This window comes from Chiloscyllium punctatum, chromosome 14 (assembly GCF_047496795.1).
Source record: "Chiloscyllium punctatum isolate Juve2018m chromosome 14, sChiPun1.3, whole genome shotgun sequence".
NCBI classification, from domain to species: Eukaryota; Metazoa; Chordata; class Chondrichthyes; order Orectolobiformes; family Hemiscylliidae; genus Chiloscyllium; species Chiloscyllium punctatum.
This window is the reverse complement of record NC_092752.1, coordinates 11,262,977-11,742,798: the sequence shown is the minus strand read 5'-3', so window position 1 is coordinate 11,742,798 and position 479,822 is coordinate 11,262,977. Positions and strand designations below refer to the sequence as shown.

Below are 479,822 nucleotides of genomic sequence, written 5' to 3'. Positions count from 1 at the left end.
AGGGCAATTGAAAGTCAACCACTTTGCTATGGGTCTGAAGTCACATGAGGCCAGACCAGTTGAGGATGGCAGATTTCCTTCCTTGAAGGACATTAGTGAACCAGTTGGGTTTTCCAACAATCAACAATGATTTCATGGTTATCAATAGATTCTTAATTGCAGTTTTTTTTAATTGAATTCAAAATCCAACATCTCCCGTGGTGGGATTTGAACCCAGGTCCCCAGAACATTAGCTGGGTACCTGGATTAATTGTCTCGCGATAATACACTATGCCATTTCCTTCACACCAGAGATAGTCCGATAAAAATAAAATTCCTTTTCTGCAGCTACTGTAGCTCAAGTTCAAACAAACTGCCTTTGAGAGTCTCTCTCACAAAGACATACAAAATATCTTTCCTCATTTAAGGAATTCCCTTCTTCCGTCACTGCTTCTCTACGAGCCACTGGCAACTTAAATCGAACAATATGAGAAGTAAACTTTCAATCATGTTTACTCAATTGATATCCGATCACTTTGCAGGGTTCTGCCCGGTGTTACAATCTGCTGCATGATGTGATAGCATTACAACTGCTTCATTATTACTTTAAATTAATTTATCTGTACATATTATGAAATCTGTGCGGTAGGTTGAACCTGAACCTAGATTTTCCAAGCCCAAGTTCAGATAGCGACACTGCCATTTCACTGTAAAAGCCCTTAGAACTACTTCTAGACTTGGGATATATTTCACCGGTATACTAATGTCATATCTCAATGTGGTGCGGAATGTTAATATAGATGGGAGGCCGTTTTACCTTCAACACTTGCACTGCTGTGACTTATACAGATAAGGAACAAGAGTAGACCCTTGGAGCCTTGTCTGCCATTCAAAAAGATCGTGGCTGACCTTATTTTAACCTCAATTCTACTTTCCTGCATATCCCCAACAATCTTTCATTACCTCGGCAATCAATAATCTTTCTCCATCTGCCTTAAAACTATTTAAAGTTTCTGCATCCACTGCCTTTTGAGGAAGGGAATTCCAAAGATTCACAGCCCTCTGAAAGGGAAAAAAAAAATCAATCTTGTATCTGTTTAAATGGGTAACACCTATTTTTATGCTATGACTCCAAACTCTTTCTATTTTGCACAATAAGCTGAATTATTCATGAAAGCCATGTAGTAATATGAGTCCTCTGTGTGCTATACTAATTTATATGGCCTCCTTAGGAGCAATCTTTCCTGTTTAACGATGGAAGAATTCTGATTCACGAGACGTAAGGCTGTGTAAAACTTAATCCAACATTCTTCACTGATACTATAACTCTCAGTTGGCTGGAGGGTTGGTTTGTTGCGCAGAGCGATGCCAACAGTTCAATTCCTGCAACTGCTGAGGGTACCACAAAAAACCTGCCATCTCAACCTCTCCCCTTGCCTGTGGTGTGGTGACCCTCAGGTCAAAACTCCACCAATCATCTTTGTCCATGAGAAAGTCTGGTAGGCTTATGGTGACTTTATTTTACCAATAAACATAATAATATTGTTTGCAATATTATTGTCTGCAATAATAAGAATGTTTGCAGAAATATTACAATAAACATACTAAATTATTATGTTTATTGTAATATTTCTGCAAACATTCTCTTTTAATGCTCAAAGGCAGAATAAAGAATATGATGAAGACCTTTAATATATCTTTATTATGTGGGAATTTGGCTTGTAAAGTACATGAGTTTTTAGTTTTCAGCTGTTCTGTGAAGGTGTGTGCTGATTGAGGGTCAAAAACTCATATTAGCAATGATTCCAGACAGCATTTCCAATAAATCATGTGATATAAGCTAAATGATTAGACAAGCTAAATACTGAGATAATTGCTGTAGTGTTTATTAACAACGGGTAGTTCTCCTATAACGCAATACACTATAGTATTGGCTAACACTATACACTATAGTTAGGCTAACCTAACAGTTAGCCTAACTAAATACTGTAAATCATATATTTTAATGAAGTAGTGCAGTAAATTTAATACTTTAACACTAAAATCGCTGACTACAGCACTTTACCTTTCACAAAGCTCTTCACCAGAAAGCGCACTGTGAACAGACTGACCACGTGATTCCGACACAAAATCCAGTTCTCCTCGGGTTTCTCCACCAGTTTGAAATAAAGGGTGGCCCGGTGGCTCAGTGGTTAGCACTGCTGCCTCACAGCACCAGCGATCTGCATTCAATTCCAGCCAAAGGTGACTCTGTGTGGAGTTTGCATGTTCTCCCAGTGTCTGTATGGGTTTCCTCTGGGTGTTCCAGTTTCTTCCCACAATCCAGAGATGTGCAGGTTGGGTGAATTGGCCATGCTAAACTGCCCATAGTGTTCAAGGATGTGTAGGTTAGGTGCATTAGTCAGGGATAACTGCAGGAGAGCGGAATGGGGTTGGGTGGGTTACTCTTTGGAGGGTCACTATGGACCTGTTGGGTCAAAGGGCCTGTTTCTACACTGTAGGGATTCTTAAGTTCCTTCTTAATGTAAACTACATTCTCCAGCTTCAAGCTAAGTTTCAAGGCTTACAGAGCTGATTGCATCCCTGTTTTAGCTCAACACGCTGAATTTGCATTTTGGAAAATGGAAACAGACCCTTTGATTCAATCCGTCCATGCTGATCAGATATCCCAACCCAATCTAATCCCACACGCCAGCACCCATCCAAATGCCTCTTAAATGTTGCAATTGTACCAGCCTCCACCACTTCCTATGGCAGCTCATTCCATACCCGTACCACTCTCTGCGTGAAAAAGTTGCCCCTGAGTTCTCTTTTATATCTTTCCCCTCTCACCCTAAACCTATGCCCTCTAGTTCTGGACTCCCCAACCCCAGGGAAAAGACTTTGTCTATTTATCCTATCCATGCCCCTCATAATTTTGTAAACCTCTATAAGGTCACCCCTCAGCCTCCGACACTCCAGGGAAAACACCCCCAGCCTGTTCAGCCTCTCCCTGTAGCTCAGATCCTCCAACCCTGGCAACATCCTTGTAAATCTTTTCTGAACCCTTTCAAGTTTCACAACATCTTTCCGATAGGAAGGAGACCAGAATTGCACGCAATATTCCAACAGTGGCCTAACCAATGTCCCGTACAGCCGCAACATGACCTCCCAACCCCTGTACTCAGTACTCTGACCAATAAAAGAAAGCATACCAAATGCCTTCTTCACTATCCTATCTACCTGCGATTCCACTTTCAAGGAGCTATGAACCTGCACTCCAAGGTCTCTTTGTTCAGCAACACTCCCTAGGACCTTATCATTAAGTGTATAAGTCCTGCTAAGATTTGTTTTCCCAAAATGCAGCACCTCGCATTCATCTGAATTGAACTCTATCTGCCACTTCTCAGCCCATTGGCCCATCTGGTCAAGATCCTGTTGTAATCTGAGGTAACCCACTTTGCTGTCCACTACACCTCCAATTTTGGTGTCATCTGCAAACTTACTAACGGTACCTCTCATGCTGTAAATGACAAAAAGTAGAGCACCCAGCATCGATCCTTGTGGCACTCCACTGGTCACAGGCCTCCACTCTGAAAAACAAACCTCCACCACTATTCTGTCTTCTACCTTTGAGCCAGTTCTGTATCCAAATGGCTAGTTCTCCCTGTATTCCACGAGATCTAACCTTGCTAATCAGTCTCCCATGGGGAACCTTGTCAAACACCTTACTGAAGTCAATATAGATCACATCTACTGCTCTGCCCTCATCAATCCTCTTTGTTACTTCCTCAAAAAACTCAATCAAGTTTGAGGGACATGATTTCTCACAGACAAAGCCATGTTGACTATCCCTAATTAGTCATTGCCTTTCCAAATACATGTACATCCTGTCCCTCAGGATTCCCTCCAACAACTTGCCCACACCGATGTCAGGCTTACCAGTCTATAGCTCCCTGGCTTGTCCTTACCACACTTCTTAAACATTGGCACCACATTAGCCAACCTCCAGTCTTCCGGCACCTCACCCGTGCCTATCGATGATACAAATATCTCAGCAAGAAGCCCAGCAATCACTTCCCTAGCTTCCCACAGAGTTCTACGGTACACTTGATCAGGTCCTGGGGATTTGTCCACCTTTACCCATTTCAAGAGATCCAGCACTTCTTCCTCTGTAATATGGACAATCTGCAAGATGTCACCATCTATTTCACTACAGTCTATATCCTCCATATCCTTTTCCACAGTAAATACTGATGCAAAATCCTCATTTAGTATCCCACCCATTTTCTACGGCTCCGCACAAAGGCTGCCTAACTGATCTTTGAGGGGCCCTATTCTCTCCCTAGTTATCCTTTTGTCCTTAATGTATTTGTAAAAACCCTTTGGATTCTCCTTAATTCTATTTGCCAAAGCTATCTCATGTCCCCGTTTTGCCCTCCTGATTTCCCTCTTAAGTATACTCCTGCTTCCTTTATACTCGAAGGATTCATTCGATCTATCCTGTCCATACATTAGATATGCTTCCTTCTTTTTCTTAACCAAACCCTCAATTTCTTTAGTCATCCAGCATTCCCTATACCTACCCTGACAGGAATATACTTTCTCTGGATTCTCGTTATCTTATTTCTGAAGGCTTCCCATTTTCCAGCCGTCCCTTTACCTGTGAACATCTGCCCCTAATCAGCTTTTGAAAGTTCTTGCCTAATACCGTCAAAATTGGCCTTTCTTCAATTTAGAACTTCAACTTTTAGATCTGGTCTATCCTTTTCCATCATTATTTTAAATCTAATAGAATTATGGTCGCTGGCCCCAAAGTGCTCCCCCACTGACATCTCAGTCACCTGCCCTGCCTTATTTCCCAAGAGTAGGTCAAGTTTTGCACCTTCTCTAGTAGGTACATCCACATACTGAATCAGAAAATTGTCTTGTACACACTTAACAAATTCCTCTCCATCTAAACCTTTGACACTATGGCAATCCCAGTCAGTGTTTGGAAAGTTAAAATCCCTGACCATAACTACCCTATTTTTCTTACAGATAGCTGAGATCTCCTTCCAAATTTGTTTCTCAATTTCCCTCTGACTACTGGGGGTCTATAATACAATCCCAATAAAGTGATTATCCCTTTCTTATTTCTCAGTTCCACCCAAATAACTTCCCTGGATGTATTTCCGGAAATATCCTCCCTCAGCACAGCTGTAATGCTATCCCTTATCAAAAATGCAACACACACACACACACACACACACACACCCATCCTTGCCTCCCTTTCTATCCTTCCTATGGAATTTGTATCCTGGAACATTAAGCTGCTAGTCCTGCCTATCCCTGAGCCATGTTTCTGTAATTGCTATGATATCCCAGTTTCATGTTTCTAACTATGTCCTGAGTTCATCTGCCTTCACAGTTAGGTCCCTTGCATTGGAATAAATGCAGTTTAATTTATTAGTCCTACCTTGCCCCTGCCTGCCCTGACTGTTTGACTCACTTCTGTTCTCAAATGTACCAGTCTCTTTCCTCACTATCTCCCTGGGTCCCACAGCCTCCCACCCCCCACCCCACCTTACTAGTTTAAATCCTCCCCCCGCAGCTCTAGCAAATATCCCTGCCAATATATTAGTCCCCTTCCACTTTAGGTGCAATCCATCCTTCTTGTACATGTCACTTCTATCCCAAAAGAGATTCCAATGATCCAAAAATGTGAATCCTTCTCCCATACACCAGCTCGTAGAGTTTTTACAAAATAAAGACAGGTAAAGCAGGGCCGGAGGCCAGAAGTGACTACAAGTCAGAAGAAAAGTTGCTTTAACAGTAGATACATTATTTCGAAGTTTAATAGTAATCAAAGTCTTGAGTATTATTTTCATTTGGGTCCAGTGAAAGAAATGAGTGTCTACATGTCTTAGGGAGACACAGTAATGGAGAGAATCACATTTAGTGAATGTGAAGAAAATCACTGAATGGAAACTTTTAAAGTTTTAGGCAATCCAAGATGGAGGATGGGAGAAAGTTGTGGTTTCTTTTGAGGCATTTTCAGTGTTGGAGCTGATTTCTTCAAATTCTTGGAGCATTAAGTACTGTTTTAATAACTGTTGCATTGTTTTGGAACTTTGGGGAAGAAAAAAAGATCAAAACAGGCATTCTTTAAAAATGGAGAATAGAATGAACTGCCAGAGGAAGTGGTGGAGGGTGGAACAATTACAACACTTAAAAGGTATCTGGATGGGTATGTGAATGGGAGGGGCTTGGAAGGATAGGGGGCAAATGCTGGTAACTGACACTGGATTAATTTAAGATATCTGGTCAGCATGGACAAGTTGGTTCAAAGGGTCTATTTCCATGCTATATATCTCTATGAGAAAGTGAGGACTGCAGATGCTGGAGATCAGAGTAGAAGAGAGTGTTGCTGGAAAAGCACACCCAGTCAGGCAGCATCCAAGAAGCAGGAGAGTTGACATTTCGAGCATAAGCTCTTTATCATAACTGTGGGGGTGGGGGCAAGGGGGCTCAGAGATAAGTGGGAGGGGGATGGGGCTTGTGGGAAGGTTGCTCGGAATGCAATAGGTAGATGAAGTTGGGGGTGAAGGCGATAGATCAGAGAGGAGGGTGAAGTGGATAGATGAGAAGGAAGATGGACAGGTAGGACAGTTTAAGAGGGCGGTACTGAATTGGAGAGTTGGATTTAGGATAAGGTGAGGGGGGAGGGGAAATGGAGAAACAGGTGAAATCCATGTTGATCCCATTTCGTTGGAGGGTCCCAAAGCAGATGATGAGGTGTTCTTTCTCCAGGCATCACGTGGCTAGAGTTTGGCGGTGGAGAGGCCTAAGACTTGCATGTCCTTGGCAGAGTGGGGGGAGAGTTAGTGTTTGGCCACAGGGCAGTGGGGCTGCTTGGTGCGTGTGTCCCAGAGATATTCTTTGAAATGCTCCGCAAGTTGGCGTCCTGTCTTCCTAATGTAGAGTAGAGTACATCGAGAGCAATGGATACAGTAGTAGATGTGTGTAGAAGTACCGGAAATTCTTTGTTGGATGTGGAAGGATACTTTGGGGCATTGGAAGGAGGTCAGAGTAGAGGTGTGGGCCTAGGTTTTACACCTCAAATGGTGGCAAGGTACCATGCCGGGAGAGGAGGGGTGGGTTGGTGGGGGGCATGGACCTAACAAGGGAGTCTCAGAGGCAATAGTCTCTCTGAAATGCAGCTAGGGGTGGGGAGGGAAATATATCACTGATGGTGGGGTCTATATGTAGGTGGCGGAGATGACGGAGGATGATGTGCTGTTCCTGAAGGTTGGTGGGGTGGAAGGTAAGGGCAGGGGAGTTCTGTCCTTGTTGCGATTGGAGGGGTTGGGTTCAAGGGCAGAGGTGCATGAAGTGGAGGAGATGTGCTGGAGGGCATCGTCAACCACGAGGGAGAGAAAATTGTGGTCTTTGAAGAAGGAGGCCATCTGGGATGTTCTATGGTGGAATTGGTCCAACTGGGAGCAGATGCAGCGGAGGTGGAGGAGTTGGGAATAAGGGGTGGTAATTTTACAGGAAGCAAGTGGGAGAGATTGTAGTCCAGCACGTGTGGGAGTCAGAGGGTTTGAATTAGATGTCTGTGTTGAGTCAGTCACTGGAAATTTGCAGGAAGGGGAGGGAGATGTCTGAGATGGTCCAGGTGTACTTGAGGTCAGGGTGGAAGGTGTTCGTGAAGTTGACGAACTATTCAACATCCTCGTGGGAGCATGACGTGACACCGATACAGTCATCGATGCAGCGGAGGAAACGGTGGAGAATGGTACCGGTGTAGCTGCGGAAAATGGACTGTTCCAAGTACCCGACGATTAGGCAGGTATATAGCTCTATTACCCTAAGTGAAGACAGGACTGACACATCACTGGGAAGGAGTATCTGTAAAGGATATTGCTGGGGAAAATATTTGAGTCTTTCCTTCTATTCTTTATGATAATCTTTTTCAATTGTTTTCTTTTATTTGGAGTAATAAACATGTGCTTCTATTAAAATTCACTGACAGCCTCTCATAAATATGATTTAGTGACTCACCACCCCGGTACCACCTTGAAAAAGGTAATGGTTATGCTATTTCAACTAATGATTTTCTCTAGAATCTGACATATCCAATATTGCTTCAGCTGGTCATAACATGAGTTTGATAAAAGTAAGGAAAAGCTTTCACTGGTGAATGGATCAGTAGGGAGTCATAGAGATATATAGCATGTAAACACACCCTTCATCCAACTCAACCTTACCAAACAATTATCCTATACAAATGTAGTCCCATTTGCCAGCATTTGGCATATATCCATCTACATTTTTCCTATTCATATACCCATCCTAATGCCTTTTAAATGTTGTAATCTTCCTCTGGCAGCTCATTCCATTCATGCACCACCCTCTGCATGAAAAGGTTGCCCCTTAGCTTTATTTTATATCTTTCCCTTCATCCTAAACCTTAGCCCTCTCATCTTTGGCTCCCTCACCCTGGGGAAAAGACCTTACCCTATCCATGCCTCTCATGGTTTTATAATCCTCTATAAAGTAACCAGAGGACACGGAATTAAGGTAATTGGCCATTCAAACCAGGTGGAGATGAGTAGAAAAAGCTTCATGTAGTGAACTGCTATGATCTTGTGTGCTCTGGTTGGAAGTGTCATGGAAGCAGATTCAATAGTGATTTTCAAAAGGTGCTTGAATAAATATTTGAAAAAGCATGATTTGGATGTGCCAGTGGTGGACTGAGGTGGACAAAGTTAAATATTACATAACACCAGGTTATAGTTCAACAGGTTTATTTGGAAGCACAGCTTTTGGAGTGCTGCTCCTTCACCACCTAATGAAGAAGCAGCGCTTCAAAAGCTAGTGATTCCAATAAACCTGTTGGACTATTAGCTGGTGCTATTTGAAAAGGGTGCACTTATGGGTCATGTGGGACAACAGCAAGGAAACAGGGAGAAAATAGCTTTCTATCCCTCAAAAGAAATGATGCAGGAGCAGATTTCTAAGGAGACAGATTCACAAGTTGTTACGGTAACCGCATTCACCTTCTATCTTCAGAACTGTGCAGCGATGCTTTGGTGGTTTGCGTTCTCAGTACAGCACTGAGAAAGGTTCAAGAAAATACAAGGAACCAGTTGGCAAGTTGATCGAATTGTGTCTGCATTGTATCTGCAAAGTCAGCAACAGACTGAAACATGTGGAAGGGGAGGCAATGACTGAGTCACCCTCTTGCTCTATCCACTGGCAAATCCTGGGCTGCAAAAAACAAAGCTCTATCGTCACTCAATGATTACCTCTGAGACAAAGAATAAAAATCAATCATTCAATCATTTCTTTATAAATATCAAAATAAAGCTTGAATAGCTGTTTTCACATTGAAATAATTAATATTTTACAAAGTGCATCAACTGTAAGACAAAGTGCACTGTTTTGGTTTCTTCATTCTAGAAGTGTGAGCTTATACATAATGGTGAACAATGAATGACTGGGTTTTTTTGTTGTAAAGCAAATATTGGTGAATGTTCTGTTGATAGTCTCATCGAGATTTTGATAAGGGTAAGCACAGAGAGAATGCAAAGAGAGAAGTTGGGGAAATTAGTACAGGATAATTAAATCAAATGGAGAATTCAGAAGAAACTTCTTCCATGGAAGAGTAGTGAGAATCTGAAACTCTACCATACTGAGTAGTTGAGACAAATAGTATGTTAATGTTCAAGTGGGAGTGAGGTAAGCGTATGAGGGCACCAGGTATAAAAGATCATGCTGGTTCCATTTGATAAGGAAGGATGAGAGTAGATGAGTAGAGCATAAATGTTGGCATAGATTGGTTGGTCTGAATGAATAGTGAGCACAGAAACAAGCCAATGTGGCATGACATTACATATACATATACTTTGAAATAACAGCAAGCTCATTAAATTTTGATGAAAAGCTTATAAATTTGCTCCAGTCATTAAGATAAATATCAAACTTTTTTTTCAAAATGTGGCTAAGACTAAAACTTGTTCAAACCAATAACAGTAACAAAATCTTCTCAATCGTTACCTCCCAAGTTCATGTATTACTTCCTCTGACATTTGTTTGGATTCCAATGAGTTGGCACGTTAAGCATATAACCAACCTTCAGTCTCCCCTAAGTCTGACCACCATCTACAAGGCACGAATCAGGAATGTGATGGAGTATTCTCCAAACGTCTGAATGGATGCAACTCCATCACTACAAGAAGTTTGGCACCATTAATGAGAAATTGATTGGCACAAATCTGCAAGATTTACTGCAGTAACACACCAGGATTCCTTCAAATTCATCTTGCAACCTACAACTGGTGTCATTTAGAAAGACAAGGGAGCAGATACACGGGAACATCACTGCCAGAAAGTTCCCCTCTAAGCCACACACTATCCTGACTTAGAATTATACTGTCATTTCTTCACTGTCACTGGGTCTAAATCCCAGAACTCCCTTGCACAACAGCACTCCCTTGCATAACTGGACCTAAACTTCAAGGACTGGAGCAGTTTAAGACAGCAACTCACCACCACCTTTCCAAGAGCAATTAGGGATGGGCAATATGCTGGCACCCACATCCCAGAAATAAATACTGATTTTTTAAAAAAAATCCTCACAGTAAGGTGCAATACCTATCATTCAGAGATTGCAGCATCATCACATTTACATGATTGGACTAGTTACCCAACAGGACTGAATGGGTCTCCAGGGACACAAGTTAAAATCTGATTATTACCGCTTGAGAATATAAGTTCTAGAAGCTAAACCTGGAGGAGAAAAAGTGCAAATAGTGGGTCATTCTGATAGTCCATCAGATTCACTTATAACTGCTGTCCTTACTGGGTCTGAACAATATATGGCCCCAGACTCACAGCAATATGACTGACTCTTTCAGGAAATGAATGTTGATGTTAACATCAGTAGCCATGTTTTGTGAATGAATGAAAATGAAACAAATGTCTCAATTTTGTCATAGAGGGTTAAACTATTGCAATACCACATCCAGGTGTTTTCTGTGTTGCAATGAAACAAATGCTCTAATGCAATTTTTAAGATATAAATCAGTCATGTTTTCTTGGTCAATCAGTCCGGCATTTCTCAGATGCAGATCTCTCACTGCAAATGTTACAGTTCTTGTGCATTGAATTCTTCACCGTATTCCATTGCGTGAAGTAACTTCTCTGCCAATATTTCGATGCAGCTATAGTTGGGAAGGTCTAGGATCCTGCTACAAGTGTAAGCACGAGGGTATGAGGAATCTGGCGTCTCTTTCTTGGTGTTCAGAATCGTAATGCAAAAATTCTGAAACCCGCCCACTGGGATTCTTTCACTTCCAGACAGAAAGGCTGAAAATGAGAAAAGAATAACCTTTAGATTAAAGTCATGTGCTGGTCCATTTTCGGGTCCAACTCAACATGTACCAGGTTCCTCTGATGTTAGTCTCTGCCCTCACTTCTATACCTTTGGCCTTCTTTGATGTGAGTGATCCAGAAGTTATCACATAAGCCAAGTTCCAGGCCCAAATCTCAAACTTTACTCGTGTTGATTATATATTCTTATCTATAAAGTGCATTTGATCCCCAAAGCACAAATAAACCATCAGATGCCCGTTAAATCAGATGGAATTTCACATATTCTGTCAAATAAGGAGCAATTCCCATCCCTCAAAGATACATTGGAAGCAGTTCAGAGAATATTTACCAGATTAATACTTGGAATGGGGGATGCTTTGACGTATGAGCCAAGGTTGGACCAGCGAAGCATGTATCCACTGGAGTTTACAAGATTAAGAAGTGACTTGATTGAAACATATAACATCCTGAGGTGTCTTGAGAAGATGCATTTGGTAAAAATAGAACCTCCTGTTGGATGATCTGGAATTAGGTCTGAAAACAGGAAGTGCTGGAGGAATTCATGACCTACTGTCTTATTGCTGGACTGTTAATCCAGCGACCCAGGTAATTCTGGGTACCCAGGTTTGAATCCAGCCATAGCATATTTATTAAAAATCCAAAATTAATTAATGATGACCGTGAGTCAATTGTTGGAAAAAACCCTCTGGTTCATTAATATTCTTTAGGGAAGGAAACTGCCATCCTTACCTGATCTGGCCTATATGTGACTCCAGACTAGCAGCAATGTAGTTGACTCTTATCTGCTCTTTGGGTAATTAGGGAGAGGCAATAAATACTGGCCTAGCCAGCGACACCCTCACCCTGTGAATGAATTATTTGTTTTAAAACTTAGCGGGTCCAGTGACAATGTGGAGAGAAAACAAAACAGTTTTGAAGAGTCATATCTGACCCAAAACATTAATTTTGTTTCTCTCTCCACAGTTGCTGCCAGACCTGCTGAGGGTCTCCAGCACTTCCAGATTTTATTTCAGATCACCAGCATCTGCAGCACTTCGCTTTTACTTGAACTAGAGATCACTATTTAAAAATAAGGGGCGGCCCATATAAGACACAGGTATGGTGATTTTCTTTTCTACCTCAGAGAATTGAGGGTCTCTGGAAAAAGCTGGGCCAGATGGTCAATAGACTCTTGTTAAGTAAGGTGTGAAAGACTATTGAGGTAGACAAGAATAAGGCTTTGACATTACAATCAGATCAGCCATGATTTTATGAAATGGCAGAGCAGGATCAAGGGGCTGAATGGCCTACTACTACTTCTAATTTGTACTGATTTGTATCATTATGCAGTAGCCCATTTGGACTGATGATATGAGAGACATTTTTAGATGTTAATAATTATCAATGTAATTGATATCATCTCAAGGATGAGAGACGCCAGTTAATTATACAGACCGTAAATGCTGAGATTGTTCATATAAAGTAAGAAAATTGTTCATATAAGTTGCATAAGCTAAGAGGAAATTTAAGGAGTGTTTCAAATTTTGAAGGATTTGATTCAGAAGAAATGGGAAAGTGCTTCCACTGTGAGGAGATCCTGTAATCAGACGTAGACTGAAAAGATTTTACAAAGGATTCAGTGGAGAAGTTGTTATGCAGTGAATTGCTATGATCTGGAATGGACCAGCTGAACAGGCGGTGGAAACAGGCTGCAATGGTCCTTGGAGAGAGGAGGAAAGCTCTGCAATATTTCCTTCTTCCAACAATGAAAAAAGCAGCAAACAAAAACAGAAATCGTTGGACAAACTCAACAGGTCTCGCAGCATCTGTGCAGAGAAATCAGAGTTAACGTTTCAGGTCCAGTAACTGTTCTTCAGAAGAAGGGTTAACTCTGATTTCTCTCCACAAATGCTGTGAACCTGCTGAGTTTTTCTAGCAATTTTTGTTTTTGTTTCTGATTTCCAGCATCCATACCTTTTCAGAATAAACAGCAAAAGTGAAATGGACTAATTAGCTTGTGTCAACTCTTTGAGAGAGCAACCGGCCAGATGGCTTCCTTCAATGTTATCAATTTCCATAATCCTTTCTGCTTATTCCAACATTTAATTAGATCATGGTTTAACTGTGCTTCCACTGCCAACTAAATAACTTCGATCTATTAGGTAACCCTTACCTAAAAACAAATCTGTTGATTTCAGGCTTCAAAATTCTGTCTGATCCTGCATTATCAATGACTTTGATGTGTGCTCCAGGTTATTAATACACTTGGATAGCTACATGAGTAATCTCAATTTCACCAAACATTAACACCCTGGTCTATGTAAACAGTCCAATTTTCTATCCATTAAATCTCATGATGTTTACTTACCAAGAAATTGTAATTTCTTCTCTTTTGGTAGCTGTTCAAAGACTTTCCAAAAATTCCTGACTGTTTTGTCAGTTTGTGTATATCCCGCATATCTTGCATTCTGTAGATATAAAGCATAGATTAATGGCGATTGGCTTGGATGTCCTTGAGTTTATACAGTGGAGTGATGATCTAACTGGATTATACAAAATGATTTAAAATGGTGAAGGGAATTCTGAATCTTATTTTTGGGAAATGTCATTAAGGAATGGCATTAGGAAGGAGTTTTACAGACAAAGTTTATCAGTAATCTGGAGCACAAATCAAAGACGTTGGTAGTAGAGGATCAGGTGGAATTAGGTAAGGTGACCTAATAGGGGAGGCAATGATCGAGTGGTGTTATCATTGGACTGTTAATCCAGACACCTGGGTTATGTTCTGGACAGGAGAAAGTGAGGACTGCAGATGCTGGAGATCAGAGCTGAAAATGTGTTGCTGGAAAAGCGCAGCAGGTCAGGCAGCATCCAAGGAACAGGAGAATCGACGTTTTGGGCATCAGCCCTTCTTCAGGAATGAGGAAAGTGTGTCCAGCAGGCTAAGATAAAAGGTAGGGAGGAGGGACTTGGGGGAGGGGCATTGGGAATGCGATAGGTGGAAGGAGGTCAAGGTGAGTGTGATAGCCGGAGTGGGGGTGGGGGCAGAGAGGTCAGGAAGAAGATTGCAGGTTAGGAAGGCGGTGCTGAGTTCGAGGGATTTGGCTGAGACAAGGTGGGGGGAGGGGAAATGAGGAAACTGGAGAAATCTGAGTTCATCCCTTGTGGTTGGAGGGTTCCTAGGTGGAAGATGAGGCGCTCTTCCTCCAACCGTCGTGTTGCCATGGTCTGGCGATGGAGGAGTCCAAGGACCTGCATGTCCTTGGTGGAGTGGGAGGGGGAGTTGTAGTGTTGGGCTACGGGGTGGTTGGGTTGGTTGGTCCAGGTGTTCTGGACACCTGAGTTCAAATATCACCACAGCAGATAGTAGAACTTGAATTGAATAAAATCTGGAATCTAGATCTGACAATGACCATGAAATGATTGTTGAGGGAAAAACCCATCTGGTTCACTTAGGTCCTTTAGGGAAGGAAACAGTCTTCCTTACCTGTTCTGGCCTACATATGACTCCAGATCAACAGCAATGTGGGTGACTCTTAACTACCCTGTGGGCGATTAGAACCAGCAGTAAATGCTGACCTGAGCCAGCAACACGCTCAACCCCTGAATGAGTTAAAAAGAACTCAATGGATCAAAGCTGTTTGGATGTCACTGGAGGTATAGATGAATCACGTTCTAACTAAAATATTGGAACAGGTTTGAGGAGGTGTCTGACCTGCTCCCATTACATTCCCACCCTGTTGTACTTTCCACTGAAATTAGGTGGCTGATTGAATTTCAACTGCATGGTGCGGGTTAAAAGCTCTCCATGGATTTTAATGAAGAATTGGTGTGGCTTGAAGATTATAAACTATTGTCTAATTATTGCGACACTGCATACATTCCTGTGCAGACAATAATTGTCAAGGACATTGAAAAGTAAATGTGCAACTCAGTGCCGTACCTGTTCCAGCTGCCCCCACTCATATCCAGTGTTCCCCTGAAGAACATTCCTCAGTTCTTCAGGGAAGAATATGTCCACCACCGGCAGTGCCGACTTCCTGAAACCTTGTGAAAAGGCTTCAAAGTGTTTCTTCACAGATATGTTCAGTTTATAATCCACGTATGCATCAACATACTGTTTCCTGTCATTAAAGAAATTAGATTTAGAATAAGGAATAGGATCAGTGGGCTGAATGGCCTACTCCTCTTCCAATGATTCTTAACAATAATGTGTTAGCAGGCCAGTCAGGTGTATGGAGCTGTTGCAAAGAATAAACTAACACTGCCTATCTATGGGCAGGATAGTGGCTCAGCAGTTAGCACTGCAGCCTCACAGCGTCGATTCAGGGCAAGTGTCTGTGTGGAGTTTGCACATTCTCTTTGTGTCTGTATGGTTTTCTGCCAGGCACTTCAGTTGACACCCACAGTCCAAAGATGTGCAGGTTAGGTTAAGTGGCCATGCTAAATTACGCATAGTGTTCAGGGATATAGGTTAGATGTCTTAGTCCTGGGTAATGCAGGATTATAAGGTAGGAGTATGGGTCTGGGTGAGTTGCTCTTTGGATGGTCATTGTGGACTTGTTGAGCTGAATGGCCTGTTTCTACACTGTAGGGATTATATTCAACATTAGTCAGTCGCCAGTGTGGTTAATTAAATTTCTAACTAATCATGGAATCATATAACGCAGAAGTCCATCGTGTTGCTGTTGGCTCTTTGAAAATGCTATCTAAGTTTTTTTCCAAAATTTTCTTTTTTAAGCACATCAAATGTAATGATATTGACTTCTCATGTTGTAGTAACAGTCATCTTTTTTAGTCTTTGCCAATTAAACAGGAAAAACATCACTGAGTAATTCAGCCAGATCTGACTTTAAAGCAACAGTCTAATTTAACCTTCAGGAAGCCTTCTTAAAAAGGGTATTGGAGTATACATTTAGGAGAACTCTAATCAGTTGATGACCATCAGCAAAAACAGTTGGTTTCAGCAATTCTAGAACCTTTTGAGATAAACTGACCTATTGGAAAGTGCACATTGGTGAGATTCACAGAATTGTTTCCAGCTGGCTTGCCTTCATGTAGATAGATTATAATTTGTTAGTTTTACTTAAAATATATTATAATAAATAATTTATAACATTAATTTGAAATGAATGGAAGGCAGGACAGCTGTTATTCTACAACTAAAAAACAATCAATTAGACTGGAACCACAGAATAGCGAGTCCATTTCGAGTAACCACAGTACAGAGAGGGGAGATTTACCTGGATATTGCCAGGACTGGAGAGCTTCCACTATGAGGAAAGATTAGATAAGTTGGGGTCTTTGTGCAGTGTAAAGAAGTGGAGGTTTAATTGAGCTCTATGTCCTAAGCTCGCTTGTGAAGATTTGACTGCCCTTGGAAAATGATGATGAGAGTTTCTCTCTCCGAATACTAGGTTGACATCCAGCAGAGTGGACATGTCAAACGGGAATGGAGTGAATGCCAACACAAATTCATTAACTCCCATGTTACAACTAGTCATGAGGGAGATGAGTCAGTCAGCAATTTGGCTCAGAGTAGGACCTTCAGTACAGAGGCAACCCAGACTGACACTATGTCGATGTAAACACAATTAAAGAAATGAGTTGTAGCATGTTTAAAGAAGAGGTAAACTGATTGAGCATGTAATTGGAGGCGCTAATGACAACCACAAAACCAAACCATTGAGTAAGGCACATCCTTCAGGAGACAAGGGATGTAACTGCATGTAAGTTGTATTATTGTGTTATGTATCTATGCATAAACTATACACAACACTGGATGCCATTCCACATCTTTGGAAAATCTGCTCTACAGTCCAGATAACCCCATTTATGGAGTCATAGAGTCATATAGTACAGAAACAGACCACTCGGTCCAACTCATCTGCGCTGACCAGACATCCCAATCTAACCTAGTCCCATTTGCCAGCATTTGGCCCACATCCCTTTAAACCCTTCCCATTTATATACCTATCCAGATGCCTTTTACATGTTGTAATTATACGAGCCTCCACCACTTCTTCTGGCAGCTGGTCCCAGACGCGTGAAAAGGTTGGCCCTTAGGTCCCTTTCAAATCTTGCTCCTCTCACTTTAAATATTTGTCTCTATTTTTGGATTCCCCGACCCTATGAAGAAGACCTTGCCTATTCACCGTATCCATGTCCCTCACGGTTTTATAAACCTCTATAAGGTCACTGCTCAGCCTCTGACACTCCCACGAGAAATGCCTGAGCCTATACAGTCTCTCCCAGTAGCTCAAACCCTCCAGACCCAGCAACATCCTTATAAATCTATTTTCCCCCTCTCAAGTTTCACAACATCCTTCCCACAGAAGGCTGGCCAGAATTGCAAATAAATGCCTCTCCAGTCAAATAGCAATTTAATTCAGTTATGATTGAATAACTTAAATTAATGAAGAGCATTTACCGATTATGCTTTTGAACAGGGGTATTGATGCCATCAGGAATGAGTTCCTGTCGAACTCTACTTCCTTCAGTTGTTTCCTCAGACACCTGAAAAAAAAACACACACAAAGTTTTTTTCCCGGTTTGTTCATTGTTTTTAACAATGTTCTAAAATAACATCAAACTTCATCACCTATTTATTCAACTACATGATTCACATAAATCCAATCCACTCATTTTTCAAGCATTGAGTTGTTTCTCCAGGTCAGGTTCTACCCTGGGATGTAGGGATGGGGTAGGAGCTGCCCTCTAGCATGCCAGTCTCTGCTGCACTTACTGCGGATAGAGGCTGAGAAAGTGCAGGATTCACTAGCCTCCACTTCCTCTGGCCCTCTTAGCAAGCTGGGATTTCTGTTTCACCACTCCTCTTCGAACGCTGCTCCAGACTTACAGCTTTCAAAGGTTCCTACCAATGATCACCACCTCTACATCCAGCTGGTATATGCTCTTGGAGCAGTCAGGTGGACATCCAGTAGGTTGGGACCCATTGACTAATTCGCCATTTGGAAGGTCTTTAGGTATACATCCATTGGGTGAACATGGCCAAATCATTGCAGGTCTTCCCTTATGTAACATTTGCAAAAAATCAACAGAATTCTCATTTACTGTAAAATGAACTTCCATCACTGCAGGTAGACTTAAGTTCATTCCCCTGAAGTTTAGTTACCACAAAATTGAAAATGTGTTGCTGGAAAAGCGCAGCAGGTCAGGCAGCATCCAAGGAGCAGGAGAATCAACATTTCGGGCATGAACCCTTCTTCAGGCTGAAGAAGGGCTCATGCCTGAAACGTCGATTCTCCTGCTCCTTGGATGCTGCCTGACCTGCTGCGCTTTTCCAGCAACACATTTTCAACTCTGATCTCCAGCATCTGCAGTCCTCACTTTCTCCTTACCACAAAATTGGCCATATTGAGTCAAATTGTTTTGATAAAGAGCATCGTTGAATCAGATACGATCTTGGCACTACCATAAATGGGGCTGAATGGCCTCCACCGAGCTGCAAATTGCTACAATTTTGTGTTCTAAGCTCACTCGGGAAGAGTGACTACCCTTGGAAAATGGTGATGAGAGTCTCACTCTCGGAATACTGGGTTGACATCCAGAGTAGTACACACATCCAATGGGAATGGAGTGAATGCTAACCCAAATTCATCAATCACCATGTTCCATCTAGCCATGAGGGAGATGAGTCAGACAAGCAATTTGGGCACATTATAGGACCTTCATTATGGAAATAATGCAGACCGACAATAATTAGACATAAACGCTGTCAAAGAAATGAGCTGTCACGTGTTTAAAGAACAGGAAGACTGACTGAGCTCATAATTGGAAGAGCTAATGACAATTACAAAACTATACCATTGAGCAAGGCATGTCCATCAGGAGACAAGGGTTATAATTGCATGTAATATCTATTTCCAAGCTTCCCCATATCATCCCCAAACTAACAACACCAACTACACAATCAGCAAAGCATTTGAGGGAAATTCGCTTCTGGTGTGCATGAGCTGTTGGTGGATTCATTATAGTGTGCTGAACAACAAAAACTCACCCCACCCACACCCCCACCAAGTCTCCAAAGCCCTTTCCCCCTCAGCCCTTCAGATACAGTGGAGTTTAGATGAATGAATGGCAACATTATTGAAGCATATAAAACACTCAGGGGTATGACAGGGTAGATGCTGAGAGGTTGTTTCCTCTGGTGGGAGAGTCCAGGACCAGAGGGCATAGTCTCAGAGTAAGAGGTCGCCCAGTTAGGACAAAGATGAGGCTAGTGAATCTTTCTGCAGAGGGCTCTAGATGCTGGGTCATATTCAAGGCTGAGACAGATAAATTTTTAATGAGTAAAGGAATCAGGGGTTATTAGGATAAAGCAGGAAGTGGAGTTGAGGATTATTACATCAGCAATTACCACATTGAATAAAGACTTGATGGGTTGAATGGTCTACTTCTGCTCTCATGGCTCATTGTCTTATGGATTGGAGTGCAGATTGGAATGGGCATTACTTGCACATTGTTTATTCTGAATGGCATGCTCAAGTTCCTTTGTCCACTCCAGTGTGCATTGGTAGTCTTTCAGTTTTACTGTAGATTGAAAGTAAACTGATGTCGTATAGGAATAGACTTACAGTAAAATCCAGACACAGCATTTCTTCAATATCATCATGCTCATAATCAAGGACCTCTTGGAGTGAACTGTATTAACGAGAAAAAGCATAGAAATTCAAAGTTAGTAAGTTTTGTCAATGTCTTGTCAATTTCAACGTAAGATTTGTGTGAGGCTATGAAGTTAATTACAAATTGTTAATTTCCACTGATCAGAAAGCACTGATCAAAACAGATTGCAAACTTAATATTTTAAGTGATATCGTTCTGATTGTGGTATTTTGAAAAACAGAATTAATTTTACTTTTCCCCAGGATATTGAACCAAGGATGAGATGTGTAGTGACAGGAAGGAACAGCATTAAAGGTTTGATAATTTGGTGGAGTGTGATGAAATGTTTGGAGCTCACTCACTTTCCTTCTGTTGGTGAGAGTTCCTTCAGATCCTCCAAACTTGGTGGCACGTGGAGCAACTTTTTGTATAAAGCCAATGGGAAGTTGAAATTGCAGATTAAAGAATTGGATACAGCAAATCCACAGAGAATTCCCATCACATGAAATGCAAGATCCATTTCTGGTTCCTGTGTGTAATACAAAAAGGCAAGAAATGATAAAAGCATTCTTTGCAAAGTCTTCACAGTACTTTCAAACAAAGAAGTGGACCTTGCAGTCAAGATTGAGTGGGTCCATGCCCTTCTGGGCATCTCCAGAGGCAATGTGAGTGCTCCCAGAATCCAACTTGTCCACACTAACAAGACATCCCAATCTGATCTAGTCCCATTTTCCAGCATTTAGCCCATATCCTGCTAAATCCTTCCTATTCATATACCCATCCAGATGCCTTTTAAATGTTGTAATTGCACCTGCATCCACCAATCAGGTATGAAGAGCTGACCAGTGAATCACGAGGCTTAATGTTGCAGAATAGACAATAGACAATAGGTGCAGGAGTAGGCCATTCTGCCCTTCGAGCCTGCACCACCATTCAATATGATCATGGCTGATCATCCTTAATCAGTATCCTGTTCCCGCCTTATCTCCATAACCCTTGATTCCACTATCCTTGAGAGCTCTATCCAACTCTTTCTTAAATAAATCCAGAGACTGGGCCTCCACTGCCCTCTGGGGCAGAGCATTCCACACAGCCACCACTCTCTGGGTGAAGAAGTTTCTCCTCATCTCTGTCCTAAATGGTCTACCCCATATTTTTAAGCTGTGCCCTCTGGTTCGGCACTCACCCATCAGCGGAAACATGTTTCCTGCCTCCAGAGTGTCCAATCCTTTAATAATCTTATATGTCTCAATCAGATCCCCTCTCAGTCTTCTAAACTCAAGGGTATACAAGCCCAGTCGCTCCAGTCTTTCAGTGTAAGGTAATCCTGCCATTCCAGGAATTGACCTCGTGAACCTACGCTGCACTCCCTCAATAGCCAGAATGTCTTTCCTCAAATTTGGAGACCAGAACTGCACACCGCACTCCAGGTGTGGTCTCACCAGGGCCCTGTACAGCTGCAGAGGAACCTCTTTGCTTCTATATTCAATCCCTCTTGTTATGAAGGCCAGCATGCTATTAGCCTTCTTCACTACCTGCTGTTCCTGCATGCTTACCTTCATTGACTGGTGGACAAGAACACCCAGATTTCTCTGTACTGCCCCTTTACCTAAATTGATTCCATTTAGGTAGTAATCTGCCTTCCTGTTCTTGCCACCAAAGTGGGTAACCATACATTTATCCACATTAAACTGCATCTGCCATGCATCTGACCACTCACCTAACTTGTCCAGGTCACGCTGTAATCTCCTAACATCCTCATCACATATCACCCTGCCACCCAGCTTAGTACCATCAGAAGCTTAGTATCATAGAAGCTACTGGTCCATCAGAGGCTATCAGCGCCTGGGGTCTTAGAGATTCGCTGGAGGTCTAGGCTTCGGGGAATTCAGTGGCGAGAAGGTGGGTCATTTCGGTTCAGGTCTCGCTGGGAGGGGGAAATGCAGGGGTGGGGAGAGGCTGGTCAACAGGCTTGGAGCCAAGGACAGGAGATGGCTTTTGGTGGCCACTGCCTGGCAGGAGATTACAGCAAATGAAGACCTAGCATGCAGCCCTGACTTCCCTATTGGGAAACCATCTGCTTTTCCTGCCTGCCATGAAGAAAATAATCAGGCTGATTGTGAGCTGAGGCTTTAAGTTGCCCATTATTTAAGGCTCCTAATAGATGGTGACTTTAGAAAGTCCCCAGTCGAACTTCTTGCCCAGCACATCATTTCTGAGGTGGTACGATGGTAATGAGTATGTCTCCAGGGCCAACTCACTCAATTATTTGCCCTTTGCACCACCATCCTTGTTGTCTCCAGGGAAGGGTAACTGCACTATGAGCTGGATGATGTGCTCATAGAAAGCAGCCTCACCTGTTGGAAGAGCTTGCTAGAAATCTGGATATAATGCCCACATAACTTTCCAATGATTTATCTGAATAACAAAACTTCTGCAGTCTATTGTAATGTGCTCTCGATGGGGAGGGATCTCTCTCGGGAGCACAAAATTTGCAAATCAGTCTTCATAACACAACTACTGCTGATTTTACATCTAGAATGGGCCAATGTTACGCAATTTATTTTTTTTTTACAGTAAATGTTTTGTTCACAACACTGATCTGGTGCAAGAAATAGCATCATACTCGCATAGTCTCTCAGGGATCCATAAGGTCATCTTTTTTGCAGTTAACAAACCAACGTACTCTCATAAAGAAACAGCCATGAAATTCCTCAACCGCTTTTACTTTTGCAACTAAATATTTTATTTCTTAACAATCTATCTCTGAAATACAAACTCTGGTACCCACTGAATACAGGCATTTATACAGTTTCCCACGGGAAACTTAATGGCAGATTCTGGTGACACAGGGACTTAGAATCATAAAGCATGGAAACAGACTCTTTGGTCCAATTGTCCACACTAACAGGACATCCCAATCTTATCTAGTCCCATCTGCCAGCATTTAGCCCATATCCTGCTAAATCCTTCCTCTTCATTTATCCATCCAGATGCCTTTTAAATGTTGCAATTGTACCTGCATCCACCACTTCCTCTGGCATCTTGTTCTATACACACACCACCCTTCTCATAAAAGCATTACCCCTCAGGTCCTTTCTAAACCTTTCCCCTTTCACCTTAAACCAATGTCCTCTCGTATTTAATTCTTCCACCCTAGGAAAAAGACCTTGTCTCTTTACCCTATCCATGTCCCTCACGATTTTATAAACTTATATAAGGTCACCCTTCAGCCTCTGACACTCCAGGAAAAAAAGCTCCAGACCATTCAGCCTTTCCCCATAACTCTGACCGTCCAGTCCTGGCAATGTCCTTGTAAGCCTTCTCTGTGCCCTCTCAAGTTTTAACAACATCTTTCCTATAGAAGAATTGAGCGCAGTATTCTAAAACTGTATAATGTGGCAAATTGTTCAAATACCAGCAGCAAACAGGATATATCAGTTACCAACTGGTAGAATTGTTGAACCAACAGCCTTTTATTCACTTTTTTCTTAAATAGTAACAGTTTCAGGGTATCAGTGTTCTGGTCCTCAACGTTGTGTCGACTAAAATCCACTATTCCTGAGTACTAGAAGTACAAAAGGAGTGGAGGAAGTTCTGATGCACATCTTTACAGGTCATGAGGTATAATAAGCCTTACCTCATTGGAAAACCAAAGCAGTCCAGACTCTTCGGAGCGTTGAAATATCCCCCTGCTGCCATATAGTTCCCGACTAAGAAGGGTGAAGAATTCCTGCGTTACCCCTTTGCCATAACATGATTCACCCTCAAATACAACCTGAAATAGCAGGAGCATCAAGAGTAAACATTAACACACTCCAAAATATTTGGGTATATTTGTCTTTTTACATCCAATGGTGTTCTCTTTCCCTTTGTATACATAATTGTTCAATGTTACAACTGATGTTGTTGCCGTTAAAAATGCCAAAATATGATAGGATAAATAGACAGATCTTTTGCCTGGGGTGGGGATCCCAGAACTAGAGGGCATAGGTTTAGGGTGAGAGGGTGAAAATTTAAATGGGGCCGAAGGGGCAATGTTTTCATGCAGAGGGTGGTGCCAGAGGAAGTGGTGGAGGCTGGTACAATTACAACATTTAAAAGGCATCTGGATGGGTATATGAATAGGAAGGGTTGAGAGGGATATGGGCCAAGTGCTGGCAAATGGGACTAGATTAGTTTAGGATATCTGCTCGCACGGACAAGTTGGACTGAAGGGTCTGTTTTTGTGTTGTACATTTCTATGACTCTATGACTTGAAACAAAAACAAAAATTGCTGGAGAAACTCAGCATATCTGACAGCATCTTTGGAGAAAGTGAGGACTGCAGATGTTGGAGATCAAAGTCAAAAGTGTGGCGCTGGAAAGACACAGCTGGTCAGGCAGCATCCACAGAGCGGGAGAGTTGATGTTTCGAGCAGGAACTCTTCATGAGGAATTCCTGGTGAAGAGTTTATGCTGAAAATGTCGACTCTCCTGGTCCTCGGATGCTGCCTAACCGGCTGTGCTTTTACAGTGCCACACTTTTTGACCCAGCATCTTTGGAGAGAAAGCGGAGTTAATGTTTCGGGTCTAGGCAGCTGAAAAGGGGGATAGGGTGGGGGGAGGGAAGGCAGCAAGATGGGAGTGAAGAGGAAAGAAGGGTCCTTTCTGCAAGAGTCCTGTGGGGGAAGAACAAAACTGAAAAAGGGTTTAGGGTTTTAGGGTGAAGGAGGCAGCAATATGAAGGAAGAGGGATGCCACAGTGTGGTTGGAGAGGAAGGTAAAACACAAAGCAAACAGCTTTATAATTGTTGGCAAAATGAATACTTGGTTAACTGAGAAAACATGAAATGACAGAGATAATGCATTCATTACAAATGAATGTTGCCAACTTTATGCATGTGTAATGGAAACACATCAGCTGTGTTCTTACCAAACTGGGGATGATGTGATTAGGGTAACGGTTTTTCATATGTAGAAGTGTGTTGTCAATTATTTTGTAAGGAAAACTTTTTATGCTAAATTCTGATTCCTGTTGTATATCAATTCAAATACAGTGGTATTATGTGTGTAAATGGTTTGCTTGTGTGTCATAGCTTTAGCTTTAATGGAGAGTTGATTATTATTGAGGGTAGAGATGAATTCTTCTAATTCTATTTTTGGGCAAGTCCAAATACCTCAAATGACAACAAGATTTTGTTACTGCATGACTGCAGCACCTGATAAATGTGTTAGTGACAGTGTAAAAGTAAACACTAAAAATCAGAAAGACAGCTCTCCAGAAAATATCAAGTTTTTGAAAAGAATAACATTTTGACCCTGTTAGGAGTAGACTAGGGTCTCTATGAATTGAGATTAATTACTGTTCTAATCTGCAGAGGATGTTTGCCTTGTTTAAGCAGAACTTACATCTGCTGTCAACAGCATCATCTGTATCACCTGGCACATGGCACATGGCACATGGCATATGGCATATGGCTGGAGGAGGGGGGGTTTGTGTGAGTTGACAGCCTCTGGGAGCAGATCATTCTTTAATTATCTAGCATTCCATTAACCAAATTTCCGATTAAATGAACAAGATCGCAAGGTCCCGATGTGTTGCTGACTTTGTTATCCAGCATCAATTATCCAGCATTCGATTAACCAAATATGCCCGCCCATGTCCTTCGGATAATCGAGGCTCCTTTGTATACTTCTCAGTGTCCCATATTCTGAACTAACAATAAATGGACCAAATCTAATAACTATATAAATGTAAGTAAAGAAAGTATAATTGTATAGCAGATACAGAAGTGCATCTGTGCACCCTGAGGTATAATTGTCCCCTAGTCCTCTAAGGAGGAGAAAGTGAGGACTGCAGATGCTAGAGATCAGAGCTGAAAATGTGTTGCTGGAAAAGCGCAGCAGGTCAGGCAGCATCCAAGGAGCAGGAGAATCGACGTTTCGGGCATAAGCCCTCTCTAACCCCACTTCACTTAAGAGCACAGTAGGTTTCGGTGCAATACTTTGGGAGACCTACTGATTGTGTATTAAAAATCCTTGACAAAGTCTACAAAATGTTATTTTCTGCTGTCACTTTTTGAAATACTTTTGCGTCACCTTTTCAGTTCAATGTGGGATTTTAAATAACGCTGTCAAATTACAATCATACTTCCCTGCCCAGTCACCCGACTGACTGAAATAGCCTCCAAACCCCTGAGACTATACTGTGGAAAATGAGCTTTGCCATGCTGTCATAAGTTTTGCCAGAACTCTGGTCAAAAATGAAGGTTTTAAAATGGGATCTGAATTATATTGTTTCACTGTGTGTACAATTCCAATAGACATCAATTAATGTGCAAAATCTATTTTCATGTAGTCATTGATAGCTGGTGATTAGATAGAAAAAATATTTCACATTTGAAAGATATTTGAAGCGTTCATCAATGACCCAGTTTGTACCTGAAGTACTGCACAATAAGCAGCTGATCTGATTGACTTTAAGCCTTTCAGTGCACTCTGCAGAATCGCTTTCCTTGAAACTTGCAGATGGATCAGTTCTTTTGAGTTTGCCTGAAAGAAAGAAAGACATAGGTTTATGAAGCACTTTTCAGGACCATCATTCTCTGGAAGTACTTTGCAGAGAATGTAGATTTTTTTTTTAAGTATCATTACTATGCAATGCAGGAAACGTGAAAGCCAATTTGCACATAAATAACAATTTAATGTGTTTCAGTGTGCTACACAATGGTAGACTTTGGCCCTTCCTGATGAAGGGCTTTTGCCCAAAATGTTGATTTGCCCACTCCTCGGATGCTGCCTGACCTGCTGTGCTTTTCCAGCACCACTTTAATCTTGACTCTAATCTCCAGCATCCGCAGTACCCACTTCTGCCTTTCGCCAGAATGACCAACTCTAAGTCAAACAGTGCCATGGGATATTTATATTGGCGTGGTATCTTTTTGAGCACTCAAAGTACATATGCACTAGCGTGAGAATTTCGGATAGCTGATTTTCTATAGTATAGGCTCAGGGGTTTGGAGGCAGGAGCAAGGAAGTATAATTGCAATTGATTAACTTGATTTCAATGACTGTATAGACTGGGATTTATAATTGAAATGTTGACGTAATAGTGTAACAAAAAAAGTGACAGCAGGAAGTAAGACTTTGCAGACTTAGTTTAGGGTTTTTAATGCATGATCAATGGATCTCCCAAAGTACTGGACCTAAACCAATGTCCTTCCATTAACCCTGCATGCTCTGATGATAGTGGCATGAGAGGACACCAGCGAGATCAATCTCAATTCAACTGCAAGACAGGCAATTGACAAAAAGCTGAGTGCCAAAGTTAGCTAACAGTGAGAGCTTCTTCCAATACAGTTTGTGTTATAAACAAGGCCCTTGGTGTGTTGCTATATTGGAATGAGCTTCAGTCTGTATGTTAAATATAGGTATTTAATCATTAGGCTACATTTCTACAAAATGCAATGTAATACATAGCATTACCAATAGCATGAATTCCAAATTCAATGCTTGAAGCTTCGTTTCCATATCAAAGATGCAAGGATATGCAAATAATTGCCGTTGTATCTATGGAAAAAGCACATTATTTATGTTAATCAGAACCAGATATGTGTGCTTTATAAACATGTTTCGAGAAAGTAAAGAATGATTCCCATCTGAAAGGTTTCACCCTATTTTGAATTTCTACTGACATTGTCTTACTGCTCTGATTCACCAATCATCTATGAATGCGGGATAATGAGAATCTTAGATCATTTTGTAAATGCTGTGAATAGTTGTAAGCAAATGTATTTTAATGATAAACTAGAGGGATCATGTGTCAAATTCTTCAGTTTTGGGAAACCCAAGTAAAATTTGGTAAATGTGGTCTGTTGAGGGTTGAAGTTACTGCTGTGAAAACAAAATTGACAAAAATAGGATGCATCAGAAATCAGGGCAGGAATTTTGGATTCAAGGGCCTGATGTTAGTTTGGATGTCTGGTGCCTCCACGGCTGTGAAAGTCCAGGCAATTAAGTCATTTTTGTTACAGAAGGAGACCATTCATTGTGTCAAGTGTGTACCAGTTCTCCATACAGCAAAGCAGTCAGCCCCAATCCCCAGCTCTATGCCTATGTGCTTATTTCCAAATTCACAAACAATTCACTTTTCAAGTCATTGTTTGTGATTGCTTCTGCCACCCTTATTAACAGTAGTTTCTTAATTTTAAATCTGAGATAAGATACATTTTTGTTAAGCAAAGGTATTAAGGGGTAGGGGGTCAAAGGCAGGTCTTTGGAAGCCATGGGTCTCATTGAATAGTGGAACAGGTTTGGGGGGCTGAATGCCCTACTTCTATTCCTTTGATCCTACATTCTTAAAGGTTCCAGGACATTATCACATAAAGACATAAAGTCATAGAGATGTACTGCATGGAAACAGACCCTTCGGTATGCAAAATTCTTCCTCATATTTCCTCAGCATCTCTTCTCCAGTTCTATCACTCTGTATCATTTAGTCCTGGCACCAACAGCTAATGGGAATGGCTTTGATTTGTTGATGTTATCTAAACCTGTCACAATCTTGTACAGATTTATCAAAACACCCCTTAATCTCCTCTGCTCCAAGGAGAATGATTTCCCCAGTTTCCCCAACCTCATTCTGTAGCCAAAATCCCTCATTCCTGGAACCATTCTGTTAAATCTCCACTATACCTTGGCAAGGAACTTTCATGTCCTTCCCAAACCTCTCAGTTATGGACGTAAACTTCACTTAAGTGAAGTTAGAATTCTCAGTAGGCTCACTGTGAGGAAGTAAAAAGCAAGGCCCAAGCTAAGGGCTCCACAGAACTAACTCAGAAGAAGAAGTCCACACCTTCTCATGGTTAGGTTTAGTGTGGCTTCAGAGCAGGCCTCCTGACTTCTCCAGACCCCCAAATTGTTTTCATGGAACAGGGAGGAAATTAAGACAAAAAACAAAACGATCATTATTCACAAAAACAAACATGCAACACAGACAACTTACTCCAAGAAGTGCTGAGAAATATTGCTGAAACTTCAATTCTGAACATGCATAGCCAGTCACTGACTGTGAAGAAAACACAAAGCCCACATCACAGATCAGATTTATTTCAGAACGTACAGGAAACAAACAAGTATTTTATTTCGACAAACATATTGGTTTTGCTGTGTGACATTCATCGTTTTGGTGAAGTATTTCAATAGAACAGAAGATCTTCAGACCACAAGTATCAGTAAAAGGTGGTTAAGAATTCAACCTTTTGTCTGATTGACAGTAGCAGGCAAGAACTTTTGAAAGCTGATTGGTGGCAGATGTTCGCAGGTAAAGGGACGGCTGGAAAGTGGGAAGCCTTCAGAAATGAGATAACAAAAATCCAGAGAGAGTATATTCCTATCAGGGTGAAAAGAAAGGCTGGTAGGTATAGGGAATGCTGGGTGACTAAAGAAATTGAGGGTTTGGTTAAGAAAAAGAAGGAAGCATATGTAAGGTATAGACAGGATAGATCGAGTGAATCCTTAAAAGAATATAAAGGCAGTAGGAGTATACTTAAGAGGGAAATCAGGAGCGCAAAAAGGAGACATGAGATAGCTTTGGCAAATAGAATTAAGGAGAATCCAAAGGGTTTTTACACATATGTTAAGGACAAAAGGGTAAGTAGGGAGAAAATAGGGCCCCTCAAAAATCAGCAAGGCAGCCTTTGTGTGGAGTTGCAGAATTGGGGGAGATACTAAATGAGTATTTTGCATCAGTATTTACTGTGGAAAAGGATATGGAAGATATAGACTGTAGGGAAATAGATGGTAACACTTTGCAAATTGTCCAAATTACAGGGGAGGACGTGCTGGATATCTTGAAGTGGGTAAAGGTGGATAAATCCCCAGGACCTGATCAGGTGTACCCAAGAACTCTGTAGGAAGCTAGAGAAGTGATTGCTGGGCCTCTTGCTCAGATATTTGTATCATTGATAGGCACAGGTGAGGTTCCAGAAGACTGGAGGTTGGCCAACGTGGTGCCACTGTTTAAGAAGGGTGGTAAGGACAAGCCAGGGAACTATAGACCAGCGGGCCTGACATCAGTGGTGGGCAAGTTGTTGGAGGGAATTCTGAGGGACAGGATGTACATGTATTTGGAAAGGCAAGGACTGATTCAGGATAGTCAACATGGCTTTGTGCGTGGGAAATCATGTCTCACAAACTTGATTGAGTTTTTTGAGAAGTAACAAAGAGGATTGATGAGGGCAGAGCAGTAGACGTGATCTATATGGACTCCAGTAAGGCGTTCGACAAGGTTCCCCATGGGAGACTGATTAGCAAGGTTAGATCTCACGGAATACAGGGAGAACCAGCCATTTGGGTACAGAACTGGCTCAAAGGTAGAAGACAGAGGGTGGTGGTGGAGGGTAGTTTTTTAGACTGGAGGCCTGTGACCAGTGGAGTGCCACAAGGATCGGTGCTGGCTCCTCTAACTTTTGTTATTTACATAAATGATTTGGATGCGAGCATAAGAGGTACAGTTAGTAAGTTTGGTAAGTTTGATACCAAAATTGGAGGTGTAGTGAACAGTGAAGAGGATTACCTCAGATTGCAATAGGTCTTGACCAGATGGGCCAATGGGCAGAGAAGTGGCAGACGGAGTTTAATTCAGATAAATACGAGATGCTGCATTTTGGGAAAGCAAATCTTAGCAGGACTTATATACTTAATGGTAAGGTTCCAGGGAGTGTTGCTGAACAAAGAGACCTTGGAGTGCAGGTTCATAGCTCCTTGAAAGTGGAGTCTTAGGTAGATAGGATAGTGAAGAAGGCATTTGGTATGCTTTCCTTTATTGGTCAGAGTATTGAGTACAGGAGTTGGGAGGTCATGTTGCGGCTTTACAGGACATTGGTTAGGCCACTGTTGGAATATTGTGTGCAATTCTGGTCTCCTTCCTATCGGAAAGATGTTGTGAAACTTGAAAGGGTTCAGAAAAGATTTACAAGGATGTTGCCAGGGTTGGAGGATTTGAGCTATAGGGAGAGGATGAACAGGCTGGGGCTGTTTTCCCTGGAGCGTCAGAGGCTGAGGGGTGACCTTATAGAGGTTTCCAAAATTATGAGGGGCATGGATAGGGTAAATAGACAATGTCTTTTCCTTGGGGTGTGGGAGTCCAGAACTAGAGGGCAAAGTTTTAGGGTGAGAGGGGAAAGATATGAAAGAGACCTAAGGTGGTATGTGTATGGAATGAGTTGCCAGAGGAAGTGGTGGAGGCTGGCACAACTGCAACATTTAAGAGGCATTTGGATGGGTATATGAATACGAGGGGTTTGGAGGGATATGGGACGGATGCAGGCAGGTGGGACTAGATTGGGTTGGGATATCTGATTGGCATGGATGGGTTGGATGAATGGGTCTGTTTCCATACTTGTCGAACACCTTAATGAAGTCCATATAGATCACATCTACTGTCCTGCCCTCATCAATCCTCTTTGTTATTACTTCAAAAAACTCAATCAAGTTTGTGAGACATGATTTCCCACGCACAAAGCCATGTTGATTATCCCGAATCAGTCCTTGCCTTTCCAAATACATGTACATCCTGTCCCTCAGGATTCCTTCCAACAACTTGCCCACCACTGATGTCAGGCACACAGGTCTATAGTTCCCTGGCTTGTCCTTACCACCCTTCTTAAACAGTGGCACCAATCTCCAGTCTTCCGGCACCTCACCTGTGACTATCGATGATACAAATATCTCAGCAAGAGGCCCAGCAATCACTTCTCTAGCTTCCCACGGAGCTCTAGGGTACACCTGATCAGGTTCTGGGGATTTATCCACCTTTAACCATTTCAAGACATCCAGCACTTCCTCCTCTGTAATCTGGACATTTTGCAAGATGTCACCATCTATTTCCCATAGTCTATATCTTCCATATCCTTTTTCACAGTAAATACTGATGCAAAATATTCATTTAGTATCTCCCCCATTTTCTGTGGCTCCACACAAAGGCCGCCTTGCTGATCTTTGAGGGGCCCTATTCTCTCCCTAGTTACCCTTTTGTCCTTAATATATTTGTAAAAACCCTTTGGATTCTCCTTAATTCTATTTGCCAAAGCTATCTCATGTCCCCGTTTTGCTCTCCTGAGTTCCCTCATAAGTATACTCCTACTTCCTTTATACTCTAAGGATTCATTCTGTCTATCCTGTCTATACCTGACATATGCTTCCTTCTTTTTCTTAACCAAACCCTCAATTTCTTTAGTCATCCAGCATTCCCTATACCTACCAGCCTTTCCTTTCACCCTGACAGGAATATACTTTTTCTGGATTCTCGTTGTCTCATTTCTGAAGGCTTCCCATTTTCCAGCCGTCCCTTTATCTGCGAACATCTGCCTCCAATCAGCTTTCGAAAGTTCTTGCTGAATACCATCAAAATTGGCCTTTCTGCAATTTAGAACTTCAACTTTTAGATCTGGTCTATCCTTTTCCATCACTATTTTAAAACAAATAGAATTATGATCGCTGGCCCCAAAATGCTCCCCTACTGACACCTCAGTCACCTGTCCTGCCTTATTTCCCAAGAGTAGGTCAAGGTTTGCACCTTCTCTGGTAGGTACATCCACATACTGAATCAGAAAATTGTCTTGTATGCACTTAAGAAATTCCTCTCCATCTATACCTTTAACACTGTGTTGCTACATCTTTTTAAGTTACCAACAAAAATGACCCTCATCCTTCCAATCTATTCAAACCCCTTTCCACAGTGCTTTCACTGTACAATAGACAGAGTAGAAATGGCAAGTTGATAAACAAAAGTGTGTCTTCATATAATAAGTTAGTTTGAGCTCAGGTCGTTTCCACATTACAAGATCACTTAGAGTATCTCATAGAAACATGAGTAGGTCATTTACCCATCAGATCTGCTCAGCCATTATAATGTTCCTCTCTCTCGCTCTCTCTCTTTCATATATATTTCTCCATCAATACCTAATCAGCATTTAAATGTAATTGTATATGTTTTTTAAGGTAATGGACAAACCATGGAACCATGAGGGTGAATGAGAGGTCCTGTTATGTCACAAACTGTAATGATCTAACTGAGAGATTGGTGAAGCATATCAGATTTAAAAATATTCATCACCTACCATGAAAGAGTACCTCAAATTTTCCATTACAGGAATGCAAAAGTTTCCATCCGGGATCTTTGCATATCTACTCAAGTTTACCTGCCAGCATAGAATTAAACATAGGTTAACATTTTTGTGATTAGGAGTAATTTGGGTCTTATTAAATGCTACATCCTTATGGACTTACAATTCTAAAACATTTTACACAGACCGTCGAAACTAAGTTATGCAGCTGTGGATACTTAAAATGGAACAAGCCCAACTGGAGTCTTTCAGGTTGCTGTGCATCTGCATACTCGCACCGTCTATAATGTACATTGGTGACAGTAACAAAACAGGGCTTGAGAAAGGGCAATTGGACTATTAAGTTCCATTCCTTACAACATATCACTTGCAATTTGCTCTGTTATAGATGAAACTGAACTTATTTACTCCTGTACAATAACAACAGTGACATCTAAATGAAAAGGTCGAGTGTTTATTTGGATAAATACAGCGTGAGATCAACTCACTCATTGTGCTGGAAAATTATGTGAAATGCAACACTGATTTTGCAATCAGAGCATTTTACAAAAGCTCAATTTTTAAGTTAACATCAGGAAACTGGCAGGGCTGGATTGAATGTTCAATTTGCTCCCAGTCTGGATTAACTTTAACTTATCGTTGGCTTCAGCACAGGGTAGAACTGAACTGGTGTGGAGGGTTTGTGTGATGCAGAGGTGTCCACTATCTGAATGCAAGTCCCACCTGCTTCAGGAGTGTGTCATAACCTGCCTAAACAGGTTGATTACAAATCTCTACACTCAGAATGGACGTAGAATGAGTGTCCTACCTGAACCAGTCCTATTCCTGATGGACAGTTTGGATGAATATTGAGACCATTATCTGTGTCCAATAATTGGAATCTACGTTACTCAGCCCTGATTTGTAACAACAATTCTGAATTCACAATGCAGCGTTACATTGAGTTGAAACATCCTTAGGTGTTTCACAGAGAAGATAAACAACCAGCAAATAATACTGATGGTCAAACAAGTAGGGTTTTAGACTTATTTGTAGATTTTGCAGGGAGGTAGCAAAGAAGGGAGTTCCGAGTGTAGGCAAACAACAGCTTATGGTAGAACAAAGTAGAGAGAATCACTGAAACTTGCACTCACCTTGAAAAGTGCTTGTAAAATTTTTAATGAATCATGTAGTCTGGTGTCATATCTTGAGACCTCCGCCAGAGCCAGTAGATGAAATTGATTTGATTCTCTTTGATACATTGTCACAAGGCGCATGAAGAAATCATCAGGTATTGTCCTCCACCAGCATTCTATCAAGAACAGAAATCAAACTTATCCTCACGGATGGTAAAGCTTCAGAAAAGCTGAACGTAATGGTGAACTTTTAAGATAGAACAGTGGGCACTATATTTAAAACAATAATGCCAATCCTTTGTGATGACTTCCACAGACTTGCTGCCTTGGTTTTGGCATTATGTGGTATTTCAACTGGATTTCTGATCAGGAGGAGCAGCAGTGCTTCACAAACTTGTCCAATTATGAAAGTCAAAAACGTATGGATACTGACTAAAAACCACAAGAACTGTGGATGCTGTAAATGAGAAACAAAAATAGAAACTTAACCAAAACCCAACTCTGATTTCTCTGCACAGATGCTGCCAGATCTGCTGAGCTTTTCCAGCAACTTCTGTTTTTGTGTATGGATACTGAAGGTGGTGTAGAATAGACTGAAAGGGTATTTCTTTCAATACCTCAGGCCTGTCAACTTTACAATTATTGAGGTATATTTGAAGCATTGTCACCTTGTAATGGAGGAAATGTGGAAGAATTTATTTCTGAATTATTTTCATTGCAATCAGCAGTGTCTTTACTGATGTTAACACAGTTGAAATATAAAACTCACCAAGAATTTTAAAATACTCTTCTTCAAGTGAGAGAATGGCTCTGCTTAAAGATTCGAGCAGCATTGCTGAGTCCCTTGACTCTCCCAGGACAGCAATGAGTTCTGGTATTATAATGTAAACTCGCAATGTTTCCACACAGGTCGGAGATCGAAGTAACGATGGGATCAGGTGATGCTGGACTGCATTCTTCACCTGTAAAATTGTGAACATCAGCAGCTCCATCATATAACTCTTTTGTAATAAAAGAAGCCCACTTTATCAATTTAGTACATTCCATTTAACTCTAAAGTGTGTTTTACTTCTTACTCCTGATTCATATTGCAATGCAAGGTCATCCATTACCACAGGTGAATGTCTGCAGCAAAATATGCAATTGTACTGGTCAGTAAGGGATTGTAATGCAGATATCTTACAGCCTACAGGAGTAATGCTAACAGAGCTTCCCTAAACATTTAGGAACATAAAGTATAGGAACAGGAGTAGGCTATTCAGCCCCTCAAGCCTGTTCCACCATTCAATGAGATCATGCAAGATTTGTGGACTAACTCCATATACCTGCCTTTAACCCATATCCCTTATTGCCTTTACTTAACAAAAGTTTATCCACCTGAGATTTAACATTAACAACTCATCTAGCATTGCCTCCCATTTCTGCAAGAGGGTTCTAATCATCTATTCCCCTTTGTGAGTTGAAGTGCTTCCTTACATCTCTCCTGAGTGGTCTGGCCCTAATTCTCAGACTGGTGTGAACCGATTTAATTTAGAGGTAATGATGCAATGATACATGGAGAAAGAATTTTTAGAGAATTTTGAGATCATTCTCAGAAGACTACCAAATGAGAAATGCCGAGGTACAACCAGGTGTATCAGACATTGGTGAGACCACTTCTGGAATACAATGTGGAGCAATGGTGTCCTAATTTATGGATGGATGTAGATCTATTGGAGGCAGTAATCAGCAAAGATTTGCTGGACTAGTAACAGAAATGGACAGGTTGTCTTATGACAAAAGATTGGCCAGGGTAAGCTGGTATCCTCTGGAGCTCAGAAGATGAAGTGGCAACTTGTTTGAAACAAATGAAAACTTGAGGGGTCTTAAAAGGGGCATGTGGAAAGAATATTAAATCTTGTAGGAGAATCTGAGAGGTTACTTGTAGTGATCGTTTCAAGGTCAGCCAGGTGGACCTCATAGAATATGAATTCTCTGACTGGGGCTGTTAACCTGTTACAATCAGGGAGTCCTGGCTGACAGATCTAAATAGGACTGGCAGTGATTGAAATGGCTATCCTTCCTGTTTTGAAACATATGAAGAATAATTCTTCATGCATTTTGGATACAACATAATATTGTACTGGTTTCTGTCCGAGGTGTTTGGACCACTGTCAAGTACTCAGTACCTGACTTGGCAACAGGGTATCGGCCTCTATGGAGTTATTTCATGACTGTTTACAAATAAGGGACTATCCACTTAAGGTACAGAGGAGGAGAATTTCTTTTCTCACAGAGGGCAGTGTATGTTGGGAATGCTCTTCCTCAAAAGTCATGGAAGGTAGAGTCTTTGAATATTTTTAAGGCAGATATATTGATGCTTGACAAGCAAGGTGAGGAGGTAAAAATGTGGAGTAATTAGATCAGTCATGATTGTATTCAATGGCAGATCAGGCTTGAAAGCCAACTCCTGGTCTTGTTCCTATGTTTGTGCTGACACACTGCTCTCAGATCTGTGTGTTTTGTTGCCTTTTTAAAAAAAAACACGCACTGTGAAATACCGTTGTGCTAAACCTGAAAGGACTGAGTTTTTCACTCAGTCATACAGTTTCTGCCCTGAAGCAGAATATTCAGACTTCAAACCCACTCCAGATATTCCCAGTGAGTGGTTCTCATTTCTGGGTTGCTATCCAGAAGGATACCTACGGACAATGGGCTTATTCCCTCTTGAAAATTAATGAATTGTGCTGTCTGTAAGAGCCTCTTGCTGTGTAAGACCAGGCAACTTTGTCCCTGGAATAAAAGGTGATTACAACAGCTAGCATTTGTGTTGTGCCTCTTTCACATAACAAAACCACCTGAGGTGTTTCATTGGTGGTTATAAAACAGGATGAGACACCAGTGATGAGAATAGGCTGATAACCAAAATCTTGACCAAAGGAGTGGAATTTAAGGAACTCGTCAGAGGAAGAAAAACAGAACAAGGAATCACAGTGATCGGGGAGGGAAGAAAGTACATCCCATTGCTTTGAGGTACTAGAAGTTGAATGTACATGGGACTGATAGTCAGTAACATTACCTTCTGTAACAGTGAGCAGCTTTTTGCCAAATTCTCGAAGCCCCTGGACACTGCAGATAGATCAAGACCAGACATCTCTCCATTTGTTTTGAAATGGCCATCATTCCTGTTTTGAAACATATGAAGAATAATTCTTCATGCATTTTGGAAACAACATAATATTGTAGCGGCTTCTTCAGTGTTCCTGCAGATTGATTTGTGTTGACCCAAATTTATGTAGTTGGCTGAAACAAAAAGTGGTGCAATGGCCTGGGCTAATCTTTTAACTTCATGGTCTGATAAATTAGCAAAACCTGCACAGACCTTCCATTCTCATCTGGTTCTCATTCCATTGAAATATGTCCATAGGCACTAAAGCTTAGTCCTACAAGCTTCATTCGGTCCATTATTCCTTGTGAAATTCAGGTCTTCAATCGATGATATCAGTTTTAGGTGACCGCTTCCAACTCAAAAACAACTTGAAATTATATGCACCCTCCAACATAATAAAATAGCCCATGAGGCTTCTTTAGAAGAGAATCATTGGATGGAAATTTAACACCAATTTAAAGAAAAAGACATTAACCCAGTTGACTTAAAGCTTTGTTGAAGAGACAGATTTTAAAGAGTGCATTAAAAGGACAAATGATCAAGAGGCAGAGAGGATAAGGGAGGAAAACTACAGGGCTTAGAGCCGAGACAATTGTAAGTACTAATACCAATAATGGGGCATAGGAATTTAGAAATGTACAAAAGGCCGATTCATATTTTCCATCAATGCGTTGAAGCTGTAAAGCTGATTAAATTATGAAAAAAACAGCATAGCAAGGTTCCCTCAGAAATAAGGTATTTGCCTAGTTGCACTGCAGATAATGCTGGTACCTGCCTTAAATACTTGAATTGCACTTACCCAGATTCTGGGAAGAGAAATGGAGTCAAAGATATGAGTTGTGGGTGGAAAGTATTTGATCAGAAGACCATGAATTCCCAAACTCAATTTGATTATATGGGATGAAAAAAAAGGCAGGAAAGGGAAGTTAATAAAGCTTGAATTAAGTACAGAAAACGAGGAATAAGATTCAACCCTGTAAATCTGCATTTCTGCATATACTTTCTCTTCCCCAACCTTCCTTCCATTTATTTGTATGAATATCCGCAAATTCCTTAAATTGAATAAAATGGACATCACAAAATAAGGGGGGATCAAAATAAACCAGCTGTGGTTTGAACCCAGGGAATAAAGCAATAAACTCAAATAGAGTTTGGAGCAAGTCTCAGTGGGATATTATGATTCTAATTATTAGGCAATAGCACACTTTTTTACCTGACTTCCAGGAAACTTCCACTTAGAGTTTGAGAACAAGAAAATGCCTCTGAGATTGCCCTGTAAATGAAATTCAGACAAATTGAATTTACACAGTTGTATTTTTAAAGCATAAATACTTCCAACAATATATAGATAATTCAAATTCTCAGTACGTATACAGTTGGGTCCTGTAGATGATTAGTTTTCCAAGGTTTAAATAGAACTAGTGAAGTTGAATATCATGCTAAAATCACATTACGGGAATCTACAGTCTGGAAAGTATTCAGAGGTTGCACTGATTTAATGCATAGAAATTCAGCCAAGATAGATTGAAAAAATGAGAGACAGTGAAATTTGCCTTTTGGATGTTTAGAAGCTGAATCCAAATTGAGTTCTCAATTCTATCCGGCATTCCAATAGTATTCAATGCAAGTACAACAGAGATCATAAAAGAAAATGGCGCAAATATTCCTTTAGCTTATAACTCCAGCAGAGTCTCTCCAACTTCATGGTTGCCTACACCAATACAGAGAGCAACTTGGAAACCCATCTGGCAGTGTGATGTTTGGAATACTCTGCTCCAGTGTGACCTGGATGTTCAATTGTTGATATTATTTAAGATTAGTAGATTCTTAGAATTGATGGGATGTGCAAATTAGGCAGGAAAGTGGATTTGTGGTCAAATATTAACTATGAATGTATTGAACAGTTAAGCAGGCTTTAGGGCTCATACGCCTATTTTCAATGTTCTTGTTATATATGAAAATTGGAACTAAAGATTTTCTGTTTGGAGCTGTTATATCATCAGAATTATCACAATGAAAATCAATGTATTAATGGAGAAAGTGAGGAATGCAGATGCTGGAGAGTTAGAGTCGAAAAGTGTGGTGCTGGAAAAGCACAGCCGTTCAGGCAGTATCCGAGGAGCAGGACAGTCGATATTCAGGGCACAGACCCTTATCAGGAATGTATTCCTACCAGTTTTAAGACCAAGAAGTAAAATCTAGGGATATCATTTTCTGAATATTCATCCATAGGAAATTAATGAAAGTTTTTCAAGGAAGTTGTGTGGATTGAGGGAGTTAAGTTAGATTTTTAATTAAGACAACTTACTTTCTTCTTTCTTTACACAATTGCTTTTCCAGGAAATTGTCCACTGTGATGATTCTCTTCAAAGTTATGTGTGAAGAGCGATCCATTTTGGACACCAAATCCTAGAGAGAAAAAGTTAATAGCACTGAATATCTGTTTACAGGCAAGGAACACCAAATGGGATAGTGAAATTGTCTCCAGGACAGACAATGCACTCTTGATATGGCTGAGCTAGCCATATACCTTGGGATCACTTCAGACTGCCTCCTGTTACAGTGAAAACAGAACAGCTGCAATGCCAGGTTACAGGTTTTAGGTTGCATTGATAAAGGTGATCCAAAGAACGAGAAGCAGATGAAGCAACACTGGACAGGGGAAAGAAGCTTCGGAAACTACAGTACTTCTGGGTAAACTCCGGGGTAGATTTTGGTCAAGTTTGTTTCAATTTCCTGGATATGACGGACTAATTTTGAGGCACCATGTCCCCATGTGCACCCATATTATGGACACTGACATATTATTAGATGTCACTTTACAGGCTGCTGCCCTAAGCCGAGAAGATTCAGAATCGATTTTAATTAAATGGAGGAATACAAAAGTAAAAAGACATGAAGAAAGGGGAGTGCAATAGAACAAGGCAGCAAGTGCTTTCAGAGACTCAACGTTGGCTTGTCAGGCAAAATGACTTCCTTTTGGACTTTGAGGTTCTGTTTTTCCATGATTGATTCTTCCAATATAAAAAAAAGTGTACTTACCACTTCATCATTGCACACTGCAAAGCTTTGGTTTCCTCCTGCAAAAATTCTTTTGATAACTGGTTCGGTTGTATGGCCTGCAAACATGGATGAAAGCTCATTAAGTGGACTCCAATGTCACATCATACGTCATCCTGTTTACCCTTAGGTAATATGTAACTTTACATTTGTATGCATTCCCACTCACATTGTTATCTCAAAAAGCTGCATATGCATATTACCAATAGAAAGTGCCTCAGTGTTTACACACTTATTGCTGAGGATATTGCAGTGCCATCATTGGGGAAGGGTATAAGTACAATGCAATGCATTTACATTGGATATTATAAATATACACACAAGACTTTATAATGCAAAAATGAAGAAGGACCAAATTCGCAATGTTAAAATGAGGATTGCATGCAGTTATTCCTCGCTTCTAACTCAACCTCACCTGAAATCTCTGTTTAATTTTAATTCTCTGTGCTGTATGGCATATTCATTCCATTCCATGATACTGTGTACAGTACTGGTACAGTACTGGTTGCCACATTTAGGTACAGTACAGGTTGCCACATTACCAAAAGGATGTGGACACTTTGGAGAGGGTGCAGAGAAGGTTTACGTGGATGTTGCCTGGTATGGAAGGTGCTAGCTATGAAGAGAGGTTGAGTAGGTTAGGATTGTTTTCATCAGAAAAATGGAGATAGAGGGGGGAACCTGATTGAGGTCTACAAAATCATGAAGGGTATAGACAGGGTAGATAGAAATAAGTTTTTCCCCAGCGTGAGGGATTCAATAACAAGAGGTCATGTGTTCAAGGTAAGAGGTGAAAAGTTTAAGGGGGATATACGCGGCAGGTACTTTACACAGAGGGTGGAAGGTGCCTGGGACGCGTTGCCAGCAGATGTAGTAGAGGCAGGCACGGTAGATTCATTTAAGGTGCGTCTGGACAGATGCATGAGTAGATGGGGAGCAGAGGGATACAGATGCTTAGGAACTGGGTGATAGGTTTAGACAGTGGTCAGGCTTGGAGGGCTGAAGGGCCTGTTCCTGAGCTATAAAGTTACTTTGTTCTTTGTTCACGAGTGGTCTACGCTGAAGCCTTTGGTGCACTTGATTCTGACGACCCCTCCAAGTTGTTCAGCTTTGCAGTTTTGTCAGTGGCGGGCTGCCATTGCCTATCACACTTGGGGCAGAGCAATGAAGGAGGTCCAAAGTCTACCTCAGCTGGGTGGGAATCAAACCCATGCTGTTGGCCTTACTCTGAACCAAACACCTCTCACTTGCCCAACCGAGCTAAGTGGCTCCCTAATCACTGGTATGGTAACAAATTTCACTTGCATTACATATAAAATCAAGTTGCAAAATGCCACATCAGACAATCGATTTTACATGCTATTCCCTAAGTTTCAAAGTTTTCCCAGGTGCTATACAAATGCATACATGTCCAACTCTTACCATCTGCGGTTGTGCATTTCCCAGACATGCCCGTTATGTTGACAGGAAGAGGCAGTAATTGATCTTTGGTCTCTCTGTTTCCCAACTGTCCTTTCTCCCCACGACCAAAAGAGAAGATCTTGCCAATTGATGGAACAAAGGCAAGTGTGTGAAAGCTGTTTAAAGATAAATATAGATATTCATAACTTTACAAGACTCTGCCCAGTTTTGTGCTGCTGATCTGCTCTAAACACCATAAACAATCTTGGTTTCTCTCTTAATGTCTTCAGTATTGAACTCTGGATTAGAGTCATACAGTCATAGAGTCATAGAGGCCTACAGCATGGAAACAGACCTTCAGTCCAACCAGTCCACACCAATCACGTTCCTAAACTAAACTAGTCCTACCTGCCTGTGTTTGGGCCATTTCCCTCTAAACATTTCCAACTCAGATATTTATCCAAATGTCTTCTAAAGACTGTAACTGTACCAGCATCCACCACTTCCTCTCGCAGTTTATTCCATACACTAACCACTCTCTGTGTAAAAAAGTTGCCCCTCATGTTCATTTTAAATCTTTCCCCTCTCACCTTGAAAATATGCCCCTAGTTTTGAATTCCCCTACCTTAGGGAATTGCTATTCACCTTATCTTTGGCCCCCTTGATTTTATAAACTTTTATAAGGTCACCCCTCAACCTCCTATGCTCCAGTGAGAAAATCCCAGCCTATGTTTATACAAACCCTCCATTCCCAGAAACATCCTGCTAAATCTTTTCTGTACCCTTTCCAGTTTAACAATATCCTTCCTTAACAGGGTGACCAGAACTGCACACAGTCTTCCTAAACAGGCCTCACTAACATCCTGTACAACCTCAACATGACTTCCAACTCCTATACTCAAAGGACTGAGCAATGAAGGCACATGTGCTAAATGCCTTCTTAACCATCCTGTCTGCATGCAACACTAATTTAAAAAGAATTATGTACCTGAACCCTATGGTCTATCTCTGTTCAGCAGCACTACCCCAGGGGCCCTACCATTAATTGTGTAAGTGCTGCCCTTGTTTGTTTTAACAAAATGCAATAGCTTGCATTTATCCAAATTAAACTCAGCCCATTGACCCAATTGATCAAGATCTCTTTGTAATCTTAAATAATCTTCTTCACTGTCCACTATATCACCTATTTTGGTGTCATCCGCAAACTTAATAACCATGCCTCTTATATTCTCACCCAACAGGAGGAATTTTTGCCCTCTCAGATCAGTGGAAAGGTACAATTGTAACAGGTTATCTCCACTTTCCCCAAGGGTCCCGCTAATTCCTCATTTTTGAGGCTGCTGGCTTTGGTAGTCCATCAGGTTCCTTCCACACTCTGTCAGGAGCCTCAAAAATAAACGAAAATTAGGATCTAATGACACACATGAGATCCTGACGGAATGTTAACCCGATCTCCAGCAATGAGTTCATCTGTTAAAGATGCCACGAAGCCAGCAAGACTTTCTGAGTTTCATGAAAATCACATTGCTGCCCAGAGGGCTGTGAGCAAAGTTAAAAATCATACAACACCAGGTTATAATCCAACAGGTTTATTAGGAAGCACTAGCTTTTGGAGCGCTGCTCCTTCTTCACAACCACCTGATGAGGAAGCAGCACTTTGAAATCTAGCGCTTCCAAATAAACCTGTTGGACTATAACCTGGTGTTGAGTGATTTTTAACTTTGTCCACCCCAGTCCAACACCGGCTCCTCCAAATCGGGGCTATGAGGGTATAGTAACTTCTTTCGACCTGAGAAGTGAAGTCTGAGCTCTGTTGCCCCAAGTTTCCACCCAGTCACAAGATTCTTGCAACAGCCCACCACCCACCCATCCCTACAATTATTTTAGTCCTGGAAGATGTTTCATTGTGTTAGCCCGAAGATCCTCTCACCACACCTTGTTCTCTTACTTTTCTCGTTGACAAAGCCATTATTTATTTTTACGTGAGGTGTACTTTTATTAATAGATCTCAACCCTGGACTTTTATAAATAATAAAATAATTAACCAGATAGACTCACACTGCAAATGGCCATCAATGTCCAGTAACAAAAGAGATGCATGAATTTAAATCTTTCTGGTTTGCCCATAAGGAAGAGTGGGAGAGGTTTAGCTAGGTTTAATTTTCTTAATGCTTTACAAGCTCACCTCCCACATGCTATTTGAGAAACTTTCTTGCCAAACAGGTAACCAAGTAGGTGAGGTTTGGTCTCATCCTCTGTAGAGTTGTGTCCCAGCTGCCCAAAACTCCCAGCTCCAAAGGTGAAAACAAGTCCATCCTAGAGAAGAAGATAATGATGCAAAAGCATGTTACTTCTCACACTTTGACTATGGAAAGCCAATGGCCTTTTATTGTTAGTAACCAGTGCATATTATGGTAATTATCTACAGTCATCTTTCCTCATCAGTGAGAGAGAGAGAGAGAATTGGTTATGTATAGCTTGAGTGTAACCACTCCATAGGATGAAGGCATGACCTCCATGAATTATGACAGCCAGCACAGGAATTGAAACCACACTGTTGGCTTAAGCAGATTCTGGTAATTTAGCCAACTGAGCTCACCAACCAGGAGAAAGTGAGGACTGCAGATGCTGGAGATCAGAGTCAAAACGTTAGGTGCTGGGAAAGCACAGCCAGTCAGCCCACGTTCCTAATGAAGAGCTTATGCTCGAAACGTTGGCTGTCTTGTTCCTCGGATGCTGCCTGACCGGCTGTGCTTTTCCAGCACCACATTTTTGACTCTGAGCTGACCAACCCACCAGCACATGCGATAACGTTGACAGAATCTATGATAGACTTTCTTGTTAAAGTAACAGCTTTTATCTTTTATAAGTTGCTATCTTCCAAATTCTGATTCATTCTCGACTCGAAGAAAGACCTACAACGAATACATTAATTATTGCTACGGAAAATAGTGTTGTCCAAAAATATTGATGGCCCCAATGAATGTAGTCATGACTTAAACATTGTATATTTTTGTCCCACTGCAAACTGAAATTCCATGGTTGTGCCAACCCATGAGTAATAACACACTCCAACCATTTATGCTCTTCCCTGGATGCAGGAAGCAAGAATCACACAGGAGATTCTTGAACCATTTACCATTAAGGATGCCACCTGGTTGTCTATTGCAGTTTTTATCATCGGACTACACCCCTCCAGGTTAACTGCAATCAAGACTAAAAAAAGAAACTAATTAAAATGGGGGGGCAGGGGGAGGTGGTGCTATTGCCACATGCCAAAAAGGAACAGAAGTTGAGATTTTCGTTTCAATTTCTTCTGGAACAAACCTTTGTCAGGACAGCAGTGTGCTCTTCTCCACAAGAGCTATAAATGATCCTCTTAAGCTCCAACAGCTTCACGTGGTTGGGTATATACCTATCTGTAAGAAAGATTGAAAAGCCAGTTGAATCATGTTTCTCTTCCTGTTTCCAAAGTCATGATATAGAGGTGCTAGTGTTGGACTGGGTTGGACAAGGTCAAAAGTCACACAACACCAGGTTATAGTCTAATGGGTTTATGTGAAATCACTAGCTTTCAGAGTGCTGTTCCTTCATCAGCCCTCCAAAAGCTTGTGTTTTCAAATCAGCCCGTTGGGCTATAATCTGGTGTTTGGTGATTTTTGACCTATTTTCAAAGTCATAATACATTCTAAGCTAATTTGCTTATGAAGGTCTTGAGTCAGAATAAAATGATTCTGACTGTCCTGTTGAACATGATGTTGTTGTTGGAAACTCCCATCCTGAATATTTGCAAACAGTCTGCTTGTCTGATGGAATGATGTGGGAAATAATATTTATTCGATTGTTAAGTGTTGTGTTATGAATCTAATTTAGTCATGACTTAAAATTGCTGTTCGTGAACGTAAAACTGAAGGTAAATGGGAGAATGAAAGTGGGGGGACAATGGCGCTTCAATTTTTAAATAAATCAATGTGCAAAGCAAAGGCTCTGAAGGGTCCAGCAAGAAGGTGAAAGATAGTCTCAATTTTTGTTGCCTTGTTTGGAGCAAATTGAGGTGAACATCCCAAGTGAGAATGGTCAAAGAAATTAAAATGATAATGTGTGTGGAGGTCAGAAACATACCTGCAGATGTAATGGATATGTTAGGCCAAAGGATCACCCAGTTTACATCTGGATTTCTCAACATAGAACAGTAAATGTAGTTAAGCAAGAATAAAGTTTCCAGTTGTTTCCAATCTTTTCCAAGTTACAACCCTGACTACACATTTGTACAAAGACTTGCAATCGGAAGAATGAATGCTAGTTGTACTGCATCTGATGAGGGTACATATTATACCTAGGTGTAGACCAAGCTGAATTAGTTATCCAATATGAATACAACACTAAACTTCAAGGACTGGATTAGTGGTGCTGGAAGAGCACAGCAGTTCAGGCAGCATCCAACGAGCAGCGAAATCAACGTTTCGGGCAAAAGCCCTTCATCAGGAATAAAATGAAGGGCTTTTGCCCGAAATGTTGATTTCGCTGCTCGTTGGATGCTGCCTGAACTGCTGTGCTCTTCCAGCACCACTAATCCAGTATTTGATTTTTAGCATCTGCAGTCATTGTTTTTACCTTACTAAACTTCAAGGATACCTCTGATAACTAACTCTGGGCCATTGCTAGATGATTAGCAACAAAAAAACTGCAGATGCTGGAATCCAAGGTAGTCAAGCAGGAGGTTGGAAGGACACAGCAAACCAGGCAGCATCAGGAGGTGCAGAAGTCAATGTTACGGGCGTAAGCCTTCTTCAGGACTGGGGTTTAGTGTAAGGAGAGCTGCATTTTGCATTGTTAAGTGATTCTCTGGCTTACAATTAGAATTAGGTGTTATTGTTGTGTACACTCAAGTACAAAAGTACAGGAGTGCAGTGAAAAGTGTACAATGTCGCCACACATGGTATAAATCTTAAGTATAAATTACCCTAGTTACACATCTCAGGTACTAAAATAGATTAGGTACAAAAATAAAGAAAAAAGCTGAAAGTTCTACATTACAGTTCTTAATATAAATTAGGGAAATAAAGAAATAGAGTTAAAAGAGGATGCAAAATTTTGTTTGGAAATGGAAATAAACGAAAAGGAGGAGCTATAATTTTAGTAATTGTTCTTACCCTCTGTGTCCTTGAGTCCCAGCTGTCCGTGATTATTTCTCCCCCATCCAAACACCGTCCCAGAGAGAGACAGGGCGAAGCTGTGTTCTCCTCCCGCAGTGATCTGAGCCACTGGCATCCCAGGAAGAGATATCATCAACTCAGGAATGTGCCGGCAAGCATCCTTTGTACCAAGACCAAGCTGGCCATAAGTGTTCTGGCCCCAGGTAAAGAGTTGGCCGTCTTTCAACAAATGAGAGAAGAAAACTTTTGGCTCTAGTAAGTTTGAAATGACCATGCTTAACTCTGACAAAAAAAACTGTAAAACAGAAAAACTCATTTCTACCTTAACCTCTATTTTATAAAGTTCTTTGATGCATTAGGCATTGAACAAATGGCCAACAGACTATTTCTCATACAGTCCAGGTATCTCAACTGCTGTTGCCTCCTTGATATTATACACATCTTTGAAGGTTCCAAGTCACACTCTGGTAGGTAATGACTGGGATTCAGTCTCTAAATAAGGGTTAGGTTACTCATATCCGGATGAAAACACACAGGTTCAGTGAATCTCAGAAAGCGTTGAATTTAGATGCACCCCAGACAGCCCTGACAACTGGAGACCACAGCATCAGCTCAAAATGATGGTCAGGTCTGAAAACTGGTGCCTGACAGTTATGAATGTCTCTACCCATTGGCAAAGAGTAGATGGGACTCTGCACATTTTGTTGTTGCCTACTGGAGGGAAAATACTTTGAAGGTAAAAGAAAATTGAAGTAGGCAATGGGAACCATCCGGGGACTCTTCCCATATTTATGAATCAAGAATCATGTATGTGGGACTTGAGTTAAGGTTCATACAAGGGAGTTCACAGGATGGTTGGACATTATTGATTATCTCCTTTCGGCAATAGAATAATATCAGGTCTTTTTCCAGACAAGTTCAAATCTCAACATGCCAGTTTGATAATTTGAACTCAGTTTAAAACATCTGGAAATATAAACCTGTCTCTTCACTATCTTCTGACGTGACTTCACAAGATGTGCCAGAATGTTAATTCAGACTACCTTTGGATGGCATTAATCAGCAATGCTTGAATCCCAGGCATAGAAAAAATAGTTAAACCTTCTCAAACTAAAGGCATAAAAGACAAAATGATTGGCTTCCTAGTGTTGTGTGATATATTTGAAAAGAAAAAGACATCTGCATTCATATTACATGATCCATGACAACAGAGTGGCCCAAAGTGCTGAGTGACAATGAAGTACAGTTGTAATGTCGGAAAAGTGGCAGCCAATTTGCATATACCAAACTTCCACAAACAACATGGGAAGAAGTACTAAATAAGCTTTTTGCAATGTTAATTGTGGGATTAACTTTCATCAGGACGCCAGGTATAACTCTGTGGCTTTTCCTTTAAAGAGCGCTGTGAAATCTTTTACATCCACCTACACAGAGAGATGGGAACTTGCTCCAAAATATAGCACCTCCAGAAATGTAGCAATCTATCAGTACTAGAGTGGAGTCACAGTCTTGATTCCTTTGTGCAAAGGTCCAGAACTAGGATTTGAACACACAATCTTCTGATTGGAACCAATAGTGTGTTCCTGATAGTAATTCTTTTAGCTGATCGGAACAAGGCGGAAAGCTTTTTCAAAATCAACAACAGGTTCTGCTCCTTCTCAGCGTGTCAATGAGATAAATATTAAACAAATATAATATTTATTTTCATATTTGATGCACTGATTACCTTGGCTCTTGCTGTCGTCAGTGTTCAAATTAGGATTTAATTAAATGGAAAAATCAAAGAACATGGCAGCTACATATGACACGAAAGTCAGACTTGGTTTACAACTGGAATAGGTGTTAAATATTCTGAATTTTGTTTTGCTTTAGGTTAAATCACAATAAAACAACGTTCTGAAATAGGACAGAGAAATAGGCAGACATGCACATGGTGACAAAGGAACAGAAGGATCCTTAGATTCCCAAACAGCATCAGATCAAATCAGTCTTACATTTAAAAGTTAAAAATGTCTTGGCAAGAATGGGTTGGAAAGTAAATTGTGAAGAGGGCATAAAAAGTTTGCAAATAAAGGGACATAGAGTCATAGAGTTATAGAGATGTACAGCATGGAAACAGACCCTTTGGTCCAACTCTTCCATGCCGACCAGACATCCCAGCCCAATCTAGTCCCACCTGCCAGCACCCGGCCCATATCCCCCAAACCCTTCCTATTCATATACCCATCCAAATGCCTTTTAAATGTTGCAATTGTACCAGCCTCCACCACATCCTCTGGCAGCTCATTCCATACACGTACCACCCTATGCGTGAAACAGTTGCCCATTAGCTCTCTTTTATATCTTTCCCCTCTCACCCTAAACCTATACCCTCTAGTTCTGGACTCCCCAACCCCAGGGAAAAAACTTTGTCTATTTATCCTATCCATGCCCCTCATAATTTTGTAAACCTCTATAAGGTCACCCCTCAGCCTCCGACGCTCCAGAGAAAACAGTCCCAGCCTGTTCAGCCTCTCCCTCTAGCTCAGATCCTCCAATCCTGGCAACATCCTTGTAAATCTTTTCTGAACCCTTTCAAGTTTCACAACATCTTTCCGATAGGAAGGAGACCAGAATTGCACGCAATATTCCAACAGTGGCCTAACCAATGTTCTGTACAGCCGCAACATGACCTCCCACCTCCTGTACTCAATACTCTGACCAATAAAAGAAAGCATACCAAATGCCTTCTTCACTATCCTATCTACCTGTGTTTCCACTTTCAAGGAGCTATGAGCCTGCACTTCCAGGCCTCTTTATTCAGCAATGTTCCCTAGGACCTTACCATTAAGTGTATAAGTCCTGCTAAGATTTGCTTTCTCAAAATGCAGCACCTCGCATTTATCTGAATTAAACTCCATCTGCCACTTCTCAGCCCATTGCCCATCTGGTCCAGATCCTGTTGTAATGTGAGGTAACCCTCTTTGCTGTCCACGACTCCTCCAATTTTGGTGTCATCTGCAAACTTACTAACTGTACCTCTTATGCTCACATCCAAATCATTTATGTAAATGACAAAAAGTAGAGGGCCCAGCACCGATCGTTGTGGCACTCCACTGGTCACAGGCCTCCAGTCTGAAAAACAACCCTTCACCACCACCCTCTGTCTTCTACCTTTGAGCCAGTTCTGTATCCAAATGGCTAGTTCTCCCTGTATTCCATGAGATCTAACCTTGCTGATCAGTCTCCCATGGGGAACCTTATCGAACGCCTTACTAAAGTCCATATAGATCACATCTACTGCTCTGCCCTCATCAATCCTCTTTGTTCCTTCTTCAAAAAACTCAATCAAGTTTGTGAGGCATGATTTCCCACGCACAAAGCCATATTGACTATCCCCAATCAGTCCTTGCCTTTCCAAATACATGTACATCCTGTCCCTCAGGATTCCCTCCAACAACTTGCCCACTACCTAGGTCAGGCTCACCGGTCTATAGTCCCCTGGCTTGTCTTTACCACCCTTCTTAAACAGTGGCACGACATTTGCCAACTTCCAGTCTTCCGGCACCTCACCTGTGACTATCAGTGATACAAATATCTCAGCAAGAGGCCCAGCAATCAGTTCTCTAGCTTCCCACAGAGTTCTTGGGTACACCTGATCAGGTCCTGGGGATTTATCCACTTTGAACCGTTTCAAGACATCCAGCACTTCCTCCTCTGTAATCTGGACATTTTGCAAGGTGTCACCATCTATTTCCCTACAGTCTATATCTTCCATATCCGTTTCCACAGTAAATACTGATGCAAAATATTCATTTACTATCTCCCCCATTTTCTGTGGCTCCACACAAAGGCCACCTTGCTGATCTTTGAGGGGCCCTATTCTCTCCCTAGTTACCCTTTTGTCCTTAACATATTTGTAAAAACCCTTTGGATTTTCCTTAATTCTATTTGCCAAAGCTATCTCACGTCCCTGTTTTGCTCTCCTGATTTCCATCTTAAGTATACTCCTACTTCCTTTATACTCTAAGGATTCATTCGATCTATCTTGTCTATACCTGTCATATGCTTCCTTCTTTTTCTTAACCAAACCCTCAATTTCTTTAATCATCCAGCATTCCCTATACCTAACCGCCCACCTGGCACACCAGCCTCATTCCTGAAGAAGGGCTTATGCCCGAAACGTCGATTCTCCTGCTCCTCGGATGCTGCCTGACCTGCTGTGTTTTTCTCGCACCACATTTTTCAACTGCTGGATGTCTCCAGCATCTGCAGTCCTCACTTTCCCCTAGCCTTCCCTTTCACCCTGACAGGAATATATTTTCTCTGGATTCTTGTTATCTAATTTCTGAAGCCTTCCCATTTTCCAGCCGTCCCTTTACCTGCGAACATATGCCTCCAATCAGCTTTCGAAAATTCTTGCCTAATACCGTCAAAATTGGCCTTTCTCCAATTTAGGACTTCAACTTTTAGATCTGGTCTATCCTTTTCCATCAATATTTTAAATCTAATAGAATTGTGGTCGCTGGCCCCAAAGTGCTCCCCCACTGACATCTCAGTCACCTGCACTGCCTTATTTCCCAAGAGTAGGTCAAGTTTTGCACCTTCTCTAGTAGGTACATCCACATACTGGATCAGAAAATTGTCTTGGACACACTTAACAAATTCCTCTCCATCTAAACCTTTAACACTATGGCAGTCCCAGTCGATGTTTGGAAAGTTAAAATCCCCTGCCATAACTACCCTATTATTCTTACAGATAGCTGAGATCTCCTTCCAAGTTTGTTTCTCAATTTCCCTCTGACTGTTGGGGGGTCTATAATACAATCCCAATAAGGTGATCATCCCTTTCTTATTTCTCAGTTCCACCCAAATAACTTCCCTGGATGTATTTCCAGGAATATCCTCCCTCAGCACAGCTGTAATGCTATCCCTTATCAAAAATGCCACTCCCCCTCCTCTCTTGCCTCTCAATCCTTCCTGTAGCATTTGTATCCTGGAACGTTAAGCTGCCAATCCTGCCCATCCCTGAGCCATGTTTCTGTAATTGCTATGATATCCCAGTCCCATGTTCCTAACCATGCCCTGAGTTCATCTGCCTTCCCTGTTAGGCCCCTTGCATTGAAATAAATGCAGTTTAATTTATTAGTCCTATCTTGTCCCTGCCTGTTTGACTCACTCTGTTCTCAGCTGTACCTGTCTCAGATCGATCTCTTTCCTCACTATCTCCCTGGTTCTGGTAAGTGAGTGGATAAAAATTCTCCCAATGGTGTCCAATGACAGTTCTTCAGGAGAGATTGTTTTTTCCTGGTCTGTATTAATTAGATTTTAGAAGGATGAATCAGGATCTAATTGAAACATAAAATTCTAATAGCACTGAACTGACTAGATGCAAGGAGCATGTTTTCCCTAATTGGCGGAGGCCAAACCAGAGATTACAATCTGAGATGAGAAAAGTTTTCTTCCTGCAAAGTGCAGTGAACTTGTAGAATTCTCTACCACATGAAGGCTGTAGAAGCGAAGCTACTGAATATAATCAATAAAGAGATAGATAAATTGATAGCTCTTAATGGTATTAAATTAGATTAGATCCCCTACAGTGTGGAAACAGTCCCTTCAGCCCAACCAGTCCACACTGACCCACTGAAAAGTAACCCACCCAGTCCCATTTCCCTCTGACTAATGTGCCTAACACTATGGGCAATTTAGCCTGACCAATTCACCTAACCTGCACATCTTTGGACTGTGGGAGGAAACCGGAGCACCTGGAGGAAACCCACGCAGACACGGGGAGAATGTGCAAACTCCACACAGACAGTCCCCCGAGGCTGGAATCAAACTTGGGACCGTGAGGCAGCAGTGCTAACCACTGAGCCACCATGTCACCCAAATATATATAGGGAGAGAGTGGGAATTTGGCATTGAGATAGAGGATTAGCCATGATCATACTGAATGGCAGAGCAGGCTTGAAAGCTGAATAACCTACTCCTGCTCCTAGGTTCTACATAACAAGCACACTTTAGTTTTTTTTTTACCTTTGGTCAATGCCAGTGAATGATTGTTTCCACAGGCCACTTGGATTATTTTTCTGCCATTCAAATCCTTAAGTAACCTAAACGTGAAAAGAACATATTGATACATCACTACTAAGTTGTGCTCAGAAATATATTGTTTCACAAAGGCTTTGTTGTAATTTTTTCAATGAAAGTTATTGCATTAAATTTAACATGGGACTTCAACACATGACCACCTGCACAAGTTTCTCTTGCCCCTTGTATCACTGCATTGACATGGCAAACAAACGCAAAGCCAACACAATCATATCATTTATAAGAGCTTTATTACTGAATAAGCAGTTGCTGAATCCACCTGGCTGGCCTTGGTTCAGTCCTGAAGAAGGGTTACACCTGAAACGTCGACCTCTCTACCTCCGGATGCTGCCTGGCTGGCTGTGTTCTTCCAGCCTCCTGCTTGTCTATTTTGGATCAGCTGGCAGCACTCTTGCCAGCTCATTTTGCTCATTCAGTTCCTACTTTAGAGAGTTGAGCACGTAAGCAAAGCTAACATTCCAGAAGAGTCCTATGCTGTCTTTTGAATGAGACATTACAGATTTTTCCACGCACCTGTTGGCAGTCTCAGAGTCATAGCGTCATAGAGATGTACAGCACGGAAACAGACCCTTCGGTCCAACCCATCCATGCCGACCAGATATCCCAACCCAATCTAGTTCCACCTGCCAGCACCCGGCCCATATCCCTCCAAACCCTTCCTATTCATAAACCATCCAAATGCCTCTTAAATATTGCAATTGTACCAGCCTCCACCTAATATATAGCCAACTCAATTTACAACATGATGGTACAGAACAAACATACAAACCATCAGGTAGAATGCAACACTTACTGTGGTTTCATAATGGAGAATGTTCTTGTTTGAGCTGCTGTTTTCCATGACTTAACTTTACTTTGAAAAAGACTTCCTCCTTTAGAAAGGAATAGGATGTGGGATGTTCCACTGTCGGCAAAGTGGATTTTCTGATCCTTGAACTTAGTAAATTGGCCTACAGGGACAAATTTAAAAACAAGATATTAGTATCAAAGAGTACATTAACAAAATACTGTGGATGCTGCAAATCAGAAACAAACAGAAAATGCTGGAGAAACTCAGCAGATCTGGTAGAATTAGTGGAGAGAGAAACAGAGTTAATGTTTCAAGTCTGATATGATATCTCTTCTACAATCAATATATTACTGGACTAATAATCCAAGATTAAAATTTGGGCCTTATTAAAATTTAGGGCTGCCCTTGTCTTTACTCAATTTAACTTTGTATCCCAAATTCACAATTGCCATAGGGCTTGCTGAGGTGCAATTTTCTACAGGGAAACCACTCAAAAGGGGCAGTAAGAAGAAATACTGTGGGAGTAAGGGCAGTATAGTGAGGAGGATTGACACTGTCCTCTGTAGCAAAGAGCCAGAGCTTGAACTATTGAGCTTACAAGTGCCTGGGTCTTGATCGGCTAAATCCTGGGTTCTTAAAATAGGTGGTTAGTGAGATAGACAAAATTTGTCCAGCTCCATGGTGCGGGACTCTGTGCTCTTTGGGCTGTTGGGACTGTGCCTGGAGGACTATCAACTCAGTGAAAGATGCTCTTTGGTCTGCCCGAAACTTGTTTATCTTCCAGTGTAAACAGTTGACTTCAACCTCGTGTTGCAGACTGGCACATTCCAAAGTCCAGGATTACATGCTGAGGGATGCATTAAAGCTTAGGGCAGGTGCCACCAAGGCTAAGGTCTTTCTGACAAAGTATAGCGACGATTTGAAAAGTCCTCAGACCATGTTGTTTCCTGAAAATGAATGTAACGAGTTTCCTATGGTGAGTAGAAAATGCCTTTGCTTCAGGGTAGATCTGAAAAATGTAAAATTTCTTTCACTGCAAAGATTGTACAGAACTGTCTTATGACCTTTGGTATGCACTCATAAATTTTGTTTTACAAATAAAGTATATTTTTGCAATTTTTAAAAAATTGCTAACGTGAAATTGTCCAAAATAACAGGAAGGATTAAAAATAAGAGTAAAAATCTAAATGATTGTAAAGATCTGGGTTACAAAGAACACCCCAGATGCAACAGTCTAAGGTATGAATCACAAAACATTAGGATGCAGGCACAACAAGTATTTAGGAAAGCTAAAATATTGTTATGATTTGTTCATGAAGGGAATTGAATGCAAAAATAAGTTATGCTCCAGTTGCAAGCCATCAGAATGACTAAGGACAGCATTAAAATAATCTCTCTTCTAGTCAATTTATCTCCGCCAATTGTAATAATATGGGAAACTAACAAATTATGAATATTTCAAAAGACCCAGTCCTTGCTAACGGGTTGTGTATTAAAAGCTAAGTCAATGCGCTGAATATGTCTTTTCAGAACCAGGTTCCAAAGGTCACTACTGCAGCTGCCCCTGTGACTGAGAGAAACAAAACCGAAATACATTAAGATCAAATGAAGGTCAAGCAAAACTGGTTTAAGGAGAGATTTGAGAGAAACCGATACCACACAGCTCTGGAAACCACACTTCAAACACAGACACTCTCACCTTGCATTATAATTGATAACCACAGTATACAGTAGAACCGCTGCATCCTCGAGGTTATCCCCTGTTATCTGCAGTTTACCACGGTTCAAAATATTAAATGGAAAATTCCAGAAATAAATGATTCATAAGTTCCAAACTGTGCGCCATTCTAAGTAACATGGTGAAACCTCCCAACCTGTTGCTCAGTACATGACTCTTCTCTCCTAGTCCTCTGTACCCACACTGGTCTGCCTTACTCGCATCCAGCTAGCCTCTAGTGTTCTTGCTGTCCACATTCATTGCTGCATTATTGCAGCGTTGTTGTGAAAATAACCCTTAATTTTGCTTAACAATGGCCCCAAACCACAATAGCAATGATGCTGGCAGTTCCTCAAAGCCTGAGAGAAGCCGTGAAATGCTTCCCATCAGTGAAAAAGTGCAAATTCTCAACTTGATACAACAAGAACAAAAAAATGTATGCTGAGGTCGCTAGGATGTATGGTAAGAATGAATCTTCCATTCGGGAGGTGGTGAAGAACAAAATAAAAATTCGGTCTAGTTTTGCCATGGCACCTCAAACTGCGAAGGTTACATCTATAGGTGCGTGATAAGCTGTTAGTTAAGATGGAAAAAACATTAAATTTGTGGGTTGAAGATATGAACAAGTAACGTAGGTAACGTGTTAAGCAAAAGGCCTTAAGCCTACATGAAGACTTTAAGAAAGAATCCACTGAAGGGAAGGACCCCAAGCCATTTGCAGCAAGGAAGGGATAGTTGCATAGATTCAGGAATAGGCATAATTTGAAAAATACAAAATTACTGGAGAGGCTGCATCTGCTGATGAAGGAGCTGGTGCCATGTTTCCTGCAAAATTAAAAAGTTGAAAGAGGAGGAAGGCTACCATCCAAAACAAGTCTTCAATTGCAATGAAACTGGCTTGTTTTGGAAAAAAGATGCCCAATAAAAAGTACATTCACAAAAGTGCAAAGCAGGCACCAAGCTTCAAAGCCTGGAAGGACAGAGTATTTCTGGTAGTGTGTGACAATGATGCAGGGCACATAATCAAGCCAGATGTGGTGTACCAAGTGAAGAATCCTCGCGCCCTCAAGAATAAAAACAAAAACTATCTGCCTGTCTTCTGGCAACACAATCAGAAAGTGTGGGTGACAGCCATGCTTTATACCGAATGGTTTCACCAATGCTTCATCCCCAAGTTAAAAAATACTTGGAACAGGAAGGGTTGCCATTTAAGGTCTTACTAATAATAGGCAATTTTTTTTAGATTAGATTACTTACAGTGTGGAAACAGGCCCTTCGGCCCAACAAGTCCACACCGCCCCGCCGAAGCGCAACCCACCCATACCCCTATATCTACCCCTTACCTAACACTATTGGCAGTTTAGCATGGCCAATTCACTTGACCTGCACATCTTTGGAGTGTGGGAGGAAACCGGAGCACCCGGAGGAAACCCACGCAGACACGGGGAGAATGTGCAAACTCCACACAGAGAGTTGCCTGAGGCGGGAATTGAACCCGGATCTCTGGCGCTGTGAGGCAGCAGTGCTAACCACTGTGCCACCGTGCCGCCCACCTGGCTATCCAACATCTATTGCCACAGAGAATGAAAACGTTATGGTTGTGTTTTTGCCACCAAACACAACCTCACTGCTTCAGCCTCTGGACCAAGGGATCATCCGGTGTGTCAAGGCCACATACACATGCCTCATATTTGAGCAGATTCAAGTATTAATTGATGCAGAGCCTCACCTCGAAATTATGAAATGTTGGAAATCAATTACTATTGCCGATGCAATAACTTTAATCAAAGTGGCAATGGATGAATGAAAACCAGAAACTGTAAATGCCTGTTGGAAGGACTTTTGGAGTGAAGGTGTGAATGGTTTTAAAGGTTTCCCAGCTATCACTGGACAGGTGAAGAAAATCATTCGCATAGCAAGAGACATTGGTCGATTCGCCGATATGACTGATGAAGAAGTGTAAGAATATATTGAAGGTTATCGAGGTTTGTTGGCGGATGAGGAATTAGAAGATCTTGTCAAGTCATTGACAGAGGATGAGGAAGAAGAAACTGAAACAGAACCAGCAATGTGGACATTGGAAACATTTGGTGAAGTGTTTCGGATAGCACAGTCGTTAAAGGAAAAAAAAATCATGGATTACGATCCTATGATGGAACACAGCATTAAAGTTACCCGGATAATCACCAAGCATTAGAACCTCTCCAGCAAATGTTTGATGAGCTGAAAAGAAAGAAGCAACAGCTCCATATCACGATGTTTTTCTAAAAGGTTGAAAAACAAACCATGTCCACTATCGACAATCCCCAACCAGCAATGTCCTCTGCTCCTCACATTATCCAACCATCGACATTGTCTGCTGTTTGTCCTGTTTCGCTGTTCGAGGTGAGAAGCAGATGGGTCTGAAGCAGATGATCCTCCTTCTGACGACCTTTCGTCAGGAGGTCAATAGCCTGGCACAACGTCATGGCACTGCCTACACCATCACCTCACCTCAGCTCATCATCGTCAGCACTGGATCATCGTCACATCTTCATAAGATTTGGAGATGCCGGTGTTGGACTGGGGTGTACAAAGTTAAAACTCACACAACACCAGGCTATAGTCCAACAGGTTGCATTGGAAGCACACTAGCTTTTGGAGCACTGCCCCTTCATCAGGTGATTGTTGGAGAATAAAATTGTCAGATACAGAATTTATAGCAAAAGTTTCCAGTGTGATGTAACTGAAATTATATATTGAAAAAGGCCCAATTGTTTGTTAACTCTCTCATCTTTTAGAATGATCATGTTGGTATCAGATCTTTCACATGTAAATCGCAAAACTTTTTTAAAAAAGTTATATTCTCAAATGCACTTTAACATCATCATATCATCACAGCAACAACAAAGAACAGAGAAGCCAGTGAGTACCCACAATAGGCTAAGATACTTTTAAAGAAATAAGTGTAAAAATGTATTGTAAAAGTGTATTTAAACTGTGTGCGTATACAAGATATTTTTCATGGTCCCTTGAGGGTTAAACTAAAAAGTCAGAATCCCGTTCATTCGAGAGAGAGAGAGCACAAGTATAATAATGTACAATGTATTTTGTTATTATTTAATGTTTGTAATGTCTTATTGTGCATAATTTATCAATGAAACTTTATCACAGGTATGTATGTAAATGAAAAAGACATATACTGTATAGGGTTCGCTGGTGTTCGCGGTTTCGGGCATCCGCATTCGGCCTTGGAATGTATGACCCGCGGGTCCCCTGTAATCAACACCAAAACTGGAACCATATTTAACACTAATACAAAATATATATTATTCCTGAGACAATTCAATTTGAATGAATGATCAGACTGTAACAAGCGTCACACATATCGTCAGAAGAACGTCTAAGTAATAATAGTCAGCTACAGCACTATTTACTTTGCATTATGACTAAATTCATACATTTCTCTATAGGTGTTAGATATCATTTAATTTTAAACACATTTTCTTTCGTTTTATGGACAGGATTGTATTATTTCCATTTCCTCACCTGGTTTTGATTTTTGATCCTGGCCGCGGGCTCTGGTATAAACTTTCCCGTTTTCCAACACAAACACAGTGACTCCTTCCCGGCTGCAAACATGCTGAACCCTCTCTCCTGTCAGAATCTCCTCTGACTGAGAGCAGGGATTCTGTCCACTCCCTGAGGTCAACTCCCCCCAGCACAACATCCTCCTCTCTGTCTGTCTGCTCGCTTTATTATTCCCCTTTCAATCAACGGGGAACCGAGAGCCAGGAAAATAAAACAATTCAACCCAGAGACAATCAGATAGAAACTACACCTTTTCCCGATGCTGCTGCAGCGCCAGTTTAAACATTTGACAATCTCTCAGACACACACACACAATATATTTATTTGGGGAATTACCTTCCTTTGGCTCCGCCTCTGCAGTGCGAGCCAATGGCAACGCGAATTGTTTTGAGGTGTAACCTCTCTACTGTATTGAGCTGCCCAATTCAGTTTGCATTTCCCATTTCCTATTTAGTTCTGTTTGAATGACGAAACGGAATCGAAACCGAATCTGAACTCACATCATTAACTCGGAGTACAGTCGGCAAATGAAAATCGACACTGAACATCTGAACAGTTCCCACACAGACATTTAAGAGGAAACCACTCTGTTAGTATTGGTTTGAGCTATGGCATTGGAGAGTGGAACAGTGTGGCGCTGGGAAAGGACAGCCGGTCAGGCAGCGTCAAATGAGCTTTTCCAGCATCACACTTTTCCACTCTGATCTCCAGCATCTACAGTCCTGACTTTCTCTAAGTTAAAAATCACACAACACCAAGAAGTTTATTTGGAAGTGCAAGCTTTTGGGGCACTGCTACCTTATCAAGGAGCAGCACTCCAAAAGCTAGTGCTTCCAAATAGACCTGTTGGACTATAATCTGGTTTTGTATGATTTTTAACTTTGCCCACCCTGTCCAACACCAGCATCTCCACATCTTTGCTGGTGTAGGATTTTACTCGCTAGTTCTCTGCTCACTGAAGCACAGAATTTTAAATGTCCTTCCTTCTCCAGAGGTAAGGGACAGGGCCATGTGCTGAGGGGTGCCCTAAAGATTGGAACAGCTGTGGCAAGGCTCAGTGGGGAAGGAACACTGTCTGAGGTCTTTTTGTTGATGTTCATTGGGGGTCCATTCAGTTATCGGACCTTCTTAGTGCCTCAAATGCATGTAAATATAGTCTAGCATGAGTGAGAGATGTCTTTGGTTTGTTTGGATAGAGCCAAACTCCAATTTTGTTTAAAAACCTAGGGAACTGCAGATACTGTAAATCAGAAACAAAAACAGAAATTACTGGTCTGACAGCATCTTTGGAAAGAAATCAGAGTTAACATTTCAGATTGAATGACCCTTCCCCAGAGAGTTCCTCCAGCAATTTCTGTTTTTGTTTCCAATGTTTGCTTGTTTCCTTGATATACCACTGTGTGGAACTGAACTGTGTTTGTGACTATGTGTATATCCAAAAAAGATTTTATGATAAAGTATACTTTTGAAAAAAAAAGTATGCAACATATCTGCACAGGCTAATCATTCAATCCATCATACAATTCAATGAGAATTCATCCCTGTTCTTTCCCTATAGCCCTGCAAATGTTTGTGTTTCAAATATAAGACACTTGTGACAGCTCAGTCTGTATATTGTGTACAGTAGAAAGCTGTTGAAAGGAAAAACACAAATAACTCCTTGAAGAGAATGCAGATGTGATTCCCAAGAATATTCCCAGGGATGAGATATAAAACAAAGAATGGCAGATGCTGGAGATCTGAAACAAAACAAAGAAATTGCTGGAGGAACTCAAAAGGTCTGGCATACTGGACTCCAAAGGGTAACCTTGTTTTCTGTCCACAGATGCTTCCAGACCTGCTGAATTTCTCCAGCAATTTCTGCTTTTGTTTGGTTTGAAAATGGTAAATTTCAGTGATGGGGATACATTTGAGAAACTGGGACTGTCCTCCTCGAGAGAAGAAAGCTGAGGGGAGACTTGATAGAGGTTTGCAAAATCATATTTGGACTGGACAGAGAAGGATAAGCTGTTCTGCTTGTAAAAGGCACAAGAACAAGAGGGCATAGATTTAAAGCCATGTCCAAATGAAGCAAAAATGCCATGCAAAGAAAACTTTCTCGCACAACGAGCAGTTCGGCTCTGGTCTGCATTGCCTGGAAACACGGTGGAAGTAGGTTCAATTGAAGCATTCAGGAGGGCTTTGGATGATTAGTTGGTTAGAAATGGTGTGCGATGGGTGTAGGGAAAAGGTAGGAGATTGGCACTAGGTCATGATGCTTACTTAACAAACTCGTGCAGACACGATGGGCCAAATGGCCTCCTTCCACATCGTCACAATTCTGTGATTCTGTGCAGTACTTATTCAATCTCCTTTTAAAAATGACAACCTGAACAATGTGCAGAATTTTGTGAATCCCTGGGTAGTGGAATGAAGGGTGTATATAGTGGAGAACATAAGAACAGAATTAGGTAATTCAGCCCCTCAAGCCTGTTCCACCATGGCTGATCTTTGGCATATATCTGTTAATAACTTGACTGAACAAAAGCAATTTCTCTCAGATTAACAACTGATCGTGCACCAACTGTCATTTGTGGAAGAGGGTTCCAAACCGTTACCAGTAATTTCTGTTTTTGTTTCTGATTTACAGTGTCCGCAGTTCCCTAGACATGTAGTTGTGCTTCATAAGATCTCTCCCGAGCAATCTGCCCCTAATTTTTACACTATACACCTGGTTCTAGAATCCCCAACCAGTGAAAATAGTTCACACTTATTTACTCTGTCTTTTCCTGTTAATATCTGAGAAGAATTCAATCAGATCACCCTTAAACATCTAAATTCAAGAGTAAACCAACCTAATCTAGATGATCTCTCCTCATAACTTGATCTCTGAAGCCAAACGCCAACTCGAGGACACCTCTTCCTACCGCCCCCTCGACCATGACCCCACCCCCCATCACCAAACCATCATCTCCCAGACCATACAGAACCTCATCACTTCAGGAGATCTCCCACCCACAGCTTCCAACCTCATAGTCCGGGAACCCCGCACTGCCTGGTTCTACCTCCTTCCCAAGATCCACAAGCCTGACCACCCTGGCCGACCCATTGTCTCAGCATGCTCCTGCCCCACTGAACTCATCTCTACCTACCTCGACACTGTCCTATCCCCCCTAGTCCAGGAACTCCCCACATACATTCGAGACAGCACCCACGCTCTCCACCTCCTCCAAGACTTCCGTTTCCCCGGCCCCCAACACCTCATCTTTACCATGGATATCCAATCCCTCTACACCTCCATCCGCCATGACCAGGGCCTCCAAGCCCTCTGTTTTTTCCTCTCCCAACGTCCCCAACAGTACCCTTCCACCAATACTCTCATTCGTTTGGCCGAACTGGTCTTCACCCTTAACAATTTCTCCTTCGAATCCTCCCACTTCCTCCAGACCAAAGGGGTAGCCATGGGCACACGAATGGGCCCCAGCTATGCCTGTCTCTTTGTTGGCTACATAGAACAGTCGATCTTCCGTAATTACACCAGCACCACTCCCCACCTCTTCCTCCGCTACATTGATGACTGCATTGGTGCCACCTCATGCTCCCGCGAGGAGGTTGAGCAATTCATCAACTTCACCAACACATTCCACCCTGACCTTAAATTTACCTGGACCATCTCTGACACCTCCCTCCCCTTCCTGGACCTCTCCATCTCCATTAATGACGACCGACTTGAAACTGACATTTTTTACAAACCCACCGACTTCCATAGCTACCTGGATTACACCTCTTCCCACCCTACTTCTTGCAAAAATGCCATCCCGTATTCCTAATTCCTCCGCCTCCGCCGGATCTGCTCCCAGGAGGACCAGTTCCACCATAGAACACACCAGATGGCCTTCTTCTTTAGAGACCGCAATTTCCCTTCCCACGTGGTTAAAGATGCCCTCCAACGCATCTCGTCCACATCCCACACCTCCGCCCTCAGACCCCACCCCTCCAACCGTAACAAGGAAAGAACGCCCCTGGTGCTCACCTGCCACCCTATAAAACCTTCGCATAAACCAAATCATCCACCGACATTTCCGCCACCTCCAAACAGACCCCACCACCAGGGATATATTTCCCTCCCCACCCCTTTCCGCCTTCCGCAAAGACCGTTCTGTCTGTGACTACCTGGTCAGGTCCACACCCCCCTACAACCCACCGTCCCATCCTGGCATCTTCCCCTGCCACCACAGGAACTGCAAAACCTGCGCCCACACCTCCTCCCTCACCTCTATCCAAGGCCCTAAATGAGCCTTCCACATCCATCAAAGTTTTACCTGCACATCCACTAATATCATTTATTGTATCTGTTGCTCCCGATGTGGTCTCCCCTACATTGGGGAGACTGGACGCCTCCTAGCAGAATGCTTTAGGGAACATCTCTGGGACACCCACACCAATCAACCACAGCACTCTGTGGCCCAACAGTTCAACTCCCCCTCCCACTCTGCTGAGGAAATGGAGGTCCTGGGCCTCCTTCATTGCCGCTCTCTCACCACCAGACACCTGGAGGAAGAACGCGTTATCTTCCCCCTCGGAACACTTCAACCCAAGGGCATCAATGTGGACTTCAACAGTTTCCTCATTTCCCCTTCCCCCACCTCACCTTAGTTCCAATCTTCCAGCTCAGCACTGTCCCCATGGCTTGTCCTACCTGCCTATCTTCTTTTCCACCTATCCACTCCACCCTCCCCCTGCCCCTGACCTATCACCTTCATCACCTCCCCCACTCACCTATTGTAGTCTATGCTACTTTCTCCCCACCCCCACCCTCATCTATCTTATCTCTCCACGCTTCAGGCTCTCTGCCTTTATTCCTGATGAAGGGCTTTTGCCCGAAACGTTGATTTTACTGCTCCTCGGATGCTGCCTGAACTGCTGTGCTCTTCCAGCACCACTAATCCAGAATCCATGAATCCCTGAGGTTCAAGTATCATTCTTATAAACCTATAGTATATTCCCTCCAAGCTCAATATATCCTTCCTCAGGTGCAGTGACCAGATCAGCATCTCTAGCCATACAGCACTCCCTCAGCATTACACTGGAGTAAACTTGAATACACCGGGGTTAAAGTATGACAAGTGTCACCAGTTAACATTTATTAATAAGACAATCTCATGTATTTGTACATTCCACTCTGGTAACTGGATTTGTTTAAAATAGGGAGCTAAATGCTCAGCCAATAGCCCTTACGGTGTCCAATATGAAAAGGTCTGAGTATGGAAAGTGGGAAATGTTACAAGAAGCATGAATTTTGGCTAGTGATATCTTGCTGAAGTGTAGAAAGATTGCAAGTCAATCTGTAAAGCAGGAGGGGCTGAGAATTTCGAAAGACCACAACTCCTTCATGGAAATGCAGGCAATTCCTTCAGCAGATAAATTATCAAAAATGTACCAACTCAGAAGAGTTGCAAATTTCCCACAAACATTGTGAACGTATCTTTATATCCAATTAGTGAGAACATGAGTACACGTACGCTGTTGAGATTTCAGTGCATGTGTTGCTTAAATACTATACTTCAGAGCATATTAAAATCACATTGTTGAAATAATTTGTTAAAAGATGTCAAAATGTTTGTTAACTGCATCTGAATATGGTTTTGTTGAAATGTTGGATGATGTTTACCAGGTATAGAGCTGAAGAAACCAGAACAGATGGTTTTAAGTGACCTTTTATTTGCGATATAAGATCTCCCAATAATTATTTACTTCAAATTTATTACATATGGTCACAAAGAACATTAACACATAAATACAAAGATATTGGTCACATTTTTATTTTGGCTACATGTGGAATCAGTAACCTAATAGCTTGCCAACTCTGGTTTGGCCTTTTTCCTGCAGGATTCCTGCCTCAATCCCATTATCACCAGCCGGCCTCTTCACCCACCTCCATTATATTTCTCACTAATAATCAAAAATGTTTGGAATCAAAATGGAATTTATTTTTGAAAGCACCTGGTGTTTCACTCCACACTCATCTTGCCCATCTCTATCCTGGTTCCTCACAGAATGATCTCCAATTGCTGGAACCATAGTGATCAGACCCTAGACACTGAGCTTTAGTTTGTGGTGGTGGCATTTCTATCCTTTGACTCAAACCACATGTGAGCAGAAACCTCTGAGTAATTGGTTGACATCCAGCATAGTAAGAACCTCATACTGTCCCCTTACCCTCCACCACACCAAACCCAATCACCCTACTTGACCTTGGTCTAGATCGTTTTCCTGATGATGGGTTGTGAATCAGGCTAATGGGCCTGTCCACAAAAGACAATGACCTTTCAGCAAGAGGCATCTGCCAGTAGTGATCTAATGACGGGAGACATGGTTGCCTCATGTGTCATCCAACTTTGTCACAGCCAATCAGATGGTGGAGAAATCAAATGATAAATCCACTGAAAGGAGTTGATTCAGTTGCAGGAAAATTAATTTATCACCGTAGTCCCAAGCAATTAGGAGCAAAAAGTGGATGATTTGACCCTTCAAGCCTGCTTAGACCTACAATAAATCATGGATGATTTGTTTGTTTACTAAATTTCACATTTCCATCCAACCCTGATAACCTTGGATTCCCTTGCTGATCAATAATCTACCAATTCTCACCTTAAAAATGATAAGTAATTCCAGATCTGTCACCTTTTGAGGCAGAGAATTGTAAAGTCAAGCAACTGTCAGAGAAAAAGAACCTTTCCCTCATCCTTGTCCTAAAAGGGTGTTGCCTGAGTATATAACAATGATCCCTCATTCTGGACGTACCCACAAAACATCACTTCCCACGTCCACCTTGTCAAGACCTCCCAGGATGTTATAAAACTCAATCAGGTCACCCCTCACTCTTTTAGACTCCAGTGAAAGTAAGCCCAGCCTGCCCAATCAATTGTCATAAAACAGCTTGTGCATTCCAGGTATCAATCTAGTAAACCCCCTCTGGTTCATGTCCAACACATTCCTGTGTACGCAAACAATTCAAAATCTGAACTGGGACTCTCTTTAACAGGCTTGCCACTGTATTGTTGTCTGAAATCTTCCAAAGCTACCAAATTATACTGAATTGTTCAGAACACAGTATAGATTCAGGTCATTCCAGACAAATGGTCTTGGTGTTAGGTTACACTCCAGGTGAACTTCCATCCTATTACTTGTCTTTTAAATTGATTATTTCTCATTATTATTCTTCTCTTCCTCGTGTGATCAATTAGTGTTCCCTTTAATGTATCTCTGCATTGTTAGGGGGCAAAGGCATAACAGCCAAAGGAAATATCCAAGCTAAGATTTCAAAATAAAGCACCCTATACATCTAGGATACTGAATGCTGTCTCTGCCACATTTGTTGGGCGTACTGGTGTCAACACAATTTGTCTACTGTCAAAAGTAGCCACTGTAATAAAAGTACATACTTTAAAAATGGGTGGAATTGTGAATTTGATGGCCAGTCTAGTTGAAAAATAAACCTGCAAAGTCATTGTGTTAACAATCTGTTTAAAAAAGCGCAAATTACCCCCATGACCCCACTTACTGTTTGGCCTACATGGCTGATTAAAAGCCCACATGAAAACGAGTGTGAGTTGTTCATAATAGCCTGGCCAGTTTCCCCTGTAGTATGTAAGGGGTAACTGGATGTTGCTGGGAATGGAGAGTTTGAGTTATAAGGAGGAGACAGATAGATTGGAACTTTTTTCGCTGGAGTGTAGGAGGTTGAGAGGTGACCTTACAGGGGTTTACAAAATCAAGAGGGGTGTTAATAAGGTGAACGGTAGATGTCTTTTCCCTATGGTGGGGAATTTCAAGACTAGGGGATGCAATTTTAAAGAGAAAGATTTTAAAAAGACATGAGAGGTCATTTTTACACAGAGTTGTTCATGTGTGAAGTGCATTTCCAGAGGAAGTGGTGTAGTGAGGACAGTTACAATATTTAAAACACATTTGGATGAGTGCATGAATAAGAAATGTTTGGAAGGATATGTGGGAGTAGTTTAGATTGGGATTATGGTCGGCGTGAATTGGTTGGATTGAAGGGTCTGTTTCCGTGCTCTAAGACGCTATGACATAGTGTTATGGTCACTTCCACTTAAATTCAGTGGGCCAAATGACCAAATGCCAACCACTGTTTGAAATAGGTCTCCTGAAATTACATATTTAATAAGTGAAAGTAACACCTTTGTATCTAATGATCTATGGTAAAAGCAAATGGTAGTGCCATTTGCCGAATGTGGGTGGGTAAATGTGATAAGCTTTGATGATGCAAGTGCTTAAGATTATAACATTAAAAGTCAAAATACAGTCCAAATGGGATGTATTGCCTTTTTCCTCTAATTGTAAATGTGCTTCATAATTTGTCAAATCTTCCTTTAGTGTTAATAGCTGTCATCAGTTTCTCTTTCAGAATTTCTTCACTGCTATATTCTGGAAGTCTCAGGATACTAAAGCAGACATCTGCCTCCGGATAGTTGTCTTCCGAAAGCGGACTCAGGTTAATATGTATGTTAATGCACATCATTCCCATCACTGGAAGTCGATCCTTGCTTGTAAGAAATACTGAGGAAAGAGGTTTAACTGTTAACACTGCATTATCTGTAAAACCATACCTATGATATTATATGCTTCATGTCTGTAACTATTCGGATATGCCAGGAATAAAAACTGACAGGCAGGAAAAGAATACTTTGGTCCATCAAAGCTGCTCCATGCCAGGATAGATGGAACATTGTGACTAAATGCTGGTCATCCATTGCCCCTACTCTCCACCTAATTCACCAACTGCTGTATCACATGAGTTGAAAGACTCTGAAACAGCATTTTCTGAACTGTTTAATTAACATCCAGGAGAAAAAGTTCATGTCTGACATAACTTGATGTCTCAAATATCCAAATTAGCCCATACTTACTAAGGCATTAATGAGCCTCCATACTGCAACTATCTACACACTTCCTTTCATATGATATTGGCAAGGCCGTAATTTGTTTATCTTCAATATTAAATTTGATAAAGAGTCAGTAACTCGTTTATACATTGATGAACTTCTTAAAAAATAGTTACCCCAAGTATAACATTTGAGAGGCACAATATGAAAATTCAGCATTCATAAAGTTCTGTTCTAATGAACAATGTCTATCTTTAATAAGTATATGTTTTTATGTATTAAATAATATGTTATAATGGACCTAATTCTAGAACTCACTGCAGAAGAGTATTGGTTCCAGATAAAAAATAATGATTTCAAAAGGAAATTGGATAGGGACATAAAGAAGATAAACTTTCAAAACCATTTGAAACTTGGCCTTGGACTCCTTGAACCATTGCAGTCCTTGGGATAGAAGTGCTGTTAGGGAGGGAGTTCCACCATTCTTTCTCAGCAATAGTGAATGTTGGTGAAAGAATCCCAAGTCAGGATGGTTTGTGGCTTGGAGTGCACTTACAGATGGGGACATTCCCATGTGTCTGCTGCCCTTATCCTTCTAGGTGTTAGAGGTCGAGGGGTTGGAAGGTCCTGTTTAAGAACCATTGGCAATTTGCTTCATTGCATCTTGATCATGGGACACATTGCTGCCACTTTGCATTGAGGATGGAAGTGAGTGAATGCTGATGGTAGTAGTTGGGGTGATAATCAAGCATGCTACTTTACCCTGGATGATGTCAAACCTTGAGTGTTGTTGGAGCTACACCTATTCAGGAAAATGGAGACCATTCCATCACACCCCTGACGTGTGTGTGTGTGTGTGTGAATTCACAGCCTCTAACCTTACACTTCTCTCTGATCCTCTCATAATCTGTGTTGCTGCAGCAACAAAAAAATGCAACTTTTCAACTCATTCTTTATCTTTGTCTTCCTTCACAACATGTGTCATTCCAGTGAATCTTCACTTAACCCTCATTAAAGGCATGAGATACCTCTAAAAGTGAAGGGACCAATATTAGTATTGGCTAGATAAGAAACAAGCATTCACCTGCTCAAGCATATCCAATTACTAAATTAGATCAAGAATCAGTAACCTGTTTTTATATTGAAGAACATTTTAAAAAATAGTTACCTCTAGTAAAATACTTGAGAGGCACAAAATGAAAATTCAGCATTTATAAAGCTCTACTCTAATGAACCATGGTTATCTTTAATAAGTAAATTAAAACTTTTAAGTTATGTATTAAACAGTAGATTGTAATGGACCTAACTCTAGAACTCACTGTGCAGAAAGGCATTGGTTCCAGATAAAATTAATGATTTCAAAAGGAAATTGGATAGGGATATAAAGACGATAAGCTTGCAGACCTGCCTGCCCTAACTGCCACCCCTTGAGTCTATGAGACCCTTTGTGGGTGATCTCATGATGGAAATTGGAGGAAGGCCAATTTTGATGGTATGAGGCAAGAACTTTCAAAAGCTGATTGGGGGCATATGTTCGCAGGTAAAGGGACAGCTGGAAAATGGGAAGCCTTCAGAAATGAGATAACGAGAATCCAGAGAAAGCATATTCCTGTCAGGGTGAAAGGAAAGGCTGGTAAGCATAGGGAACGCTGGATGACTAAAGAAATTGAGGATTTGGTTAAGAAAAAGAAGGAAGCATATATAAGGTATAGACAGGATAGATCGAATGAATCCTTAGAGTATAAAGGCAGTAGGAGTATACTTGAGAGGGAAATCAGGAGGGCAAAAAGGGGACATGAAATGACTTTGGCAAATAGAACTAAGGAGAATCCAAAGGGTTTTTACAAATATATTAAGGACAAAAGGGTAACTAGGGAGAGAATAGGGCCCCTTCAAGATCAGCAAGGCAGCCTTTGTGTGGAGCTGCAGGAGAGACGGGCAGATACTAAATAAGTATTTTGCATCAGTATTTACTTTGGAAAAGGATATGGAAGATATAGACTGTAGGGAAATAGATGGTGACACCTTGCAAAATGTCCAGATTACAGAGGAGGAAGTGCTGGATGTCTTGAAACGCATAAAAGTGGATAAATCCCCAGGACCTGATCAGGTGTACCCTAGAACTCTGTGGGAAGCTAGAGAAGTAATTGCTGGGCCTCTTACTGAGTTAATTATATCATCGATAGTCACAGGTGAGGTGCCAAAAGACTGGAGGTTGGCAAACGTGGTGCCACTGTTTATGAAGGGTGGTAAGGACAAGCCAGGGAACTATAGACTAGTGATCCTGATGTTGGTGGTGGGCAAGTTGTTGGAGGAAATCCTAAGGGACACTATATACATGTATTTGGAAAGGCAAGGACGGATTTGGGATAGTCAACATGGCTTTGTGCGTGGAAAATCATGGTAGAAGACAGAGGAGGGTGGTGGAGGGTTGTTTTTCAGACTGGAGGCCTGTGACCAGTGGAGTGCCACAAGGATCGGTGCAGGGCCCTCTACGTTTTGTCATTTACATAAATGATTTGGATGCGATCATAAGAGATACAGTTAGTAAGTTTGCAGATGATAGCAAATATGAAGGTGTAGTGGACAGTGAAGAACATTACCTCAAATTACAACAGGATCTTGACCAGATGGGCCAATGGGCCAAGAAATGGCAGATGGAGTTTAATTCAGATAAATGCGAGGTGCTGCATTTTGGGAAAGCAAATCTTAGCAGGACATATACACTTAATGGTAAGGTCCTAGGGAGTGTTGCTGAACAAAGAGGCCTTGAAGTACAGGTTCATAGCTCCTTGAAAGTGGAGTTGCAGTTAGATAGGATAGTGAAGAAGGCGTTTTGTATGCTTTCTTTTATTGGTCAGAGTATTGAGTACAGGAGTTGGGAGGTCATGTTGTGGCTGTACAGGACATTGGTTTGGCCACTGTTGGAATATTGTGTGTAATTCTGGTCTCCTTACTATTGGAAAAATGTTGTGAAACTTGAAGGGGTTCAGAAAAGATTTACAAGGATGTTGCCAAGGTTGGAGGATTTGAGCTACAGGGAGAGGCTGTACAGGCTGGGGCTGTTTTCTCTGGAGTGTCGGAGGCTGAGGGGTGACCTTATAGAAGTTTACAAAATTATGAGGAGCATGGATAGGATAAATAGACAAAGTCTTTTCCCTGGGGTCGGGGAGTCCAGAACTAGAGGGCATAGGTTTAGGGTGAGAGGGGAAAAATATAAAAGGGAACTAAGGGGCAACTTTTTCACACAGAGGGTGGTACATGTATGGAATGAGCTGCCAGAGGAAGTGGTGGAGGCTGGTCCAATTGCAACATTTAAAAGTCATTTGGATGGGTATATGAATAGGAAGGGTTTGGAGGGATATGGGCCGGGTGCTGGCAGGTGGGTCTAGATTGGGTTGGGATATATATCGGCATGGACGGGTTGGACCGAAGGGTCTATTTCATTGCTGTACATCTCTATGACTCTATGACTCTAACTGTATGTTGAATTTGTCTAAATTCTATTGCTCAGTGGAGTACTTACAGAGGAATTTTTTCTTCTCACCCAAAGACAGGTCATGGAACACTTTCCAAAACATCACAATGGTTGGATGTGATCTGCTGCAATTGTTGCTGTATGTGGTGTTCTGTTATATAAAAAAATAGTTTTCTTATGGTCACATAAGGACAAACCTTTCAGGATATGCTTGAATTTCAAATCCTTACATTGTCACATCATTGTTCTTGATGTCTCTGCTTAAAGACAGCTATGGCCAACAGTTCCACAAACTCTACCATGGGCCAGCAAGGAAGCATGTTCGGAAGCCAATCCAGGTGGAAAAGGGATCAAACCCCATGATGTTAGTACCAGTTTGATCCATACCAGTCGGCAGTCCAACCAACTAAGTCAATCAACACACCGCCACCAATCCCCTCCAAGGATTTCAAGTCACTGTGGCAATGTACCCTTTTACACACATCTTGTGATCCAGGGCAACGTATGGTAATGGGGGCATGCTCCAAATTTGTTTCCATCACACGGAATTTCTACTGCTCTTACCTGCCAGTTTGTTGGAAGGATTTGCAGTTTGATACTCATCTCAGCTTGATTTTCACACCTTCCTTGGCCCTTATGTCCCAGAGTGGAACTTAAACCTGGAGCTTCTGATTCAAAGGGCATGGGCCACTGCCCACTAAATTTCCTATTAATGTTCATAAGTATATTCATCGATCTTTCATAGAGTTCATGGGGTCATCAAGGAGAGAGTAACAGTCCGCACTCTTTAAATATAAGCTCATTCTCTCTGGTATGCCTTCTACATTAAGAAGGTGCTACATAAGTCCTGTTGTACCATCAGTGTTTCTGAAATTTTGCTTTGTGCAAATTATCTGCCATGTTTCCCTGTATTAAAATATCGACCTCATGGAGAGTCAGATGCTAGACAGAATAATTCTTGTACAGGTTATGGATAGTTTTCAAACCTTTTCCAGAATGTTCCAATCATAGTCATCGTTTCCAATCAATATGTCCATCAGCTCTTGTGGCTGGAAGAACTTTAGTAGAGTCTTGTCACAAACTTTGTAGAAACCTTTTCGAAACTCACCAAAGGGTTCCTTAACTGATGTTGTGAATATGTAATTTACGCAGGCATTCACATATTCCTCCCTTTCATGGTAAGGAGACAGCAACATTAAAATATGACCGAAAATTATGCAACACAAACAGACTACCAACAATGCAGTTTCAATGATATTTGTCTCCCTGGGTTGGGGTAACCTTTGACCACTGTCACAAATGGACAGTAATAGGCAACACAACTCTGCTGACAAGACAGCAGAGGCTGTATTGGTGCCCAGAGGCCTAAACCAGTTAGGGGAACGGCCTCATTTAAGCACAACCTTATTGTAACTCAGGTGAGGCCCATGAGTTGAGGAGATGGATGGTAGGGGTAGGTCTTTCAGGGAGATGCTGGAGTTTTAATTTTAGTTGCTTAGAGGCTACTCAATGCCTGGCAGAAACAGCATTGGGCAGGGAAAGACCAACTGGTCCATCAAGCCTTTCCCACATCCCACCTCCATAACCAGACATGACCTGACCCCTAGCAGCCGCTTTGTAGAAAGGCAAAGAAATATAAAACAAAACAAAACAAAATCTTAGCTGCAAAACAATAGCCCTCGCCTTACCCCTCAAATCTATCAAAAGTAAGACGAGGAGATTCTCAGAAGATGTAACATTTGCCAAGTTTCCTCTTTAAGGAACTAGGGCTAATCATGCAATTAAGCCTGTTCATTAACAATACAGCAAGCAAGTCTTTTGTTTGGAACAGGTAAAGATAGATGACTAAACGCAAAAGGAAGAGGTCTAAAACTCTGACCTCACTGTAGCTCCATTTACTTATAACGTACTTGTTCTCTTTCGTCACAGCTTGGTTACTGCCATTTGGAATGAGCTCAACTTGCTTCTCCTCCCACGTAATCTGCATTTAAAAAGAGAGTCAGTTATGATTCCTTTTTTTTTGGAGATGCCGGTGTTTGATTGGGGTGTACAAAGTTGAAAATCACATAATCCCAGATATGGTCCAACAGGTTTAATTGGAAGCATTAGCTTTCAGAGCGCTGCTCCTTCATCAGGTGGTTGCCCTGATGAAGGAGCGGTGCTCTGAAAGCTAGAGTGCTTCCAATTAAACCTGTTGGATTACAACTTGGTGTTGGATGATTCCTTTTGTCCTTGTGATGTGAATCATTATTCTTCAGCTAATGATGAGTGATTCTTTGTGATAAGAATCAGGACAAGCAAGATAAACTAAATGGTAATTTCCTACAACTACACTTCAGAAGTTTTTCACTAGCAAAATGCACTTTTTAAAAATTTCAGATGAAGTGCTGGATCAGAAAGACTGACAGGTGCCAGGTACATGCAACCCCTAATATGAACATTCAGTCCTACAACCTTCTCCATCATTTCATAGAATCATGGTTGATCTGTTTTATTTCAAATTCCACTTTCCCTGAAAGCCTTTGATCTCCTTGTCTAACAAGAACACATCTACCTCAGTTTTAAAAAATAGTCACTGACTCTGCCTCCACCATATTATGGCAAGTAGGAGGCTGGAACAACCCACAACAAGCCAGGCAGCATCAGGAGGTGGACAAGTCAACATTTCAGGTGTAACCCTTCTTCAGGTTATATCTGAAATGTTGACTTCTCCACTACCTGCTGCTGCCCAACTTGCTGTGTTCTCCCAGGCTCCTGCTTGTCTACTTTGGATCCCAGCACCTGCAGTATTTTTTTTATTATAAGGCAAAGTTCCAAAGTTGCGGAATTCTCAGAAGGAAAGAAATTTCAGCCCCTAATTTTAAAGCCGTGTTCCCTAGTTCTAACTCACCTGTAGACATAAAATCCTTTCCAACTCCACCTTGTCAAGACAATTCAGGATGTTGTAAACATCAATCAAATCATTGCTGCTCTTCAGAACTCTATGGAAAACATGCCCAGCCTATCCAATATTTCCTGATAAGATTACCCATTCATTCAAGACATCAATTTGATTAAGCTCCTCTGAGCCACCTCCATTGCATATACACCCTTCCAAAACAAAGTGCAAAATTGCAATTGTTTTCCTTTTAAATGATACCCTGCTGTTTATTCTTGCTGCCAAAGTGTACAGATTCACATTTTCCTCAACACACTCCATCTGCCAGACCTCTGCCCACTTACTTAACCTATCTATAACAGTCTGCATCCTTATTATATCATCTTCACAACCAATGTCCTTACTTATCTTTGTGTCATTTGCAAACTTAGCCATCACATCTTCAATTTCCTCATCTAAGGTGCTGATATAAAGTGTAAAAATTTGAGGGATCAACACAAACTCTTGCGATGCTCACACATCATATCTTGCTAATCTGAAATTGATCAATTGATGCATGTTCTCTGTTTTCTAACAGCTGGCTAATCTTCAATCCATTCTAGTATATCACCCCTTATACCATAAGCTCTTACGTTGCACAATAGCCTTTTATATGGAGCCTTGATAAATGCCTTCTCGAAATCCAAGAACAATACATCAACAGGCTCATCCTTATCCACAATGCATATTACTTCAATAGCCTTCTCAACTTGTCCTGACACTAACAAACAAAATCTGGATCCTTGCCTTTGAAAATAGAGAGAAAGAATTTAAAAATGGAAAAATTGTGTTCAGCCATCACAAAGCATTGAGTAATGCGCTGGTTAAATACTATCAGCATATTTTGGCACCACACTATAGCAGGAAACCATGGAGATGATGCAGATAGATTTACCATTGGTAGAAATTTTTAATCAACATTTACATTGATTTCTCGAGTTGCTGGCACCTGACACCAGTCCTCTGGCTCAGACACAGGGACACTACCGTGGCATTACAAGAGTACTGATTACCTATTGATACCAGGGATAAGATTCTGCAGTTACATAGACTGAGCTTATTTTCTTTAGAGAAGGTTAGGAGAGATTTGAAACAACTTTTCAAAACCTTTAAGGGTTCTGGTAGATTAACTAAGGATAAACTATTTCCATTGGTGGAAGGGTTGCAAATCAGAGGACAGGCATTCAGAGTATTTAGCAAAAGAACCAGAGGCAGTACAAGGAGCAAAAAAATTACACAGTGAGGTATTGTGATCTAGAAAGCACAAGCTGAAGGGGCAGAGGAAGCAAAATCATTACTAACTTTCAGGAAGGTATTAGACAAGTACTTGAAAAAGGAAATAAAGTATTTGGGTTAAAGGCAGGACAAAGGAAATTATTAATTGTTATAAAATTCTTTCACAGTGGACCAAATAGCCTCCTTTGTCACTTTCTCATTCCTGACATCATTCAAAAACCTCTAATATGATTTCAGAATATAATTCATTGCAGAGATTTGAAAGCTTTTGAGATGGAAAGCATTATACATGCGTAAATGTTTATCTCTCTAAGTTGGTGAGGCCGCAAATTGGGCTTGGTAGAAATGTTCCTTACACTGACATTAAGAACATGATAAAAGAACACTTTCAATTTGTATGAAAGCTATATGGAGATGTTCCAATGTGATTGACGTAAATCCTTTCTACTCACGGAAAAGTTTATATCTAGGTCCATGTCATTGTCCAGAACATACTGCAGGGATCTAGAAACACAGTCACAAATTAAAATAAGGTAGTGGAATAAATCTGTTATGATTACAGCAAACTATTGTAAAGATGAGAATCCTCTAAAAAAAATGATTGGAGTTTAAAATGAATATGGGACATTTTGACAGAAATAAAACAATGGGTTATTTCTTAGATTTTTTCTTTCTGAAGATATTGAACTAACATGGGTCAATGCAAGGTATTTTTGCAGGCTCCACAGAATATGTACTTCTGACTGACTGATATACATTGCCCAAGAATCTTTAATTGGCTGGGTTTCACTGGAAAAAAAAATCACAGAGTATGAATGGCAAATTATTAATGCACAAGTTATTAATGCAAACAACAGCCACAAATTTCAGAGGATAATGGGGAACACCATGAGGTGTGAATCTTTAGAACTGATGGTCAATTATGCCACTTGCTTCACACAGACATAACAAACCTTGGCTTCTCCATCATTATTTTAAGGTTTCTTTGTCCATAATTGCCTTTTAAATTATCCACAGAAATTTAGAACCCGAATGTAAGTGTACCTTTACCATGACATGAAAATTGCCAATTGATTTTACTGGCCCAGAAAGGGAACAATTTCACAGAAGTATTACAGTGCAGCAAGCGGGCAGTTTGCCCCTCATGGCTCGTTTAATGAGCATCATTACCTGATGCCAATCTCCTGTGTTTTCCAAAATCCTCAAGATATTATTCTTCTTTGAATAATCAGCCAATGCCCTCTTAAATGCTCAGTTGAAGCTGCCTCCACCACACTTCCGACAGTGTTTTCTATGCACTAACAACTTGCTGAGTGAAAAAAAACATTTCCTCATTTCGTCCTTGCTTCATGTGCACATCACTTTAAACCTTGTTCTTTTTACGAGCGGGAACAGCTCTATCCAGCCTGCTCATGATTCTGTAAACTTCTATCAAATCCCTTCTCAAATTTCCTTTCTCCAAGGAAAACTATCCCAATTTATTCGACCTGTGCTCGAAACCTAAATTTCCCATTCCTGGTACCATTCTTGTGGATCAGTTCTGCATTCTCTGCAGTCCTATAAGGTGGCACCCAGAACTCTACACAATACTCCAGCTGAGTTCTAACAAGTGGCTTAAACAAATTCAGTATCACTTCCTTGCTCTTGTACTCTATACCCTTATTAACAAAGCTGAGGATACTGTACGCTTTACTTTAGATCTGTCTATCTGTCTTTCCACTTCCCATGCTCTATGCACCCTCTGTAGAATTGTACTCCTTACTTGATACTGTATATCAATGTTCTTCCTATCAAACTGCAATACCTCACATTTCTCTGCATTGAAAGTCATCTGCCACCTACCTGCCCACTTATCAACTTATCAATATCTTATTGGAGTTCCACACTGTACTCCTCATTGTTTACCAATCTGCGAAGTTTTGTGTCGTCTGGAAATGCTGAAGTTGTCGCCTCTACGCCAAGACCCAAAGGTAGAGGATTCAACTGGACAGAGTGTTTGAGAATGTGACATTCTGGATGCAATAGATTTTCTGGAATTATGTTTTTGTGGAAGATACTTTTTTGGATGGTATGTTTCAATTCATTTGAGATAACCTTTCAGTAAAAATGATACTTAATGATGTTGCAATAGTTGTGCAGGTGAAGGGAGAGATTTTGGACATTGTCAAAGAATTAAATAATTTCCAGCTCATTTGGAACTTGTGTAAACAAATGGCACTACCTTTTCATACCTCTTCATCCTCCTCTTTTTTCTGTTGTCTATACTTCCCTACGACTTGTGCCTAGCACTGAACTAGGTATTTCATTAAACAAATACATTAATAGCAAAAGCATAAAATCTGCAACCAAATTAAAAAAATTGCCCACTGACTTGGCAACTTACTTCTCTAAAGAAGGTTCCAGCTCCTTCAGATCCTCCAAAGTGGGCTTCACGCCCAGTAGCTTCTTGAAGAGTGCAAGTGGGAATGGGATGTAGACCACGCTAAAGTTATACACAACAAGGCCACACAGTATTCCAAGCAGGTAGTAGTTTCTAATGGGCACCGAGATCTATTATAATGAGGACAAAAGAATATATTAATCCATATGTCAATAAGGAGTTAGATATAGTTCTTAGGGCTAAAGGGATCAAAGGATATGGGGAGAAAGTGAGAACAGGGGATTGAGTTGGAGGATCAGCCATGATCATATCAGCCATGATGGAGCCGACTGGATGGGCCATATGACTTACGCCTGCTCTTATTTTCTGTGCCTCTATTTCAATTGCTAAAGACATAAATCATTCGCATTCTCAAACTCCCAGCACCAGAGGAAAATACCGACCCAGAAAAAATTGGTTGTCAATTTTCAAGCATACTAAATGCAACTATGCAGGTGTGTTTGATCATTTTCTGGTACATGTAATTATGTGGTACTGTTGCTACATTATAAACCCTATATTTAGTTACTTAGTTGAATCCAAATGCAAGATAGCAATGGAAAGAGGTTTTAACAATTAAATTTCAAGTTTGAGCTAATCAAATTAAAATATCCTATCTTGCATATGAAGTGTGGTACCTGAAGAATGATGCTTAGAGACAGTACAGGATGAAATCTATATACACACTCTACATAAATATATCTAATATACAGAGATGTAACAAATATGTATTGCTTCAGTTCACAATATATTGGATATCTACTGTTTGTTTGCGACTTTCAGGTTACATGGTCAGACTGAGATAAACAAAGACTGAAATATTCCACAATACACATTTTTAGTGAGAAAATGCAGCTGATTGGAAAGCACTTGGCAGTTTGGGATGGAGCTTAGAAGCCACGTAATATTTTCAAATTATTTTGCAATGTCTGGAGAATGGGAGTACCATCTATTCACATTGGCACCCTGCTCTTCTTAAACAAGTTACTATGGCTCACCTCTGGGGGAAACCAAATGATTCTGAAGCCTTCACGATAAATAAACATTCCAAAATCTGGTTGAATCAACTCTTTAAAGAGAGAAAGGAAGAATTCCTGCCTTACGGCTCCCAAATCCATACCTAGTTCTCCTTCAAACTTCACCTAAAGAAATAAAAATCATTGCAAATACTTGTACAGAAACATAGTTGCACATCTGCACTCTGGTTTTGGCTGTCAATACAAAAGATATACATAACGATACAGAAATTACAAGATGAAGAGAGACCAAACCCATCATTTGAAGCTTCTATCATTCTGGTAGTCACATGATGCAATCATAGTGATGCTATTGTCTATGAGACTCAGCAATGAGCTGAGGAGAACCTCAGGTTGCAGAGTTTTGGGAAGTACAGTAGAATTGCGATTATCCAAATGAGACTTTTGTTCGGACAATTGAACGTTCGGATAATTGATCTGATCGTAAGTAAGTGGTAATTTACGAGTGCCTGTTATCTGAACATTTCTTGGTTATCCAGCAATGCCGCCACAATGCTGTTTAACTGATATCCGAATGCTGAGTTGCTGAATGCCGTTTTACGGGACCTTGAGATCTTGTTTGGATAATCCAAAATTTGGATAATTGATGTTTGGATAATCGAGGTTGTACTGGATTGGTTCAATTCACCTGCTCCTCATAAGCACACCACACTTACCACATGTTTGTCTCAAATTAATCATATACTGTATCTCAAAATGTTAATTTTTGAAACAAAGTTATACAACTTGCTTTTGAATGGATCAATACTAACTATCACCACTGTCTCCCTAGGAATCCTGTTTTGTAGACTGACCACTCATCACTGAAATACCTGTTTTGTATTTACTCTCTGTTTTAGTTCTACTGTTTTGGACAGGACAGAACAGTGGGGTGGCACAGCGGCTTAGTGGTTAGCATTGCTGCCTCACAGTACCAGGGAACTGGGTTTGATTCCAGTCTCAGGCAACTGTCTGTGTGGATTTGCATATTCTCCCCATGTCAGCTCGGGTTTCCTCTGGGTTCTCTGGTTACTTCACAGTCCAAAGATGTGCAGGTTAGGTGAATCGTGGCCCATAGTATTCAGGCTGTGTAGGTTAGGTGAATTAGTCATGGATAAATTTAGAGTAATAGGGGAATGGGTGTGGGTGGGATACTCTTCAGACTGTAGCTGTGGACTTGTTGGGCCAAATGGCCTGTTTCTACATTGTAGGGATTCTATGATTTCTATGAAAGTTAACAAAGCAATGCATTGTTTAGCTCCCCATCCACTCACCTCAACCATCCAATTCTGAATTGAGTTTCCTTTCAACAACATGTCATGAGACTGCACCCTTTTACTTTTGAAGATATGATTTTTTAAAATATTCCAGCTCATTGGAACCATGGCCAATATGATTGAGAGAAGACAAATTGCTGGAAAATGCAAATCTATCAAGGTTGAGTTGAGGGAACCAATGGATCACCCATGAAAGTGGGTGTGTGGGGTTGGAGAGGGTTGAAGGGGCTTGTGAGACAAGAGACTCCATACTATTTAGACCCATCAAAACCTACTGCAGTCATCAGAAGATGTTAACAACTGGACATTGACACCATGGTTGTGATAGATGAAGCCACCCAAAGGAATCTCCTACTGGAATGAGTACTTCATGGAGGTTCTAGATCTTTTGGGGATGACTGAAAAGGAAACTAGTGTCTCCACTATTCTGTCTTGCTCAGAGGAACTGTCATGGTTCCCATGCAGACCATATCAGGAACTGAGAACTTTAAATTAACTACTGTATCCACAAAACCAACAAACTAACTGTGGTCTCAGGTTAAGACCTTAAGCCTCAGTTACAACCAAGGGACTCTGAACTGTATATTTATTTATCTTCCTTTGTACTGTACATGACCCATTTTTTATCTTTGTATATGTGTACATGTGCAGGTGTGTGTGCATACTTACAAGAAAATAAGAACCAGGAGTAAGGAGCAGAAATGATCATGGTTGATCACATCTTGGCTTCAGTTCCACTTTCCTGCCCACTCTCCATCACCCTTTAACCCATTACTAATTTAATTGGATACCTTCTCCTTAAATTTACTGATGTCCTTAGCATCAAACACACTCTGGACTAGTGAATTCCACAGACTCACAACCCTTTGAGTGAAACAGTTTCTCCTCATCTCTGCTTCAAATCTGCCAACCCTCTTCCTAAAACTCTTGACTTCTTGTTCCAGATTGCCTACATGAGGAAATATCCTCTCTATGTATACTCTGTTAATCTCCTTTTGCAGTATTTATTTATTCATTCATGGCAAGGGGGTGTTGCTGGCTGGGCCAGAATTTTTTGCCCAATCGGGCAGTTAAGAGTCAACCACATTGATGAGGGTCTGGAATCACATGTAGGCCAGACCAGGTAAGGTTGGCAGATTTCCTTCCTGAAAGGAGATGAGTTTTTCCAACAGTAGACAATGGATTCATGGTTATCATTAGACTCTTAATGCCACTTCTTAAAAAAAAATCAAACTCCATCATCTGCCGTAGCAGGTTTCAAACCCAGATGCTCAGAATATTCCTGGGTGTCTGGATTAACAGTCCTGTGATAATACCATTAGTACAACACCTCCCCAAAGGTAAAATCACCATACTCTTACTGGACCCATACGAATGCTCTCTCATTAGAGAATAATGACTGATGGCAGTTTAACCTGAGGGTGACCACACCTCAGCTATGGGGAGAGATTGAGAAAGTGGAACCTTCATAGTAACCTCAGCCAGTGTTGGAATTGAACCCTGTGCTGTTGGCATCATCTACATCACATCCAATCAATTGAGCTAAGCGATTCCCCTAAATCTTTTTTTCTTATACACCTCAATTAGATCTCTGCTCATTCATCTAAACTCCAGAGCGTGTAGGCCTAAACTGCTCAATCTCTCTCCATAAGATAAAAGGGAAACGAGTGCAGACTGCTGAGATTACTCTGCATTGAGGGTACCTCAAAAATTCTGAGTTTAATTCATACAAGGGAACTAGATTATTATCTGAACAAGGAATGTGTGCAGGGCCACAGGGACAAGGAGGGGAATTTCACCTTGTGCTGTGCTCATTTGGAGAGCATGCAGAGAAGTGAGAAGCTGAAAAGCCTCCTTCTACGCTGTAACAATTCTGTGAACATATCAAATTTTACGATGTTATCAACATATGTGATTGTTTGACATAACTCGGTTTCCCTAAGTCCTTGCCCTCCAACCTTGTTCTTGAACTCTCAGCATTGCATCGGTAAATAACTGTGAGACCACTAAAATGAATCCTGTTATCTGAGCCTGGAGTCACAATTAGGCCAGACCAAGTAAATATGGACCTTTCATTGTTCAACCCCAGTCAGATTTTCACAACGATCCAACAGCTTCAAAACACCTTTTGACCAGATGTTTTGAACCCAATTGAAATTCTCAAATTGCCATGGTAACATTTAAACTGATCTTGGGATTATAAATTCAATAATATATAACCAGTGCAACAATGTAACCCACACAGCTAAGTCCATTAATGGTGACAGAGTGTTTAAGTGATTTTTCTTTACCTTGAGTTCCTTCCTCAGATCCTCCACACCAACTTGTACCAGCTTCTTAAAAGTATCAGAGACTAAGTCTTGGCGGTTAACCTTCAAGTTGAAGATGGGATACTTGGGAGGTTCAGGGCTTCCCATGCAGATGTTACGGCATGTGAAATTCATTGCTTCGACAAAGGCTTTCTAGCAACACAGATTAGAAACAGAAGGAGACACTACCATCATGTCAAAGAAAACTTCAATCCAATTGACATTTAAATGATAAAAAGGAAGAATTGTGGATGCTGGAAATCTGAGGACACAAAACCAAAAATTGCTGGAGAAGCTCAGCAGGTCTGGCAGCATCAATGGAGAGAAAGCAGAGTTAGCATTTCGAGTTAAGGGACCCTTCTTCAGTTCTGAAAAACTAAGGGTCATAAGAGGCACCAGTTAGTGAATATGGAATTCAGGAGAAACTTTTTTAGTCGGAGATTGATGGCAGTTGCTTCCATAAGCAGTAGTGGCAGCAAACAGCGAAGGTGCATTTCAGGTAAAGCTGGACAGATATATGAGAGAAAAGGAAGGAAATGTGGATGGAGTTAGATATGGCAAGGTGGGAGGAGCTTCATGTGGAGCCTAAGAATCAGCATTAGCTGTTGGGGTGGAATAGCCTGTTTCTGAGCTGCATGTTCTCAGTAATATCCATAACCTTCTGTATCCCAGACATTGCTGGGTCCACACACGCTTTCTCCAGAAGGCAAAGGTTCCGAGGTTGCACTGTGTATGTTGCAGCATTATTGCTTGTCAACTCAAAATAAAAATTGGAGAGGAACAATTTGCACTTGACCTTCCTCCCAAACAGCTCAAAGCAGTGCCTCAGAGATTCCTTGTTAACTGTTGCTCAGCCTGTCTGTGGCAATAATCTGTGAGCAGTTATTAACCCTCTAGGCTGGACACTAGCTAAATAATTTTATAAGAAAGAGGAGCAAAGAAGGAATTTTATTACAACAAAAAATTGCATTTAAATAGTACCTTCAACACAGTAGCACTTTACAAATCTCTTAACAAGAACATTACCAGACCAAATTTGCCACAAAGTCATATCAAGAGATATTAGGGTAGGTGACCAAATGATTGTTTACAGTAGTAGACTTTAAGGAGCATTTAAAAGGAGGAGAGTAGAGCAATGAGGGTTATAACCAAATTTTAATTATTGATTTTCCCCTAAATTCAAAATTATTTACGGTTTTCTCCAAAACTGAATCCACGTGAAGTATCTGAATCTTGGCAGTTAAATTGAAGATGAATGGATAGCAGCAAAACATCAGTGGGACCTTCTTTTCTTCCAACTCGTTGGGCTGTAGGAGAGAAAAAAAAACACAGCACATTGTGAGTGCCCCACTCACAAACACAGCACAGTTAACCAATTCTGCAGATGGATTGCATGGAATGGGTGGACAATGTTGAGGAGAAAGGCCTACTTTCCTGTTTCAAAATGTGGACCTAAAAGGGACAGCCTTAAAGAAACAATGCTCATCTTCCAACAGTGCCTGAAATGTGGCTGACCCTCAAGAAATGGTTGAAGATGTTCACTCATCCTTGGTAGTCGCCGAGAAATGAAGTCAGGTGTTTTGAATATGTTAAAGTAGGGCATAGTGGCTGTTTGGATGCTGTACCATAATATTCAGTACCTCAACTTTGAATGAGGCAAATGTCTCAAGACTCTGGTGTAAGCTAGCAGTACCTGACTCAACGATACCCAGAGGCCTAACTGTTGGCTCTGAGAGTTGACATTTGGTCGAAGTCGCAGTAATTTGGTGCTGCCACCTCAGTAACATTACCAAATGTTTACTTGAGGTCAGATACAATATTTCTAATTAGTACTCATAATCTAAAGGTCATTTTGTGATGCTTCTCCAGTTCCGCAAGCTTTTCTGCTGAGTGAAAGTCAGCAGGAGAAAGCTGGTGAAGCAACATTCATCTCTTGGATCCCATAATAAAGGTGATCAGTGTCTCAGGGGTATACATATGTAATTCGCCAATAATAAAGAATTTACAGCATTGGAAGAAGCCATTCAGCTCCTCAAGCCTATCGGGACTATCAGTTTCACTTAGAACATAACAATCGTCTGATTTAGGAGGAGTAGAAGGCCATTTGGCCCCTCATACCTGCTTCACCAATCAATGAGATTAATTGTTGCATTGATTGTGGTCTCCTCTCCCCAGTGACATTTGACTCCTTGTTAGTCAAGAATCCATCTAATTCCTCCTTAAAAACACACTTCCTTGCTTTTTGCTTATTATCGTTTGAACATACCTTTTCAAAATTTGTCTTTTATAAGCTAATATGGATGGGACGTCATTCCCAGCAAACCTCACAGTGATTAAGTTATCCTAAATTGTCTCTTTGATGGTGTACTCTTAACTTTATGTTGTCTGACTTTAAAGTGACTGAGCAGTGGAAATAGTTTTCTCAAACTTTCCTAACTTAAATCATTATTTCCCTTGAACTTAATTTTAGAATTTTCAATGAGTTGTTCTGTAATTTTATGGCAGAACAGATGAAATACCACCAAAATCTGTATCTCACTGCATCACAATTCATTCTCCATGCTAATCCTCTCTCAACCCTCATGGTCTTATCCCTTCAGCCTCACCTCTCACCATCTGGTCCCTACCCTCAGTATACCTCTCTCTCCCCACCAACTCACTGCCCTCACTTTCTGCGTCCTTACACTCAGTGCCAGTGGTATCCTATGGCTCTCCCATATCTAGCCTCTATTGCTGCCATTCCCATCAGTTCCCTTAAATCCTGCACCCATGCTGCCTTTTTGTATGCTTTCAAGAGCACATCTATCAGTGCTGCCTCAACAGCATCCTTAACATCCACCAGCAGGACGACATCACCAGCTCTGAATTCCTGGAAACAGCCAGGATCACTATCCTCTGTCAAAGCTAACTGTGTTGGGCTGGTCATGTTGCCCTGATGAACAACAGTCATTGGCTCCAAGACTGTGTTGTATAGTGAGCTGGCCATTGATCAATAGAACATAAGGCACACAAAGAAAGCAGATTCTCTCGAGAAGTTCTGTTCTGTGTCCCACATCAACCATTACCAGTGGATGCCCAGGCCATGGATCATGATGCTTGGAGATGCAGTATTGAGACAGCTAGCACAAAAGAGAAAAGGAGAAGGATAGATCCAATCACACCCAGCAACGATTACATCTTCAATTGCACCCAGTGTGGAAGAGTCTGCTATCATGGATAGTGACCAATGGACTTGCAACCAAACAGTACAACCTTCCTAAAATCATTGTTTGCTGTAGAGACGTTGTTGGAAACTTACCATAATTCGTTGATGCTCTCTAAATCTAATGAGGTCGAAGCCAACATCGAACAGGAGAATTTCATCGATGTAGAATTTGTTTTGTGGAATATTGTGCTGTGCTTCCATATTCGCCTGAGATAAAATTCACGAAGAACAGACTTTAATATCTAGGTTCAAAAACAAAAATACAGCAAGTTGTGGAAAATGGTACAAGTGTTTTATTTATGGTTGGCCTTTCCGATACTTACACGGTACACCAGTTCTAGAACATTCAAGGCTTCCCTTAAAATGTTTTCCACTACATTAATTGAAGGATGGCATGGCAATTCTATAATCAAGGCGTGGAGGCTTGTAAGGAGAATCACGACTGCAGACCTATACATCTGGACAAGATTATTCAAATATGATGACTTCAATGTCGACCAGCATTTTCCTGGATATCAAAAAAATGCACAATGTTATCAACTCTGCAACTATCAGCAGCCACCAAAGCAGTAACATAAAACAGGTACAGTAGGGGGGCTTATCGCACGGTGGTAGTGTGCCATCCTCGGGGTCAGGTCCCACCAGCCACAAAGCTATGGCATGACAAACAAAAATTTTAAAAATGCACTGAAAATGTTTTTAGTGATAGGAATACTTTAATATAGCATCCCTGTTCCAGTTTGCCCGCATCTGACAGTTTGTATAGTTATGCTAATTAACAAACTAGAGATTTAATGCTGTTTACATTTGAGATTTGCAGGGTGGCAGGGTCTTATGTCCACGCAAAGCAAATTAGAATTGGCAGAATCAGAGGCAAACTAGATTTCCACTGTCTTTGAAACTTCCTACTGCACTTTAAAGGTCAATTCATTGAAATCATGGAATGGTTATTGATCAGACAAAAACTATTCATCCCATCCTCTAAAGTTTTGCCAGTTAGTCCCAAATTTGCACATTTAAGATATTTTATCTTTAGGCGTTTATCCAGTTCCCTTCTATAAACCATGATTGAATCTTCGTCCACTACACTTTCAGGCTGTCCTTACATCCTAAGTTAAAAGATTTCTGTTCATGTCACCTCTGGTTCTTTTGCTAATTATCCTAAATTAGTACCTTCTGTAATATATTACTAAGACTCTTCCTTTGATTTTCTCTAAACCTAATTTAATTTGTATCACTGAACAGGCTCAGAACAGCTACATTGTGGATTGCTGTCCACCCTCTTACTCAGAATGTTTTTTGAAGCATCATCTAGCCTTTCAATGGCTCCAACACAGACAGAAAGCATATCTTGCATAGTTTCATTGTATTGCATCAAGGAACTCTCTGGCAGAATCAAATAAATCATCAGTGCTTCTTTGTCATGACGCAAGTTCTTAAGATTTGGGATTAATTGCCATGCCAGTTTTGGAATAATCTGTAAAACAAGTACACCAATTGAAATTGTGAACCAACACGTAATTAGCAAACTCCATTAACTTAAAAAAAATTCATCAAGAACAGCTAAAAAGATTTGTAGAGTATTCTTAGCAGCACATGAAACACTTCATACAGACAGCAACAAAACTTGCATTTATAAATTACTTTAATATAGGAAAACAGTCCCAGGCACTTCAAATGGAATAACATTTGACAATGAGCATTAGGACAGATAGCCCTCGGCTTGATCAATGAGACAGGTTTTAAGGAGCATCTTACTTGGGAAAGGAGACAGACAGGTTTTGGAGTTGGTAGCTGAGGGCCTGGCCACTAGTGGTGTAGCTGTTAATAACAGGGCTGCATGAGAGGCCAGAAATGGAGGAGTGCATATATCTTAGAAGGTTCTCCAGCTGGAACAAGTAAAAGAGAAAGGGGGAGGTAAAAGAATGAGAATGTTAACCTCAAGGCCTGGCCTCATTAAGAGCCGATGTCAGGGTCAGTGCAGAGATGATGATTAATGGGACAAAGTGAGAGTTCAGATACGGACCACAAAATTTTGAATGAGCTTTAAGTTTACAGAGTGTGGAAAATGGGGTGTCAGCCAGGTGTGTTTTGCAATAGTCATGTTATGAGGCTATGACCATAGGGATGGTGTTTCAGCAGCAATTGGCATGAAGGATGGAAATGAACAGTCTTAGTATTGATGCAGATGCATGGTTGGAGATTCAGTCAATAAGACACCAAGGTTGTGAACAGCTTGGTTCAGCCTCAAACAGTTGCCAGGCAAAGGAATGGAACATGGTTTATGGTGGCATTTCTGCTGAGCTGGTACTGGCTGTTAGACCAGAAAACAGGCCCAGTGGAGGGAGCTGGTTGTGAGATAGATGTAGGTGTCATCAGCTTACATGCAGGAGTTGATGTTATGTTAAAAGACAAGGTTTCTGAGAATTAACATGGAGATGAGAAATAGGAAGAGGACAACAACTGTGGAGAGGAGGGGGAGATTGGAGATGGGACGCAAGATGGTAGGAATGAGGGAGATCTTACTCTGAAGAGTGATGAAGACAAGTTGGAAGACAAGAGAGGCAGTAACCGAGAAAAGGGAACCAATAGCAACCACTAACTTCAGGACCAGTTGGGTGGTCAGATCAGTGGGAATTTGGGTTATGTAGGCAGGATGTAGGTCTCATGGACAAGAAAAGCTGGGAGAGAACATAATTTACTCAGGTTCAAGTTCTCATTTTCCATTAAAGAAGCATTGAGCCTCCGTTTAGAATACAAGAAGTTCCATTTGGTTTTATATTTCCCACTTTAATAACTTAAATTAGTCTGACATAGTTAACAAATCTAACTGTTATAAGATGAATACTCATTTTACACAAAGTAATGATTCTCCAATAAATAATGAGAAGAAACAGTTATACATCCTAATGAAACAATATAAATACTTAACTGTTTGGACAATCCAGTAATTTCTGGTAAGCTTCCTAAATAATGCTCTGGCTGCTTCCACATCAACACTCAAAATGTCAGTCCCTGTTTTGGGTTGGTCTCCGTCACTAGAAGGTAAGCTTCAAAACTTTACTACAACTGTAACATAATCTTACATCACACAAAAAGTTGGCACATTAAATGATTCCAAACTCTTCATTTAAGCAGAGTCTGATCAAAATCCTACATTTCACATTTTGTGGAATGGCTGCTTCTCAAGCTTGAATGACCACTCTTTGATAGTAAGGAGTGAACCAATATAATGAGCTGTTCTTTTGGTTTGGTAAGGCTATTGGCTAAAATGTTTTCTTCCTGTAAAATCGTTATTAAAAATGTCATTTTAGCTATAGTGAAAAGGTGCTAATCCAGCATGTGGCTTTCCAACAAGACTTCTATAGCATTGTCAGCCATTGTACAGATTGTACCACTCTCATCTCTGAGTCAGAGGTCATGGGCTTATATCTGACTCCAAAGCACACAACTTAGGCTCTTACTTCAGAGTTCAGCTGAGGGAGTTCCTCATTGTCAGAAATACAGAAATGATTGTAAACTGAGGCTTCTTATTTGGATATAAAGGTTCCTGTGACATTATTTGGAAGAAAAGGGATGGAATTATCTCAGTAGTTTGGCCAATGTTCATCCCTCAACTTCACATCTCAGCAAATGACGTGGTCATTCCGACACTGCTGTTTGCTGGACCCTGCTGCATACAAATTGGCTGCTACTTTATAACATATCACAAGGATCTCTCTGGCTGTGAAGCACTTTGCCAGCCCTGGATTTATGAATGCCAGAAAGACAAGAATACATAGTTTTATTGTATTTACAATTCAGGATATAATAAAATTGAGGGGATCCCAAAACTAGAGGGCACAGGTTTAAGGTGAGAGAGGCAAGATTTAAACGGGATCTAAGTGGCGACTTTTTCATGTAGAGTGTATGGAATGAGCTGCCAGAGGAGGTGTTGGAGGCTGGTACAATTACAACATTTAAAAGGCATCTGGATGAGTATATGAATAGGAAGGGTTTGGAGGGATGTGGGCCAAATGTTGGGAAATGGGACAGATTTATTTAGGATATCTGGTTGGTTCGATGAGTTGGACCAAAGGGTCTGTTTCCATGCTGTACAGCTCTATGACTCTATGGCTGTTCAGATTAACTTAATAACTTTGTTTCTGTTCCACTGACCTTTGCTTCAGAAAGCTCCCAGTGACACAGGATGAAGAGGAGAATATTATTTCAATTTCCCTTTTTTGAAAGACAAAAATTGTTAACAGTCAATAAGTGTACTTAAAACTGTGATACCTACTAACGAAAAATTACAATTCTAACGTGAAACATTATTGAGTGCGTGTAGAGTGTTTAATGTCTTCTGATCAACAAAGGGGACATTGATCAATTATTTTAACTAAAACCCTTTCATATTTAAAGTATTTATTAGGCCACTGTTTCAAAATTCTTAGCAGCCAATGTTACCTAAAGGAGAGACAATTATATGCAAATGCTGCTTGCTTGCTATTATTGTGGAGCACAGGAGGCAGTCCTGGATTTAACATAACGTGCCATCTTATTGGCAAGGTCATTCCTTTAGTGGCATCTCCAAAATATTGAGCTAACCATGTGAGAAGTCACAAGAAGAAAGGTGCATACTCAGCTATTACAATCTGGAATGCATTGGCTGAAAGGATGATGCAGGCAGGTTTAAAAGTAATTTTCTAAAGGGAACTAGATATGGACATGAAAAGAAAACCAAAATTGCAGAGTAACTGGGAAAGACCGGTGGTAGTAGTACTAACCGGATAGCCGAAACATTGATTTTCCTGCTCCTTGGATGCTGCCTGACCTGCTGTGCTTTTCCAGCACCACTCTAATCTAGACTCTGATCTCCAGCATCTGCAGTCCTCACTTTCGCCTCTTGCATAGATCTGGCACATGTTCAATGGGCCCAATGCCCATCTTTTAATATAACAATATTACCTCTCCATGTTGTGGTTCTGTTCGCCGAGCTGAGAATTTGTGTTGCAGACGTTTCGTTCCCTGTCTAGGTGACATCCTCAGTGCTTGGGAGCCTCCTGTGAAGCGCTTCTGTGATGTTTCCTCCAGCATTTGTAGTGGTTTGAATCTGCCAATTCCGGTTGTCAGTTCCAGCTGTCCGTTGCAGTGGTCGGTATATTGGGTCCAGGTCGATGTGCTTATTGATTGTGCTCATCCACAGATTCAATCAATAAGCACATCGACCTGGATCCAATATACCGACCACTGCAGCGGACAGCTGGAACTGACAACCGGAAGCGGCAGAGACAAACCACTATAAATGCCGGAGGAAAGATCACAGAAGCGCTTCACAGGAGGCTCCCAAGCACTGAGGATGTCATCTAGACAGGGGACGAAACGTCTGCAACACAAATTCCCAGCTCGGCGAACAGAACCACAACAACGAGCACCCGAGCTAAAAATCTTCTCACAAACTTTGATTACCTCTCCATGACAAAAATGACTTGTTGTCTAACTGCTACTTCACAGTGCCAGGGTCCCAGGTTTGATTCCAGTCTCAGATGACTGTTTGTGTGTATGTTCTCCCTGTATCTGCATGTCTGTGTGATGCTTCAGTTTCCTCCAACAGTCCAAAGGTGTGTAGTTTAGACGGACTGGCCATGCTGAATAGCTTGTAGTGTTCATGGATGTGCAGGCTACATGGAGTAGCCACAGTAAATGCGGGAATACAGGGATAGAGTGGGTCTGCATGGGATGCTCAGAGGGTCAGTGTAGACTCGATGGTCTAAATAGCTTCTTTCTGCACTATAGGGATTCTACAATTCTATTTGTTAGACCATGCCGTTACAGTGATCCACTGCTGCACCTTCACAGGCTTTGCAAACCCCAATATTTATAGCTCCAATATGTGTGGGAATTCATCTTTTAAAAAAATACTTCAAGATCATAGAACCGATATAAACAGTGCTGACTTTTCTGCTTCACGCCTCTCTTTGCTGAAATCAGTTGTGTTGATCCATTTGTCGACAATGGCTTCATTCATTGTGAGAATCTGCTGTGCACTGTCCCTGCAACGGAAGTCAGCTGCAGGCGTTGGATGCTGCAAAGGCAAGTCATCAGCAATTAAACAGTGAACTGAGAGATTTCTATAGCAATAGCAAGTTCATTCAAGGTAACCCGTGTGACCTTGGTTAAATAAATACAAAGATATATTTGACAGCAAGTCACTGATTGTAGAATATAACCCAGGAATGAGTCCAAAGCACGAGAGATACTGATCACAGTTTTGATGAATCCAGCATCCAGCAGTGTAACAATGAGTATTCTGTTTAAATCATAAGCACGCCAAAACATGAGGACAAAGAAATATACTTTAATCTGAATATAATATTAGCTGGTATTTTACCTAACATGTTAAACATCCAAAGGAACTTATTGTTAAAACTGACAGAACTGCAGATGCTGTAAATCAGAAGCAAAACAGGAATTGCTGGAAAAGCTCAGAAGGTTTGGCGGCATCTGTGGAGAGAAATCAGGATTAACGTTTTGGGTCAAGTGACCCTTCCTCAGCTGGGACTTTTTCAAAGCATTTGCAGCATTATTTCAAACTGCCAACTGCATGCTTTTGTAACAATCTTGGTGGATCTCTAGGGTTTGTATCTGTGCTCTGCGTTTGTCTGTGGTCGAAAAAGGAAGCTTTGGTTTTCGAAGGAGACCTCTTTCTTTTCTGCCTTCACCTTCAAATAAGCCAATGTAATGCTGAAATTAAGGCATTATGATTCCACCCTGGGAATTGGGCATGATGTGATGGCCTTGATCATCGACCACTGAACAGCACTTTCAAGGAATGGACACCCTTTCTCTTCAATTTGTGTCTCAAAATCCACAGCATTATTATCCCTAAGGTGCAGGGGGCTCAGTACTACATCCTACTGGCTACTGGTCTCATTTGTCATTTCTATAATTCGGCTTCCCAAAATAAGTACAACTTGTAGTTCAGCCTGAAATATAGTTAATTGGCCTTGTGTTTCTTGTTGATTCAGTGAGATAAATCACACACATAACACCCTGTACCATTCTATTGGTAAACCAAGTTTACTGTTGCCTCTTCCACCCAAGCCTAACATTTCAGATATAAAACCACAATTATTAAAGTAGGCCAGAGTTATAGAGATTGATTTGTTGTAAACAGCGCTTGTAAACAGTTTGGGATGATGCCATCTGCTTTCTCCAGGCTTCTTCCTTAAAGATCCCTTACAGTTAGTCCTCCCAATGACCAAGCTGACCAATGTACCAGCTGGGATATTGTTGAAGGAAACCATTCTGGAAGACCCCAGGATTACAAATGGCCAATCCCAAACAGTTCAAAGGAAGGTGTGCCACCACTCGCCTTGTGGACTCAGCAGGGGGGATAATGCTATGAGGCTGCAACTCTACATCACAACCACAGATGGCTCCTGCTGCATAGTGGCCATGGATCAACATCAAGATCAGGGACTGATGCACCAAGCAACTGAAATATGTCTTCCCAATTATCACCTTGGAATACACATGAAGGAAGGACATTCGAGGACGGCAATATTAATTGCTCTTTTGGTGGTGGAGTCCATGGAAGCACATCAAAGATGTAAACAAATGTCTTCAAAGACAGAGGGCAAACAGAAAGGTTTGCATTTATGTAGCACCTTTCATAGTCTCAGAATGTCCTAAATTCAAAATGGATATGTTTTAAGTTTGCACTCTCTCATAATAGCAGATATGTGGTAGCTATTTTGGGCATGGCAAGTTCCCACAAACAGCAAAGTGATGGTGACCAGATGAACATTGGCCAGGAATACTGGGAATAAATCTCTTGCTCTTCTTTAAAATGGTGCCAGTGGATCTTTAACATCCACCCTTCACAGCAGCCGGGGGATAACTGTCTCACTCAGAAGGAAAATGTGGGGATGACAAAATGTGAAATAAAAAGAGAGGACTAAGGGACATGCACCACCTTCTTCATATTAAATGGGGATTCTGAGGATATTGGCAAGTTACACAAGTCAGTCAAATGAGACCAGCTTGCAGTCGTGGTATCCCTACCTTTGATCCAGGAGCCCTGAGTTCAAGTCCCACTTCTCTCAGTAGTGTGAAAGAACATCTCTGACCAGGTTGGTTAGAAAATATTTTTTTCATGTCTCACGAGTTGAGGACTATAACACAAGGTCAGTTTATATTAACATCTAACCATGCGGACAGCTAGTGAGCTTACCTGAGTCTGAATGAAACTGGAATTTGGTCCTGCAAAAATCTTGTAAATTTTGGCATTCTGTAACTCTACAAGAAAGAAATATTTTGGTGGAATTAGACACACTCTCACTGTAACAAAGCAAACCCAGCAAGTATATCAGAAAATGTGATCACACCAGTGGAATCCTGATAGAAGTGATGTTTTAGAGCATTTGAGAGAAAATACTTATCATCTACTGTAAATTTAATCTGCTTTCTTTTTAAATTTGGGCATGAATATTCTGCCTCAGGGTATTGACTTGGCTGAGGCTTTTCCATTGTAAACCATCAGAGATGTTGGCACACCCAAGGCTGTATGTTTCTATCACTCAGTGGAGCCAATCTGTTTCAGTAGCTGCAAATGTCCTTGTCTATATATGAACGCAGTGGGGACATTGAGCTTTTTCCTGAATACATATAAGCAATGCTGTGGGTTGTTCAGCCAAAGATGAATAAAGAGAGAAATGCAAATATGACACCAGACAGGAAGGGAGAAATCTGAAGACATGGCTGAAAATCAGATAGTAGCAATACTGGACTAACATCTTCAGTGATTTCTGGATGGAAAATTGATGATTTAAAATCATTTTCATCTTTAATTAACATGTAAGGACAGACTTGAAGATGTCCAAAAGCACTTTTTTAAAATGTAAAGTCACGTATCAGATTATAAGGCTGCTCTTTCATCATAGCAAGATCACTGGTAGTGTTTTAATCAAAAAGGGTGAGCGCCCATCAAGCAAAGTAAAAGGTTGAACCTTGGTAGGAACCACAGTTGATGCAGGAATTAAACCCACACTTTGAGGTATCATGCTGTATTGCAAACCCACTGTCTAGCTGACTGAGCTAACCAACCCCAGGTTTTTCCTCAAACATAGTCACAGATGTAATGTAGAAACTGAGAGAGTCACGTTGTGCTCAGCACCTTCCACAAATAACAGTGTGTTTGTGAGTAATGTTTTTGTGATGCTGACTGAGGATTAAATATTGTTCAGGATGAGATCACTCTACAGTGCTTCTTGAAATAATGCTGTGGGATCTTTGAATTCTAACCAAGCAGGGATGCAGGTTTTCATTTATCAGCCTTGAGGAACATACATAACTCCTAGAGGGTGACTTCAAGTTAGACACACAGTGTACTATCACTGAGCCACAGATAAATTATATTCAGGAAGAGAAAAGAGGAAATGATGACGAGACTCAGGAAGAATTAGTAACCAGTGCAAATTTGACATAAACAGCATCTGCAGTCAAACTACAAGTAAAGTTTGGAATGAATTGCGGTGGTACCTGCATGAATGTGATTGTTTGTTGAATTTTCCTCCATCTTCCCATGAATTGCAAAACCAAACGAAACCACAAGATCAGAGGATGGGATGTAGGCGAGGGTGTGATAGCTAAAGAATACAAGTCAGCAAGTAACATCAGTTTGTTTTCGAGTAACACAGTGGGTGCATTGCTTCCGACCTTGCATTTGGATGACAGGTTTAGATGTTCCCCTGTCATACACACAATAAAATCCAGCCAAATGATCACTGGATTACTCTTTAAAAATTTGATTGATAGGCTGGGAAGACTGGTTAGTAAGGTTGGATCTCATGGAATACAGGGAGTACTTGCCATTTGGTTACAGAACTGGCTTAAAGGTAGAAGACAGAGGGTGGTGGAGGGTTGTTTTTCAGATTGGAGGCCTCTGACCAGTGGAGTGCCATAAGGATCGGTGCTGGGTCCATTACTTTTCATCATTTATATAAATGATTTGGATATGAGCATAAGAGGTATAGTTAGCAAGTTTGCAGATGATACCAAAATTGGAGATGTAGTGACAGCGAAGAAGGTTACCTCACATTACAATGGGATCTTGATCAGATGGGCCAATGGGCCGAGATATGGCAGATGGAGTTTAATTTAGATAAATGTGAGGTGCTGCATTTTGGGAAAGCAAACCTTAGCAGGACTTGTACACTTAATGGAAAGGCTGAGGGAGTCTTTTTGAACAAAGAGACCTTGGAGTGCAAGTTCATAGCTCTTTGAAACTTGTGTCGCAGATAGATAGGATAGTGAAGAAGGCATTTGGTATGCTTTCTTTTATTGGTCAGAGTATTGAGTACAGGAGTTGGGAGGTCATATTGCGGCTGTACAGGACATTGGTTAGGCCACTGTTGGAATATTGCGTCCAATTCTGATCTCCTTCCTATCGGAAAGATGTTGTGAAACTTGAAAGGGTTCAGAAAACATTTACAAGGATATTGCCAGGGTTGGAGGATTTGAGCTATAGGGAGAGGTTGAATAGGTTGGGGCTGTTTTCCCTGGAATGTCGGAGACTGAGGGGTGACCTTATAGAGGTTTATAAAGTCATGAGGGGCATGGAAAGGATTAATAGACAAAGGCTTTTCCCTAGGGTGGGGAAGTCCAGAACTAGAGGGCATAGGTTTAGGGTGAAAGGGAAAAGATATAAAAGAGACCTAAAGGGCAACTTTTTCACACAGATGATGGTACGTGTATGGAATGGGCTGCCAAAGGAAGTGGTGGAGGCTAGTACAATTGCAACATTTAAGAGGCATTTGGATGGGTTTTAAATAGGAAGGGTTTGGTGGGAAATAGGCTGGGTGCTGCCCGGTGGGACTAGATTTGGTTGGGATATCTGGTCAGCATGGACAAGTTGGACTGAAGGGACTGTTTTCTAAAGAAACAGACATCTCTCTGACTCTATGACTTGTGGCTAGCCCAGTATTTACAACCAATCCTAGGAAGGATTTGCACATGGGATTGTGAATTTTTAAATGCAGACTAGGAACCCAGGTCGGTCATCAAGTATAGTGGTTGATGGGAGTAAGAGACAAGCATCACTGCCAATTTTGATGAACTCAAATTCATGAATGGAGGAAAATGAGAAACCAACCAGAAATGAAGTGAAATAGTCAGGGCTGGAAGATATGACAACATGGGACTTTTATTTCAGGTTTCCACAGATTGCTTTTGTCTGAGGTATGATTATCAGAAGTAATTAGTGTTTTATGTTTGAATAAAAGCGAAGATTAGCGTTAGGAGACTGAGCATTCTGCATGCCATTATCACAAGAGCGGTAGCATTAAACAATCGAAGCTAAAGCACACTTAAAATGGGAATGTTTCTGGAACGGTTCCCTCTGCTATGACATAATATCCTGTGATCACAGTGCAGCAGCATAAAAGAATAGAAAACTGAAAGAACTGTTTCTGATTTCCAGCATCTACAAAGATAGAAATTGTTGAAAAGCTCAACAGGTCTGGCAGCATCTGTGGAGAGAAATCAGACTTAATATTTTGGGTTTCACCAGACACCCCCCACACCTAACATTTTTTCTAAAATCCAGTGGATACGGTTTCAACCTATTTAGCGTTTGCTCATAAGACAATTCCTCCATTCTCGGGATTAGCCGAGTGAACCTTCTTAAAGCCAACTGTTTGTCAAGGATCCAGTGCCACTTACCTGCCACAGGCGATCTGCGAAACCTCGTCCTTGATTTGCTCCACCTTCTGAAAGGTGTTCACATCAGCTTTCGTGCTCAGTCCCAGTTGCCCAGCTCTTCCTTCCCCACACGTGAACACGCTTCCACTCTACACAGAAATCAGAATTACACCATTTGGGTTCAAATCAAAAGACACTTCTTCACACACACAGGAGTGGTAATCCAGAAGCTCCCTCCCATACATTTTGGGTCGGGGCAGGGACTAATTCTAAATGCAAAAGCAAAACACTGTGGATGCTAGAAAATTGAAATAAATGAACAGAAAGTGCTAGAAGGGCTCAGCAGATTTGGCAGCACTGAATAATTATTTCGAGTCCAACATGATTCTTTGAACTGAAGCTTATTATTAAGAATAAATGTATGTTTCTGTTTCCACAGACCTGTTGAGTCTCTTCAGCACTTACAGTTTTTAATTCTAAATGTGAGTTCATTTCTATTCAGCCTCAAAAAATGTATAGCAATGATCTGCATCAATAAAAATATAAAGGACCTGCATGTCATTGGCGGAGTGGGAGGGGGAGTTAAAGTGTTCAGCCACGGAGCGGTTGGGTTGGTTGGTGCGGGTGTCCCAGAGGTGTTCCCTGAAACGTTCCGCAAGTAGGCGGCCTGTCTCCCCAATGTAGAGGAGACCACATCGGGTGCAGCGGATACAGTAAATGATGTGTGTGGAGGTGCAGATAAATTTGCGATGGATATGGAAGGATCCATGGGGCCTTGGAGGGAGGTGAGGGGGAGAGGTGTGGGCGCAAATTTTGTACTTCTTGTAGTTGCAGGGGAAGGTGCCGGGAGTGGAGGTTCGGTTGGTGGGGGGTGTGGACCTGACGAGGGAGTCGCGGAGGGAGTGGTCTCTCCGGAACGCTGATAGGGGTGGGGAGGGAAATATATCCCTGTTGGTGGGGTCTGTTTGGAGGTGGTGGAAATGATGGAGGATGATACGATGTATCTGGAGGTTGATGGGGTGGAAGGTGAGGACCAGTGGGGTTCTGTCCTGGTGGTGATTGGAGGGGCGGGGTCCAAGGGCGGAGGTGCGGAAAGTGGAGGAGATGCAGTGGAGAGCATCGTCGACCACGTTGAAGGGGAAATTGTGGTCTTTGAAGAAGGAGGCCATTTTCACACTTTCTCCTACTCGCTTTATCGACTCCACATCGACCTTCTAAAGAGCATCCCACCCAGACTCACTCTATCCTTTAACACTGCATCTCCCATGGCCAAATCACCTAGCCTGCACCTCCCTGCATTCTGTGGGGCAATTTAGTATAGCTAATCCAACTAACCTGCACATCTTTGAGGAAACCCACACAGACATGGGAAGAATGTGCAGGCTCCACATGGACAGGTGCCCGAGCATGGATTCGAATCCAAGTTCCTGGCACTGTGAGGCAGCAGTGCTAACCATTAAGCCACCATGCCACCCTAAAAGAATATCTTGCACTGATTAGGAATTAAATTAAAATTTGGAACTGAAAGCTAATCTAGGTAATGGTGACCATGAAACCATGAACAACCCTATGCAATAATGTAGCTGGTTCACTGATGTCCTTTTGGAAAAGGATTCACCGGTCCTGACCTGGTCTTACATACACATGCGTTGTGGTTAAACTATCAACCCGCCTCTAACAAACCACCTCTTTTGAGGTCCATGAGAGCTGGTTCTGGTAATAATGCCCTTAAGTTTCACTGAAGTAATTTTTCTAATAGATCAGTTCATGACAACCACCTCAATAACACTTTTTGTATTTAAATGCTGAAGTAAGTTGGTAATTAATCACTTCACTTTGCTTCTAAACCTCGAGTGTGCCAGTTACTGTTGAGAAGAGCCCTATAAGCTTATTGACTAAAGAATACCTTTGTTAATAGAGCAGTATGTTGACTCCCACAAGAGATGTATGTGACTCTGTGCTTCTTCATTTGTTTCACTCGACACGGGCTGACTTTATCTATTGAGAGGACAACATGCTTTAGTAATGAAGATTTCTAGTTAGCATTCAGCAGTTTTACCAATCAGAATGTTGGTGTCACACTCTCCACCAAACCAGCAACAGGGAAGGAAGGTGATAAACTATAAGGACTGCTAACCTGCCATTGGCAGATATAGTGAAAAGTTTACTTTCAATAGCATTATCATCACCAAATCCAACAAAATCAGCATCTTGGAGTTGACCATTTGACCAGAAACTGAATTGGACCAGCCATATAAATACTGTGGCTACAAATACATCTCCAAGGTTTGGAATGCTGTGTAACTCACCTTCTGTCTCCACAAAGCCTACTCCCATCTACAAGACACAAGTCAGGAGTGTGATGGAATGGTCTCCACTTGTCTGAATAAGCGGAGCTGTAATAACACTTGTACAAAAAAGGAACAAGAGGAGACCACTCAGCCCTTCAAGCCTGCTCTGCCAATCAGTAAGATCATGGCTGATCTAATTTCAACTCACCATTACATTTCTACAAACCCTTGATAATCTTTCCACTGCCTTGGTGGTGAGGGATTTATCTGACTTTGCCTTAAAATGTTTAAAGATTCTGAATCACAGCCTTTTGAGGAAAGGAATGCCAAAGACTCTCAACCCTCTGAGAGAAAAAGCATTTCAATGTCTCTGCTTTAAATGGGTGACCCCTTATTGTTAAACTATGACCCCTCATTCTAGATTCTCCCACAAGAGGAAATATCTTTTTGACATGCCCTCAGTCAAGTCCTTTCACGATCTTATAAGTTTCATTAAGCCATCTCTGACTCTTCTATACAGCAGAAGATGCAGGCCTGGCCTGTCTAGCCTTTTCTCCAAAGACAATCTGCTCATTCCTGATACAATCTAATAAATCTTCTCTGAATAGCTTCCAACATATTAGCATCCTTCTGTACTGTACCCAATACCCTGCATGCTGTGTCACCAAAGTCCTATATAACTGAAGCATAACTTCCCTACTCTTGCATTCACTTCTCCTTGTAATAAATTGGAAAATGCTATTAGCTTTCCTGATTACTTGCTTTACCTGTATGCTAACCTTTTGCAATTTAGACACTAAGACATTCAGATTTCTTTGCCTCTCAGGGCTCTACAACCTCTCACCATTTAGATAATATGCTTCTTTTCTATTCTTTCTGCCAACATGGATTATTTCACCCTTTCTCCCAATGCACTCCATTTGGAAGATCTTTGCCACTAACTAAACCTTTTTATACCTCGTTGTATGCTTCTTAGGTCCTCTTCACGACTCTCAAGAAGCTTTACCCCATCCAGGATAAAGTATTCCCATTGATTACCACGACACCCACTGCCTTCAATAATCACACACTCTACCACTAAAGCACAGAGGTAGCACTGTGTACCATCTACAACATGCAATGCACTAACTCACCAAGGTTTCTTTGACAGCACCTTCCAACACCTCAATCTCTACCAGTTTGAAAGTCAAAGGCTGCAGATGCTTAAGAGCACCACCACCTGCAAGTTCCCCTCCAAGCTACATGCCAGTCTGACAGAGAACTTTGTTGTCTTTTCTTCACTGTCAATTGGTCAAAATCCTGGAACTCCCTTCATCATATCTATCAGCTTCTCTACACCAGAAAGACTGCAGCTATTCAAGAAGGCAGCTCACAGCTGGGTGTCTGAAAACCCCTGAGTCTGTTAGGGTGGAATATGGAACACATTCCTTTGGACTTTCTTACAAACATAGTGCACCAGAAAACGGACAATTTTTATAAGACATGGCAACCCTTTTTGATATTTTGGAAGCAGATATGTCTGTTATTTTAATTAGGGCTTTTGTCTTGCCATGATGGTTTGGTTTAATTAGCCGAATGTCCTGAAAGAAAGAATTTCGAGCAAACGTGGGTTTAATAATTGATGCGCTCGAAGGTTGAGAGCTGAGGTCCTGTTATGCCGAGCAGCGTTATTTATTTACTTATTTATTTATTGATGTGTAATGAGTGTAGTTGTGAGTTCTTTTGTAGAGTAGTATAGTAGTTGGTTTATTGTTGTTGTTTTTGTTGTTGTAATGTTATTTTTCATATTTTTGTAATTTTATAAAGAAACTTAATTTTATAAAGAGACTTAAGGGGCAACTTTATCACGCAGAGGGTGGCATGTGTATGGAATGAGCTGCCAGAGGAAGTGGTGGAGGCTGGTACATATGCAACATTTAAGAGGCATTTGGATGGGTATATGAATAGGAAGGGTTTAGAAGGTTATGGGCTAAGTCCTGGCAGGTGGAACTAGATTGGGTTGGGATATCTGGTCGGCATGGATGGGTTGGACCAAAGGGTCTGCTTCTGTGCTGTACATCTCAATGACTCTATGTCTCTAAGTTATGAGCGTGACCTAATGTCATGAGTTGACAAGAAGTCCATTTGATTGATCCTGCTCATATCTTTAGTGACATCTGATTAACTTCAAGGGGAAAATGTGCTCTAGCATGTTCTTACCCACTGTGCTCTTGAGCCCCAGTTGTCCATGATTATTTCTTCCCCAACTGAACACTGCCCCAGAGAGAGACAGGACAAAGCTGTGCCGTCCCCCTGCAGCAATCTGAGCCACTGGAATCCCAGTGAGAGAGATTACATGTCTGGGTTGTAGCTGGCTGTATACTTCTTCGCCGAGTCCTAGCTGCCCATAAGTATTCTGTCCCCAGGAATAGACAGCACCACCTAGAGAGAATGGACAAACTTTTCCATTAGACAATCCAATGATAGGCATGACGCTGAAAACTTCATTGTGATCAGTAATAATGTGTTACCTTTGGAAAGAGCCAGTGAGTGGTAACGGCCACATGTAACCTGCACTATCGGAATGCTGGCCAATTCTACCCACCTGCAAATCAAAGAAAGGTATTTCTTTCAACTCTTCCAAACAAAGTATGTGAAGAATACGCAGTAGTTGACATCAGCAGGTAGCCTGTATCTCCATTCTGTAAGATCATGGCTGATGTAATATTCCCCATGTTCTCTTTCCTGCGTTTTCCCCTCAACCCTTCATTCCCCCCACCGATCAACAATTACCTATCTCAGCCTTAAATATGCTCTGTAGCAGGTGTTCCAAAGACTCACAACCCTCTGAAAGAAGACATTTCTCCTCATTTCGGAGCTGCCTCACAATATCCGGGACTCAGTTTCGATTCCAGCCTTGGGTGACTGCACGTGTGGAGCTTGTATTTTCTCCCAGTGTCTGTGCGGGTTTCCCCCGGGTGCTCTGGTTTCCTCCCACACCCAAAGGTGTGCAAGTTAGGTGGATTGGCCATGCTAAGTTGCCTCTTAGTATGAGAGAAATGCAGGCTAGGTGGATTTACAGGGGAGTGCAAGGTTATAGGAATAGGATGTGATGGATGGATTTGGGTGGGATGCTCTTTGGCAGGTGCAGGGGGACATAGTGGGCCAAACTGCCTCTTTCTGCACTGTAGGGAGTCTATGATTCCATGACCTCACTCTTAAATTGGCACCTCTTTATTCTGCCCTCTGGTCATAGACTCTCCCATAATGAGAAACATCCTCTCAGCATTTACCTCAGCAAGCCCCTTAAGAATCCTATTTGTTTCAATCAGATCACCATTCATTTTTCTGAACACCAATGAGTAGAGTCCCAGCCTATGTAGTCTTTGTTCATGAACCAATCTTTCTCTATCAGGAGACCATCGTAGCGAACCTTCTCTAAACTATCCCCTTTCCTTAAGTAAGAGGACCAAAATCACAGTACTCCAGAAGTGCTCGACCAGCACCTGGTATAGGTGAGGAAAGACTTCCCTAACTTTGCATTCCAACCCATTTGAAATAAGGGCCAATATTCGATTTGCCTTCCTGCATTTGTATGCTAGCTTTCTGTGTCTCATGCACAAGCACCCCCAAGTCCCTTTCTGCAATTTTTCTCTTCCAATTAAATAATGCTGTACTCTCTCGTTCTTCTGTCCATAAAAAAACTTCACAATTTCCCACATGATACTCCATTTACCCACATTTTTGCTTAATCTATCAATATCTCCCCATAACCTGTTTGTATCTCTGTCGTACGTTGTCTTTCCACCTATTTTTGTGCAATCGGCATATTTGGCTACAGTCTTGATGTTTCTATTCGACATCAGAGGGATAGGGGCTGAGTGCTAGATTGGGTTGGGATATCTGGTCGGCATGAATGGGTTGGACAGGGTCTGTTTCCGTGCTGTACATCTCTATGACTCTATTCCGTTGCCTATAAACATGAAGAAATGCTTGAAAAGGAGCAGATCACCGGGAACATAGCACCTACAATCTCTCTTCAGCACCTTACAAGTTTCGCAGTCTGTGGGAAACCCACTATAATGTGCTTTATTTCAAAGATGACGATATAATTGTACCAGATTGAAAACTATTAATAGCTAACAATCATTGGTTCTGTTTTTCTATTGGATTCCTTGACTTCCATAGAAATGCAGGAACTGGAAGACAAGAGACTTATTTAGTTTACTATCTACTATCCCACTAGACAAATGATACAACAATAATGGAGTTGTTCACTAGACATAAATCTTCTAGGAGAAAGTGAGGACTGCAGATGCTGGAGATCAGAGCTGAAAATGTGTTGCTGGAAAAGCGCAGCAGGTCAGGCAGCATCCAAGGAACAGGAGAATCGACGTTTCGGGCATGAGCCCTTCTTCAGGCTGAAGAAGGGCTCATGCCCAAAACGTCGATTCTCCTGTTCCTTGGATGCTGCCTGATCTGCTGCGCTTTTCCAGCAACACATTTTCAGCTTTGTTCACTAGACATGCCATCAGCCTACAACAGACTCAGACATAAGATGAGGGAAACACCAGTTTTGGTGGGGAATGGTGTTTGAATCTTGCTCCAAAGAGTCATATTGGACTTGAAACAGACTTGAAAGTTGAGCAAGTTCAATACAGAATGGATGTTCCTGATGGTGGGGGAGTCCAGAACCAGGGGTGACAGTCTAAAGGAGTGGAGTAAACCATTTAGGAAGATGACGCGAAATTTCTTCTCTAGACAGTGTTAAGCCTGTGGAATTCACTACCACAAAAAGCAGTCAAGGCAATACATTGTATGATTCCAAGAAGGAGTTGGATATAGTACTTGGGACTAAAGGATTAAATGGTATGGGGGAAAAGCGCAAACTGTCTATTGAGTTGGGTGATCTGCCATGATCATAATGAATGGCGGAGCTATTGAAGGGCTGAATGGCCTACTCCTGCTCCTATTTTCTGTGTTTCTAAGAAACATTAAGTCTGTTTTTCTCTCCCTCAGATGCTGCCAGATATGGAGCTTCTCCAACACTTTCTGCTGTAATTTACAGAGCTCTGTATTCTGTCAAATAGTAACCTAAGTAATATTACTGAGACCTTGGTCTGGAATTGTAACAATATATGTACTCCGTTTAGAGAACCATCTGGTGTTCAGTTTACAACAGGTATGTAAGCATTAGACTATGCTTATCCAGTCTGGACTTATTTTGTCATACCTTGGACGAGAAACAATGTCACAACATCTCCCAATGCCCAGTTGCCCATAGGTTCCAGCTCCCCAGGCAAAGACAGATCCATTTTCACAAAGGGCCAAGGTGTGATGCTTGCCACATGCCACATGGACAACTTTCTTTGTGCTTAGAGCCATTACCTGTCCTGTAAAAAAAACACACACACAACTTATGTATGTGACATGCATACATTATCCATCCTGAAAATTACATTGACTACAGAACAATCAATAAACAATGTAAATAAGTTTATTATGAGATCCTTTCTCAACCACATCATTTGATTCTAAAATCATTGGCAACAGTAGAGTTAAGAATTCCCAAATTTCCTAATGCCCTCTGAACATATGGACACATGCAGGCTCTGAAGATTCAGATGAAACATTTCCCTACTTACCCTGTATGCCTTTATCACACACATTGGCTCTCTATGCAATTGAGCTGAAGTGGAAAAGATTAGAGATATGTGTGCTGTCAGAGCATCTGGTGGTGGTTGGTTAAAAGGTGAAACATACTGATTCTGATAATATCACATTCTTATAGTATTTATTCACTCATGGGACATGGGTATCACTGGCTGAGCTGACATTTATTGCAGACTCCTAGTTGCCCTTGAGAAGGTGGGGGTGAACTTCCTTCTTGAACCACTGCAGTCCATGTGCTGTACGTGGATCCACAATGCCATTAGGGAGAGAATTCCAGAATTTTGATCCAATGACACTGAAGGAATGGTGATATATTTCCAAATGGGATTAAAGCAGCTAAATGGTTGTTTTTGACTAGCACAGACTTGATGGGCTGAAATGCTTTTTTGTTTCCTGTGCTGTAGACCCCTATGATTCTGTGACCCTTGGGTCAAGATGGGGAGTGGCTTGGAGGGGAAGATGCAGATGATGTTACTAGTTCCATTTGTCTGCTGCCCTTGTTCTTCTCTTGGAAGCGGTCATGGGTTGGAAGGTGCTGTCTCAGGATCTTTGGTGAACTTCTGCAGTGTTTCTTGTAGATAATACACACTGCTGCTACTGAACATTGGTGGTGGAGGGAGTGTATGATTGCAGATGAAGCGCCAATCAAACATGCTGCTTTGACCAAGATGGTATCAAGCTTCTTGAGTGTTGCTGGAGCTGCACTCAAGTGGGAAGTAGTCCATCATACTTCTGACTTGTGCCTTGTAGATGTTGGGGAGGCTTTGGGAGTCAGAATGTGAGTTACTTGCTGCAATATTCCTAGCCTTTGACCTGATCTTGTAGCCATATATTTATATGGCTGATCCAGTTCAATTTCTGGTTCAATGGTTATCCCCAGCTATGGATAGTTGGGGATTCAGTGATGGTATCACACTGAATGTCAAGAGGCAATGTGGTTAGATTGTGCCTTATTGGAGATGATCATTGCCTGGCATTTATGTGGTGTGAATGTTACTTTGTCTTAACTCTTAGTACTTACAACACTATGTCAATATTTTAAAATTCATTCATGGGAGAGAGGCACCACTAACTAAGCCAGCATTTGTGCCCATCCCTCTAATTGCCCTTGAGAAAGGTGAGCAGCCTTCTTGACCCGTTGCAGTCCTTAGTGTTTATAGACATCCACAATGCTGCTGGGAAGGTTGTTTCAAGATATTGCTTCAGTGACAGTGAAGGATTGGTGACATAGTTCAAGTCACCAAATGGATAAATTATACAAGAGGAATGGGTTACACCTTAATAGGTGGGGGACCAGCATTCTTGCAGGCAGGTTTGCAACCACAGGTGTGGTTAAACTAAGTAGTGGGAGGGAGGGGTCAAACTGGAAATTTAAGAATGAAGTCAAAGGGAAAATGAGAATAAGAGAAGTTAAGACAGACAACAGAATCAATGGAGCAGAAAACTCAAGAAGAGTTCATACAGTATGGTCAAGTGAAGTAGAGATTGATAGGAAGGGAGAGGGGAGTAACAAATTAAGAATACTATATATGAATGCACGAAGCATAAGAAATAAGGTGGAAGAGCTTGAAGCTCAGTTGGAAATTGGCAGGTATGATGCTGTGGGGATAACTGAGACGTGGCTTCAAGTGGACAGGGCCTGAGAAATGAATATTCAAGGCTATACATGCTATCGAAAGGACAGACTGATGGGCAGAGGGGGTGGGGTGGCCCTGTTAGTGAGGAATGATATTCAATCCCTTGCGAGGGGGGCATAGAATCAGGAGATGTAGAGTCAGTATGGATAGAGCTGAGAAATTCTAAGGGTGGAAAGATCCTAACGGGAGTTATCTACAGGCCCCCAAACAGTAGTTTGGGTGTAGGGTATAAGTTGAATAAGGAGTTGAAATTGGCCTGTCGCAAAGGTATTACTATAGTTGTTATGGGGGATTTCAACATGCAGGTAGACTGGGAGAATCAGAGTGGGACCAGACCCCAAGAATGGGAGTTTGTGGAGTGCCTCCAAGATGGATTCTTAGAACAGCAAAGAAGTCCTTCTGCAAGTGTACAGGGCCCTGGTGAGACTGTACCTGGAGTATTGTGTGCAGCTTTAGTCTCCAAATTTGAGGAAGAACATTCTGGCTATTGAGGGAGTGCAGCGTAGGTTCATAATGCCAATTCCCAGAATGGCTGGACTATTATATGTTGAAAGATTGCAGCAACTAGGTTGTATACTCTTGAGTTTAGAAGGATGAGAGAGGATCTGATTGAGACAAATAAAATTATTAATAGATTGGACACTCTGGAGGCGGGAAGCATGTTTCTGCTGATGGGTGAGTCCAGAACCAGAGGACACAATTTAAGAACAAGGGGTAGGCCATTTAGAACAGAGTTGAGGAGAAACATCTTCACCCAGAGAATGGTGGGTGTATGGAATGCTCTGCCCCAGAAGGCAGTGGAGGCCAAGTCTCTGGATACTTTCAAGAAAGAGATGGATAGAGCACTTAGAGATAGTGGAATCAAGGGTTATGGGGATAAAGCAGGAAATGGCTACTGATTGTGGATGATCAACCATGATCATAATGAATGGTGGTGCTGGCTCAAAGGGCTGAATAGCCTACTCCTGCACCTATTGTCTATTATCAGAATGGTGTGTGCAACATGAACAGGCCTTATAGTTTGTGATGTCCTTATGCATCAGCTGCTGTTTCCCTTTTAGCTTTTAGAGGGCCTGGGTTTGGAGAAGTTGCAAGATTGCTAAGCTATGTCACTGAGAAGGTGCTGCCCTCCCACACACTCTTTTTTGTGGCTGCTCTGATCAGAATGGTCTTGGCACTTGTGTAATGTTAACCAATATGGCAGTCTGGCTGAAGCTCCCTGACTGGGTGAATTTCCAATCTCTGATGTGTCATTGCAAGAAATAGCCAAACTGAAGCTGACTGCTTCTCTGTGGGCAAAATCAGAGGAAAATAAAAGCACCAAACCACCTCAGAGGGAGGGAGAGGGGGGAGGGAGGGGGAAGGGGGGAAGGGAGGGGGAGGGGGAGGGGGGAAGGGAGGGGGAGGGGGGGAAGGGAGGGGGAGGGGGAGGGGGGAAGGGAGGGGGAGGGGGAGGGGGGAAAGGAGGGGGAGGGGGGAAGGGAGAGGGGGAGGGGGGAAGGGAGGGGGGGAGGATGGAGGGGGGGGAGTGGGGGAGAGAGGGGGGAGGGAGGGGGAGGGGGGGAGAGAGGGGAGGGAGGGGGGGAGAGAGGGGAGGGAGGGGGGAGAAGAGGGGGAGGAGAGGGGGAGGAGAGAGGAGAGGGGGGGAGGGAGAGAGGGGGGAGGGAGAGAGAGGGGGAGGGAGAGAGAGGGGGAGGGAGAGAGAGGGGGGGGAGGGTGGGGAGAGAGGGCAGAGGGAGGGGGGTGAGAGAGGGGGGATGGGGGGAGGGGGGAGAGAGAGGGGGAGAGAGAGGAGAGGGGGAGGGGGGAGAAAGAGGGGAGAGAGAGGGGAGAGAGAGGGGGGAGGGAGGGGGAGAGGGAGGGGGAGGGAGCGGGGAGAGAGGGGGGAGAGAGGGGGGAGGGAAGGGGGAGGGAAGGGGGAGGGAAGGGGGAGGGAGAGAGGGGGAGAGAGGGGGGAGGGAGAGGGGGAGGGAGGGGGGAGAGAGAGCGGGGAGGGAGTGGGGAGAGAGGGGAGAGAGAGGGGGGAGAGAGGGGAGAGAGAGGGGGGAGGGAGGGGAGGGAGGGAGGGGAGGGAGGGGGGGAGAGAGAGGGGAGAGAGAGGGGGGAGGGAGGGGAGAGAGAGGGGGGAGGGAGGGGAGAGAGAGGGGGAGGGAGGGGGGAGAGGGGAGAGAGGGGGGAGGGGGGAGAGAGAGAGGGTGGAGGGTGGGGGGGAGAGGGAGAGGGGGAGGAGAGGAGAGGGGGAGGGAAGGGGGGGGGGAGAGAGAGAGTGGGGTGGGGGTGGAGGGAGGGGGGAGTGTTGAAGACTCCAACTCCCAGCTGGGGTTGCTGTCACTGTAACAATGTGTTACTTTGAACTCTGCACATGACAGTTGTGTATCGAAACTACTGCGCTCAAGACAGCTTTTGGAAGCAGCAACTCTGGGAGAAAACGAAACTGAAAAGATAGGGAGCGAAAGCATTGGCAGTGACTGTGCAAGTGGATATCTAAGGGGGGAGTGTTGAAGACTCCAACTCCCAGCTGGGCAAATCGGCTTTTAATTTGACTCGAGTATCAAAACTAAACCGAGATGAGCGCAGTCAATTGTCTTTGGATTTGTCATGAGTTAGTTTCTTTTCCGCACAATATCCCACAAGGAGTATCGGGGTGGGGGCTAAAGGGACCTGCAATAAGCGAACCAATCTGTTGCACATTGTGACAACTGGAGTGTCCGATTGGGATTGGGAACTGAGCGATACCGAGGGCGTGCGGAATGTTTGCAGCGTCTCCTGCACCCAGCCCAGTTTGACACCTTACCGATGGAGGGGGGTCCGCTCTCCTGCCTCGCGAGTTGCCCCTTCTCGTTCTCGCCGCAAGTGAAGACGGTGCCATCGTCCACGAGGAACACCGAGTGCCTTTCTCCACAGCAGACCGCTTTCACCGCCCGGTTCCGCGGGCACTCCACCTCTTGCAGCTCTGAGCTGGTTTGGTGCTTTAATCCCAGCTGGTGGGAAGCGCCAGACCCCCAGCACAACATGCTCTGTCCGCTCGCAGCCTGTGACCGTTCACCCAGAGTCCTGTCCCTCCTTCCTGTATCTCACACGCACACTGTGCCTCTCTCTCCGAAAGAGGCACTATTGAAAAACATATTTTGCATCAGACCAATCAGCTAACGCGTCTTTATTCTCCAGTCGCCCTGAAAAGATCGCTTTTGGGAAGAATTGATACGCTAAGTCTCTCTCTCTTCCTCAGATGTTGCCAAACCCACCGATTGTTTCCAACAAAATAAAAGAACTGCGAATGCTGGAAATCAGAAACGAAAATGGAAAATTACCAGAAAAAAATTACCAGCAAAACGCTGTGTCGTGTGAAACGTGATGTTTTTGTGCGTGAGACAAGAGCAAAGTGTTGGAAATACTCAACAACAAGAACAGAAATTGCTGGGAAAGCTCAGCAGGTCTAGCAGCATCACCGAAACACTAACTCTGATTTCTCTCCACAGATGCTGCCAGACCTGCTGAGCTTTCCCAGCAATTTCTGTTCTTGTTGTTGAGTATTTCCAAAACTTTGTTCTTGTCTCACACGCACAAAAACGTCACGTTTCACACGACACAGCGTTTTGCAGGCCAATTAATTACTTGGAAATGGGATCACCAACTGAATAAAGGAAATATGTCAGACAAGAACAGAAAACAGGAAGATTGTTGTTGTCTATTGCTTTTCACAGCCATTCGTCTCTCAAAGGTGCTTTACGGGCAGTGAAGATTTTGTTTCAAAGTGGTATAATGCTCTTGTAATGAAAGAAATGGAGCAGATAACTTTTCTCCCACTTTTTAACATACCCTTTCAGCAGATATGAGCATTTGCTGGAACAAGCAGGATACTTTTCCCATCCCTGTTTACCCCAAGAACTGCGTCACTGCTCAACGGTGTCAGAGTGCAGTAATGAGTCAATCCCAATACTGTGCATTTTATGTTACATACAGTAGACCAGGTAAAGATGGCAGATAAAGGAAGGGAAGGGCATTAATGAACCTGATCGGCTTTATGACAAATTTACAGTCACCACTCCAAACCTGAGCTTTCATTCTGGAATTATTGGTTGATTTTTGTCTTTTTAAAATCTTACTTCTCTCACCTTAAAAAATATGCCCCGAGTCTTGAAATCCCCCGAGAATGCAGTGTGCTAACTGGCTGCTACATTTGAATAGGAACTACAATTCTAAAATGCTTCATTGGCCATAAAGTGCTTTGGGATGTCCTGTAAGGTACTATATAGAGTCACTTCTTTCTTTTTCCTTTCAGTATCTATTACTTGTCCTGAGAAAATGGTCCACTGCATTTGATTTACCAGTTACATCACAAGCAATTCTGTGGTGTAATATGAAGATTCACAGTATACTGTGGCTGCTAAGACACCCATTATCCAGAACTAGAGGGCATAGGTTTAGGGTGAGAGGGGAAAGATATAAAAGAGACCTAAGGGGCAACTTTTTCACGCAGAGGATGGTACGTGTATGGAATGAGCTGCCAGAGGAAGTGGTGGAGGCTGGTACAATTGCAGCATTTAAGAGGCATTTGGATGGGCATATGAATAGGAAGGGTTTGGAGGGTGCTGGCAGGTGGGACTAGATTGGGTTGGGATATCTGGTTGGCATGGACGGGTTGGACCGAAGGGTCTGTTTCCATGCTGTACATCTATGACTCTATGACTCAATAACACAAACTGCTTACCCTGCACTTGCCCAATGCATATTGGTATCTCAAGTATCAATTCTGTGCTTTGCAATTTTCAATTATCTACTCTCACACATATTGTTTCTCCAAGTTTCAACTCTTTCTGATGTTTTTCTTCCACTTTCAACTTCAAATTCTGATTTTTATGATGTGTGTGGCTTTTTTAGGTGAGGGGTGACCCAAGAGGCATCATCAAAATAATGAAAGGCACCTTTTAGTGTGGATACAGAGAGAGTGTTTCCACTCGTGGACTGAGTGTGACTGAGAAGACAGTACAAACGCTGGGAGTTGAGCCAAGTGTGGGAGTTTAGGCCAGTGACCTTGCTATGTCTTCCAGCTATTTTTACAAGGGGCTGCTTTAAAGTTGAAGTGCTGCTGGTTAGATCTAAGAGTGGCCCTGGGTGAATAACAATCTTTGTCAAGAAGCATGAGCAGCAAGAAGGTAAAGGCAAGGTAAGACTTTTTTTTCCCCTCAAACACAGCTAGTTATTAAAGAGACAGAGATGGCAGTCAATAGAGTGATATGTCGCTCCTGTCAGATGTGGGGAGATCAAGGAACAGTCGACTGTCCCTGGTAACTATGTCTGCAGGATGTGTGTCTGGCTGCAGGTCCTCTCAGACCACATAGATTGGTTGGAGTGGCAACTGGAAGCACTGAGGAGCATATGGAAGGCAGAGAGTGAGTTAGATCATAGCTTCAGGGAGATGGTGACAACACAGGTTCAGTCAGGTTTAGTGGGATATGGGCCAAGTGCTGGCAAATAGGACTAGATTAATTTAAGAAATCTGTTCAGCATGGATGAGTTGGACTGTAGGGTCTTTTTCTGTGTTGTACGTCTCTATGACTCTAGGTAATGGGTAACTGCCAGGAGAAGGTAGACAGGTGGTACAGGAGTCTCCTGTGGCCATCCCCCTCTCTAAGGAGTATACAATTTTGGATAAATTAAGGGGATAGATTCTTGGCAGAAAATAGCAGCACCAGCCAGCTCTTTACTGGGTGGCACAGTGGTTAGCACTACTGCCTCACACTGCCAGAGACCCGGGTTCAATTCCCGCGTCAGGCGACTGACTGTGTGGAATTTGCACGTTCTCCCCGTGTCTGCGTGGGTTTCCTCTGGGTGCACCGGTTTCCTCCCACAGTCCAAAGATGTGCAGGTCAGGTGAATTGGCCATGCTAAATTGCCTGTAGTGTCAGGAAGGGGTAAATGTAGGGTTATGGGTGTTATGGGTGGGTTGCGCTTTGGCGGGTCAGCGTGGACTTGTTGGGCCGAAGGGCCTGTTTCCACACTGTAATGTAATCTAATCTAAAATCTAATCTAGCACCTCGAATGGTTGTACTGTAAACCAGGGAATGGCAAAGTCCAAGCGAGCAATAGTGATAGGGGACTCTCTAGAGAGGGGTATAGGCAGGTGTTTCTGCCACCACAGGTGAGACTACAGGATGGTGTATTGCTACCCCGGTGCTAGGGTGAAAGATATCTCAGAGCAATTCTCAAAGGGGAGCGCGAGCAGCTGGAGGTCGTTTTACATATTGGTACAAATGAGTTAGGTAGGAGATTAAAGGCAGGACCTCAAGGTAGCAATCTCTGTATTACTCCCATGTGCTAGTGAGAGTAGGAGTGAAAGATACGGCAGATGAATGCGTGGTTGAGGAGATGGTGCAGGAGGCAAGGATTTGGATTTTTGAATCATTGGAATCTCTTCTGGGGCAGAAGTAACCTGTACAAGAGGGATGGGTTGCACCAGAATTGGAGGGGGACCAATATCTTGGTGGGGAGATTTGCTAGAGTTACCAGGGAGGGTTTAAACTAGTCTGGCAGGGGGGTGGGGGGGACGGCGGTGGAACCCTAAACAATAGTGAGATAAGTGAGAAGTTAAATGTAGTAAGTTAAACAAACAAGAGCACAGCAGTGAATGAGGGAAGACTGATAAATTAAACTGCATTTCAATGCAAGAGGACTGACAGGTAAGGCAGATGATCTCAAGGCATGGATGGGAATGTGGGACTGGGATAACATAGCTATTATAGAAACACAGCTGAGGGAGGGACAGGACTGGTAGCTCATTCTGCTGGTGTACAGATGCTATAAGAAGGATAGAAAGGGAGGCAAGAGAGGAGGGGGAGTGATGTTTTTGATTAGGAAAAACACACAGCATTACTTAGAGAGGAGATTGGTGGATGATCACCCAGTGAAGCTACATAGGCAGAACTGAGAAATAAGAAGAGGATGATCACTTTGAAGGGATTGTACTATAGGCCCCCCAATAGTCAGCAGGAAATTGAGGATCAAAAATGTCAAAAGATCTGAGATAGTTGTAGGAATAGTAGGGTTGTAATTGTAGGGAATTTTAACTTTCCAGACATAGACTGGAACTGCCATAATGTTAAGGACTTGAATGGGGAGGAATTAGTTAAGCATCTCTTAATTAGTACGTAGAAGGCTGTACTAGAGAAGGGGCAAATCTCAACCTCCTCTTGGGAAATAGACAGGGCAAGTGACTGAGGTGTTAGTGAGGGAGTACTTTAGGAACAGTGATCATAATTCAGTGACTCATGATTATATTAACAATTGGTACCATTGTTAAACTTATAGAGGTAGTGGGCATTTTTTGATTAAGGACCAAGAGCACGTTTGGAGGGGGCCAGACATCTCTTGCTGTGGTGTAATTAGCCTGCTACGAATTGAAAATATTGTGGTTCAAGACCATATTGGAACAAAGCTGTCATATTTTTGTCTTCTATGAGCCATGGGTACCACAGGGGATGGAATGCATAATTACTCCACATGGCCGAATTTTAATTTACATATTGTAAGTTGACTTTGGCTTTTTCGTTTGTTACATTGTCCCTTCATAGAGCTGTCTCCTGTTTATTTCTTTTTACTTGGTTCAGTTGGTTTCATCAAAATAGTATAAAGGATGCAGCTTCATTCACTTGGTTTAAATAGAGTCATAGAGGTGTACAGCATGGAAACAGACCTTCAGTCCAACTCGTCCATGCTGACCAGATATCCTAAATTAATTTAGTCATGCGGGTGGCATGGTGGCACAGTGGTTAACACTGCTGCCTCACAGCACCAGAGACCTGGGTTCAATTCCCGCCTCAGGCGACTGACTGTGTGGAGTTTGCACATTCTCCTCGTGTCTGCGTGGGTTTCCTCCGGGTGCTCCAGTTTCCTCCCACAGTCCAAAAATATGCAGGTTAGGTGAATTGGCCATGCTAAATTGCCCGTAGTCTTAGGTGAAGGGATAAATGTTGGGGAATGGGTCTGGGTGGGTTGCGCTTCGGCAGGTCGGTGTGGGCTTGTTGGGCCGAAGGGCCTGTTTCCACACTGTATGTAATCTAATCTAATCAAAACGTTTGCCAAAATTTGGCCCATATCCCTCTAAACTCTTCCTATTCATTTACTCATCCAGACATAATTAGTTCTGTTCAAAACAGTTTTAAAGGTCAGTAGTGATACTGATACTGCAGAGATCTGCAAAGATGCAGATTCCGTGAATGGACAAGGGAAAAAGAAGTCTTGTTTTGTACTCCATTGTCTAGGTGATACCCATTTAACACTTTGGTTCTGAGCTCTTCGCTATTCTTAATGCTTGAGAACGATTTGCCACCCTGGGAGCCTAGTAACCTCCTGGATCCTTTCATTTCTCCTATCCTAGTGCTTTTGATATTTTCGTAAATCAACCTGTTAAGACACATCTCTAGAGCAGGTTGGACTTGAACCAGGGTCTTTTGGCTCAGAGGTAGGGACACTGCTATTGCAACACAAGAGCCCGTTTGTTCTCACGCTTCAAATGCATTAGTGGACAGAGTTAGTATGATATGCCTGGTGTTGAGTAGGATTTTGTGCATGCTAAATATGTTTGGCAACATGTTAGAGCTTCTGATGATTGAATATAAGAGTCCAGCAAGGATTAGGATGGCTAAGCTACATCTGTAAAACAATCACGCATTATTGTTTTAATAGCAAAATGTCTAGGTCGGAGCAGAGGTGAACAGTTATTGTAGAATTAAGGAAAAGTATCTGTGTATTGAATAACAATATGATTTGGAAATTTGGGTTAGGGTCAAAGAGGCTGCCATTATTACGATCAAAAAGGGACAGTTGTGAACTGAGGTTTGTACACAGGGAAAAGGAAAGCACATTGATCATTCCAGTGTTTATTTGAGTACAGTTATGTGGATAATGTGATGATTATTTAATTTTATTGCTCCAAAGTAATCAGAACTAACAAGGATATGTTTGCATTTGCAGGTATCAATCATTTAGATATTTTAGATGGAGTTATTTATTGTAGTGAAGAAGGTTTGAACAGATGGCAACTTTGCACTTTTTTATCACCATCCCTTTGTCATTGACGTTTTGTGAGTGTTCATAGGGAAATGCCAACTGACACCTAATGATCACAAATTAACTGGATTATAAGCAGAAGCTGAAACTCTTGACTTCTTGGAGAGTTTGATTCTTGGCACTGGGATATCCTTTCAGTTGCCTTACATTTATCTGGGTCATCATTAGGTACATCTTTCTCATGATTAACAGGCAAAGATACTACTAGCAAAGGATGTGTCTTAAATGCACAATTTTCAGACTTTAATTATCAGCAGTCATTCACATACTTCAAAAGTACAAACATGACTACAATACAAAATAAGCTTAATTCCCCAAAAGGGAAAAACTCCACTTCACAGAAGAAAAAACAGTCAAGGATAACTAAAGAGATAAGGGATAGTATAAGACTAAATTTAGTGGTGGGGTAGTAGTGACTCTACCTGAGTCAGGAAGTCCATATTCAAGTCTCACTTGCTTCAGATGTGTGTAATAACATCTCTGAACCAGTTGATTAAAAGTTATCTAAAACTAAAAGAATGGCTTTACAAAAATGCAAAAACAGGACAGACCGTCCTGAATGGGAATGATGCAAAGGGCTACAAAACAGCTTGTAAAAGTTATTGAAAGGGATTATGAAAGGAAACTTGTAAGAGACATCAAAATCAATAAGAAGAATGTTATAAAAGGAAAGCAGGTAGTCAGGAGCAATGTTGGCTCACTAAAGACTGAAAGCAGAGATATTGTTAATGACTATGGGGAAATGCAGACATGCTGAATAATTACTTTGCCTCAGTATTTAGAGTAAAACAAGAGGATAGGTGACTGGAAGTCCCAAGGGATCAGGAATAGTGGATCAGGAACAGGGACTGTATAACATTAGTATAATTAAAGCATCAGTAATGAGGAAATTAATGGAATTAAAGAGTGACAAATCCCTGGACCATCTAAGAATTTAAAGGAAGTTGGGGAGCACATTCTAGATGCCTGAACTGTATCTTTCAGAGTTCACCAGGTAGAGGAGTCAACCTCTTGACTGGAAAATTGCACATGTCACTTCACGTTTAAGAAGAGCAAAAGAGAAAAACAGGGAATTAGAGACCAGTTAGCCTAACATTTGTGATTAGGAAATTGCTGGAGCCTATAATCAAGGATGGGGGTCAACTGAACACCTCAAAAATTGAAGCTCTTGAGAAGATTTGTAGCTCAGGTTGTGGGTGAGGTTGTTGACTTGCTCACTGAGCTGGTAAGTTTGTTTGCAGACATTTTGTCACCATACTAGGTAAAATCATCAGTGTGCCTCCGGTGAAGCGCTGGTGTTCTGTCCCCACTTGCTATTTATGTAACCTTGTGTTGCTGAGGTGGGAGTATCATTTCCAGTTTTGTTTCTTAGTTTGTGGTATATGGAGCCTAACTCTACATGTTTGTTAGTGGAGTTCCGGGTTAAGTGCCAGGCCTTCAGGAATTCCTGTGCATGACCGAAGGGTTTGTTTCCATGCTGTACGTTTCTATGACTCTCGATGACTCTATGTCTTTGGCTTGTCCTAGGATGGATACGCTGGCCCAGTCAAATTGGTGTCCTTCTTTGTCCGTGTGTATGGACACAAGTGACAGTTGATCATGTTTCTTGGAGGCTAGTTGGTGTTTGTGTACCTCGATGGCTCATTTTCTTCCAATTTACCCTATGTAATGTTTGTGGCAGTCTTTACATGGTATTTTGTATGTAACGTTGGTTCTATTAGTTGCGCGTATGGGCTCCTTTATACTCATCAGTAGCTGTCACAGTGTGGTTGTTGGTTTGTGGGCTAACATGATACCTAGGAGTCAGAGTAGTCTGGTGGTCATTTCTGATTTGTCCTTGATGTATGGCTGGGTGACCAGTGTATCCAGCCACCTTGTGTCTTCTTGTATGATCTGTTGTCCAGGTACGGACAGACTATGCTTTTTGGGTAACCGTTGTTTCTGAAGATGCCATATAGGCATTCCTCTTTGGCTTTGTGCAGCTCCGAGGTTCTGCAGTATGTTACGACTCACTTGAACAACGTTCTGATGCAAGTCCATTTGTGAGTGTTGGGATCGTTGCTGTTATAGTTGAGTACATGGTCTGTATGGGTGGCCTTGCTGTATACGCTGGTCTGGAGCTCACTGTTGACCTTGTGTTCGACCATTACATCCAGGAAGGGAAGTTGGTTATTGTTTTCTTCTTCCTTGGTGAATCTTATGTCGATGAGAAGGTTGTCTTTGAGTTGGTAGGTTTCTTCCAGTTTAGCACATTTGGTAAAGACAAAGGTATCATCCACATAGTGAATCCAAAGCTTAAGATGGAAAGTGGGCAGTGCTGTCCGTTCTAGTCTTTGCATTACAATGTCTGTTATTAGTCCTGATGTTGGTAATCTCATGGGTGTTCTATTGATTTCTCTGAATACTCTAGTCATTGAAGTTGAGATGGGTCGTGAGGCACAGATCTAGTAGTTTTAGGATGCTGTTTTTGCTGATGGTGTTGGAGGGTGTCTGCATTCCTAGTCCATCTAGTAGTGAGGCTAGTGTATCCTTGCCTAGGGAGATGTCTATGGAGGTAAGTAGTGCAATTCACATCGAAGGAGATCATAGTCACGTCCTCATCTATTCTAGTGTCCTTGATAATGTTAAGGAAGTCCTGGGCAGAGTGGACGGAGTGGGTTGAGCTGTTTATCAGGTGTTTCATTCTCGGTTATGGTTCTTTTGCTAGTCTATATGTCGGTATACCCAGAACTGAGGGAGACCTCTGGTTTGGTACCTTGGGGAGCCCATAGAAGCAGATCGTGTTGGATCCCTCTGGTTTCATTTCTTGGTCTTCAGTCTTGTTGGTTTCACCCGTCTTGTGTAGATTTTTAAGGGAAGCTATAATGTGATTTTCTATTTGTGGTATGGGGTCTGTCGCCATCTGTTGGTAAGTGTCAGTATCTGTTAGTAGTATGTTTGCTTTCTCGATGTACTATTTTCTGTTCAGTATGATGGTCATGCACCCTTTGTCTGCCTGTACAATTATAATGTTCTTGTCTTTCCAGAGTTCTTCTAGGGCTTTCCTCTCTTGTGTGTTGAGGGTATTCCATTCACTCTTTCTGCTTAGTGTTAGGGCTACCATTTGTCTGATGATCTGTTGGGTTTCTACTGTGAGTCTGTTGTTTTTTAGGATGGATTCTAATGCCTAAAAATGTGTTGCTGGAAAAGCGCAGCAGGTCAGGCAGCATCAAAGGAGAAGGAGGGTTTATGCCCGAAATGTCGATTCTCCTTCTCCTTTGATGCTGCCTGACCTGCTGCGCTTTTCCAGCAACACATTTTTAAGCTCTGATCCTCAGCATCTGCAGTCCTCACTTTCTCCTAGTGGATTCTAATGCCGCCAGGAAGTCAGTTTTGTTGGTACATCTGTAGTTGTAGTCCAGTCCGCGTACCAGGATGGCTTTTCCAATGTCTGGTAGTTGCCAATCCGACAGCTTCCTCATCCAGATATCTGATTTGTCTATGTCATTGCTGTGGGTGAGTTTAGTTAGTTTCACCTATAGGGTCAGTCTCCTGTTGTTTTGTGGTGAAGGCTCACTCGACTGTAGTCATCCATTCATCGTTGGTAGAATGTACAGAGATTTTTGGCATACAGTTTACTGCTCATATTTGTGAAGGTGATTGTGGGCATCGTTGATCATTACCTGTAGCATTCTGTGGTCATTCTGTTCCGCCATTCTCCAAGCTTGTGTTTTGTTGAGGGGTGGCTTGTATTTAGTATGGTGTGGTAGTACGGGGTAGACCATTTAGGACAGAGATGAGGAGAAACTTCTTCACCCAGAGAGTGGTGGCTGTGTGGAATGCTCTGCCCCAAAGGGCAGTGGAGGCCCAGTCTCTGGATTCATTTAAGAAAGAGTTGGATAGAGCTCTCAACGATAGTGGAATCAAGGGTTATGGAGATAAGGCAGGAACAGGATACAGATTAGGAATGATCAGCCATGATCATATTGAATGGCGGTGCAGGCTCGAAGGGCTGAATGGCCTACTCCTGCACCTATTGCCTATTGTCTATTGTCTATTGTCTACCTGTTTTCTGGGACAAATACTGGGCCAGTGTATCCATCCTAGGACAAGCCAAACAAAGATAAGCAATGGAATTCCTGGAGGTCTGGCACTCAACCAGGAACTCCATTAACAAACAGGTAGAGTTAGACCCCATGTACCAACCACTAAGAAACAAAACCAAAAACGATGCAACTCACGTCATCAAACCAGGACAGAACACCAATGCTTCACTGGAGATGCACTGATGTCATGACCTAGAATGGTTACAAAATATCTGCAAACAAACCTATCAGCTCAGCAATCAAGCAAACAACCGCACCTCGAACATTTGCAGTTAATCAGGAAGGGCCAGCATGGATTCATGACAGGTTGGTCATGCCTGACAAACCTTTTTGAAATTTTTGGAGAGGTGACTAAGGTAGTGGACAGGGAAATTCCTATGGATGTGGTTTATGTGGATTTGCAGGAAGCATTGGATAAAGTCCCATATGAGAGACTGTCAACTAAGATAGAAACCTGGATGTAGGTTTGTTTGCTGAGCTGGAAGTTTCATCATCATACTAGGTAACATCTTCAGTGAGCCTCCAGATGAAGCATTGTTGATGATTCCTGCTTTCTATTTATATGTTTGGGTTTCTTTGTGTTGGTGATGCCATTTCTTGTGGTGATGTCATTTCCTGTTCTTTTTCTCAGTGGGTGGTAAATCGTGTCCAAATCGTGTTGGTAGAGTTCTGGTTGGAATGCCATGCTTCTAGGAATTCTCATTCATGTCTCTGTTTGGCTTGTCCTAGGATGTATGTGTTGTCCCAGTCGAAGTGGTGTCCTTCCTCATCTGCATGTCAGGGTATTAGTGAGAATTTTGGGCTAATTAATGACATGGCTAGGAATTTGGTTGAGTGGCAGACGACAGAACATAAGGATAATGGGTAGGTACTGAAAATGGCAGGATGTGGCCAGTGGTGCCCCACAAGGGTTCTGTGTTAGGGTCTCAATTATTCACATTATCTATTAACAATGTGGATAATGGCATAGAAAGTCATGTATCCAAATTTGCTGATGACACAAAGTTAGACAGTATTGGAGATAGTGTAGATAACAACATAAAATTGAAAAGACATTGATAGATTAAGTGAATGTGCAGTTATGTGGCAGATGGGAATTCAATGTAAGCAATTGTAAGGTTATCCATTTTGGAAAATAAGGAAAGATCAGGATACTTTTGAGATGGTACAAAGTTAAGGGGTGCATAGATCTTTAAATTGTCATGAACTGGAGCAGAAAATAATCAAGAAAGCTAATGGAACACTGGCCTTCATATTGAGAGGACTGGAGTACGACGATGCAGAAGTTATGCTGCAGTTACACTAAGTCCTTGTTAGACCCCACTGTGAGCAAATCTGGACACCACACCTTGGGAAGAATATAATGGTCTCGGATGGAGTACAATGTAGGTTTACAAGAATGATACCTGGACTTTAAGGATTAGGTTATGAAAAGAGGTTATAGAAATTAGGCCTGTTTTCTCTTCAATTTAGAAGGTTAAGGGATGAACTGATTGAAGTCTTCAAGATATTAACAGGACCACCACCTTCTCAAGGGCAACTAGACTGGACAATAAATGCTGACCCAGCAAGCATCACCCATGTCCCAAGAATGAAAAGAAAGGAGGGCTCTCTTGAATGCATGCAAACAGGGGTTCACTGATGTCATTTAGATTCTGACCCTATCTTATCAATGAGCCATAGTCACTGCAATTCAGAAAACAGCCACTTTGAACAATATCTGAAGGGATTCTCAGCTGCTTGTGGGTTAAATTGTCTTGAGACTTTTGCATATATTTTTCTTGCAGTTTGTTTTCCTCCCCCTCAAAGGATTCAAGGATCGCTTGATTGGTGTCCTATCCATACATTCAGATTTCACTCCCTTCTCCACCAATACACAATACTTCGGTGACAGCCATTTACAAGGTGCACTGCAGTGACACTGGAAGGTGCCTTTGACACCCCCTTTCAAACCCATGACCTCTACCATCTAGAAGGACAAAGGCAGCAGATGCACATGAATACCACCTGAAAGTTCCCCTCCAATTCACAAATTGTCCTGACTTGGAACTGTTTGGCCAATCCTTCACTGTCATTGGATCAGTGTCTTGGAACTCCTGACAGCACATTAGGGTCTATCTTGCAGGTGACACTAAAGTCTGTGGAGTAGTGGACAGTTTGGAAGAATGTTACAGGTTGCAGGGGGACTTGGATAAAATGCAGAATTGGGCTGAGAGGTGGCAAATGGAGTTCAATGCAGCTAAATGTGAGGTGATACACTTTGGGAAGAATAATAATAAGGCAGAATACTTGGTCAATGGAAAGATTCTTGGTAGTGTGGATGTGCAGAGGGAACTTGTACATAGATCCTTGAAAGTTGCCACCCAGGTTGATAGTGCTGTTAAGAAGGCATACGGTGTGCTAAGTTTCATTGGTAGAGGGATTGATTTCCAGAGCTGCAATATCATGCTGCAATTATACAAAACGTTAGTGCGGCTACACTTGGAATATTGTGTACAGTTCTGGTCGCCATATTTCAGGAAGGACGTGGAAGCATTGGAAAAGGTGCAGAGGAGATTTACCAGGATGTTACCTGGTCTGGAGGGAAGGTCTTATAAGGAAATGCTGAGACTTGGATCTGTTCTCATTGGAAAGAAGAAGGCTAAGAGGGGATTTGATAGAGACATACACAATGATCAGAGGATTAGATAGGGTAGACAGTGGTCTTTTTCCTGGGATGTTGACATCAGCTTGTATGAGGGGGCATAACTACAAATTGAGGGGTGATAGATTTAAGACAGATGTTAGAGGCAGGTTCTTTACTCAGAGAGTGGTAAGGGCGTGGAATGCCCTACCTCCCAATGTAGTCAACTCAGCCACATTAGGGAGATTTAAACGATCCTTGGAAAAGCACATGGATGATTTTGGGATGAGCTGAGAATAGTTCACAGGTCAGCGCAACATCGAGGGCCGAAGGGCCTGTTCTGCGTTGTATTGTTCTATGTTCTATGAAAAGACAGAATAGATAAAGATAAACCATTTCCATTGGTTGGAGATTTTTGAATGATGGGACATAGTCTGAGAATTAGGTCCAAACCATTCAGGAGAGATGGTGGGAAAGACTTCTTCACATAAAGGATGATGGATGTTTGGAATTCTCTTCCAAAATGACAATGGACACAGTATCATTTACTGAGTTTAAATCTGAGATAGATTTTGTTGTTAAGGAAAAATATTAATGGATATGGAGTTAGGCCACAGATCACCCATGATCTCATTGAATAGTGGAACGGGCTATAGGGGTGGAATGACCTACTCCTGTTCCTATGTTCCTAAAAATGAATACGTGTGCCAGTCTTTTGGACTGAACAGGTTAAAAAAGCATATGGACTATTATAAACTTTTCTCCAAATCTCTGTATTGTCTATCTTTTCTATGTTCTTTTCCTACCAATACTCATTGTTCAAAGTTGCAAATATGGAAACATTCAAATTCCATGAAAATATATAAATACTCCTTTCAGACATTGCATTTCACTAGATCTTCAAAGGTGGAGGCATGATCCTTCATGATAACACATTGCTCCTGATCCCTTAGGATGTATAGCCTTTTAAAGGTGTCAATGGTAGTTATGATTTGGAGATGCCGATGTTGTACTGGGGTGTACAAAGTTAAAAATTACACAACACCGGATTATAGTCCAGCAGGTTTATTTGGAAGCACTAGCTTTCGGAGCGTTCTGAAAGCTAGTGCTTCCAAATAAACCTGTTGGACTATAACCAGGTGTTGTGTGATTTTTAATGTGACCTTTTAAAGTAATTGCAATGCTCCAACACATTCAGAATGTGTACATAGCTCTCAATCCCCACAGACTGGGATTGTGCTCCTATAAAGATATTGCATTGCTCCTGTTCCTTTCAGACTGGATGTTTGCCCCTTTAAAGATTATGCATGCTTCCTCCCAAGTTGAACCCGGAGGTCTGTTTCCATGCTGTATGACTCCTAATCCCTGCAGGCTGGGTGCCTGCCCGTTTAAAAATATTAGGGGAAAGTGAGGACTGCAGATCAGTTGAAAAGGGTGGTGCTGGAAAAGCACAGCAGGTCAGGCAGCAGAGTCGACGTTTCGGGTATAAGCCCTTCAGGAATGTGTACATTTCTCCCGATGCCTGCTGGCTGGGACCCAGCCCCTTTAAAGCATTACTCTTGAACACTGTAGACTGGGTGCCTGTCCCTTTAAAGGTATTGCATTGCTCCCAATGCCTGCCAACTGGGTGCCTTTAAGAATATTGCATTGCAGAATTGATGCCTGCCCCTTTAAGTGTATTGCATTGCAGGATGGGTGCCTGCCCCTTTAAGTGTATCGTATTGCATTGCAGGATGGGTGCCTGTTCCTTTAAAGTCTATCTGCCCGGGGTAGGGGGCGGTTCGGTACGTCAATGCGAGGCTAGCCTTGGGGATGCAGGGTGTAGACTCAGTGATTGGTGGCTCGGGCTGTCTATCAGCCTCGGGAGGTCCGGAGACCAACCTGGAAGCGAAAAGCGGCGGATCGTCTGAGTCCGGTGCGGGCTCTGGGCCCCGGGAGGAGGCGGGTGAGTGATTGACAGGAGCCGAGCTGTCAGCCAGCCCGGGGTCGGGGTGTTGGGGGTCGGTGCGGTAGCAAAGGCGCTGAGCCTCCCCTCCCCTCCCCTTCCCTCCAGCTGGGCCCGGAGTCAGGGACAACCTTTACCTTCAGCCCCCACAACACCCCGACCGACTCTTCCCTCTGAGCTGCTGCTGGTCATTGACAGTAATCGGGAACAGTGACCCCCCTCCAGGTAACTTTGTAACCTCCTTTCTGTCATGAACAGCTCAGCGCTGCCTCTCCACCCACCGCCTTTGTCACTGTCACAATGTATCAATGATGTATCCAGCGAAAGTTTGGTTACTGTGCAAGACGGGGGCTTTGTTTAAAAGGTCTGCTTTTCTGCTTTGACACAGGGATCAACTGTACAACTCCCTGTCAGGCTCAGGAACCCTGTCTCCAAAGTCTCCTCCTTTCTCTCCCCCACTTTTAGCCCTACAAGGAAGGCTGTGACACTCAGTAGTGCTGCAGTGTCAAGGAGGGCCCCTTTCTCTCCCCCGCTTATTCAACCCATGGCTTCTACTCCAAAGATGTGTGTGTCCTGATCCAACCATGAACCCTTGACCAAACCCTTGAAATATCTGATCCTTTATCAGAACGCTGTGTTTGTGGGCGCAGATCCTACATTGTAACAATGACGAAACTCAAAAGAAAAGTACTTTACTTAATCGACTGCAGAGTGACTCTACAGTCGTAAATTCGTGTCATCCTCGCTGAATTGCTATATCTTGATTTGAAACCGGTCAGTTTAGGTGGAATATTGCTTTAATATTTAGGATTGCTTTGGGCTACTGAACTGTAACCACAATCTCGGTTCATTCGAGCAACTGCCCTTGATTTTAAATAATTTAGAGACAAAACAAAACCTTCTGTTGATATATAAAATAATTGCAGTGGTTACAATTCTGTTTTTATGAAGAGGCCTCAAGTTATTCACTTCCCTGTGATACGGGCCCCACTTCCCTTGCGAGAATATTAGATTACACAGTCATAGAGGCTTAAGGGTTCAGAAAAGATTTACAAGTATGTTGCCAGGGTTGGTGGATTTGAGCTATAGCGAGAGGCTGAACAGGCTGGGGCTGTTTTCCCTGGAGCATCGTAGGCTGAGGGGTGACCTTTATAGAGGTTTACAAAATTATGAGGGGCATGGGTAGGGTAAATAGGCAAAGTCTTTTCCCTGGGGTGGGGGAGTCCAGAACTAAAGGCATAGGTTTAGGGTAAGAGGGGAAAGATATAAGAGAGCTAAGAGGCAACTTTTTCACACAGAGGATGGTATGTGTATGGAATGAGCTGTCAGAGGAAGTGGTGGCGGCTGGTACAATTGCAACATTTTAAGAGGCATTTGGATGGGTATATGAATAGGAAGGGTTTGGAGGGATATGGGCCGGGTGCTGGCAGGTGGGACTAGATTTAGGTTGGGATATCTGGTCAGCATGGACGATTTGGACATCTGTATGACTCTAATCAGGAACAAGCACGTATCCAGAATCAGATTCCCATCATTCTTTTGTTTGTTTTCATCACATACCCTCTGAACCTATCCATGTTGTGTTATTTGCAGCTCTTAATGTTTTATTAATTTTTTTCAAGGGATGTGAACAAGACTAATATTTGTTGCTTGTGCTTGATTATCCTTGAAGTTTGGGAAGTGAACGATCTTCTTGAACTGCTGTAGTCTATCTGATGTAGACGGACACAGTGCTGTAAGAAAAGGAGTTTCAGGACTTTGGGACAGTGAAGGTACAATGATATAGTCAAGGGTGTGGTGCTGGAAAAGCACAGCAGGTCAGGCAGCATTCGAGGAGCGGGAAAATCGACATTTCGGGCAAAAGTCCTTCTTCAGGAATTCTGTGCTTTTTCAGCACCACACTCTTGACTCTAATCTGCAGTCCCCACTTTCGCCTACAATGCTATGGTGCCAAACCAGGATGGTGTGTGACTTGGAGGGGACCTTGTAGGATTGTGCTCTGCATGGGACTGCTGATGTCCTTTTCGGTGGAAATGGTTGCAGATTTTTTTGGTAGGTGTTGGAAGAGTCATGGTGAATTGTTGGAGTGCATCTTTGTGGTACACGCTGCTGCTACTGTGTGTCAGTGAATGTTTGAAGGGGTGAGTAAGATGTTAATCCAATTGGTTGCTTTATCCTGAATGAACTGCTTTATCCTGGATGGTGTTGATTCTTGAGTGCTGTTGCATCAGTGTCAGGGAACTGTGCTTTCAAGGCAAGTGGCGTACGTTCTAACACTTAATTGCTGTGGTCTCCAACTCATAGATTGTGATTGAGTGCTCCAGATCAGAGTCTCTGAGAGTTGATCTCTGTCTCAGTCTTCATCTCCCTATGTGAATTCCACTGTATAGAGAATCCAACGGCTGCATTCCCTCTCAAGCTGTGCATGTCGATTATCCTGCGACTTCACTTTCCAGCAGTTGCTGCCAAGATTAGATGGTTAGATTCCCTACAGTATGGAAACAGGCCCTTCGGCCCAACAAGTCCACACCGACCCTCCGAAGACTAACCCACCCAGACCCATTCTGCTACCCTATGTTTACTCCTGACTAACACCTAACTCTATGGGCAATTTAGCATGGCCAATTTACCTGATCTGCACATCTTTGGATTGTGGGAGGAAACCAGAGCACCCGGAGGAAACCGGAGCACCCAGAGGAAACCCACACAGACACGGGGAGAACGTACAAACTCCACACAGGCAGTCGCCTGAGGTGGGACTCGAACCTAGGTCCCTGGTGCTGCGAGGCAGCAGTGCTAACCACTGAGCCACCATACCGCCCAAGCTTGGAGGACTGTGCAGGTCAAAGTAAACTCTGGGGAACTCTGCCACATCCGGCATGCAAAGTGTGCATCTCCAGCCCAAGGTGTGTTCTCATTTGTACACGAGTAGTTAGTGCTGTCTTGGTTTTAACTTTATTCAAAAAAAATCCCTGGCTAGCAATTATGGTGATTGATGAAATTGGACCATCTAAAAAGAAACTGAAAAAGTGCAAATTCCACATGGAATGAGAAAATTTAATTTCTATTCACGATCATAACAGGAAGTAATGTTTGCCTGATAAGTATACAAGTATATTGATAAGTTTTTAAAAAGTGGAATTTGGAATGGCATTACATGGTGATGCACAGAGCACACTTCATACAACAAAAGTTGAAGGACTGTTTTGAAAGCTCAATAGTAATTTCTCAACCAGCAGCAAAAGGGGAGGCCTGCACTGAAGCATCACTTCATGTTTGCCTTCGTATGGCAAAACACAAATAATTCAGAGATGCTGGAAAAGCACAGTCAGTCAGGCAGCACCCGAGGAGCAGGAGAATCACCTTTTCAGGCATAAGCCCTTCTTCCCTCTCATTCCTGATGAAGGGCTTATGCCTGAACTATTGATTCTCCTGCTCCTCGGATGCTGCCTGACCAGCTGTGCCTTTCCAGACCACACACTCGACTCTGATCTCCAGCATCTGCAGTCCTCACGTTCTCGTAATTCAGAGACGGTCAAGTATTGAAAAACAATTGAAAGATTTTAAAAGTGAAGGAGAAATAATAGCAGCAATCCAGAGTATGTCACTTGGTCCTTCCACAGCAGCAGATTTAGTGGAATCTTTGTCCCGAGATGTCGTTCAGCAGGACCTGAAGGACTGTGAATGTCTCTCACTGCAGTTTGATGAATCCATTGACATGACAGACACAGCCAGCTTATTGTTTTTGTGTGCATGGATTTTAAGGACATAACAACTTGAGAGGATCTTCTCACCTTCTCCTCTTTTAAGGAGAAAATGAAGGGTGAGGATATCTACAACAAATGCAAAAGTTACATGCTTGAGTAAAGCGCAGTGGCTCATTGGTTAGCACTGCTGCCTCACAGCACCAGGGACCCAGGTTCGATTCCGGTCTCTGGCAACTGTCTGTGTGGAGTTTGCACATTCTCCCCGTGTCCGCGTAGGTTTTCTCCGGCTGCTCCGGTTTCCTCCCAAGGGCCAAAGATGAATTGGTCAGGTGAATTGGCCATTCTAAATTGCCCATAGTGTTAAGTGCATTAGTCGGAGGGAAATGGGTCTGGGTGGGTTACTCTTCGGAGGGTTGGTGTGGACTTGTTGGGCTGAAGGGCCTGTTTCCACACTGTGGGGAATCTAATCTAATCTAATCTAATCTTTCCAATCAAGCCCAGTGGTTTCCATCACAACCGTTGGTGTACCAGTCAATGCTTGGCATAAATGCGGGCCTTGTTGCATTTGGCAGAAATGTTCTTGATTTTCCCTTTTTCTTTTGCAATTACTACAGTATGATCCACCAGCAAGCATTAGTGGGTAAAGCTAAGAACTCCTGTGTAATGAAAGTTGAATAGGTTGTAAACTCTATTTGAGCAAGAGCACTGCTTACTTAACTTCTTACTCACCAAACCTGATGCTGCCTACATTGAACTAATTCTCCATGTTGACGTGAGGTAGTCAAGTTGAAGGAATGTCCTGCAAAGATTTATTTTGATCTGAAGCCTGAAATCGTAGGTCTGCTGGCTCACTGACAATGTGTGGTTGCTCGACTTTGGGTTCCTTACAGATGTAATAGGAAAACTGCAGGGAGAGGACAGAGACTCATCACATGTGATCAGTGATGTGAATGCTTTCAAATGGAAACTGGGTCAGTGGTCCTCCTGATTTTTTTTAAAAACAAACAAACGCTGCAATATTTCCCTAGTCTGGAGAAAACATGAATAAAATCAAAGAGAAATGTTTCCACTCAAGAGCTTCTGTATAGACTTGAAGAAATTAAGTTGATTTCAGGAATCTAAGATAAAATTTGAAAGATTTCTGATTACCGATAGTGTAAAAAGATGATGGGAATTGGGTGAGTAAAAAGCATTGAACTGTTCAATCAGCCATTTTGAATTGCGGGGCTAGACTCATGGGTGAATCGCCTGTTCCTATGAATTAGATGTGCTGGAGCAAATGGTTATGTTGGTCTCAAATCCACCCTTACAAGCAGCTGTTGTCCGGTTGGCTAACAAAGTTTCATCAGGTGTTTGATAATCAAGGCAGTGGAATTGATATGGAGATGATTATCAGATAAACTGATATTGAACTTTAAGTCAGATCAAGGAACTGCAATGTTTGGAGAGTCAAACAAAAAAAAAACCTGCTTTTAAATTGAAAGCTTACTTTGGTTCCACATAGCTTACACATTGTGAGGCAGGTTTCTTCCAAATGAAAATGATCAAGGCCTAGTACTGTTCCTGCCTCTGTATATATACACCATTAATGACTGACAGCCTTCAAACTACAACTGAGACCTCAAGGCATTGGCAGATAATGTACAGCTACAAATGTCACACTGGGAGTTGGTGAGTGGAGGACAAAATGAAGAATTACTTGGTTTTAGATTTATAAAGCAATAAATTGTCCATTCTATGTTTTCTTATGTGTACATCCTAGGTTGCACATAAATTCAAAATGTGATCTTCCGCTTGCAAAGATTGGAGGTCATTGCACTACTGCTTTGCTCCTGGTAAATGGTGGACAGGCTTGATTTATTGTAAAATCCCATCAATTCATTAAAATCATTTCAGGGGGAAAAGAATCTGCCCTCCTTAACTATATGGACCACATATAATTCCAGACTCTCAGCAATGTGGTTAACTCTTAACTGCCCTCTGAAACAGCCACCTGCTTTCAAGGCAATTAGAGATGGGCAAGAAATATTGACCTTGCCAACAACACCCACATCCTGTGAAAGTCTAAAGGAAAAAAAGAAGTTACTTAATGCATTATCACACTTTTTTTTTCTTCTCCAGAGCAAGCTTTTTTTTAACAGGGCTGCATCACACTTGCTGGAATCCAGAGATTTTAAGGCACAGGTTGGTGAGAGGGAAGGTTCAGGGATTCCTGAAGTATGCACAGAAATTTCAGTTCCAACCAGCTGAATGTATGCAGATAATCTGTTCTGAGAACTGAGCTGTGGCCGCCCCAAATATTGGCTGATCTAGAGTCCAGGCTGGAAGAATCTCTAATTTACAATGACTCAGCTAGTTTTAGGATTCCATTTAATGAGCCAGGTTAACTGCATTAGTGATATTTTGGAGTATTGGACACTTTGGTTCGAGCTGTTTAATTACAGAGTTTGCCACAGAGGGTTGAGTTCATTCCACCTTTCCATTGCCACCTGTATCCTCTGTGAACCACAATTACCTTGTTCACTTCCTTTCTCTTAACCATGGAATTGCTACAGTCCACGTGATGCGAGTATATCCACAGTCCCAACGTCGGTCAAAATCCTTGAAATCTTTCCCTTTCAACTGTGTGCCACATGGAATCAAATCATATCAAACATGCTCTGTCTGATGGCAGTTTCTTGGCTTATTGTCCACTATGCTTCGTTCTGAACTATTTTCTTGGCAGCTTTTGTCACTGGTGGTTCACTATTGCCGTCAGGGGCAGGATGAATGGCCAGACCCAAACCCAACTGGTCAGAATAGGAATGAAACCAGTGCTGCTGCCATTATTCTGAGCCACATGCTCTCTGATCAGTTCACTGAGTTAACTGGTCCCCTGCACAGTAGTGTGGAGCCACGGCAAATCTCAGAAAAGAGAAGAATTCTCTGTGTGGTGTCCTGGCTAACATCATTCAACCAAAACTTAGAACAGCCATCATCTCATTGCTGTTCAGAGGATTTTGTTGTACGTAAATTGGTTGCTGGGTTTATCCAAATTATAACTGTGATTATACCTCCAAAAGTAACATGTTGGCAGTAAAGCTCGTTGGGGCGTTCTGTGATTATCAGAAAAGCTGTTTAATTGTAGTGCGTCTTTGATTTCTTCTTTCAGCGTATCACACTCCAAGTACTCTCTTTAAAGCAGTGTGTAAGAACAAGATTCCTTTAGCTCTTAATCTTTTGTGAATCTTTTGTAATTTCAGAAGGTCAACTGTGCGAATTAGGTGAAACTCTCAAGGGCGATATTACAATAGCAGCATTGCATTTACATAGCACCTGCAATGCAGTAAGATACTGCAACCCAAACCTTTTCCCACTATGACCCTATTTTGAGGCGTGGAAATTGTGGTGAACTCCTGGCTGAGAACAGTGAGAGTGGGAATGGAGAAGGAGACCACCTGTAAGAGCAGAATGGAGTCGGTGTTGGCCGTTGCTGCTTCCGAGCTCACGAATCGACAATTTGAAAACCCCCTCAACCTCCTCCCTCTTTCCCCCCCCCCCCCCCCCCCCCCTCACCCCCTCCCATCACAACCCTCTCCCCAAGTTTTGGGAGCCCTATGGTGAAATTTTAATGTAAAGAGCTACTGTATTAGGACAGACAAACAGAGGTTTAGTTCAAAAGGTATGTTTTGAGCAGTGTCATAAAGAAGGAATGTGCATGAGAGAGGTCCAATTCCCAGGTCATTAAATGAACAGCCAGCAGTTGCAGAATAATTTTAAATTGGGGATGCCAGAGGCTAGATTAAAAGTGCTGATATCCTGGGAGCTTGTAGGTATGTAGGGGTGCAGCAAATAGTGGGATTTGAAATCGAGAGTATTTTAGCATTGAGATATTGCCAAATTGTGAGCTAATTTGAATCGGGGTGAACAAGATTTGAGTCGAGAGTGTATTGCTGGGAAAGCACAGCAGGTAAGGCAGCATTCGAGGAGCAGGAGAATTGATGTTTCGGGCATTAGTCCTTTATTATGAAGGGCTTATGCCCGAAACATTGATTCTCCTGCTCCTCGGATGCTGCCTGACCTGCTGTGCTTTTCCAGCACCATCCTCTCGACTCTGATATCCAGCATCTGCAGTCCTCACTTTCTCCTGAACAAGATTTGATGTGGGTTATGATACCAGTAGCAGAAGTTTTGATGAGCTGGTCCATGTAAAGTGGAGAAGCCATGGATTTAGAAATGTGGATAAGTGTTACAGTAGTAGCTAAGCTGAAGGCATGGTGGAGCTGGAACTGGAGGTGGATTTGGAAATATATCACCGTTCCTGCAGTATGGCCAGGTCAAAATCCTGGAATTCCTTCCGTAATGACGTTCCTACACTAAATGGACTGTTGTGGTTCAAGAAGGCAGCTTACCTTCACCTCCAGCAACTAGGGATAGGAAATAAATGTTGACCCACCCAGGTTTCATGAGTGAATTTAAAAAAAGTTGGGTTTTGGAAGCAGCTGATTTTGGTAGTGTTACCTGGTTGGAAGCTAGTTTTGGTTCCATGTAGAACAACTCTAAGGTTCTGAATCACTTGTTCAGCCTTGAACAAATGCAGGGGCCGAGTGGTGAAGTTTGTCTATTCGATTACCTTTTTTTTAAAGCGTGATTCTTATCCACCTGTGTTTCAGCCACACTTGTACCATGCCTGCAGATATAATCTGACTCCTTTTCTCCCCTCTTTCTGTTTCCAGGAGAATTAAGGAAACCATGACCTCGAAAGTGCAGTTGTTGTGTTGGGGTCAAACCAATTTCGGGCAGCTGGGGCTGGGTGACGTACAAGAGAACGTCGTGGTTCAGCCAAGGACGTCTTCGTTCTTCAGCGGTAAAACCGTGCGCGAGGTCTCCTGTGGGAGATACCATACGGCTTTTGTTCTACAAGACGGAAGCGTCTACACATGTGGCTCAAACATCTGGGGGCAGCTAGGCCATGAGAAAGCAGGTTATAATCCAGGTAATGACTACAACAAGCGTGGGTTTCCGGGTCTGTGCTGTCGGCCTTAATGAACATCCCATAATCAGACAGGAACTCGGCAAATGTCGTGAAATGTGGCTGTTTATTTATGAATCTCTTCGAGGTAAAGAGTGGTGAGAAACTGATTTTTTGGAATTTGTTTAATTCATTCATAGGATGTGAGCATGCTGTCAGGCCAACATTTATTGCCCATCCCAGATGGCAAATAATGGTCCAGAGTCACCACCTGGCCAGACCATGTCGTAACCTAAAGGACATTACCATTCAGATGGGTTTGTCCAACAATGGCTTCGTTAACCATCATTAGCCTCTTCACTCCAGACTACTAATGAAAATTAATTTAGTTTATTTCATCTGACGTAGCGGGATTCAAAGCCAACTTCACAGGATATTACCCGGTTCTCTGGGTTAATAGGCGAAAGTGAGGACGGCAGATGCTAGTGATGAGAGTCGAGGGTTTGCTGCTGGAAAAGCACAGCAGGCCAGGCAGCATCCGAGGAGCAGGAGAATCGACGCTTCGGGCAAAAGCCCTTCTTCAGGATTCCTGATGACTGGCTTTTGCCCGAAACGTTGATTCTCCTGCTTCTCAGATGCTGCCTGGCCTGCTGTGCTTTTCCAGCACCACACTCTCGACTATCTCTAGATTAATAGTCTGGCAATAATATCACTAGGCCATCACTTCCCTGTTACACTGCAGAAGTAATTATCTTCTGTTTACCCAAGAGATACTTGTGAAATCTGTACTTGATTTGCCTAATCCTTGTTTCCAAATCCCTCCTTATCCTTGTGGCCTCTTTGTTCCTGCAATCCATGGAGATTTCTGCATTTCTCCAATTCCTGCCTTTGTCCAGACCAGATTTTAATTATTCCACCATTGACTGACGTGCTTTGAGCTGCTAAGGCTGCAAACTCTGGAAATTTGTCCTTAACCTCTGCCTCCTCATTTAGAATCATAGAATCCCTATAAGTGTAAAAGCAGGCCATTTGCCCCGTTGAGTCTACACTGACTCACCAAAGAGCATCCCATCCAGACCCACCCCATCTTCGTAACCTTGCATTTCCCATGGCTTATCCACCTAGCCTGCACATCCCTGGATACTATGGGCAATTTAGCATGTTCAATCCACCTGACCTGCACATCTTTGGACTGTGGGAGGAAACCAGAGCACCCAGAGGGAACCCACACAGACACTGGGAGAATGTGTAAACTCCGCAGAGGCAGGTGCCTGAGGCTGGAATTGAACCTCGGTTGCTGGTGCTGGGAGGTAGCAGTGCTAACCACTGAGCCACTGTGTCACTTGTATGAATTACAGCTGAGCCAGGTAGCAGTTCAAACTACAATCTTCCAACCTCTAGTTAGATATAATACCTGTTGCGCCACTGACCTCTTCCCAACAAGAGACCTTTAGATATTCAGTCTAACACTCTCCCAACTGAACTATTTCAGTTGACCTTGTTCTGTCACGTCCTTGAAGATGCAACATTCAAACCTGCTGCCTTGTCCTGAAGCTCCTCAAGTCATGTCCTACTGCGACCCTATTTTGAGGCTTTTAAATTAGCAAGCTGATGGGAGCTGCGAGAGGGAGCACACATGTTGTAATTCAGTTGGAGCAGCATGGTGGCCATTACTGCCTCAGAGTTCACGACCCCACAATGTCAGCAAGTGATCCCACATGGGGTCCTGATGCCCACCCCTGCCTTACTTTGGGAAGTCCTGCCTTGCGGTCTCAGTTTTATTTTTGACGGTCCTGAGCAGCACCTTGGGATGTTTTCCAATGTTTAACGTCACAGACTCCTACAGCATGGAGACAGCCTATAAATGTAACTTATTGGTGCTTCTTGTCATTCGCACTTGGAATGATCTACATCACCTACCTCTGTTGGAGACTTTCTGTGACTAGTAAGGACCCTGTGACTGGTTAGGTAACTGTAGCTTTTACGACTGAGTTTGATTTTTGTCAGGTTAGGGAATCAGTAACTACTTTGAGTGAATGTGGGTAACTATAATTGAAGTGCCAATGGTGTGTGATCTAATTGAATGACAGAGAAAACCTAAAGATGACTGGCCTATTCCTGTCGCCATGTCTTTCCTGTTGTGTATGACCCATCTGTCATCTACCAATGGAGTATGTCTATTGTGTGAGGAGTTTAATTTCTACTGCATCGCTGACATGCCATATCCAAGTGTTATATATTGAACTTCCTGCAGGAAAATTGCTTCTTCATGTTCAGGGTGGTCATTTTTGTGGACTGCCCTTCTGTCACAGGAAGTGCCAGATCTTCAACATGTTGATCTCACTTTAATAAGAATGGTTGGAGCACTGTAACCAGGAAAACTTCACTGTCCAGGCTGTGGGGGTGAAAAGAAAATCCCTTCCCTCCCAGTTCCTTGAGATTGGCTGATACAAGGATTTATCTACCAAATGACCAAACAATGATCCAGCATTCTGAGGAAGGGTCACTTGACCTGAAATGTTAACTCTGATTTCTCTTCACATTCTGATGCTGCCAGACCTGCTGAGCTTTTACAGCGACTTCTGTTTTTGTTTCTGATTTACAGCATCTGTAGTTCTTTTTGGTTGTTATTGATCATGTATGTGAAGCAAATGTTTGAATTCAATGAATAACTTGCCCTTTTGCTCAGTTCATTGCACTCTTGTCCCTCAGCACGCAGGTTGAGGGTTCAACTCCAATTCTGGACACTTCTAGAATGTAAGACTAATGCAGTGTTGAGGGGATGCTGCTCCGTAGGAGTTGCCGCCTTTTGAATAAGACATTAAATTGAGGCCCTGTCTGTTATTAAGTAAACACAGAATTTACACCAAGGGATTAGTTGAGAAAAGGAGGAGATGTTCTCCCTGGTTTCCTGGATTGACATGATTTTTTGCCCACATTGGCCTTTTGAATTAGGTACTGTCCTGCAGAATTGGGAACATGGCCATTTCTGATCATGCGGCAGTGTACACAGGGGTTAAGGCCGGTGGTGATGGGACAGGCTCCTCCCAAACGACAGCAAGTTCATTAAGTATTTTTCGTGGGAATTTAAAAGTTTTTGCGTGTGAATGCGGGTACGGCCAGTAATCCGTTGGTGCTCTGGGAGACTGCAAAGGCCTATGCAAGGGGCTTGATTACTCAGCGACTCGGAAGCAGCAGAAGGGGGAGCAGCAGTGTATGCTCGAGTTTTGGCTGCCTTTAGCCGAGCCAGCATATTTTGACAGACTGTCTGTAACTAAATTGCAGTGGATTGCAACGCTCCAGGCTGCTCTCAACACTGCGCTCACCCAGGCAGCAAGGAGGGAGATTTCCTTTGCGAAACAGAGGTTATTCGAGTATAAACCAGATAGGTATCTGGTGTACTTGGGCAGAAAGAAGAATGTGCCCCAATCTATCACATCCATTAGAGAGTGTGCTGGTACTATCACCTGTGATCCCAAAAAGATAAATGTAGCATTCAGGAAGTTCTACCCTGGGTTGTACTGGTCAGAGGGCTGTGAGGACAGATTGATGAAGATGGAGTCCTTTTTTTAAGACCGTGGATCTCCCAGGTGTAACTTCAGAACCGTGGTCTCTTTTGAATGCCCCTCTGACAATCCAAGAGATACAGGAGGTGGTGAGGCAGCTCCAGTGTGGTAAAGCACTCGGCCCAGATGGATTTCAGAGTGAGTTTTATACCGAGTTCATAGACATGCTGGCTGGGCCAGTGTTGGATCATTTGTACAATCATTTGTACAGTCAGGACTGCCTCCCATCCTCTCTGAGAGAAGCAAATATTTCTCAAGAGGGAAATCCCCAGAGGATTGCATTTTGTATAGACCCATATTGTTATTAAACGTGAACTTTAAAATTTTGTTGAAAATGGCTGGAGAAGGTCTTGCCCTCCATTTGTAAAAGAGGACCAGACAGGTTTTATTAGGGGTCGCAGGTCCTCTAATAAAAATCGGAGTGGTAAATACAGTCCAGATATGCCAGCAAGGATCGATTCTTAGCTTGGTAGTCTCCCTGAGAAAGTGTTTGACCGGATGGAGTGGCCGTACCTCTTCTATGTCCTGGAATGGTTTGGTCTTGGAGGGGTCTTTGCCAGGTGGGTGGCAGTGTTATATAGTGACCTTAAAGCAGTGGTTCTCACTAATGGAATATGGTCTGACAGTTGTAGTATTGACAGAGGCAGCTGACAAGGGTGCCCCCTTTCACCATTTCTATTTACTTTGGTGATTGAGCCATTGGCAGAGACCATCTGGACTGACCCCAGAGGGGCAATCAGGAGTGTATAAGATTACCCTATATGCAGATGATGTTCTTCTCTTTCTAACTAACCCAATGATATCTGTGCCCCATTTAATACAATGATTAATTTATTTGGCTCTTTCTCAGGGTATAAAATCAATTTTATGAAATCGGGTGCCATGCCGATCGGGGGTCTTATTGGAGTACCCGATCTTGGGGATGGAATCCGATTTCCCTTTCAGATGGTCACAGGGAGGTTTCTTGTATTTAGGCATTTTTATCACCCTGGCCTTTGATCAATAATATAAAGCTAGCTTTCTGCAGTTGTTAGACAACATAAGATGCTGGGAGGATCTTCTGATATCCTGGTTGGGACGATTAGCTCTGGTTAAAATGCATGTTCTTCCTCATTTATTACATCCCATGTGAATGCTCCCTTTGCTTCCTAGGCAAGTGCTACGGAGGCTTAACAGTTGGTGTGGCTTTTTTTATCTGGCATTACAGGTGCCCTCTTAAGTTTACCAAATTGCAGCTTCCACAGGGGATGAGGTTGTGGATTTTCCAGACTTTAAGAAATATCAACTGAGTTCCCTGCTGTCCTGTGTCCTGTGTGGCTGATTGAGTTTGCCAGGACCCACGGTCAATCTGGCTGGACATTGAGGCCTCCCAGGCAAAATGCCCCCTCATTAATCTGTTCATGGACAAGATGAGGATTGTTATGGACCCTTGAAAAAATCCGATAGTCCTTAACACATTTAAAGCCTGGAAAATGATGTGATGGAGTAAGGGCAATTTACAAAAAAACTTCCCCTTTTACTCCTATAGTAGGATTCCGGCCGGGATTGTTGGATTCTGGCTTGAGGCTCTGGGAGTCCAGTGGAGTTTCTTGTTTGGGAAACTTTTTTTTTGACGGGGATGTCATGATGTCTTTTGAGCAGCTGAGCCAGAAATAAGAGCTATCGAGGATGGACCTCTTTCGTTACTTCCAGATTAGGGACTTTATACAGAAAAAGATGACATTAGTGGTTAGTCCCTATAAGTCGGATATGGATATGCTTCGGTCCCCGGGCACTCTCTCGATCAGCAGCCTCTATTGTTTAGCAGGAGGTGGTGTCTCGAAGGACATCGAGCGGCTGTGTGGAATTTGGGCTCAGGAATTGGGGGTGGAGATCTCACCAGAGTAGTGGGAGGACATTTGCAAGAACGTAAGGAAGATTTTGATTTGCAATAGGACGCAGGTTATGCAATTGAAGGTACTCCACAGGGTTTATTTGGCACCGGAGCGGCTTGTGAAATTTAATACCGGAGCATTCCCCAATGTACCCCAAATGTAAAATAAATGTTGGTATTCTTACTCATTGCTTGTGGTCATACCACAAGCTTTATAGGTATTGGGACACTGTAGTGAGTGTTTTGGAAGGGGTCTTGGGAACCGAGGTCAAGGTAGATCTCGTGTCCCTCCTCTTGGGCTCGCCGAATCTCCCCTCTTTGGACGTGCATGGGAAGAAATTGTTTAGTATTCTTCATGTGTGAGGAAGAACCTTCTGATGAGCTGGCTGCTGGAGAATCCCCCAGGACAGTCAGGGTGATGTAGGTTAGTTATGAAGCACATCCCCCTGGATTTCCTTACAAGTATGGTGCGCCAGAAAACAGCACTTTTTTTATAGGACTTGGCGCCCCTTTTTGAACCATACAGACGTCGACTTATCGGCCATATTGGTTAGGGCCTTTGTGTGGCCATGAGGGCTGTGTCTGGTGGCTGGAGGGCCCCTGGAAGGATGAATTCTGAACCAATATGGGTATGCCAACTGATGTCCCTGGTGATGGGGAGACTGTGCTGAGAGTTGTAACTTTAACATAATTTAATTTACTTTACCTTGGTTCAGCTCGGTTTAATTTCGTTTCTTTTTGTTTTGATTTAGTCATTTATTGAATTGTAGCTTCTGTAGAGTTTGTTTTTTCTCCTAACTTGTTTGTGGAGTAGAGTAGTCGTTTGTTTGTGGCTATTGTTGTTATATTGCAGGATTTTTGTATTATTTTGTAGTAATTGGAATCCTTTTCTTACAAAAAAAAATACAATCTTCTCAAAAACTATTTTTAAAAAATCACTACACCATTGGCTGTAAAGCACTTTGGGGCACCCTGTTATCATGAAAATAGTTATGTAAAGAAAAGTTATTTAGCTCAATCCCAGTGTGGAGAGGACTGGGTGATCATGAGGCTGTTCTTTGGAAAGCCATCATTCACTGGGCAGCCATTATCAACATGCTCAGTACTGCCATCTTTAGGTGACAGCTAGCATCTACTGGGCACCCTGCCATCCTGTCCTTCTACCCACGAGTGTATCATGCACAACTGAGCCTCTTACCACCCCCAAGTCTACCGTGACTTTGTTTTTTTTTTGTTTTTGCTTGGTAACTAGTGAGCACCACATTTACAATCAAAGCCTGTTATGGGCAATGCAAAGCATCCAAGGTGGTGGTGGAGAGGGAGCAGGAAGGGAAATAGAGCACTATATCCTTCGCAGTACTAACCCCTCTTGCACTCTCTAAAGGCCTCAAGAGTATGGATAGACACCTCTCCAAGGAGATCTGGGCACGAATGTAACCACGGGAGAGGGGCAGGCAGTCAGCAGAGATGATTTCCCCCTTCACCGCCTGGTGCCTGGACCTGTTTACAACCAGCCTGGTCAGGCCCAGGACAGACCCATGAGGAGGTCCTCTGATCTGCCCACACCCCTCTGTACTGGGGCCAAAAGAACAGGAGCATGGTGCTGAAATATAACCAGAAACACAACAAAATATTTCTCAAATCACTGAAAATAGAGTGCACACACCACAACCAAATACACATGCTCCACCATGCGGCAAAATAAACAGATGGGCAGGTGGTGAACTGCTGCAAGCTGTGGTTATGAGACAGCTATCTATGTACAACACCCCAGGTCCCCAATGGAAAGAGAAAGGACTCCCACTGAGGGCCCCCACTGCTTGGTGACATTTAAGCCTGCCAAGGTTTTTCGGGTGGGGGCCGGGGCGAGGTACAGATGTAGGAGTTGAGATGGATGGTGTGAAGCAACAGCCTGTACTAAAAAAAAACCGCTTCGAGATTGAAAGACACACTAGACAAACCTAAGGGGTGGCACAGGTTGTGGGGCGTGGGATCCTGAGCGACGTTCAGGACCTTTTAGGTATGATTTGAAATTCAGTTCGAGCAGGAGTACGTGCAGACAACATTCTACCACATGCCTGAGCATCCTCAAAATGGCACACAGCATCGGGTCCAAGTGCCACTGTTACCAGGTGCTGGATGGCATGAGCTACAAGCTGGACATTCTGCTTTTCGATACTTCCACAACTGGAAGCATCTGCTCTGTATCGACCACCTCAAACCACTGCAGTGTTTTCAGAGAAAAGGTGACATGAAAACAATTCGACATGAGAAAGGTGAGTATTTTGTGAATCCCTCCTTGGAATCAAAGGGCACGGTTTAACTCTCGAATTTGCACTTTGTGTTCCAATGCTCGTTATCCTTTTTTTGCAAGACATATATTTTCTGCTGTCGTCACACCTTGGCATCATTCTTGTGCCATGCTGTATTTCTACATTCTGCCGTTGCTATGCCGACTGTTTAATGACTTGTTGAAATGCCTGGCATGTGCCCAGTTTGCTGTGGGTTCAGTAAAAATTGCCAAACCGAACAGGATCTTTACTTTAGCTATCACTTGAACAGGAGCTCACCAAAATTATTCTGCACTCCATAAGTGCAATAAATTGTCACACCTGTAATACATTGTTTACCTGAAGTCCAACTTCCATAATTGATCATCAATGATGTGGAGTTCCATTAAAGGACAAATGGGGCTGTTTGGCCCATTCAGTCTATGCCATCCCTTTTTTTAAGCTGTGTGCACACAAATCAAGGGTTGACATAGAAATAGGCTTCACATTTTTTTTAGCATAATTCTCATGCCCCTTCCACATGGCTTCAGAGCCACGTCCACTGGGATTGGGAAAAATCCTGTCTTTGACTGTTTCTTACCTGATTTCCTTCCCCTGAATTTTCTTGTTCTGCTTCACTTCCTTTCTGAAGTATTCACACGTTTTGGCACTGTTCTTTTCCATCTATTTCGTGTGTATATATACAATAGCATGATCTTAATGTAAAGGGCTGGAAAACCTTGTAAATGAAATGGGAAACAAATCACATTTGTGCGCAGGGGGGAAAAGTAATTATTAAACTTGTTTGTTTTTTAATATGTCAGTGCTCCCTGTCCGGTCAGGAACCACATCCTTCAGAGACTTGTGTAAACCCACTGACTATTACTTCAATCCACTTGATTTCTAGGGATTTATTTTCTTGTATCAATTACGTTTCCTGATGTAACTGGGTCTTATGCAAGCGAAAACAAGAACTATATTGGTATAGCACCTTTTTGTGATCATGGGGTGCCCTTACTGCAGTTGAGTGCATGTGAAATATAGTCCACTATGTGGGAAATGCAGGTGCAATTTGCGTGCACACAGCAATGAGATAATGATCTGTTTATGTCATGTTGACTGAGATACGGCACTGCTTCACTTTTGACTAGAATGATCAAGTGTAGATCAGTGTAGGTAGTCCTGTTAGATGGCTTTAGTTAAATCACCTCCAGTTTTGTCTTTCCTAAGAAAACAAACCTGGATGTAGGTTTGAACTGAGCTGGAAGGTTCATTTCCAGACGTTTCGTCACCCTACTAGATAACATCTTTAGTCGGCCTCCAGGTGAAACACTGTTGATAATTCCTGCCTTCTACTTATATGTTTGGGTTTCTATGGGTTGGTGATGTCATTTCCAGGAAACGAACCTTCCATTTCAGTGAGCAAACCTACATCCAGAACCTCAACCTGAGCTACAAATCTTCTCAACTTGCTAATACAAGCCTACCTTTTGCAACTGTTTATCGTAATTGTCTCCTACCCTGTCCCCTTGAGGGATCAGGAGCTGGCTGGTCAGTTATATAGAAAGAAAGAAAGAGAGAGGCCAATATGAACATGAGTTGGGGAAATAATAATGGGGAACCGGGAAATGATGGACTTGAATAAAAACTTGGCATCAGTTTTCACAGTAGCAGACACTGATTGCATTCCATACAAAATATTCAAGGGGAAAACGAGGAAAGGAAATGAAATTAAAGGATTAATAGTTGTTGTCTTTTCTCAGGATGGGTGTGTGGGGAGGGGGGTTTAAAACAAGGGCTCACATTAAGGTGGGAGGAGAGAGATTAAAAAAAGTCATGAGGAGCAAATATTTTACACAGAGGGTGGTTCGTGTGTGGAATGAACTTCCAGAGGAAGTGATGGATGAGGGTATGGTTGCAATGTTTAAAAGGCATTTAGGTAAGTACATGAATTGGAAAGGTTTGGAGGGATATTGGCCAGGAGTAGGCAGGAGAGGTTAGTTTAGTTTGGGATTATGTTCGACATGGGCTGGTTGGACTGAAGGGTCTGTGTTGGTGCTTTATGACTCTACAGTACAATAGCTAGCACAGAAGAAAACGTGCTAGGGAAACGAATGGCTCTGACAATGGTTCCCTGGACCTGATGGGGTGCATTCTAGGATATTAAAGCTGCAGTGTTAGTGGATGCATTGGTAGGAATCTTCCAGGAACCCTTAGATTCTGGAAAACTGCCAATTTGTTTAAGAGGAGACAACAAAAGAGGCAACTGTAGGCCAGTCACCTTAATGTCTGTTATTGCGAAAACGTTAGTGTCTGTTATAAGGATATAACAGCGCATTTCAAAATATGTAGTCTGATCAAACAGACTCTAGATGGGCTGCATGAATGACAAGTGATATATGACGCATTGTTTTTGAGGACGTAACAAGCAGGAAAGAGGAAGTAATGGACGTAATATGTTTGGATTTTTGGAAGGTTTGATAAAGTATCACAGATAAGGGGCAGCACAGTGGCTCAGTGGTTAGCACTGCTGCCTCACAGCACAGGGACCCAGGTTCAATTCGCACCTCAGGTGACTGTACAAACTCCACATAGACAGACGTTCTCCCCGTTCTGCGTGGGTTTCCTCTGGGTGCTCCGGTTTCCTCCCACAATCCAAAGATGTGCAGGTCAGGTGAATTGGCCATGCTAAATTGCCCATAATGTTAGGTGCATTAGTCAGGAGTAAATATAGGATAGGGGAATGGGTCTGGGTGGGTTACTCTTTGAAGGGTCAGTTTGGACTTGTTGGGCTGAAGGGCCTGTTTCCATTCTGTGGGGACTCTAATCTCTAATTAGGTTCCTTAATAAGAAAAAAGTCCTCTATTGGAGGTCGTACAATTAGCATGGATGGAGGATTGGCTAACAAGGGCAGGAAAGTGAAGTTGATGATTATCAGATCAGCTGTTATCTCTTTGAATTGCAGAGCAGCTTCAATAGGCTGAATGGTATATATTTGCTCCTTCTAATGGAGGCTGTTGAGGCATTCTTTTTTTATATAATATATTTATTTAAGAAAAAATAGATTTTTAAATATTTCAACAAATACAAAACAATGCAATTCAAAACAGTACAAAAATCAACACAAATAATTAAAAAAATTCCCCAACCCACCCTCCTGTACAAATGTATAAACACATATAGAGAAATATAAAATTTAAAAAAAAACTAAACTAGCTATTTAAATAACTAACAACAAACCAATAAATAGTAATAACTCAGCCCAGCCAAACAAAACACTCATACGTTCGCAGTTCCTCCTCCCTGGATATTGGACTCATGAAACACAATCGTTACAGCTATATAAAAGCCCTTGTTAGTGTGGCAGATAAATCGGTGTCCAGGTATTTCAAAAAGGGTTACCATGTCTTGTAAAAATTCTCAGTTTTGTGGTGTACCATATTTGTTAGAAAATCCAGGGGAATATGCTCCAGAACAATCTTCTGCCAATCCGACAGGCCTGGGGGATTTTCGGATATCCAACCTAGCAAGATATCCTTCCTTGCACGGAATGTAAGTTTTTTTTTCTTATGTGCGTCTGTAGGAAGTACAGTAGGTAGGCTCAAAAGGAGAGAAATGGGGTCCTTCTCCACCCTACGCTCAAAATCCTCTCCATTGCACCCCCCACAGCACTCCAATATGTTTGAAGCCTGTCACAAGACCAAAGACAATAGGTAAGAGTGCCCATGCAGACCTTGCACTTGGGACATGCTGAAGATACCCCTGGTTTAAATTTTGACAAATGGTCTGGGGCTAAGTAGACCCTGTGAAGAATCTTCAACTGTAAAGCATGGGTCTATTGCAAATTGATATCTTCCTTGCATTCTCCCAAATATCTTCCCATGCCTCTGAAGAAACTTCAACACCCAGATCTCTTTTCCACATCTTGCAGAGTCGATCAGACTTATCTGAAGTGGCACCCCCCCCAATTGGTACCTCTCTTTCTATGTCAGATTTGTAGGGATCAGTCAAAAGTATGGTCTCTTTTTAAATAAAATCCTTAACTGAAAAAAACAAAAGAGGTCTCTATTAGGTAATTTGTACTTCCGTACTAACTGATTGAAGGACATCATTGCGTCTCCCTCAAATAAGTCACCCAGGCAAGATATACCCCTAGCTGCCCAACGTTTAAATCCTGAATCTATCATACCCGGTTGAAAACCTGGCATACCCACTAAAGGTGTAAACAAAGATGTTTTGCCAATATTACCTTCCCTCTGCCGAATTGTCCTCCATGCTTTAACAGTATTGATGACTATTGGGTTATGGCAATATTCCGTAACTGTCCTCACCTTGTCCAAAAACAGCAAACTGGTAAGGGGGCACCTTGCCTGGGAGACTTTGATATCTAGCCATATCGAAAGAGGGTCCCCACAAACCCAATCACTTACGTAGGTCAAAAGTGAGCTTAATTGGTAATTTTTAATATCCGGAAGGTCTACTCCTCCCAGTCTGTGAGGCAACTGCAGTTTGGCTAATTTAATGAGGGGCCGTTTATGGTGCCAGATAAAGGAGCTGAACCAACTGTTCAGTCTCCTGAGTGTTTGTTTATTGAAAATCAGGGGAGCACCTGTATAGGGTATAGCAAAAGAGGGAGAATATTCATCTTAATAAGCGCTGGAAGTGCCTCCCATCTTTGGAGATCTTGTTTAATTTTTCCAAATAATTGAGTAGAATTGGCTTTGAACAGCCAATCCAGAATTGGAGTAATGAATATGCCCAAATACACAAAACCCTCCTGTGACCACCTTAATGGGAATTTATAGTCACTCTCAAGAGCCAACTCTTTCATAAGACCACCCATAGGCATAGTCTCTGATTTAGCAAAATTAATCTTATACCCTGAAAAAGCGCCAAACGTGTGAATACATTGTATCAGGCGAGGCACTGAGATTGCTGGATTTGTCAAGAAAATTAGAACATCGTCTGCATACAGTGAGATCTTATGTAATTTTGACCCCACTTCTGGAGCTGATATACTGAGATCCCCACGAATGGCCTCTGCCAACGGTTCAATCACCAACATAAAAAGTAATGGTGAAAGGGGACAGTCCTGCCGGCTGCCCCTAGAAATATTAAAATTGCTTGATCGTACCCTGTTGGTAATGACCGCCGTGAGAGGTATACTGGAGAGAACCTTTACCCATTTTATGAAAGCTTCACTCAGACCAAACCGGTCTAGAGTATAGAAAAGGTACGGCCACTCAACTCTGTTAAATGCCTTCTCTGCATCTAAAGAAATCACCAATCCTTGTATTGATTGCTGTTGGCATGCTTGAATTACGTTAAGCAGCCTCCTAACATTATTGGAGGATCTGCAACCCTTTATGAAGCCCGTCTGATCCTCTTTAATAATAGAGGGTAACACAGTCTCCAGCCTTAACGAGGATCTTAAAGCCCACATTTAAGAGTGAGATGGGCCTGTATGAAGCACAGTCTTCCGGATCCTTCCCTTCTTAAGGATAAGTGAAATATTGGCCTCTCTCGGAGATGGTGGGAGACAATCATGAGTATAATGATCATTAAACATATTCAGCATCGAGCCTGATAGTATACTTATAAATTCCTTATAGAATTCACTGGGACCTCCGTCAGGACCGGGCGCCTTTCCACTCTGAAGCTGCCTCACAGCTTCCTGTACTTCTTGCTCTGATAATGAGGCATTCAGAAAGGACTGTTGTTCGGGAGTCACACCCAGGAGCTTCAGATCTCTAAAAAAGAATTTCATTTTGGCCTGCCCCTCCTCACAATTTTCAGATTGATATAACTTAGAGTAGAATCTCTGGAACGCCACATTAATCTTTTTAGAATCACATGTTAGGTTCCTAGACCCTTCCCTAATTGCTGTAATGGTTTGTGGGGCACTTCTCTTTCTGGCAAGGTATGCTAAGTATTTGCCTGGCTTGTCACCATGCTTGTATAACCTTTGCTTTGCAAAGGCCAGCTCCTTCTTTGCTGTCTGCGTGAGCACGGAATTTAGTGCAGATCGCAGTGCCGTAATCCTCTGTAGTTTGACCAACGAGGGTCTGTCAAAATTGGCCTTCTCAGCTGCCTGCAACTGTGCTTCAAGGAGATGTTGCTGCTCACCCTTCTGCCGCTTCCTACTGGTGGAATGTGAAATAACTAACCCTCTGGCATAAGCTTTGGCAGTTTTCCAGAGCACAGATGAGCTATCAACCAAGCCTATGTTGATGTCTAGGAACGCCCGAAATTCCATAGAGAAATACTCCACAAACTTGCCGTCCATGAGAATAAAGGGGTCCATTCGCCAGTACCTTGAATCCACTGTAACATGCTTAATCTTAACCATGAGGTACACTGGAGCGTGATCAGAGGTGGCAATATTACCAATCGTACAACATGCCACCAGATCCAGGGTTACCGCAGGGGTCAGAAAAAAAATCAATTCCCGTGTGACATCTATGCGGATTGGAGAAAAACATGAAATCCCTACCTGTAGGGTGGAGACAACTCCAGACGTCCACCAACCCTAATTCCCCACACAGACTCAATAACTGTTTAGTTTGTGCAGAGGGTATCGAGGAACCTTTAGGCAACCTGTTTACTGTGGAGACAGTTTAAAATTTCCCCCTATAATGATGTGCAGAGACTTGAGACTTATCAGTTTAGAAAAAGCATCTCCCAAGAATTTAAGAGGATGAGCTGGGGGGACAATAAACATTTAAACTACCATATTCTTTCCCCATTTATCAAGGCTTTAAGAATTACAAACCTCTCGTATGTATCTTTAACACATTCCAACAATTTAAATGGGAGATTTTTCCTCACCGATATAGCCACTCCCCTACTTCTGGTATTAAATGATGAAAAATAAACTCAGGCAAAGCCATTCTGCTGTAATTTCAGATGTTCCTTGTCATCCAAATGTGTCTCCTGTAACAAAGCAGTATCCACCTTCTTTCTAAGACTCAAGAGTACCTTCTTCCTCTTAATTGGTGAGTGACTTCCCTTGAAAATCCAGGTACACCATTTAATCAAATCATTAGCCATAATCTTCAGCAATTACATTTAAATTCCAGAGAGGAGGAACCCAAACCACAAATTGCTGAGCCTTAGTGTCGCATGATCCACCAAATATAAAAACTACATAAACTAAAACCACTACATTTAACAAACATACAAAATTATTAAAAATAAAAAACAATATTAAACCAGAAAACAAACCAACATATAAAGCGCTAATAGCGCTGAGTAGGGGAACTCACCCCCTGCCAGGAGGGGGCAACTATCCATCCCAAACTGCCCATAAGTAGGCATCGAACCACCTTCACTTCTCCCAGCCAGAGCCGCATCGCAAGCACAAGCTAAAGAGAATAAACACACCCCATAGAATATCAATATGAATAAAAACAATTCTTTTATTTAAAAAAAGGGGAATAAATACCCCACCCATCCTTTGGTATGTCCTAACCTAGAAATTTAAAATGTACATCTTAACCACCGCCAGACATAGTTTGAACCAAATTCTAATCAATAGAGGGGAAAAAAAAGGGAAAAAACAAAGCTCCAACTGGATTTCCTCCATTTCTTTTACAGAATGATAAACGCATACCCAAGCAACAATATTTATACATACTACAATTGTTTAAATTAGGTTAGTTTGTCCACAAAGTCTCTTGCCTTCTCCGATGTGTCAAAGAGATGCATGGATCCATCTAAGGTGATCCGAAGCACTGCCGGATATCTCGGGGAGTACTGAATCCCAAGCTCCCTCAGTCTTCTCTTGACACCATCACTCGATTTTCATTTCTGGATCACCGCCGCTGAAAAATCCTGAAAAAACATGATCTTAGACCCCTCGTAAATTAGGGCCTTTGGATCCTTCCCCTGGAGTCTGGAAGCCTCCATGACTCTCTCCTTATCCCAGTAATGATGGAGCCGCACCAGGAGAGGACGAGGGTGTTGACCCAGACCCGACCTCCGTGCTGCGACCCAGTGAGCCCTCTCTATCTTCAATCCTCTCAGGCAGCCTCCAAGTCAAGGAATTTCGGAAACCAATCTTCAACAAATTCCGCAGGCCGTTCACCTTCCTTACCCTCAGGCAGACCGATGATCTGAATGTTTTTTTTTCTCCTGCCCCTGTTTCCAAGATCATCCACTTGGTCACGCAAATTATGAACCTGCATCTTCAGGGCTTGGATCTCCTCCTTGAATGAACTGGCATCAGCTTCCACCACTGTGACCCTGTGCTCCACCTCATCCGTCCTCTTCTCCAGGTCCCCCAGCTGCTGCTCATGCTTCTGCAGCATGAGAGAAACTGGAGCCAGCTTCGCTTCAATCTGTTTCCCCAGCATCTCATGAGTCTTCCTGGCCTCGGATGCTCCTCCTCCCTTTTTTTAGGCATTTCTGAACAGCTGAAAATGCAGGTAAGTCAATTTTTAAATGGTTCTTGGGGCTCCACAATCTTTTCAATGCCCCAAGAAATCCCGATGATCTGGGTTGGGCGGGTTAAAGGACTGTCCTGCTCCTGCTGCAATGCAAGGCTCTGCAGTGCGATCTTCTCAGATTGCCGCCATCTTTGATCCCCGTTGAGGCACTCTGAGAGGTCATGTCTTTACCTGAACTCAATCAACTGTAACTTCATTATCCCTCTTTATCCTTATGAAATGGAAATCTAGGAACCTTAGCCTTTAAAGTTTTATTTAATGCCCCTGGATAGGGGATGAGCAATAAATGCTGACCAAGCTTGCAATGTCCACATTCCATGAGTTTATTTTAATAAGTCAGTTCACTTACCACCCTTCTCAAAGACAGTTTGGAATAAATGCAGGCTTTAAGAGTGAAACTGTCGTCCCATTAGCAAACTTTAGAAGTAAAAAGTTAAGCTTGTGGAAGGACAGCCATTGTTAAGTTGGAGGGCGACCTCTAATTCAAAGTGTTTTTTTTAGCTGGTAATGACAGATAGGGAAATGAACTGAGAACAACATGTAACATGCATCTGTTTTTACAATAGTTTAAATAGACCAAATTTTGGGCAGTCTAAGGTTGTATTGAGAAACGTTCTTCCATTCACAGGATGTAGGTATCCCTGGCCGGCCAGCATTTATTGCCCAGACCCAGGTGCCCTTGGGAAGATGATGGGGAGCTACCTTCTTGGATTGCTACAATCCATTGACAAAGAGGGTTTCTTTTCAGTTAATTCCTGGATTTTAACCCAGTAACAGTGAAGGAACAGTGATAGACACTCTATTTCCAAGTCAGGATGGTGAGTGGCTTGGAGAGGAGTTTGAAGGTGGTGATGTTCCAATGTATCTGCTGCGCTTATCCTTCTAGATGGAAGTGGTCATGTGTTTAGAAGGTACTGTCAAAGAAGCTTCAGTGAATTTCTGCAGTGCATCTTGTAGATGGCAATACCTGCTACTGAAGTTGGTGGCAATAGTGGATATTTGAGGATCCGGTGCTAATCAAGTGGGCTGTGTTGTCCTCGGTGTTGTCGAGCTTCTTGAGTGTTTGTTGGAGCTGCACCCATCCAGGCAAATGGGGACTGTTCCATCACACTCCTGATTTGTGCCTTGTAGATGGCGGACAGACTTTGGGGAGTCATGATGTGAGTTCATAACCTCTAACCTGCTTATGCACTCAAAGCACACATAAGACTTATCTGGTTAGTTTCTGGTCATATTTTTGGGTTACATGTAAAACTTAAACCTCACTCTACACGGTTCACCATTTCTCTCCCTGAACTAACTATTCAGGGAAACTTATTCCACCCCTTCCTCCCTCTCTCCACAGCCCAGTGCCCCCATCATGTGAGCACTTATGCATTATTTCACTGAGCATACTGTCCCTGATTTCCTTTGTCTGACTTTTTTGGTAGCTGTTCCTTCACCTGCCCATGTATTGCTTGAGGGTGAAAATTAATAATATTTGAGAATGAGACATACAGATCCAACCTGACTTTCATAGCAGAAAATGGAGCTTCATAGCATTTATTTCAAAGTCCAAAAGTACTTTTCCCTCTGGGTAAGCTCTGAAATGCCCTCTCTAGACCTCACCATCTCTGTTTAAAAAACACTTTTAAATCTACCTTTTTGATGAAAATTTTTGTCACCTGAACTAATGTCTCTGTTCTTGCAGGAAGCTTTGCAGCATTTTACCTCTCTAAATCTAATATATGCAGGAGGAAAAAATGCCATTCAAATTTCGTTTTACCGATTGTGGTAAAAAAGCTGTTGACAGACAGATAAGAGTAATCAAATCAACAGATGATGAGTGTATTCACTTTCTGACTGGCTTTGGAAGGAGGTATACAATGTGGATGGATGTATTGGGCACCTAATGAGATAAGAGCAAGTAGGTTAGGGATAGTGATGGTGAGTGCACAGTGGAGGTTCACTGTTGAATCCTTTGGGAGAATGTCCACCCAGAGTTGGCACCTCCTGTAGGAGTATTCAGAGGGAGTATGATGGTCGGGGCTAAATAATTCCTAAAACAAAAACATTTTCTGAGGAGCTCTTGAAAGAGGGGAGAAGGTTGTAAGACGTGGAATCCAGGCTTCAGTTCCTAGCCGTTTCTGTAGCCGTGAGCTTACCTTGGTGACCGTGAGACAAGTTGCAAGCTGTGAATGCTGGACTGGCCAATACAATGTTATTTTGTTCAAGAGTACTGAGCCTCACTCTTGTTTTGGTCTCTGAATGACTTTAAAATATGTTTTAAAGCTTCTTGCTTATTGGGAAGAACCTGGGAAATGTGTCACTTCAGATCATTGGTTGGGATAGGATCTCCATGGCACTGATTATTTTAAAGGACAAGTGAGTGAATGAGTCCAGGAATGTCTAACTTGTAATCCTTGTTTACTAATGAATCCTCACTTGTCCTGCATAACTGGAATCAGTTGACACAATCTGTGCTGAGACACTCCTTCTGGATGACGTATGTACATGCATCAGAAAATGAATTTCATATAATTGCTTCCAGTTTTCTCAAGTTAATTTATCTTATGAGCCATCCTGTTTTCTTTACATCTCCTTTGGCTAACCTTGTGTTGACATATCTTGACATTCCCCTTTATTCTTGTCCTTTCTCGTTAGAACAAGTTGCAGCACTAGATGCCCAGACGATTGTCCACACATCTTGTGGAGAAGCCCACACTGTTGCCCTCAATGACCAAGGTCAGGTCTTTTCGTGGGGAGCAGGAAGAGATGGTCAGCTTGGGATCGATTCCACTGAGGAGACTGTCCGGATACCAAGGTAATAGACAGTGCCTGTGGACAGTCTTCACTATGGTGTCGTGTGCTGCAGAGATTCAGTGCCTGCTTACACAGTGTTTAATATTGAACTGGAATTCTGCATGGAAATGAACAGAAATGCAACATGGGTACAGGAGTGGGCCATTCGGCCCCTTGAGGCGAAAGTGGGTCCTGCAGATGCTGGACTTAAGATGCAAGATTAGTGTGCTGGAAAAGCACAGCAGGTCAGGCAGCATCGCTGTTTCAGCAAAAGTCCTTGATAAGGAATGAAGGATGGCATTCAGCCCCTTGAGCCTGTTATAGATTCAGAGTGTCATACAGCACGGAAACAGACCATTCGGACCAACCAGTCCATGCCGAGCATAATCCCAAACTAAACTAGATCACCTGCCTACTCCTGGCCCATATCCCTCCAAATATTTCCTATTCATGTACTTATCCAAATGTCTTTTAAACGTTGTAATCGTACCCACATCCACCACTTCCTCAAAGTTCATTCAGCATGTGAACCACCCTCTGTTTAAAAAAAAAACAAATTGCCCCATGTCTCTTTTTAAATCTCTAACCTTAAAAATGTGCCCCTTTGTCTTGAAAGCCAGCAAAAGGCAACTATCATTGACCCTATCTATATTCCATATTACTTTATAAACTTCTATAAGGTTGTCTATCAACCTCCTTTGAAAAAGGTCCCAGCCTATCCAGCCTCTTCTTATAACTCAGTTTCTGTCCCCAGCAATATCCTTGTAAACCTCTTCTGATCCCTCTCCAGTTTAATAATATCCTTCCTATAAATTGGGTGACCAGAACTGGACACTGTATTTCAGGAGACGCCTCGCCAATGTCTTTACAACCTTAACGTGACTTCTGTTCTGCCATTTAGTGAGATCATGGCCGATATCCCTTACTACTTTTGCTTATCAAAAATTTATTTCAGATTTAAAATTAACAACTGATCCTCCATTAGTTAAAATTAATAACTGATCCATTAACTGTTATTTGTGGAAGAAAGTTCTGGCCCTAATTCTCAGACTACACCCCCTAGCTCTCGAATTCACAACCAATAGAAATAGTTTACTTTTATCTACCCTGTTTTTTTTTCCCTGTTAACAACTTGAAGACATCGATCAGCTCACCCTTTAACTTTCTAACTTGCAGAGAAAACAGGTTTAATTTATATAATCCCTCCTCATAACTTCTGCAAGTCCAGATATCATTCTTGTCGACCTACGCTGTGCTCCGTCCAAGGCCAGTAAATCATTCCTCAGGTGTCGTGTCCAGATCTGCACCCAGTGGGGTCTGAAAATGATTGTCATGAAATCCTTTTAACTCTAGTATGTTGAATAAATAGTAAGTACTGAACTGTTATGCCTATTCTGTGTTTTTGATTGCTGTGAAAATTGGCAAATGAGGCTGTAGTGAAAACTTATGAAATAGTAGGGTAGTATTTGTTTTATTTCTGCTGTTCAAGTGCGCATGTGAATGTTGGGATTTGCTGTCCTATTTCTTCCCTAGTGAGGGGGAGTGCTGATTGCGTCAAGAGTACTCATTGAGGCTAAATCTTTGCAGATATGATTTTTTTTTTCTCTCTGTGTGTGTGTGTGTGTGTGTGTGTGTGTCTCTGTCTCTCTTTTTACCTCCCGGTTTCTCTTTGACATTTTTAAGTGAGCTTTTCTTCTCCAGGTTAGTCCGGACGTTGAGCGGATGTGTGGTCATACAGGTCACTTGCGGAAGCTGGCATTGCATGGCACTTACTAAAGGTACCTCTGTATAACCTGAGTGCACTAACTAACCTCACCGAGACACGGAACTGCCACCACCTCTGAGGTCCCAGTGACCCGATTGGTGGAGGGGTCGCTACAGCTTTTGACCTTGTGCTGTCAAATGTGCCAAAATTCAAGTTGCCAAGCAAACTGGCGGGTTGTACAATAGGCTATTTGCTCTCCCAGTCCAGAGCACTGCTGTGAAGGTGCAACATACCACCGTGTCTTTTCCTACACTTACTTGATACTGCCTCCCAACCCCATTTCCAGTTATCTATAGCAACGCTATCACTTTAACTCTCAATAGGGTAAACTGTACATGAAAATGTAAAATGGGCAATGCCTACCTGAACTCCCTTTAAGCATCTTTTACCATTCTGGTTCACAGTTAATGGTAGAGGAGTTTAAAAGATACCCGAGCTGATGTCGTGCCCTTTGCACTGTTATGGAAGGTCAAAATCATTTCCCCTTTCATGTGCAACCTGTAGTTGATTGTCAGAAGCCAGTGTTATATTTCTGTTGTGTTGATGGAGGATTGATGCTTCAGTTAGTGTTTTTTATCCTTGATTTCTTTTCTCTAGATAGTCGTCTCTTTGCTTGGGGCCAGAATGCTCATGGCCAGTTGGGTCTGGGGAAGAGTTACCCCTCTCAGTCCAGCCCCCAGTGCATCAAGTCTCTGACTGGGATTCCGCTGGCTCAGATCGCTACAGGAGGGACGCACAGCTTTACTCTGTCGCTGTCGGGGGCAGTGTTTGGTTGGGGGAGGAATAACTGTGGTCAGCTCGGACTCAGTGATGATAAAGGTATGCAGTTAACAGAGTGGTGTGAGTTTTGTTTTTGGGAGTGATTGGTGTGCAGTTTCTGATGAGCCATGTTCAAGTTAGGAAGTCTTATGTTCATGGAAAAACTGGTCAGGAAAAGACCAGCTCGTACATGAGCCTGCCCCATGTTTCTGGGCTGATTGTTTTCCAGGTAGAATGAAGTGAATTAGGAATCTGGACCAATAGCAAAGTTGTAACTGGTGGGCCACACCTCACTGTAGCCTTTGGAAGGTGGATTTGCTTCAGTCAGGTGGAGAGCCAATTAGGCATTTGTTCAAGAGATGTTGGCATCACTGGCTAAGCTAGCATCTACTGCATGTCCCTAAGGTGGTGTCGTACTGCGCTGGGACTGCTGCAGTGTGTCGGATCACTGTGCTGGAAGGGAAGGAGTTCCAAGGTTCTGACCCAGTGGTATAGTTCCAAGTCAAGATGGTGCAAGGCTTGGAGGGGGACTTGCAGGGGGTGGTATTTCTGCCCATCTAGGTGGGAAAGCTTGTTTGTTTAGAAGGTGATGATGATCTCCAAGGCACAAGCTGGGATTATTCCAACTAAAAGGTGTGTGTTCAGCCTAGATAGACTATTAAGTACTGAAGAGTGAGACAGTGTTATAAGAATTCACACTAGAGTTAAATTATAAATTCTATATTTCAAGTAACCACCAGCCTCCAGTCTTGCTAAATGCATTCTTGATGAAGAGTGCAGGTTTGTAGTTCCTTGAAAGTGGAGTCATTGGTGAATAGGATTGAGGAGAAGGTGATTGGTATGCTTTCCTTTATTGGTCAGAACATTGGGTAGAGGAGTTGGGTGATCATGTTGTGGCTGTAGAGGACATTGGTTAGGCCATGTTTGGAATATTGTGTACGATTCTGGTCTCCCTCCGATAGGAAGGATATTGTGAAACTTGAAAGTGTTCAGAAAAGGATGTTGTCAGGGTTGGAGGATTTGAGCTATGGGGCGGGGTTGAAAAGGCTGGGTCTGCTTTCCCTGGAGCATCGGAGGCTGAGGGGTGACCTTTATAGAGGTTTATAAAATCATGAGGGGCATGGATAGGATGAATAGACAAGGTCGTTTCCCTGGGTTGGGGGTGTCCAGAACTAGAGGGCATAGGTTTAGGGTGAGAGGAGAAAGATTTAAAAGGGACTTAAGGACTATTTCACGCAGAGGGTGGTGCATGTATGGAATGAGCTGCCAGAGGATGTGGTGAAGACTGGTACAATTACAGCATTTAAAAGTCACCTGGATGAGTATATGAATAGGAAGGGTTTAGAGGGGTATGGGCCAAGTGCTGGCAAATGGGACTAGATTAGGTTAGGATATCTGGTGGGATGGATGAGTTGGACTGATGGGTCAGTTTCCGTGCTGTACATCTCCATGACTCTCTGTGACTAAAATTGGGCATTGCAGGCAAGGTTAGCCTTTATTATCCATCCCCAATGCCCTGAGGTAGGGATGAGCCACGCCTTGAATGGTGCAGAGCTGATCGCTTCAGAGGATATTGACATTGGTGTGGAACTGAATTCCCATCAATGCTCAGAACACATGGGGCTTGAGTGAAATGGTTCCCGAAAATAGACAGTCACCTGGAAGGATTGAAACACTTGGGTGGGAGTTTGGAAGAGGAGGAGTCAGCCTGCACCCGAGCCTGGGCACGTTGGCATGAGTCTGCATGGAGAGTCAAAGATCACAGGGCATAGTCTCAGAATAGAGGGGTACCAATTTAAGACTGAGATGTGGAGAAATTTTTTTCTGAGGGTTGTTATGAGTCTTTGCATCTCCTTGCTACGGAAAGCTACGGTGGAAGAGTATATTGAAGGCTGAGATAGATATGCTCTTCCTCTCTAGGGAAATTAAGGAGTGCAAAGAAAGACCAGGAAGGTGTACGTGTGGAATGCTAGATTACCCATGATTCTTTCGAATGGCGGAACGGGCTCAAAGGGCCAAATGGCCTGCTCCTGTTCCTATTTCCTATGCTCTAACAATGTAAGGCAAAGGGAAGTGAATCTCTGTGTGCAAGGCCTGGAGGAAATAGTTTGCCGGGTCAGGTGAGAATTGGATGACTAGAAAGTGACTGGAAAGAGGTGCGGGCTAGAGAATTGGAGGTGACAAAACAGAAAGAGGGAGGGATGCTGCCAAGGTGGGGGAGCTTGTCAACAAAGCAGTGCCTGCTTTAATAGGAGCCAGGAAATAGTTAAGTTACGGGGATGAATTCATTGCAAATTAATGTGCTTTTCATGAAGTGTGTGTCAGATATGGACAACAAAACCTGCTATTGTCTTGTGCCCACTTAAATATCATGCATTGAGGAAATTTCAACTTTCCTTGTGTGTCTTGGCTTTTACGTTTGATGGCGAAGTGGTAGAAAAATTGAGGATAATGATGAATTCTATCAATTCTGAGTGTCCAAATGTCTCACAGCTTAACACAAATCAAGAAGATACATCTCACATAATAAATGAGTTAATGAGAATGAAAAATTAGCCTCCCAATAAGTGAGAGGTTTTTCTTACTTTTATCCCTCATTGATATTATAGATCTTATTGGGGTTCAGAGGAAACTTGGACCATTAAACATTATTCCAAGTATTTGGAATTTAAGTTATGAAAGAAGATTAAAGACGTTACTTCTTCAGAAATGTTCTTCAGGTGAAGGATTTCCGGTTTCTTCCCAAATGAATTGGTTGGGTCTTTATGACAATTATTCATGGTACAATATAGGGCTGACATTTAGCAGTTTTCCATTGTATGGTGGGATGTGAACTCCAGTTCTCTGAATTCATCATTCAGTAACATAACCACAATACTATTGTATCCTGGCAGATATTAGGTTTGAAATGGCAAAATCATCAAACTCTTTTTATATTTTCATCCACGAGAGGGAATACCTCAAGTGCACAACCGGTGACTGAGTGAACAGATTTTTATCTGGTTACCTTTTTAGATCGAGATGTCCCCAATCATGTCAAGTTCCTGAGGAGACAGAAAATTGTTTACATTAGCTGTGGTGAGGAACACACAGCAGCTCTAACCAAGGTACAGTTTTCTTTTCATACGAGTAATGTGTGGGTCATTGGCAAGATGAGCATTTATTGTGTTATCATCCCAGCAGATGGTACTATTGGACACACCCCAGAATGATATCTGACCTGATGGAGTTGTTACAAAACATATAATTAATGGGATGGTCATTTGTAGATGCACGAAGCTGCAGATTTTCTTTAACAACAGAACAGAAGTTTATTGTACAAAAGATGAAAATAAAATAAAGTCTAGATATAGAAAACAGAAAAATCTTCCAAAACCTGAAAAATGAAGTTTCATTCCATTCTCCACTGTCATTTGGAGTGAATTACATCCAGAGAAATGACCTCCTACATCAAATCATTAAGTTTGACTTAATTGCTTCTCCGCAGTTCTTTCCTGTAAATTGTGAAGTTGTGTTATGTGAATAATCACAAAACTGAGGGCCTTGACTTTACCAGATTTCTGACCAAATGCTCCTGGTTTAGAATCTTCATAAACATAACAACGTCGGAACTAGGTGCAGGAGTAGGGGTTAGAGTGGTGCTGGAAAAGCACAGCAGGTCAGGCAGCGTTCGAGGAGCAGGAAAATCGACGTTTCTGGCAAAAGCCCTTTGTCAGGAATGAAGGCAGGGAGCCTCAGGGGTGGAGAGATAAATGGGGGAGGATGCGGCTGGGGAGAAGGTAACCAAGAGTACAATAGGTGAGTGGAGGTGGGGGATGAAGGTGATAGGTCAGAGTGGAGGGTGGAATGGATAGGTGGGAAGGAAGATTGGCAGGTAGGACAGCTCATGAGGATAGTGCTGAGCTGAAAGGTTGGAACTGGGATAAGGTGAGGGAAGGTGAAATGAGGAAACTGGTGAAGTCCACATTGATGCCCTGAAGTTGAGGTGTTCCAAGGCGGAAGATGAGGTTTTCTTCCTCCAGGCGTTGGGTGGTGAGGGAGTGGCAGTGGAGGAGGCCCAGGACCTGCATGTCCTTGGCAGAGTGGGAGGGGAGTTGAAATGATGGGCTACGGGATGGTGGGGTTGATGTTCCTTAAAGCGCTCTGTGAGAAGGCGTCCAGTCTCCCCAGTGTAGAGGAGACCACATCGGGAGCAACGGATACGATAAATGACATTGGTGGATGTGCAGGTGAAACCTTTTTGATGGATGTGGAAGGCTCCTTTGGGGCTTTGGATGGAGGTGGGGGCATAGGTTTTGCAATTCCTGTGGTGGCAGGAAAAGGTGCCAAGAGGGGAGGGTAGGTTGTTGGGGGGCATGGACCTGACCGCATCTCCAACCTTCCAGCTCAGCACCATCTTCATGACCTGTCCTACCTGCCAATCTTCCTTCCCACCTATCCGCTCCACCCTCCTCTCAGATCTATCACCTTCATCCCCCACCTCCATCCACCTATTGTAGACTTGGCTACCTTCTCCCCAGCTCCACCACCCCCCCCCTCCCATTTATCTCCCTACCTTCATTCCTGATGAAGGGCTTTTGCTTGAAACATCGATTTTCCTGCTCCTTGGATGCTGCCTGACCTGCTGTGCTTTTCCAGCACCACTCTAATCTAAACTCTGATTTCCTGCATCTGCAATCCTCACCTTTTGCCTAAGTGCAGGAGTAGGCAATTCAGCCCCTTGAGCCTGCTCTGCCCTTTGATCATGGCTGCTCTCATCTAGACCTCAACTCCACTTTCCTGCTTAGTCATCATAACTCTTCAACCCATTATTAGTTAAAAATCTATCTCCCTTAAATTTACTCAATGCCCCAATATCCACCACACTCTGGGGTTGTGAGTTCCAGAGATTCATGGATCCATTGAGAGAAGTAATTTCTCCCCATCTCTGTTTTAAATCTGCCACTCCTTATCCTAAAAGTGAACTGTCTTTCTATAAACACTGTATACTTGATCTGCTGATTGCCTTACATAAAGAAACACCCTTTCTATGTTTACTTTGCCAATTACCATACATATTGAAATAACTCCACAGAGGCTGGTATCCTGTCACCAAGTCACCCTTTATTTACATGTAGAAAGTCCTTGACACTGATCCAGCTCCCTTAGAGCCAGCTCTGAGTGCCAGGAGATCTGATACTCTTGTTCTTAACTGTCAGCCAGGGCTCCTGATTGGGGCTGTTAATCTGGTCCAGTCAGGGAACTCTGAATCTGACCTTGTTACAGTCACCACAAAGATCTTGTATACCTCAGTCAGATCTCCTCTCATTCTTCTATTTCCAGAGACTGTAGGCCTAAACTACTCCGTCTCTCTTGAGACAAACCTCTCCTCTCTAGAATGAATCTAGTGAACTTCCTTTGAACTGCCTCCAGTACAAATACATCTCCCTTCAAGTAAGGGGTCTAAAACAGTATGCAGTACTTCCAATGTGGTCTCATTAATGCTTTGTATGGTTGCAGCAACATTTCCCTACTTTTATACTCGATTGCTATAGCAATTATGGATCAGACCAGACCCCCTCTAAAATATATAAAGAAGGTAGTCTACCTCCTAACTTTTTGTTTCTTAATTTTAAATTTCTTAATTTGCTGTGTTTCAGATACAATTCGATTGGTCAAAATACTCAATGTTAAGCAAAACACAATTTATTCAAAGCTTATAGCTAAAATACAACAAAAGAAAGATGAACTTAGAATGACTTAACTCTCGGAAAACTTAACTAAAGATATTATTTTATTATTGAACAGTTACTGTTCCAATATAGTACCATTCCATAAACACACCGTTAGCAAAACATAAATTCAGAAAACAGGTTGTCTCTCACATAACGCCAGTCCAGGAGGAAAGAACATCAAAAGACAGTTCTAAAAGAGATGAACTTCAGCTTTCAGTTGTAGCAAAGAGCGATAGGGCAGCTTTTCACAACCCCAGCAGCCTCTGCTGAAAACTAAACTAAAGATCCTGGTTCTGTGGGTGGGAGTGTGATCACACCCATCCTATTGTTCCAACTTTTAAAGAAAACCTAAGACTTCACAAGTTGTTTATCTGCTCATAGGTTGCTCTCCACCTCTGGCTTAAACCTCTTTTTAAAAAAAGAGGAGAGAATAACCTTTTAAAGCTCTAACTTTCACGCAATAAATGCCAAAGTTCATTTCCTTTCCTTATTACCTGTGGTACCTGCATACGAGTTGTCTGTGATCGATGAATGAGAACGCCCAGATCCCTCTGCACTGAAGCACTCTGAAGATTCTCTCCATTTTAGATAAAAAGTTGCCTTTCTATTCCTCGAGCCAAAGCGGATAACCTCTCATTTATCCATGTTAAACTTTATCTGCAAAAGTTTAGCCCATTCACTTAACCTATCCATTTGTAAATTTCTTAGTTTTCCATTGCAACTTACTTTCCTACCTATTTTAGTGTCATCTGCAAACTTGGTTTTAGTAGTTTCTATCCAAGTCATTAATATAGATTATAAATAGTTGGGAGTCTGAGAACCAAACTCTGTGTCACCCCACCAGTATGCCTTGCCAGCCAGAAAACTATCCATTTATCCCGACTCTCTGCTTTCTTTTGGTTAATAAATCCTCTATCCAAGCAAAAAAAAAGCCCAGACTCCACGCGATCTTACCTTTGCATGATGCTTAAATAGAGTCATAGAGACATACAGCATGGAAACAGACCCTTTGGTCCAACCCGTCCATTCCAACCAGATATCCCAACCCAATCTAGTCCCACCTGCCAGCACCCGGCCCATATCCCTCCAAACCCTTCCTATTCATGTACCCATCCAAATGCCTCTCAAATGTTGCAATTGTACCAGCCTCCACCACTTCCTCTGGCAGCTCATTCTATACACATACCACCCTCTGTGTGAAAACGTTGCCCCTTTGGTCTCTTTTATATCTTTCCCCTCTCACCCTAAACCTATGCCCTTTAGTTCTGGATTCCCCGACCCCAGGGAAAAGACTTTGTTTATTTATCCTATCCATGCCCCTCATAATTTTGTAAACCTCTATAAGGTCACCCCTCAGCCTTCGACACTCCAGGGAAAACAGCCCCAGCCTGTTCAGCCTCTCCCTATAGCTCAAATCCTCCAACCCTGGCAACATCCTTGTAAATCTTTTCTGAACGCTTTCAAGTTTCACAACATCTTTCCGATAGGAAGGAGACCAGAATTGCATGCAATATTCCAACAGTGGCCTAACCAATGTCCTGTACAGCCGCAGCATGACCTCCCAACTCCTGTACTCAACACTCTGACCCATAAAGGAAAGCATACCAAACGCCTCCTTCACTATCCTATCTACCTGCGATTCCACTTTCAAGGAGCTATGAATCTGCACTCCAAGGTTTCTTTGTTCAGCAACACTCCCTAGGACCTTACCATTAAGTGTATAAGTCCTGCTAAGATTTGCTTTCCCAAAATGCAGCCCCTCGCATTTATCTGAATTCAAATGCCTTTTGGATGTCCAGAGTTGGGATATTGGGTTAGCATAGATGAATTGGACTGAAGGGTCTGTTTCCGTGCTGTACATCTCTTTGATTCTGTGACACTACATACTTCACCTGCTGGATCCCCATTATTCGTGTTACTCGTTATGTAGCATCATGGAGTCATATGGTGTGGAACCAGACCCTTTGATCCAACCAATCCTTGCCGCGCATACGGGTTGTCCCGCTATAACATGCGTTTTGTCAGCACTAATTGGCTATAACATAGAACAGTACAGCACAGAACAGGCCCTTCAGCCCACAATGTTGTGCCGACCACTGATCCTCATGTATGCACCCTCAAATTTCTGTGACCATATGCATGTCCAGGAGTCTCTTAAATGTCTCCAATGACCCTGCCTCCACAACTGCTGCTGGCAACGCATTCCATGCTCTCTCAACTCTCTGTGTAAAGAACCCGCTCTGACATCCCCTCCATACTTTCCTCCAACTAGCTTAAAACTATGACCCCTCGGATTAGTCATTTCTGCCCTGGGAAATAGTCTCTGGCTATCAACTCTATCTATGCCTTTCATTATCTTGTATACCTCAATTAGGTCCCCTCTCCTCCTCCTTTTCTCCAATGAAAAAAGTCCAAGCTCAGTCAACCTCTCCTCACAAGATAAGCCCTCCAGTCCAGGCAGCATCCTGTTAAACCTCCTCTGAACCCTCTCCAAAGCATCCACATCTTTCTTATAATATGGCGACCAGAACTGGACGCAGTATTCCAAGTGCAGTCTAACCAAAGTTTTATCAAGCTGCAACAAGATCTCACGACTCTTAAACTCAATCCCCCTGTTAATGAAAACCAAAACACCATATGCTTTCTTAACAACCCTGTCCACCTGGGTGGCAATTTTAAGGGATCTATGTACCTGCACCCCAAGATCCCTCTGTCATGAATCCTATCCTTAATCCTGTACTCAGCTTTCAAATTCGACCTTCCAAAGTGCATCACGTCGTATTTATCCAGGGTGAACTCCATCTGCCACCTCTTAGCCCATCTCTGCATCCTGTCAATGTCCTGCTGCAGCCTACAACAGCCCTCTATACTGTCAACGACACCTCCAACCTTTGTGTCATCTGCAAACTTGCTGACCCATCTTTCAATCCCCTCATCCAAGTCATTAATAAAAATTACAAACAATAGAGGCCCAAGGCCAGAGCCCTGTGGAACACCGCTCACCACAGACTTCCAGGCAAAATATTTTCCTTCTACTACCACTCGCTGTCTTCTGTTGGCCAGCAAATTCTGTATCCAGACAGCTATGTTCCCCTGAACCCCATTCCTCCTGACCTTCTGAATGAGCCTACCTTGGGGAACCTTATTAAATGCCTTGCTGAAGTCCATATACACCACATCCACAGCTCAACCCTCATCAACTTTTCTAGTCACATCCTCAAAGAACTCGATAAGGTTTGTGAGGCATGACCTGCCCCTCACAAAGCCGTGTTGACTGCATTTAATCAAGCCATGCTCTTCCAGATGGTCATAAATCCTATCCCTCAGAATCCTTTCTAACACCTTGCAGATGACAGATGTGAGACTTTCTGGTCTGTAATTGCCGAGGATTTCCCTATTTCCTTTCTTGAAGAGAGGAATTACAGTTGCCTCTCTCCAGTCCTCAGGTACGACTCCAGTGAAAAGCGAGGATGAAAAGATCTTTGCAAGTGGCGAAGCAATTGCATTTCTCGTTTCCCAAAGCAGCCGAGGACAAATCTGGTCCGGACCTGGCGACTTGTCAATCTTAATGTTTGACAAAATTTTCAGCACATCAGCTCCCTCTATCTCTATCCATTTCAGCATGCACACCTACTCTTCAAAGGTTTCATTTACTACAAAGTTCGTTTCTTTCATAAAGACAGAAGCAAAAAAACTCATTTAGGGCTTCCCCTACCTCCTCAGACTCCACACACAAATTCCCTATGCTATCCCTGATTGGCCCTACTCTTTCTTTGACCATTCTCTTATTCCTCACATAAGTATAAAATGCCTTTGTGTTCTCCCTAATCCGTTCTGCCAAGCCTTTCTCGTGCCACCTCCTGGCTCTCCTCAGACCATTTTTAAGCTCCTTCCTCGCCTGCCTGTAATCCTGTAGAGCTGAGCTTGACCCTAGCTTCCTCCACCTTATTTAAGTTACCTTCTTCCTTTTGACGAGAAGCTCCACCGTTCTCGTCATCCAAGGTTCCTTTATCTTACCACTTCTTGCCTGTCTCAGAGGGACATATTTATTCATCACTTGCAACAACTGTTCCTTAAACAGTCTCTACATGTCTATAGTGCCTTTACCATGGAACAAATGCTCCCAATCCATGCTTCCTAACTCATGTTTGATCGCATCGTAGTTTCCTCTTCCCCAATTAAATATCCTCCCATTTTGCATAATCCTCTCCTTCTCCATAGCTCCATAACATGATTGATGAACTGTGGACATTGATAAGGTGAAATTTCTACAGCACAGGTATAACGATTTTTGTATTAACGATCCTCTATAATGCGATTTTCTATAACTGTATTTTCCATAGCATGATTTTCTATAGCATGAGGTTGCAGAGAAACAACTGATGCAGTATAGCAGAAGGACCTGTAATCCCAAACTAAACTAGTCCCACCTGCCTGCTCCTGGCCCATATTCCTTCAAACCTTTCCTGTTTGTATACTTTTTCATATGTCTTTTAAGCATTGTAATTGTACCCACATCCACCACTTCCTCTGGAAATTCGCCTCAGTGTGAAAAAAATTTGCCTCTCGCATCTTTTTAAATCTCTCTCCTCTCCCCTTACAAATGTGCCCCTAGTCATGAAATCTCCCATAAATCATTGATCCTATCTGTAGTCTAAACTTCTATAAGGTCACCTCTCAGCCTCCTATGCTCCAGTGAAAAAAGTCCTGGCCTATACAGCCTTTCTTTATAACTCAAACCTTCCATACCTGGCAACATCCTGGTAAATCTCTTCTGAACCCTCGCCAGCTTAATAATATCCTTCCTATAACTGGGCAACCAGAACTGGACACAGTATTCTAGGAAAGGCCTCACCACTATCCTGTACAATCTCAACATAATTTCCCAACTCCTATGCCCTTAGGACCAAGCAATGAAGGCATGTTTGCCAAATGCCTTTTTAACCTGCCTGTCTGTAGCATGTAACTCCCACTGTAATCTGAATGAATTGACAGTGTAGCTTGTGCTTCATAGTTATTTCCCTTGAAGCAGAATTTTAATATGAGTGATGCTTTGTGAGGTTTCCTTCCTGCACTAGAGGTGCTGCATCAATAGAAGATGCTGTTGTCACCTGCGCACCTGGAAAGCACAATGTTCCCCAATCTCCACCCCTACTTGTGCATTGTCATGGGATATTCTAGTCTAGTGTTAGTATTTCAGCTGTGATAGCTAGCAGGCTCGATGGGGTTGAATGGTCTACTTCTGTTCCTGCTTCTTATGGTATTGTAATGTAGATGTGTATAACTGTCCATATAAACACTGTTAACTTTTGCAAATTATTAATTTCCAACAAAAGTTTGTGTAACCTTTACCCAGAATGGAGGTGTTTTTACTTTTGGAGCTGGTCTTTGTGGGCAACTGGGACACAACTTCATAAATAATGAAATAAATCCTCGCAGAATCCAGGAATTGATGGGAAGTGAAGTCTCTCAGATAAGCTGTGGAAGGTGAGTACATTTAGTGGAAAATCAGTTGGGGCAATGCCCTAGCGTGAGTTCTAATTGTTATTGTATTGGAAAGGTCTACTATTACTGGTAACAGACTGGTCCATGTTAATTGCATTATATAAACTAACTGTGCTTCAAATACACGAGTTGCTGTTTTATAAAATTACACACAATCATCACTACTTTCCTTGAAGCATGACTGGTTATATTAAAAATTTCAATTTGAAATTACCTAGGCTTTACTTTTAAAGACAGGCCAACACCTTTAAAGACTGATAATAAATACTTCCAAGCTAAGAATTAATTTTAAAAGACCGCTTGTATTTGTATAGCATCTTTTAATATAGAAAAATTAAATGTGGCTCTTCCCCAAAGTGAAATCAGATAAACCAGGCCCCAGTTTGGACATGTTGCATGGGTGACTAATAATGTGGTCAAAGAGGTAGCTTTTTAAGGAGAACCTGAAAGGAGGAGAATGGACTGGAGAGAGTTGGAAAGGGAGTTCCAGAGTTTAGGGTCTTGCCAGTTCAACTAAACTTCTATAAGGTCACCTCTCAGCCTCCTATGCTCCAGTGAAAAAAGTCCTGGCCTATACAGCCTTTCTTTGTCACTCAAACCTTCCATACCTGGCAACATCCTGGTAAATCTCTTTTTTTTTAATTTTGACCACTTTTTATTTTGGCATCCCACCACTGCAGCCTGAGAAAGTACAGAAAACAGTCCCACCCTGAATGGTCAAAGCTAGTGAACAAAAAGAAGAATTCAGCACAGGAACAGGCTCTTTAAGCCTGTGCCACCACATTTTGCCGTCCCATATGCATACTGTCTTCAATTACAGGATCCCGTTCCCTCTATTCCCTTCCTATTCACGTGTTCGTTCAAGTGCTGCTTAAATGCTTCTGTTTCCACCACCATCTCTGGCAACACATTCCAGGCACTCGCCACCCTTTTGTGTGAAAAACGTGCCTTGCATAATTCCTTTTAAACTTCACCTCCCCTACCCCCCTCATCCCCCACCCACCTTGAATCTGTTTCCCCTAGTAACCAACCTCTCCACCCTGGGATAAAGCCTCTTACGTTCCACTCTATCCATGCCATCCACAATCTTTTAAACTTCTATCAGGTCACCCCTCAATCTCCGTGTCCCAGTGAAAACAAACCCAGTCTGTCCAATCTTCCTTCATAGCTACAATCACCCATACCAGGCAACATCCTGATAAACCTTTTCTATCCTCGCCAAAGCATCTATATCCTTCTGGTAATGTGATGACCAGAACTATATGCAATATTCCAAATGTGGCCTAACTGAACTTCTATAAAGCTGCAGCATAACTTGTCTATCCTTGTACTCAATGCCCCTTCCTATGAAGGCAAGCATGCCAAAGGTCATTTTTACTGCCTTATCTACCTGTGCTGCCACCTTCAGTGATCTGCACACCCAGGTCCTCAGGTCCGATGGATTCTGCCATTCACTGTATAATTTTCACCTGTACTTGACCTTCCAAAATGCATTGCCTCGCATTTGTCTGGATTAAACTCCAAGTACCATTTTTTTTCTGCTTATTCCTCCATCTGATCTATGTCCTGCTGTGTCCTCTGACAATCTTCCTCACTATCTACAACTCCACCAATCTTTTTATCATCCACAAATTTACTAATTAGACCAGCTATGTTTTCCGCTCATATACGTAGATCACAGCAGAGGTCCCAGCAATGACCCCTGTAGAATATAACTGATCACAACCCTCCATTCTGAAAAGCATCCTCCCACTGCTATCCTGTCTCCTATGAGTAAGCCAGTTCTGTATCCATCTTGCTGACTCACTCTGATACCATGTGACTTGACCTTTTGTATCAGTCTGCCATGACAGACCTTGTCAAAAGCTTTACTGAAGTCCTTTATAGACAACATCAACCACTTCTCCCTCAATCATCTTTGTCACCCTCAAAAACTCAATCAAATTAGTGGTGTGACCTTCCCTGCTCAAACCCATGCTGTCTATTGCTAATAAGTCCATTTGCTTCTAAATGTGTATAGATTTTGTCCCTGAGATTTTTTTCCAATAATTTCCCTACCACCGATGCGAGTCTCACAGGCCTTTAATTTCCTGGATTATCCCTGATACCCTTCTTAAACAGTGGACAACATTGGCTATTCTCCAGTCCTCTGGGACCTCACCTGTGATCAAAGATACAAAGATGTCTGTCAATGCTCTGGCAATTTGTTCTCTTGGCTTCCTCAATATTCTGGGATCGATCCCATCAGCACCCAGGGACTTACCTACCTTATTGGTTTTTAAAGCGCACAACACCTCTTGCTTTTTAATAGCAACTTGGCTTAAAACTCAACACTCCCTTCCCTGAGATCATCCTCCACCAATTTGTTCTCTTTGGTGAATGCCAACACACCGTATTCAGTTAGGACCTCACCTAACTCTTCTGGCTTCACACTAGATTCCCTCCTTTGTCCTTGAGTGGAAGGAAGATTAATTGACCATGCTTTTGTTAACTGGTAAGTTGGTCAATCTTTTATACAGCATGTTGTCTGCTTCATGAATATGTTCCATGTTTGAACCCTACAAGAGCATCAAAATAAATCACACAAGTCAGTGACTTATTTCAAACTTGCTCTTGGGGAGCCACCCACCATCTAGTCCTTTAACTAGTGTTGCATAGCTCCTCCTGAGTGGATCATCTGCTATCTGTCAGCGAGTCCATACTGTAGAATCAGGGATGGGGGTAAGCCACTTGGCCCCTCACAAGCTATCCCATCATTCCCTTAGTTTGCTGCTGAGCCTTCTTCCACCAACTTAGCTTGGTTCCTTAATCCTCGCAGCCTTAAATCTTACCCACTTCATTTTAGACGATTTAATTTGCAATTAGCTTTTCAGGGAAGGAATGCTTTCATTAATTTTAAGACTTTATAATGCAACACCTTCTGGTTTGTGGTAGTTTAAGCTCAGGAGAGATAGCTTTTTAAACCAATTGAATGATAGAAGTTCTTGAAGCGGGATGTTATCACTCTGAACCTTTTCCAAATCAACCACTCAACGTGTCCCAGTTGGAAAGAAAGAACTTTGAAAGATTACACTCAAAAGAGTCATAACTACTTATTACTTGTTTGTGATTGTCATCTCTTAGGGCAAGGGATGGCCTAGTGTAGGTATTATCAGTGGACTGTTAATCCAGAGACCCAGATAATGTTCTGGGGAATCTAAGATTGAATCCCACCATGGCAGATGGTGGAATTTGAATTCAATTTTTTAAAAAATCTGGAATTAAGAGTCCAATGATGACCATGAATCTGTTGTCGGAAAAACCCATCTGGTTTGCTCATGTCCTTTAGGGAAGGAAACTGCCATCTTTACCTGGTCTGGCCAAGATGGGACTCCAGATCCACAGGAATGTGGTTGACTGTTAACTGCCCAGCAGGGGACGTTCTCAACCTGTGAATGAATAAAGAAATGCAAAATAAATTGGGATAACAGAAAGTTATGTGAACATTTTACAAATTTAATCTCAAAATAAATCAGTGATATTATTTGCTGGGCAAAGGGGCAAAATTAAAGTGTGCAAAATCTTCAGAAGAAAGTCGAGGGGAAATGCAAAAGAAATTGTCTGTACTTTAGATTCAATTAGACTTTTAACACTGGACCAAAGGGACGTTTACTCACTCGGACAAAGAGGCTGCGCAGATTTGGGACCGGAAGTCGATAGTACTAGCCTCATGCCACCATATGGCTGTCAGAAACATGACACCTTGAATTTGGAGCTCACTGTACAAGTTGCATGTTTTATGGGTCTCCACGTGTTGCTGACCCAGACCACACTTGCTAGGCTCCCTGGCCTCAATGACTGCTTTCACTGCTGGTAGAATTCATCAGCTCCATCAAGCCTGTTCCATCCTACACTGTCTACTGTCACTCCCAATTTCTCATTTGAGACTAATGCCAAAACTTGGGGAGAATTCCTTTCTGACTTCCCTCCTCTAACCACACAATCCTCAAGCCTTTTGTAGACCCTGGTGGATGGTCCTCCACCCCCAGGGAGTCCCTCCAGTTGTATGCCAGGCTGCTGATTTATGGTGCTATTTTGACATTCTGGCAGTTCAAAGCCACCTCAGTCAGTCAGAAAACCTGCTTGCAATTTTGACACACAGCAGGCTGAGACTTGAGATGTTAACTCTTAAGTGCCTTGAGGTGCAAGTGAATTACTAAAACATCTCCCATCTCTTGCATTGATGCAAAGCAAAGAATTGTGAATGCTGGAAATTTGAAACAAAACCAGATATTGCTGGCAAAATTCAGCAGGTCTGGGAGCATTTGTGAGGAGAAAACTGAGTTAATGTACTGAATCCAGTGACTGCTCTGATAAAGAGGCAGCAGACTCGAAACATTAACTCTGCTTCCTCCCCACAGATGCTGCCAGACCTGCTGAGTTTGACCAGCAATTTTTGTCTATCTTTCATTAATGTGTCTGCCAATCCCTGAATCTCAAATACTTAGTCAATTTCAACAGGTCTCTAAATTGTCTCCGTGACCAAGCTAATGTTTGCTTGACCTGATATTTCTTTGTCTTTGAAAAAATCTGGTAAAAGATGCAAAGGGGTATCTTTTCATAAATTTACCCAGAAATTCTTAAAGGTAGATTTGAATATTCCAAAAAAGAAGTGCAGATTATTGTCTTGATTTAAGAGAAATATATAATTGGATTAATTTAATCAATTGGATTAGTGACTTAAGTTGATCAAAGCAATGAGTAAAATGTACAAATTATTAATAAAAGCTTAGATGCCAGTGCAACAGAGCATGTCAAGCTTGTAATGCAGTATTATTGTAAGATGTTCTTCCTTCTTTCAGACAACACACACTTGCCTTTGTCCCTTCTACTGGCCTACTCTATGCATTTGGACGTGGCAACAGAGGCCAGTTAGGATCGGGACACACAGTTAACTCTCAGGTTCCGTACAAGGTAGCTGGAAACTGGGTAACTCACACACACAAGCCACATCCTAACGGTGAGTGAAATTTCAAGGCTGCCCTGGACCGAGCAACACAATTTCTTGCTCTTACATTCAGTGTGAATGTTATTCACCCAGCACCTTGAGCAAAGTGTTGAAGTCTATCCTGGCCTATTTTTAGCAGGAAGCTACCTCCTTCTGTTAGTTATCGATTTGAATGATATTTCTGATTTAGGGATGTTGCACCAATAGCAATCCTTGATGATTGACTGGTGAAATTGTCGATTTTCTTTTTCTGTCTCTGTGGTCAGCACTGCTACTTCAGTGCCAGGGACCTGGGTTTGATTCCACCCTTGGATGACTGTCTGTCTGCCTGGAATTTGCACATTCTCCCCGTGTCTGCGTGGCTTTCCTCCAGGTGCTCCAGTTTCCTCACACAGTCCAAAGATGTGCAGGTTAGGTGGATTGGACCTGTTAAATTGATAATAGTGTTCAGTGTAGGCTAGGTGAATTAGCCATGGTAAATGTGGAGTGAAGGGATATAGTTGTGGGCTAGGTGTGGGTGGGATGCTCTTCAGAAGGTCGGTGCAGACTCGATGGGCTGAATGGCCTCCTACACTGTAGGGGCTCTATGATTCTATGAATTGTTGCATGGGGTATGGGTGTTACGGAGAAGGCCAATATTTATTGCTAACCCCTAATTGCCCTTGAGCAGTTTGGTACAACTGTGAGGCTTGCTAGGCCATTTCAGAGGGCAGTAAAGAGTCGACCACATTGCTGTGGTTCTGAAATCACATGTAGGCCAGGCCAGATAAGGATGGCAGATTTCCCTGACTAAAGTAAAGTCACTTCTACCAAACCATAGGGCCGTTTTCTTATGCGAATGAGAGCTGACTGTGTGGTAGTTTAACCTGAGGGTCTCCACACCTGGGGTGGGGGGATAAATTGAAAAGGAGAGTAACCTCAGGCAGGGCAGAAATTGAATGCATACATCTGTCTTACTCTACATTGCAGATCAGCCATTCAGCCAACTGAGCTAACTGAGCCTCGAAAGGACTTTAGTGAACCAGACGGAGTGTCTTTTTTAACAACAATCACCAATAGTTCCTTGATTAATTTGCCATGACTAAGTTTTCATGAATCAAATTGAATATTCAGTCAAAGTTGCCAGTGGACCATTGTATCCACTGTCCTGCCCAACATACTTGCCTTAACTGTTCCGGCCAAAGCAGAAAAGGAGGTCAGCCATCTCCTTATAGTATTGGGCTGTTTGAAAATTGTGGCAATTCAGCCTCCAGCTGTTCTTTAGAAAGGTGACAAGATGGGTATCATGTATGCCAGCTCCTTTAACTTTTAAGCCATATTCAGGCCCTATAAATAGACATTTCATAGTGTCATAGAGATGTACAGCATGGAAACAGACCCTTCGGTCCAACCTGTCCATGCCGACCAGATATCCCAACCTAATCCAGTCCCACCTGCCAGCACCCCACCCATATCCCTCCAAACCCTTCCTATTCATATACCCATCCAAATGCCTCTCAAATGTTGCAATTGTACCAGCCTCCACCACATCCTCTGGCAGTTCATTCCATACACGTATCACTCTCTGTGTGAAAAAGTTGCCCCTTTGGTCTCTTTTATATCTTTCCCCTCTCACCCTAAACCTATGCCCTCTCGTTCTGGACTCCCCGACCCCAGGGAAAAGACTTTGTCTATTTATCCTATCCATGCCCCTCATAATTTTGTAAACCTCGATAAGGTCACCCCTTAGTCTCCAATACTCCTGGGAAAACAGCCCCAGCCTGTTCAGCTTCTCCCTGTATTTCAGATCCTGCAACCCTGGCAACATACTTGTAAATCTTTTCTGAGTCCTTTCAAGTTTCACAACATCTTTCCAATAGGATGGAGACCAGAATTGCATGCAATATTCCAACAGTGGCCTAACCAATGTCCTGTACAGCCGCAACATGACCTCCCAACTCCTGTACTCAATACTCTGACCAATAAAGGAAACCACACCAAACATCTTCTTCACTATCTTATCTACCTGCGACTCCATTTTCAAGGAGCTGAACCTGCACTCCAAGGTTTCTTTGTTCAGCAACACTTCCTAGGACCTTACCATTAAGTGTATAAGTCCTGCTAAGATTTGCTTTCCCAAAATGCAGCACCTCTCATTTATCTGAATTAAACTCCAACTCTCAACCCATCTGGTCCAGGTCCTGTTGTAATCTGAGGTAACCCTCTTCACTGTCCACTACATCTCCAATTTTGGTGTCATCTGCAAATTTACTAACTGTACCTCTTCTGCTCGCATCCAAATCATTTATGTAAATGACAAAAAGTAGAGGGCCCAGCACCGATCCTTGTGGCACTCCACTGGTCACAGGCCTCCAGTCTGAAAAACAACCCTCCACCACCACCCTCTCTCTTCTACCTTTGAGCCAGTTCTGTATCCAAATGGCTAGTTCTCCCTGTATTCCATGAGATCTAACCTTGCTAATCAGTCTCTCATGGGGAGTCTTGTCGAATGCCTTACTGAAGTCTATATAGATCACATCTACTGCTCTGCCTTCATCAATCTTCTTTGTTACATCATCAAAAAACTCAATCAAGTTTGTGAGACATGATTTCCCACGCACAAAGCCATGTTGACTATCCCGAATCAGTCCTTGCCTTTCCAAATACATGTACATCCTGTCCCTCAGGATTCCCTCCAACAATTTGCCCACCACCGAGGTCAGGCTCACCGGTCTATAGTTCCCTGGCTTGTCTTTACCACCCTTCTTAAGCAGTGGTACCACATTTGCCAACCTCCAGTCTTCTGGCACCTCACCTGTGACTATCAATGATACAAATATCTCAGCAAGAGGCCCAGCAATCAGTTCTCTAGCTTCCCACAGAGTTCTTGGGTACACCTGATCAGGTCCTGGGGATTTATCCACTTTTATGCGTTTCAAGACATCCAGCACTTCCTCCTCTGTAATTTGGACATTTTGCAAGATGTCTCTCTTTCCCTACAGTCTATATCTTCCATATCCTTTTCCACAGTTTCAAGTCAAGCCTGACACCTAGGGGATGGGTGATTCCTAAAATAATGCCACCCACCAGCAATATAAATCTGCAGGCTGTGATGTGACTGTGGAATTGCAGTGGCAGGCTGTTGATGCAGAATTTCTATTTTCTATACCTTCTGAACAGGATCTCCTTCCCTTAGATTAATCCCCTTCAGTTGGTATAGATTATTGTCCTGACTAATGGTAGGGGTAGAGGGCTGCCATCAATTCTTTTTCTACTCTTGTTTTTATTAAAAATTAAATGACAATCTTCTACTATCTTATGAAAAGAACTTTAATGGATTAAAGAGCCCCTGCTGGGGTGCTATAACAGAAACAAAATCAAATGGTTCACTTGAACTTTTAGGAATGGAAATTTACCAAAATCAAATCAAAATGCCACAATCTGGGGTGATCTCTAGTCTTTAAAGAATCTTTATTCTACACTTTTGAAAGAAAACAATAATATAGTCAAACAACCATGTTTGGGGATTGTGTAAAAGAAACAAAATTTAATGGAAACTTAGAAATCTAGAAGGAAATCTTACTAAAATCAATCAGAATAACATTATCTGCAATGCACCCCGACCCCTGAAGTGCTCTCCAAAGGCCAATCCTCTATTCTATACTGAGTCCAAGGGCCTGTTGAGTGACAGTGTTAGAAGATCATTAGTAAGTCTTAACAAGAAGAAGTACTTGATTGACTAATAGAGCAGATTTGATGGACTGAAAGGTCTAATTCTCATCTTCATATTTTATTGTCTTATGTATCGTGTCACCAGAGTGGGTGGAGCTCAATAGTATCTTTTAACACTTTCAGAGCCATTACCCTCTAAGACATAGATTAGAAACAATGCCCCAGGATTCACCTCCGTCTTATTCATCTCCTGATGCAGTTGTGCTTTCTCGTACTGTGCAGCCAGTACCAGTAGCTTAATGGATAATTTCTGTGTTGAAAGACCACTTGTTGGGTGGGTATTTCGTGAGCCTCAAGGTTTAAGCCAGTGAATTGTTGATTATTTTAATCTAATGGTATTTTCTGAACCATAAGCTATTGTGTGCATTGAGACTTGCTTTGATCTGTCGGCAGATCAGTCCATGTATCGTGTGCTGAAACATGTTTGCTGTGGAGGAGATCAGAGTTTCGCCCTTTTCTTTTACCATGAGGTGAGACCAAACCCATTAAATACCCCTGTCAATGCTTCAAGGGTGTGATTCCTTGATTTTTAAAGGTAGAAGGGATGTGCTGAAGGATCATAGGATATGGTAATTTTTGATTCGTTCTTCATTGATGGTCTAGAGCCAGCAACACAGTCTTAGTATAAAGGGCAGGCCATGCAGAATTGAGAGGCTGGGGAGCCAATTCACTCAGACTCTATGGAATTCACTGCCCCAGAGAGCAGTAAAAATAGACTGGCAGGAGGCTGGAAGTACACAGCAAGCCAGGCAGCATCAGGAGGTGGAGAAGTCGATGTTTCGGGTGTGACACTTCTTAAAAGCAGTAAAGGCTGCCTTGCTGACCGTGTTCAAGTTTGGATTTGATTGATATCTGCCCATTAAAAGCATGCCATGGTATTGATGGGATAGTATAGGGAAATGATATTGAAGTGAAAATAGCCATGTGCTCATTGAATGAAAAGGTTGAATTATGAATGTGGACACTACTGGCCTTCATGTATCCTGTATCTTAGTAAGGATTCCTGTTAATAATTTTGAATGATGTAGATTTGGACATGTGGAATGAGAAACACTGATTTTATGAAATATATTTATGAAATGCAGATTTTCTAGTTTTGATTATTAAGCTAAGATTTTAAATCTGAGAATAGTTTGTATGACCTGTCAGCTGCTTTGAACAAGTACAAGACAACAGTTTGTCCACTGTCGGAGTGGTTAGTATCTAGCAATGGTCAGCTGAAATTGAAGCACCTGTTCCCTTTCAATCGTGAAAACATACACCGTCCAGTGTTGTGTGGCTGCTAACCAGAAACAGTGGGAACGAAGTATCTCAACATTTCTCTTTGCTGTCTGTGGAACCTTTCTGGCGGTAAATTAGCTGTTGTGTTTATGCCACAGCAGTAAAGGAGCTTGCTTTTTAAAAAAGCTTCATTAGCTGTGAAGTGCTTTAGGTTTTCTTCATCTGCAGAACATAAGTGAAAACTAAGAAAGGGAGGGGAGTAGGACTGGCTGCATTATTCTCGGTTGGGGTTGGCACAGGTTTGACTGGCTGAATGGCCTCTCCCTGTTTGTTTCTATGATGCAAGATTGTGCAAACATGGGGATTTGATTTAGGTCTAAATCAGCAAATAAGATCCTGTCCTTGTGATTAACTATGTGTGTTTTGTGTGTGTGGGCGCACCTGTCAACTGTTTACTGGATTAGTGAAGTCTGAAGTGGAGGGTGTTTTGGTTTGAATCTCCCTATAGGCCTAAAATAAAACCAAATCAACCATGAACTCCTTGAATGGTGGAGCAGAGTTGATGGGCTGAATGGCCTACTTCTAGTCCAATGTCTTTTGGTGTTAAAACGTCAGAGTTGAGCAGCAGGAGATTTGTTTTTTTTCATGTTTCGAGTTGAGCACACATGATATCTTTGTCTCCTCCTTTTTGTCTCCACTTTATGTATCCTTCTAGAATTCACAAGTCCCTGATGATTTCCGCTGTTTGGATCATTTGAAGCGTGTCAGGATAATCAATAACAACGTGAATCGGTGGATGCTAAGCCTTTCAGGGAAGGACGTACTTAAGTAAGTTTTGATCTAGCTCTGACAAGTGTCTTTAATTTGATTGAATTGACTTGTTTTAGCTTTATTGTCACATGTACTCACATGAGTACAGTGGAAAGGTTAGAGGTTGTCACTTATGGCACCATCTTAGGTACCTAGGTACAGACACTTAAGTGTAAAAAAAAATTTTATTTAAAAGTCCAGCAAAAGTACAAAATCATAGAAATAAATTAGAAAAATAAAGAAATAAAAAGTTCAGAATAAGAGTCCTTCCACAATAATAATATAAAGAAAACAACATTTTTAGAAAGAGACTTTCAGATAAAATCCACCTAGTCCATTTTCTGACTCTCTGGGCTGGAGGACCTGACCCCCCACATTGGAATTCTGGGCAGGATCCATTATGAAGCTGAAAGAAACATCGGATGGAGTTCAGACTGACTGACTGGACCCCCCCCCAACAACAACTGACATGTTACAGTTCCTCATGTTGCTTACCAAAACCTGCATTTCCACCTCCACGCTCTCACTTGGTCCCTGGTCTTTTTAAACACTCGCTGCTGCTCCTCCTCCTGCTGCTGCTCCTTTGCTGCTTGGCCTGCCAGTAGGAAAAGTCAATTCGAGCAAAGTTGGCCAACTTTGTTCTCCGTGCAGATCTCGCCTCATGGTTCTTGGTGTCTCTCTGAAGATTTACTTCAGGATGTGTGCTTCTCATGTGTGGTCTGGAATCTCCTCTTATTAAGCAATGACAGAATGAAGTGCCTGCCCCTCCTGTCTCCTTCAGTGAGGCATCCGTCTTTATGGCTAGTTGGCCTGGTGTTTACTTCCTTTTCCAGCACCATTTCCAGGCCTAGTGTTGGATCTAGCTTGTCTTGCTTTTTGCAATTTCCGTTACCATGGTAGGCTCCCAACTTTGCCTTGGAGAGTTCCTAAGAGGAATACACACACAGACCAGATACTCAACTACAGGAGCAATCATCTCAACATCCACAAAAGGACCTGCGTCAGGACATTATTTAAACAGGCCACAACACACTGCAGCACCCAGGAACTACGAGCAACAGAAGAAAAATACTTACACAACATCTTCAAGAACAATGGGTACCCGATAAGCACAGTCTGCCAATTCTTAAACTCAAACAAGAAGACACAACACGCCCAGAGACTCTAGCCATACTACCATATATCAAAGACATCTTGGAGATGACGACCAGACTGCTCTGACCCCTTGGCATCATGGTAGTCCATAAACCTACCAACATGCTGAAACAGCTACTGATGAATCTAAAATACCCTGTATCAACAGCCAGCAAAACAAATATCATAAACAAAATACAAGAATTGCAATAAACACTACATCAGACAGACACGAAGGAAAATAGCCACCAGGATACACGAGCACCAACCAGCCACCAAAAGACATGAGCAACTATCACTAGTATCCTGATACACAGGTGAAGGAGGACACTATGTCGACTGGGACAACATGTCCATCCTAGGACAGCTAAACGGAAACATGCACGGAAATTCCTAGAGATCTGGCATTCAAACCGGAGCTCCATCAATAAACTTATCGGTTTGGACCCCGTTTACCAACCTCTGAGAAAAGGAACTGGAAATGATATCACCTGTCGTAACAGACCAAGAGACATCAATAGAGAGCAGACAGAATGTCAGCGCTTCACCAGAGGCACACTGATGATGTGACCTAGTATGGTGACAAAACATCTGAGAACAAACCTTCCAGCAAACTTAGAATCTGAACCTCAACTTGAGCTACAAATCTTCTCAAAAATCGCAGTACCTAAAGAGGGCCTAAATTCATCGCCTGATCAGAGACACTATGACATGCCTCTGGAGCAAGTGGGACTTGAACCTGGGCCTCCTGGCTCAGAAATCGGAACACTGCCACTGCACCATACGGACCCCTTGGAGACTAAAATTGTCAGCTTTGTGATATTGAGAAATTTTTCACTCCCTGGTTTCTCAAAGGAACTTCCTTTCAACAAAGAAAATTGTCCAGCTTTTCAGCTTCAGTCACAAATTGTGAAAGTTTCTGTTTCTTCTTGCTCATGTTTTTTTTCCCCTAAAGCTCTACTTCCCTTGTGGTACATTCCCTCTTCCTGGCTGGATGTGCAGCCTTGGGCCACTGGGTAGATGACCACTCTCACTGACTTCTGGCTTCAGTGTTTACATCCAGCCTGGATTGATTGTGTAAAGTCATATTCAGCTCAGTGGACCCATTGTGCTCCTTTTGAGTTTTTTCTTTACTCCTTGTATGTCAAACCTTTAAAAAAAAAATCTGTGATAATTACCTTTAATATTTTATACGTTCCCTTTTCTTACCATTCTCTAGGTAAGCTGTTTTTACTGAATTCCCAGTTGGATTTATTGGTGGTTGTCCTATGCTTATGATCCTGAGTTATGGTCACCTTTTATGGAGTTTGGGCTCTTTACAGACTGGTCAAGGAGCAGGTGGAGTGAACTATCCTCGGGCTCAGAAGTAACACTGTTTATTACACATTAGTGGTAAACACTGCTTTACATGGTAGTCATAGGTTTACCAGGCTCTGACTGGGAGTTTGACAAGGTAGGCGCTGCAGTGTTCTGTCTCCAGCATTACAGTACATCATCTCAGAGTAGAGAAAAGTTCGGAGAAAACCTAACTCAGAGTTGTGATTCTATGAATTCTTTACCACCGAGAGCTGTAGAGGCTGTGTTGTTAAGTATATTTCAAACTGAGCTATGCAGAGTTTTAATTAGTCAGGAAATCGAGAGGTATAGGGAAAAGGCAGTTAATTAGAGTTGAGGATTATCACATCAGCCATGACCTCATTGAATCGCAGAGCAGACTTGATGGGCTGAATGGTCTACTTCTGCCCCCACGTTTTACAGTACCATTGGATATGGACTAATATATTGTCTTCCTGCGTTCATGTACAGGTTCTAGTCTAGTCTAGGATTCTCTTGTCCACTCTGCTCATTTATATGTAGCTCAGTGACATCCTCAAAGTTGCTCCAGGGTTCTGAGATGCTTGCACACAATCCCTCACTTGGAAACATCTCTCTGCCCACCCCATCAAATCCTTTCTAATTACCTCAATTGGGTCAGCCCTCCTGCCTTCCCTTTTCTATAGAATGAAATTCTGTCTGTCTGCTGCCCGTCCCCACAGGTATAATGCTAAACAATGGAGAAGGGTTGAATGGATTGCCCATTCTGATTTTGCAAAGAGCTTGGTTATCTTACTAAAACTTATAAGATCCTGAGGAGTCTTGATTTTGTGGATAATGGGCAGATATTTTCTCTTGTCTAGAACTGGTGGACTTAGCTTAAGGATAAGAGGTGTACGTTTAAGATGGAGATGAGAAGAATTCTTTTTCTCTCAATGAACTGATGGTCTGTGGAGTTTTCTTTCCCAGAAAGCAGTGGAAGCTGGATCATTGAATTTATTTGAGGACAAGTTCAATAAATTTTTGATTGACAACAAATTTGAGAGTTATGGGGCACAGTCATGCAAGTGGAATTGAGACCACAATCAGATTAGCCACATGAAAGCAAAATGCTGAGGTTGCTGTAGATCTGAAATAAAAACAGGAAGTTCTGGAGAAACTCAACAAGCCTGTAGAGAGAGAAATAAGACTTAACATTTTGAGTCCAAAGACAACTTCGGAACAGAGCAGCATAATCTCAGTGAATGGTGGAATGGGCTGGTGGAAATGACCACAATGTAAAAATCATATTTCTCTGACTTAAAGTTGCTAGTTGCTTGACCAAGTTAACACTGGGGCAGAATTTAACTCCAAACAAGATTCCATTGAAATGTGTCATGAATAGAGTGGTTTTGGAAGTGCAGGGGACTATGGGTATTCTTGCTGCCATCATTAGTCTGTTTTCTGTGGCGAATAATGTACCAGGGCACCAATTTTTTTGAAATGCAAAGTCATGTGGTGAAATCTCCCAACCTCCTGGCTTATGAGCCAATCCGAATTGGCAGCTTGCCTGCGGAACCTTGTTCCAATTATTAACCTGGACTGGTACTGAATGTGTAAGGATGATGTCATACCAGGAAGTAGAACTAGTTGGGTGCTGGCTGTAGTTAACTGCATGAAACCAGTTGGTTTCTCCTAAATTAAGTTAGTGGCCTGATACTTTGGCCCAGACATACAGAAATAAAGTTGGCTGCTCAAGCCTACTCCACACTCGTGGTGGGACCACCCTTGCAAAACATTTCTCCACACCACCCCATGCAACCACATCATCATCTAGAGAAGGTTATAAAAACTAAAGATCTAAGAAGGGAAATTATCATCTTTTTTGTTATTACTCTCCAATCACCTCAGATGATTGAGACAAGTTCAGGAAATCAGATAGACCAATGTTCTGTGTAAAGACAATTTCCTGAGTTAGAAACCAGTTTGGCTCACTCCCTGTAAAGAGCTCACCACACCAGCCAACAGTCCCTGGTGAAGGGCTTCTGCCTGAGGCATCAACTCTCCTGCTGCTTGGATGCTGCATGACCTGCAGTGCTTTTCCAGCGTCATACTATTCAACTCTGACTCTCCAGCATCTGCATTGCTACTTTTCTCCTAGTTCATTCCTGAGGCTGTATACTTCCTGGGGAGAGAAGAACCATCTGATATTCATTCCTGTATCCCTCTATCAGATTCCCTGTACAACTATGATCTGTGAAACCGATTCGTGAATGATGGATTCTGAAATGATACTGTAAAGGAGACAATAGCTAGTTGAAACAAGACAGCAGGTTCATTTGACAAGTACACACAGAAGACTTAGCATTCTGAGAGACTGTTTTGCTGGTTGAAATTTGATTTTTATGTTTATGCATCTTAAAGGTAAAATATGGTTAAGTAGCTTTCTTGAGTAGCATAATTTTATAGGATATGTACAATAATTACAGGATTTCACACTACTCTCTCTCAACTCTGGTTTATATATTGTAAAACTAAAGACTCCTATCCCAGTGTGTGTACTTGAGCATTGGATCCCTTTTGTTCTGTTAATGGAGTTCCTGTTGGTGTGCATTCCACTATGGTGGCATCCTTTTGTCTTTCACACAGCACCCCACCACACCCAGCTAGGACAATTGTCTTGGCTCCGGGTTAAATAATCCTTTTGACTCTACAAAATCAACAGAATGTTTCTTCCTTCCGTTCCAGACCAGTTTCCTGTCTATCACTATTTCCCTTCAACAGATTACAGTGGTCCCTAGCATCTGCAGGTATTCCAATAACTATATCCCTTTTGTGTGTGTTAAGGTGATTATCTTTCTTTCTATTGTGTTTACAGTGGCTAGTATGATTTCAATGTTAAATGTTTTGATTCCAGTATACATATTCCAGTTCTTCCCCTTATCAGTGTTTCCAGTTAAGTGCCACACCTTATTTATTTGACTATTAATAATTCTATATCTACACCACCTACTGCAATGCTGAATTATTATAGATTCTGGCAGGTAACCATTTGTTCTATGCTACTTGAAGTAACTAGACCAAGATTGTTGTACCTTTTCTGAGTAGCTGAGTTGCAGTTAGCTACGAACTATTCTTGTAGCTTGCCTCCTGATACTCTTAGTTCAGAAAATATGTCAACCTCAGTCTTTGAATATTTCACTTGACCCCCAGAAAGAGTTCAAGATTATCACTAAAGTAGTCATTCTTACTTGTATTTCTCAAAGGTCTAGCTTTAATTAAACATTATACTCTCTTCTAGATATCCTCAGTGGAGGAACTGTCCAGTTTCTGTCACATTTTAAATAATTCCTGTGTTGGGGGCAACTTCAGAATTGTCAACATGTACTTTCTTTAATTTATGTTATCGTTTATAGATTTGGCCCTATTCTCACCCACCTCCATCTCCATCTACTCTATCACTCTCAGGGGCAGTTCTGAGCTACCTTTTTCAAGTCGATGTTCCCTCCAAGTTGTTCTCTGGGTCTGGGCACAGCTTTGAGGAACTTATTGTGAGATGTGCTGGATGCAGTCATAGAGTCCTAGAGTCATAGAGATGTACAGCATGGAAACAGACCCTTCAACTTAGGGATTGTTTCGTGCAGTAAGTACAGAAGGCAATTCCACATTCTCCACTCGCCTACCAAACATCATAACTCTGACATTTACATACTGATAAAATTCTCCCTTACTCAATCCACTATATCATAAAATAGTTATGACACAGGAGGAGAGCTATTAGTCATTGAGCCCATACTAGCTGTCTTCAAGGACAATGTGCCTATTCCCACATCTCCACGTTCATAACCCTGAATTTTTTTCTCTTTATTTAGTATTCAGTAGCTTTCAAAATGCATGATTAAATCTGCCTCTACTACAGTGCATTGCCAGGCAGAGAGTTCCAAATCCTAACCACTCGCTGCTCAAAACATCTTTCCTCATATCACTGAGTCTTTTTCATTAGAATGTTGTAAAATGCATGAAAAGACAGGCCTGTAAATTGCATACACACTGGATGAAGCAAATCCTATAAGATATCACCTGTCTGATACAGTTTTATGATTCTTGGGATGTGGCTGTGATCTTATGAGGAAAGGTTGTGTCCGAGGCTGTTGGAGTTCAGATGACTGAAAGGGAATATGATTGAAACACGATTAGATCCTGAGAAGCCTCGACAGGATAGATGCTGAAAGGGATGGTTCCCTGTGTGTGGAAGAGACTAGAACTACCACACACTGTTTAGGAATATGAGAATTTAAGATGAAAGTCAAGAGAAAAAAATTTGAGGGTTGAGAGCTGGTGGAATTCTCTGCACTTGTTGCAGCATCATTAAATGTTTTTAAGGCAGAGTTACATATACTTTTCTCTGACAAGTGGTTTAAATGGAATAGCAGATAGCTAGAAAACATTTTTGAGCCCAAGGTTGCCTGTAATTTTGTTACCAGCTACGGGTATCTCAGGCCAGTGTGTGTGCAGTGACTTCAAGCACCAGAAGTTATCATAGCAATCGGCATGCTGAACACTGGAATTCCCGTGCATCTGCACAGCTGTACATCTTGGAGGGAATGCTGATCAACTGTGATCTTTCTTTTTTATATAAATATTTTTATTGAAAAGCTTTTTTAAATCTTTTACAAAACATTTATATATTTTAAAAAAGCCATCAAAACAGAAACAAAAGGTACAAAGAACAAAGCCATAGCATAGTACCATTGTTAATAAACAACCCACTATTCTACCAAAGAAACATATCTACTTAACTAAAACTAAACCACAAACATATTAAATAAATACTAGCTTAAACTACATTCAAATTACTTAAATAATATCTCACTACTTTATTCTATCTTACTCATCACATCTCCAATGAGGCTCCCATCCCTTGGAGTACCCCCTACAGTACCCATATTCTTTTCCTTCTCGTCATCTCCTCGCTCCATCATCAGCCTACGCTACTCCATACGACCTGGTGGTTTTTCTGACATCCAATTCAGTAGAATGTTCTTCCTCGCGCAATGGGCAAGGATATTACACAGTCTCTTTCCGTGTTGCCCCAGAGTGGGCAAATTTGGTAACCCCAAAAGAAGAATGACTGGATCCATATTAATTTCCATCCCTAGAATGTCCTTTAGCTCCCTTACTAGAGAACTTTAATATCTTTGTTATTGGTCATGTTGCAACATCCAACGTGTGGGAGTGCCTATATTAATTTTGCATTTGGGACATTCTGGTGACACTCTTGTCTTAAACATAGCTAGCCTTTGGTGCCATATGAGCTCTGTGTAAGATCTTCAATTGCTCTGTTACGTACTGAAATTTTCCTTGCATTCCCCCAGGTATCTTCCCATATCTCCGGTGAAATGTCCTCTCCAAACTCAGTTCCACGTCTTACAGAGTCCTTCCATATCCACCAGAGCACGGCCTTTCTGTAAATGATATAAAATACTAAATGAAAGAGTACCTGTACACTGGAGTACCCTTTTCTCCCCATCTGATTTATAACATTGGGCCAGGAGTGTGGTCTTCCTCTGTATATAATTCATTACCTGGAAGTATCGGAAAAGGTCCTTATTGGACAATCCATAATTCTGACTTAACTGACTAAATGACATCAAGACCTCTTCCCTCAAATAAATCTCCCAAACATAGAATTCCTTTGTTCTCCCATGTCTTAAAGCCAGAATCCATTGCTCCAGGTTTAAATCCTTGGGCTCCTACCAGCAGGGTAAATGGCTAAGTCTTAAGCCAATTGCCCTTGCTTTGCCTCATTATCCTCCAAGCTTTCGCTGTGTTCAAGATAATTGGGCTATTACATTGCTGGGTCATGGATTTCATCTTGTCCATAAGTAATAACTTAATTAGAGGACATTTTGACTGTGAGACTTCAATATCAAGCCATATCGATTCTCAATTCCCCCGTACCCAGTCACCAACATATGCTAACAGAGCACTTATTTGGTATTTCTTCAAATCTGGAAGATCCACCCCTCACTCAGCTGCAAAAGCTGTAATATAGTGAATTTAATTAGAGGGCGCCTATGGCACCAAATAAAGGACCGTAGCCAACCATTAATCCTCCGTAATACTTGTCTAGACAACAGTAATGTGAGCATTCTCATGGGATATACCAGTCGGGGAAGGACATTCAACTTAATCAGGACTATTCGGCCCAGCCATGATAACAGTGATCCCTCCCACCGCTGCAAATCCTGTTTTCTCTCTCTAGTGATTGTACAAAGTTAGCCTTCTACAGCTGGTGGAAGGAAGGGATAATAAAAATTCCCAAACACAGAAAACATTTTGGTGACCATCTAAACGGGAATTGCATTTTATCCTTCAAGTTAGGCACCTCCACTAGGCCCCCTACTAGCATGGCTTCCGATTTTGTGAAATTGATCCAATAACCCGAAAAACTACCAGATGAATTAATTGTTTGGATCAGTCGGGGAACAGACTTCTCCGGATCAGCCAAGAATAAAAGGACATCGTCTGCATATAGGGTAATCTTATGCTCCCCCATTCCCACTTTTGGCGCTACTGTTTTCAGAGTGCCTTCTAATAGTTTCAGCTAACCGTTCAATTGCCAAGATTAGCCGTGATCTTTATTGCATGGTGGAGCAGGCTTGATGGCCCCATTTCATACAAATGTGTTTACTTATGGTTTTGTGTTTGCTGCCTTTGAGAGCTTTAAGTGGAATAGGAGTCCACTACCAGTTATGAATGGACACAGGTTATGCAGTAGATGCCCTCCCTGTGCTTTTGCGAGGGCGTAGGATGCTAGCAGCCATCTTCCCAAATTTGAAAGGGAAGAACTTGGTTCCCATTTGTAAAGCTGGCCAGCAAACCACAAGACTGGTAAGACTTGGGCTCTTGGAATGAATTGAGGAGATATTGGGCCTGATGGTTGAAAATGACTCCCGTTTACTCCAATCCAAGGCAATCCTTGATTCAATCAGATGTGAAATATTACCACTGAAAGTCTGTGATCTTGTGGCTGGGTCACATGTGAAAGCAGCCTTTATGATGATGCTTAATCCACTAACCTGTACTTCTGCTTTTTTCTCAGCGAATTAAATGCAATATTTTCATCACCTGCGAGTTTGAATGGCAGTTTCCTTGATCATCGGTAAGTACAGTAATTGATTTTGAATGTGACCACAGTTCTCTCTTTGTGTGTGTCAAGGGAATGCAGCCTGGTGATCCAAAAAGGTTAGAAAAATTACACGGTTGCAGTGTGGTAAAGTTAGGGCTGTGCAATGGCTCTTTACTTTTCAGGATTTATTTGGTTTGGTCAGGAACAGGAAACTGCCATCTTAATCTGGTCTGGCCTTCATGGGACTCCAGACCCACAGCAATGTGGTTGACTCTTAATTACCCCTCCTGGGTAATTAGGGATGGGCTAATGGGGTTGTCCTCAGATCAGAGATATACTTGGAGATTTTTTCCCATCACCAGCCACAATGCCCTCTGACCATTTGTTACCTGTCAATCTCCTGCTCACTGATTTGATTGGATAATTCTTACTTTCACTCAAACAGCCTTCTACGCTCCCATTGTTCTCGATGCCTCAAAGAGAAGGTACGAGGGAAGAAAGCTAGTTGTTTTTATTTTGTAAAGGTTTCTAAATACATTAGTTAGGCCACGGGTGGAGTACTGTAAGCAGTTCTGGTGTCACACGATAGGATAGATGTGATTGCAGTAGAGAGGGTGCAGAAAATCATTGGGATGTTGCCAGGGCTGGAGTGATTCTGCAACAAAGATGGATGAGATAGGCTGGAGTTATTTTCCTCAGAGTGGAGAAGGCTAAGGAGGGATCTAATTGAGGTGTACAACGTTATGATGGCATAAATAGGGAGAACCTTTTCCCCTTTAGTAGAGGAGTTAGTGATTAGGGGATAGCGTTTAAAGGTAAGGAGGGGGAGGTTAATAGGGCTTAGTGATTTGAAATGAGGTCAGCCAGGGGGACCTTCTAGAATATGACTGTCCTGATTGGGCTGTTAACCTTGTCCAATCAGGGAGCCCTGGCTGACAGATTAAAAGGAGTATCAGAATTTTTGCCCTGTATTTTTTTTTTTGTTCACCCTTAATGTCAACTCAGAAGCTGATTGGATGAGTCTTTCGCCAACTGTGCTGTCTTGCTGCCGAAGGGGACACCTCATGTACCGTGGAAGCTAATAATAAAACGCCAGTACATGAAAAAAAAATTAAAAAAATAAAAGTTGTGTCAGGGGTTTTGTTCACTCTAGCAGCTGGATCAGTGTCATGTGCTATGCATTTGTAAATAAAAGGTGACTTGGTGACGGGATAGCAGCCTCCTTTGAGTTGTTCCACAGGGAATTTCAGTAAAGGTCTCATTACCCATCCAGAGAACGGTGGGTATCTGGAACCAATGCCTATAAGGATATCAGAGACAAGAATCCTCACGCTATTTAAGAAGCATTTAGATGATCTTATAAAAATTCCATAACATATACAAAGTTACAGGCCAAGTGATGGAAAATTGGATTAGACTAGGTACGTGTTTGATGACTGGCATGTGATGAAGACTCTGAGCTTATAACTTTTCCCTTGGTCATTGTCAGCAGTGTCAGAGAGGTTAACCCTCAGCTCCTGGAGATTCCAGGGCAATCCTGACACCAGGATCCCTTTGTTTGTGCAGCTCCTTTTTGGATTCTGCAGGAGGCTGGTGGGGCCAGCTTTAATCCTAGCGTTCAGTTGGGAATAAGTTAATAATTTGAGTGGAGGGATTGGGGAAGCAATTTGGGGTAAGTTACTGTTGAATCTACACCTGTTCCCCTTGAATTCCAGCTAATCAGAATTTCTCTCCTCTCCTCCGCTCTTCCCTGGCTTTTGTTTGACCCATACCTTAAAGTTGCCAAGTTAATTTGTCTTGTTTTCCCTTTCGCTGAAGGCTTTGAGCAGAGTTTGCCTCAATGCATCTCAGAACCTTTAACTTGCTTTTCTGATGCATTGAAAGATACAGCTGTTACATGGTCATGTACCAGTTAGGTTTCTCTCTCCTTATTAATTTTTAAATCATTCTTTGTTTTTATTTTCTGCCCAGTCTTCTGACCTGCCACATATCTTTCCAGCGCTAGGTACTATTTTTAATTTAACCATGGAGAGTGAATTCTCCTTTTTGAAAATGTTCTTTCTGAGAATGTACCTGTTTTGTCTATTCTGAATATATCCTTGAGTGTCTGCCCACTCCATCTCTACTGACCTTTTCTCTAAACCTAATTTGTCTTAAACTAAAGCAAAGAACTGTGGATTCTGGAGATCTAAAACAAACAAAACAGAAATTCCTGGAAAAACTTAACAGGTCTGGCAGCATCTGTGGAGAGAAAACAGAGTTAATATTTAAAGTCTAGTGGACCTTTCATCAGAACCTGATTTGCCCATTCACTTAGCAAGCTCTGCTTTATTCCCCTTCCATATGTCGTTATAATATCACCAATTATCTTGTTCTGCTATACCAGACATCGCATGACCTGCTCTCTGCTTGGATCCAGAATGTGCTATTCTAAGGTGTTATCCTGAATTTTGTTTTATAACTGGCCACAGTAGGAGAAATCTCAGTACCTCAATCTATGCCCAGAATCATATTAATACATAAAAAAGATTTGTTCGAAAGGTATTTGTTTTTTGTAATTATATGGATTATCAGAATGAAAAGCACTGGATTCTGACAACAAATTACTTTGATGTTTTAATAAAGAAGATAAGGTAAGAGATGGAAGAATATGGACAGGTTTTCCATAACTAGTACATATTTTGATCCCTTGCAGTAATGATGAGCACTTTAAAACTAGTGCTCGAAATCCTGGAATTGACTTGAAGGCTGCCATGTTGTTTTTTGAGAAGATGGTGAATTCTCCGTATGCCAAATTACTACATCAGGTAAACCTTTAACATTATAGAATGTGAAACCTGGTTGTTTTGAGTTCCTTGTTCTTTGAGTGAGTGAGAACTTTCAAGATCTGGATTCTCCATGATGCTAATCACTTTGGCTTTCTCCAGTGATTTACTTGAAGGTGTCATTGATTTGGTCTTCATGCATAAGACCCCAGGATACAAAGTTATCATGAAATGAGCTGCATTTCATGCAGGGATTTAGACTGTGGACAGTCTAGAAGACAATGCACCACTGGCTGGGTACACTGAAAGTGGGTTGGAACATTATGTGAGAACTGAATAAAAGTTAACATTCCCCACACAATGATATTCTGATCACCGCTGAATATTTTCGTCATTGGAACTATACAGAGATGACATTAGTTTCTATCCATAGAACAGGTTTTGTCCACACTGCTTTACCTACATGCTTCACCTCTCTACAGTTTGTTTTTCCCAATAATTTGTTTTTCTCACCCCCTCCCCGGTCCCTCTGCAACCCCCTCCTGCCTTGCCCCTTTCCTCTTTCCCAGTCACGCCAACATTCCTCTTCCTTATTCCCCATTCCCCTTCCTCATGCTATCCACAATCCCCTTCTGGGGCGGCTCAGTGGTTAGCACTGCTGCCTCACAGTGCCAGGGACTTGGGTTCAATTCCAGCCTTGGGTGACTGTCTGTGTGGGGTATGTGTGGGCTTTCTCTGGGTAATCCAGTTTCCTCCCACAGTCCAAAGATGTGCACATTGGGTGGATTAGCCATGGAAAATGCAGGGTTACCAGGGTAAGAAGTGGGAGTAGATGCAATGCTGTTTGGAGTGTCAATGCAGACCCTGTTGCCTCTATCTGCACTGGGCTTCTGTAGTTCCTGGAGTCATCCGATGCCAACGCAGTGAGTATAGAGCGTCGACTCTCCTGCACCTCGGATGCTGCCTGACCTGCTGTGCTTTTCCAACGCCACACTTTTCAGCAGCAGATGAACAAAGTCATACATTGAATAGTTACAGTCCCTGGGGTGGGTTGTTCCCAAATAGAGATGAGGTATAAAAATAGAAACAGGAAGCTAGGAAAATCTGTAGGTTCTGTTAAATGTTGTCCTGGTTCAAAATGCCATTTACTTTTTGGTAACCAAGGTAACCCTGCTTGTCTCTCTGAGAAATGCTCTCACTCCCTGCTTGCAGAAAGCAAGGAAATGTTACGGAAATGAATTGAGGCTGCAAATGAATAATCAACTATTGGCTGCAGCCATGGATGGACAATCCATTATCAATGATACAACAAGGAAGGCTGACTGCAGATGCCTCTTGCTGATGGTTTGGTATTGACTATTGTCACCATGAAGCATTCTTATTATCTGAATGCTTCTGCTGTAGTTGATGTTGGGTGATCAAAAGGTGGCCGGGCTTTTTGTATCAGGGCTGTTGAATAATTATAGGTAATTCCCTTGTAGGATTAGTGTCTTTGTGTAAAGTCTTTGTTTTGGGAGTTGCATGGAGCAACCCTCATACTTTGTTACAAACATCAGCTGTACAATAGTTTTAAAACATTAAGTAATTTAGTATCTGAAGCCAATGTTGCTCTGTGGAAATAAACAGACACATGCAATTACTGAAATAATTGCAAATGCGTATAACATATGAACAGGAAATAATTCAGTTTATGTCCCACCTTTCGCAACATCAAGAGTGTCCCACAAACTCTTTACCATCAGTTTTGAAGTCACCCCTGTAACGTTGGAAACAAGGTGACCAGTTTGTGCACACATTTGTGGGAATTAGTGGCCTTATTTGATGTAGTATGGCAAATATTGCAAGAACTCCCTTTCTCGCCTTCAAAATAGATCTATCATGGTCGCCTGAGAGGACAGGTGGTCCTTGGTCTAACATCTAAAAGCTCCCTCCTCCACCTCAGCACTGCGATGGAGTGTCTGCCTGGAGGAGTGGGACTTGTACCCAGGGTGCTACCCACTAAGCTTCAGCGATCCGAAAGGAAGATAATCTTGATACGACCGTGTTGAATTTTTCTTTTTCAGGTTACTGTGACTTTAGAGAATCATTTGATTTCCCAGTTACCGACTTCTCCACCTGATGTTGAGGCCATGAGAGCCTTTTTGATTTTACCGGTGCTTCCCCTGTTCCGAGAGTCTAAGAATTATTTGACCTTTGCTCTGCCATTCGCTGCAGCCATTCTCCACTTGGATGCCAACCCGAGCAAAGTGTTGGGTAGGTACTGAGCACATGCAGAGCTGATGAAGTAAAGTAATGCCGAATCTAAATTGGTATTGGTTTCCCCAAACATTTCTGAGCATTGGTTATGGCTGTGTGTATCCCCGTTGGTTTACTGTTGTGACCTGAACTATCTTTCTGTACAATCATTCCGCCCGTGTTTAAGGACCAGGTTGGGGAAAACATGTGAAGATTGCTCCTACCTGCCATTACACAGCTTTGTTTGAGCTCTTGGGGGAATTTCTCCACTCATGTATTGATTGAAGAGGCTGTTTATGCTAAAGACTTGCCCCACATTTTTTCTTACTCATTAACGGGCTGAAGGCATCACTGGCATTTATTGCCCATCTCTATTTGTAAAGAATCAACCGCATTGCTGTGGGTCTGGAGTCAGGTGGAGGCCAGACCAGGCGAGGATGGCAGTTTCCTTCCCTAAAGGGCATTAGTGAACCAGATGGTGATTTTTTTTTTTTGTTTTTTACCTGACAATTCAACAATGGATTCATGGTTGTCACTCGGCTCTTAATTCCACATATTTATTGAATCAAATTCCCCCATCTGCCATGGTGGGATTCGAACCCAGCTCCCTAGAACATCCTTTGGGTCTCTGGATTAACAGCCCAGCAATAATACCACTAGGCCATCGCCACCTCCTTGCAGCATAAGATGCTAGTGCTGCTGGACAGACATTTGAATTAAAAACTGATATGGCCCGTTTCTGAAGTATCATACTGGATTTAAAATGTTAAGCCTGTTTCTCTCTCCAAAGATGCTGCCAGACCTGCGGAAGTTTTTGTTAGACAGGTGGGAGTTTGAACGGGAGGCTCCAGGATCTTTGGAGCATAGTTTCAGGAGTAGGATGTTCAGCCTCCCCTTTTAGATGTGAACACAGCAGGGAGAGGGACAATAGGGGGATTATCCACAGAAGTAGTAAATAGATTACCTTACCGTGAGCATGAGAGAGCGGAGAGGCTAAAAGTGAAAGACTGGGTCCCGGGATCATGACGAGATGGGAGAGTTCGTGTGGACGGGTAGGGGGTTTATGTTGTTCAGCATGACTGTGTTCAGAAGGAGGAGGGTGCTGGGGGACCTCCGATGGAGACCTGTCTCAATGGCTGAGGTACATTGGCAGGGCAGAATGAAAATGGAGTGGGATCTGTGGCAGATAAAATGTAGACTCTCTCGGATCAGTGCTTGGCCGACGAAGGGGATAATGACCTCCTGTTATTCCCAGTGATTGTTTAATCCGATGGTCTTTTCTCCTTGCAGACAACTGGTGGTGCTGGGTAGATGCTGGCTATTTCTGCCAGCTGGTGGAGCTCTATAAAGATGCAGTGGTCTACCTTCTAACCCGGATGAAGACCTCACTGCTGGCTCCTGTGTTTAGCCATTACATCATTGACGCGCTCCGGATTTTGGAAAAGCTGCACAAGGTACTTAACTGAAATCAAAGATTGGAAATTTACCTTTTGCCTTGGGAAGTGGTCCCATTCCTGGGACTGGTGACAAGCTTTAAAGACCTTAAAGTTGCAGTCACGTCTATTACAGATCTAGGATGAGCAGTTCTCCTATCACTTGCCTGTAAACCAACCTAAACTTTGGTAATCTGCTCGCTTTGCAGACATTTTTTATTTATTCTTTAGTTTCTTGGTAGCGAACTTAAACATTGCGAAAGAACTTTTCGGCTTGCACGTATCAGGGCAAGGACGTAACAGACCAATTTTAACAATGTTGATATATACACTGTATTTATTCTTTCCTAAGATGTGGGCTGGATTAGCCAGCATTTATTGTCCACTTCTAATTGTCCTTCAGAAGGTGACCTTTTTAACCCGTTATGGTCCAGAGAGGGCATATACCTATATGCACGGTCTTAGACGTTCTCTCTCTCTCTCTCTCTCTCTCTTTCTCTCTCTCTCTCTCTCTCTCTCTCTCTCTCTCTCTCTCTCTCTCTCTCTCTCTCTCTCTCCATAACTGATACACAGTAGCAATAATGTGTCCCATCTAGACGTTGTGCTGTAGTGACTCACCCAAACTCCTTCAACACCCTTTGGAAACCCATGATCTCTACCACTTGGAAGGACAAAGATAGCAGATGCATGGGACCACCACCACACTTAAGATCCTCTCTAAGTCACTCATCATCCTGACTTGGAGGTCTATCACCGTTGCCTCATTTGTTTTTGTGTTAAACAGGAATTCCCTCCATCATGGCACGCGGACTACCACGGTTCAAAAAGGTGCTTCACTGCTGCCTTCTCAAGGGCAATGAGAGATGGGCAAAAATTGCTGGCTGATTGGGTTAGAAATGCAGTCAGATCTCCATTGCACCATTTGAATCTGAAATGCATTTGTTAAAAAGCTTAGTTCCAGGATAAATAGGTAGATGCATGGGCATGTTATCTGCTTGGTTGTCTTATTTCCACCTGAAGAGAAGGGTTAAATTGGCTCCATTTCTTTGTGAGCTTTATTTGTGTTTAAAACACCACACACAGCATAAATCTTTGTTTAGTCAATACCTTACACCTAAACCAAGTTTTTGTTTTCCTCTCTTTGTTTCTACACAGGTTAATGTGACTGTGAACCATATTGACTACGAGGCATTCTACATCCACGAACTGAATAACTTAGTCAATATTGAAACAGATTTTCTTTACTGGGCATCTCAACATGCTGGAGTAGTAAGTCCATTGCTTATCGTACTTCTAATGTTGCAGGTTGAGACAGGCTGTTCATTGAGTCTTTACTCATCTCTTCACTTTTGTTCTGTAGCTAAGATTTCTGTTTTGTTTTGCAGAAAATTCAACCAGCTATCGCAGAAGTAAGTAAACCAAATGTCATTTTAATTTTTAACAGGATGACTGGGATATCTGTGAAAAGAGGTCCTCATCTCTCAGAACTTGTCCCTTTTTTTGTAGGCTAAGAATAAGTTGCACTTGCATAGCACCTTGTCTCGTCCCCAGAGTGCACCAGCATGCTTTGCAGTCATTGGGTTGCTCTTGACTGTTGCTGGTGCCACATGGTACACAGCAAGATCCCAAATTCAGCTCATGAGATGACTGATGAAATCACTGAACATATTTGGTTGAGGAATAAATGTTGGTCAGGGCACTTCAGACAGCCACCCTGTTCTGCTGTGGCTGGTGTCCTGGGCTTATTTGCCTGAGAGGGCAGCTCAGGACTCAGTTTGACGTCCCATCTGATTAAGGTGGCACTTTGGCACTGAGCCCCTGAAGAGCCTCCTCGTCAACGTTGTACTAGTCTCCTTTAAACAATTTTGCCACTCCATCTCTTTTCTTCCCTTTCCAAAGTGCCTTGTATTCAGGAATATTTAATCTGTTTTTTAACCTTTTTTTCAGTCCTGCCCCATACTGTCACTATATCATATTCCAATGGCTATCTGTGTCAGCAGCTCTTCAGTCTTATTTACCAATCAGTTTGTATGTAAGTGTGTCAATCTAATTTAGACTATTTTGCATCCCATCTTACTTGAACCCACCTAATGCCTGCCTCTTTTCTAGTGTATCTCTTTCTTCCAGTCATTTGTGCACCTTGGTTCCTTTTGGATGTTCCATTCGAAATTGCAGAGGTGTGACGATGCAGGAGGAGGTCATTCAGCCCGTTGTATCTGCACTGACCCTTTTGTTGAGCATCATTAACTATGCCAATTTCTGCTTTTTCTCCATAACCTTGCACGTTATTTCTCTCCAAATAGTCATCCAATTCTCCCGGGATGCTTAAGTTGAACCTGCCTCCTCCACACCTCCAGGGACTGCATCCCATACCCTAACTACTCACTGAGTGACAGAAGTTTTTCCTCGCGTATACTTACCCCTTTTGTAAATCACTTTCAGTCTATTCTAGTTCCCATTCCCCTGTTTAAACTTTCCCCAGTTTTGATAGTGGACTGCTCCTCCAGGACTCTGGTTCATAAAATCATGGAATCCCTACAATGTAGAAGCAGGCCATTCGGACCATCGAGTCTACACCGAAGAATGTCCCACCCACACCCACCTCCTTAACTTATCCATGAAACCCTGCATTTTCCATGGCTAGCCTACCTAACCTGCACGTCGTTGGACTGTGGGAGGAAGCCCACACAGACACTGGGAGAATGTGCAAACTCTACAGAGACAGTCGCCTGAGGATGGAATTGAACCCAGATCCCTGGTGCAGTGAGGCAGCAGTGCTAACCACTGAGCCACCATATCACCCCTGAGACACTGTGCCAGCTCTTGGTTGAGCAAGATTTTCTCCTTCTATTACTTTGTGCGTTTTTCTGCTTTGCCTTAAGATTTGCTTCCTGATTCTTTCCAGGTCCCCATTGCTTTCTGCTCCTACCCTTTTGTCTTGAATGCTCAGGCAAAGACAAAGATGTTACAGACAGAAGCTGCGTTACAGATGCAGGTATGTTATATTGGGACTAGTGGTAAAACGTAACTGTGTCTCATAAGAAATTGCAGTACACGTTTGCCACAATCTGGGATCTAGTCAGTGGCTGCCAATAGCAGTGTGATGGAAATGGTGATTTCATCCTTGGGATGCTGGCATAACAGGATGTGGGCATCACTGACTGGACCGGCATATATTGCCCATGCCTAGATGCCTTTGAGAAGTTGGTGGTGAGACACCTTCATGAACTGCTGCATGTCTAGTGACGTAGGTCCCCCCACATTATTTTTAAGAAAGGAGTTCTGTGACTTTAACCCAACGACAGTGAAGGAACAACATTCAGATTCTAGTCAGGCCGGCGAGTGATATGGAAGTGGGGGGGTGGGGTGTGCGGGTGGTGATGTTTCTGCTGCCCTTTTAGATCAGAGTGGTCATGAATTTGGAAGGTGCTGCCAATGGAGAGGAGGGCATTCTTGGAGAAACTCAGGGTTATCGGGCTGGGGGAGTTTACAAAGATAAGTAGAGGGCTGGGAAGGATTTGAAGATGAGTCATTTTGGTGTTCAGTACTGGAGTCAATGTAGATGAGTGAGCACAGAGTTGATTGTTGAACAGGGCTGGGGTATGAGTGGGGAAATGCAGAGCACAGTTAAAGAGGGAATTCCCAATTGGCTGCAGACAACAGAGTGAAGTGTGTGTGATACATAACTGGGTAATATACATGATTTGAAGATGCCGGTGTTGGACTGGGGTGTACAAAGTTAAAAATCTCACAACACCAGGTTATAATCCAACAGGCTTATTTGGAAGCACTAGCTTTCGGAGCGCTGTTCCTTCATCAGGTGGTTGTGGAGGACACAATTGTAAGACACAGAATTTATAGAAAAAGTTTACAGTGTGATGTAACTGAAATTATACATTGAAAAAGACCTGGATTGTTTGTGGAGTCTTTCATCTGTTCGAATACCATGATAGTTTCACTACTTTCATGTGTAAATCACAAAACTTATTTTTAAAAAGTCACATCCTCAGATTAACTGTAACTGTTGGTGTTAGCTAGACAATATTGTCCAGCAAACATAACCTGGTGTTGTGTGATTTTTAACAGGGTAATATACAGTTGTGGGACTTAAAGGAGTGTTAAGATTTTAATGGAGATTCTTTCAAATGGTGATGCTGCTCTGTGGTCCTGTTAAACAGATAGCGGTGAACAGGACCAGCCTGGAGAACATCTTTATGCTTCTCACCCTGGGCCCTTTCCTGACCAGTAGCCCCTTCCTGGTTTTGCATGTTCAGCGGAGTAATCTGGTCAGTGATGCCTTGAGGGAGCTCAGCATTCATTCAGATGTTGACTTGAAAAAACCTTTGAAGGTAAGAGGATCAGGACTGTTAGATCTGGCAGCTTGACTCAGCTTGTTGAATATTAAATTATAATTGAATAATCTGGGTACAGGCAGTATGTGGGCCTTTGCCCCCTTCAAATCCAGATGCTGGACTTGATCAGTGGCCCCTAATGACAGAACATTGTAGATTCAACTCAGTCCAGGTCACAATCCCTTATGACCTGGACTGAGATTGGCTCAGCTACAATATCTCACCAATTCATGTTATAGCAAGGTGGACATGCAAAAGAGCAATTAGGATCCGACTCCCTTCACTCAGTACAGCTCATCTTTGTATAGATAAATACCAAAAAAAACACCAAATTCCTGAATTTAAAGACTACTTTATTTAGGATTGTGGTCTAAAACATGGGAAGAAAATACTGCTTCATGCCAAGAAAACTGTGGAAAGTGATGTTGCAGTTGTAAAATAAAGTTACTGGAACCTATAGATATAGCACACAAAGTTGTCTTATTCAAGTAGTGGGGAGGGGAATGCCAGAAACAGCGTGTGTATGTGTGTGCATGTGTAAATTTGTGTATGAGTATGTGGTGTGTGTGTTTTGTGTGTCTGTGTAATGTTTGGATCTGGTGTATGTTTGTGTATGTCACTTACATGATGGTCCCATATGTGGACAATAGGGGCAAAAGCATCAAGTCGGCAAAGATCATCTCAATCTCTCTCTCTCGCTCATGCGCTCTTTCTTTTTTTTTCTGTCTCTGTCGTGCGCTCTCACTCTCTGTCACACTCCCTCTCTCCCGTTAGAAATAGCAGCGAATCCCCCAACAGCTGTTCCCACTCAGCATTTCCCTATAATCCACACTTTATGCAAGTTTCCTGTTGAAAGGAAAAGGGGAAAAGAAATTTCTCTCTCCACAGCCACTGCCAGCATCTGCTGAGTTTCTCCAGCACTATGTTTGTTTCAGATTTCCAACATCTGCAGCATTGTATTTTTTTTTCCCTGTCTGCCTGTATTCTGTTTCTTTCTGTTCAAAGACCATCACAGCTGATGCATTTTTCAGTTGCCCAGAAGAGCTAGCCAATCATTTATTGTTTCTTATTTGGGGTTTGTGGAACATCCTTCCTGCTTGCCTTTTCACCAAACCTGTGAGGAGAGAGAATGCATTTTTTTTTGTTTATTCTTTGTTCTTTGTTATATTCTTTGTTAAAGATAATTTCTGTCTCCAAGCCCATTGTGGGATCAGGATTGGTATGGAAACTGAGCTTGGTTTGATTTCGCTGACTTGTTCCTGGTACAGGTGGTGTTCCTGGGTGAGGAGGCTGTGGACGATGGAGGTGTGACAAAGGAATTCTTCCTGCTGTTGCTAAAGGAGCTGCTGGATCCTAAATACGGGATGTTCACATACTACGAGCAGTCTAGGCTTTTGTGGTTTTCAGAAAAAGTGAGTGACCCTTTCGCTGGTTGTGCCAATCCTGACCAGCCCATCTTTATTCTCCTATAATCTAAAGTAGTTCTTGCTGAGAGTGTGGGATCACAATTAAGGAAGAATTTACCCACAAGAATCAACAGCATTGACAAAGGCCCCAAACTTCAGGATATTTATATTCAAATATAAAAGTTAAGGGATTTCTATGAAACCATGTAAATGTGCCTTAAACCTATTGCCTGCTAGAATTCCCATTGTACCATGGAGATGTGTTCCCATTCTGTTTAAAAAATTCTGGTATAGTATCGATAATTTTGTATCATTAGCTCACATTTTTTCAGAACTGAGTTGTGTGTATTCCAGGCTGTTTCATGTAGGGTCCTTATTGCCAGCAGAGAGGAAATTTTCACACCACACGTTGCTTGAATTGAGATCGTTCAACATTTTAATTAGTAACAAATCTAAAAAAACAAAAAACTTATTAATGCACTTCATTCCTTACAATTCTCCCAAAGTGAGCTACAGGGAGAAGCTGAATAGGCTGGGGCTATTTTCCTGGAGCATCAGAGGCTGAGGGGTGACGTTATAAAGGTTTATAAAATCATGAGTGGCATGGATAGGGTAAATAGGCAAAGTCTTTTACCTGGGGTGGGGGGAGTCCAGAACTAGAGGACATAGGTTTAGGGTGAGAGGGAAAAAACTTAAAAGGGATCCAAGGAGCAACGTTTTCACACAGAAGGTGGTATGTGTACGAAGTGAGCTCCCAGAAGAATTTGTGGAGGCTGGTACTATAACAACATTCAAAAGACATCTGGATGCGTATGTGAATAGGAAGGTTTTGGAGGGATATGAGCCAAGCGCTGGCAAATGGGACTAGATTAATTTAGGGTTTCTGGTTGGCATGGATGAGTTGGACTGAAGGGTCTGTTTCTGTGTTGTACGTCTCTATGACAATTTCAAATGAGATTTCAGCATCTCTCTTGCCCTTCTGATTCTAATCAATGTTGCAACAAGAGTAGGCCATTCCTTCCTGTTCTGCCACTTGGTGACCACATGGTTGATCTGTATCTTAATTCCATCTATTCATTGTAACCCTTGATGCCTACACCTGACAGGAATCTATCAAACTTAGTTTGACTCCTCCTCCTCCATAGTATTTGGGGTGAGAAATACAGATGTTCCATGTGGAACCTTATCAAAGGCTTTATTTCAGTAAAGCTTTTGATAATGTTCCACATGGAAGGCTGTTGGAGAAAATGCAGAGGCATGGGATTGAGGGTGATTTAGCAGTTTGGATTAGAAACTGGCTTTCTGAAAGAAGGCAGCGAGTGGTGGTTGATGGAAATATTCAGCCTGGAGTCCGGTTACTAGTGGTGTGCCACAAGGATCTGTTTTTGGGACCACTGCTGTTTGTCATTTTATTAAACGACTTAGACGCAGGCACAGGTGGATGGGTTAGTAAGTTTGCAGATGACGCTAAAGTTGGTGGAGTAGTGGACAGTGTGGAAGAATGTTACAGGTTGCAGGGGGACTTGGATAAACTGCAGAATTGGGCTGAGAGATGGCAGATGGAGTTCAGTGCAGCTAAATGTGAGGTGATTCACTTTGGAAAGAATACAAGGAAGGCAGAGTACTGAGTCAATGGAATGTGCAGAGGGATCTTGGTGACCATGTACATAGATCACTGAAAGTTGCCACCCAGGTTGATAGTGCTGTTAAGAAGGCATACGGTGTATTAGGTTTCATTGGTAGAGGGATTGAGTTCCGAGCCACAATGTAATGCTGCAACTATACAAAACGCTGGTGCGGCCACACTTGGAATATTGTATACAGTACTGGTCGCCTCATTACAGGAAGGATGTGGAGGCATTGGGAAAGGTGCAGAGGAGATTTACCAGGCTGTTGCCTGGTCTGGAGGGAAGCTATTATGAGGAAAGGGTCTGTTCTCATTGGAAAGAAGAAGGCTAAGAGGGGATTTAATAGACATACAAGATGATCAGAGGATTAGATAGGGTAGACAGTCAACTTGTACAAGGGAGCATAACTACAAATTGAGGGGTGATAGATCAGAGGCAGGTTCTTTACTCAGAGAGTGGTAAGGGTGGGGAATGCCCTGCCTGCCAATATAGTTAAATCAGCCACATTAGGGAGATTTAAACAATCCTTGGATAAGCACATGGATGATGATGATGGGATAGTGTAGGAGGATGAGCTGAGAATAGTTCACAGGTCGATGTAACATTGAGGGATGAAGGGTCTGCTTTGCGCTGTATTGTTCTATGTTCTGTGTCAACTGCAGACCCTCACGGAAGCCAATGTGATAAATTTAATCAGTTTTGATAGAAACCATGCTTTTTAGTTAGATCTTTCAGTCAGGCCAATGATTTGATTTGCTGCATAATTAATAGGCATTCAGTTCCACACGTACCTGTGTCCTCAAAGCCAACGTAGGAAGATGGTGTTGGCAGAGCCTGTTGGTGGAGTTGTATTTGGGTCACAACTTGTATGGCGCAGGAGCGGGGGAGCAGTGTCATTGACCTGAAACGTAAACTGTTTCTATCCACAGAGGCTTCCTGATCTGCTGTGTGTTTCCAACCTTTTCTGTACTGTTTTTGTTTTTTATTTCTTGAATTGCCCCGAGTATAAATTGGGTCATACAGTACAGTTCATACTTTGTGAATGGGGTACTGTCCGGTGTTCATGGTGTGAGAGCGTGAGTGAATTGCTAAGATCCAGTGTCAAGGATATGATGCTTTTTATCCCTGCATGGGTGATGTGGGTGCCCCTGTTGAGGCCAGTATTTGTTGCCCATCCATTTCCCAGGGGAGGGAACAGTCAACTATGTGTAGGTACATTTGGCAGATTTCCATCTCAAAAGGATATTAGGAAATCCGATGGGATTTTTCAAACAATCAATGATGATTTTATGACTAACTTGCTGTTTCTAAGTTAAATCCCACGTGGTGAGACTTTAGCCCATGCTCCCACATGGATTTCCAAATGATTACTCCAGTGACATTACCATAGTCTCCCATTAAGTTAATGTGTGTATTGGTTTGTGGGAAGGCATTTCTCTAACTGTGCTGCGCATGCCTTTGTCCCTGGTCTTTAGATTAGATTAGATTACTTACAGTGTGGAAACAGGCCCTTCGGCCCAACAAGTCCACCCAACCCGCCGAAGCGCAACCCACTCAGACCCATTCCCCTACATTTACCCCTTCACCTAACACTACAAGCAATTTAGCATGGCCAATTCACCTAACCTGCACATTTTTGGATTGTGGGAGGAAACCGGAGCACCCGGAGGGAACCCACACAGACACTGGGAGAATGTGCAACCTCCACAGAGAGAGTCGCCTGAGGTAGGAATTGAACCCGGGTCTCTGGCGCAGTGAGGCAGCAGTGCTAACCACTATGCCACCGTGCTGTCTTATGTGTCATAGGTGAATTTGTGGGGTGTTTGACCTAAATCTCTTTCTCTGTCAACCCCCCAGACGTTTGTGGAGTTGAACTGGTTCCACCTGATTGGGATCCTGTGTGGCCTGGCCATCTATAACTTCACCGTGGTGGACTTGCACTTCCCCCTTGTGCTGTACAAAAAGTTGCTGAGTGTGAAACCCACTCTGGAGGACCTGAAAGAACTTTCTCCCACTGAGGGCAGGTGAGTGTCTGAATTGATAGGATATTTTAAAAGAATAACTTCTTCAGGAGGAGATGGTGAGATATTAGATCACAGAGTCATAGAGACATACAGCACAGAAACAGACCCTTTGGTCCAACTCGTCCATGCCGACCAGAAATCCTAACCTGATCTAGTCCCATTTGTCAGCACTTGGCCCATATCCCTCTAAACCCTTCCTATTCAAATATCCATCCAGATGCCTTTTAAATGCTGTAATTGTACCAGCCTCGACCACTTCCTCTGGCCATACATGGCAGCTCATTCCATACATGCACCAGCCTCTGTGTGAAAAAGATGCCCCTTACGTCTCTTATATCTTCCCCTCTCACCCTAAACCTATGTTCTCTAGTTCTGGCTCCCCCATTACAGTGAAAATACTTTGTCTATTTATCCTATCCATATAAAGTCACCCCTCAGCCTCCGATGCTCCACATTGGCATGTAGGTATATCCCCAGTGAACCACGATGATGATGCCTGGTACAGAGGGATTGTCTTATAAGACATAATATGAAGAAGCAGAATTAGGCCAATTGGCCCATCAAATCTGCCCCGCCATTTGATCATGTTTAATGTTTTTCAACTGCATTCTCCTGTCTGCTCTCCATAATCCTTGATTCCCTTATTAAATCAAAGACCTATCTATCTCTGTCTTAAAGACACTCAATGAGTTGGCCTCTGTGGTAATGAGTTTCACAGACTCACCACCCTTTGACTGAAGAACTTCCTCCACACCTCAGTTCTAAAAGGTCGTGCCTTCTCTCTGAGACTCTGTCCTTGGGTCCTTGTCTCTCACACCGGTAGAAACACCTTCTCTACATCCACTCTATTCAGACCCTCTTAGTATTCTGTAAGTTTCAATGAGAATCCCTCTTCAAACTTCTAAATTCCATTGAGTACAGACCAAGAGCTCCTCATATGACAAGCCCTTCAATGCCAGGATCACTCTTCTAAACTTCCTCTTGAACCTTTCCAACATCAACACATCCTTCCTTAGATGTGGTCTATTCAGATCCTTATACAGCCTCAGCAGTCCATCCCTGCACTTGTATCCTTGACCTCTCGAAACAATTGCTAACATTCCATTTGCCTTCCTGACTGCCGACTGAACTTGCAGGGTAGCCTTAAGAGAATCCTGAACGAGGACTCCCAAGTTTGCTTTGTGCTTCAGATTTCCAAAGCATTTCTCCACTTAGAAAACAGACTTCTGAGCAAAGCCTAAGCAGGTTGGGACTCTTGGAGTTTAGAAGAATGCAAATGTGATCTCATCGAAACATAAAGCATTCTTAAGGGGCTTGACAGGGTAAATGCTGAGAGGATAGTTTCCCCTATTGGGAGGTTCTAAGGCTAGAGGGCAGTCTCAAGACAAAGGGGCACCAATTTAAGACTGAGTTGAGGAGGGATTTCTCCCTCAGAAGGCTGTGAGGTTTTGGAACTTGTTGTCACAGAGAGCTGTGGAGGCAGAGACCTTGGGTATAACTAAGGCTGAGAGAGAGATTCTTGATCAGTCGGGGAATCAGGGATTATGGGGAAAGGGCAGGAAAGTGGATATAAGGAATGCTGGATCAGCCCATATCCTATTGAATTACTGAGCAGACTTGAGGGGCCATCAGGGCGGCACGGTGGCTCAGTGGTTACCTCAGCACCAGGAACCCGGGTTCGATTCCTGCCTCGGGTGACCGTCTGTGTGGAGCCCGCACACCCTCCCCGTGTCTGCGCGAGTCTCCGGGTACTCCACTTTCTCCCACAATCCAAAGATGTGCAGGTCAGGTGAATCGGCCATGTTCAATTGCCCATAGTGTTAGGTGCTTTAGTCAGGGTAAATGTAGAGGGTAGGAGAATGGGTCTAGGTGCGCCACCCCCCAGAGGGTTGGTGTGGACCTGTTGGGCCAAATGGCCCGTTTCCACACTGTAGATAATTGAAACACCTAAACATACGGCCTATTTCTGACAGTTATGGTCTTATCTTTACATCTGGCCTTATAATGGAACCCAATGTCATTAATGAAGCAATTGAAGATGGTTGGGCCTAGGACACTTCCCTACAGTACTCCTTCAGAGATATCTTGGTGCTGCGAAGATCTCCAAAAATCACAACTACCTTCCTCATCTTTGCCATGGCAATTGATCAGAACTCCAAATGATTTGCAGACATATTGAACTTTTAAGCATTACATAGTGCTTCAAAACAAAAGAGCAGTGTGGAAAAGTCAGTGTGGGTTACACTGAGTTCCAAGAAATCTCTCACTTGAAGTGTCAAAGGAACTTCAGACACCAATACGTCAAAGGGAGAACTGTCATTGAAATCCTACACTGTGGTCTCTCGTGATCACAGAGATAATTTAAAAAAATGTCAATTGGTCAATCTAACTGTATTCAAAAGCAGAAATTGCTGGAGGAACTCAGCAGGTCTGGCAGTATCCGTGGGAAGAAAGCAGAGTTAATGTTTTGCATTTGGTGACTGTCCATCAGAACTGTTAGTAACTGGGAGGAAGGGAGGTAATGGCCAAGTAGTATTATCACTGCGCTGTTAATGGCCCCGTCGACCATGATAGTGGGGAATCCTCCATGGAGGGAAAAGTTGGTCATGTTGAATATGTCCCCACCATGGAAGGTGACATCAGCCCAGGTGCGACAGAGAAACTGGGAATGGAATAGAGTCTTTACAGGAAGCAGGGTGTGAGGATGTATAGTCAAGGGAACTGTGGAAGTCAATGGGTTTGCAGTGGATATCGGTGACCAGCCTATCCCCAGAAATGGAAACAATGCCGAGGAAGGGAAGGGAGGAGTCTGAGATGGACCATGTGAAGGTGAGAGCAGGTTGGAAATCGGAAACAAAATTTAAAAATGTTTCCAGTCCCAGACGAGAGGGGGAAGATGTAATCAATGTACCAGAGCAAACATTGTGGGTGGGTCCCGAGCGAGAATGTTCCGCATGCTCCACAAAGAGACAGGCATAACTGTGGCCCATATGGCAGCTGGGGTCCATGAGCTCGGTCAGGCGGAGAAGTATACTGGAGGATGGGGAAGGTTCAGACCTCCTTTTCAAGATGTGGAGAGCTCTGAGACCATCCTGATGGGGGATGGACATATAAAGGGAGTACACACCCATGGTGAAGTGGAGGCAGCTGGAGTCCATGAATTGACTGTATTACAGGCCTTCGAGAATATTAGATCTCGGCCTAGTACCTGAGGATAGTAAAGAAGCTGACTGATATCCGTCATTAGTGGGATCATTGCGAACTCTTTACCCCATCCACTTGGGTGGGGTTGTTTGACAGCATGACAGTTTGGGATTGAGTGCAGGGCTTATGTCAATTATATCGATATAAACTACTTTGGACTTTTTTTTTTGTTAAAGAGAAGGCTGAGATAAGTTTTGATAGAGGTAATAATCATTAAGGAAGGGTCTGGACAAAATAAATGAGGGGGATACTTTTCTCCATTTCTGAAAGACTGAAAATGAGAAGGCACAGATTTAAAATCATTGTTTTAAAAAAAACAAAGTTGACAGGGATGTTTTTTTCTCTCTGCCAGTTGAGTAGTTCAGGTCTGGTGCGCACAGCCTCCTGAGTGTGATTGAGATGTCTTCAGTGAAGACATTCAATGGAGAATTGGACTATTAATTGCAAAGGAAATGTGTGGAACTACAGGGAGCAGGCTGGAGAATGATATGCCTTAAGGGGTTCATTTAGAGAGCTGGATCAGACGTGATGGGCCGAATATCCTCTTCCAGCACTGTAGCAATTTCATGATTACTTAAATTGCCTGACTGGGACATTTTGCTTCTTTTAAGGAGCCTGCAGGATTTGCTGGATTACCCCGATGACAATGTTGAAGAAACGTTCTGCCTCAATTTTGCGGTAAGGGCCATTCTGCCTGAGCTCTACGGAAATACACCTGCCATTCACCTTATCCAAACCCCTAATGATTGTATAAACCTCTGTAAGATCAACTTCCTACGCTCCAATGAAATAAAGTTGTTGGAGGAAGATGGATGCAGCTGTGATTTCCAGTGAATCAGCCTGTGTTTACAGGTAGTGACGAAGGTGTATGGCATGTTTGCCCTTATTGGCCAGGGAATTGAGTACAAGAGTTAAGATATCATATTACACCTTTTGTAAGACTTTGGTTAGTCCACATTTAGTACTGTATTCAATTCTGATCACCACAATGCAGGAAGGATGTGGAGGCTTTGGAGAGGGTGCAGAAGAGATTTACCAGGATACTGCCTGGATTAGAGGGAATGAGCTATAAGGAGAAGCGAGAAAAAAAACTCTGGGTTGTTTTCTCTGGAGCGGCGGAGGCTGTAAGGAGATGTGATAGAAGTCTATACAATTATGAGATGCATAGATAGGGTTAACGGTCAGAATCTTTTTCCCAGCGTTGAACTGTCTAAAAGTAGGGGGCTTCCATTTAAGGTGAGAGAGGGAAAGTTCAAAGAAGATGTCAGGGTGGGGGGGGGGCAAGTGTTTTACACCGAGAGTGGTATGGAGTGTGGAACACGATGCCAGGGGTGGTGGTGAAGGCAGATACAATAGGGGCATTTAAGAAACTTTTAGATAAGCACATGAATGTGCAAGGCATGGAGGGCGAGGGACCAAGGGCAGGCAGAAGGGGTTACTTTAATATGGTGACATGTTTGGCACGACATCCTGGACTGAAGGGTGAAATCCTGTGCTGTACAGTTCTATGTTCTGTGTTCTATAGCATTGCATTCTAGCCTCAGCATGTCTGAAGGCATATCATTGACAATTAATTAGTCCCGTCACAGTTGCAGTAAAGGCTAACTTGACATTACTTTACCCAAGCTATGAGGCTTTTCTATGACATGGTTGTGCGCCATTTTCCTTTGCCTGATCCATTTTTCAGGCGTTCGGCTGGTAAATGTTTGGGAGTGATTTATGCCACGCCTGAATAGAGAGCATGAAGCTGGAGGTCCCAAACAGCATGACGACAGAGAGCAGCAGTTTCTGAAGGGGCCAGGCTCTAGGTGGTTTCAGACATCATTTATTCATTGTTTTGAGGCTGCTATAATCAGGGGAGATTGAGAGTGAACGCGGGAGCCTTTTAACTGCAACCAACGTCCTGTTCACGGCCTCCCACCTGATGTACTTGCGCAGTTACCCAAGTGGATGTGGACTGTCCACCTAAGTACCCAGCTCCCTGTCAAGCGGGCAATAACTGAGTGTCTGTTTGATCCACTGAACTGAGACAGCAGTGTAGGAGCAGGAGGGAGCAGACCACCCGCTTTTCATTCTGCTTCCCTCACACTGCCACAATCTGTTTTTAAATACAAAAAAATCCACCTTGTGATTCTCAGCCCTGATTTTAATTCCTTGCTTCTCTCTTTGTCCCTGTTGAAATGAACAGATTCTTCGAGAAAACTATGGACTCTCAGAGCTCCACGAACTGGTCCCTGGAGGTAAGAGCCTGCCTGTGAAGAAAGACAACAGGTAAGTAGCTAACCTGCAACCTCTCTCTTCAGTAGAAAAAAATGAAGCATTACGGAAGAGTCCTTGGGAGGAATGAACTGTACTTTGAAATTAGAACTTAAGGGATTACATTTGGTAGAGATGGATGAATTTTTATTTTGCCTGAAACTACTGGGCTTAAAAGCTATCCAGGTTTTTTCCAAAATATTTCATTGCACAATGCTTCCACGTGTGGAATTGCAATTGCAGAGTTGTAAATAGAGAATACCATCAATAAATCCAATAAGGAATTGGGGGAAAAGCTGTTTACTTGGAATGCTTACAGCATTCAACTTGTTACTGTGTGCAGTCGTTAATGTGAATCATATTATCGATACATTTAAAGGGAAGTTTGATAAGTTTATTTGTGAGGAACGAAGAGACACTGAAGAAGACGCACACCAACCGGAAAAACCTACTGGTACAATTATAACATTTAAAAGGCATTTGGATGGGTGTATGAATAGGAATGGTTTAGAGGGATATGGTCCAAATGCTGGCAAATGGGACTAAATTAATTTAGGATATCTGGGCGGCATGGACAAGTTGGACCGAAGGGTCTGTTTCTGTACTGTACATCTTTGACTCTATGACCAGCAGTTTGAGCTGAGCGTATCATTCAGCCTGACCCTCCCATCCAGTGTTAAGGGAGTGCTGTGCTGTTGCAGGTACTGCCTTTTGGTTGAGACTTTAAAACCAAGGCCCCCATCTGCACTCAAGGGTAGAATTGGCAATACTTAAAGGAGGATTTGGAGAGTTGTCTAGGTACCCTGGCCAATGTTTATGCTCCATCACCACATGCAACACATTATCAGGGCATCAGCTTCTGGATGCTTATGGGATCTTGCTGTGTAGGCAATGACTGCTGGGTTTCAACAGTGTCTACACGTTAAAACACCGGCATGGCAATAAAGTACTTAGCGATGTCTCTGAGTTTCAGAAGTTGCGATCTCAAAGCAAGCTGTTCCGTCCTCTGACAGTGCTGCACCCTCCACCCCTGGATGTTTTAATGATTAATAACCTAAGTAACAAGCTCAAACTCTGGAAAGCTGCAACATTCTGACTCTGGTGGAAGAGTTTACCTGTTCAATTCTCTCAGGTCAGGGTGCACACATTGGCCTTCTGAAATATGATTGTTGCTACGAAAAGATTATTTATCATACCCCATTCTGTGGCACAGTTGGACACAGTAAGTTCACCCTTATACTTTTTTGCTTATTGTCTTTATTCCAAAACAGTGTTGAAATGCTGAAAGAGCAATTGCAGGATTTAAAAGTTGATTTGAATGTAGTTAAATATGCTTAGCCTATTGGGCTGTGTGGGAAGGAAATAATCACTGTTAAGTTTCCCTTGAAGTCTTCATGGTCATTCTGTGTTGCTTTTCAGGAAGGAATTTGTCCAAGCTTATGTGGACTACATCTTCAATAACTCTGTCCAGGAACTCTTCTCAGCTTTCTCCTGTGGCTTCCTAAAGGTTTGTGGAGGGAAGGTGCTTCAGCTTTTCCAGCCCAGTGAGCTGATGGCCATGGTGGTAGGGAACACCAGTTACAACTGGAAGGAGTTAGAAATGGTAAGACCCCTCCTGAGCCAATCTGCTCATCGGCTCCTAACCCTGGCCTCTTTGTTCTCCTGTAAGATCTCCTGATCAATAATAGCAACAAGATGATGATGTACATTCACCTGATTGGCTAAAGTCAGAAGTCACACAACACCAGGTTCTAGTCCAACAGGTTTATTTGCAATCACAAGCTTTTGGAGCGTTGCTCCTTTGTCGGGTGAAGTGGTTATAGACTTTGAAGGTGACAGTAATGATCTGTTGATAAGCCTCCTACAGACTGGGGGCCCCCAGCATAGGGCGATCCCTGCAATGTGGCAATCCTCGCAATGTAGTGTATCCGAGGAGGAGAGTAGAGAGAGATGCTGAAAATGCTGGAGAAAATCAACAGGTCTGGCAGCATCTGTGGTGAGAGAAACAGAGTTAACATGTCAAGTCTGGTATGACGTCTTCAGAACATATTGCACTCGATGTTTTCTTTGTTTCTCTTTCCACAGATGCTCCCAGACCTGCTGAGTTTCTCCAGCATCCACAGTCTTTTCCTTGGATTTTTTGAGATGAGTAGAGAGGTTTTTTATTTTTTGAGGGTGTTCTTAGGCACTTCAGTGGCTGTAAGTTATCGATGCTGGGGCAAAGAATGGCTGAAAGACCACAGGTGAGGGACAGAAAAGGTCTGAGGTTAGGAAGTCAGAGATATAGGAGGAGTATGGGAAGGCCAAGAAGTGGTTAAAATGTGAAGATGAGAACTTCAGGATGTTGGCAATTGATGGCCACAGTCAGAAGAAGGTTATGTGTGAATGGCACTTGGTGCCCGCTGGGCAAATCTAAATTGTGTCTGAAAGTGAAGAGCTAGTGTAAGGTTTCTCAATGACTTGATCACTGCCAGTATTCTGCAGTAAGTCATACTGTATGACTTGTGAACATGATACAGCATAAAACAGACTGCAAGAGGGCAGATCTTTATCCATGAAAAATCTGCACCAGGCATATACTATTTATGCCTGCCGGCCCTGCCGAGTTTCGCCATCCCTCCAGACCTTCACCTCACTGAGGACGAATGCTCAGTCCTCAGCAAAGGACTCCCCTTCATCCCCCTCTTTCCACGCATCAATGAATTTAATACACGCCGTGACGTCGAACACTACTTCCTCCGCTTCTGAGCTTACTTTCACAATCAGGACTCCCGCCCACCTTCTGAGGACCCCTTCGCCCACCTCCAACACAATCCATCCAGATGGACACCCCGCGCTGACCTATTACCTGCCCTCGACCTCTTCATTTCCAACTGCTGCCGGCATATTAACCGCTTCAACCTGTCTACCCCCCTTCCCCACTCCAACCTCTCACCCTCACAACGCACAGCCCTCCAATCCCAACCTCACCATCAAGCCAGCAGATAAAGAGGGCGCAGTGGTAGTCTGGCGCACTGACCTCTACACCACTGAAGCCAAACGCCAACTTGAGGACACCTCTTCCTATCGCCCCCTCGACCATGACCCCACCCCCCATCACAAAATCATCATCTCCCAGACCATGCAGATCCTCATCACCTCAGGAGATCTCCCACCCACAGCTTCCAACCTCATAGTCTGGGAACCCTGCACTTCCCGGTTCTACCTCCTTCCCAAGATCCACAAGCCTGACCACCCTGGCCGACCCATTGTCTCAGCATGCTCCTGCCCCACTCCTCATCTCTACCTACCTCGACATTGCCCTATCCCCCCTAGTCCAGGAACTCCCCACATACGTTCGAGACACCATCAACGCCCTCCACCTCCTCCAAGACTTCCATTTCCCTGGCCCCCAACGCCTCTTCTTCACCATGGATATTCAATCCCTCTACACCTCCAACCGTAACAAGGACAGAACGCCCCTGGTGCTCACCTGCCACTCTACCAACCTTCGCATAAACCAAATCATCCACCGACATTTTTGCCACCTCCAAAAAGACCCCAGGGATATATTTCCCTCCCCACCCCTTTCCGCCTTCTGCAAAGACCGTTCCCTCCGTGACTACCTGGTCAGGTCCACGCCCCCCTACAACCCGCCCTCCCACCCTGGCACCTTCCCTTGCCACCGCAGGAACTGCAAAACCTGCGCCCACATCTCCTCCCTCACCTCCATCCAAGGCCCTAAAGGATCCTTCTACATCCATCAAAGTTTTACTTGCACATCCACTAATATCATTAATTGTATCCGTTGCTTCCGATGTGGTCTCCTCTACATTGGGGAGACTGGATGCCTCCTAGCAGAGCGCTTTAGGGAACATCTCCAGGACACCCGCACCAATCAACCACACCGCCCCGTGGCCCAACATTTCAACTCCCCTCCCACTCTGCCGAGGACATGGAGATCCTGGGCCTCCTTCACTGCCGCTCCCTCACCACCAGACGCCTGGAGGGAGAACACCTCATCTTCCACCTCGGAACACTTCAACCCCAGGGCATCAATGTGGACTTCAACAATTTCCTCATTTCCCCTTCCCCCACCTCACCCTAGTTCCAAACTTCCAGCTCAGCACTGTCCCCCTGACTTGTCCTACCTATCTATCTTCTTTTCCACCTATCCACTCCACCCTCCCCCCGCCCCCGACCTATCACCTTCATCCCCTCCCCCACTCACCTATTGTACTCTATGCTACTTTCTCCCCATCCCCACCCTCCTCTAGCTTATCTCTCCACGCTTCAGGCTCACTGCCTTTATTCCTGATGAAGGGCTTTTGCCCGAAACGTCGATTTTACTGCTCCTCGGATGCTGCCTGAACTGCTGTGCTCTTCCAGCACCACTCTAATCCAGAATATTCTATCTACCCACTGGCCTTGAGTCTTTGGTAGTTGTTTTAGTCACTCGGTGAGACTAGAGATGTCATCCTGTGATCTATTTTGAATCTTTTAAAGAGCTGGACCTACCCACGTGATGATGAATCTGAATGCGATCATTCGAATGTGAGCAGGAGATGGCTCTTTGGCCCATTGATTGTGCTCCACTGTTCAACTAGATTGTGGCTGATGGTCTATGTTTTCCAGGACTACCCCGAATCCCTGGATATATCTCGAAATCGGTCTGTTTAATATGCAACAATTAGTTGCCAAATTAAGTTTCTTCTGCAATGTGATCAGTAAATGCAGGTTCTGCTGCATCTTCTGTAATGGTTACCCTACACTGTTCAAACTGCAGTTGCTCGACCTTTCATGAAATGTGTTTTAGAACCGTATTTACAACACATTCATATTTGAAGCATGATTGAGATTAAGTACATGTTCGTAAATATTTTGTATGGATTATTATAGAATTCTAGGCCACAGAAAGTGGTTGAGACCAAAACATTAGATGTCTTCAAGAAGGAGTTAGATGTGCAGTGGAACCTCAATTATCTGAGCGAGGGCCCGTCAGTATTTCGTTCGGATAATTGATGATTTGGATAACTGATTCAATGCCTCTCCTCTTGGGACTTTGAAGTTTCCTTTTTCCTCACTCTGCCTGCCTCGCTCCCTCTCGTTGTCTTAAAGTTTGTTTCCGAGCAGGCACAAACTTGTGTGTAAAGGACCTGCAGCATTGCTGAAGCCTCCACCACCACCCCCCACCCCCCACCCCCAAAATCATGTTCAATGGATTGACACAGTGCACTTGGTAAGTCAGCCCCTTCCCTCCTGGGGCAGCCGGACTGGACACCAACAGTAAGATTGCTGCTGCCTTTGGGAGTGAGTCTCAAAATAGCACACACACTTTCACAGCCACACATACAACATTTTAGTGCAACGTTTTAACAAGTTCCACCTTTACCCTGTACAGGAGAACGTTCAAGTGATTATCTGGGGAAGGGGGGTTTTGGGTACACCCCTGTGTAGAACGCCAGGGAAAGTGTGGGGAGAGAGGGCGGGAGGTCAGTCATTTGGAGAAGGTGCCTGGGTTCCCATCTATGTCCAGGACTGTTCTCAGCAGCATTTCAGTAAGCCAAATTCACTTTTAATTATTGTCAACAAAAGGTGCCATCAGTGTTGGAAACACCTGTTTGATGTAATGTTTTTATTTGGACTTTGAGATCATCTTCAGATAATCCAAAATTCGGATAATTGAGGTTCCTCTGTAGTTCTTAGGGCTAAAGGGGAAAATGGGAGCAGAATGTTCCGTTGGGTGGTCAGCCGTGATCATGCAGGCTTACAGGCTGAATGGTTTACTCCTGCTGCTATTTTCTGGTGTCAGTAGGAAATTTTAACCAGTAATAAATTCTGTAGTTTTGGCTTTTGATTGTCAGGTGTGATTGTGAATTTTGTGTGGGGTACGTCTGAATGTGAATACTTGTACCTGTGTAATGATTCTCAAACTGTGCAGTTTCTAATGCAAAGTTTTGTTTTATGAAATTGTGTTTTTACCAGAGCGCGATATACAAAGGGGATTACCATCCTGCACATCCTACAATAAAGATATTTTGGGAAGTATTCCACGAGTTTCCTTTGGAAAAGAAGAAGTTGTTTCTGTGTAAGCGTGGCTTCTTTTGTGTAAATGTTACCTTGTTGATGGTTAATGGCCTCCCAAACAAACGAACATTTTGGCTCAGGAGAGATGAGGACTCTGGGATTATCACCCCACTCTGTAACATGCAATGCTGTTCCAGATGGTGTATCTTATACCACATGTGAGTTCGGGGAGAGGGTGGTCACTGCAACCTTTGAGATGTGGCCATGAGTTTTGGATCCTCCCAGTGAGACAGAGGCTCAGGTTTTGGGTCATTGAGCTTTCAGCAAGTGATTTTTCTTTTAAATTTTGTTTCCCATTTGAAGAACATTTTATTCAAATCCATTGACTGTACACAACTCTGCTCCCTCAGTAAAATCTTCAGAAAGGTTTGATCAACAGGATCATGGTATTTCTGCCTTTCCTCCTCAGATTCCAGCCAGCAGATCTTCAAGATAGACCACACGGTGATTGTTATTGGGTCCCATGAGTCGTTGAATCATTGCAGAAGGTCAGATTGTGCTGGTTCTGGACACATTCCAGGAGTGGCCTCATTTCAAACTGGCATGGCAGATCTGCTGAGTCTGTGACTATGCTGGAGGGGCTGCTGAGTGAAGGCTTCAGATAGGGTTATCTTCCCTTGATGAAAAGGTCATCGACCTCAAAGGTTAACTCTTTCACGTTGTCAAACCTGTCAGCGTTTTCTTTTCTTTTTCTTTTTCACGTACAATTCAAATTCCTGCTGCCCTCAATACAATTTTGAAGCCATTCCCAAAGCATTTGCTTCATCCTTTCTGCCTGTTTTCAAACCTGATGCCACTTTGACCCTTCGATGTTAAATTAAACGGCTTCTTGATTTAATTTAATCTTGAGAAAAGGAAAAGCTAGGATCTGCTAGGCACCTGGGGGTCTGCTGTTCAGCCCCAGTTCAGGACCCACAGCACCAACGTATGGGGTACTCACCTCATCTTGTGTCTCCTTTCTCTCTGCAGTGTTTTTGACCGGAAGTGACCGCATTCCTATTTATGGGATGGCAAGCATTCGGATGACCATTCAGCCCACTGCTGGAGGAGAATGCTACCTGCCCGTGGCTCATACCTGTTACAACCTACTAGACCTCCCCAGATACTCCAATAAAGTGACACTGAGCATCAAACTCACTCAGGCTATCAATCACCACGAAGGCTTCAGCTTGGTATGAAACAAACCCTTTTGCTCTTGCCCTGGCAAGGGGATTTATTGATTTCTTTTTTTAATAAGCACTTTATTATTATTATTATTATTAGAGATTATTTTACAAAATACTGTCTCATTCCTTCTTGTCCTGAAAGATTATTTTACACAATAATCTGAGAGATGATTCTTTTGGCTGTAATTCCAAACTGCCGGGTACATTTTTAACTGAGTCACTGCTGTTGCTGCAGCTGCATTATTTTTTTAAAGCATTAAGTTTTTATTGGAAAGGTAACTAGTTTTAATTGGTGTTACATTAAAAGGGGGGATCGCTTGGCCCAGTTTGTCTGACCCTAGTGGGTCCTTTTTATTTTTCCTGAGTTTCAGTGATGATTCCTCTTGGAAACTTCTGAAACATCCATGACCAAAGAATGGCTGAGGAATTTGGCACTGCTGTAGCACCTGGTGCTGAGCAGAGAGGGAACATGTGCTCATGGCAAACTGAATTGGAATGGGGTGAGGTAGGGGGCTTCCACTTGTCAGTCACTGAGTACATTCAAGGTTGCCTTAGACAGATTTCGATGGATGAGTGAGTTGAGAGGCTGCTTCAGGCTACACTCGGCCATGTGCTGAAAGCAGGTGTGTGCTAGTTCCTTATTGTGGAAGCTGGAAACCTGAAACAGGTGCAGAGAATGCTGGAGAAACTCAGCAGGTTTGTCAGCATCTGCAGAGAGAGAGAGAGAGAGGAAAAAAAAGTTCATGTTTCGGGTCCAGTCTGACATTTTATCCCGAACTGAAAGCCGCTGGGAAATAGCGTTGACCGAGGAGGAGCGAGTGGAACAGTTTGCAAAGGGTGTGCAAAGCAACAAAGGGTATATCCATGGTACTATGTCACCCTCAGCAGCTGTTCCACTCATAACCTCCTCCTTACTCCGTCAGAAACATCAACAAAAATCATGAGGGCCATGGATAGGGTAAACAGACAAGGACTTTCCCCTGGGGTGGAGGAGTCCAGAACTAGAGGGCATAGGTTTAGGGTGAGAGGGGCAAGATTTAAAAGGGACTCAAGGGGTAACTTTTTCACAGAGGGTGGTGCATATATGGAAAGAGCTGCCAGAGGAAGTGGTGGAGGCTGTTCCATTACAGCATTTAAAAGGCATTTGGATGGGTATAGGAATGGTTTAGAGGGATATGGACCAAGTGTTGGCAATGGGACTAGAATAGGGGAGGATATCTGGTTGTCATGGACAAGTTGGACAGAAGCATCTTTTCTGTGCTGTACATGTCTGACTCAAAAACACCAATTTCCAGCAATTCTGGAAAAGTCATACTGGATTTGGAATTTTAATTCTCACTCTGTCTCCACAGATGCTGCCAGACCTGCTGAGTTTCTCCAGCACTTCCTGTTTGCATTTTATCGTTAGCCATTAGCATGCAGAGATAAGGGGCTTAACATCTGAGCCCCATATCCGACAAGATTCAGCTGCATAACCAGGGGCACAGGCTGATGCTGTGGGAACGTAGGTTCAAATCCTGTCGAGGCAGCTGGTGGATTTTAAGTTCAATCAATATTTAGGTTCAGACAGAGCTGATCCCTGTAAGGGTGAGAATGATGTCACTGAATGTTGTTCACCAAAGCCTTGTGGGGAAGGAAATCTGCCGTTCTTTATCTGCTTATCAGGCCTGTGTGTGATGCCAGAGTAAGGAAATGGATTCTGAATTGCCATCAGTTCACAGGCACCAGGCAGCATATTACCAGTGATGCTCTCGTGCCTTGAATGAATAAAGGAAAACCAGATCAGTCCACGACCATATAGAATGGCAGAGTTGGTTTAAAGGACCCTACATCTGCTCCTAATTCTTAGGACCATGTGTATGACCTCCACCCCAGGGCTGTTGCCACCTGCCTCCAGATGCCACCTCTCGCTGATTCTGCCCACTCACTGGAAATGCAAGGGCATCAATGTTTCTAAGTGTACCAAGTGCAAAATCAGTCTCTGGCAAAGAGACAAATTGGGTGCCCCTTCCACACAAAGTTTGATGAAAAGGCAACGCGGCCGGGTGCAGTCACAGGTGGTGGTTGAAGATCTGGTCCCAAGGACCAATTTCGCTCCCATCCTGAATTTACTGGACCCAAGATTCGTGGCTGTTGCTTTTATTTATTCCTGTGCTGTGTGGAAACCTTAACTGCATAGGAGCCCAAAGAGGTGTTTTTAAATGGTGAAACCTAGGCGTAATTAGAATACAATAATTCATGTAAATACGAAGTGGCTACCACCTAGTTGATGCTTTAAGAACAGGTGGTGAACTCTACTGCCTCAGAAGGAGGTGGAGGGGGGAAGGAAGGGTCATCAAATTATTTTTAAAGTTGCAAGTAGTTTTTTGTTAGGCAAGGAATTGAGGCTTATTGGGTAGATGGGAATGTCAAACCTGCAACAAATAGGTTGGCCATGAACTTAATGGTGGAGCAGGCTCAAATGGTTTGCTTCTGTTCCTAATTTGCACGTTCTTTCCAAGGGGTCTGTCGTAAGAATAATTTTGGATGAGCAACAAACGCTACCATTGCCAGCAATGCTCATGTGCAAAAACCTATTTTTTAAAAGAAGTTGGTTTCCAATGTGTCTAAATATTGTCTTACTGAAAGCTTTGTAAAATATTGTAACATGCTTGTACAAATCCCTAGTTTGAGAGAATGTGGGCAGAATTGTGATCAATTTTATCTTTTATTTTCATGAGTTGGAAGGTTTTGTTTCTTTTGATTTCTCATGTGAGACAAACCTCCAGGTTAAATTCAGCTGTCTTGTGTATGTTTCTTTTTGTATAATGACATTTTTGAACAGATAAATAAACAAATGAAGCCAAAAGTTGTGCTCATTTCTCATGTATTTTACTGTTTGGAGAATTTTAGGCAGGGGCAAAGTTAGAATGTACCTTCGACAATCATTGCAAAGTGATCTGATCTGACATGATTCTATTAGACCATATGACATAGGAGCAGTAGGCCAATCAGTAAATTGAGTCTGCTGTGTATTCAAGAGACCATGGCAGCACGGTGGCTCAAGAGTGAGCACTGCTGCTTGACAGAGCCAGGTTCAATTCCAGCCTCTGGCAACTGTTTGTGTGGAGTTTGCACATTCTCCCTGTGTCTGCGTGGTTTTCCTCCCAGTCCAAAGATGTACAGGTCAGGTGAATTGGCTGCGCTAAATTGCCCATAGTGTTCAGGAATGTGCCAGGTCGGTGCATTAAGTTAGGGGGAAATATAGAGTAATAGGGTAGGGAAATAGGTCTGCGTGGGTTACTCTTCGGAGGGTCAGTGTCGACATGTTGGGCCAAATGGTCTGTTTTCACACTATAAGGATTCTATGATCATGGCTGTTCAATAATCGTCAACTCCATTTTCTTGCCTGTTCCCCTGGTTCCTAGTTTAAAGTTCTTCATATTGTACTCATAGTAGCGTTTCTATGTCTACATTTAGAATCCAAAATATCTCATGTAAACATGTCACAGACATTACAGCCTTCTGCTTGGGATGGTGCTCTGGCAGTGCCCAGAGGGTGTAAATGCAGCATGGTGTTGAGCTATCTTACATACTGGAACCATTATCACTACAATAGGTGATAAGACATTAGAAATGAAGGTTTGTGTTAACAAGAAGACAACTCAAGTTTGTGATGAGGAGGGAAATATTCATTAGATACTTTTATTTTTGTCCCACTTCTTCCTGTACACCTCTGAAACCTGTGCCATAGTTAGGATTTATCAAAGAAAATAGGAGGACTTTGCGATGTGGATGCACACAATTCCAGAATGGTGAAGCAGGCTCGATGGGCCGAATGGTCTACTTTCTGTTCCTCTGTCTTAAGGTCCAAGCACGTGCTGGCTTTGGGTGTAGGGAATGGAAAATATTGCTAAATTTGTACAATAGGCAAAACAAAGATCCATGCAAATGGCTAGATTATCTTTGGATTCTGGTGTGACTCCACAGTTGAGCTGTCGTGAATTCTAAGCTGGCTTGCAGATCACTTGCTTTCCTGTAAAACGTTCTTTATACACAAATGACATGATGCGAGTATGTACAGCAAAAATATATTTTCTGTCATACAAAATACAATCACATTCATGTACAAAAATGTACACATTTGTTACTCCTTTTTGTGTAGTGTCCACATTCAAAGATAAATGTTAACACCAGCACAGTCTGCTTTTCTTCTTCTGACATTTTATTTTTCTTCCTGTAAACATTGATTTAATGCCAAGGGCCCAGAGAGTTTACATGTTTTGCAAGTTGTATCCAGACTTCTGTCCCACGCAAGAGTTATAAGGTATGCACCAAGGCATGCAGATCATGCCCGTGTACTAACTCGAGTCAGCGAGGTCAGGAGCTGGACCCTGGAAGGAGCAACAGAAGCATGCAGAGGCAATCAACAGCACAGCGTCTAGAGACAGAAGCGATCATGGTATGAGGAAACTCACAATTATATTTAGTACAGTTTAAATACCAGTGGGCACACCTGTGTCACTTTTGACTCAAATGTGCTGTGTTTGGCCCAGGGTTGAATTAGATTGTTGTGCAATAGCTTTGGCTTTTATTTTTAAAAGTACTGTAGTAGATACTAACTGAACCAAGGAGTGGATACAATTTGGCCTTCCCTTTCAAAGCCAAGTAGTCGGTCCCAGTTTATAACTTCCATTTCGTTAAAATTGCTGTCACAAGGAATTATAATTGAAACTGTTTTGTATAAATATATCATGTTGTAATTGTACCTCCACACCAATAGGGGCACTGTGAGGGAAGAGTAGTCACCATGATGAGTCAATGTAAATATGAACAGAAGTATTGGTTGACAGGAGGCACATAAAATGGAAAATTTTTAACAGTGCAGATATTGGTAATTAAAGCAGTCAACAACTACACAGGGTGTACGTGCACATGCACAAAGGCAGACCCTTAGGGAGCCTCCAGCCTATTACCCCATTCAACTGGAGCTCTGATCAGTTTCAATCCATCTGCCCTTTTCTCCACCCCCCCCCCCCCCCACCCCACCCCAACCCAACCCAACCCAATTCTCCTTGATAGCCTTCTGATCTCTGTTTTGGAGAATTTCATTTGAACAACAGTGGCATTTTTGAAGGTGGGTTGGGTAATTGGTAGAATTTCACGACTCACTATGAAATGTATTTTCCTATCCTGTTTGAAACTGCTGGACATGTTAAAATTGGCTAAGGCAAAATCCAGTGCATTCTAGAAGGATTTTTTTTTAAGTGCAAAAGACTTTTAAGTTCTCTAACAGAAGAATGCGGCATTCAGTAGGTCTAGCCAAGGAAATTACAGAACTCTCAACTTCAGCTTCTGTGAATTTTATGTTTCAATTCAGGTAGTCCTCAGGTCCTTTCTCAAATTTCCCTCCTCTCTTTAGTTTGGCAGCCTGCTTCAAAAGGACTGCTCTTTCCTGTATAACGTCCACCATGCCTTAGTACACTTTTGCTCAAAAGGCCACTTTGATGAAAGGCTGAGCTAAGCATTTGCAATGCTTTGTGCAAAACCCAGTCCTATCTCCTTAGCTGTGGCAATCTTTGGCTTCACTTTGTGTAGGTGGAATAAGTGGAAGAGGACTTTTAAAATCAAATTTTAAAACTCCAGCTGTCAAATGCATCAGCAGCCTTTTTTGTCATTGCCCCATCTCAAAGCTCCCTCTGCACCTTAAACACAGATTTCTGCTTTGATCAATAGAGCTCAATAAAGGCTGGGAGAGGTTGTGCACAATGAATTACAGGCTTTAAGAGGTGTGCATAAAAGCTCTTTCCACAACCTCCGAATGGAAATCTCTGCTGCTTCAATCATTCTCTTGTGGTGGTTCTTTACTGATGGTAAAGTTTTCAAAATTACTACTGCACGCAGGCTTTTCTATAAAGTTTGATGTATAGTCTCATCTTGCCACACAAAGCAGCTACGATTTTCGTAGCTTGCGCAGAACTCTGTGCAAGGTTGACACTGGATTCTTAAGATAACCTCAGATTTAAGGGCAGCTACTCCTCAGGAAGTAGAGGTCCAGGGGAGCTCAAGGATAAAAGTATATTGGGATATGCCAATATAATTCCGTACCTGTTTACAGGTAATCAAATCTAAACTCATTTCTGTTTTCATTAAAATTGCTGTGCAAACATCTATAATACAAACAGCCCTGACAAGCTTGCCATGCTATATGAGTACCATATGGGTGTATGTATGTGTATTCTTAGCAACATGCAGTTATATTGAGCATTATTAAAAGTAGGAAAATCATACAAGCAGCCCATATGTTCACATGCTCATGGCACAGACTGGAATTCTCATGTGGTAGGGGTACAAGAATAGTTTTAGCACAAAAAGGACTGAGCTTCACACAATGGTAATTTGGGCATGGGGCTGCTTTAGGAGGGGAAACTTAAGCAGGACATACCTGAACTCTATCCTTTTGTGCATTAGGCTACACTTTTGAGAAAAAAAATCTGGTCTCCAAGCGCTTGACATACTTTTCCCAGAGTGCCCTGTTGGACTTTGTTAGGTTCCTGAAGTCTCCGAGAGCCATATTCTCTCAACAGCTTTTCAGCAGCCCCGGGGCTAATGAAGAGACATTTACTAAAAAGTGTTACAAAGCCAGACCGATGTCACAGATGACCAGGAAGGATAAGTAGTACCATGTTTTTCCAGGTATGAAACCATCTCCAGTCGGTGTAAAAACAGGACCAGTGAAGATATGAAATGCAAATTCCTGTACTCTGTTCAAAACCACAAGCCTTTGAACATCGTTTTCAGACAATGTGAAAGTTTCTTTACTCGTGATCCAACAAAGTGACTACAGAAAATCTCAGCCTGTGGTTGGAAAGCAGTTTGTAAAGCCTTGGTCACATGCTGATTTGAGAAAACGTACAAAAAAGGTGCCACTGAACAAAGTCATATTGTATGAGAAGGAAGTGAGGTCCTTTTACTTGGTAAAAACACTTACATTCCGCAGCAAGTCCTTTTGATGCGCTACATAAAAAGTGTTTCAAAACTCTTGACTTCTGTGGAATTTCGCCTTTTCTCCAGTAAAACATTACCACTGTGGGACAGGGTTTGAGAAAGAAAAACACAATAGAATTCTAAATCTTATCAGGAAAAGCATGCCTTGTAAGCATTAACACACCTGTCAAAACAAAAAAAGGTACTTTCCAGAAAAAGGTCCTGCCACAACGATCCATTAAATTGATTAAAGGTGAGCTTTTCTCAAAGTGACTCGCAATTCCCAAACTGGAGTTGTCCCATCCAGGAGAAGAGATTTTAACATCACTGCCACTCGAAAAATTACAAGCAGCAATGATATGCTTTGGCCGAAACCACACCAGCTACCTGTTTCATACGCTGTTCAATTCATCTCAAACTCCCATAAAAACAAGACTAATCTGTGCAACAAGTTGGGGCTCTAAAGCATATATATATATATATATTGTATATTAAAAACAAAAGTACTGACTCTACTGCACAATTTCTCTTCCCCAGCCTGTCATCCTACTTTGCATTTCTGCAAAGATCAATATCTAAAAAGCACGAAACTCCAGTGCTTCTTTCTAAAAACTGGATGCGCGCAGAAATCTTTTGTTCAACTTGCTAGTCATTAAATTGATTCTCGTTTTTGACATCAGTATGAAAACATCCTTCCATCAAAAAAAAAGTATAATTTCCCCCTTTAATTGAGGTTTGGAATATGTCACCAACAATTTTGTTCCATTAAAGTGTGTAGAGGGCCTTTTAGGTCCTCCAATCATGCTGAAGAGGGTGTGGAAAATCCCATGACTAGATTTCAAAAGAAGAAAGGAGAAGCTAGAAAGAATACCCAGTTTTCAAGGAACCAGCCTGTTGATTTTCTGATTGTTCTGTCCTAATGTCTCATAAAGCCCAGTTCTGGTACGGACTAGCTGGCTGACTGTACAGGCTTGAACCTGAAGCACAGGCTGTTCTGATGAGTTGAAGGACAGTTCAATCTGGGATCATCCGAGACAAGTCTCCATGAATGGTTCGCTTGCAACATACAAAATCTATTGTGGTTTCCTTCAAGACCTCTTGTTCAAGGAATATCTGGGATATACGGATAAGGATGGCACCAAGTCGGAAGGATAAACCTGTTTGATCAAAACCCGTCCTACAAAAAAAACAAAAAAGCACAGGAGACGTCAGGGTAGCAATTCCTCTTGGTTGATGTCTTGCAGCACTGTTGGTGCCAGACATGATCCTCGGAGAGGCGGCAAGGCCAGTATATATTCAGGCTGTGTTTTGTCATTCACTGCCATCCACGATAAAAGGCCAAAAGCACCCTGTCATCATGGCTGTGCGGCCATCCGCTAAATTAAAGAGGCAATGAAAATCGACACTGCTGAGGCTTTCAGGATTCATACAACCTTCGAAGGATCTTGCTTGCTTATGAGCACTTCCAAGAGCCTCAGCTTTGCCTTGATGTGTTTGTATTCACTGTATTCCTCAGACATGGGCACGCGATCTTCCTTCTGAACAGTCCTAAGCAAAATAAAGAAAACCGTGTGAATCACAACAGGAATGCAATATTTTCAAAACATGTTTACCCCCCCCCCCTTCAAATTGCTGCTGTACATTGTTTACTCATTAAAAGGTAGCAAGAAAGGGCCTTGCATTAATGAAGTACTTTCCCATCCTCATGACTAGAATATTAATCCAGAGACCACTCCACCACCACACCCCATACTGTTCTGAGGATCCGGGTTCAAATCCTGCCATAGCAGATGGTGGAATTTGAATTCAATAAATTAAAATAAAATCCAGAATTAAGATTAGATTCCCTACAGTATGGAAACAGGCCCTTTGGCCCTACAAGTCCACACTGACCTTCCAAAGAGTAACCCACCCAGACCCATTCCCCTGCCTAATGCACTTATCACTATGGCCAATTCACCTGACCTGCACATCTTTGGATTGTGGGAGGAAACCCATGCAGACAATGTGCAAACACCACACAGACAATCACCAGAGGCAGGAATTGAACTAGAGTCCCTGGCACTGTGAGGCAGCTTTGCTAACCACTGAGCCACCGTGCCACCCCACTAAGAGTCTGATGAGGAGTATGAAACTGCTAACTATTGGAGATTCATTAATTATCTAATTTACTGTTGACTGTTAGGGGAGTAAATCACCATCCTTACCTGGAATGGTCTACATGAGTCCAGACTCTCAGCAATATGGCTGACTCTGAACTGCCTTTCTGGGCAAGAAATGCCGGTCTAGCCAGTGACACCCATGTCCCATGAAGGGACTGAAAGAGAAATGATGTCCCAAGTGGCTCAAGAGGGGCATGGTTAGGGTGACTAGCCAGAAGTCTTTTCCCCAGGGTAGGGGAGTCTAAAGCTGGAGGATATAGGTTTAAGGGGAGAGGGGTAAGATTTAAAAGGGTTCTAAGGGGCACCATTTTCACAAAGACGGTGGTGCATGTATGGAAAGAGCTGCCAGAGGAGGTGGTACAATGACAACATTTAAAAGGCATCTGGATGGGTATAGGGAATAGGAAGGGTTTAGAGGGATATGGGCCAAATGCTGGCAAATGAGACTAGGTCAGATTGGACTGTTTGGTCGGCGTGCTACGCATCTCTATGACTATCAATTTATTGTGTTCGTGATCAACACTCCCACTAGGGGGCAGTGCCTGCGGCTGCTGAACCTGGAGTAAGAAATGCCCAGGGTTCACATGCCTATCAAGCACTGACCATCACCCTGGCAACTACTATTGTAAAGGTTCAAATGAGGGACGACACTTCTACCCTCAACAGAGAATTCTGCATGTTTGATCCATGAAAAAGGGAAAGAAGGGCTCCTTGGAGATACATTTAACACTTGATTAATGGCCATTAAATATCACCATTAACAAGTTCCGATTAAAAAAAAACCAACCTTCCATTTTCCTGAAAAAATGTGTCTTCAAAATCCCTCAGGCTTTTGCGAAGCCTCTTCTTGTCAGCTCGGGCTTCTTGCAGTTGTTCCAGAAGTTCTGGCCTAGAAATGTCAGAACAAAATGTACGTCTTAAATTATTACATCGCATTGAAAAGTTAAAAGCACGGAGAACACATACAGCCCTCTGGAAGTGACTTCAGACATTGGTCTTTTTAAGAAAGCCTTCCAATACAATGTTGTCTTAAGGATACTTGCAGAATCAGAGAATGTAATATATTTGGCTCCTCATGTTTGTACTGGTATCCAAGGAGCATCTCAACTAGGGACCTTCATTAGATTAGATTACTTACAGTGTGGAAACAGGCCCTTCGGCCCAACAAGTCCACACCGCCTCGCTGAAGCGCAACCCACCCATACCCCTACATCTACCCCTTACCTAACACTACGGGCAATTTAGCATGGCCAATTCACCTGACCTGCATATCTTTGGAGTGTGGGAGGAAACCGGAGCACCCGGAGGAAACCCACGCAGACACGGGGAGAATGTGCAAACTCCACACAGTCAGTCGCCTGAATTGGGAATTGAACCCGGGTCTCTGGTGCTGTGAGGCAGCAGTGCTAACCACTGTGCCACCGTGCCGCCCAATGACATTGTAGTGAAGACCAAGTTGATTAGATTAGATTACTTACAGTATGGAAACAGGCCCTTCAGCCCAACAAGTCCACACCGACCCGCCGAAGCGCAACCCACCCATACCCCTACATCTACCCCTTACCTAACACTACGGGCAATTTAGCATGGCCAATTCACCTGACCTGCACATCTTTGGACTGTGGGAGGAAACTGGAGCACCCGGAGGAAACCCACGCAGACATGGGGAGAACGTGCAAACTGCACACAGTCAGTCGCCTGAGGCGGGAATTGAACCCAGGTCTCTGGCTGTGTGGCAGCAGTGCTAACCACTGTGCCACCGTGCCGCCCACTTTCTCATGTTCCCACTTTCTCCCTCGTGCACTAGACATTATTCCTTTTTGGATAATAATCCAATGTTGCCTTAAACAGTTCACTTAAACCTGCCTCCACCACTCTCTCGGGTGATATATTCCAGATCCTAACCACTAGATGCACGATGAAGTTTGTACTCACGTCTCCATTCTTTCCGTCTTTTGACGGAGAGCTCCCTTGTTGCTGAGCCTTCCACCAAAGGGAAAGGTTTGGCCGTACCTACTCTGTCCGGAACCTTCATGATTTCTGAACACCTGAATCAAACTTCCTGTCAACCACTTCCAAGTGAAACAGCTCTAATGTCTCCAACTGATAATGAAGTTCTACATCCCTGGAATCATTCTCCTGAATTTTTTTCTAATCTCACCCTTTTTCTCTCTAACGTCTTCACATCTTTCCTAAAATGTAGCATCCAGGACTGTTCACAGGCACCAGACAAGGCTGCAGGAGTATGTTTTACACAGCTTTAACATAACCTCCTTGCTCCTGTACTCTGTGCTCATATTGATAGAGGCTAGGATTCCATTTGTTTCACTAACACTCCCTTCATCCTTCCAGCCACTTCAACAATTGTTCCCTTAAATATTTCCTATCAAAAATCACTTTTCCATACAATATTAGGACCACTCTCCAGTGAGCAGGTGGCATGGGCAATAACAGACCTAGTGAGACAAGACTTGTGATTGAGAACTCAAAAAGGTCTCTACCACCATCAAGCTGTTCATTCTGCACCACGAGAGGCTTGTATTAAAGCAGAGGCAACCGCTCAAGCGAGTGTTACTGGTGCAAGTTCCACCTGGAAAGCAGCTGCACATAAATGGAATGTCATGGGTCTGCTACATTTCCACCAATAATTGTAATGGATGTAACATTGTGGACACCATCAATACAAGTTCTTGCTAAATGCAGCGTAATATTGGGCACCTTGACCCAGGGCTAGCCTGAGGCCTCATGTCTTAAAACACACTGATCTAAAAAGGAGGGAATTATAGAATCATTGAATCCCTATAGTGCAGAAAGAGCCCATTCATCCCATTGAATTTGCATTGACTCTCTGAAGAGCATCCCACCCAGACCCAGCCCACCACTGTATCCCACTACCCCACAATTTTCATGGTTAATCCACCTAGCCTGCACATCCCTGGGCATTACGGTCAATTTAGCATGTCCAATCCACCTAACCTATACATCTTCGGACTGTGGGAGGAAACCCACACAGACACAGAGAATGTGCAAACTCCTGGAATCGAACCTGGGTCCCTGGTGTTGTGAGGCAGCAGTGCTAACCTCTCTCTGGAGTCTGCAAGAAATGCTGCATCAATCGCAGAAATCTTCTGATACCTCCAGCTAGCTTTGAAGTATGGAGTCAGCTCATAAGCATGGAGAGAGGAGAAGAAGGCATGAAAAGAGAGAGAGAGAGAGAGAGAGAGAGAGAGAGAGATGCCAAGGGACATACAGAAAAGCAAAGAGAGAGGGATAGAAAAAACAGAGAGAGGGGGAGATTACAAGCAAGACAGAGCGAGAGACTTTCTAATTCCACACAAAGAATTCACAAGAACAGCCCATTTAGCCTGTATTTATGTCATCATGTAATTTCATCCCACCATCAAAATATGCTTCTTTTCCCTTCAGATTATTGTCTGGCTTCCTGTAGAAAATGCACTGATAACATTCGCTATAACCACTGCCGGTGGGAGTAAACTACACATTCCCATCTGAGGAGCCACAGAATGGTTAAAAGGAATGACATCAATCGGTTTAACGGGAAACCAGGTGGGAAAGGAAAAGCTGGTTTGATTGGATGGGAACGAAACAAGATGATATAAATACTGGCATTGACCATTGGGCTGAATAGGCTCTCAACTGTGCTGTAACCTCAAACCTCACCGCCATTTTCAAATCTCCTATCTGGCACGGTGATTTCTCAAAAGAACAAGCCCCAACAGTCTTTCCTGCTGGTTATAACCTTTCAACTGTGGTATCATTCTAGTAAACATTTTCTTTTTAGCATTGACCTTCTCCAATGCTTCCACACACCGTCGCTGTGATTAGAGATTGGACTGATGTCCCAGGAGCAACTTTCCTTCAAAAGCTGCGCAGCTCCGAGGCTCCGCACACGCCGATGGGCGGCAATAACCTTTGGCGCCAGTGCAGCCAGGATGGAAGCTCAGGGAGGTGGGGCAGCCCAGGCTGCAGGAGGAGGAGCAGCAGCAGCGAGGGGTCAGAAAAAGACAAAGACACTTGCACACACACACTCTCTGGACTCACATAGAGGCAGAGTGCAAGTTGGAGAGCCTCAGATCAAGGCTGCATCGAGTTGGCGCCCTGTCCTCAGTGGGTGACACAAACCCATCGGTGTCATCGTCCAGTTGGTCCAGAAAGCTCCGGATGGTGAAGGCTGACTTGCCGGTGACGGCAAAGTCAGTTTTGGTGTTGAAGTCATCTTCGGAGCCATCTTCCTCCTCTACCTGAGGAAGGAAACAAAAAGCAAACTAAGAAACTAACCCACGCACCCTTTACATCGTACCAGCATCTGCCCCATCTCTGTGGAGACTTCAGCGTCTCCCTGCCTTTGACTGTGACCTTTGGCTTACGGATACTTATACAGCCAATCTGGAGGTGAAGACTCAGGAATTTTTTTCCACTGCATTACTTTGGAAGTGTTTTTTTCACAAATGGGAGATTTAACAGCTTCCTGTACAAAGCGTGTTCTCGAAAAGGGAATCTGCAAAAATGAAAAGTTAACCAAGGAAGGCAACATTTTTAGTAGGATGATCAGCAGACTTCTCAAAATCAGTCTAATATATTTGCGAGAACCAAATCGGAGATATAAACACCAGTGCAAAAATGATAACCCTGCTGCAGCCCAAGACCAATGCACGTCAGTACCACACTTGCTGACAGCAGACAGGCTTGCACACCTAGCACTTAAATGAGCCTCTGCACACCAGCAACTCTGCACACTACTGGAAAAGAATGGTCTACATTTCTGGTCACCCTGCTATATATCTGTCTATCACTTCCTCAGGTAGTTTATTCCACATATGAACCATCCTCTGTGTGAAAACATGACCCCTCAGGTCCTTTTAAATTTTTCTCCTCCACCCTTAAAAATATGCCCCCTAGTTTTGAACTCACCCACCTAAGGGAAAAACATCTGCCATTCACCTTGTGTGTGTCCCTCAATGATTGCATAAATCTCTACAAGCTCACCCCTCAACCTCCTACATTCCAGTAAAAGAAGTTTCAGCCCATCTTTATATCACAAACCTTCCACTGGCAACAGCCTGGGAAATCTTTTCTGCACCCTCTCCAAGTTAACAATATCCTTCCTATAGCAGGCTGACCAGAATTGTAAATAGTTCTCCAGAAGGGGCCTCACAACATGACATCCCAACTCCTATACTCAAAGGGCTAAGCAATAAAGGCAAGTGTGCTAAATGCCTTCTTAATTACCCTGTGTGAACGTGAAGCAAATTTCAAAGAATTATGTACCTGAACCTGGAGGTGTCCCTGTTCTAAATATTACCCAGGGGCCTACCATTAATTGTACATGTCCAGCCTTCATTCATTTTACCAAAATCCAATACCTTACATTTATTCAAATTAACCTCCATCTGCCACTCCTCAGCCCATGAACGCAACTGATCAAGGTCTCTCTGTAAACTTAATAATCTTCACTTATTCAGACTTTTGGGCCTGGTCCAGCATTTAATTGGATACTGGGTAATCTGCACTCAACTCCACTAGTCTACCTTTGTGTAAAATGCCTTTCCCAACAAAAATACGACAACTGTCCCAGCAACCACATCTGTCAAAGAGATGCCTTGTTCTAGATCACTGCTGTGTGTGTGTGTGCACTCGTGTGTATGTCTGTATATAAAGAAGTTGCATGATTCCAAGTGCCTTTCTCATTCTGATTAGAAGGTTACAGAATCCAGACCACTTTCCATTGGTTTGAATTGGTTTCCCCGATTAAACTATTGAGAGAAGAATTTCAGCCATTTGTCCTTTTTTTTGCAGGTGCCTGATGCCAGTCAGTCAATAAATAAAACCACTTAAAGCACACACCGGCCAATTTTGCCAATGAGGTAGCTCATCAATCCATGTAAACTAATTCTTCACAGCTTTCGCTTTTACAGTGTGTACCTATAAATTGTCCAAATTCATTTTGTCATCACTGAAGTTCCAAGAAGAAACTGGTCTCCTCAAGATAACGTTTGCTCTGGTGACACAGGCTTGCTCAATTGCTGGCAACGTTCATAGCAGAATGACTCAAATTTCATCGTGGTTTGGAAATTCTGATCCCTCCTTGACCTTTGACCCCACTAAAGATAGCACAAAAGACTTCAAGTGTCAGGAAGGCCCAAGAGAATTCCATCATGTAATTTTATACACAATGGTAGAAGGTGATAAATTTAAGAGCTAACAACTGACACACTGTCTCACAGTACGATATTGATTTCCTCATTATCGACCTCCTCCCCATCACAGAATGGCAGCAGTGTGTACAAGGTGAGCAACTCCCCAGAACTCCTTCAAAAGTTCTGCTCAAATTCACAACATCTACCACCTCCAGGGAACAATGGCAGCAGTCACATAGAAACACCTCGGAGCTCCCCTCTGAGTCACACACCATCCTGACATGGAAATAACATTGCTGCTCCTTCAGTGTCACTGGGGCTAAACCCTCCAACAGCACATCTGTCTTTCCACAGCACGTGGACTGCTGCACTTCAAGAATGCAGCTCACCACTACCTTCTCAAAGGCAACTAGGGACAAGTAACACATGTTGACACAGATGGTGAATGAATTTTAAGAAATGCTGAGTAGTTTACTTATAGGATCAAAGAACCTGTTGAAGGTGGCCATTCAGCCCACTGGGTCTGCGCCAGCACATTGAAAGAGCTATTCAGCTTTGTTCATTTACCTGTCCTTTTCCCACAGCCCTGCAGATTTTTAATGTTCAAATATTTGTCTAATTCTCCCTTTAATGGAGTTTGCTTCCTTGCTCTTTATAGGTAGTACATTCTGAATCACAGCAAGTCACTGCACAAGAAGATTTCTTCCCATTTTAGCTCCTTTTTAAAAAAAAATCCAGGTTTTAAACAAATTCAAGTTTCACCATTTGCCATGGTGGGATTTGAACCCACATCCCCAGCACTTTAACCTGGGCTGTTGGATTATCACTCAGCAGCATCACCATTATCCCTCCCTTAACCTCACAGGCTCTTGACCTCTCTTTTGGAATGGTAACCACTTTCCGATTGTTGTAAAGCACCCCCATCTATTTCACGAACGCCCTTTCGGGAGGGAAATCTGCCACCCTTACCCGGTCTGGCCTACCATGTGACTCAAGACCCACAGCAATGTGGTTGACTCTCAACTGACCTCTGGGCAATTAGGTCAGCATTTACTCCCCATCCCTAATCAGCAACACTCACATTCCATGAATCATTATTAAAGAAGTGGCTGTGTTGTAAAGTCCCATCTTAGGGAGGACCAGCTTCAACAACACAGCACCCACTCACCAAAGCCATTAGAGAGTACCTTAGTTTTGATCTGATGATACACTTTCTGAAGAGAACCATGTCCTTCAATGTCAGCAGAACCCATGCCAACATCTAATAAAGTGGTTGGGGAAAGGCAGTGTTTTGATTCATAGAATCCCTATCGTGGAAAGAGCCCATTCAGCCCATAGAGTCTGCACCAACCCTCTGAAGAGCATCCCACCTAGACCCAGCTCCATAATCCCATATCTTCCACAGCACTACCGCCTAGCTTGCATATCCCTGGACACTATGAACAATTTAGCACAGACAATCCACCTAACCTACACATCTTTGGACTGTGGGAGGTGGTGGGGAAATGGAATGTGCAAACAGCACACAGACAGTCACACGAGGCTGGCATTGAACCGACTGCGAGGCAGCCTTGCTAACCACCCATTCATGGGCGATTTCTACTTAGAAAAGAGCAGGTGAAACAAGCACTGGACAGAGAACGTAGAACATTGTGTTTAGCTTTCTCCTGCATTCCACAGGATGGGGGTCAAATGGACAATGTCCAGCACTGATTCAAATGTCACCTCCGTAATACTAATATCACATGACCACACACTCATAAGTGGGAGCTTTCGGTAAACCCTGTGCTACACAATGTCATCAATAATCCAAAAAACACACACGTAACAGGCTGGTCACAGTCGGAATACTGCTAGATAATCTTGCCACTCACTTGGTTGCTAATTGGGGATTACACGCAGATAATCCTGACTCGAGGTTAAATCCGGCTGCAAATGTTAACATTCCCATGCTCAAGAAAGCTTCAAACCACAGGCACAAACAAACACAAGGCTTTGGTGAAGGAAACAAAAATCCAGACACTGCTTCACCACAATGCATGCTCTGTCCCCGTAACATCCTGAACCACGAATGGAGTGCGGAAAAGTCTGGAATTTGGACAGATCTAACTGGTGCCCAGGTTAATGCCACATGGAAAACCGCAGATTTGCTCAGACAGTTGGCTGAGGTTTGTTTGCTCGGCGGTTTGTGGAGAGGTGGAGTTGTGGGAGAGGGATTTCAGAAGCTGCACCTTATGAGTGACATCCAATTTCCTGCTGGTGCCTGGCATTGAGACAGGCACAGGCTAGTCTGAGTGGTAACCGAACAACACAGAATGCCGCTGCCCCAACATTAATTGGAACTGCATCACCTTCCAGACAGAAAGTGGGGAAATCACAGCAGGGGGTAACCAGAGATGGACAAATCTTGCAACTTTATTTCTCTTTGGGGAATTGTGATTATTCACCTGATTTTTTTTCCAAGGATAAGGTCAACAGATATTTGGACACAGAGGGATATGAGGATAAGGTCCTAAATGCATTTGATGTGGAAATTAAACTGCAACATGACTTCAAGGGCAAGTAGGCTTAAAAAAAAAAGTCTCAAAGGCCTATTGTTGCTGCTCCAATTTCTTAAATATTCCAACCTTTAGGCAAAGGTACCAATCAAATCAATTTTTTTTAAAAAAAGATTTTAATTTTATTTTACTTGAGGGACAGCACCTTCATATTCTATCCAAGGGTCAAGTCAATGAGCATCAGTTTCCCTCAAAGATAGATGTTTATAACTCCACAAGCAGGAGAACATAGATAAAGTAATGAAGAATGCCAGATCATTTAATTACCTCAAAAGTGCAATGTTATTCCAAACCTGTCGCAGCATTTTAGTTAATCGAACAAAACAAACACTAAATAATTTCAAGGCATTTTTTTGGGGGGTGGGGGAGGTGGGGGGAGTGGGGTTGTGGGCAGGGGAGATGGATGGAACCAACAAACCTCCCCACCCCCACCCACATCCCTTCCGTCTCCTCCACCCAAACCCCCAGTGAATAGGGCGGGTCAAATCACCAACTTGTCACTCTTCCCTGCACTTTGATTAGGGGTCATTTGGAAGCCATTGCGTATCAGATCAGGTTAGAGAGAGAGAGGGAGAGAGGGAGAGAGAGAGATGCTGCAGCGCCGCTAATGATTCCGGAATTATTTAGAAACGGGCTGGCCCATCGTTGAATCATTCCGCGTGGTAACAAAAAAAAAATCAAGAAAAACCAACATGGATTGGATCGTCTGCACAAATCAGCGATTAGTCAGCAGTGCGGTGTGGGAGGTGCGGGGAGAGGGGGGGCAAGATTTCACCTTTAGGTCCTCGATGAAGGAAGCTGTTTCACCCTCTATTATCGGCTGCAGCAAAGGGCTTCGCCGCTTGCTCGATGGGGAGCCCTGTGGTGGGTGTTAACAGGCAGGTTATACTTGTTCAGGCTAACAGCAGACTCAGCGCCCATGCCCAACTATAACACCATCCCTCAGCCTCCCCACCTCCCACCCTCCGCCTCGCTCCTTGTCCAGTAACACGACAACACATGCGCCGCTTGGGTCTGCACGCTACTTACGATGACGGGGATGGTGGTCGCCCTCGCAAGGATCTGCTTCAAGAGACGGTAACGATCGTACAGCGGTTTCATTACCTGCCTCTCGGCCTTCGCCACCTGTGAAGAAACAAAGGGCACCAGGTTTCAGAGTCTGAAGGGCACTGTTAGGACATCACTGTTTCCCACTGCCAGGGACCTGGGTTCGATTCCAGCCTCGGTCGACTGGCTGTGTGGAAATTGCACGTTCTCCCCATCTCTGCCGAGGTTTCCTCCCACAGTGTGAAGATGTGCAGGTCAGGATGGATTGGCTAAATCACCCATAGATTAGATTAGATTCCCTACAGTGTGGAAACAGGCCCTTTGGCCCAACAAGTCCACACCGACCCGCCAAAGAGTAACCCACCCAGACCCATTTCCCTCTGTCTAATGCACCTAACACTATAAGCAATTTAGCATGGCCAATTCACCTGACCTGCACATCTTTGGACTGTGGGAGGAAATCAGAGAAACTGGAGGAAACCCATGCAGACATGGGGAGAATGTGCAAACTCCATTCGGACAGACAGTCACCCGAGGCTGGAATCAAACCTGGGACCCTTGTGCTGTGGGGCAGCAGTGCTAACCACAGAGCCACTGTGTCACCCATAGCATCCAGGGATGTGCAGGTTTAGGTGAGTTAGGAATGGGTCTAGGTGGGATGCTCTTTGGAGGGTCAGTGTGGAGTCAGAGAGGTTGGCAGCATGGAAACACCCTTCAGCCCAACTTGCCCATGCCGACCAGGGGTTTTCACAATTTAACCGAGTCCTGTTTGCCTGCATTTGGTCCAAGTCCCTCTATACCTATCCTAGCCATGTACCTGTCTAAATGTTTCTTAATTGACAAAATTGCACTCCCTTCCACCACTACCTGTTCTACATACTCACCACTCTCTGAAAAGAAACTGCCCCTCTGATCCTTTCGTTTCTCTCTCCTCTCACCTTGAACCTATGCCCTCTAGTTTTAGACTCCCATCCCTTGAGGAAAAGCTGTCGGCTATCTACTTTATCTATGCCTTTCGTGATTTTATAGACCTCTAATATGGTCACCTCTCACAGTCTCAGTCTATCCGACCTTCCCTTATGACTCAAATCTCCCAGTCGTCAATCTTTTCTACACTCTTTCTAGTTTAATGATATCCTTTTTATAGGAGAGCAACTCGAACTGCACACAGTACTCCAAATGTGGTCTCACCAGCATCCTGTACAGCTGCAATGAGACGTCCCACAGCGTATACTCGATGCTCTGACCAATGAAAGCTAGCATGCCGAAAGCCTTCTTCACCGCCCTGTCTACTGTGACTCCATTTTCAAGGAGCTATGAATGATGGGCCAAACGGCCTGCTTCCACATAGTAGGGACACCCAGTTTCTATTGCTTGCAAATGAAATGAGCAGATGGCATATAGAGAGGTAGCAGTGGCACATGCCACCCTGCAAACTCAGCAATCAATAAACCCACAGGAGCCTTTGCCAGGAGGCAGCCAGTGACAGTGACAATGTCTCTGCCTGAAAGAAGAATTGGTTTCCAGAACGCTGGCAAGGACTCAAAGAAGCTGGCAAGGACATATGTGCAGGTTTTGAGGGAACACTTCATTAAAATCTTCAGGAAACTGTTGAATTGCCACCAGGGGCTAAGTGCTTGGTTGACATGTCCAAACCTGGTCAGCTAATATAGACCAACAACATCTGGCAGAGTTTAACACTTGAGACGTCCCATTCGGTGTCCAGTTGAGGAGCAATCTGGCTGTGTTTCCTCATCCACCCACCCTGTTGTTTCACACACCTTGGTTGTTGGCACTCACTCAGTGAGCTTTAGGGATGAATGGGAGAGAATCAGGCCTCACTTCCCAATGGAAGTAGATCTCGACATTGCAGTTCATTGTAAAATAGACGAGGGACAATGGAGAGCCACATTTGCCACCTCTCCTACAAAAGCATCGGTCCCCTGGAGTTTAAGGGCATGGTGGGTAGGTGGGTGGTGGGAGATGGTGGTGTAATATCATTGGCTAAGTAATCCAAATGGTTAACATGAGTCTAAATCCCACCACAGTATTTGGTGGAATTTAAGTACAATTAAGAAAATCTGGAAGTCAAAGCTAATCTTAGCAGTGATGACTATGACAACATCATTGTTTTAAAGAACCTATCGGTTAAGGTCGGTTCTAAATCCATATCCAGGATATTAGCCTGGACCTTTGGATTACCATCTAGCTGCACTATCACTATGCCATCTCTCTCCTATCTTCCATGCCTTCAGCCAATTATGGCTCTACAATTCTCCAATTCTAATATTCACTCCCAAAACATCTCAGTCTTCACGTCTTTTTCTGAATTGCAACCAGGTAACCACTGTCTACTGTTGCAAAAAACCCAGCTGATTCACTGATGTCCTTTAGGGAAAGAAGAAATCTGCCATCTTTACCTAGTCTGGCCTACATGTGACTCCAGATCCACAGCAATGGGGTTGACTCTGAGTTGCCCTCTGAAATAGCTCAACAAACCACACAGTTCAAGGTCAACTAGGAATAAGCAACAGATGCTGATCCTGCCAATGATTCCCAAAGCCCATGAAAGGAGCAAAATAGAAATTAACAAAAGTTGGAAAGAGACGGAGAACGGTCTCCTTTTTAAGCTCTTGTGCAAAAGTCATGTTCCATGCAAGAGCAGCCCCCCAAAGTGTTGCAGAGCTCAGAATGCATCGGATCATAACAGGTCAGCTGACTAAGTTTCTACAGAAGCTTGGCTAGTCTACACTGTGGAGCCCTACATCATCCTGACCTCCATCTGATAGAAACAAGGCAGACTGCAGCACTGTGCACAGTCCGACCCGCACCTTACCAAAATGAGGCAGAGGCACTGGAAAAGGTACAAATCAGGATTTTGACAAATGTGATCCCAGAACAGACTGGATAGACAGGATGCAACAAATGGGAACTCATCAACAGATGGGCATCCCAAAGGAGCTCCTTAAAACTTTGATGGGTTTTTGATGGGCTGCTGGATGTATAATACGTGCTTCCAATAGTCAGGGGTGGTGGTGGTGGTGGTGGTGGTGGGGTGGGGGGGGGGGAATGCCTGAAATACTAGACAGTTACCAACGGGAGCATTCATAAAAACAACCTTTCTTCCTCCATTACAACAGGGAGTTGATGAGCTGAATGACAGACACATTTCAATGAGGAGGCATGGGAGAAGCTGCATAAACAGAAGTAAGGGAGGAATAGAATATACTGGGGGACATGGGAGTTAAGTCAAAGTAGAGAGGAAGGAGGTGCATGTGTTGCATAAACACAGGCAGAGACCAGATGGGCTGAAAGAATTCAGGTCTGTGAAATTAATACTTACCGGTCGCCCATGTATGCTCTCATAGTACAGAAGGCCCTTCTGCAGAGCCACTTTTTCACTAGCAATCTCATCTCGAGTCATGTCCTGTTCACATGGAGGAAGAGAGAGAACACAATTAAACAACAAAAACTTCAAAGTGCCACCTGTCAACTATAAATGAAGGGCCAAGAGAGCAGGGGGTGGAAGGGGCTGGTGCAAAATGGTGGCAGGGTGGCTCAGTGGTTAGCACTGCTGCCTCATAGTGCCAGGTACCTGGGTTCAATTCCCGCCTCGGGTAACTGTCTGTGTGGAGTTTGCACACTCTCCCAGTGTCTGTGTGGGTTTCCTCCGGATTCCTACCACAGTCCAAAGATGTGCAAGTCAGGTGAATTGACTGCGCTAAATTGCCCATAATGTTAGGTGCATTAGTCAGGGGTAAATGAAGGGGAATGGGTCTGGGTGGGTTGCTCTTCGGACGGTCGGTGTGGACTTGTTGGGCTGAAGGGCCTGTTTCCACACTGTAGGGAATCTAATCTAATCAAAAGACAATGATGAAGGAGCACATCCATCTCACACCACACACACAATTTATTTTCCCACCAACTTTGACAGGAAGAGGATAACATGGCCGCCCCTTTTTGCCTTGCCAGTGTTATGGTCCAATTTCACCAACCTCCTCATTATTGCAGAATAAGGGGCTTCTCACAGGAAATGCAAGATGCAAGATCTATGACAGGGAGGGCAATTGATTTTTTTTTGGGTGGGGATTACAGGGACTCACTAAGATCATTCACATGGCAGTAAGATTACCTGGGTGAAAAGAAAGAGGCCTCACAAATTATTCCTCCTGTCCTTCCTGTGGTCTAACATTAATATGGGCACATTACTGGTAGCTGAAAATGTGTTGCTGGAAAAGCGCAGCAGGTCAGACAGCATCCAAGGAGCAGGAGAATCGACGTTTCGGGCATGAGCCCTTCTTCAGGAATGAGGAAAGTGTGCCCAGCAGGCTAAGATAAAAGGTAGGGAGGAGGGACTTGGGGGAGGGGCATTGGAAACGTGATAGGTGGAAGGAGGTTAAGGTGAGGGTGATAGGCCCGAGTGGGGGTGGGGGCGGAGAGGTCAGGAAGAAGATTGCAGGTTAGGAAGGTGGCGCTGAGTATACATTACTGGTATACTACCCTGCCATGTCTCTTCTCATTACCCAAAAGAATTGCTACATTTATACAGCACCTACCTTGCCCCACAGTGCTTTACTGTCAATGATGTGCAGTTGGTGCTAAAATGCAGGGAAGCTCAGCAGTTAAATGAACGCACAGTGCAATCCCACACAACAGGGAACCTGGTTTTAGATGAAAAGTGAATGTGTCCAACTCATGATACACAGCCTAATGAAAAAGGGGAGTTGGTTTAAACACCCTATTTGGAGGGACAGCACCTTGGACAGTGCAGCACTCCTGCGGTACTGCGCTGGAGTCGCTGAGGTGGCATTGTTAACCGCTCCCACTGCTGACCCTCCCTGACAGCTGGCACGCCCATCCATGCCCAGGTTACCTTGATATCTTCGGGCCGTGCCACCTCAGCCCGCTTCTCCTGCAGCTTCTTCAGGATGACATCGAGCGTCACATCCACCGGTGGCTTCTGCACCTTCTCCGCCGCCTCGGGCTTCTTCTCTGGCTCCTTCTCAGGCCCCTTCTCCAGTTGGGAGCCAAAGCTTTTCGGGAGGGTGTTGCTGCGTTGCCTCATCTGGGGGACAACCCCTTCCTCAGAGACCTTCAGCTTGGTGTCTGTCCAGGAGCAGGTGGAGAGGAAAAGGCAAGATGGATGGGCCAGGAAAAAAAAATCCTTTTTACTCAACTCGTTAAAACACTTTCACTTCCAAAACATCTTCCAAGAAATGCAAGTGGCCTCCAAGCTTATGTTTTTTTGTTGCAATACTAACAATATCTCATGGGAGGCCACCAAACTAATGAGTGAGATTAATACCTTAGCATGTCAAAAGAATGAGGTTTTAGGTGACTGATAAATGGAAAAGTGAGAGAATCCAGGAGGAGGCAGAGGAGGGGTCTGTGGGATGGGTGCCAGACAGGGGAGGGGTGGAGTTTTAAGGAACACCTTGAAGGAAAAGGAGAGGGAGGTGGAAAGGGGAAGAGGATGTGGGGAGGATTGAAAATAAAGACAGGTTTAGGGAGAGAATTTTCAGGTCCAATGGCCTCAAGAGTTACCTTTCAGCTGCTTGCGAAGCTTTGCAAGTTCATTCATCCACTTCAGCACTTCTGGGTTTGTGGCTTTGTCGCTGTGTGAAGGCTGAGAGAGAGAGAGAGAGAGAGAATGACAATTCCTGGTTATAATAAACTGAAGAGGACAGCACCGCAACAATGAAAATAAAAGGAGATAATGAAAACAATGTATTTTTCTCATCAACCTGGGTTCTGAAAGGGATGTTAAAAGCGGTAAGTGTGAATATGGTGCCATTGGCCAGGCTGAGCGGGCCTTGACAATGCAGCAGGCCCAAAAGCCTGCACCAAAAAGCTGAGCTTGGTCAAGACATTGATGTAGTGAGCAGCAAAAGAAATAAATATTTCAGCACTTAATCACTGTTCAGTCTCCCTGTTCATTTACGTCCATTGTCTAGACTCAGTACATTACCAATTTCTTTACTAAGGCTACTGACAATGATCCTGCACTTGCAACTGGCCTGTTTCCACTCTGTCTGCCTCCATTAACTTCCACAAATCAATACAAACACCAACAACATGCAAAAAAAAAAGATTTTAAAAGTCCTAAAAATGTTCTCAGGATATTAATCTCCAGTTCCTATACATTCTTGGCCAATCCCAGAGAGCTGGCAACATTACTTTGTGCCAGGGACTGGGAGGTGGAGTGGGGGGGTCAATTAAGCTTTGCACCTCCTGTTGGAGCAACACAAGTTTCAGTTTGGGTGAGGCCAACTCACTTCAGTTTTGAAAATAGCGTGTGGAATGTAACATTTGTTCCTCATTTATGAAGTGTGAATTGACAGTTTTGGTTGACAAAGTGATCAATTAATTGCCCTGAGGCTTGACAAACATCTCACAGCTTAAGACCGGCCTGATCATCAGAGTCAGGACTGGCAAAAGGTACCTTCAGCCTCTCTCAGGATTGGTTGCGCATTGCGTTCTTGGAATATGTCACCTCAGCTGCAAGGAGAAATGCCAAGAGGCCTAGTGAAGCCATGCTAGTGGTAATATCAGTTGAACACTGCCATCTGCACTCTCCAATGAAACAGTGATTACACTTGATAAACACTTCATTGCTCTGTGACACATCCTGAAAGAGGTTACATTTCACCACATATCCCACCTCCCTGTTTCAGCTTCTTTCAAAAAAACTCAACTTACGCGGTATCTTCGCTCTTCCTCGAATTTCTCCTCGAACCTCCTGATCTTCTTCTTCAAGTTCTGGATCCTCCGGGTCATTTGTGCTGGGGTCAGCTCCTCCCTCTCATCGTCGTGGGAACCAAGGGACGAACTCCGACGCCTGCCAACACCAGAGCGAGAGCACACTCGCATTAAACTGTGATGCGCCTATTTTAAACCGAGCCGCCAAAAGAAACGTCTCGTGCCTCCCTGTACAGGTAAGCTCTGATGTCTAAACCTTTCGCTGAGGTATGTGCATTGGCAGCTGTTACAGTGAGGGTCATGCAAGGAGGCCACACAGCCAACTGTGCTAGAGGGTTAGGGTGAGGGTTCAGGTCTTTGAGAGAGCCATCTGCTCTGTCACAATCCACCTCCCTCCTCCCAGAACCCCTGCACCTTTCTTTCATTGTAATGCATTTTACTAATTCCCCTTTGGAAGTTACACATTAAACTGCTTCCAACACTCAGTATATTCCAGATCGACCTGGTGAGCTTAAAATAAAATTTTAAAATTTCCTCTCACCTCCCCTCCCCTTTGGGTCTTTCCTCAAATTTGATTACAACTGCTTGCTTTTGACATTGTGGTAAAAATAGAATTGCTGCTTTGGAGCAAGTCACTCTGACAAGCTTCATTTTTCTAAACAGCTGACGCTGTGAAAGCATGGCATGCCTCTTTACAAACAAGTCCTACAAAATATTTTGGAGGGGGTTTGGAGAAGATTTGGCTGTACATTTGCTCACTTAGCTGGAAGGTTTGTTTTCAGACGTTACATCACCATACTAGGTGACATCATCAGTGAGCCTCCAGTGAAGCACTGGTGGTATGGCCTGCTTTTTATTTACGTGTTTAGGTTTCCTTGGGTGGTGACATCATTTCTGGTTGTGATGTCATTTCCTGTCTTTTTCCCCCTCAGGGGGTTGTAAATGGAATCCAAGTCAATATGTTTGTTGATGAGTTCCGGTTGGAATGCCATGCTTCTGGGAATTCTTGCGCGTGTCCGTTTGGTTTGTCCTAGGATGGATGTGTTGTCCCAGTTGATGTGGTGTCCTTCCTCATCTGTATGTAAGGATAGTCATGACAGACATGGGGTCATGTCTTTTTGTGGCTACTTGGTGTTCATGTATCCTGGTGGCTCGTTTTCTGCCTGTTTGTCCAATGTAGTGTTTGTTCATGGTAGCCTACAAACCCACCAACACACTAAAACAACAGCTAATGAACCTGAAAGACCCCATACAGACAACAAGCAAGACAAATGTCATTTACAAAATACCATGCAAAAACTGTAACAAACACTACATTGGACAAACAGGAGGAAGATTTGCCACTAGAATACATGAATATTAACTAGCCACAAAAAGACATGACCCACTCTCACTAGTATCCTTACATACAGATGAGGAAGGACACCACTTTGAATGAGTCAACACATCCATCCTAGGACGAGCCAAACAGAGACATGCACGAGAATTCCTAGAAGCATGGCATTCCAACTGGAACTCATCAACAAACACATTGACTTGGATCCCATTTACAACCCCCTGAGAAAATGAACAGGAAATGACATCATCACCGGAAATGACCACCAACCCAAGGAAACCTAAACACAAATAAAAAAGCAGGTCATACCTCCAGTGCTTCACTGGAGTGTCACAGATGATGTTACCTAGTATGGTGACAAAATGTCTGAAAACGAACCTTTCAGTTCAGCAAGCAAACTTACATCAAGAACCTCAACCTGAGCTACAAACTTTCTCAAAAACGTGTTGGAGGAGATTTATCAGAATGATGCCAGGCACAAGAAACACCTGGTGGGATGGACTAGAGAAGCTAGAATCACCCTCCTTGCAATGAGAATGTTACAAGGATATTAATTTGAGCTGTTGAACTACAACGGGTTTTGATGGAACTATCAATTCCACAGGGAACTGGTGCCCTGAGGACACAGATTTATAATACAGCAGATGTGTGTCTTAAAATTACAGGAGGAGGAGAGACTCTGTAGGTTACGGCGATAATTAGCATGTAACTGAAGAGCATTAGACTCCAGGCTTAATCCCTGGTCTGTGCTGAGTAATCCAATCTCAGTTTGGGTACATTAAGACAAGTTCAGAGAAACAAAGTGTGAAAGACTGCTAAGAACCAGTCCAGTCCATTGAAAAGGTTCTAACTATCAGAAATTGCTGACCATGCTGGAGCTCTTTACTCTGGAAGAGGTAAGCTATAGGATGATCTGATTGAGGTGAACAACAGAGGGAATTCAAAATGAATCTATCTTTTCTCCCATTCTAGTATCTGAATATGGACTTCTCTAGGATTGGTCCATGCTTGAGAGGCAAGTACAGTAGTAGTTTGTACTTGACTCGTTTAAGATGGTTATCTGGGAAACTCTCCTGTTATTCCTTTGTGGATTGGAAGGATTTACAGGCTGACAATCAACCTATTTGGCCACATTATGGATGTAGAATCATCACAGAATCCCTACAGTGTGGAAACAGGCCACTTGGCCCAACACCAATCTTCCAAAGAGTAACCCACCCAGGCCCGTTCCGCTACCCTATTCCTCTACATTCCCCCTGACTAACGCACTTAACATACGCGGTCCTGAACACTATGGGCAATTTAGCATGGTCAACTCAACTAACGTGCACATCTTTAGACTGTGGGAGGAAACTGGACCATCTGGAGGAAACCCACACAGACATGGGGAGAATGTGCAAAATCCACACAGACAGTTGCCAGAGGCTAGAATCGAACCCGGGTCCCTGACGTTGTCAGGCAGCAGTGCTAACTACTGAGTCTACTTTCCACAAAGTCCTGAAGTGGGACTGAAACCCAGGGGCAGAAACAGCACCAGGAGGTCAAAATAACTCAAGCTAAAGCTGTGCGGGCTTAGAGAGGTCACCATGGAGTTATTTGGGGGAAGGGGGAAGAATAGCAACATTCAGGCCTCCCCTCCACACTCACCTCATGAAGGAATGGGAATCAGGAGGTGATGGGGGTACTTCTGTATCGTTGAGGAACTGTTGGCTCTGACCATAGGCGTAGAAACGAGGCGACAGCATGGGATCGGAATCCTCCTCCAGCAGTTGGCGAATCAGCCGGCCAGCCTGTGGCGATACTCGAGCTTCCTCGGACTCGGCATCTGGGCTCTGCCACACCAGGGGTGCCGAGACAGACTCTGAAACAACAGCAGCCACCAGACAGTGTCAAAAACCTTCACTGCTGAATGACTGTGGTCACCAGTCGCTGCTTTGTAAACCACCGTGCTGCGTGAAAATCCTACTTTTAGCCTCAGCACAAACATTTCATTCAGCTCTGGTCATCCTGGGCTTCAAATCAGGGCTGGGTGACCAGTGAAGACCAGCAGCCACATTTCACTCTACATCCTCTCAAAATACGCTGTGTACTCGTACGTGTGTGCATGGTGTATTCATTATTTTGTCTGTATGTGCTTACCTGTGTGCATTGGCCAGGGTTTTCATCGTTTGTATTGTGGATGCTATGTTGTTTAGAGTGTGCATCTCTCGTGGGGTGTGCGTGCACACGTGTGTGTTGGTTTGCATGCGCCTCCATTATATTGTGAATGTGTGTGTTGATCTGAAGTTTGTGTATTGTATTCTGGACATTCGTGCAGATCTGGTGTGTATTGATCAGGTTGCAAAGATGTATGTACATGTTGGTCTGGGTGTGTATTAGATTGTGTATGTGCATGTGTTAGCCTGGGTGTATATATTTACAATCAGACTGTGGGTGGATCTGTGTATGTTGTATGTGCACTTATCCATGTGTTTCTCTGTGTGCATGCACATTGGTCTGTGACCATCCCAGTGCCTACGCGAAGTACATAGATTCACATTTGTAAATACATGAGCCTAAAACCAGAAGGTGAAATCAAACCCAGCTCTTTTCACCATACAGCATCGAAATCTCAGAAAGGAAATCCCGAGAGGTGGGAGGCAGAGAATTCAATTCAGAACTCATTCCATTTACAGAAAGCCTTTCTGGGCAAAATGCTAAATATCTTTCTCGAGAATTAAGTCTTCAAAATAAATTGCTTATAACTGCGGCCAAACGTACCAGTCCATTCAGCCCAGGATGTTCTGCAACGTCAGGTTTAGCTTATTAGAAGAGACAGTTATATTTAGTCAAAAATCAAACAGGGTTAATTTTCACAATCCTTCCAACATAAATAGAGCGATAAATAACCCGCCAGCTGAACAGACGCGGTAAAATTAAATCAGAAATACAAAGAAGCTGGAGATTAAAATGCATAAAAATGAATTCCTTAAAATTATATGTTATTACTTTTAAGAAACAAAAAAAAATCAAGTGCCTGGGCTAGAAAACAGCATCCCGTACTTGGTTGAGAAATAGACAAGGAAAGATTACCTCCCCATTCCTTGCCCTCGGTGAGACCAGTCAGATCCAAGCGAGGGATCTCCAGAGAGGCGCTCCCTTCCAGAGTTGCTGCTTCGGGACTCCTTGGTGGTTTGGCCACGTCGCTTTGACTCAGAGGTTCTTGGATCTTCATGGCTAAATTCTGCAAGCCCCAAACAAGAAGGGGAAAAAAAATGCTTCAATTGCATATATTTTAAAAATTAGCGATGTTGGGGGTGGGGGAACTTGGAGACGAATGAGAGGGAAGGGACTGAAAGCCCTCTTCCCCGCTGGTTCCAAGTTCGAACAACACCCTGCACACAGACACAAGACGAATTCCCTGATCGCGATCCGCCCACTGTATTGGGCTGGGAGATCTGGAGGCTGCCCATCTGCTTTATCTGCAGAAGAGCCGGCCCTCTTTGCACAGTGACAGACAGCTTCCTCTCCCAACCTCCGTCCACCCCACCCTCCAGCTTGTTTACATCTTACACACAGTACTTGCCATACAAAAAAAGAGCTGTATCCAGGCTGGCCCCTTTGCAAATCTCCTCACCCTCAGTGAGGACTGAATTTAACAAAAACAAAACAAAGAGCTAAGGGTTGGGAAGAGTAGAAGATGCTCCCTGAGCCGTCAATATTATAATGGGAGGGGGGGGGGGAAGGAGTACAGAAGGCGACTGTTGTGAACTGGAGTATATGTGCACAGTCACACACACACACACATTGATGAAGCCTGCACAAATTCACACAACTTCCTATGGATGAAGTGGGGGGGGGTGGGATATAAGTGAATCCAGGTTGGGCGTGGGTTCTCTATTTATAGACAGCGGAAACGTGCCCCCATACACACACACTCCCGCTAGACACAAGCTTGAGGATGAGTGCGCCGGACGGTCATTACGTGATTCGTAGCGTCTCTCTGAACAAAAGGCGCTTTGGGACACACTGTTCTGGCAATCAGCCAGTACACACCAGCAGGCAAGAGCAGTCAGCTGGAGGAGCTCGGCAGTATCGCTCGGCTGCTGGCCGATTCGTCGTTTTAAGTTTCATTTTAAACCCCACCCCAGTTAGTGTATTTCACAAGAGAATTACAATTCACTGCCGTTCCCCCCCCCCCCCCCCCCCGCCCACCAACTACTCCACTCCCGAACCTAGCAATAAATGATTTGCTTTCAAAGGTTCTGGCTTCACCGGATACAATTCAGAGCAGAACAAGTCCCTGAAAACAACAAAAACAAAGTTGCTGAAAAAGTCTCAGGTCTGGCAGCATCTGTGAAGAGAAATCAGAGTTAATGTTTCGGCTCTGGTGACCCCCTCCTCAGAATTGGATAACAACAAAATATGAAAACAAATTACTGCGGATGCTGGAATCTGAAACCAAAAGAGAAAATGCTGGAAAATCTCAGCTGGTCTGGCAGCATCTGTAAGAAAAGAGCTAACGTTTCGAGTCTAACTGACCTTTTGTCAAAGCTAAAAAGAAGAGAAATAGAGAGGTACTTATACTAGGCTGAGAGAAGGGGAGTCATGGCTCCAGAAGCAAAGGTAGCAATAAAGAGGTGTGGATAACAAGTTGCATTCATATAGAACCTACAGCTCTTGTGGACGGCTCTCAGAAAGTTAGCGTGTAGGTACATAAAAAAGGCACGGGGAATAAAAATGGGAGTAGTAATTTATTACAAGCGAGCTCACGAGTAGAAAACTGTAGTTGTCCCTGTCTGGCAACTCAAGGGGGCATTGGCACCTGGGAGTACTGCTTAACAGTTCTGGTCTCCTCACTGAAAGAAGCAGGAAAGTCCAATAAAAGGTTCATTCGATTTGATGAGAAACCTGCACAACGGGTGGAGATCGAGCTTAAATTCTCCAAATTTGAGTGGTGATCTGATTGGAATGTCAAAACGTATTGGAGCAAACATTTGTGTGGAGAGGTTGTTTCCAATATATGTTCCATAAAACAGCCACTCTGAGGGTCCACACACTCAGATCAGTGGGCTGGTGTTTGATTAGGTTAGATTCCCTACAGTGTGGAAACAGACCCTTCAGCCCAACCAGTCCACACTGACCCTCCGAAGAGTAACCCACCCAGACCCATTTCCCTCTGACTAATGCACCTAACACTATGGGCAATTTAGCACAGCCAATTCACCTGACCTACACATCTTTGGACTATGGGAGGAATCTGGAACACCCAGAGGAAGCCCATGCAGACACAGGGAGAATGTGCAAACTCCACAAAGACAGCTGCCCGAGGCTGGAATTGAACCTGAAACCCTGGTGCTATAAGGCAGCAGTGCTAACCACTGAGCCATCATGCCACCCCAAATAGTAATTGAATTCAAATTCCACAAACTGCCATTGTGGGATTTGAACCCAAATCCCCAGAATACTGTCTAGATTATTGAGATTATATAGATTATATCTAGAGATATAAATCTCTAGATTATTGGTCCAGTGATAGTGCTGCTAGGTCATCACCCCTTCTGTTCCTCAGAAGTCTGCACAGTGGCTGGGGAAGTTAGAGGGATCTAGGTATTTTCCTCAGGTTAGAGATTCTGGAGTTAGGGAACAAAAGCATAACATAAAGGGTGTGGACTCTCTGGAATTCTCTATCCCAAAGGTCCATGGTTTCTCAGCTGCTGAGTATATTCAGGACAGAGATCAATAGATTTGTGGGCTCTAAGAGCATCAAGGTTTTAAGCACAGGAACAGGGGACTGAAAATGGTATAGAAGTGCAACCATAATATTTGTAAATGACCTACTCCTGTTGTTACGTTCTTTACATTATGAAAAGATAGTCGATAAATGGGTCTGTTTTCCCTTTGGTCTTTGTGAACCATTCTTCAGGCCTTGTCTCCATGCTACGCTCTTCATACAGTACTACTCCCTTTACTTTAACCAATTCAGGGAAAGTATGAGTTCACCTTGGGTAGATGAAGGACCTACACATAGAAGGAAGATGGTGACATATTGATAATAACACTAGACTAGTAATCCTTCGGTCAAAGGTAATGTTCTGGGTTCACATTTCCCCATGACAACTGATTAAATTTAGTTTTGATAAATATTTGGAATAAAAAACTAGCCTAGAGTTCTCATGTCACCACTGTCATTAAACAAAAGAAAAAGCCACCTGGTTCATTAATGTCTTCGAGGGAAGGAAATCTGTCCTTGTTAACTGTCTGACCTATATGTGACTCCAGACCTACAGCAAATACCGAGTCCTAACTCTTCTGAAGTGGGGTCGAGAGTGTGGCGCCGAGAAAACACATCAGGTCAGGCAGCATCCGAGGAGCAGAAGACTGAACATTTCAGGTATAAGCCTTTCATTAGGATGAAACCCTTATTCCTGATGAAAGGCTTATACCCGAAACATCGATTCTCCTGCTCCTCAGATGCTGCCTGACCTGCTGTGCTTTTCCAGCGCCACACTTTTCGACTCTGATGTCCAGCATCTGCAGTCCTCACTTTCTCCTCTTCTGAAGTAGCCTGCCAAGTCACTCAGAGCCAGGGGACTAAATGCTATCTAGCCACCAAAGCCTACATCCAATGAACAAAACAAAAAAAAACATAACACAGGAAACTAGTCTACGAACACGGTGATGTGGGAATATTCTTTGATGCTCCAGGGAGTAGAAGACAGAAAATCTGATCTCCAGCACTCGCATGATGATTGCCAAGATCCAGGGAAGGGCAGCAGGATTCCATCCCTTTTGGCTACTGATTGGGATCAAGCTTTACAAAGCAGCAGTGAGTCCCATGTTCTCATGCTTTGGAGTCTAGGACAACTCATGGAAGGTATCTCAAAGCAGTGGAGAAGGATTAGCAGAGAAGCATACCTGATGCTTCAAGTACTAGCTGCTCTGCATGGGTCAGAATCTGTAGACTCGACTCATCAGCCACCTCAGAACCTATTGAATCAGAATGGGAAGCAAGTCATTCTCGATACTGAGGAACTGGCTGAGGGAGAAGACCTCTGAGGATTTATAATGACATGTGGAAAAACCTTTTTACACAGCAGAGGTTGGAGGTGGGGGGAGGGGGCGGTGAGAATCTGCAATTATACTGCCTGAGAGTGTTGTAGAGGCAGGTTCAATGCTTGTGGGAATTAAATACTTAATTGAAACTATAACATTGCAAAGCCACATGGAAAACTTTGTGATGTGGAACTAGCTAAGTACCTCTTGAAGAGGGTTAGCAAGGACACCGCTCAATTATTTCCCCATTTGGGAAGTTTCAAACAAATTCCTTCAAATGGGCAAAAAAAAAGGGAGATTGCAACAATTTGCATTCACAAAGCATGAATCTGTTCTTTTTATAGAAGTTCTCTTTAAATCTTTGGGAAAATGTTCCTTCAGTAACAGCTCTGTCAATTAAATGGTGTTGCTTTTGTAGGAGATCCATGTATTCCACATCAGGGCTGTTCACTCAGGAGCACAGCTCTGGTGCAGCCTAAATAAATTCCTCTTGGCATCTGCCCAGTTCCAACCCATTCAGCTGTAAAGAGGTAATGACACAAAAGATGCCCCCAAAGTTAGCAGCAACAGCTGACCTGAGGTTTGACACTTACATAAAAGGTTACTTGGGAAGAGCTGAAATATTTAAATTGCACCTAGTCACGTCCTTAACTTTACAACCAATTAAACACTTGTGAAATTTAGCTACTGCTGTAATGTGGGAAATGCAATCAATTTGTGCACAGTGAAATCCTGTGAACCACAACGAAAAAAACCCATCAGATACAGGACACCTCGAGAACTCCCCTTCTTTTCTTCAAACTATCGGGATGTTTCACACACGGACGAGAAAGGACAAGGCCTCCGCTGAATGTCACATTTAAAAGGCAGCACAGCATTTCAAGAGAAAAAGGTGATAACACAACTGCAGATGCTGGAAATCAGAAACAAAAACTGAAATAGTTGGAGAAACTCAACAGGTCTGGCGACATTTGTTGAGAGAAAGCAAACTTAATGTTTCGATTCCAGTGACCTTCTTCAGAACTAGCTGTAGCTAGTTAAACCAACCTCTTCCTAGCTACAGTTCTGAAGGAGGATCACTGGACCAAAAACCCTGCTTTCTCTCCACAGATGTTCCCAGAGTTGCTGAGTTTCTCCAGCTATTTCTATATCTAAAAGGAGAACCAGCCTATTCAAGGCTCTGGACTAGGCTTGAACCCATAATGCTGACTCAGAGGGAGTGAGTGCTACCACTGAGCTAATTCAACAGCGTAATTTGACTCACGCTCACCATGATTAAGGCTTTTAGGAAGAAGCACGGACAATCATTCAGCACATTATTCTTCTTCAACAGCAATGTGGAGTGCAGAAGGAGTTTGTTCAGAGGAATTGTGGAGCAAATTATATGACCACAATTTGACCCATCTATTAGTTGGTGGAGATATTGTTGAGCTTTTATAATTCTCTACCACAGAAGACTGCAGATGCTGAGTCATTGTGTATGTTCAAGACAGAGATTCACAGATTTTTGATGTTAAAAAAATTAGAGATGCAGTCGGTTCTGCAATAACATGTTAGTTCCATTCTCATGCAATCATTGTTAAAAAAAGAAAATCGCGTAATAACAGCACCATTTAAACTAATAGGACTGGAATCGCATTACAACCAATACATACTTTAAAAGTTGGGGCTTTAGAAACAGAGTCCCCAATTTGTCAACTGAGTTATTGCGAATTCGCATCAACGAAATGTGTGTTATCGCAGAATGACCTAATTGGATAGAGCAGGAAGGCATGCTGGTGGAAGATCAGAGATAAAGGGACCCAAGGGTATAGGGAACAGGGTTGGATGATCAGCCATGATCACACTGAGTTGCAGATTAGACTCAAAAGGCCAAATGGCCTACTGCTGCTCTGATTTTCTATATTTCCAAATTGGGCCACATCTTAATGACTGTCAATCCAAGCCCAAAAGGCCAGACGGCCTATAATCTTGTGGTTTCATGCTTCCACCACTTGGCTTTTGCTTCAGAAAAACAACATTTGCAGCAATTTGCTTCCCTTCTTTCAAGAGCTGCCAACACTCAAGTTTGAACACTGAATTGGAAAGGTTCAGAAAAAATTTACAAGGATGTTGCCAGGGTTGGAGGATTTGAGCTATAGGGTGAGGCTGAACAGGCTGGGGCTGTTTTCCCTGGAGCGTCGGAGGCTGAGGGGTGACCTTATAGAGGTTTACAAAATTATGAGGGGCATGGATAGGATAAATAGACAAAGTCTTTTCCCTGGGGTCGGGGAGTCCAGAACTAGAGGGCATAGATTTAGGGTGAGAGGGGGAAGATATAAAAGAGATCTATGGGGCAACGTTTTCACACAGTGGGTGGTACGGGTATGGAATGAGCTGCCAGAGGAATTGGTGGAGGCTGGTACAATTGCAACATTTAAAAGGCATCTGGATGGGTATATGAATTTGAAGGGTTTGGAGGGATATGGGTCAGGTGCTGGCAGGTGGGACTAGATTGGGTTGGGATATCTGGTCGGGTTGGATCGAAGGGTTTGTCTCCATGCTGCACATCTCTATGACTCTATGAAAGGCACCAGCATTGCTTGACACTTGTCCCAATAAATTCCCACTTCTTATGAGCGCTGAGTGTTTACCTGTGTTGTGAAGTACTGAGGGCATTACCAACATGCTAATCAGAGTTGAAAGACAATAACGCCAATTCTCCTATGGACACACATAAGATGCCAATTTAACGGTCTCAAAATTTAACTATGTCAGCAATAATTTAGATTAGATTAGATTACTTACAGTGTGGAAACAGGCCCTTCGGCCCAACAAGTCCACACCGCCCCGCCAAAACGCAACCCACCCACACCCCTATATTTACCCCTTACCTAACACTATGGGCAATTTAGCATGGCCAATTCACCTGACCTGCACATCTTTGGACTGTGGGAGGAAACTGGAGCAAACCCACACAGACACGGGGAGAACGTGCAAACTCCACACAGTCAGTCGCCTGAGGCGGGAATTGAACCCGGGTCTCTGGCACTGGGAGGCAGCAGTGCTAACCACTGTGCCACCGTACCGCCCAATTTACTATTTGCCCGATAGCCTGTTGTATGGAGCGAGGGGTGGAAATACTCAAAAGCAGTTGCACAAAGCAGGCAGCTATATAACAATATCCCTCTGAACTCCACACAAAAAAGGAAAATCCGGTGGAGGTCAGTTGCCAATGCACTAATGACCTGAAACTTGATTGCTGTTTCTTCACTGTACCAGGATCAAAGTCCTGGAATAGCCTTCCCAACAGTACTATAGGTGGCCCTATGCTACAGGCTGCAGAGTTTCAAGAAGGTGGCTCATCATCACCATCTGAAGGGCAATTGGAGATGGACAATGAATGTTGGCCCAGCCAGTGACACCCACGTCCCACGATGGGAACAAATGAATACCCTGTTATCCACAATGACTTACGACAAAGTGAGGTATTATCAGAATCAGTGTATGTTTCATTTTTTGGCCACAGCCACAGAATGCCATGTCAACTCAAAACTCTAATCTTCTCCACTTCAATAATAAGTACAGAAGTGGCCAGTCATGCCCCTGCTATTTGAAAAAGCTATCCAAATTGTCCCAGAGCCCCACTCTTCCCCCATAACCAGGCAATTTCTCTTCTCTTTCAAGTCTCTATCCAATTCCAGTTTGGACATTTTCCTCACTTCTTCAGGCGGTGCAGTCCAGAACACAAGTATTAAATGTATGAAATATTGCTCATAATCTCCTGTCTGATATTGGAAATACTACATACTGGCATCAAAGCCCCAATATTTTGAACGCCTCTAGTAACTCTCCACTTAACTTTTTCTCCTTGTGAAAATAAATTGCTGTCTCTCCTGTCTCATCACATACCTGATCTCTCACCACCTGGTGAGTCATGCTCAGCCACTTCTTCAAAAGCTGACAACCTTCCCATAGGGTGATGTTTGGCACTGATCACAACTCTCCAGCTAATGTATAACCACCACCTCAGATACTATTCAACCAGCTTTTGTACTCTGTATCTCTGCTTATAAAGCTTAGGATCTTATTTTTTTTGTTCCCAATGTTAGACTCCAAAATGCAAAAGCTGCTGTGCATTACATCTATTAAAGTAACAGGCTTGATAGCAACTTGGATTGTTGCTACATTTGTTATATATTCTACTCTTAGATTAAACTGTAGTAATGCAACTTAGAAAAATGGCACTTTTGTTGCTTACCAGAGTCAGTTTAGTATGATCGTAAGGCTCCCCACCGCAGAATGCATTTATGCCTTCTTTTCTGAAGAAGAAAGTTAAGCACATGTAAGATCAAACTGCAAGCAAGGTTTATAAATATGCAAGTAACAGGTTTAGTGATTACTATTCATCTTGGTAAAAGCTACTTCCTAGGCAGAAAGAAATTGTGTAATGTCACACTGTACATGGCTTTAGGACACCTCAGAGTGATCAGAGTCAAGAATAGTCACGTAGAAAGTGCAACAAGCTATTTTAAGCAGGTCCCACAAACAGAAGGGAGCTAAATGGCAAGATATTGTGTTCTTTTGTTGGTTGAGGGATTAATATTAGCCAGAAGACAAGACAGAACTCTTCTGTTCTTCTTCCAATAGTGTAATGTGATTTTCTTTACACCAACCTGAGAGGGAAGATGGGCCTTCTGCTTTAATGTTTCATCTAAAAGATAGCGCTTTCCACAGGATAGCACTGCCTTGATACTGCACTGAGAACTCCAGCATAACTTTTGGCCAAGAACTTATGTAACTCAGAGGTAAGAGTGCCACCAATTGTGTCAGTGGCATTTTCTAATATTGGAAGTGATGTCAGAGGCCATCTGGAGCTAGGGAATCAAGTGATGGTTACAAATTAATTGAAGGTAATTAGATAAGAGCTTGATTGTTTATACATATAAATGGAGAACATAGTTCTTGGGGTGTGGTTGTAGTGTCCCATATCTGAGCCTGTAGGCCTGGGTTTTGGTATTACCACCAGACTATTAATGCAGAGACTCAGATAATATTCTGGGGACCTGGGTTTGAATCCCACCATGGCAGATGCTGCAACTTGAATTCAATTAAAACAAATCTAGAATAAAATTAAAGAGTTTAATGATGACCACAAAATCATTGTTGATTCTTGTAAAGAAAAGTCTGGTTCACTAATGTCCTGTAGGGAAGGAAACTTCCACCCTTACCTGGTGTTACCTGGGTTAGGGTTAGGGTTAGGGTTACCTGGTGTGCACCTGACTGCAGACCCACAGCAATGTGGTTGACTCTTAACTGCCCTCTGGGCAATTAGGGATGGGCAATAAATGCTGGTTATCCAGCGATGCCCTCAGCCTGTGAATGAGTAATACAAAAAAAAACAATCCCGCTTGCTCCAGAGGTGTATAGTGCCATCTCTGAACAGGTTATTTATATAAAATGGGAACCAGGAGTGGTGCTGTGGCTTAAAGCACTGCCCAGCAAACAGGAGATCCCGAGATGGATTTCAGAAATACCGCTTTCACGTTCCACCTGCCCCAGATGTAGGTCAGTGTGTGTCTGAACAGCTTGATGAAATTACTGTAAACAGGGGAAACGTAATCTGTGGGTGTGAGAGTTGTAAGAAAACTAAAGATTAGAAAATCCAATCTCTGGAGCATGTCTAACAAATATTTTAACGTCCCACCTTATCAATGTAAACTGTAAAACAATTAAATACATCCTGTCACCTTTTCATTAATAACGTATTGCTCAATATGCCCGGAGGCATGGTACACTGGCGAGACTAAGCAGAGGCAACGGCAATGGCAGAATGGATACTGCACAACAATCAACAGACAGGAGTGTTCCCTCCCAGTTGGAGAACACTTCAGCGGTCCAGGACATTCAACCTTGGACGTTCAGGTGACTGTCCTCCACTGCAGACTTCAGGGCAGGCAACGCAGGGTGGCTGAACAGAGGCTGATAGCCAATTTCGGTACCCATGGGGATGGCTTCAACCGGGACCTTGTGTTCATGTCACACTACAGGTGACCCCATTGCACTATACACACATACCCGTACACACACACACACACAAACACACACAAAGACCCTCTCTCAAGTACACACACACACGTTTGTGGGGTGAATTTGTACGTGCAGAATTACATTTTACTTCGCTCAAAAACTGCATGAATCCATGTAAGATTCTGTAAATCCGTTTTTTAGATGAGAATCAGTCTGACCACAGACAGACAGTCTCACACAGGTCAACTCACACCTTCAATGCATTATCTGGGCCGACATGGTGCCAATTGTCAAAAGTTCACTTGAGAATGTAACTTTTAAAAAATGTTCTGCGCTTTACATATGAAAGAACTGAAACCAACATGGTCATTCTAAAATAGGAGACTTAAACAATCCAGATCTTTTTTAATATATCATTTCAGTTACGTCACACTGTAAACTTTTGCTATAGAGTCTGTGTCTTACAATCTTATATTCCACAGTTTGATCAGCTTTGGGAGAAGGACTTGGTGGAAAAGCCTGGCTAAGAGTGATTTCGCAGAAGCACAAGTCACATTCCTGGGCCATGTCATCGGACATGGACAAATTGCCCCACAGGATGTGAAAACAAAGGTTGTTGGGGAGTTTCCCTTACCATTGACGATGACGAAGAGGTAAGTACTAATGATTTCTCAGACTGAGTGGGTTTTATTGGAAGTTTGTACTGAATTTAGCAGTGCAGTTGCTGCACTGACTGACATGTTGAAGGAGCGCAGAAACTTTCAGTAGATGGAGGACCATCAGAAGGCATTTGACAGCCTGAAAGCGGTAACCACAGCCCCAGTGTTAACCACATCCAATTACCCACAGGCATTTAAAGTGTCTACTGATGCGAGTGATGTGGGTGTCAATGCTGTGCTCTTGCAAGAAGGTGAAGAGAAGATGGAAAAACTTATTTGGTATTCATATCGAAAATTGAATAATCAATTGTGTTCTCCAATTGAGAAGGAGACCTAGAGTGGCGTTGCAACATTTTTACATTTACAGTAAGATGTCGGAGACAAATGTATACACTGATCATAACCTATGAAGGTTTTTGTAAAAATTTGAAGATAAAAATACCAGACTGTTCAGATGAAGCTTATGATTATAGGCATTCAATTTGAAAATTATAGATGTGGCAGGATGAGAACATAATTGCAACTTTGATGAAGGAAGACAAAGGTATTTGGTGGCAGGAAAAACTGGACTGAAATGGACCTTAGGAGGGAATGCTTGCAGGCTTAGAGTCAATGTAATGTAAAATGTACTGTGGTGTACTAGTAAGACGAAAGGCTTTTAAATTGAAGCTATCTTTGTATTTTGATGGTTCATTTTTTTAAAGCAAGGAGGTGTGATGCTACTATGGCTTTAACAGGTTATTTTGTCCTTTTTTTTGAAGGGAGGTTCAGACAGAGGTGATAAGCTCCAAGTCAATAAATTAAACAGCTTGTGAGGCTGTGGGGATTTTTAAAATTTGTGACAATAGAAGCAGAATTAATGGGTGGGTTTACGTTCCCACAGATCCAGGATTTTCTGTTTACTTTCCAGTAGCTGTCAGGGTTGTGAAAGCTGTTACATCTCTCTCTTTCTTTCTGTTACAGCTAAAAGCTTGGGTTCTCTTCCTGCTGCTAGAATTGCATCGGAGACAATCTATTTTACTGAATTTGCCTTTACCAAGGGTGCGCTTTGGGATGTCACTGAACTGGGACTTCTCCAGCATCACATTTTTCAAATGATGTCATTGAACTGGAACAATTAATGACTAATTTATTATTTTGTTAAGTATTTCAGTAGAGTTACAGTTAAGCCAATTCTTTTATTTTTTATTTTTTCTGGATTTTAACTAGAGTGTATGTCCACAACCACCTGATGAAGGAGCAGTGCTCCGGAAGCTAGTGCTTCCAAATAAACCTGTTGGGACTGTAACCTGGTGTCATGTGATTTTTTAAAGTACGTATGAATAAAATGTGTTTCGCTTCAAGCCTCGTTGTTAGACCAATCAAACTGCACCTGGAATACAACACCTGGCATTTGCCTTTTGAAATTAAAAAAAAGTTAATGTCTAGGCTATCTCCTTGACATGTTTTAAGGGGGTTGGTCCGGTCCATAGCAGGTCCAATTGGGCTTCAGCTAGTAGGTGCCTTTGCATGGTTACATCAGTAATCCCAGACCAACTGGTCCCTTGGCATCTCATTAAGGGTTAAGCCAAAGCCACATGCCTCTGTCAGTCAACCTAACCTAGTCAAAAATCCTGATACAGAATCTCCTGGCTCTCAAACTGCTGAAATAAAACAATAGCATCTCAGACTTTGAGGTGATTTGGGGTTGTAATATTCCTTGACTAAATCTGTCAACTCTTGAAAGGTTTTAGTATCTGGTGCCTCAGGGAAAGTTAGGCTCCTAACAAGCTGTCAGGAGAACAGCTTGATACTTTTCATCTGCCCCAATGTCATTTGCCTCGAAAAAAAAAGCACATATTTTCCACATACTGGACCCAGTCTTGGACAGCAGGGCTGAATGAGGGAAGCTTCCCAAATAATGGCATGATGCAAGCAATGCTTGCCCCAACTCAATGACAACTGTTGTGAGCAAGTTTCCTCAGGATGTGTTTTACTCGCAACGCCACTGAAGTAACTCCACAGAGGCCGGTATCCCATAACACCCTTTATTTGAATGTGGGGAGTCCTTGGCTCTGGTACAGCCTTGTTAGAACCAGCACCCAGAGTGAACAGGAGGTCGGACACTCCAGGGCTCCCTGTTAACCAGGTTAACAGCCCCTATCAGGGAACTCATACTCCATGAGGTCCACCTGGCTGACCTCGTTACAATCACTACAGCCTCCATGGTCAAACCGTGTGTCATTTTGTTTCATTCATGCTAGTCACCCCTGGACCTGTGTTCCTTTTAATTGTGCAATCACAACAGAAAGAGAAAACGAAGAGTGGGATTCTAAAATGAACCACTCAATCACAGACAAAAACCCACCTGTCTCGTTCAGTTGCATCTTCTGGCTGGGTCAGGAAATTTAGGCTTCCCCCAGGCCCTGACATTCCAAGGGATGGATCAGGAGACCAGGATGACGAAATGCTGCTGCTTTCCATGGGCTGCCAGGCAAAAAAAAAGGATTACAATAAAACTCTTCAGTCTCAGTTCTCCGAGGGCTAGACAGTATAGGCGATGAGAGGTGGGGGCTACTCTGGGGTTGAACAGTCAAGAACCACAGGCCAATCATTTCGGACTGAGACGGGAGAAGCGTATTTACTCGGAGGGCTGGGAATCTTTGCAATTCTCTGCTCCAGGATGTTGTGGTTGTTCAGTCTTTAAGCATATTCAAGAACGAGATCAATAGGATGCTTTCGGACAGGAAAGAATCTAGGAATTGGATGAGGAGCAGGGGGTGAGGGGACTTGGGAAATGGATCTAACATAGAAGACTAGCCATGTAAGATGCTCTGTACTCAAACATTGAAAACTGCATGGGCTTTTATTCAAAGAGTATCTATCCCCTGATACATTGAGGAGGAAGTGAGGACTGCTGATGCTGATACATTGAATCAGAAACTGCAAATGATAGATATTGGATGAATGACATGATTCATGACACAGATCCCAACCCCGGGTATTTCCACTCCACTGCTTGTGAGCAAATCATTCCTGGTATTAGTCACAATTTTCAGCCAGGACTGTATCAATTAATAGCGCACCTTCTCTGTGCAGACCAGAACACAAATATTACACAAAGACTTTCACCTCTCACCCTATCGCAGTGAAAGCAAATACTCCAAGCATTTGCATTTCTCTGCAGCCTTTTTCAAACCATCCCCAACTGCGTCCCACCTGTTCAAGTGCATACACTGCTCTAATGTGCAGCAGCTAATTCACACAGGGTACAGCCTGTAGACCAGAATAGTAAAGCACAGGGTTTCCCCAATATCAAGCCTTAGAATGCAGCCACTGATCGTGTTGCCAAGGCTGCTGTTTCAACAATTGAGGAAGGACGGACCATTGGGCCAGCTGGGACAGGGAGGAGTGTTGGGAAGGGGAATGTTATCAGTTTCTAGGTATACTGACAGGGATGAGGGTAATGGGCTAACATTTCTCAATTATCAATGTCAGATGAAGCTGCACAGTCAGGTAAATAAACAAGCAAGCTTCCTGCCAATGTGAATGAAGGGCTGGCCTTGTTCAAAACTGACATGGAAAACCTGCCCCTAGTTTTAATACATTACTTCCCCTTTTAAATTTCACCTATTTCTCAAAATGGCAGGAGGATCCCCATCTGGCTAGCTGGTAAGGCCACTGTCCACTATGCTAGGAGGTCAACCAGTAATTCTCCCCGTGTCTGCGTGGGTTTCCTCCGGGTGCTCCAGTTTCCTCCCACAGTCCAAAAGAATGTGCAGGTTAGGTGAATTGGCCTTGCTAAATTGCCCATAGTGTTAGGTGAAGGGGTAAATGAAGGGGAATGTAGGGTCGGTGTGGACCTGTTGGGCCGAAGGGCCTGTTTCCACTCTAAGTAATCTAATCTAATCTAATCAGTACATGAAGAATGGTGTTTTGTTGTGCACTTGAATTTACTGCTGCGGCAATGTGAATTCTTGTTGTATTGAGATGACCTGTAATAACTGGGATAGAGTTATTCCGTCCATTGACTCCATCTATAGTTCTCACTGTCTTGGAAAGGCAGTCAACATAATCAAAGAGCCCTCCCACCTTGGTTATAAGTTCTTTCAACCTCTTCCAGCAAGCAGAAGATACAGAAGTTTAAGCAACTGGACCAACAGATTCAAGATCAGCAATTTCCCGGCTGTTATTATACTGCTGAATGGACCTCTCAAATTTCAAATCTAGTATTGATCTTGTACTCGGTGCACCTTCTCTGCAGCTGTAACATTGTATTCCTCACTCTGTTCTATTACCTTTGTGCACTTTTTATAGTATGATCTTCCTGTACTGCAAGCAAAACAAAACTTTTCACTGTATCTAGGTACATGATGATGAATCAAATCAAATAGGCAAATGACTCCACTGAGTTTACTCTCTTCTGCTGAGTGAGGCAGAAAACAGCAAGTTAATAGGGAATTAAAGCAAACGCAGTGTGCAGTGCCTTTTCCCTCTGTGACATGTAAAGCAGTAGTGTTTTACCATACATGTTTCTCTCTCTCCGGAATATTCTGTGCACAGTGTACCAAGCTGCCTCTCAGGAGCAGCAACGTTTTCTGAAGATGCGCCAAGAGGTTTTAATACATGACCTCTAGACCCACCTGGTTGAACAGCCTGCTCTCCACGTGACATTTTCACATCCAAGAAAGAAAAACGTGGGTACAGGCAGATACTGCCACAAGAGAACATTGGCAAGCAACTTTGAAGCAGCAAGTGGAATGGACAGCAGTTGTGTGCTACACGGCTGAACACTCCAATCCTTGGAAAGTGAACCCAAGTGGCACTTCTGAGTAAATCCATGTCTGGACAACTGAGACAGCAGAGCTGTGTTGGCAGGAGTCAATGGATGGGCAAGGAATTAAGGGAATTAATAATGAGACTTAGCATGTTGGAAAAGTTCTGTGGGTCAGCTGGATGGTGATAACACAGACCGAACAGAATAGAATGGAATAGAATAGAATCCCTACAGTCTGGAAACAGACCATTCAACCCAACACATCCATAACCATTCTCCAAACAGCATCCCACCCAGACACACCCTCCTATACCTCTGAAACTCTGCATTTCCTATGGCAAATTCACTTAATTTTACACATCCCAGACACTTTAGGCAACTTTTTAGCATAGCCAATCCACCTAACCTGCACATCTCTGGACTGTGGCAGTGAACCAGAACACCTGGAGGAAAGCCACGGAGAACATGTAAACACCTCACAGAGGGTCACCAGCGGCTGGAATCGAACCTGGGTCCCTGGTGCTATGAGGCAGCAGTGCGAACCACTGAGCCACCGTGATACTCCAAATTGCAGAAAGTGGACGTGCAAGTTCAGCAGGTAATCATGAGAACAAATAAATTTTGGAATTTGCAAATGGAAATTGGGCATCTATTGCTCAAGAAATGAAGTTTTAAAGTGTTGGTGTAACCACACAAGACATTGGTGAGATTGAATCTCGAGTACTGCATTCACCTGAGAAAGGATGTACTTGCATTGGAGGTCGTTCAGAAAAGGTTCATAGAATTCCAAGATGGGAGGCTTGTCTTATGTGGAAAGATTGAACAATTTAGGTCTACACCTGCTAATAATTCAGAAGAATGACAGGAGATTAGCTTGAGATTTATAAGATGCTAAATGGGATTGACAAAATAGACGTAGGGCAACCTAAAATGAAAGGTTTTAGGGATGGCAGATATAAAACAAGATGAGGAGGATTTCCTTCTCCCAAAGGAACTGTGGAAATCGTTGTCACAGAATTGCAGAATCAGTTGTTAACAGAACTCAGATGGAATTTTACAAAGACATAAAAGAACATGGAATTAGGTGACAGATCAGCCATAATCTTCCTGAATGTTGGAAGAGAGTGAAGGGGCTGAATGGCCTACTCCTGCTCCTAGTGTGGTGGATGCCAGGACACTGAATAAATTTTGAGGAGGAAATAAGCAGATTTTTAATTAGTAACAGGTTAAAGAGTTGTGGGGAGCAAAAGGAAAGTGGAGTTGATGCCAAGACAAGATCAGCCATAATACATATTAAAGGGAGAACAGGCTGGAGGGTTGTTCTGCTCTAGTTCCTCCTGATTATGGCAGCTACAGGGCTTTAGTGACTATCACTATTGCGTTTTATTCAGTCCGAAGGCTGTGCATTTGATGTCACTACAGAGATTTGAAGATATAGCTTGGGCTGACAGTTCCATGTAACACTGAGGGCTCAACACAATGTAGGAGGCGCAGTCCTTCAGTTAAGATGTTGAACTAAACAAATACTTTGCTATATTTTTAGCTGAGTATCAAAGTTCAAGAAGTGCTTGGGAAAGCTTCCCAGAGCTGTGACCAATATTCACATCCCATCCAACGTCATGAAGAAAAAGCAACAGATGATCTGGTAATAAGGAACAAAAAGTGGTTGGGAAATGAGGGAACATTGCATCTGTGGAGAGAAAAAGACTTGATGTTTTAGGTCAATGACCTTGCCTGGGAATGGGAATTTGGGATTTGTTTTTAAACCAGTGGTAAGGGAGGGGGATGAAAGAAATGAAGTGTGGAGGGTGGGGGAGATTTCACGATGCCACAGCCATGAGTAATGGTAATGGATATACTGAAGGAACAAAGATTGCTCCCAAATGAGGTGTGAAATGGGACATTTAGAAACGCCGGAGTACACCATGAGGGGATAAAGGAAAAACAAGGGGGACTGTTCTGCTTGGCTGCTGCACCATGAAATCACTTGATGTTGATCCCCCAGCTCGGTCTCTCTTCTGTAAAGGTCCTCTCTCTGAACTGTTAACTCTTTCCCCAGAGGTGCCCTGATTTACTGAACGATTCCCTCTTTTCCTTTTTTTTTCCCCACCTGAAATTTCTCGCATCTTGCTTTTTCAGTACCTTGGGAATGGTCACAATGCCGTTTGTGGGATCTTGCTGTGCACAAACAAAAGGTGCTACAGAAAGGGGTCTATCTTACTCTGCATTTCAGGTATTATAGCAATAATGGCCTTATTGAAGAATCTCTAAAACCCTACATTAAAAAAGAAAATGCTGGAGGAATCCAGCAGGTAGAGAGAAAATATTGCGTCTGGTATGAACCTTCCTCAGAACTGAATAGGGCTGGAAATTGGTGGTAAGTCAGTGACTGAGAAAGAAGTATTGGCGACATGAGAAAAATCTTCAGTACACAGCGATTAGGATCTGGGAAACTGCCAAAGAATGTGCTAGAGGCAGATTCAAGTGTGGCTTTCAAAGAAAAGTTGCATAACCCACCTGAACAGAAATCATTTGCAGGGCTATGGGGACAGGTGTAGGATCTGGGCAAATTGAACTGATCTTATAATGGGCCAAATGGCCTCCTTTTGTGCTGTAAGCTATGATGCGATGTCTGTGTGAACATACCATTGGAGAATCCTGGTTGTCATTTAGCTCAGAGAGTTTACAACTTGATTTCTGTCTCTTTGGCTTCATGCCTTCCTCGATGTAACTACTGTTGTTCTCTTTTAGCTTTTTATCACTGGCTTGGGAAGGTTCCAGAAGTCCCGATCGTCCCTCCTCACTGTTACAGGGAATATTCTCTTTGTTGATGCTGTCCCTGCGGAACAAGGCAGATTTGAACAAATTAGAGAGATGCTTTTATGAACTCGGAGTGCAATCAGAAGGAGCTTGGTACTGGCCTAGCTGTTGTACAAAGCCTACTTGTTTTGCCTTCAACATGGCTAGCTTGCATTTCACACAATAACTGGGGCATTTTTGCTGTCATGATGACAAGGAGGTGAATTTCCTCAGATCATCTCATGTTTGGTTTCTGTCATTTTGGCAGCAAGCTGGTGGATCTAAATGTGGATTTTCTGAGCAACTTATGACAGGAGAAAATCTGAGGAAACTTGGCCGTCAATGCTCAGTAATACACCCCATAATCTCCATCAGAACCTTCAAAAATTATACCCCTCAATCTCTAGTAATACTCCCAAGAATATCCAGCAATAGAATCTCCATTAATACTCCCCAGAACCTCCAGTAATACGCCCTGGAATTTCTATTAATAAATCTTAAAACATTTCACAAAGGTTTCCACTTTTGAAGTGAGGCGAGGAACTGAGGAGATGCTGAGAGGTGTGCAGTTAGGAAGAGCATGTTACAAAAATAAAAAGAGAGCAATGGAAAGAAAATACAAGTGGGATTAATGCACACCAGAATCTCCATTAATGCAAAATACACCTCAGTAGGAACTTCGAAAAGATAACAGAGTTTCTCCCAATCACGTTTATCTACCTACTAATCAGTACCCTCCTCACACAGTATAAATATTATTTTGCCTTTACTCTTGTGAAATGTCCTGAAGAGTGCAGGATGAAAAACCTTGACAAAATGTGACTTTTTTCAGCAATTTTGAGAGGCTGGAATTTTGGAAGGGCAAAAGGGATGTGAGTGTTCTGGCATACACATCAGTAAAAACCGGTGCACAGGAAGAAAACATGATGAGAAAGGTGAATGGGCTATCAGTCTATTTATCGAAATGACTGAAATAGAGCACACAGAGTGCTCTGTGTCCATCTGTGTTTAGTCTGGTCATCACATCTCAGGAGCGACATATTGGACTTGAAGGGACATAGTGATTGGAATGAGGTTGGTCAGGTGGATCTTATGGAGTATGATTCCTTGATTGGGACCAATCAGGAAGCCCTGGCTGACAGATATAAACAGGAGGGTCCCCTTCACTGTTTTGATCACACAGCATTGCCCTTTGGTGTGAAGGGCAGTGCTTGTCACTGGCCACCCGGGTGTTTTCCTATCTTCCTGGTGGTGGAAATTGAATAAAGATTCGTATACTTTGTGTCCTTCACTGTGTTTTACACCTGCGCACACACACCATGGGTGCTGGGGAAAAAATAAGCACTACCGCACTTAGGCGGTAGTGTGGGGGTAAAAAAAAATAAAAAAGAAAAAAAATAGAAAAAAAATAAACAGGAGGGTCAGTGATATTGTTCACTCCGAGAGCTGCCTCTGAGGGAGCTGGATCAGTGTGTGAGTGTTCAAGGACTTAAAAAAAAAGTCTACCCAGCGCCAGGTTGACCTCCGGTGGGGAGGCGCAGAGAGGCCAGTTGGCCGGTGGGTTAATCTCCAAACCGTTCGATGTGACTTTTTTTAAAAAAGAAAATATTGCTCTGGAATCACAGACAAAAAAGTTTAAGGGGCACATTTAAAAAAAAAGCTATTGTTTTGAGGAGTTGAAAGACGGATTTTCTGTGTGCTGACTTTTTTTCTGGTCTGAAAGGAAAAAAGACTACTCTTTTAAAGAGGCTGAAAAGTACATCTAATATTTTTGATACGTCTCCCATGTGGGTTACTGAGGTTAATCATGGTCTTGGTTTTAAAACAAAAAATGGACAAGAAACAAAAATGGCGAAGCCAGTAAGTGAAGTTAAGATGTGCGTTTGTTTACATGATTCTAGAGTGAATTGTAAGCTGTGTAAACTCATTTTCACAAAAGTATTAAATATAATTGGACCGCAAAAAAAAACCAGGAGTCTAAATAAGCACTACCACAGTTAGGCGGTAATGTGGGGGTTTTAAAGAAAAAAAAAAGAGAAAAAAATAGGAGTTTTCAACATGGATGTTGGGGAAAAAATAAGCACAAAAAGAAAAAAGATACAAATAAACAGGAGTCTTTCCTGGTGGTGGAAATTAGAATAACAGATTTGTGCACCTTGTGTCTTTCACTGTGTCTCACACCTGCACACACACAACATGGGTGCTGGGGAAAAAATAAGCACTACCGCAGTTAGGGGGGAAAAAGAAGAAAAAATAATAAATAGGAGTCTTAGTGTCTCCTCAATCTCGGGACAAGCTCTGAGTTAGCTGGTCAGAGTCCACATACTGTGCATGTGTAAATAAAGGGTGACTTGGTGACAGGATACTAGCCTCTGTGTAATGATTTCAAAAGTGCACATCACACATTCACTATTAAAGCCTTAAGAGGTTAAATTATGAATCTGGGTTACACAAAAGTACCTTGTGTTCACCTAATTTTGGAAGGCATAATTGAGGCATTTAAAATGATAAAGCATTTCAATGGTGTAGAGGCAGAAAGACAAAACTAGTGGTAATGCCTCTGGACTAATCATGGTCTTGGGGTTCAAGTTCAAATCCTACCAGACCAGCTGGTAGTATTTAGATTCAATTAATATATTTGGAATATAAAGCTTTTCTCTGTAGTGGAACTACCACTGATTGTCAAAAAATGCATCCAGTTCACTCATGTCCTTTAGGAAGCAAATCGGCCATCCTTACCCGGTCTGGCCCAGGGTTGAGGCTTGAAACTGGTCAGATATGTTCTATGTCGTCCACATGTTGCAGTGACTTCCCAACTGGAAGTCGACGTGTCGGCATACTGGTCGTCATGTGTGGACCCTTTGTGTGGCTGCTCAGCTTAGAGGAAACATTGGTCAACCCATTGGTGAGCAGTGTGGTGAGAGAAGGTGAAGGTCTGTAACAGCGCTGAGGAGCAGTGACTATTGCTGCCTCCGATCCAAAAAGTTCAGTTCATGACCCTACTTGGGGTCTCAATCGCAGTTTGCGAAGCCCTCAATTAAGGAGCTGGAGCTGGGGTCTTCAGGAATAAAATCAGGACATACTCTTATATGGGAGGGCAGTAGAAATCATAACTCACCCTAAAAAGCTACAATAATGGCCAGTGATAGATAGAAGGGAGCAACTTTAATAATCAAGACTGGTGGAATAGATTTTTATTGGGTATGGACATACAGCAATGTAGAGCAAAGATGGATAAGTTGAGTGGTGATGCAAATGAGAAGGTCTTGTAGCAGTGGATAGTGTCTCTGCCTCTGAGTTACAGGCTCTGGGCTCAAGATCCACTTTGGGATTTGACAGTCAAGGAAGAGGTGCTCAGAATGTGGCCAAACAGGGGTTCAAGCACTGGCTTGTAAATCCTCCAAATATACACAGAAGGTGGATGGCAAGAGTGGGAGAGATTCCTGGGTCACTTTTCCATGGGCACAGTTCAGGTCAACAATGGGTGGGAGCCAGTGGGGTTAGCCTTGAAACTGCCCTGATAACCACAGTAGGGGAAAGAGTCCTGGGGAGATTACAGAACTCATGCTGAAAGCAACAGGAACAAAAAGGAAAACCACACAGACTGTGGGCTGCATGGACAAAGCATACTGATTTCATCATAGTGTTGAAGGTGAGCTGGGGTTTGGGGTGGCAGGATTGACACTAGTATGGGGACATACATGGGACAGGGAATGGCTAGTCTCATTAACCTGGTTAACTTGGATGGACTGCAGAACTATCATTAAAACAAGGAGGAAAGCCACCCTTGCTTTAAACAAACAAAGGACAGCCAACACATAGGTCTTAGCCAGTAATTTATTAACTGGCTGTTTATACTTTACACACACACACAAACAGACCTTGCAATTTTATACGTACAAAAAGGCAGTGATTTGACATTTGTCATCAAGATTCTGTTAAGATCTATTCTTATTTCAAACACCATGAAAAATCTATCTAATATACCAGTTTAAAGGGTGTACTCTAATAACAGTAAAGAAAACAGCCTTACGTTTCTTTGTTTCGCCAGTATTCATCCTGCTCTTTGAGATGTCTCCTTCTCTGTCTGGCTGTGGATGAAGATGTTCCCATTTCAGATTCCTCTGAACTTTGACTTCCACTGCCATGAGCATCAAAGAGGTGCTGTTCTACTGCGGATCGGATAGTCCTTTCAAGAACGCTGCAAACACAACACAGCACTTCCTGAGCAACCCGATACACCAGCAGTTTGCCCTTTGAAGTGATATCAGTGACATCAATGTATTCCACCTCAATCCCTTTTAGCTTCCTTCCCAAATTACACTTTCAATGAACAATCTGCACCTCAATCAAAGCCGAAATTAGTTCAAAATATGCACCTACCCACAGTGACATGTATCATATGTATGCACTTACACACAAACATGCAAACATCTAGTCAACTGATCATGCATACATAAGCAGACACGTACTAACTTACACACGCATGTTCATGCACCCACATATGCATGAGTGTACACACTCATCTACATGTACGTGTGTTCACACACACACACCCCCACCCACCTCCCTCTGAAGAATTTATTGATAATGAATGACTGCAAAGTGAGTGACCAAATCTATCTTCACTTTAAGGCAGGAAAGCTCCACAATAATAGCTACAGATAAAGCCAAGGGACAAATACACAATCCAATGATGGGCACTTTGAGGATCAACAACAAGGATAGTCAGGAATAGCAGTAAAGGCTGTGCGACCTTTCACCTCCAGCTTGCCTCCTGTCATGTTCTCATTGAGTCAGGGGTGGGGAGTATTTCCTGTTTGGCTGGGGAGGGGTATGTGGGGGATGGTAGAAGCGCTGTGCTGAACTGAACACTGTGGCAGCATGGGGCAGCTGTTACTCTGTGTCCCTCCAGGCAGCAGATGGGCTGTGGTTGTGTCTCAGCTCTCTCCCAGTTTCCAGTCAGACAGAGTAACTGAGCCTAGTGAGCACAGCCTCAGAAGAGTTAACAAAATGTGCAGACGTGGCAGTTGAGAGATAGCTTCTCAGCCGTTAAGACTGAGTGTCTGATAAACTTAACCATGTCAACAGTGCACATGATAATCATCTCTCGTTACAAAACCAATACAGGAGCTTAGTTCAGGAATATGGCCTTGCACTGTTTATCTGAGCAACATTGCATGAAAGTGCAGAGCTTGACAATGAAACATTATTAGCTGATATTATGAATGCTGTTATGATCAGCATGAAGTGCCTCTCTGATATTGCCTTTGCTAATGCCAACTGTATCCTGCTTATTGCCATTATGGGGTTGGACTGAACCTATAATACAGCATTCATTTCGGGAGGGCTAGAAGACAACAGCAGAGATGTATTACTGAGTTTGCATAAGGGTCCAGTCAGATATTTGGAGTACTGTGAGCGGTTTTGGGCTCCGTATCTAAGGAAGGATGTGGTGGCCTTGGAGGGAATCCAGAGGGAGCTCACAAGGATGACCCTGTGAATGAAGGGCTGGTCACACAAGAAGCCAGTTGAGGACTCTGGGTCTGTACTCAATGGAGTTTAAAAGAATGAAGGGGATCTGATTGTAACGTACAGAATCGTGAAAGGTCTAGACAGAGAGTGGACGTGGAGAAGATGTTTCCAATAGAAGAGACTAGGACCCCACAGACCTTAGTGAAGGGATGACCTTTAGAACTGAGATGAGGAGGAATTCCTTCAGCCAGAGGGTGGGGACACTGTGGAAGTCATTACCACAGAGAGCTGTGGAGGCCAAATCATTCAGTGTATTTAAGACAGAGATAGACAGAGATTTAAGGGTTATGGGAGAAGGCAGGAGAATGGGTTTGAGAAACATATTGGCTATGATTGAATGATGGAGCAGACTCAATGGACCGAATGGCCTAATTCTGCTCCTATATTGAAGGTCTTACATTGCCCAACTTGGGAAAGCTCTGGGATTGAACTTGGAACTGTCGTGGCTCACATACTCAACTAATGACAGAACCAGTTCAACATGGAGCAGTGAAACATTTGTTTGGTTACACTTGAGAACGGTTTTCTCATTTACTGAGCTGCAAGAAGGCAGAGGGATTTCGGGTGGGGGAAGAGCTTGTTTTGAACCAATGTGCATTTTTTGTGAACGGGAGAGTGAGGGGGGTGGGGGTGGGGGTGGTGGGGAAGAGGTTCTCAACCTCTGATTGTACCTGCTGTTTCCATGCCCCAGCAGGACAGACAAGCTCAGTCACTGAGATGTACTCGGGTGGTGTCCATCATCACAGAAGTTGTGGAGGTGGCAGTAATGTCACTGCATTAGTAATCTAGAGGGCCCATGTTAATGCTCTGGGGATATGGGCTTGAATTGCATCACTGCCAGATGGTGAAATTTATATTCCGGAATTAAAATAACCTAGTCTAATGTTAATCACATAACAACGTTCTCAAAATCCCATCTGGTTTACTGATGCCCTTTGGGGATGGAAATCTGCCATCTTTATCGCCTACATGTGATGAGTAGCAATGTAATTGACTCCTAAAGGCCGTTCTGAAATTGTGGAAAGCGTTAAACAGCTCAAGGGGCAATTAGGGAGGACCAAAAAAAAACGCTGATCTTATGTCCCATGTAAAAATAATAAAAAGGACCACTCAGCCTATCGAAGACCTTTACTGGCTCTTCAAAAGAGGGAGTCAGTTAGACTCACTTCCTCTCGCTTCCAACAGCCCTTTCTCATCAACACCATTGTTTCTTCATTCAAGTGCACATCCAATTGGAAAACAAACCCTCTCCTTTTGAAAGAAACAAGTAAAAGTGCTCTTACTTCCCAGCTGCTGATATCCTGTTGACTGTAGGCATGTGGGCACTGTAATGGTAAACAGATACACAGATTAGATCATTAAAACACCAGGAAAAGGTGATCAACAGTGAACATAAGAGGGTGTCAGAGCTGACACTACGGTGATGATTCAAGAGGGGAAAGGTCATGTAGCCCCTGGCTGAACTTTCCAAGACAAAGCGGGGGGATGGGTGGGGAAATGATTTACCCATTACCTACAAATAAAATAAGCTGCAGTGAGGTCTAAGTTCAATGGACTATTGGATGAACCATCTGTCCAATTCACTGGCACTGTCCACCACTCAGAACGGAGGTCATTGATAAGACAAAAGATGAAGCCTTATGGTAACCCATTCCTTTCTTTGTTGTTGCCTCAGGGGACAGGTGCCATTGTAAAGTAACTGGGCCACTAGGAAAGTAAAGGGGACCAAAAAAAACACTATTACCAGCACAAACTGTGTTCGGGAGGGCAGCTCTGCTCAAGTTGTGACAGAGCAGAGCAAGCGTGGAGCTGTTTGATTAATCCTTCTGGATCTGGCTAGAGAAGACGGAGGTTATCAAGGGGAACACATGACAATCTTCAGTTGCAGCAACATTTTGTCTTGGAAATTGGAAAAGTGTGCAGTTAAGCAGAATGAACCCCAGGACAGCACTGAGAATGACTCGATTACCGAACATGCATTCATGAAAGGACAGAATTTTAAAAAGGCACTCAAGTGCCTTTGGTGCTGTCAATATTTAACCAAGTTAACACCAGTCACTGAACACATGCTCTTCAGAAACAAGTGGTTTAAAAGGAAAAAGCACTCGTTAAAAGTTCTTCTGGTCTGTGGTATGACTGATAATCCAAGTAATACAACTTAATCTTTTGCCTTCAAAAATGCGACCACCAAAAAAAAAATCATGACAGTTAGTGAATGCAGCAGTTTAATTATTTCTTAACGGCTCCTGTTTTGTTTAACTGACACACACACCGTTTAACCAGAGAGTGGTTAGATTGTGGAACTTGCCACCACAGGCTGTAGCTGAGGAGAATATACCAAGAGTATAAAAGAGGAAGTTAGATAAGCACGAGAAACAGAATAAGGAATAGAAGGATATGTTGAAAGGGTGCGAGCTGAACTGAGGAGGCCAGTGTGGAAGTCCACACGTACATGTAGAGTTTCTTTTAGATTAGATTAGATTCCCTACAGTGTGGAAACAGGCCCTTCAGCCCAACAAGTCCACACCGACCCTCCGAAGAGTAACCCACCCAGACCCATTTCCCTCTGACTAATGCACCTAACACTATGGGTAACTTAACATCCACCTGACCTGCACATCTTTGGACTGTGGGAGGAAACCGGAGCATCCAGAGGAAACCCACGCAGTCACTCGGAGAATGCGCAAACTCCACACAGTCACCTGAGGCTGGGATCGAACCCGGGTCCCTGGTGCTGTGAGGCTGCAGTGCTAACCACTTAGCCACCGTGCCGCCAAAGAAAACTGCTGGAGTGAGAACAGTGAATACTTCCTCCCTGGGTGGTTTCAACCTCTCGATTGACAGCCAAACACCCTGACCAATTGTGCCACAGACCTTGACCTTTTTGGTGGAATGCATTTTCCAGCACAGAAGCAGATCAACGTAGTCGGACAATGTGCATTGATATATTGTCTGTATCATCCAAAAGCCCTTACGGTCAACAAAGCGCATTGGAGAGATAGCCACTGCTGTGATGTAGGGAACAGGGCAGTTAAATAGCACACAGCAAGATCTCAGAAATAGCACAGATCTGAATAGCAGGTTAATCTATTTCTGTGCTATCAGTTGGAATTTGATGGACAAGAGGGGGGATAAATCTTGGCTGGGGGCAGGAAGAAGATCCCTGTCCTTCTCACAGAACCTCTTACATACAGGTAGACAGATGGAAATTGGTAGGAATGGGATGACTCCTCTGCAGTTCAGCCATGATGAAATTGTGTGTGCGTGCAAATGTGTGTGTGCATAGAGTCATATAACACAGAAAAGGGCTCTTCGTCCATCCCAAAGAGAAGCTAGGACCTTTCTCCCAGGAGGTTGAGGCATGGATAAGTGGAATTGGAAAAGTATTTTCCCCAGGGCAGGGGAATTCAAAACAAGAGCGCATAGGTTTCAGGTGAGAGGCGAAAAATTTAAAAGGAACCTGAGGAGCAACTTTTCCATGCAGAAGGTGGTGAGTGTATGGAATGAGCTGCCAGAGAAAGTGGTGGAGGCTGATGCAATTATAACATTTAAAAGACATTTGGACAAGTGACCTTGCTCCTAAACGGTCTGAGGAAGGACTCAGGCAGACAGAGTTCGTGCTTGCTGACCCTGTGCAAATTAAGATGTTCTTCCACTGACCCAGTGTACCTAGCAGCGTCAACAGGGTGCTGATGAGCGGGAGAACCAGTGTAATTGACAGGATCATAACTCACTCTCCCAGGATATATGGCAGGCAACTGTTAAAGGAGAAAGTGAGGACTGCAGATGCTGGGGAGATCAGAGCTGAAAATGTGTTGCTGGAAAAGCGCAGCAGGTCAGGCAGCATCCAAGGAACAGGAGAATCGACGTTTCGGGCATAAGCCCTTCTTCAGGAAGCCCTTCCTGAAGAAGGGCTTATGCCCAAAACGTCGATTCTCCTGTTTCTTGGATGCTGCCTGACCTGCTGCGCTTTTCCAGCAACACATTTTCATGCAACTGTTAAAGTCCTGGTGTTGCCAAATACTCGCTGATTCTAATTTGTTGCAGAAAGAGGGCATCAACAACTGTTAGCACAGTGCTGGATCAGTTCTGGCTCACTGTTACCTCTCTTTGTGGGAGCCTGCTGTGCATAAACTGATTACTGCATTGCCTACTGTACAATACGGACTTGCTTTCAAAAGGTATTTTGTTGGCTGCAAAATGCTTTTAGACGCCCAGTAGGTGTGTAAAACATTCCACAAATGCTCTTTTTTTTCCCTTTTATAAATTCATAAGTCAAACTGTACAGGAAAGACTCTTTGGTACATCAAGTCTGCGTTGACCTACCTACACTAACCCCACTTTCCAGCAGTAGACCCAAAGCCCTGAATATTGCGACATTTCAAGTGGCCATCCCAATATGCTTCTAAAAGGTATGAGGTTCCCTGGCTCTATTGCCCTTCCAGACAGTGCATCCACGTCTTACCAGCGCAAACCTGGACACTGAATGATGCTGAACCTGGTGCAATCAACAACCAACCTCCCACATCAGTCCCCATAATGGAGGGAAAGCCACTGATGAAGCAGCCAAAGAGCCATGACACCACCTTTGGGCCTGCCCCCCCCCCCCCCCGCAGTGACGTCCTGTGCCAAAGGTGACTGACCTTCAACAACCATCTCCCTTTGCGCCAGGTCTGACCCCAGTCAGCGCAAAGCTCTCTGCACCTTCTTGATTCCCACCAACTCCAGCAACCCTGGGACTAGCAAGCTTTGAGAAGGTTTGTAGCTCAGGTTAAGGTTCTGGATGTAAAATATACTTACATCCAGAACACTGGGACTCCCAGGCACCACTCTTCCAGGTCGATGTTTTCCAGGGAAGGGTCAACAGATGGCCTCCCATCTCCAGCTATCTCATCCTCCACCCTTGCTGCCATTGGTTGTCCAATCAGCCTATCCTGCCCTCCCATCATTCAGAAACCAGAAAATACTTCCTTGCCATTGCTTGGTACATTTTCTTCATTGCCAATAAGTGCTGATCTTCACTGACACAAAGGTTGAATGTAACAATGTTTGTTTGGTCAAATGCCTTCATCATATGAGGTGATGCTCTTTGGGAAGAATAAGAGGAAGGCATAATACTGGGTCAATGAAAAGATTCTTGGTAGTGTGGATCTTGGAGTCCATGTACATAGATCCCTGAAAGTTGCCACCCAGGTTGATAGTGCTGTTAAGAAGGCATACGATGTGTTGGGTTTCATTTGTAGAGGGATTGAGTTCCAGAGCCGCAATATCATGCTGCAACTGTACAGAACACTGGTGTGGCCACACTTGGAATATTGTGTACAGTTCTGGTCCCTATATTTCAGGAAGGATGTGGAAGTATTGGAAAAGGTGCAGAGGAGCTTTACCAGGATGTTGCTTGGTCTGGAGGGGAGGCTTATGAGGAAAGGCTGAGAATCTTGGGTCTGTTCTCATTGGAAGAAGGCGGCTAAGAGGGGATTTGATAGAGGCATACAAGATGATCAGAGGATTAGATAGGGTAGACAGTGAAAGTCTTTTCCCTAGGATGATAATGTCAGCTTGTACGAGGTGGCATAACTACAAATTGAGGGGCGATAGATTTAAGATAGATGTCAGAGGCAGGTTCTTTACTCAGAGAGTGGTAAGGCCATTGTAGTCAACTCAGCCACATTAGGGAGATTTAAACAATCCTTGGATAAGCACATGGATGATGATGGGATAATGTAGGGGGACGAACTGAGAATAGTTCACAGGTCGGCACAACATCGAGGGCCTAAGGGCCTGTTCTGCGCTGTATTGTTCTATGTTCTATCAGATGGATTTCTGCAACTTGTGAATGTGAAAGGAGAGAGAGTTACACCTGACTGAATTTGACAAAACAATGACTGTGCTGGTTGTGCTGAACAACATTCTAAGCAAGGTGGAGGTAACCCTTGTAACAATTTCTTCTATTAAATGTTAAACTAATTATAAGGTCTGGGAAAATGCGGCAATTATTAAAACAGCCTGCAAGATTCCTTGTAAATTGGCATCTCTGGTGACTGTTAAATAGCACGATCTCTGCACAGATACTCCAGTGCGACATTGTCTAAGAATGAATCACGTATATTTTCACTGAAACCAAAGAGGATGCAGTAAGTTTAGGGAGTGGGGGGAAAGTTGGAAAGTGACTGGAATGGAGCAAATCATTCCCTAAGCCTTGATGCCACTTCTGATATGGGTACCCTAACTGGCAAGGCTGCTCAATACAACCTGGAATATGAACAAGGAACAACATTAGACCACTTGGCCCTTCAAGCCTGATCCACCATTCAATAAGGTCATGTGTGGTTTGATTTTATTCTCAACTGTATGTTGCTGCACAAAAAAAATGTGAAAGAACTGCAGATGCTGTTAATCAGAAACAAAACCAAATCTTGCTGGAAAAACTGAGCACAGTAAAGTCCCCTCAGGACCTTAGACCTTTCAGTTAACTAACTCCTGATTCTTCTAAGTTCCAGAGGATACAGATCTAGCCTTTCATCAGAAGGTAATCTGCTCATTCCAGGCAATAGCCCAGTAAACGTTCTCTGATCAGCTCCAATATATTAACATCCTTCTGCAGGTATGGTGAGCTGTACTGTACACAGTACTCCAGAGGAGGTCTCACCAGTGCCCTGATAGCTTCTGTGTGGGCTGAGTAGTCCAGCCCAGCCTTGTACCTTGTATAGTCTACTTTGTTTTTAATGTGAAAAAGGAACTTGACTCTATCGAGCTTAGACGACTTTCTGCATCACCGTTACAACTGACCTTTATCTCTCTACCGAGGGGGCATACCTCAGACTGCCTGCAGGATAAGGACCTCGCTGTCTGGAGGCCTGCTCATCAATGGGGGTTCAAGGAGAATAGACTCTGCTGTGAGTGCCCTTAACAATTACCACTGACTGCATTTCCAAAAGCTGTTCACAGGCTGTGCAACACTTTGTGATGTCATAGAACCTCTAGTGTTGTAACAGCTCATTTGGCCCATCAAGTCCCTACTGACCCTCTGAAGAGCACCTCACTCAGACTCACATCCCCACCCTATCCCTGTATTTCCCATGGCTAATCCAGCTAGAGTACATCATTCATAGTCTGACACGATGGGCAATTTACCATGGCCAATCCACCTAACCCACACATCTTTGGACAGGAAACCCACACAGACATGGGAAGAAGATGCAAATTCCACACGGAAAGTCACCCACGGCAGGAATTGAACCCCTGGTCCATGGTGCTGTGAGGCAGCACTGCTAATCACTGAGTGATCCTGAGGTGTGAATGGTGCAAGGTGAAAACAAGTCACATTGTCACACTCTGGGGTTAAAATGAGAATCTATGTTCAGGCAAACATGGTGTCTGCAATATAATGCCTCCTCTTTCCAAAATGCCAGAGCACATAAAGGGACCACCAACCTTGCCAGCTGAAATAGCAGCACTTGTGCCAAGAATCTTCAAAGAAATTTAATTTCAGATTCAAAGGAACCACTGGCTTAAATGGACCTGATACTCGTCCCAAATAACAACCTGGATTTACGGATATTTGTAATCAAATTGTTCAGAGATGGTATTACTCTAGAGCAGGTGGGACTTGAAGCCAGACTTCCTTATACCAGAGGAAGGAACAATACCACTCCAACAGAACAACACAGGCCTGCATTCGTCTAGTGTAACAAAACATCTTGATACTCTTCATAAAGGCATAATCATTGCAAAACTGAGACTGAGCACAAGTAGATGTTAGGGACAGCTAAAAGCTTACCTGAAGAGATAGTTTTAAAGGAATATTTTATAAAGGAGTTGAGGGGGATGAGGTAAATTCCAGAACTTTACATTTGAAGACTCAGTCACCAATGGTAAAGTTCATCAAGGGATAAAGAGATTTTCAACTAGAGGTTGAAGCACGAGTTGATCTAGACCACCTAGGAGAGGTATTGGGGCCAGATGCTGGTGAGTGGGAAAAGGCTGAAGTTTGTGGTACATCATCTGCTGCCCAAGCCTGACAACAACTGGCCTTCCACCAATTTGGATCCCAATGAAATATATGATGCCCAGTATTCTAAGCCTGTCAAGCGAAGGCTGGCTCTCCCATGCTGGCTCAATCTCACCGGTCTTTGTTCTGCAACATTGCCACCAGGATCCATTCCTGCTCACTTCAACTGGTTCTGCCTTCACCTCACGGTGGAAAACACCATAATGGCAGGGCCTCAAGCCTGTGGGATGATGTGATCTGACATTCCTCAAACTCCCCCCTCACAATCAATACTTGGGATCAATGTCTTTGCAGGTGATTGGCTGTGCTTTAGGAAGGTGCCAGGTTAGAGACTGGCAAACTGGAGCTGTCCTCAGTTCTACTCATCAGAAATGGTTAACTCTACTTTTGGACTTCAGGAAGCCTCTCACATTAACTTAATACCTCAGTTTATAGGGGAGTCGACGGATCTGTGGTATTATCACTGGACTGTTAATCCAGAGACCCAGGTAATGATACGGGGATCGGGTTCAAATTCCACCAGGGCAGATGGTGGCATTTTAAATTCAATACAAATCTGGAATTAAGAGTCTAAGGATGACCATTATCAATTGGTGGGGAAAAACTAATCTGGTTCACTAACGCCTTCCTTACCTGGGGTCTGGCCTACATGTGACTCCAGACCCACAGCAATGTGGTTGACTGATAACTGCCCTCTGAGCAATTAGGGATAGCCAATAAATACTGGCCTAGCCAGTGGCGTCCTTAAATGAATGCATTTAAAAAAAAAACTGAATGGAGAAATTGTTGCTGCATCCAGTTTTATGTAACAGTTTGTAATGAATAAGGAGAGACAGTATGGTAAATACTCAATGCACCATGACCAGCAAGCAATAAGACAGGTGTTTGTGGGGAATGGAAAAGTGATTGGAAAAGTACTGTGACTGGCAACAAGTGACCCTGGGACTAGGTCAAACCTATTTTGTTGACTTACTGCCATCCAAATAATTTCCATGGCACGTTTACGCACAACATTTTTAGTTAATTTGCAAATATTTTCAGAGCCATGAAAAGAGGGAAAATGAAAGCAGTTTAGTTTACTAGCAGGACTGGTCAGACTCAGGCAGGTATGTGCAAAGAAATAGTTGACTATCACAAGATGTATGATCAGAAGTAGGCCATTCAGCCCATGGAGTCTCCTCCACCACTCAAGAGATCATGGCTAATCTGATAATCCTCAACTCCACTTTCCTGCTTTATCCCCAGACCCTGATTAAGAAATCCTTCTATCTCAGCCATGAATATACTTAGTGACCCAATAGCCAACCACAGTAAAGAATTCCAAAAATTTATTGCCCTCAGAGAGATTAAATTCCTCCCTCCTGACTGAGATTATGCCCTCTGGTCCTAGACTCTCCCATAAGGCGATGGAACTTCCCTGCACTGACTCTGTCAATATCTCCAAGAATTGTATCTGCTTCAAAATGGTCTTCTCCCACTTCTAAACTCCACCTCCAAGCACTGATGCCTTCAAGCTCCAAATTATCACAACATGGTGGAAATTCATGGATAATGGAGTGGTGGTGGTGAACCCATGATGTTGCTGCATTAGTAATCCATAAACTCCAGGCCAATGTGTTGGGTTGTGAGTTCAAATCCCACTGTAGCAGATTATGAAATGTGAAGTTGCTAAAATCTGCAAATCAAAAAGCCAGGCTAATGGTGGCATGTAACTCCTGTGAGTTGCTGAAAAGCCCATCTAATTCACGAACACCTTTTAGGGAAGGAAATCCGTTATTCCCACTGGTCTGGCTGACATGTGACTCCAAAACAACAGCAATATGCTGACTCTTCATTGATACTGGACAAGTAGAGATGGGCAGTAAATGCTCACCAAACATTTGCATCCCATGAGCAAATTAAAAAAAAATTGTAGCAAGCTCCCGATGTGACACAGATCAAGTCAACACGACATATGGTCAAGCTTCCAAGATGCAGTGGTCAATGGCCAAGGCCCTCTGTTTGTCGCCACGGTTACCTATGAACCGGAGTGTACTACTGGGTGGCCTGCCCACTTCTGGCCCCCTGCTGGAATTTTACTCCTTGCCTTCACCATGACTGCTGACTTCCACCTCACCAATACTGCACATCTCTTTGGTGGCCTAAACCCACACTCAAACCGTTAGCTCCAGAAATTATTATTCCAAAGCTCTGCTGGCCATCTCCCTGACCCTGATCAGATCCTCTCACCCACACTGACTCCCAGTCCAGCAGCACCAAGAGTTTTTAGTTCTCATCGATTTCTTCCAAATTCCTTAATGACCCTCTTATTTCACACCTCTGTATCCTCTTCCCGCACTGACATCCCTGCATTCGCCTGATCTGGCCTCATTGACAGAAATCAGGGATGTCAATCCACCATCATGCTCCTGTCTTCCGTTGACTTGGCCCTAAATTCAGCAATTCCCACACAAAATCTCTCCAGCTCTTCTCAAACTTTCAAGGTTCGCCTTCAAACTTGCTCTCACTACACTAAGCTAATGGTAACTGGTATGAACTTGCTGCCGGCAGAGTGTTTTACCTGATGTTACTTCCTGCAAAATAATAAATAGGGCATGCATACTGCAGCATTAGAATCTAACAGACATTTATGACAACCAACAATTATGTACAAGCATTATATTGCTCAGACATCTGTCAGCTAATATTGAGCCATTAGGTTATTAGAAGAACCAAATTGAGGAGCATGCTTTCAGTAGAACGTCATCATTCAGGTGATCTGAGGTAAAATGGACATTAAGATCATTATATTCTCAGATGACATGCTATGATGCAATGATGATACTATAAGCAATCTCTTAAGAGACACGACATAACACAAACTTGTCCTTAAATCTCTTTCTGTAACTCAGTGTCAAGATATATTTGGCTGATAAACACTCCTGTGAAGTGACTTATGTCATCTTATCTACATCAAACGTATGCCATATAAATGCAAGTTATTACTCTTACAGATGTATTTAACCTCCTGGAGGTGTAGGCCACCTCACAGCTTGCCGAGTTTCGTGGAAGCCTAAAAACTGCTGCTCAAGTTCTGACAGTTGTCAGATAAATGCTTGTTCCTCAGCAGTCTTCCATTTTAACAATCAGTGAAAGAATTGAGACTCCAAAACTCTACTTAGCCGATGGATGAGCAGATTTAAAAACCACTTGTTAAATATTTCACAAAGTAAGTTCCACTCAATGAAACTCAGGTGAAACAATAGCAGAGAACTTACCTTAAATAAAACGGTGACATTGGCCGATCAGCATCTTGTGAGCTGAAATACAAAATAAAACTTGTTTAAGGTAAGCAGCCACTGTGAACTTGTTCAATGTTAGGGTTAGTGCGTGATTTGGAGAGGAACTTGTACATGACGGTGTAGCCATGCGTCTGCTGTCATTGACTGTGAGACAGAGACGGCGTGTTTGGAAGGTGCTGTTTCAAGAAACTTGGGGGTTTTACTCCGTGTAACTTGTAGATGGTACAGGGCCTGGGTCAGAGGGATACTGCAGAGCTCTACTGCAGAGAGCTCCAGGTCTCTGCAGTATTTAGATTAAGGAGAAGCCACAGAGCTTGGGCTGGAGTGAGGGGAGGTAATTTGGCTGGGATTGTCAGGGTGGGAAGGGAGGCATTGTGCTTGGGTTGGCATTGGGGTGGGGGGGGGGGGGGGGGGGTGAAAACAGAACAGCCCCTGGTCTTCAGATCTCTGTCCCTGGTTCGGAAGGGTACACATTACTGCCATTGTGTACCAGTCAGTGGTGAAGGGGATGAGTGATGAAAGCAAAATTGTCACATAGTTTGATAATCTTTTTATCAACCATACATCTTGGTTATAATTGTCATCATTTAAATCTATTTTGATCTCAGCAGAAAATGATAAATAAATCAGTTGAATGTCAACCTACTGGCTTTGCCTTTGAACGCCACTGAATTAATTTCTATCAGATTTCTGGTCTGGTACATCACCAGGATATTAAGAGGTGGCTCAGTTACCAAACACACACAAAACCTTTCTGCTGATTCAGTGATGGTTAGCAACCTCTCAGACTGCTGACAAAGGGTTCAAAAGTTGTGACAAGTTTTTAAAAAGATGTCAAACTCCAAGTTCATTTGGCTTGATAAATGTTCTGCCATGATGTCTGACAGTTTAATTGCTTTGCAGCATTTTGAAAGTGCACCACATCTGTATAAGTCTCAATTCTAACAAAGGACTCAAAACATTAACTCTGCTTTTCTCTCTCTCTCTCTCCCCCTCCACAGATGTGAACAGAGCTTCTGAGTTTATCCAGCACTTTCTCTTTTTAATTCAGATCTCCAGTGTCTGCAGCATTTTACTTTTATTCTAATGTTATCAACTTCCTTTGGCTGGCTTTGCTTGTTCAGGAACTGCAATGCTGGATGACGAAGAATCTCTGTATTATAAACTGTACCATGTTGGCTTCAGACACTGACCAACAGTTGCTTTAAATGCATGTTTACTGTCTGCATTTTAATCAAAGCACAGCTTTTTTCGAACACCTTAGGATTTCATAGTAGGAGCGTTACAGCAAGAGGAAGTGAAATGGGCTTTATTTTAATATTCGAGAAGAGCCAGCCTTATTGTACACTCCTCAGTGGGACAGAGCAGTACACAAACAAGGTAAATTATGGATCTAACGGGGTTTTGAATTCTGTTGGTGACAAGTCTATCTTAAGCAAGTGGCATCACACAGCAGCAAAAATACTAACTTTATCTAAACATTTTAAGGCTGCAGGTAGTCTACCGGGATACCGATTAATTTTAAGGCTATGGTTATTTCCACAACTGCAGGGGTGGCCACACTCAGAACTCAAACTCAATGCCAGAGATGGTAGGGGTGTGTGGTCTTGGAACTATACCCTTATTTCATTTGGCTTCTTTGAAGCCTCTGAAATGAATCACAGATTCAGAGGAGTGCCCCGAAAGAGCCCTCGGTGCCTCCCTACTGCCTCCTTGTGGGGCCTACTCCCTCAGCAAAGTGTTGAATGGGCAAGAGAGAGAGAGAGAGAGAGAGAGAGAGAGAGAGAGAGAGAGAGGAGGGTGATGAGATGATCGGTGATGAAAACAGTGAGGGGGTGAGACCAAACATGAGGCGGGGGGGTGACTAGGTAGCGATGGGGTTGACCCTCTCGGACAGTGAAGTGAGGTGGTCTCCAGATGGTGAGGGGGTTGTTCACTGGGAAGATGAGGGGATGGATCGCAGGGACAATGAGGAGGGGGGGGTGTGACCAGACGGTGAAGGGGTGGATCACTGGGACAGTGTGGGAGCAGACCAATAGGTCAACGTCGGGGTGATCAGCAAAACAGTGAGGTAAAGCAGTTTTAAGGAGTCGAATAAATGCTCCTCCATCACGTTGTGTCAGCCTTGGCCTGGTCTGTCGCTGCCTGCTGCTGAGTCAGGATGTCATAGGGTCAAACAAACATTCCTGAGATTGGATTACTGATTTGACGTGATTTATTCATTGGCACGTATATTTTGTTACAAAACACAATGAAAATCATTGTATAGTGCTGTCACTCTACTGCACCATCTTAAAACACAAAAAAAAACCAAACCAGAAATATATTAAAGCAGAAAAATAAAAGGAGTTGCATTTGAAGACCTCTTGTACAGAAGAGGAACTCTATTTCTCTAAGTTTTTATTCTTTTTGTAACTAGAAATGGCACCAGATTGTGGCGGTAAAACACTTTTCACCATATCTTTCGAGTTATTAGGGCAGCACAGTGGTTCAGTGGTTAGCACTGCTGCCTCACAGCACCAGGGACCAGTGTCTGATTCCAGACTCGGGTGACTGTCTGTGTGGAGTTTGCACATTCTCCTGATTTCTGTGCAGGTTTCCTCCGGGTGCTCTGGTTTTGTCCCACAATCCAAAGATGTGCAGGTTAGGTGATTGGCTATGGGCAATTGCCCGTAGTGTCTGTGGATGTACAGGCTAGGTCATGGGAAATACAGGGTTACAGGGATGTGGTGGGCAGCTTTGCAGAGGATCAGTGTGGATCTGATGGGTTGAATGGCCTGCTCCCACATTGTTGGGCTTCTATGATCATTTTGCCTGCATTTTGGTACCATTGGTGGTGTAAACTTCAAAAACTCTTCACCAATGGATGTACAGAAAACCAGCACCAAGCCAGAATGAGTAAGTGTTAGATTAGATTACATTACAGTGTGGAAACAGGCCCTTCAGCCCGACAAGTCCACACCGACCCGCCGAAGCGCAACCACCCATACCCCTACATTTACCCCTTACCTAACACTACAGGCAATTTAGCATGGCCAATTCACCTGACCTACACATCTTTGGACTGTGGGAGGAAACTGGAGCACCCAGAGGAAACCCACGCAGACACGGGGAGAATGTGCAAACTCCACACAGTCAGTCGCCTGAGGTCGGAATGTGTTGGCATGGACAATGTGTTAAGGACAATGTGTTGGCACTGGTTCAGTTGGTAACACCTCAATCTCTGAGGCAGAAATTTGTGGCTTCAGTTCCATTTCAGAGATTTATATCACAAATAAAGTTGACTGCTCCAAGGCAGAACTATCCAAGATATTTTCTCTCAAATGAGATATTAATCGGAGGCTGTATCTGCCCTGAATGATGAATGTAAAAAATTCAAACGGAACTATTTTGAAGAGGAGTTCTGGATGTAGGTTTGCTCGCTGAACTGGAAGGTTCATTTCCAGACGTTTCGTCACCCAATTTGGTGACATCTTCAGTAGGTCTCTGGGCGAAGCACTGTTGATAATTCTTGCTTTCTATTTCTATTTATATAGAGGCCCATTGAAGATGTCACCTCGTAGGGTGATGAAACGTCTGGAAATGAACCTTTCAGCTCAGCGAGCAAACCTACATCCAGAACCTCAACCTGAACTACAAATCTTCTCAAACTCTCTACGCAGAAGAGTTCTCCCCAGTATCCGAACCACAATGTATTCCTTAATCGAGTGAATCCTTAGAAGACTATAAAGGAAGTAGGAGTATAGTTAAGAGGGAAATCAGGAGTGCAAAAAGGGGATACGAGATAGCTTTGGCAAATAGCATTAAGGAGAATCCAAAGAGGTTTTACAAATACATAAAAGGACAAAAAAAGGGTAACTAGGGAGAGAATAGGGCCCCTCGAAGATCAGCAAGTCGGCCTTTGTGTGGAGCCGCAGAAAATGGGGGAGATACTAAATGAGTATTTTGCATCAGTATTTACTGTGGAAAAGGATATGGAAGATATAGACTATATGGAAATATATGGCGACATCTTGCAAAATGTCCATATTGCAGAGGAGGAAGTGCTGGATGTCTTGAAACGGTTATAGGTGGATAAATCCCCAGGACCTGATCAGGTGTACCAGAGAACTCTGTGGGAAGCTAGAGAAGAGATTGCTGGGCCTTTTGCTGAGATATCTGTACCATCGATAGTGCCGGAAGACTGGAGGTTGGCAAACGTGGTGCCACTGTTTAAGAAGGGTGGTAAAGACAAGCCAGGGTACTATAGACCGGTGAGCCTGACCTCGGTGGTGGGAAAGTTGTTGGAGGGAATCCTGATGGACAGGATGTACATGTATTTGGAAAGGCAAGGACTGATTCGGGATAGTCAACATGGCTTTATGCGTGGGAAATCATGTCTCACAAAATTGATTGAGTTTTTTTAAGGAGGTAACCAAGAGGATTGATGAGAGCAGAGTGGTAGCTGTGATCTATATGGACTTCAGTAAGGCGTTCAGCAAGATTCCCTATAGGAGACCAATTAGCAAGGTTAGATCTCATGGAGTACAGGGAGAACTAGCCATTTGGATACAGAACTGGCTCAAAAGTAGAAGACAGAGAGTGGTGGTGGAGAGTTGTTTTTCAGACTGGAGGCCTGTGACCAGTGGAGTGCCACAGGGATCGCTGCTGGGCCCTCTACGTTTTGTCATTTATATAAATGATTTGGATGTGAGCATAAGAGATACAGTTAGTAAGTTTGCAGAGAACACCAAAATTGAAGGTGTAGTGGACAGCGAAGAGGGTTACCTCAGATTATAACAGGATCTTGACCAGATGGGCCAATGGGCTGAGAAGTGGCAGATGGAGTCTAATTCAGATAAATGCGAGGTGCTGCATTTTGGGAAAGCAAATCTTAGCAGGACTTATACACTGAATGGTAAGGTCCTAGGGAGTGTTGCTGAACAAAGAGACCTTGGAGTGCAGGTTCATAGCTCCTTGAAAGTGGAGTTGCAGGTAGATAGGATAGTGAAGAAGGCGTTTGGTATGCTTTCCTTTATTGGTCAGACTATTGAGTACAGGAGTTGGGAGTTCATGTTGCAGCTGTACAGGACATTGGTTAGGCCACTGTTGGAATATTGCGTGCAGTTCTGGTCTCCTTCCTATTGGAAAGATGTTGTGAAACTTGAAGGGGTTTACAAGGATGTTGCCAGGGTTGGAGGATTTGAGCTATAGGAAGAGGCTGAACAGGCTGGGGCTGTTTTCCCTGGAACATCGGAGGCTGAGGGGTGACCTTATAGAGGTTTACAAAATTATGAGGGGCATGGATAGGGTAAATAGGCAAATTCTTTTCCCTGGGGTCTGAGAGTCCAGAACTAGTGGGCATAGGTTTAGGGTGAGAGGGGAAAGATATAAAAAGAAACCTACGGGGCAACGTTTTCCACACAGAGAGTGATACTTGTATGGAATGAGCTGTCAGAGGAAGTGGTGGAGGCTGGTACCATTGCAACATTTAAGAGGCATTTGGATGGGTATATGAATAGGAAGGGTTTGGAGGGATATGGACCGGGTGCTGGCAGGTAGGACTAGATTGGGTTGGGATATCTAATCGGCATGGACAGGTTGGACCGAAGGATCTGTTTCCGTGCTGTACATCTCTATGACTATATGACTCTAATCAATACACAAAAAAAATGACTATCTTTCAGATTGCTTTACTACTTTTAGAAGCTTGTTGTGTATACATTGGATGCCAGGTTTCATACATTACAATCATGATTATGTTCCACATAAATGGTTCATTGGCAGTAATATGCTTTGGGATAGTCAGGTTTGTAAAAGGTTTTACAGAAATGCAGATGTATCTTTATTTTATAATTTTACAGCAGCTCACTAAAGTACACATCATTCAATATCACCATGTTATAACTTCCAAATGAGATTTTTACACTTTAGTACTGGGGATCTCTTCTACCGTTAATTATGACAACACATCAAATATCCCCCAAATAAGATCATTTGTCATGTCTATTATTATATACAACTTAATCCTGTGGTTTACAACTGTTGTTTCACCTGACTGATCTTTAAAGTTCAAAACAGCAGCTCTTTTGCTTGACAATTCCTGGCTGAGGTTTTGATGTGGAGGTGCCGGTGTTGGACTGGGGTGGATACAGTTAAAAATTACACAACACGAGGTTATAGTCCAACAGGTTTATTGGAAGCATTAGGGGTCTGAAAGCTAGTGCTTCCAAATAAACCTGTCGGACTATAACCTTGTGTTGTGTGATTTTTAACTTTGGCTGAGGTTTGTTGCTGAGGCAATCCAATGGAGGTGAAATTCACCTACAAGGAAGGCAGCAATGCCAATAACCAGGAACTGAGAACATGCAACTGAAAGCACACCGGATTGACATTCACAGATTGCAAAAATCTTTGACCAAACATTAGACAGCATAGGTTTAAGGTGAGAGGGGAAAGATTTAAATGGGATCTAAGGAGCAACCTTTTCACGTCGAGGGTGGTGCGTGTATGGAATGAGCTGCCAGAGGCAGTGGTGGAGGCTGGTACAATTACAACACATAAAAGTCATGATTTGGAGGTGCCGGTATTGGACTGGGGTGTACAAAGTTAAAAAAAAAAATCACACAACACCAGGTTATAGTCCAACAGGTTTAATTGGAAGCACCCTAGCTTTCGGAGCGACGCTCTTTCATCAAGTGGTAGTCCACCTGATCAAGGAGCAGCAGTCTGAAAGCTTGTGCTTCCAAATAAACGATAACCTGGTGAACTTTTTTAACTTTGTACACATAAAAGGCACCTGGATAGGTACATGAATTAGAAGGATTGAGAGGAATATGGGCCAAATTCTGGCAAATGGGGCTAGATTAAGTTAGGATATCTGGTTGGATGGACGAGTTGGATTGAAAGGTCTGTTACTGTGCTGTACAGCTCTATGACTGTAAGTCATAGCATTGTGCCGTCACTCTGTTTCGATCCTGTAGTTATAAATTGCAAGCTCAGTTGTGGGAGCTTGCTGTGTGCAAATGAACGCCTGTATTTTCTGAAGGTGAAGGACTTCCTGGGCTGTGTGACATACGTTTTGATGCTTTGAGGTGAGAATGGAAGGCAAGTTACTTCTTCATCTTTACCCCTATGAGATGAGCACCTCCAAGTTAAAGTGGGGGGGTGGGGGTGGGCGCAAGGAGCGATGACTTTGTTGAGAAATTCAGATGAGGGCACAAACTTGGAGTGGTTCCTGAATGCCACCTGAAACTCAAGACTGAATTACAGTCGTCTAACGTTGTCCTCTCAGCTATAAGTTACATAACGGGTGCTGCAGGCAAACATGAGTATACAAGGCATGAAAAAAAATCTAATTTCTTAAGTTACATGTTTTTCAGGGGCGGAGGCTGGTGCGACTTGTTGCAAGAACATTTGAAATTGATGCGTTCCTTACTAGCATTACTATAAATCCCCAGCGGTATGCTCGAAATCAATTGTGGAACTATGAGGAGATAGAGGCTATGGGATTTAAGGCAGTGATTAAATCTGTCTGGAAAGGGTGAAACTCACTCCCTGCTGTACAATATCCTGAAAAACCGAAGAATCCTCTCCATACTACGAATATAGAATATAAAATTAGAATTAAGTATAATATTGCAATCCGAAACAAAAACAGAAATTGCTGGGAAAGCTCAGCAGGTCTGGCAGCATCTGTGGAGAGAAATCAGAGTTAATGTTTCAGGGCCAGTGACTCTTCTTCAGAACTGGAGCTTTCTTCCATTATCTTCGCCTCCGTGCCCATCTCTTTGGACAAGAGTCCTCTCCCCTTTCCACAGACCCCTTCACCCACCTGCAACAATCTCCCTCCAGCTGGACCCTCCTTCTGGTCTTTTGCCTGCACTCAAATTGGTTCTTTGAGAACAGTCGATGGGACACTGGTCACCTCAATTTCTCTACTGGCCCTTACCCATTCCAAACTATCTCCCTGTGAACTGATTGCAGTCGGTGCTCTCAGATCCAACCCGGACTTTGTCATTAAGCCTGTCGATAAGGGTGGTGCTGTTGTAGTCTGGTGGAGTGACCTCTACATTGCAGAAGTTGAGTGCCAGCTCTCTTACCTCTACCTTTCTCCCCTGGACTATGACCCTTCCATGGAACATTAGGCCTTTGTGTCCATAATAGTCATCTGTTATTTCATCTGGTGATTTCCCCCTCCGCTGGCTCCAAGTGGATAGTCTCCCAGCCCCATACAGCTCGCTTCTACCTCCTTCCCAAAATCCACACAAACAGAACTGCCCCAGCAAACCTATTATTTTTGCCTGCTCCTGCCCCACAGAACTCATCACTTCCTGCCTTGACTCGTTTTTTTTCTCCCCTTCCCATTTACATCTGTGGTTCCTTTGACACTTTATGTCAGTTTCAGAATTTCAGAATCTCTAATTTGCGGTGCTTCAGCTGACTGTTCTTAACCATGGACATGCAATCCCTTTACATGTCCATACCCCATCAGGATGGTCTCAGTACTGTCTGCTTCTTCATGGAAAAAAGATCTGGACCCACCTCCCTCCTCCGCTTGGCCAAGCTTATCCTCACCGTAAAATACCTCTCTTAACTCTGCTCATTTTCTTCAGGTCAGAAGGGTGACCATGGGTACCCACATTGGTTCCAGTTATGCCTGCCTCTTTGTGGAACATTCCCTGATCCAGTCTTACTCGGTCTCCCATCCACAAATCTTTGCATAGTATATTGATGACATAATCAGTGCTGTTTCTCTGTCTCATTCGGAATTGGAAAACATTATCTATTTTGCTTCCAATTTCTAACCAGCTCTCACCTTCACCTGGTCCATCTTTGACTCCTTCCTTCCCATCTGTGTCCATTTCTGGGGAGAGACTGACTACCAATATTTACTACAAATCCACTGACTCCTATAGTCACCTTGACTATACATCCTCACACCTTGCTTCCTATACAGACTCCTTTCTATTCTCCCAGTTCCTCTGCCTCCATCACATCTGTTGTGATGACGCCAACTTCCACAAGGATGCCTCCAAAATGTCCACCTTTTTCCTCAACCGAGGATTCCCTAGCATCGTGGTTGACAGGGCCCTCAGCCGGTTTCCGACCCATTTCCTGCACTTCAGCCCTCAACACTCCCTTCTCTCATGCAACAGTGATAGGGTCCCCACCCCCCCCCACCCCCATGTCCCACGAACATCCATATACAGAGGATAATTAGATGCCATCTCTGCCATCTCCAGCAGGATTCCACCACTAGAGACATATTCTCTATCTCTCCCCTCCAATGTCAGCATTCCGCAAGGACCGTTCCATCCAGGACATCCTGGTCCACTCCTCCTCCACTCCCAACATCTCTCCATACCCCTACGGCATCTTCCCCTGCAACTGCAGAAGGCACAACACTTGCCCATTTACTTCTTCCCTCCTCACTATCGAAGGACCTAAATACACCTTCCAGTTGAAGCAGCACTTTATCTGCACTTCATTTAACATAAAAGAACAGTAGTTCTGAAGAAGGGTCACTGGACCTGAAACATTGATTTTGTTTTCTCTGCACAGATGCTGCCAGATCTGTTGAGATTTTCCAGCAATTTCTGGTTTTGTTTCTGATTTCCAGCATACATATTTATTTGTGTTTTTTTATCTGTTGCAATTAGAAATGCTGTTTATTTTGTAGAATTTAATCAAATTTGCAGCACACCAACAAATCATTCTATCCAACTGGCAGAATAACATTGAGGGGCTGAGCGGCCTCCTACTCTTCCAATATAACTGACATAGTGCTGTGTTTGTGCTCCCACGATATTTCACCTCACCATATCAGCATATCCTCAGATATCTGGTGGTGCAGTGATAGTGACCCTGCTGCCCCTCTGGTCAGAAACTCTGGGTTCAAATCCCTTCCAGGTTACAGAAGGATGTTGCTTATGGACTGACAATCAGCCTCAGTATCCATCCACCTATCCCCAGAGGAGAAAAAAAAAACAATATGTGCAGCTGTACAAAAAAAAATTCTGTACTTGTGGAGGAAAACAACAATGCTGTGCATCCTAAGTGGTGGACTAATCACTTTAAAATACAACAAATGACGAGATGACTGCTTGGCTTCAGGGATTTGCATTTGCCAAATAATGATTTCTCTCTTATGCACTTGGCCAGATTCCTTTTGTTAATGCCATCCATCTCAGCTAGTACAGGTTGTAATCACATTCTCAACAACCTCTGGGAAAATACGTTTCTCTTGAATTGGATTTATTAGCGATTTGCTGTGATTTATGGTAACCTGCTCAGGAGCTCGCCCACACTCTTCAGGGTAACCTTGTTGATTCTGAAACTTTCTATCTGGTCACCTCTCCACTACTTTAAGAAAATTCTAATTTCTTTCCTTTCAGACACCATTAACATGAACACTAATATTACTGCTCAACATGAACAAGGAAGTTATTCCGCAGATGATTCTTAAGGTCTCCTGATCTCAATCATTTATGGAATCAAACATGGATTCAGAACTTGACATGAACAAAGTATTCAGAAGATTGCCTAAATTGGCATGATTCAATTAGATTACCTACAGTGTGGAAACAGGCCTTTTGGCCCAACAAGTCCACACCGACCCTCCAAAGAGTAACCCACCCAGACTCATTTCCCTCTGCACCTAACACTACGGGCAATTTATCATGGCCAATTCACCTGACTTGCACATCTTTGGACTGTGGGAGGAAGTTGGAGCATACAGAGGAAACCCACGCAGACACGGGGAGAATGTCGGTGTGGAGTTTGCACAGTCACCCAAGGCTGGAATCGAACCTGGGACCCTGGTGCTGTGAGGCAGCAGTGCTAACTGCTAAGCCACCATGCCACCCTAATATATTGATACAGCTTTTTCAAATCAATTCCTAAACTTGGACAAGTTAAGATTTTGAGGCCTATATATCTTCAGATCACTTTCTTGTTCAGACAATACTCATATCAGAGTCAAAACTTTACTTTGTTTCTTTCTCCACAGATGCTGCCAATTGTCTGAGATTTTCCAGCCATTTCTGTTTTGACTTCCTGCAATTTATTATATCAAAGGACACTAAACAACTATGCTTCTCCTGGTAGTGCAACTTGGAATGAAATTAAGCAGGGAAATTCCACAGAAATTGCAGTGGAAAGTGCTATCCTTTATTCTGGGATTAAGAAAGAATTGGATAGAGCTCTTAAAGATAGTGGAGTCAAGGGTTATGGAGATAAGGCTGGAACAGGATACTGATTGGGAATGATCAGCCATGATCATATTGAATGGCGGTGCAGGCTCGAAGGGCTGAATGGCCTACTCCTGCATCTATTGTCTATTGAAGATTTTACAGACAAAATTAAGAGAGAGGGGAATCCCCTGTGGAAAGTCAGCCCCCCTCAAATAGAGGGTTCTGTATCTCTCTCAGCTGGTCTAGCATACAATGGAGAAAAGTGACACTTTCAGAAGCCAGCGTCAGTACCATATTACCAAATCCCTATAGTGTGAAAGCAGGACATTCGGCCCATCGAGTTCACCCTTCATTTCCTCATGGAAATGGAAAACCCACCTAAGCCTGCAAATCCCTAAACAACGTGGGAGGGAACCCACACAGATTAGGGGCAACCTCCACACGGTCACGCGAGGCTGGAATCAAACATGGGCCCCTGACATTGAGAGGCAGCAGGCCTAACCACTGGGACAACATGCCGTCCTTTCGGCTATACTGGAGAAGTTAGCCTTTCCGAAGCTCTCCATGAAGAAGATGGCAGCAACAAGAGCGAACAGAGATGCTTTGAAATCCTCGTCAGAAGTGAACAAGTCCCTGAAGGGTCAACTCAGTGAGATCTCAAACCCAACCACTCACTCTTCAGGGGGCACTTCTCTGGAGTTCCCTGGCTTTGGGGAGGGAGGGATGGATGAGTTCAGGAATGCTTCTGTCGTGTCTGTGTGAACACCCACCCAGAGACACCCACCCCACCGCGGGTAAAATCGGAGCCAGCCTATACGTTTACCTTCAGTCTGTCTCTCCCCCAGCCCATGCTCAATGGTAGAGCTCCCCCTGCATTTTCCCATCTCAGATTTGCCATTAAAGATGAGTTTGGCTTTTCATTAACAGTTACATATTGCAAGGATTCCAGATGCTTCTAAATGGGTGTGAGGATTATGATTAGGAGTAAACACTTTCACAGAATCCCCACACAGTAGAAAGTACTTCGGTTTCGTTACATTTGTTTCTGGCCACAATGTATCCAACTGCTGTCTCATACAGCAACGTGGGGTTGGGGGAGGGGAGGTGGAAAGACGAGAGTAGAAATTACAATAATTAACAAATTAATCTCGCTGTATTCTTCAGCATCACCCCTACACCACCGTTTACACCGGGACTTAATACAAGGCGTCAATATTTCATTTATCTTTTGTTATAACAAAACATTGCAGAAACTGGCGGAAAATTTCAAAGAACTGAAAAAAAGACTAGAAATAGAATGAGTAGAAAGAGAATCGAAACCTCGCGAAAGTCACAGAGTTGCTGGAAATCACACACGCCGCGTTTAAACCAAAACAACACTGAACGGAGGCATTAACTTAAGGAGAAATGGGAATAAAACCGTCTACCTTTGCATTGCAGGCACAACTTCCCACGCCATGCTCTCGATGAGGGACGAGGCTGGAGGAGGGTGACGGATGGGTACTGAACGATTGCTGCCCAGAGCAGTGCTTGTGGTCAGGGCAACTGGTTATATACAGAGGGGTGGTGCCGAGCCAGGAGAGAGAGAGAGAGGAGGGCTCCTCCAGTATACTGTCATCCAACAGCCAGTCCTCTTGGAGCAGCGGCTATCCACAGTAACGCCTCGTTGACCTCAAACACTTTTGAGCACCCCTCCCCACTGCCGTTTAATACCCTGCCCTGGAGGCGAAGTCCCACACAGCAGTCTCCCCATTCAGACCAGATAGGAAAACAAACGCTGGAAACATGTCTGCAGGTCACACCACCTGGTCCTGTTCAGCTTCTGGTCAATAGTAACGCACTATAAATACCCCGGGGGTGATCAGTGACTGGAAACTGAACTGGACCTGTATGTCGCTCCAAGACTTAAATTCTTAATTTTGCAAGGAATTAAGGGATACGGGGAGAGTGCGTGTAGGTGGCGTTGAAATGCCCGTCAGCCATGATTGAATGGCAGAGTGGACTCTTATTTCTTAGTGTCTTAAGAGCATGCCAGAGGCTGGAAATTCTGCAGCATCAGCTCCTAGCCCCCCAAAACCAGTCTGCCATCTGCAAGACACAAGCCAGAAGTGAGATGAGATACTCCCCATTTGTCTGGATTGGTGAAGCTCCATTGACAGTCTCAAGGATTAGATTAGATTACCTACAGTGTGGGAACAGGCCATTTGGCCCCCACCCAGACCCATTTCCCTCTGACTAAAGCATCTAACACTACAGGCAATTTAGAATGGCCAATTCACCTAACCTGCGCATCTTTGGATTGTGGGAGGAAACTGGAGCACCCAGAGGACACCCACACAGACACGGGGAGAATGTGCAAACTCTAAACAGTCGCCCAAGGCTGGAATCAAACCCGGGTCTCTGGCGCTGTGAGGCTGCAGTGCTAACCACTGAGCCACCGTGCTGCTCAGATTTTGACAACAGCCAGGACAAAGTTGCCTGTTTCACTGTCACCCCACAACATTCAACATCCACACCCTTCACCACAGTGTACCATCTACAAGGCAGGCTGCAGTATCTCAACACGAGTCCTTCGACAGCACCTTTAAAACCCGTAACCTCTATCACCTGGAAGGACAAGAACAACAGATGCATAGGACTACCACTACTACTAAGTTCTCCTCTTGGCCACATACCATCCTGACTTATAAGACCATAAGACGTAGGAGCAAAAATAGACCATTTGGCCCATCGAGTCTGCTCCACCACTCATAATTTATCTGATTATCCTTAATTCCACTTTGCTGACATATCTCCATAATCTCTTGATTCACTTTCTGATTAAAAATCTATCTGTCTCAGTCTTGAACATATGTAATGACTAAGCCTCGACAGCCCTCTGTAGTAAAGAATTCCATAGATTGACTACCCTCTGAGAGAACAAAATCCTTTTCATCCCTGTTGTCAATGAGTGACTCCTTCCTCTGAGATTACACCCTCTCTCTCAAAAGGGGAAACAACCCTTCTGCATCTACCTAGTCAAATCACCAAATGACCTTGCATGATTAAATAAGGTCTCCTCTCACTCTTATTCCACTGAGTAGGGGTTTAACCTACTCAACCTGCCCTTGCAAGAAAACTCCTCCAGACCTGGAATCAACTTAGTGAACCTTCTCTTGTCTACCCCAAGATCTTTCCTCACAGAAAAAGCCACATTATTCCAAGTGTGGTCTGATTAGTGCCTTGTACAGTTTTAGCAAAACCTCCTAATAAAGTTCTCAACTGGGGTTAGGCAAATTTTGATGGTATGAGATAGGAACTTTCAAAAGTTGATTGGAGTAAACTGTTCACAGGTTGAGGGACAACTGGCAAGTAGGAGGCTTGCAAACGTGAGATAACAATATTTCACAGGCCCGTAAAGGATAGGGCTGGTAAGAGAAGGGAACAATGATGAATAATGATATTGAGGCTCTGCTCAAGAACAAGGAAGTTTCATTAGGTATAGACAACTGGGAGCAGGTGAATCCCTTGAAGACTTTAAGTAGTGTAGGAGCATTCTTTAAGAGGGAATTCAGGAGGGCAAAAAGGGGATTTGAGATAGTCTTGGCAGATAAGGTAAAGGATAATCCGAAGAGTACATTAAGAGTAACTAGGGAGAGAATAGGGCCTCTTAAAGATCAACGGGGCCACCTATGTGTGAAATCACATGAGATGGAAAAGATACTAAACAAATATTTCACATCAGTTTTTACAATGGTGAAAGAAATGAAGGCTAGGGAACTCTGGGAAATAAATATTGATGTCTTGAAAAGAGGCTACGTTACAGAAGAGGAAGTGCTGGTGGTCTTAAAAAAACATAATGGTAGATAAGTCCGTGGGATCTGATCAAGTGTATCACAAGATGTTGTTGGAAGTCAGGAAAAGAATTGCGGGGCCCTGCAGCAGCGATATTTATATTATCTACAGCCACAGGAGAGGTGCCAAAAGACTGGAAGGTGGCTAATGTGCCTTTATTTCAGGAAGGAGAAGCCATTCTCTATGTAAACAATATTTAGTCGTACTGTTCTTCCTGCCAAAGTTAATTTTCCCTTGTTACATCTCATCTGCCAACTTATTATCAACCAATTTAACCAGTCTACATCCCCCTGAACAGTCACTGTGTCCTTCTCACTAATTTTTGTATCATCCACAAACTTGGTGATGGTGCATTCACTTCCATCATCCAAGTCATTAATAGATATTGTAAATACTTGTGGTCTCAGCATTGCTGCCTGTGGCATTCCATCCAGAAAATCCATCACTGTCACTAGGTTAAAATCCTGGAACTATCTCTCCAACAGTACTGTGGGTGTGTCTACACCTCAAAACCTGCAGCAATATCGAAAGGCAGATCATCCACACCTTCTCCGGGTATATAGGAGCCAATGATATCAATATCCTATGAATTTATTCTCAAAGTTCTGTGATAATTTGCACATTGAGTCATAGAGGCAAAAGTGAGGACTGCAGATGCTGGTGATTAGAGTCAAGATTAGAGTGGTGCTGGAAATGCACATCAGGTTAGGCAGCATCCAAGGAGCAGGAAAACTGACGTTTCGGGGATTCCTGATGAAGGGCTCCTGCCCGAAACATCGATTTTCCTGCTCCTCGGATGCTGCTTGACCTGATGTGCATTTCCAGCACCACTCTAATGTTGACATAGAGTCAGAGAGCCAGGGAATTTAGAAGAATGAGAGGAGATCTAATTGAGGTATATGGAATACTAAAATGGATTGACAAAATAGATGTGGAGAGGATGTTTCCTCTTACAGTCAGAGAGTCATAGAGATGTACAGCATGGAAACAGACCCCTCGGTCCAACTGGTCCATGCCGACCAGATATCCCAGCCCAATCTATGTCCCACCTGCCAGCACCCGGCCCACATCCCTCCAAACCCTTTCTATTCATATACCCATCTTGTGGGGCAATCTGGAATGAGAGGCAATAGTTTTAGGATAAGGGGTGGCAGATTTAAAATAGATGAGGAGAAATTTCAAAGGGCTGTGAATCTGTGGAATTCACTACCTCACAGAGTCGTGGATACTGGGACATTGAGTACATTTAAGGAGGAGATAGGCAGATTTTTAATTAGTAATGGGTTAAAGTGCCATAGAGAGTAGACAGGAATGTGGAGTTGAGGTTGAGATAAGATCAGCCATGATTGTACTGAATGATGGAGCAGGCTCGTGGGGCTGAATGGCCTACTCCTGCTCCCAGTTCTTGTGCTCTTATTGCATGTGCAGCATAGGCTACTAGAGTGGAGGAAAAGAGGGAGATTGTTCACAATGAGCTTGCTGCACTACTCAGTGGTTAATATCGATCTTAGGGATAGCAACCCTCTGGAGTGGTTTTGGTGTTCCCAGGTATGAAGGATTAAACTCCGAGAAACTGTGCAATTGCCCCAGAACGCAATTCATGTGGGTGATTCAACAAAGTGTAAATTTTATTTTTGAGAATTATTTATAATAACGTTGGAGAAGGATCAAAAAGTAGATGGGGTTGGGCATTTGGAGGAGGGATGTTTGCTGATAGCAATTTCAGTTCACAATCCAAGTTGACACCACTCGCTGGTCAGAGTCTGAGCACAGCCAGCAGGAAGGATGAAAAACAGCTGGTGTCTTGTCCATCAAGTTTATGACAGCAGCCAGGGGTCACCACAAAGTCACTTTGCCACTCCCCCAAAATGATAAACACAGATGTTGTGTTTGATTTTCACTATGCGAGGCATTAATAAGGCAGGAGTGCCCTCAGAATGGAATCAGTCGCTTCATATTCCCTTGTCAACACAGATTTAAGGGTAACTAGACAATTTCCACACCAGTCAGTTCCAGTAATGATGGGAGGAGAAGGATCCAGCAATGCTTAAGTCTTTAATATTTTCGGGGATGGGGGCACTAGGCAGATAGCAGAGGGAGAGCTGGAACTCTGATGCTAACAAACATTGATCAGAACTACTGGCACCGCAGCACAAGCCCACCCTGTATGATTGTGATCATCCCTCACAACTGACAGCAGCTTGTAAATGTGCCTCAAAATCTTGGGGCAAGTTGTCAATGCTGGAGTTGATGAACAAGCAAGACACAAAATTAATCTAATGCAGTGTCCATTATTCAAGGCTCCTGAACACCAGAACTAGAATCCTCATAGTGTAGAAAGAGACCATCCAGTCATAGAGTCATAGAGGTGAGGACAGAGCGGTGGATGTGATCTATATGGACTTCAGTAAGGCGTTCAACAAGGTTCCCCATGGGAGACCGGTTAGCAAGGTTGGTTCTCATGGAATACAGGGAGAACTAGCCATTTGGATACAGAACTGGCTCAAAGGTAGTGATGGAGGTTGTTTTTCAGACTGGAAGCCTGTGACCAGTGGAGTGCCACAAGGATCGGTGCTGGCTCCACTACTTTTCATCACTTATATAAATGATTTGGATGTGAGCATAAGGAGTATAGTTGGTAAGTTTGCAGATGACACCAAAATTGGAGGTGTCTTTCCAAAGAACTCCCATCCAAACCTCATTAGCCAACATTAACTATGGCCAATCCACCTGACCTGCACATCTTTGGACTGTGGGAGGAAAGTAGAGCACCCAGGTACAGGGACAATTTGCAAACTCCACACAGATAGTCACCCAAGTGTGGAACTGAACTCAGTTTATTGATGCTGTGAGGTAATAGTCTAGCCACTGAGCCATTGTGCCAGCCAGATCTAAGCTGAAAGCTTATTCGGAGTTTCCAGCATTTGTTGCAATCCCTACCCCAGAAGGATAAATAATGACCAGGGCACCAGAGGGCACTCGCCTGTTTATCTACTTTGAAAGAGTGGCAGACCTCTCACACCCACCTGTGAAGGCAGGTGGCATTGGTTTAGTTGTCTTATATGAAAGGTAGCACTGAGGCACTGAATGTGAGCCTAAACTATGTGAGGCGAGTTTCCGATGCAGTACTTGTTGCCACAGTGTTCCGACTCAGAGATGAGAAAGTCACAACATGAATGCAAGTTCATTCCTCTCAGTTGACATCGCTCACATGTATAACACTGAAGCCCTCCAGATGACTGTGAGATTCCTTTAACATTTAGACTCAGATCAAAACAATCAATGTTTCTCTAAGGAGCAGTTTACCCAATAAACAATGAAGGTCTAGTCCTTGGAGTTATGTAATCTCTTGACTGCCACCTTCCCAGAGCCACACATTGAAATAGCAGACTCCACAAACCACAGGCACTGTTGAACCATTGGACAAAGGTCAGGATGTTCCTCACTGCTATTTGCTACCTATTTTTATTAGGGCATGATCAAATTTTAAATGCTCCTCAAGATTGACAACTGCTGCTAATGCCCTGGGAGAGCTCATCGCATCAGTGTTGAAGTAATTAAATATTGACATGTCATCCCATTCCATTCCAAACTGCTTTTACAGATCAGGTGTTGTGGAGGTTTCATAATCTCAGATATTCCAGGAACTGTTCTATTTTTCCTTTGACTCATATACTAGTTTTAGTTTTGTTAAAGTTGTGCATAAGTCTGCAGACTTTCTGGTGCATGTGCGGTAATCAGAGATGCTACAGCGAATAGCTATTTAAAATGGAACCTTCCAAAGAAACACAATTCGGATCAGGGTAGGCCATTCAGCCTATCAAGCCTGCTCTGTCATTCAACCTGACCATGGCTGCTCCCCATGTCCCTTGACACCTTTAGCCTCGAGAAATGTACTGCTTCGTAAAAAATACTCGGTGACTTGGCCTGCACAGCCTTTCGCAGTAGAGAATTCCACAGCCTGACCAATCTTTGAATGAAGCAATTTCTTCTCATCTCACACTGTAAGGGCCCATCACATGTCCCGAGACTGTGACCCCTTTTTCTGGACACCCCCTGGCATACGAGGCATCATTCCTGCATCCAGTCTGTCCAGCCCTCTCAGAATTTATGCATCTCAATTGAGATCCCCTCTCATTCGTCTAAGCTCTCGTGAGTAGAAGCCCTGTTGACCCAGCCTCTCATCGTCTAACAAATCTGCCATCCCAGTAATCATTCTGTTGAACTTCTGCTGCACTCCCTTCTCATCAAAAACATCCTATAAAAATTATCTTCCATTCATCAAGAAGAAGCTGGAACATTCTGAGTATCACTGCTGAGAATGGAACTGAAGTCTTTGGAGAGAGTGCAGAAGAGATTTATTGGAATGGTTCCAGGGATGTGAAAAACTGGAGGTGTCTGACTGGGAGCATAGAAAATGAAGAGGTTAACAAAGGCTACTCCAAATCAAGGTAGGATGAGACAGGACAAAAAGAAAAAACCATGGCTGAATGGTCAGTAGCTGAAGGACTCAAGATTTAACCAGTTTTGAGAAGATTTGTAGCTCAGGTTGAGGTTCTGGATGAAGGTTTGCTTGCTGAGCTGGAGGGGTCATGTTCAGATGTTTCATCACCACACTAGATGACATCTTCAGTGAGCCGTCCGAAGGCTCACTGAAGATGTTACTTAGTATGGTGACGAAACATCTGAAAATGAACCCTCCAGCTCAGCAAGCAAACGTACATCCAGTCAAGATTTAAGGCAGTTGGTAAAAGAATTAATGACAGCATGAGAAATAAATTCTTTGCAATGAGTGGATATGTTTATAAAATCATGAGGGGCATGGATAGGATAAATAGACAAGATCTCTTCCCTGGGCAGGGGAAGTCCAGACCTAGACGGCGTAGTGTTAGGGTGAGAGGGGAAAGATTTAAAAGTGACTTAAGGGCCAACGTTTTCACACAAAGAGTGGTACATGTGTGGAATGAGCTGTCAAAGGAAGTGGTAGAAACTGGTACAATTACAACATTTAAGAGGCATCTGGATCGGTATATGAATAAGAAAGGTTTAGAGGGATATGGGGCAAGTGCTGGCAAATGGGACTAGACAGTACAGACGAGTTTGACCGAATGATCTGTTCCCATGTTGTACATCTCTGTGACTCTATGATTTAGAAGCCACTATCCAAATGGTCACAAATTCAGTCATTACAGGGGGTAATATTGGAGAGGTTTGGGGGAAGAATGGGGCCATGGACTAACTGGTCTGCTCTTCAAAAAAGTTAACATTGTCTTAATGGGCTGGATAGCCTTATTCTGTGCTTGACTGTTCTAAGAACAAAACAAATCACTGCGCATTCTCTGATATGAAGGCACAGATATATCGTATACACATACAGAAAGCACTGGGGATTGATTCTCAAGACGTGGGTGCTATTGGCAAGCCCAGCACTTACTGTCCATGTCCAGATGCCCTTCAGAATGTGGACCATCTTCTTGAAACCCAGCAGTGTGCGTGGTGAAGATGCTGTCAGGGAGGGAGTCTCAGGATTTAACCCAGCAGTGAGAAAGGAATACCAATATACTTCTGAGCCACTGTGTATGACTAAGAGGGAACTCGGTTGCAATCATGTTCTGAAGCGCCTGCTGCCCTCGACCTTCTCAGCAGTGAGAGTCTGGAAGGTGCTTTTGTAGAAGCTTTAGCGAGTTGTTGCAGTGTATCTTGTAGACATTACAAACTGCAGCCAAGGTGTACCAGTGGTGGAGGAAGTGAATGTTTCACCTAGTGGGTGAGGTGCCAATCAAGTGAACTGTTCTGTCCTGGCTGAACTCCAGCTTGTTGAACGCTATTGCAGCTGCTTCCTACCAGCGAAGTGGACAGTAATCAGTACTACTTCTGACTTGTACAAAGTGGGTATTGTTGACGGAGTGGTTTTGGGAAGTGGTGAGACATGTAACTTGCTGCAAAATACCCAGACTCTGATCCAGTGACAAAAATGAGTCATGAAGTCTGGGAAATCAGTACATTGCATTAGTGACATGCCAGCCACTGGGAGGTAATAGAAATGCGTAATCTGAATAAACTTCAGCCGATCAAATGGCTTGATTCTGTACTTAGTTGGGATCGTTTGTGACGGCAATCACATCTCAGTAGTTGTGAAATTTCAAACCTGTCCTGAAATTAACTAATACCTAGCCTTTTTTCTGACTAAATACTGCCTCATGCACCAGGGTCAATGACAGTTGGGACAACACTCACTTCTGCATAAGAACTTTGTGTATTCAAGACTCACTCCAGAAGACTTGAGCCCAAAACCTAGGCTGACATTTCACTAATAAAGGAGCACTGCATCATTGGAGGTACTAGCTTTTCAGTCAGACACTAAATTGGTCCTTGCAGATGGAGTAAAACATTCCGTGGAACTATTTCAAAAAAGAGCATGGAAATTCCCCTGTGTTCCCAGTAATTCTTATCCCTCAACCCAACATTACCAAAACCAGATGGTCTGTCCATTTGTGGGATCTTGCTCTGTGTGATTTATTTGTTGCATTTCCTACATTACATCTCAATAATGCTGTTAAGTGCTTCAGGACAATGTAAAAGATACAGTGAACAAAGAACAGATGAAGCTAAACAGGCAAAGAGGTGTTGGCGGTGTACATGACACTCAAAGTCAGGAGCCTTAAAGAAGACCATTAAAACTAGACAGCCAGGTGATAAGGTAAAGTCATGCTGAAAATCAGAAATAAAAACAGAAAGTACAGGAAAAACTCTCCAGGTCTGGCAGCTTCTGTGAAAAGCGAAATAGAATTCACATTTTGAATCTGATGATTCTTTGTATATGAAGGTTTCAAAGAGACTCAAAGTAATAAGATAGAAGTGTTGAGGTGGGGAACATTCCAGAAGGAAGAGGCAGTGGTTCAGGCGTGGTGGACAGTAAGGGTGGGGGCAAGGATTTCAAAATAAGCATGGTCAACTTGGCAAGGCCCAAGGAGACACAACTGGAGTTAAGTTCAATGGAAAGGAGTTGGTTGGAGGTACCAAGCCAGCAATTTTTGAAGATTTGGCTCGGGTTTCAGCAGCAATGAGAGAACACAGTGCTTCACAGAGAATGGAAACAGCCTTGGAGCTGGGGATAGTAGTTGAGCAGGAGTGTCTTCTGAATGGTTCCGAAAACTATTTTTCTGGATCAAGGTACATAAATCTTGTGAAAGGAAAAGATTTTCTGTTCTACAGGTAAAACATGTCTCTCCTTCAGGAGCAAACATGTTTGTCAGAATATGATCCCTTTAAGAAGCTAAAATAGCAATCTATCAAAATGAAGGCACGGAGGGTCTATTTTTAAGTTTTCCAATGAGAAGCTTAAAGGTCGACTTGATTTCTTCCCTATTTAAAGAAGAATTCCGTTTCTCAAGTGTTCTAGTGAGGATGAGAATCCAGGATTCAGCCCACTAGTCTTGCATGGTAGGTTCCTTGTGAGCAACATCTAATTCCAGTTCATGTGCCAATCGCCTGTGAACAGGAGCAGCATCACAGTCTTTTCAAAACATGGAACGGTGAGTTGTGAACTGGGTCAGCTTTCTCTTACTGTTCAATGTGAAACCTCAATACCTTTGGACGATTTTCAGATCAACACTATGGCACTCTGTTTTAAATTCTGGAATTTCCGAGTTTACCGAGCAAAGCCACATGGATAAGAAAGGTTACCTCTTTTAGGTGTTTGCTGTGACACAGTCGGTACCATTCTTGTTTTCAAGTTGAAAGGTTGTGGGTTCCAGCCATACTCTCGTAACTTGAATGTAAGATGCAGTACAGTATCGAAGGAGTACCGATGTGTTGCCTTTTAAAACATTCATTCACAGAATGTGGGCATCGCTGGTTCGGCCAGCATTTAGTGCCCATTCTGAGTGGCCCAGAAAACAGTTAAAAGTTAACCACATTGCTGTGGGTCAGACTAGGTAAGGATGGCAATTACCTTCCCTAAAGGGCATTAGTGAACTCAGATGGGTTTTTCCCCCAACAATCAATTCACGGTCATCATTACACTCGTAATTCCTGATTTCCATTGAGTTCAAATTCCATCTTTGTCCGTGGTGAGATTCAAATCCAACTCCCCAGAACATTCCCTGGACCTCTGGATTAACAAACCAGGGGTAATACCATTGCCTCCCCTTGGATACGGTGTTAAGACTTGCACTCTCAGGCACAACATCATCAAAAGGCCATGTCACACAGAGTGAATATGAAATAAAAATATTTTGCCTTTTGCAAAAGTAAAATACCCCAGGAGCACAAGATCCAAAATGAAAATAGCAAAATCAAGGAAATACTCAGGCTGCATCTGTGGAGAGAGAAACAGAATTAACATTTCACATCATGTCCTTTCACTCTGCTTTTCCTCTCCATAGACATTGTTAAACCTGTGCATGTCCAGTAGTCTCTGTTTTAATTACGTTTATGGCGCAGCTTTCATGAACTTAGGACAGTCTAAAGGACTTTTGCAGAACTACTTTTGAAGGGTAGTCATAAAGAGAAAACAGGCCGGTGAATTTGAACACAGCACAATTTCATGAAAATCAAATGAGATAAATGACAAGTTATCCAGTCTGAGTGACATTGGTTGAGTGATATATACTGACCAGAACAGCAGGTATGATTCCAGTGCTGTCTGAGATTGTTTACGTTCATTTGAGATTGTGCATAAAGCCTCAACCAACCAACAGCACTTCCAGTGGTGCAGGAGCATGTCAGTATTGCACAAGAATGACCTTCAATAAGCCTTGACCCCTTCTGGTTCTGAGGTTAGAATGCTGTCCACTGACACACAGCTGACATCAGGGCAAAGACTTAGTGTCAGGGTTCCCAAGTAAAGACCAGTAGTAATAAGAAGACAGCACAGAGGGCTGGAAATGTTTCCTGAGGTTCGACAGGCAGCTTGGAACTTGAGATCCCTGTCTGCTTAGCTTCGATTTTAATTGTCTCACCACTAGTGGTCGTTCTTTCTGCTGTTGAGGCTCTGAACTCTGCAATTCCCTCCCAAAACTTGCTTCTCTCCTGCTTCCTTTCTGCCTTTTAAGGTGTTAGGGGCCCCTCAAGCCCATTCCATCATGGGTGATCCAAAATTATTTACATCCACTTTTCTGTGTTGTTCCTATAGCCCTTGATTCTCTGACTGATCAAGAATCTACCTATCTCAGCCTTAAATACACGAACTCTGCCACTGTATTTCTCTGTGGCAAGGAGTTCCAAAGACTCTCAACTCTCTCAGAGAAAAAATATCTCCTCATCTCAGTCTTAAATTGGCACCCCTTCATTCTGAGACTAAGTACACTGGTCCTTGAATCTCCTCTCAGCATTACTGTAGAAAATCAAACTCAATTGGGCTGAAATGAATCACTTGTCAGATTCTGAGACTGAACTATCACAAATTCTGAAGACACTCGCCATTGTTTTCAATAGGGATCTTGGAAATATGGAAACTATCTCTGTCAAATTTGAAAATCAAGGGTAAGATGCAAGCAAAATTCCTATCCCATTCCTTATCTGAGGAAGGAAGGATATAGAGAGAGTGCAGCAAAAGTTTACAAACTCATCCCTGGGATGGCAGGACTGATGTATGAGGAGAGATTGATTGGTTAGGATTTTATTCCCTCATGTTTAGAATCTTGTGGGGGAGAGAGCTCATAGAAATCTATAAATTCTAGCATGACTACAGCCCTCAACAATTGTACCAAGAATGTACACAAAGTGGTGCCTTTAAGGGTTGTATCAATGAGAACGTTCAGTTAAACAGTCAATCCTGTGCTGTACTGTTCTATTTAGACAGGTTAGATGCAGGAAGGATGTTCCTGGTGGTGGGGGAGTCCAAAACTGGGTGGGGTGGAGGGGTGAAATATTTTAAGGATATGGGGTAAACCTTTCAGGACTAAGATGAGGAGAGGTTTCTTCACCCAGAGAGTAATGAGCCTGTGGAATTCACTGCCATAGAAAGTGGTGATGCCAAAACATTATGTCTTGTTAAGAAGGAGATAGAGAAAGCTCTTGTGGCTAATGGGCTCAAGGAACAAGGCGAGGAGGTGGGATTAGGGTACTGAGCTCAATGATCAGTCATGATCATGCTGAATGGCAGAGCAGACTGAAGGGCCGAATGTTCTACTCCTGCTCTTATCTTCTATGTTTCTATACGTATCAATAAAATTCCTCTCCCACTTGTACAGTCACATGGATATGGGCCCAACTTGTGTCTTTCTTCATATGATAAACCTTGCATCCCAGGTGAAGCACTCAACAATTCTTCGAGGTGGATCAGCTATCTGTTCCAGTGCACACCCGGACAATTAGACAGTGTTTGTAAAAACTAATAACATAATCTTAGATTTACGTGATTGGCAGAGAAGGTGACCTGCCGTCTATTTGAACCCCACAACCAACTTGGGCTAGAAGGCCTGATGAACTGAATGCTGAGGAACCCAAAACTGGAACTGTGGGTGTTTACAAACAGCAAAGATCAGCACAGAACACAAACCGCAAGTCCAAATTAATCCAATCTGGACCTTGTTCAATCCAAATCCTGGCCTGACCAGTTCGGGGATTTTAAGAATAGTGTTTCATCGGTAACTGCTTTGTTTCAAGGCAGCAAATTTCCATGTCAATATTGCTTTTGGGTCCGGCCAATGAGATTGTGTTTGTTCAAATATTTTGTTTGCAAAAAGATTTGGCATGTGTTATCCAAAGTGTTGAAAAACAGAGTCAAGGCCTGACACTACCCTTTTTCCAAAAATTAAGACCTGAAATTGTATGCATTTACAGTGCTTGGTAATTTACAGCTAAATTGTGTGCCAGGTTATAAACAATCTGACTGTCTAACTATGGACTGTGCAGTACTCATTTCTGGGAATAAAGTTTAATCCCTACAAGCCTGCTGCAGATTTGTGAAGATGGTCATTGGTGATTGTTAAATTGCTCACTGTTTCAGAGCATAAACCTTACAACAACTTTTCCCAGGCAGCTGTATCCTGAAGAGATGGTGGAGGTAAACTCAAAATAAGTTTTGAAAAAGGACATTGGATGTAGACTTCAACAAAAAAGCAATTAAAAACAATTACATGGCAAGGACAAAGGGATTGGGACTTTCAAAGAGGGATTTGAACGCCATACTCACCCATTGGAAAAGGTCATGAGGTTGAGGTGCCAGTGTTGGACTAGGATGGACAAAGTTAAAAATCACACGACACCAGGTTATAGTCCAACACGTTTACTTAGAAGTATAGGGTTTTTGAGTGCTGCTCCTTCATCAGGTAGCTACCTGGTGTTGCGTGCTTTTAACATTGGAAAAGGGGCAGGGGCAGGGTGCATAGTCTCTGCAAAGACTCTGGAATCTGACCATTCCCTAATGGGTTCAAAAAATGAAAGCATTATAGACAAATCTTGGCCAATAGTTTACCCCTCAAACATCCGTCACTTAAAAAAAAATCCTGTATTTAATCTGGTCATTATCTCATTACCTGTGGGCATTTTCCTAACTTTGTAACAGTAGTTCTGTGTACTCTGAATCCAACACTATTTCCTGTAGCAAGAACTCAGGCCCGATTAAGGGCGTTCTGATCAAGGACATTGTTGAAACTTCCTTGTGGGCCCAGTGGAGGTGGTGGGGAAGCAGGGGGACCCATCCACCCCACTGTCTTAGGTAACCTTGCCGACAGTTGTCCACAACACTTCACTCAATTAGGCGAAAGCGAGGACTGCAGATGCTGGAGAAGTAGAGTCGAGAGTGAGGTGCTGGTAAAACATAGCTGGCCAGGCAGCGTCCAAGGAGCAGGAAAATTGACGTTTTGGGCAAAAGCCCTTTAACAGGCCTTCCAGATGAAGGGCTTTTGCCTGAAACGTTGATTTTCCTGCTCCTCGGATACACCTGCTGTGCTTTTCCAGCACCTCACTCAACTAACTGAACCCCTCGTCCCCAAGCCAATGCCCTGTCCCTCCTTGCCACCTCTCATGACACAATGGCTTCTGATAACTGGAGAATTCATACTATTTAAGGAATGTCCTACTGACCTCCCCCACCTTCCGCAACTATGGGAACCCTGATTTGTTCTCAGTGTGTGTCAACAAGGACTGGTTTCATATACAAGGATTCAGATCTTTAGTTTCACGTGTGACGGAGTGTGCAGTAAACAACATTTTCTAAAACCAGCAAAGCTCACCACTAGTTTGTAGGATAAAGGGTGAGGCTCTTTTTGTTTTTGCTTATGTATTGGCAGTACATGATAATTATTAACCTGATATAACCACTAATCTGGTTTACAAAACAATCAGGGACTAAAGAATCGTGCACAAGGTGTTTGGACAGGGTAGCAGCTCAGCATTCTTAACATTTACAGTATTAACTACAATCATCATTGGAAATAGGACTTTATCCATGTCTCATAGCAACTATTGATCTTGCTCAGGCAATGCAGATAAAAATATCCTGAAGAAATGTTTACCAAAATTAAGTTTTGACCAAGTGCTTTAAAAAAAACTTTTCTTTCTCCAATTATAAGAACAAAACACATTTTAAATAGCCTTTAAACTGGAAAATGCCTCACAGCACCTTGTGGAAAGGGATGATAATTAAACATGAATTGAGAGAGGGATGGACAGCAGACCCCACTATAGACTGACAAGTCAGAAAGATAGGTTTTGAGAGGATGCTATATAAATGAATATTGTTTTATATCCTACCCCATCCCCTATGCACACACCATATATACATTGACACATAAGTACACACATTAACACACACACATACGCACAGACATAAGCACACATATCAAGCAAGATATACAGTACACATAGACACAGAAACATGTAGACCCATACAGACAGACAAGACACAGACACACATAGACAGATACAGGTGCACACTGATATACACAGACATATATAGGCACACAGATGCAGACATACAAACACACAGATGCAGACTCAAAGACATCCACAAACTTACAGACAGACACACATAAACACTGACAAACACAGACGCTGCCGGAACTTTATGTGCACTACTCTTCAAACTTTGCTTTATTGTTGTGACAAAACCTTCAAATGGGCAAAGGCACAGTAGCTGAGCAGTTTATCGAGGAGGTTTCGGGGAGTCAGGGTGAGTGGTGAACATGATGTCACTGATGATAAGCAAAGGTGGGTGGGGAATACACTAAGGTCAAAGTTAAATGATATATATATGTGTATGTACGTATGTGTGTGTGTATAATATGCATGAATGTGCGTGTGTGTGTGTATGTCTGTGTTCAAGTATGTGAGTTTGTGTAAGTATATGTGCATTGGTGAGTGTCTGTGGGTGTGAGAGTATGTATTGTGTTTGATGTTTGCATTAAGTGTTTGTGTGTATACTAGTACATGCGTGTTGTCAGCGTCAACGTCTGAGTATGAGTGTGAGTATAACTGTATGTTTGTTTGTATATGTGTGAGTGTGGGTGTGTGTTCCTGAGAGCGTATGTGTGAGGGAGAGTGTATGAAGAAGAACGTGTTTGTGTATGTGAATGAGAGTGTGTGTGAGAGAGAGAGACAGTGTGTCCATGTGTGTATGTGTGAGGGTATGTTTGTGTGTGTGTTTGAGTTTGAATATGTATTTGCGTGTGAGTCTATGAGTTTATCTGTATGAATTCGTGGGAGTTTCATGGTGTTGGGTGTACAACAACTTACATATATATGGTACCTTTAATTTCCCACAGATCTTAACAACAGATTCAAGACAGAAACTGACACCGACTCAAAGAAGATGTGAGAACAAGTGATCTGGGCTTGGTCAAGGCATAGGTATGAATGAGAGTGAAAGATTGAAATAAAAAGAGCTGTTTAGGGAGGAATTTCCAAGATTTGGCGCTATTGGGATGAAAACATGGCCACAGTTGGTAGAGGTTGGAGGATGAGATAGTGCAGAATGCTTTACTGCTGGAGCAGTTTCTACATGAAAGGTGAAGGGAGAGCATAGGCAGCCCTGAACACAGCCATGAGAATTTGTAAGTACAGACATTCCTGGACTGGGAGACAATGTAGTCAGTGAGCACAGGGGCGATGGGTGGAGATGGCTGCAGAGATCACAGGCTGTGGAGGGATTTAAACATGTAGATTTGAAACTGAGATCTTTGTGTGACTCAGAGCCAATGTATGATAGAAGGAGCATGAATGATGAAAATATAGGGCTTAATATAAAAGAAAATAAGTCCAAATAAGAGTTTTGGACTTATTGGGATTTATCGAGGGTGGGGTTAGTCATTATTTGATATCACACAACAACCAGAAAGGATTTCACATCCAGGAATTAAGTATTATTCTGAGATTCCAAATAAAAATAACATTCCTGACTGACAATGAGTAATCTCCAAACCCACATTTTAAGGATTAGTTCTTTAATTTGTAATGTTTCATTACAGTAAAGGAACTCTGAGCAAAACACTGAGGAGAAATGTAAAATTTTAAAAATGCTAGTTGGTATTTAGTACTCTCACAACCCTAAATCTACTTGATGTAAAAGTCTTTCCAGATTGGCAGTCTTCTAAATTTAGACTTGTTCTATATATATCACTAGTTCAGTCAACAGACCCACACTGGTGCAACCTTCTATCAACAGCTTTTATCAGATCTATATATACAGAAATAGGTACCAACTTAACCGAAAGCAGTCTGACCGAAAGGTTAGGCAGTGTGGGAGTTGTTTTTATCTGTTTCTGGCATTGCACAGTGATAGAGTATTATACAGATTAGAGACTGTTATGCCTTTGATGAAAGTAGGACTGTCAGCAATCTCACATCGCCAATGTTTTGTTATTTATGAAGCAATCCTGAATAGTTGTGGAACTTTGCTGAATTTTAATAAATCTAGAAAAGCAACCGTGGAGAGTTTGGACCACTGCACCAGAACTGGTGCAAACTGCAGGCAGATAGTAGTGAGAAAAGAATTGGATAGTGAAAAAACACAGATACATATACATTTGCATAGATACACGGATATGCTTAAATACATGGATACACATAAATATATGGACATATACATATATTAACACAGACATACATGGACACAGATAAATATGCAGACAGAGGTGCACAGATATAGAGATTTTCACACACGCAGAAATACATAGAAACACACACATTGAACATACACTCAAAAACAAACAGGATTTGCACACATAAGCATACAGAGACACATACCCATGCAGATATATACAGATAAATACACACATGCACAAACACAAAGAAATAGATAACTAAACAAAGAAACACACACATCAAAACAGACACATAAACACAGATACACTCAGAAGTAAACACATTAGCACTGTTAATACACAACACACAAACTCAGAAATGTACAAATAGGAAAAGATACAGAAAGTTACAGAAAACACAAATACGTATATACAAACACATAAAAACACACAGAAACCAAACATAGATAGTACACACACACACATGCACATACATTGCACACAGAAACATACACTCAGATACATTCAAGAACACAATTCAAATGAGAAATTAATGAAAAATGCTCGACTAGAAACCTGTCAATTATCTACAGTTTGTGAGTATTTTTACTCAGTGATTGTGAGGTATCCTAGCAACAGGAGGGTCAGTTGGTGCAAAGGCTTATGAACACCTTCAGCAAGGTGCCAAAAAAAATCCTTAATAAGATTCACTCATGATGGTCAGGTCTAAGCAAATCAAAGCCAAAGCCCTTCACCCATCAGCCCCAGCACCTTCCAAATGGTACTGATTAAGTTTCACAATAAACTGAGCTCTCTGTGATGAAAATGGTCACTCAAAAACTACATAAAATAACAGAGAATGCATTACACACAGAGATAGGCCATTTGGCCCAAACAGTCCATGACGGTATTCATGTTCCACTTGAGCCTCATTCTAATCTTCTATCTCCAATGTTATCAGTTTCTATCCCCTCTTTTCTCATATCCATATCCAGCTTTCCCTTATGTGCATCGACACTGCAACCCTCCCAATGGTAGTGAGTGCTACGCAAGGGCTTTAGAAATCCCCTGAAACAACTTGTAATGATGTCACAGAACTGCTCCTCAATGGGCATAAATGGCACAGTGTGGGCAGAGTTAGAGAAGAGAGAAACACAAGGAGAGCTAGGCAGAAGCCTGACATTTAGCTCTGTGAATGTTAGGAACATATTGAATATGCAGCGTAGACCCTCTAGTATTAGGTGATAGAGTTCATTGAATCATCTTTCAATAATATAACAGTCAGGAATATCTGCCAGGCATATTTTTGAATGTTGTGTTCTGTATTATGTAATAAATGGTGTTATAAACAGTTGTTGACCTTGCCTTCTCCTCAGGCAGTTTGTCTTGAACTGAAGCTCATTAATCTGGTCATGAAACATAATAAAAGAGTGAGTTCTGTATTCTCTCCACTCTCTGGCTGCCCAGTCAGGCCAGATTATGACCTGGGTCCATCTTGGTCTGCTGCCACTCTTAAAACCCCATCTGACCTGCAGTGACTCCAAACCCCTCAGCAGTTGTGGTCCTCCCTGTGACTAAATTTACAAATGTTCCTTGGTCCACCCAGAAGAGGGTGGGTTCACCACTTAGAGGTGAACTTGCCTCCCGATTCCATGAAAGTCCAGCTTGGAAAGTTCAAAACATTAAGCTCGGTAAATAATGGAAGTGACAATCCTTTAATGGTCAGTGCTGATGGCTAAACAAATCTGTGACAGTGAACTGAATTGAACCATTTACTAAACAGGAACCATTCATGATTGTCTATGTTCAATTTTGTTCATCTTAATGATGTTTTTACTCCAATTGACTGACATATGCAGTGCCTGTAATTTGAGTTACCAACTCCTGCGTCAACAGTCTTGCTACAAAGACACATGCTCCCTTGTGTAAAGGCAGCTAATTCTCTGCCAGATGATTATGTTCGTCTCTAAACTGAATTCTAAAGGGTGTCACATTCCTGTTGAATATCAGCCAGAAGGTTGGGAATGGAAGAGGGAGTTGTGGACTCGTGTGTCGTGTGTGGGAGCCAGTGCGGAGTACTCCCTCAGGTTAGCACAACCTCGTTGACTTGCCAAGGTGTCACTGACGCAGCTTTAACTAACGGGGTAAGAGCTGTTGCAAGCAGGAGTAACTGGCATCTCAGTGGGCAAACATCATGGCATGGATAACAGAAGCTTGATATTGGGCATTTACTGACGTAAGCCCTCAGGGGACTTACAGAATCAGTTTGATCAATTAAGTGACCACTTGATCGCTGACACGAGCCAGTGTGTACAGCGCACTGGAGACAAGTCACTGCGATAGGCCGGCGCGATTAAGTCTGAGCATTCGAAATGCTGCTCTATTTTTAACTTTCAGCTGCCGTGGTGCGTTTTACATTACTGCAAATACATAAATAAACAGGCAGTCATGCTTCAATGCCTGCACCATGGACAGTAAATATCAATCAGTTGCTGCCACCTGAAAGGTATGCAGAAATGCAGTGGGCGAGCACACCATGTACTTGCAAACCAGATTTCAAATAAAGTAAAAGCACTCAGCCAGCCCAGGCTTGCCCTTGGCTGGGTCAGTACAGCACGGGGAATCTCTGCTGTGCTAGTTCAGTTGTAAAGTTCCAGGGAATGTGGGGGGCTGGGAAAGTTGACTGTGAAACTGAAGGAAAAAACAACCAACATTCACCTCACACCTTCCCTGCACAGAGGCCTGGGTTTAAGAAAGGATGTTTGGAGCGTAATGGGGTGACCACAGCTGCTCAGCACTGGAGGTGGATAACGTTCCTGGAAAAACCATCCAAACGTTATGCCAAATGACTTAAAAGTGGGCGCACTTTGGCAATATCTACAAGATATGGTGCAGGCGGCCAGCCTGGCTTCTTCAACAGCGACACCCAAACCTCTAGCACCTAGAAGAACAACAGATGGGTGGATGTATCACCTCCCAGCAGAACACCATTCAGCTTTAGAACTATAGTGCCTCCTCCTCACTGTCACTGGGCTGAAACGCTGGAGCTCTCCCTAGCAGTATGGAGGTGAGTAAACTGGAGCAAAAAGGCAGCTTCCTCATGTCAGTTGACGATGGACACTAAATGCCAGCAGCATTCACCATCCAAGAACAAATGTGACGAAAAGGATAAGTGATTCATAGAGATTGCACCTATCCAGGGAAAACTTTCCCCTTCGTTGCTTGGGTTATTTTCATCGATACTGATATGCTTTTACCACAGAGGCAATTAGAGCTCAGCTACGATTTCACAAGCCAGGAACCCCAGAGGAGAACTGTGTTCAAAGGAAGAACACCTCGGGGAATTGCTGGCCTCCAGGAGTCAGTGACATGATGGGATCATCGCCTCCATGTTTGAGGTGCACTAGTGGCAGAATGCTCGTGTCCTCTGGGCTTGAGATCCTGGAATGAAGTCCCATCTTCCCCAGAGGTGTGCGATAATATTTCTTCAGAGATTGGTCAAAATCACATCGTTTGGGATTGACTGAGGGGCAATATGGTTGAGATGTATGAAATTATGAGGGGCACAGACAGGGTGGACAGGAAGGTATGTTTCCCCTTGGTGGAGAGATCAGTGACCAAGAGGCATAGATTTAAGTCAAGGTGCAGGAGGTTTAGAGAAAATTTCGCTCACAGGACAATGGGAATCTGGAACTGCCTGTAAGGATGACAGAGACAGAAGCCCTTATCATGTTTCCGAAGTGTTTAGATTTCCACTTGTGATACCAAAGCCAAGGATCAAGTGCTGGAAACTGGGATTAGAATAACTACATGGTTGCTTTTGACTGAAGCAGGTTCAATGGGCTGAATGGCCTTTTTCTGTGCTGTAGACAGCGCTGACTCTACAAAGGCACATTGTCCAGAGAGTAAAATAAATCTACAGCTCATACACAGATTGTGGCTGTGAACCTTTCACCCGGAATCCCAATGTGGTTTTAAGGTCAATACTTTCTATCTTGAATTCAAAAGTAATTGGAAAAGATCCAGTTGAACTATTACGTGGTGACTAACCTGCTGTTTATCTCCAGATCTTTTATACTGGATTCCAGTTCTTCTGACGACTCCATCTCCTCTCGTCTGGGGCTTTTGACAGTCAGTGTCCGGGCCGTTTCTGGAGTGCCACTCGAGTACTCGGGCTGGGGCACGGGGAAAGACCCTGGTCTGCCTTCTGGCCTTGTCTTTTTGGTCTGGAATAGGGAGATAATGTTTGTTAAAGGGCCAGCAATTCAGAATTGGCCAGTCATGTGGGCACCTCAAAACACTGGCACCCTCACATGTCTCCTGTGACTCAACTCGCAAGTGTGACATGGTCAAAGATGTCCTCTGATAATTGGACTGAACTTTGTACGAATATGTATTAAAGTCCTGATGATGGTGCCACTGTGGGGTATGATTGAGATTATTACTCGAGCTGTTAAGTTCCATGTGCTGGGAAAGAATATTATATGTGCAGGTTTAACTGGGTAACTAGTTTCAATTGATAACAGAAAATATTTTGGAGTTTCTCTTTACCTCGTCACTTATTCAATACTGGAGCATTACAAAAATAGATCAGTTTCTATTCACCTTACCAATCAGTCAGACCCACCGTTGTCTAACAGAAGGCTATTGAACTCCCTGACCGCAGCACTAGTTGCTCTCAATGGCCTTGCTGAGTTGGTGAGTCTGCACTAGAAACATGAAAAGCAACTTCCTACTTCCATAATAAAGTGCATTGGATCATGAACATTGTAAGTTGTGGGTGGTTTGAAGGACTTGCCATATGTTCAATACTGAAACCACCGCTGATCGCAAATCCACAGGACTTGAAGGGTGGAGAGAACTCTAGACCTTCACTGGGCCTTTACTCACGTGGGTTTCAAAGGATCAGATGTGACTGAATGAAATGTATAAGGTTCTCACAGGGCTGGACAGGCTACGTGGAGGGACGGTGACTTTTCATGGTTGGGAGGCTGGAACTAGGGGGACACAGTCTCAGGCAGACCATTGAGGACTGAGATATGGAACCATTTCTTCACTCAAAGCATGGAATTCTCTGCCACAGAAGTCTGAGGGGGCCAAGTCACTGAATATATTCTATAAAGAGAGAGATTAACTTTTAGATCTTAAAGGTATCAAAGGGTATGGGGGAGTAAGCAGGAATATGGTGTTGAGATGGAGGGTCAGCCATGATCATATTGAATGGTGGAGCAGACTTGGAGGGCCCAATGGCCAACTCCTGCTCTTAGTTTCCATGTTTCTCTATGGGGAGGGAACCTTTTCATTTTTAAATAATTTAACTCCCACAAACCGTGCAGATTTTAATTGATGTAGGTAAACTGGGAGGATTAATCATGGAGGCAGTGACATAGTGGTAATGTCACCGTTACTAGCAATCCAGAACCTCAGGCTAATGACCTGAGTCATGGGTTTGGATCCTACCATATCTCTTTAATTGAAATAAAAAGAAGCTGGCTAATGGAAAACTGTGCAGCCACTGCTGTCAGTTGTAAAAAAAAACAATCTGGTTCACTAATGACCTTTAGGGACGGAATTTTACTGTCCTTACCTGGTCTGGCCTACATGTGACTCCAGACCCATAGCAATGTGGTGGATCTTTAACTGCTCTCTGGGCAATTAGGGATGGGCAATAAATGTTGGCCTGGCCAGTGATGGACAGATTCCAAGTCCATTTTTAAAAAAAAGTTAGCCTGCTGAGGATCCTGACGTGTTGGAATGGCACTTGACGGGAGTTTGAAGATTGTCACCAACTTAGTTTACAATTGTTCAAACATCACCATCAGTCAGGAACATTATCAGCCTCTGCAGCATTGAAGGAAGCTCCTAACCTCATTGTGTCTGTCTCTATCTCTGGACAAAGTTATTCGATTTGTTCTACTCTCCTCCCCACAGCTTGGAAATGATTTACTTCTGAGTGTGTGAGCTGCTGCCTTTTATAAGTGACTTCCTTCAGCGCACTTGCTCAGATATTGTAAACAAATCATAACAAGTTCTGCTGGGTTAACAAAACAACATCATCTCCTCATTTGCTCTTTTTCCATTCCTACTGTAAACCTGTAACCTCTGGTTCTGTGATCTCCTGCCAGCGCAAACACTTTGCCCACCACCAGCCCCAGGAATAAGAGTTGCGTTATTAACGAAAAGGCTACCTTTACTTCCTGTGCCAGGATTGCGTCCAAAGCGGCAGCCTCAAGAACAGAGGAGGGACCACAGGGTATCAGGCTGGCTCCTGACATGGACTCACACACACACTGACATGCACTCACACACACACACAGACACTCTCGGCTCCTAAACCTGACTTAGTGTCAAGCAAGTTTCTCAGTCTCGTAGCCCCACACAGCAATTGAACGCAGGGAAACCAAACCTTTGCCAGCTGGCCACCTCACTCTCCATTTGTTCCAACAGGCCATTGTATTTGAAAGGCACAGTGGTCTTGTTTACAATTAAGTTTCAATCCATCTACTCAGCACTTTCTGTTATTTGCATCCGGTCAGCACATTTTTGCGGGGGGAGGGGGCAGATTCAGTACAAAACAAATCAGCACAGTTAAAAAAGAAAAGGTCTGTGGTGTTTGATTAGCCTTTATGAAGCATAACTCTTTTCTGGAGCCGACAATAACAATTGTGTGGTCGGAACATAAAAGGCAGGCTATGTTTCCTGTGATGGCAACATGCCTCATGCAAATGAGCTTACTGATATTTCGCATTAATGATTAGCAATCATTTACAGCCATCGAGACGGGAGGTGAAGAATTCAGCTGACAGACAACCGGGCAAAACAACAGCAGTTTAAGACCTGCCTGATTTTCAGCTGGGTTGTAAAATGGGCTGTTATTTCACAATTTCGTGAAAAATGTAAAATGGCTTCATGCTTGACCATTCGATAAGGTAAAAGTTACGTCTCCACAGCCCCAGAGAACCATCGACTGCCCTCTCATTAGAGAATGAGTGAGAGAGACGACTGGTGGTGGTTTAACCTGAGGGTCACCACGTCTCAGGTGAGGGAAGGGATTATGAAGGAGGGTCCTTTATGGTCACCTCAGCTGGTGAAGAATTTTTTTCCCATGCTGTTGGCATCACCCTGCATCACAAACCAACCACTCAGCTGACTGAGATAAAACTAATACAAATGCTTAGCATCCAACTCACGAAAGACTTCCATTTATGTAGCATCTTCCCACAACTTTCCAAAGCATTTTTCAGCCAATGGAGTACAATTGAGGTAAAGTCTCTGTTGTAATCAGAAATGCAGCTATCTGTCTAGGCACAGCAAGCTCCTGCAAACACAACCAAAACCAGACCATGGCTTAGGGTTTTGCTTGAAGGATCAAATATTGGCCAAGAGCATCTGTAAATATCTTCAGTCTTGCCATCTGATAGTTTGTGCCTGCCTCAAAGACTAGCGGGTACCTTGCGTGAATGTTCGATTCAAGAGATGGCATCTGGAACAGTACTGCGGTGAAAAAGCTCAGCTTCCAGAGGGGAACCTGAACCCATTGCCTTCTAACAAAACAAGCCGAGGCTGACCGCTGCTCGTTGGATGCTGCCTGAATTGCTGTGCTCTTCCAGCACCACTAATCCAGAATTTGGTTTCCAGCATCTGCAGTTATTGTTTTTACCTCTTTTACAACATTAAACCATGTCAAGTAGTTTCCACGTCAAAATCCAATACATTACCAAAGATTGCAGCATTTAATATTGAAGGGATCCACTCGAAAGATCTTTTCACTTTGCAGTTACTGACTGAGATGAGCTGCCAGAGGAAGTGATGGAGGCGGGGATAATTACAGCATTTAAAAGGCATTTGGATGGGTATATGAATAGAAGGGTTTAGAGAGATATGAGCCCAAGTGCTGGTAAATGGGATGAGATTAATTTAGGATATCTGGTTGGCATGGATGAGTTGGACCGTAGGGTCTGTTTCTGTGCTGTACATCTCTAACTCTACGTGGGGTAACACCAGCATTTGTCACAGTTTTTTCTTCGGCTTCCTCCATGACAGTGATCAGCCGCCAATGAAGTATTTCACTGGCTAGGAAGAATTTTGTGTCTTGCTACTCTAGCCAAAGGCACTGTGTGAATTCTTTTCCTTTTGGATTGGACCATAAAAACTCTAAATGTCGCAATTCACCCATTTGTGAGTCATAAGCGTTGCTGGTTCAAGTACAACTCCAAGATGTGAGCAGAGAAATATAGGCTGATGCTCCGAAGCAGTACCGAGGGAATGCTGCACTGTTGACTGTGCCATCTTTCAAAGGAGAGATTAAACCAAGGGCATGGCTGCCCTCTCAAGTAGACATAAAAGATCCAATGGCACCATTCTGATGAAGAGCTGGGGAGTTATCCCTGATGTCCTGATCAATATTTATCCTTCATACAGCATCATGACAAACAGTTTATCTGTTGCCCAATTATCAGATTGGCTTTTGCACTGGTGTTCTGGCTATGGAAGATGTGCAATCAGTGTTTATCACACTGATTCCTGGGATAGTAGGAAGAGAGACTGGATCAGTTTGGACTATACTTGCTGGAATTTCTGAGTGAGAGAGGAGTCATTTCCTAACAGGACTAGACAAGACAGGACATTCTCAATGACTGGGGAGCCCAGAACCAGGAGGTCACAGTTTAAGGATACAGGATAGGTCATTTAGGACAGAGCTGAGGAGGAATGTCTTCACCCAGAGAGTGGTGAGCTTGTGGAATTCTCTGCCACAGGAAGTGTTTGAGGCCAAAATAGTGAATGCTTTCAAAGAGTTAGATGTTGTTCTTAGGACTAAAGAGGTCAAAGGGTATGTGACCTTTGTGATGACACTTCAAAATATCCTTCATTGGCTGCAAAAGCACTTTGGGCTGTCCAATGCTCATAAAATGGGCTGAATAACTGCAAGTCTTTCTTTGACAAACAATAATCTATTAGCTTTATACAGCAGGAAATAAAGACCATCCAAATTTTACAGGTCCACAATTGGATGGCGCAACTTTATGTGACATGGACACCTTTCACCACATGATGGTTGGACCGACTAAGATGCCAACAAGTTGACTGCCAATTTCAGCAATCTGTCAGTACGAGGAAATGATGGCCAGGAAACAGAAACGACAGTCCTTTGACAGGTGGATAAACATTATCAACAACAATATGGAGAACAGTGAATGAAAAGATGTCTTGCTGTTTGTCACCACAATGCTAACTGCACTGCAGAAAAGGGAGGTGCCGTGCTGTTGTGTATCCTCCTAAAGCACCATCTTCAGCACAGGCTGACTAATTACAGCTCGTTGTGCGTACATCACCCATTGTGAGCTAACAAGAAGAATTCTCTACTTTTTGGCAATACATTCTGTCTGCTTTCCCATTGTGAGCACATTGATGATAGAAACTTAGAAAACAGGAGCAGGAGTAGGCCATTCAGCCCTTTGAGCATGCTCCGTCATTCAACATGATTGTGGATGATCATCCAACTCATGCCCTATTCCTGATTTCTCCCCATACCCTTTGACCTCTTTAGCCCTAAGAACAACGTCTAACTCCTCGAAAGCATTCAATATTTTGGCTTCAAATACTTGCTGTGGCAGAGAATTCCACAAGCTCACCACTCTCTGGGTGAAGACATTTCTCCTCATCTCTGTCCTAAATGACCTATCCCATATCCTTAAATTGTGAACCCCAGTGCTGGGCTCCCCAGTCATTGAGAATGTCCTGCCCACGTTTGCCCTGTCTAGTCCTCTTAGGTTTTGACTCCTCTCTGGCTCTTCGAAATTCCTGCAAGTATAGTCCAAACTGATCCAGTCTCTCTTCCTAACATCCTAGGAATCAGTCTGGTGAACACTGGTCTCATATCCTCCAGTAGCCAGAACACCCATCCTCAGATAAGGAGACCAAAACTGCACACAGTACTTCTGGTGCGATCTCGCCAAGGCCCTGTATAATTGCAGTGAGACATCGATAATACAGTACACCTCGTACTTGTGATTTTCCCACACTTGCACAGCCAAGCATTGGCTTGTCATTTTCATTCCTGGCAGGAGTTGGATAAAGACCAACAGTGAGAGAAAAAGCCCAGCAGGTGCTAGCTGAGGTTATAAACTCAAAGGATCATGCAGCATCCAGTGAAGAGCCAAGGGTCCAAGTTGACTTTCAAAGTATAAGCCCTGGTTGAGAACTGAAAGATATTGCACACCGATGGTGTTTAAGGCAGAATGTGACTGAAAGGAAGAAGGCACAGGAAAAGACTCGCAAAAGGCTGAGGTCAGAAATCAGGAAATTGTCAAAGGATGAAAGATACAAAACTTTCGCTCAAAGGGCCGGATGGTTAATAAGAAGGGGAAGTGCGCTGAAAGTAGCTGAGCAATCACTTCAGCCAGCAGGAGATTATTCAGTCATGCATACTGGGGTAAACCTTCTCCATTTGGGTGCAACACCCTGTCTTCCCAAGCTTTGGCTGAATAATTCAAACAGTAATCCGGGGGAAAAGCAGGGTGACTACTCCAAGCAGCTCTCTGAAAGTTTCCGTGAAGGTTGATGCTGAATGAGTCCTTGAGCTGACCCAAATAATTGCGATCTGCCAGGCATGGCCTATTGGCAGAATAGCAATTTAGAGTAAATCCAGTCTCAATGTTGAGGTATTATTGTCAGATTATCTGTAGGGTGAGTGATGAAGGAATTTAAGGGGAAGAAAACTCTGTGCTTTCCTCATAACAGATCATAGATCAGAGGTACCCAAGTCAGTATTCAACCCTTAAACAACACTTAGTAATTAGATTATTCGATCATTTATTTCATTACGGTTTGGGGGAGCTTGCTGGGTGTGCTTTCACTACCAACATCACTCCCACAGCTCATGGCACCTATCCCTGCAACCGCAGTAGGTGTAACACGTGTCCATTTACCTCCTCCCTCTTCAGTATCCAAGGATCCAAACACACCTACCAGGTGAAGAAGCACTTCACCTTTTAGAGTCATTGATATATACAGCACGGAAACAGAACCTTTTGTCCAACTCATCTATACCGACCAGATATCCCAAATTAATGTAGTCCCATTTGCCAGCACTTGGCCCATTTGTCAGCACTTGGCCCATATCCCGCTAAACCCTTCCTGTTCACATACCCATCCAGATGCCTTTTAAGTGTTGTAACTGTACCAACCTCCACCACTTCCCCTGACAGCTCATTCCATACAGGTACCACCCTCTGCGTGAAAACGTTGCCCCTTACGTTCCTTTTAAATCTTTTCCCTCTCACCTTAAACCTATGCCCTCTAGTTTTGGGACCCCCTACTCCTTGTTTATTTACCCTATCCATGCCCTTCATGATTTTATAAACCTGTACAAGGAGATCCCTCAGCCTCCGACACTCCAGGGAAAACAGCCCCAGCCTATTCAACCTCTCCCTGAAGCTCACTTCACACAATCTCATCTACTGCATTTGCTGCTCACAATGCGGTCTCCTCTACGTAGGGAAACAAAGCAAAAACTGGGTGACTGCTTCACAAATCACTTGCATTCTGATCACAAAAATGACCCTGAGCTTCCAGTTGCCAGCCACTTTAATACACCAGGGCGAAAGTGAGGACTGCAGATGCTGGAGATTAGAGCTGAGAGTGTGGTGCTGGAAAAGCACAGCAGGTCAAGTAGCATCCTAGGAGCAGGAAAATTGACATTTTGAGCAAAAGCCCTTAATCAGGAATGAAGGACTTTTGCCCGAAACATCGATTTTCCTGCTCCCCGGATACTACCTGACCTGCTGTGCTTTTCCAGCACCACACTCTAGATTTTAACACACCACACTCTTTCTTGACTAACATCTCTGTCTCAGGCTTGCTGCAGTGCTCTAGTAAAGCTCAGCACGAGCTGGAAGAACAGCATCACGTTTCCGCCTGGGGATACTGTATCCTTCAGGACTCAATATCGAGTTCAATAACTTTAGGGCCTCAGCTCTCCTCTATTCTTACTCCAACCCCTACAATCAGATCCTGATATCACATAGTCTGCTATTACATACCATCTATTGTTAGCCACTAACAACCTTCATTAACATTTATTCACTCTCCTAGCCAGATCATTTTCCACTCCTTTGTCTGTCTAACTGTTCTTTTCTCAACCTATCATTTACTTCTTATCTCTCCCCCCACGCTATCTTCTGCATATTAACCAATATTTTCCTCGCTACCGTCAATTCACTCGAACCAAAACGTTAACTCTGATTTCTCTCCACAGATGCTGCCAGACCTGCCGAGCTTTTCCAGCAATTTCCATTTTTGCCTCAGATTTAAAGCATTTGCAGTTATTTCAGATTTTATTTTGTTGTGGGTAAACTGGGTTCTTTGTTTCCTACAGTCTAACCATGACTATCAAAGCAAATTAGGAGTCTTTCATCTAAGGAAGTTTACAGCAAACACAGGCTGCTCGTTGTTTCTTTAGACCTACGTTTGGACAGTAATGTGGCTGTCTAGCCTCAGCCTGTTAATTTAATGGTGAGTACACTCCCTGACAACTAACAGTGCAGCTTTTCAAAAACAAAATCACATTTTTTTTTTGGGGGGGGGGGGTGTAGGAGGTGTCAAGTCAGGTGGCCAATGCGTCAGAGACATGCATTTGACATTGGGGTCCTGACCCCCTGGACAAGCAACCTGTCTGTTGTGGATTCATTGATAGAGACAATTCCTTATCATTAACTAATGAGGTTACCAGGATGGTACAGGGAGAACTTGATGGACTATGGGGTTATTTGGTAAAAACAATGACTGCAGATGCTGAAAACCAAATACTGGATTAGTGGTGCTGGAAGAGCACAGCAGTTCAGGCAGCATCCAATGAGCAGCAAAATCGACGTTTCGGGCAAAAGCCCTTCATCAGGAATGTTCCTGATCAGTTCCTGATGAAGGGCTTTTGCCCAAAACGTCGATTTCGCTGCTCGTTGGATGCTGCCTGAACTGCTGTGCTCTTCCAGCACCACTAATCCAGAATGGGGTTATTTGTACAGTCCAACAATTTCTATATAAACATCCAAAGCAGCACCAGTCCATTAAACTTCAACAAAGTGACCAACCCTGCTTATGAATCTCATTGCCTTCATCACTCACAGCAAAGTAAGAAAGAATTGGCTTTTCTACTCCTGATCGTTGGCACATCTGCAATGTTTTTGTGACCAATCAATCATCTGACAATGAGTATGTAGGTTGGCCAGGTCTTTTGACAGCACTTTCAAAACCAGCCACACACACTGGCAGCAGTGCGTCACCATGGATAAGATCAACACCCCAACACTCCAAGGCTCCAATTTCAACAGCACGTTTCCCCACAAACTCTGCCACTTCAAAAGTCAAAGGTAGCATGGTAACCACATGAACTCCAAATTCCCATCTAACCCACACCCAAAGATGGCAACAGTTCAGATCACTTTTCTCTGAAATGTGTAATCTATTCCACCCGAGCTTGGGATGCACATATCCCTAAACCAAATAAAAAAATAATCATGAGGAATTGCCACTCTTGCGGAGTTGAATCCTATGCAGTCCCTTCAGTGTGGACAAATATAATTAAGCAAATCTAATTTTATGCCTAGCTGTCTTGAAAATAGTTCTGTTCTAAGCTTCTTGCAAAGCAGGCTCATTTTCTGTTTAGGCACTTTATGGCCTTCAGGACTCAACATTGTGTTCAACAACTTTCAGAGCATCAACAGTGTTCTCCATTCTGATTCCCCTCACATCACAGCCAAAGTGGCTTGTTTGCAGGGGGTTCACTCTCACAAAGCTGACTTATTTTCCATTATTCACACCTACCACTTTTTTCCATAATCTATATCTCTCGTCTCTTACTATTATCACACACCAGCAGGGTCATTCTAAAAGATGAGAGACTTAACAAACAATCCAGGTCTTTTCAATATATAATTTCAGCCGTCTCACACTGTAAACCTTTGCTATAAATTCTGTGTCTTATGATCTTATACTCTACAACCACCTAATGAAGGAGCAGCACTCCAAAAGCTAGTGCTTCCAAATAAACCTTTTGGACTATAACCTGGTGTTGTGTGATTTTTAACTTTGTACATCCCAGTCCAACACCGGCATCTCCAATCATATTACCACTCCCTTTGCCTTTTGCTCTTGGCATCCTCACTTTCCCTCCTCCTCCGCATCATCAACAGCATAAAATCCATCATTTTCCAGCCCATTCCAGTTCTGCAGGTGAGTCATGTTGGACTCGAAATGTTAACTCTTTCTCTCTCCACAGAGGCTGTCAGTTCTGCTGAGTTTCTTCAGCACTTCGTGTTTTATTTCAGACCTTTAGCACAGCACTTTGTAATTTTGTTGCACTTTAATTTAATCATTTCAGCTGCAGCTGACAATTCGTCGACCATATGGTAGTTTTGAACTGGTGCAGTTGAGTACAGCTTTTGTTGTACAGATCAGATTTAACATTTTGAGTCCTGCATCATCCGTACTGATGAAGGGTCACTGGACTCAAAACATTAACTCTGTTTCTCTCTCTACTGACCTGTGAGGTTTCTCTAGCATTTACTGTGTTTATTTTAGATTTTCCAGATTCTGCAGTACTTTGATTTCATTGGCTCTAAAGTGCTTTGCAATGTACTGTGCTCATGACAGGCACGATAAATTGCAAATTTTTCTTTCAAACATTTCTTTACAGTCACAAATTTAAAAGTGCATCCTCGCAATCCTATATGTTCACATGGTTTCACGCATACAAACACTCTTATACAAACACAAATCCAACTATAAACAGATGAATAATCTATATACTCATAAATACGGTAAGCCATATACACAGGCACGCATTAACACACAAACATGCAATGCAAAGGCTCAAACTCACTTTCGCATGCACCAGTTCTAATCTTCCATTTTATCCCATGATTTTGTCACAGAACAGATTCTTATTGTGCCTCACTACACTGTGACTTCAGCTGGATCTGTGCCAGAACGTGCTGCATTCCAGAAAATTATAAGCTACCAGGAGCAGCAGCCCAACTGCAATGAAAGCCCACTTCAGCTTCCCATCGATAGAGTTGCACTCCCTTACCTACAGGGTGGCTTCCTGGTGGTGAACACTGCAGCGTGCCCTCTGTTGTAAGCTGTTACAACTGATGTGTGAAAGTGAGCTTCCCAGCAGATTTCAGGATCATTAAATGGCAATGATTTTCTTTTTTTTAATAATCATCTGACTTTATGGCCCGTACACACCCTAAATTCCAACGCATAATCGGACTAAAGATCCAAAGTATAATTAGTGGAAAGATAAGGCTGGGCACAGTGTGTTGAGTTACGGATTTCTTTATAAACAGTGACTAGAATTTGCTTGTTGTTTTGCTTTATGGCACATACTGTATACACAATACAGATAACTTCACAATATCATGACCTTGATGGAATAAAAGTCAAAACAGCCTACCTGAGTTTCTGCGATCAGAATTTACACTGTTTTAATTTAACTCGTTAAGTATTAGATTGCTGGCAGCATGGATCAAATGAAATATGAGATAAACGCAAGGAGGCGTGGTATAAAAAGAAATTTGAGAAGTTTGGTTTTGTTTCCAGGTAGTGCACTTTGATCAGCTTGGGCCACAACGATGGGAAGACTGGACAATAATCACCAGCTCTGTTTAAGGGACAGGGACAGAATGGCCATGTCACTGGATAATAGAAATCCAGAGACCCGGGGGGTTCAAATCCCATCTCAGTGGCTGGTGGAATAATTTTTGTTTTTAAAACTGGAACCTAAGGCTAATCGCCCAATATTTACCATGAAACCACCCTCGATTGTTGTCAAAATGCCTCTGGTTCACCAACACCCTTTGGGAAAGGAAATCTGCTAATGTTACCTTGTCTAGCCTACATGTGACTCCAGACCCACAGCAATGTGGTTGACTCTTAGCCACCTTCTGAAATGGTGAAAGAGGCCATTAGGGGTGGGCCATAGATGTCCGGTGCTTTCCAAAACAGATTAGAAAGAAAAATGCAAGGAAGTGGGTGCAAAAGTCATTTTCTGCCTGAATGTTTCTCCTCCCCCTTTCTACTGAGTGGATTACCTGCGCTTTCCCACAGCTTTGGGGTTGAGTTTGGGATTGGAGAATTAACTGTGCTCCTGGCTGTATATGAGATTTTCTTTCCCACGATGTGGGTGTCACTGGCAAGCCCAACGACTCTTGTCTGTCATTTGAGCTACAGGGAGAGGCTGGACAGGCTGGGGCTGTTTTCCCTGGAACGTCGAAGACGTCATAGAAGTTTGCAAAATTATGAGGGGCATGGATCGGGTAAATAGGGCAAAGTCTTTTCCCTGGGGTCGGGGAGTCCAGAACTAGAGGGCATAGGTTTAGGGTACGAGGGGAAAGATATAAAAGAGACCTAAGGGGCAACTTTTTCACACAGAGGGTGGTACGGGTATGGAATGAGCTGCCAGAGGAAATGGTGGAGGCTGGTACAATTGCAACAGTTAAGAGGTATTTGGATGGGTTAAATGAATAGGAAGGGTTTGTAGGGATATGGGCCGGGTGCTCGCAGGTGGGACTAGATTGGGTTGGGGTATCTGGTTGGCATGGACGGGTTGGACCGAAGGGTCTGTTTCCATGCTGTACATCTCTATGACTCTTATGACTCTAAATAGGCTGAGATATTGAGCTTCTTTCATGATGAAGGTGCACCTGGCATACTGTGATGTCGGGACTTCAGAATGATTTCAAACAACCAGTTGGCTTTCTATTTGAGATAGCAGATAGAAGTGTTGTCACATTTATATCAGACTGGATAAGGCTAGGTTCCTTCACCAAGGGATGTCAGTGAATCAATTTTGGAAAACTTGGCATAGTCTTGATCATATGGACCAGATTTTTATTTAAAACTAAATGTCAATTGTCAAAGTCTAACAGCTGGATTTGAACCATCTCGATTATTACTCCATGCCATGAGACCACTACTGCTATAATATAACCATTATTCTATATTCATTGAGTTGGTGGGGTGTGGAGTGGTCAGCATCAGGGATCGCTTTGGCATGACTATGTTTGCAGTACAAATTGACAACATTGATATCTTGAAGGGGTTACTTAGTTGTCTTTGATTTTGCTAGGTTCAGAATTGCAAACTAGCCTTCTGCCCAGAGTGAAAGAGGGTCAAATATCCCATTTAAGGACAAATTACTGACCTGATTTGCCTGCTCCGTGAGCTAACTATTCAGCACTTCATACAGCATAACATCCACTTTGGAATGTCCTGAGGTTGTAAAAGTACAATATAAATGCACGCTCCTTCTCTCAAGATACCCATACCTTATTGAAACTCTTGGAATGTGTTGAAGAGTTGCTGAATTTTCTAGAGTCCAGCTCAGTTCATGGGATTTTGCCATTGAGATGGTGGATATGGAAGGATCCCTTGGGGCCTTGGAGGGAAGTAAGGGGGGATGTGTGGGCACAAGTTTTACATTTCTTGCAGTTGCAGGGGAAGGTACCGGGAGTGGAGGTTGGGTTGGTGGGGGTGTGTGGACCTGACACCACAAATACACCACAAATTCAACTGCACCTCCACACACATCATTTACTGCATCCGCTGCACCCGATGTGGCCTCCTCTATATTGGGGAGACAGGCCGCCTACTTGCGGAACGTTTCAGAGAACACCTCTGGGACACTCGGACCAACCAACCCAACCACCACTCCCGGCTCAACACTTCAACTCCCCCTCCCACTCCACCAAGGACATGCAGGTCCTTGGACTCCTCCATCGCCAGACCATAGCAACACGACGGCTGGAGAAAGAGCGCCTCATCTTCCGCCTAGGAACCCTCCAATCACAAGAGATGAACTCAGATTTCTTCAGTTTCCTCATTTCCCCTCCCCCCACCTTGTCTCAGTCCCAACCCTCAAACTCAGCACCACCTTCCTAACCTGCAATCTTCTTCCTGACCTCTCCGCCCCCACTCCCACTCTGGCCTATCACCCTCACCTCGACCTCCTTCCACCTATCGCATTTCCAACGCCCCTCCCCCAAGTCCCTCCTCCCCACCTTTTATCTTAGCCTGCTTGGCACACTTTCCTCATTCCTGAAGAAGGGCTCATGCCCGAAACGTTGATTCTCCTGCTCCATGGATGCTGCCTGACCTGCTGCGCTTTTCCAGCAACACATTTTCAGCTCTGATCTCCAGCATCTGCAGTCCTCACTTTCTCCTGACAGATCTGGAATATGGGGTCACAGTCTCAGAATATGAGGTGAGCCATTTTGGACCGACAGTGGGGGAAATTCCTTCAACAACAGAGTTGTGGATGTTTGGAATTCTCTATCTCAGAGAGCAGTAAGTTGCTCGGTATATTCAAGATGGAGGGTGACTGATTGTTGCATACAGAGGTACGGGGATAGCGTGGGAAGATAGGGTGGAAGTACACCATCAGCCATAATCATATTGAAGGGCCAAATGGCCTACTTCTGCTCCTACTTCTTATGCTTTTACAGTTGACTAGGACAATTAAGATGAAGTAAATCAGTCTGTATTGATCAGGTAAAGATTGAAGGCAAAGACTCTAAGGCTTTACATAGCTAAACAGATGGCTTCTAGTACTGCAAGATTCTATGAAATTGTAAATTTATTGCACAATTCACTAGAAGTATGAACCTGAGGTAATCTTGAACACAATTATGGGCAGCAATTGGACGACTCTTTGCTTCACCCAAAGGGGCTAACACACCTGTCACCCTTAAGCCTTCAAGCCTCTGTCTGAAGCCATGTATGCAGGGCTTCGTGGGACACCGTAAGGTTCTATGTACTGGGCCCTAGCGTTGCTTCAAGCCATTTCTCCCCACTGAGCTGATAGCTGATGTTTGAAGCTCTGCAGTGAAGTCCCTCATTCTGTGGCTCCCTTTAGATGGATATGATTTGCACTCGCTATTTGTCAGTCCTCCGAAATGGTAGAATACACACACAGATCCGAATCATAAGGGGACCAATACAAGTAAGTCATAGCATCTCAAAATCTCGCCCACTGTCGCTTTTACTTCGTCCTTTTGTTCCGCTGATGTTTTTATTATTTTTGAGGAAATATGTAAGCCTGGAAGCAGCTGTGCAGTAAAGCATATCTTATTATTCAACATGTCAAAGGAGACTTACTGCTCACATCAGTGACTGAACAATTAATATTGACTATCATCCCATTATTTGAATGTCTCCTGTTTTCATCTATTTAACGGGTCTTTGAAAGATTACGACTGGAGGTGCCTGTTTCAAAGAGAATCTTGTTTACCCAGTCTGACAGCTCTCCTATATCCTGAAAATAGATCATGATCGTTCTTGAGGAGGCTACTCTGATAACCCGGAGACCAAAACAGGAAGATGCAGAGGCCATTCAGCGCCTCAAATTGATTGAATCCTTGAAAGCTCTGCCACTGAATTAGATATATGGTGGCTCAGTGGTTAGCACTGCTGGCTCACAGTGCCAGGAACCCGGGTTCAATTCCACTCTCGGGTGACTGTGTGGAGTTTGCACGTTCTCCCTGTGTCTGTGTGGTTTTCCTCCTGATCTGGTTTCCTCCCACAATCCAAGGATGTGCAGGTTAGGTGAATTGGCCATGCTAAATTGCCCCATAATGTTCAGGGATGTATAGGTTAGGTGCATTAGTCAGGGGAAATGTAGAGTAATTGGGAATGAGTGGGATACACTTCAGAGGATCAGAGTGGATGTGTTGGGCCAAATGGCCTGTTTCTATACTGTAGGGATTCTATGAATCATGGCTGATGTGGAACTCTGTATCTCCATCTAATCACTGCATCTCTTGTTACCCTCACCCAACTTGAATCCTGCAATTTTGTCTCCAACTTGAATCCTGCAATTTTCACTGCTCAGAATTTAAGTTTTAAGATTATGTCCCCTTGTTCTTGAGTTGCTCAACACAGAAAATATTTTCTCCATAGCTACACCATTGGATCTTTCAAAATTTAAAGCACCACATCAGGTTATACACCCCATCTCCAACAATCTTCTAAACACATGGGAATACAGACCAAGCTTATGCAGCTTGTCCTCATAACTTAACTCTCACAGCACTGGTAGAACTCTAATGCGCTGCAATCCCTCCAAGGCCAGTGTATCCTTTGATTGAAAAGTTAGTTTATCTGTGCTGGATAACTGCTAACCTTGCATTTATCAGCTTAAAAGATAACACTTTGCACAGAGTGATCACGTAGGTAGTGGGAGACCTGTGTGGTAAGCCGAGAATCATGAAACATAGCTTTGGAGACTCTGCAAAAATTGGCATTTATTTGACTCATAGTGCAATGGGTGCCCAAATGTCCTCACTCACTGTAAACTGCTGTGGTTCAATAACGTAACTCACCACCATCTTCACATGGACAGTCTATAAGTTCTGCACCAGCCAGCGACATCCATATCCCATGAACAAGAAAAGAAACCCTTGAAAAATCTTGGTCTAACTTTGAAACAGTTTCTTTGCCATGGGCTTTGAGATCAGCAAACCCACAATATAGACTACCAACTGTGCGCAACAATAGACAACAATGTCAGTGTTAAGATAAGGAATCCAGGCTAAAAACAGAGTGATTTCTATTGAGCAGACTGCAAGGGAAATTCTCGTTCCACACAGACTCATAAATGATCTTTTTCAATGGGCAATATCTCTTTTGTATTATGTGAGGTGCAAAACTAAATAAATATCTTAAGATTGTGGGGAGAGAAAAAAACATCCAACCCTCTTGCTGTAAAATTGTTGCTCTCTGTGAAATTGTGCATGTCCAAGTGGTTGCAGATAAAAAGCTTCAATAACCTGCTATCCGAACCCAAGTGACAAGTCAACGTTAGATTTTGTGTCTCCCAGAGCAAATGTTAAAATATTTATAACACCTCCTTGGAGTAGAACCTCAGTGTTGTTGAGAGATTTCTGCACTCTAACCCATGAAATAGGAATCTGTGGAATTCGGGGAAGTAATGGGTGAAGGGAAATCACCCATTGCCAGGTCCCTCACTCCAATTCATAGCAAAGACAATGTCTGACACATGACAGTTCTGGCCGGGGAGCACATCTCTCAGTTACCACTGGCTTCTGGACTGCAGTGGTATGGAAAGGAATGGGAATATTGAGTTGACAAACAGGAATTCAAACGCAAGGCAGAACACGAGGCAGGAGAAGAAGGAACGCTACAGAGATGAGACTGTTCAGTCAGCAAAGACATCTGATGACACAAACCTTCTTTCTCTTTGGCAGGGATCTCGACGATTCAGCTGTTAGCTCACACGGAGGCAATGGACGGGGTCTGAAGCTGAAGGCCACATCACCACTAGAGGCTTCCTGCAGAAATAAGTTCAACAGAGGGAAAAACATTGTGAATTGAAAGCAGTCTGTAAGCACAAGGAGGGAAAGGTCACACTCTTGAGTCATATGAAGTAAATGATATTGTGTTTTGAGCTCCCCCAGATTTAGGTTAAGTCAAGGGAAGGCATACAGTATAACTGAAACCTGGCTGGAGCAAAGTGCTCGGCATTGCAAACTTTTGAGTTCAGTGTGAAACAAGGTTAAATGTTTGTGTTACCTTGAAGTTGTTGCATTCATTTGCAGGAATGGCCCAATGATTCAAATCCCAACCGCTTGCCTTTCAAACATGTAACCTTTTATTTTAACTCAGCCCTAAGGCAATGGGCAGGAGACCAGCTGTGGCTCACAGCAATAAACCATCAAGACTGCATCGATACAAAAGCCTGCATTCCCAAGTACAAATACAGGTAACTATTTTATTGGTGATCAAAACGTCATATCTAATTGCATCACATTGCTGGCTTCTCTTTAAATTGTTTACCACTCACAGCCAGTAAACCAATGTCAAACACTATCCCAGTTTAGCGTGATTGGCAGCTTTTCAACTGGTCCTTTTGAACAAGATTTTATTACTTTGTTTTGATGAATTACTAGAAGACTATCAGCTGTACTAACTCCTGCGTAGCAACCGAAATGAAAAGAATTAGAAGTCAGATCATAATTAAACGAAACTTGTAGATGTGACAACAAGTCATGACTTTTTATTTTTGGACCTTGGACTGAAAAATGGATACTGCTGTAAAATGGAGATAGAACACAGGCACTGTTTGCAGCTTTGGGAAAAAATAAGTGAATCCAACTAGTACATATGCAACAATTTTTACTTTTTGGAGACATTGAGCCCAAACAAAATGGCATCATTTGTTATGGGTTCAGTATAGCAACAAGTGTCTGGTCATACAGATTCTGTAAGTGGGGGTGAACCAAACAGAGAGGAGCAAGGGGTTTTGTTAATGTTAGTTAATGTTAATCTTTTCTCTCTCCCCCTTCTCTGTAAAGTTGCTCTCTCCAACTTTCTATCACAACAATAGAAATATACATTGACAGATGCTGAAAGAAATAATTCTAAAATGCAACAAAACAAGAAAGACCTTGGGTCTGACACACAAGCAACGAATTACAGAGTGATTATTGCTGATCAGATAACATCTGAGCATTATCAGATAAGCAAAGAGATGTGCAACCATCACATCTAATTTTGTGCTGTAGTACTGATGACACAGAGTTGTATTCTTCGAACAATTCCTTTCCCACCAATCAATATCTTTGTGTTCATCTGTTTTTCTTTGTGTGTGCATGTGCACATTCACTTGTACTTGTGTGTCCCTGTGTGTGATTGTGCAAGTGTGCACGACTATCCGCACAACCGTGTGTGTTTGCAAGAATTTGTAAAGGGGTAAAGTTTAAGTTACATAATTTAGAAAGCCTGTTCTTTTACTAGTTGTTAACATCAAAGCATTACATAAGAAGCAGGAGCATGAGTAGGCAATTCAGCCCATCAAGCCTACTCCATCAATCAATATGACCATGGCTGATATCATCTCAGCTTTAACTCCATTTTTCTGTCTGCTCTCCAGTAACATCTCAACCAATTACTGATTACAAATTTGTCTATCATCTCCTTCCTCAATGTCCCAGCATGCAGTGAACTCTGTGGTAGTGAATTCCATTGATTTATTACCCTTTGCAACAAAGAGTTTCTCTTCATCTCCTTTTGAAATCTGCTCGGACACAGCACTACGTTTTCCAGTTTCAAATAACCTTCCCACCCATCCCCCCTGCTCCCTTTCCAGTCCCACCTCCTCCCTTCCATTCCACCTACTGACCCTTCCTTCCAGTGACCAACCGAATTCATTCCCCCATTGACCAACCAGGTCTAACCCACCAACTGTATTCACCTCTCTCTACCTCACCACTCTATCTCTCCCCCCCACCGAAAACCTTACCTCCACCTTTATCTGCAGCTCCCCCTACCCTCATCTCCATTCCTGAAGAAGGGCTATACCCAAAACGTTGACTTCTCTACCCCTGATGCTGCCTGGCTTGCTGTGTTCTTCCAGCCTCCTGTTTGTCTACACATTATCCCATGACCATATATTTCTAGAATTATTCACAAGAGGAAACATTCTCACTATGCCTACTTTGTTAATCACTTTTAGCATCATATATACCTTAATTACATCTCCTTTCCTTCTTCTACAGGCTAAGATTGTAATGTTGAATAGAGTTTTATTTTACTGTTACTGAAGGAACTCAGTGTGGTTTGCTTTGACCCTGGGTAGCAGTCAGCCCTCGATGTAGTCAGAGTAATTATCCATAGTTTCGTGAAATCTTCACATTTCTGACAGCTCTGGAAATATTGGGGCTTGATTTCCAATGCAGTTCTCTGATGATGGTTATACAATGAAGGATTGATCAACTAGGTATAAACAATCTGCAGATGCTGGAAACCAGATTCTGGATTAGAGTGGTGCTGGAAAAGCACAGCAGTTCAGACAGCATCCAAGGAGCAGGAAAATCGACGTTTCAGGCAAAAGCCCTTCATCAGGAAAACAGGCAGAATGCCTGAAGGGTGGAGAGATAAATGAGAGGAGGGTGGGGGTGGGGAGAAAGTAGCATAGAGTACAATAGGTGAGTGGGGGTGGGGATGGAGGTGATAGGTCGGGGAGGAGGATGGGGGAAGGTAGCAAAGATTACAATGGGTGGATGGGGGTGGGGATGAAGGTGATAGGTCAGAGAGGAGGGTGGAGTGGATAGGTGGAAAGGAAGATAGGCAGGTAGGACAAGTCATGGGGACAGTGCTGAGCTGGAAGTTTGGAACTGGGGTGAGGTGGGGGAAGGGGAAATGAGGAAACTGGTGAAGTCCACATTGATGCCTTGGGGTTGAAGTGTTCCGAGGTGGAAGATGAGGTGTTCTTCCTCCAGGTGTCGGGTGGTGAGGGAGCGGCGGTGAAGGAGGCCCAGGACCCCCATCTTCTCGGCTGAGTGGGAGGGGGAGTTGAAATGTTGGGCCACAGGGTGGTGTCCCAGAGATGTTACCTAAAGTGCTCTGCTAGGAGGTGTCCAGTGTCCCCAATGTAGAGGAGACCGCATCGGGAGTAACGGATACAATAAATGATATTGGTGGATGTGCAGGTAAAACTTTGATGGATGTGGAAGGCTCCCCACCCCCATCCACCCATTGTACTCTTTGCTACCTTCCCCCACCCTCCTCCCCGACCTATTACCTCCATCCCCACCCCCACTCACCTATTGTACTCTATGCTACTTTCTCCCCACCCCCACCCTCCTCTCATTTATCTCTCCACCCTTCAGGCATTCTGCCTGAATTCCTGATGAAGGGCTTTTGCCTGAAACGTCGATTTTCCTGCTCCTTGGATGCTGTCTGAACTGTTGTGCTTTTCCAGCACCACTCTAATCCAGAATGAAGGATTGATGTCCACCTCAACAGCACTTCACAAATCCATGACCTCCAACACTTTGGAGGACAAGCCCTGCAGATTCATGTGAACACCATCACTTCCGAGTTCTTCTCCATATCATCCACCATCCTGACCTGAAAATACCTTGCTGTTCTTTCATAGCCCCTGATGTAAATCCAGGAACTCCCTTCCGAACAACACCGTAGGTGCACCTTTACCACAAGGGACAGCACCTTTTCCAGGGAAATTTGTGGTGGGCAATAAATAATGGACTTGCTGGCAACACCCACCTCCCATAGAAATATAGTGTGGGGTACAATTCACAGCCTCTGACTCTTTACCATATTCTCTTCTGATCAATTGTACAATTTTAAGACAGAAACAGACTTTTAAGATTTCCATGACTGAGAAGCCTCAAGGGTGAGCTGTGGTTGGATCCACAATGAAGCAGCTTCACTCTTGCTCTGTTATCTTACCTCATAAGCTGATTGGATTCAAGATGAGAGACAGGTCTTCCATGCCTTCAAGTCTTCAAGATATCAACAGGAAAAGTCAGGGTAGATAAAGGTAAACTATTTTCAGTGGTTGGGGATTCTAGAACTAGGGGGCATAGTGTAAACATTCGGGCCAGACTGTTCAGGAGAGATGTTAGAAACTGCTTCTACACAGAATGTGTGATGGTTATCTGGAACTCTTTTTCACAAATGGCAGTTTATGCTAGATGAGTTGTTAATTTTAAATCAGAGATAGATATATTTTTGATAGGCAAAGGCATTAAGGGATATGGATCAAACTCAGATATATGGATTAGCCATGATCTCAATGAATGGTGGAACAGGCTTGAGGAACTGAATAGCCTACCCCTGTTCCTATGTTCCCTCTTCAGTCCAGTACCAAGCAGAAAATAGTCCCATTGCTCCTGAACATGACCATCACGAAGTGCAACCTTTGCTACAAAGGCTTTATTTTCTTGTTAATTACAAATTCATTAACTCGATGTTCGAGTCTCACATGTCCCTATGGTGATTTCAAGGATACCTGGAGGGAAGGGGTGTGCGAGTAGCCAAGAGGCAGTCATAAGAGAGTTCCCAGCCGCCATGCATTCATGCACTAATGGTTTGGAATGAGTTCAAACCTGGCATGGGGATTACTGAGGTGAGTCACCATACAGGATGCACGGAGTCAGAGGTCAAATACATCCCAGCTGCTCGATCGTCCAGTTGTGACCAATACCTCTGACCGGTCTGCCGTAAAACATAAGGCCACACATCACTCAGGTTGTGGCAACTTTATTCACCAAGCATAACGAGAAAGAAAATTCACCCTCGCTTACATTCATCCAAAAAAAACTCATGGAATCAGAGGAAAGATTTCGGACTGGTAATTCCTTTAAAGCACCAGTAGAATGCAATGGAATTTAGAAATCTCTTGTGTTTGAGAAAGGGGAACAGAAGACAGCTGTCTAAGTACGGGCATGATATGGATTCTCTGTTACTAATTCCAGTTCTCAGCCAAAGATGTGAAACTGAGGGAGTACGAAACATACCGTGAAGATTTTGCAATACTGGAGGACCTTGGATTTATATGTATTTACTTTATTTTTTCATGGGATGTGGGCGTTGCTGACAATGCAAGCATATGTCACCCATTCCTACTGTCCTTGAACTAAATGACTTTCCAGGTCATTTCAAGGGCAGTTAAAAGTCAACACATTCGCTTGAAACTGGAGTCACGTGTCAGCCCAACAGCGTAATGATGGCACATTTGCTTCCTGAAAGAATATGAGTGAACTCGTTGGGTCTTTAAAAAGTCAATGAGAATTGCACCATTACTAAGACTGGTTTTCAGACTTAGATCCTATTAATTAAATGTAAATTCCACAAGATGCCAAGGTGAGATTTGAACCCATGTCCTTCAAGGATTAAAATAAAAGCAAAGCAGATACTGGGAGGTCTGAAATGAGCATCTGTAGAGAGACAGAAATAGAGTTAATGTTTCAAGTTTAAGAGAGTCATGTAGGACTGAAAATGGTAACTCTATTTTTCTCTTTGTCGGTGCTGCCTGACCTGTTGAGTATCCCCAGCACGTTCTGCTTTTTCTCCCCACAGGGTCTGGGTCTCTGGTTTCATTTCCACTATTGCAGTCTCTCCCAATTGAGACTGAATTGCAAGAGGAACTGGAGGAGACCAGCAGAGATGTAAACACCTTTGTACAGATCAGTACACAGATTGTCCTTGATAAAACTGAATGTATTTGTCCTATATTATGGTTTCACAAAGAGTTGAAACATTTTTGACCTGCAGTATTTTAAACTGAAGATAGTGCTTGTTAATGTAGGTTATTGAGCACCAGGTGATAGAAGAATGGTATTTAGTGCAAGCGTTTTGAATGATCTCAAGTTTACAGAATGTGGAAAAGTAGCCAAGGCTGTATTGGAAATCCCCCAAGACTGTGGGAGGGCTTCAGCAGCCAATGAGATAGGGACCAATCAAAGCGCTGTTAGAGGCAGTAACAGGAAGCTTTAGTGATTGTTCAAATGTACGGTTGGAAGCTGTGCATCCTTTAGTCCAAATGGATATTAGGGACCACTGTTGCTTCATCATTTACATTCCTGATTTGGATTGAGGAACAAATGACAGAATGTCAACATTTTCAGACAATACCAAACGGACAAGGAAGGAGTCAGCCAACACTGAGGAGGCAAACACCTTCATATAAGACTGTCTGAGAAAATCTCCAGACTGGACTGGTCTGCACAAGTGAACAAAAGTATGTTTAAAAATATTCCCTTTATTCTTTCATGGGATTGTTGACAAGGTCAGGATTTGTTGTCCAAATTCTTTGAAGTGGGTGACTTTACACTGTAGAGTTACTTGTAGGCCAGACCAGGTAAAGATTACCTTTCTGAAAGGGCATCAATGAACTGGGCAGTTTTTTATGACAATTGATGATTTATTAACATTAGTACTCAATTCCTGATTTATTAACTGAATTTAAATTCCACCAACTGGCATGGGGGAGGATTTGAACCTTTGACCCAGAGAACTGGCCAGGGCCTTTGAATTGCATTACCTCCACGGCATCAACTCCCTTAAAACCATGGTGGTAATGTGCTTTAGTTGGAAAATTAGATACATCGCTTACATCTTCAGAAACTAAATGGGGAGGAAGAACAAAGGAATCAAGGGATTCATGTGGGGACATCATTAGAAGTAGCGTTCCACTTAGCAAAACAATTAGAAACCTTTTTTTTGGTGCAGCAATCATTTAGAAGATAAATTGTTGGGCTAACCAGTGAAATTTAATCTGCGCAAACATAGATGCAAGTTGTGATGTTACTGTCCTCTGCTCCTAGCACACATTGAGCAGCAGTATGGGATATGGACTGAATTGGCAAAACCTTCCTGATGAGGTTTGTAAATTGTCCCAACAACTTACCTCATTCTCCAAGCCCATTGGGTGATAGAAGGAACATCTTTGCCCAGGCAAGGGTTTGAATGAAGTTTGCACTGGTTTGGATTCTACATTCCTTCATCATAGCAGAGTGGACGGCAATGGTGGCTCAGTGGTTAGTGCTGCCTCACAGTACCAGGTACCTGGGTTCAGTCCCACGGTCATGTGACTTCTGTATGGAGTTTGCACATTCTCTCCATGTCTGTGCAGGTTTGCTCCCAATTCCTCCCAAAGTCCAAATAAGTGCAGGTTAGGTGGGTTGGCCACGGGAAATTTCCCATGCTATCCAGGGATGTGCAAGCTAGGACAGTTAGCCATGCAGGGGTTATAGGGATGCAGTGGGGGAGCTCAGTCTGTGCTTTGGAGGATTGGCATGAACTGAATGGGCTGAATGGCCTCTTTCTGCACTGTAGGGATTCTATTCTTTGTAACAAAAAAAAGTATGATGTACAAAGTACTGTGGATGTTGCAGGTGGGAAGGCAAGCTGATACCTTTACAGATTTCCAAACAGATTCTGGAAAATAGAACAATATGTTCTCTCAGTATTGTTGAATGTGTCACTTTCAGTTAGCAGAAGATAATTGCTCTGTAGCGAAGAAGAATCAATGAAATATTAATTACCGTCATATTACAACGGAGGTAAATTTCACACTGAGACAGTCGACCCAAAGGGATTTCCTCTGATGAAACAGACCATCAAATCACACCTGGCTTTATTGCACTTACGCAGTGAGACTGAATACAATTTCTGACGTATACGGCAGCCAGTGAAATATAAATGTTTCTGAAACAGGGTCGCTGGACCTGTAATGTGAACCTTATTTCTGCCGACAGATGCTGCCAGACCTGCTGAGATTTTCCAGCAATTTCTGTTTGTGTTTCAGATTTCCAGCTCCCGCAGTTCTTTCAGTTTTTGGAAGGTCAAGTTGCGACTGTGCAGGACATTGGTGAGGCCACTTTTGGAATACTGTGTCTAATTCAGGTCTCCCTACTCCAGGAAAGACGTTGTGAAACTTGAAAGGGTTCGGAAAATATTTACAAGCACGTTACCAGGGTTGGAGAGTTTGAGCTATAGCGAGAGGCTGAATAGGCTGGGGCTGTTTTCCCTGGAGCTTTGGAGGCTGAGGGGTGACCTTATAGAGGTTTATAACATCATGAGGGGCATGGATAGGGGTGAATAGCTAAAGTCTTTTCCCTGGGGTGGGGGAGTCCAGAACTAGAGGGCATGGGTTTAGGGTGAGAGGGAAAGATTTAAAAGGGACCAAAAAGGCAACCTTTTCACGCAGAAGGTGGTGCACATATGGAATGAGCTGCCAGAGGAAGTGGTGGAGGCTGGTACGATTACAACATTTAAAAGGCATCTGGATGGGTATATGAATAGGAAGGGTTTAGGGAGATATGGGCCAAATGCTAGCAAATGGGACGAGACTAATTTGGGATATCTGGTCAGCATGGACAAGTTGGGCCAAAGGGTCTATTTCCTTGATGTATATGTCTCAGACTCTAAATATATGGTGTTGACTGGGACTCAGCTGGAGCTTAGAAACAGAAGGCCATGGGTTTGTGCTCAACCTGAGCCCAATTTTGATGAAGGCTTGCCGACCTCAAATACTAACTCTGAACCTCTCTCCACAGACACCAACGGACCCATGAGGCATTTCCTGCCTTTTCAGCTGGAGAGCAGAACCTGCTACTGCAGAAGGCAGTTGAAGCTAGCCACTTGGATGTTTTCAAGGGAATCTGGACAAGTGCATGGGAGAAAAGGGGCTGGAAAGATTTGTCTGCGATGAGGTAAACAGCATAGGAGGAGACTCATGTGAATTATAATCTGCAGCACAGACTTCTGCTTGGCACAGAAGTACAGAAAATGGGGACAGAGTGGATCATTCGGGCCTTTGAACCTGCTCTGTCATCCAATACGATGATGGCTGACCCTCTGTCACAACACTGTACTCCCATACTCCCTCAACATATCCTTTGGCATCTTTAGCCAGTAGAAATCTAGCTATTTTTTTCTTAAATATGTTCGATGACTGGCCTCCATAGCCTTCAGTGGTAGAGAATTCCAGAGAAGAACTTACTCTTCATCTCAGTCTAAAATGACCTGCAATGTGTCCTGAGACCATGATCCCTTGTTCCGGACTCCCATCAGCCAGGGGAGAACATCATTCCTTCCTTTCGTGTATCAACGTGTTGCACTCTCTCTTATACGCCACTGAATACAAGTCCAAACCAACCCAATCTCTCCACATGTGATAACCTTGATGTCCCAGGAATCAGTCTGGTGAACATTTGCTGCGTTTGCTCGAGGAAGAGTGTATCTTTTCTTAGGTAAAGAGAGCAAATCTGTACGCAAGACTCCAGGTGTGGTCTCACCAAAGCTCTGTACAGTTGCAATTAATCTTTCTTGCTCCTGTGCTCAAACATTCTTGTAATGAAGCCCATCGTCAGTTGCTACATTCCCAATGTAATTGGTGAAGCAGTTGCTTTTTCCCTGAGTGGGCAAGGACGGACAGGTTTAGTTGCGCTGCTTCCACAGTTAAATATCCTCCAGACGCTCACTGAAGGCATTGGCACTTAGGGAAGATGCATAATGATGGGCCGTGCCTCTGAACTTGCAACCCAAACACAGGGTGAGCCTTGAAGGAGGAGAGAAGGGAAAGCAAGGAAGCAGAAACATCTTTGTTGTGCTATGACACATGGTGTCAGTGTTTACTGAAGTTAAGATCGTGATAACCACCCAGTTGGAGGCTCTGTTTGTTGAGTTGGCAGGAGGTTGATTGTCATGCTGGATGTGGGTTCAATTCCCACAATGACTGAGGTTTCCATGAAAGACTCTCCTTCTCAACCTCTCCTCTCACTTGAGACATGGTGACCCTTAGGTTAAACCACCACCAGTCGTCTCTCCCTAACGAGAGAGTAGTCCCGTGTTCTGGTAAGACCAATGTCATTTTAATAAGCTCCGGGTAAGCCATGGCCTGCTGACTCTCTCTGGGATAAGGCTGGTTTCATACAATCATAGAATCCCCACAGTGTGGAAACAGGCCCTTCGGCCCAACAAGTCCACACTGACCCTCCGATGAGTAACCCAACCAGACCCATTCCCCTACGCTATATTTACCCCTGACTAATGCATCTAACCTACATATCCCTGAACACAATGGGCAATTTAGCATGGATAATTCACCTAACATGCATACCTTTGCAATGTGGGAGGAAACCTGAGCACCCAGAGGAAACCCATGCAGACATGGGGAGATTGTGCAAACTCCACATTGGTTTGATATAAAAAAAAGGAAATTCTAATGTAACAACAACATCTTATAAGTCTGGGATATTTTCAACCACTGATGGTTCACCTGGAATGAGAAGAGCTGTATGAGCACCCCACTGCAAAAACACAGATTGGATACCACTGGAAAAATAAGAGAAATGTTTTGGAGTGGAGAAGGCCTCCTGTTGTGAGCCTGTCTTTCTCTCTCTCTCTCTCTCTCTCTCTCTCTACCCTCCTCCTCCTCCTCCTCCCTCTTCGAGAAGCTTGTCCTGCTCTTTGAAGCCCTGGTTCCCTCTCCCTCCCATGCTGACATCCAAGCACGAGGAGCTCATAATGTACCCAAAGCCCCTTACAGTCACAACTAGCGCCTTCTCCTCATGCGTCTTTCCCAAGTGTCACCAACACTAGCAATTCCACACACTCAACTGAAAGTAATCAGCGCCCCCATCTATACATTGTGCTGATGGCTCTGGCTGCAGCTCCTGCTGCAGAACATTGTGTCTAACTGTGCAGTGGCTACAGCGGCGATGTGAAGAGGGCAACAAGTCAGTGCATTGGACAGCCTGACACCACAACCTTCCCCAGCTGTGTACACGTGGTGCACACTCTTAACACGCGTGCTAATGGCCTGACTGTGACTGCTATTCAGGACACACCTCATGATGCGGGTACACACTCAGAATGGAGTCAATATGAAGTGTGGAGCTGGAAAAAGGCCCAGCAAGGTCAAGCAGCATCAGAGGTCAGGACCCTTCATCAGGACTCAGAATGGGCACCAGTTTTCCCTCAAGGTGTTATGTCACAACAAAACTACAGGTGAAACGGGGACCCAGTCTTGTAGCCATTGTGTTTGAATTGTCTCAGGTTGCCCGGATTTTCACAGGCAACCCAATGTTCCTCAGTTCTGTTAGCATTCAGTGACGGTGAAGGAGCTGAGGGCAAGATCAGCCTGAAGTGTGTAACATTGCTGCACAGACTGACAGGAGCGAGATGGTGTAAAGTTTCACAGCTACAGGGCTTCATTTCAGCAGTCCTCACTTGGCTGTAAAGGAAATTATGGGGTCGGAGAAAGGTGCTATGCAAATGCAGGTTTCTATTCCATTACTTGTGCATGGGGAGATTTTTCACACCCAGAGGGAACATGCCAGTTAGAGCCAGAGAGATTTACAGCACGGTAACAGGCCCTTCGGTCCAACTTGTCCATGCTGACCAGATATCCTAAATAAATCTAGCCCCATTTGCCAGTATTTGCCTTCCTATTCATATACCCATCCAGATGCCTTTTAAATGTTGTCAGGTTTACTGCTCATTTGTTTCACATCCCACGTGGTCCCTGGTTTCTCTCTCTTCCTCCTTTTTTAAAGTGCTGTTGTTCTGATTTTCTTTCCCCCAAATGGCTCAGTGGTTAGCACTGCTGCCTCACAGCGCCATGGTCCCGGGCTCAATTCCCACCTTGGGCAACCGTCTGTGTGGAGTTTGCACATTTTCCCCATGTCTGCGTGGGTTTCCTCCGGGTGCTCCAGTTTCCTCCCACAGTCCAAAGATGTGCAAGTTAGGTGAATTGGCCATGCTAAGTTGCCCATAGTGTGAGGTGCATTAGTCGAGGCAAAATGTAAGAGAATGGGTCTGGGTGGGTTGCTTTTCTAAGGGTCGGTATAGACTTGTTGGGCCGAAGGGCCTGTTTCCACACTGTAAGGAATCTAATCTAATTCAACAGTTTATAAAAGAGTAATTACCACTCCAAAAACTCGAGGAAATCAGCTTCAACATTGAAAAATGCCTCAAAAAAAGGAGCAGCTCTTACAGTCACACCTTCTTCCCGTCCTCCATCTTGCATTCCCCAGAATTTCTGCTGTTTTAGGTTACCTGAACTCAGACTGGTTATCAACCATGCTCGATTGTTTGCCTCCTCTTTTTGCGGAGTTATTTCTATTCCTTTATGAACATTACACAGGCGCACCAAGGCTTTCAGACTAAATCCAATTCAAAATCAAAAAATGCCAACATTAATGGGAAAACTCATTCAAGTTGTGTCCAATTATGCAGCAGAAATATACGACCATTAAAAATTCTAATTTATAAGCATCTGATGTTTTAGGATTTGAGTGGTGTTGGTTCAGATCTGGCATGATGCTAATTACCTGCAATGAACAATCCACCTTCTAGCAGGAGATGTGACGTTAAAAGGGTGCTTTAGAAACTTCAGCTGGATGAACAAAATGAAGATCATGCATCTTTCATTTATGGCCACTTTTTAAAATTTGTTCATTTTGTGGGATATGGGCATCACTGGCTGATTTGTGTTTATTAGGCGAAAGCGAGGACTGCAGATGCAAGTCAAGATTAGAGTGGTGCTTGAAAAGTAGAGCAGGTCAGGCCCCTGCTCCTTGGATGCTGCCTGTGCTGCTGTGCTTTTCCAGCACCACTCTAACCTGGTCAGTATTTATTGCCCGTCCCTAGGTGCCCTTGAGAAGGTGGGGTTGAACTGCCTTCTTGAACTGCTGCAGTCCACCTGCTGTGGGTTGACCCACAATGCACTGCTGCCTCACAGCGCCAGGGGCCCGGGTTTGATTCCCACCTTAGGCGACTGTCTGTGTGGTGATTGCACATTCTCCCCGTGTATGCGTGGGTTTCCTCTGGGTGCTCTGGTTTCCTCTCACATTCCAAAGATTCTCAGGTCAGGTGAATTGGTCATGCTAAATTGCCAATAGTGTTAGGTGCATTAGTCAGGGGTAAATATAGACTAGGGGAATGGGTCTAGGTAGGTTACTCTTTGGAGGGTTGGTGTGGACTTGTTGGGCCAAATGGCCTGTTTCCATACTGTAGAGAATCTAATCTAATCGAATCTATAATGCCATTAGGGGGAGAATTCCAGGATTATGACCAGCGACAGTGAAGGCGATATATTTCCAAGGCAGGATGGTGAGTGACTTGGAGGGGAGCACGAAAGTGTTGATGTTCCCATATATCTGCTGCCCTTGTCCTTCTGGTTAGAAGTGGTTGTGGGTTTGGAAGGTGCTCTCTGAGGATCTTTGGTGAATTTCTGCAGTATATCTTGTAAATAGTACACAATGCTGCTACTGAGCATCAATGGTAGAGGGAGTGGATGTTTGTGGATGTGGTGCCAATCGAGCTGACTGCTTTGTCCTGGATGGTGTCAAGCTTCCTGAGTGTTGTTAGGGCTGCACCCATCCAGGCAAGTGGGGAGTATGACATCACACTCATGACTTCTGCCTAACAATCTCTTAGTTCAATATTTCAAGGTAATCAAAGGTCATTAACATCAACAGTTACACCCAGAGTAAGAGTTGATTGGCTCAGTTGCTTGGACAGTTGGCCTGCCATGCAGAGGTATATATTAACAGCATGGGTCTAGTTCCTATACCAGCTGTGGTTCCCAATAAAGGTCCCACCTTCTCAATCTCACCCCTTGTCTAGAGTGTGGTGACCCTCAAGCTGTCTTTCCCACTGATGAGAGAGCAGCTCAATGGGACGATGGCAACTTTAGCTCTTCTTTACTCATTCCCAAGTAACAGCAAAAACGTTTTACCAACATATCCACCACGAAGCAGGCACACATATTGTTGCATTCCACACTGAATTAGACAGTAGAAAATAATTAATAATAAGGTGATTGGTAAGACCAGAGAAAGGGAGATTCTTCACCTTAAAGCTTGGAAGGTTCATGGATGATCAGGTAGATGAGTCCAAAAATTAGGCAGGTTTAGGGTGAGATGGAATAAGGACAAGTATCATCGTCAAGGCATGATTTGGAGATGCTGGTGTTGGACTGGGGTATATAAAGTTAAAAATTACACAACACCAGGTTATAGTCAAACATGTTTATTTGGAAGCACACTAGCTTTCAGAGCACCACTCCTTCATTAGATGATTGACAATCATCTGATAAAGGAGCGGGGCTCCGAAAGCTAGTGCTTCCAAATAAACCTGTTGGACTATAATCTAGTGTTGTGTAATTTTTAAATTTATCGTCAAGACTTGTCATCCATATGAAAGTTGCCAGACTGAGAGAAAAAGGATTTTTCACACTGATACAAAAAGAACAAGGACCTTGGATCTAAAGCGGCAACAGAGACATAATTATACTAAACTAAAAAGATTAGAACTAGGGGGTCATAGTTTAAAAATAAGGGGCCATCTCAAAACAGAGATGAGGAAACATTTTTTCTGTCAGAAGGTTGTCAGTATTTGAAGTTCCCTTTCTCAACGGGCAGTAGTTGCAGAACCTTTTAAATATTTGAAAGCAGAGATGGGTAGATTCATGATAACCAATGGGATGAAAGATTATCAGAGATATACATGAAAGTAGGGTCATAGAGATGTACAGAATGGAAACAGACCCTTCGGCCCAACTTGTCAATGCAGACCAGATATTCTAAATTAGTCCAGTCCCATTTGCCAGTATTTGGCCCACTATGTTCATATTGGAATATGAACTGTTCCTATTCATATACCCATCCAGATGCCCTTTAAATGTTGCAATTGTACCAACCTCCACCAGTTCCTCTGCCTGCTCATTCCATACACGCATCACCCTCTACATGAAAATGTTGTCTTTTAGGTCCCTTTTAAATCTTTCCCCTCTCACCTTAAAGCTATGTCCTCTAGTTCTGGACTCCCTGACATCAGGAAAAGGCGTTGTCTATTTACCCTATCCATGATTTTAGAAACGTCTATAAAGTCACCCTCACCCTCCAACGCTCCAGGGAAAACAGCCCCATCCTATTCAGCCTCTCCTTAAGAGAAGGTAATCCAGCCCTTTCCTTTGAGCCCTCTCCGCCATTTAACATGGTCATGGCTGATTTTATCCTGGTCTCAACTCCACTCCCCACAACCCTTCAACTCACAAACATCTCTATTTCTTTCTTGAATTTGTTGATTGATTCTGTCTCCACTGCGCTCTTGGACAGTGAGTTCCACAGATTCCCAGACAGAATCTGTTCCACAGATTTCACAGATTCCTCTGACAGAAACATGACCTTTTTGTTTGAGACTGTCCCACAAGGAGGAAACATCTGTTCAATGTCCACCTTATCAATCCCCTTTAGCATTTCATGTACCTCAATTAGATCCCCTCTCATTTTCCTGAACTCAAGTGAATACAAGCCCAAGTGATTCAACCGCTCCTAGTATGACAACCCTTTCACCCCTGGAATCAACCTGCGGACCTCCTCTGAACTATCTCCAGGGCTACCACATCCTTCACCAAGTCAGGAGACCAAAACTGGACACAATATTCCAGGTGTGGTCTCACCAACACCTTATATAATTGTAACAACATATCTTCACTTATATAATCCAGTCCTTTTGCAATAAATGCCAAGATTCCATTTGCCTTTCTTATTATATGCTGTACCTGTAACTCACTTTCTACAATACATGCATAAAGGTGCCCAGAACTCTCTGTACTGACACACTTTGAATCTGCTTCCCACTTAAATAATAATTTGCCCTTTTATTTTTCCAACTAAAATTGATAACCTCGTACTTATCCACATTAAACTCCATCTGCCTAATTCTGGCTCATTCCCCATGCCTATCAAAATCCATCAACATTCAGGAGCAGACCTGAAGGATTGAGTGGCCTACTCTTGTTTCTTGCTCATATGGATTTGATAGGCCTCCGAATGCATGAGAAAGATAGAGAGAAACTAATTGTCAAGAAAATTCCAGTGAGGTGCAAATCAACTGCCGGGTGGATAAATGACTACTTTATATTCTCTAATATAAACTGGAAAGGTCAAATTGGAAAGGCAAAGATGGGAAAGGATTTCTGAAGTGCATTCAGGAGAATCTTCTCAATCAGGATATCTTCAGCTCATTGAGGAATGAAGCACGCAGTTTCTCGAACTGATATGGGGCAACTGGTCAAGTATCAGTGAGGGGTTCCAACATAAATAAGGAAGTGATGGAGAAAGGCAACCTCTGGATCACAACAGCAGGGACATTATCACTGTCTATCTCTTTCCTACAGAGGGTTCAAGCAACATAGACATTGGCTATAATTTTCCATATTCTCCTAAATCAAGAGGAGTGAATGTTTCACTCTTCTTCAAGCTCTGAGTGAGCTCCACTAGAGTCCTGAAGAGGAACAGAAACATGATGCATTGTTGAACCTGGGCAGGTTCAAATGCTCAGGAGAATTTCCATCTCTCATACTGGCATCAACACTTGTCACTGATTTACTTTCCACCATCATCATCAAATACATTGGCAATGCCAGTGACAGTAATGCTGAACAAAAACTTGCATTCATTGGACACTGTAAAACTAAACCCATCCATATGAGGCATATATGGGGCAGGTGATATCAAGCTCAGATAAAATGTTAGTACGTCTTAGAGATGGACAGGTTGAGGAAGGGAATTCCAGAGCTCAGTGTAAATGCAGCTGAAGACACCAATACCAGCTGGGAGGAAGCACAGGAGGCTAGAATTGGAGGAGGGCTTGGATTTTTTTAACGATGGACCTGTTACCAAGCTAAAGAGGCAACATTGCTCAGAATAACTACATGGGATTGATTAAACTGTACAGGTGTACATTAAGTAGGTTATTTTAAGTCAAAGCACATGGCAGGTTGGAAATAAGTCAAGGGAATTTAGTGATCTGAAAGAATCTATTTTGGTTTGTATTTCATTTACAGGTTTGAGGCAATTGCAGTTCTGTCTGAATATAAAGTTGTTTATGTCTTTCTTTGTGTTGCCCACATTAATCTGACCTTGAACAAGGCATTTTGATTCCAGCTGCTTGGATTAATATGCAGGGTGCCAAACCCAAACACAAAAGTGGAGCACTAACCTTCAAAAGGCAAATCTTACCACAAAATAATATGGGAGCTGAACTTATTGCAATTACAGAGTGCACTAGATTTGTTTGGAAGATAGCCGTGGAGAGACAAGAAAAGCCGGGAATGCTTCTCCACAGCAGCGGGGAGATATAATAGACGTGTTCAAAACAATGAATGGCTCTCAGAAAATAAACAAGGTGAAACTATTGTGCAGGCAGGAGACTCAATACTTGGCAAAAGAACCAGGGGATGGATAAGGTTTATTTTTAACTATGAGTTGTTATGATTGGGAATGTGCTGCTGGATAGGGCAGTAGAAGCAGATTCAACGTTAATTTTCAAAAGGGAAATACTTGAAAAGGAAGAAAAAAATGCAGAGCTATGGGGTAAGAATGGGGGCAAAGGGGAATTGGATTGTACAACTGTAAAGTTCTTTTGAAGAGCCAGCAAGTCATGATGGGCTTAATGGCCTTGGTTGAAATGTAAAATGCAATGATAAGATCATTGGCAACAGTTTTATTTTAAAAGAAAAACCTAGTCAACTTTTCCCTCCAATCAGAAAAGGCATTTTATCTGTAAAATTATTACTCTGCTAATGCTGATAAGTTGTCTCAAAAATCTAATCAGCAAGCAAACAGAAGTGTATCCAATCTGTGGGAACGTACATCTTGTTTTGAACAAGCACAGCTTTTATTCAAACCATGTAGCTTATAAAACACCTCAGCCAACTATATGTCATCTTATGCAAAGACAAATCTATCCCATGGGTTTACTTTCTTGCAGCCTCGGTGTGCGAGTGATAGCTGAATTCCATCCAGCTTTAAAGCTCTCATATTGACGACCGCACCACTTGGTATCAAGCCAGTGGTTCTATTTGTTCAAACACCAGGGACTGCACTTTTAATTGTATCACAAACTGTGTACTGTTTAAAAACATCTGTGGGAGCTTTTCCAGAAACGGGTCAACCTTCATGACATGCATTAAAGATGCTAATCTCCCAACTGAGGCTTTTGTTATATGGCTCTGTTCTGACACCCCAGAGAGAGAACAGACAACAGAATCACAAGCCCCATGAATATCAGCACTGTAAACATAACACGGTGTGGCTATTTGGAGCTTTCTATAGACATTGTAAATAATTCATATAAATTATAGCACAACATCAGACTGACCTGACTGACTCCCAACCTAACCCTTTTTGCTCAAACTTTGATTATTTTCTCTCTGGTGGCGGTGTGGTATTCAGGGAGTTTGAGTTCTGTATCAAGGTGCACAATGAAACCAGGTGCTGTGGTCGACGATCCAACGTTCTTCCCAATACACAGTTGACCAGGAATGCCTGCTGCTCTTATCGCCTACCGCTGGAAGGATTTTCAGGTTAATCCTCAAACTGCTTGGCTACATTGTGAGTGTACCGTGTTTAGCTATCATGTTCCAAGGTGTAACTTGCACCCAAAGCTTTTCTCCCAGAGTCAGGGCTGCTACCACTGTACTACAGTAGCTCAACTGATTTTGCTCCCCACACCTCGGTGATTCACCTGAACTATTCCACGTGAAAACAAAGTCCACGTTTCCCACACCCACTAGATGATAAACTTGCTCCAGAAATTTGGATTTATCACCATCTTCTATTTGCGATCTCACATGAGGCAACATTTTCTTTATGTCTACCCTATGAAACCCATTTATCCATTTTAAAGGTCTATATCAGGTCAGGTCACTCCTCAATTTCTCTTTGCTAGAGTGAAGATCATTAATAAATCAATGTTTAGCATGTTTCCCGTCACTGCTCAGGCCTTTCAATTGGGATGTTATGTTGAGGTTGTACAAGACGTTAGTGAGGCCTCTTCTGGAGTGCTGTGTTCAGTGCTGGTCTCCCTGTTATAGGAAGGGTATGATTAAGCTGGAGAGTACTCAGAAGAGATTTACCAGGATGTTACCAGGAATGGAGGGTTTCCGTCGTAAGTGGAGGCTGGATAAACCGGGACATTTTTCACTGGAGTGAAGGAGGTTGAGAGGTGACTTTATAGAAGTTTATAAAATAATGAGGGGCATAGATAAGGTGAATGGCAGGTATCTTTTCCCAAGGGTGGGGAATTTCAAGGCTAGGGAGCATATGTTTAAGGTGAGAGGAGAAAGATTTTAAAAATACGTGAAGGGAAACCTTTTTTACACATAGAGTGATTCAGGTGTGGGATGAATATTCCGAGGTACAGTTATAATGTTTGAAAAACATTTGGATAAGTACAAGAATAAGAAATGTTTGGAGGGTTATGGGCCAGGAGCAGGCAGGTGGGTCTAGTTTAGTTTGAGATTATTTTCAGCATAGACTGGTTGGCCCAAAGGGTCTGTTTCCATGCTGTATGACCCTCTGACTCTATAACAGCGTGAGCTCAAATCTCACACCAGTTGAGGTTACTCTTCTTAATTTCTCTCCTCACCCGAGATGTGCTGACCCTCAGGTTAAACCAATCCCAGATGCCTCCCTCTCATGAAAGAGGGGAGCTATAGTAACTTGACCTTACCTTTATATAACAATAGTCCAGTAAGACTTAGAATTGGACACAAAAATCGAACTTGGTGGAGAAACTCAGCAGGTCTGGCAACGTTTGAACCCAACTGAAGAAGGGTGACTGGATCCATGATGTTAACTCTGATTTCTCTCCACAGATGCTGCCAGATCTGCTGAGCTTTTCTAGCAATTTCTGTTTTTGTTTCTGATTTACAACATCTGCAGTTCTTTGGGTTTTTATTTTACTTGGAATTGAATATACTGGGCCCTCAGTTTGAAATGTATGAGTTGGACCAGAATGTCTCAAACACATACTTTGCTGGTTTTTCCCTCAAGCAACTCAACAAAAGGCCAAAACTTTAGGCACAATTTTATATCTCATTAATTAGTGCTACATTCCTGGGTCCTTTCTGACTGTTCCTACACAAGGTTATTATGTACGTGATCATTTTATCAGCTATGATTGAATGGCAGAGCAGACTCAATGGGCTGAATGACCTAATTTCTGCTCCTATGTCTTATGGTCTTTTCTATCTTTTTTTTTGTAATGTTACTGAACAGAGAGAGTTCCTGTGGGTGCTGGTGATCATGCATTGGTAACTTGAACAGCCATGCTGTTCTTTGAACAAAGGTACCTGATTCCAGTCTCAGCTGCTCCTTGGATGCTGCCTGAACTGCTGTGCTCTCCCAGCACCACTAATCCAGAAAGTGGCTGTGCAAAGTTTGTACATTCTCCATGTGTCTCCGTGGGTTTCCTCTAAGTGGTCGAGTTTCCTTCCACAATCCAAAGATGTGCAGGTTAGGTGGACTGGTCATGCTAAATTGCCCATAGTGTTCAGGGATGTGTAGGTTAGGTGCAGTAGTCAGGGGTAAATACAGAGTAATGGGGAATGGGTTTGGATGGGATATTCTTCGGAGGGTCTGTGTGGACTTGTTGGACTGAAGTGCCTGTTTCCACACTGTAGAAATTCTATGATGATACTATGATTTGAAGGTATTCAGCCTGTTGGAAATCACGGTGAAAACAGGGAGGCACAGATCATTCAGTGTGGCACTGCGCATCTACTGATACCCTGCCAACCTCCTCCTAATACTTAATAGTAGTGGAGTGCTCTTCCTCACTATGTTGAAGACATTCATTCCCTGGTGGTTTCATTTGCTGAGGCCATTGCTGAACAAAGTTAAACAGCCTACCACAAAGTGAAAGGCATTATTTGTGGCTGAGATAGGGGCAAAGGTGCTTTTGTATCTCAAGGTCTTGTTTCAAGTCACGCGCCAGAGAGCCATGAGTCTGATGCTTCAGTGCAGCGCTGAGGAGGTGCTGCATTGTTGGCGATGTTACCTTTCGATGAGATGCTTAACAGAGACCCTATTGCAGTTTCTTGCATTGTAACAGTGACTACACTTCAAATGTATGTGGAAACATAGGAAGTATTTGGCACTTGATGAGGCCATGCAGTCTATTATACCCACATTATGTGAAAAGAAGCTAGCCACACTTATTCCTGTTCTGAGTCTGCAGGCCTGTTGGTTACAAGGCAGGCTGGGTTTCCTACGGGTGCTCCGGTTTCCTCTGACAATCTGAAGATGTGCAGGTCAGGTGAACTGGCCATGCTAAATTGCCCAAAATATAGGTTATTAGTCAGGGGTAAATATAGAGTTGGGGAAGGGGACCGGGTGGGTAACTCTTCAGAGGGTCTGTGTGGACTTGTTGGGCCAAAGGGCTTGTTTCCTCACTGTAGGGAATCTAAAAAATATGTCTGACAGCATAGAACAGAAATTGTATATATTACAGCTGCATTTTAGGGCAGCATGGTGGCTCAGTGGTTAGCACTGCTGCCTCCCAACACTAGGGACCAAGGTTTAATTCCAGCCTTGGGCACCTGTCTGTGTGGAGTTTGCATGTTCTCCCTGTGTCAGTGTGGGTTTCCTCCGGGTGCTCTTGTTTCCTCCTGTCGTCTAAAGGTGTGCAGGTTAGGTGAATTGGCCATGCTAAGTTGCCCATAGTATTCAGGGATGTGTAGGTTAGGCGAATGGGCCTGGGTGGGTGACTCTTTGGAGGGTAGGTGTGGACTTGTTGGGCTGAATGGCCTGTTTCCACACTGTAAGGATTCTGTAACTGGTTTGGCAGACTGGGTTTGTGTTCACTGGAGTTTAGAAGAATGCAGGGGTTTTTCTTTGACTGAAGCATGTAAAACAGTTTTGACAAAGTGGATGAGTTTTCCTATTGTGGGTGAATCCAGAATGAGGGAGCTGTTTAAATATTAGGTACTGCCATATTCGATGAGGAGAAATGTTTCCTCTCAGAGCCCTGTCTGACTTTGGAACTCTCTGCCACTGAAGGCTGTGCAGGTGGGAGACATGGAATATTTTTAAGACAGAAATAGTTAGATTTTGGTTAGGTTGGGGAAACACAAACGGATCAACAGTGATCTTAGTGAGTGATGGATCAGATTTTGAGGGGCTGAATGGCTCAATCTTGCTCCAATTCATGTGTCTGCATGTAACAGCACTTTAGTCCAATCACACAGCCCAGTACTTCTTACATGACATGATGATTTCTGCCTCTACCACCCCTTCAGGCAATGAGTTTGACACCCCCTCCTCCACCTTCTGGATGAAAATGTATCACTCAGATTCCCCTTTAATTCTCCTGCAAATTAATTTAAATCTGTGCATGTAGTTATTGAACACCTAAAGGGAAATAAATTATTTCTATCTGATCTTTCTACCTTCTCATCATTTTGTGTACCTCAATTAAGTGTCCCTTCAGCTTCTAATGTTCCAAAGAAAGTAGCCCCACCGCCTGGTCAATCTAACTCCATTGTTAGAATTCTCCATTCTTTTTACTATCCTTCTTCACTCCTTGTCTACCATCTTAAGAACAGTCCCATCCCTCCATAATTGCAGTGACCAGAATTCACCACAGATCCTCAGACAGCAGCTTCCAAGTGCATGACCACTTCTATCTCGAAGGGCAAGGATGTGGGAATCCCACTGGGTTCCCATCCAAGCCACTCATCATCCTGACTTGGAAATATATCGCCATTCCTTCAGTGTCACTGAGTTGGAATTCTCAAAATCCCACCCCTCCCAATGGCATTATGGGTCAACCCACAGCCCATGACTGCAATGGCTCAAGGAGGCAGCCCACCACCATCTTCTCAAGGGCCATGCATGATGGGAAGTAAGTGCAGGCCCAGCCAGTGATGCCCACATCCCACGAACAAATATACTAAAAAGAACCGGAAGCAGTACTCTAGCTGTGGGCTAACTTAATTTGACTGTCAAGCTTTTTAAATTTTTCTGAGGTTGGGAGGGACACTATAGAAATGCAAACCTTTCATCCAGGCAGTCCACCGCACTCTGACCCGGGTTCTCTCTGGTTCAGCTCCTCGGTTTGTCAAAGGGCTCATCGAGCAGGAATCTGGTGAAGGAATCTGACCATTCAGCAGCAGTGGAAAGTGGAAAGTACTGAGCATCCTGACCTCTCACAGTAGCTGCTGCTGTTTGTGTGTCCCAGAAACACAACAATCTTTGACTGGACCTGCCAGTGTCCTCCATATCCTTGACGTTGCTTCAAGGACTGGCTGTGTGGAACTGCCAGAAATTCTCAAGCCTGAGAATTCTAAGATGAAGGTATTGAGGGAGAACAGAGTCAAGGTTCAGATCAGCCATGATCTATCTGAATGCAGGAACAGCTCAGAGAGAATCTGAATGGCCTCCTCCCGCTCCTATTAAAACTTACTTCTTTCTCTGACTTTTACAAAACCTTCCTTAAAAGCATTGCCAAATAAGGTTCTACGAGGTCAGTATGTTCTAATAGCTTTTAATTAGCAAGCTAATGAGTGAAGCTCAAGCCTGCAGACTTTAAAATCCACACATGACAGTTCATGCCAATTGTGGCATTAACTAAACATAACTTGATTACAAGGCTTGAAAGACTGAAGTAAGGGTTATTTTCTGAAAAACAACCTAGAGATGCCAAGTAACTGTGTCCATTGTCACAGTTAATATCTCAACTGACCTTTTTCCCTTTCCAGTACGGAATTGGGAATGTAGATGACTCAGTGACTGTTTTGTGCTGGTGATGATCTTGATTTGAATCCAGCCCAAGGTAATGTGAAAATAAAAACCTCTTTCAGTAAAGACTTAGATCTTTGCCAAGTGAAAGCAAATATAATTTCGTAGCATACCACACGCTATTTGGAATCTCACTACATTCATCAGGTAGTTAATGTAAGACCATAAGACATAGGAGTGGAAGTAAGGCCATTTGGCCCATCGAGTCCCCTCCGTCATTCAATCATGGCTGATGGACATTTCAACACCACTCACTGGCACTCTCCCCGTTTCCCTTAAAATGTAGAGGTCAAAATACTCCCAAATTCTAAGTAAGGTGACATCTGAGATTAACTGACAATGTTCAGGCAGAGTTGAGAGAGCTCCATTCAGTTTGGGGAGTGGGTAAACATTGGTTCACACAATTTGGTTTGTACACAAAGATCATGCACTAGATTTTGGTCTAACCGTATAGCTTTCCTCTGGTGATACGGGATCAATGAATCCCTACAGTGGCTAATCAAGTCTAACTTCTCCAATGGGTCTCCCAATAAGACCCACCTACCCTATAACCCTGCATTTCCCATGGCCAATCCATCTGATCTGCACATCTTTGGACTGTGGGAGGAAGCCACTGCACCTGGTTGAGACCCACACAGACATGGAGAGGATGCACAAACTGCAGTGGGATCAAACGTGGGTACACGATGCTGAGTGGCAGCGGTGCTAACCACTGAGCCACCACAATGCCACCATCAAGTGACCCTGGACACTGAATCTGACACATAAAGTCTGATTTCCCTCCACAGATGCTGCCAGACCTGTTTAGATTTTCTGGCCATTTCTGTTTCACGTTATTGTTCTATAAATCTTTGCTGCATTTGTTTCATTTGCATTAAACAGAACAATGTAATATGGTGGCAGCGGTCGGGTGGGTGCCAGAGATTTTTGAAGATTTGACTGATTAATATGCAAGCATCAACCCTTTTCACAGCAACAAAGGGCATGGTACAGAAGCGAATCAATTTTCAAGTACACACAGTGTTTGTGATTCTGCACCACAGCAGGGGTCTTACACACAGTATACCCACTCTGGAACATCGAATGACCTTTCCCATTTCATGTATTCAATCTCAGCAGTATCTTGGATCACCTCCCTGTTCTACCAGAAGTAAAATATCTCAAAATCATCCCCTGAAAATTATCCCACATTGAGCCAAGGTGGCCCTGTTGGCTACACCAGCCAACTCTATCCTCAGATTCAGCCTGGATTCAGAATCACAGCTCACTGTCAAGTCAGGACATCTTTAACTGGCCAAATACTTAATGTGAACCCCCCAAGATCCACACCCTCAGCAAAAGGTGGCTCTCCACCAAATTTACTCTCAGGTTAAGGAGATTCATATAGTGACACAACATGGAAACAGACCCTTCGATCCAACTCATCCATGCTGACCAGATATCCTAACCTAATCTAGTCCCACTTGCCAGCACTTGGCCCATAGCCCTCTAAATCCTTCCAATTCATATATCATTCCAGATGCCTTTTAAATATTGTATTTGTACCCACCTTCACCATTTCCTCTAGCAGTTTATTCCATACATGCACCACCCCCCACGTGAAAAAGTTGCCTCTTGGTTCCTCTCACCGTAAACCTATACCCTCTCGTTTTGGACTCCACCACCTTTGGAAAATGACCTTGGCTTTTCACCCTATTCATGCCCCTCATGATTTTATAAATCTCTATAATGTCACCCAGGGAAAACAGTCCCAGCCCATTCAGTCTCTTCCCATAGCTCAAACCCTCCAACCTTGGCAATATCCTTGTAAATCTTTTCTGAACCCTTTCAGGATCTTTCCTTTAGCAGGGAGACCAGAATTGAATGCAATGTTCTAAAAATGGTCTCACCAACATCCAGTTGCAACCTGATGTTCCAACTCCTATAGTCAATGCACTGACCAATGAAGGTAAGGTGTAAAAAACGCCTTCTTCACCACCCTTTCTACCTGTGACTCCACTGTCAAGGATCTATGCACCTGTGCCCCTAGTCTCTTTATTCAGCAAACAGGGCCTTACCATCAACTGTATAAGTCTTGCCCTGATTTGCCTTACCACACATTTATCTAATTAAATTCCATCTACCACTCTTTGGTTCATTGGCCCATCTGATAAAGGTCCTGTTGTTCTCTGAGATAATCTTCTTCACTGTCCATTACACCATCAATTTTGATGTCATCCGCAAACTTACTTACCATATGCTACAATCACATCCAAATCATTCATACAAATTATGAAAAACAGTGGACCTAGCATTGATCCTTGCGACACACTGCTGGTCACAGGCCTCCAGCCTATGCCACTCAAGCACTCTTATCAGACTTGTATTGTGCCATGCTCTTGTTATACAAGAAGCAACAAGCACTCTTATCAGACTTGTATTGTGCCATGCTCTTGTTATACAAGAAGCAATTAAAGATAATTTCTATTAACCCACCTTTGGAATTTACTGGGTTGTCATCAAATATCATGAATTATCTTGACAATCGGTGCAAGCAAGCAAAAGCTAAACAGCCAACAAGCAGACTAAGGTCCCGCTATTCATGAAAACTCCCTTCACCAACTCAATTATCTACGTGACCCACTATGACACTGGTGATCATTTATGTGTGCTTTCCTCGGAGAAAATGTGTGTATGTAACACACAATGCATATGTACAGTCGGCCATGGCTGTTTGCAAAAATCACTGACTGCAACATTTTTCGGGACACGTTACCCACAAATGGCAGGAGATCACTGTAAATCACTCACCCCTAATCCTTCTGCGTATGACCCAGCGGAGCCTTTTCTGCCTGCAATGCTGTGTACACACAATGGAGCTACAAATAACTCTGAACACCAGATGATGGAAGTCACAGAAACTTGGCTCACATGGCTCAGTTCTGTGGGGTCTATGCTCCAAACCAGCCCACTCCCATTGAATTTGATCTCACCCTGTCAGAATAATCTTCAATACACCATAAACAGGAATGTCAGGAAATGCTCAGCAAGTCGGGCAGTGCAGTACGGAGAGAAACAGAGTAAATGTCTCAGGCCAAGGTGACCTTGAACTAAGATGATAACTCTATTTTTCTCCACAGAAGCTGCTTGACCTGTTGTTGCGTTTATTGTTGAGTTCATTCCAAATTTCCAGAAACCACGTTATCTGTGACTTTCTATCAAGTCTGCGTGCTGGGACTCTTACAGGATCAGTTGTACTTACTTGCACAGTTATCACCTTGGTTTGAACTTCAGGTGGAGCTTCCATCTCATCTACACTCTCGAAGAAGGTGCTGTAATTCTCCAGCAGTGCGGTCATGAGTTTATTGGAAATATTTTGTTCCTTTATTCCTTCAATACCAGGGGAAACACTGCCAGGTCGAAAAATGAAATGTTACAATACACAACAGAACTCTGATTATCTGCATTAAGGCTTCTGCAGACTAGCATGTGAACTAAACTGATAGGATTGCATACTTTGTGTATAAACATCGTCAACACATTACATACCCTGTTTATCGGCTGAATTGATACTGACTATTGCAATATAATATTTGAAGCAATTCACAGTTAATTTGTTTATCGGAATAATAATATTCGAAAAGGTTATAGATCCAGCATTTCTGTGCAGTCTCAAAATGCTGGGTCACTGTAAGCAGCTACGAAATAAATGCCTATCTCAGAGTAGTTTCATCACACTACAGTAACATCTTGGATTAAGTCATGTGATTTGATCACACGACCCTTCCATTGCCATGACTACTGTTGTCAGCAGGCAAAGACGACCTACTGAAAAAAACAGAATTGAACCATTCCCATAAGCACATCTGTGAAGAACAACTCAGCCTTTTCTGCTTCTACCATTGTGTATAAATATTGTAACCTCTACAGCCTGTTCTAAACAGCACATGAATTGTAAAGAAATGCGACAATTTGCATTTCTATCTTGCTGCTAATGTAGTAAAATGTCCCAAAGTGCTCTCACAGGACCCTAATCGGATAACAACTGTCACCAGTCCAGAAGATATACAAAAAGTATTTGATGTTTTAGGTTTAAAAAGTCTGCCTTGAAGGAAGAGAGGTGGAGAGGTTTACACAAAGAATTTCATAGTTTTGTGGCCACACTACAGAAGGCACAATGGTAGCCAGTGATCGATGCAGGGAGAAACACTGGGTATGAGTGGGCAGATGATACAGAGGTAGGATGGAGCAAGGCTTTTGAGTAATTTGACATCAACTTCAAATCACGTAATTATTAATGGCAAGTCTGCATCACCCTTTTAGTTCACAACTAAACTAGCAGGTACTGCCAGGCAATAACAGGACTCATTCATTGTTCTCAATTGTAACAATATCGTCAAATTGGTTTGTGAATCAATTCTTACTGAAATAGCTCTCATCTCTCTGGTGTTGAATCTGAAACAACAGCATTCTAGTGTAGATACTTCAGGGCATATAATCCAGGCTAACACACTTAAGGCAGTACTGATAGAGAGAGCTGCAATGTTGGAGGTGCCATTTGTGGGAAGTAATGTTAAACCAAGAGACTGCACCTGCCCTCTCTGGTAGATGCAAAAGATTCCGAGGGTTGAAAAAGAACAGGGCCATTCCAGCTGGTTTCCTGTCACTATTTATCTCTTGATCAACATCACAAAAACAGATGATTAGGCTCTTGTTTTGGAAGCTTAGGGTAAAGGCAGGAAGGTGGAGATGAGGTTTATCCAGTCAACCACGGTCTCATTGAATGGCAGAGCTGACTCTATAGGCTGAATGGCCTACGGTTAAATTTCCTGCTAAATTTTCCTACCTTACACCAGTGAAGCTGCTTTGGGATGTTCTGATGCTGAGAAAGGTGCTTTGCTCAAATAAAAAGTTGCACTTCACTGTTTCTAGATTCTGAGCTTCTCATTGGCGAACAAACTGCTTTTTGAGCATCCACAGCTTTAAGAGGGAACATCCATATTTGGATGGCTTATTGAGAAGGAAATCCCGATAAACATCTACAAGGATGTGATTTGTTTGGTTTGCTGCTCATTGACAGTCTCCTGATCTGCTGGAGGATAAATCGAATAAGACAAATCAGGTCAGCCTGGAAAATGTGTAAGTGGGTCTGCACCTGTACCTCTGGTGCACCAAAACCTAGGTCATGTTCAAATGCTTGAGGGGTAAAGTCAGCCATTCAAATTGAAACATGCTGCAAAATCTTCCTCAGAGCTAATTACTTTTCTCCCGTGAAGTACAATGAACAGTGGCAAAACCCTGAACTTTCACAGACAAATATCCATGGAACATACTAATTATGGAATTTTTAATTAAATAGATAAAGTTCACAGACTCTATTTTAGGACTAAGTTCAATAGATTCTTCTTTCAATTACTGAAATGATTAATTAAATAGTCAGAATTTCAACTAGGTTCATTTTTTTAAGAACAAGAACAGAGACCACTATAGCATAGGAACAGGCCCTTTGGTCCTCCAAGTCTACACCAACACATTATGCCCTTTAATACTGAAACTGCTTCACTTGCAGGATCTGTGTCCCTTCAGTCCCTTCTTATTCATGTGTTCATCCAAATGCTTCTTGAATGTGGGATAAAAGGTATAATGATTGTCTTATGTGTAGAGGTAGAATAGGTTAGTCCTGTATTCACTGGAATACAGAACGATGAGAGGTCACTTTATAGAAACATACAAGATTTTGAAGGGAAATGACAGAGTAGCTGCAGAAAGGTTGTTCCCCCCTGAGGAAGAGTCTAGAACCAAAGGACCTCATCTCAGAAGAAGACAATGCGGATAACATGAAGAATTTCTTCTCTCAGAGGATGGGAATCTGTGGAATTTTGTACTGCAGAGGTTTGGTCATTCAGCATATTCAATGCTGAGATTTGACTGAGACAGATTTTTAATTCATAAAGGTAAAGGCATGAAAGTGAAGTTGAGGTTTATCAGGTCAACTATGACCTCATTGAGCAGCACAGTAGACTCGATGGGCTGAGTAGCCTACTTTGGCTCCCATGTCTTATGGTCGTATATGTAATATATTTTGAGTTTTGAATTTAAAAATTAAAGCAGATTGATGTGGATCAATTAGGTGAAGGCATTTTCCAACAAAGACTGCAGGCAAAGAGCTGCAACAACTCCTGTAGCATTAATGAATGGAATGTTTAAACTGCTGAGTTTACTACAGTCTCGAAAACCATCAGATTAGCTTTGTCTTCAGAAGTGAAACATCAAGGTCTAAGTTCAGAAGAATTAGTAAATACAGTTCAGCAGGGAGAACAGTTTCTCCCAACAAATGTATACAATGTTTAGGTCGGAGGAACTGGTCATGCTAAAAGAAGTGTTAATAGTTTGTGAAGCTTTCAGTCAGGGAGAGTTTGGATGGAAATCTTCAAATTGTTAGAACTGAAAAAGTTTATGCCAACAGAACTGAGAGAGGTTGACGTCATTATACTCCAGAAAAGTAAAAAAATGTCTCCACAGTTCAAGGAAAAGAAACTGTGTGGAAGTAAAAATGTAAAGATTCAACACCGGAGTGAAATTTCCCTGAAATTGAGCATCTGTAAGGGGATGGCATTGGGGAACAGGCTTAAGCTTCACTTTACTGTTAAGATTTGGAGATGCCGGTGCTGGGCTAGGGTGTACAAAATTACAAATCGCATAACTCCAGGTTATAGTCCAACAGGTTTAATTGGAAGCACTAGCTTTCGGAGTGCCGCTCCTTCATCAGGTGGCTGTTCCGAAAGCTAGTGTTTCCAATTAAACCTGTTGAACTATAACCTGGTGTTGTATGATTTGTAACTTTACTGTTAAGGTCTTTCTCATTGTCTTTTTATTTTCTTTTGCATGTTCTGTCACTAGAGAATGTCTGCAGCCTCATGTGCCTATGTTTTATTGACTCTACCACAGGAACCAATTTCAAACATTAAACAGTGTGATTTATCAAACCAGGGTTTCACTCTGGGATCTGACTTGCCCAGAATAACCAGCTGCTGGGATCGACATTGAAATGAACACTCCAACTGAGATGAAATTAAAGGTTGTTTGGGTTTTTATAAAGGTGAGAAAATAAAATAACTTGCAAATTTTGTAAGGTGCTGTTTCTGAAATTAAGCATCTCTGAGGTAAGTGACACGGCTCTGAGCTGGAAGGTAAATTAAAGGCTCATGTTTACTTTCTGTGCTTATCATGAATGGCGCCTAGTGGTTAGCACAACTGCCTCGCAGCACTAGGGACCCAGTTCCGATTCCAGCATCGGGTGATTGTCTGTGTGGAGTTTGCTCATTCTCCCTGTGTTTGTGTGGGTTTGCTCTGGTTTTCTCACACAATACAAAGATGTGCAGGTTGGGTGAATTGGTCATGCTAAATTGCCCATAGTGTTCAGGGATGTGTAGGTTAGGTGCATTAGAAGGGGAAATGCAGAGTGATAGGGGTATGAGTCTGGGAGGGTCAGTGTGGACTTGTTGGGCTGAATGGCCTGTTTCCACACTGTAGGGATTCTAATTCTAAAAGTACTCTCAGCCATAACTACCTTTCAAGAGCTTCCAGTGACTGGTACGATTATCCTCTGTGAATCTTTATTGGTTTTGTTTGATAGTAGATGAGTATCAGGATGGTAACCTTTACTCTCCAGATACCATACTATTAAATACTTCATCTTTAGATACTGCTTTATGCAATTTCTCAAAGGCACTGAAATGCCTATATGTCTGTTACTTGATTTAGACTCTATGACTCTGATTAAAATATTTGTTATTGAAAAGTGCATCAAAAAGAAAAAGGTTGCATTTATATTGCATCTTTCACAAACTCAGGATGTCTTAAAGCACTTTACAGTCCGGGAATTTTATTTGAGGTTGGTCATTGTGGTAGCACAGGAAAGCACAGCAAGATCCAAAACAAAAATAATTCCATACGTGACTAAAATATCCCACAGTCATCCTTGTTTCTAGAATTTTGGTTGGCTCAGTGGTTAGCACTGCTGCTTCACAGCACCAGGTACTTAGGCTCGAATCCAGCCTCGGGCAATTGTCGATGTGGAGTTTGCACATTCTCCCCGTATCTGTGTGGGTTTCCTCTAGGTGCTCCAGTTTCCTCCCACAATCCAAAGGTGTGCAAGTATGGCGGATTAGCCATGCTAAATTACTCATAGTGTCCAGGGATTATCTATGGGAAATGTAGGGTTACAGGGATAGGTAGAGGGGTAGGTCTGGGTGGAATGCTCTTTGGTGAGTCAGCGTGGACTTGACAGGCCAAGCTGCCTGCTTCCACACTGTAGGGATTCTATCAATTAATGAGAATCATGAACTCTCAGGGCAGCATGGTGGCTCAGTGCTTAGCACCGCTGCCTCATAGCACCAGGGACACAGGTTCAATTCCAGCCTCGAGTGACTTGTCTGTGTGGAGCTTGAATGATCTCCACCCCCCACCCCGTGTCGGTGTGGGTAGCCTCCGTTTCTTTCCTTCCCCAGTGCTAAGATGTGCAGGCCAGGTGGATTGGCCAAGCTAAATTGCCCGTAGTGTCCAGGGATATGCAGGGTTTACAGGGATAGGGTAGGCAGCTGGGTTGGATGATCTTTAGAGGTTTGGTGTGGACTTGATGGACAGAAAGGCCTGCTTCCGCACTGTGGGTTCTATAATCTGCTTTAATGAACTCACTGATGGATAAAGATTGGCCACGGAGAACAGCACTACTCTTTGCATCGTTCCACAGGGCTTTTTACCTGCTGACAGGGAAATGAGGCCCTGGCTGAACACTTTATCCTGAGAATGGCTCCATGCAGTGAAGGTAAAAGTAACGTCACCATCGTCTCACTCTCACATTATAGGGATGGCTAGTGATGAGCTTAACCTGAGGGTCACCATGCTGCATGCAAGGGGTGAGGTTGAGAAGGTTAGGCCCCCATGATGACCTCAGTGTGTATAGAAACTGAACCCATACTGTTGGCTCACCCTGCATTACAGGTCTAACCAATTGAGTGAACCAATCCCCTGCAAGGGAGCATAAAGCCAGAAAGAGTGGAATTTGAATACACAACTTTCTGACTCAAGAGTGTGAGAGTGAGCCAAAGTTTACACATTGTGTGAAAGTTTACACATTCTCCCTGGAAGTTTCCAATTCGGAAGGCATCATTAATCTCAGACTTATTCATGAGTTTCAGCAGCAACAGACTTCAGTATAATATGTAAGTGTAAGTGTTTGAAGGTCGTCACAAAGTGCCTGACATTGAAGATGAAGTAGTAGTGTCCGATCAATCCCTCTTTTCAAACATTTAAATGTCAGCTGTTGACTTAGAGTCACAGAGATGTACAGCATGGCAACAGACTCTTGGTCCAACACTCCATGCCGACCAGATATCCTACACTAATTTAGTCCCAGGTGCCAGAATTTGGCCCATATCCCTCTAAACCCTTTCTATTCATGAACCCATCCAGACGCTTTTAAATGCTGTAATCGTACCAGCCTCCACCACTTCCTCTGGCAGCTCATTCCATACATGCACCACCCTCTGCGTGAGAAAGTTACCTCCTGGTCTCGTTTAAATTTTTCCTCTTTGACCTTAAACCTATGCCCTCTAGTTTTGGACTCCCTCACCCCAGGCAAAAAACTTGATATTTACCCTATCCATGGCCCTCATGATTTTATAAACCTCAATAAAGTCATCCCTCAGCCTCCGACGCTCCAGGGAAAATAGCCCCAGCCTGTTCAGCATCTCCCTATAGTTCAAACCCTCTAATCCTGGCAGCATCATTGTAAATCTTTCCTGAGTCCTTTCAAGTTCAACAATGTTTCCTACCCCAGGGAGATCAGAATTGAATGCAGTATTCCAAAAGTGGCCTCACCAATGTCCTGTACAGCCACAACATGACCTCCCAACTCCAATGGTCCATACAGTGACCAATGAAGACAAGTTTGAAGAACTTAGAGACTTAAAGAAATTACAACATTGAGAGTACAGCACAGATCCAGGCCATTCGGCCTGATTGATCTATGCTAATGTAATCCTCCACATGAGCCTCCTCCCAGTGATCTCTAATGTATCAGCATAGCTGTCTATTCCTTTCTTCCAAATGCGTTTACAGAGGAGCCTCGATCATCTGGCATTCGATTATTTTAATTTCAGATTATCCGGCAAGATCACAAGGTCCCGATGCTTATCCAACATTTGATTATCCAAACAAAATACTGTCGTTCAGATAATCGAGGTTCCTCTGTATCTCGTTTTCCCTGACAGATATGTCTGCGGTATATGGTAGGAAGTTCCACATTCTCATCACTTGTTCAACGAAGAGGTTTCTTCTGAATTCTTCCTTGAATTGATTAGTGACTCTCTTTGTTACATAAGGTAATAGTGGTGAAAGGGTTAATATTGGAGACTGCCTTCGACTCCACCCAGTCACATGATGCCATATCATCCTCCAGGGAGAATGGAGGAGTCGAGCTCTAGGTCCCAATCCAGATGTGTCAGCTCTGGTTGCTGATGTTTACTTTATCATCCAGAGATGTTTTTACACAACACTGAACAGCAGCAGAACGCCCATGTTACTTATATTCACTTTGCCTCCCCTACGAAACCTGTTTCTGAATCAGTGACCATGTAACATGCAAAACCTATTGGGGCAATGTAATGACAATCAAAGTGAGGGAAATCTAGGTAGAGGGGGAGAGGACTAAATCAAAACATATTTGGAGGGGGTTTCGCAGATGGTTTTTATGTCTGACTAGCCAATGTACCTTAAATGCATTGTTATTATGCAAGAAACTGTAACTGAAGCAAAGTGTTTCTTCCTGTTAAGACTCAGCCTTTAAAACAGAGGCTACTGTGGCACAATGGTGTTGTCCATACCTCTGAGTCAGAAACGCAGCTTCAAGTCCCACCTACACAAGAGGTATGTAATAAAAGCTCTGAATGTGGTGAATAGAAAATATTTTGAAAGATGGATTAGTGGCACAACCTGTCCCCAAATATTACCTGGTGGCAACTGGTCCGACATGCACACACTAACCTTAAATTTATAAACCCAAGCTTTGGATTTTCCAGTAATGAAAATGTCTTCTGTATCAAACCAAAATGATAAAGATCTCTGTTCGGTCGCTCTCAGCCTTTTCTAATCTTGAGAAGTCCAGTCTGTTCAGGCTTTCAGGAGAAAAGCATCTTCTCAGATCTGGTATTATGCTAGTAAGTGTTTTCTGCACCTTTCCAATGCCTGTTTATGTAACATGGAGACCGGAAATATGCACAGGGCTTTCAGTGTAGTCTAGGTTTGGTACATTGAAATGTCTAAAAATGTAGTTTTAACACAGCTTAACTATTGCTTGGTTTCACTTTCAGGGGTGGAGGTCAGTTGGCTCCACAAGATGCTACTCAGATCAACAGGAGGGAACAGAGGTCAAAAACTGAGTCCTTCCTTTTGGAGGCATCTATTCATGGTTTGGCTCCTCATGTCACTGGCTATAGGCAAGCAGATAAACATTGTAATTAGTTAGCATCTTTTCCAGCCACGTGCGTCCCAAAGCACCAATTATATCCAGGGATGCTTGAGTTCCCAAAATGTTCTCCTTCACTGGCTAATTTATCTGAGTCCCTTTCTCACTCTAAGACCAGTGGGTGAATTAAATCCACAAGATTCATCCTCATCATTGCAGGAGGTGAAGCCAGTGAATAGAATCATAGAGATGTACAGCACGGAACCAGAACCTTCGATCCAACTCGTCAATGCTGACCCGATATCCTAACCTAGTCGAGTCCAATTTGCCAGCACTTGGCCCATATTCCTCTAAACCCTTCCTATGCATATACCTATACAGATGCCTTTTAAATGCTGTAATTGTACCAGCCTCCACTACTTCCTCTGGCAGCTCATTCCATACACGCACCACTTTCTTGAAAAGGTTGCCCCTTAGGTCCCTTTTAAACCTTTCCCCTCTCACCCTAATGACTGGTCCCAACTGGCCTTGTACACCGTAACATGGAATTTCAGTTTGGAGCAGTACGGGTATTTCAAGGTATTCCTGTTTTTTTTGTCCTTTTTTCTCCTTCCTCATTCAAGGAATTCTCAAAAGTAAACATTGACTTTAAACACATCAACGCATTTACTATCCTCACCTCCTGAATTCCAGAGACTTCTCAATTCATGGTTTCAACAACCCAACAACAAGCTTTTGATCTCCTTCCTAACAAGACACTTATCTAGTTGATCCCCATTGTAAACAATCCTGGAGGAGACTCTTCTAATCAACTAAATTGTCAACTTTGCACTCTGTTCCTTGGTTTTCTTGATAGCAGTTACACCTGAAAACCTGTTTACATCTACCTTGACAGTACCTCTCGTCATGTTGAATCGCTAAACTTTGATCCTTCTTAAGTTCACTTTTTCTGAGTCTCTCATCTGAGGCACCCAAGCACTTGAATTTTCCTTTCAAACCTCTCCCAATTCAGTAATGTCCTGGTAAAGAAGAGAGTGCCGAAAGGTGTGTATCTATGTGCCACTTCATCTTGGAGTCCAACTCCTGCAGTTGCTTTCCATCCAATGTTTGCTGCAATTGTTAGTTTATATGGACCGAATATTCTCAATGAACGGTTGATTGCCAAAATTTGCCGCTTTCGTGAATGATGCTCCCCCCATTCAGCAGGGGCAACTTTTAATGGTTCAATTTCAATAGCAGTATTCATCCTAAAATACATTTGCCTTGCCTGATCTTTCTGCTCAGCCAACTTCAAGCTCTCCCACTTTGGTTATTTGACCTCCTGAACAGAGTGACATCATCAAAGAAGTCCACAATATTCCAAAAGCATAAACCATTTCCAGTTGTAAAGATAGATTGAAGAGGTTGGGGTCGTTCTCCTTAGAGAGAAGAAGGTGAAGTGGGGATCTGATAAGAGTTCTTTATCAGGCTGAATAGGGGTAAGCTGTTCCTGGTCCTAAAAGGAACAAGAAGAAGAGGCCATAGACTCAAAGTGATGTGCAAACAAAGCAAGGGTGATGTCAGAAAAAAACTTTTGCAACCAGCAAGTAGTTAGGGCCTGGCATGCACTGCCTAGAAATATGGTGGATGCAGGTTCAATTGAGGCATTTACAGAGCATTGGACGAGTATTTGGATAGAAATGATGTGCAAGGATATCTGGAGAAAGCAGGAGATTGGCATTAGCTAACGATGCCCATTTAGAGGCCAGTGCAGTTAAGATGGGCCAAATGACCTCCCTTGTGCCGTAACAGTTCTGTGATGTTTCTGAACAGTATATCGCAGGTTGAACTGAGGTACATGGAGAACTTATCACTGGATTACAAAGAGTTACGACATATGGGAAACACAGCACAGAAAGAGGCACTTTGGCCCAACCCATTTATGTTGGCATTTATGTTCCCTTTGAGACTCCTCCCATTTTTCTACCTAAATCTACCACTGTAACCGTCTGCTCCCTTCTCCTGCAAACACCTGTCTGGATTCCCCTTAAATACCTTGATATTATTTGCTTCAACTGCTCTTTGTGTTCACAAGTTCCATGTTCCTATCATGCTTTGGGTGAAGAAGTTCTTCTGAAATCCATATTGGATTTCTGTGTGACTGTCTGACATTGATGGTCCCTCAGTTATGCTCTTTCATCCAAAAGAAAATATGCTCTCTTTAACCACCGGATCAAAATCTTTCATAATTTTAAAGACTGCTGTTAGGTCACCCTTTAGTTTTCTTTTTGCAAGAGACAAGATATCCAGCCTATCAATCATTTCCTGATCTCTCTAGAATTTATGGTGCTATATGGTAACCAAATAATTTACATCTTCATTCTTGTAAAACGGTTCTGCATGTTTTTACAGTGCCTCTATATTTGTTCTTTAAAATAACTATCAGAATTGTGTAGAGGCTTGTGGTGGTAATACCACTGGACTAGTAATCGAAAGTGCCGGGCTAATGTTGAGAGAACCTTGGTTCAAATCCTACAAGGGCACTTGGTGAAATTTGAATTCAATAAAAACCTGAAATCTTCAAGGGAAGGAAATCTGCCATCTTTAACTGTGCTGCCCAGACCCAAAGCAGATGGAATGCTTCTTAATGGAATGAAGTGACCTAGCAAGTCACTTAGAGTTAGGGATGGACAATAAATACCAGCTCAAGTAGCAATGCCCACATCCACTGAATAATCAAAAATTGCTCCTGTGTTGCCCAATGAATTTTTGATGCAGGTTTAATTTCATTGTCTCTCAATTTCTATCCCTTTGGAAATAGAATCTAGTGTTGATGACACCAGTGTCATCTATAAGCAATTTCAGTTGCTTAATTTTGTAAGTGTTCACTCTTATTGCTGCACATCTGCCTGTACAACAAGTGTAACCCAATGGTTTTAACAATTGTACATCCTTCTGATCTTAATACTCAGGTCTCTCACGTACATGCAAAACTTAGTGAGTAGAGTTTTGTACTCTCAGAGATGTCCCAGTAAATGAGTATTGAAAGGGACAGTCATGATCAGGCTCATACATTTCTATAAATGTTCTGGATCTTGGCATGTAACAGCCAACACAGGAAAAGGCCAATTGGTTCATTGCACCAGTGTCAGCTCCTCACATTCTCCTGATTCTCCCGTTTCTGTGTGTAAATTATCCTTACTCAATATGCTCTAACATAGGGTAAGGGTTTACGACTCACCCCAAGGACAGGTGGAATGTGAACACAGATTTTCCTGCTGTGGAGGTGCCGATGTTGGACTGGGGTGGATAAAATTAAGAATCACACAACACCAGGTTATTGTCCAACAGGGTTATTTAGAAGTACAAGCTTTCGGAGCGCTGCTCAGGTGAAGGAGCAGCACTCCAAAAGTTTGTACTCCTAAATAAACCCATTGGACTTTTACCTGATGTTGTATGATTTTTAACAGATTGACCTGACTATACTATTAGACCAACCTTTCTAAGTACATAGTTACTTCTCTTTTGAAAGTCTACATGGATGTGTGTGTGTGTGATACATATTTACTTGTGGGTATATCTGTGTGCACTAGTGTGTTTTTGCATATGGGTGTCTGCACAAGTGTGCATGAGTGAGTCTGCATTTGTCTGTGTGGGTCTGCGTGTATGATATTCCTTGTTATTTTGGGGATCAAGAGACTTTCTGACACAATGAATGTGATGCCTTTCTTAATTAATGAGACAAGTTAACGAGTGGTTACAATTTACAGTCCATTGGGGAACAACTTTAATGCAAGCTCATTACCATAATAACTGCTAATTGTATATTAAATGTGTTTTTCTTTGCATTCAGGTGGTGAGGTGCTTCATCTTGCACAGAATCATAGTCATACAGCACAGAAACAGTCTGATCCAACCAGTCCATCCCAAACGTCATCCCAAACTAAACTAGTCCCACCTGCCTGCATTTGGCTCATATCCTTAAAACCATTTCTTATTCATGTATGTACCTAAATTATTTTTAAACATTGAAGCTATACCTGCATCCACCACTTCCTCTGGAAGTTCACTCCACACATGAGCCACTCTCTGCGTAAAAAAAATTACCTCATGTCATTTTTTAATATTTCTCCTTTCACCTTAAATATATGCCCCCTGGTCTTGAAATCTCCACCCTAGGGAAAAGATACCTGCCACTCACATTATCTTTACCTTTCATAATTTTATAAACCTCTATAAGGTCACCTCTCAACCTCATATGCTCCAGTGAAAAGACATTCCAGCCTATCCAGCCTAAGTCCTTGCACTTAAATCCAATATTAATACCTACACATTATGATACCAGCTGTGGGTGTCTGCACATACACTGCCCCTGAGGCTTCTTGCTCCTTATCACAATGTAAACCTCACAACTCCTTATCTACTGTATATAGTGGGTTATCAAATACAGCTTTCTAGTGCAGTATCTAAGACCTTTCTTTTCACATGCTCATTTTAAACTGGTGCCTTCTCGCTGACTCATGTAATTGCTATGATTTACATCAAAATAGAAACTGAAAGAAATGCGGATGCTGGAAATCAGAAACAAAAACAGAAGTTGCCAGTAAAGCTCAGCAGGTCTGGCAACATCTGTGGAGAGAAATCAGAGTTAATGTTTCAGATCTAGTGACCCTTCCTCAGAACTATGATTTACGTCAATTATATTCTATCACAGTGAGCAATAACTGGGGATTCACTTGTTCTCTGCTACTGATGAAACTAGTTTCCAGGATTAGGAAGTACATGCTTTAACACATACTTCTGTAACTATAAGCTACAGACTGTAAATATAAGCTATAGATTGGATTCTGTGTTCTTACATTCACTGCTTGACTCTCTGGATTGTAACATTAACTATAACGATTCAGGCACTGTTTCTTAAATAATAAAATCTTGCATAAATATTCTCATGTGAATGGCTGCATATGGAAAGCAAACAGAAATTTATGGTGGAAATTGGCCTACCACCGGGACTTTAAATGCAATATTTCGAGTTTCCCTGACAGAAAGGAGAAACTTGTTGCTGAACCTTTTCAAATTGCAATCATCACACAAACACAAGAATACCAAATTTCAAACAATACAACAGGTTACGCTATGGGAAAAAGAATGCTGATAGGCTGGTAAGTTGACTCTCATCAACCAAGATGTTGTTATGAAGAAAACAATAGGCTCCCAATACTCCCCAGTTATTCAAAAAAAAATACAAGGTTTGAACATAACCCTTTTGTTTGCAGAGGCGGCTGGCTGTGCATTAATGTATCTTGTTTCTTGCAAACAGAAATGAGTCTTATGGCTGCCTCAGCTGATTATCTTTAATAATTCCTTTCCCCATTGCATAAATCATTGCAATCATTTGAAACATGGCATTCTTGCAATTGTCCTGATGAGTATGAAACCAAAAGCTTCAGTGATGATTATGACTAACCAGCAAGATTGAAAAATCCTTCAGTGGGCGGTCAAAAAGTCTTGATGCATGAGCTCACTCAGATGGAAATGCTAGAATTTACAACTAGCTGCTGTCAGACAGGATGACTTCTCTTGTTCCCTGACTGAACCAGTTAAATCAAAGGCACATATCTTTGGAAAGTTTTCAACCAGACTTACTAGAATACATTGGGGCCGAATACTGTGGCGAGGTTGTAAATGGTCATTCGATTGGTCTTTTGGTGTGCAGCCACTTGGGTCAGAAAGTGGCACAGGAATTTCAACACGAAATAGTTAACATCTGGAAGCTGCCTCAGAAGCCATTGCAGCTCCTCTTGATCTCCACTGCGACCTGGAACGAAGATAAGAAATTGATCTGTTTGACCAGCAGTGCAACAGAGGTGAAGAACATCCATGCTCTCCTTCCAATGGCCTCTCCTTAAAAGTCAAAGCAATATTTCCATCCCCAGTAAATTCAGTCGAGCCCTATATTACTAATTGCAAAGAAGGATCTGTATTTACATCACCTAATATTTACACCACAGAAACTCATCCGTGCTGCTTCGGGTAAAAGCCGGACATTCCTGATGAAGGGCTTTTGCCCAAAACATCAATTCTCCTGCTCCTCGGATGCTGCCTGATCTGCTGTGCTTTTCCAGAACCACTCTAATCTTGACTTTAAGCTCCAGCATCTGCAGTACCCACTTCTGCCCTGAAGTTGCACAGAACATTACAGTGCTCAAATAGTTAAATCTCTACCTGCCTATAATCTAATAATTTGCTAAATTGGAAGAGCCATGCATTTTGTCCATTTCCTGCGCAACTGTGACTTGGTTAATTGAGTAATGTTCCTACAAGGCACATCCCTTATCTGCTAAATGTATGTCTCCTCACAACTGACCCCTTTCATCCACTGTTAACCAACTATTCAGGCCAATCTCCAGCCGAAGGCGATGAACTGCGAGTTCTAGGTCACAATATTTCTGGAAAGAAAAGAACTTGTATTTATATAGCACTCTTTGTCACTAAAGTGCTTTCCTGTCAGTGGACGCCTTCTGAAGTGCAGTCACTGTTGTATTGAAGGCAATTTGTGCACAGCAAGCTCCCACAAGCAGCACATACAATAACAAGCAGCTAACAGAGACACTCACATCAAAGACAAAAGCTTATGGCTTCAAGTCTCACTCTGGAGATGACAGCATGTAATTGGGGCTGTCACTCCTGGTCAGAGCCTCACTCTCAGAGAGCTGCTTGGAGCAGTCACCCTGCTTTTCCTCAGGGTTACTGTTTGAATGATTCAGCCAAAGCTTGGGTAGACAGGGTGTTGCACCCAAATGGAGATGGTTTAGCCAGGATGCATGCTTGAATAATCCCCTGTTGGCTGAAGTGATTGCTCAGCTACTTTCAGCCCGCTTCCCCTCCTTATTGACCATCCAGCCCTTTGAGTGAAGTTTTGGGATTTTTGTATCTTTCATCCTTTGACAATTTCCTGATTTCTCACCTCAGCCTTTTGCAAGTCTTTCAGTGGCTTTTCCTGTGCCTTCTTCCTTTTGTTCTCATTCTGCCTTAAACACTATCGGTGTGCAATATCTTTCAGTTCTCAGCCAGGGCAAATACTTTGAAAGTCAACTTGGACCCTTGGCTCTTCACTGGATGCTGCCTGATCCATTGAGTTTTATGAAATGTTAAACTGAGACTCTATCTGCTCACTTGGGTGAATCTGAAAGGTGGCACCTGAAGAGCAGGAAAATCGACGTTTCGGGCAAAAGCTCTTCATCAGGAATGCCCGGCTTTTGCCCGAAACGTCAATTTTCCTGCTCATCGGATGTTGCCTGACCTGCTGTGCTTTTCCAATACCACTCTAACCTAGATTCTGATTTCCAGCATCTGCAGTCCTCACTTTTGCCTGCCTGAATCTGAAAGATACCATGGCACAATGCTAAAAGTGAGCTGGGGGAGTTCTCCCTTGTGTTTCGGTCAATATTTAAATCTTATTCATCATCACAAACACAGAGTACCTAATCATTTATGGACTGCTGCTTGTAGAGACTTACTTTGTACAAACTGACTGCTGCTTACCCCACACTTCAAATGGATTTTGCAAGGTGTCTCAGGATGTCTTGAAGTTGGAAGAGGTTCTAGGTGCCTTTGCTTTTTTTGTCATAACAGCAAAACACACCAACAGACGCACATACACACACAAACACAGTCATGTATCTAAACACATGTAAACACACAAACACATAAAAACACATGCATATGCACATGTACACATATGCGCACAAACACGCATGCATATGTACATACAAACACATGATACAGATAAAATCTACTACTTATTGTTTTGTTATAAAGAAGCCCTGAAGGGCATCCTATAGCACAGTTCGTTGTGTCACTGCCTCTGAGTCAGAAGCTCCTGGTTCAAGTTCCACTCCAGGACTTGATGACCAAGGGAGATGTGTTTTAACATGGTCAAACAGGTTGAGTATCACCTTGTAAGTGTTTGTAACATAAGCCAAATGGCAAGAGCAGAAGAGATCATAGCCCATGATGGAGAAGAATTTGGAGCCTCTACCGTAGCTCCAGGTGATATCATCCATCAGCACCTCAGATCTCTGGGTAGGCCTGTCACCTCTGTTGGCTAGAGCAGATCTGTGCCACCAGCACAGCGTATAATTCCTGTTCCGGCAGTGGAAAAGCTGGGAGACAAGGGAGTGACATGCAGATGGTGGTGGCAGCTACAGAGCAAGATAGTCTGGAAAAGGGAATGCCACCCGCAGTGTGGTGAATTGAGGAGCTGCCTCCTTGCCCTGCCCATGGTGGGTGTGTTGGCATTGTGGATCTGACCTGCCTTCGAACAGAGAACAGAAGATGAGGAAAGGAGCACGTGGCAACAGGTAACAGAGAGAGACACAAATTCGTCAGGGGTTCAGAATGTCAGAAAGTAATTTTCAAATTCCAGCTCTCAAACACCAGCTACTTGGTAGAATAGCAGTGAAAAAATAACAGAGGGCACCTAAACAGCCTGTGTATCATTTTAAATGAGATCAGCATTCAGCTCAGTTAATTTTGTTTCATAGCATTACTGCGGCTACACATCTTTGCAACATTGTGTATCGCACAACATTCAAATTCAAAGAGTAAATGTCCAATGCTCCAATGGAGCTGTTAAGTATGTGATCAAGTATTTATTGTTTCCCTAATACTTGGAGAGACACCGTTATTATCTGATTTAATGCTAATCACTCTTGGATATGAAACCTCCCAGACACAGGAAGGACAGTTGGTGCAAGGGTCTCATTTCACATGACTGACCACATGTTATACCTTCAAGGAGAAAGTGAGGACTGCAGATGCTGGAGATCAGAGCTGAAAATGTGTTGCTGGAAAAGCGCAGCAGGTCAGGCAGCATCCAAGGAGCAGCAGAATCGACGTTTCGGGCATCAGCCCTTCTTCAGGAAGCTGCCTGACCTGCTGCGCTTTTCCAGCAACACATTTTCAGCACATTATACCTCCCAAAAATTATAAACATTCGTCAGAATAGCTGCTCCCAACCGGGTGAGAATGCACACACTAACTTTAGACAAACTACGGCAATGGGCAGGTGGGCTGACTGTGCCATTCTCACTCTGAGCACAGACACACGCACACATCCCTCCACACACAGACACACACACAGACTTACACACACAACCATATAGACACAAAGACATGCTTACACACACACACGCACACAGATCAATACACACACAGACAAAAATACACAGTCTTCACAATTACAAATAGGGAGCTGGGACAGACATAAAATATTGATAGAAGACATGACCAAGAGCAGGAATAAGATTAATTTGCTCATTCTTTCACCAACTGTGTGCCCTGGTTGGGTTCCATCAGCTTCTGATCTCATTAGAATCCAGGTTCAAATACGGGCAAAGAAGCTGAACTCCAGAGATGAGGTGAACGACTGCCCTTGACATCAAGGCAGCATTTGACCAAGGGTGGCATTAAGGAGCTCTAGATAAACTGGTGTCAGTGGGAATTGGGGAATATGCTCCACTGATTAGAATCATACCAGGCACAGAAGAAGATGTTGCAGTTATTGAAAGTCGATCATCTGCACTAGCTCCCCAAGGTACTTTACCATTTTCAGCTGCTTCACTAATGATTTTCCCTTCAGCGTAAGATCTGACATGGGGATGTTCATCGACAATTGCACCACATTCAGCACCATTCGCCACATCCCAGATACTGAAACCAAATACAGAGGCTGGGAATTCTGCTCTGTATAAGTCACCTCCTAATCCCCCAAAGCCTACCCAAGATCTACAATGTACAAGTCAGCCATGCGATGGAATACTCCCTACTTGTCTGGATGGGGGCACCTCCAATATTAACAATAGCAAGAAGCCTGGCAATGTCCAGGACATTGATTCACACGGCATCCACTCAGGGGCAGGGGGCTACATCAGGGTTCAATAACTAGGACCTGAGATTCTAGAGGTCCCACTATGGGTAGGGGGAGCAGCTGGAGCATTGGGGTCGAGAGCTGGACTGGGTACTGTAATTTCTGTTCCTGCCACTGTAATTCACCACCCTCTACACTCACTTCCTCCACTACCAGTGTATACCTTCAGACAGCACCGTCCAAATCCGTGATCTCAACCATCTAGAAGGACAAGGGCAGTGGATATATAGGAACACCCCAACCTGCAATTTCTCCTCCAGGCCGCTCACCATCCTAATTTGGAAATTTATCCTTCAGTGTCACTGGGTTAAAATCCTGGAATTCCCTCCCTAATGGCACTGTGGTTGCCCCTACAACATGCAGAATGCCCTGGTTCAGGGCGAGTGATAAACGCTGACCATGCCTGCGATGCACACAGCAATGGGACTGGATGAGTTCCTTGTACATTGTATGATTGCTCTGTGACTGGAGCTGATGTTCTGGGGGCAGCTCATGGTTGAGTTTGGCTGGGCCCTCAGGAAGATGCTCAAGTTGGAAGCTGTTCAGTAGTTCAGGGTGGGTGAAGCCAAATCTTCTCAGCTAACTCTGGAAGATCACAATTGCAGGGTTAGTCTGCTGATCCCTTTCCATGCTCAGGATTGCTTCTACCAACAGGGAGGGATCCCTGGAACGGATCACAGGAAAGCTGCCAGGGGACTCATCCTTTGGCTTGAAAATCCATGGCCAATTTGTGCAGCTGGAAAAGTGACCCAAAAACTGGTGAAAAAGATACAATTTATGGCTGAAAACCTGAAGGACATCAGACATTTAGTATTTTGCAGCTCAAATTTACTCAGGTCACATAATGACTGATATGAACCAAGATAATCTACCTGTGAATATCATAATGGATTCACTCAGGGAAAATGCAGCACAATTAAACTGAAAACATGTCCTGCTTTCGCCATGGGATGTAGAACATAACTGTGTTACAACAACCAATGTGGCCCAGCCTGAACTGAATGTCAAAACCTGATGATGCTTTAAATTTATATGAATACAATTTAACTTAAAGTTTTGGACAATAAAACCAAGATAATTCTGTTATCTAAATCACGCCACAAGTTCTTTATTGTTTAAATCATCAATATCAGATCCTCTGAGGCTGCCCCAGGTCTTCCAAAAGCAGGGAGTTAACCAAATCAGACAAAAACAATGAGACAGTTTCAAACTGAAGCCAGTTGTTTTGGTATTCCTGATACAGACATCCAAAAATAAATGTGGAGGCTAGTGGTTGAGGACATTAAGGATTACTTTGTTTTATTTATTTTATTTTAGCTCAAGTGTTCACTTTGCTATGTTGTACAAGGTCACCAAGTTAACAGCTGGCATCTAACCTAAGCTTCAGTACATCAGGCTTTGCTTGGCATTAATGTGGTGATGGGTGACAGACAATAGAGCTTTCTTGACCCATGACATGCAAACACCAAACACTTAACTGCCCTTTTCCCATTCCTGTCCCGGTCAAAAGATGATCACGAAACTTGATATTAACCCTTGCAGTACTGACTTCAACTTGAACATGCATCTTCCGAAATTACAACCACAATCAAGTGAAATTCTCATCGAAAAGCAGAACACAGTGAAGGCTGAATATAAAATGAGAAAATGATGGAAATATTCAGCAGGTTAAGGCAGCACTGCATTGCTGCTGTGAGGACATCCATCGAAGTTTGAGGAGCCAAAATCTTCTCTTTCAATTAAGCATTTCACAGCTTCTGGATTTAACACTGAGATTAACAATGGCTGACTATACTCGTTGCTCCATTTCATTTCATTTTCTTTGCTTTGTTCAGCGTTTCTTTTTAGCAAAGAAGCTCTGGGCACAAATCTTTGTTTCTAATCTTGCCCCTGAAGACTGACTTTCCTGTCTGTCGATCTCTCCTGTCTTCCACTCGATCACAGATCATCCTTCTGCTTTTCTTCCCCCACCCGTGCTTGGGATCTAATGCATCTCTACATTTTCCCACTTCTGACGAAAGACACAAACCTTTGCTTCTCTTCATTGCTCTGCACCTCTGGGGCTTCCTACTTTTATTTTAAGTCAGGCCCAGTGAGGGGTCTGTTCACGTCCCACTGCAAACCAAAGCTGGTCACATTTGAGAGGCAGTCACCATGGGGACAAAGACAGAATGCCGTGTCTCACCACTCTTCAGTTGCTTTGACATTCATTCCAGTTTTCAGTCAGAAGTCACACAACAGGTCCAACAGGTTTATTTAAAGCCAAAGTTTTTGGAGCGATGCTCCTTCGTCAGGTGGAGTGAGTCCAATTTTCAGGAGGAACTTCATTCTGAAGGCCAGGGTTCTCAGCAGAATCTGCAGGAGTCTTGTACCTTCACGGCTGAGTGACTGGGCGTGCAATAACATTTCCCCCCCTTTTTTCTGGCATTTCCCACTCCTGCCCAACCATGTGAGCTATGAGATTAGCGTCTGAGACAGAGGGATGTCCAAGGTTAGCATTCAAGCGTCACTGTCAGAAGGTCATGGGTTCAAACTGCAACCTGGGGCTATCAGTACATCATCTTTAGCAAACAAAAAAACAGAAATTGCTGGAGAAACTCGACAGATCTGACAGTGTCGAACATAGAACATTACAGCGCAGTGCAGGCCCTTTGGCCCTCGATGTTGCACCGACCTGTGGAGAGAAAGCAGCGTTTCCAGCATACAAAGTTCTTTGTGTTATTTTAGTATATAATCTTTGGTGGCACATTGGTCAGCCCTGGCGGAGAGCTATTTTCAGGGCTGGAAAACATCACAACTCATTATTTTCACAGATACAGTGAATTCTTTTGTAACACTGCTCTCAACATTGTTTTGCATAGTATTGATTTTGTATTGCATTGTTACAAACAATTTTGACCAAATGTGTCACTGTGAATGTTGCTCTTAGCCAGTTTGATTGAGTGGGTGGCACTGCTGTGTGTGAATCAGAAGGTATTGGGTTCAAGCCCTTCTGGAGAAAGTGGAATCTCTAGCCCACAATATTGAGTAAGGTTTCCAGTGCAGTTCTGAGGGAGTGCTGCACTGTTGAAGGCGATGACTTTTCAAGTGATTTGCTAAGGGGAAGCTATGTTTATCCTGTCAAGAGGACATACATTATCCTGTTGAAATAGCTGTATGAGACCAGCCGCAACCTTCCTGGTGGTCTGACCTACATTTCTCCTTCGACCAATGTCTAATAAGAACATAGGAACTCGGAGCAGGAGTAGGCCGTCTGGCCCTTGGAGCCTGCTCCCCCATTTAATAAGATCATGGCGGATCTTCTAATCAACCAGATATTCTGAATAGTAGCTCAGTTCTAGTTGTGGGCCTGGTTGTGCACAAATTAGCAACTAAATATTGCAAAAAGAAAAATATCTTATTGAAGCTTTTTATCTTCCACGAGTCAGGTCAATTCACAAGAATACCAATGCAAAGGAAACTCAACTCTTTTGTACATTATGAGAGGAGACTGCTGATTGGTTGGCAAGTGGACTCAGGTTGGTCTAGTCGTTCCAGCGGAGAATGCAGCAGTTAGATGATGTCTTGACAGTTAACTGCCAAGCCTTGTTTAATTTTAAATAAGGAAGAATGCTTCATTGATGCATTGCCCTCTGAACTGAACCAGAAATTGGCTGCCATCTATTTTGTGAATTTGAAACAGACACAATGTCAGCATATGTTCCTTCTGCCTGCAAAGAACTGGGCCCTGTGTCTTAATATTTCTAGCTTCCCGTACATCCACACTGCCAGACTGACTGACAATCTTAAACTCATTATCACCTTAATTAATGACACACTCAGGAGTATTTAGTGAATGCTGCCCATTCAGGGAATGACATTTAAAGTTGGACATTGTATTTTGGTTTTTGCAAATGGGAGCTGTTTGAGTGCAGTCATTACCTTACTTAGCAATCATGTGTTTTTATTTCTACAGTGCAAAACTACTCAGTTGGGACGTCTTGAGGTAGGGAAATGTCCAATTATCAGTCTTTCATTTCCTTCTCTGGTTCCTAATGCTCGCTCGTCTACACTTTCTGGGGTCAGACTGAATCCTTGATAGGTTATTTGTTAAAGAAAGCTGTCCCAAGGCCTGCACAGACTTCAACCTCTGCACAATGGCCTACTTAGGAGCAAAATTAACATTGATTTATGTCACATTGACCCTGATTTGCCAAGGACTGAATAGTACAGGGATGCAATGCATGACACAATATGTTTGTTTTGGATGGGATTTGGTTAGTAGCGCAACATACAACTGTTACTTTATGAAGCATCCAACATTTTCTGCTTCCAATGCAATGGTTCTGATAAGCATCATCAGAAAGTTGCGCTCAGTTCAACAGAAAACAATGCAGAGATGGGTAAAGTTTCTGAATTCTCACTGCTCCTGGAAAAAGTAACTCCAAGACAACCTTGTGTATAATGTGTGCATGAGACTGCAAGACGGTCAAAGTGATTACCCTCTCAATATAGCCATGATCTAAGCAGGCCTCTAATGGTTTTCATGGGCAAACTACCCCCTCAACAAGTGAAGCCATTCACTGGTATACCTCCTGGAATTTTCCTGGAGGAGTCCCAGGGACAGAAGACCATCTGTCCACCCAAACATGATTCCCTGAGCCAGACAGTTCAGAGTCTTCTGGGGCTGGGTTGTCTGGACCTCAATGGGACCTTTGCCAATAAGTCTGATAGCGAAGGCCATTGCACCCGAGATCAAGTGGGAGTCACTGCGGGGTAATCCACTCGATGACCCACTGAAGATAAAGTAACTCAGGAAAAAATACTTAAAGGAAGGAGCTAGCAAATACGTTATCTGGCCTCGTGACGTTGGGCTGAGGGAATGTACAGAGTTAGAGGAAAATATCTGAATTCTGAATGCCCGTATTGGGCCAGTGTCACGCAGACAGGCACTCGCCTATATCAGGAGTTGAGCCACAAAGTGTAGCCATGATGTCCAGGACAGGCTGCGTTTCATTCAGCCCTGTGCTGGCGACGTGAGAGTGAGTGAGGGTCAACTAGAGCTCCCTGTCCCTGTTGAAATAACCTTTCAGGGCCAGTTCAAAACTTGGTGCCAAAGTATGGACCAAGAGAAAACCTCAAATACATATTTCGGTCTCCAAATCTGCAACCCTTAGAAAAGAGAGGGTGCGGCTATTGCATTGGCTTCGATTAGTTTTAAAGTTGGCAAATAGAAACAGAAGTCTAGGATCGTACATATTGTCTTGCAGTACATGAACTGTGTCTGCAGAGGGTGCTACAACTGTGTTGCTGAACGTGGTAGCGAGGGAAAGCTTTGTCATTTAGTTAATGAACATCTGGAAGGGAAAATATTGTTTGTGTTGAAATATTTGGCCAGCAGATGGAATAGCAACAATTGAGGGAATAGTCAACTGGCCAATACTTGTTTAGGTTGGCCACATTACTGAATAAACCTGACTCTGAATGCAGGCGAATCCAAACTCGAGAAATAAACTGTATAGTTCAAAAAGGACTGATGGTGTGCGGACAGGAAATGACCCGCAAGATGGGAAGGTCAAGGTTATTGTTATTGGCTGTCCCTTGGAGACAGGATGATTGCCTTCCATGGGTCTGAAGACGGTTGACAGGGCTGACTAGAGATCTTGAAGACTTTTCTAGAAGGAAAATCCTGCAAAAAAAACCTGTGAATGACGCCTACTGATCCAATGTGTTTACCTCAGAACAGTGCTCAAAAATGATCACTGTGTTCATTTCCAGATACTCCAGTTTATTTTGCCAGTTTTGCTCCCTGACCCACTCGCTGTTCTCACTGCCCCTCTTCGTTTTGATGTTGCAAGTCTCAGAAGCTGGGATCCTTCCTACAGACTCTGCCTCTGCCTGGTCCAGTCCAGGGTGACAGTCTCCCAGGAGTTAACGCTCTTCTCAATGTTTCAGCATTATCCCTGAAGTGTGTCCTCCTCTGGTGTGGCTGCCCTGAACTAAGTCTTCAGAGAGGCTCATTTCCCAAGATGCTTCAGGGCCCACATCCAAGGGACCACCAACCCAGTGTGGGAGGAGATCCTCACTCCTGAACAGAAGATGAGCAGCCTATTTTTCCAGCCTGGTTATGTTGCATTGAACATATGCCGTCAACTATCAACATTTCTTCCTGAGGTGCTTTTTACATCTTGCCAGCAGCTCAAGAACTGTAAAATGTGGGGCACTGTGATGTGAGTTTGACTCCAACAGGGTGTCTCGCCTCATGTGGCAATGCTTATGTCAATACCCTGTGACATAACAATCAATGGGGGGTGTTGCAGAATTGAAGAACCTAACAGAAGTTCATTACAGCTAACTAGCATATGCACACCTTAGATTACAAATGAGCAGCATGCTTCCAGTGGCATGTCATGCTGCTAACGCTCTGGGGTTGAGATGGAGTATGAGATCTTCATATCCTCAGGCCACGTGCTAAGATGATTTCCTGAGAATGCCTCTTAAAGGTATATTTACATATAGACCATGAGATATAACACATGCAGAGGCACTTGATCATTTTTGCAGTTTTGTGATTTTTTTTTGTTGGGTGTCTCCAACTTAGTGCAGAATCATTACTTGGCCATGAAAATTTTCATTATTTGTACGAGGAACAAACGTCAGATTTCCAATTCCTTTTGTGTGAAAACATGCTCCCTGGTTTCACTTTGAAATGGCTTGGCTCAAATTTTAAAGTGTACCTGCCCATTCAAGGGGATTCAGAGTGTGGGGGCGAGGGGAGTGGGGGGAGGGTGATTGCCAGAGGCACAATTGAACTACCAGAGCCAGGCTGTTCAGGATCAATGTCATGAAGCATTTCACAGGGTGGCTCAGTAGTTAGCACTGCTGCCTCATAGCACCATGGACCAGGGTTCAATTCCAGCCTCACGCAACTGTCTGTGTGGAGTTTGTACATTCTTCCCATATCTGTGTGGGTACCCTCCAGGTGCTCAGTTTCCTTCCACAGTCTAAAGATGTGCAGGTTAGGTAAATTAGCCACGTGTTATGAAGGTGTAGAAGTGTACTGTACCTTTAAAAGAGTGAAGGACTTAGCAAACACACAGAGTGCTGGAGAATTTACAATGGAACATTTGGTCCAGCAGCTAGCACTGGCTGAGTTGCTATGAGACAAAAACAAATTCAAATTTGGCCAAAATTATACCCCAAAATACCAATTTCCAATCAAATTTGGGGTAATAGACCTGGAAAAATTGAACAGCTGAGGGGAGAACTGCCAAGCCACAGACTGCCCCAAAAATAGCTCTCGTAAAGGTACCTTTATCAATCTGTTAAGGTACCTGTGAAACATAATTCCTAAGAAGATGAAAATAAGACAGAGGAAGATACAAACAGAAGATTCGACAGCTGGCTGGTTTTGAAATTTGAACTTTTTGGTAAATTTTAATCGGAGGTTTTATCAGATTAGTATTACAGAAGGGATAGTAAAAGATCGTTTAGAGAAAGGAGTTGTAAATAGTTGTTAGTTAATGTTCTATGTTAGACTTAAAAAATAGAGTTCTTAAAATTTTTGTACATTAAATAGTCACTTTTGGGATAATTCTTAGCTTCTCAAATTTTCACAGATTATTGCAGAGGATAAATCTTTTCTGTGTTGCATGTTTAAATTAAGTAGGAGGGTTTACCCCGTGTCATAACACATGCTAAATTTCCCATAGTGTTCAGGGATGTGCAGGTTAGTCATGGGAAATACAGGGTTACAGGGAAAGGGTGGGATGCTCTTTGGACAATTGGTGGAGGCTCTTTTTGACTGTAGGGATTCTATGGTTCTATTTCTACTGAAAAGTGGGGGATGAAATCCAGAACTCTCTGTCCCAAGAAGCTGTTGAGTTTGGGAATCAATTGAAAGTGTCAAAATTCAAATTGATAGATAAGTGTTAAACTACAGTGAGAAGGGAGTTGAAACCAAGGAGGGTCAAAGGAGTTAAAATTTCTAATGCAATGGCAGAATAGATTTGAAAGGCTGAATGGCCTACTCAACATTAGTATGTAGTGACAGGTGCTGGCCACTGGATGGAGCAGTCTAGTGTGGAAGAACTTTTTGAGTCAATTTTTAGACAATTTGTTCCACCCTGATTTTTTGAAGGCATCCCTGTATCCCCATCACCGTCACAGCCACCATCAAGGTCAGTTTGCTCTGCATCTCTATCAATTAGTTTCTCTGTGGCTTGCTTTCCTGACACAACACTGAGCGCTTGTTTAAAAGGGCAGATCTGTTTAAAATGGAGCTTGTATATTACACACACAGACCAATGCTTTGGGTGCTCCACAGTTCTATAAACCAATTTTTTGAGGGAGACACTCAGGGGTTTCATGACCGGAATCATAACTAATACTCAACCAAAGTCACATCCTCCAGCCACATCCTCTATCCTCCATTCCCTACACCCCAACCCTCCTAAACCATGTTCACCACTCTCCCATTCCACACCCCCCAAGCTTCCTCAACCACGTTCACCACCCTCCCATTCCCCATCCTGATTCTCAACTACATCCTCAGCACCCCCCCCATTCACCACCCCCGACCCTCCTCAACTGCATTCTCTGTCCTCCCATTCCCCATCCCCCGACCCTCCTCAACCACATTCATCATCCTCCCAGACGTCATACCCCCATCACCCATCAACCCTCTCTTCAACCTTCCTGTCATTAAAATGATCACTGCACCGAGACTTGATTCTTCTCAATCACAATGGGGTAATTGCCATCTTTCTTTCAACCATCCCAGAAATGAATTGAGATTCACTCTGGGGCAGTATCCTTGATGAGGCTCCCCTGCTCCCGGTTACAAAGCCCACCGACGGCACAGCTATCAAGGTGCCAACCTTGGTGCTGCCCATTTTCTCCCTCAGTCTCTATCACAGACTGAGCACTTACCCTGATAGAGCTGCATGAACTGGGAATGCAGCCTGGAGACAATGAGTGAGTCGGGGAGCTCCCGCAGGAACAGTTTGAGGAGGCTGGCGACTGAGTAGACATCGGCCTCCTGGACGAGATCTGGTTTCACTCCGGTGTCGTACCTCTGCCGCAGTCTCTCCACCACTCTCACGTTTCCGTTCACCCGAAAGAGGCCTTCTTGCTCCAGCCCTGCGAGAAACAAGGCATCACAGATTCTGAGTCAAATCCACACAATAACTACTCACCTTCAGTCAAGAGAAGGCTTTCCTACATTACAACAGAGATACCAACGCAAGCACAGAGGCAACATAGTGGCTCAATGGTTAGCACGACTGCCTCACAGCACCAGGAAGCTGAGTTCAATTCCAATCTCGGGTGACTGTGTGGAGTTTGTACATTCTCCCCATGCCTACGTGGGATTCCTCCTATACTCCAAAGGTGTGCAGGTTAGGTGGATTGTCTGTGCTAAATTGCCCATAGTGATCTGGGATGTTTGGTTAGGTACATTAGTCAGGGGTAAATGTAGAGGAAGGGGTTTGGGTGGAATACTCTTTGGAGGGTCAGTGTAGACTTTTTGGGCCAAAGGGCCTGTTTCCACACTGTAGGGATTCTATGGTTTGAAATATCATTAACTATAAAGTGTATATTTTATATTCCTGGAGCTTCCCATGACTTGAATCTACTTCCTGTGGACAGTTTTCTGATTCTCACATGTAGGAATGAGTGTTTTAGATGGTGACTGACATGCTACTCCCACCACTGAGGGACCTCATTCAATCATCTGCCAGTCAGTTCATGAGGAGCAGATGGGTGAATGTGGGCTTATTTGTGGTCTATTACAGATTTTGATGTTGACACCTTGGTTTTCCAGAGCCTGCCAGCCACCCCAAGGTGGAAGCTTTTCGTTCTAAAGTCTGCCCATCCAGAGTCCTGGAATCCTTAACCCTGGAATTCCCTCTCCAACAGCATGATGTAGATTTTCCTACACCAAATGGACTGCAGCAGTTCCAGAGGGCAGCTCACGACCCACCTTCAAAAGGGTAACTACGGGTGGTAAATAAATCCTGCCCTAGCCAGCGCCTCTGAAAAATAGTTGATAGAGCTGCGAAAGGCAAGGCTCTTTCCTTCTCAGGGGTCGGAGGTCATCTAGCGAGGTAAAGGGAGGGGTGTGGCTTTCAGAGGCCACCAGTTGGGAAACTAGCCACCTTTCTCACCCAATGGGGAATTGGCATGTCAAGGTTCTCATGGCCACCTATTGACCATTTAACACATCTGTGTACATATGTTTTCTGTCTGCACTGAACATTAACATATGAAGCTTCCAAGATATTCAAATGCACTAGACTACAGGCAGGACTGATAATCCCAAATTGGTCGCCAGCACAATTCCTCACACATTCAGGATTATCCAACAAATGTTATCCAATTGCATAATCACATTTAAAGCTACTATATTGTGGTTGGTTTCAGTCAATACTTTACCTGTTGCTAACAGCTGAAGGATCACACTCCATCTGTCTTTGGGATGGCACGGTTACATACCTAGCATCACAGTGACACTGAAATGAAGTTACATTAGTGTGACAGGCAGAATGTCTTTTTGGTTTGAAGGCAGCATCCTGTTAGTGGCGAACACCATTCATGTTGCTGCAGCTAACTTCACCTATTGCTCAGACTTTGAGATACCTTCCCTTTTCAGGGTAAGTCTGAAATGGGAACCTTTGAGGAACCAGGGAGGCTCTTAGACCTGATGAGGTAGGAATGTTCAAATCGTAGATGAGGAAAGTGATTGGAAATGGGGAACCAGTCACAAGGTATAAAAACAAAGGATCAAACAGGAATGTGTGAAATGCATAAAATAATGGCTCGGTTAAATTGCTCTATAATTTATTCTCTATAATTGCTCTGTAATTGCTTCCCACAGACTGGCAAAGCTAATACTGCAAGAAGGTCACAACATAAACAAACACATTTATTACCAGCGAGCTTACCCATTCAGGGTAGGTCATTCAGCTTATCATGCCCAAGCTGATTTCTCCAATTAGTCCCACTCTCCTTGCTCTTTCCCCAGAGTCTTGATCAGAAGGGTTAATCCAATTCCCTTTAGAAAGTTGCCATTGAATATGCTTCCATTCAAATAATACATTCCAAATCACAACTGGCTGTGCAGAAATGATTCTCTTTATTTCCATTGTCCTCTTTGACTAATTATTGAATTAATTTGCCTTTTGCAGCATAATCTCCACCGTCTTGACAGACAAGGAGGTCAGATTCATGGCAGGTCCAACACCTGCAAGTTCCCCCCTAAACCATGCACCATCCTGACTTGGCAATATATCACTTTTCATCAAGCCATAGTCATAGAGTCATACAGCACAGAAACAGACCCTTCGGCCCAGTCCATGCCAACATTAATCCCAAAATAAACTAATCCCACCAGCCTGTGCTTGGCCCATTTCCCTCCATACATTTATTATTCATGTACTAATCCAAATACCTTTTAAATGTTGTAACTGAACCCCTATCTATCACTTCCTCAGGAAGTTCACTCCGCACATGAACCACTCTCTGTGTAAGAAAAATTGCCCCTCGTCATCTTTAAAACTTTCTTCTCTCTCCTTAAAGATATGCCCCCTAGTCTTGAAATTCCCCACCCTAGGGAAAAGACACCTGCCACTCATCTTATCTATACCTCTCAAGATCTTATTTACTTATTATTTTATCATGTTTCCTTCACTATCACTAGGTCAAAATCCTGGAATTCCATCCCTAACAGTACAGTGGGTCTCCCAACACCAAATGGACTGCAGCAGTTCAAGAAGTGAGCTCACCTTGTAAGGGCAATCAGGGATGGGCAATAAATGCTGGTCCAGCTAGAAAAACCCACATCTGATGAACATCCTTTTCTAAATAAAAATCTGAGATCTGCATCCTATGGTTATGAGTCAAAAAGTGTGGTTCTGGAAAAGCACAGGCAGCATCCGAGGAGTCGGAGAGTCGACATTTAGTAGTTCCATTCAAAGATCTTCTGTAATTTTGAACTTAAAGCTTGAACATTTTGAATATGCCACAAGCCTATTAATTATCAGCACCGATCCACGCACCTATCACAGCCTTCTAGCCAACCAGTCTGACACTGAAGCCAAACTTATGGATGTGGTCAGCAAGACACACAACAAAACAGAAGCCATGACAAAGGCATGGAGTTGATAGAAGGGGCTGGTGATAAAAGCTTGGGCTATCCCAGGGTTTAATTAGAAGTAACTGCAGCTCATCTAAGACTGGCAGCAGTTTGCCAACCCACAGGCTTTGGAGAGGCACTGCTGTGACTGACAACATGGGAGATATGCTCGTCTGGTTGGTAACATTTACCTGGTGAGAGCATTGCCTCCTCTTTTCCTGTTGAATCCCAGCAAAGGGAACGCGTGCATGAAACTTCAGTGACCCCAGGTTTGCGGAATACTTTCCGTCACCTTATGGCCCTAACAATTACCTACAACAAAGCTAAGATGTATAACAACTGATAGTCTGAGGAGAACAAATATTGTCCCAAACTACAAATAAAACTCACAATGCTACATATACGTAGGGGTTAACACAAGCCTCTGACAGCCATTTTGAATGAAGTGGTAATTGTATTTTAACTCAGTCCCTCAAATATTATTTGATTAAGATACATTAACATAGTTTTAAAACACAACTGGTGACAGCAGTGGTAAAAATAATTGTAATCTAATGGATGAAAATCAATTTTTCAACACCAACGCATTGAGTTACTTGTTCTCTGGAGGGTGAATGACTAACCTGAACGCCAAAATACTTCTCATTTGCTTGTCCATCTTTCGGTTGTTGGTGGGTGAACGTAAAGGGATACTTGCCCAAGACGCAATACATTTTGAAACATAAACATTACATCTTTAACTTTTGTATTTCTCATTCTACATTCCAAAGTCACATTCAGAATGGAAAATGCTTCTGTGAAATTGTCACATTTCAGTTTCACAACCACCAGTAGTGGCATTGCAGCAACATGATGTAACAGCCCCCTTGTTACTTTGACTTTCATTTTCTTGGAATGTGGGCATCACTGGCAAGTCCAGGGTTTGTTGTAAATGACCTTGAGCTGAGTGTCTCACAGCACCAGTTCAGAGTAAAGTCTAGAGTCCCATGTCGTCCAGACCAGGTAAAGACATCAGATTTCCTTCCCTACAGAACATGGGTGATCCAGGTGGGTTTTTACAGTAAACAATCCTCATTACTAGAGACCATCTTTCAATTCACAATTGAATTCAAATTCCACCAGCAGCCACAATGGGATTTGAACATGTAATGCCAGAGTATTAGCCTGGGCATCTGGATTATTAGCCCAGTGACATGACCACGACTCCATCACATCTCCTTAAACGGATTCTTCAGACTTGACACCTGTTGTGAAGCCGAGTTTGAAAACTTGCTTGGCCTCACGACTGGTGAGATCCCAACTGACCATTTTCCTTTGGGACCATCACGGAGACCCAAAAAGAGGATTTTCGCCCACTTGAAGTGAATAGTGGAAAGCTCTGCAGGGACCATTAAAGAGTGTATTGGCTAGGCAGCATATCTAGGATGGCCTTGCATATCTACTGTGACACTTGCCTTGAATAGAGGTATAGGGCAAAATGACTACACACTTCAACCTCACGGTCTAGCTTTAATCTGGAGTCTCCAACCATTGAAGATCAATCTCCAGGACATTGTTGTGCAAAACCCAGCCAAAAGATCACAGGGATTTTAGGAAGCCATGTATCTTTTTTTTGTGCCATTTTCTTTGAACATTTCTCTTCAGCCAGAAATAAAACTATTGAAAATGGGGGAATAAATGGCTGTTTGGTTAACAGTCATGCATCATCCAATTGGCACGCAGCATATCACAAGATGGGAGGGGAGGTAGATGTATAGCTCCTCGCCCCATTCCCTTGGGTGTGGTCCACCTGCCGATTCGAGGAGGCAGAGTTTGATGGATAACGGTTGACTTGTTGAGATCCAAAGCTGGCATTCTTGCAGAAACCATACTCGGCTTCAGAGAGAGCCAAAAATAAAATTGCAGCCACAAAACAGCCCTGAGGTGTGAGGGTTATGTTAGGTTACACAGGCTCTTGAACAGTGGGCAATCCCAGTGTGTCCCTATTTGCTCCCCCTGTGCTTGACTTTCAGACCCTGGAGAAAGTGAGGACTGCAGATGCTGGAGATCAGAGCTGAAAATGTATTGCTGGAAAAGCGCAGCAGGTCAGGCTGTATCCAAGGAACAGGAGAATCGACGTTTCGGGCATGAGCCCTTCTTCAGGAATGAGGAAAGTGTGTCTAGCAGGCTAAAATAAAAGATAGGGAGGAGGGACTTGGGGGAGGGGCGTTGGAAATGCGATAGGTGGAAGGAGGTTAAGGTGAGTGTGATAGGCCGGAGTGGGGGTGGGGGCGGAGAGGTCAGGGAGAAGATTGCAGGTTAGGAAGGTGGTGCTGAGTTCGAGGGTTGGGACTGAGACAAGGTGGGGGGAGGGGAAATGAGGAAACTGGAGAAATCTGATGGGATTCTATAGCAACACAACGGCTGGAGGAAGAGCGCCTCATCTTCCGCCTCGGAACCCTCCAACCACAAGGGAATCTTTGTGGTTGGAGGATTCCTAGGTGGAAGATGAGGCGCTCTTCCTCCAGCCGTTGTGTTGCTATAGTCTGGCGATGGAGGAGTCCAAGGACCTGCATGACTTTGGTGGAGTGGGAGGGGGAGTTGAAGTGTTGAGCCACGGGGTGGTTGGGTCAGTTGGTCCGGGTGTCCCAGAGGTGTTCTCTGAAACATTCTGCAAGTAGGCGGCCTGTCTCCCTAATATAGAGGAGGCCACATCGGGTGCAGCGGATGTAGTAAATGATGTGTGTGGAGGTGCAGGTGAATTTGTGGTGGATATGGAAGGATCCCCTGGGGCCTTGGAGGGAGGTGAGGGGGGAGGTGTGGGCGCAAATTTTGCATTTCTTGTGGTTGCAGGGGAAGGTGCCGGGAGTGGAGGTTGGGTTGGTTGAGGGCGTGGACCTGATGAGGGAGTCACAGAGGGAGTGGTTTTTTCAGAACGCTGATAGGGGAAAAGACCACTCCCTCCGTGACTCCCTCGTCAGGTCCACACCCTCCACCAACCCAACCTCCACTCCCGGCACCTTCCCCTGCAACCACAAGAAATGCAAAACTTGCGCCCACACCTCCCCCCTTACTTCCCTCCAAGGCCCCAAGGGATCCTTCCATATCCACCACAAATTCACCTGCACCTCCACACACATCATTTACTGCATCCGCTGCACCCGATGTGGCCTCCTCTATATTGGGGAGACAGGCCGCCTACTTGCGGAACGTTTCAGAGAACACCTCTGGGACACCTGGACCGACCAACCCAACCACCCCGTGGCTCAACACTTCAACTCCCCCTCCCACACCACCAAGGACATGCAGGTCCTTGGAGTCCTCCATCGCCAGACCATAGCAACATGACGGTTGGAGGAAGACCGCCTCATCTTCCGCCTCGGAACCCTCCAACCACAAGGGATGAACTCACATTTCTCCAGTTTCCTCATTTGCCCTCCCCCCACCTTGTCTCAGTCCCAACCCTCGAACTCAGCACCACCTTCCTAACCTGCAATCTTCTTCCTGACCTCTCCGCCTCCACCCTCACTCCGGCCTATCACCCTCACCTTAACCTCCCTCCACCTATCGCATTTCGTTTCAGAGCCTGGCTCAAAGAAATGGACAGTTTCCTGGATTGCCCCACAGCAACCTTGGAGTCCTCCATCGCCAGACCATAGCAACATGACGGTTGGAGGAAGACCGCCTCATCTTCCGCCTCGGAACCCTCCAACCACAAGGGATGAACTCACATTTCTCCAGTTTCCTCATTTGCCCTCCCCCCACCTTGTCTCAGTCCCAACCCTCGAACTCAGCACCACCTTCCTAACCTGCAATCTTCTTCCTGACCTCTCCGCCTCCACCCTCACTCCGGCCTATCACCCTCACCTTAACCTCCCTCCACCTATCGCATTTCGTTTCAGAGCCTGGCTCAAAGAAATGGACAGTTTCCTGGATTGCCCCACAGCAACCTCTACTGGACAATGACAGGAATAACACAGAGAAAGCAAACAGAGAGAGAGAGAGACAGAGAGAGAGCAACTGGGTGACACTGAGTCAACCGCATTGTCAGCTAAACCTCAGAGTTCACAAGAGCTGCACAAGCAGAAAGGACAGGGTGAAATATCTTCATACTGGATTAGTGGTGCTGGAAGAGCACAGCAGTTCAGGCAGCATCCAACGAGCAGCGAAATCGACGTTTCGGGCAAAACCCTTATTCCTGATGAAGGGCTTTTGCCCGAAACGGCGATTTCGCTGCTCGTTGGATGCTGCCTGAACTGCTGTGCTCTTCCAGCACCACTAATCCAGTATTTGGTTTTCAGCATCTGCAGTCATTGTTTTTACCTTGAAATATCTTCATCTCTACCCTGTGTTTGTGAAATATTTCCCCCATTATCACCTTCACGTGTACTAATAAAAGCAAAAAAAGGCTAATGAAGCACCTCACTTTCTTAAATGTTGCTGTACACAGAACCCAATACAACTATGTATATTTATGTGTACGTATGTTTATGTGTCGGTGTGTGGCTGTGTCTGTTGGTACAATTGGTGCCTGGGTGAAGGTCCCCAGTTCATTACGATTTTGGACATGATAGCCCCATTCAGATACGCCTTCAGATCAGGAGGAACAAACTGACTCCACTTCTGTTTCCCAACCCCACTCATGGCTGATCGTCACAAGGATCATTTACACAGGATTCCTTTCCTTCTGGGTACCATTTCACAATTCTAATGTGTTTATGTTTTAATAGGAGCCAAATGAACAATGCTCTTTTAAGTTAAAGGGTGAGTTTTATTAGTTACTAAACATGAGAAAAGACATAAAACATGACAGACATACAGACAGATGAGAAATGTGTACTGAGTAAGAAGAAGTTAAACAGATATTTGAAAAGTTTTTGAGGCAATGTTGCAGCTCTTGAGTTGCATTGGTAGTGAAACAATCTATTTCAAGATTCTTGACTCTGCAATTAACGATTGACATTTTAATTAGTCATAGAGTCATACTGCCTTCAGTCCAATCAGTCAATGTCAACCGTGTTCCTAAACTAAACTAGTCCTACCTGCCTGTGCTTGGCCAATATCCCTCCAAACCTTTCTTATTCATGTACTTATCTAAATGTCTTTTAAACGTTGTCAGTGTATCTGCAACCACTATGCAACCACTACTTCATCTAGCAGTTCATTCCACATGTGAACCACTCTCTGTGTTAAAAAAGTTATCCCCTCATGTTCTTTTTAATTCTTTCTCCTCTCATCTTAAAAATACGATCCCCAGTTTTGAACTTGCCTACTATAGAGAAAATATCCTTGTCATTCATCTTAGCTACGTCCCTCATGGTTTTATAAGCTTCTAAAAGATCATCCTTCAACCTCCTATGTTCCAGCGAAAAACTCCCAGTCTGTTCACTCTATTTTTTATATCACAATCACCCCATTCCCAGCAATATCTTGGTAAATCTTGTCTGAACTCTCTCCAGTTTAATAATATCTTTCCTATAACAAGGCAACCAGAACTACACACAGTATTCCAGAAGAGGCCTCACCAACGTCCTGTACAACCTCGACGTAATGCCCCACTCCTATACTCAAAGGGCTGAGCAATGAAGGCTAGTGTGCTAAATGCCTTCTTAACCACCCTGTCTACCTGTAACTCAAATTTGAAAGAATTATGTACCTGAACTCCGAGGTTTCTCTGTTCTACAACACTACCCAAGGCCCCACCATGAACTGTATAAGTCCTGCCCTTGTTCGTTTTACCAAAATGCAACACCTCGCATTTATCCAAATTAAATTCCATCTGCAACTCCTCAGCCCACTGACTTAACTGATCAAGATCTCTTTGTAATCTTAGGTAACATTCTTCACTGTCACTATACCATCAACTTTGGTGTCATGTGCAAACTTACTAACCATGCCTCCTATATCCCCATCCAAATCATTTATATAAATGACAAACTAAAGTGGACCTAGCACCCATCCCTGTGGGGCACCACCAGTCACAGGCCTCCAGTCTGAAAACCAACCATCCACCACTATCCTCCGTCTCCTATCATAAAGCCAATTTTGTATCCAATTGGCAAGCTCACCCTGAATTCCATGCGATCTGAATATACTAAGTAGTCTACCATTTGAAACCTTGTCAAAGGCTTGACTAAAGTCCAAATCTTCACTTCACTTGCCTAGCTTCTAAAACTCAGGGTGTGTGAGTATCTTTCTTTACCTGCAATGCTGGGGTGTCTAACAGTTGTTCTCCAACTGTGGCCTTCAAAGCAGACTAATCCACACTAAGATATCAGCCCACGAACACAGAGACTAGTGGTTGCCATTAGTTATTTAACACTCTTACTTTGTATATTCCTAGAAAGGTAAAAGGATTTCTACTGGAAGTGGTAGTCAGTCCCTAGTTATCTCTGCAACTACAGGAGATTGCTGGTCAGTTTGTTTTGACTGACATCCTTCCCTTTGATGGGTTGCTGTTTAAAATTCTCTTAATGCTTTTTTATGTCTGATATTCCATGGTTCCTCTTAGGTCTTTGCCAGACAGTTGAACAGTGACAGTTACAATTATACCGAGGGACTAAGCTGTGCCAAGATGAGATCTCGCTCCTCTTATTCTTGTGTAAATGGAGGGGACAAGTTGGGTGAGCTAGATGTTTCTGTCGAGAGAGAGAAAGACAGAAAGAAAGACAGGGAGTCAGACAGACAAGGAAAGGAAGAGAAATTGAGAATCTAAGAAAAGGAGAGAGAGAGACAGACAGTCAGACAGAGTGTGAAACAGACAGACATGCAGTCATAAAGACCATAAAGGAAGATGAAGAATTGTTGCTGTTGTAGTTGCATAGCTTCTATCAGTAACTCTGTTTATTATAAAACACACCTTCTTTCTAACTACATAAACAAGTTAGAACTTGCATTTGTAAAGGTGTGCTTCAAGGGCGCATTCTTCCCAAAGCACATTAGAGTCATTGAAGTCCTTTTGAAGCGTAGTCACTATTATAATGTAGGAAACACAGCAGCCAAACCGTGTCCCCACAAGCAGAGACGAGATAAATGTGCAATTAAAGTGTTTATAGTGGTGCAGATTGAGGGATTTATGTTGGCAGCAAACAGGGAAAACGCCCTTGTTCTTCTTCAAAATATTGCTGTGTGATCTTGGTTACTGATATACTAACCAGTGAAATCATTAACTCAATCAAAACCCTTCAGAAAGGTAAACGCCTCCAGTAAATTTCTCTTTAAACTCTTCTCCTCCATTGCAATTTCTCAAATCTCTTTGCATAGCCAAAGCCTCACATTTCAGATATCGTTCTGGTAAATCTCCCCTTAACGTTTTACATGCATAAAACAGTATAGGGTCCTAATATTCTAATGGCACTGTGCCTCTGTCACAGGAACATGTACAACTCATTAACCATGATACCTAGTGTTAACTAACAAGCTGCTCTGTCAGGTGGTTGTGGATTTATAAAGGAATTTAAAGGTTATTGAGAGTAGGCAGGAATAAGGAGTTGAGCCCAGATTTAGGACAGGCATGACTAGTTAGCTGATCCACAATTTACACCAAAACCCCACCTGTATCCCCAGTGACAGTCATCGCCAAGTTGCTCCCCAATATTTTGCCACCCAATTCTTTGCTCCTGTTCAGTTTCTCAGCACACTTTTCATATTTGTTTGCAACATTTGGGTGTCACTGGCTCTGTCAACATTTATGGGTCATTCTAGTTGCACCTCAGAAGATGGCGTTGAGCTGCCATCCATGGAGTCGAGGGACATGGGGGGATTTTCATGATTTTAACCTGTCAACATGGAAGAAACAGCCAAAACGTTCCAGTCAGGATGGTGATTCTCTTAGAGGGGAGGCTGGTGGTGGTGTTCCCATATGTCTGCTGCCTATGTCCTGCTACGTGATAGAGGTCACGGGTTTGGAATGTGTTGTCAAGTGAGTCTTAGTGAATTCCTATAATCATGTCTTGAAGTACATGGCCGCTACTGAGCTTTAATGGTGGAAGGTATGACTGATGAAGGGGTTGGATGTGTTGGATGCCAATCAAATGGACTTCTTTGTTCAGCATGGTGTCTAGCTCCTTGAGTGTTATTGAAGCTCCACTCATCCAGGCAAATACGAGTAACGACAAGTTCGTCATTCCCTGTGGAACATAAATAATATTCCTAGAAATAATAACCAATCCATGCAAATTCCAGGTAAGATGGTTACTTCTAAGCCATCCCATGGCCCCATCCCCAAAAGGGTTAACTAGCAACTGTTTGTTGTGTAAGAGTCTGGTAGGGTTGAAACTGAGAATGACAAAATTACCACGGTTTACCCCATATAGACTCCTGAGTTAACAGCTTAGGATCCCGAAGCAGTCAGACCTATCATTTGATCCTCCTTAAAGTCTCTGTAACAATGTCTATCACACCAATGTAATCTGCAACTAGTTGCTAATGTGCAATGAACTATAGCTAGTTAACGACAAGAAGCTCGTTTGTTGGACCAGGAGGGGGTTTCCTTTGGCCACAGGCCCTGCAGTTTCCACTTGACAAGGATGGTGGCTGCAACATTCATCGTCAGCATGTTTATTTGAAACATAAATGAAATCAGCATTTGCTCACATAGTGTAGTGAACTGACCCTGTCTGTATAACATATCATTTGAAGATTACACTTCATGAAATGAAATCATACAGTCATGGAAACACTCACAATGTTGTGAATCACAGTTCTGTGAGATGTGAACTGAGAGACCAATAAGTAATTCATGTAACTCAGCAATGAGAAAGCTTATTTAGATATATGATCCCATTCATCTATCTATTACCTCTACACTCAGTGACCTACATTGACTCCCAATGCAGCAACTCCTCAATTTTAAAAAGGTGTTCACATGTCTCTATTTCCCTTCTGGAACTACAAGGCTTCTGCATTCCTCAAATACTCACCTCTTCTATGTGCCTCACTTCCTCAGCAGCTTGTTGGGTGACATCCATGTCAAGTGTATGCCCTCACAGTAAATACTGGAGGCTGGTGCCAAGTCAGAGCAGGGCCTCCTGATTGGATGTCTCATCCCAGTGTCAAATTCAGTCCTGTGGGTGTTTCAATGACTGAAACCGCCAGGCTCCTCAGATGCTGCCTTTATCCATGTGTATGTGGCTTGAAGGGGCTCTTGTTCCAAGGGTGGTGTTCCAAATGCATGGAATTACTGCCCTTGTCCTTCTAGGTGATACAGGTCACAATTTGGATGATGCTGGTGAAGGAGCAGCAGTGTGTTGCTGCGCTGCATCTTGTAGATGGCACACAGTGCCGCTACTGAGTGTGGGGAGTGGATGTTTGTGGATGTGGTGCCAATCAAGTGGGCTGCTTTGTCCTGGATGGTATTAAGCTTCTTGAGTGTTTTTGGAGCTGCAGTTATCCAAGCAAAAATGAATAAAGGCACGTTTGAGTGTCAAGGCAGCAACTGACAATGGAAAACATGTAACATTATGTGACGCACAGATTCCAAGGTGTGATTTTCCAGAAACATAATGGGAGTTGATGTAAACTGACTGATGGATTACACTGTGAACAACAGAGACTCAGAGGAGCCACCAGCCACAGTATGAAGCAGGAAGAGAGCAATAGAAACTAGAATGACAGCAAACTATGATCAAAGCTCAAGCACTTTGCAATCTAAATCCCAAGATTAGATTACAATATTGAAATCTCTTGTGTGGTGTGCTTTATTACCACAGGGGTACTGGGCTTATAACGTGATTTGACATGACCAACCTGGCCCATTTAGGAGCATATAAATGGCTCCAAACTCACAGTAACATGATTAACACCTAATTACCCTCCAAAACAAATAACCATGGCAAGTCACATGGTTCAAGGGGAATTAAAAATGGGCAACAATTGCTGGCTTTAATCCTATAAAGGAATTAAAAATAAAGAGATTTGAACCTTTGCAGAAACTTCCTTAAACCTCCTCAAAACAATGATCCATTTTTTGAATCATGTCCACTCCTCACTTTTCAAATGAGTTGAAATATTTCCATCTTCCTGCAAAATCTCTCTCCCGTCGTCTAACAGTGACAGAACCATCATGGCAGACCTTCTGTAGCAGTTACTTTATTAAACAAACTTATCAGACAAAACAATGAAAATGTTCAGCATATTTACAGAAGCCATTTTACCCCACCCCTTCCCATATTCAGTAATTTAGATTACTTACAGTGTGGAAACAGGCCATTCAGCCCAACAAGTCCACACCAACCCTCCGAAGAGCATCCCGCCCAGACCCATTCCCCGACACTTACCCCTTCACCTAACACTACGGGCAATTTAGAATGGCCAATTCACCTAACCTGCATATTTTTGGACTGTGGGAGGAAACCCACGCAGACATAGGGAGAATGTGCAATCTCCACACAGACAGTTGCCTGAGGCAGGAATTGAACCCGGGTCTCTGGCGCTGTGAGGGAGCAGTGCTAACCACTGTGCCATCATGCTGTTCAGGTTCACGATTAGGTTCAAGATTATCTTTTCATTTCTTCATGGGAAATAGGAGTCACTGGCAAGGTCAGCACTTATAGTGTCAGAGTCATACAGCACAGAAACAGATCCCTTCACCCAACCAGCCCATGCCAACCATAATCCCAAACTAAACTAGTCCCACCTGCCTGCGCTTGGCCCATATCCCTCCATACATTTCTTATTCATAAACGTATCCAAATGTCTTTTAAATATTGTAACTATATCCACATTCACAACTTCCTCTGTAAGTTCATTCCACACGTGAACCACTCTCTGTGTAAAAGAACTGCCCCTCAGGTCTTTTTACAATTTTTTTCTCCTCTCACCTTAAAAATACGCACCCTAGGCTTGAAATCCCCATCCTAGGGAAACGACACCTAACATTCACATTCTATACCCCTCACAATTTTATAAATCTCTATAAGGTCACCCTTCAACCTCTGATGCTCCAGTGAAAAATGTCCCTAACTCAAACCCACCATTCCTGGCAACATCCTGGTAAATCTCTTCTGAACCCTCTCCAGCTTCTATCATCCTATAACAGGGCGACTAGAACTGAACACAGTACTCCAGAAGAGGCCTTACCAACATCTTGGTGCCTGTTCTTAATAAGCTTGAACTGAGTGGCTAGCTAGAGCCATCCCAGAGGGTAATTAGGAATTGATCATGTTAATTAGGGTCTGGAGTCTTATGCAGGCTAGAAACGGCAGATATGGTGCAGTGGTAGAGTCCCTACCTCTCAGCTAGAAGGCCTACTTACTCCAGCTATGTGTAATAACATTTCTTAATTGGTTGATTCAGAAATATCTATACACAGCAGATTTCCTTCCCTAAAGAGCTTTATTGCATCAGATAATTTGAATTCGATTGATTCAGTCTGGAACTGAAAATTGGTCTTCATGATAATCATAATGAAACAGTTCCATTATGATTATCACGAAGACCAATTTTCAGTTCCAGACTGAATCAATCAAATTCAAATTTTGCCATGTGGTTGAATGGTGTGAGTTTGAATCCCTGCTGCCAGGCATTAGTCCAGGTCTCCTGTTTACTAGTCCAATTACGTTACCATTACCGCTATGCCATCACCTCCCTGCTGTCTTTGCATATTCCTTCAAACCTGAGGCAGGTAAGAATTCCCAAAAACATTACAGAAACCCACAGGATATTGCATCCTCAGCTGAAATTCTCACTCTCTATATGTTCCAAAGTTATCCAGTTGGTTTCACATTCAGGTCTGGGACCTCTGTAATTACCTTCACACCTCATGTATTGTGATGGGTGAGCGAACATCAGCTGAACCCAAAGCTTAGCCACCCCTGAACTACACAGACTGCGCCTTGATCTAAACAAGAGAAAGCAGCTCCAGTTTTGTATCCTTTCCTTGGTTGAATGAATAGAGAGAGAAGGGCAAACAAGTGCATCTGTCTGTCTCCCTGCAGGCTCCCAGAAGCACCAAGACTGAAGAGATATACTTAGCAGCTAACCGAAGGAATGTGGCCTGGAATGGAATGGATTGCTGGTTATAGGCTCCATGTTAGACCATAAGATTACCAAATATAGGAGCAGAACCGGGCCATTTGGCCCACCAAGTCTGTCTTGCCATTTGGTCATGACTGATATGTTTCCGAACACTATTCTCCTTCCTTCTCCCCCATAACCTTTGATCCCCTTTCTAATTAAGATGCTATCTATCTCTGTCTTAAATACACTCAATGGTCAGCCTCCACAACCTACTGTGTCAGTGAGTTCCAAAGAGTAACCACCCTCTGGCTGAAGAAATTCCTCCCCATCCCAGTTCTAAATGCACATCCCTTCACTCTGAGGTTGTGCCTTCGTGTCCTAGTCTCTCCCACTAGTAGAAACATCTTGTCCATGTCCATTTAATCCAGGCTTCTCAGTATTCTGTTGTCCTACCTTGAGGTACTCCCATGTTGAACATCAATGTACCATCTGTCATGGAGTCATTGTCATTTGAGCCTCAGCACGTTGGTGCTATGAAGCAAGGCTGTTGTTTATATGTTAAATTCTCACACATGTACCAATGACTCTTGCTACAAGTATCAACTACGTCAGGGAATACGGAGTCCTTCACTTCCAACTACTAAAATGCTAAGTACAAAGATGCCATCTATAATATACAAAGCACACCAAACATTTCAAGCAGCTCAATAAACATTTATCCTGAAGTTCCTAATTTAATTTCAGCCAAAGTTGAGTCTTGCAGCTGTTCCAATCAAGTCCTGGTACTTCAATTATACTGATGATGAGATTTCTTGCGCTTTTCTTTTCAGAAAAAAATGTTGTTTGCTTTTACCACAAAGCGTTAGCAGGTAAAAGTCAATGCTCACTGGGACTATAGGGGGCTATTCTCCTGTTCCTTCTCTGGTAAGCAGCCATAGCTCAGAAAGGACCAGAGGCAGCAGGAGGAGGCCACTTGGCCCTTTGAGTCTGCTCTGCCATTCATCAGGATCATAGCTGATTGTCCAATTCCATACCCTAATCCTGATTTCTCCCCATAACCTTTGAGTCACCATAGTCCCAATGGTTGCTCTCTTAATGGAGTGAGTCAGCTGGTGGTGAGTTTAAATTGAGGGCCACCATGCCTTAGGTAAGCTCGCCTCGGTGCACCTGGGAGGTTGGACGGAGACGTTTGGCAGACAGATTGCACATATTTGCTCTTCACTCTCTGTCGATCCATCTGAAGAAAAGACCGGGCCATTTTCAAAGCCATTGAATCTACACTGATGGCATTGTAAGCCATCCAGGCAACCAAACTAACCGACCCTAAAATGAGGCAAATCATTTGAGCGTCACCACGTCACAAGTATGTGGAAAACCAAGAAGGCAGGCTCTGCTGGGCTGCCAAAAAAAGGTATAAGGACTGGACTCTCCTGTGTGATCGAGATTCTGTACCACACTCCAGAGTTTGGGCTGACTGAACAAATCGATTCCTGGCCAATACTAAGAGGCAGATTATCTATCCGATTTTGGCAGGTTCATGTGTCATTTCTTTCAATGATCTGCTGGAGCCCAGCCAATCTGAATGTCACATCCTGATCTTATTAAGCAGCCTTGACAAGAATGATAAAAGCTTTGAGGTTTCACAATTGTCCTTTGCATCACAACTTCCCAATTTCACAAGGAACTCCAAATGACCCCATAGAACTTTGCAACTCTGACAATGGCAACACATTACTGGATCTGTCTTCTCACTCGTCCAGAGCAAAGTCAGTCTGTTCCCTCTATCATAATAACCCGTGGTATTACAACACTGTGTCAGGACTAAGGCAGAAAGACTTTGGTTTGATTTTCAATATAATTTCTGATCCACAACAAGGAAGGCATAAGCTTAAAAGTACACTCAAAATGTGACATCTGGAAGCACTCCTTCACACAAAAGACAGAGGAAATCTGGACCTCTGTTCCTCAAAAATATGTTGAGATTGGACATAGAGTCATAGAGATGTACAGCATGGAAACAGACCCTTCGGTCCAACCCGTCCATGCCGACAAGAGGTCCCAACCCAATCTAATTCCACCTGCCAGCACCCGACCCATATCCCTCCAAACCCTTCCTATTCATATACCCATCCAAATGCCTCTTAAATGTTGCAATTGTACCAGCCTCCACCACTTGCTCTGGCAGCTCATTCCATACACATACCACCTTCTGCATGAGAAAGTTGCCCCTTAGGTCTCTTTTATATATTTCCCCTCTCACCCTAAACCTACGCCCTCTAGTTCTGGACTCCCCAACCCCAGGGAAAAACATCAATTTGATAATTCAAAAGAAAAGGAAATAAAGACTTGCATTGATATGGCATCTTTCCAGACCCGCAGATGGGTCACAGTTTAAGGATACATGGTAGGCCACTTAGGACAGAGATGAGGAGAAACTTCTTCAGCCAGAGAGTAGTAAGCCTGTTGAATTCACTGCCACGGAAAATGGATGAGGCCAAAACATTGAACATTCCTAAGAAGGAGTTTGATATTGTTCTTAGGGCTAAAGGCCTCAATGTGTACGGGGAGAAAGAGGGAACAATATACTGAATTGGATGATCAGCCATGATCATACTGAAGGGTGGAACAAGCCTAGAAGATGGAATGGCCAACTCCTTCTCCTACGTTCTGCGTTTCAATAACTCAAGCATTCGACAACCACTGAAGCATTTGTGAGCTGTAGCCACAGGCGAAATAGAAATGTAGAAGATAGGACCAGGAGGAGGTCATTCGGCCCTTCGAGCCTGTTCCATTATTCATCACAATCCTGGCTGATCATCCAACTCAACAGCCTAATCCTGCTTTCTTCCCAAAACCTTTGATCCCATTCACCTCAAGTGCTATATCTAGCCACCTCTTGAATACATTCAATGTTTTGACATCAACTCTGTCCTGTGGTAATGAATTCCACAGGCTCATCACTCTTTGGGTGAAGAAATGTCTCTGCATCTCCAATCTAAATGTTCCTCCCTGAATGCTCAGACTGTGACTCCTGGTTCTGGATGCACCCACCATCGGGAACATTCTCCCTGCATCTACACCGTCTAGTCTGTTAGAATTTTATAAGTCCTTATGAGATTATCCCCCCCCCCCCCCCCCCCCATTCATCTGAACTCCAGCGAAAATAAACCTAACCTAGTCAATCACTCCTCATACATCAGTCCCGCTGCCATACCCGGAATCAGCATGGTAAACCTTCACTGCACTCCCTCGAGAGCAAAGCATCCTTCCTCAGAAAAGGAGACCAACACTGCACACTATATTCTAGGTGTGGCCTCACCAAGGTCCTGTATAACTGCAACAACACATCCCTGCTCCTGTACTCTGAACCTCTCACAATGAAGGCTAACAGACCATTTGCCTTCTTTACATGCTTACCTTCAGTGACGGGTGCACAAGGACACCCAGATCCTGTTGTACACTCCCTTCTCCCAATTTATAACAATTCAGGTCATAATCCACCTTCTTGTCTTTGCTTCCAAAGTGAATAACCTCACATTTATCCAAATTATACTGCATCTGCCACTGATTTGCCCACTGCAGGAAATGTAGCAGCAAATCTGCACACAGCAGAATCGAACAGACAGCAATGCAATAAGGACCAGCCAACTTGTGATACTGATCAATGGATAAAAGTTAAAGGTGGCATCACCATTGTCACCACAGGGGGAGAGGCTAAGGAAAGTCTTTCATGTAACTACAGCCAGTGCAGGATTTGAATCTACACTGCCAGCATCACGCTGCATGACAAACCAGCCAACTAAGCTAATCCACCACTACCCTGGGAGTACCTTTTGATGTTAGTGGCCTTTGATTATTTTAAAAAGCAAATTATTGAAATAATAGGTAAAATGTTAGGTTGAAGATTATTAGGCTGGAGAGGGGTCTGAAGAGATTTATCAGGATGTTGCCGGAAATGGAGGGTTTAAGTTATAAGAAGAGACTGGACAGACTGGGACTTTTTCACTCAAATGTAGAAGGTTGAGAGGTGACCTCACAGAGATTTATAAAATGAGGGGCACAGATGAGGTGAATGGCAGATATCTTTTCCCTAGGCTGGGGGAATTTCAAGACTAGAGAGTATACTTTTAAGGTGAGAGGAGAAAGATTTAAAGAAGACATGAGGGGCAGTTTTTTTTTAACACAGAGATTGGTTCACACGTGGAATGAACTTCTAGAGGATGTGGGTACAGTTACAACATATAAAAGACATTTGGATAAAATCATGAATAATAAGTGTTTGGAGGGATATGGGCCAAGCGCAGGCTAATGGGACTAATTTAGTTTGGGATTATGGTTGGCATGGGCTGTTTCTGTGCTGTATGACTCTATGATGTGGCCAATTATTAAGATATAATACCTTTTTCGTTTTTAACCAAGAAAATGCCATGACAACTCCCCAGTTCTTCTTCAAAATGGTGTTGTGAAATCTTATACATTTTGTGGGATCTTTTGCATCTAGTGTTGTGGGATCTTTGCAGACCATTTTTGTTCGGCAAGGCTATTAAAAGCAAGTGGACACAATTAAGGCACAGAATCTAATTGCATCCTACAACAGCCTCTATCTTTGCTGAAGGACCTGAAGTTAGGATGGGCATAAGAGGCCAGCCAAGCCACCCCGAGGCTGAGAATGGGAAAAGTCAGTGAGAGTTCTGTCACTCTCTGAATTCTGATATCAGGGTAAGCATTGCAAATAAGAAAGGAGAGCAAGAGATGAACATTCTATCTGGCTTGTCCTACTTGAGGTGCAAACTCGACATGGTTACACTACATTTGAATACAGTATTGGTCAGGTCACACCTTTCTGATCCATATTAAAAACTGGATGTAGAGGCACTGGAAAAGATTCAAAGAAGATTCACCAGAGTGATACATAAATTGAGAAGTTGTATCTATCCGGAAAGGATGAAAAATGAGAAAGTGGGTTGCACTGCAAATCGTGGCCAACAGAACAGGAGAACTCTATGCTTTCCGGCTAACAGTGTCAAGGAGTCTATATAAATAGACTGCAGGGCCTAACTTCTTCCAGAAAAGAAGCAGCCCACCTGACATTGCAGCACTCTCTCACACAGCACTAAGATGTGACCTTAGGGACTTGGTGTTCAAGACCAGTATTGACCCTTTACTCCACAACCTTCATATTTGTCACTGTGATTAATACTTAGATTTACAAATTTGGTTTGTTTTCTTTGTCAGTAAGGAAATCAAGACTTATGGGGAAAAAGACAAAGTGGAGTTGAGGATTATCAGATCAGCCATTGAATGGGAGAGCAGACTCAATGGGCTGAACGGCCTCCTTCTGCTCTAATGTCCTATGGTCTTATGGCATACTCCATCGGATTCGATGGCAATTCAGTTAGAATATCCAAACAACCAATATGGCCTGGGATCAGATAAATTCAGTCTGGAGCGAACAAGGGGGCTTCCTGGTGTGAGTGCAATGTCCTACCTTGTTAATGAGGGGAGCCCCATTGCAGACAGTTCAACCAAGAGCCAAAAGCGCAAGATGAAAGTTCTTTTTACCCACATCTTTGAAGTGCAGTGAAAGCAGATTGCTAAAGGACAATGCTGGTGGCTTGCTGCGATGGAAAATCAATTGCTCAGTGCTTTCAGGCCACTGTGACATTAGAAATGTAAGAATGAGCACTTATAAATATTGACAACAGCTGGTAGTTATGGTAAACCATTAACCAAAGGATATAGAAAACAAACAGGCTATTATTTCAATGCATGCAAAATGTCAATAGCAACGTTTATTACATTGTACCTTGAAAAATGCAAGACCAATCTTTGATGAGTTGCATTTTGCCTTTGCTGATAAATCTGACCCCAGGGTGAGCTGCTGACCATATTTGCATCATCACAAAAATTGCCCATTTCTACCTCCTTAATATCAATGGGCTCCTGCCTCAGGCTATTCGGCCATGCCTTTGTAACTTCCTGGCTTGTGTATTCGAACATAGTCTGGCTGCTCACCAAGTCCCATCCACTCATCATCCTTGTGCTTGCCCAACCACAATGGCTCCCGGCCAAGCAATACCTTGATCCAACAGGTTCAGCTTGGTTTTCAAATCGTTCCATGACTTTGAACCCTGACACTACTTCCTCACTCCCACCATTCCCTCTATCACACACCACTCATTCACTCCCTATTACTCCCTCATTACACACCACTCCTACACTCCCCTATTACCCTCTCATCACCCACAACTCCTTCACTCCCTATTATTGCCTCGTCACACACCACTCCTTCATTCCCTATTACTCCCCCATCACCCACCACTCCTTCACTCTCTATTACTCCCTCATCAAACGCCATTCATTCACTTCCAATTACGCCTTCATCACACACCACTCTGTCATTCCCTATTACTCCCTCATCACCCACCATTCATTCACTCCCTATTACACCCGCATCACATACCACTCCTTCACTCCCTATTACTCTGTCATCACCCGGCACTCCTACACTCCCCTATTACTCTCTTATCATACACCACTCCTTCACCCCAATTACTCCCTCATCACACACTACTTCCTCACTCCTTAGTGCTCCCACATCACACACCACTCCTCCACTCCCTATTACTCCCTCATCACCCGCCACTTCTACTCTCCCCATTACTCTCTTATCATACACCACTCCTTCACTCCATATTACTCCCTCATCAAGCACCACTCATTCACTCTCTATTACACCTTCAACACATGCCACTCCTTCACTCCATCATCACCCACCACTCCTTCACTCCCTATTACTCCTTCATCACATGCCATTCCCTCACTGCCAGTTATTCCCTTATCACCCACCACACCTTCACTCCCTATTACTCCCTCACCACTCCTACACTCCCCTATTACTCTCTTATCACTCACCACTCCTTCACTCCCTATTACACCTTCACCACATGCCACTCCCTTACTCCCTATTACTCACAAATCACACACCACTCCATCACTCCCAATTACTCCCTCTTCACACACACTTCTTCACTCCCTATTACTCCCTCATCACACACCACTCCTTCACTCCCTATTACTCCCTCATTACACACCACTTCTTCAATCCCTATTACTCCCTCATCACATACTACTTCTTCACTCCCTATTACTCCCACATCACACACCACTTCTTCACTGCCTATTACTCCCTCATCACCCACACTGCTTCACTCCCTATTACTCCCTCATCACACACCACTCCTTCACTCCCTATTACTCCCTCATCACACACCACTTCTTCATTCCCTATTACTCCCTCATCACACACCACTTCTTCACTCTCTATTATTCCCTCTTCACACACCACTCCTTCACTCCCTATTACTCCCTCATCACACACCATCCTTCACTCCCTATTACTCCCTCATCACACACCACTCCTTCACTCTCTATTACTCCCTCATCACACACCACTCCTTCACTCCCTATTACTCACAAATCACACACCACTTCTTCACTCCCTATTACTCACAAGTCACACACCACTCCTTCACTCCCTATTACTCCCTCATCACACACCACTCCTTCACTCCCTATTACTCCCTCATTACACACCACTTCTTCAATCCCTATTACTCCCTCATCACATACTACTTCTTCACTCCCTATTACTCCCACATCACACACCACCCCTTCACTCCCTATTACTCCCTCATCACCTGCCACTCCTACACTCCCCTATTACTCCTTCACCACATGCCACTCCTTCACTCCCTATTACTTCCACTTCACACACCACCCCTTCAATCCCTATTACTCCCTTATTACACACCACTTCTTCACTCCCTATTACTCCCTCATCACACATCACTCCTTCACTCCCTATTACTCCCTCATCACACACCACTCCTTCACTCCCTATTACTCCCTCATCACACACCACTTCTTCACTCCCTATTACTCCCTCATCACACACCACTCCTTCACTCTCTATTACTCCCTCATCACACACCACTCCTTCACTCTCTATTACTCCCTCATCACACACCACTCCTTCACTCCCTATTACTCACAAATCACACACCACTTCTTCACTCCCTATTACTCACAAGTCACACACCACTTCTTCACTCCCTATTACTCCCTCATCACACACCATTTCTTCACTCCCTATTACTCACAAATCACATACCACTTCTTCACTCCCTATTACTCCCTCATCACATACCACTTCTTCACTCCCTATTACTCCCTCATCACATGCCATTCCTTCACTCCCTATTACTCCCTCATCACGCACCACTCATTCACTCCCACTTACTCCCTCATCACACACCACTCCTTAACTCCCTATAACTCCCTCATCACGTGCCACTCCTTCACTCCCTATTACTCCCTCATCACCCACCACTCCTACACTCGCCTATTACTCACAAATCACACACCACTTCTTCACTCCCTATTACTCCCTCATCACACACCACATCTTCACTCCCTATTACTCCCTCATCACACACCACTTCTTCACTCCCTATTACTCCCTCATGACATACCACTTCTTCACTCCCTATTACTCCCTCATCACACACCACTTCTTCACTCCCTATTACTTTCTCATCACACACCACTCCTTCACTCCCTATTACTCCCTCATCACATGTCATTCCTTCACTCCCTATTACTCCCTCATCACGCACCACTCATTCACTCCCACTTACTCCCTCATCACACACCACTCCTTAACTCCCTATAACTCCCTCATCACGTGCCACTCCTTCACTCCCTATTACTCCCTCATCACCCACCACTCCTCCACTCACCTATTACTCTATTATCACACACCACTCCTTCACTCCCTATTGCTCCCTCATCACACACCATTTCTCCACTCCCGATTACTCCCTCATCACCCACCACTCCTCCGCGCCCGATTACTCCCTCATCACCCGCCACTCCTACACTCCCCTATTACTCTCTTACCACACACCACCCCTTCACTCTCAATTACTCCCTCTTCATCCACCACTCCTTCACTCCCTATTACTCGTTCACCACATGCCATTCCTTCACTCCCAATTATTACCTTATCACCCACCACACTTTCACTTCCTGTTACTCCCTCATCAAAGACTACTCCTTCATTCCCTATTACTCCCTCACCACTCGCCACTCTTACACTCCCCTATTACTCTCTTATCACACACCACTCATTCACTCCCTATCATGCCTTCACCACCTGCCACTCCTTCACTCCCTATTACTCACAAATCACACACCACTCCTTCACTCCCTATTACTCACAAATCACACACCACTCCATCACTCCCTATTACTCCCTCATCACCCACCACCACTTCACTCCCTATTACTCCCTCATCACCTGCCACTCCTACACTCCCCTATTACTCCTTCACCACACACCACTCCTTCACTCCCTATTACTCCCTCTTCACACACCACTTCTTCACTCCCTCTTGCTCCCTCATCACATACCACTCCTTCACTCCCTATTACTTCCTCATCACACACCACTCCTTCACTCCCTATTACTCCCTCATCACACACCACTCCTTCACTCCCTATTGCTCCCTCATCACATACCACTCCTTCACTTCCTCATCACACACATCTTCACTCCCTATTACTCCCTCATCACACAGCACTCCTTCACTCCCTATTACTCCCTCATCACCCAGCACTCCTTCATTCCCTATTACTCCCTCATCACACACCACTCCTTCACTCCCTATTACTCCCTCATCACACACCACTCCTTCACTCCCTATTGCTCCCTCATCACATACCACTCCTTCACTTCCTCATCACACACCACATCTTCACTCCCTATTACTCCCTCATCACACAGCACTCCTTCACTCCCTATTACTCCCTCATCACCCACCACTCCTTCATTGCCTATTACTCACAAATCACACACCACTCCTTCACTCCCTATTACTCCCTCATTACACACCATTCATCACTCCCTATTACACCCTCATCACACGCCACTCCTTTACCCCTATTACTCCCTCATCATACATCACCCCTTCACTCCCTATTACTCCCTCATCACCTGCCACTCCTACACTCCCCTATTACTCCTTCACCACATGCCACTCCTTCACTCCCTATTACTTCCACTTCACACACCACCCCTTCAATCCCTATTACTCCCTTATTACACACCACTCCTTCACTCCCTATTACACCCTCATCACACACCACTCCTTCACTCCCTATTATTCCCTCGTCACACACCACTCCTTCACTTCCAAATATTCCCTCATCACCTGCCACTCCTACATTCCCCTATTACTCTATCACCACATGCCACTCCTTCACCCCCATTACCCTCTTATCACCCACCACTCCTTCACTCCCTACTACTCTCTTATCACCCACCACTCCTTCACTCCCTATTACTCCCTCATCACCCACCACTCCTTCATTGCCTACTACTCACAAATCACACAGCACTCCTTCATTCCCTATTACTCCTTCACCACATGCCACTCCTTCACCCCCTATTACTCCCTCATCACACACCACTTCTTCACTCCCGATTACTCCCTCATCACCCGCCACTCTTTCACTCCCGATTACTCCCTCATCACCCGCCGCTCATACACTCCCCATTACTCTCTTACCACACACCATCCCTTCACCCCCTATTACTCCCTCATCACACACCACTCCTTCACTCCTTATTACTCCCTCATTCACCCGCCACTCTTTCACTCCCGATTACTCCCTCATCACCTGCCGCTCACACACTCCCCATTCCTCTCTTATCACACATCACTCCTTCACTCCATATTACTCCCTCATCAAGCACCACTCGTTCACTCCCTATTACTCCTTCACCACATGCTACTCCTGCACTCCCTTTCACTCCTCATCACACACCACTCCTTCCCTCCCTATTACTCCCTCATTACACACCACATCTTCACTGCCTACTTCGCCCACATCACACACCACTCCTTCACCCCCTAGTACTCCCTCTTCACACACCACTCCTTGACTCCCTAATACTCCCACATTATTCACCAATCCCAGACCTCCACCACTCCCTCACCCCAATGCTCCCCTCATTGCCCACCACTCCCTCCTCCCATTACTCCCTCACCTCCACATCAGTCTCTCATCACTATGCCTTTACACATCTCTCTTACATCTTGTGGCCATAAATTCCTTGGAGATCTCGGTGCTCCTCCAAATCTGGCCACCCAGTTTGAATCAATTTTCCAGTAGCAGTCATGCCTTCAAGCTCTGGAACTCCCTCCCATGGTGTCAGTCTCTTAGATTCTCTGTCTTGCTTTAAGATGCTCTCTAAGTCTATACTCCTGAGCAAGAGTTTACGTACCTGGTCTAATATCACTCCACATGCCTCTGTACGAGACTTTATTTGATGATGTTGTCATGAAATTCCTTGGGACATTTTACTGTATGAACAGGTGCAATATTAATTGAAGAGACTGATGTTTGAAAATTAATACATCGTAATCTGGAGGAGAATGGATGTCCTGTGATGCACTGGGTGTCACTCGTGTCTCTGACGCAGATGGTCCAAGTTCTTAAAGAGCTGGACAGGATAGGTGCAAACAGGTATGCTGTTTTGGAAAATGTAGGGGGTGATGGATTCTCAGGGGAATGTAGCACGAACAGCCAAGTTTCTGGTATTGAGACTGGCTCTAATGCAATGAGAGGTATGTTGTGTTCCAAGACATCAATTGTTTTAGGGGATTCTCTAGTGCGAGGTACAGACAGACGTTTCTGTGGCCAGCAGCGAAAAAGCAGAATGGTGTGTTGCTTCCCTGGTGTCAGGATCAAGGATGTCTCAGAGAGGGTGCAAAATATTTTCACAGGGGAGAGGGGCCAGCAGGAGGTCATTGTCCATATTGGAACCAACGACATAGGAAGGGAAAAGGTTGAGATTCTCAAGGGAGGTTACAGAGAGTTAGGCAGAAATTTCAAAAAGAGGTGCTCGAGAGTAGTAGTATCTGGTTTACCCCCAATAGGAGGATACAGCAGATGAATGCATGGCTGAGGAGCTGGTTTATGGGAGAAGGATTCACATTTTTGGATCATTGGAATCTTTTTTGGGGTAGAGGTTAACTATACAAGAAAGACGGATTGCATCTAAATTGGAAGGGGACTAATATATTGGCAGGGAGATTTGCTAGAGCTGCTCAGGATGATTTAAACTAGTAAGGTTGGCGGGGGGGGCGGTGGGACCCAGGGGGTTAGTTAGGAAAGAGATCAATCTGAGACTGGTACAGTTGAGAACAGAAGCGAGTCAAACAGTCAGGGCAGGCAGGGACAAGGTAGGACTAATAAATTAAACTGCATTTATTTCAATGCAAAGGGCCTAACAGGGAAGGCAGATGAACTCAGGGCATGGTTAGGAACATGGAACTGGGACATCATTGCAATTACAGAAACATGGCTCAGGAATGGGCAGGACTGGCAGCTTAATGCTCCAGGATACAAATGCTACAGGAAGGATAGAAAGGGAAGCAAGAGAGGAGGGGGTATGGCATTTTTGATAAGGGATAGCATTTTAGCTGTGCTGAGGGAGGATATTCCCAGAAATACATCCAGGGAAGTAATTTGGGTGGATCTGAGAAATAAGAAAGGGATGATAACCTTATTGGGATTGTATTATAGACCCCCCTAACAGTCAGAGGGAAATTGAGAAACAAACTTGGAAGGAGATCTCAGCTATCTGTAAGAATAATAGGGTAGTTATGGTGGGGGATTTTAACTTTCCAAACATCGACTGGGACTGCCATAGTGTTAAAGGTTTAGATGAAGAGGAATTTGTTAAGTGTGTACAAGACAATTTTCTGATTCAGTATGTGGATGTACCTACTAGAGAAGGTGCAAAACTTGACCTACTCTTGGGAAATAAGGCAGGGCAGGTGACTGAGGTGTCAGTGGGGGAGCACTTTGGGGCCAGCGATCACAATTCTATTCGTTTTAAAATAGTGATGGAAAACGATACGCCAGATCTAAAAGTTGAAGTTCTAAATTGGAGAAAGGCCAATTTTGACAGTATTGGGCAAAAACTTTCGAAAGCTGATTAGGGGCAGATATTCGCAGATAAAGGGACGGCTGGAAAATGGGAAGCCTTCAGAAATGAGATAACGAGAATCCAGAGAAAGTATATTCCTGTCAGGGTGAAAGGAAAGGCTGGTAGGTATAGGGAATGCTGGGTGACTAAAGAAATTGAGGGTTTGGTTCAGAAAAAGAAGGAAGCATATGTAAGGTATAGACAGGATAGATCGAGTGAATCCTTCGAAGAGTATAAATGAAGTAGGAGTATATTTAAGAGGGAAATCAGGAGGGCAAAAAGGGGACTTGAGATAGCTTTGGCAAATAGAATTAAGGAGAATCCAAAGGGATTTTACAAATATATTAAGGACAAAAGAGTAACTAAGGAGAGAATAGGGCCCCTCAAAAATCAGGAAGGCGGCCTTTGTGTGGAGCTACAGAAAATGGGGGAGATACTAAATGAGTATTTTGCATCAGTATTTACTGCGAAAAAGGATATGGAAGATATAGCCTGTAGAGAAATAGATGGTGACATCTTGCAGAATGTCCATATCACAGAGGAGGAAGTGCTGGATGTCTTGAAACACATAAAAGTGGATAAATCCCCAGGACCTGATCAGGTGTACCCTAGAACTCTGTGGGAAGCTAGAGAAGTGATTGCTGGGCCTCTTACTGAGATATCTGTATCATCGATAGTCACAGGTGAGGTGCCGGAAGACTGGAGGTTGGCTAACGTGGTGCCACTGTTTAAGAAGGGTGGTAAGGACAAGCCAGGGATATATTGACCAGTGAGCGTGACGTTGGTGGTGGGCAAGTTGTTGGAGGGAATCCTGAGGGACAGGATGTACATGTATTTGGAAAGGTACACGACATTGGTTCGGCCACTGTTGGAATATTGCGTGCAATTCTGGTCTCCTTCCTATCGGAAAGATATTGTGAAACTTGAAAGGATTCAGAAAAGATTTACAAGGATGTTACCAGGGTTGTAGGGTTTGAGCTATAGGGAGAGGCTGAACAGGCTGGGACTGTTTTCCCTGGAGCGTTGGAGGCTGAGGGGTGACCTTTACAAAATTATGAGAGTCATGGATAGGGTAAATAGGCAAAGTCTTTTCCCTGGGGTCGGGGACTCCAAAGCTCAGGGGCATAAGTTTAGGGTGAAAGATATAAAAGAGACCTACGGGGCAACTTTTTCACACAGAGGATGGTACGTGTATGGAATGAGCTGCCAGAGGAAGTGATAGACGTTGGTACAATTGCAACATTTAAGAGGCATTTGGATAGGTATATGAATAGGTAGGGTTTAGAGGGATACAGACTAGATGCTGGCAGGTGGGACTAGATTGGGTTGGGATATCTGGTCGGCATGGACAGATTGGACTGAAGGGTCTGTTTCCATGCTGGACATCTCTATGACTCTATGATGTTTCCCCTTATTTGGGAATGGCATTTAGAACTCGGGGTATGGAGGGTGGGGGAATGGGAAAACAGTCTCGGAATAAGGGGTGAACTATTTAATTAAGGAGAAATTTCTTCATTCAGAAGGCTGTGAATCTTTGAAATTCCCTACTCCACAACAGTGGAAGCTCAGAGATTGAGCGTTTTTAAGATGGACATTAATAGATTTCTCAATCCTAATGAGATTGAGTGAAATGGGGCATATGCAGACAATTGGTGTTGAGGTAGGGATGAGCCAGTGTCTAGAAGGGTGGAGCAGGGTCGAGAGGCTGGATGATCTACTCTTGTTCCTCAACTCTGAAGTCCCAATCCATGTCTTGGTGGCTAAGGAAAGGGTAGGAGTGGGAAAAATTTCCTGTCATCTCAGTGGTGGAAAGGAAATTGAGGCCCTTTCCATCAAGATTCTTAGCTCCATTTTATAAAATGCAGGAGGATGTATGTATTGACAAAGATAGGAAAGTGAAATGATGATTGTCAGATCAGTCACAATCAGAGTCAGAACAGAGTCGATGGACTGAATGGCCTACTGTTGTTTTATGTAGTATGCTCTTACGTGGGGTGGGAGGCAGGGGGCAGTGGGGGGGGGGGGGGGGTTGCAGGGTGGGGGAGGTTGTAGCTGATAGGCTTGTATGGATCAGATTGGTGCCAACAGCCTTGAATATATCCATTGACTGAGCCTCCACTGTTTGTTGGGAAGAGAATTCCAAAGGTGAATGGCCTGCTGAGAGAAAGAAACTAGGTAAAAACAATGACTGCAGATGCTGGAAACCAGATTCTGGATTAGTGGTGCTGGAAGAGCAGTTCAGGCAGCATCCAAATAGCTTCGAATCAATTCTTCCTCAGCTCCCGCTAAATGGGAAAGTCCTTAGTTTTTTAAAATGTGATTCCTAGCTCTGAATTTCCCACACAACAGAAAATATCCTCTCCATTAAGCCCCCTCAGAATCTTGCATGCTTCAATTAGATCACCTATCATTTGTCTAGACTCCACTGAGTTTAGGCCCAAGCTGCTCAACATTTCCTCAGAAGAAATGCCTTTATCCAATGGACTGGTCTAGTCAATCCTCCGGGCACTACTTCCAATGCAAGTGTTCCTCTCAATATAATGCTAACTCCTGTCCATCCTTACCTCTGGGAAAAGTGGAAATTTCCTCACTGAATGGACTGGATGTAGCGAGAAGAAGAAAACTAATCAGTCTTTTGTTCTTTTACATATACTTATCAAGGGCTCAGGGTGTCTTCAAGAACTTCATAGCCTCTCCCTATAGCTCAAATCCTCCAACCACAGCAACATCCTTGTAAATTTTTTTCTGAACCTTTTCAAATTTCACAACGTCTTTCCAATAGGAAGGAGACCAGAACTGCACACAATATTCCAACAGTGGCCTAACCAACGTCCTGTACAGCCACAACATAACCTCCCAACGACGATACTCAATGTTCTGACCAATAAAGGAAAGCATACCAAATGCCTTCTTCACTATCCTATCAACCTGCGACTCTACTTTCAAGGAGCTATGAACCTGCACTCCAAGGTCTTTTTGTTCAGCAACACTCCTTAGGACCTTACCATTAAGTGTATAAGTCCTGCTAAGATTTACTTTCCCAAAATGCAACACCTCACATTTATCTAAATTAAACTCCATCTGCCACTCCTCAGCCCATTGGCCCATCTGATCAAGATCCTGTTGTGGTATGAGGTAACCTTCTTTGCTGTTCACTACACCTCCAATTTTGGTGTCATCTGCAAATTTACTAACTATACCTACTATGTTCATATCCAAATCATTTATGTAAATAATAAAAAGTAGTGGATCCAGCACCGATCCTTGTGGCACTCCACTGGTCACAGGCCTCCAGTCTGAAAAATAACCCTCTACCACCATCCTCTACCTTCAAGTTAGTTCTGTATCCAAATAGCTAGTTCTCCCTGTATTCCATGAGATCTAACCTTGCTAATCAGTCTCCCTTGAGGAACCTTGTCGAACACCTTACTGAAGTCCATATAGATCATGTCCACTGCTCTGCCCTCATCAATCCTCTTTGTTACTTTTTAAAAAAACTCAATCAAGCTCATGAGACATGATTTCCACGCACAAAGCCATGTTGATGATCCCTAATCAGTCCTTGCCTTTCCAAATCCTGTGCTTCAGGATTCCATCCAACAACCTGCCCACCACCAATGTCAGGCTCACTGGTCTATAGTTTCTTGGCTTGTCCTTACCAAATGTCTTAAATAATTTACCATATTAGCCAACCTCCAGTCTTCTGGCACCTCACCTGTGACTATCGATGTTACAAATATCTCAGTAAGAGGCCCAGCAATCACTTCTCTAGCTTCCCACGGAGCTCTGGGGTACACCTGATCAGGTCCTGAGGAGTTAACCATCTTTATGCATTTGAAGACATCCAGCACTTCATCCTCTATAATATAGACATTTTTCAAGATGTCACTATCTATTTCTCCACATTCTATATCTTCCATGTCCTTCTCCACAGTAAATACTGATGTAAAATACTTGTTTAGTATCTCCCCATCTCCTGCGGTCACCTTGCTGATCTTTGAGGGGCCCTATTCTCTTCCTAGTTATCCTTCTATCCTTCGTGTCTTTGTAAAACCCTTTGGATTCTCCTTAACCCTATTTGCCAAAGCTATCTCATGTCCCCTTTTTGCCCTCTTGATTTCCCTCTTAAGTATACTCCTACTTCCTTTATACTCTTCTAAGGATTCACTCGGTCTCTCCTGTCTATACCTGACATATGCTTCCTTTCCTTTCTTAACCAAACCCTCCATTTCTTTCGTCATCCAGCATTCCCTATACCTACCAGCCTTCCCTTTCACCCTAACAGGAATATACTGTCTCTGGATTCTTGTTATCTCATTTCTGAAGGCTTCCCATTTTTCAGCAGTCCCTTTTCCTGCGAACATCTGCATCCAATCAGCTTTTGAAAGTTCTTGCCTAATACTGTCAAAATTTGCCCTCGTCCAATTTAGAATTTCAACTGTTAGATCTGGTCTATCCTTTTCCATTATTATTTTAAAACTAATAGAATTATGGTCGCTGGCCCCAAAGTGCTCACCCACTGACACCTCAGTCACCTGCCCTGCCTTATTTCCCAAAAGTAGGTCAAGTTTTTCACCTTCTCTAGTAGGTACATCCACATATTGACTCAGAAAATGTTCTTATACACTGTTGACAAATTCCTCTCCATCTAAACCTTTAACACTATGGCAGTCCCAGTCTATGTTTGGAAAGTTAAAATCCCCTACCATAACCACCTTATTATTCTTACAGATAACTGAAATCTCCTTATAAATTTGTTTCTCGATTTCCTGCTGTTTTTTTTTGGGGGGGGAGGTCTACTACACAATTCCAATAAGCTGATCATCCCTTTCTTCTTTCTTAATTCCACCCAAATTACTTCTCTGGATGTATTTCTGGGAGTATCCTCCCTAAGTACAGCTGTAATGCTATCCCTTATCAATAATGCCACTCCCACTCCTCTCTTGCCGTACTTTCTATCCTTCCTATAGCATTTGTATCCTGGAACATTAAGCTGCCAGTCCTGTCCATCCCTGAGCCACATTCCTATAACATCCCCAGGCTGATTAGGCTGGGGCTGTTTTCCCTGGAGCATCGTAGGCTGAGGGGTGAACTCATAGAGGTTTATAAAATCATGAGGGGCATGGATAGGATAATTAGACAAGGTCTTTTCCCTGGGGTGGGGGAGTCCAGAACTAGAGGGTATAGGCTTAGGGTGAGAGGGAAAGATATAAAAGGGACCTAACTGGCAACATTTTCATGCGGAGGGTGGTGCGTATATGGAATGAGCTGCCAGAGGAAGTGGTGGAGGTTGGTACAATTACAACATTTAAAAGGTATTCGGATGAGTATATGAATAGGAAGGATGTAGAGGGATATGGGCCAAGTACTGGCAAATGGGATTCGATTAGGTTGGGACATCTGGTCGACATGGACGTTGGACCAAATGGTCTGGTTCCATCCTGTACATCTCTGAGACTGAATGACTTTACTCTTGGAAGTACAATCAGTGTAGGCAAGTGGAGCATCTAGTTATTTGCATACACTGGAGTTTGGAAACAGCAATGGGATAAACATCCAGTTGATTGATGCTAATATTCTAGTGTTTGGATTGAACGTCAGAGTAGAGTCGATGGGCTGAATGGCCTACTTTTGTTTCTATGTCTAATGCTTGTCTTTAGGGTTGGGGAAGTGATAGGAATGGCTGATAGACTTGCATGGATCAGTTTGATTTTGGTTGTGTTTGGGATCAATGTTGATCAGGACAGTGGTACAATTAAAGGGGAGATGGGAGCAAGGTGAGCTGTGTGAACTTCCCTGTTCTTCTCTGAACATCTCCGAATCATAGACACTGAACTTTATTATCATCCTTCAGCCCATTGAGTCTGAGCTGGTCAAAAACAACCACGAGTCTAATCTCTTGGGATATCTGGCTGATTAGACAGATGGGGCCTATTGTCAATAGGATGGTGCATCTGAGAGCACTCTCTCTGCATAAAGTGCGGAAGTGTGTTGGGCCAAATTAATGTACTACAGAGTCACTCAGCACCCAAATCCAGCACTGCAATGTCTCTTTAATTCTCGACTGGATAAATAATGGATAATGAGGCATGAAGGAAGGAAGGGGTCTAAACAGAAGAAAAACAGAGAGCAAACAAGAAACATAAATAAAAAGCCTGAGGAAGGATCATTTGACTCGAAACATTAACTCTGATTTCTCTCCACAGATGCTGCCAGCCCTGCTGAGCTTTTCCAGCAACTTTTGTTTTTGTTTCTGATTTACAGCATCCACACTGTTGTCCTGAAAGAGTCCTATGGTGCTTTGATGCTCTCAGGATGTCCCCTGACACCCAGACCCTGTGTTAAGTGCATCTTTACTGTGGTAACACTGAGAATGTTGGGGTTGATGGATAGCAATGTGGCTCACCATGCTCCTGCAGATATTCCACCATGTGTTGCACCACCAGAGGGACCCCATCAATCGTCTGCCCTCGTTGCTGGAGGTCACGGAGAGACACTCCAAACACCTTGCCGGCACTGCAGGCCCTCTTCTGCGTGCCGAGGGGATGAGCCATGATCCTCTTCACGTCCTCCTTCAGCCTGACGGCGGCCTTGTTTTGCTGGAAAGAGCAGAGGAGAGGGGAACAATCAACCACGGTCACGACAGGCAGCTCCATTAGGGTCAAGGGAGGGCAGGCACTTTACTGCAGAGCCAGACAATTACAGGGATTAGCAGGTAACTGGAAATAAAATACAATCTCCGAGGCTCAGGGAATTGCAATGGCCTGAAAAGGTTTCTCGATTGCATGAATGAGAGAGAAATGTTACTCCTGTAGCTACTGGAAACAGTAAGGTAAACATTCACGCCCCCTTTATTGTGACAGGTAGGCGGCACCCATACAGTCACCAACCCAATCCTGGCCTCTGACTTAACCACTGCTTGGCTCCGGCAGTGAGAAACATTAAAAGGAGGCTGAATTGGTTTTGGCTTGCTGGAACAAACTAAAAGCTAAATTGCAGCACTGCGGGATTCACACTCGAAAAATGAAGTGAAAAGGTAGTCCCCGCTTGCAGAACACAAGGCTCAAAGCTCCCTCTGGATATGAAACATTTCTGCGCAGCACCGCTTTCAACTGGAGGGTGTGCATCGACCTCCTTAAAGGTATTTGACAGGCAAAAGAACGGCCGCAGGGCCAAAAACAATGTTCTGAAATTGACCGCAAGGAGGCAGGAGCGAGGTTCTCGACCCTCCAGGATGGGGCTGGAATCTTCAGAGCTCAATGTAAATCTCCGGGGCGTTACTGTAAGCATCCCGGAAGGAAAAAGTAACCAGTAAAGCATTCGGACGATGACAGAAAATACTGGAGAAATCCCAGCACTCATGTTAACCCTTGTTTTTCTCTCTCGACACGTGCTGCCAGATCTGCTGAGTTTCTCCAGCACTTTCAGATTTCAATTATTTTAGCATTTAGACAACGGTGTGCTTTTGGCTTCAGGTGATAAAAATATTGGAGAAGAATTAAAAATGAATTTAAACTGAGCGGGATGGTTATGAGGCAGGAGGCTTTATGCTGAAGCCTCTGAGATTGCCTCCAATCAGAGTTGCCAACGCAGAGGTTCCAATGAAAAGCGTCTTTTCTTTTGGAGATGGGTTCCCTCTTTGTTAAAAAAAAATGCAAGACTCGACTTCTTGCCAGTTTCAACGACTTGAGAATCAGTCAGCAATTTCTGCTGCCAAACCAGGAAACGCCCACACTCTCCTCCACAACTGGGAGTGAAAATCTGGAATATATTCTCCTCCTCTCCAACGTCTGGGGATGTTGCGGTTATAAATGCAGCACTTAGCTGAGGTTGAAACATTTTTGTTAGGTACAGACATTGAGAGATTTGGAGAAAAAGCTGGTAAAATGGGTCAAGGTGCATAACAGCAACACTCTATAGTTAAGGAGCAGAACAGTGAAGGGGGCTAAATGGCCTCCTCCTATTTTTTAGTCTTGCTTGTAAAGGTATCACATTATGTTACGAATTCCGTGGAATCCTAGAATCCCTACAGTGTGGAAGCAGACCTTTCAGCCCAATAAGTCCACAGTAACTCTCTGAAGAGCATCCCATCCATTCGCACACCCCTACCCTGTCACCTTTCATTTCCCATGGCTAACCCACCGAGCTTGCACATCCCTGAACACTATGGGCAATTTAGCATGGCCAATCCACCTAACCTGCACATCTTTGGACCGTGGGAGGAAACCCACACAGACACAGGAAGAACATGCAAACTCCGCTCAGGCATTCACCCGAGGATGGAATTGAACCTGAGTCTCTGGCAATGTGAGTCCAAAAGCGTGGCGCTGGAAAAGCACAAGCAGGTCAGATAGGAGCAGGAGAATTGATGTTTCGGGCATAAGCCCTTCATCAGGATTGCAGGATTTATACCCAAAATGTTGACTCTCCTGCTCCTCAGATGCTGACCTGCTGTGCTTTTCCAGCACCACAGTCTTTGATGCTGACCTCCAGCATCTGCAATCCTCACATTTTCCCAGTGGTGTGAGGCAGCAATGCTAACCACTGAGCACCATGCCATCCCTGGACTTTGATTCAATTTAAGATTGAAATATATAAAATTCTCGACATGTAAATCAGTGTTGATGTGTTAAAACTTCCTGCGGCTGAAGAATGTCCAGAATAATCTCAGAATTGATAGACTGACATACTTCTGGATACCATGGTCATTAAAAGAATGGGGAATCGACTGGGGAGGTGGAGGGTGCGAGTTGACACAGCAGTCTGATTTTTGTATCTTCTGTGTGTTATTCTTAGCAAAAGATTCACTTGCTGAATGGCCTACAGAACATCTCGATGGCTTGGTTTGAAACTGGGTCACCAGTTCACATCGCGCCACAACAAAGTGAATGCTTACTGTTTTCTTCTTAATTCCCTCTTGCGCCTCTCTACAATATAAGACATCATTACTGAGCCTGCTCCAGCTCCTCACTGGATGTCCATCAGCACTCTGTTTCCTACATGGAGGTCAAGAATTGAAACACATCATCTTCAAACCCTACACCCTCCCATATTTTACACATATCAGCATTTCTTCACCATTATTGGGTGAAAACCCTGGAACTAGCATCAGTGTTGGAAGCTATGTTGGGCGGCTTTTGCCCGAAACGTCGATTTCGCTGCTCGTTGGATGCTGCCTGAACTGCTGTGCTCTTCCAGCACCACTAATCCAGTGAGAGCTTAGTGGATGGCACTGCTGCCTCCCAGCGCTAGGGACCTGGGTTTGATTCCACCCTCGGGCAACTGTCTGTGTGGAGTTTGCACATTCTACGCATATCTGCATGGGGTTGCTCTGGTTTCCTCCCACAGTCCAAAGGTGTGCAGGTTAGGTGATTTGGCCAAAGCTAAATTGCCCAAAGTTTCAGGGATGTATAGGTAGGTGCTTTAGTCAGGGGAAATGTAGGATAGGGGAATGGGTTTAGGTGGGATACTTTTCAGAGGGTTTGTGTGGACTTGTTGGGCCAAATGACCCCTTTCCATAATGGAGGGATTCTATATAAATTGCAGAGGTACAAAACAACAGGGTAGGTACCTCACAACCTTCACAGGGCATTATGGGGGAAAACACAGACATAGGTGATTATCAGATTTTTAGAACATAGAACATAGAACATAGAAGAATACAGCGCAGTACAGGCCCTTCGGCCCTCGATGTTGCGCCGATCAAAGCCCACCTAACCTACACTAACCCACTATCCTCCATATACCTATCCAATGCCCGCTTAAATACCCGTAAAGAGGGAGAGTCCACTACTGCTACTGGCAGGGCATTCCATGAGCTTACGACTCGCTGAGTGAAGAACCTACCCCTAACATCAGTCCTATATCTACCCCCCCTTAATTTAAAGCTATGCCCCCTTGTAATAGCTGACTCCATACGTGGAAAAAGGTTCTCACTGTCAACCCTATCTAACCCCCTAATCATCTTGTACACCTCTATCAAGTCACCCCTAAACTTTCTTTTCTCCAATGAAAACAACCCCAAGTGCCTCAGCCTTTCCTCATAGGATCTTCCTACCATACCAGGCAACATCCTGGTAAACTTCCTCTGCACCCGTTCCAGTGCCTCCACATCCTTCCTATAGTATGGCGACCAAAACTGCACACAATATTCCAGATGCGGCCGCACCAGAGTCTTATACAACTGCAGCATGACCTCAGGACTCCGGAACTCAATTCCTCGACCAATAAAAGCCAGTACGCCATATGCCTTCTTCACTGCACTATTTACCTGGGTGGCAACTTTCAGAGATCTGTGTACATGGACACCAAGATCCCTCTGCTCTTCCACACTATCAAGTAGTCTACCATTAGCCCAGTAATCCATCTTTTTATTACTCTTACCAAAGTGAATCACCTCACACTTAGCTACATTGAACTCCATTTGCCACCTTTCTGCCCAGCTCTGCAGCTTCTCTATATCCCGCTGTAACCTGCCATATCCTTCCTCACTGTCTACAACTCCTCCGACTTTCGTATCATTCGCAAACTTGCTCACCCAACCTTCTAACCCTTCCTCCAGGTCATTTATAAAAATGACAAACAGCAATGGCCCCAAAACAGATCCTTGCGGAACACCGCTAGTGACGGCACTCCAAGATGAACCTTTGCCATCAACTACTACCCTCTGTCTTCTTCCAGCCAGCCAATTCCTAATCCAAACCTCCAACTCACCCTCAATGCCATATCTCTGTATTTTCTGCAGTAGCCTACCATGGGGGACCTTATCAAACGCCTTACTAAAATCCATATATACCACATCTACCGCTTTCCCCTCATCTACCTCCTTAGTCACCTTCTCAAAGAATTCAATAAGGTTTGTGAGGCACGACCTGCCCTTCACAAAACCATGCTGACTATCCTTGATCACATCATTCTTATCCAGATGTGCATAAATCCTATCCCTTACAATTCTCTCTAAGACTTTGCCTACAACAGAAGTGAGACTCACTGGCCTATAGTTACTAGGATTATCCCTACTCCCCTTCTTGAACAAGGGAACCACGTTTGCTAGCCTCCAGTCCTCTGGCACTACTCCTGTAGACAAAGAGGACACAAAAATCAAGGCCAATGGCTCTGCAATCTCCTCCCTTGCTTCCCAGAGAATCCTAGGATAAATGCCATCAGGCCCAGGGGACTTATCTATTTTCACCCTTGCCAGAATTTCCAACACCTCTTCTCTACATATCTCAAAGCCATCCATTCTACTTATTCGTGCCTCAGTATTCATATCGACAACAATGTCCTGTTCCTGAGTGAATACTGACGAAAAGTATTCATTCAGTGCCTCCCCAATCTCTTCAGCCTCCACACGCAACTTCCCATTACTATCCTTGATTGGACCTATTCCTACCCTAGTCATTCTTTTATTCCTAACATACCTATAGAAAGCCTTACGGTTTTCCCTAATCCTACCAACTAAGGACCTTTCATGTCCCCTCCTTGCTGCTCTTAGCTCTCTCTTCAGGTCCTTCCGGGCTACCTTATAACTCTCAATCGCCCCTATTGAACCTTCACGCCTCATCTTTACAAAGGCCGCCCTCTTCCATTTAACAAGGGATTCCAATTCCTTATTAAACCACGGCTCCCTCACACGACCCTTTCCTCCCTGCCTGATAGGTATGTACTTATCAAGGACACTCAATAGTTGCTCCTTGAACAAATTCCACATATCAATTACGCTCTTGCCTTGGAATCTACTTTTCCAATCCACACATCCTAAGTCATGCCTCAACGCATCATAATTTCCCTGCCCCCAGCTATAACTCTTGCCCTGTAGTACACACTTATCCCTCTCCATCACTAGAGTAAAAATCACCGAATTGTGGTCACTGTCCCCAAAGTGCTCACCTACCTCTAGTTCTAATACCTGGCCTGGTTCGTTACCCAGAACCAAATCCAGTATGGCCTCACCTCTTGTTGGCTTATCTACATATTGTGTCAGGAAACTCTCCTGCACACATTGCACAAACACTGACCCATCTAACGAACTTGAGCTATAGCTTTCCCAACCAAATCAGGAAAGTTAAAGTCTCCCATAACAATCACCCTATTACTGTCACTCTTCTCCTGAATCATCTTCGCAATCCTTTCTTCAACGATTCGAGGACTATTAGGAGGCCTGTAAAAGACTCCTAACAGGGTGACCTCACCTCTCCTATTCCTAACCTCAACCCAAACTACCTCAGATGGCAAATCTTCGTCCATCTTCCTTTCCACCGCTGTAATACTATCTTTGACAAGCAAAGCCACACCCCCCCCTCTTTTACCCCCACCTCTGACCCTACTAAAACATTTAAACCCTGGAACCTGCAACAGCCAATCCTGTCCCTGATCTAGCCACGTCTCCGTAATAGCCACAACAATTTTGTTGAATTAAAATTTCCAAGTGCATGGCAGGATTCAAAATCAGGTGCCCTGAACATTACCTTGGGCTCTGGATTAATAGTCCAACAATAATATCACTGGGCTATCACCCCCCCTTTGAATAGGACGCTATACTAGTTGACACAATGATCCTGTGGTGCATGTCTCTCCTGCTCATGCTCACTTTTGGTTTTTTCATACCGTACATGTGTAAATAGAGCTCAATTTTAACACTTAAAAGAACGTTCTATTTTGCTTAACCCTTTTTAACACTTCACCCTTATACTTTTTTTCACTTTTAGTTGTTTGTTAGGTATTTATCACTTTATATACATATATTTGAGAGATTTTGTTTGCTGACCTGCATGTTGTTGTGCATCAACACCCTCAGCCAGAGAAGATTCCTAAGTATATTGTATGAGACCATGTTCTGAAGGGGTTAACATTTGGGTTACATTGGCTCCACCCACTGTACATTCTGTGGGTGGAGACAAGGAATTCCACTGTGGTTTTCTCAGGGACCAGGTGTGTCCGTATCAGCTCTCTAAGGTCCTTATAATTATGTCTGTCCAAATGTGGTGTATTTATTGCTATCCTGCAAAAAACCTTAATTATTTGAGAATATGACCTCATGTGATAACCTGCAGAGTGTGTTTTTCTATATTTCAAAAATATACTTTATTTGTAAAAAATAATTTATTTGCATTCACAGGTCCTAAAGCAGTTTTTGAGTATCAAGAAAATCAAACATTGGAATTTGACATTCCCTGTAGTTGCAAAAACCAAAGGCATTTCTTACTCATGCACATTATGGCGGCACGGTGGCACAGTGGTTAGCACTGCTGCCTCACAGCGCCAGAGATCCGGGTTCATTTCCCGCCTCAGGTGACTGACTGTATGGAGTTTGCACGTTCTCCCCGTGTCTGCGTGGGTTTGCTCTGGTTTCCTCTCGCAGGCCAGGTGAATTGGCCATGCTAAATTGCCCATAGTGTTAGGTAAGGGGTAGATGTAGGGGTATGGGTGGGTTACGCTTCGGCGGGGTGGTGTGGACTTGTTGGGCCGAAGGGCCTGTTTCCACACTGTAATCTAATCTAATTATCTGCTGTACATACAATGAGGCAACGGTGTGCGAACTGAGCAGACCCTCATTTTTTTGTAGAAAGACTTAGATGGTGGTCTTTCCCCACTCTATCTCTCTACCACTAAACATTAGATAGACCTAAGACAAAGCAAAGACAAAAGAGGATTAGTGGCAATGAGCTACATCAAACAACTTTTACTCAATACCACACACTGGTTGAGATTGCAAATACTACAAGTCACTGGGAGGGATCATCTGGGAAAATATCACACGTTGAATGTTGGGTACCGTCTGGTCCTCATATCACAAAAAAGGATGCAGAAATATTAGAGAAAGTGCAGAAATGACAAGTGTCATGACATTATAATCTTATTGTTGAATATGTTACAAAGGCTAAGCTGAGTGTAATTGAAGCTAAAAACATTGATACCACTAGATCAAACCTCTACCAGCCGTGTGTAGATTACAAGGAGATCTACGCAGACATGTAAATACCCTCATCTGGGAGTGAACAATGTTTACTGAAGATTCATTATGAGAATGCAAATTCAGCATTGACCAACAGAAAAGTTAAGAACCACAGGTGGGAGGTGAGCTGTTTCCAAAATGTCTTTTATGGAACACGACTTTATTTTACGCAAATATCACCTGGCCATATTAGTTTTTCAGCTAAGAATGGTTTAAAAAACAAGCTGCTTAGATGAAGACAGATTCCATCTTGAACCATCCCAGAAGAAAAGTCATGGAGATGTACAGCATGGAAAAGGACCCTTTGGTCCAACTCAACTATGCCAACCTGATATCCTAAATTAATCTTATTTCCATTTGCTAGCATTTGGCCCATATTCCTCTAAACACTTCCTATTAATATACCCATTCAGATGCCTTTTAAAAGTTGCAATTGTACCAGCCTCCACCACTTCCTCTGGCAGCTCTCTCCCATCAGAAACAGAGAGGCATCTTATAAAAACCAGTTGCTGTAAAGTAAATGGACAGCCAAAATGGTACACTTGCAGAACCAGAAGCCAAGAATCTTTTCTTTGCTCTGCAAAAAGCAGCTGCTCTAAGAAACCTCCTGATAGAAGAAAACAATGGCTACCCGACTATTGAAGCTGCAGCAACTGAAGTCACGTCGAACTTGGAACATTAACTCTGTTTCTCTCTCGGCAGATGTTGCTAGCTAAGCCTGCTGAGTTTCTGCAGCAGTTTCTGAGTTGAAGTTCTAACATGTTCACTTCAGCAACAAAAACATTCAAGGAATGGGCTCCAACGTTATATGATAGAGATGATTCATACGGCATGGAAACAGGCCCTTCAGCCCAACTTGTCCATGCTGACCAGGTCTCCTAAACTGAACTAGTCCCATTTGCCTCTACCACTTCCTCTGGCAACTCATTGCATATATGTACCACTCTCTACGTCAAAAAGTTGCCCCTCAGGTCCCTTTTAAATGTTTCACCTCTCACCCTAAACCTATGCCCTCTAGTTTTAGACTTCCCTAACCTGGGGAAAAAACTTGGACCATTCACCTTATCTATGCCCCTCATTATTTTATAAACCTCTACAAGATTACCCCTCAGCCTCCTAAGTTCCAGGGAAATATGGACCAGCCTATCCTGCCTCTCCTTATAACTCATACCTTCTAGTCTAGGTAACATCCTTGTAAATGTTGTTTGCACATTTCCAGTTTAATAACATCCTTCCTATAGCAGGGTGACCAGAATTGAACGCTGTGCTCCAAATGTGGCCTTATCACTGACTTATATAGCTGTAACAATGATGTCCCAACTCCTGTACTCAATGATCTGACCGATGAAGGACTTGGTTCTTAAAAGTTTTTTTTGTATTCTTTACAATTGTTGTAATCTTAGTATCTGTGATTTTTAAAACTAATCTCTTTATCCATAAGGAACCCACACAGTATTAAGTAGCAGAAAAAAAACAACTTTGATTTGTTTAAAAAAACTTGACAGCTCATCCACTTTAACTTTAGTCATTACAAATCAAACAATGGGGTGGCCTGAACTATATTAGTCTGCAGCTCACTGATTACATGGGGAGAATGCTGGGTGATCATAACACAAGAAAGCTTAAAAAACTTGGAATGTTTTCCCTAGATACAGAAGGCTGAGGGATGATCTGATAGAGGTTTGCAAAACTGGTTCAATAGACCAGACACAGAGAAGTTTCCCATGTTTTAACAAGTCCAAAACAACAGGCGTGAAAATGAGAAGCTGGAGAAGAGGTGAAATTATACAGTGGACTGCCATGTGGAGCAGTCGGGTGAACAGCACAGCAAAGACACATTTAAAGGGGTGCTAGGTAAACTCACAACGTGGATCGGAATAATCGGTTATATTGGTAGATTGAGTCAAAGTGAGAATGAGAGGAGGTTGTGTGGAGGGTAAAATTAAGACAAAATCTGTTGAGCAGACTTGTGCAAATTCATAGAATCATAAAAATGAAACCGCACCAGAGGAGGCCATCCAGCCCACCATGTCTGAGCCTGCTCTTTAAAAGGCGGCATGGTGGCTCAGTGGTTAGCACTGCTGCCTTAGAGCACCAGGGTCCCAGGTTCGATTCCAGCCTCGGGTGACTGACTGTGTGGAATTTGCACATTCTCCCCATGTCTGCAGTTTCCTCCCACAATCCAAAGATGTGCAGGTTAGGTGAATTGGCCATGCTAAACTGCCCATAGTGCTAGGTGCATTAGTCAGAGGGAAATGGGTCTGGGTGGATTACTCTTCAGAGGGTCGCTGTGGATTGGTTGGGCCGAAGGGCCTGTTTTCACACTGTAGGGAATCTAATCTAATCAATTAGTCCCTCTCTGATAAACATTGAATTAGGAGCAGGAATAGGCTACTTGGCTCACCCAGACTGCTTCACTGGATCATAGCTGATCTGACTGAAGTCTTAACCCCACATTCCCACCCCATCCCACTGATATGACCCCACCACACCCATCAACCTTGTTAATCAACAATCTTTCTACTTTGCCCTCAAGCTCATTCAATGACTCCCTGTACTTTATCTCCATAGCGCCGTGCTCTATTCCTTTTTCAACTATATATCCAGCAGTATTTTTGCAAGCTCATGGGAATCTGTTCCATTGCTCTTTCAGTTGTGTTTTCCAGAATGTCTTGTCACAAAGGACTCTGTGGCAGTGTTCCCAGGGTTTCTTCGAGATTCCATTCATACCAATTGACATCATCAGCATGCCGAAGCATTGCGCCTTGTTTTGGAAGTCACTGCCATGCACAGACCTCTGAGGTCCACATGCAGTGACCCCCACCCCTCTCAAACTCATGTACAAAGCGAATCAGGAAGCACAGTGTCATGAAGCTTTGGAACTGTCTTCCTAAAAAAGTACTGGAAATGGAACCCTTGAATATTCTTAAAGCAGAGGTAGATAGACTATTGTATACAAGGGGTTGAAGGGTTATCAAGAGTAGGCGAGAATATGAATTTGACTTTACAATCAGATCAACCATGATCTTAATGAATAGCAGAACAGGCTCAAGGGGCTGAATGGCCTATTGAACCTTCAAAACCATTTGTATGTTCGTACTTATGATTCCCAATGAGCTGTAAGGTTGTTAACTTCCAAAGATTGTCCAGGAGTCAGAGACTCATCAAGTACAGAAGAGGCCCTTCAGTCCATCTGTACTGACAAAGATTCACTCAATCCATGCTAATCCCACTTTCCAGCACTAGGCCAGAATTGCACACAATACCCCAGTTGTGGCCGAACCAAAGATTGGTCCAAGTCCAACATATCCTCCCTACTCTTATAATGTATGCTGCAAATGATAAAGGCAAGCCCTTGTATGCCTTTTTAACTAGGTAAAAACAATGACTGCAGATGCTGAAAATCAAATACTGGATTAGTGGTGCTGGAAGAGCACAGCAGTTCAGGCAGCATCCAACGAGCAGCGAAATCAACGTTTTGGGCAAAAGCCCTTCATCAGGAAACATTGATTTCGCTGCTCGTTGGATGCTGCCTGAACTGCTGTGCTCTTCCAGCACCACTAATCCAGTATATGCCTTTTTAACTACCCTATTAACGTGCTGTGCCACTTCCAGGAATCTGTGGGCAAGCACTCCAAGATCTCTGTGTTAGTTTGAGCTTCCTAGTGTCCAGCCATTCATTGCGTACTCTTCTTAATTCTTCTAAAATGCATCACCTCACATTTTTCAGCGTTAATTCCCAACTGCCACTAATTTGTCCATCTGACCAAACTGTCTGTATCCTTCTGTAACCTGAGACCTTCTTCCTCACTGTCAACCATTTGGCCAACCTTTCTGTCATTCCTGTAGTTAATGTAATGAGGTCAGCCAGGTGCAACTCACAGAGTATGAGTTCCCTGATTGGGGCTGTTAACCTGCTTCAATCAGGGAAGCCTGGCTGACATATGTAAAGAGGATTGTCAAGGATTGCTGAGTTGCCAGGGGTGTCTGTGTATATGCACAGTTTCATTGTTTGGTTCATCACTCTGTCTGTATGTAATTGTATTTACTGTTTCCTGTATGATACAGTGTGGGATTCGAGGTTCGTCCTCATTCGATGTTGTACGGTGGAGTTTGGGGTCTGGCTTTGCCACCCCTTTCCCCTGTTAATTGCTGTTTCTTGTATACGGCTGTTCATGTTAACTGTTCGTTTGTAATTTGTACTGGTTAATAAAATTATCAGGAGTGATTGACAAAAAGAAGGGGGAGTAGCATGGGTTCTCCTCACTATAGGAGCCGGCTCTGAGCTAGCTGGGTCAGTGTATTATACACGTGTAAATAAAGGATGACCTGGTGATGGGATACCAGCTTTGTAGATTAATTTCAATTCACAAACGTACTTATCATCCCCCCATATTCTCATCTACATTGTTTATGTATATCAAAATAATAAGGGACCGAAAACTGTGGCATGCCACTAGCCTCTCGTCACACAAACAGCCTCCTACCACAACCCTCTGTCTCCTACCAATTTTGAATTCAACTTGTCACATTATCCTGGATCCCATGTACTTTTACTTTGTTTATTAGTCTCCCATTTGGGACCTTGTTGAAGGCCTAACTGCAATCCCTATAACCGCATCAACTATCCCCAAGATACACTGCAGGAGTTTGTCAAAGACCCTCAGACAGCATCTCTCAAACCCACGACCACTTCCATCTGGAAGGACAAGGGTAGCAGACGTATGGGAACACCATCACCTTCAAGTTCCCCTCCAAGCCACTCACCATCCCGACTTGGAAATATATCACCGTTCCTTCACTGGGTCAAATTCCTGGAATTCCCTCCTTAATGGTATTGTGGGTCAACACACAGCAGGTGGACTGTAGCGGTTCAAGAAGGCAGCTCATCACCACCTTCTCAAGGACAATTAGGGACAGCCAATAAATACTGGTCCAGCCAGCAACACCCGCATCCCATAAATGAATTTCTTTTAAATTGCGGAATCCTCACCTCCACACTCGGTCACCTCCATAACAAATTTCACCAGGCACGACCTGCCTTTGACAAAGCCCTGTTGATTAACCCTGATCAAACCCTACCTCTCTGGATGGAGATTTATTTTCTCTTTCAGAAGTTCTGCATCTCCAGGGGATGAAAATTAACCTCCAAAACACTGCAACGAGCCACAAATTCACTGGGGCATGACATATAATTCTGTGTTACTGGTTTTAAAAAGAGAATGAGAAAGGGAACGCGTCTGACGGACCCGAGTGGGGCTGCATGTTGGAGGTTCTGTGACGAAAACCTCCTGGAATGTGTCCAACAAGAGTCAGTAAGACATGAGCACCAGTAAATGTGTGGGCAGCGGTGCATTGATCTCATCCTGTTGTCAGCCGCTTCTAGAAACTGGGTCTCCGATTGTAGCAATGGCACTCCAACCCCAAGCTTCATACAGTTGGAATCTCTCGGTAAGAGCAGCTGAGCTGGTGGGACTCAAAACCCTGGGCAGAACCAGTCATCTGGCATACAGGGGATATAAGCTTGAGAAATTGGAGCTGCTTTAGGCCATTCAGCCCTTCAAGAATGCATCACCATTCAAAAATGTCACTACTGGTCTTCTACCTCATACCTTCGTGCACTATCCCTATATTCAGTAATTCTCTTAGTTCCAAAAGAAGATCTATTGATCTTGTCCATGAATATTCTCAATGCCTGAGCACCCACAACTCCTTGGGCTTGACATTGCAAAAGGTCCATGACCCTTTCAGGCAAAAGATTTCTCCTCATCACTGTCCTAAGTAGTCCAGCCCCTACTTTGAGACTGTGGCCCTGGTCAGGATACTCCCTTTAGGATTTTGGTGCAAGAGCCTAAGTGAAGCAAGTGCCTTTCAGGCATTTAGGTGACCAACACAGGATTGAGGACCCAATGGTGCCCACCCCCTCTAGAGCTGTTATGCAATCAGAGGCTGGTGGGAATGGGAAAAGCTGGTCTCAATGCACCCGCCAGAGACCAGGATCATTTTGGGATCCCAGGCTACAGGCATCTGAAGGCTGGATGGGAACATGGGCACAGAGGTCACACATGGGTGTGGGTAGATTCAGAAGGAGGAGTATATCAATAGCCTCCCTCCAATCCCACATCCCTCAAATGATGACAGACTGGGGGGTTAGTTGGTGGGATTTCTGGACAAACCAGCACTATGGATAACCTTCCCAAAGGTGTGGGAAATCAGAACACTTCCCACTGAATCCCTGAGTGACTAATAAATTGTAGGGTCTCAGGGACAATGGGTGTCAATTGGCTTGATCATCATTGGGTTTAACTGACATCCAGTTGGTAGAGGCTGGGAATCCCACACAAAGACAGTTACCAAACAGGGTGGGACTGGAGGAAAGTTCTCCCGTTACCAAGAGACCAAAACCCTCCCACAGGGTTAAGACCATAAGACACAGGTTCAGAAGTAGGCCATTCAGTTCATTAAATGAGATCACGGATCTAATAATCCTCGAACCTACTTTCCTGCCTTTTCCCAATAACCCTTGATTCCTGAATTGGTGTCTTTCAGCCCTGAATATACTTAATGACCCAGACTCTGCAGTAAAGAATTCCACGGATTCACCACTCTCTCAGAGAAGAAATTCCTCCTCTACTCTGTCTTAAATGTGCGACCCTTGTTCTGAAATGATGCCCTCTGGTCCTGGGCTCTCCCACAAGGGGAAACAACCTTTCGACATTTACACTGTTAAATCCCCCTAAGAATCTTCAATAAGGCCGCCCCTCATTCTTCTATATTTTAATCAGTATAGGCGCTACCTACTCAAACTATTTGGGGAGGTGATGGCCAGTGATATCATTGCTTGATTGTTAAACCAGAGGACCCAAGTTCAAATCCCGCCATGGCAGATTCCAATAAAAATCTGGAATTAAAAGTTTAATGATGCCCATGAATCCATTGTCAATTGTCAAAAAAACCCCATCTGGTTCATTAATATCCTTTAAGGAAGGAAACTGCTATCCTTACCTGGTCTGGCCGACATATAAGTCCAGGCCCACAGCAATGTGGTTGACTCTTTACTGACCTTAGAGCAATAAATCCAGCCAGTGACACCCTCACTTTGTAAATGAATATTAAGAAAAACTCTCATCATAAGGCAGTGACTGAAAGCCTGGCTGTGTTGGCTGAACTAGGCATGTCTCCTGCTAAAAGCGACTGCATTAACATTGAGCTTATCCCATTCCAGATTCCCCAGACAGGGGCAAACCTTCCCTCAGCATTTACCCTGTCATCAGAATGCTTCTCCCTCAGTCAGGGAAAGGACTGACTCCAGGCCACAACTCTGTGAGAACTGAGTGCACAGTGGACAAATAAGATATTTTAAAACAAATATTCGATTTCGTAGCCAAGGCCCTGGCATCTGGTTTCGATTTGAAATGGACTTATGCCCAAAACATCGATTCTCCTGTTCCATAAATGCTGCCTGACCTGCTGCGCTTTTCCAGCAACACATTTTTAAGCTCTAATCTCCAGCATCTTCAGTCCTCACTTTCTCCTTCCTGAACAAGGAGTTGACCTCGACCAAGTGTTGCAGACTGGCACATGCCAAGGTCAAGGACTATGTGCTGAGGGTCACACTAAAGCTTGGGGCAGCTGCCGCTGAGGTGCAGTGGGGCTAACCCAACGTCTAAGGTCTTTCTGCCAAAGTTAAATGGGGGTCTATATACCCTCCTGGTGCCTCAAATGTACATAAATATAATCTTGTACAAGTAAGAAATACCATTGGTTTGTTTGCTGGATAAATTCAAACTCCAATGTTTTTGTTCCTTCATATGGTATTGTACAGAACCAAACTGCTTCAGTGACTATGTATGTATATATAAAGGTATTTTTACAAATAACGTATAATTTTGAAATAAGAAAAGAAGCTGCAGCAGGCTATTGGGATCGAGGGAGTAGTCTTCTCTCTGTCTTGGTTGCCCTTTCTGTCCTTTGAGCAGTTTCACAATGGACGGTCACTGTTGCCATTGTGGAAGTGTGATGCCTGTGAGCAGGGACAGCCTCAAAGCCTGCCTGGAGTAAAATGTACAAATGGCACATTCAACACTTTTGTTATGCTTCAAGTGGTCCACCACAACCAGTACCTCCATCTCCCAGCACTTTTGTCCCTCTGGAAGGCACTCCCTTGGTGTGCCACTTGAATGTGACCATTCTGCTACCATGCTCCCCTCCCCTATGGACCCATTTCCTTCATGGGTTATGGTAGTGTCCTCTCGCTGGCACAGGATACACACCTGCCTCAGCTGCCTTTCCCAGATCAGTCTTCAAACATCCTGCTCCCTCCCCCAACCTCTGATCAACTGCAGCACTCTTTAAAATTTACAAGCTTCCTGAAACAGAGGGAATTGAGCCTAGAAAATTGCTTAGAAATGTGGTCCGAGTACAACTTTTTCACTGAACTCACCTTGGCTGTGGAGCATTCCCAGAGTTTTAATCTCTCTGCGTTTGCAGCAAAACATCAACAGCACTAAGAAGCCATCAGGAACGGGGCTAAGCTGAGACCCTTTCTGGACCTCATTTGCTTGGTATTAACAGGCAATATCTATCGTTGTAAAGCCTGCTCAATGCTGCCTATTATTTTAAAAATGGCTGTGTTCTTTCATTCCCTGGAGTTCTATTCTGGCATTCAATGAGGGCCTGGCTGCCTGATCTATAGCTCAAATACGTGTTCCTTACCCAATAAAAATAATTCAGTTTTGTTTTTGGAAACATCAATTTAGCCAGCAGCCTAGATACTTTAGGTTGAGAAAATATATTTCTTTTTTGTAAAAAAAAGTATATCCTCTCTGATGCTGCATTAAGAACACAGTCTCCTGTTGAGTTACAGTTTGTTTGTTACCCCTTTGACCCCTTGTCAACAAACCAGTCATATGTCAGGTTAGGCTGTGGCTGGGAGTGAGCTACTCAGGATGGTACAGCATTACTCCCAAACCTAACCCCACTCTCACCTAAAGTTCACAAGGTGCCGACACTCACAGATGAAGATCTAAAGGTTGGGATCAATACTTTGAAGGTTAGAGGGAGAAAGGAAATGATCTTAGTTCAATTGACGGGATTGGTTAAATCAGTCAGGAACTGATTCTGGGACCTCCTCATATCATAAATTACTGCAAGTCCCATCCACCCATCAATCCATACTGACTGACACATTCCTGAAGAAGGGTTATACCTGAAACATTGACTTCTCCACCTCCTGATGCTGCCTGACTTGCTGTGCTCTTCCAGTCTCCTGCTTTTCTACTTTGGATTCCAGGATCTGAGTTTTTTCATCTACTGACCCACAGGGGCTGCTGGCTCAGCTACGCCTCAATTCTAAAGTCCTCATTCCTGCTTTCAAACCCTTCCAGGTCCACATTACCTACCTGAAAAACTAACTTGACCCTACATTCCTCAGATGTCTGTGTTCCTTTAGTTCTGTTCCTTTTGAGTATGCCTGATTTTGATTGCTACACAACTGGCAGCAGTGCCATTGGGCACCAAGACCCCTAACTCTGGAAAATAAAGTTAAAAATCACACAACACCAGGTTATAGTCCAACAGGTTTGTTTGGAAGCACTAGCTTTCAGAGCACTGCTCCTTCATCAGGTAACTGGTCATTACCTGCTGAAGGAGCACATTCTGAAAGCTAGTACTTCCAAGTAAACCTGTTGGACTACAACCTGGTGTTGAAAAGTGTGGTGCTGGAAAAGCACAGCCGGTCAGGCAGCATCCGAGGAGCAGGAGAGTCGATGTTTCGGGCATGAGCTCTTCATCAGGAAGATGATGAAGAGCTGATGCTCAAATCGTCGACTCTCCTGCTCCTCGGATGCTGCCTGACCGGCTGTGCTTTTCCAGCGCCACCCTTTTTGACTCTGATCTTCAGCGTCTGCAGTCCTCACTTTCTCCTTTAACCTGGTGTTGTGGCATTTTTAACTTTGTCCAACCCCGTCCAACACTGGCACCTCCACATCTGGAAAAATAAACCCTCCACTGACCTCTCTCTCTCCTCCTTAATATTTTAAACTTAACAAAATTTGTCTCTCCAAAGCTTCTGGTAGTTTGCCCTAATATCTGAGACTTGGTCTGAAACTTTGTAGAGTAATCCCTCCTCTTTGGACTGGTTTAGAGCATTCTAAAAGCACTACGTAACTTGTTCTTTTAGCTCAAACACAAACAAAACAGAAGTTGCTGGAACAACTCAGTAGGTCTGGCAACATGTGTGCAGAGAAATCAGAGTTAACGTTTCCGGTCGAGAACTTATTCTTTTAACTTTAGAGATACATTATTTCATGGAAGCAATTAAGTCCACTTGGTTTCTGTGCTATCCTTGCCGCAGACACTCTTTGAGGTGCTGGCAACAGATGATAAAGATCCACAGATTTATCCAGGAGTGGCTTATTGTGCAGCCTGCGGGATTAAAGCACAGAGGGGTGGGGAACTGAGTCGCCGACCCCCCCAGTTCTTCCACAGCATCAGGGTCGAGAACACAATGGGCCGCCTGTACTCACGCAGACAGTGATTGCTCCTGCTCCCATTTTCCAGGAAATGCATCCAAGGAGGACTTGCTGAGCTGCAGCCGGAGAGTACTCATTCAGCGGGGGTTGGGTGAGGAAGGAGTAGCACTCAAGAGAAGCCCCAGTCCAGCTCAAGAGTTTGCAACGATAGTCCTGCCCCGCACTTTGAGACAGGGGAACTGCCCAGGGGAAGAGCCGCTTGAAATCCCTTCTCTTTTCTTCTCTTGATGCGCTGCTGATGGCAGGAGTCTGTATCCAAACACACGCACACACACAAGTTAAGATTCCTGCTCCGACTGAGAAATCTGATCTGCAGTTATTCTGTTGGCAAGTTGCCCTGACTCCGGGTACACGTGATCAGGCCAGCCTCCCTCTTCACAAAAAAATCTCTGAAAACTGTTCAGACCACCCACCCTGTCACCCCTTCCACCCCCAGGGTTGGACTGACACCGCCTTCCCCGCTTTTCACTGACCAACGCCAGCGTTCAGTCAGAGATACCCCCCTGCAGCCTCTCAGGATCGGAGCAGTAGGCTATTCGGCCCCCTTGAGCCTGTTCTGCCCCGCTCAACTAATTTGTGGCTGATTTCTCAGACGAGGAAATACAGCCAATAGAAGCCGTGAGTCACAGTCTTCTGACTCGTCTTGAATCCTTCAAAATTGCCCAGAAGCTGAAATGGATTAGCCATTCATATTTGGACTCGTCGTTCAGTTATGTTACTGCATTCCCCCACTATCAACATCCTGGGGTTACCATTAGCCACAAACTCAGCCAGACTCCCCACATAAACACAATGGCTGCAAGTGCAGGTTAGAGGTTAGGAATACTGGAGCAAGTAACGCATCTCCTGACTTCCCACCATCTACAAGGCACAAGTCATAGAGTCATAGAGATGTACAGCATGCAAACAGACCCTTCAGTCCAACTTGTCCATGCCGACTAGATAACCAACCCCCTCTAGCCCCACCTGCCAGCAACTGGCTCCAAACCCTTCCTATTCATATACCCATCCAGATACCTTTTAAATGTTGCAATTGTACCAGCCTCCACCACTTCATCTGGCAGCTCATTCCATACATCTACCGCCCTAAATGTGAAAAAGTTGCCCCTTAGGTCTCTTTTATATCTTTCCCCTCTCACCCTAAACCTATGCCCTCTAGTTCTGGACTCCCCCACCCCAGAGAAAAGACTTTGTCTATTTATCCTATCCATGCCCCTCATGATTTTATAAACCTCTATAAGGTCATCCCTCAGCCTCTGACACTCCAGGGAAAACAGCCCCAGCTTGTTCAACCTTTCCCTATTGCTCAAATCCTCCAATCCTGGCAACATCCTGGTGGGTGATGGAACACTCCCCAGTTGCCTGGATGAGTGCAACTCCAACAATACTCAAGAAGCTTGACACCATCCAGGACAAAGCAGACAAGCAGGAGGCTGGAAGAACACAACAAGCCAGGCAGCATCAGGAGGTGGAGAACCCGATGTTTCAGGTGTAACCCTTCTTCAGGACTGGGGTGGGTGTAGGGGAGCTGCAGATAAAGGGGGAGGTGGGGCCACCCCGCTGACGCTTCCTGGCTTGTTGTGTTCTTCCAGCCTCCTGCCTGTCTACTTTGGATTCCAGCAACTGCTGTCTTTTTTTTGTCTCTAACCATTCAGGACAAAGCAGCCCACTTGATTGGCACCACATCCACAAACATCCACTAACTCCACCACTGACACTTAGTAGCAGCAGTGTGCATTATCAACAAGATACACTGCAGAAATTCACCAAAGATCCAGGAACAAGAGGATGGCCAGAGTGAGGGTAGGGTCGATCAGGGATACTGGAGGGAACTTGTGCCTGGAGTCAGAGGAGGTAGGGAGATTCTTAATGAATACTTTGCTTCAGTATTCACTACTGAGAGGAACCTTGACATTTCTGAGGACAGCATGAAACACACTGATATGCTAGATTAGATTAGGTTAGATTCCCTAAAGTGTGGAAACAGGTCCTTCGGACCAACAAGTCCACAGCGACCCTCCGAAGAGTAACCCACCCAGACCCATTTCCCTCTGACTGATGTACCTAACACTATGTGCAATTTAGTATGGCCAATTGACCTGACCTGCACATCTTGGTGATTGTAGGAGGAAACCAGAGCACCTGGAGGAAACCCATGCAGAACGGGGAGAACATGCAAACTCCAAGGCTGGAATCAAACCTGGGACCCTGGTGCTGTGAGGCAGCAGTGCTAACCACTGAGCCACTGTGCCGCCCACGAACAGGTTGATGTTAAGAATGAGGATGTTCTGAAACTGTGAAAAAAAACATAAGGATAGATAAACACCCTGGGCCAAATGGGATATCCCCTTGGTTACTACAGGAAGCGAAGGAAGAGATTGCTGCACCTTTGGCAATGATCTTTGCATCCTCACTGTCCACTGGAGTAGTGCCAAATGTTATTCCCTTGTTCAAGAAAGAGAATAGGGATAATCCTGGGAATTACAGACCAGTCAGTCTCACATCAGTGGTGAGTAAAGTATTGGAGAGGATTCTGAGAGACAAGATTTATGATTACTTGGAAAATGATAGTTTGATTAGAGATAGCAATGCTTTGTGAGAGGCAGGTCATACCTCATAAACCTTATTGAATTCTTTGAGGAAGTGACAAAACACATTGATGAAGGTAGAGCAGCGGATGAATTTTAGCAAGGCATTTGATAAGGTTCCTTGTGGTAGGCTTGTTCAGAAGGTTGGGAGGCATGGGATAGAGGGAAACCTGGCTGTCTGGATACAGAATTGGCTGACCCATAGAAAACAGTGGGTATTAGTAGATGGAAAGTATTCAGTTGAGAGCTTGGTGACCATTGATGTTCTGCAGGGATCAGTTCTGGGACCCCTGTACTTTGCGATTTTTATAAATGACTTGGATGAGGAAGTGGAAGGGTGGGTTAGTAAGTTTGCTGATGACATGAAGGTTGGTGGAGTGTTGGATAGTGTGAAGGGCAGTTGTAGGTTGCAACGGGACATTGACAGGATGCAGAGCTGGGCTGATAAGTGGCAGATGGATTTCAACCTGGAAGTGATTCACTTTGGAAGGTGGAATTTGAATGCAGAATATAGGGTTAAAGGCAGGATTCTTGGCAGTGTGGAGGAAGAGAGGGATCTTGATGTCCATGTCCATAGATCCCTCAAAGTTGCCATCCAAGTTGATAGGGTTGTCAAGGTGTATGGTGTGTTAGCTTTCATTAGGAGGGGGATTTAGTTTAAGAACCCTGAGATTATGCTGCAGTTCAGGGTGGCACAGTGGCTCAGTGGTTAGCACTGCTGCCTCACAGTGCCAGGGACCCGGGTTTGATTCCACCCTCGGGCGACTGTCTGTTTGGAGTTTGCACATTCTCACCATGTTTGCGTGTGTTTCAGTCGGGTGCTCCGTTTCCTCCCACAGTTCAAAGATGGGCAAGTTAAGTAGTGTTCAGGGATGTGTTGGCTAGGTGGGTTAGCCATGGAGAAAATTACTAGTTAGGGGGATGGGTCTGGGTGGGATGCAATTCAGTGTGAACCTGTGGGCCTAATGGCCTGCTTCCACACTATTCTCTGATTGATTCTATAGAGCCTTGGTTAAACCGTACTTGGAATATTGTGTTCAGTTCTGGTCGCCTCATTATAGGAAGAATGTGGAAGCTTTAGAGCGGGTACAGAGGAGGGCTACCGAGACGCTGCCTGGACTGGAGGGCATATCTTATGAAGAAAGGCAGTGGGAGCTAGGGATTTTCTCATTGGAACAAAGAAGGATGAGAGGTGACTTGATAGAGATGTACAAGATGATGAGAGGCATAGATAGAGTGGATAGCCAGAGACTTTTCCCCAGGGTGGAAATGGAGGGGGCATAATCTTAAGGTGATTGGAGGAAGGTTTAGGGGAGATGTCAGAGATAGGCTCTTTACAGCGAATGGTGCCTGAGTGGAATGCACTGACAGCGGTGGTCATAAGAATCAGATACATTAGGGACATTTAGCGACTCTTAGTTAGGCACATGGAAGACAGGACAAAGGAGGGTATGTAGGTTAGTCTGATCTTAAAGTAGGATAAAAGGTCAGCACAACATCGAGAGCCAAATAGCCTGTACAGTGCTGTACTGCTCGATGTTCTATTATCTATCCTTAGATAGCACCTTCTAAGAAGGATAAGGATTGCATGGGAGTAGCAGAACCTGCAAGTTTCCCTCCAGGCCACTCATTATCCTGACTTGGAATTGCATCACTATTCATTCAGTGTTCTGTCAAAATCCTGGAATTCCCTGCCTGTTGGCATTGTAGGTTTACCTTCCAGCACATAGACTGCATGAGTTCAAATGAATGTACTAGCCATTGTAGTCTTCCTGAATCATTGGATAATAAAGTCCCCCATCTCTGCCACAATTTTCTTCTGAAATAATCATCTTGGAGTGGTTTTATAAAGGGTGTGAAGCACAGCTACCTCCCACCTTCCTTCACTCCTTTCCCAAATAAGCTGAAGTCCTGACAGAATGCCTCAGGCCCCTACATGATTTGTTCCCTATACAGTAATAGTCAAAGTGAGTGAGGTATTGTAGCCACAACAACTTGCATCAAAAGCATCTTTAATACAGAGAAGTATTGCACAGGGCAAGTCCTGAAGAAGATATAAGGAGGATCTAGAACCAGACACTGAGTTTTAAAGAGGGTTTTAAAGGAGTAGAGGAAGCTGAAGAGATGGAGAGCTTTCTAGAGGGAATTCTGGAGACTGGGATTTGGGCACCTGCAAGGAGTAACCAATAGTGTGCTGAAGGGAGCTAGAGAACTGAAAAAGATCAGAGTTGAAGGCACATTTCTTTCGAGGTAGTGGCAAGTTGCCAATGAAGGTGGATTATTGTTTGTTAAAGACTCAATAAATGCCACAGCTTACCTCATTAATACTGAGCTTCTCATCTCACCCAACATGCCAAACAAGTACTCATTGAAACCATCTTAATATAAAGGTCAGAGCAGGTTCCTAGCGACTCCAGCTCACTGCCTGGTCCAAAGGATCTCCATGGTGGAAAGTGGGTACCGACATCTCAGAGCACACTCTGTGGCCGCTGGACATTGCCAGTCTCAAAGAGCCCTCATGGCACATCTCCAATCCACTTACAGGATGCTTCTGCACTTTAATCTACATCTGGTTGGCATGGACGGGTTAGACTGAAGGGTCTGTTTCCATGCTATACATCTCTACGACTCTATGACTCTATCTTGGGCTCCACTGGTAACTCTCACTGCTCCCACAGCCAGCAATTACATAAATGACCTGCTTCGTTGGTATATGCAACAAATATTGACCGTTCCCTTGTTCCTCTTCAAACATTACTGAGGAATTTCTTTCGTCCATCTGAGAGGGGGCAGACAATTTAATTTCTCATTTGAAAGCATCACTTCCTTTCATACAGTATTCCCTCAGGGCTACACTAAAGTGATTCCCTCGAGTGGGATTTGAACCTGCAACCCTCTGAACTCAGAGCTGATGTTTTAAAAAGCGAGACCTTGGCCCTAAGCTGTGCCTTTACCATAAGCAACATTATCCAATGATCGACATTTTAGTATCTACTTTTAACTCCTCCCTATTGAGATTGCCTTACATTCTCAAGGCAATGAGAATTCAGTGACTCAAAGGATTAAAAGTCCGTATCTAAACAAAAATCAAACACAAACACACTTGCTTCCTGGTTTCTTCAAATACTGGAAAGAAAATATTTCCTGCAAAGCATATAAAGTTTCACAAAATAATTTCACAGCAATTTCAGCAGACCAGAGTTTCCACATATCAAAGCAACATAGTAGGATAAAATTGAGTCTGTGCTTATAATCTCCTGCAGATTAAAGGTGAGGACATGAAGAAACCACAACTCCCAGACTTAAAACTGGATGAAGGTTTTATAACTGTGGCAAGTTACCTGTTACAGCTCAATCCCTGGACATTAAGATGCAGTCCTTTTGCTGATGGCTCCAGGCTCCAAACCTTCATTGGCCACAGCGACAACGAATGTTAGTGTATCATTTCACCCAATAAAACTAGTTCACATGAGGTTGCAGAAACTGGTGCAGTTCACCCTGTGCTAACAGTCACAAGGTTAACAACTGTTCTCCCAGCAATGAAATAGAATCTGTTCGTAACCGTGGTAACCAGCAGAACTTGGAGACCAAGGCCTCCATAGAATCATAGAATCTTAGAACACAGAGAAAGACCGTTCAGCCCATCAACTTTGTGCTGGATTTTTGAAATAACAATGAATTTAGTTTCACAATTATTCCACTCTTTCCAGATAGCACCTCTCCTTTTCAAAGATTATTTAAATAAAACCAATTCTAAGGTCCAGACAGCAAAGTGGTTCACTAGGGCCTCTAATCCTCTCAGGCTATCCTGAAGTCTCCAGCAATGCTGCAACTAATTCTTGGAAGAAGTGAGAGGGACAGCCAATAAGGTGAAAACGGTAGCTGTAATTTATCCAGATTTTTAAAATGCCTTCAATAAGGTACCACGTAAATGACTAACAAATAAATCCAGAGTGTATGGTGTCAGGGGATAGGTGTCAGGAGACATGTAGCAGAATGGCAGAGAGCAGAGAGGAGAGGGAAAGGATACATGCTCAGAGTGATAGAAGGTGCAATGTATGGTACTACAGGCATCAGATCTGGGATTACTATACTCACAACTTACATTGACAATTTTTATAATTTGCAAATCATACTAAATTGGGGATAGGGTGGGAGATGATCAATACTGAGAAAGGCTACTTTCAAACATTACAAGAGGTCACTAAGAAACTGGCAGAATGGGAAAATAATTAGCAAATAAATCGCAGCATAGCTATGTCCTGAGTTATTACAATTTGGATAGAAGAATCAGGAGGTAAGTCAGAACCTAAATGGGGTGCAGAAGCAGAGATCTGAGTGTGCAAATGCCCACATTACTAAATGTAATGACACAAGATCATATAAAAAGCATTAGGATTCATCTGTAAAGGGAGAAAACTGAACAGTTAAGATTATGCTAAACTGAAATAGAGCATTCAACTACAGTTGGAGGAATGTGCACAACTCTGAGTGAATAGACAAGTGATAGAAAGACACTAGATACCTGGGATGTATAGTTATACCTATCAAGAGTCATACAATCATACAGCACGGAAACAGACCCTTCAGACCAATGAGTCCATGTCAACAGGTTTTCCAAACTAAATTAGTCCCACTTGCTGCATTTGGCCCATATCCTGCTAAATCTTTCCTATTCATATATCTGTGCAAATGTCTTTTAAATGTTGTAATTATACCTGCATCCACCACTTCATCTGATAGTTCATTCCACACACAAACCACCCTCAGTGTGAAAAAATTGCCTCTCAGGTCCCTTTGAAATCTTTCTCCGTAAAAATATGCCCCCTGGTTTCGACCTCATCCACCCGAGGGAAAAGACTTCTGCTATTGACAGACTGGGTCCCTTTTTTCTTGAAAAGACAAGACAGAGGAGTGACTTAATGCAGGCATTTTAAGTTATGAAAGGTTTTGATGGTGGATGCAGAGAGAGAGAAAGCATTTGCACGTACAGAGAGGTGAAAGTAGGACAAATCCAACTCTGTTAATTATCACCCATCAGTCTGCTCTCGATGATCAGCAAAGGAATAGCAAGGGTTGTCGACAGTGCCATCAAGAAGCACTTACTCAGGAATAACCTGCTTACTGATGCTCAGTTTGGATTTCACCAGTGTCAGTCAACTGCTCCAGACCTCATTACAGCCTCAGTACAAACATAGATAAAAGAACTGCATTCCTGAGGTAATGTTAGAGTGACTGCCCTTGATGTCATGGAAGCTTTTACATGTATATAGCACCAAGGACCCCTGATTCAACAGGAAACAGAAGGAAAGTGTTGCTTGGAATCATACATAGTACAAAAGAAGCTAATTGCGCTTGTTAGAAATTAATCACTTCAGTCCCACGATGACATTGCAGGAGTTCCCCAGGGTAGTGTCTTTGGTCCTGCCATATTCAGCTCCTTCATCAATGACCTTCCCTCCATCATAAGGTCAGAAGTGAGGATGTTTGTTGGTTATTGTTCAGCACCATTCACAACTGCTGAACACTATTATATATCAAGATCTAGACAACATCCAGGCTTGGGCTGACAAGCGACAAATAACATTTGTGCCAAACAATTGTCAGGCAATGATCATCACAACCAAAAGAGAATCTAACAATCACCCCCCTGACAGTCAATGGCATTTCCTTTGCTGAATCCCTGACCATCAACAATTCAGGGGTTATCATTGACCATAACTGACCTGGACCAGTCAAAAAACAGTGTCTAGAAGAGAAGGTCAGCTGCAACTTCTGTGGTTAGCAACTCATCTGCTGACTCCCAAAGTCTGTCCATGTTCTACACAGCATAAGTCAGGAATGTGCTGGAATGCTTTCCACTTGCTTGGATAGGCATGGTCTCGACCACACTCAAAAAGCTCCCTTTCAACCAACACACAGGGACAACAATGTGTACCATCTACAAGATGCACTCCAGTAACACATGACTTGGAGGTGCAGGTGTTGGACTGGGGTGGACAAAGTTAAAAATCACACAACGCCAGGTTATAGTCCTACAGGTTTATTTGGAAGCACTAGCTTTCGTAGCACTGCTCCTTCATCAGGTGGTTGAGCATGATCTTAATCTCCACAACTACCTAATCAAGGAGCGGCACTCCAAAAGCTTGTGCTTCCAAATAAACCTGTTGGACTGTAGCCTGGTGGTGTGTGATTTTTAACTTTGTCCAGTAACTCACAAAGACCCCTCTGAGAGCACTTTCCAAACCTGCAAACTCAACCATGTAGAAGGATATGGGCAGAAGATTCAAGAAAACACCCAAAACACCAAAATCCAAGTCACTCACTATCTTGACATGGAAATATATCACCCTTCCTTCAGTATTGCTGGGTCAAAACCCTGGACCACCTTCCCTAACATCATTGTCAGTGTACGTACACCCATGTACTGTAGCATTTCACGATGGCAGCTTTCCAAGAGCAGTTTAGGGGTGGGCAATAAATGCTGGCCTGGTGAGTGAAATCTGCATCTGCTTCCAGCCAATCCATTTTAAACTCCCATGAGTGCCACAGGATTTGTACATGGTTGGTATTCTGCTCACAGGTGATAACGTCCAAGCATGGACGCCTCCCCCCAACCCCAACACATCAATATAAAATAACAAGGTTTGGAACTTCGGTAAAGAAGCTGGTGAAAACACAGCAGAGAAAGACATCCAGGAGACTACATAGAGTCAAAGGAACCTGGTCCTCTTTTGACGTGTATACCTACCTACAGGAATACTGACATTCCAAAGTGCTATGAATGTGCTGCCTAATATATAAAGAAAAACACATTAAAAGGATGATTTTGCTTTGCAAATCTGAACATTAGATTTTGAGTCAGTCTCCTCAAGGTGAGGGTCTTTTCTGATATAGTGGGTGAAATAACTCTTCAGAGGCATGCAGCCTATCACTAACCTTTATTTACAAATGCATAGTATTTAAAAATGGCACTACCTCTCACTGACTCAGGCATTTATGGGCTCAATACCCCTGATATTCATCATTTACATCAGCCAGGACTCCCTGATTGGACCAAATTAACAGCCCCAATCAGGGAACTCGCATTCTATGATATCCAGCGGGCTGACCTCATTACAATCACTGCAGTGAGCTATTTCAAAACCCACTGAACTGTCTTATCTCCATCTCAGACCACAGGAAGATGAGGTTTTGCTTACATCTAGCCCCAGGCAATGCAATGATTCATTTTGAGGTTAGAAACAAGGCTTTCTGCTTAAACAGAAATTAAAGTGGAACTCATTCGAGTTGATATCTATAGTTTTTGAGAATCTGATTGTCTCGGCTAAAAAAGGAATAAAATTTGGTGTGTCTAGACCAGAACCTGGGCGAATCATAACTCATCATTGGGAAGCTGACTCATCACTCTGTGTGCAGACCCTTTTCCAAGCTGTAACTGTTTAAAGCTGACTCCTGGGTTGCAGAAATCCCAAAAGAAGACTTTGAGAAACCCTCTGCTGAGAAAGGCTTTGAATAAGGGGCAAAGGGGAAATGGTAAAACCAAGACACTATTCTGTTGGAGAAAAGTCAGGCAGTAAATGTCGAAAACACAAAACTAGTGAAGATTAAAGAACTTCCTCTTCCTCCCTATATGTGCTGTTCTGAGGAATCTACTCCTACAGGAAAATTCCACCTATTCAACTGAAGAAGCCATCACAGCAGTTCACTTAAAATGTTAAGCACTTTACATCATCCACAAGGAACTTGAGCGATGGGTCCCAACCTTAAAGATTTACTGGGACTCTGATTATGTCTTATCTGCACTTGTTTTAATCTGGATAACTGTAATATCTTGTCATTATTTTATCTCTTTTTAATGAAGGAACTTTCAGTATTAACTTTTAATAAACTAACCTTTAATCTGTTTAAACAACGAGATCTTCACTGCTTGTCTGCTTTAACGTAAATCGTTACAACTTCAAAGGGGGCTGCTTGAGTTTTATTAATCTACAGTCCACTGACCACGGGGTGAATCAGGTGGCTGTGAGACCAGCAATGAGTGAAATCCATTGTAGTTTCTGACCAACTTTAAAGAAGTACCTGTGAAACCTTCAGAATGTGAAATAAACCACACATTTCCTCCATTACTTTATGGCAAATTGCCAAGTCATTAAGTCACAGAGTCATAGCGATGTACAGCACAGAAACAGACCCTTCGGTCTAACTTGTCCATGCTGACCAGATACCCCAACCCAATCAAGTCCCACCTGCCAGCACTCGGCTCCTATCCCTCCAAACCCTTCCAATTCATATACCCATCCAGATGCCTTTTGAATGTTGCAATTGTACCAGCCTCAACCACTTCTTCTGGCAGCTAATTCCATACACGTGCCACACACTGCGTAAAAGAAGTTGCCTCTTAGGTCTCTTTTATATCATTCCCCTCTAACCCTAAACCTATGCCCTCTAGTTCTGGACTCCCCCACCCCAGGGAAAATACTTTGTCTTTTTATCCTATCCATGCCCCTCATGATTTTATAAACCTCTATAAGGTCACTCCTCAATCTCTAACGCTGCAGGGAAAACAGCCCTAACCTATTCTGAGGAGCTTTGTTATTCCTCTTAAACACATTCACGTCAAGGCTGGGATTCCATCCCACTTACTGTGAGCTAGGGATAAAGGAGATTGACTCACAGTGGAATTATCCAGCAGTATTTGTCTTGCCACCAAAGGCAAACCCATTCGCAGGGGCGTGGAGAGAAAATGCAGAGCATTTTGGTCCTTGCTCAATTTAGAACATGCAACAGGTAGATATTACTCAGGGATATTGTTCTAGACCCAACAATTAGTTTTGGTAGAAAAACTCATATAGTCTCAGATATTTTCTACTCAACCTGTTCAGAGGTATTATTACACACATGATTTTAAGTAAATGTTTTATGAAGTAACACATAAATGGCTTATTAACAAAACTGAAACTCATGGAAGATTCATGTCAGTTTGGATAAAAAATTAGCTTATGTATACAAAACAATGAGTCCTGGTAAATGGCTATTTTTCAGAGTATGGATCATAAAAAATAATGTTTCCTATAGGTCTAGGAGAACTGCTTTTTTGATATTATTTTAAAATTGGAATACAGAGTAAACTTAAAGATTGCTGATGAGAACAGTCTTGGAGAGTGAGGATGAGAGAAATCAACTGCAACAGTGGACATCATAGGTGGATACGCAGAATGAACAGAAGTGGCAAGTGAAGCAATGTAAGGTGAGGCATTGAAAAAGGGATGTGAGGACAGAGGGACATGGGGAGCACGTGTGCATTGATCTTTGTAAGTGGAAGGACATTATGAATGAGTGGCGAGCAAGGTATATGGTATCTTGGGCTTCATAAATGCCATTGAGTACCATTAGTGCTCATTAGACATTAAGCTGAACCACTACAAAGCTGTTAGACAATAATTACAGTGTTGTGTCCAGTTTTAGAAACCATATTTTAGGATAGATTTGACAGTCCTGAGGAGGGAACAGAAAAGATGCACCAATAACTGCAGTGACTGTAAGATTTAAGCTACAAGGTCAGATTGGAGACGCTGCGGTTTCTCTTCAGAACAACAGAGGTTGAGGCAGATTTGATAGAAATGTGCAAAATTATGTTAGATTTGGATAAGATTGACAGCATTTTCCCATCCAATCCATAAAAAGGTTAAAGTTCAGATGTATATATGGTCCAAATATAAGTATTGCGACCAGGTGCTGATGAAAGTGTCTATTATTCATTTTTTATTTATGAAGCAGAAAGGTAATTAGCCACATACAGATTTCCAGTGAGCCAAGGGAGGCCGGTCACTCTCATATTGGACAACACCTCACTAATGAATACAGGATATTAGCATGGTCCTGACCTTCTTGTTGCTTGCCATTTTAGTTCACCACCCAATGTACTCAGGTTTACATTTCTATCCTGGTCTTTTGCGGTGTTCCAGTGAAGCCCTGTGCAAGTGGGAAGAGCAACGTATCTTCCTGCAATTTACTGCCTTCTACACTCCATGCTGTGTGCAGCAACTTCAGCCAATGAACAGAACCCTTTATTTGGATTAGTTTCTTTTACTGAGTAAATCTAGTTTACATGATTTTTGCTTTCAGTCAGAGATGTCCATTATTCCGTCCTCAATGCTTATACTAAGCCAATGTTTTGTTGCTTTACGTCAAAATTTACTAATCCCTTTGCCTGTTTTCCATGAAATCTTTGTCACAATTTCTCCCACTCTGTAACTTTTCATTAAACCTTCCTTTTTTGTTCTCCCTAACCCACCCTTCTATCTCAACAGCATAAAACCCACATTTCTACATCTCTTCATTTGGATCATGGGTGTGTGGATTGGATTAACAGCAACAGCAAAGGTTTCAATCCCCTTTCTAGGAAGGCAGCAGCTTCTGTTAAAAGTGATGGCACTTCTTTGTGGTTAGGTGAATAATTACCGAAAACATGTCTTCTCGGAGGAAACATATAGTGAAAGGCAATATGCTATGATCAGGAAGTATAAACCCCCAGTATGCTGTACATGAAGACATTGGTGTTGTGTTACTCTATAGACCTCAGATCTTTAAGACAGGTAGATGATATCACAACATATCTTGCACCAGTATGAGGTCTCCACCTTACTCACTGTACGTTCAGTTAGTTAGTTAGCAAGCAGTTATCCAGTCCACAAGTCAGTCTGTTGTCAGCTCGTCAACTATGTACATAATGTAACTGTAATTTAATTAAAGATATAACCCAGACTATATGTTTAAATCTGAGAAGCCCTATTAGAGTACTTAGTTCATGTGAATAAACTTCCAAATATCTGTCGAATGAAGAGACAAACTCTTTGTTTTTAGTGTAACATGGATTAGCATACAGAAGAAAATATCACATGAATTAATGTTTGGTTAGCTAGATAGGTTTTCAAGAGAATCTAAAAGGAGGAGAGAGTGACAGTGAGCTTTAAGGTAGGGATTGCAGAATAGTGACCAAAGGAAGTGGGGTGCCTAAGGGGCAGTGTTTGAGGAAGGGTTATATGGTTGGAAGATTGCTATTCTTACAACTTCAGCAGGAATGGGCTTGTAATTTTATGTCACAACTGTGTGGCACTGAAAGCTTCATATTTCCCCATTGCTACAAATATACCTATAAATATTATTTGAGTATTATGTTCATATGCATTTGAATTATGAAACATTTTTGACTGTATGAGAACTCCTAACCTCAAAAACAAATACAAAAGAAATGAAGACTTGTGCTTAAATAACATCTTTCACCACATGACAACTAAATGTCTCAAAGAACCTTATTGTGAATGAGACATTTTTATAGTGCAGTCAACGTGTTGTGGGACACACAGCAACCAGGATGCAGTGGACTTCTTAAAATCAACTTGTTCAGATATATTGCAAAATAGCTCTGGAGTAGGTAGAATGTGAATGCAGGCCCGTTGGCCCTGAGGTAGAGACACTACCACTGTGCCACACGAGTCCGAGAAACAAAGTTCTGCTGAGATGTGAATTCACTTGCTGGATTCAGAGTTATTGTGCTTACCTTTACATCCCAGAACCCACAGCTTAAATCCCCACAAGTGGAAATGTGATAACAACTATGTAATCTGTTTTATAATGTTGGTTGTAGGGTTCATTTTAATTAGGATAACTCCACTGTTCTTTTTTGAAATAAACACGGATTGCACCTAAATTGGAAGGAGACTAATATACTGGCAGGGATATTTGCTAATATACTTGGGAGGATTTAAACTAGTAAGGTGGGGGTTGGGACCCAGGGAGATAGTGAGGAAAGAGATCAATCTGAGACTGATACAGCTGAGAACAGAAGTGAGTCAAACAGTCAGGGCAGGCAGGGACAAGGTAGGACTAGTAAATTAAACTGCATTTATTTCAATGCAAGGGAACAGGGACGGCAGACGAACTCAGGGCATGGTTAGGAACATGGGACTGGGATATCATAGCAGTTACGGAAACATGGCTCAGGAATGGGCAGGACTGGCAGCTGAATGTTCCAGGATACAAATGCTATAGGAAGGATAGAAAGGGAGGCAAAAGAGGAGGGGGAGTAGCATTTTTGATAAGGGATAGCATTACAGCTGTGTTGAGGGAGGATATACCCGGAAATACATCCAGGGAAGTTATTTGGGTGGAACTGAGAAATAAGAAAGGGACGATAACCTTATTGGGATTGTATTACAGACAGAGGGAAATAGTCAGAGGGAAATTGAGAAACAAACTTGTAAGGAGATCTCAGCTATCTGTAAGAATAATAGGGTAGTTATGACAGGGGATTTTAACTTTCCAAACATCGACTGGGACTGCCATGGTGTTAAAGGTTTAGATGGAGAGGAATTTGTTAAGTGTGTACAAGACAATTTTCTGATTCAGTATGTGGATGTACCTACTAGAGAAGGTGCAAAACTTGACCTACTCTTGGGAAATAAGGCAGGGCAGGTGACTGAGGTGTCAGTGGGGGAGCACTTTGGGGCCAGCGACCATAATTCTATTCGTTTTAAAATAGTGATGGAAAAGGATAGACCAGATCTAAAAGTTGAAGTTCTAAATTGGAAAAAGACCAATTTTGATGGTATTAGGCAAGAATTTTCAAAAGCTGATTGGAGGCATATGTTCGCAGGTAAAGGGACGGCTAGAAAATGGGAAGCCTTCAGAAATGAGATAACAAGAATCCAGAGAAAATATATTCCTGTCAGGGTGAAAGGGAAGGCTGGTAGGTATAGGGAATGCTGGATGACTAAAGAAATTGAGGGTTTGGTAAAGAAAAAGAAGGAAGCATATGTCAGGTACAGACAGGATAGATCGAAAGAATTCTTAGAAGAGTATATATGAAGTAGGAGTATACTTAAGAAGGGAAATCAGGAGGGCAAAAAGGGGACATGAGACAGCTTTGGCAAATAGAATTAAGGAGAATCCAAAGGGATTTTACAAATATATTAAGGACAAAAAGGTAACTAGGGAGAGAATAGAGCCCCTCAAAGATCAGCAAGGCGGCCTTTGTGTGGAGCCACAGAAAATGGGGGAGATACTAAATGAATATTTTGCATCAGTATTTACTGTGGAAAAGGATATGGAAGATATAGACTGCAGGGAAATAGATGGTGACATCTTGTAAAATGTCCAGATTACAGAGGAGGAAGTGCTAGATGTCTTGAAATGGTTAAAGGTGGATAAATCCCCAGGACCTGATCAGGTGTACCCGAGAACTCTGTGGGAAGCTAGAGAAGGGATTGCTGGACCTCTTGTTGACATATTTGTATCATCGATAGTCACAGGTGAGGTGTCAGAAGACTGGAGGTTGGCTAACGTGGTGCCACTGTTTAAGAAGGGCAGTAAAGACAAGCTAAGGAACTATAGACCGGTAAGCCTGACCTCGGTGGTGGGAAAATTGTTGGAGGGAATCCTGAGGGACAGGATGTACATGTATTTGGAAAGGTAAGGACTGATTCGGGATAGTCAACATGGCTTTGTGCGTGGGAAATCATGACTCACAAACTTGATTGAGTTTTTTAAAGAAGTAACAAAGAAGATTGATGAGGGCAGAGCAGTAGATGTGATCTATATGGACTTCAGTAAGGCGTTCGACAAGGTTCCCCATGGGAGACTGATTAGCAAGGTTAGATCTCATGGAATACAGGGAGAACTAGCCATTTGGATACAGAACTGGCTCAAAGATAGAAGAGAGAGGGTGGTGGTGGAGGGTTGTTTTTCAGACTGGAGGCCTGTGACCAGTGGAGTGCCACAGGATCGCTGCTGGGCCCTCTAATTTTTGTCATTTACATAAATGATTTAGATGCGAGCATAAGAGGTACAGTTAGTAAGTTTGCAGATGACACCAAAATTGAAGGTGTAGTGGACAGCGATTATAACAGGATCTGGACCAGATGGGCCAATGGGCTGAGAAGTGGCAGATGGAGTTTGATTCAGATAAGTGTGAGGTGCTTCATTTTGGGAAAGCAAATCTTAGCAGGACTTATACACTTAATGGTAAGGTCCTAGGGAGTGTTGCTGAACAAAGAGACCTTGGAGTGCAGGTTCATAGCTCCTTGAAAGTGGAGTTGCAGGTAGATAGGATAGTGAAGAAGGCGTTTGGTATGCTTTCCTTTATTGGTCAGAGTGTTGAGTACAGGAGTTGGGAGGTCATGTTGCAGCTGTACAGGACATTGGTTAGGCCACTGTTGGAATATTGCGTGTAATTCTGGTCTCCTTCCTATCGGAAAGATGTTGAGGAACTTGAAAGGGTTCAGAAAAGATTTACAAGGATGTTGGCAGGGTTGGAGGATTTGAGCAATAGGGGGAGGCTGACAGGCTGGGGCTGTTTTCCCTGGAGCGTTGGAGGCTGAGAGGTGACCTTATAGAAGCTTACAAAATTATGAGGGGCATGGTTAGGGTAAACAGACAAGGTATTTTTCCCAAAGTAGGGAAATCTAAAACTAGAGGGCATGACCAACCCACAAACTACCACCAGGGACAAGGACAGCCATCTCCTTAGTATGCAGACTAAAACCCCAAGCCAAAAATCTCATGGCAACACAGCCAGGTCTCTGGGTGAAGTGAATTGGAGAAATAAATCAAATGCCTAGGTATATTTTAATCTAAAGTTATTTAGCACCTTTATTTGAATACTGTAGTAAAATGTCCAAAGGGATGTTATGAAGTTAAATTTCATACACACACACACATATATACACACACACACACACACACACACATACACATACATATACACACACACACACACAGATCTTTAGGGTAGCTGATCACATGTTTGGTCAAAGAGGTCAGCTTTAATGGAAGAAACTGACACACTAAGGTGTGACAAATAACATGACAATAGGAAGTGAAATACTGCAGACAAAAGAAAATGTTGCCAGAAGGGGAAACATTCACTGTATTATTAGTAGAATCAATACAAGCTTACTTGTGCCCAGCGTTTAATGAAAGACCTAACGAATAATGTTGGTCACCTGAATTAATGTTGGACGTAAGATGTGTGTACTTTTTTGTTCTAAATGGTTAAAAAAAATGCTGACCTTTTATTGATCCAACAATATACTGTAGTGTGGGGAGGGACAGGGGACAAGAAAAATGCATCCCCAACATTGTACCCTGATAGGAACTTCTATGTGGAGACAAATATCAATTTGACCATAACCATATGCTGCTATGGAAAAGGAAATGGTTACTTTGCATTTTGGAATCTGTTCAGTATAACATCTTTGCCCATTGTTGCAATTTCCTTTTCTAGATTTCAAATTCTAAACTCCAAATTTCAAATTCCAGATTCCCCTGGCTATCTTTGTTGAGCTCTGTATGTGCCTCTGTGATGTGAATACATCCAAATGTCTCTAGCTCATTGTACCCTCTTAGAATTAAAAATAGTCAGAAGTCTCAGGCTCTCAGCTGGAGGGAATTCCATCATTTGCTGTGAACCTATTATGGTCAAACAAGAGAACACTCACAGCATTGTCTGGTCACTGAGTATCAAGGACAGAGAAAGAGATATGTGTGTGTGTGTGTGAGAGAGAGAGAGAGAGAGAGAGAAAGAGAGAGAGAGTGAGAGAGAGATGTGGAGGTTTGTCCTGTGTAGTGAGCTCATGTTTGTTGTTAATGGAAAGTTGTTAACCCCTTGTCTGAGAACAGTCACAACATTTATTAACTGTTTACAAGAGAGGGCCAAAGAACACATCTCTGGAACACTAAACACTCAGATCCTGTGTTCTATGTGATCTGACGTCATTATGCCTGTACACATGCTCAGTAGCTATTATTAGAGCAAAGGTATAGTTAACCCTTTACTCCACAAATTGCTGCCACATTCCATCTCTTTGGCCAGTTCTGTTGGTAGCTGTACTGAGGCATACAACTCCTCTCCAGACAACTGTCATTTGCCCCAACATAACACGATACCAGGTCAGTACAGCCACACGTGCTCAGATCCATCTGACCCTCCCTCCAATGGTTCTAACATACAGTCATGCAGACAATCAAATTTTGATCAGCAGAATATAGAACCTCAAAAACTAGGAGCAGGAGTAAGCAGTCCAGCCCCTCGAGCCTGCTGCACCATTTGATACAATTGTAGTTGATCTGTTTGTTTCGAATTCCACATTTCCATCGCTCCACGTTAACCTGTGATTTCCTTGTCAAACAAAAATCTTCCTAACTCTGATTTAATACTTGTCAATGACCTTATCTCTGCTGGTTTCTGAGATCAACAGTTTCAAAGTCACACAATCCTCTGAGAGAATTTCTTTCACCCTTCTTCTCTGTCCTGAAAGGATGACCTGATTTTGAAAGAGTACCCTTTAGTTTTTGATTGACCCACAAGAGGAAACATCGTTTCCACATCCACATTGTCAAGACCATTCAGAATCTTATAAACTTCATTCAAATCATTCCCCTCTCTTCTAAACGCTAAGGGAAAGAAGCCTAACATGTCCAATGCTTACTGATAAGACAACCTACTGATTCCTTGTATCCTTCTCTGAATTTTGTCCAATGTTTTTACATCCTTCCTTCAATAAAGAGACCAAAGTTGCACCCAGTATTTGAAATATAGTCTCACCTATTCCTTGTACAACTGAAGCATAACCTTCTTACTTTAATGTGCTATTCTTCTCAAAGTAAAGGATAGCATTCGACTAGCCTTTTTAATCATTTGCGCTACCTGCACGCTAAACTTTTGACTCATACAATAGATTCTTCTGCACCTCAGAATTCTGTACTCTATTTAAATAATACAGTTTTTAAATTTTTCTTACCAAAATTAACAACTTCATATTTTCCTACATTACACTCCATCTACCAGACCTTGTCCACATACATAACAACCTCGTAAGATCATTTTCACAACATCATTCCCAATCATTTTTGTATGGTTGGAATCATTTGTATTTTGTATAATCTGGTAATGATTAGATTAGATTTACTCTAGTGTGGAAACCTTCAGCCCTTCAGCCTAACAAATCCACACCGACCCTCCAAAGAGTAATCCACCCAGACCCATTCCCCTACCCTATATTTATGGCCAATTCACCTGACCTGCACATCTTTTGGATTGTGGGAGGAAACTGGAGCACCCAGAGGAAACTCATGTAAACACGGGAAGAATGTGCAAACTCCACACAGACAGTCACTCGAGGCGGGAATCGAACCTGGGCCCCTGGTACTGTGAGGCTACAGTGCTAACCACTGAGCCACCATGCTGCCAAAAAATGTAGTCATAGAGCCATCTAGGCATAGTGATGTACAGTTTGGAAACAGACCCTCGGTCCAACTTGTCCATGCCGATCAGACATCCTAAATAAATCTAGTCCCATTTACCAGCAGTTGGCTCATATCCATCGAAACCCTTCCTATTCATACACCCATCCAGATGCCTTTTAAATGTTGTAATTGTACCAGCCTTCACCACCTCCTCTGACAGCTCATTCCATACACACACCAATCTCTGCATGAAAATGTTGCCCCTTAGGTTCCTTTTATAGCATAACCCTCTCGCCCTACACCTATGCCCTCTAGTTTTGGACTCCCCCACCCCAGAGAAAAAACCTTGTCTATTTACCCTATCCATGCCCCTTATGATTTTATAAACCTCAATAAGGTCACCCATCACCCTCCGACGCTCCAGGGAAAACAGCCCCAGGCTATTCAGCCTCTCCCTATAACTCAAACCCTCCAACCCTGGCAACATCATTGTAAATCTTTTTCTGAACCCTTATCGAAGTCATTGATATACATTATTAAAGGTTGGGGTCCAGTACAGACTGCACTTGTTACATCATGTCAATCCAAATAAGATCCATTTACACATTCTCTCAGTGTTCCACTAGCCAGTCATTCTACCTATGTTAGTGTGTTAACCTCAGCATCATAAGCTCCTTTTTGTTGCAATGATGTTATATGTGTTACTTTGTCATATGCCTTCTGGAAATCCAAATACATCATATCATTGGTTGTCATTTACACACAGTGCACAATATTCTTGCAAAGAATTGCAAAAGATTGGTTAACCATCATTTCTTTTTCACAAAACCATGCTGATTCTTCTCAATTACTTACAGCTTTCCCAAGTGCTCAGTTAGAACCTCAACAGTGATAGATTCTAACAGCTTTCCCATGATAGATAGCAAGCTAACTGGTCTATAGAGTCATAGAGATGTACAGCATGAAAACAGACTCTTTGGTCCAACTTGTCCATGCCAACCAGATTTCCCAACCTAATCTAGTCCCATTTGCCAGCACTTGGCCCATATCCCTCTAAACCCTTCCTATTCATATACCCATCCAGATGCCTTTTAAATGCTGCAATTGTACCAGCCTCCACTACTTCCTCTGACAGCTCGTTCTATAAACACACAACTCTCTGCATGAAAAAGATGCCCTTTATGTCCCTTTTATATGTTTCCCCTCTCACCCTAAACCTATGCCTTCTAGTTTTAGATTTCCCTGCTTTGGGAAAAATACCTTGTCTATTTACCATATCCATGCCACTCATGATTTTATAAATCTCTATAAGGTCATCCCTTAGCCTCTGACATTCCAGGGAAAATAGCCCCAGCCTTTTCAGCATCTCCCTATTGCTCTCGTGTTCTGTTTTCTGTCCTCCTCCCCTTCCAACCCCTTCCCCCTCACCACTTCTTGAATACAGAGTTACAGTTATACTTGCTACCTTCTCACTTAATGGAACCTTTCTAAAATCTAATAACGTTTTAAAAAATAACATTATTTATCATCTCAATAAGCATCAGGATGAAGCCCATAAGGACACAAAACTAATCAGTCCTTAGCCTCATCCATAGCTCAATATTGCTTCTTTGTGACTGTAATTTCTCCAAATACTCTTTTCATCCAACTTCTGATTTTCAGCTATTATTGGGATTTGTTTTTAATCCTATTTGGCAAAGACTGTAGCAAAGTATTTATTCAGTATATCTGCCATTTCTTTCATATGTACTACTAACACCCTAGTCTCACATTCTAGAGGATCAGCACTCACTTTACTTACTTGTTTTCTTTCTAGATTCCTCTAGAAATATTTGCTATCTTTCTTTGACATTTCTGGCTAGCTTTCTCTCATGCTCTAATTTGTAAGTCCTGATTAACCTTTTAGTCATTCTCTGCAGTTCTTTATATTCTATTAGTCATCTGACCTACCTTTGCTCAATACTGTGCTTTTTCCTTCACTTTGATGCTTTCCTTAACTTTTATAGTTAACTACAAATGGTGTGTCATACCTTTGGAACTTTTCTTTAGAGTAAGAATGAATTTACTCTGAGTATTTTGAAGTACTCTTTTAAATGTCTCCCACTGCTTCTGTACCGATTGATCTCCTAGTCTAACATCCCTCTTCATTTCAGATAACTCAGCTTTTGTGTCCAAATAATTATTCTTAATTAAATCTAAACTACTAGTGTTCGACTCACTTTTCTCCCTTTCAAACTGAGTGTGAAATTCAATCATGTTGTGGCTGATGCTACTGAGAAGTGCCTTTACTCTGAGGCCATTGTCCTTCAACAGAACCCATTTTCTAGTTCTACCCATGTCATTTGTAACAATATGTGCAGAAACACTGGATCCCGTTACAATTTCTTCCCATCCCAGAGCAGATATTCTGAACCTTGGGACCTGGTATTATGCTCAGCTATCTGGACTCATGCAATTCATTGCAGAGTACAGTGTCAACCCCCCCGCTCATTATAATGTGCAATACTAGCACTGTATTCCTCTTTACTCACACCCTCTTCTGAATCACGTCCATTTACTACAGAGTCATGGTCAGTTAGTTCATCCACGTTGCAGCCCTCACTCTGATCCAAGCAAGCTGAGAAACCTCCAACTTGTTCAAAGGCTGAGCGTTCTGTACTCCCATCCATCGATCCTCTTACCTGCCTCACTTGCAGTCCGAAGACCCAACCTCAACGGGTATGATCACACCCTGGAACAAAGTTTCCAGGTTACTGCCTTTTCCCTGGTGTACCACAGTGACTGCAACTCCAGCTTAATAACTCTGAGCTGAGGTTACTGCAGCCACAAACATTTACTGCAGAAGTATGAGGCAGAGATAGTCAGAGGCCTTTTTCCGAAAAAGGTGAAAAGGTCAACGACAAGAGGACATAGGTTCAAGTTGGGGGAGGGGGGATAGAGGGGGGAAATTTCAGGGGTATTCAGGATCCTTTTCACACAGAGGGTGGTGGATGCCTGGAACACACTGCCATTGGAGGTGGTGGAAGCAGGCATGTTAACAATGTTTAAGGCGTGTCTTGATAGACATATGAACTTGACGCAAATAGAGGGATAAAAACTGTGCATAGACAAGAGGTAGTGGGTCTATGTAAGGATTAGAAATTGGTGCAGGTGGACTGAAAAGCCCGTTCCTGTGCTGCGTTGAATTGAACTGTAATTGTATTGTAGTTACCCTGGATCACACTGACATCCAGAAGCTCCCACATAACACAATCATACCACATCACCTGCTTTGCCATTCCTTTTCTATATATTAGATTATGGGACAGAGTATTGCTGGCTGAGCTTGCAGTTATTGCTCATCCCTAATTGCCCAGAGGGCAGTTAAAAGTCAACCATATTGTTGTGGGTTTGGAGTCACATTTAGGCCAGACCAGGTAAGGATGGCAGTTTCCTTCCTGGTTTTTTCCTGACAGTGGTTTCATGGTCTTAGATGCTTAACTCTGGACCTTTTTCATTGCATTCAAGTTCCACCATCTGCCATTCAGGATTCAAACCCAAGACCCCAGAATATTACCTACGTCTCTGGAATACCAGTCCTGAGGCAGTACCAGTCAACCACTGCCTCCCCATCTCTAATACATGTGACATAATTAATATTTGCTAATGGATTGATTTTTATTGCAGCCTTCCTTCAATAATTTTTAGTAAACTTTACGATACTCGTGAACTTAAGGTTTTTCCTAATACCTGTTATTAGAACGATTAAATCATAGAGATGAGAATGTGGGGGCAATGATAAGTAAATTTGCCAATGACACAAGAATGTGTGATTGCTAATAGTGAGGAAGAAGGTCTTAGATTACAGCGATATATAGATGGCTTGGTCAGATGGGCAGGTCAGTGGAATTGAATTTAATCTTGAAAAGTGTAAGGCGATGCACTTTAGACAAAGCAACAAGATAAGAGAACACTCAATAAATGGCAGGTCAGTAGGAGGCTCTGAGATATCTTGTGGTGTTTGTCCAAAGATTCCTGAACATGCAGAACAGGTCAGTAGGGTAGTTAAAAAAGCATCGGGACACTTGCCTTTATTAGTCATGGCATATATTCTAAGAGCAGGGAGGTCATGATGGAACTGCACAAAACCTTGGTTATGCAGTTATAGTCGCCTCATTGTATGAAGGATGTGATTGGAATGGAGGGGATGCAGAGGAGATTCACCAGGATCATTTGCCTGATAGGAGCATTTTAACTATGAAGGAAGGCTGAATTGCCTCAGGTTGTTTTCTTTCAAGCAGAGAAGGCTGAGGGAGACCTGGTGTTTATGATTACGAGGGGCATGGACAGGGTGGATAGGAAGCAGCTGTTCCCCTCAGTTGAAGGGTCAGTAACAAGGGGGCATCATTTTAAAGTGAAGGGCAGGAGGCTCAGTGGGGATTTGAGGAAAACGTTTTTTTCAGCCAGAGGGTGGTGGGAATCTGAAACTCATTGCCTGGAAGGAACCTTTTAAAAGTTTGTGGATGACCATATAACATTCAAGGCTGTGGGCCAAATGCTGTAAAGTGGGATTAATGAAGATAGGTCAGTGCAGACCTGAGGGGCCAAAGGGTCTCTTCTATGCTGTATAGCCCTCCGATCTACTGATTTATCTGCTCCTTTTGCTGAACAAATTTGGAAATAAAATGCTGAGGGCTGAGAAAGAAGTACAACAGAATTAAAGCACCTCATCCCCACCCTTCACACAACGCCCAACTCAGCACACACCTCTTACATTAAACGGGTAAAACTTAAATTGCTTCTTCCCCCATACACTGAATTCCTACTTTGAAACAGATTCCCAGATATACTCTGCCTCATTCAGACAAAGTCTCCTTCACAACTGACTGTCCACTCTCACATGCCCTTTTACAGACTTACAGAATAGTTACAGCACAGAAGCAAACAATTTTGACCCAGCTAGCCCTTGAATAGGCACTTCACAAGAGGAATTTAGCTATTCCCACTTTCCTCACCCATTTCCTGTGGCCTTCCAATGTTTTATTCCCTTATTCAATTCTTTATTGAGTTCCACTTCCTTTTCTGGCAGTTTCCAGAAGTAACTGTATTCCTCTTAACACCACCAATTCTTTTGCCAATCACTCTAAATCTACACACTCTGTCCCAACAATCAGAGCAATTCCTCTTGATTTACTCAACACCTCCCACTCACCGGAGTTTGCGAGAATGAGGGGTGGTCTCTCTGAAACAAATGGGATTCTGAAGTGGCTTGACAGGGTAAATGCCGAGATAATGTTTCCTCTCATGGGAGAGTCTGTGACCAGAGTTTCACAATAAAGGGCGCCAATTTAAGAATGATATGAGGTGTTTATTCTCTTTGAGCATTGTGAGTCTTTGGAACTTCTTGTCACAGAGAGCTATGGGGACAGAGTCCTGGTGCATATTTAAGCCTCAGGTAGACTTTTGATCAGTCTGGGTATCAAGGGTTATGGGGAAAGGGCAGGAAAGTGGGCATGAGGAAATGTCAGGTCAGCCATGATCTTATTGAATGGCGGACCAGGCCTTATGGTCTTATGGTCTTCTACTGTTTATCACAAAGATCTCCAAACACAATTTAATCTGTACACCTCTGTGTCACTCCTGTTAGTGGAATTTCATCAGACTGACATTGACATGCCCCGTGTGCATGAGAGAGCTGCAGGCAAGTGCAAAAATTAATTTGGAGACTTTTATTTCTTAATGTAAGTAAGTATGAAATTGAAAATGCTGCGAGAGTGTTCCTCAAGGATTAAATTGCAATCAAGACTGTTTTTGTTTGTTGAAGCTGAGAGAACTGAACCCCACCACCCCCCTGCATGGAGACTTGTTTCTGCTTGCTGGCAAGGTGTATAAAATCATTCACCATTTTACTACATCACTTGAGATACAGCATGACGTTTTAGCATGCACTTCAGAAGTAATTAATTTGTTATAAACTACTTTGGAATGGTCCAGGGGATGTGAACGATATTACAAGATTGCAACTTCATTCTTTCCCACTGATTTAATCCAATTAATGCTTTGTTCAGTGAAGAAATCCGATTACAGACACACTAAGTAAATTTATATTTATTTTAAAACAATAGTGAAGTGGGCACTACTGATGCAGATCTGGAGAATAGCCTTAGAGATACACATATAGAAATTTAAATCAGGGGAGCCAAGCAGACAGAGCTTTCTAGTTGGCTCACTGGGGCTGCAATGTGTCCTCCTATCTTTAATCTGGAGGTGCCGGTATTGGACTGCAATGTACAAAGTCAGAAGTCACATGACACCAGGTTATAGTCCAACAGGTTTATTTGAAATCACAAGCTTTTAGAGCGCTGCTCCTTCGTGCGAAAGCTTGTGATTTTAAATAAGTCTGGTGGACGATAATCTGGTGCTGTGTGACATCTGACTCCCATCTTTAGGACATGCTGATACCCGCTGCATATTACTCAAGGTGGCCACAGGAACACTCTCAGGATATGGTCCAACTAGGAACTTTTTATGATAAGCATTGTTCATTCATGGGACTAGGCCAGCATTTAAGATCCATCCCTAATTGCCCAGAGAACAGTTAAGAGTCAACCACATTGCTGTGGGTCTGGAGTCACATGTCAGCCAGACTAGGTAAAGATGGCTGTTTCCTTCCAGCTGGGTTTTTCCGACAATCGACAACAGATTCGTGGTTATCATTTGGCTCAATTCCAGATTTTCATTGGATTCAAATTCCACCATCTGCTGTGATGGGATTCGAACCCCAGTTCCCTGGAACTTTACCTGGGTCACTGAATTAACAATAGTATCACTAGGCAGTCACTCACCAAATTATAAATGTTCCCACATCATCTTTTTCCACAAACTAACTGTCACTCGTGTTAGGTGTGGCTTAGGTTTCTATTAGCTGGAAACAGGGCCACTGTACAATCCTGAAGTGTAAGTAGCTGCATGAATGCCAGATTCTAGAGTGAACTGATGCAGTGTCCCAGACAGATGCAATGATGGACAGGGAAAGATCAGTTAGACCATAGAGCCTGTCCCATATCAAAACGACAGGACTGTCTTTACTAGACGTTGCTTCCTCCTACCAGCCTCACTTTCCACCACATCACCACCAGCTTTCACTGTCATGTAAGTCCATATTGCTGAGGTAAACAGACCAAGGCCGCCACATTTACCTTTCGGGTGAAATCTTTAACTAAGGTGCATTATCCCACTATGGTAGATGCAAATGATTCCACCACTCTGTTTAAAGCACAGCAGATACATTTTTGTCAAGGCAATGTGATAACTATCCCTTCAACATGTTGAATTTAACCCTTTAATTCCAGATGAAGAAGGACACCACTTTGACTGGAACAACATGCCCATTGTAGGACAAACTAAACAGAGACACACACGGAAATTCCTAGAGGCCTGGCATTCTAACTAGAACTCCATCAATAAATGCATTGATTTGGACCCCATCTACCAACCTCTAAGAAAAAGAACTGGAAATGACATCACCCACCTTAAGAAACCAAGACACATAAATAGAAAGTGGGGCATAACACCAGCACTTCACCAGGGGCTCACTGATGATGTTACCCAGCATGGTGAAGAAACGTCTGAAAACAAACCTTCCAGCTCAGCGAGCAAACTTACAACCAGAACCTCAACCTGAGCTAAAAATCTTCTCAAAAATCACTCTTTATTTCCTCTTAGATGAGGTGAGACTGTTTTTTTTTGTTTAAACATTTATTCATGCATGCTTGGAAATGAGAACTTTAAAAAAGATGTACAGCTCAAAACTTTACAGCAAGAATAATTTTTTTATATTGATTTTAGAGATAGCAAACTTCCAGTCAAGTATTCCCATCAATAACCATGTCCAATCAAAAGGTTACACATTAACTCACCCATATCTCTACCCAACTGTGTTTGCATGGTTTACATTCCAAGGTAATACACATGACTATATTATTCAATTATATTCTAACTAATTCACCTGCTTACTTAGTTAATAATATCATTACATATTCTTGCCTTCTAACTGTTAGTAAATTTTCTAATTATTGGAATGTATTTTGTGAATATTAGAAAATCTCTATTGTCTATTTTTCTCTTTCAGTCATAGAGTCATTCGGCACGGAAACAGACCCTTTTCTCCAACTTGTCAATGCTGACCAGGTTTCCCAAACTAAACTCGTTCCACTTGCCTGCGTTTGGTCCCTATCCCTCTAAACCTTTCCTATTCATCTACCTGTCCAAATGTCTTTTAAGTACCTGCAACTACCACTTCCTCTGGCAGTTCATTCCACACATGAGCCATCCTCTGTGTGAAAAGTTGCCCCTCAGGTCCCTTTTAAAACTTGCCCCTCTCACCTTAAACCCATGCCCTTTAGTTTTGGACTCCCCTAACCTGGGGAAAAGACCTAGGCAATTCACCTTATCCATGCCCCTCCTGATCTTTTAAACCTCTATTAGGGCAGCTCAGTGGCACAGTGGTTAGCACTGCTGCCTCACAGCGCCAGAGACCCGGTTCAATTCCTGCCTCAGGTGACTCTCTGTGTGGAGTTTGCACATTCTCCCCGTGTCTGCGTGGGTTTCCTCTGGGTGGTCCGGTTTCCTCCCACAATCCAAAAATGTGCAGGTTAGGTAAATTGGCCATGCTAAATTGCCCGTAATGTTAGGTGTAGGGGAATGGATCTGGGTGGGTTACGCTTCGGCGGGTTGGCATGGACTTGTTGGGCCTAAGGGCCTGTTTCCACACTGTAAGTAATCTAATTTAATCTAATAAGGTAACCCCTCAACCTCCTACACTCCAGTGAACAGAGTCCCTATCCTCCTATTTCTAAACTGTCTACTTTCCCCCTTACACCCTGAACCAATATCATTGGATGTTCTGATCACAATCACATGTGTACAAGTTGGCAACTGCATTTCCTGTCTTATAACAGCATCTGCATTTGAAGAAGTACCGTCTAGGCTGTAAATCATTTGGAATGTCATGAGGTTGTAAAGGGTGTTAAATGCAATGCTTTCTTCAAACACTAATACATTTTCAGAAATGCCTTCAGTGTTTGAGATGAAGGTAGCAACTTTCCAGCTGATTGTAGCTCATTGAGGAAGCAAAGGACAGCTTAAGTAACTTTTTCTCAGCATGATCGATGGACTAAATAGAACATTAGAAGTTCACAACAGAGATATCGATTTTTACTTATGAGAAGTGCCAAAATAATTCATTCAGACCCATGAACAGCTGTTTCACTTAGTCAAATGCATGACACAAATTCATATTACACCATGATTTGGAGTGCTTTCAATTAAACCTGGTGTTGTGTGATTTTTAACTTCATATTACACCTGCCACCATCCTTTTCATCTTCCACTGTTCCTGTGCCTTTCTGGAATTCAGTAATTAACTGAAACATTTTTTGCTTGACAGGCAGTTTGGCTGATTGATAGTACTCATTCCCCTAAATTAAGTTCAATTCCCATTCCAGCATTTGATCATGTTTTAAAAAGAGAGTTAGGTGTAGCACTAAAGGTGTGCAGCATTGTCAGAGGCTCCAGATTTTTTCCATATTCTGGTGGATGTAAAAAGTATCCTTCTCATAGTATTTATCAAAGGGCAGGTAGTTCCCAGTGAAAATCAGTTCAAATAACATCAACAATAACAGATTACCTAGCCCTTGGACTTCTTTGATGTTGATGGGATCCTGATTCATTGGGTATAAAACTTATCATTCAGATATACTTCATTATTGAGGAAATTTGTTTGGACATGATATAGGCACTATTCAAATGCTTGTTCTTTCTTGATTTATGATAAATACAATTTTTTTTGAAAATGCATAGGATACTTTCTAACATTCGTCTAAAGTGGACACTTTGTCTTTTACAGTTTACTGTTGACCTTTGGATGAAGTAAGTCACTATCATACTATTGTTAGCCTTAATACTCAGTGTCACAGTCCAGACAGTAATCTGGCATAGCAAATTGTCAGCTCATTTAGAACTTGACAGATTTTTATCCCATTGATTTAATTATCCCTTCACCCAGGTTACTGCACAGCTAACAGAGTTAAACATCCCTCCCCATTGCCTTCTGTGGTACTGATTATAAAATAAATAGACTATTCTGTCTTCCTTTCTCTAATTTATTTCACATTTGAAGCTGTTCATATCCTCTTCAAACATACAGACATGCCTGCAAACTCTCAAACATAAATGAAAACATGCATGAATGTATATGTGTACATACATACATATATGTATATATACATGCACACCCTACGTAAGTGTTTAAATGCACTGATGTACATTTTCACACTTGCATGTATACATGCAAAGCATGTACGCACACAGTGACATGCACGTGCCTTCAGCAACTTGCAACCACACACATTCAAGAGCACACATGCAAACATATATTCTCAAATGCTCATGCATATACACGTTGCACACAATCACACAAACATGTAGGTATACACATACACTTAGATGTTCACACACATCAACATATCTAGACATATTTGCAGGGAGGAGAAAGTGAGGACTGCAGATGCTGGAGGTCAGAGTTGAGAGTGTGGTGATGGAAAAGCACAGCAGGTCAGGCAGCATCCGAAGAGCAGGAGAATCAACAACTCAGGCATAAGTCCTTCATCAAGGGCTTATGCCTGGACCAACATTTTTCCTTGACATATTTGCATCCAATCACTCACTCTTTTCATACACGTGAATGTAAATATCTGACAAATGGACACATGCACAGCCTTACTCCAGCAGTATGGAAACCCTGTATGTCAGTTAGTGCCAATGATTGGAACAAGAAGGAGAGGTAATTGATGGTTGATTTAAATGCATTTGAATGTTCTTTCGGGATTCCTCCTGCATGATTTGGCTGTGAGAACGAGCTAGTGGCTTATTTCTTGGCCTCTGACAGCCAGAAAGTTTGTGAGCATCTTCCATGTTGACTTGGCAACAGATTACATTGTTGTTCTTGTGGAGAACCATCTGGACCCAGTCAGCACCTTTCCCAAAAAAAGGTGTTGTGATGATGAGCACAGCTTGTGTGATGCAAAACTGAGGGACGACATGCTTCTTTGAAATCACTATACAGTTTGCCACAGTATTACCTGAATACTGTCTTTCTATTAATTCTCCATGAGCTGGAATGCTTTATTTTTCCCGAGGACTAATAGAGTTTACTTTGAACTGAGGCAAAGGAATTTTTCTTGTCATAAAATTTGGACATCATTAGACATCACTTGTCAAAGATATTCTCTATTAGTGGTACGACTGGAAAAAATATGATATCGACTGTGTATTTATTTTTGTGCTTTTTAAAATTATCACCTGAAATAAGAAACTAACATTAGGGATTTGCAAAGATTGCTGTGTGTTTTGAAAAGTAAATAACATGATACACATTGCGAGCATGATTCATAACTGCTATTCATAAATAGCAATTGAAGTTTAGTTTGCAGATGAACTGGAGCTGAGGGATTGTGTACTGATGGAGCATTTGGTTGGCAACAAGAAGCTGATTGGTTTGTGGACTAGTGACCATTATCAATGACAAAGGCCTTCTGCCTGCCAACAACTAGGTGTTTGGTTGAGAGATAGCTGATCAGCTTGGGGTTGTAAACAAGACACAGAGAAATGGTCAGAACAGCACCAGCTCAAGAGCTCTTTCTCTGTATACTGCCGAAAAGACCACTTTAAGCCTGAAGAAATCCAAGTTTCACTTTCATTCAACAGTTAATAATCCGGAGACCTTTGTGAGAGTGAACCAAACATCCTGTGCCTTCTTCAAACCAGTGGAGGCATCCAGGGAAGGATAACCACAAAGCAAAGTTCTCACTGGTACAAGAATTGTAAAGATCAGCTCAGCAACTCTGTGAACTGCCTTCCCAGATCTTCCTCCATCTGTAACCTGTTTTTCCCTGTCTTTTCCTCAAATCCTCACCTTTGCTTGGTGCTTTAAGACAACTTAGCAAATGTTGAGAGCAGAGTTCAGTTATCAGCCACAGATCTGAAGGACACCACTTAGCTGATGAATTCGCTGAGACACCATTCTCTCCAGTGCATTGCCATCCAAAGTTCTTTGAGATGGTGGGGGATTGGACAAACTAGAATTCACACATAGTTAACGTTACTATGAACCCTCCTGGATTTCTGGCCAGATGCTATCCTTACACAGGAATCAAAGTTGAAGCTTATATAATCATGTAATATGTGAATACATATGTAATATAAACACACATAATATTTATGTATTTTTATATTGTGTCTTGTTATAGAAACTACCAGTCCATCTGTTCAAATATTAACACAGTTATTTTTCACTGGTATAATAAAGTAAGCTCAGTAATTGACATTTCCTGTTTGATAGGCTTTCATAACGCCAATGTATACAGTGTACTGATTTCAATTAAAATTTAAGCAGGACTTAACAGAGTCAAAACTTGTGTCAACCACTTGCTGATTTATATCTTTTTTACCTGATCAAAATTGAATGGCTTGGATGATTTTTGTTTACGCTATTAGTCCCTCGTTAGAAACAATTGAAAAAATAGGTTATCTGCTTCCAGTCTCTGTGCAGTTTGTGCTGTTGCATTTTGGATAGCTGAATCTTTTGATATATTTTTATGTTCATATTTTGCCTACAGCTGCACTCTGCCTGTACAACTCCAAAGGAGTCTGACAGAATCATGTATTCCAGATTTTTCAGAAAATCTGTTCTGTTGAGGCTTCACAGCTGAATATGAATGTATTCTAAGAAGACAAACACGGGAGATCCCCTTAGTGTCCTGACCAACATTTATAACTCAGCCAACATCTCTAACACCGTTTTTCTGATCATGTAACTCCTTGCTGTTTGTGGGACCATGCTTTGCAGAAATTGATTGGCAACTTTCAGCAACTGCAATTCACAAATATTTCACTGTCTCTGAAGCACTATCTGATGTCCTGATGCGTCTTCCTGTATTCTTTCAAAGAATAAGGATAAGGAACTAAATCTGACTCATGGGGAAGTTTTTACCTCAAGCTGAGTCCAACAGGGGAGTGGAGTGTCAGGTTAGTTTTAACTGTTACTGATTAGCTGCTGAACTACCAGGAAAATAAATTATCCTGTCATGTAATCTCTTTTTATTCACTTGTGGGATGTGGGACATGGACATTGCTGGCTAGACCAGCATTTATTGCCCTTCCCTAGTTGCCCCTTGGGGAGATGGTGGTGAGCTGCCTTCTTGAACTGCAACAAACCATGTGCTGTAGGTAGACTCACAATGCCATTAGGAAGGGAATTCCAGAAGTTTGATATAATGAGATATCAGCGAGATTTTAGAAGATTTGTAGCTCAGGTTGAGGCTTTGGATGCAGATTTGCTGGTTGAGCTGGAAGGTTCATTTTCAGATCTTTTGTCACCATGCTAGGTAACAACTTCAGTGAGCCTCTGGATGTAGCACTGGTGGTGTAGCTCACTTTCTATTTATATGTTTGGGTTTCCTTGGGTTGGTGATGTCATTTCCTATGGTGACATCATTTCCTGTTCTTTTTCTCAGGTTGTGGTAAATGAGATCCAAGTCAATGTGATTGTTGATAGAGTTCTGGTTGGACTGCCATGCTTCTAGGAATTCTCGTGCGTGTTTCTGTTTGGCTTGTCCTAGGATGAATGTGTTGTTCCAGTAAAAGTGGTGTCCTTCCTCATCCGCATGTACGGATACTAGTGAGAGTGGGTCATGTGTTTTTGTGGCTAGTTGATGTTCATGTTTCCTGGTGGCTAGTTTTCTGCCTGTTTGTCCAATGTAGTGTTTGTTACAATTCTTGCAAGGTGTTTTGTAAATGACATTAGTTTTGCTTGTTGTCTGTACAGGGTCTTTCAAGTTCATTAGCTGCTGTTTTAGTGTGTTGGTGGGTTTGTGGGCTACCATGATGCCAAGGGGTCTGAGTAGTCTAGCAGTCATTTCTAAGATGTCTTTGATGTAGAGGAGAGTGGCTATGGTTTCTGGACGTGTTTTGTCTGCTTGTTTGGATTTGTTGCTGAGAGATCAGTAGACTGTGTTCCTTGGGTACCCATTGTTTTTGAATGCACTGTATAGGTGATTTTCCTCTGCTTTGCATAGTTCCTCTGTGCTGCAGTGTGTGGTGGCTCATTGAAATCCTAACCCTAGGGTCGTAACCTGAACCAACCTCATCAGCAAGGGCAGTATCATCAAGCTAGTGGACCTATACTTTACCACCCACTTCACCTTCAACAATAAAACTTACAGACAAACCAGCGGAACACCCATGGGATCTCCGATATCAGGGTTCTTAGAGGCAGTAATGCAGAGACTTGAACAAACAGCTTTGCCAACCATCCAACCCAAACTTTGGGTCTGCTATGTGGATGACACCTTTGTCATCACTAAACCAAACAAATTAGAGAAAATTCAAGACCATCAATAATACCTTTACTGGCATAAAATTCACCAAAGAGGAGGAAAACAACAACAAATTGCCATTCCTAGATGTCACAGTAGAGTGAACAGGCAATGGGAATCTTCAAACCAGCACTTACGGGAAAACAACACATAAGGGGACCAAATATTGAACCACAGAAGCAACATCCCAACATGCACAAATGAAGCTGCATTAGAACATTATTTCAATGAGCCACCGCACACAGCAACACGGAGGAACTAGGCAGAGCAGAGGAAAATCACCTATACAGTGTATTCAAAACAATGGGTACCCAACGAACACAGGCTGCCGATTTCTCAGCAACAAATCCAAACAAGCAGACAAAACACATCCAGAAACCCTAGCCACTCTCCCCTACATCAAAGACATCTTAGAAATGACTGCCAGACTACTCAGAACCCTTGGCATCATGGTAGCTCACAAACCCACCAACACACTAAAACAGCAGCTAATGAACTTGAAAGATCTTATACAGACAACAAGCAAAACTAATGTCATTTACAAAACACCTTGCAAGAACTGTAACAAACACTACATTGGACAAACAGGCAGAAAACTAGTCATCAGGATACATGAACATCAACTAGCCACAAAAAGACATGATTCACTCTCAGTAGTATCCTTTCATACAGATGAGGAAGGACACCACTTCGACTGGCACAACACATCCATCTTAGGACAAGCCAAACAGAGACATGCACGAGAATTCCTAGAAGCTTGGCATTCCAACCGGAACTATATCAACAAATACATTGACTTGGATCCATTCACCACCCTCTGAGAAAAAGAACAGGAAGTGACATCACCACAGGAAATGACATCACCAATTCAAGGAAACCCAAACATAGAAATAGAAAGCGGGCTACACCACCAGTGCTTCATCAAGAGGCTCACTGAAGATGTTACCTAGTATATTTGACGAAATGTCTGAAACCGAACATTCCAGCTCAGTGAGCAAATTTACATCCATAACAATATACTTCTGGCTCAGGATGGTGGTGCTCACATGCATCTGCTACCTTTGTCCTTTGTTACCATTTAGGATAAAGGTAAGTATGATGGAAGTGGTTGTGGCTTTGGAATTTGCTTTCTAAGGATGTTTGCTGAATTCCTGCCACGCATCTTGTAAATAGTGCATATTGTTGCTACTGAGCGTTCATGGCAGAGGGTGTGGATGTTTGTGACCTTTATGCCATTCAGGCCAGCTGTTTGTCCTGGATGATGACAAGCTTCTTGAGTGTTGTTGGAGCGTCACTCACCCAGGTAAGTGGGGAATATTCCACAAACTCCTGACTTGTGCTTTGTAGATGATGGACAGGCTTTAGGGAGTCAGCAGTTGAGTCACTCACTGCAGTTTGCCTAGTCTCTGACCTGCTCCTTAGCTACGTATTTATATAGGAAGTCCAATTCAGTTTCTGATAATCCTAGATTTTCTCAGAGTCCCAGCAAAACAAAAGTCAATGGGGAATCGAGGGAAAATCCTCGACTAAGGAAGATGATTGTGACAGTTAAAGGTGAATCATCTCTGCCCTGGTTCATCAATGCAGTAGATCCTCATGATGATGTCCTAGGCCCAATATTCTAGGTCTCAAAGGGAGTGGAGTATAAATATATGGAAATCTTGCTAAAACAATACAAGGCACCAGTTAGACCACACCTAGAACACAGAGAACAGTTTTGGCCCCTGACTCTAAGGAAAGGTATCCTGATATTGGAAAAAGTCCAGAGACGGTTCAGTTGGTTGATCCCAGCTTTGGAGAGGTGGTTTTTTTTGAGGAGAGGTTGAGTGTACTTGGGCCTGTATTTCTCGCAATTTAGAAGGATGAAAGGCAATCTTATTAAAACATACAAGATTCTTAGGGCGACATGACAGGATAGATGTGGAGAGGTTGTTTCCCCTTGTGGGAGAGTTTAGGAACAGAAGGCAGAATCTCAGAGTGAAGAGTTACCATTTAGGATAAAGGTAAGTATGAATTTCTACTCTGAGGGTAATAAGTCTGTAGAATCCTTTACTGCAAAGGGTGTAGAGAAGATTATTAGGAATAATCAAGGCTGAGATAGACAGATGTTGATTCAGTAAGAGAATCAAGGATTATGGGGAAAAGGCAGGAAAATAGAGGTGAAGATTATCAGATCAGCCACAACGTCATTGAATGGCAGAGCAGATACAATGTGTTTAATTCTGTTCCTTAATCTTATGATTTTATGCTGTTGTCTGACTAGTGCCTTATATAGTCTTAGCAAGATTTGCATATTTTTATTTTCCATTCCCTTTGAAATAAAAACTTATGTTCCATTTGCCTTTCCTACCACCCACTAAACTTGTATGCTAGATATTTGTGATTCATGTGCAAGAACTTCCAAATCCCAGGAATGAATAAAAATATGTCTTGAAGGCTGTGTTCTTGATACTAGTTGCTTTTGCCATGTACATATATATATACTCCCTTCATAAGCAATCAGTTTGATTATGAACTAGAAGTCTTGTTGAAACCACTGGAATGCTTTCTCATCAAAGCAGAACCGAAATAGCAATTCATAGGAATGAAGACTTCAGTTTCTTGGGGAGTTCTCTCTATAACTGTAGTGGAGCAGTTTGCATTCCAGGCCACTATCCAACGAGACTGAGTTCCAAATTTAGACTTAAGTGTCAAAAATAGCCCAGTAATGGGTGACTACCAGATAGATCAAGGCCCCTAGGCCATCAACCACTGAAGGGGAGACTGTATGAAAATAATGATGAATATACTGGCTGCTACCCCTGCGCAACTCGTTTTGGTTTGTTCAGAGCCCCTGGCAGGCTTCTTCTGGACAACTGCCTTCAACTCCGAACAACAGATCTTAAGAAGGATATGTATGTGTGTTCTTCACAATGGAGGGCAGATTGATCAGAATTATACTCAGACTCCGAGGGCTAGTTAACGAGGATAGGTTGCATAAATGTGGCTTGATTGCCTGAGTATAGGACGCTGTGAGGCATTCTGATATTTTGTGCACTGCTGTCATGCTGTCAGGCATTTGTAATATGTCTGGTATTTATGATTTAACTGTTGTGATGTGGGCCAGCATCTGGAGCATAAAACCTGGTGGTAGGAAGACGGAGTGGAAGGAAAGAAACACAGAGAGTGCTGGAGAAGCTCAACAGGTCTGGCAGCATCTGTGAAGAGTGAGACACTCTGAGTTCAGTTTGACTCTACTTCTCTTTGTTTGATCCAGATTTCCAGCATCCACAGCACTTTGCTTTTATTTGAAAGGAAAGAATACGAGCCAAAGACATAAATACTGGAAATCGTATAGAACTTTGTATAAACAGAGAGAATTAACTAAACAAGAACATACAAACATATACACTATGCATACACACACTTACTCAAACCCACATACTCTCACATTCACATGCGTAAACACATATTCTTTCACACACACTTCCTCAAACATAATCTCTCTCTTTCTCACAAAAACACACACATACACATATTCTCAAACATACACTCTGTCTCACACGCACACACATTCTCAAACATAAATTCTCACACACAAACACAGATACAGACCAGACATACATATTCTAAAGCATAAAGTCTCTCTCACACATCCAGACACAACATATTTTCAAACGTACACATCCACCCACACACACAGAGTTGGTGGGCTCATCACCAGACACCCTGTCCACACACCTTCCTGGGATAATGATCTCTGTGTGAGTGGTTTTGCTCCTGTCTCATTGAGATATGATTTCACACTCATTACAGTCACATACCTGGAAAGACCCCTCATTGAGAGTAGGAAATGTCTACCCACAGGAGGCCTTGTAAAACCTGGCCTGGATTAATAATGCAGAGAAAACCCAATCCAATAACCCAACTTTTGGGGCTTACCTTAAGTGCCAAGACATCAAAATCAAAAGGGACATAAAGACACAGCCAAGAACATCACTGCTGCAACCAGGAAGTGTGGTATGGTCGGTCACAGGAAGGCAGAGAATTTGTTGGTAACATGTTCAACTAGGAACAAACTCCTGAACACTGCGTCTCACTAAAGGGCTGGTGCTGTTAGAAAGGAATAATTTGATTAGAGCTAGTCAACACGGTTTTGTGAAGGGTAGGTGGTGTCTCACAAACCTTATTGAGTTCTTTGAGAAGGTGACCAAACAGGTGAATGAGGGTAAAGCAGTTGATGTGGCATATATGGACTTCACTAAGGCGTTTGGTAAGGTTCCCCAAGGTAGGCTATTGCAGAAAATATGGAGGCATGGGATTGAGGGTGTTTTGGCGGTTTGGATCAGAAATTGGCCAGCTGAAAGAAGACAGAGGGTGGTGGTTGATGGGAAATGTTCATCCTGGAGTTCAGTTACGAGTGGTGTACCGCAAGGATCTGTTTTGGGGCCACTGCTATTTGTCATTTTTATAAATGACCTGGATGAGGGCATAGAAGGAGGGGTTAGTAAATTTGCAGATGACACTAAGGTTGGTGGAGTTGTGGATAGTGCAGAAGGATGTTGCAGGTTACAGAGGGACATAGATAAGCTGCAGAGCTGGGCTGAGAGATGGCAAATGGAGTTTAATGCGGAAAAGTGTGAGGTGATTCACTTTGGAAGGAACAACAGAAATACAGAGCATTGGGCTAATAGTAAGATTCTTGGTAGTGTAGATGAGCAGAAAGAACTCGGTGTCAATGTACATAGATCCCACAAAGTTGCCACCCAGGTTGATAGGGTTGTTAAGAAGGCATATAGTGTGTTAGCTTTTATTGGTAGAGGGATTGAGTTTTGGAGCCATGAGATCATGTTGCAGTTGTACAAAACTCTGGTGCAGCTGAACTTGGAGTATTGCATACAATTCTGGTCGCTGCATTATGGGAAGGAAGTGGAAGCTTTGGAAAGGTTCAGAGAAGATTTATCAGGATGTTGCCTGGTATGGAGGGAAAGTCTTATGAGGAAAGGCTGGGGGACTTAAGGCTGTTATTGTTAGAGAGAAGAAGGTCGAGAGGTGATTTAGTTGAGACATCTAAGATGATCGGAGGATTAGATAGGGTGGACAGTGAGAGCCTTTTTCCTTGGATGTTGATGTCTCACACGAGGGGACACAGGTTTAAATTGAGGGTGATAGATATAGGACAGATGTCAGAGGTGTTTGTTTTACTCAGACAGTAGTAGGGATGTGGAATGCCCTGCCTGCAACAGAAGTAGACTCGCCAGCTTTCAGAACATTTAAATGATCATTGGATAAACATATCAATGAAAATGGAATTGTGTAGGGTTAGATGGACCTCAGATGTTTATGCCTGAAACATTGATTTTCCTGTTCCTTGGATACTGCCTGATCTGCTGTGCTTTCCCAGCAACACACTCTTGACTCTGATCACCAGCATCTGCAGTCCTCATTTTCTCCTTCAGATTGATTTCACAGGTTGGTGCAACATTGTGGTCTGAAGAGTCTGTACTGGGCTGTAATGTTCGACATTCTATTGTGAGTATATGCTATTGCTGAAAGTGTTAATAAAGTGTTTCAGCTTAAGGTTGACATTGTGGAATTTTTATGGGGGCCTGTGAGACCATGGGAGGAGGAGACTGGAAGGAAAAGAATATGGGTACTGTAGGGGGTACTCCCAGGGATGGGAGCCTCAGTGGAGGTGATGAGTAAGACAAAATAAAGTAGAAAGACATTATCTAATTTAAGTAACTTGAATGTAATTGAAGCTAGTATTTATTCAATATATTTGTAGTTTAGTTTTAGTTAAGTAGATAGGTTTGTTTTGGTAGAATAGTGGGTTGTTTAGTAACAATGGTACTATGTTATGGCCTTGTTCTTTGTACTTTTTTTCTGTTTTGATGGTGTTTTTGTATAAGTGTTTTGTAAAAGATTTTAAAAAGCTTTTCAATAAAAATATTTATTAAAAAATGTTGACATTGTTTCCAAAGTTTATTTCAATTCATTGATACCAAAGTAAGGACGTCAAAAAGTCATGAGAGACCTTTCTAAGAGTCTTACAAAGGATGATCTGTTTGAGATGTCAAAAATGTTAAAAGGATTCTTTTAAGAGGCAGATATCCTGACACCAAGTCCCCTTTATTTATACATAGAGAGACCTTGATACTGATCCAGTTCCCTGAGAGCCTGCTGTCAAAGTGAACAGGATCTCTGACACTTCTGCTTGAATCTGTCAGCCAGGGTTCCCTGATGGGGTCAGATTAACAGCTGCAAACAAGGAACTCATATTCTATGAGGTCCACCTGGCCGACTTTGTAACAATCACGACAGAGTCAATTTGTTGGATACACATTTGCTGGATACTTGTGCTGGGAAAAATGGAGTCAAACTGTTCCTGAGGAAAATCAGAATGTACAAAGGGTAGGAAATATCTAGAATTCTCCCAAACAGTCTGTGAATGCTGGACCAAGTGGAGCTTAAAAGGTTGGGATTGGCTGATTGGCAGGCAATCAATTGTATAGGCATGTGGTTTGGTTAACAGTAGATAGGATAGATAGGATAGATAGGATAGGCAGATATTGAGTAAAAGTGGTAGAGTAGTTTTGAAGTCAGACCAGCTAAGAATTAATTAAGCAGCTCTGGAAATGCATCATTTGTGATTTTCCTTATTGGTATTGAAAGTTCCATTATACATAGTGCATTTCGTCCACTTGAGGCTACCATAGATATGTATGCCATAAGAGGGAGTTTTCTCAGAAGAGAATGGGAGGTAAAGTTGAATCCATGTTTCACATAGAATCACAGAGATGTACAGTACAGAAGCATACCCTTCAGTCTAATGCATCCATGCTGACCAGATATCCTGAATTAATGTAGTCCTATTTGCCAGCACCCGCCCATATTCTCTAAACCCTTCTTCTTCATATACCCAGCCAAATGCCTTTTAAATGTTGTAATTGTAACAGCCTCCACCACTTCCTCTGGCAGCTCATTCCATACGTGCACCACCCTCTGTGTGAAAAAATTGCCTCTTCGGTCTCTTTTAAGTCTTTCTCCTACCACATTAAACCTTTACCCTCTAGTTTTGAACTCCCCTACCCTGGGGAAAAGACTTTGTCTATTCACCCTCATGATTTTATAAACCGTTAAATTGTCATCCCTCAGCCTCTGACACTCCAGGGAAAATAGCCCTAGCCTATTCAGCCTCTCGCAATGGCTCAAACCCTCCAAACCTGGCAACATCCTCCTTCCTATTCATATACCCATCCAGATACCTTTTAAATGTTGCAATTGTACTAGCATCCACCACTTACTCTGGCAGCCCATTCCACACACATGTACCACCCTCTGCATGAAAAAGTTGCCCCTTAGGTCTCTTTTATATTTTTCCCCTCTCACCATAAACTATGCCCTCTAGTTCTGGACTCACCCACCCCAGGGAAAAGAGCTTGTCTATTTACCCTATCCATGCCCCTCATGGCTTTATAAACCTCTACAAGGTCACCCCTCAGCCTCTAGCACTCCGGGAAAACAGTCCTAGCCTATTCAACTTGTCCCTCTAGCTCAAATCCTTCAACCCTGGCAACATCCTTGTAAATCTTTTCTGAACCTTTTCAAGTTTCACGGCATCCTTCCAATAGGAAGGAGCCCAGAATTGCATGCAATATTCCAACAGTGGCCTAACCAATGTCCCATAAGCTGCAACATGAACTCCCAAATCCTGTATTCAATACTCTGACAAGTAAAG

At 43.1% G+C, this 479,822-nt stretch overlaps 4 protein-coding genes across 6 annotated transcripts; 1 reads left to right on the top strand and 3 right to left on the bottom strand.

Moving 5' to 3' along the window:
- Nucleotides 1–9,386: 9,386 nt before the first annotated feature.
- On the bottom strand, nt 9,387–59,316 carry LOC140485598 (probable E3 ubiquitin-protein ligase HERC3). Its single transcript, XM_072583888.1, has 24 exons — nt 59,059–59,316; nt 53,817–53,973; nt 52,949–53,025; nt 46,931–47,152; nt 45,105–45,196; nt 43,963–44,093; nt 41,799–41,953; nt 40,359–40,435; nt 39,625–39,725; nt 38,530–38,589; nt 37,227–37,332; nt 34,938–35,130; nt 34,187–34,344; nt 33,048–33,128; nt 28,931–28,993; nt 27,412–27,495; nt 26,368–26,478; nt 23,585–23,722; nt 20,307–20,473; nt 19,917–19,983; nt 17,750–17,835; nt 15,263–15,443; nt 13,688–13,787; nt 9,387–11,313 (listed from the first exon to the last, which is right to left on the bottom strand). The coding sequence occupies exons 1-24, from the start codon at nt 59,237–59,239 to the stop codon at nt 11,093–11,095; spliced, it is 3,009 nt and encodes a 1,002-aa protein (XP_072439989.1). The 5' UTR covers nt 59,240–59,316; the 3' UTR covers nt 9,387–11,092.
- Nucleotides 59,317–64,780: 5,464 nt separating this feature from the next.
- On the bottom strand, nt 64,781–110,344 carry LOC140485596 (probable E3 ubiquitin-protein ligase HERC4). Its single transcript, XM_072583884.1, has 23 exons — nt 109,902–110,344; nt 105,031–105,190; nt 102,329–102,402; nt 102,018–102,239; nt 99,434–99,525; nt 97,549–97,676; nt 95,368–95,474; nt 94,061–94,125; nt 91,782–91,909; nt 90,004–90,063; nt 88,778–88,883; nt 87,133–87,322; nt 86,169–86,353; nt 85,939–86,052; nt 83,834–83,947; nt 82,623–82,793; nt 79,037–79,180; nt 78,003–78,169; nt 76,072–76,123; nt 73,377–73,447; nt 72,453–72,636; nt 71,515–71,617; nt 64,781–67,662 (listed from the first exon to the last, which is right to left on the bottom strand). Exons 1-23 carry the CDS (start codon nt 110,119–110,121, stop codon nt 67,454–67,456), a joined length of 3,066 nt encoding a protein of 1,021 aa, XP_072439985.1. The 5' UTR covers nt 110,122–110,344; the 3' UTR covers nt 64,781–67,453.
- A 14,367-nt stretch (nt 110,345–124,711) lies between these two features.
- Nucleotides 124,712–217,838, top strand: LOC140485594 (probable E3 ubiquitin-protein ligase HERC3). Of its 2 annotated transcripts, none has more exons than XM_072583881.1 (25): nt 124,712–124,829; nt 133,252–133,511; nt 152,287–152,446; nt 154,126–154,202; nt 154,787–155,008; nt 157,964–158,055; nt 166,019–166,149; nt 171,009–171,166; nt 175,259–175,335; nt 176,802–176,914; nt 186,429–186,488; nt 189,151–189,262; nt 191,284–191,473; nt 192,746–192,909; nt 194,044–194,157; nt 194,274–194,297; nt 195,794–195,883; nt 197,067–197,237; nt 198,509–198,652; nt 202,132–202,298; nt 206,114–206,180; nt 207,691–207,773; nt 209,178–209,361; nt 213,723–213,825; nt 214,794–217,838. In XM_072583881.1, the coding sequence occupies exons 2-25, from the start codon at nt 133,268–133,270 to the stop codon at nt 215,000–215,002; spliced, it is 3,156 nt and encodes a 1,051-aa protein (XP_072439982.1). In that variant the 5' UTR covers nt 124,712–124,829; nt 133,252–133,267; the 3' UTR covers nt 215,003–217,838. The 2 variants fall into 2 exon arrangements, with proteins under 2 accessions (XP_072439982.1, XP_072439983.1); XM_072583882.1 differs by lacking the exon at nt 124,712–124,829 and adding an exon at nt 124,837–125,054.
- Nucleotides 217,839–221,913: 4,075 nt separating this feature from the next.
- fam13a (family with sequence similarity 13 member A) lies at nt 221,914–438,179 on the bottom strand. 2 transcript variants are annotated; one of them, XM_072583880.1, is made up of 24 exons: nt 437,848–438,164; nt 419,774–419,966; nt 385,169–385,378; nt 371,974–372,145; nt 358,144–358,291; nt 331,224–331,325; nt 314,029–314,204; nt 279,978–280,019; nt 269,993–270,034; nt 267,208–267,375; nt 263,022–263,214; nt 257,967–258,085; nt 253,192–253,252; nt 244,989–245,139; nt 243,564–243,777; nt 240,581–240,719; nt 239,426–239,507; nt 238,755–238,987; nt 237,225–237,308; nt 233,864–233,959; nt 233,610–233,693; nt 228,181–228,380; nt 224,906–225,007; nt 221,914–223,504 (listed from the first exon to the last, which is right to left on the bottom strand). In XM_072583880.1, the coding sequence occupies exons 1-24, from the start codon at nt 437,872–437,874 to the stop codon at nt 223,381–223,383; spliced, it is 3,162 nt and encodes a 1,053-aa protein (XP_072439981.1). In that variant the 5' UTR covers nt 437,875–438,164; the 3' UTR covers nt 221,914–223,380. The 2 variants fall into 2 exon arrangements, with proteins under 2 accessions (XP_072439981.1, XP_072439980.1); XM_072583879.1 differs by lacking the exon at nt 233,610–233,693 and having other exon boundaries at nt 437,848–438,179.
- Between the last annotated feature and the right edge of the window lie 41,643 nt (nt 438,180–479,822).

Bases quoted from the DNA above. Each gene is read 5' to 3' on its own strand.
- LOC140485598 (XM_072583888.1), bottom strand. From the start codon at position 59,239: ATGTTGTGCTGGGGGGAGTTGACCTCAGGGAGTGGACAGAATCCCTGC. The intron at 27,496-28,930 runs GTAAGTTGTCTG...CTTTTTCCATAG, and splicing joins ATTTCTCAGCACTTCTTGGA to ATACAACGGCAATTATTTGC. The intron at 11,314-13,687 runs GTAAGTAAACAT...TCTCATTTTCAG, and splicing joins GAAGAAATTACAATTTCTTG to CCTTTCTGTCTGGAAGTGAA.
- LOC140485596 (XM_072583884.1), bottom strand. From the start codon at position 110,121: ATGTTGTGCTGGGGGTCTGGCGCTTCCCACCAGCTGGGATTAAAGCAC. The intron at 105,191-109,901 runs GTAAGGTGTCAA...TTTTTTTTACAG, and splicing joins GAGCGGACCCCCCTCCATCG to GACAGGTAATGGCTCTAAGC. The intron at 71,618-72,452 runs GTTTGAAAACTA...TTTATATAACAG, and splicing joins ATTGGAACATTCTGGAAAAG to AACACCACATACAGCAACAA.
- fam13a (XM_072583880.1), bottom strand. From the start codon at position 437,874: ATGGGAGCAGGAGCAATCACTGTCTGC. The intron at 331,326-358,143 runs GTAAGTACAACT...TTATTTCTGCAG, and splicing joins CCAAGGTGATAACTGTGCAA to GAAGCCTCTAGTGGTGATGT. The intron at 280,020-314,028 runs GTTAGTCACCAC...TTTGTATTTCAG, and splicing joins GATCTGGAGATAAACAGCAG to CTCACAAGATGCTGATCGGC.
- LOC140485594 (XM_072583881.1), top strand. From the start codon at position 133,268: ATGACCTCGAAAGTGCAGTTGTTGTGTTGGGGTCAAACCAATTTCGGG. The intron at 194,298-195,793 runs GTAAGTAAACCA...GATTCTTTCCAG, and splicing joins TTCAACCAGCTATCGCAGAA to GTCCCCATTGCTTTCTGCTC. The intron at 198,653-202,131 runs GTGAGTGACCCT...TCAACCCCCCAG, and splicing joins TTTTGTGGTTTTCAGAAAAA to ACGTTTGTGGAGTTGAACTG.